Below are 554,044 nucleotides of genomic sequence, written 5' to 3' on the forward strand. Positions count from 1 at the left end.
TCTTGAAAAGAATTTGGTCCTGTCTGATTGCTTTGACCTTATATAGGCAGCATAATGAAAAAAGGAGGGCTGAAAGGATCCACATAGATTTTTCAGCTCTGTGAGATTGTAATTCTGTGGACCTCTTCATCTGCAATATTTATTTATTTATTTATTTATTGCATTTTTATCCTACCTTTTTTTCCCTCCAAGGAACCCAAGGGGTATTATTCCTCCTTTCCATTTTATCCTCACAACAACAACCCTATGTGGTAGGTTGGGCTGAGAGCCTGTGACAGGCCCAAAGTCATCCAGTGGGCTTCCACGGCCGAGTGGGGACTAGAACCCAGATCTCCCGACTCCCAGTCCATCACTTTAGCCACTATACCACATGGCTCCCAATATGATCCAAGAAAGCCATTAAAGGCTTTCATTCCTATTTTGAAATAAGTCCCATTGAACTCAGGTGCCCTGATCCAGTACGGCAGTGGTGCAGAACTAAATCTGGCCCTCTGGGAGTCCTCATCTAGACAGCAATGCCCTTTTCCCTGGACCCACACCCCTTTCGCCCAGCCACTGACCGTGTGGTGATTACCTGGGTTTTGTGCAGTTTTTCTTCATCCTAAAAGGCTGAAACACCCCTCCTAAGGCTTACTTACTGCCAGTAAGAGTTTTAAGCTAAAGCACGCTGGCATTTTTAGCCCCACCCCTTTTGCCTTTGGAACCGCTCACTACTGAAAGGCGGCCCCTGAGAGCTTTTCAGAAATGGAATTTGGCTCTCAGGCTGAAAGCAGTTCTGCACCAGGCACTTCGAAGCACAGGTTCCCATCTGGAAGAGGAATGGTGTGTCCAAACTGGTATAGGGCATGCTATTCCCAGCCTGACCCACTGGCTGGGGCAGCATTCGCATAGCTCACATTCACATAGCCAGTTGGCTGAGGAGGGCAGAGTGCTGCCGGGAGCATTTCACCCTTCTCCTCCTGCTCCCTCCTCCCTATCAAACAGCTGATTTTCTCAGAGTCCTTCATTGGCACTAGGTAGGCACATAGCTTACATGAGACGTTAAACCTGGGACCAGCGGATGGGCTTAATTCTGAGTAAACATACACAAGGTGTGGCTGTTAATTGCTAGAACTAGGAGGCTTCCTTAACTGAAGTTTCTTTTCCCAACAAACTGGGGCAAAAATAGAATATATTTTCCCTCTGGGGCTCAATGACTAAAAATTGTATCGGTTGGAGATACAAAGGCAAGCCAAGGGCATCTGAAAAAGTTATTTTCAAAGTGGAAGGTTTTCAGCTCACTTTTCTGGAATAGTGGTGGAAAATACCTGAATGCTGCTTAAAACCTTTTTTCCCCTGTCAGCAACAGACTCTAGACGCTGCTTTAGCAGATGGGAATTGTTGGACCAGTAGTTCAGTACCTTATTCCCAGAAGCACTACCAGCTCCAAGTTTTTGAAGGCCCTTGGGCAAAATACCCACAATGGAATCACGTTCCCCCCTCAGTGGGCAAATATTGCAAATATAGGTTGTTGCCATGGTTAACAACCCACCCACAAGCTATGGGCTGTTTATGGGTTGGGGTGGTTTGTTAACCATGGCAACAACTCACCTTGGGCTGCTAGCTGCCTGGGGGATGATTGGAATTGTAGTCCAACACATCTGGAGGACACCAGGTTGGGGAAGGCTAGATTAGAGCATAGGTGGGCAGAGTTTGTTCTGGATTTCATCTCCCAGAATCCCTTGCCAGCATGGCCAAGGATCGGCAATGCTGAGAGTTGACATCCCAAACATTTGTAGGTTTATTTTCTGTCCACTCCTGGGTTAGAAACACCTTGGCTGCAAAGTTGCTTAGATCACTTTCTAGTACAATTTGGTAGCATGGGAGCTTTGGGGCTCAGCTACTTTAGACGGGAAGAACACTTTTTAAGCGGTACTACTAACAAAACATGACATGTGAATTTAATTGACAATAAACACAGAAGAAAAACAGAAATAACAGCCATGATTATAGCAGAAGCAAGCAGCAAGCAACAATGGTCCACTCTGTCACAAAATGGTAAAACTTGATACAAAATGTCATGGCTCACATGCCACTTTTACAATGTAGCTGAAGTGAATTGAACAGACAATAGGCTAATCTAGACCAAGCAGGATATAGCACTATGAAAGCAGCATGAGAGCTGTATATAAAAGGCAGGAGCCACACTACTGCTTTATAGCGGTATTGAAGTGCACTCACAACTGTTGGGGCCCATTGACACATACCATATACCGGTTTCATACCGCTATATCCTGATTGGTATGGCACTTGCCTTTTATATACCACTTTCATAGTGCAATATCCTGCTTGGTGTAGATTAGGCCAATGTCTGCCTCAAAAGACCTATCTGCTGATCATATATATATATATATATATATATATTCAAAACCTCTGGCAGGAAGCAAAGTCTGGACATGCCTGTAAAAAGCATGCAGGCAGCTCAATGTTTTCTGCTTACGTCTTCCTGCAAGGGCATCATGGAGTTGTTCGAAGCCAGTCTTTGAGATATCCTTCTCCCAGCTTAAATGACATCATTGAACCTCAGTTATCTCTCGATAATACCCTCTGTTCTCATAATAAGCTTCAAGCCACTTCACTTCCATGTACTTTCTCTAGCCTTCTTGTTATCACTCATCAGAAGGCAAATGCCAGGGTGCCAAAACATGAAAGTTGACTAAAAAGAAAAAGAAAGAAAAAACATCCTTCCCAGCCAAGACATACTTTTGGAAGGAGAAGAAGGCAAACAGGAAGAGATTCGAGAGGGTAACAGCTGAACAAGTGCAAGATGACATTAACATGCTGTAGATACAGAATATGGATTAGATTCCTCTCTCCCCCTCAACCATCTGGTAATGCTTTTGTGGGGAATGAGAGCATCCCTTTGTCTGGGCCTTCATTGAAAGGGGCAGCTGAAATGTATGTGATGTCCTGCTTTCACTGTCATAAAAATATAAATATACTGTATAATCATTTTGCATTATCTTGACTGTGCAGTCTTGTACAGGGTCAGAACTTGTAAGTTCCAGTCTTGCTGTCGTATATGTATAGTAGTCAGTCATCTATCATGTGCATAGGTGCAGTATTGTAGTGGAGCCAGGGTTCACAGGGACACAGCACCAGCACTTTTTTATTAAGAGGAATGCTGATGTCATCTGCCACCCCTCTCAGACTTCCCTGTTCCCTCTGAGCTTAGCTACAATACTCACAGTAGCTGGGATAAAATGAATTTCCCTGGCAACAATATATTGTTCCCGGTTGTAATGCAAAGTGTTTTGTGGGTGAGTGGTAGTTAATAGATAATTATGATCCATTATTTTTACAAAGGCCTTCTCCTGTGCTAGAATTGGTTTGTTGATATGGATCAACACAGCAGACTGAAATCTTGGACTCTTCTAGGGGTTGTGGCTATGGGAACTGTTATAATGAGTGCCTGCACTTCAAAATTGACCATTGCAGACATGGTGGGTGAGTAGGGACCCATTCATTTCCATGGCGGCCACTGATTCCTTTACCCCTACTCACCTTCCATGAAAACAAAATAATGTACGCTATGTCCAGGTCTCTTCCCTTCACTGAAATGAATGTAGTAGGCATTCTAGGTGATGGAACTCTTCCATCTGAGACTGATTGTCATGGGTTTGGAATGAACTAAGAATATGACAGAGATATTCAGATGTGCCTACATGTTGTTCAGGTCAATAGGACATTTATATATTGCCATGTATTTAAATCCTATTGAGGTGAGTAAGATTAAAGCACATTTACAGCATAATCTTATACATGTCTACTCAGAAGTAAGCGCCATTTAGTAAAATTGGCTTACTCACATAGACACACACGGTAGAACCTCAGCAAGATCTTAATACATTGAATCCATTTTCATCAAGAATGTGTAACGTTCTAATTATAATCATATAATTCACATTTCAATTTTCTGAAGATATTAAAAGCATTCCTTGGAGAGACTGCAGCAATGACCTGGCTTTAAATGAATTGCCCATATCTTCTGGAAGAAGTAAATGCTTTAGAGGGCTTTTATTAAAAAAGGAAAAAGGAAAAAAAAGAAAACAGTATTAGGCCTTAGCTAGACCTAAGGTTTATCCAGGGATCGTCCCGGGGTCATCCCTGTTCATGTAAATGACACACAGGGGATCCCAGGAGCAGGCAGAGACAACTCCAGGACAATCCCAGGAAAAACCTTAGGTCTAGCTAAGGCCTTAGTCTAATCCTACATCAGAAGTTTCACTTTCTTCACCGCTATTATCAGGGAGTATACACAGAATGCTTCATTTTAGATGACAGATTTCAGGCTAAAGCTTGCAAGAAAAGTATTTGTTGGTCTGACTCATTTTTATCCTTGGGAATTTATAGAAGTGCCCCCCAAGCCAGTGTAATTATTCAAAGAACTAAGGGCTCAATCCTATGGATATGTAGACAGAAGAAGTCCTACAACTCTCAGAATTCCCCAGCCAGCATGATTTGGTAATCAATACTATTTAAGCAGGCAGTTCTCCAACAATCTTTTAGAAACCTCAACAAAAGTATAACTGAAGGCCAAACAGGAAAATAAAAGTATTAAAAGAATGTATTATTCACCTGCTGGGAACTATGCAAATACTCTTTCCAGTCTGTTAGTTTCTGATAGATTCTGGGTAAAGTCTTTCAGCAAAGAAAAGAATCTGTGAATGACTTATTTGAGTTAATGGCTGGAAATGATTTAAGGAAGGATTATATGCATTCGGGTACAATCCTTTAAGCATTGCTGTGTGGAGGCTCTGTGCATTTCAGTGGAATTTGTGCAGAGTTCAAGCATAAGCTCTTTGACTTTGAGACATGCCATTTTTTTCTGGCTGTTCAACTTTCATATTCTGATTGGATTTATAAAGTAAACTGTGTATATAGAAACATGGCTGACATCCAAAACAAACGCAGCTGAATTTCATTCCTAGATAAGGAAGTGCTACAGATATCTTTTGAATCAAGCGTCTTTCCATTCATAAGAATTAGATTCACTGATCCGATTAACATGGAGTGTAGTTAACGTGCAATGGAAAGGCAGTACCTTTGACAGAGTAAACAAATGGGAAAAGACTATAGTTTTCTAACTTTCTGAATACACAGTCAAGCTGCTTCTCAAGCACTAGCCAAATTATGGCCCACAAAACTTCTTCAAAGGTATCGAATTGTTCAAAGATATCAAATTGTACAAATTGTTTTGTTTTCTTTCTTGTTGTGGATTTTTTGCTCAGAATCTGCGTGAATTGCTGTACTGGAATGCTGCACTAATACGAACATTAAGACAGTTAGTAAATATTTACTGACTAAGCTAAAATCTGTAATCTTCATTTGGGGTATATCTCTACTCTTCGATCTTGTTTCTTTCATCTAGGGTGATCATAAGTCTGGTTTTGCCCAGACACGTCCGGAAACAGGGCCCCCAAACTGGATCGGGGGGAAATCCCCGTTTTCCCCATTTTGTCCGGGCAAAACACAGTGGTAAAAAAGAAGAAGTGGTTTCAGGCCCTCCAGTCTTCCATCCGGGGCTCTCCTTGGTCGACATCACAGCGGTGACCAAGGAGAGCCCCAGATGGAAGCCTGGAGGGCCTTAAAACACATGTTTCCAAAACACATTTCGGATAGGCATTTCAACCTTTTAGAATGGAGAAAAATTCCACAATTTTTTTTTTTGTATGCTGACCACTAAATGACCAATGGTTGAGGAAAGGGTGCGGGGCCAGATTGAGACAGCAACACAAGGCCTAAGGTTCCCCATTCTTCCTGTACATCCTCTTCCTTGACTGGATGAGTTAGAAGGAGGAGGAGGCCAGGGTTGTACTCCTCACTCCCAATATCCTGGAGCTGGAGCCACAAGTGGAATAGCATCTAAGCAGCTGCTGAGATTTACAAGAGCAGGGCAAAGGTGAGGCCTAGTCCCCTGCATGGCCTCCATTGGGGAGAAGTGAGCAAACAAGGCACAGCAATCTCATGCTCAAAGCCTAATTTGGAAGTACCCCGCAAGAAAAATGTGATCACATGAAAGGCCCAATGTGGAGTAATTTGTGCTAAGCTGCCCAGTCAATGCATTACATTTAGGCTGGTTATTTTTAGTTGAAGCGGAGGACAGGAAAGAGTTACTGGCACCTTCAAGAAAAGAAAAGAAAGGAAAACAGAGGACCTCAGAGCATGGAGTCCTGTAAATAGAAGTTGAGGCTTCCAATTATGCTTGGTTCACTTCAATTACAGGGTGGAAGAATCAGTTATGGCTTCCCTTAAAAGACATTATTTCTAATGTAAAAGGAGCTGACACAAGGACTTGCATTATTAAAAAGCCATGACATTTCAGCTATAAATTAACTGCAGCACAAAAATGTGATTCAGCATACAAGCCAGATACTGTTGTTCCATCTATGGCAGGAGATAATGTCAAGAGTTATTTTTAGTTCAGTTTACATAGGGCTTTTTTTTTTTTTACATGTGTAAAATATAGCAAACTGAGACCCTGTCCAGACAAGACGGGAGTACTGTTAGTGGGTGGTATGTCTGCCTGGCTAGGTAGTGTTCAAACTGTTCTGGAGGGGGTTGCACTTTCCTCTAAAGGATCAGGTTCATAGTTTGGGGGTGCTCTTGGATCCAGAACTGTCACTTGAGGCACAAATGAACTCTGTGGCCCTTATCTGAACAGAGATAGCCTAGCTACAGTTATCCATGCTCTGATAACCTCTCGTCTAGATTACTGCAATGTGATATATTTGGGCTGCCTTTGAAAATGGTCCGGAAATGTCAGCTGGTCCAAAACCAGGCAGCAATATTGTTAACAGAGACTGGCCAACATTATGCCAGTCCTTTTCCAGCTTCATTGGATGCCAGTCCATGTCTGAGCCTGATTGAAAGTGCTGGTATTTACATTCAAAGTCCTAAAAGGTTATCTGAAGGATCACCTCCTCCCATATGCACCTGCCCAGACCCTAAGTTCATCTTCAGGGGTCCTTCTCCCATGAAAGTGAGATGGGTGGCTATCAGGAGGAGGGCCTTTTCTGCTGTGGCACCCCAGCTGTGGAATAATGGTTCACCTGGCAACATGTTGTTCTCTTTCCCGTGCCTTTTTATTTTCCTAGTATTTTACCATTTTATCATTCTAGTCTTTTAATTCTGCTGCTTTAATTTTTTGTTTTAAATCTGTAAAATTTCTGCATTGCTGCTTGGTTTTATTCTGGTTGTACTTTTATATTATGGTTTTATATTGTGGTTTAAATTGCCAAGCTGTACTTTATCATTTTAATTTTTGTGAACCACCCAGAGAGCTTCAGCCTTTGGGCAGTATAGAAATGAAATGAAATAAATAATAGCAAAAGTACTGGGTGGGAGGCGGTCATAGACACTGAAATACTTCCTTCATTAAAAATCAAGCATGCAGGAATGAAGCACCTCTGCATCAAAAGCTTGGGCAACCACAGAAGGGTTGCCCAAAGAAAAGGGTTATCAAAAAACAACGCAAGCAGCAGGACCAGGCAGGCAACAAACTATGTTCTCTACAAATCAACATTTAGGACCTGTTGTGTTTCCAGATGAGACATTTATCATTCCATCACCTTGCCTCATTTACTGGATTTTATGGGGGCAGGGGTGTCTAGATGTCGTCTTCCACTCATAACCCTCCTGTGTTTGTCTTTCCACAGAACATTGGATAAGGAGAAAAAGATGGAATAGTTCACAATGCCTGCTGCTTGGTAGTGCTAGGAGTTCATCCAAGATGAGGCTGTAGGCCACATGTGGTCCGCAGGTCATAGGTTTCCCACCCAAGATGTGCAGAGTCACTATCCATTTGGAGGGCAGACCTCTGGATGGAGGCTTATGATATATTATAAACTTAGTTTACAGATGTACAGCTTGAGCACGTAGCAAGCGGACACTTATGCTGGCAGTACCAGTCCTAAAGTAGCATCTGTTCAGCAACGGAAAATCATTAAAAGCTGCTTTCATCAGCCAGAAATCTCTTCGTAAACTTTGCCAACCATCTCCAGCTCTCAAAAACTCACTTCTTTTGCTTGGGCCAAACTCAAGCAGCACAAGCTGTCCCTTCCTGTTTCCCTTGCCAGGTTAGCTTTAGTCTTTACGATGGCAGGAGGGTGACACATCTTCTAAGAACTTAAGGCTGCAATCCAGTAAGGGACTTATCTGGAGGTAAGTCCCACTGAATTCAATGGGCTTACTTTTTTTTGGAGTAGACATGTATAGGATTTCATTGCACCATAGCCATTGTGATCAAGTAGTCAGGCCCTAATTGCATCTTGTGCCAGACTGTATCAAAATGTTCAGAAAGGGCATAGAAGAATAGCACAACAACAATACTAACTGTTTTCTTGATCTTCTTCATGCATCTAGTGAGAGCATATGAGAGCTCATGCCACAATAAACCAGGTAGTATCTGATGAGCAAAAATGTTGCATAGCCTTGCTCCAGATATCCATATAAACAGTAGAAATGAAGGTCAGTCAATGGTTGTAAGTTCATGGGTCAGGAGCATCCAATGTCCACCCTCAAGTGTTGGGTATAGGATCTTCCTGAGCAGACCAAGACTGATTCAAAAAGTCAATCTGGGCATGAATTGAAGCATATGTCTTGATACTACAAACCATTCAGGCTCATATTTTAAAAGCAAGCTATGATGAAGCTAACGTTACTTGGGACATAACCTGATTGCAGCTGACTTGTTCCATTGATTCCAATGGGACAGTCATAATTGACTTTAGCTTAATTTGTGCATTTCTTGTTAATTGACAATGCATTTAATTGGGGGGGGGGGAAAGGCCATTTTGAATTTGAAAATGGAGCATTGTTCAAGAGGAAAATGTGTAAATCTTCCCTTGTAAGTTCCTCAGCACCTGCCTGCCTCTAACAGATCCCTTAGAATAGATTATTCATTTCCAACAGTTTGTAATTAAGCTGTCTCAGTGTGTAAGAAAGAACGCTCCGTGACACATACCTTGTCTTCGGGTGTGTATTTGAAAGTGGCATCGGTTTAGAATGCATCCAAGATTACTTGAAAGCCATGTAGTCAAACAACACTACACCTGCATCTCCAACTGATGGGCCTTTAATGAAATTTAGAGCTGTTGAGTATATTTGAGGGCCTTATTTACTCTTCTCTCCATAGTTACTTTTGATAGATGGATGATTAGTTACCGTCAGTTGTCTTTGTGAAAGGTTCCCCTGCCCTGCTTTTCTCATAGCCCAGTGTCTATAAAATGATACAAACAACTTTCAGTGACAAGTCAATGAGGAAAGTTTCAGGAAAAAGAAGCTTTTAATCATTTTGCATTCATCCAACTGCTGAAGATGATTTCCAATTGATTGTTTCAGACTGTCTGTAAACAGATATTTCTCTAAGGAAACGGGGGGGGAATAAATGTTCATTATGAGGAGCTATATTAGATTGGTATTTCTTACTAGTGAGAGGATGAAAAGAAATATGACTTAGGAATGAATTGTACCCTTGGAGATATTGGTTGCACCTGTTGCTCCAACTCCTATCAGCCCCAGTCAGCATGACCAATGGTCAGAGATAATAGGGGTTGGTCCAACGACATCTGAGGGGGGAGGCACAGGTTTCTCTCCCCTGGTTTAGAGGCTGTTTTTGCCAGAAGTCCTGGGAAACTGAACCTTGTTTTCGGGAGGGGGCAGAAACCTAGGGTAGCTGAGGATGATGGGGCTTGTAGGCCCACACACCAGGAGGGCACCAGGTTGGCTAAAACCTGGTCTCTTAAATTCTCTATTTTTCTTTTCATATAGGACATTCCACCATATTTTTACAAGGCAGATATAGAAAATAATATTTTATACCTTTCTCCTCTGCACAAAAAAAGATAACCTTGAAAGGGTGTTGAGGAACTTTAATTTTTCTTCTCAGAGATTTCCATTATCTATCTATACATCTGTCTATCTCTCTGTCTGAAGGTGAGATAAAGCTTTCCAACTTTCCTATTACCTTTGGGAAAGAGATGATAAAATAGGCCACTTCTCTTAATTGTTACTGTGTGTTCAGTTTCCAAGGAGAGTTAAAAATATTTCACACTTTTAAGTTTTCAAAGTTAAGGTTGTTTTTTTTAAAAAAATAAAACTAAAGTCAAGAATTTCTCCAGTGCAAATCTCATGTATACTGGCTCAAAGACCATTGATCTATCTAGCCCAGTACTGAGATGAGTCTCGGTGATTTATGCCACAAACGTATATCAAAACAAATATATTAAGGCTTCAGTTCTAAGTACAATTACCATGGAAACCACCCAGAGAGCTTTGGCTATGGGGCGGTATAAAAATGTAAATAATAATAATAATAATAATAATAGAGATGTGCTCCACTGAACACAGTAGAACTTTCTTCTGAGGGCCAAAACTACACATTTGCTTAATCCATACAGATCTGATTTCCTTTAATTACAGCCACAGGATCCTCAGAAAAGAATTCCCCATTGCAACCAGACATTAATTTATTTAAAATATTTCTTGCCAGAAGCCCTACCAAGGTGGCCTATGGCAATAACATTCATAAAAACAGTTAAAATATTAAAATATAAACACAGTGAAATAGCAATAAAAACAACAGACACCAACAGTAAAACCAGCAGCAATAGCAACAACATATCAAGAGAAAGTCAAGATAAAATAATAAATTTTCAAGGCCTTCTGAAAAACCTGCAGTGATGGAGCATTGGGGGACCTCTAATGGCAACTTGTTTCAAAGGTGTGGGGCCACTGCAGAGAAACCCTCTCACATGTGATATGCCCAGGCTATCTGGTTCTTATTTTTAGCCATTTCACATCACCTTTTATTTATTCACATATACTTCTGAGGACATATCTAATGAGCATTGCCAATGAGCGCAGAGCATTTTATAATATTCAACAGAAATGCTACAGATAATCTAAGGTAGGGTGACCATATGAAAAGGAGGACAGAGCTCCTGTATCTTTAACAGTTGCAGAGAAAAAGAAATTTCAGCAGATGTCATTTGTATCTATGGAGAACCTGGTGAAATTCCCTCCTCATCACAACAGTTAAAGCTGCAGGAGCTATACTAGAGTGATTTAAAAGAGGGCAGGGCACCTGCAGCTTTAACTGGTGTGATGAAGAGGAAATTTCACCAGTTTCCCCATATATACAAATGACACCTGCTGAAATTTCCTTTTTCAATACAACTGTTAAAGATACAGGAGCCCCGTCTTCCTTTTCATATGGTCACCCTAATCTAAGGACCCAATCCTATGTATGTCTAGACCAAAAAAAAAAAATCAACAGCCCAGCACACCCTATCCAGCATGGGAGTTGTAAGACATTTTTCTGTCTAGATGTGCATAGGATTGTTTCCTAAGGCACTTATTAAAAAAAACATAGATTATATTAACTGAAAAACAGCAGTTTTCTGTTACTTAATCCTGCATTTTTCATTAACAGAGTAATCCTTAAAATTAGGAGTTAAAAATGAAACTGAATTCACAGAAATAAACCATTATCCCAAATTTCTACTGACTCTTTCAGTAGATTGATTTAAATTATGGAATCATTTAAAGACAAGAATAAAAATTACATGGATAGCCTAGAACAACTACATCTGTATTTTGAATCAGTTCCCCAACTTTTAATGCATGAAGATACTTCAGTTGCATTATAGGTTTTGAAGTGATTTGGAGAAACGTTTCTTACAAATACCAAGGAAATGAGGGAAAGACGCCAATGGGAGTCCTGACCTGAAATGTATCTTTGATACGATATTTCTTATGTAATTCATTTCTTCTATAATAGTACTTTAGGTAAACATTTATAAACTTTTGGAAATGCTTCAGCTGTCTTTAGTATCCCTGATTGGTTTGAATCACTTCAGGATAAAAAAAATGTCTCGAAATAAAATGACACAATCAAGGAAAGATGCGGTTGTGAACAGGTGGCAAACAGCGCTGATATTTATATTTTTGTACAGATATTTCGGTATCCATGGAAGGGGGCGTATTGTGAAACATTTTGCCCTATGAAAATGCGATGCAGCGTTAGTATAACTTTCAGGGTTGGGCCACAGGCAGCAGTCTAAGATGAGCGAAGAGTTGTAAGACCAGCCGGAAGTCAGGACCAAAGAAGAATACGAACACAAGACACAGAAAAACCTTGTTTAAGCAGAACTCAACTGGAACAGAAAGTTCTCTTATGCTCCTTTTTATCCTGGACAATCTGGTGGCTGGTGCCTGAAGAAGCTGCTATCAGCAATTCACCAGTTCACCACATGGGGGAGTTGCATACAGTTCCAGCAGTTCCTGACAGTACCATAGAAAGTGGCACCAGTGGAAGAACAGAGGTGGTAGAAACCTGTTGAGGGCAGTATATGCCAGTACAGACTGCAAATGAGGATGCCGTTTTAAATTGCCCTCTGATGTACAAAATGTACTATAGGCCTAAAATCTAGCACACCAGAGAGAAAAGTTCTATCCCTGTCCACTCCTTGCTGTGATATTTTCCCAATCTGGTGCAGAGAAACATTAAAAAATGTAACCCCGCACTCACAGTATGAAATTGTACTGTCCATTCTACCACCTTAGGACTTAGTATCACCTCTGGTCTCAATTCTTCGGTGTTCTATGCCGTTGATTAAGGAATTAGCTCTGATAAATAGGTAACTGGCCTATTTCCACTCTGCTAGGACAAATGTTGGCGTAGGACCAGCAATCTTCTCCAATCTTGAACCCTTCAGATGTGTTGGACTACAACTCCCTTGTAGTACAATACATCTGGAATGTTGGGGAAAGTTGGGGGCAGACCCAAACTAGCTAGCAGCGTCCTCTTTTTTTTTACTCTAGAATAAGAACAAAGGACTAGCATGTGGGGGAGGGCAGTGTTCAGGGTTTTTTAAACCCATCTAGGCCTTAGCTAGACCTACCTTTTGTTCCACGATGAAGGAGGGAAGGTCTCGCATTGTGATTTATGCGAGATACCTCCTCTGTTTACACATGAGGCGTGACGACCTCAAGCAGACAGGCATCGCGCCCACCATTCTTTTATTTTTAAAGAAGCCGGAGAGCATGAACGCTCGTGTGCTGAAGGTAAGGTTTTTTTAAAAAAAATAGTTTAGTTTCCCTGCTCCCCCCACCCTAAACCTGATGGGCACAGAGCTCCTGAGGAGCACTGCGCCCCATGCACGGCTCACGGCTCCATGTGAGTAATCGTGTGGAGTGGAGTCAAACTGCAGAAATGGGCTACACATTCCACAGTCTTGGGCTCAGCCCAAGACTGTGGAAAAAGCAGGCCCAAAGGGGAAAGCTCTATCCTGGGGCAATGGAGGGGTGATCCCTCCCTGATCCCCGGATTCGCCCCGTGATAAAGCCCCATCTAACTAAGGCCCTACTCACCCCACACACTGCAGTCCTGATTTGGATTGGGGGACAGTCCCTGCAATTCATATCGCCAAGCAAAGATCCATTTGTTTGAATGGGTCACTATTTGGCAATGTAAATTGCAGGCATGAGCTAGATCTGGGGAACACATCCCATCCAGCAGCAACACAGATTCCCTCTTGCCCCTACCTCCTGTCTGCAGTTCCTGTTTGCCGGATTCAATATGTGATCACAATTGCACTTCCTGCCTTCGGTCCACATGCTCATTGCCCCATGTTCGACATGGACTCCAAGGCAGTGTGCTGCAAGCTAACCCCAAGCCTGGCAGCCAATCCTGTTGGTTCATGTGTGCCACCCCAGTTACTGAATCTTTATTGGAGTGGACCAGATGCAAGCCTGAACTACTTCTGTTGTAGCTGATCCACAACTGGAACCAAACAACAACAACAAAAATCTAAAAAAAAAAAAAAATCCATGGCTTGACTCCCTGGCCCTAATACATACCTGGTTAAATGCTCTTTTAAAAAATATTCATTTCCTAATCGCTATCCAATCCCCTGATATTAACAGGATTTAGCTAATTAGCTACTAACAGCGAACTTATCCTTCAGCAATGTAAAGGTTTTGCTATTTTTGTCTGACTCTGAGTGAGGGTTTCCCCCCCCCTCGTTCCTAAGGGATTAAGGTCGTAGGGCACATATTTGTTCACTAGAATTCTTACATCAGTTTTTCCATTACTTAGTTCAAAAGGAGGAGTTGTAACTTCGCCGTTTTGCTCTGGGTAGATTTAAGAGAGAACAAATCAGCCAGGCCCCCCTCTTGTCATCAACACAAGTGTTTAAAAGTATTTAGCCATAGACAGTGAAACCACACAGTCAAGTTCCAATTTTGTAATTCGTTTTGTCAAACATTACTTTTGATTCTGATGTCATTCGTACAAACTCCATTTATTTGGCATCTGCAGCATTTTCTTTCAAATTCCATAAATATTAAGGCACCATTTTTCAGTTTGATAAAGCACTGCACAGGCAAAACATGAATCCAAACCACAATATAATATACTGTAAACGGCAGGAACCTGACTTGGTAATAGAACACTTTGGTTACTTAATTCAAAAGAGGGCATTGTAACTTTGCCATTTTGTTCTGGGTAGATATGAATTGAAGAAGAAGAAGAAGAAGAAGAAGAAGAAGAAGAAGAAGAAGAAGAAGAAGAAGAAGAAGAAGAAGAAGAAGAAGAAGAGCACCAAAACAGAGGACAAAAGAGAATGCCAATGTGCAAATATTTGCATATACGAATTCATATATAGAGATGCAAATGTAGAATTCATAATTATAATTCAAACAGAAATACAATACATGTCACTATAGTGTAGGAAACTGTGACCAGGTGATGTGTTTGCTTGCTTGTTCAGCCTGCTGTCCAGCTGCTAACTGTTGAAGAGCAACAGCTCTGATTGTTCTTTACCTTTAAACCAGAATTGGACATGGCAGCGCTTCAAACAGAGGATGCCTTCAAGTAGAGGATGGTCCTCTGGCAGGGCTTCAAAGAGGACTTTTCTCTGTAAAAGAAGACACATAGCTAGCCTAGCATAGATATAAGGGAGAACCAATCAACCAGGCCATCTCTTGCTTTGAACAGAAATGTTTAAACATACTCTTGGAGCAGCTGTACAGTCAAGGCAGGAGGACAGGGAATAGGTCCCAGCAAAAAGGGAGCCTAAGAATAGGGAGGTGGGGTGTTTGAAGGATGGGGACAGAGTAGGCATTGAACTGAGAAACAGGAGATAGAAGAAACAGGAGAATAAAAGGGCAGAGAAGAATAGAAGGGAACAATTAAACAGCAGTTGTGTAAAAATCCTACACTAGCCTGTACAGCTTCAGAGAAGCCAAAGTGTAGATGCAATCAAATCCAGAAAATGCCATCTGCCCTGACTCACTGCTGGGTATAGATCCCCTAGCTACAATGGTTTTAATTCAAGGCGTGATGGCAACACTGTACATTGAACTACTGCTTTTCTCTCTTTCCAATTATGTAGGAACACGGTTTTGGCGCTCTTTAGCTTTCAAGGATTTTAAAAGACTCAAGCAGACAAGAGATGTCGGGTGGGGGTGGGGTGGGGACCACAATTATGTGCTCTTGACTGGGGCATCCAGATGTGAGCTGGATTAATATACTGGTTTTGATAGCTGGACAAGAAGGTAAATGCTCCCAGGTTGAATGGACAAACAATATATTGCTGTGATAAAGGGGGAGATCATTCAAAGTATTGGTGTAATTCTATACCCACCTAATTTAATGCAATCAAAATGAGGACAATGCAAAGATCTTTGGAATCTGCCCCACAACTGTTTTTATATATCAAGGAAGGCAGAGTTCATAGCTCTCTATGGAAATCCAGAGTGGACTACCCACTTTTAAGACTAGATTGTGAGCTTTACTCCTTATCTTGCCAATCATAAACCTCATTATAAATAATATATCTCAGAGGGTTATTAAGAAATGTTCGTGTCCGTCTCTACCTCTGTCCAAGTTCAGCATAGAAGTCCTAGTTGTTGTTTCCACCTCCTGCATCCCAGCATCACCAAGTGCGTTCTGGGAAAATGTTAAAAGTAGGCAGCTAGAAAAATTAATGGCAATATGATATACATTCAAGGGAGAGATTTTTATTCCCAATTCCAGTGTGTATTCAATCTTTTTAATGGATTTTTCAAATTAAGCTAAAGTCTAGGGATTTGACTATAAGGCTGCATTCCATAAAAATATAACTCGGCCAGATAATAAACCCTGCATTAATTTTCTAACATTGCAGTTGAGTAATATACATTTGCAACATTTTGCTGAAACCTTTGTCAGCTGGTACTAATTATATATTGGAACCACCTGTAGAGAGGCTCAGCACTATAGACTTTCAGGACTAGAGCCAGCTGTAGCATCCATACAAGATGGAGAGAGCCTTCCAATAACTGAAGAAGCCCAGTTTCTACCTATCTGCTGGTAAGAGGAAGGTGGAGGATGTAGCAACAAATGTGGCAACAAATTGGGCCTGTTCAGACAGCATGCTAAGCCATGGTTAGGTCGCTAACCCTTTTGCAGCAAATGGTTAGTGAGTGCATTTAAACCGTGGTTATGTAGCCACCATGGTTAGGGATGGTTCACACAGCATGCTAAGTCATGATTCACATGACACACTAAGCCATAATGTTTAGCTCAAAATGCTTAACCACCGTGGCTTAGCGTGTCGTCTGAACAGGGACATTGGGTCTACTTTCTATTAGCTGCTTGTTTTGTGTCCAGAGGAGGGTATGCTTTGAATCTATAGCTGCAGATAACACTGCTGGAGGCAATAAGGTATGGTTTGTGTAGATCTGAATGACATCAGTATAGTGAAATGTTGCATTTGAGAGACTTGAAAGCAAATGGGAAAATATTTTTATAACCGTATGTCTGTCTGATAAAAGAAACAGATGCGAGCTATATATTCAAATCTAGGTCAGAAAAATTAACCATGTCAATTAGAGAAAAGGACCAAAGGTTACTTCACAGTGTGGATCAAGCACTTGATTATCAGCGACGTGCCTATTGAGCAAGCAAGGGTAGGTATAGCAACAAGAATCTTGCACACGTTGCAAGGATCAGTAGCAGCTGTTTACTCAGATCCACTCATTTTTATGTGTGTTTGCTTTTGATAGGAACCATATGGAGAGTTTGTGTATGAGCTCTTTAATCCTTTAAATTTGGCAGGCTGATGTTGGCTATCCAAAAGGAAGAGAGTGGTAGTACAGGGGAACTATGCAGGGTTTTCATTTACATCTACATGTTGTATTTCAGAAACACTGTTTACACCAACTAAGAATATCTCCAGCTATGACCACAGGAGCAAGGCTATCAGCAGCTGGAGCAGTGCTGACACATAGCTAACTTTTTAATTCTTCTAATTCTTTATCTTTTTAAAATCGGGTTTTATCCAATGCTACTTCTACTCAGGCCTTAGCTAGACCTACCTGATAATCCAGAATGGAGGAGGGAAAATCTCGCGTTGCGATTAACACGAGATCCTTCCTCCAATTACACGTGAGGTGCGATGCCCTCAGGAAGAGAGGCGTTGCGCCCGCCATTTTTAAAATTATTTTTAAAGAGGATGGAGCGCATGAACGCTCGTGCGCTAAAGGTAAGGTTTGTTTTTTTAAAAAAAAATTAACTACTTTCCTCGCTCTCCCCACCCTAACCCTGATGGGCGCAGCGCTCTTGAGGAGCACTGCACCCTGTCCGTGGCTTCTGGCTCCACGCAGGGAATTGCGCGGAGCTGGGTCAAACTGCAGCAATGGGCCATACTTTCCATGGTCTCAGGCTCAGCCCGAGACTGCAGAAAAAGTGGGCCCAAAGGGGAGGGCTCCATCCCAGAGCAAGGTTGGGATGATCCCTCCCTGATCCCGGGATCCCCTGTGCGTCATGTGGACGCACAGGGACGATCCCAGGGTTCTCCCCGTGATAAAGCCCGGTCTAGCTAAGGCTTTAAACTAGCCCCATCAAAATGAATGGGACTTAAATTAGATTAACATTACATGTTACCCATTGGATACAACACATAGAGCCCCCTGCTTGTACGAAACTCAACCCTCAGCCTCATTCCTTTCCTTCTAAACCTGAAGATGGGTAATCATCAGTCAATTTCATGTGGCTGCCTCATTTGCATTAAGATAATCTGACGGTCTTCTTAGTGGATTTTCCAAGTTGTTCTCTATATAAATTCACCAACATAGCGCCAAACTAAAGCTGATGCCATTCCCACTGTCACTAATTATGTGAATGGAGTTTTTAAGTAAGAAGCAGGCATGTTGGTAGGGTAGCCTGGTGTCCTTCTTTACAGAAGTCAGTCCTCTGTCTGAAGAGCTGTCAGAGGTCAGTCCTCTATTTGGAATCTGGTTTGAAGTCAAAGAACCATAAGGAGGGAGAGCAGCAGGGGCCTTGAAGACGCCCATCAACATTTAGCACTTGGACAGTGGACTAAGCTAGCACACAGTTAGCCTTCCCTACCCTGGTGAGATGTATTGAATTTCTATTTATATTACAGTAATTGTTTCTAAACTTGCATCTATACATATAAATCAGCACATGCAAATGTTAAGCAAATTGTGTCCTCTTCTTTGGTGATGCATAAGTGGCCACCCTACATGGAGGGCGGGCAGCCTTGGGCCTCTTGCCCAGTTATTTTCATTGGAAAGAAAACTCCCTGGGCTGTGAATGCAATCATCCTTTCCAAGTCTAATAGTGGACACAGAGACTAATCAGATCTGAACCATAGCAGGAGCCAAAGTGCTAAAGTCCCCCTAATGACCTTCCCTGCGAGGGTCCCAATCTTGATTGGAGGCAATACGCCTGTTCTTTACTATAAGAGAATCATTCACAACATTGCAAATTGCACCTCAAGACTGACCCTTAGGAAACAGCTTCATGCATCTGATGAAGAGGGCTCTAGCCCATGAATGCTTATATGCCTCAATAACCTGTTAGTCTTTTAATAAGTTGACTCAGGTTTTGCCTCAATAAACAACCCTTTTTGCAATCCTTCACCTTAGATAACATGATACTGATTACTTTTGCTCTGCCTGATCTATCCTTTGCCTTAAGATGATTCTGTGACACCTGTGAATGGAACATGACACACAGTAATGCCTAATGAAAAAGTTATACTCTCTTCAAGGTCTTGGAATCTGAGCCCTATGCCCCCTTTTCTTTATTTTATTCTACTACAATTCAGTAAACAGCTGGCCTTCATATATACTGCTCCATTTTGAGGGATTTGTATCATCACAGCTATTGTTACACGTTTGGTTGAGATAAGATAATAAAGATTGTTCTATGGGAAAAGATAATAGGACACAGTGTGTCAGTGTGTTGAGAAGAGATTTAAAGATGATTTGATTTCAGTCCGGTTGTACTTTTTAGGCCATTTTAAAGCATGGCAGTTAGATCTGAGGGAGCTGGAAGGCCCTCTAAAAGAAAATTCACTCTCAGAGAATAAGGACCACCTCGCTCAACTGACAGAGGCCTAATCTACACCAAGCAGGATATCACACTATGAAAGCGGTATATAAAAGGGAGGAGCCGCACCAAGCAGGATATAGCACTATGAAAGCAGTATGAAAGCGGTATATAAAAGCCAGGAGCTATACTATTGCTGTATAACGGTATTGAAGTGCACTGACAACTGTTGGGGCCCACTGACACTTACCATATACTGCTTTCCAAGTGCTATATCTTGCTTGGTGGGGCTCCAGCCTTTTAAATACACTGTTTTCATAGTGCATTATCCGGCTCGGTGTAGATTAGGCCAGAGAGTCTTCCCCTAACCTTTAAGAGGGTTGATGGTATTCCACAAATAATAAATACTATTATTATTTTAAAAAATCTTTTTTTCGCCATCAGGCTGCAATCCTTTACTCACATACCTGGGAATAAGTCCCATTGACCTCAGGAGGGTTTCCTACTGCGTAGTATAATCTAGTGTATTCAGCTAAAAGCTAAGAATTGCTTGAATGAGTATGCAAACTTAGGCTATAAACCTATGCACAAATACCTGGAAGCAAGCCACTCTGAACACAGCAGAGGTCGACAAGTTTGTCAATTTTGGTTTCTTTCAGCTCCTCTTTTTTAAAAAAATTTGGTTCATCTTGAATTTTTTTTAAGTATTCATTTTTGTGCCTAATATACACATTTTGCAAGCCATTTCCCCTAATACAATGCAGTTGAACAGCATTTTCACTAATACATGCACTTCTGTGTGCACTTTCCTGTAATATATGCAGTTTCAACACATCTTTTAATTGGAGAACACCCCGGAAAATTCAGAGAAATGCAAATTTCAAAGGAGAACTTAGTTTAGCCTCATGTATTGGTTCAAAGGTTAGGTAAGTTCTCACTAAAATGCAAACCAAGCAAATTTCTCCCCATCCCTAGGTATAGGACTGAGATGGGCATGACCCACCACGACTCAGTAGATGTGAGAGAAATAGCTATTTCATTAAGAGACAGACTACACAGCCACCTACACATACTGTATAATGGATAAACCGCCTGTTCTACCTCTGCCTTTTTGTACACTGAACTGAAGAAAATCCTAGGGTTTGTAGTGCAATTTTCAAGAAATTGTGAGGGGGGAAATGTAAACAGCTTTATCAGTATGGAACATACAGTTTGATTCTTAAAACTCCTAGTTCTCAACAATGCACCAAGCTGAGAAGCATTTCAGAACTGTTCATAAAGCATCAAGTAAGCTCCCTCCCCCCGAGTGTGCTTGATCAGGTTTCTCCTATACCCTCAAAGAGTGGGAAGCAAAGCGTGGATAGTGTAATTGATTTAAACCCCATAATTATAGAAGGTTCAAGAGGGAATAAGTATTTTTAAAGGGCTTTATCTATTAATATAGATAAAATAAATCGATCCAAAGGGAGAGGCGGGTAAGAAATATATTATTATTATTATTATTTTATTATTATTATTACTATTATTATTATTATTTGAAATACACACATACACACACACACACACACACACACACACACACACTGCACTAAAAGAATCTACTACAGGCTGAATTCCCATTAGGGTCTAGTCTCTAATAACCTTTTGCTTTGTCATCTGCCTCTCTTGGTCACCCATGGCCTTTTAGACGCTGCAGGTGAAAGGGCCCTACTCCAGATTAGGCCCACAGAGCGGTGGAAGATTAAAAAACCCTAGCACCTGACTAGAGCCTGAACCCCTTCAGGACCCATTCACCTATGCCCTTAAAGAAATGTCAATTTTAGCTGTTAATGCCAACAGTTCACAGTCCCATCTGTGTTTCTGTGAGTTTTTTTCTCAGCCCAAGTTCCTTTTTGGCCCTTCCTTCCTTTATTTGAAAAAAAATTATCTCCCACTTTTCTTCAAGGAATCCAAAGCAGCTTCTAATATAAATCAAACAAATTAAGGATGCAGTGCTATGCATGTTTAGACAGGGAAAAGGTCCTACAACTACCAGCATTCCCCATCACAACTGAGGCCCCTGTTTCTCCTCTCCCCCTCTATCATTCGGCTCCTCCTGACTTTAAGCACTGTTACTTTTTGTCAGACCTCTCACAATTAGCCCCGCCTTGTCTCAGGCCATAGCTAGACCTAAGGTTTATCCCTGGATCGTCCAGGGGTCAAACCTGTTCATCTAGGTGTCACACAGGGGATCCAGTGCTCAGGCAGGGGTGAACTCTGGATGATCCCAGGATAAACCATAGGTCTAGCTGTGGCCTCAGTTGCCTTTCCTGTGACTTCCCTCAAACCTCATTCTCCACCTCACGTTCATTCAGATTTCTCTTTCTCTGTCCACTGCTTACTCTGCACTCTTCCTTAAGCCTGCATTCCTCTGGGCTGCTTGTACCTTAAGATTCCCGACATTCTTGTCCCAGCCTTCAGCTATCTCGGTCTAAGCTTTTATTCCCACCCAAGCTGACAATTTTCAGTTGCCTCACAGAAGTTAAATTATAAACTACTTTGTTTCCAGATAAAATTAATTAACATTCCAAGCCATTGCACCAGCTCAGACAATTAGTATCAGAGACTTCACTGCCAATGTTTAGACAGCTTTTAATATTAGGAAACAGATCTACAGAGTCAAATCCTGAAAAGATAGAGAACCTTTGGGAGAGAATAAATGCTCTATGGCATACATCGAAAGTGAAAAGGAAAGTTGCAAGTAGAAAGACCATTTTAGTAGGGGTGGGGCATTCACACAGGTAGTGTCAAATTTATTTATTTATTTATTGCATTTTTATACCACCCAATAGCCAAAGCTCCCTTGGCGGTTCACAAAAATTAAAACCATTCGAAGTATATAAAAAAGTATAAAAACATGTTATAAAACACAAAATAAAAGCGCAATCAGGATAAAATCACCAGCAGTACAGAAATACAAATTTAAACTACAAATTAAAAACAGCAAAGTTAAAATTACATTTATAGACCGTTAAAATGCTGAAAGAATAGAAAAGGTCTTCACCTGCCATCTGAAAGAATATAGTGTAGATGCCAGGCAAACCTCCTTAGAGAGCTCATTCCACAGCCGGGGTGCCACAGCAGAGAAGGCCCTCCTCCTGGTAGCCACCTGCCTCACTTCCTTTGGCAGGGGCTCACGGAGAAGGACCCCTGAGGATGACCTTAGGGTCCGGGCAGGTACATATGGGAGGAGGCATTCCTTCAGATAGCCTGGCCCCAAGCAAATGTCAGCTTGTATGTTAGCTTGCATATTCAACATTTCTGGATAAGTTAATTTTTGAAAAATTAAGATGGATTTATTGGCTGATAAAGGCATTCAATAAACTATCATACAGAAACATGTATATATGGCAGAGATAATGAGATGTACAAATATAATTTGAGATGGAAGTTTAATTTAAGGCAGCCCTGATGTTGCCTTAAAAGAAAGGCAAAATAGTTGGCTGTTGGGAAAACAAATAGCAAACTATTATAGACAAGGACAATATATTATTATATTTTCTATAGTATAGGAAAAGATCAAATGACAGAAGCAAGAAGTAATTGTAGTATGTAAACTGGGCATCTATAAGCACAGAGGCCATCATGGGCAGGGTCAGCTTCACGTCTGAGGGGATCCAGGGTGACGTGCCCTCCAAGGCCCCTGTACCACCTTGGCGCTTCCAGTAAGCTTACCAAGCAGTGGTGGGGACAATAGGGGCACTTATTCCCTTTCTTTAACTTTTAAAGACCCTTTTTAAACTAGGGCAGCAAGGCCTCTTATGCTCAGAAACATAAGACGAAGTGAGGCTTAAGCTACCCACCATCTTCATTTTCTCATAATTTCTCGGCCCACCACCCACCCCCACCTGGCCCCTATCAGAATCCCACCTTATGTGGAGGAGCTCTACATATTTTCTTTGTCAGTAGTCACATGGGGGGCATTCGCGTGGTCACCGAATGTGCAGCCAGTTGGTAGAAGAGCTAGTCTCCCACAACTTCCTCTTGCATTAGACCATGAGGTAGTTCATCTGAACCCCCTGTTGTCAGTGAGGGCAAGGAGGGCTGGCTCTACCATTAGGCAAAGTGAAGCTGTTGCCTAAGGCCGCAAATGCTGGGAGGTAGCAGCAAGATGTTGGAGGAGAAAATTATGTGCCATATGGCCTGACTTGCATCCCCCCCCACCCCAAGTTTGCCTGCTGCCTTCAGGTGTGGTGGATGACGCTGACCCATTGTCAATGTTCAAGAAAAAAATCAACTGCCAGTCCAGTCAGCTTTTGAACATGGAATGGAAGGGGTGCCATCTTGTCCTTTGGCTCACACAGCAAATGTCTTCAGCCAGTCCTGAGGGCGAGAGTGAAGACAATGTAAACGAATAAGGGGGAAATTGTTAAAGAAGGGCCAAAACAAATGCTGAAACAGGGAGTTGCTTTCTTAATATTGCCAAAAATGTTTATAAAAAAATGCGAGTAATTTCGAGTCAGCTAAGTATAAATCCCACCCAGTGCTGCCACAGACTTTGAGAGAAATTACAAGACTCTGTTAAAGCCAAAAGTTTGGAATTTATTGAAGCTAGTTTCGATTCTTTATGTGGATTCCTCTTGGGCTGGGAAAAAAAATCACACATTTTAGATTTCATTTACACTGAAAATGCTCCCCCTCTTGGCTCTTTGTTGGTACATATCTCAAATTTTGGTTTACTTTGAACCATTTTATGAACTGTGAAGCCTTTCCGTCAAACTCAGCAATGTCGTTCATTACATAATGACTTTCCCATTGGCTTCATTATGTCTAATAGACTCAGTTGGCCTACTTTATTTTTATTTGCGGAAGTTCCATCAGTGCATAATAGTATCCCATTTGCTGTGTGAGATCTGATTGGTACTCTAGAGTCATGTGATTGAATTTATGGCAGTCATTGCCAGCTATTGAGGCAACAGTGGTAACAGTTCCACACAAAAATGCTGGGGCAGGGATGGGGGCGGGGCGGGAATTGCTGCAAATATATTTTGAATAATTTATTATTATTATTATTTTAGAAGAAACTTAGCTACTGGTCCAATGGGGGGAGGCATGACCCTCTGAAGTGGACATTTCCAAATTGGCTTATTCCTCTGAAAACAGTAGAAAGCACTGAAAATCTGTAACAGTTTGGTTTATTCCTCTGAAAAGCAGTAGCAACCACTAAAATAATTTCAGATCAGAGAGAATGTATGCTTAGCTGAAAGACTAGGGTGGCCAGTGTCCCACTCTACAGAAGACAGTCCTCTATTGGAACAGCGATCAGAAAGTGTGAAGTCATCTGTGTGAAGGTGTCTTCTGTTGGACCAATAGAATATTTTTCTTTACAAAAATAAAAATAAATGTTTATTCAGAAAATATTTGCAGCAATCTCACCTCCATCCCTGCCCCAGCATTTTTGTGTCCATATCTGGTTTAAAGATAAAGAACCATTAGAAGAGAAAGTGGGTGGACCTAGAAGGTGGACATCAGCATTTAGCCACTGGTCACAGGCTTTCCTATTATGGTGAGATGTACTGTATTTCAATTTAAATTATAGTAATTATTTCTAAATTTGCATTTATACATATAGATTAGCACGTGCAAATCTTTTTCGTGATGCACTTCTTTTGTTCGTGATGCACAAATAGCCTCCCTATATACTGCTGCTGTGTTTACTGCTATTTGAAGCATTTAACAAGAGGACTGTCCAAAGGCAGAATTAATTACATTTCCCCCCCAGTACCATTGTGTTTCTGGTATTCAAGCCAGCAATGTCCACTATTGTCTTGTCAAGCCTAATTGCTTTTATATCACCCAAGGAGATGGGGAATGCTTCTATCGCATGCAAGGGTGACAGCTTGCTTTTACTTTTACAGGACTCTTCTCCTTTCGGACTGCTAAGTCTGAAGGCATCTCCTATTGATAGTTTGAAAGAAATGTGTGAAGAATATACAGCAGATGAACAGCAGTGGGGGGGGGGGAAGGTGACAACCAAAGCACTGATTAGAAATGTATACATAATTAGAAGGAGAAGAGAAGCGTAAACTGTAATTGTCATTCAGTTGAATGCTGCCACTGCTGCTGTTCTTGTTATAAATACTGCTTGGGAAGTTTAGGAACAGATCTGGCTCCACATTGGGACCAGCTGTAGCTAGGGAAAAGCATGGTTCTGTCACAAGCAGAGAGGGCGAGAAGAGGCAGAAAGCCTGGTCCAAGCCAGGCTGAGGATCACGTGGAGGCAGCCATTTACGCATCACCAAAAAAGAGGATGCCGATTTGCATGAAATTTGCATATGCTGTTGTGTGTTTGGAAATAATTATTATAATTAAACAGAAATACAGTACATCTCACCCTAGGGAGAAGACTGCAACCCGGTCTACACCTTGTGTCAAATCATTACGAATGTGGAATAAAAAGCAGGATATAACAGTATGAAAGCGGGATATGGAATGTGGAATTTGTGCCCCAACAGTTATCAGTACACTTCAATACTGCTATAAAGCAGTAGCATAGATCAAGCCCAGGTGACCAGTCTGCCTGCCTGTTAAGTCTGCGGTCCAGGTGCTGTTGATGAAGAACTTTAAGGCCCAACTCTTCCTTCTGTTTTTTTTTTTTTTTTAATGTTTAAACTAGCTTTGGACTAGACAGTCCTTGAAATAGAGAACATCTTCAAACATAGGGCTGCCCCTTGAAACAGAGGAATGCAAGACACATAGACATTCTACCCAGGAGGCAAGGCAAGACCAGGCAATTTTTATGTGGCTACTCTTAGCCACTCTTGGCCTCTGGGGTTGTATGAGGCCTGGTGTGTGCTGAGTGCCTTGTGGAGTCAACTGACAGCATAAAAGCTGAAAGGGTTGATGATTGACATTTCTCACTGCAAATGGACTCTATAGACTCTAATGATGGGTCTCGAAAGATGGCTTTCAAGCCGTGCACTGTAATACTGCCATGGCAAATTAATGCCAGTCAGTCATTATGCAAAACATACAGTCTCAGATGGAGGAGGAGGAAAAGAGAAACCCTAAGGCTGAGGTTGGGAACTGGAGGACCTCCTGATGTTGTTGGACTGCTGGCTGAGGTTGATGGACACTTCAGCATTACCTGGATGGCCACAGGTTCCTCAACATTTCACACTGTAAATGCAGCCAGCACTTCATATATAAGGTCTAGTCTTCCTGCTCTTCTGAGGCACTTAACTGCTGGCAGTGCATTGGGTAAGGCTGCTAGAGGCCCCTGTTCAAGATCCAGCACCTTATACAGTCTGAAATAAATAAGTGCTTCAAGACCAATTGATTTCAGTGGAAGAGTTTAAAACATGTGCTTGACTTTGCTATTTAAATCCATGAGGCTTTGAATGGGCCTGTTTCCCTGTATTAGTATAAAAGACAAGAACAGAAGCCCTGTGCGATATTACTCTGTGTACTGTGCACTGAACATGCATTGAAGGGAGTGGGATCATATTTGCAGGCCCCACCACGACCTACACATATTCAGTGAACCGCCTGCCCCTTGCACATGCAAACCATTGATTTACACAGTTTATTGTGACTGTAAATTTCCTTGGGCAACAATCCACACCTATACTTCTCAATCTTCAACTGTCTTCAACTGTCTTCAACCGGGACCCCCTGCCAAAGGAAGTGAGGCAGGTGGCTACCAGGAAGAGGGCCTTTTCTGCTGTGGCACTTTCGTTATGGAATGAGTTTTCCAGAGAGGTTTGCCTGGCACCTACATTGTACTCTTTTCTGCGCCAGGTATAGTCTTTTAGGCATTTTAGTCTTTTAGTTCTGTTGTTTTAAATCTGTTAATGTATTTTAAATCACTGCACTGCTATTTTGGTTTTATTCTGGTTTTACTTTTGTACTGTAGTTTAAAAAATAATGATTGTATTTAATGGTTTTAATTGTTGTGAATCACGCAGAGAGCTCCGGCTGTTGGACAGTATAGAAATGTAATAAATGAATAAATACATAACTGGGGGAAATATGAATTCACGCATTTGTGTTCAATCAGCTGCATCAACAAGACTGAAAATGATGTTACATTCCATTGTCTTAACTAACCCATTGACTTAACTGGCCCTCCTAATAGCAGAGTCCATAGGATGCACTGGCAGTTGGCAATTAACTCATCCATCAGAGGCCTTAGCGGGCCATAGACTCTAATGATGGGTCTCTAAAGATGCCCTTCAAGCAATGCACTGCATTACTGCTACGGCAAATTAATGCCAGTCAGTCATTACTCGGAACCAACAGTCTCAGATGGAGGAGTAGGAAAAGAGAAACCCTATAGCTGGGATTGGGAACTGCTGGACCTCCTGATGTTGTTGGACTCCAATTCCCATAATCCCTGATCATTAGCTGGCTGAGATTGATGGAGTTCAACATCACCTGGATGGACACAGTTCCTCACCCCTGTTCTATACAAACAGACTGGATTTTTCATTCCAGGATCATGTATATGGCAATTTCATGTAGAATGTATTAAAGGCCAGCTACCTTATTCACCACAAAAAACAAAACCCTACAAAGTTATCAGAATAGTTTGAAGTGAACAGGAGGTTTGTCAATAACTAGAAAAAGGCCCATCATGTTTGACAGGTGGGGCAGGGGTAGGAATGGAAAAGCAGTTGCCCACAAGTAGAGCATCAGCTAAGGCCAAGACTGATTTTCAAAAGCTGGTATGGATCTACTCCACTTCCTCAATGTGAAGATGGCCTCCAGGCCCTGAGATGCTTTCCTCCATCCCAACCCAAGAAGAGCTCCATTCCCTCCTCCACCTTCATCCTACATCCCAACTCCAGATATTTGTGGAGGAAACACTGGAAATATATTGCACACTCCCTTGTGTTCAGAAGAGAATAGAGAAGAGTTATTCCCCACAGTTCTCCTTGAACCATCCATTGTCAGGAATAGTGAATAGTTTTAGCCCCAATGTATCATCATCATCTCCAGATGTAGCACTTCAGTTTCCCCCATGGGAATGAATGATAACCATTAATTTATATAGACACAGGGAATGACTTAGCCAGCCAAGCCTAAGGTAAGGTTGATCAGCAGGTGCCTCAAACGTGAGAAAGATGGAATGCCTGTTATCTATTGTGAGCTACCTAAATAAAAGGAGGCGGTGGTTGGAAACTACAACAAAAGCTGGGGTTGGAGGGTGTTCACCCCAGCTTTTGTTGTTATATATTATGTTCAGCCTTTCCCAATATCCTAGATGTCCAAACTGCAGTTGTGTCCTAGTATGTTTTTCAGAAGCTACATTTTGTGAAAGGGCTGAAGATCTTCCTTGTAGTCTCAAGGCTAAATTACAGTAACGTACTCTGCATTTCCATATTTCCACCAGAACTCTCAAAAACAACCTGCTAGGAATCAGGCAGCATTGCAGTGATGGGGAAGAGCTGAAAGCATATTCTTGAAACGTAAAATTTGGATCCCTGCACAACCTCTTCCGTACTCTCACAACTGAGGAGGGAGAGACACAGCTTCCCTCTGAAGCCTAGTAGGGAACATCAGTGAAGATGGGGTTGTGGTTGGGTCTAGGACTAAAGTAAGGGAAACATGTATGTGCCCAGAGAACTCTCTCTCCACTGCCAGGGCCGGCCCTACCATGAGACAGAGTGAGGAGACCACTTCAGGCAGAAGAATCTGAGAGCAGTGGTGGCAGCCTCCTGGTGGTTCCTCATAAACTATGCAGGGGTTACCCCTTGTTTGAAGAGAGAGCTGTGTGTGCCCCTTAAACTAGCCTTCTCCTCAGGTGTGGTGGAGGCAGTGTTGAAGTAAGATTCAATTATCAGTCCTTGTGGCTTCTGTCCATGGAATGACGAGGGGGTCCATCTTCTCCTTCTCAAACTGGAAGGTCTCCACTATCAACAGGGATAGTGATCCTCATTCACAGTAGAAGAGCATGGATGTTCTAATGTAACTGTTTGCATATGTGGGACTGTGAAGGTTTGAGACATACTGAGGCAAGGTAAAATGTCAGGCCTAGAGGACTGGGTTTTTCTGTTGGGGATATTCCTGAGAGGAGTAGTTTTATTTCTCCAGTTAGGATTCATTTCCCTGGTTAAGTTTCATTTTTTCCAGTTAAGTTTCATTTCTTCAGGGTTAAAACAGTCCTTTCTGTTTGGGGGAAAGAGGGTATACAAAAAGAAGAGACAGCCAGCCAGAGGGAGAGAGCCAGAAAAGACAGAGCATGGGGAAGAGCAGGAAGAAGATGGAGCCTGAAGAAGTAAATACAGCTAGGGTAAAAGAATTTGCATTTTTGAAACTTTTATTTTCTTTTAATGTCTTTGTATCACTCAGCTCTATTACCTTTATTGTAACTTGGTTGTTTTAATTTACTAGTAAACTGTTGTGTTAAGCTACAAGTCTCTGGAGTATCTCTCATCCCATGTCTACACATTATTGGGTGGGGGAGATAAAAAGAAGGCGGGACTCTTAAGGAGGCAACAGATCCTTAAAGAGTTGCTCAAGAGGTCCAGGACATAGAAGGAACCTTGACAGAGGCCCAGTGCTTCATCTTAATAGTTCTGCCACAAAGAAAGCACATTATGATGAGATTTCTGAGAAAACAGAGGATGTATGAACCTCTGGGAATCGATAAAATGCTGAAGTGGGATTTATATTTGTCTACTCAGCTGTTGTGCCATTATGAATTAAAAGCAATTAGAGTTCTTGATTTCACTTTAAATTTTAAACAGGAGGTGAGAGTACACAGAACTAGGATGGGCATACTTGGCACTTTACTTAAAATCTAAATAAACTAAATGGCCTTTAAAGTTGTTTTGCATTCTTCTGATCCTTGCAAGCATTAGGTCCTAAGCAACTTAGGACCTAATGCTTGCAAGGAATTGATGGGGGAGTTCATATTGGTTCTGTTGGATCTCTCAGCACCATTTGTTACCATTGACCGTGGTATCCTTCTGGACCACCTGAGGAAGTTGGGGCACTGCTTTGCAGTGGTTCTACTCCTTCCTCTCGGGATGATCCCAGATGGCGTTGCATGGGGACAGTTGCTCCTTGGTGTCCTCCAGGGCTTCATCCTACCCCCCAATACTGTTTAATATCTCCATGAAATTGCTGGGAGAGATCATCAGGAGATTTGGGGCCAGGTTTTATCCATACGATGACACCCAAATTTATTTCTCTGTAACATCTTCATCCATGAAAAGTAGGGCTCCTCTCAATGACTGCCTGAAGTTGGTAATGGGCTGGATGGGGGAGAACATACTGAATCCAGGAAAGACAGAGGTGCTTGTTTTGAAGGGCCCTAATTCAGGTATTGAGTTATGTCAACCAGTTCTGAATGGAGTCACACTCTCCAGAAGAAGCAAGTTCATAGTTTGTGGGTGCTTCTTGACCTAGGCCTGCTCCTGGTACCAGAGGTGAAGGTCACAGTGACAAGCACCTGTTACCAGCTTCAGCTGATACGCCAACTATGCCCATTCTTGGAACATGTGTATGCTGCCTATGGTATTTTGTATATAGGCAGGATATAAATTGAATAATTAACAATGATAATAACTGAAAGAGGTATCAGCATTGTGGTAAAATACTTTCTTCCCTATTGTGGCTAATTAAACTATTGAGACCATATTTGATACCACACCTAAGGCTTAGTGGTGTATTCCTTCAACTGTACTTGATGAGAATTATACAAAAACATGCAAACCTATTTCTTACAGTATACATGGCTGGCTTTACTGCTTGTCTGAGGATTAAGCTTACAGGGATGAGAGAAAAAAGAATCTTTTCATTTAGGTCAAGGATTAAGAGATTAATGATGGCATGAAAGAGGCCATATAATTCCAAAGAAACCATTTTCAAAAGCATTGTGCAATATGGCCCTGATGTCTGTAGTAGTACCCGGAACCAGTTTGGCTTGTTCATTGAGAGAAGGACAATGTCACAAGCCAGAAATTCAGTGTGGTGTGGTGCAGACATAACACTGCCTGATTGCTTAACCATGGTTAGGCAGATGGAAGCACCCTGCAGGCCTTCAGATTCACACAGTAATTTATCCTCCTTTCTGTTTTGGAGCAAACCATGGTTAATGTTATGGCTGCACCAGTGTTAATGCTAGCTATAATTAGCCCAAGCTACAGTTTATTAATTATTATCCTGCCCTTCAGCCAAAAAGGGATTATGAAGTTAAGAAGTAAGACAGTGACCCTGTAGGGACGACACGCTAAGCCACTGTAGTTAATCATTTTGAGCTAAACGTTATGTCTTAGCATGTCATGTGAGTCATGACTTAATGTGCCATGTAAACCTTTCCTAACCATGGTGGCTATATAACCATGGTTTAAATATGCTCACTAATCATTTGGTGCAAAAGGATTAGCGGCCTAACCATAGGTTGGCGTGTTGTCTGAACATGCCCAGTTTCTGCTTGTAGGCTTATACTCTAAAAGACACAACATAAAAAAGGGGTGGGATTGGGAAGGAGGAGGAAAAAAGCAAATTCAGGCAATCTTTAAACCCACTGCTAACCATGGTTGAACACTGGGGTTTGGATATAGCTGTCGTTAACATTGGTGCATTTTTAATGATAACCATAGATAGCTCCAAAACTAAAAGCAGCATGCCGGTGTAAATGGAAAGAAGAAAGGGAAAGGGGCACAAATCTGTGGAATACGTAATAGCCTTGTTATGTTTAGGCAAATCCAAAAATACTGCATTTACACTTAGCCAACATGAGGCTAAGTATCCAGAAGGGTCACTCCACCTCCACAGCTTCCGTTGCACTCAGGGGATCCAGTACTTGTGCAACGGAGTTTTGGCACTTCTATAAATAACCCTGGAAACAAGCAGAAACATTCATTTCCAGAGCAGGACAGGTCAGCAGAGTTCCCTTCTGTAAGTTCCACTGACCTGCCCCATTCCAGAAACTAGCATTTCTGCTCATCTCGGGTTATTTTTAGAAGCACCAAAGCCCCATTGCGCAAGTGGTGGGTCTCGCAAGCACAGAGGCACAATAGGATACGACCCGAAGCTCTCTGACATTTATAAGTAAACCAGATGAACCAAATTTCCTTTCTCAGAGAGGCAATTTTTTGAACGTGGTTAAATCAAAGGATCTGAAAGTTCTGCCATCTGTGTTAAAATAGCATGGGGGGGGGAAACTATACAAATTACCCTCTAATTTAAATTGCAAGCAATATATGCCAGATCAACAGAGTGGTGCCAATATGAAGCAGCTGCTAAGATCCTCCCAACAAGATTTCCCTCTGAAGTATTGTAAAAGCAATATCTCCTTGGAACTGACATTTTTGTTTCTTCTAATTAAAAGGAAAGGGGGGGGGAGAGATCTGTATTTATTTCATTAGAATAGAACTAAAGTGAAGGAGGCAAGACATTAACTGCTCACTGACACATCCTTTCCCAGTAGTGGGACAGCAACTTAAAGATGTTTCATTTATGGGATCGCAGCAAGAAAAATATTTAATTAATATTTCCCCCATTAAAATTAGATTTGTTTCTTCTGTTCTAACCCTATATGAAACAAAATCTTCTGGACAGTCAATGCAATATTTCAAGGCAGACAAGGTATACAAAAACGCAAAAAAGAAAAGAAAAAAAGAAATAGCATATTCCCAAAACACCATCACTAAGTCCAGAGACCTTCAGGGTCGGTGATCCCATTAGGCAGAGTCAGGTGGCAGGTGCTGGGGGCAGGGAGTAACAGCGAGGTATAAGAGGGCAGTGTTGTGTGTGCCACACACAACCTGTCCTGCACTCTCTAAGCTAGACTTCTGCCCTTGGGTGCAGGCAACCAACACAGAGGAAGTCTGGCTGGCTGAATGTAGCTCACTAGCTGGAAGTTCCTCATCCATGTCTTATACTACCCAGCTCCAGTCCCTGGCAAAATACCATATATATCCCACTTATACTGAACTTATTTCAGTTTTCAGTTAGGGTATTGTTTTTTACAGTATTGATTCAAAATGCAAGCAAGTAGCCTGGTTTCTTTGTGCAACGAGGAGCTACTTTTCTGCAAATAGATTTATGCAAAATTATTTTCAAATGGATTTTCATCTCCAAGGAACCAAACTAAGAAACAAATCAATCCATGACGTAAAAGAAAATCTGAAACGGATGATTCAGGGCAAAGTTTCACCGCTGTGAAATATCACATTTGCCTCCCTGTAGAAGCGCTCTGTAGAGTCCTTGCCTAGCATATCACTGACTCTGTGCCGTCCTCCTGGAGTTGATAGGCCAGGGGCAAGAGAACAAGTACCTTCAAATCCTCTGCCAGGGAGACAGAGAGCTGGGCTGTCAATTTTACAAATGCACAGAGCGCAGTTCAGAGGCTGCTTTAAATTATACAGACAGCCAACTTGCCTCTAGAGAGCAAAGATGTGTGAAAAGACTGTAGGAAGCCAAGCATGTTCCTGCCTCTTCAGCCCTTGGCAATTGAAGGCAGGGCACTGTCGAGACTTCAGCTTGTAGCGGATGGTGGTGGGATCCAATTGATTATCTACATTTATTTATTTGTAAATAAAGAACGTACTGCTCGGATCTAGCAATGATCTCTTCGACTACTAAAGGAAACATAATCCCAAACACACCAAGGCATTCAGGAGAGAATACTGGAGACTTGGTTTTGCAATATCTGTTTATTTGAAAATGTACATGTTGACTATGGGAGAGCATGCATGCGCCTAATGTAATTGTTTGGGGGAATGGCTCTTGTTCTCTCGCCTTCTGCCATTCATAGCAAGGTGGGGAACCTTTTTTTGTCAAGGGTAATCTGTTGAGGGCCGTATGCCAGGGATGGGTGAGGGGCTGACCCCAGCAGTGAGCAGGACTATAGGCAAAAGTGGGTGGGACCATTTCTGTCTGTCTGTCATTTTTTTCTGCCATCTACTTTCCTCTCTCTCTCTCTCTCTCTCTTTTCCTCTCCACTCATCTTTTAGAAGCTAAAAAGCACCAGGACATTAGGTCAACAGCATCCCTGTTTATTCCCAACATTTAGTATTCAGACAGAGAAAGAAGGTGTGTGTTAGGGCTGGTTGTATGAGCCCTGTCTGCGTATGAGAAAGAGAGAAGGCTACATGTGTTGTCATTTCTCAGGCTTCAGTGTTATATACCTGATCTCAAAAACAGAGATATTTTTTCTGGGACATCTTCTACACGTGTAATTTCTTCACTATATAAGGCAGGGATGCAGAACCTCAAGTCTGGGGACCAAATGCGGCCCTCCAAGGGATCCAACCTGGTCCTCTGGGAACCTCCAGAAGGCCATGCCCCCTCCCCTGACCCCACCCTCTAACCACTGACAAGCAATCATTTGGTGGTTTCTTGATTATTAAAAATTGATTTTCCCTTCAAAATACAACAATACTCTCCCCATTCTAAAAGGGTGGATTGTCATTCCTAAGGTTTAGTTACTGGCAGTAAGAGCTTTAAGATGAAATAGGCTGATATGTTTAGTATTTTGACTCCATCGCTTTTGCTTTGGCTCCACCCACCACTGGAATGCAGCCCAAAAAAACTTCTCCAAATGGAATTTGGCCTTCGGCCTGAAATAGGTTCTACATCCTTGATATAAGGCACATTATGTGTGACATGACCTGTAATCTGTGGCATGGTTCACTTTCTTGAGTATTTGCAAATCGGATTTGTCCTGGTTTTTGATGGTAAATCTAGGAGGGGGGAGGGGAAATCCGGATTTTTTTGCAAAGAGCAGCTCTAATGGGAATTAACAAAAATGCCTATAACCGTCATTTTTTTAAGATAAAGACATGAAACTTGGCACAATGGTAGCTTAGGAAGGGCTTTAGTCATACCAAATTTGAAACAGATCCGTTCATCCATTGATTTTTTAGGAATTTTTTAAAAATTGATGTTTTCAAATTATTATTTTTTAAATCGTCATTTTTAAAGATAAAGAGATGAAACTTTGCACCATGAAAGGATTTAGGTAGAGCTTTAGCCACACCAAATTTGAAACAGATCCATTCATCCATTGATTTTTTAGGAATTTTTTTAAAATTGAGGTTTTAAAATTATTATTTTTAAAATCGTCATTTTTAAAGATAAAGAGCTGAAAGTTGGCACCATGATAGTTTTTAGGTAGAGCTTTAGCCATACCAAATTTGAAACAGATCTGGGGCCAGTAGCAAACCCTATTAACAACAACAACAGCTTGCAATGAGTGAAGATACAGTCAGAAAAGATGTTTGAGGGAAGGTGAGAACGTAACACACAGAATATAGCAAAAGCTTCAAAGTACAGCAAAACCTACAAAAGTAGGAGTGAGTGAAGTTAATTTCAGATACATTGAATCTCTCACTTGTTCTTTATTTCAGTGATTTTAACATTAAGATGTTATGTAGAACAGATTTGTCTTAAATGTGTGCTGTAAAATCAGACATGTGACCAAGGCTATGTTTGGGTGGGCACGCCCCCTTGGTACTGGACATGCCCCCTTGGGGGCGACCATGTTGTCCTCCTTTTTGGTTTCCAAAATATGGTCACCCTATTCTTGAGGTTTTTGCTTTGTATTAGGCAGTTGTCGACTTCCTGCTTTTATCACTATAGTTTGGTCTAAATTATGTTGATCTGTGGGGGACTGATACCATGTGCGGATGGTACTGTTTAGTGTTATAGAGGATTTATTAACACATGCAATAGCTGTACACTGTATAAAACAAGACGGTGTACTGAAAGGTCTTATTCAGGCTCTGTAGCAAGTAGAATGGGTTGGTCACTGTTTCTACAAATCTACACTTATTAAAAGGTCTTATCCAGGGTCTGTATAGCAGGGCTTTTAAAAATGAACAACCAGACACAAAATATGCAGTTCCAGGAGGGAAATGTGCAGTTCCCAAATAATATTTGTGCAGTTCAGCATTCACATCAAGCAAACATTGTATTGTGTTGGCTGATATAAAAACGGAATGATTATAATGTGAAAAATAAAGTGAGTAGTTGAGACTCCGCTACAGCCCTAGATTCCAGACAAAGACAAGCTCTGCAGACTCCAGCGTTACTTTCTTCAGCAGGAGTCCCCAACCTCTTTGGACCTGTGGGCACATTTGGGAATTTGAGAAACAGCTATGAGTACTATTATTAAATGGTTCCCATGGAGGGTGTGGCTAGTCATATAATGGCTGCTGTGGGAGCCTGGCTAGTCAAAAGTGAGTTAAAGAGGGGTGCAGGGGAGAGAACTAGTGAGGCTAGAGGCTGGGAGGGAGGGGAAAGTAGGAAGGCAAAGGGGTAGAGCAGAGAGAAAGAGGAAGACCAGAGGCTAGAAAGGGAGAGAAAGAAGAATGCCCTAACATTTTCCAAACGTTTTTTGAAGAGAGCAGGATGGAGAGAGCTTCATGGGTGATGTTGGAGGTCTTCACAGGTGCCACATGGGGACCCCCTGTTCTACGGAGTGTTCACTGTTCATGACACGTCTTGTGAAACTGTCAATGTAATAAGGCTGGTAAAACCATCCAACTTGATGACATTCTTAACTGGGATTGCTGTACTGTGAGTATCTTTCCTCACCCCTCTTGTTCTTAGTATTTCTATACACCTCACTACAAATAAAGTTTTGTTGGAGTTCATTATGCATCTTGTGCGAAGCTTAAAACACTGTATTAGGGCTGAGAATTCCCAGTTCTCAGGATTTTCTGCCACTCTGCATAGGCTTCTAAATGTCATGGAATGTGACTTTAAGCAACAAAGCACACACACACAAAATCCACAGGTATGTCGCAATGATGCACACTACACATGCAAATTACAATCACATACCATTGCATGGTTCAATATTTTCTTTTTTAAAGCCCTTCTGTGTAGCAAGGGGAATGGGTTGGGCACTACACATTCACGGTGAAGGGCCTTGGTGATGTCAGGCTGTGCCCTGAATGAACCCTTAGACTCCAGTCTCCACCCACATTAGGTGTCCAAGAGTGTGCATGCATGCACGCACATGTTGTCCAAAAATAGGCTGTCCCAGAAGAAATTCCACCCTATTCCTCTCTATCTGTAAAACAGATAACCGATCACCCTTGAAAGCAGCATTGCCAATAGGAACTCTGGGAGATATAGTTTTTCTATTCCTCCTAATTCTTAGCTTCATCCCATGTATGTGTTTCCCTTGAATTATCCCCTACAGCACTAAGCTGTCATCGACATTGTTGTTAGCTCAATCACACCCCGGGCGGCAGCGCCCCTAAGATCCTTTGCATACCACGAAAAGGGTTTAAGGGGGGGGAAATCATTAAAAAAAATCAATGGATGACCCAATCTGATTCAAATTTGGTATGCTTAAAGCTCTCCTTAATATCTATTACTGTGCCAATTTTGATGTCTTTAGCTTTAAAACCTATGCAGATGTAAGCATTTGTTTAATTTGAAGCTTAAGAGTATCAAATCCTGCTCCTGCGCCCCCAGTGGCCACTCTGCTTTGAGTACTTCATAGTCAAAGCAGATTATAAACTGGAAAACTTCAGAGTACTTCACAATAAAAGCAGATTATAAACTGGAAAACTTCGGAGTCCTTTGCACGCAATTTGCAGTGATTGCACAGTATAACACTGGTGTGATAAAGCTCTCGGTGACCAGGAGGCACAGAAAATAGCCCCATCAATTCCCAGAGATACTCTCAGCAATGCAGGCACCAAGTATACACAGAAATCCTCAATGCAGAGCAGGACACCTGCTTAGACCCCTCTAAGTCATGGCTTCTATGCAAAAGAAAAAAGAAAAAAAGTGCCAGTATTTCAGCCAATACATACACCATTCATTCATTCCCTTTCCACAGAAAACATTACTTTTAATCATGATGATAAATATTATCAATTTGCCTGTTCTTCCCACCCCATCAAAGGAGATTTTTAAAATTAATCTAGGAATCTAAATGCTCTAATTTATTATATATTTTCCATAGTGAGCTCATGCATAATCGAAAATAGGTTCAGTTCCACTTCATATGGAACTTCATATGACACCACCACCACAGCATAGCACCGTCAATAGTCATGACACTTAGGCTGCAATCTTATGCATGTATAGACAGAAAAAAATGGCCTACAATTCCCAGCATGGTTGGCTGGAGGGATTCTGGGAGATGTAGACCTTTTTCTTTGTCTTAACATGCTTGGGATTGTGTCTTCAACAAAGTAACGTCAGCAAAACATAGGCTCATCTTCAGTTTTCCCAGTCTCATTCCAAAGGTTTAGATTGGTTAGGAATTCAGCTGATTTTGAAAAATTAAATTTAAGCAGTGGCTACAGTGACTCTATCCCTTGGTTTCATTTTCCATAAGAAGATGTGCCAATGAAATTCAGTAAAATGCACAACCAGGAAGAAGAAGAAAAGGATAAGGAAGGAAAGAAAGAATAAACATGCAATAAGTAGGAAGCAGAAGTTTGGGAACTGGTGGTTGAGAGTTAATCAGAGAGCAGATGGTTAATTTGAGAATACATCCTTCTCCCCACTCCTTTTAAATTTATTCCCATGGATTTTCAGGAACTATTTATTGAAGGTTGGACTTTTGTATAAGATTTCCTTACATCTGTCAACTCAGTTTTACAACAACACAAAATGTAAGTGCATCAGAGTCTGATGAGTGCCGGGCAGTGAAATCCCATGCCAATAATAATAATAATAATAATAATAATAATAATAATAATAATAATAATAATTTCTTACCCGCCTCGCCCTCTGGATCAAGGCGGGGAACAACATTGAATACAAAAATACTATAAAATACATAAAACTGATTAAAAACATACAAAACTAATACATTATTAAAATAACAGTCAGACATCTTAAAAATCGACTGGGTAGGCCTGCCGGAAGAGATCAGTCTTTACGGCTTTTTTAAAATCGAAAAGGCTGTTAAATTGGCAAATCTCTCCCAGCAGGCCATTCCACAGTCTGGGAGCGCCAGAAGCAAGTTCAGTGAGCCTTCTTCCCCAGTAAATCTGTATAGGACTGCAGTCTTAGCCTGGCCTATGAATAGGGAAAGGCAATGTTTAATATCAATATATGGGATTCTGCTTGTTTGTTTTTTCTATGCAAATATGAAAGCAATACCACATTGGTATATTCCCTCTTATTTCAAACAGCTCCTCTTTAAGGGTATGATTTGGTTGAAGCAGTTCAAAATGAAGTAGTATAAAAATAATAATTAAAAAGCAATCATTGTAACTGTGAAATCCATATGACACTTCTCTTCACACACTGTGCACTGAGACTAGAGTGTTGATTAGTGCATTTATTTCAACAGCAGATTCATGAGCAAGGGGTCTAATTTAAAATTTGGCCCCCACTAAGAAGTGTAATGTGTCTTAGGGGCTGTTAACGATGTTACTGTGTCACCTAGGTATTATCTGCAGAACAAATGTAAAATTACATCACATCCCCCCAAAATAGGTAGAATAAAAGTATTATATAAATGTTGGTTTATACTGGCACTAAGTAAATCAATATTGCAAGATAGTACAGTCAGTTAAATCAAAACATAAGCTAAAGAAACGAAATTTGCCTCCTTCTATATATGTTGTCTAATTCAGGAAAACTGTTTTTTCACACTATTGCCCCGCTCGTGCTCTTCGCTCCTCTGATGCCATGTTTCTCGCCTGCCCAAGGGTCTCTACTTCCCTTGCTTGGCTTCGTCCATTTTCTTCTGCTGCCCCTTATGCCTGGAACGCTCTTCCAGAACATTTGAGAACTACAAGTTCAACCGCAGCTTTTAAAGCTCAGCTAAAACCCTTTCTTTTTCCTAAAGCTTTTAAAACTTGATTTTGTTCTGACTTTATACTGTTAGTTTTACCCTACCCAGTGCCTGTTTACCCTACCCTGTGCCTGTTTGCATTCTCTTCCCCTCCTTATTGTTTTATTATGATTTTATCAGAATGTAAGCCTATGCGGCAGGGTCTTGCTATTTACTGTTTTACTCTGTACAGCACCATGTACATTGATGGTGCTATATAAATAAAATAATAATAATAATAATAATAATAATAATAATAATAATAATAACCATGGGAAATTCCCCTGTCCTGGGGCGGTGGTGGGTAATCCCGACGCCAAGAAGGGAGTGTGGGGTTTCAGGGTGGACATCTGGGAACCAGAGCCGCCCTGCCATCTTCCTAGTGGAAGGTGACCAATTGCTGGATGCCTTCCATCAGGTTCCACCCACCCAGGATTGGCCCTGAAGCAACGCCACATGTTGACATTGCTCCCTTTAAAAAAGTCAGGGTAAATCCCTGACTTTTTCATATTGCTGTCTCATGATGAAGTCCCGCAGTATAGACAGCCCTGAGTAGAAACTCCAGCTGATCTTTCTCTAAGTGAACACAATCTGGTTTGTACAACCAGATCCTGATTTGTTTCACTGGGAAATAAGTGCTTAGGATGGGACATACTAAATGTTACAGTGCTTGGGGCTTTTTAGCTTATTCATGATGTGGAAAAAATGGACAGCGAGAAGTTTTAATCTGCTGTAATGGCAAAGTACTCTGATGTGTCCTGTTTTGATTGCGCCTTTTCCCCAAAAATAGCGTCGTATTTTGGACTGCGGAAAGTGCGATTCTTTTGTTGTTCTCTGAGAGGTCACTGGGGGCACGGAAGGATGACGAGGAGCAGAGTTGCCCGGCCACCTCCCTCAGCAACCCCCAAGCGAGAGCTGTGGAGCTGTCCATGCCTGAGTAGGAAGTCGAGGAGGAAGGCCACCCGGCCACCTTGGCAGCCCCCAAGCAAGCACCGTGAAGCCCAGCCCAGCCCTCCTGGGGCATGCACTGGAGCAGGGCAGAGGTGGATGTATAATGTTGGTGTGATGAAGCTAACAACAACAACAACAACGACAGCTTTCATACGCTATGGGATAATTCGAGGGAAATGGGTAGGTGTGATGAAGCTCTTAAACAACGGAATTCACTACCCCAAGATGTAATGATAGCCACCAACGTGAATGGCTTTAAAAGGGGATTAGACAAATTCATGGAGAATAAGGCTATCAGTTGTTACTTATGATTGCTATACATTATCCCTAGTATCAGAGGCAGTAAGTTGCTGGGGAACACTAGCGGAAGAATGCCATTGCACTCATGTCCTGCTTGTGGGCTTCCCATAGGCATCTGGTGGGCCAAGGAGTGGATAGAATGCTGGAATAAATGGACCTTTGGTCTGATTCAACATGGCTCTTCTTATGTTCTTAAGATGTTTATGGAATGAGGGTCAAACTACACATTATGTCAATTGCGTAGCATGAAGCTAAGCTTTATTGTTCTTTTTACTCCAGTCTAGGAGACTGTCTATATGTCCCTTATACCCCGTAGATGCAGCTGAATGGTGCTGCATTGTTTATACAACACAGCCACCAACTCACACCAACCATACGTTTTCCAGCGAAACTGTGCGGAACGCCTGCCCCCCCCCGCCCCATTTACCATGGCTTTTCCATTTAATGCAAAGTCACCACCTTCTTCGTGCTGTCTGTTGAGGTGTCCTTGCTGTGCCTCGAAGCGGGGGGGGGGGTTCTGGGGGCAGATCAAGCGTCACAGTAGGTTAAGGACACACATGGGAGGAACAGGCAGGGGCAGGCTCCAAGAGCTGAATGGCACTGCCAGGAAAGCCCATGCTCCCCTCTGCCATTGGGATTTCCCACCCCACTCCAAAGTGGTGGCAAAGTGGCACTGTGAAGGCAACCCCTAGGTGTGTATGGCCCCAATTGGTAGTGTGTATGGCTACCATGCACCATGAGGGAGGATTAAACCTTCCCCCTACAGCCATCTGCTTCTCAAACCCCCTCTCTCCCCCGCCCCCAGCACAGGGGTTAAAAAAAGAAAAAAGTCTGAAATGTTGTCAATGGAGGCTTTTAATTCCCTTGTTTTTCACTCCATGCTCATGTGGAGTGATTTTGAGAAGCAAATGGCTGTGGGGTAGATGTAATCCTCTCCTCTTGGTGTGCAGTGGTCCTGATCTGAATTGGGGCCACGCACACCTATTCTAGAGTAAAAGGAAAGCTAAGGTTCAGCTACATGCTATGTAATTGGTGTAACATGTACAGACTCACCAAAGCCAGATAAGCTAGTATGGCATGGGCATTAAAATGGTGTTGAACGTAAATGCACTTGTAAATATGTTCACAAGTGCATGCAGCAAAAAGCTGAGGAAGGAAAAGGAGGCATGTAGAAAGGAAAGGGGCAGTTTCATATCTATGATGATTTTCAGTCATGTTTCAAAATACGTGGAATGGAAATGGTTCTTCAGCTATAGGTGTAGGTATGATCTTGTTTGCAAAAGGAAGTGAACTCAAAAAGCAAGTGAAGTAAGTTTTTCTCTGCACTGGGGAACAGAGGGTGGACAATAATAATAATAATAATAATAATAATAATAATAATAATTTATTTATTACCTGCCTCTCCCTCTAGATCGAGGCGGGGAACAACATAGAATACAAAATATTATAAAATTCATAAAACCGATTAAAACATATAAAAACTAATACATTATTAAAATAACAGCCAGCGAGACATCTTAAAATTCGACTGGGTAGGCCCGCAGGAAGAGATCAGTCTTTATTGCTTTTTTATATTCAGAAAGACTATTGAGCTGGCGGATCTCTCCCGGCAGGCCATTCCACAGTCTGGGAGCGGCAGCAGAGAAGGTCCTCTGGATAACAGTTGTTAATCTGTTTTTTGCTGGCTGAAGTAAATTTTCCCAGAGGACCTGAGTGTGCGGGGCCAGTTGTATGGGAGAAGGCGATCCCACAGGTAGCCTGGACCCAAACCATGTAGGGTTTTAAAGGTAATTAACAACATTTTATACTTTTCTTTCTAGTGCAGTAGCAAATATGTTTGAAATCAGTGTGACAGACTGACCATTCAATACTCTAGTCTAAACTGATTGGACTAGTTGGATTGTTAATTGGGTGAATGCATGATTGCCGTGGGATCTTCAGTTCTAAGTAAGGTTTATAAATATCCATGCAGATATATAGTCCTCTCCTGCTCATACTACTGTCAATTCCTAAGCCAGCCCTGGAAGCTAAAGTGGGTGGAAAGGGGGCGGAGATGTGCTGCACTCACCTATCCAACTATTTCTTGTTCTAACAATACTGGAATCAGCTCCAATTAACACAAGACTAGGCTGAGTTCTGTACTAACTTCTGCCAGCTCTTTCTTCTTCTTTCCCCCCATCCAACCTGTTCTATCCAATTTCCTATGTACAGGCAGGGCATGAGCCAGCCAGAATGATTGCCTCCTTAATGCAATTCCTGGAAATTGTCCTAATGTACCATAATAGCAGTCTATATGCCTAGTATTCTGATCAGAAAAGCAGTGTATTTTTGAGACAAGTAAAGGAAGTCAAAAGGTTTTTAAAACATCTTATTTGAGGCCAAAAAGCCAAACCCTTCTGACTTTTTAAATTCTGGTTCTGGACACTGTTGACCTTTTAAAACAGTATCTATTAAAATATCACGAGCGGTCTTATGCTTGCTCTCTTTGGAGTTTACGATAATCTATTCTTTGTTTGTTAGGTCAGCCTTGTTTATGTCACTTCTATGTCTGCCTCCATGTGAAACACCACCACCACCACTATATTTCCTGAATACTATTGACCATGTTTCTTTGAACAAACATGCACAAGCTTTAACATGCAAAAATGACGTGGCCATTTCCCTTGCATTAAATTGGTTCTTATGGATAATCTAATCCTCAGTGACCAACTCTATAGGAGTTTCCATTTCTCTTTTAACTATATTTAAGAACTAGTAAGAGTTGTCATTCCGTGGAAGCCTTCAGATTTATGAGCTTGTTTAAAGAACTATGTTGGCAGCGAAGCTGACTTGAAAGTTGCCAGGTCAAACTTTCAGAAACAAGGAACACTTGTTCTAAACCAGATGTAGTCTCTGAGAACTCTTCCAAGGCAACTCCATGTACAGTGCATTACAGTAACCCAACCTGAATTTGACTAAATCATGAATCACCGTGGCTAGATCAGATCTATTTAGGAAAGTGCTTCGTTGACACACTAATGGTCAAAGTACACAATACATTAATACAGACAGAGTGCAGATGAGCCTCTCTTACTCAAAAAGGGCTCCAATCTGGACTGGGATTACTGTGTATGGATAAGGGATGTGTAAATCTCTCTCTCACCACTTGTGGTTTGAAATTTGGCCCCATGGAGATGTGTGGGTTTTTTTAGCCCCTGCACACATGTGGGGTGGGGGATGGGGCAAGATTTTAGAAAACAAGCGCCTGTGCAAGAGGGGAGGTTTAAACCTCCGCTACCCATCCATGGTGGTCCCCATCCAGATCAGGGCTCCATGTAATCAGGGCTATTGTGTTATTAATTGTTTATAGGGCTTGTCTATGGGCTTTACTACATGAGAGTTTTAACACTCACCTTTACCAAGGCTTCTGCTTCCAGATTCTTTGTGGGATTAAGATTGGCTCCATTACAAGTTTTTTTTTTTTCCAGGGGCGGGGGATTTTTTTCCCTACCTTTCTATATGTTTCATTAGACAACCACTAGGTGGCACTGTGGTATAGTAGAATTGTGCAATTACACAAGGGGTTTATAACACCATTCAGAAAAATACCATACTAACCTCGCAAGGATAAAAAAACACGATAATGGTTGCAAAGCAGGGGAGAGGCAATGCAGGATGACAATGTTGTGTAAAGGATCCACAAACTACCATGAGTGAGGAATCTCAAGCACACAATAAAAGCCTAGTGTAGAAAGGCTCTCTGTGTCAGTATAATACAATTAACATCTTCCTTATCCTTTCTTCTCTAACCCCCTCCCATCCAGGTTTTTCCATACTCTCATTTAATAGTTTATTTGCCTTTCAATATCAATATATTGTAACCATAAATCGAACTTATTTACACTAGCAAGTCAATGGAACACAATAACCATTATTTAAATAATGAAGTAAAATAAAATAATTCTTCAATTACCTCCAGTGCATCTTCTAAGCACCAATAAAAATAATGAATGAGAAGCATCCACACTTCCACTACTTAATAGTGTGCAGAATAAGATGCAAAAATTAAGAGTAAACAAAAAAAAATCTGTATGGACTATTTCTATGGATTCCTCAAAGTATATATTCCTCAAAGTATATAACTGCTGAGTTGAAAGCCTCCTGAAATACAGCAGACTTCTATACATATCGTCTCAGGGACTTACTCTCAGGTATCTGGGTACAGGATTGTGGCTGAAATCATCATAGTTGATTAAAGATTTTTCTTGGTACATCTGGGCATTTTAGCCAAAATCAAATGGCCTCTTTAAAGTAATTCTAATAAAATCCTTATCATCCGAAAGAGAGAGAGATGAAAATGAAGTCAAATATGATTACACTGTAATGGTATAATGTGGAAGACTGCTTATTTTATTAACAACTTAAAAAGGCCTGGCAAATCTTTTTCCAGTAAAAGAGAGGTTATCCTTACCCAAATGTTTTATTAGTCTGAATTGGAGACCGACTGCCTCACTGCAGCAACAGTTCCACATTTAACAGCTCAACGCATCCTTGTGAAAATGTGCAGAAAACGTGTTTTGCAAAATTGTGAAGGTAAAGAAAAGTGTCATGGTTTGTTTCATAATTCTGATTTATCAGTGCTCTGCTACTAACACCTTACATTTGGCAGCTTAAAAAAAATCTAGGAGCTTCTGGAATGGACTTTTAGTGACATCAAACATCTTGCACCAGGGGAATGTCTACACCAGCTCTATATCCCGGGGTCATCCCTGGATCATCCCTTTGCGTCCAACCCGGATGACCAAGGACTTTCCCCAGGGTATCTGTGACCAAAGAACACCCAATTCTTCTGCAGTCCCAGGACCATCCCAAGGAGCACGAGCCGTGTGACCACTGCTCCCAGTTTGTTCCTTCCTCGCCAGCGGGGCTTTTAAAATGTGCAAGGAGCTGTCCGTGCACATCAGGGGTGGGGGAGCAGGTTCAGGATTATTTATTTATTTATTTATTTATTTATAAAGCATCAACAATGTACTTGGTGCTGCACAAAATATACAAATAAAACAGTGATACCCTGCCTAGAGGCTTACAATCTAAAATCACATTAAAACATATGAAGGGGGAAAGGGTTTTAACTTACTTTTCTGGAGGAGCGCAATTGCGTTCCTCCTGCTGAAAGAAAAAAATGGTGGCCGCAACATCCTCTTTCCTTCCAGGACGTCATGTGGCCATCAAAATGCTAGGGGAGGATCACGGAAGCAGGTAAGTCCGTGATCCTCCCCCTCCCTCCCTCTATACCCTATGGTGTAGACATGCCTCAGGTCTCTCTTTGTCTATCTCTTTCTCACACTAAAAACATGTATATGAGAAGCATTTAAACTAATTAAAAACCTAAGTGTCCATGGCTGTAATTACTGATTGCAAGATAGGTGTACTGGAATACCCGAAAAGTGAATCCGAGTCATGTATATGCAGGGCTGGCTCAAGACATTTTGCTGCTTGAGGAAGAGCACCAAATCCCCCCCACCCCAAGTTAAGGAGCATAATACTCAAGGTCAATCAAGTTATTTTGGCACCTGAAGCAGAAAATCCCAGAAGCCTCTCTCCCCCTCTCTGGCATTGTCATCATCATCAACCAAAATCAACTGCTTGGGTTGATCACCTCATTCTTTCTATTAGTAAAGCTGGCCCTGATATGATGATGAAAGGAATTCCTTTAGAATGTGCTCCTTTTTAAACTCTTAACACAGTGGCTCTTTGATTGACTGAATGGCTCTTATATGCCATGAGAGCATCTAATCAGATCTTCTGCTGTTAGTTGTTTATGATAGTCATTTTCTTTCTTGTTCCTTGATAAGAACAGTTTTCCATTTCTTCACTGGGGACACCAGAGAGCCCTGCTCCTTCTCAAGAGATGTCACCTCAAATAAAACAATGGCTTTTTAAAAAAGGATTGATAAGTAACTGAGATCTCATATTCTCTTTTACAGTCAAGCTGTGTGTGTGTGCATACATGTGTATTTATATAAATTTTGAAAAATAAATTTGGGTATGTATACCAGCCTTTAAATATTTACCCCCTCAATGTCAACAAAACACTTGAGGTACAATGATTATATTTATTTTCTTTTTTTAAATATAGTCACTAAAGTAAGAACAGATATATGACTCTTTGCGCTATATGAACTGCCCAGAGAGCTTCAGCTATTGGGCAGTATAGAAAGAAAATAAATAAATAAAATATGTCTTCCTCTTTTTCTTCTTTAATGTTAGACTAGATAGTAGAATTATCTATGTAAAAGAAGTGATAAACCTCTAGGCTACTATTGAACCATCCTGGGTTCTACTCTTGATCATGGTTTTCGGAAAACTGGTTACAATGAAATATTGGCTGATGCTTCATTTAATTGCTGAATAGCACAGGCTAGCCAAGAATAAAAAAAAAAGGGGGGGGGAATCAATCAGTAAAAACTGGAGTGGACCTCCTCTTTCTAGTCAAGAGGTAGATCTCCAGGAGCCCGTGTATTTCTTTTACTCTTTTCACAGGTAATTTTCTAGAAAGTTTGGGCTGTTTCATTCTGCACCCAACTCCAAAAAGCTACAGCGAAATAAAGTGAAATGTAAATTGAATTTTTGTACAAAACATGTTGTTCTACAGTTCATGGAAAAGTAAGATCCTGGGTAAGGATCTCTTACAGGGTAAGAGACATTCAAGATTTTTTTAGATCTGAGAATTCAGATCATCCATTTACAGAGTGATGAATTTATCAGAGGCAAGCATTTTTTGAAGACTCATTTGCATTACACAGAGAGATTTGTTTTCAATTATTTCACAGTGCTAATTTATATAGATGCCATCTTGTGGATGGTTCAACACACGGTCCTGAGTGTAGACCAACCTGTGATGGGCAGGCCTTATGCAAAAGACTGTGTATACCAAGGAAGTTATCAAAGCAAAAGGCTATAATGTCAGGTAAGCTTCAAATGGCCAAACTTATTGCATCATTACCTTCAAGCCTCTTGAAATTGCATGATTACCTTTCATGCTTTTAAGCTCCTCCAGAATTGCTGACAAAGTTACTTTGTAATGAAAGAACAGTACTTTGTAATGAAAGAACAGGAACTGCAGAAATTCACATCTGCAAGTGGAAAAACATTTTAAAGATAATCCATATCAAGCGTTTAAGGAAACCTCCATAAGGGAAGGTGGGGGCCACCATTTTCAGTTGGCAATACTGGAAGATCCGCTGAATATTAGGGCAATAGGATAGCATCATGTACTACTTAGCTTGATCTATCCTACTTGCTTTTTAAATTCAGTCTCTATACTCCTCCTTATATGACTTATTATTTTTATCTTTACCTATTTGAAGCTTCCATGTGGTTTGGTTTCCACTGAGCGCAATGGGTTTACCTCTGATTAACCATGTATAGGATTGCACGGTTAATCCTCTTATCAAATAATTTGTCCTTTTTAAAAGACATTTGGAAGGAGTTAACGGTGCGTTACTGCTAGCAGTATTGACAATGCACAAGCATTGGGTTCTGCTAGTATAACCTCTACTTCTGTGGTTCCTATGGGGCTTAAACAGACTAAAACTTGCAAATATATAACTGAACAAACATGACTCTAGTAAGAATTTAATTACACAAAACATGCAACAATTTCGCAATACAAATAAATGCAAAAATTAATCCCTCTGAGTCCATTCAAAAATATGGGTTTCTTGCTTGCAACTTTGCAGGCCAGTCCCAAAGTGTCTTTGGATTCCCAAGATGCTGGATACTTAAGTAATCCCTTTTGTAGATTCCTTAACATTAGTCCACAAGACAATCCACAATTGAGAGCCAGTGTGGTGTAGTGGCTAAAGTGTTGGACTGGGAGTTGGGAGATCTGGGTTCTAGTCCCCACTTGGCCATGGAAGCTCACTGGGTGACTTCGGGCCAGTCACAGACTCTCAGCCCAACCTACCTCACAGGGTTGTTGTTGTGAGGATAAAATGGGGGGGAGGATGATTATTATTTATGTCACCTTGGGTTCCTTGGAGGAAAAAAGGCAGGATATAAATGCAATTAATAAATAAATAAATTAGTAACTCAGACATTGTCATTCAAGGTATTAGCCCTGCAATAACAATATAATTTTAACAAATATTAAAGATACAAAAATGATTCCCAATCCTCTTACAATTCTGCTGTAAACAAATATCAATAAAGTTTACCTTATACAAGGTGATAAGAGCCCATAAATCATAAATTAGTTCTCTATCATTCAGCTTCCCAGCAGAACAAACTGAGGCCTTAGCTAGACCCACCTTTTGTTTCGGGGGGGGGAGGAGGGGAGACCTCACGTTGCGATGAACGCGAGATCTCATCCTCGTTTACACATAAGGCGCAACAACCTCAGGAAGAGAGGCATTGCGCCCGCCATTTTTAAAATTTTCTTAAAGGGGATGGAGCGCACGAACGCTCGTGTGCAAAGGTAAGGCTTTTTAAAAAGTTTACCTACTTTCCCCACTCCCCCCACCCTACCCTCGATGGGCGCAATGCTCCTGAGGAGCGCTGTGCCCCGTGCCCGGCTCCCAGCTCCACGGAAACAGACCCCATGCTCCGTGGCCTCGGGATCAGCCCGAGACCGTGGAAAAAGTGGGCCCAAAGGGTAAGGCTGTATCCCAGGGCAAGGAAGGGATGATCCCTCCCTGATCCCGGGATCCCCTGTGCGTCATGTGGTAAGGCCTGAGCTAAGGCCTGAGTCTTTTGGTTGTTTCTTCTCTTAGCTCTGCCTCAAAGTGCGGACTCACCTCAAGTGACTAATCCATCTAGTTTATAGGAGATACACTAGTACAACGGCAATAGTATTGGCAGTAGTGCATTTATTTATTTTATTTATTTATTAGATTCGTATACCAACTGGCGAATGCTCTGGGGCAGTTTACAATCATAAAACAAACAACAACAATAAAATTCCAAAAAACAAAAACAAAAAACACCCACCCCATCCCACAATAAAATAACAAACTGACACAATATTAGAGATTACAATATTTAAAAATATTGAGAACACTGAGGAACCAGCAGTAAAATTAATAACTAGAGCTACAGATTACAAATGAAATTCCTGCTTAAAGAGGGAAGTGTTAGCCTGGCATCTAAAGATCCTTGTGATATAGGGCAAGATATAAATGTTTTAATAAATAAATAAAATAAATGTATATGGTGAAGATGCCAGGCGGATCTCCCTGGGAAGGGCTTTTAATAGATGGGGACCATCTTCTACAGAGAAGGTTCTTTCCCTGGTAGCCATTCCTTGCACTATTATGGGGGTGATGGCATCCAGAGAAGAGCCTCCAGAGACAATCTTAGCAACTGGATAGGAACTTATGGGAGAAGGCTCTCCTTCAGGTAGCCTGGTCCTAAGCTATTCTGGGAGCAATCCTATGCATGTTCAGACAGAAATAAGTTCTATAACTTCCAGCATTCCCAGCTGACTGGAGAATTCTGAGAGTTGTAGGTGCCAGACTATTTTGTACTCTAGGCAAGGCGAGCTACTTGCACCCCTGCCCCAAAATTCCCAACTTTGATTTTTAAGGAACAGATGTTTTGTAGAAAAAATAAAAAGCACAAAACTTGAACTTGTTTTTTTCTTGAAACAGCTAATCTGTATAAAACTGTGACCCTTAAAGGTCAGTACTGCACCCCTCTGAGGTCTGCGCCCTAAGCAGCTGCCTAGTTGGCCTAATGGTAGCGCCGGCCCTGGGAAGTTGCCGCTATCTCCTGCTGTGTGCAGGAGAAGCAGCGGGATCAAAACGTGCAAAGTGTTTACTTCCTCTTTCAAATGAGGAAATGAGGGACAAACACGCGGGTGGAGAAGCGACGGTAAGCAAATATGATTTCCCCCTGTGTGATGACGCTCATACAGTAATTTGGTGAGAGTTTCTGACTCTCAGCAACTTACCTTGAAGTTTAAAAAAATGCTCCATCATAGCAGAGTTTTAGAATTTGTGTTTGAATCTTTGAACTATAGTAAATCAGAACCCGATATTCTTCCATGGGCACACACAAAACTGAATTATACTATTATATTCCTGAATATTCAGAATTACATCTCTGAATATTCAGAAAATCTCTGCAATGATGTCATCTGTTTATGCAGAGGCAACAGGAAACCAGATGTCCTACCTTGGTTAGTTTACTGGGTGATTTACTAACGTGGAACTAGCGTGTATTTTCACGTCGATTCTCGACTTTAGTAATATAGCACACTGAAGCCTAAGGCTGCAATCCTATACACGCTTACCTGGGAGTAAGTCCCATTGAACCCAACCGGCCTTACTTCCGAGTAGACATGCCTCGGCAGGCCATCTTCTCAGTCCGTTCATGCTGAGGAAAAATGTGTTGTAGTTAATATAGCCTAGCTGAGGGAAGTGCTATGCTCTAGTTAATGACTGTCGGCGTGTTGTTATTGTTGTTGTTGTGACACTCGGATGCTGCAGATGCCAGTTTTACATCCCAGCCCGTTGCGCAATTCGCAGCTCGCCCCTCAGGGCGCCACGACCCCGCGTGGCAAAGCTGAAGAACTCCCTCCGCCGCGGGATGTTCGGCGCAGCAAGCCCCACTCGCCAAACTCCCGCTTTCATTCCAAGCACGTTACCACCACCGCCGCCGCTTTCCCTCGGCCCCCTCTCGTGAAGCCCGGCCGGGTGTCGCTCCGCTTGTGCGCCTTTCCGAGCGGGCCGGCGTTGCCCTTTTAAGACGAGCCGCGTCGGGCTCGTGACGTCAGAAGAGTGCAGAGATCTAGTCGCCGCCGCTGCCGCCACCGCCGCCGCTTGTCCCTCTCGCTGTTATTGCAGGCAAAGGCTGGGAAGAGGAGGGGTGGCGTTTTCTCCGGCGGCATCGGTCGCTCTTTGCCCGGGCTGCCCCTGGAACTCGTCAGGAGGCTGCAAGCCGCCTCGGGCACTGCCCCCGCGCGCGCACTCGCCCGCCCGCCCCGCTTTCCTCTCCTCTCCTCTCGCCTCCTCCTAGCCGCGGAGAGTTCTCTTTGTATTTCTGCTTGGCCATGCACAAGGATCGCACAGGAACAACCGCCAGCGGCAGCAGCGGCAACGGCAGGAGGAACTTCCCAAGCAGGAACCTAATGGCTGCTAAGGGGGAAATCTAAGCGCAAAGTCTCCCCCGCCCACCCCATTCTGCCCCGGGGAAGGAGGGCTGCCGAGCGAGCGAGCGAGCGAGGGGAAGCCGGCAACCATGAGACGGGGGGCTCGGCACTGATGCCTGTGTGCCTGCCCCCGGCGGGAGGATTCCGAGGTTCTTCCCTCCCCAGGGGCACCGCAAACCGACAGCGTGTGACAGCCGCAGCGGCAGCGCAAGAAGAAGAAAAAGAAGAGGGAAGGAAGAAAACCCTCAAACCAACAACTCTCCAAGCACTGCTTTGAACTTCCCTTAGACTCCTGATTGCACTCTTCCTTGCAGATCCCCCCCCCCAAATACCGATTTATTATCCTTATTCTATTATTATTATTATTGCAGTTTGGGGGAGGCGTGTTGCAGCTGTCTCTTTAAAATAGATCTTCACACACACACGCAACTATTTCTGGCCAATATCATGGCGATGAAAGGGGCTGCCGCAAACACCGGGATCTTGTTAGTAACCGCCAACGTCGGATCCTTGTTTGACGATGTAAGTAACAGGGGCTGGATAGGGGCTTTTCTTCGCGCACCGCGGCGATGGCTTTACAGGCAGCCCTCTGGGAAGTGACACAGGTGGGCCCGGCCACCTGCGGATGGAGGCTGGCGGCGTTGGGGATTTCGAGGGATTCTGTGCGTCGGTGGCAGCGGTGCGCGTCGCTCCGCATCCCCTGCCGGAGCGGTTGGTGAGCGGGACCGCACCGCACCAGCCTACTTCCTAGGTGGCTCGGCACGGGCGGGCGAGGGGGAGGAGAGGTTGGCCGGGTGGGCTTCCCTTGGTCCTAGCGCCCTTCGCGTCTCCCTTGCGCCTGGCGTCGTTGCGCGGAGCTCCCTCTCCCCTCCCCTCCCCTCCGGTTGTGCTGCTCCGCCTGGCTTTAGGGCACTCGCTGCTGCCAAGCGGAGCCCGTGCCTGCGTGCCAGGTTTGGGGATTGTCGCGAGCGGCGACGCCTTGCGCGTCAGAATGGGGATTCCCTTTGGGCCGCCCCGCGCAGCGCGAGAGGCGTTCCGCTTCACCTTCACGCGCACCGTGCCGGGCTGGCTCGCCGCCGCCGCCCTGCCTCTCTTCAGGAAGCCGGGCTTGTGGAAACAGTGGCCTCGAGGGAGAGGCCACCCCCCCTCCGGCCCACGCCCCTTGGCTGCAGCCTCGCCTTCCGTGCGTGTCGCTGGGGAAGCCGCTCGCAGGACCTCTCCCCCTTAACCTTTCAACTTGATTATCTATTGATGAATAGGTCCAAGATTTATCTTCTCCCAGGCGTTCCTGTATCCAACTTCCTGACTAGGGTAGGGCCACGTCAAACACGACTGTTTTGCATCCCGAGTGAGTGGTTTGGGTCGTCCCTAGACAGGTTCTTCTGGCAAGGAACTTAGATGCGTGAACACAGTGAGTGCTGAGGCAAGCGCTGCAGCTGTTCCCATCCCAGTGATGGGTGGAGAAAGTTCTGTCATGAGCATGGGAGTTATGGACTGTGTTGGTAGTTGCCCAGTAGTGGATGATGTTTCTCTAAGACCTGGTTCACATGTGTCAGTGGCAACTGGTCTTGATGGCTATATGCTACCCCCAGTATCGGAGGCAGTATGGCTGTGTACACCAGTTGCTGGGGAACTTGGGCAGGAGTGTGCTGTTGGACTCATGTCCTGCTTGTGGGTTTCCCATGGGCAGCTGGTTGGCCACTATGAGCAGGATGCTGGTCTAAATGAACGCTTGGTCTCATCCAGCATGGCTGCTGTTATGTTCCTATGAAGGCACATCATTTGGCTTATGTACATGTGATGAATGTCCACTTGATGACTGGCAGGTGAATTGGTTAACTGACTCTGTTGAAGTATTGGATTTTTAAGGTAATTTGAGGAAGATACTACAGTACTATCTGTGAAGTTAGCTGTATGTCAGCTCATTTGCATAAAGACTGTGCAAACCACACAATGAATATAAATGAACATTTTTTTATTTATAAAAACACGTAAATATAAAGCCACATAAAACTGCACAATAAATGGGCATGCTTGGAGGATGACCAGGACTGCTTGTGTATACTTAAGAAGCACCGAGTGAGCCATCTCTTTAATTGGGAACTAAATCTTGCTGTCTTGGTGAGTGGACCAAATTTATGTTTGAGTACTTGAAAAGTTAGAGGAATTATGACCACAACAGTGCCAATGTGCATGCAATCAAAAGGCCAAATTTGTGTTGTAGGTTTTAAGGGAAAATGTGTTTTATGCTCATTTGGTGTCCTAGTGTGCTTTTTGTCTCTAACAGTTTTGGTAATTATGATGATAAAAATTAAACAACTTAAACCAATGGCTGCTTTTCAGTTGAAAGAAGATTGTACTTTAAAAAGTATTAGTTGGAAATGTAAAACAAAATGAAAATCCAACAGGTTCTTTAGCTTCGGTATATCTATCTCTTTGGGTCTGAACACTTGTATTTGAAAAGAGAGATAGAGGGCTCATCTACACCAAGCCGGATATTCCACTATGAAAGCAGTATAGAAAAGTCAGGAGCCACACCAAGCAGGCTATAGCAGTATGAAAGCGGTTTATGGTATGTGTCAATGGGCCCCAATAGTGATCAGTGCCCTTCAATACCTCTATAAAGCAGTAGTGTGGCTCCTGCCTTTTATATACTGCTTTCATAGTGGAATATCCTGCTTGATGTAGATGAGAGCAGGAAAGAAGGAATAAATAACTTTGGCTGAGTAAGTTAAACAGCAGATTGATGGCTGCATAGGGAAGGGCGTCATAAAAGGGATGTATGCATCTATAAATGAGAGAAATCAGAACTGGAAAGTAGTTGCACATCCCTTAGGATTTTGTCACATTAGTTTCTCTTTTTCCTGTTCTACCTTTACCTCAGTTTTTGTTTTGGCAAGGAGTAGCAAGTGCAAAAATCATGTACACTTGATGTGGTGGGGTGTGTCAGTTTCTCCAGCGTACCAGCCCTATTTATAGTATGCTTTTTACTGCACCATGAGAATCCATAAAACCTAGGACCTCTGTACTTCTGTTAGACAAAAATCCCCCTTCTTATCATATCTATTTGTGTATTTTGAGAGATTTCCCTTGGTACAATTTAAAGTAACTTATAAACCAAGTACAATTGCGTTTTCTAGCCCTTTCAAAATGGCTTGTTGTGTTGAGGATTTGTGGTAAAATAGCTTCAAGTGTTCCTATTTAAGTTATGTTATTAAATTGTATTCTGGTTCTTGGGCATTGTTTTAGGTATATGATGTAGCAGTAAGCAACCTTGCTCTAGCTCAGCAAGGCTGGTTCATGCCTTGGTAGAGCACATGGAAAAACCTGTATACATTGCTTTGAATTTCCTGACGGTAGAATGGTGGAATATAAGTGTAATAAAAACAAGCATGCATAATAAACTTTTAAAGATTTCCTGTTACTGTGAAGTTTTGTTGAGGCCACAATGTGCACCCCTTATATTCTGTAGTAGTCTTACTACATTGAGCATTGCTGTCTTGGAATAAGTAGGTTATGGACTGTGGCTGTGTAGCCTGATCCGAAAGTTGTTTACTCAGAAGTAAGTCTCACTTGGTTGAATGGTTTCTTAGTTCCGAATATATGTGCATTAAAGGCACAAACCCATGCATGTTTAGATGGAAAAAGAAGTCATACATTTCCTAGCATTCCCAGCCAGCCGGAAAAAAACTGGAGCCAGCACTGCTGGTCAAGCTTCTTGGGATCCTAAATCTTTCAAGAATGTCAACACCCCCTTCAAAATTCAGAATGTTACGCACAGGCTTAAAACCCTTTCCAGTGCTAAAGGAAGCATCCCAGAGGAAAAGGTCTCTGTGGACCCCCGTTTGCACTAAAAGCGGTTCTGTCTTTGCTTTAGGTGAGCATTCACTCGTAAAAATGGACTGGCACAATGGGGACCCCAGTGACAGCAGTGGTCAGTGCAGCAGGAAGCTGGTAATGGTATCCTGTTTGGCTAGAAAATAGCTGCAGGGCCTCTAATAGTTCCAGGGCTGGCAAGCTCCAGCAGAAGTCAGGGGCAGTCAGCTCTTATATACTGAGCCTGGCTAGGGCCCTTTCTACACCGTGTTTCCTTAAGGCTCGAATCCTATTTATCTTTAGAGTAGGGGAAGGTCCTACAATTCTTAGCACTCCCCAGCTAGGCATCTTGGCTGGGGAATGCTGGGAGTTATAAAACTTTTTTTCTGTCTAAACATGCATAGGATTGCACCCTAAATGCCATTTTCCCAGATGTGTTTAAGGCAGAGCTAGGCAATCTAGCGGTTGTCTATCCCTGGTTTAAGCTGTGAGATGAATACTTTTTAACCTGATTGAAAATAGGCTTTTTGTTCACATTTAGGGATCTTAATTAAGCCTTTGGAATTGTCTGTTTTATTATTGATGTACTCAGGTAATTAGGGCACAATTCTGTGCATGTTTTAGACAGAAAAAAGTCCTACAACTCCCAGCATTCCCCAGCTAGCATCCGACATCATATGTTCCCAATGGGCCTATTCAGACAACACGCTAAGCAGTGGTTAGGTTGCTAACTCTTTTGCGGCAAATGTTTGCTGAGCGTGTTTAAACCATAGTTATGTAGTCAGCAAGGTTAGGAATGGTTCCCACAGCATGCTAAGTGATGGTTCACATGACACACTAAGCCATAATGTTTAGCTCAAAGTGCTTAACCGCCGTAGCTTAGCGTGTTGTCTGAACAGGGTCCGTATCTGGTAAGAGATGAACTACCTCTCAACATGGAGGCTCTGTTTAGCTATCATTCATAGATAATGGCTGCAATCCTTTATTCGTTTATCAGGGTGTAAGCCTCACTGAAATCAGTAGAAAGTACTTCTGAGTAATCATATGTAGATTTGCATTGTGCTGGGTGTATAAATTGCTTGTTTTCATGAGTTTGTGTAACACTTTTTTTGAAGCCATCTAAGGTAGTGGCCATTAGGGGTGTGCATGGACCCCCCGCTCCGCTTCTCTTGCAGATCCGTGATTTTCGGATCGGGCCGCTTCGCCCCGCCCCCGCTCCGCCCATTTCCACTCCGCTCCGCTCGGAGCTCCGGATCCGGATCGGAGCTCCGTTTCCCCCCCCATAGGGTTGCATTGAAAGCTAAAAAAGTAAACAACTTTTTTTCAGTTCAAGTTAGAAACCTCACGTTTGGCACCATGACACCTCATGGGGGTATACACACGCACGCCAAGTTTCAAGGCAATCCTATCATCCCCTGATTTTTGGGGAATTTATGAAAATCGGGCACCCCATTCACACCCCTTGGGATAGCTCCGTCAATTTGCACGTTAGAAACCTCAAACTCGCCACCATGACAGCTTTTCCATGTGTCCACATGGACGCCCAGACTCAAGGCAATCCCATCATCCCCTGATTTTTGGCACGGCTTAACTCACCCCAAATTGTCCCATTCTACAACTACGTCAATTTGCATGTTAGAAACCTCAAACTCGGCACCATGATAGCTTATCCATGTGTCCACATGGACGCCAAGTTTCAAGGCAATCCCATCATCCCCTGATTTTTGGGGAATTTTTGAAAATCGGGCACCCCATTCACACCCCTTTCCATAGCTCCGTCAATTTGCATGTTAGAAACCTCAAACTCACCACCATGACAGCTTATCCAGGGATACATACACATCCCGAGACTCAAGGCAGTCCCATCATCCCCTGATTTTTGGGGAATTTATGAAAATCCAACACCCATTCACACCCCTTTCCATAGCTCCGTCAATTTGCACGTTAGAAACCTCAAACTCGCCACCATGACAGCTTATCCAGGGATACATATGCACGCCGAGACTCAAGGCAGTCCCATCATCCCCTGATTTTTGGGGAATTTATGAAAATCCAACACCCATTCACACCCCTTTCCAATAGCTCCGTCAATTTGCACGTTCAAAAAAACCCTCAAACTCACCACCATGACAGCTTATCCAGGGATACATACGCCGCACGCCGAGACTCAAGGCAGTCCCATCATCCCCTGTTTTTTGGCGGGGCTTAAACCTGCAGACCTCTCAATGGGGCCATTTCAAAGGAAATCCCAACATGCCATGAATTGGGGAGTATGAATCTTCTTCCACACTTGAAAAATGGATTTGGAACTTCCAAAACTCCAAGTGAGCTCGGGAAGGACTTCTCCCCTGAGTCAAAGCCAGACACACACAACATCCCTGCAAGGCGGGCAGGGGAGGAGAGAGGGAAGGCAGGCAGGCAGGCAGGCAGGCAGCAGACATTTCTGGGGGCATAAGGAAGTGAGCCAAGGATAAGCCAGTAATGCATATAAAATGGAATAAATAAATAAATAAATAAATAAACGAAGGAGGGGTGGAATTAAAAGCAGCAGTGTTGCTGAATAAACAACAAGAAGAACTTTAAAAAAAAGGTTATATCTGTCTTTTACCAGTAATAGGGGGACGTGCCCGGGGGAGGGGGAAGCAGCTGCCAATTTGACTGGTCCTAGTAGTGACCAGTCTTTTAAGAAGCAAGGCTGTCAGTTCAACTCATGAAAGCCATTGCTCCACCACAACAAAAAAGTGGAACTGTCACTTCAACTCATGATAGGCATCGCTCCACCACTAAGAGAAGTCGACCGCTCACTTCAACTCATGATAGGCATTGCTCCACCGGGTTACTCTCTTTGGAAGGCTCTCACGGCCTTCCAAGTACAGGAGAGAGTGGGGGCACGTCCACAATGAGATACCCTAGGGGAGCTCATCCCCTTGCACCACATCTTTTCCGTTGTTCCCCAAGTTAGGGTGGGTAGCAGTGCTGTGTTTCTATCTCTTATTATTGGCTTAGTATATGATTTCACAGGTTGTGTTTGTGCATTTGGTGGGGCTACTGTTTTAAAAAACACTGGGAAAAGTCTGTTCAGACTAAGAAAGAGAAGTTTCCCAGAATCCCAAGTTACCTGTTTTGCCTATCCCCTCCTCCAACTTTGGGATCATGTGATCATGACCGGGAGTTGACTCTGCCCCATAGCAATCGAAAAGGTAATCTTTCTCCCGCCTTTACCCTACTTTTTAAAAAATTCTAGCGTGCGACCCGCACCACGCAGAGAGGTGAGAGTAGTCTCAAAATGACCCCCATCCATGACTGTCTAAGCACAAGAATTTTCAGAACGATAGCTTAAAAATCAACCCAGTTATCCCCGATTCTTTTCCGCAATGCAATCCTATGGGCGAAAACCGCCGTTTGACCCGCGCTGTCCGTTTGTTGACCCGATTTTTAAAAAATTCTAGCGCGCGACCTGCACGACGCAGAGAGGTGAGAGTAGTCTCAAAATGACCCCCATCCACGACTGTCTAAGCACAAGAATTTTCAGAACGATAGCTTCAAAAACAACCCAGTTATCTATGGGCGAAATGTTTCAAGATGGCGATCGGAGCGGTCCGCCTGAAAGAGGAGCTCCGAAAAATGGTTGCTTCTCTTCGCCTTGCTTCTAGGGGTCTGCGGTCTGGGCAAGGCGGAGCAGGCCAATTTGCTCCTGCTTCTGCGCTTCTAATAGGAGCGGAGCACATGCCTAGTGGCCATCACTTCACATCCTGTGGCAGTGTGTTCCATAAGTTAACTATGCATTGTGTGAAATAGTACTTTCTCTTGTTCTGCTGTGAAAATTTTGCAATTTAGCTGTACTTGCTTTCTTTTAATTTCTGGGGGCATGCTTTTGCATACCAGTGCGAAAATTTTGACTCATATCTACTCTATATACAAATTACTAATATTCTTGCAAACACAATAGATTTATGGCAATGCCTCTAAATTGAAAAGAAACAGTTTTGATGGAAGAACGGACAGGACCCCAACTGGAAAAGGTTAATTATTTCCCCCCAAAATGAAATCATTGAGAGTTGAGTCCATTATGGCTAATTTTGTCATGTTGCTTTTTAGGTGTTACTAACTTTCTCTGTAAGGGGCCAAGCATTATGTTAAAACATTCTAAAATGTATGACTGTGATGTACTTGATCCACAGCTGTTGTGGTGATTGCATGAATGTACCAGGAGTGGCCAAAGTTTCACACCCTCTGAGTCACAGGCCACAACTCTTGAAGAGTTCAAGAGTCTCTTGATGCACAATCTTTATGCATGCCTTATCTTCATTGCTATCCCAGATAAGGCCTAAAGAGCATGGTGGTTGGGAAATGCCATGCCTCTTCAAGTACTTCCTTTCTCTCCTGGATGCCAGATAGTTCTCCTTTGCCCTGAGCAGTTGCAGAAGTCAGGGACTGCCCAGTCTGTTAGCATTCCTGGAGGCGCAGGCTATCAATGGCTACTAGCCCTGATGGTTGTGTGCTATCTCCAGTATTCGAGGCAGTAAGCCTGTGTGCACCAGTTGCTGGTGGGAGGGTGCTGTTGCACCATGTCTTGTTTGTTCATCCCTGGCCGATGGCTGATTGGCCACTGTGTGATCAGAGTGCTGGACTAGATGGACCCTTGTTCTGATCCAGCAGGGCTCTTCTTATGTTCATCTCAGGGAGGATGCTGGAAACTGCAAAAAGCAGGGATACCTTTGTTGGCTCAAGAGCCTTGCTGGAGCCCTCAAAGAGGCTCCTGTGTCATGGGATCACCTTCTCCCATACAATCCACCCCGCACACTCAGGTCCTCTGGGAAGAATTTACTTCAGTCAGCCAAAACTAGGCTGACAACCATTACCCAGAGGACCTTCTCTTCTGCCGTTCCCAGACTGTTGAATGGCCTGCCGGGAGAGATCCACCAGCTTAATAGTCTCTCTGAATTTAAAAAAGCTATAAAGATGGATCTCTTCCGGCAGGCCTACCCAGTCGAATTTTAAAATGTCTTCAAAAATTTTAGGATTTTAATAATGTATTGGTTTTATGTTTTAATCATTTTTATGTATTTTATATTTTTGTATTCAGTGTTGTTATCATACTATCTATGCCAGGCTTATGATCACAGTCTATCACTAATAGGGATGAATTCAGTTTTGGAGGCAATTCAAAATATGACCTCAGTTTAACATCTCTCCCCATTTTGAGCTTGGTCCTGACCACTCTGATTTTGGGTTTGACTCAAATGAGATGCAGCCTCACTCCATTATTTAGACAGCCTTCCCAAGCAAAAAATCCTTACCTTTGAGAAGGAGGGGGAGTTATCGGCAGTAAGAAAGACTTGGTAGAGAGTGGATAGGCCGTTTTGTTCTGTCCTTAACTGGAAATGGTGCTCCAGAGACAAACTTAGGCGCATCGGGTTGGATCCAGGCTTACATGTACATAGAGTAGACCCATTAAAATCAGTGGTATTTAAGTTTGTCATGATTGAGTTAACTACCATTTATTTCAGTGAGTCATAGTGTGGCTAATTCTGGATCCAATCCACAATTTCTTGTCAGGGACCAAGGGATTTGTAATTTCCTTTCCTTCTTGATGCAATCTGGTAGGCAGAAGAAACTATAAAGAAACTTTGCTTGCAGACAGAAAACGATGCACAGGAACACCATTTCCAGTTAAAGAAAGGCCAGCAATGTTTCTCTTTCTAGTGAGCCATCCTCACTGCCCCCTCCTTGCTGCCTATTTGCCTGCTCCCCCTTCTCAAAGCTAAGTCTTTTGATGAATAGGTGAGGAGGATTGCAATGGGGGAGTGCTTCAACCATATTTTATTTTATGAGCTTCTTGTATGGAGGAGCAGCCCAGACACAGATTTGCCATCCCAGTGATAACTAGGCCTAGTTCATGCGACCACCCTGTTTAGAAACTAATTTTGTTGAAGGGCCATTTTGAGAACGGTGGCATAGACCAAGCCCTTTGCCCTGCAAATTTCCCTGATGCCAAACCCAGAGCAGAAAAGGACTGGATCAGCACAGTGATTGAAATGGGGTGGGATGCCCTCTCACTTGGTGTCAACGGATGTAATTGAGTCCAGCCTAATTTCAAAATGAAACCACTCTGCTTCCTTCCCCCTCCTACTTTAAGCACTGGGTTGTCAGGTCTTGGCAACTGGGCCTAAATGAGGCCTAGTTGCCAGTCCCTGTGGAAATGTTTCTAAAATCTGTGCCACTATGAATTTAGACTGTCACTTCCACGAGTGCCATGAAAAAGGTTCTAAATAAACAGTGCATGATTAAGAATTAAATAGTCTTGACAACAAAGAGAAATCGGAGTGGTCTGAGGAGTATTCAGCTGCTTTAGTGGTGCCTGTAAATTGACTAGAAAGTTTCATTGCCCAAGAACATGCTGTTCCCACTGTTATCTGCAAGTTTGGTAATTCCTGGCTTGCTGAACCCAATCTGAATGCTTCGAACCACACAATCCCTGCTGGCTGTTCTAAAGAGTTGCTCCTCAGTGGGTCTCCAGTGATTTAGAATGCCATACAGAGACTTAGAACCAACCCTGCTTTCCTTGGGTGTGTAATTTGCTAGCTGCACCAGACCGAGAGAAAACATGCTGTTTTTTCCCAGCACACACTTTGGAGTAAGTTCTCAAGACAGCATGCCCGGTATATGTTGTGATACATGTTTATTCAATGAAGCTTCTTAAAACGGGAGATTGCATTTGCATGTGTAAAATATGAAAAATACTTTTCATCCGAAGTAGTTACGTTAAGTTTAAGGCGAGGAAAAGACCAAGTGGTCTAAAACATTCTCGGTTATTTTTTTCTAGCTTGTTGCTGTTGGAATCAAGGTTGGAAAGAGAGTGGTCAAAAATCTGGAATTGTGACAATAATTAAGAAATACAGTTTTATAAAATGAAATATGACTGGTTTCTAAGTTGTAAGCTCTGAGGTTTGACATTTGTAAATTAGCAGATGGTTGCTTTACTTGTTTCTTTTTACTTAGAGGTAGGGGGAAGGAACTATTGTGTGTTTGACCCCGTGATGATGTTAAGTGATTGCACTTACAAATGAGGAATGGCTATTGGTGTATATGAGCAAAATCATTGCATTTAAAAGATCTGACTCAAGATCAGGGTGGATTTAACCGTGAGTTAAATCACTACTCAGAAAGAATTAATGTAATCATGTGCCTCCCCCCCCCCCCCCTACAAAAGTGCACTCTTCATCGCTATAATTTACACAACTCAGAGTTACCAAAGACTCATTCTTGCTGGTATAATCTTAATATTTACAACCAGATGAAGGTTTCATTTTTAGAATAACAACTTTTCAGATTAGTTTTACAGTTATATCAAAAAATACTGATTTGGTTATACTATTAGAAACACATCATAGATAGATAATTATGAAATTATTGCGAGGTGAACTATCTCCAGTTTAATAGGTTAATCATTCATATTTGGACAACTTTTCTGCTGTACTTTATGGGAAGGAGAAAAATAATCTTACAGAAACCTCTGGAAGAGCATGACATTGTGAATGGATTAATAGAATTCATTTACCAAAAAATTTAAACAGCCTCATGCTACATAATTAAAAACTAATCCTTATTTCATGATGAATAACCTTTGGACTATAATGTATCTTAAATAGAAAACTATCTTTAGATAGATTTTCCCTCAAAAAGCATTTTAATAAAAAAAATCTGATTTAAATTTTAAAAATCCATTTTTAATTATTTTTTTTTAAAAAAAATCATTGATTTTTATCCACCCTGCAAGAGATTGTTTTCTTCCTGCTTTTGTTTACAAGATTAACCTTAAAATGGTTTAGAAATCGAATCGGTCTCATGAATGGAGAACATGCTCTTCGTTTTGTTGTTTTGTTTATCTCCATTGTGGATGCATACAGGCATCAAAATGGTGACCCCAGGAATGGAATGAATGTGTCCATTTACATGTATCCTGACCTGTTCTTCTGTGCTAACTAAACTATCACAATTGTTGAGTTATGAACCAGGACTTGTAGGTGCTGTTTCTCATGATGGCTGTATATGAGAGAGAACAGGAAATTTGTGCTGTCAGGTTGCTTGCATCGACCTGTTTTGTGTGATATTCTCCAAATTATGCTTTAGCTTGTTTTGGGATCTTAATTGGGTTGTACAAGGCTTTACACATAATATGAATTAGGGAAAGCTGCACAGCTGAGAAACTCAACCCAGTACATTTTTAAATAGAAATATTTCTAAATAGATGCCTGGTCAGAGGTTCTGTATTTATATCACTTTTTAAAAGAAAAAAAAAACTTTTCTATACTGCCGAATAACCAAAGGTTTGGTTTCATGTTGTTCAAAAACCAAAGTCCCTGTGAGTGCTGCTTCAGCTCACGAACAAGTATATGTGCACCTATTTCTTTTCTCCCTGTGCATCTTGCTGAAGGAAAGAATGATTACACAGCCTAAATGAATTCCACTGTTTCATTACTAGTGTTCTCTCTCTCTCTCTCTCTCTCTCTCTCTCTCTCTCTCTCTCTCTCTCTCTCATTCGCACCTATATGATAGCTCATGTACTTTGGTTCTGCCATAGCTATAGCCCCTTGTGCTTTAGTATTGCCTTTCTGATCTTGCCTTGAAATAGTTGTTTTTATTCTAATGAAACCTGTGCTTTATTCTATTTATATCCTGCTTTCCTTTCAGGCTGTAACTCAAGGCGGTGTATATAGGGTTCTTGGGCAGTCTCCTGTCGTATCCATACATTGATAAGACTCAGTCCTATTTAGTTTCTTGTTGATACATGTTGTGCTTTCACCAGGTCCTGGGGCCAATTTTGCTGATTTGGAAATGAGAAAAATAATAATTCTACAGAACAATCCTATACTGGGGGATTGGGGATTCACGTCAGCACAATGGCCACTGTATCCTATGTGTTCTTAGGCAGGGAAAGAAAAATGTACCACCAGAAAATATACAAACACAAAGGGCAGACATGCCTTTAGCATCCCTGAAAGCACCATCAGTGCCCATCAGTCGGGGACTGTGCTTATGACCCTGCTCACCCATGGAGGGAGCCAATAAACCTATGACAATGGGGACATGCCTCCAGTACCCCTGCATCACAATTAGGGATCTGCGAATCAGAAAAACATTAGCTTGCCGACATTCTCCAAATTCCCTCTCAAAGCTCATTCGACTTAAGTCCGTATCAGATTGCAAGCTTTGCTTTTTTCTTTTCACATGAAAAGCCATGTGTACTTTTGTGCGAATTTCCCCAAATGTACACATCAATTGTGTGCAGTTTTGAAATGTTTGCATTCTTCTCCCATTGATTAGAGCGTACTTAAATGCATTTTTTCAAAAGTACACATGTTTTTCACACACATCTTTCAAAGGTATTCATGCTGACAAACACATTTTTTTGGGTGCACAGATCACATTGCAAGCTTGGAAATGTTCGCACTTGAGCAGTAGATTGCGTCTGGGTCCATGTTCAATCCTGATTCAAAATGAACTGAAATGTATCCCTCATTTGTCCCTAATTACATTGAGCAGGGGTTGGACTCGATGGCCTTATAGGCCCCTTCCAGCTCTACTATTCTATGATTCTACAACACATTTGGCCAGCAAGACAGCACCACTCCATCAGCTCCAGTAGCACAGCTAGCAATGACACCACTACTGCAAGACTACAGGCAGGGCTTTGAGTTGCCAGATGCACCATACAACAACCATGTACATTGATGGTGCTATATAAATAAATAAATAAATAAATAATAATAATAATAACCATTTTTGAGAGCACAGTACACAAAGCGGCAGAAGGAGAAGATGCAAAGACAGCAGCCAAATACCTCCCTGGGCAGGGGGCCTGCAAAAAGCACACATAGCCCTCCTGGGACAAGTGTTCAAGACCCATCCAGAGAGTAAAGGACTCCTTTGCCAGGCAACCAAGGGGAGGAGCTGGGATATACAACAAGGGGAGCCACGGCCATACATTTCCACAGCAGTCCAGCATAGGAGGCTTGGGAAGTGGAAGATGGGACTTCAAGCCCCATCAGGAGGAAAGGGGCAATTTGTTCTTCTTTTTACATGCCTGGCCAAAAAACCCAACAACCAGTCATGTTGGGGGCAAAAGTGTGTGTGTGTGTGTGTGTGTGTGTGTGTGTGTGTGTGTGAGAGAGAGAGAGAGAGAGAGAGAGAGAGAGAGAGAGAGAGAGAATACTCCTGAGATGAGAACCGTAACTGCTCAGCTGTAGCAGCAGACAGGAACTGGCTACAGGCAGGCGGCATTTGTCCCCCCACTCCACCCCACCCCATCCCAGTCATAGATACCATGTGCAGAGGGGTTGCAGGAGTACCCGTAGCCCCTGGAATAGCTTACATTTTATATGCTGAGGATCCCAAGTTCAAATCCAGAGTACAACTCTACACTCAAGCACACCTGAGCCAATCAGGAGGAGCACTTACAACCAGCCCTTTTGGCCCAGTCCTCCTCCTGGCAACCTACATGACAACTCCCCTTTCTGTTGTGCCCCAAAGGCCAGTGCTACTGGTAGTATCCTAGCATTCTCCTTCCTTGCTCCCTTCCTCACGCCCAGCCAACTGCCTCATACTCCCATCATCAGTAGCACTCATCCACTTGTGTGTCCTAAGCGTCCTTCGCTTTCACAGGCCAGGGACTGCATCCGCATTCTTGTTGCCACTCCCCTCTTTTTGCCCATTCTAGTTCCTGTTTTTCCATGTTACTGGCAATAAATCTTGGTCAGGAATTTAGAAATATTGATACTCTTCAGTATATAAAAAGTGTGCTCCCTTTCGCTGTAAGTTGAGTTGTCAAACTATTTACTCCTATACCAGAAACAGTAGCTTCAGGAGTTAAAACTATGTTTCATAGACATATGAATACAATGCTTGTATTATGTTTTTATGGACTAAACTGTTCAATGATAAGCCCTGCTGGAAATGAGCTTCTGGTTTTTTATTGTTCTGTCTCATTGCTGACAGTGTCATGAAGAGTTCAGTTTACCCATGTGCTATTGCTAGCTTTTCTCTTTGTGTATTTTCCCCTTCTAGTTTCACTGTTTACATCTTATTGAAATAGCCTACAATTGCTGTAGTACAGAGGACAAGTGTATGTGTGTGATTAGACTATAGAACTTTTGAGTATTTCCACATTGCTGGCATGATGCTTTATCTGATCTTTGAGTCCCCTCCCCTAGATAAATTGTTTTGAAATAATTTCATAAAACCCATCTTTATTAATTTTATAAGGCCTCTTTACTTCATCACAGACCAGTGAATTCGGTGTAGAATTGAAGAACAGCTATTAAGTTGTAGCCAAAATATAACACACACTGTCGTCTTGTTGCTATATTAAGACTAGGCTCCAACAATAATTGGGGAAGTGTTGTTTAGACCTTCAAAATGGCCTAAATAGGGGGAGGCAGTGAAGCCATTTGTTTAGTATTGACACTTTAACTCTGGGGAACTTTCTGTCCTCTCAGTAGTATTTCTTTCTTGTTTACACTTTTGCCCTGTCCTTCCTCTTTTTATTTTCTACAATACTTAAACATACACCATTACAATTAAAGAAAACAACATACTACATAAATGTTGAATAAATGTTGAATAACATAATATCATATCTACATAACATAATCAAACTTAACATATAAGTGCACCCCCCACCTCGGGATCTCATTCCTGATTCCAGAATCTCATACTTTCTTCTGCTGGTGGTTTCCCACTTCCCTTAGAAAACACAAATATTAGGAACTGTTTCCAAATTCCTTCAAAATCATTTGTTTTAGCTATACCTCTTCTCCATTTAATATTACAAGTCAATTTATCATTAATAGCTATATCCCAAACTTCTTTATACCATTCTTCAATACAATACAATTGTATTGAAGATACAATTGTATTGTATCTTCAATACAATACAATACAATACAATTCTTTTTCTTTGCTTGTATTTCTATTAATTTATGTTTATTTTTACACTGCCAATAATCTTTCTCCAACTTCCTAATCTCTACCTCCAACTTTTCCTGTGCTGCAAGCTGTTGCCTCCTTAAATTACACGTTTCCCTAATACAAATCCCTCTTGCTACCGCCTTCATGGTATCCCAAACAACTGCCCTTATCGTTCCACCCTTTTCATTAATTTCCCAAGTCTCTGACAGTTCTCTCTGCATTTTTTCTACCACTTTATTGTATTTCAATATTTTTGTATTCATTTTCCACCTATACGCGTCTTTATAATTCTTCCTAACTGTAAACTCTAAACTTAACAATGCGTGATCTGTTACCTTTATTACCCCCGTTTCCATTTTACAAACCTTAGTTGTAAACTCTTTTGAAACAAATATATAATCTATCCTAGAGTATGTATGATGAACTGGAGAGTAATAAGAAAAGCCAGGATTCACCCCACTAAGTAAACGCCAACAATCCACATAATCTTTTTCTTTTACCAATTTATTCAATATAGTAATATTATTTCTCTTTTCAACATTAGTGGGGTTTGACCTGTCCAGTCTATTATCCATAACCATATTAAAGTCCCCAGCTAAGATAACATACCCCTCCTTAAACTCTTCTATTTCTTTAAATAATTCTATATAAAACTCTATGTCTCTCATTAGGGGCATAAACATTGACTAACGTATATGCTTTACCTTCAATTTGCCCCTTTATCATGAGATATCTACCATTATCATCCTTTTTTATAGTTTCTAATATAAATCCACTTTTTTTAAAAATCAGAATAGCCACGCCATGTTTTTTAAGTCCCCAATGACTTTTCATAGTAAACTGACCACTTTATGCGTATTTCATTTACCCCATCGAACCCCTGATGTGCTTCTTGCAGCATAATGATATCAGATCCTTCTCTATTTAACATTTGTTCAATTCTCCTCCTTTTCACGACTGCCCCCAGACCTTTTACATTGAGCATTGATACTTTTATTTTCTTATCCATATTCTACCTTTTGATACTCCTTCCGATCCCGTGTGTTCAGCAACTCAAATTCACATACATAAAAGCATAAAAACCATACAAACCCCTTCAAATGCCTCCCTCCCACCCAATCAAACCCCCACCCCCCACCCCACCCCCACCTCTTCCCCCACCTCTTCCCACCCCCAAATCCCCGTAAGTTTAACACTCCGGCCATTATCTACCCTTAGGGGAGGAGGGAGAGGCAGTGCTCTGCCTGACCGGCAAGACCTCTATATTTTAACACAATTTATATACTGTTATCTCATAATCAATTTATCAAGTTTATTACATCCCAGACACCCCCGCTTCACTTCCGTTCCCACCTGCTTCATTCAAACTTGCACCATTATACAAACCCAAACTCTTCAGTAATTCCTTGCCCTGATCCAAGGAGGTTACTCTGTGTTGCCTCCCACCATGTGTAAATCTTAAGAAAACAGGGTAACCCCAGGTATACTTTATTGTATTCTTTGTTAATATTTCAGTTATTGGCTTGACACTGCGTCTCCATTTGAGTGTTTGCTGACAAAGATCGTTGTAGATTTGCACTGATTTGCCTTTATATTGCATCAGAGCCATGGACCTCAATTTCTTCATAACTTGCTCTTTTTTGTAATAGCTGCCAAATTTCACCAGAATGTCTCTAGTTGCTCCTTTGTAGTTTAGTCCTCCCACTCTGTGAATCCTATCCAGGTCACAGTCCGCTATTTCCAGATCAGGCATCATATCTTTAAACCATTGCAAAATTACTTTTCTCAAATCTCCTGATATTTGAACAAGATTCTTAAATCGAAGTGAGGATCGTCGATTCTGGTCTTCTAGTTGGATCAGCCTTAACTCTTGGTCCTGAAACTGTACATTACAACTTTTTTCAAAAACATCTTGCCTTTTCTCCAACAGGTTTACTTCTGCCTCTAAAATCTTTATACTCCTGTCATTCTGAGCAGTCTTGTCAGCCAGCACATCCATCCGCTTGTCTGCCTTTTCAGCATGTTGGTCCATCTTTTTAATAAGGATTTCGTTATTTTCTAATATGAAGCTCTTAATTTCAGCCATAGTAGCTGGCGCCTTGCCAGCTTTCCCCGCCATCTTAACACCCTCCGTCTCCCTCTCACTATCACTGTTAACCACCTCTTCTTCTGAAGACAGCTTTTCAAGGCGGGGGAGATTATGATTACTGGGGCGTTTACGACGTAGCCAAATAACCTTTTCAGCTTTTGTTTTTGTTTTTCTGATATTCGGCATAGGGCATAAATCAATTGCTTAATGTCCCGAATAATAATCAAAACAGTCTCTCATTCCATGCCCGTAAACAGCTTTTCTCTCTCAGTACTTTCCGATGGTTAGATTTATTGCCAATAGCTCGCTCTACACAGATAAGGAGTGAGATACACAGTAAATCAAATCAGCAGTCGCTAGAAGAGATCCGACAATAACAAAACACTTCGGTTTCGATTTCCCTCTTCACTCCGAGAAACTGATTTGTAAGCCCAGAAGCCGCGCTGATTTCCCCACTCCTTATATCAATTTTACTTTCACAAAAGTTATCATCACCGTCAGTTATAATTCATAAACCTTTTCCAAAATGTTCATTAGATATTTATGCCCTTTTAAATGAGATAATTGGATTTTTCGGCTCAGCCATCCGGGAGCCTCACAAGAAATCTTACCCTTCCATGGCCGTCAAGCTCCGCCCCCCTGCCCTGTCCTTTCTCTAAGAGTTTAGGATTATATACATATTTACCCTCTCATCACAACAGTCCTTTGAGTAGGTGGATTGGTTAGGCTAAGTTGTGGTGATGGGCCTAAGGTCATCCTGTCATGATGGTGGACATGAGACTTCAGCCTAAGCCTTCCCATCATTTTTAACATGATGCTAGACTGGCTCTCTGTTTGATAGAGATTTGCCTTTTCCACTCATACCTAAACATCACGCAAGTGTAAGACCTTTATTCATTTCATACTTACTCTCCTCCTATGATTGGTTAGAAATTTGTATATGGAAGATACTATTTCGTGCACTGTTTTTCTCTATTCTCATCTTGCTATGCATTTTCTTCTCAGTCCAATACGTTTAAAACTGAATGAACTATATGATTTTCCCATTTGGAATGAGTGGTGAAGAAAATCAGGAATAACCACATTGGCTTATTTTGCTGCTTGCCTGCAATGGTGACAGAGGTCCAAAATTGCCTGTGTCAGTAAAGGATTGGGCTTCTGGACCATTAGCGTTAGCCCTCAGAGGAAAGGAGGTGGGAAGAGTGAGGGTCAAACTTCTGTTTTTCAATATAGAGGAATCTTAAATGGGAAAATCGGTGGTCCTTTCCTCTGTATATCCTAGCACTTGATTTATTATATAGTTACTGGGTTCCTATACCCACTCTCTGCTCTGCAAACTAGTTGTGTTTGTGTACCTGGTCGTGGATCACAAACCTTGGCATTCATTCCTTGCCTAGATCTTGCCAGCTACATGGTTGAGCATATCCTTGTGTGTGTGTGGTGTGTTTATCTATGTTGTCTTAGCTGATGTGCATGGATGGTGTGTGTAGTTGAGAATGTTTGGGAAGGGCATTGACCAGAGAAAGATCGTTCCTGATGACATTTAGATGTAATACCTAGCTTATTTAATTATTTTCTCCCTGACTCATGCACTGTTGTTGTGAATGTCCTAAAAATATTGTTGTTACATGCTCCTCAGTTCCCTGATCAATGGGAAGTTTTAGGGGCAGCGTTTAACCTGGGCGTGGCTTCCTTTTGAAAGGAAGGTTGCTAGACACTGTTATTGTGTTTTTTGGTGTTTTTTACAAATGTACAGGTAAAGCAGCCTTCCTAGTGTCCTCCAGATGTTTTGGACTACAACTCCCAGAATTCCTTGCCATTGGCCATGCTGATGGGCATTGAAATCCACAACATCTGGAGGGCACCTGGTTGGGGAAGGCTGAGGTAGAGCATAGGTGGAGAAAAAGGTGGAGTGCTTCTGCTAATGGGCAGTATAGAAATGTAATACATAAACAGGTTAAACATTTCTACAGGCAGCAAATGAACTGCCTCACATCCCATCCCTGGAGAGAGGTACCTACACCATTAGGTGCCTCCCAGCCTTCTACTCTCTCATTTTGTGTTCTTTGTTCCCCTGGCTTACATCATTTTCAGCTGGAGTGAGACAGGGGGGTGGGTGGGCTGGTTAGTGGAAGAGAAGAACGCATCCCTGTCTGCACGTGGCTCGCACATTCCAGGGGAGGCTTCAACATTTCCTAGGTAGCCATTCTGGTCCATTCACCTGTAACTTTCCTTTAACTTCCTTTAACAGCTTGACCACTGTTAAGGAGCATTCTAAATCAGCCTTCCCCACATGGTGCCATCCAGATGTTTTGGGCCACAGCTTCCATCATCCCCAGCCATGCCGGCTGGGGATGATCAGATTTGTGACCCAACATATCTGAAGGGTGCCTGGTTGAGGACAACTGTCAGAGATCATCATCAAACACTTTGTATGATGACAGGTACGGTTGGCACATCTCGTTCAACATTTGTAGCAGCGTGATGGGAACCAAGTGCCTAGGTGACAGTTACATAAGGGAGAAAGCACTTCATTTGGCTTAGAGATCAGCTTTCAGATCTGTAATGTTTGCTCTTAATTTAAGGAGATTATATCCACCCTTAGCCATACCACATGAGTGGACAGTGTGGCATCTTCATCCTGTATTTTAAAACAATGGGCTTGATAGTAGTTTTCTATAGGGATTATTCTTGCTTCTACTAGCAAGAAGGACCGAGGGGACAGGAGCAGGCAGAAGTAACATCGGGGCCTGCTCCTGCTGGACTCTTCCCCCACCCCCACAGGGCAAACTGCCATCTTGGCCCTGTGGGGAAGAAGAAGGACCGAGGGGACAGGAGCAGGCAGAAGTAACATCGGGGCCTGCTCCTGTTGGACTCTTCCCCCCCCCCCCCACAGGGCAAACTGCCATCTTGGCCCTGTGCGGAAGAAGAAGGACCGAGGGGACAGGAGCAGGCAGAAGTAACATCGGGGCCTGCTCCTGCTGGACTCTTCCCCCACCCCCACAGAGCAAACTGCCATCTTGGCCCTGTGGGGAAGAAGAAGGACCGAGGGGACAGGAGCAGGCAGAAGTAACATCGGGGCCTGCTCCTGTTGGACTCTTCCCCCCCCCCACAGGGCAAACTGCCATCTTGGCCCTGTGCGGAAGAAGAAGGACCGAGGGGACAGGAGCAGGCAGAAGTAACATCGGGGCCTGCTCCTGCTGGACTCTTCCCCCCCACCCCCACAGGGCAAACTGCCATCTTGGCCCTGTGGGGAAGAAGATGGACCGAGGGGACAGGAGCAGGCAGAAGTAACATCGGGGCCTGCTCCTGCTGGACACTCTCTCTCTCTCTCTTTCTTTCTCTCTCCTCCCTCCCTCCCTCCTTGACTCCTTTTCCTTGTGTGTCATGTCTTTATTAGATTGTAAGCCTGAGGGCAGGGACTGTCTTTTTTGCTAAGTGTAAGCCGCTCCGAGAGCCTTTTTTGGCTGAGGAGCGGGGTATAAGTATGATAAATAAATAAATAAATAAATAAAGTAGTTAGATATTAAAATAGTCCTGTAAATAGCCACTTTCCTGGTTGCTTATGAGTAAGAATTGCATCTATCTGACTAGACAGGATATATGTTTGTAAATTTAATATGGCTGCTTCAAAGAGAATTGGACCATTGGAAATTACTAAGAGAATTGTCTGTGGGCAGAAGGGCTAGTAATTTTAACTGAATTATTTGAAAAACGATGAACTTTGTCATGAATTCCTTGTTCACTCTTAGATAAGTCACTATATCAGAGTCTTCACCCCCCACCCCCCGATATAGTGGATCTAAAAGTGACTTTCCTCAAATGGCTTTGGGGGCAACAGATGCGATAAAGACTGTTGCAAATTGAAATAACTATAAGTAGTGGTACTCATGCTTTGAAAATATATCCACCTTTTAAATAATGTGCATTCTTCTACTGATATTCACAGAAACAGTTGTATTATCTTTTTTCAAGATTTCATTCCAGTTTATTTTTAACATTCCCTTTCTAAATCAAGGATATTCCTTTCAGGTGCCATTAACTTTTTATTAGACTTCTTTTATGTGTGTGCTTTAAATGGTGCCTCTCTTTAAATACCTTTCTATAAGCCCTGATATATAACGGTGATTCCTCTTGCTTGTTATGGTTAAAAAACAACAACACTCTGACCTGCTTATGAAGAAATGGGGTAAACTGTTTTCAGCTCTTGAATAGTTTTTCACAACTTGAAGCCAAATTGAACCAGGTTAAATCCATCCTAATGACAACCTTAGTAAAGAGAGTTCAGAAATTTTACTGGAAAATTACAATGGAAACTATCTAGGCACATTCAAAAGCTTTGCGGGGTGGTGGTTCAGACATGACTAGAAACTAACCACACAATATGTTGTTTCTCAGACTGCCTTTGTGGATGTATTTGTGTGGGAAACATACAGTATGACATGGTTATGTATAGATACTGTTGTGACTTTCGAGGAACAATTTCTATGCTCAAGGGAGTACATATTTTGGGCACTTATTCATGGAACATGCAGCTGTCTCCGTTGCATTCTCTGGGGTCATCCATTGCATTTGCAACTGGCTTTAGGGGCATTTGTGACTCACTATGTGGAGACATTTTGAGCTGGCCCTTGGTGTATGAACACAGATGGAAACCGGAAGTGAGAGTAAGATTTTCAGAAGTTGAAAAATGTGTGAGTTCCTTATATGCTACCTCTTGATATGCTAAACCTACTGATAGTGAAATTCTGTATGACAGAACTGAAAAAAACTTAAAGAACTATACATTTGTATTGATTTCCCTCTTCTCTTTAAAATCTAGTTAAATGATAACGCAAGAAGATGCTAGCTACCTCCATTGTATAATTGCTTGGTTATCCATACAATGTTGTGCAAACAATGACTTATTCTTCTGATCATTGCATCTTCCTGGGTGTTCCTAGCTATCTGGTTGCATGAAAACCGGCTGTGTATGTAGAAATTTTGGCCATAAACACTGAGATGTTTTGGAAGGAGTACTACATATTTTAGAAGTCAAAGCTTCTATAATCCTCACTTTCTCCTAAAAGTTTGTTATGCTTCGTAGTGATTCTGACATCTGTCCAATTCCCCTTCTGTTTTACTTTCGAGTAGATAATTTCTGTGGGTTGTATGCTTATATATCTATCTCTCTATTTATTTATCTATAAAAGTTGTGGATATCCATCTTCTGTGTCTGGTAACTGGCCTTGAGAAAGTAGATGGTCACTGTCTTCAGTATACAGGTAGCTAAAAACTTCTAGCCTGCAAAAAAAGAAACCCAAACAAATAAATACCCTGCTTGGAACTGGCAGGGGAGGCATAGACAGTGCTGATCCTCCTTTAGAAGCCTCCTGACATTTTGTACTGGGCTTAGAGGAGGGGCAAAATGCTCTATCCTTCCTCCTCTACCATTCTACTCACTTGTATGCATGGAATTTCATGCACTCAAGTTGCACACAGTTCCTTATGGCTGTCAGGCAAGTGTTTTAAATAAAAAGCTGAGCTAACACATGTGACAATAGAGAGACGTGTTACATCAATTTATTAAATAATTGTTCAGAGGTGTGCAGTATGTTGATTTCCCCCCTTTTCTTAAAGGAATTTCACGTCCGTTATAGAAAGTGTCATAAGGGAACGTGTCTGAGCACTGGCTCTGAATTTTGGTATCCTTTTGAAATCTTCTGTGGATGGGATTGTGGTTTTCAAAGTCTGAATAATGTGCCTAAGCAGTTCTTGCACTACCCGAAGAAATTGCCTGTCAGCTGCATGCAGATGGTATTCATAATGTGCTCCGCGACAGTATTTATTTTATTTATTTATTACATTTCTATACAACCTAATAGCCAAAGATCTGTGGACAGATTCTAAGATTTAAAATCACAAATGCAGCATAAAACAGTACAAAAGCTTAAAATAGTAACTGGCATGAGTGTTGTAGTGGAGCGACTTTAGGGCTTATTGAAGAAGTGTGCCACCAGAGTGCATGGTTGTTTCAACTCTTAGTTGACAGTGCTGTTTGTAATGTTTGAAGGGCAATTATACAGCCTGTAGATGCAGTATTCCTCTGGGCAGTGATTATTTATTTTTCCATTTGAGGGTGAGAAAAATAACTATGCAACACTCTTCATGCATATTTTATTCAGTATATCTATATCTCAGCTTTTCCCCAAAGAGCTCAAGGTTCTCCCACCCCCCCATTTTGTCATCTCTCAACAATCCTGAGAGGTAGGTTAGAGTAGACTGAGGGAAAGCCCTATTTAGGCATTCCATGGAATGAAACCATTAAGTGAGTTTAATTGCTGCATAAAGGCTTGAACCTGGTTCTCCCCAGTCCTACTTGACGACAATAATCACTGGATCGCACTGGTGAAGAAGGCTGTTTTACCAGCTTTAAATCGTGCCTTTAACAGTACAAACTGGCCCTATCTGTTAAGCAGCATGCAGGCCTCTTTCTGCTATCAGGTGAAAGCAGAGACAACCTAGCTGAATGGGCCTATGTTTACAGGTACAAATTTTGCAGTCAAATCCTGAATAAAAATCAAGTAATAAACTATGTGCTTTTAGCCTGCATGTGTAGAAGTGTGTGTGTGTGTGTGAGGGAGAGAGAGAGAAGGGAGACGGTGTGTAGGTCTCATTAAAAGAGCTATCCCTCTGTGGATGAGAGTGATGGGGCTGGCACGCTGGACCTAAAGCTTCACCAGCTGATTCCTGCATACCAAGTTGCAGTCAAAGGAATGGGAGCAGGCCAAGTCACGTTCCTATTTTCTGACCAGTTGGCAAACCAGTTCTTGCATTTCTGTAAACACAATGAACTGGTTCAGATGTGATGGAATTAAACCATGGTTTATTGTGAGAGGAAGGAACTGCGGTGAACCTCAGGGTCATGTGCTCTCCTTCCCCTTGCTGCCTCTAGTGTGGCTGCAAAGGGAAGATTGGAAGATTTCACTCCCATTTTAGATTTAACTGCTGATTGTTGTTTCTTCTGAACCTGTTATGCTGTGGTTAGTCTTAACTATGATTTGTTTGCAGCAAGCCAATTACAAACAATGGGTTATTAAGCTATGATCTTAACAAATCATAATTAAGATAATTCACAGTTTAGGGTTCTGGTGTAATGGTAAACTGTGGTTAATTAAAACAGAAGTGAAAGCTACTGTTCGCCTAGCAGCCATGCCAGAACAGCATAAGGGTGGGGAGCATGCGAGCCTGGGCTAATTGCAATTCATGCCTGTTACAAGAAACTGTAATGTCTCAATTGGTCCAGTGCTTCTGAGTAGGGTCAGAACAAACACGCACGTACGAATCAGGCCTAGAAGTTATTAGGACTTTCTTAGAAGGGGATTGAATGTTTGGGGAGTGAATGTTTGGTTAATGCCTCCATTTCAAATTATCTCTCCATGTAAAAATCTCTAGCCATGTGGGTGCAAAAACACTATGTGTGTTTCCTCCCCCACCCCACCACCCCCGGAACCTGGATATATTCTTACTTAGTGTGGTCTCCATCCCTGTAAAGATTTGAATTGTCTCATTCAGTTACTCCTGAAATTTGTTTCTAATGAAGATTTAAAAAATTGTTATTAAGATCAAGAATATTTGTTATTATTTCAATATGTGATACTGGTATAGCATTTCCAGCCATGTTTGGAAACTGTGATTTGGGACACTGAAATCTATTTTCCCCTCCCACGACCCTTAGAAATCTGGTTCTTCTATTTCATTGCAGCACACTGCCTAATTTTAGAGATCTTGCAGTCCCCATGGGAACAGCAAAACTAATTTTCCCATAGGAACGACTGGCAAAGTAAACTTCACTTTGTATAGAAATGGGTTTTGGGAGTTTAAAAGTTATCTGTGCTGTTTTTAGGTTGCTTCTCTCTTGCCCTGCCCTGCCCTATGACCATAAATTGTTTCGATATCTGAAATACTTGAGAATGCACATGCTAATTGTACATAAGGCTTTATTTGCTGAAGCGTCTTTTTGTTTATCCCACCTTCATTTCATTCTGCCGTTGTTGTTATGGGCTGCTTGCTTTGTAGTGAAATTTAATGATGAATGCGTTTTTGATGTTGTTCCTAGTTGAGAAGTTGGCAAAATTGCAGGAGCTAAAAGGAAACTACAACATGGTTAGAAGCAAATAAGTCTGTGTCTGTACCAAGCATATGCATTGGTACAGACAAAAATAAGGACAAATAGTTAAAATTTTGTTTAACCTTACTCCTCCGGTTAAACAGAATACTTTCCATTTCCTTGGTAGAATATTTTTAGTACTGTTCCATATTAGATACACTTTATAATACAATTGTTATTATGCAGTATTGTAAAATTACAGAAGAAGTAGGAAATGGAGAGGTTATAGGAGAAGAGCTATGACAATGAAAAGAACAATTTAAACACACCCCATTTATGCTTACAGATTGAAGAATTTGGCTTGTTGCATATATTTCTGAATACTTAACTTAGGATCCAAAGAACTGTGAGACTAGTTCCGTATACCCAGTTTCTACAAAGGCATGCTGTTAATATATGTAGATTATACACAGTGCAGTACTCCATTGTTGGGAATTATTGGACAAAATTTTAGTGTTCATCTCTACTGCTTATGAGTTTTGATGGCTATGCATCCCTTGAATAAACCTCTACAGTTGCTACAAATCTAATGTCAGTTTCCCCAATAAATAGAAGACTTAACCTCTGTCAAGAATGAAGTGTCCTCTTAATTTTAGAAGACTTGTTTCAGGAAAAGAAACAACTCCTTCTCTGCAAATTACCTGAATTTGCTAATTGGATATAATGTAATTTTTGTGTGTGTGCCTTCCCTCTTCTTTCCTTGCTTCTCCTCATACTGCGTTGGCACTGCATACTCTTGGATGTACATACAGAAAGTGTTAAGGAAGCGCTAAAAGCTTCTTCCGTTGTTTGTTGGAAAATCCCCCAACACTGAGTTCTTGGGGCTTTTAGCACTTTTTTCCCTTGCTATGGTATCCCACTGATCCTTTGGAAAAAAATTCGGTCTGAGTGGTCACAAACACCATCTGTCCAGCTCTAGTAAGCTGAAGGAGAACAGGCAAGTAACTACAGCGTATCTTCCCTTTTAGGGCTGCCCTTACCATAGGATAACTGATTAGATAAACAACTGCTTTAATAGATGTCTTTGCCTGCCTATCTGTCCTTCTCTCTACCCCCTCCAACCCCAACAGTGGTTGTGTTTTTGTAGGAAGATACCAAGGTTTTACAGAGACAGTACATCTCTTGTGTATGTGTATTTCCTAAAACACACTTTCTCTCAATGCCAGAGAAATCTAATCTCATTCCTTCTAATAGCAAACTCAAACTGGTGCGTGCTGATGGGAATGTAGCCAGGGAAGGCCCACTGGAAATAAGAGGGAGGTACCAGCATGGTCAAGGGAACCCAAGGGCTGCACAAGTATAAAACTCCATAAAACCCATTTTTAAAAAGCACAGAAGAGGCAACCTCCTCCCTCCCCTAAAACAACCCACTGAGGCTTAAGCATGCTTTGGAGGCTTAAGCATGCTTTGGAAAGTCTCCATGCTTTGGAAAGTTGAAAAAGAAGGAGGAGAAGAAGATAGAAAATGAGGGGACTGGGAAAGGAGCCATGGCTGATTGGGACTCTGAAACGGAACACCCCTGACAGTAGATGAGGGTACGCTGCAACACTTGGTTGCATGTTGGGAACTATGATGTACAAATATTTATCTTTCCATCAAGAGAGACAAACATTTCTCCTACATGTAGAAATAAACAAATGTGATTATAGCTGTTCTGCAGTTTTGTGACCAAAATGGGTAAATTATAAACTTGATGTGCAAAATCTGTTTTGTTCTTATCCTTGTCACACTCATTCTCTATTTGCTAGTAGATTTATATATTTAACATAATCTAAAAGGTGTGTGTGGTGTGCTATATCTTTTGCATACACACTCTCCCTCCCCATCCCCCAAATTCTTTATGTTTATTTAGTCAGATCATTTCTTTTCTCAAATAGTTTGCCCATCAATTCAGAAGTGTTGTATACAAAACTTGAATAAGGGGGGTGGGGACATAGCCCTTTTCACAAAACTATAGTTCCCAGGGTTCCTTGGGGGAAGGGAAGGGTTATTCAAGCCAGTTATTAAGTCTGTGGTATAGATGTGGCTCAAGATTATTTTATATCACATATAGAGTAGCATTATTATCAGACTACAATCAGAATTTGCTTACAACTCCTGCCAGTTGGCAAAGGAGGCTAATAATCAAGTCACTAGTAAGATTTTTCCCACCATGTTTCCAAAGCTAAGAGCTACACATAAATAATCACTATACTGAAGTTGAATACAAAGTGTACACCCTAGAGTATTAAATGAATGTGGGTATTTCTTCTTACTCATCTCAAAAACAAAATTGCACAGATCAGAAGCCTTTTGCCATTCAAGGATACAATAAATTCAGAGTGTTTCTTATCTACAGGACAGTTCGTCAGGTCAGCTTTGAGTAACATTTCCTGTTGCCGTTGTGGGGTGGGGACATAAATGCTGCTGTCATGGCTTTAATAGCCATGTTGCATACAGCACTTGAGGACTGATAGTAAGGCAACATAATAGCACGGGTTTTCTTGCTGATAATAAAGCATGTTTAGTGGGCATCACATTTTAAGCTCAGAACAAGAGCTATGGAGAGGAATGTCCTCCTACGACAAAGCATTTGTGGCATGCAAGTGGTTTTCATCATGATCTCCAAGCAGGAAAAATGCACAAGGAAAACTCTTAATCAGGATTGGTCATCTATGTGGATTTTTCAGCATATGGTTAAAACAATGCAGGACAGGTGAATCATTGCAGGTGCATCATGGCATAATGAGGAGCAGCCTTTGTCTTGTTTGTCTTGTTTTGCCAAAATCCTGGGACATAATGTCTCTGCTTCTCTGTATAGTAGCTTCTTGAGCAACAAATTTCTTGAGGTTTGTTATGCATGGCAGTTCTTGCTGTCTGCCCAACCTGCAGTAAATGCCACTTTCTTAACATTTATGGCTACTAGTCACGATGGCTATATATTGCCTCAAGTTATCAGGGGCACTATGTCTCTGTATGCTAGTCTCTGGGAAACATGAGCAGGAGGGTGGTGTTGCACTCATGTCTTGCTTGTGGGCTTTCTGTGGTCAACTGGCCAATGTGTGGCTAGAATGCAGGACTCGATAGGCCTCTGATCCAGCAGGGCTCTTATGTTTATAATCCCCTTCATGCATTACATGCACGAAACAGTAAAGTCTGGCCACACCTGTAGCCTTGCTAACACATGGCTTCTCCTCCCCCTCCCCCATGTTTACAAAGACATTTGAGATAGGGAAGCCTTTGCATTTAATGGATCTCTGCATCATCTAGGTTCTAGAACCAGGGGAGGCCTCCATGCATGGAGGCCTATGTGTGGAAACCTCCTTGCCTCTGAAATCCATGTGAATGTGAGGACAATGAAGCTGAGGGCAAGGTTACAGGTATGGCTCTGCACCTCCTTTCTGCACACTTTGCCCCTTTGCGTGAGTAACATGTAATGGGAGACAATTTGGGTTGCTAGGGAAACCACCTGATTTACCTGCATGGAATGCCCACCACAGGGTTGTCAGTCAGAGCTAGGGGGGTTGTATCGAGAGGTGCATCTTAAGGATAAGCAGAAAGTAGAACTGCAGATGTTTTGAACTTCAACTCCCAGAAGTCCCTGTCAGCGTGGCCAAAGGTCAGGAATGCTGCAAGTTGAAGTGCAAAACACCTGGAGTTCTTCTTTCTACCCATCCACTTATCTACTAACTTTGATATAACAAAGGTAATCAAGTCTGCATGCTTGAAAACAGCAGCAAGGCTGTTCTCCGCCTTTGTTCTTGGGATGGAGAGGTACTTGGGGGCATCACCCCAGATGAAAAGCTTCACATTCCCCCATCATGGCTCTGTACTTTCCAATAGCTTCTTACTTGCAAAGATGTGCAGAGCCATGGAACATTGTCTGGAGAGGTTTGGCCCATTCAAGGGTGCTTAGGACTGAACTTTAATGTGTCTCATGGCTACCAGCCCCTTGTGACGTAAGAACCGATACCTTCTTTACATTTATAGCGTAGCTTCATTTTTTTTAAAAGTGAGATTCCTATGATTTTGTATAAAGTAAGATTCTTGTTTGAAATTATTTTGTCCATATCAGGAATGGTAATTTATGGAAAAGGATTGTCCTTGTATGGTTTAAGTGTATCTCCCCTCAAGCAAACTGAGCATAATTGGGGGTTCTAATGATATTTCTTCCTATCTGTATTGCCTGATAGGGTTTCAGATGGCTAGAATAAAATCCCAAAGGTCCAGTATCCATTGTCTTGATGTCCAGGATTTTTCTTGTCCTGTTTAGAGCTGTTAAATGTTTTAGGTTTTGGATACTGTTTGGTCTTGCACCCAGGTTTTAAACATATCGCATGATAGGATGCTACAAAAATGACTATGTCTTAAATTTATTTATGCATTTAAAGCATTACTTGGCCACTTTTCAGGGCAGAAGTCCTCCCAAGGTGGCTCACAGCAATAAAATACATAAAGACAGTTAAAATATTAAAAGTGATGAAAACATAAGCACAATAAAATAGCAATAAAAGCCAACAATAAAACCAGCAATAACAACAACATAAAGGATTTGTGTTGCACATAGAACAGATTGCTTCCAAATCTAACACAGCCTTCTTGTCTTATGGCAACTATGTTAAACCTATGTTAAGTCTAAAAATATATATTGTAGAGCTGTAAAAAGTGCAGAAAAGGGCAACTAAAATTATTACGGGGCTGGAGCATCTTCCCTGTGAGGGAAGGTTACAACAGCTGGGATTGTTTAGCTTGTAAAAAATGAGGCTAAAGGAGACATGATAGAGATGTACAAAATTATGCATGGTGTAGAGAATGTGGAAACGGAGACATTTTTCTCCCTCTCCCATAATAATAGAACCTGGGGTCATGCAATGAAGCTGAACTGGTGGGACATTCAAGACTGATAAAAGGAAGTACTTCTTCACACAGCACATAGTTAAAATATGGCATTCGCTACCACAAGATGTGGTGATAGCCACCAATTTGGATGGATTTAAAAGGGGGTTGGATAAATTCCTGGAGGAGAATGCTATCAATGGCTAATAGTCCTGATGGCTAGGTGCTACCTCCAGTATCTGAAGCACTAAGCACTATGCTGCAGAACATGGGTGGGAGGGCGCTGTTGCACCATGTCCTGCTTGTGGGTTCTTGGTCGACAGTTGGCCACTGTGTGAACATAGTGCTGGACTAGATGGACCCTTGGTCTGATGCAGCATGGCACTTCAGTTCATGGGTCAGACTAAGGAAGAATGCACTATGCGTGTAGTTTCCATAGTGCTGCTATGTTGTTGGAGTGCTGTGAAGGCTGCATACATGCATGTTTATCCTCCCTTCTAATTTAACAGCAAGGAGATAAAGCTAGAAGAGAGTTAGAAGATACACCGTTCATTATTATGGTTAGACACCCCCCCCCAAAAAGGTTTTTTTAGGGAGGGTGTGCATGTAATTCTGTTTGTACTGCCACTTCCAGTCCTGGCCAAGCACTAAAATAGCTTTGCAATAGCTGTGGCAAGATGGGACAGTTACTGACAGTGAAACCAGAACGGGGGGGGGGGGGGGAACGGGACCTGTCTCTTAGAGGTGAACCTGCACTCCTCCAGACATTTAGCAACATACGTGAACTTTGGGAATGAACCTAGTAAAGGTAGATTTGCCGTATATCTTAAATAGAGAGCTTTGGCTATTGGGCAGTATAGAAATGCAACAAACAAATAAATAATAAAAGAAATAAAATCGTTTTGTTACTTGATGAGTTTGTTTTTGGAAACAGGATTGAATACCCCTGTGGACTTGCATGTTAGTAAGAAGAACAGAATTGTCTTAGAATCCTCAAGGGTTAATGGTGTTAGTAAAGACCAGTTAAAGTTTTGAAGGATTAATTGCATAAATACAGACTTTGTTCCAATGGTTAGCTTCCAAATATTTATAAAGTTTAATGTTAGGTGACAGTGTTTACGTAGATAACACATGGCGGTTACTTACAGAAGGGACAAAGTGAGCACTAACAAAGAACATGTATCAAGTCTAAATGAATCGTGGTGGTGTGATAAATGTGTGTGTGCATGTGTGTGTACTTGTAGAACTGGCATATTTCAACAGAAATGTTCATGTGCAGGTGATGTTTTATAAAATGATTCGAGGCATTGTGACACATTGGAAAACTATGCTTGTAGTGTTGTCCTTTTTTCTTTTTGAAGAATAGTTTGTAAGAATGCTTATTAAAAATAACGGCGCAAGAGTGCATATTCGATGGAGTTTGTATCCCCCCCATGTGTTGCTGTGCGTCTGCATTTGTGTGCATGCCTCATGAGTCATTAAAAAACCCACCTCCGCTCTGTAGCCATCTTCCTAGCCCCACACAACTTCTACTTATACACATGCTCCCGGAATGGCAGTCCAGAAACTGCGGTAAACATCACTCACGTATGCCCCGTGAGTGGCGATTGCGGAAGCGGGAAACATTCGGAAGTATCCATCTGCCATAGTGAAAGGGCTGCAGGTGTAGATTAGCCCACTGTGACACTGCCTGGAATAATATTGTTTGGGGATTAATAATGAGCAAAATCGGTGGTGGTGTTTTGTAAACAGTTGGAAAACTATGCAGCTAGCTTTATATATTTGTATTTGTATGAGTGTTTTCATGTGGAAATTAACTCTTTTTCTGTGGAAGACCCAACACAACTTTTAATTACTCCCAACTTAATCTTGTCTGTGGGTGTTAAAGGGCTTCAAACCGTTTGTTTTCAACACAGCAGTTTTTAATGACTGCTATTTTTATGCACAGTGAAATAGATGAGCTCAGTATTGTAGCTCAACTACTTCGTTGCATCAACGGGCAGAGGAATGAACGACCAGTCCAATGTGCTCTGCAAGCTCTTGATTTCAGTGGTATTCATGCAAGTCTTAGACAACCCAATTCAGATGAACGGTAAATGCACAGCAGACGTATGGGTTTTACCTCAGACTAGGTCAACTAGATAGCCTGACTTAATAGAAGTCGCTTCACATAAAAGGCTATCAGTCCATCTAGCCCAGTAATGTCTATTCTAACTGCTATTGGTTCTCCAAAGTAACTGGGAGAGGTCTTCTCCAGCCCTGTTACCAAAGATCCTTTTAAAAGGATTCTACTAGATTTATTTATAGCATGTTCTGTCTCAACCTTAAAGGTGCCCAAGGTTACTAACAGACCATACGGAATAAAATTGCAAAATATATAATTGCCGATAGCCAATTCGAACAACTGACGCTCATTAACAGGATGGACCATAGTAGTATAGCATTCTCAAGCTCCACCTCCTTTGAAGCGCTCTGGAACATGAATGTTTTTACTGTATGCCGAAAGGAGAAGAGGGAGGATATCAGCCAGGCATCCTTGGGGAATGGGTTGCATAAACTTGAGGCCACAATTGAATAGGCCCGGTCCCTAGTGGGTATCAGTCTAGTCTCAGGAGGGTGCAGATCAAACGGCCTATGGATCATGTCCTAAGGCAGGAGTGGGCCACCTGGTGCTCACCTGCGTTCTGCTGCTGTAGAGCATCACCATGCTAGGCTGATTTGCCATCTGCTTTTGCTGGTCACCGACTGGACCTAGAAGAAGAGCAGCCAATCAGACTCTACTTTCCTATCACCACCATTTTCCTCCAAGTGCTGCTGCCTGAGAGAGGGCAAGATTTGGTGTCATGGCACGGTGGCCGCTTCAGATTTTGCAAGTGCTCTATGCACACATTCAAAAGGCCCCATGTTGGCTAGGACACAAGTGTGTGTGATGCATGCATGTGCCAAATAAACTATGGTAGTGGTGGTTGGGAATCATTCTCCTTTTTAAAGACAAAACGTCATCTGGCAGAGCTATAACTCTATAACATGCAATTCTTTTTTCAAAACAAAACAAAAACTAGCCACTTGCACTGGCCACTGATCAGTTTCCTGGACCATCTTTCTGCTTAGTAACAGTTGCATTGAACAGTTCCCCTTCTTGTTTCACAGTGAAATGCCTTTGCACCAGCTGCAGCAAATCATTATGTGAGACAGTGTTTGAATGAAGTAATTCAAGGTGTAAGATAGGGAGTGGAAAAGAAAAAAAGTTTAATGCAAACTTTCGAGTATTTTGGAGTTGTAAAACCTTATCGGTTAGTGGTCAATTTTGGAATGAACTCTATTCCAGATATTTATATTTCAAAGACTTTGGGGACTGCAGCTCATTCTAAAGAAATATGCATTTTTGGAAGATCTTAGGTGTTGTGTTTTCTTAAATCAAGAGCTCCTTGGCTTTCCTTTGACCTCTTTGCAGCCAGATGTGCTATCTTTGTGTACAGTGTAATCTAGTTGTTGGTTAAGTACCTTGTTGCTTGTGAGTAGTGAGGAATTCTTAAGCACCTGCCAGTTAGAAATGAAATTTAGGAAATGGGACAGCCAATGTTATTCAGTGGCAAACTCAGCAGTAGCTTCTTTTAGCCTACTGCAATTGCACTGTGGGCAGCATTTAATAACAAGTGACAAGTGGAGCTGTATTGCTTGTAGCAATGTTCATTTTCATTGCATCTTGGGATTGGATCACCGAGTTCAGGAGCAAAAGTGGGTGAAGTTACATCTACAGGGGGAGCTCCATTTGCTTTGACCAGCAGAATCTGTCTGTTTCGAACAATGTACCTACCTGAATCCTGGGCTCATCATTTGAGGTCCCTTTCTGAGTGCCATTGCCTAGTGAGATATGGTGGGTGGCTACGAGAGAGCGGGTCTTTTCAGTAATGGCCCTGGTGGAGTATCTTCCCCAGAGAGGATAGTATGGCACCTCCCTTTTCTGTTCTGTCTTTACCTGGCAATCTTTCTGTTGCCAGGCAAATACTGTGAGGCCTTGTAAATTATGTTACTGGTTGTATACAGTGCTAGCTCTGTGGATTTTGTTCCTCTGCTTTTTAGTTTTACATTGATTTGTTGCTGAAAAGTCTTAGTTTTTGTTTTAAAGTGATTTGTGATTTATTTATTTTACGCTAGTGTTGTATTACTTGTATTTTGTTTAATGTAATTTTGTTTGTTTTAATCTCTGTAAACCTCTCAGAGAAGTTTGGTTACAGGGCAGCCTATAAATTGTTCGTTCTCTCTCTCTCTCTCTCTCTCTCTCTCTCTCTCTCTCTCTCTCTCTCACACACACACACACACACACACACACACACATATAATTGCACTGCACAGGGCCAAGCAACTTATTTGTTTTCAGCTGTAGGACCATCAGTGTTGCAGCTCCTGCTGCAACACTGCTATGAGTGGATTTTTGTACTTCACTAGTAGGGCAGTGAAATTCACTAGTGAATTTTTTTGATCGTAATGGTCTAAAACAGGCCCATGCTAAAGTGAGTTCAACAATTTCAGTTGTTTTGACAGACAATGTTAGTTTCAGGAGGAAAACATTAAACATTTTCAGTTGTAAGTTGTGTGCTTGTGTTTATTCCTTCAGAGATTATTGTCTGCAAAGCCATGTGGACGGAATGTGATCAGATTTTTTCCCCCAAGTGTGTGTCCTGTGGGTTTACTGCAAAGTTCTGGCATCTCTCTCTCTCTCTCTCTCTCTCTCTCTCTCTCTCACACACACACACACACACACACACACACACGGTCCCCCATTGGATTGTTCAGCACTGTTCTGACATTTGCTATCTCTTTAGTACAATTTCATAATTAATGATTGCAGATAATAATAAGGGTTTTGGTGTTGTTGTGTTTGGGGGTACTTTAGGTGTGCGTGTAAATTGATCTTTGAGCTCTAGTCTCTTTAACAACTAAATAGAAAGACATTAAATTTTGGATTATAAAATTTGACTTCCATGTTTATTTACCTCAACTGTTGTATAGGATGACTCTTCACAATCGCAACATTTTAAGAATATATGAAACAGTTTTGTAGAATAGACCTCAAAGTGTTACCTGGTGCTGCCCGCTCAAAAAAAAAAGGGGGGGGACTGTCCAATGAAAACACTTTATCCAAGTTTGCCAGGTGTCTGGATTATATCTCTATGGCATTCTCAGTTTTTCCAGCTCTAGAAGCAGAACAGATTACATAAATTTGAATAATAATGTAATATGAGCTGCAATCCAAACACTTACTAGGGAGACAGGCCAGTAAAGTTGAGTGGGACTTACTTCTGAGTAAAATGCGTGGTTAGTCTATTTATTATAATTACATTCTGCCAAAAAAGTGATGTCCTGAATAAAGGAAGATGCTGTGTTCATTAGAATCTTAGTCTTTACAGGCCACTAATTTTATACTGCTGGCTTAACTCAAAGGCCCATTTCATATGTTACCATTGTGGTGTCTGGTAGATTTTGACATGGGGTCTGATCATTTGAGAGTAGCCTCCTCCACCCACCCACAATGTATGTTTCAGGTTCTTTGTTTGAATTGGTTCCTAGACAGCCAACTCCAACACTGATTGTTCACTTTGCTCCTTTGTGCAGCCATCTGTGCTCTGGAGACCATTTCCAGTATTAAGAGTCTATAAATATCTTTCATGTCTGTCTTGGCTCTGTTATTTGGTGTAGCTACATTGGTACTTTGGCCTTGCTTTTGTACATGGTGGCAGAAAGTCAGGGATTTTGTGCTCAACGCCCGAACTACTTAAACGGCAGAATGAAAGATGGTCTTTTCAAAAAAGAAAGAAACGAAAAGTGCCCCATGTCTTGTTGTCTGTTGCGGGTAGAATTGTACATGATGGGTTTGGATGACAGTTCCCCACCACCACCACACACACCGTAAGGTGATTTGTTTGTTTATTTTTGCAGTCATCTTATGGGTGAGAGAACAGCTTTATGACTATATCCAATTGTAATTATTGTCTCCTCGATACTTGCTAAGTATCACATTTGAGAGTAGGTGGAGATGCCACAAAGTGTTGGATACAAAGTTTGCCCTTGATCATTGTCAAAAGTCACCCCATGGAAAGAAAGTTGTTTATACAAACTGACCTATAAAATCAGGCTGGGGTACGACTGTGGATTTAGCGTAATGTTCTACAACAATGTAGAATTTTTCAAAGTGGGTTTGTAAATGTGCTGTTAATTCTGGCACAATTGGAAGAAAGTTTCTTTTTTCAAAAAAAAATCAGCTTTGGGGAATATCTGATTAAACCTAGAAATGTCAGATGTTGCCGTCTACATATGAATAGCCCTTCTGTCTGATGGTGCTCTGCTGGTCAGTCTATAGTTGCCGGCGGGGTGGGTGGGGGAGTAATGGGACCAGGAGCCACAGACTTTGCTTAATGTGCCAAACAAGGTGCCGTGTCAGTGTCTATGGTTGCCCCCCACTGTGTTTAGTGGAAAAACAGAAGGCACAAGTAGCTCCAATGCAGACTGGCTGTAAAGGGACCAGTGACCTGAATGTCTACCCAGATGAAATTGGATAGGCAGCACCCATTCCATTTCCAAGAAGGAACTCTGTCTGTCTATGTCATGGGTTCAATGTGGAAATCATATAATGCATGAACAGGGCCATAGGATTGCTCGGTATCCTGGCTACAATGTCAGAGCCCTGGCTGCGACTCATAGCCAAGAAACCGCACTCCCCACCCCATCCCCCTCACGAACCGCACGAGCTACCTCTCTGTGCTTAATAAAGGAGTGTGGAGATGGGGAAAGGGAAAGGGGGCAGGTTCCTGGGGTGGCTGCCTTATGCTGAATCCTGTGGCTGCCCCAGTTTGCTTCCCTACCCCTCCAAAGTGCTGCTACTAGACAGGTGAAATTGGGCATCTAGCAGAAATGCAAGGCAGCCGGAGCACGGAAGCGAAGATTGCCTCCATGCTCTGTCCTCTCTTATTGGATATACTCTGAGGCAGCTGACATAGAATTGCACCCTTACTGAGCATTGGCACAAAGCAGTGTTTTGTGACAGCTTGGTGGCTCCATGAATGATGTATCATTATCTTTACATGTCTAAATAGGCAGCTTCCTTAAATGTTGGCAACCTGGAAGACTCACTCACCATTTCACTAAGCATCTTGTCTTCCCTTGTGGATTTTAGCTATCAACTGCCATTTAAATTTACTCACAGTGCAATCCTATACATTCCTATTCAGACGTAAGCCATGAACTTTGTTAAATTTAACGGGACTTACTCCCACACAAGTAGGAATAGGACTGTAACCTTGGAGATATACAGTGTCTCAGCCAGCAGGAGGACTGTTGCACATTGCTGTTGTGGCTGAAGATTAGGATGTCAAATTCACTTTCTATCCTGTGTTGGCCCTTCCTTTTAAAATGCACAGCTGTTCTCATGTTGTGTCCTGGAACCAATTGGCGGCCTAACAGTTCTTGCATTGAGCCTCCATAAGTTATTTTTCTGTGGTTGTATTTATAAAATGTCAAACGCTGGGCCTCTTTCAGAGTTATTTGGTTTGGTCTGAGATCAAGTTTAATACTGAACTTGCTGTGAAAAGTGTACAATGCATGTGGTGGGGTTTTTGTTCCTCTTTGGTAGCCTTCCACGGCCTGGTGACCTTCACATATTTTGGACTTCAATTCCCATCATCTCCAGACAACATGGCCAGTGGCCAGGAATCCTGGGAATTGTAGTTCAAAACACCTGGAGAGCATCAGGTTAGAGAAGGCTGCTGTTAAGTTGTAGACAGAATTAAAGAATGTGTTGTTTTTTGATAACTTCCTTTTCATGAACAGAAATAATTACTCTTTTTGGGGGGTGGGTGTCTACAGATACATGTAATGGCAGGAACATAGGAAGCTGCTTTATAATGAGTCAGACCATGCTCCATCCAACCCAGTATTGCCAACACTGATGGAGAGCTCAAGTAGAATTAAGTAAATATGGGGAAATAGAATTAACAAAATATCTAGGAAATAGAACAAACCTCACACAAAACCTTTTCTTTCTTTCTTTTTAAATTTCCTCTTATTGTTAAATGGGATTATGCTTTACATTTTGAATTCACCTAAGAATGCAAGAATCAGGAAATCATTTTACATGGCGAACCTACACATATTTATGTAAGTCCCACTGAGTTCAATGGGGCTTGCTCCCAGGAAAGTGGATATTAGATTGTAACCTTAGGAGGGGGAATCAACTGGATGCTATCAGAAGAGTGGGTTTAAATTTAGTTTGGATTTTTTTTTTGCTTTCCTTAGCAGGAAAAGAGTAATTCCAGTACAATTTTAAAATGTTGTGAAATGCACTTCCTCATGGAAGAGAGAAATATAGACTATCTCATTAAAAACAGGATATCTCTTAATAACCAGGTATATATCCTCATTTCCTCTTCCTTGTGCAGATAAATGCAGAAGAATATGTTTAGGCACCATTGAAGACTTGGAGCATGATCCAGCCAAGTTGAGCATTTAAGTCCTATTGATTTTGGGGGGAGGAAGCAGGGAAAATAAGAAAGTATGTGTTGTGTGAATAGAGCATCGGTGTTAGTTGAAATGTGAGTATAATTATAGTTGAAGCACTAAAAGCATTCCTCATAGGAGTATCTGGTTTGTGGCACTTGCTCTGTAAGTTGGGGTAAACAGAAAGCAGATCTGGGTCCACAGGTAGGTCTCTGGGTGATTTGCAGAAGCTTGGGAAGGATTTCTCACTCTAGATTGCTTATCAACCACAGCAACAAAATGGCTGCTTTTCCCTGCCCTAAATTATGTTGCTGAAATGAAGAAAGCTTGGGGTAACTGGCACTCAAAGCAAATTCCTGGGCTCATCATTCTTTAATTTTAAGTGTATGTCTTTTGCATTAGCCTCGCGTTGGTGGATCTTGGGACTGTAGAAAAAAACAAAGTAGATCCTGCAAATCTAAAGTTGCCCACCTCTGGTGTGCATGTTGTATCCATCTGCATCATAGTCACTAACATGCACAGCTCTGTTCAGACGTAACGATAAGCTGGAATTGCTGAAAATTCTGGCTCATTATTTTTGGGCATGCTGCCTCCACTTAGCTCACCCTGTCAAGTCAGTTTCTTGTTACTGAGAAATTAACAGGGATGCAAAAGCTTTCTGTTACATCCAAATCTTAGATCTTGGCTTGTTGCTTCTGTGACAAACCAAGTGTCGTGTTTCTCAGAAAGCTCTTGCTTTCGATGGGAGACAAATGATGAGGTGTGCTAGGTAGTCCACAAAGCTTTTATTAAGCAGCAAACATCTCTTCTACTTGAAGAAAGTCTTGGAAACTTCCCCCTAGGCAAAACTATGCAAACTAAGCAAGACAATTGCTTCGGCTATTGGGCTGTATAAAAATGAAATAAATAAATAAATAAATAAATAAATAAATAAATAAATTGTCCGACAAATGAGAACCGAGAGCCTGGTGCGGAGGCAGGTTCTGGCACAATCCTAGTCGGACTGACTTTCTCATGCCTTCTTTCCACTCTGTGCGTTTTAGCTTCTGGCAGACCTTAGCATCAACTAGCTTGTTAGGGCGCTCTCTTCTGGAAGAAAGCTCACTTCCCACTGAGTGTGTAGGATTTGGCCTTGAGGAGATAAGCTCTGGAGAGGTTTGACTCCCAGCTGGTGAATTGCCCGTGAGAGCTTCTTCCCCCACTGGTACAGGCTGGCTGGTGTCTGGTGCTGCCTCCTCTAAGTCTGAATCTGATTATGATTGATTACTTGAAACATCTTCTCCCAAAACAGAGGCAGTAGGGTTAGACTTAACACCAAGAATGGAAAACCAACTTCAAACCCTGGGCTCAGACTCTGGCTTGTTAGAGGAGCAACAAAATGGGAGTCTGGGTTCAGATGTAAGAGGAAGTTTTTACTACTTCATTAGTTTAGCCATTCCCACTAAATAAGGAGCTAAGCGGGGACAATCAGGCAGCATGAACTGCCTGATAGCACCCTGTGAATGTTTGGATGCACTTAGCCTGAATTTTCAGGGTTCAATCCCCAGCACCTCCAGGTAGGGTTGGAAAAACTGCTTCCTGAAACCCAGTCAGTGTCGACAGTACTGGGTTCAATGGACCAATGGACTGACCCAATCTCAGTCAGCTTCCTATGTGCACATGCTTCATTTGTGGAAGGGTCCATTTCAATCCCTGATCCTCTCCTGTTAAAGGGTCTCAGAACCTGTGCCTGAAATCTTGGAAAGATCTTCTGCCAGTCAGAATAGACAATACTGGGTTAGATGGGCCAGTGGCCTGACAAGACATAAGCTTTAAGGAGAGAGGTTGGTGCTTCCTTTGTGTAGGTGACCATCATCAGCCTAGAATGGAACGACAGGTATGACGCCATCTCAGGTTGATGTATGAAGTTCCTAGGAAAGGAAAGCATCTCTGCTGGTCCCCAGACTCAACAGTAATAGCAGCTTTGTTGCTCAAGCATGAACATGAGCTCCCACAAGCTCTGCTCAATTGACGTGACTCTGCTGATGTCCAAGCCAAGGAGCGCAGCTACCCATAACAAAACAGTTGTACTGAGCCCATACATAACGCTGTCAGAGGCAAGGAGTAAGTGAACTTCAGGAAAATGTTCTTCTCGTGGAGGATGTTTGAAAAGTGTGTGCATGAGACAGGGGAAACCGTGTTGGTGGGTTGTTGTTGTTTTTAGAGACATGAAGGTTTTCTCTACCTCTATATTGAATATAGTTCTCCCACCCCTATTCCCTCTACTTATTTTTTAAAAGTTTAGCTGGTTTACCTGCAGCTCTTTCATCAAGGAAATATTTTTCTGCAATAGAACAATGCAAGTGAAGATTCTCTTAATACCCCATGCCTAGCAATTGAAGAAATAAAGTAAAACTAAAGTAAAATGTTATGCCACATTGTGAATGACTCTCATGAGGCTGAAACATATCGGCAAAATAATAATAATTCTGTTGGCATTATCTTAAAAAATTCATATCTCACCTTTCCTTATAAAAGTTCAAGGCGTCTCACACAAGCAAGAACCATAACATGGCATAAAACAAAACAAAACATAATAACTAAACACAGCAGCGGGCCAAGAGATTAGAAACAGGTAACAGGATAGCAGTGCGTCTATATCTTCATTTCTCACAGGTTTGGTGTTAAGATAAAAACGAGTCTGTCATGGAGTTTTTTAGAGGGCAGGTGGGAAACAAATACAATTAACAATACAGGCCTGTACACGTCTGTTCAGAAGCAAGCCACATTGAGTTCAATGAGACTTACTCCCAGATTGCAGCCTTAATTAGGCTGGTCATGCCCAGGGATTCAGACTTTTGTGGCAGGGGAAAACATTGTGGAACAAAGAGTAAAATGCAATACTGAAATAGAGCCAACCAGGGTGCTGATTTTAAACCAGGAATAGCAAGAGCTAAGTTTTTCCACCAAAAGGCTTATCCAACAAATTTAAATTTATTGTAAAAAATAAGAGCAAGATTTATGAGAAAGAGCAAGTGGTATTGGTGTGTTTTTTTCTTTTGTTTTGGGGAGAGCAGGAGAGCGCGCGCATAAAACACAGGGCTTTAAGGCTTTGTTGTGGAATGCAGATAGCAATTTCTTCCAGTCTGTTTGAACTTTCTCCAAGGTGTGATGTATTGAGTTCTGTCCAGGTTTCTCATGGATGGCCGAGTTAGAAAATCCTTTCAAATTCCCAGATGGCAGGATCTGACTTTTTGTACGGCTTATGTAGGGCTAGAAATAGCTCAAAATGCCCATGTCTCTCTCAGAGTCACCCTTTTAGGCTCCCAGGTGACCAAGTGTCTGGGATTTTAATGGTCCTGATATTGAGGAGGAGATCACTATTGTGATGGGGTAGAGGAATGAAAACTTCGTAAGATACATCGCATTTCTGTTTCACTCTAACCAGTTGTTATCTTACTATGCCAGTTTTTAATTCCACTTAAAGTTACCCATGAGTCTAGTAACACAGCAGTCTCAATTAGGAACATCAGCAGAGTGATGTATAGGAGTAGTTGAAAATGATGGATGTGTCATGGATTTGTTTTTATGTAGTGTGGGAGTTCAGGACTCAGAAGTTAACAGGCACAAGTGGATCACACACAGGGTGTTTAAGAGTTTGCGTTAGATGGCTATTCACTGTGCTCCAGCAGTTGGGCTGTTTAATTTTATGTTTGGTTGTGAAAAGGGTGTACTTCTCGGGGTAAGTGAATAAATTGGCTCTGTTAATAATAAGCAGGAGTGCAGTAAAATAATTCTGTAATGTGTAGTTTGAAATAAACATATTGGAAGCTGGTATGTGTAAATTGCCAGATCAAAACTTCAAAAACTAAGGAAGCTTTGGAACTTTTTCGTCTGCCTTGTGGAGGTAACTGTCCCTTAGAGCTGTGAGGCTGTGACATGAGGGCCATTTACTATGTCTTATGGGACATTCCAGAGCCGGCCCTACCATTAGGCAGAATGAAGCTGTCATTCAGGCAGCAGATGCTGAGGGGTGCAGAGCAGATCGAGCTGTATGAGCCATGTGACGTACTTTATACTCCCTAAGCTATACTGCTGCCTTCAAGTGCAGTGGAAGATGTCCCATTGTCAGTGTAAGATTCATTTGCCAGCTTGCTTGGGTTTTGTACATGGAGTTGGCAGGGGGAGCCACCATTTTGTCCTTTGCCTCAGGCAGCAAAATGTTTTGGGCCAGCCCTGGGACACTCACGTTCTAAGCGAAAGCCTTCTAAAACAAGGCTTTTTTTCTTAAAATAAAGGTGTATATTATAACTATTTGTGGTTGTTGCAGTAGCTGTATAGAGCCAGAGGGCATGGGGAGGGGTAATGGATGAATCACACTCATTTTAGAAAATAGAGCCAACTCTAGAAAAGACAACACACACTGAGAATAAATGCATACGTTTCCAGTGAAATGCTGTGATATTTAAAAAAAATGTCGAGTTGCCCCTGGAATGTGCAAATCTCTTACTTTGGCATTATTCCAGCAGGAGCCTTAGGGATTTCATATCCACTGCAGTTTTCCAGCAAAGCATGCACCATCTGACATTGTATGTAGTTAATTTATTTATTTTAGTGTTTGTTGACTGTCTAATATTTCCTTCCTTGCCAATCTATATTTAGTGTTTAAATCTACTCAGTTTTGCATGCGAATAAACAGTCTTGTCTTTTCCATTGGAAGGAAACATGTTTCTATATGGATAAGAGTGAATGCGGGGTAGGATTTCCTGGGGAAACTGATACTCCCTGTAAGCAGACAATTGCTTTGAACTTAATAGCAATGGTAAAAGAAAAATATGTCCATCCCCCCATGAACATACATACAAGTTGCACTGAGATGTGTAGAGCCAGATCTACACCAAGCAGGATATAACACTATGAAAGTGGTATATTGTATGGTGTCATGAGCCCTAACTGTTGTCAGTACACTTCAACACCATTATAAAGCAGTAGTGTAGATCCAGCTTTAGTGTAAATGCTTTATTCTCCAATCCTCTGTACTGCAATATATATGTAGGTGTGTGTGTTTGGAGGATAATTTTATGCCATAATATAGTTTTAGAAAAGAGGTAACAAGGATGTCACTTTCGTATCATACTCATTCAGTGGGTCTATTCTAAGCATTTAAAAATGTGTCATAGGGTCCATGTGTCCCTTGATCTGAATGCCCCACTCCCCGGGGGCCACTTAACCACTGCTTGTTCTGCCAATGGCTGCACAGTGACAGTTGCTACTTTTTGACCCCACCAACTCTTTAATTCCAGATGTTCTATTGTGTACAATGATTGAGTGAGCGAAATCCGTCCTATTAATAGAACAAGCACGGCAGCCCCTGTATGGTTGTGCACTTGTGCATGTATCCCCTGCCTAGAAATTGTGGTGATATATGATATTCATAACCAAATTCTTTAGGCATGGGTTTTGGGGTCATGATATTTCTATGTTTGAGTGTTTCTTCGAGGATAGCTATTGCTTCTCTTTCTTTAAAAGAGGAGTCTAGCATCCTGTAAGCTGTTTTTTGAACTGGTAACATATATGACAGAAACAATACCTATTTTCCATTCTATTGGCCTAGTCTGTTCTACTGTGAGCATACTACTGAACCATAGAAACACATTCTACAAACATTGACTATGGTTATCTTGCTTGATTGCTTTTGCAGCCATTCCATCATACAAGTACTGCTCTCTATTCTGTTTTGACAAAAGGAGAGTGAGGAGGAGAGCCCGGTTTAGTGAGGACTTTTAGCTTAGTGTATTACATGAATATAATAAAACCTTCATGTTGAGTGATCAAGGTGATTTAGTCATGGCTAACTTAAATCCCATTGATTTTCTAGAACAGCTGGTGTTAAGGGGAAAATCACTTTTAAAAACATTGGCTCAGATCCAAAATTAGTTAGATCCGCTGAATCAAGGAGACCTAATTTAAGTCCCATTGATTTTCAGTGGGTCTATTCTAAGCATGACTAAGTCTGGATCCACCCCACTGTTAGGATATTGAGGGCGTAATCCTATGCAAATTTAGACAGAAAAAGTCCTGCAACTCCTGCCATTCCTGAGCCAGTCATGGTAGGACTTGTAGGGCTTCTTTTTCCTGTCAAAACATGCATAGGATTACAACCTTAGAAGACTACATTAATGAGCAATCTGTTGTTGATTTTATTTTTGAAGTGTGATTTCAATTCTTAAGTTTAAATATGAAGTGAATAGCATGAATTTACAGCATATTACAGTGACCCAGTGCAGAATTAATTCTGCTGATTTTTTTAAAGTAGGCTGCGGGTTTGTGTTCTCACTCCCCCATACCAGTTGCTCCATTTCCATTCAACAATGGTTAAGGGTCTCTGTGTGGCAAAGAGGAATGACCCAAGCAGACCCTAAGGAATCATACCAAGAGAAAAGACTGCAGTTTAAATGCAATTCCTGATCTCCCACCCCATGCTTGGACCTTCTGGCCAGTGAATCTATGAGGAAATCCTTCCCAACCTGTTACCTCCTATGATCTTAAATGCAGGCTGGACCTGTTGCCTCTCTGACTTTTTTTCCAGGCTGGACATGCTCCCTAGCCTCCTTTCCTTTTGATGGAAGTCTCTCATGAATCAAAGGCACACCCTTGTTACCATGGCAACCAGGTCATGGTTTCCTTTCCTTTCCGGCTTGGGGACAATATCAATTTGTAAGCCCTGTTTCCAATCTAACAACTTGCTCCATAGACTACATGTAGCTCACCAAGGCAATTGGCGTGGCCATGCCACCAGAAACTGCTGCAGCACCAGTTAAACTTTACACCATGCTACAGTGATTCTGTTGGGAAACAAGACAGTGAGAAACCAAGGTTGTAGGGCTGGAAGGGGGGTGGGATGAGCATGTAATTCACTACTCCTACTGCCTGAGGTGGGCTTCACCCTGTATCGTGGGAGTGCCAGCCCTGCCTTTGTCCAAGTTAATGTGTGTTTGGCTTGACTTTTAACATGGCTTGAATTCCAATGCTCTGGCTTTTAACTGGCTCGTAAATCAAGGGACAAGTCTGTTACACGCCTTGTTAAATTAAGAAGTGCCCTTTTAAAAAATATTAAATGCATAATAAATTGATTTGGTTCAGCCTAGTCCTCCATGTGAAACTTTCAGGCACTGTGATCCTTGCAGAACTATTTTACAAAGATGGTTTACACGCATCCTTTTCCCAGGGAAAGAGTTACATCAATTTAGTTAGTGGATTCCAAGGATTATTCCCTTATGTTCTTTAGAGGTGTGCCCTGAGTTTTCCCTTCTGCTTCTCTTCCTTATCTTTGCTCTTTAGCTTTCTGCACCTTAGGTGTGGTTGTTTCTTTTCTATCTTTTAACTTGGCCCTTCTTGTTCTCTTTATTTTATTTTCTGTGCTGACGCTCCTTCTGACTTACTCTCTCCGTTTAGGGTTATGTTAAACAGCAAGTTGTTACTCTTCTCCCCAATCCTGTGATATTTCAACAGTTCTGCCTCCTACACAATTCTAAAGCAGCCTTGTTGAAGGCAGAGGAGCTCTGATACTCACCTGGGCTTTCCAGTGCAGGAATCCTGTCCTAAGGACAGGATTAGCTTTTCTGATCCAGTACAATTTCTTCCAGTTATCCACCAGGCTTGGTTGCTTGCAAAAACGAGGGAGGCAGAGTGCATGCTCATATTGTTCCAAGTCCTGTTGAGCTATACTTCTAGGGAAGTGTTCATAATGTCTGTACTGTTTCCCTCCCTGATTAATTAGGTAATTAAGCCCTAGCATTTCAATGAGCCATGTCATGGTCTGTGAGCATACTCAGCCCTCACTGGCCTAGTTTGGTCTCCCCCAACCCACTTCTGCTTTTTTCTTATCCCCAATTGCACCAAGCCACACTAAGCCTGCCTATAAGAATCTAGGCCCTGACTAGGGATGGATATTAAATAACTGTTTCAGAAATAACATGTTCCTTGATAGATCCAGTTCTACCATAACATTTAGAGTGTGAGTAAAATGAAATTGCATGGAATTACAATTACAGGTCAGGTGGTAAGTGTTATTGTGTGAGTGTCGTTTTTCCTTCCTCTCTGTCACATGACTCTGACATTGACATGACAAGCACGGAACATCTGGAACTGGCTTCAGTTACTTCACTTTAAAATACTCGTGTTGTGTCAGTTCCAAACATTCCAAGGAGTTACCGTTCCTAATAGAGTTCCTATCTGTTAAGTTACTTTCACAGTTTCTCCAGTCATAGTTTCTCCGTTCTGACTAGTTCCACATTCCAAATAGTACATTATTTCCAGTGGAGGCTCATAGCCAATCTTAACTGGTGGGTCGGAAAGGGGAGTCACTGGAGACAGAGCCAAAGGGAGTCACCGGAGGCGGAGCCAAGGATACCTGTAGGAATAAAGGATTATGACAAAAGATTTGTAGGAAGAAGTCATTGAAAAGCTGACCTTGAATATTTGTTATAGATGATCACAGATATATATATTTTTAAGCGTGGCCCAGCAAGCAGAAAACAGGAGGAATTTAGCCAGGAATATGTGTTCTAAGGTAATTTGCCAATGACTGGAAGCAAGGTGGGGTGGGGGTCGGACGTATTTCACATACAGGAAAACTGAGGCAGCAGGTAGTTGAAGTCAATGCTGTGTATGGGTTCCATAATCACAGGGTTAAAATCAATAATTGTGCGCAGCAAATAGGAAGGATTTAGCCAGAAATGACTGTTCTAAGGCATTACTTTGCACCACTAAAAGAAAAGAAAGGGTAAAAAAGCAGACTGAGAAGCATTGTGTATAGCACCTCAAAATGGAGGCAGGCATGGGCCTCAATTCATTACTTAAGGTAAGTATAATGGAAGACAAAAAAAGCCATAATTTAAAAGCAACTCAGACCACCACCCACCATCCCAATTTGTCCAGAACAGCAACACAAAAAAAGCAATTTCTGGCAGAGGCCACTTAAAGTTTCCCCTCCCCCCCCCCCCCCCCAGTTTCAGTGTAGGGAGCAGTGGGGGAAGATGGTTTAAACAAGATGGGAAGAAATTTTTGTTGCATTTTACAACCCAGCACCATGAATTTCTTCAGATACCCAAAATAGAGAATGGAAAGATTTTTAAATGAAGAACATACCAGCATAAATATGAAAAAAAATAGACAGTCGTGGTTTCCTCCCCCACCCTCACCAGAATTTCTACAGTAAAGAAGGCTAGAGTGTATCTGATTGGCCACTGGAAAATTCCAGTGATTATAAAGTACCTTATTATCATTTCAATATGGTTTAGTTCCTCCATTGTTATGATATGCAAGTACCTTGTAATTGCTTGCTGTTGTAAAGCAAACAATTAGTAATTGTTCCTGTTGCTACTAGTAATGCTATTAGTAATAAGTTTCGTTTTTTAATTTTAATTTAGCTATATATCATATCTAATCTAGATCTAGTTTTTATTTTATATAAATTTAATGTGCAATTAGCAGTCAGTATCACCAGTCTAACAGTATTATGTTGTAATTACTCTTGCCTACTTCACAAAGGTATTATATTTGCGGTTTCACTTGATCTGTACCAAGCTTAGTCCATCAGTAAATTGTTTTATTTGTATTTTTTATTATATATTTCATAATTTTGTTATAAACTAATTTCAGTTTTATTTAATATTCACTTAACTAAGCCAAAAAGAAAAGTTCCTTTTGATTTTAATTTTATGGTATGCTGATTACTTTTTATTAATGTCACTACTTCAAGTACAATAACACAGAGGTTGAGAGCCACTCCCATGTACTATGCTAATGGAAGATAGCCAGTGTACACTGCGACTTTGCCCTGGTTCTCTAAGCCTCTCCTTAGTCATCTTCCTAGGCAAAATGGAGACGTTGGAATCAAGATATTTACCACGATACACTGTCAGTTCAATCTGTTGCAAGAAATACAGTCTGACTACAGAATGAAAAGGGGACCTAGATAGCAATCTGAAAATGTCACTTTCCATTTCATAATTGACATGAACCGCAAGGGTGCATAAGTAAATAGACATTTACAAGAAAATAGTTCACCAGCAGACATTCTGAAAAAGAGCAGGCAGGCAACTTGTTTCAAAGGCCTGACTTTGACAATATGTTCTGCTTATATTCCACATCTACCTAACATCAATAACAATATGTATGTATGTATGTATGTTGAGGAATACAATTGAAGCATTTGATTGGATGCACTGTGATTTGATTTAACTCCTTGCAAATGTCAAAGTGAAATGGGCATGCTGAATTCTTGGCCTTTACCCTTATTGGCTGCAACACTAAATCACAGTTCGGTATCGTGTGCATATGATCCTCCTGCCTCTTTCTCCAGTGTAGCTGTAAAGAGATCAGAAGCTTTTTTCTTTTTCAGCTCGTCACAGTTTGTTGCTGAGTCCGAACTAAGAAGTGTTGGCTAGTGTTAACTATGGTTTAATGAAGCATGTCAGGATTATTAATTGTGACTTGAAGTTGGCTTGTTTCAATGAGCCTGTTCAGAAGACACCTTAAACCCTGCTGGTTAAGACTTTTGGTTAAGCAGCAGGGTTTAAGGTGTCTTGTGCGATGTGTTTTGCTAAATCCTGCTCACTCACAAACCACAGTCAGACCATCTGCAGCAGGGTTAGCAGCTCTAACCGTGGCTTAAAGTGTTGTGTGCAACAACACGGCTTGTGGTTAGTTCTAACACTAGAGAACCATAGTTTCGCTAACCACAGAGCCTGAAGAGTTGTCTGAACAGGCCCAATAAGTCCATTAGTTTTTGACATAATGAGAAATCACAATTAGTTGGAATTGGAAGTTAAAGCTTCTGATCTTCTCCTCATGCCGAATGAGAGATGTCGCTGTATAAGTCTGAAGCTTGTGGTTACCATCGTGTAATGGCGCAAATGCAGCCAGTGATTCAGCTTGGCAGTTCTGTGCTTGTCTGGCATGGCTAAAGCCTGAATTTCCCTGTTCTTTGTCCTTCCTGCATTCTGCTATTTAAATACTTCCTATTTTTGGAGGCTAGTATACATGGATACTTCATTTTGCAGAGCCAGGAATGATGAATTGTGACACAAGGAATCAAAGATTTAGATTTACAACATTGTGTTTCTTGTTAATGTAGAAAATATTTTGAATTTTGAGCCCATTTTCACAAACTTTTCCCTCTTCCACATTTGATCCTTGTCTGTTCTGCTACCACTTTATTATATTAAACTAGATTCCTGCACTGAAAAGGGGGAAGAACTCGATGGTCTAAATGGCCCTTCCAACTTCATAATCCATTTTAATGCAGTTTTAATGTTTTTAGGATGTTTGTTTGTTTAATATTTAATGTTTTAGGATGTTTTAAGGATGTTTTAATCATGTATACTATGCTTTTAATCAGTTTTATGTGTTTTATATTCACTGCTGATCCCCGCCTCGATCCAAGTGGAGAGGCGGGTAAGAAATTATTATTATTATTATTATTATTATTATTATTATTATTATTATTATTATTTCATAATGATGAAGTTCCATTGTTGCATAATTTTGTCACTTATTGCATATATAATTAAAAAAATATATATTATGCTTCTCATATATGTGATGGATAACTTTTGGGGATTTTTAAGCTGGCTATTTCTGTATCATCCTGCCTTTATAAGCTCGTATTTTTGCCAGTAACTTGCAAAGATGCATTTGCAATTTTCCATTCCTAATTACTGGGTTATTTTTTTTTCTTTGACAATGTTCTTGGCCAGAAGCCTTCTTTGCCAGTAGAATTCAGGAAGGGATTGTGAAAGTACTAATTTAGGAGCTAGAATGCAGGTGCTGTTAATGGAAGGAAAGATGGTATAAAAGCTGCAGTAAGTATTGTATTCTTCTTTTTAAAAAAATCTTCATTGTAGTTTCACTAGAATGCTGGACTTTTTGGTTTTTCTGATTTAAATTTACCAAGCTCACAATCTGAGGCTCTTGCTCATATATTTGAGTGTTTCTTTACTTGCCCTTCATCTCCCTTTCCACATTAATTTCTCACTTTAACTTTCAAAACAAAGGCTCTATTCAGACACCTGAGGAGGGGGGCTGGTTAGGGTAACTTCAGAGTGCAGAGGGTTAGGCAGACCACTGCAAGCCGGCCTGCTACACGATCAGGAACCATGCAACACTCTATGGTTCCGCTACCCACCTCCCTTCCATAGTAACTACATCCCTCTGTGGTGCGAATGGGTTCCTGTTACTCAAGCCATCGAAAAAAGTGGGGGGAAATGGCTGCACAATCATAGAGAAAGTCTCCGGCGGTTAGAGTGTTACCGGAACTGGCGGTAACTCTTGCCAGCCAACTCTATGGTTGTGGCGTGGAGCCCATTTTAACCACTGGGGAGGCCACCACATGTAATGACAAGCCACCATGGTGCAGGGGGGTTGTTACCCAGAGTGGTTCAGTAACTACTCTAGTTGCATTTTCCTGCCCTCGCACAACATACTAAGCCACCATAGTTAGCCCAAAACATTTAACTATCATGGCTTAATGTGACATCTTAACAGTCTCAAAGCATAGCTAGCATTACATCTGACTGGTGTTTTCACTAACCATAGTTAGTGCCAAAACACAGTTTTCAGCCATGGTGACGTGGGTTTGCAAACATAGTTTGAATTAACCAAGTTTAGCGAAAACACTGGTGCTTGTAATATTGCTTCATGGCTATGCTAACCAGGAAAGAGAGAGTGGAATTGAAGATGAGGAAAAGGAAACAGGAAGAGTATGCAAGCCTTTGAAGTGGTAAAAGGAGATTGTACTGGGTCACAGTCTTATGGTGGATTCACATAGCGCTTTGAGGTGGAGGTTGAAGCAGTGAAGTGGAGGTTGAAGCTTTCCCCAGCCTGGGGCCTTCCAGATATTTTGGACTACAATCCCCAGAATTCCATGCTTGCTGTGGCTGATAGGACTCTGGAGGGGCACCCTAAACACTGACGTCCAAATGCCAGTATTAGTAGTCACTTGAATACCTGTGAACCAGGTCTTTCAGACAATTAGCATTTTTAAAGTTTTGAGATGGATCCAAAAGTTTCCTTTTACTAATGCAGGGGTGGATAACATATGGGCAGGTGCCCTGTCCCCCCCCCCATTTCAATTCACCCCATTAGTGATTGTCCAACATTCTAGTCAGGGTGCATGGGGAGTGCGGAGGCATTAAAAGGGCTTGGGCGAGCCCGGTTGATGTTAATGGAATTTTACTCATTGAACTTCAGTAGAGCCAGCATTTAAAGCTGAACAACTTGTCCTCTTTAAAGTGCTCCCAAACTCGCGCAGTTTACAGTTGTGTGGCAAACCGTGTGTTCTAAGGCACAGTTGTGCTGGTATCATGTCTAGCCCATATTGTTTCTCTTTCTGATTTGTGTAAACTTAGTGTATTCTTTGCTTTATTCTTCCAAAGTAGCGATCTCTGTGTCCCTGTCTAATTTTGTGGCCATTAATTCTGATTCAAAGAAGTAGCTGATCTTATGTAGTCCCCTTGTTTGTTTGTTTATTTAAAAAATCTTACTTCAATCACTGTGGTCCTCTGATGTGCATTTAACTTTGTAAACTGTGTGTGTTAAGTTATCTTGAGTGTGCATTCCTGTTTGAGAACAGGAGAAAACCAGATCAAAGACAACTTCCCCAGGCTTTCTTTGTAAGAATCCCAGCAGGCGCTAATGCAGCCTTCCCCAACTTGGCAGCTCCAGATGTGTTGGACTACACCTCTCACCATCCTCAGCCAGAACATGCTGTCTGGGGATTATGGGAATTATAGTATAACATGGCTGGAACGTGCCAGGTTGGGGAAGGTTATGCTAGATGATCCAGCAATGGACCATGATTTACCCAGCTGGCTTGGATGTGCTACTCTTACTCATAAAACTAAAATCTAAATCTGAGCATATGTGCGCCCAGCTCAGTGTCAGCTCTAATTTTGAGGGGCCCTTGGCCCAATGCCCTGGGAGCCTCATCCTACATCGGCAGACCCCTCTCGGTTTACCTCACCCTGATGGTGGCAGGCAGCAGCAGCAATTTCCTAGAAAGCCCCAGAGTAATGCTATGTTGATGTAATTGGCTTCAAGCTGCACATGGGCAAGGCAGAGTGGTTGACTTCAGGACTGAGGGGCCAGACATCAGTTCAGCAGCGGGCTCTGCTGGGTTACTGGGGTCCCAGCAGGTGCTGAGGATGCCATGGGCTGAAGCTGTGTCTGGCCAAGCCTATGCAGAATCAGCTGCTTCAGGTAGCAGATGCTGAGGGATGGGAAGCACATGTCTGTGTATGTTCACTGCCTGCCCTGTGTCCCCTAAGCTAGTGTGCTGCCTCAGGGGGAGTGGAAAATATTGTCCGGTCACCAGTGTTAAAGTAAGATTCAGCTGCCAGTTTGCTCAGCTTTTGTACACGGAATGGGGGAGGGTGCCATCTTGTCCTTTACATCTGCAAAATGCCTTGCGTCAGCCCTCCTGTTCAAGGATGCATCATATATTTATCAGTCTGGGATAAGATGGCGATTAATTAACATGAGGTTCAACATTTGGCAGAGGAAATGGCCCATCTGTGTGTCACCTAACTAACTGAGCCACAATGTTTGCAGGATAAGGAAAGGAAAGGAACCTCTCGTGCAAGCACTGAGTCATTACTGACTCTTGGAGGGACGCCAGCTTTCGCTGATGTTTTCTTGGCAGGCTTTATAGCGGGGTGGTTTGCCGTTGCCTTCCCCGGCCATTATTACCTTTCCCCCAGCTAGCTGGGTACTCATTTTACCGACCTCGGTTGGATGGAAGGCTGAATCGACCCCAGCCGGCTGCCTGAAACCAGCTTCCGCTGGGATCGAACTCAGGCCGTGGGGAGAGTTTCAGCTGCAGAAACTGCTGCTTTACCGCTCTGCGCCACACGAGGCTCTTGCAGGATAAACACTGGTGTAAAACTAGATGTATAGTAGTTCCATATTGGCCTAATCTAGGGCTTCTACTGTCTATGTGTAAGTGCCCATAAGTTCAATATTTTCAAATTGCTCTTCTGCGGGCCCAGTGAGTTCCTGTCTGTAAAATGGGAGCAATGGTGATTGGGCTTAGGTGCACAGTGGTTTGTGAGTATGCGATGAAGTTCGCAAAATACCTATTACTGATAGGAATAAATAATAAAAATGGCTAACTAGGTTGTTTGGCCTCAAGATAAGTTGATTTTTAAAACAACAATAACAACAACACTTTCTTGCTAGAAGTTAAATTTTCATCTGTCTGCTGTATGTTTGCCAGTAATCAGAGTCATCCCTTGAAGTTTGTCCCAGGAATACATGATAACTGTATGAACATTTTGAAGTTGGCACTCATGAGATTTTAACCTTGAATATGGGAGTTTACACATAACAGCTTCAAATCTGAGTAAATTGAGTGTTACCTTATGCCGGGCCAAAACAATTTCTATTAAAGGCTGTTTCACCTCAATAGGGCCTCAGTCTTCCTCATTCAAAGAAGTTTCATCTGTTCTATGAATACTACAAACATATCTCTGTTTGTAGATGTTCTTTCTTTATAAAACAATTTTAGAAAAATCCAAAGGAGTTGATTAGCACCTCTTCTCAATCCCTCATTCTGATAACTGATACTATTACAAATATATATAAAAGAACAACATAAACACCACCTTTGTCAGGCACGTGGATGTTGGGAAGATAAGAAGTTGGCTGTGTATTGTGAAGCATTCTTTATTTCAATAACTTAGCAGCTCATGTGGTATCCATGTGTATGCCAGTGTACTGCTTTATGTCCCTGACCAATGCTGTAAGCAATGTGACTGAAATAGGCTCCAATTAAAAAACAAAACGCAAAACTTCGCCTAAGATGAGCTAGCTTTGGGACTCAGAATTCCAGGAAAAGGTCAAAATGGTGTTTAATTGTGATGAACTGTACACGTATCCAGTTATTTTAAGAGATTCCACATGCTTTTAGAGTTTTAAAAAAGAAGCTAGCAAGAGCAATAGAAATGGGATTGGAGAGCAACACATACGTTAAAGATGTAGCTGCTAGTACTTTTTAACTCTAGAATAGGTCGAGGAGTTGTGATCCATATTGGGACCCTTGTGTGAGGGTAGGGGGACTTTAACCCTTTCCCTCCACTGGAATCCAGATGGAGGGGGTGCGCGCCTGCAATGTATATATTTCTAAATAAGGAGCCATTTGCTTCAGTGGATCACTATTTGGCACTATAAATTGCAGGTGTGGGAGGCCCAATATATATCAGGACAACAGTGAGGGAGGGGTGGAAAGGACTTCATTCATTCCCAAGCTAAGGTTCTGATCTTGATTGGAACCTCTGCACATCCGGTAGAGTAAAAACAAACTTGAGCGATTGCATTTTGCTGGATGCCACATCTTTAACATGTGCTTTGGATCTAAGACAGGAGTGGGCAACTTTGGAAGGTCCGGGATCCATTTTTGCCCCACCCCGACCCCTCTGTGGACTGCATCCTTCCATGGGTCCCAAAAAGGGGGGATTAAAATATTTTTTTAAAATGGTGTCTGGAGCTGCTCCAGAGAGTCATTTTGTTATCAAAATTTTTTAAAAAAGATTTTGGGGGAAGTACCCCTGAATTTTAGGGGGTGTTGCATGCTACACTGGGTGGGTGAAAGGCTACATTTGTTCCCACCCCTGGTCTTAGGAAAGAACCTTTCAAAATGCATCTAATATTATGTATGAAAGAGGAGTTAACCCAAAGAACCACAATCTTTCTGTTGACTGGAAGCTAGTGGTTTTTCAGGTGTTTTGTGAGCCCAGATGATGAGAAGATCAGTAATCATGGGCAGGTTGCCCTAGAGGTCAATATGCCTGCCTCTGTTGATTTTTTTCTGCAGTGAGCAGCTACCGGGGATTTCTGGGGGGACGTTCTAGGCTACACTTTCAGTTTATGGGGTATCATGGTGAAGCCTAATAGGTTTGGTTAATTCACTATAACATTGCCCAGAGCTCTCTGCAGTACATAGGAATTCCTTGGCAGAAATGTCTACATGGAAAGGGCTTCATGACAGAAAGTTTGTATAATGTAGGAACACAGGGAGCTGCCTTCGACTTTGGAGGCATTCTAAAGCAGTGGAAGGCAGATTTCAGACTTGTGGAATCTGCTAGACCCCCAAGATCCACCCACCTGAGCAGTTGCAAAAGTGATACACTTAGAATTGAATAATTATCGCCACAGGGCTCATGGTCCTTCCACACAAAAATCCACTCCACGTTACATTTCAGCAGTATAATTTAAAGTGGGGAAATAATTTGTCATTACTATTGTTTAACAATTGGAAGTCAATAATCCTTGCTGATCTACTGCAAATCACCCTCTAGATCTACTAGTAGATCCAGATCTATCTTCTGCCCACCTTGTTATATAGGATTCAGAGAATTAACTAATGGGTGTCAGTGAATGAATGACCAGTGGAACTCCAGCCTGGTTTCCGAGTTACAGTAACCAGATTCTCTATGAATTTGCTGGTATTTTTTCGATTATAGTTTCATTTCTTTACAGCGATAGAGAAGCGACCCTTGACTAAACTGCAGGATTGTTGGAAATCTATCAGGAAGCTTTTTAGAACAGAACCCTGCAATTCAGTTTGTATATAGATCTGACATTTTAGTCCTCGTTTGTTCTTCCACTATATTGTCTTCCTGCTGCCATCTGGTGAACAAATTCAGTGAAGGCAGCTGGTGGTCTTTCCCCCCCAGTTAATTTGGATTCTTCTCTCCAATATTAGAAAGCATAGAAATTTATATTGGCTTAAATGCAGGATCAATAATCAATAATTTGTGTGTGGAGAAACTTGAAAGAGAACTTGAAGAAGTCTTGGGACTTTAATATCCAAATATTTAAAATATATACTAAATGCTCTTTTTTATTATTCACGTAGCACCTATGGTATACATCAATTGTTTAATATAGCTATGGTATATTGAAACACCATCACCTCAGCATTTCCCAACGAGCAGAGATTTAGATTTAAATTTGGAAGATATTTGGGATTTGCCCACTTCAACCATCCTACCTCTGCCATGGACTTAGATTGTCAGATAGGACAATTTGTTGCTTCCAACCCTCAGTTTCCTGCTATAAAACTGGATAATAATGTATTTCCAAAAAGTGGTTCAATGGATAAACAATATTCAAATCGAAAGTGCTACATAAATGAGAAGATGACTTTTAAAAGTGGCATGCATTATTAGAGCAGAGGATAGAGAAAAAATATTCCTTTAAACATTAGCACAATATGTTTTGCATGATGAGCAAAAAGGTTGATTCAGTAATTTATGTCCAAATATATGAGTATTTCCCAGCCTCAGTCAGAATTAGTAATTGGTCTTGTATCCAGTATTTGTATGCAGTTTGTGTTTCAGTTATGCTTTGTTTTTTGACAGTATCCACTGCCCTCTAATTACAAATTAGTTTATAGAAGACCGCAGAGTGATGTCCAAGACTATGCTTTTTAGTTCCATGTTTGTCCCTTACTTTAAAGGGCAAACTATCATTACAGAACATGTGAGCTCTGTCAAACATGCTCTATTTCACAACCACATGACAGCATATTTATTTGGGATTTTTCTCTGGTGTTCTTAGGCCTGGTTCACATGAAAAATACTAAACCATATGTTAGTCTTTTCCCCTTTCAGTAGGGGTTCCACAAGGCTCGGTGCTTGGCCCGTTGTTGTTTTCTTTATACATGTTGTCCTTGGGTAATCTTATTCAATCTCATGGTCTCCAATATCAGCTGTATGCCGATGATACACAATTATATCTTTCATCTCCAGAACTTTCTCCTGATGTTCATGATCGTATCTCAGCATGTCTTTCAGATATCTCAGCTTGGTTGCTTCATCGTCGTTTGAAACTTAATATGGCAAAGACTGAATTGCTTGTTTTTCCTCCTAAACCTTCTCCTCATCTTTCATTCTCTCTTACTGTCAATGATGTTACACTTACTCCAGTCAAGGAAGCTTGTAGTCTTGGCTTTATATTTGATTCTTCGCTCTCATTTATTCCTCATATTGAGGCAGTAGCTAAATCCTGTCGTTTTTTCCTGTATAATATTGCCAGGATTCGATCATTTTTGTCTGTCTCTTCTGCCAAGACTCTTGTTCATGCGTTGGTTATTTCTCGATTGGACTACTGAAACTTTCTTCTCACTGGCCTTCCTTCTTCTCACATCATTTCCTTGGTTTCTGTTCACCACTCTGCTAAGATCATCTTCTTGTCTCGCCGCTCTGACCATGTTGCTCCACTTCTGAAATCTCTTCATTGGCTTCCAATTCACCTCAGAATCCAATATAAACTTCTCCTGTTGACCTACAAAGCTTTTCACAGTCTAGCTCCTTCCTATCTTTCCTCTCTCATCTCACACTATTGCCCCACTCGTGCTCTTCGCTCCTCTGATGCCATGTTTCTTACCTGCCCAAGGGTCTCTACTTCCCTTGCTCGGCTTCGTCCATTTTCTTCCACTGCCCCTTACGCCTGGAACGCTCTTCCAGAACATTTGCGAACTACAAGTTCAATCGCAGTTTTTAAAGCTCAGCTAAAAACTTTTCTTTTTTCTAAAGCTTTTAAAACTTGATTTTTATCTGAGTTTTATACTGTTAGTTTTACTCTACGTTGTGCCTTTTTGGTGCATTCTCTTCCCCTTCTTATTGTTTTATTATGATTTTATTAGAATGTAAGCCTATGCGGCAGGGTTTTGCTATTTTATTGTTTTACTCTGTACAGCACCATGTACACTGATGGTGCTATATAAATAAATAAATAAATAAATAATAATGCTACATACTGAACCTTAGGTTCTTGCAGTCCCTGTTCCCCTCTCCTCTTTTGGCCGCAAAGAGATTGGAAACTTTCACTTCTGTTCTCAATCTTCTGTTTTCAACTATTATGTCCAAACTCAGACAAACCATGGTTAGTGCTAACTATGATTTATTGACCCTGTTCAGACAGCATGCTAAGCCATGGTGGTTAAGCAGTTTGAGCTAAACATTATGACTTAGCATGACTTGTTAACCATGAGTTAGTGTGTTGTGTAAAGCATTTCTAACCATGAGGGCTACATAACCACAGTTTAAACACACTCACGTAACCATTTGCTGCAAATGGTTTAGTATGTTCTCTGAACAGGCCCATTGAAACAAGCCAACTTTAGGCCATGGTTAATGATCCTGGCTTGTTTCAGTAAACCAATTAAGATTAGCCACAGCTGTGTGCTGGGTGGGGCTGTCATGGAAGGAAAAATGAGTGTTGGTATAGAGGGTGATGATTTTGGAGTTTCATGTGGAGCTTCGTTTCCTTTTCCTCCCGCATATCAGGGCCACTTATTTGCTTTCCTGTGACTATGCATGTGTAGAGAGAAATGCCTTGTGTCTAAGGTCCCCAAAATACATTGATTGTCTGAACAACCAATCATTTTCTACCCGAACCTACATCCAGAAAGCATGCCTGGATCAACTGAAATTTTGTTGCCACAGCTACCCCAGTACAAAAGAGGTACCTGTGTCTTGTAAACCACCATACATAGTTGCTTTCACAGCAATATTGCTCACACTAATCCACTGGGAAATTACCTGTGTGTCCAGTGGGTGGTTTTTGGAGATTATTTCATAGTTTCGTAGCTTTGTTAAGAGGAAGGACCTTGGAGGCTTCCTTCGGTGCCTTTTTGTTGCTTGCTTGATTTGTTGCCTGAAAGGAACAGAAAAACACACATATCTCATTCCTCAGTTTTAATTGCCTTTAGAAAAAAAGATATACTGTCAGACTTTCTTATGTAAAAACATTTCAAATGACAGTTGGCATTTTTTGATTATGCATTTCTAAGCTCTGAAAAACCTGTAGCAGTGATGCACTCCCATGTTTCCCCCCTGTAATTTTCCAGAACCGCTAAGCAAGAATAAAAATAAACAGTCATCAGATCAGTGCCTGGAGATGTGAACTGGATGCCTTCTCCCCGCCTTGGGTAATGCCAGAATGATTTGGTATCTATAAAACAGCTGCCATAAAGTATTTTATAGAGCAGTTATCCCTTTTCATAACACTGCTGACTGACTGTCTTGTCCATAAATTTTCCTGGGTACTCTGGTGTTTTTCAGGTTTTCATGTGTGCGCAGTTTTGTGAGGACTGAGTTGACTATGTGCTGCTCTATGTTTTGGAGATGATTGTACATCATCAGAGGCTAGTTAGTCCATATCCTAACCCCTAAAAGCCAACTTCCTGTTTGTGTAAGAAGCTCAGCCTGCCATTTTAATTCTTTAAAAGGCGTTCAATGCTTAGAACATGATAACTGGGAGACTTGTTATTATTGAAAGTATCCCAAACCAATGGGACTATCTTCTGTTTGCTTTCCAAACAGAGCGTGGTGCCAAAACAATAGTTTCTGTCATTTTTTTTAGAATGGTAGCTTTGAAAATAGAAAACTGATATTTCATCATGCTGAAAGTTTGAAGCCATTGCCCTATAACAGTAAAATATTTTGTTTCTCATTTGGTGACAATTGATGAATCACTGCTTTATGTGAAGTATAGCTGTTAGTTAACAAGTGGGATCTACAATGAAATGCTGTACTGTGGAGTGCTGTTGTTCAGGGGGTTGTCTATACACTCCATTAACCCCATTGTGGCTGCACAGTGGTGCTGTGTTGTTTATATGATGCAGCCGGCAACTCATAACCATGTTGGTCTTTTGCTCCCAATACTGTGCTATGTGGTTAGTATGTTAAACATTATCTTCCTTTTTTTAAAAAAAATGAAAAGCAGGTTAGGGGGAGATGAAACATCAGAGGACAACTGATCCTATCATTGTTAAATGTGTGGTGTATGAAGTGGTTCAATTTTGAAAGCAGAAGTTTTACAAATATTTCAAAGAGGTCCTGAGTTCCACAGCCCACTTTCACTGGATTGGAAGCGTGAAGGAAAAAATGGAATGCACTAAAGACTTAACATAGTAATTTTAGCACGTTTGAAGATCTGTGCACATAATTATATGTACTCCCTGGGGATAATCATCTGAAAGTAGTTAATTACAACTTTGAGTTTGGATTGTTAATTAATTTTGTGAAACAGTGTATCCTTAAAAATGGAAATGTCCACAGAAATGTATATGGCACTGGGGAAAAATTCCACTCCTCATCATTTTGTTCAGGGACAAAGTATTGGGTGATGTGCCATCAAGAAATGTTCATTCCTGTGTGAACCTGCACTTAGCCTGATTGATTTGCTTGTATTTGATTTGTCTGATTGGAAAGTGAATACTTGCCTTCTAGTGCATCTATTGCTTCTATAGACATTTGGCCTCAAGCCGTTGACCTGAGAAGAATGGCTGAGCTTGACCCATTTCTTTCCTCCCTTAAAGATCATAGCCAATCACTGGGTTCTGTGAAATGCATCTGAATCATAATTGACACTCTACCTAAGGTTAGTCCATCTTAGGCCTCCAAGAAAAAGCAATGATGAGTCATTTTGATCATGAACTAAAGAAGGCAAGTTGAGCAAAGCGAAGGGAAAGCATTCTGATGATATTCAGTTGTTTTGCAAGTCATCTTCATTCTGGAAATCTAGGCTTGAAAATCTTGGAAATCTTTTAATTCCCCTGTACACCGTGCTCCTGATGGATGTTGGTTCTCTGTTTCTGCTTTACCTCCTTATGATATTGACCATTTATGATTGCATGAGTGTTACAACTGAATATGGTAGCTGGTAGACAGGGGTGAAAGCAGAGAGAGGTGCACGGATCATGGTAGTGGATGGGGAAAAGGCAGAAACTTGGCGGGTGGGGAGGACTCAGTTTCCAATAGTCCTGACTCAACTGTAAGGTGAGGGCAGAGGTGGGGAACCTCTTTCAGTCCAGTTTCAGAGAAGCTTTCACAGGCCGCATTCCAGTGATGGATAGAACCAACTCACTGTATTGTGACCTAAAGCCCTTACTGCTAATAACTAAACCTTAGGAGAGGCATTTCAGTCTTTTAGAATGGGGGAGAAAAACTGTGCAAAAGCCAGAGAACCGCCAAATGATTGGTGGTTGGGAGAAAGGGGGTGGGGCTAGGGGAAGGGGTGTGGTCATCTGGGGAACTCTAGAGAGCTGGACTTGGCCCCCATTCCTAAGGTTCCCCACCACCGGGCTAAGATCTCAGCAAGGCAGTTAGATTTTCAGCATTCTGATCTACCGTTCATAACTGCTACTGCTGTGAAGTCAAAGTCAATGCTGTATTAGATATTTCTTAATTAAAAGTACCTGATTTGCTACAACAGCATCAATCTGTGCTATTTCCCAACCGTCAAATTGTTTTGCAAGCCCAGTGAGCCTCAGTGGTATTTTTAATTCCACTTTGTGAAAATACGTTCTAGAATCTGACTGTGCCTGGCCAGAAAGATGGTCAGTTCTGTGTATATCCTTTGTCTGATTCGGGGATGTGCACAAAACAGTTTCAGGTAGAATGCTTGGTATAAATTTGAAGAGGACAAAACTTAGTTTAAGTTTAACCTGGTATAGCATGATATAGCATAAGCGAAAGAGAAGACATGGTTAAAAGGTTATAGTGGTGGGTTCAATACAATAAATATAAGCAAGCAAAAGAAAAGCAACAGTCACAAGTATGTATTTTCAAGGTGTGGGGGGAAATAACAAAATTATGTACAAAAGAACAGAAGGTCTGAAGAAGTAATGCTTACATCTCTGACTAGAGCAAGCCACTACTGAAAATAACTATTTATTTATTTATTACATTTGTATTCTGACTTTTTTCCTCCAAGGAACCAAATGCGGCATACATAATCCTCCTCCTCTCCTCCATTTTATCCTCACAACAACAACCCTGTGAGGTGGGTTGGGCTGAGTGTCTGTGTCTGGCCTAAAGTCACCCATTGGGTTTCCATGGCTGAGGGGGGACTAGAACCCGAATCTCCTGACTCCCAGTCCAACACTTTAACCACTACACCACACTGGTTCAAATAGATGATGTATCACATTTGTTTCCTTTCGAACATGAGATTATTTCTTTTTATTCTTAACAACCCTGCAAGGTTGACAGATAGAACTGGCTTAGAGACACCCAGTAGGCTTCATGGATAAGTGGGAATTTGAGCTTGAGTCTCCTTGATCAAAATCTAAGGCTCTAAAGAAAACCATGTTGTGTAGTAAATAAAATAAAAGTAAACGAAATGCTTGAGGGGATAAACTTTACAAGATACTGACAGTGTACTTGACAGAAGTTATAGTAACTTTGTGTGTGTGTGTGTTTATAATAACAGTACATGAAATGTTATTCTTTGCTTGTGTGATGAAATAATGTTTTAACTTTGGCTTAGCAAGTAAATTCTTTAGCTTGTCTTTATTGTTTTGCAACCCACATTTATTTATTTATTTTATTTATTTTTCAGCCAGAAAATCTACAGAAGAATTGGCTTCGGGAATTTTACCAGGTACTATAAAAAAACCTTTTGATACTGTGTTTATAAATGTGTTCCGGCTGTCATGACTTTACCAGAAATTCAGCCTTATCACCAACTTAAAAGCATTACCAGAAATCTTGACTGTCTGCAGTCCTAAACATGCTTACCTGGGAATAAGGCCCACTGAACTCTGTAGGGCTTACTTCTGGGTAAACATGTATGTGATTGTGTTTTAGGCTACGAGAACTAAGAGACTGAGCACACATTACTTGAAATTCATAGAAAGTAGCTATGTCTTCCCTTCCTCTTGATTCTAGATAAAGTGCAAGGGGCCTGATCCAGATTGTGACCCTAGAGTGGTTTTAGGGGCTTTAACTATCCTCCCCTACTGTGGTTCCAGTCCAGATTGGGATCCCTGCACCTGCAAGTTATACTGCCAAATAGTGATCTGTTTGCTCTAATGTATCACAGTGTGGTGTTATAAATAGGGGAAGTGCTCCGACCTGGACCAGAACTTTAGTGGTTGGCAAGGGAAAGGCTTAAAGACTCGCTACCCACTATGCTAGGATTCCGATCCGGATTACCCCCCCCCCCCATGCTTTCTCTAGAGTGAAAAAGAAAAGATGTAACCATAAGACTCTATCATAGACATGTTTCTCTGGAAAGTAAGATTCAGAAATCAGTAAGAGTCACTGGGAAGTAAATACTTACGATCAGGAGAGCCAGTGTTTGAAAGCAAAATGAGGGTCTTGTTTCAATGCTGTTTCAAGAAGCTGTGCTGCTACTTAAGAGAGTCATTTTGTTTTTCTTACGAGTTATTCTGCAAGACTTCCTATATCGGCTTACAAATGTTTAGGATGAAATGCACCGAGAACCACTCTATACAGAAACATTGCGAACTATGATGCCATTGAGATGATAAACTGGCCTGAACATTTTGGATCAAGGTGTAAATTGTTTTGGAATTGAAATTCAACTTTTTATTTACTTTATCTATTTCTATGCATTGAGTAGAACTTCAAAACCAATCCATAATGTTTACTATTCATATAGATCAGAAGTGGCAATTTCAGGAGGTCTGGCAAAAAGAAGAAGATACTTTGCTGTTCAGCAGCAAACTGCGATGCTGAAAAGGGATAATTGTAGCTTGCTTTCAGGCTAAATGCGTCCCTTTTAAGCCTCCATCACAGTTTGCCAATGAAATTGCGTAGCACATTGTTGATTTTTTTTTGCCACTGCACTGCCCTGCCGAATTTCAGGATGGGGCAATGAGGGCTGCACTAGGGGCCAGGAGGAGCATGTGGCTTGCGAGCTGCATGTTACCCACCCCTGATATAGATATAGATAAACCATCTTCCCTTGAATGATTGAGATCACCTAAAAGTTTGTGAGTGCCCCTCGTATAATACCAAGGTGAGTGACCCTTGTATAATGCTGGGCACCCCAGGGGGGTGTATGTGTGTGTGTGTGGGGGTGTTGGTGGCAATATTGGATTCAAACAACAGGTGTTCCCCCACCATCCAATGATGCCCCAGAACTTGAGCTGATTTCTGGGGCATTATGATGGGTAAAAATGCCCAGTGCTCCAAAATCAAAGCTGCTGCTGTGGTCATTGTGGAAAAAACAGATGAGGGCCGCCTGAAGGAGGTAGGGGTGCCTGAGGATGCCGTCTGCTGACAACTGGCCAAATAGTGGTCTTTTCAGTCTGACCTGTCCAGTTGATTTTCTCCTCAGTCAAACTACAACACTGGAAGTGAGCACAGCTAAGAGAATAGGGCAGTGGAGGGAGGGAGTTAAGCAGAGAATTTGGGGGAGGTTTCCCCTTCCTTTTACATGTGATATACATTTAGATTTCAACCACTATCATTTTCAGTTTACTGCAGTGTTAGATATGTAGCCAGAGTAGATATGCAGAACTGGGTAGCAGATAAATGTGGGTGGGATAGTTTATTTTGCAAGAGTCCCCAACATCAAAATTTCTCAGTGTGCAGAAAGCCGAGGCTTTGGGCATGTGTAAGTTTGGCATAAGAGAGGCTAGGAAGCTGTACTAGCTTCCTAGCCTCGCTTAGGGCAGGTCTGTTGAAGCTCAGCCCTATGCCCCACATCCAGCCCACGTTGGCCTACCCCTTTCCCCCCAACTGCAAATAGTTTGGTGTTTCCCCGGCTTTTGCACCTTTTTCCTGCACTCTAAAAGGCTGAAATGCCTCATAATGCTTAGTTATTGGCGGCAAGAGCTTTAAGCACCCAGTCCTTTTGGTAGTTTGGGCCCGCCTTCTTTGCTTTTAGACTCCACCTATCACCACAATGCAGCCCCCAAGAGCTTCTCCGAAGTTGAATTCAGCCCTCCGAAGTTGAATTCAGTGTGAAATGGTCAAATAGAAACAAATAACTTCTTGCACACAATTCAAATGACATTTGTGCAGTACATTCTTTTTTTGCAATTTCCTTCCTTCCCTCGTCTTCGTCTACTTTAATCTCCGTTCCACCTGGCAGTTCTTGCTGGCAGTGATATATTTCAAGGAAATACTTTTCTCCATCTGTGCCTGCCTTTGTGTGCCCACGCCAAGCAAGTTCAAGTCCTACCTCTTTCTTCCCTGCCCACTGGTGACTTTTTAAAAGTTCCTCGGTGGTTCCGCAGCCTTCTTTAGCACCAAAATGGGTGTCTCTTTCAGCATTACAATCTGACATACACAGCAACCATACTGGCTTCGTTTGCCATGGTTAATGTGATGAGGACAAGATGCAGTGAACCTCAGACTTGAGCGCTCCTTCCTTCTCCTCTGGCACAGCCACAAGGAGGAATTTGGAAGCTTTCGTTTCAGTTTTAAACTAACCAAAGGTTGTCCTCACGTCTGAAACCAGTTAAACTGCAGCTCGTCTTAACTATGGTTAGTGGAAAGAAGCCAACTCCAAACAATCTATTACTAAGCTAGCTTCCCCCCCCCCACTAACCATAATGAACAGTAACCACAGTTTAGAGTTTGGACATAACGGTAAACCAAGAGTCCAGAAGCCAAATCCAGCCCACCTGGGGTCCCAGTCTGGCCATCTGTTCGCCGAAAGGCCACACCCCCTTCCCCTGGCTCCACTCCCACCCACCAATCATTTAGTGGTTTCCTGGCTTTTGTGCAGTTTTTTCCACTTTAAAAGGTTGAAATGCCTCTCCTAAAGCATCATTACTGGAAGTAAGAGCTTTAAGTGACAATATGCTCGTATTTTTGGCCCCATCTTTTTGCCTTTGGCTTGCACCACTTGAATGCAGTCCCCGAGAACTTCTCAGAAATGGAATTTGGCCCCTGGGTTCATCATGCCTGAGCTAAACCATGGTTAAACTGAGATGGAAGTGGAAGCTTCCAATCCCTTCCTCCTTGCCAAGCTGGAGGAGGAGAAGAGGGGAGGGGAGGGTGTGCAAGCCCAAGGCTTGCAGCTCCTCCTGATAACATTAAATAATGGTTTAGTATTACATGCAAACACAGGCACAATCTCCGTAACAGCCCCTGGTCCAGCTCCTTCGCCAGGTAGACCTCATATAGCACAATACATACTGTAGAAAGATCTGCAATTAAAGTGTAAAGAAGAGAAAAAACTTGGTTTGAATGATCTATAAAGGTCCCTGGTTTTATAAAGGTGTTCTATTCTTTTGTTAGGTAAAATCAGTGTCCATTACATTTTATGTAGCTGTTGTTGCAGATATGTCATATAGGGCAATAGAGGAGAGTTGGAAAATGATTATAGATAGTTTGTTTTGTGAAGTTCAAACCGAGATACACCGCAAACCACATTTTTTTCCGTCCCTTCTGAGGAATGCAATTTGCATGTATAGTTGTGTCAACATAATTTTCATAACCTCTGCTAACTGAAAGTAGAGCAGATCTTCTTTAAGTGGCACATACACCCTTTGAAAAAGAGGAAGAGTTATTAGTGGCATTCTCATGTATTTCTAGAAAGTATAATCTGTCAGAGTTTTGATGCAGATTTCTTTTTTTAAAACTACTCTCACTGTTCACTTTCACTGTATTCTGAGGCAAGCTTTGTTCTCACTTTCTACATGGGCAAATGTAAGATAGCTTAAGGCAGCCTTTCCTGCTCTCAAAATGTTTTGGGGTACAACTCCCAGCATTCCTGAGTATTAGCCATTTTGGCTGGGACTGTTGGAAGTTAAAGTCCCCCCAAAATATCTGGAGGGTACCAGGTTGGGGAAGGCTGTCTTAAGGAGTTGTAGTAGTTTAAAAAGAAATAATCTAGGCTATATTTTAATTCAACTGTAAAACTGAGCAATGTGCAGCTTGATTATGTGCATATTCACTCAAATGTAAGTCCCGTTGCCACCCCCCACCCCACTCTCGCTCGCTCACTCTCAACAGGGTCTCTCTAGCTTTGCTTTGTTGTTTGCTTTAGTGGTGGGTTGGCTGCTGTGATCTGGGCTACTGGAGGAGGCTTTAGGGGTGAGTCAGGAGACTTGCCACTCATCAGCTGTAAGGTAGTAGAATGTGGGGAGGCGGAGAATGCAGGAGCAATCAGCCAATAGCTCTTGGTGGTGGGAGAAGCCCATGAGCCAAAGATCGATGTGAATTGCTATCTGCAGTGGTGCACTACGAGGCGGTGGAGAAGGGAATTGAATGTGTGGCTGAGAGCGAGAATGATGTAGACATTGGGAGATTTTGCAGCACTGAGTGGAGCACAGCTCACTCAGGGATGAGGAAAAAACCCATCCCAGTCTGTGGACCAAATGAGCCTGTTGAAATTTGCCTGTATGGTGAATTGGTAACTGACTGACGGAGGCTTTGTTTTGACAAGGTGGAGGTGGGTGGAGTCTCAAGCCCCCGAAAGGCCTTCAGCTGAGTCTGGTGCATAGCATTGCCACTTGACTGGGGAGGGAGAAGACAGCCCCACCCCCTGGAACAGGAAAGGCCCCGAAACGTCTGTAGCAGTGGTGCCTGGAAATGAATTGGCTCCTGCTTAAAAATAGCGGAGATAGCTTTCTTAGCGTCAAGGGGCTGCTACCACTCACTGCTATAAAGAGGGGATTAGGCTGTAGATTTGCAGTGGGCACTGAGGGTGGAGCTACTGTAGCTGTAAGGGAAATGATTGATTTGGCAATTTTGCTGTTGAATGTTGGTTTGCTTATAGCAACATACACCACTAGAAATAAGATACTCTCTGAAATAACACTCCCCATTGCCTATTAGTGTTATACGAGCCTTGTTTTGATTGCTGAAATTAAGCTGCTGGCTGGAGTGAAGACTAATACTTCCCCCCACCCCTGGCAAGCTTTCCCCCCAGTTGCTGTATACGCGTGTTACATATTTTTACCTGCCCTGAGGCATTAGGTTTGGGCATTCTAAAAAGTCATGCCAATAAGCCAATTAAGGGAGGATTGTTTGTGATACAAAATTCTGTTGGACCCAGGTTTATTTTAAGATATAGTTATAACATGATTTTAAATAAGCATGAAGAGAGTTTTGTATTACAAAGAATTTGCCTTTCCTTGATTTTTTTATATGACTTTTCCTCAGTAGTACCAGTTAGGGATTGGGAAAGAAATTTGTTCAGTTTGCATTTTAATTCAAATTTCTCAAATTTTGTATTTTTGAATCACTATGCAAACTGAAATTCAGTTATCCTTTACAACTCACAAGTCTACAAATTTTACAATAGAGTTCTCTAATCAAAAATGTGTATATTAGAGAAAATAACATTAAAATGCATTAGATTAGGGAAATCACTTGCTAAAAATATGTATATGAGGCAAAAGTGCATACAAAAATGAATGTTAGGAGAAATTTATACAAAAATGTTTATGGATTTTCATGTGAACTTAAAAAAAATCTCAACTTTCAGGACTGAACAAAATTAATACTGGAGAAATTCTCAAAATTTCAAGACATACTGAATTTAAGATTGGAAAAGTGAGAAACAGAGAAATCAAATTTGACAAATCTGTCCATTACCAGAACCAACAGCATTATAGAATATGGACCACATTCAGGGCCAAGCTTTGAAAGAGAGAAGTGTAAATCACAAAGAGGAAGTGATGGAAATATGGTTTTGATTTCTGCCTTGTTGTTTTAGGTCTTTTGTAGTTTTAGGGATTGCCTGCCCCTAACATGTAGGGTAAAATTTGTAGTAAAGGTATGTCTTTGTCATCATCATAATCAATTCATTTGTTTGATGCTTTTCCATGGTAAATCATATTCCAAGAGTTTACATCGGGGTGGGCAACTTGCGACCCTCCAGATGTTTTGGCCTACAGCTCCAGTCCCTCACCATTGGCAATGCCAGCTAGGGCTGATGAGAGTTGAAGGCCAAAGCATCTGGAGGGCCACAAGTTGCCCATTCCTAGTTTACATAACTTAACATTTCATGATGATTCACAAGGCAAAGCATAAATACTTATTTAATACGTATAAACTAAAATAATCCAGATATTAGTGCAAATAATAGATCTTTTTCAAGACTAAAAGTTGCCCCCAGCAACAAGTCCTTAAACTCTTTTCTCTAGCCACCTTCAGCCTTTGGATCTGGGCTTCATCAGGGACCTGTTCTTGCAAGACTTGGAGCTAGATAGTCTACATCTGTAGCATTCTAGTAGAAATAGCAGCAGCTTCTTCACCTCCCCACTGTGAGTCAAGTTCACAATTTAAATAACAGACCCTCACGCTAGCAAATAAAATATTGACTCCACTTAAGGGTCACAGATTCAGTGTAAGCTTTACAGTTATTTCTGTTTCCTAATTGAGGAAACTTTTCATAATACTTTTCATAATACTAATGCCCCACATATGGCCACATTCAGATTAGAAACTGGGTGAGTTTCTGTAGATTCATTGAGTCACTGAGACCTTGTACAGAACGAGGGATTGATGAAGGATTGTTTTTAAAGAGAGGGTGGCCAGATTTTAAACATGCTGACAATACATCTCAAGTTACTAATACATCCAAGTTATTACAATCAGACAGGAATTATTGTTACATTCCTATGTGAGTAATTTGTGACTCAACAGAATCAACTTTCCCAAAGCTTCCCTGCAATTTATTTACCACAGGTGACCAAACAAATGCCTTTTTAGAAGCTTGTTTTAGACAGAAACACACAACCCCTTTCTGAGGGCTTGCCACTGGGTTTTTTTTTATAAGAAGCCCATTATATCCCTTTCTCACTCTCACCACACACACAAATGCACGCGCGCACACAGAGTGATAGAACCTGAGCCATTTAGTACTATAGAGCATAGCAGGGCGGGGGGGCATTTTTCAGAAAGGAAGGAGAGAAAAATTGTGTCTTTTTCCCCCCTCTCCCCCCTACCAAAACTTTCTTACCCTTCTGTGAACCCAAACACATTACAAGGTTTCTGTTCCAGAAAGGCTAAGAGCTCTGCTCTTAGGGCTGAAGTTCAGGGTTAGGTGAGCAGGAAACTGTTACTCTGTTCTCAGAACCCAGCTGTTCCATACTATTGTGCAAGAGGTAGTTTGTTCCCCCCCCCACCCGCCCTGAGATTCCTCAGGGCGCCCAATTTATCTGATCTGCAAAAGAGCATCTCATGAAAAGTTTTATGCAATGTATTAAATTAGTGCCTTAAATCTTGTAAGTAAATCTCTTGCTGTATCCCAAACTGCCCAAGTTGAACTGTTTACATCGTCTAATGCAATGCATGCAGCCTATATACCTTTTAGGGGGTACAAGCTTGTATTCTCTGGTGAGTTCGTGTTTTAAGTGTGAAAGATTCATGGGCTAGAGCTACTTCGGTTCAAATGGAAAGACTTGAGAACAGGCTGACTGTTCGATGGAGGGCGGGGTTTGGAGGGGAAGGGCAGAAGAGCACTAGCTTTATCATACTTGGGACTGCAGCCAAGTCCTCTGTGTGACATCATGGAAACTTGTGGTATCCTGTGTGTGTATAGCAGCAAGAAAATATGTACATTGCTCACAGAGCCCTATTTTCTTAGTAGATTTTAAGCTTCTACAAAACCAATCAGTGTGACATAGCAGGCAATATTTACAAGCCCACAATGTCATTGGTGTGCTAATGCATGATTTCTAAGGAAATAGCTCTGGAATTCTTTCTTTTTTTAAAAAAAAATATGCACTTATGAACGACCTTGCTACTGAAGGAGAGTCTTGGAGTACAGGCACCTCTGCAAACTCATTTCCGCCCCTTTTCTTTCACTAGAACGACTCGCAAAGAGTTGTGGTTAAGTCAGCTGAATATGCTCAGACACTTGCCTCCAGTCCAATAAGGGGGATTTGTGTACAGGAAGAGTTTTCTATATGTGGATCTGCCTCCCTTCCTCCCTCATAGCCCCCCCCACAAGAAGTGGGGTGGGGTAGGTGTGAAAGGGAAGGACTCCTTTATCTTCTGCCTGCCATGACACCTCATCCCTTTCCCTTTATGTGTGTGTGTGTGTGTGAGTGAGAGAGAGAGAGACAGACAGACAGACAGTAGAGGCTGGTAGCTCCAATGACAGTGGGACGGTGAATCCACTCTGGGTTTCAGTCAGAACCAGTGAGAACTCTAAAGATGCTATCGAAGATGTGGAAGCCTTTGCCACCCTAATGTCCTCTAGATGTTTTGGACTACAACTCCCAGGATTCTTGGCTATTGACCATGCTGGCTGGGGCTGATAGGAGTTGAAGTCCACTTCATCTGGGGGCAACAGGTTGGGGAAGATTGACTTAATGCAAACACATACACATCCCTATTCCAAGTTTCAAACAATGGCTCTTAATCCCTTTGTCTTTGTACCCCAATGTTTGGAGCAGAAAAATATTGAGGCCAGGCTTTTTCTTCTTCTTGCTTCCCTCAGAGAAAGTAGTCTTACAGTAAAGCAATTAGTTGCTTAGATATTAATTCTGGAAAACAAACAGGAATGGTAAGTCTCTGCCTGCATTTGTGTACACACATATATCCCCTTTCTTTCCGTAAGTTTTACAGCAATACAGCTCTGGATTGGATTGCTGCCAAGATTTGCCACTTGGAATATGGGTCATTGTTTGTTTGTTGAACCCAATCATCTTGTCCTTTATTGACATTGGCTCTTGGTGTAGAAATATAGGACCCTTTTTATAAGCATTGCTGGCATTTGGTTTTCATATTGTCAGCGAACTGATCCAATTGGACTTATAATAAATATTTCTGCTGCTGTACCTGCCGAACCTTGATTGTATTACCATGTGTGGCCACATTTGAAACTGTTATAGGCCTAATGCCATTAGTCTTTGGTTTGGTCCTTAAGGGAGGCTGCATCCCAGCTTTCATTTTACAAAGCATTGGGACACTTGTTTTAGATTTGGGGAGAACCTTGGGTTCTTTCAATAGTGGTTCTTTCAATAGCGCAAACTGAGACAAGACAGCCCTGGAGTGCTGTATAAGCAGGAAACCCAGATATGTTGCTGGGTATCTAAACTAATAGAGGTCTGCTGATCAGATTGATAGTCAGTAAGTGGGAAGAGAGGAGAGTATATTGAGAGAAAGCTCATCCGCAGTTGATCTATAGAAGTTAAACCTGCTGATTTTTATACATTTCTTGCAAAATGATTAATAGCTTCAAAGTGGAGGGTTTTAGGAGGGTCTCTTTTCTTTGGCTAGTATGGCAATGTTACTTAGGGGCTCATCCCCCCACAGTGCGCCTCAAATAGGTCTTAATTTGGTCGAGACCTGCAAATGTTTGTTCACATCCAGCACTTGATGGCACAGTGGCACACAATTTCCAGAGTTTACTGCAAAACATGTTCATTTCTTCAGGAAGATTAAGTACTTGGTTGTTGGTGGCAATTTTTATTTTTGTCTCTTTTTCATACCTCTTTATAACATTTGGAAATAGTCTTGAGTTCTGCTTCAAATCCACCCATATCATTGCTTCAATGCCTTTCAAATTATCTGAGTTTTTTTCTTGAGCAAGGGATTAATTGCATTTGGGATAAAAAAAAAGGGGGGAGAGTACTAATCCCATTCAATAGATTGCAGTTGTCTGCAAACCTTCTCTTAGGTTCAGTAATAGTGCGATCAAAAATAGGACGCAACTTTTACAACATGATTGATTTTTGGACACACGGGGTAGTATCCAATTGGGATGTAGTACTTCCAAGGGTAGGCCCCAAAACTAATGCAAACCCTTTTTTCTAGAAGGGGCATGACTTGGCCATACAACAAAGGGCCCAATTGGACACTACCCATACTTTCTGCTGTGTTTAGTTTAGTAACATAGCTTTGAAACTGGTTTGGGTTGCAACACATTCTCTTTTCTTTAGCTAGCACTTTAATGGCATTTCTTTTGCAATAACCTTTACATCAGCCATAATCTTGAGGAAATTCTTCTCCTGATCCCTCAGATTTTGCAATTTATCAGAGAATTAGCAGGGAAGCACACTTGAGAGCCAGTGTGGTGTCGTGGCTAAGGTGTTGGACTGGGAGTCGGTAGAACTGGGTTCTAGTCCCCACTCGGACATGGAAACCCACTGGGTGACTTTGGGCCAGTCACAGACTCTCAGCCCAACCCACCTCACAGGGTGGTTGTTGTGAGGATAACATGGAAAAGAAGAGGATTATATACGCCGCCTTGGGTTCCTTGGGGGGAAAAAGGTGGGATATAAATGTAATAAATAAACAAATGAATATTGAGCCACACATTACGATCTGACTTCAGCAAGTCATGTGATACCACTTTAAGTTCAAGAAGCACTTCATTGATAAGATTCAGACAAAATATAAAGCCATAGTCTTATGGTTTAGAATGCCACGAGCTTCTGCATGTCTTTCAGAATTTGATTAATCGCTGATTATATTCAGAAGTGCTAAAATTACAGGAAGTGATTTACCAGTTGAACATGATGCAATCTTGACACAACCAAGGGCTGCGCTTTTTCCCCCCCATTCAGTTATTCCACTGCCTATTATAATTGTGGACTCTTTGGCTGCAATCCTATGCACATTCCAGTGAACACAGTGGGATTTACCTCTTGTATAAACGTGCATGGGTTTGCACAACAATCAATTAAGGCTGCAATTGTATTCAAGTTTACTCGGGAATAAGTAGACCCTCTGAATATGGAGGAGAACTGAATGGACCATTGCTTGGAAGGGAGTGTCACAGCAGATACTTCCCAGCTCCAAAGTTCTCTTCTCCACCCCCACCCCCCAAGTTCTGTCACTGACAGAAGGAAGTGAATCCATGAGCTCTGCTTTTATGTATCAGTATGACAATAAAGAAAACTGCTCAGAGTAGCTGAAAAGTGCCTTTCCTTCAAGTAACTGGGATCCAGCAATGGGGGACAGAGTGGAGGGCTACTATTCTGCGGGAACACTTGCTGCCCTGTGCCTGTCTTTTCTGTTGATCCATTGGTACAAGTAGCAGGATCCTGAGCATCTTATCCTTTAAATTGCAGCAACCATCTTAAAGAAAGGAAAATCAATAAAATAAATTAATGTGTTTTACTGAGATATTTATGTATTTATTTTTATCCACCAGAGGGCAATGCAGAACTCTTGTGGACTCTTCTTACCTACAATGTCACTCCCTCCCCTTCATCTAGGGGCTTGTTGCGTGGTGGTGGTGGTGGTGGTCTGGTTGGTAAATGGCACCCCCTGCAATTACCAGAGCTAACTACCTTTCTTCCTTCAAAGTTTTATATTTCTCGTATTTCTCTTTAGGGTGTGTGTGTATGTGCGCATGCACTTTCCTATCTTTTGAATGTATTTTCAAAAGTACAATTTCAAAAGTGTATTTCCATTTCCCCCCGTTTATATTTTACTTAATTATATTCAAAATGCATTGAAACGGTAGCTTGGTGTAGTTTGGTGTAGCTACAGCTAAATTAAGATTACCTTTACAAGAAGTTTATTCCATAGGATTGCATTCTTTCTTGTCTTAGGGCCAAACTAAATGTCCTTCAAATCACACATAGCTTATTTGGCTTCAGTGTAAATGCTTCGGGAGGGAAGTTTTAAGCTTTTTCCCTGCCCACCCACCCCCTCCTGTTTTCATCCCCAAATTTCCAAAAGAAACAGACAAAACCCTCAGGGGGTGTTAAAAAGAAATCTCCATTGATTCCAATGGAGATAAGTATTTTCAATGGTTAGTTTGGCTGTCATTTATCTCAGCAGCTTTTCTCTCCTCCCCCCCCCCTTCCCGGTTTTGGTGGGTGGTGGTGGGGGAAGTTAGTTACTGCAGTTTGTGTGTATGTATAAAGAAATTTGTATCCTGCCAACCAATAGCTGGCATAACAATTGTGCTGTTAGGACACATGACTTCAGTTTTCTGCAGATGAAAACATACTTTATCTGATTTCATTTTCCCCTGTGGAAAAATAGTTGTTTGTTGTTTCTTGGGAGTACTATGCTCTTTGTATTATTGCTTGTAATGTATAAGACTCACAGGTACAGATTATTTATTTTATGGTTTAAAGGGTCTGGTAATCAAGAACATGTAGATAACGTAGACCAAGGTTATGTGAAGAGGAAGAGCAAATAGAAAATTGTCTGAACAAGTTGGTGGTATTTACTTTTGGCCGTGTGTCAGCCGTAGATTACTGAGAATCCTGTAATACTAATAGTGAGTAGCTCAGCTCCCTGTACTCATGTGCCCTTTCTTGTATTTCTTACATCCTGAAAACCAAAGAGCTGTTCTGAGGAAAACAGGGTGTTTTTCCCCCAAGCAATTTAGCACTGTTGACTTCCACTGTACGTTTCAAATCTCTTCTAAAATTGGAAGAGCCATGAGTATGTAAATATTGTATGTTGCTTTTGAATTGTGAAGCATGCTTTACTAATTTGCTCTATTATTCTAAAAGTTGGTGCTAAGTCTTTTCTGTGTCAAAAGTCCCCTTGCAGTAATGTCTTGGTGGATTTTTTTAGACTGCTCTCTCTCTCTCCCTCCCTCTGTGATTACATCCTTAGACTAATTTTCTGTAGACCAATGCACATTTTATTATTTCTTTAAATCACAGATCCTCATTGTTGTAATTTTCACAGGAAGTTGTTTTTAGGGCTTGCAATTTATTGCATATGATATTGCTAATGAGAAAAAGGGAGAGACGTACTCTGGTGCTATGAAGAGCGTGTATCTTTAATGAAGAATCTTAAAAAGCTCAACGTTTCGGATATACAATCCTTCTTCAGGAGCTGGATTTGGAAACACATTGTGATTCAAAAGAAAGAATGACAATAGTGATTAGTGTACAAAAATTACGGAAAATGGTGTATAGAGAAATAACTGGAATGGATTTAGAAGAAACACCAAGTGTAGCATTACTATCAATGTATGGAAATCTTAAATGTAATCAGATGGAAAAAGAATTAATAACGAACCTGTTAACAGCTGCAAGGTTAATGATATCCAGAAATTGGAAAGTTCAAGGAGATTATGATATAGAAGATTGGTATAAAGAAATATGTGGTATTGCTATAAATGATAAATTAACATGTAATATTAGATTTAGAAGGGGGATAATAAAAAACAATGATTTTGAAGAGATATGGAAATTGTTCCTAGAACATGTATTGTTAAAAGGGAGAGGAACACCGCCAGAAGATTCAATGCAATTTTGGAAACTAGAATAAGATCCCGAGGGTGGGGGGCACTTATTAATGTGAGTTAGTTAAGAAGTAGAATGTATAGCTAAGAAATAAGAGGAATGTTGTGTTATGTATGTATATGATTTATTATGTGTTGTTGTTAAATAATAAAAATTATATTTAAAAAAGGTGCAAAAAAAGAAGAAAAAAGGAAGAATGACAATAGTGATTAATCACTATTGTCATTCTTCCTTTTGAATCACAACAATGTGTTTCCAAATCCAGCTCCTGAAGAAGGATTGTATATCCGAAATGTTGAGCTTTTTAAGATTCTTCATTGAAGATACCCGCTCTTCATAGCACCAGAGTACGTCTCTCCCTTTTTCTCGTCTGAATTGGTATGATATTGCTACCCATGTGGCTTAAGCTTTGTGCAGCAAGCAGTTGCTCATGCATTTTCATTCTTTTCTCTCAGATTTTCACACTCAAAAAAATTCTACCATGCATTAGAAGAACTCCCCACGGATTTGTATCTTAGAGGGCAACGCTAACTTCCGCTCATGAGGCCCTACATGAGGGAAGGGGCTAATTCTTTTCCTCTATACCATCCCATAAAAAGTTTTTGTTATGCACCAAACCTGGCTAATCTGGAAGCAAATTACCACAGCTATCTACATGCAAAATTTGGGGCAGATCAGACAAAAGGGAATTTAAGTATGCCCCAAAACTGATTTTTTTTTTGCCCCTATGGAAAAAACACGCAAAACAGTGTTGTTCCCAACCATAATTATGGGTGGCCCAAGTGGGCCACCTACAAAAAGAACACAGTGGGACTCTTCAGACATCATGCTAAGCCATGGTTCTTCTTTGTGGTCTCTGTGCATCACACATATGGGCTCTGTGCCTGTGCAGGGCCAGCTCCGGAAACTTCACTAGCTGAAAACCTTTTAGGCGGGAACCCCTCCCCCACCGTCCACTGAGCATGCTCAGGGGTTCCCGCCCTATCTCCTCAGTTATCATCAATCGCCTGTTGGTCAACAGCGTTCTTGGAGACTTCTTAGTTAGGTACACTTAGCTTTAGCTGAAAACTGTCGGTTTTTCTTCCTTTTTTCTTCCTCTCCAGTTTTCTGTCTTTATATATATATTCTTAGTTAGTTGTTAAGTGCCTATGGCACAAACAGGACTGTTTAAAAAGTGTTCATCCTGTGGACAGAAGATCTCCCAGACGGATGGACATTCGTTGTGTTTATTGTGCTTGGGGGAAGCTCACATAGTTGAATCCTGCGTGTTTTGCTTAAAATTCTTGAGACAAGCGAGAAAAAGCCGCTCAGACCGCCTTAGGGCGATTCTTTGGGAAAGGGCACTGGTGGCAGTAGACAAACCGAGGCCCCCTCGAGTTACTACTTCTCCTCACAAAATGGAGCCTTCGCCCCAGCCTCCTAGTCGGAGTGAAGCCCTAGCGGTTCCCCCCCCGTCCTCCCTCATGTTGCTTCTATAAAGGCTGCAAAGAAGCTTTCTAAGAGGGCTAGAGAGCACAATGGGACCGAAGACATCCAAAAGAAGAAGAGTAAACTGAAAGTTAAACATGGAAAAAGAAAATTAGCCACTTCGACTCCATCGGTATCGAAGAGCCCGGTACCGAGAACTTCGCTACCGAAGTCTCCTGCAGTACTGAGGAGCCCAATATCGAGATCTTCACTACAAAGGTCCCCTCCAGTACCGAAGAGCCCGATACCGAGGCTTTCGCTACCGAAGTCTTTTTTAATACCGAAGCGGGCAACACTGTTGTCACCGCCGGTACTGACCTTGCCGACACCGCAATCTGAAGAAGTTCTGGACTCCTCCCCGGTACCATCACCTTTCCAAATTATTACAGTACCGGTGGAGAACCCTGCCTTAATGGCATCTGTTTCAGAGGGTGAAATAAGAGACTCCACTTTGGACTATACGATGGCGAACTGGGGCCCCTCTTCTCCCCGATAACGAGAGGAACCGCCTCCGCCAGTTGATACCGACAGATATCGGTACCGATCAATGTCTCCATACCGACATGCCCGGGATCGCTCACCAACCTCTGTTTTTTCGGGACGTCAGCATTTTACCTACGGCGAACACTCCCACTCTCCACCAAGGAGGTGTGAGTATTTCGCCGACTGGGCACCACCGCCATATCTGCCATATTATTGTGACGATTGGAGACACAGAGGAGAACAAGATTATTACTATTATCAAGGACGCTCACACGCATCCTACCCGCGTCTCCATCAACCACCCTCGGAGACGATCTCTCGTCCCCCACCTTCTCATGACGTCACCTCTATGCCACCACCGCCACCTCCACAACTGTCGCAACCGAGGCACCCCTCGCAACCGACGCAAACACCAGGGGAATCACGACCCACTGCCACTACATCCGACTATCCCGGTACCGACGCATTCAGTGCACCCGTCCTCCAGACGAGTGGAAGTGGGAAACACGTTGGATATTTTCTCGGACGACGGCTATCAATCTGACTCCTCACAGGAGACGTCGCCAGCACCGTCTGTCCCCTCACCAGATGATCTAGTGGCGACCGCAGATGTAGTCTCCCCTTCGGAAGACTTAGCACATTTTGCTGAGCAAGTTCAACGGATGGCAAAGTCTTTGGGGATTGAAATGTCACAACCATTGGAAAAATTAAACGACCCGGTCTATGATGACGTTTACTGCGAAACCTCAACACCGGCAGCCATCCCCTACTTACCAGTGTTGTTACGAACCACCCAACAATCCTGGAAGTTGCCCTCCTCTAGGCCACCAACGTCAAAGAGACTGGAGAACCTGTATAAAATACAGGAGAAAACAGAACGTCACGCAACGGACTGTGCTTCAAAAGCGATGGTTGCTTCCATCGCACTAAGGAGGCATGCATGGTTAAGGTCGGTGGGATTGTCCCAAGAGGCACGCACCCGTATAGAGGACTTACCGTTTGATGGCGAAGGCTTATTCCACTGCTCCACCGATGAGTCGATGGAAAGTATCTAGAAGGCTAAAAATACAGCCAAGAAAATGGGCATCGGGCAACAGCAGCCACAAAGAGCCTTTTGTCCCAGACACTGGTTCAGAACTCAGCAACAATTTCTGCCGAGGCAACAACAACAACCACAAGATTGTACGACTCAGTACCAGCCACAAGGGCAGTACAAGAGGCAACAATTCGCTGGTCGCTTTAAGCAAAACAAGGGCAAACCAGATGGAGGCCAAAGACGTCGTCTTTGACTGCCTCATCATCACAACCGCTCCACCTCTGTTTGGGAATACCCTTGCCCCTTTTTACCCTGCATGGACGGGCATTACCACCGACGCCTGGGTCTTAGACATCATTTCTTGGGGCTACAAGATAGAGTTTGCTACCCTCCCTCTGCTCGGAACCGCAAGGTTCTCATCACCTACAGACGCTCTCTTACAAAAGACTACATCCCTTTTAAAGAAGGGTGCCATAGAGCGATTACCAACAAACGTTCTAGGACATGGGTTCTACTCCCGCTACTTTACGGTTCCGAAGCAAGATGGAGGCCTCCGTCCTATTTTGGACCTCAGGGAACTCAACAAGTCCATCAAGCCCAAAAAGTTCCAAATGAACTCTTTAGCAACCATCTTACCTTTCCTCTCCAAAGGGGACTGGTTTACAGCAATCGACCTCAGAGATGCGTACTTCCACGTCTCGATTCACAACGATCATCGTCATTTCCTCCGGTTCATTATAGGGGAGGACATCTTCCAATTCAAGGTGCTCCCTTTCGGCCTTTCGACTCCCCCCCCCCCGAGTTTTTATGAAGTGCATGGCGCCCATATGCGCCCATCTCAGGACTTGGGGGGGGGTAGAGATATACCCATGCCATAATGTTTAGCTCAAAATGCTTAACCACCATGGCATAGTATGTCTGAAAAGGGTCAGTCTCTCTCTCTCTCTGTTAAATTATTACAATCTTTCTTTTTTTTACTGAGATTTTAACTGCCTTGGTCCTCTATTTTTTTCTTCAGGCAGAAAGGGAGGAAAGGAAAGGAACCTCTCGTGTAATGACTCAGTAATGACTGAGTCATTACTGACTCTTGGAGGGACGGCAGCTTTCGCTGACGTTTTCTTGGCAGGCTTTATAGCGGGGTGGTTTGCCGTTGCCTTCCCCGGCCGTGATTACCTTTCCCCCAGCTAACTGGGTACTCATTTTACCGACCTCGGGAGGATGGAAGGCTGAGTCGACCCGAGCCGGCTGCCTGAAACCAGCTTCCGCTGGGATCGAACTCAGGCCGTGGGGAGAGTTTCGACTGCAGAAACTGCTGCTAAATATTAAATAAAATAATGTAACCAGCCCCTTTAATGCTAAATGTAAAGCACCTCAATAAAAAGAGGTTGACTTGGCTGCAATAAATGGTAAAAAAAAAAAAATCTTTGCATTTCTGTGTTTGACTCTGGCTTAATTGTGTTCTGCTCTTGCCATTGACCTGATGTGATTGATATTGCCTGTTCTTTTAATGTGCTGCCAACCCTCTCCAGGTAAACAGTAGATGACTCTTGACCTGATGCTGACTGTTTGGGGTCAGATTCAAATACTTCATTAAAGATATTCCTGCAAAGGGGCATGTTTTTCGTTGCTGATAAAAATCCCCTTATTGATTAACTCATTAGTGTCTGGCAGGCACTTTGCTTTAATGAGTTTATTTCAAAGTGATGGATAACACTACCTTTTTGCTTTCTCAAAATGACCAACTTGCAAGGTTGCACAATGCATTTTACTTTATATTCTACATTGGATTGCCATTTGTATGACTCAGTTTTAGGGGTGGCATGGAAAGCATGTTGGCTATTGAATGTAGGTAGCCAAGTAGTTGTAAACTTGAAAGCACATTTATTTTTAGCCATATCACACCACACCCCCAAACACACACTTTCTATGTTGCACACATCTAAATTTCAGTTTGAAGCTTCTAAGGGTTCAATTCTATGCTTTTTCAGTTAGCATGTAGCACTTTTTTCTGTCTAAACATGCATACAATTGCAGCCTAATTTTATTTTAGGGTAAACAGCTGTCTAGTCACTTCATGGCAAAATATGCCTGCCCAAGATTTGAAATCTGTTGGAGGAGCCCTCCTCTGCATCCCACCAGTGCAAGACATACATTATGGTGAGACATGGGAGAGGGCCTTCTCTGTCGTGGCACCCCGGTTGCGTAATGCCCTCCCCTTGGAGGCCCGACTGGTGCAGCAGACGTGGCTTCGTTTTGGCGCCAAGTTAAAACATGTCTTTTTCCCAAAGCCTTTGAGGGCTAAATTTGCCTAAAGCTAAACATAGTTTTATTTGTTTTTATTGCTTTAAAAATTTGTTAATGTTTTAATACATGTTTAGCTGTATAATCCAAGTCAGTAGCATTACAGAAAATGTCTGAACCAAGACATTTTTATGCCGTTCATTTCAAACATATAGCATGAAACCAATCTGACACTAGTAATCAGCATTCCAGCCATGTATACAATGACACAGACATGGTAATTTCACTTCTCATACGTGAAACAGTCGTGGATTGGTGGAAGGGCTTGTCCTTGCAGCCAGGAACAGATCTATGCCTGGAGAACAGTGGAAAATGCAAAATAGCTTGTAGGAACATTCTATAGTTAAACAACCATCCCTTAATATAACCATTGAGCTCATGTTATAAGTCTTTTTTAAAGGACAGACATGTTAGCCTTCTGTAAAATGTGAATTTAATTATAGGTTCTTTGTGATGTGATTTGACAGCACAAGTCCTGTAGGGAACATCCCTCATGTTTGTGATGGGCATCCATGCTCCGAGCCTGGTTTTCTTTGCTCGCCATTTACTTGGTTGTTTAATTTCTAAAATGCAGTGTTGCAGTATTTAAAAAGCATATACTGAAATCCATAGAGAACGTGCCATTTTCTTCTGCACAAGAGAGCATGATAAAGTTAAACAAATGAGTGAATGAATAAATAAATGAATAAAATGTTCATGGCTTGGGTCCAGATTACCTGTGGGATCGCCTTCTCCCATACAGTCCACCCCGCACACTCAGGTCCTCTGGGGTGAACTTACTTCAGTCAGCTAAAACTAGGCTGACATCAATTTCCCAGAGGACCTTTTCTTCTGTTGCCCCCAGATTGTGGAATGGCCTGCCGGAGGAGATTCATAAAATTAACTCTCTGTGTGATTTTAAGGCAGCGTTAAAGACTAGCCTTTTCTGGCAATGTAGAATCAAGAATTTTTAAGATGTATTGATTCTGTACTAATGTTGTTCCCTGCCTCGATCCAAAGGGAGAGGCGGGTAAGAAATTATTATTATTATTATTATTATTATTATTATTATTATTATTATTATTGAGGCCAAGATATTGTGGAAGCATTGTGGCTAGTGCATTCTCTTCAAAATTTTAGATCTGAAACCAGGACTTACTTGTAACACCACCGTTCTGTTTTCAAGAATTCATTTGCGAACTCCACCCTTCCCAGTATTGAATTACATATTGGGCCAAATGAGGCATGATGCCATTCATCACATTTTTGAAAAAAGCAAATTGCAGATCCAGATGGGGACTTCTGTCCTTTGCCCCCGCTGTTGGCCCCATCCAGATTGGGGGATCCATTCATGCTATTTGCATTGGGGGAAAAGCTGTTATTCTCTTCAATGAAAGCGTTTTAAAAATGCAGGGGTCCCTATCAGAATTGGGACTGCAGTAGAGTACTAAGAGCCTTCCTCCCATCCTCCGTGCCAGACTGCCAATCCAGATTGGGTCCCATGCACCTGCAATTTGCTTTTTAAAACGCTAATCACACAATTGCTAATTGCATGAGTGGTGCTGCATGTAGTTTAGCCCATTGTTGAAGGTTCTTCACAATCTGGCTATGTGCTGTGTTAATTTACTGGACAATAGTCTCTTCTCCACTGATTTGTGTCTGTGGTGCCCATCAGGCTCCATGCCCATCAGCCTTCGTGCCAATAGCTGAAGAATGCTGAGAGCTGCAGGCTTTTTTCTGTTTAAACATGCATAGGATTGCACCCTAAATGGTGCATATGGTGACTTGATCTGGCTGGTTTCATGGTTTGTGATAGTTCCCAAAAGCTGATAATTTAGCAAGTCATATTAAAAATGTAATAGAGATTTTCAGTGCCTTTTCGCAGTTGTGCCATGTCAAATTTCAAGTGTATAGCTGTGCTGATTTGGGAGTGTTACATTATGTCTACAGGCCCCCTTGGCCTTGGTGTGGTTTGCCTCTTACCTAGCCCACTAAGCTTTGGAGCAGACAGGAGTGTAAGCTTGACTCTATGAATGGATCCTGCTGTTAGGTATGCTGTAAACCTCCACTGCCCAGGCCACATGGCACCGGTGCTTCAGTTTCACCATCCATGCTCCATATATTTACCAGATTGTTGTTGTTCTATTAGTAATCAACTTTAACGACACTCTCCTAGGTCCTCCCATAGGAAACAACTTTATTATCCATGCTCTTGTCCAACATAAAATAGTATTCTCTGAGGTCCTTACCAACATATTGCCAATTCTACAGTCTATATAGGAACAAAAGCCACTTAATCTTACTAGCCTGTCTCGCTATCTCTCTTGTTAGACTGGATTATGTGTATTGGCTAAATCTCTACTGTTTGCATTTTACGTATCATAGCTTTTACAATTCCACGTCTTCTGTTTTAAACAGTGTTATGTCAGTGGGAGAGAAAGTTATAGTAGCAGTTGTGCTAATATAATTTGGGATTAGTTCATTCCATCTGTTTTCTAGTTATGGGATGAGCTCTGTGCATGACTAACTATGGCAGTATCACACAAATGTATGCAATAGGTGTGCCTTGTTTACCCACAAATCTGTGTACTTTTTTTTTAAACTACACAGAGATTATATTTGTGTAGGAAAAAATGTAACCTATGAAGCAGCCTGTCCTCAGAATCTAGAAGCTGCAACATACTGTTAGGAAAGCTTGTTGTGTGGTTTGACAAAGTTTCACAGTACATTTTTGAGGTAAAAATGCTTGTCAGAATAATGCTGTGACTGAAAAAGTTGTTGCTTGATCTATTGCATTGAAAAAAATAAATTGCTGGTAGTCCCATTCCATTTGTATATTTTTTAAAGTGTGGCTATGCTCATGCTTTGTTTCATTTTACAGGTTGTACATGCACACAAGCCACACTTCATGGCGTTACATTGTCAGGAGTTTGGTGGGAAAAACTATGAAGCATCCATGTCTCATGTGGACAAGTTTGTTAAGTAAGTATCAAGATGCAATTCCAAACTGCATTATGTCTTCTGCTTAGAAGTCAACATTTACTCTCCTTATTTACAGGACATTTCGTATCTTCTTCAAAATACCATTACATTCACCTTCCAGATTAAGCATGTTTTCCTATAAAACTTGGGTGGTGGTGTTTTTTAATTGTTTGTACTACTATTACAAGCCATTTCAGTGTTTTTGAAAAAGCATGGGACATATTAGGTAAGACTATTTGGCCTTAGCTAGACCTAAGGTTTATCCCGGGATCGTCCTGGAGTCATCCCTGTTCATGTAAATGACACACAGGATATCCCGGAAGCAGGCAGGGACAACCCCGGGACAATCTCGGGATAAACCTTAGGTCTAGCTAAGGCCTCTGACTCTCTTAATGATGCTGTACTCCAACTCCAATCAGCCTCAGCCAGCAGAGAAACAGAGAGGGAGAAGAGGATAGATGAAATAATAATAATAATAATAATAATAATAATGATAATAATAATAATAATAATAATAATAATAATACCAGAAGTCAAAAAGATTACCCTTAAACACATTTTTTCCTTTAGATGAATGAATAAGGATAAATCCTTTATAGGTGTTAAAATGTACCCGTGGAATGGGAGTGGTTCCACATGCCCTGGCTCTGCCCTCAACATCCCAGTGTGAGCTGGCTCCACCAATAAACTTCCCACACTGGGCAGCATGTGCATAGAATCTCCCCTTCCTGCTCAGCACAGGAAGACCAAGGGTGGAGCTACCACATGTCCAGAAATATTGCGGGCGGCTACAGTGTACCACGGCCCTGCTCCCTCTCCACAGGTACAATTTAATAATAGCTGAATAGTATTCCATTTATTTGCTTATTTATACATTTGTGAATGGCTTTTTGACCCAGATAGGGGTCCAAGGCCACTTACAGTTAAAAATATCCTATGATATATAACATTGGCAGAGATTTGAGCAAAAATTCAGAGAAAGGGATTTACTGAACAAAAGGGCAGGCTTTTAAAGTTCTGTAATATTTACAAAGATGTTATGTATCTTGGAAAGTTGCTACCCAGTGTACTAATTCCTGTTTCGTTCTTGATGCAAAGATAATAGTAGGTAAGGGTGGAAGTAGTGTCAAGCAAGGAGAATTGGTTCTTGTTTGTTTGTTTTTTAAGAATCACATGGTGGTACTACAGTGTAAAAAGCATTTCAGTTTGAAGAATTACCCTACAGAAGGTGGCATTTTCTTCTGTCACTGAATCTTCAGCCCAGCTAATGAGTAAGGAAGAAGGGTCAGATATAGCTAGCACTATCATCTCCATTGTACGTGCTTAGAATGAGGTAAAATGTCAGAATAACAAGCTAGAAGAAGAAGAAAAAAGAACTTCCTAACAGGCTGCTGCTGGTTTTACAAGCATTTTCAAATGATGCAGTCAGTTTCTGTGGTAGATTAATTAAATTGATTATTTCTAAATGTAGGTCTGGAAAACAAGTCAGTTCCTTAATGTGTAGCAGAATGGATTATAACATCTTCTGTGGAACATCTGTGTTATACGTATAACTTTGTTTTTTTTACTTTTTATTTGCCTGTGTTATACCAGTTCATCTCAATTGTTGCTTAATAATCATAATCATACCACCGCTTTAGTTTTAAGATGAGACAAGGTGCTTAAAATTCTCACTCATGCTCTCAAACCCATAGAAATGGTAAGTTGAGTCAAAAACCTTAACATCTGTGCCATGTAAGCATTAAAACTTTTGTCCAGTGTTACATAGTGTGCTCAACTACAAACTAGACTCCATGCACCCACACTTAGTCTTTCAGCTCATCACTGGGCTGTCCAGGCAGAAATTCACACCATGTTCAGATTTTCTAAATGCTTGATGCTGCTGCCTGCCTGAAAACTAAGTGAGGACTCCCTCTCCTTCTTGTTAAAAGGACTTTTAATGACAACAAAACTAAAATGCCTCATTCAGCTTTCAGGCACTTGGTGGGCAGCAGCACTAGAAAATGAGGAAGGCCTGGTTAAGTCCTCTAGGGCAGTGGTCTTCAACCAATAGGTCACAACCCAAAAAGGGCTCAGGAGATCAGTCTAGTGGGTCATGGCAAAGTTCTTGCCACTATGTTGGACAATTGTGAAATTGGGTTCCATGTTGCAGGTTGGGAGTCCGAGGTGGGTCTCAGGTCTGGACCTATTGAAGACCACTACTCTCGGGGGTTTTAGAGAAAGCTGGATAGGCCTCGAGGACAGAAAGGGATGAACGTTTGTAAAATAAAGAGCATGCCCTCCACCCAGCCACATCCATGATGAAGCGCTGCACTCTGAAAAATCTCTCCGAAATTCTCAACAACCCTGCAAAAGAGGCAGAAAAATGGCTGCATCTTTCGTAGGGAAACAAAGAGGTTGAGGAAGGCACAGGTTGTTTCTATGCAGCACTAGATTTCACCGCTAGTGAACAGTAATGAAATATATTTCATTTTAGAGAAAATAAGTGCCCACAAATCCTTGCCTGATGTTTCATTTGCTAAGAAGTTATTGAAGTACCATACCTCTCCCACTTCAAGCAGTGTGATTCCTTCTCAGTCAAATGTTCACTACATAAGCTAATATGAAAAGAATTTGTAGTAGCTCGTACTGTGCTGAAAGTAGTGAAACAGTGCCCTCTACTGACTTTGATCGTCAGAGAGTTGCTTGATGATTTTTTCATTAAATGAGGCACTTTATTCCCAACGTCTCTTTGTGGCTAATGGGCCCATAACATGTTTTTAATTTTTTAAAAAATGAGTAGGTACTTAGATATTTAGAAAAATATTTACTCTGTGTCTGTTTCATTTTGTACCTTTCAGAGAATTGTTATCAAGTGATGCAATGAAAGACTACAACAGAGCTCGGGTTTACTTGGATGAGAACTTCAAGTCACAGGAACATTTTACGGTAAATATCTTTGTGCAGTTTCATTCTCAGTTCATGTTGGCACAGTGTTACTTGTTCATCATCACGTGGGGCTTCTTTTGAAATCCATTGCTGGTGGTGAAGGTTACACATTTACACTGCAGTTGTACATGGGGTGTAAGCGTCTCTGGATTCACTGGGACTTACATTCTGAGCAAGCATGAGGATTGCGTCCTCATCATTGTACTGCAAACACTGATTCATGGATTCGCTTACAGTCTGGGTTGACACTTGAAATACAATTACACAATCACTGCAGAATGAAGAAAGCTTTTGTACAATCAGTATCATGGTGGCGTTGTATGTGCATGCTCTCTTTCTTGCCTTAAAGGGTACATGCTGCCACTTCCCTTTTTCAAAGGGCCACTCACCAATGATAATGTTGCAGTTTTAGCATCAGTGTGTAGGGCCAGAGGCAGTCTGCTACATGCTTCAGGCGAGTTTACGTTCCCACATGGTTGCAGCAATTTCATCTATGACACAGTCGTATGAGGAGTTTATCTCATGATGCTGTGGCAATGCAGTTTTGCTTTCAGTCGGCAAGATTTTATTAGATTAAGTGGCATTCATAATAAATAAGTAGATAAACAACACATGAATAGGGCTCTTGAGAAAACCACATAATTTATTTACTCAGATATTTTAAGGCTACTTTTTAGGATAAAAACCCTCACATGGTGGCTTGAATAAAAGCACAGTATGCACAAACATAAACAATTAATATCACAGGTTCCATAAAACAATTAACTGAAAGAGCCATATAATCCAATAGCAGTATGATCCAACGTCATGCCATTAAAAAAAATAACAAGAACATTCTAAACCAGAATCTAAGTAGCAGCACCATAAACCCTTTAGGAAAAGGACAATAATTACTCTTTTAAGCCAGTTTCAAAGCCTGAATTAACATCTGTTAAGTCTGTCAGATGGGTAGAAGGCAAGTGTCCTCAATTACTGTGAGTGCCATTTTCTATACATATTGCTTTTCTATTAATTAATATAATCCTTCAGTTTAATAGGGCGTTTTACTAGAGGGTTCAAACCCCACCCCAGTGAGAGTTAAAGAATACAAGACACCCCCCTCCATGGCTAACACTGTCCCTCTCGATTGCCTACATGTTCTGGCCCCAACAGGACCTCCTTCTCCCATGGAAGAGCTCTACATGCATACATTGGTAGATGCGTAGAGTTCCTTCTGACAAATGTTGAGTGATGGTCACATTGGGCAAGCCTGGCCTGCTTGGCCTAAGACCCACCTTCATGTGTCCTTTCTTGAATGCAGGGGTGGGTGTTGTCTTAATCGCCCTGCCCCCTGGGGTTAGGCCAGACTGAAAAGAGTGTGTCAATTATCAGATGCTTGCGTGCTGAAAGTTTAACAGGACCATTTGTGAGATAGATCACCTTTGGAGCAGAGAGATGCAAATTTCTTCCTGACCGTTCTGTATGTATACCATGATTGGCCCAAAAGGAAAGTGTACTGCCTCTCTTTACCCCATCCCCTGGTGTATGAGACAGATCCAACAAGACAGGCTCACCCCTCCCTTGCCCCATTCCCAATAGTCTTGGATTTGCTTTTTTCATTTTCCCTTCCTAAATATAATGGTAAGTCACTGCCATTGGTGACTAACCTACCTCACAGGGTTGTATTGAGGATAAAATGGAGAGGAGGAGGAGGATCGTGTGGGATATAAATGTAACAAATAAATAAACTAATAGTGATTTTTTTATTTTACTTAGAAAGGGAGGCTTAAAATATATGTATTTCTATTACATCTCTAGGATGATTTGGCAATTTTTAAACACTGTTTTTTAAAATGTGTTGTCATATTTATTTACATAGTTGTCTGCTGGGCCAATAGCCCCAAACTTGTCTTTTGAGATTCGTACAAATTGCAGAAGGTTGTACAAACACTGTGTGCTTGATATGTAATGTCATATGTGTAGATATTTGCACTAACTCCTCAGTAGCTCTGTTGTACTCTTTGACTGCTTACTTGATATCAATAATGATATAGAGGACCCTGTAAATGTAGCACAATGTTTGTTTATATAGACAACATTTGGATTCTGTTAAATATTCAGAAACCAGATGGAGGCACACCTGGCTTTCCGTGGGTGGAGATTAGTGCCTTGCAGATACTCTGCTGCTACATGTTTCCGTGGCTTATTTCCCTCGTCATGGCTCTTATTCCCCTCCTTCCCTGACCTCTATTACCCTACTACATTCTCTCTTTAAAAAGCTGAATCCTGGTAATATAATTCATGTAGAGTTGCTCTTGGGTAGTGTGTGGAAAAGTATGTCTCCGTGTGTGTTTGTGCATGTTTGTGAGCTCAGCCTTTGCATCCCGCTCACGATTCCTTAACTATGGCTAAGAGTCTAACTGGAGTGGCAGATGGTGAAATAATCTCTTCAGGAGATTTTTGCTATTTCAGCCATTTGTTTTACCTTTTTCTGCCGCCTATCACAGAACTCTTCTCATCTGCTTGCAGATGTAGCAGGCAATTTCTGGAACAGTCAGAAAAATGACAAACGGTATAGAGCAATCATTTATGCAGGCGGTGCAGGTTTGCATGTGGAGGGTCCCCAGTTCAATCCCTAGCACCTTCAGATAAGACAAGGAAAAAACCTCTTGCTTGAAAGCCTGGAGAGTTGCTGCCAGTTAGTGGCAAAATACCGGGCTAGATGGACCAATGGTTTGACTCCATATAAGGCAGATTCCTATGTTCCCCTATGCAGCTAACACTGGGGCCATAGCTAGACCTAAGGTTTATCCCTGGATTGTCCAGGGGTCAAACCTGTTAATCTAAGAGATACATAGGGGATCCAGTGCTCAGGCAGGGGCGAACCCTGGATGATCCCAGGATAAACCTTAGGTCTAGCTGTGGCCTGGGTGTTACACAAAACATATGAACTCAACTGCACCAGGGGAATGTTTGTATAACTAGGAAATTCTGTGTTGAGCATTTGTGTTTGGCGGGGTGAGTGAGAGAGCTAATATATAAGGAAGGGGGAACACTTTTGCCTTTGGCTCCGCCCCCATTTATCTTCAGCCTTACTCAATGCTTCAGTGGAGCACCTGGCAGATTCTTCGGAATTGAATGTGGCCCTTGAGCTGAAAGAGGTTCCCCAAACCTGCTCTAGTTTGTATTCACTGTTTTAGCTTAATTTTATCAACTGTGGTTCTTCTGCATCTCCTTCTTTCGTGCTTTCCATCCCTGTGTCTGAAGCCTGAAACAATCCGACCTCGCTATTGAAGCCACCACCTCCCCCTCTTTAAAACCCTTCATCAAAACATGCTTCTTTATTCCCACCTTTCCAGAAAAATCTTTTTTGTAATTACTGTCAATCTGTAATTTCTTTTCTTTTCTTTTCTTTCTTTTTTTTGAGATGTTGATGTTGTATTTAATATGTTGTAAACTGCTTGATTTATTTATTTTAATAGAAAGGTGAAGCACAAATATTTTAAAGAAGTAAATGCCACCAAAAATGAGAGCAAGGGGGTCAGAATACTGAAGGAGATATATACCAAAGAAACCCTGTTCCTTTCATTCTTCCAGATTAATTTGTCGGAATTTATTTCCTTTTGTGTGTTTTTTAAAATAAATATATTGGGCATTTATTGCAATGAATGATTAAGTCAGCAACTCGTCCAAAACATTTGTTGAGTCTGTCATTCCATTAGAAAAAATATGTCCATATGGGGACATGGTTGAGGCTTATTAAACTATGCATGGTGTGGAGAAAGTGGATAGAGATAGGTTTTTCTGAGTAGCATAATGTTAGAATTTATGGTTTTCCAATGAAATTGATTGGCAGTAGATTTATAACAAGCAGAAGGAAGTAGTTTGTCACACAACACATAGGGTTGGATCCGAAGGGCTCTTCCATCAGTGGTAAAATCCTCCCAATCAGAGTTCCATTGAGAGTTCCACTGAGAATCCTCCCACTGGTGCAATGTGAGTGCAACCTTGCCTATTGTTCCAAAGGATCCTGTATCCTTCTGTAGCAGATTTTCAGGGGTATAGTAAACTGGAGTGGCGGTGGGTGGGGGGAGGAATAGCTGAAAATTGCCTTCTCCATTACACCTGCAGAATATCTCCATTGAATCAGAAGTCTTCGTGGATGGAAGGAGCCCTTCCTTTTATGAGAGGCATATTCTGGATCCAATCCATAGTGAATATATGGCATTTCCTGCCCCAAGGTATGGTAATGTTCATTAGACAATTCATGGAGGATAGGTCTATCAGTGGCTGTAAGTCATGGTAGCTATATGGAACCTCCAGATTAAGAGGCAATATAGTATTGAATTCCAGCTGCTGAGGTAGAACAATTTTGCCTCCACATCCTGTTTGTGGGCTTCCCATAGACATCTCACTGGCAGCCGCTTTGGGATTATTTTGTAATGAAAGGTGGTTAAGAAATATCTTTAATAAATAGTAAATAAACTATGGGAAATGGGATGCTAAGCACCCTGGCCCTCTGATCTGATCCATGTGAGGACTTTTTGTGTTCTATATAAAGTGATTACAGTTACGTGATAATAACGAGTTTTCTAGTGTATATTCTCTAACTTTGATACTCACTTTGTAAATAGCACATTTGATTCAGCTGAACCAATTACCTTCCCCCAAAATACCTCATTGAACATTTATTGTGTTTGTTCCTGTTCAACATCTTTTTGTTCTCTTGTCCCAACATCATTTTCCTTCTTCTCTGCTCTCACAGTCTGCTGCCATTTAATTTACTTAGTTGTGGTAACCCACATTTTGTTTATGAACATATGTGATGTGGTCATATAAAATATAACTTTAAGATATCAACAGAATGGCACCAGTTGCTGCAACCAGTGGTATTAAACAGTGCCTAATTAGCAAAGAGGCCAGGGACTGAGAGCAAGAAAAGGGAATAGTGACCAAAGAAACAACCAGTGGAACAACATGAACTTGAATATGTTCACAGCAACTGCTGAAAATCTTTAAGTTTAAATATAAGTGTTCTCACAGTGATACATTTCAGTGCCTTGATCTAATGCGACCTTTTAACAAGTGGATTGCAACTGTGTTATAATATAGGATAACATTATTAAATTAAGAGCATTATTTTATCTTAAAATTATGTTCTCATTATAACAAAAATGGTAAAGTTAATTTTTGTTAGATTAATGATATTTGAGCAATATTCTCCGTCAAGCTTGGCTTAAATAATTGGTCATTAATTGAAAAAGGAAATTGAATTGAATTTATCTTGTACATAAATCCTATGAGAGTTATTAATGGGTCTCAGAAAATATCAGTGTGTTCCCAGAAATGAATGGAACATGCTGGATCTTGTGAGCATATTAACCGTGGCAGTTAGGGAGTTTTGCTAAATATCATAAAATGATTTAGAAAGACTGACATAATTGAATTTAGTACAGCGAAGATTCAAATACTCGATTAGCTCTGAGAGATTGTTTTGTCTCTTTAAAAGACTAAAGATTATTGCCTCCTTTCCCCCTGCCCCCAACAAAATTGCACACTCTCACCAGGAGATGGAGCTAAGGGATTACTTTTACTCAAAATTATAGCTTCTTAATATACTGAATATAGAAGCCATTGAATACGTTTGCTATTGAATTTTACTTTTCCAAATGTTGTGAGATAATTCTAAATGTGTGTTGCGTAAGTCAAGGGAGAGATCATAAGATTTGAGTATCAAGAAACTAAGCTAGCTAAAGCGCTAATCTTAAAAATTCATGTCATCGTTTTAGGCCAGCCTTCCCTGGACACTTCTGGTGGAACAGATTTCCCCTGCCCCGGGATCCCTTTGTGTCCCTAATGTGCTCCAGAGGGTTAGGGACACCTCTGCAGCAGATTTGGGAGCATATGGGGGAGGGGTAGAAGGGAAAGTCCTACAGAATGAGTGGAAGTCAACTACAGATTGATTCCACAGTGAGCCCTCTGGGGTCCACAGAATGACCTGACCCCTGTTTATGTTCTCAGTATGCCACAAATGGCTTCTGTATGTATGGGCAGGTGGATGAATGAACTTTTAAACCAGTAAAGTTAGTAACTTTTGTAGACTTACTTGTAAAGCTGAGGTAGAGAGATAGAAATAGGTTAAAGTTCTACTGGAGGAGAAGGCTATCAATGGCTACTAGTCCTGATGGCTATGTGCTACCTCCAGTATCTGAGACAGTAAGCTTATATACACCAGTTGCTGGGGAACATGGGTGGGAGGGTGTTATTGGGTCTGTGTCCTGCTTTTGTGTTCCTGGTTGACTGCTGGTTGGCCTCTGCGTGAACAGAGTGCTGGGCTGGACGGACCCTTGGTCTGATACGGAATGACTCTTCTTATGTTCTTTTGTTTGCATAGGCTTATGTTTTCCCTTGTTTTTTTCAGGGGGAACAACTTCTCATACATTTAGCCTTCATTTCCAAGCAGTTACCTTATTTTTATGCAATAAAGCTGCCTTTTTCCAATGAGAGTGAGAGCATGCCTTCCTATGGCCATAAAGGTATATAATTTTCAAATTGGGCCTCTGTGCATTTAGTCAAATGCACATCATCCCATTTCACATGGTCAGTTTCCCAGATTAAATAATTTCTACCGATGAAGTGGAAAGTTTGTGTGTGCGATGTGCTTATGTCTGGAAATGTTTACTCACTTCCAGATGCATTAGAAACTTGAAATTTGGCATGCTGATAGGTCTGATTGTACAATGTACCAGAAAAACCTAAAAGCACAGAATTGGGGTTTTAAAGTATTTTTAAAGAATTTAATAAAAACCAAGGCTTACGCTTACAACTCCCAGCTTGCCTTGGGCAGAAGGGAAGACTTAGGCTTTGGCAGCCATCATCTGGAAGTGGCTTACCATCCTTGGCCTGAAGGGAAAACACCTAGGGCCAGCTGCCTCAGTCGCTAGGCACCATCAGGAGCAGTAGGGAAGGAGGAGGGTGCAGCTCCAGGGCTGTTGCCAACAGCAACGACCGAGCTAACCGTCAGTCAGTCGGTCAGCTGGCTAGCTCCCTCATGGCCTACCTATGGGCACTGATTGCACAGTGCAGCATGTATGGGCTCAGACTTTACTTCCCATGAGCCTCAGTGGCAGGACTCCCTTTGGGCAAGTTGGCACTGCTTCAAATGACATGTTGGGAATTTTTGTTTTCTGTGGGGACAAAGAAAATCATGGCAGCACCCTCAATGGGGAGAGAGAGAGAGAGAAAAGAAATGAATTTAATTTGTTTTAAAGTTACATTACAGGTCTAGCACTAGCCTATCTTGCAGGGTTGTTGTGAGGGTGAGAGAAGTAAAAAAAAGATACAAATTTAATTTGTTTAAAAGTTAACTCACAGGCCTAGCACTGGCCTACTACTTTAAAATGATTACCTCACAGACATATACCTTAGGAAGCCCAAGCAATGCTGGGTATATCAGCTAGTCTTCGATATTCTAGAGACAGATTGAGGGGGGGGGGAGGAGATGGGGCCATTTCCAATAGCAATTGATAGTATGGGATCACTGAATCTGCTATTCAAAAATAAGTCAATAACAGTAAACCACATGTAGCCATCTTGAGTTCCATCATGGAAGAAAGGTGGGATATAAATGTAATAAATAAATGAATAAGATGAAAAGAAGCCATAATTTGCACAGATTTTTGTTCATTTTGTTAATTCCCACACTTTATCAAACCACCACATAACAGGTGGTACCTGTGGGCAATTCCTGTTTAAATTTGGCTGTTGTTAACAACAACCAAAATTTATGATTGTACTAATAGCAATGTCTTTCTCTAATCTAACAAAAAGAGTGCCTTCATTTTCAAAATAGGTTCATTATATACAGATGATACACCTCCACATGACAACCAGTGGTGGCAGAGGTAGGACAGGCATGTCAAATTGTTTGCTGGTTCAGGAAAGCTGAATGGTACAGAACTAGGTGTGCTATTCTTTCAATCTGCCCTCTGTTCAGTGATGCACCACTATCCGCACCATCAATGTACGTAGTGTTTTATAGGTTAGCATAAATAAAAAATAGATCCTTGTCCCAATGAATTGAAACTCTTTTTTGATAGTGGGAATGAGAAGAGAAACATTTATCTTGGCAATGCAAGCTAAAAAGTTTTTTAAAATCCATTTTTGTAGAAAATCATAATTACTATAAAACTTCCTTCATTTCTGCTGTTCCTAGAGTCCGTGAGACAAATTACCTTCGTGGAACACTTTTACGAACTCTCATTACTATGGGGATCATTGTAGCTTCTCACTTCAATGGGGTTTGTACTATTAGATAAGGTAGAGGATGTAATGTCCTATTTTTTTCCAGATCTGAAATTGCAATCTAAATATGTACATACGTTATTAAAATTGTTTTTATCAACTGACATAGCCCAGTTCCATAGACCCTTTGATGTCAGCACAACTGTTTGAAAATTTGAACGTAGTTTGAGTAAACATAAATATTTTTTGTTTCTGCAACACCAGATACTACTTCAATGCCAAATACTTGAATGGGTGTCTTCAGCTCAATTAGAAAATGAAAATAAATCATTTCTGTGATTCTAAAAAGAAAAGAACAGGAGCTGCTTCATCTGGGGTTGTGTTAAGTACGGAAATCAGATACATTGAATTAGAGTATTGAATTTATCCCTGAAACAGCTTTTATAATGTATTAAATCTGATAAAGTTTTAATAAAAGATAAATGGGAATACAGATTGAGATGACTCAGTTAAAATGTATAAATTGATTTTAAAGCATCACTGTAGCACTTCATTTCAGTCATTGGGGTATTTTGAGCAAAAGATCTCCCCGTCCCCATCTTTCCTAATCACCTTGCAGAATGCTGTCTGCTTATGTTGTAGAACTTGCTTTGGTGAACTAGAAGGAAGACATAAAATGCATAATACACTACTTTTCTATTGTATTCCTTTTCCTGTTTTCTTACTTCTTGCTAAAATGTTAAATGAATAAATCATATATGGGAAAATGTGACACAGTTGCTCTTCAACCTTTTGTGTTCTGCTCTAGATATGGAAGTTATCGTGCAAATGTCCATGTTTTGTGTCACTAATGGAACAACTCAAAGAGCAAAAGTCCAAACAATATGTGCAGAAATGAACTTTTAACCTATTCACAAAGCGATTCCAAAGGTACACCTCAAGAAGGCAGTTGTATAAGGTACTTACTTGGAAGTAAATCCCACTGAATCTATTGAACTAATTTCCAAGGATATATTTTTAAGATTGGGCTGCAAATGGAAAACCATTCCTTACTTTTTGGAATAAAGGACTGGATTCTATATGCCTTGGTAAAGTTTACAGTAAACATGGAATGTAAATAACATGGCTAATACAACTATTCCATTCCCGCCCCCGCCCCCACTATTTTGCAGTGACCACATTGCTCTTTTTGCTTGCATAGAAATAAGCAAGTTGGAGGTTGCATTTGTTTTAATGTGAAGGCATTATTAACTTTATGCCATAGTTTTATGCCCTTTATTATGTCATAAAGCAGGGATGGGCAACATGCCCTCAAGGCCTACAACTCCTTCATCCCTCACTATTGGTTAAGGATTTGATCAAAGTTGTAGGCCAAAGCATCTGGGGCACCACAAATTGTCCACCCCTGTCATAAACATTATAGCCAAAAACTGGCGCACAGAAAGAGATTTTCCTTGTCTCATGAAAATCCAGTTCTTAGTAACCATTACAACACTCCATTCAACTGCATATAACACAATCCTACGGAAATAAAAAGGCCCACTTATTCATATACAGCATCCATTTTAACGTGAGAAAAATCCCAAACTTAAAAACAATTTGGGTCTACAAAATTCCTCTGTATCTGTATTTATTTATTTACGATAGTTATATAACGCTTCCTATCTGAAGATTTCCGAGCAGAGAACAAATAGAATAAAAGAGTAAAAGCAGAATAAAAACTTCATTAAAAATTACATTTTAAGAAACAATGCTGAAATCCTAAACACTCTTAATAGGGAATAAGCCCCACTGAATACAGTGGGACTTACTTCTAAGTAAACACACATAGGATTGTACTGTTAAATTTCTCTTTTCCAGGTTTAGAATCTTAAGGCCATTTAAATAACATAGTATCTTATTTTAGCAACCTCAGATGGTTCTTTTAAATAGTGACAACAAGACAAAGATGGAAAACAAACTTTTCCTGGAAAAGATGATGAATCCTGTCTAATCTTTCACAGTAATCTGATATGTTTTGGGTAAACACTGATTAAGAGTGCAATCCTAGTCATGTTTGGACAGAAAAAAGTCCTACAATTCCCAGAATCCCTCTAGCCCTGCCATGCTAGGAATTGTGCAACTTTTTTTCTGCATAGGATTGCACCTTCAGTCTTTTATTTTGCTCCCAAACAATCAGTATATTGCAGTTGGATCTGTTTTTCCTGTGCTCCCAGTGCTATCAGTGGACAGGTCGATATAAATAGGTGACTTGCAGATTCCTTCCTTAGAAAGTGGTGGATATATATATACACATATCCTCTTCTGACATTTCTTATGAAATCACATTTTTATCAGTTAAACTAGGAAACCTATGAATGAAAATTACAAATGGGTTGGATACAGACTTAATTAAACATTGAAATCAATGGGACTTACATTACTTATGACTCAGTTAAGTGCCATTGCTTTCAGTGGGTCTAACTTTAAGTATGACCAAGACAACATGATAAGCCACAATAGTATTTTTCTGAATTAGCCATGATGGTTTATCGTATTGTCTGTGAGTGGTTTTTCCCAACCACAGTGGTTTAATTAGCAAAAATAAGCAACCCTCATAAGACATGGTCTGCAGTGAGGTTTATTTTAACCATCATGACTTATAATAGGTTATTGTGTTTTCTGAACACAGCACATTTTTCACAGGGAGGGTTATTGTGTTACCTGAACACAATGCTTTTCCCACAGGCTGGCTTGTTAACCACCCTGAACAATCCAACAACAAGCCATGGGTTGTCAAGGTGGCTTGTTTGAGAAAAAAAAATCCACACCACATGGTTAACAAGCAACCTTGAAGAAAACACGCTGTGTTCAGACAACAAGATAACCCAACCTGTGGGTTGACATAAGACCAGATGTTAACACATCCTCCAGAAAATGCATTGCATTTGGACAACATGAAAAACCATTGGTTTAACAACAACCCACACTGGGTGGGTTAGCAGGTTGTGTGAACCCAGCTACTGTGAGTAACTTATAAACCACCGTGGCTCAAAGTGTCATGAAGACCCACCCGAAGTCTCTGCCCAACCCAATAGTTGGAAGCATTTTATTTTGCATTCTTTGCAGCCTGATGCTCCCCTTCTTCTCCCCAAGAACTGTTTTGATAAATCCGGATATCTCTGTGCTTGTATATTGCCTAACCTATGCTTGAAGCGCCCCCTGCAGTCTGCACAAACTTCAGATTGAAGGCAACTGCTGTGGATCTGAGACTCTTCCATTTTGTGTCATTATAAATCTACACACCGTAACTAAAGGGGATGAAGGAGGGAAGAGTTGAGAGAGAGAGATTCCTAGTATTGCACAGGATTCTCTGAATGAGACTGAATTAAAGTCCACAGAAAGGAAGTTAATTGTCGTCAGTTTCCCTCCTGCTCTCCTGAAGGTTAGCATAGACAAATGCTACTTTCAAGCATCTGGAGTTGTAGGCAGAATCTTTTAATGTAATAGATAATAGATAATCCCATTACACTGCTAGAGGGAAATATAGTAACAGGTTAAAGCATTATGGTTCAGCAAGGGTGCAGTTCAGTATGGTCTGGAACTACACAATGTCCATTGATTTCAGTGAGACATGCATACAACAACTAATGGTATTTTTAAAGTTTGTAGATGTAGTTTGGCAGTGATTAAAGTAGGAAAAGAGCATTTTGAAAGGCATATATTATCCTAGATGAAGTACTCTGCTTGGAACGGAGCTGTCTCTCAAAACTCTGACAGATGGTAAAATCTGAAAATAATTGCTTGCAAAATAATGAAATGCTGTGTGAAGAAACTTGATAATACATTTGCCAGTAGACATTCAGCTAATTCATAAATAAGAGCAGTGTGACTTGCTAGAAAAATAGCATGAATATTATTTAGTGATATGAACTAATGGGCATATTGGAGCTTTTGAATATTGCATTTGCTATAATGAAGTATTGATGGCAGAAAAGAAAGCAGTACTTCATTCTGAAAGCTCTTTTTTATATTAGTATCATGAGATGTTCTGAAGCCGCAATGTCTTCTCATGCATAGTTTTCTAATAGAATCCTCCACACTCCCGCATGCATTCAAAATGGCTCATTTAAAAGGAACTTGATTGTTAAGTAAATATCCTAAATACTGGGCACACACTTCCTAATATATTGTAGGTTGCTTAATTAGAATTTGTCACTAAAACATTACATTAATGAAGTTTCCTTGTAGATTTATTTGCATAGATTTCAAACCTCCCATATTTATGAATCATAAGAGAGAGTAATAATGTTTTCTTTCAAAAAATACACGTGTAAAACTTATTTCACAGAGAAAGCGGTGTTAAATCTGCAAGAAAAACTAGAAGCGCAACCCTGTGTGCACTTAACTGGGAGGAAGGCTCATTCAACTCAATGGGGCTTACTTCTGAGTAGGCATGTATAGGTTTGCACCGAAACTCCCTTCATCAGATGCTTGCAGAACAACATTCATAAAATATAAAATCTACTAAATTGCCTAGCTGCTATCTAAATAATCCTATAATATTTACCTCCAGACACTGAATGCTACCCCCAATAAAAAGTTCACAAAAGTATGTGCTTGTACACTCATGGTCGTCATGCTTAAGAGATCAGGAGCTAATCATAGCTGTGATGTGAATTTCCCCCTTAAGTTCAGTTACACTGACCTTAATCACAGTTAACACTAACCAGATTTTCTGCTTAACTAGGATTTGAAAACAAGGGTTTAAGTGGATCAACAAACATTGTTTAATGTAACTGGCACCAACTTTAACTACCGTAGTTATTGCTAATCAGTTATTCTCCCTTGGCCACATTTGTTAAGGCTCTTCAAACTTTGTTTTCTCATCAGTAGTGTCCTTTAGACTTCCACCAGTGGTTTGGGAGCTACTATTTTGTGGGTTCATTGGACAGTGTTATTCTAAATGTTTAAGGTCCATCAGCAGCTCTAGGCTTTTTCAGTTGTGCCAATCTTGGTATTTATTTATTTATTTATTTATTTATCATATTTTTACCCCGCCACTCAGCCAAAAAAAGGCTCTCGGAGCAGCTTACAATCAATTAGCAAAGAAGACAGTCCCTTCCCTCAGGCTTACAACCTAAAAAAGACATGACACACAAAGAAAAGCAGTTGCAGAGAGAAGAAGTGGCCAGGATCAAGGGCAACAATCAGGTGAAAATTGCATTTTGCTAATAGATTACGAATTGTAGGCTTTACATTAATTTTGCTATGCATCAGTGTGCAAATTAGCCAAGAAGCCAGGAAAAGATTTGCCAAACAGAATTCCACTGCTTGTACATGAGGAACTCTGAATCAGGTCTTGTAAAAACTGCCCAGAGAGCATTGGCTATTGGGCAGTACAGAAATGTGATACATAAATAAATAAATCTTGTTAGGTTGGTGGGTACCCAAGGCAGGGCCTTTTCTATAGCACAGCCTTGACTGTGTAACTCCCTTCCAAAGGAAGTCGGGTTGGCTCCATCCCTATTGAGTTTTAGACAGGCAGTCAATACTCTAGTATTTACATAGGCCTTTGCCTTTTCAAATTCTTTTGGCCGGTTATAAATAATGTTTAGTTTTAGTGTTTTTGTTTTGTTCTATTTTGATTTTATTGGATTTTATGTAATGGTACATTGCTTTGAAAAGCCTGATGAGCCAAATAAAAAAAATAAATGTTTGTATTTGAGTATTATGTATGTGTGAGCATTTAAGTGTGTGTGTGTGTGTGTGTGTATAACATCACTTAAACGTGATCTGTGGATGGAGAGATTATTGATAACTGTTTTTAAAAGCTTTGCAAATCAATATCTCTTGCAGTTTACAAGACAGTAAAAAGTACAGTTTTCCATTATCAGCTAATGTGTGGCAAGAATTCCACACAAGGCCACAAAACTTTGTAAAAGAAAGAGAAAAGTAAATTAATGTCTATCTAAGTTCTTAAAATAGAAAATGTAATTTCTCGCTCCTTGATGGTAGTATTAAAATGCCAGAAATACTGATTTCTTTCTTTGTTAAATTTAACAATGGTTGCAATGTACAAACTCAAACTAGGTCCCTTTGGACACTGAGGAAATGTTTCTACTTAGTTGAAGAGGGCTTTCCAAGTGTGTATTGATCAGTTTTCAGAACAGCACAGAAATAATGTGTCTAATTTAACTGGCCACATGGAGGAGTATAGGAAAAGCATTACTTATCCCCTGAAAGGCTTAGAACATCAATAGGAGGACATAACATTAATGACTTTCCTATACTCCAGCCTCAAAAATGGCTAAATGAGGAAGAAATTACACATTTGTTTTCCTATAATTTTACCAGTTGTCTTGTTTTACTGCAACACTAAGGCATTAAGAGTGAAATGTCACACCAGGACTTCTTTCCTGACAATTTGTCTGACATGCAAACTATATGTAGCTTTCCCTCACCGCTGCCACCCAAGAAAAAACAAAAATGGTGAAAGGTCTACAAAGTTGTCCATTCTAAGCCAGGCCAGTAAATACCTTCTACCTTAGTACTGATGGGCCTTGACTGGCAGTGGTTTCAAACCCAACTTTGCAAGTTCTCTAATGGAGATTTCAGATACTAGTGGTCATATCAGCTACTAGTGGTCCTAAAATCTAAATACCAGGTATGAACTATGCTCTATACAAACTTAGCATTTACTACAGAAGGTGGAATCGATGTGATGTAATCATGAAGTCATCCTTGAAAGTCTTCTCTCCTTATAATTATCAGCAAGGAAAACACATGATGTGACATTAGTACACTGTGCATTTTCCTCCTGCATTCCACATTTGCTGCTGCTGCTGAAAGCAGAGTGAGCGAGAGAAGTAGATTGGGATGTGATGATAAGCATGCCAGGTGTTTCTATCATGAAGTGTTATGAGCCGGGCCAGCCCTACCATCAGGCAGCAGATGCTCGGAGATGGTAGCAAGGTGTTAGAAGAGAGACCTGTGGACCATGCGACCTGCCCTGTGCCCCCTAAACTAACCTGCTGCCATCAAGTGTGGTGAATGATGTCCCTTTGCCAGCATCGAAGATTAAACCACCAGTCCAGTCGGCTTTTATAGGAGGAGCACCAACTTGTCCTTTGTCTCAGAAAAATGTATTGGGCCAGCCTTAGTTATAAGAAGAATGGTGGTGCTAAAGGGGTGTGTGTGTGTGTGTGTGCGCCTTGCTGACCCCAAAGAGACATGCTCTGGAGTGCTTGCCCAAGGTTTAGGTGCTGGTGCTTCTGCTGCTGCTCCTTGTCTATGGTTCCTCATGGAAAGAGGTTGTACAGCACCCTATGGTTCCTAGCGCTACCTTCGGAGCAGTACCAGGGAGCTCTTCTAAGTCCCCTAGCCCATAAATGCCTCCCAGCAGTAATGCCCTTTCTTTCTCACCCCACTCAACCCTCTTGTGAGACTTCCAGGCTCTGGTTGACAAGGAAATGCACCTCTCATTTTGCTGGCAACTGCCACAGCTAGCTTGCAGGCCCTTCCTATAGCTTTGGCCACTGCAGCACGTGGCTCTCTTCTTGCAGCCTCACCAGCTGCAGATAAGAACTCATGGCTTGGAAGGGCTTTATTTATGCTGCTTTATTTATTTATTACAAAATATCCTAAAAGCGTTTTTAAAAGATAGTTAATAATAGCACGAATATATTTAAAAGCACCTGTAAAAGTGCACCAGAAATTACAGAATAAAAATGTCCGATCTCGTTGCGGAATTCTCTCCCTGTTGGGCTTCCCCATGGAGAGAATTCTACAACTGTAATACTACCAGCAAGAAGACTCTGACCCTGGTACCTATCAGTCAGATTTTAGCGGTCGGGCTGCTTAATGAAAATTATGCTAGCTGTAATTATCACTGGATTCTAATATTTGTATTATGCTGGATCTTCTTACTTTGAGCTGCTGACTCTTACTAATTATTAATGGTTTTTGAAATTTTATGTAGTTGATTTTTTTATTGATTATTGAAAGCCAACTTCAGAAGATTTTCACCCACAAAAGCTGTTCGTAATTTAAAAAATGAAATAATAATAGCTAATGCAGGTTCTCTGGTGTAGGTCTTAAAACTCAAGCAGGCTCATGTGGGTGAAGACTATTCTTAAAATAATCTGGTCTCAGCAAGTTGTCTCATCAGAATAGTGTGTAATTTTTATTTGCCCATCCTTTAATTTTCAGGAAAGTTTAGACTAGCTGACTTAACAAAGTAAAAGACATTGGCATTTGCTCCTAAGTGCAATAATTGTGGATGTCTAAGATAGTAAATTTCATGTCTCCTTATCCCAGAGGGAGGGGGAAAAAACTTAGTTCATGCTAACCTTGTATTTCTCCATGTTATCCCCTGATGTTTTGTTAATTTTTGTGCTGGCAGTTCTGCACACCTAAATCCCACACTGAGATACACATGCACGGATGCTGTGGCTGTAAGGTTATATGAATGTCTTCTTTTGACACTTCACTTTTCAAAGTGAGCTACAGTCTAATCCCTTAGTTAATATGGTGCATGAAAACCAATGATACACTGATGGGTTTTAGATATGTGCAGGGATTTTTAAAGTGTGATAGAAACAAAGCCCAAAGATAATGAGAATTATAAAGTTTCATGATCCTAAGAACACAGTTTTATGTTGTGTGTCTTATAAAAGCAATATTTTAAAACCCTACTTTATATGAAAATAGGAGACATGAAAGAAATTTATGTTACATTACGCTAAAGACCAACTGAGGCTAGTAATTTTGGGCATCTCATTTTTTGGAATAAGCAGTTTAAATAACCCCAAAAGAGACTTGTGAGAGCTTTCTAAAAGCCAAGTCTTTTTCAAAGGACCTTGAATCATACACTGAATAACTGGAAAAAAAACATGGTAACCTTTGAAAAACTGAGGCAAAAGCAGGATATTATAAATATATACAAATGTATTTGACAATATCAGCTTCCATTTATTTTATTTTTTAACGTTTCCAGCTTTGTAACAGAATTACATTTCAACATATCCAAGTAGATTTGCAAAAACATGAAGTATTTAACACAGGGGATGTCTTTTCCCCTATTACTGCTTCTCTGTAGACGCCTTTCCATCATTCCTTGCAGCAAAGCCTCTATTCTACTTTTTGCTCTATTAGGTTGAAAACAAAGCATGTAAAATAAGGAACATTCTCCAAACAAAACAAAGGAAGAGTATATCAATCCAAGCTGACAAAAATGTTCATTTGACTCTTTTAAAAACAGAATGTGGTCTTCTTTATTACAGATCTAGGGGATGTTTGTGTTTTTCCTAGGAGAATCATCAAAGAGCTTGATATTCAAAGGCCGGTGAAAAAGTTGTAGGAATAATAGAATGTACACTAGAAAGAAAGTTCATGTTATCACTGAAACAGAATGTGTATTGCCCTTTATTATGCTGGCCTATACTTCTGGAGGGGAGAAATATTCCCGTTGGCATCTAATAAAAAAGAACTGCATATTGTAACTTCTGTCTGCCTTAAGTGTTAATCTGGTTGAAGGGGGAAATATTGAAGATAGAGGAATAACCTTAGGTCAATTGATGGGAACAGCGCTTCAGACCGTATGCAAATAGATCCATGTGCTTCATTTATGGTACTGAAGTGAGGGCTCAAAGGATTAATTTTAAAGATTTCATTCTGGTTATTTCATTGCAAACCTACCCTGGTGAAAATGTAATTCAGATGCTGTTACAATGTGAAGTGTGAACTTTCACAATAAGTAGGGTAAGCGTTAAACCTCAGTACTTGGAAATAGGTCTGGTTGCAATCAACCATCCTGCTTAACAAAGCCACAGCTAGAGGGCTGTCTGCAACTATATCAGGCAGGACAGGTGGAAATGAACGTTTTAAACCTGATGCAGTAGACTTTGATGCTAGTTAAGTGGCTTAACATTTTGTGTTTTCAAAGGTAGGCATTAACATTTTACTGTTTACGGCTTCATAGTAATTAATTTTCTTTTACTTTGAAAGGAAGCTGAAATAGCTAAATTTTCATTAGAAATAAGAAGTGGAAATATACAAAAAATAGAGCTGTATGTTCGTGAAACAGGTGCAGTTTTGTGTTGCTCTGTGTGTGTGTGTGTGTGTGTGTGTGTGTGTGTGTGTGTGTGTTTGCAGCCATAGATTCTGAGCTATAAAACCATTCACAGATATGAATGTCCAAACCTTCTCTCATCATCTTGTTTTGTTCTATTTTGTTTTTCTTCCTTCCTTTTATCTTTTCTCCCCCCTCCCCCTTTTTTTGAGGTATGTGAAATTGATCTCAGAAACCCAGAGCCAAACTGGATAGGATGTGAAATGCATCTTTGTATTTATGGTGCTCATTTTTTAAAAAAAGAATATATGGAAAAATCAGACAGGGAATGGTGGTGCTTATCAAAATTGCTGTGGACAACCATTGCCTCTCATGCTATGGCTTTTGCAAAAATAGCTTATTTTGAAGCTGCTATTTGCATTGGGAAGAAATTCCTCATTGGCACCATTCATTATCAGGTTGTTGTAATCCCCTCTCCATGGCTGCTGTTTTCTCTTTTCTTTTTAAAATGTGTACATTAAATGTATATATGCTCTTACTGTCGTGTTTAGTTTGGCCCTTAATGACAGAGATCAAAGTTGAATGCCTTCTAGTGCAAATGGGCTCTATCGGTTAAGGACATCCATGGCTATTTGTCTTGGTATTCTCAGGTTTTAACTGGCCCCCAATGTGAAAGACAACTGGGTATAGAAAGCAAACGATGTTGTTGGGTAAATGATCAGGAGTGTGATTGAGTTTTTAGCTGGTTTTGCATTTGTATAGCTATCATCAGCAGGAAACAATCCAAAGGTGAATCAGAAGTGGAGGTAGGGAAACTTACCTGTCTTGTTGGCAAAATATTAGAATGTAGAGTTCTGAAGGCAAAGACAGCCAGTTCATAGCACAATGATCAGGAAGTCTGAGGCCTTAGCTAGACCTAAGGATTATCCCAGGCAAATGGAGGGGTCGTCCCTGCCTGCTCCCAGGATCCCCTGTGTGTCATTTGGATGCACAGGGATGATCCCGGGACAATCCCAGGATATAGGCCTGGTCTAGCCATGGCCTATGAGACAGGCTGGAAAAAGTTTTTCTATTAGATACTAGGCTAGAACCAAGTAAGTACTTGACATTGTGTTGGTCACAGCTTGTCTTGCCAAGATGGCTTTGTGTCCTATGGATTTACAGGATTCTGGAAAATTTCACTATTGTTTTGTATTTTGTGCAGATAATATCCAATGAACTAGGCCAGTGCTAGAATATATTGGAAGTTTAACCCAGTATAGCTGCTTCAGGGCAGCTTTAACGATAGTAATAAATATGCTATTGAATAGCCCTGTTTTTGAGTGGTTCATCTTGCCAGAGTACCCCTGGATATTGCACCTGCTCTTAGTATATGGTAGCTGGTCTCATTGCATAGAAGAGGAGCAGTGGTGTATTCACGTTGCGGGGGAAACTTAAAATACTGGGAACTTGTTCAGCATGAGAAACTGGTTGGTCACATATATTATAGAATGTGGGATTAGCAGCACTGGAAGTGGTAAAAACGTGTTTAAAACCCTGCTGGATCAGACCAAAAGCCAATCTAGTCCACCATCCTGCTTCCAACAGTGGCCAACCAGCTGCTCCTGAAGCCCAAAAGCAGGACATGAGAGAAATAGCATACTCTCATTGTTTTTCTCCAGCAGCTGTTGCCTCTGAGCAGCATATAGCCAGCACCACTAGCGGATCTTGATAGCCTTGTCATCCATGAACAATTTGAACCTTTGCACCCTAATGTAGAATCATATGCCTAGAACAGTGGTAGGGAACCTATGGCTCCCCAGATGTTGTTGTTGGACTACAACTCCCTTCACCCATGACAATTGACCATGCTGGTTGGGGTTGATATTTGCATCCCAACAACATCTGAAGGGCTACAGGTTTCCAACACATAGTCTAGACCAACAAGCCAGGGCAACAAGGTGTTAGCATGTCAGCTCTACAAACTTTGATCAGCTTAATTTTAAAACTCTCCTGGAAAATGCGGCTAGAATTCCATAACATAATTCTCACTGTCATGCTCAAACTCTTAATTCCATGGATTCCTTTAGGAAAACAGTTAACATAGAAGTGAAACTTTTTTAAAACCTGTATAGTGTAAATGTAGTTTTAATACTTTCCCTGGGATTATTTGGATGGTACATAAGAACATAAAAGAGAGCTTCGGCTATTGGGCGGTATAGAAATGAAATAAATAAATAAATAAATAAATAAATAGTGCCATGCTGAATCAGACCAACGGTCCATCTAGTCCAGCACTCTGTTCACACAGTGGCCAACCAGCCATCGGCCAGGGATGAACAAGCAGGACATGGTGCAACAGCACCCTCCCACCCATATTTCCCAGCAACTGGTGCACACAGGCTTACTGCCTCGAATACTGGAGATAGCACACAACCATCAGGGCTAGTAGACATTGATAGTCTTCGCCTCCAGGAATTCATCCAACCCCCTTTAAAAGCCATCCAAATTGATGGCCATCACTACATCCTGTAGAAGTGAGTTCCATAATTTAACTATGTACTGTGTGAAGAAGTACTTCCTTGTATTTGTCCTGGATCTCCCACCAATCAGCTTCATGGGATGTCCCCTGGTTCTAGTATTTTGAGAGAGGGATGCTCCATACCATGCATAATTTTGTACACATCTGTCATGTCTCCCCTTAGCCTCCTTTATTCCAAGCTAAACAATCCCAGTTGATGTAATCTTCTCTCATAGGGGAGATGCTCCAGCCCCTTAATCATTTTAGTTGCCCTTTTCTGCACTTTTTCCAGCTTTGTAATATCCTTTTTTAGTTGTAGTGACCAGAACTGTACACAGTATTCTAAGTGTGGTCGCACCATAGATTTGTATAAGGGCAGTATGGTACTGGCTGTTTTATTCTCAATTCCTTTTCTTATAATGCCTAACATGGAATTTGCCTTCTTTACAGTGGCCCCACACTGGGTAAAGTTGGGTGAAGTGGTGGAATCTTGTCATTAGCCTGTTGGAGATTTCTACAACTTGCAAGGGATGATGGGATTTGTAGTCCAGTGTATCTGGAGTGTGTCAGGTTGGGGAAGGTTGGCCTATTGTATTTACATGCTACTGTGTTTGCTGGTAAATATTTCAGGACTCCTTTGTCCACTGTAAGTTACTTTTCTCAATGTGTTTATATAGTAGCTGTTCAGTTCTGCTATAGGTGAACACTATTCCTATGTCCTTCAGCCTCTTTCTGTCAGCAGGCTGATGACGTATCCTAAAACTTTCAGGTATTCTCCATTGAGGATTCACTACTATGGATTGCATGTAATACCAGTCTCTACCAGTACTTCCATTGACCATAGCCTTTGAATCCTTTATGGTTTGGGTTGGCGAGGAGAGCAATTATTGAGAAAGGCAATTATTTAAGGTTCAACTATTCTTTTCAGTTTTGGGATGGGGGCAAAATATCGCACAAACTGCTCCTCCATGCAGTCAGGCATTTGTACACCAGCCTTACCTAACCTTATGCCATTCAGATTTTTTGGACTTCAACTCCCAGCATTCCTGATCATTCACCATGCTGATTGGGGCTGATGGAAAATCAAAAACATCTGAAAAGTACCAAGTTGGAGAAGGCCGCATTACATCATCTGCATGCCAGAGAGCAGTAGTCATGGTTTTATGTGTGAGAGTTGTTTTATATGGTGGGAGCATTCAAACACTTGATCTTCCACCTTCAACATAAAATGGTAACACCCAGGAAACTGGTACCTCACTCATGACCTCAGTTTGTTTGCTCTATCCTTTATTTATACCTCACAGCAGCATCAGTGGCCTGTGTACCTGAATTCTGGGCAGGGATGTTCATCTTTGGGAAACCCACGCCATTTATACACCTGCCTTTTCTCCCCAGAGTCCCTGGATCGTTCCTGTGCATTCAAATGCCACACCGGGGATCCTGGGAGCAGGCAGGGACGATCCCTTCATTTTCCTGGGATAACATAATCCCAGGAAAGGGCCCTCGCCTTTTGGACTGGATGGATTACAGCCCAACAAGCTGGGGTTTTGTTTCCAAAATCCTGGAACTTTTTCAGGGGAGGGATGTTAGCATAAAAACCAGTTTGTACAAATTGTGGTTGTAATGTGTGCAAATTACACCAATTACAGCTGTAATTTGCTGAATTTTAGACAAAATTTGTGTAATTTGTGTGAATTGTGACCACCAATTACACAACTTGCAGCCATAATTTCTACAAATTGTAGAAATTACAGCTGTAATTCATGCAATTTACAGTCGATATTTACGTAATTTGTGCAAAGTCGGGCCATAATTTGCGCAAATTGCTTTTTTAAAAAAGCCAAAATCCACGAGCTGGTCCGAATTGATGTAGATTGAGTCAGGAAAGCAATCCAAAGTCTGGGGGGCAATCTGACTAAACTTCAGTGAGCTTCACTCCCTTGACGGATTCCTCTGACATTCCTAATTCTGGGTAGAGCTAACTCAACCTCAAGGAAACATCCCTTTCTCTGGCTCAGAAAGGAAGCAGTGCATGTTGCAGTGAAGGAGATGTCAGGTCAAGTGATCCACTGGCTGAGTTCATAACTCTCCCACCTGCCTCCTCAACCCTAGCAGTTACGATCGATAGAGCCACTGGAGCCCATGAATGATGATGCTTCCTTACTGTCGAAGATCCCGTCCTCCACTCCCCACCCTGGCTGCTATCACTTTCCGAATAATATTTTGAAGAACGTATGAAGAATTAATTGAAGCTTTTTCAGATGATGGGGATAAAAAAAAAAGAATGAATGCATTCACGATGAAGAACAACATCTCCTTTATGAAACAGATTGTCTCCTTTCCCGATTCTTTCTGTTTTTCTCTCCTCTCCACCCCCCCCCCCTTCAAACTACTCTTATGCTGGGCAAAAGACAGGCCTGATAAAGTGAGAGGAAACAAGATTGGTTTTCTAAGGGCAGTAGGCCCTTCATGATCAGCTAAATCATAGGCTGTCTCACTCCCTGGCTGGGTAATGACCTGCTCCCTGCGCCATGGCACCTGCACCCCCCTGTGGGACATTATGATGTGCACCTAGGCAACTGCAGGGGGCTGCACTGAAGGTGAAGCTGTCATATCGATCTTTTTAGCTCTAAAATATGAGCCACTTTACTCCGCTCCCTGATGCTGTGATGTGAAAAATAATAACTCGGATCCAAATTAAAAATATTGATCTCTGGAAGGTGTTGAAAGTAAATAAACACCTTCCGAAGTTTTCGGGTCAGCCGAGAAATGGTATTCAGCAATAAATGTGTCGGCGTGTCAGAATCCAGGGTTCTTGATCTGTTTTTCCTTTTGAATTGATTTTTCATTATTTACTTCCTAAAAGTGTTGGAATTTGGTCCTCCACCGTTAAATCCCAGTGTTCAGGCAAATTATTTCTTTGGGGCTTCTGAGGTGCTCCTAATCCACTCGCTCATTGATTGATTGATTTTTGACTCAATAAACTTGCATTACCTTTGCTTTATTTAAGACTTCCATCATAATTTTTTGTACATTTAGGCTTGACTTTTTTATTTCCCTCTAACAGATGAGCTGACATTGGTCTATCAAACATGTGGGAAAACAATTGCCACAAGGTTAATTTTATTGCTAGCTCCATGCATTTTAAGTAGGTGCCAGGTATTTTCCACTCCTGGCTGATAAATTGCCGTTGAACCACTAAAGCTTAAGAATGAATGGGAGTGCAGTAACTACAACAACAAATACCCACTTATATAAATGCATTGCAGAGTGAAAAGGGGCGAAAAGGAACATTTTATTTCAATGGTGGATTTATTTTTTAAAACATCCAAGAAAAACAACAACAGGCCTTTTGTAATAAACCACTTAACTGTAATGTTATTGATGTTGTAAAAGTCTGTGATTGATAGATATGGTTAGGTATTATTAATAGTTGCACAAGAATTCTGCAATTTGTTTTAATACGTATTTTCCTCTTGCTAACAAGTCAGGTCTCCCCCCCCCCCCCCATTCCACGTTTGAGCATTTTTCTGGGAATCAAAGCATTGAAGTATCTTCTGACAAACACACATAAAGTGGTTTTGGTGAATTGAAAATTCCTTATGGATGGTTCTTATGTGACACTTCTCCCTAGAGGAGTCTTTGACATGAATTTTGTGCAGGTATGAACAAGAAGTATCTTGAATTTGAAAGAATTGCCCATGTTGGTTTGTTGTTGTGTTTAAGAAACTGTGGTTGATAAGGATTCTAGATTCTTACTGGAATGCTGTTCGTGGGACCTTCCTAGAAAGAATAACTATGGGTAATCGATTAGTATATGCTTTTCATGTTAAATACTACTAGTTTTTTATTTATCGTAGTTATGTTTAATGTTGGCCTTCCATAAAAATCCCACCTAGAGGCAAAAGCTATACAAAAAGAGATCCCTGGTATCTGGTCTCCTTTACTGAAAATTGTGGCTAATGGAGAAATCAGCAGACGTTCTCATCAGAAAATGAGGATCTATTAGGAAGGGCAGTATATACATCTTATAAAAGAATAAATAAATCAGAGTAAATTTGAAGCATGAATCCAAATTGGATTTGTTCATGTGTGTGATTTTGTTTTTATGTCACAAAAATGACCTCTGTACACACAAAAGCCAGGGTAGTATTTTATAGGTAACTACAATATGGGGTGCAGGGGAGGAGAAATAAGAGCAGTAAATAGGGTAAATGCACAGTCTGTGTGAAGTGCAACCATCAAAGTGTTATGTAGAAATTGCTAATGGAGTACAATCAAAAAGAATTACTCCATGGGACATCATATTCTCTGTAGTAGTAGCACCTGAAGCAACTTTCAATTTTTAAATATGTTTAAGTAGCTAAAGATTAAATTGGCTAAATATTGCAACTCTACATTACAATGCAATCCTATATATGTCTACCAAGACGTAACCCCCCTTGAGTTCAATGACACTTACTTACAAGTAAGTGAGTATATGGAATGGCAGGCAAAGTCTCATCAGTGTGTGTACGTGGGGTGGGTATGTTAATGGTCCTGTATTGATAGGAGAAAGGATATTCCACAAAGATAGATTATCTCTGGAAATATGATGTGCCTTTCAATCTGACTGCCATCTTTCATTTGATAGAAAGACCAACACTGTGCTGTTTGACAAATCCCCCATCTCAACTAGACTCTCTAAATGTACACCTTTCCAAAACTGTTGATACTGGTTTCTACCTGACAGTTGGTTCTGTGTTTAACTATGCCTAGCTTGAAGGAAAAGAAGAGTAACGAAATCTCAGTATGCCACAAGATTCGACTGTTCATGGAATTGTAGAAAGGTAGTTCAGAAGTAAATACGTTGAGCCCCAGAATGGTACAATCTAAAGGTTGCTGAGGTGGGTGAGACGGTTGGTGACACGTAAAATTCTGCTGGTCAAGATGGCAGAAGGATTTTGGGTAGTTGGCTGCTGTTTCCAGGATAAATTTGCCATCCAATTTCCTGCCCCATGCTTTTTACACTTCGTAAAATAGACTTCCGCTTCTGTCTGCTGGCATTGTGGGGCCAATGTGATGATATGTTGAAGTACAAAGAAGTTTTTCTGCTGCTACCTTTTTCTGCCCCTTAAAACAGTGTGAAAAGAAACACAACCAGCAAAATAACCTGTGGTCAGATAATATAAATGGCAAGGGAATGTCTCAAAAAGTCATTTTTGTGTTGTCGTGCATAGTGTGTAAAATTTGGTCACATGTACAATGTGACAAGGGTTCTTAGCACTTCAAGTCAGAGTTAGTTTTGAGAAAGTCCACATAACTCTTTTTTAAAAAAATAAAAATGTATCTATAAGGATGGGAAACAGTGCCAACAGTACACAAAACAGTTGTTGTTTCTCCTCATATTGGATAGTTCAATGATGTAGAGATGACTTGTGCTTGCCTGTTAAGAGGATTTTTCAAATAAGTTTCCTGTTTATGACAGACATACTTCATAGAGATGTTGTGAAGGCAAATCTCAATTAAGGTTATAGAGGACCTATTGAATTAAAAGAACAATTTAAATCAGTGGTGTCAAACTCAAAACTACAAGGTCACACATGCACCCTCTATCATTTTGCATGAGGACCGTAATTGGTTTTAATAGGACCAGCATTTATAACCCTCAGCATCCAACCCTGTTATGCCACCCCTTCTACAACTTGCCTGCCAAAATCCTTTAGGCATTTCTTCCCTCACCCCCATGTTTGAGCACCCATGGGAGAATGTTGCACAACACATTACAAAAACATTGTTTATATGCATATGCGGTGCATTTAGGTCAGGGGAAGGCAACCATTTGGGGCCATGGGCACACTGGGAAATTTGGGAAACTGTTCTGGGTGCTACCACAAAATGGCTGCAATGGGAGGCATAGGACAAGTAACCTGCTTAAAAGACTGAGAACAAGGCAGACGTAGGGTCTGAGCACCAACACACTAATTTATTTATTTATTTATTTATTTATTTATTTATTACATTTTTATACCGCCCAATAGCCGAAGCTCTCTGGGCGGTTCACAAAAATTAAAACCATAATAAAACAACCAACAGGTTAAAAGCACAAATACAAAATACAGTATATTATTATTATTATTATTATTTATTTATTTATATAGCACCACCAATGTACATGGTGCTGTACAGAGTAAAACAGTAAATAGCAAGACCCTGCCGCATAGGCTTACATTCTAATAAAATCATAGTAAAGCAATAAGGAGGGGAAGAGAATGCAAACAGGCACCGGGTAGGGTAAACAGGCACAGGGTAGGGTAAACTAAAGCACAACCAGGATAAAACCACGCAGCAAAATTGATATAAGAATAAAATACAGAGTTAGAACAGTAAAATTTAAATTTAAGTTAAAATTAAGTGTTAAAATACTGAGAAAATAAAAAGGTCTTCAGCTGGCGACAAAAGGAGTACAGTGCAAGCGCCAGGCGGACCTCTCTGGGGAGCTCATTCCACAACCGGGGTGCCATAGCGGAGAAAGCCCTCCTCCTAGTAGCCACCTGCCTCACTTTCTTTGGCAGGGGTTCACGGATGAACCGTGGGTTTGATGAAAAGGAAAGGTAGAGCTGGGTATCATCCGCATATTGATGACACCTCAGTCCACATCTCCGGATAACCTCCCCCAGCGGCTTCATGTATATGTTAAACAGCATAGAAGATAAGATAGAGCCCTGTGGAACCCCACTAAACAACTCCACTGAACCCACAGCTTTCAACACCAACAGAAACCTATTTCACAGCAATCCCAGATGCTAGTAAGAAAATGTGTTGTTGTTGTTTTTTAAAAAAAAGTGGACAGGGTATGGCACATTGGTGGGCAGCAAGAAAGTGGCTATCCCTGATCTACATATTTCAAGCCAGGGGCTGCTTGTATTTTTAGCTGCAGATTTTATCACAGAGAACTTGATAACAGGTTGTGCAGGTCATATGAACCCCTAACAATTGCCTACCTTTAGCTAACAGTGGCCTGTGAGGCTACCTGTTTCCATCACTGTGGCCCTGAGGAGGGGCACTTTTAATGACTTAAGCCTGTGTTCTTACGATCAGAACCCAGAGAACTAGTTCAAGTATACCCAAGGGGTCCAGGGAGATTTTTAACTTTAACCCCTGTATGCCAGAGCACAAGTCTGCCATTCAGCTTTTGAAGGGGTTGCTGTTTGAGAAATGCAATCCTATCACTCCTTTAAATACAAGTTGTGTGGTTCTTTGGCTCCCATATAGATCTGTTGTGATTTTTGCATTCCTGTAATTGATTTGCCTTCTATTGGAAATGAATTTAGCCCTTCAAAGGGTGGCTTAATTATGTCTGTTCCAGAAAGACAACAAATACAAATTGCCAGTATTTTTAATCTTACAAAAACCTAAAGAACTATTAAATTTTTACTCTGACAGATAAATGGATAGTGGCAGAGAAAATCATGTTCTTATACGACACGCATAGGAATAATTATTGGGCAATTCCCATTGCTTTCACGTGAATTTGGGAGTATAAATACACAGTTTACAGGTGGTTCAACAAATTAATGTACAACTCCCACCCACCCCTTATTATACTGGACAGATTTTCAGGTTTCTGAATTACTGTGGGGTGGTTTATGACTCTAGAGAGAAGACTGAAATAATGTGGTGTATAATATAATGAAGAAGCAGTTGACCATAAATAAGGGGTCACTGGTTTGAAGCATAGTGAACATAGTCTGGTAAAGGAGACAAACCTGCACTGACATGGTGAAGCAGAATTATGTTGCATGGCCCACATAACAGACAGATAACGAAGGACACATGCATTAGTATTATATTGCAAGCTAACTTTACAGCATTTGCACTGTGTACTTGCTTGGTCTCAAAATGGTATGACACAGAAAGTCTTCTGAACTCCCAGCTGCCACAGGGAAGAACTACATTGCCAGTGCTAAGCCATGGTTAGGCCGTTAATGCTTTTGCAGCAAGTGGTTAGTGAATGTGTTTAAATCATGGTTATGTAGCCACCATATTTAGGAATGGTTCACACAACACATTAAGTCATGATTCACACGTCACGCTAAGCGTTAATGTTTAGCCCAAAATGTTTAACTACTGTGGCTTAACTTGTCATCTAAACAGTGTCAGTGTGTGTGTGTGTGTCTGTGATCCTGTTCAAATGACATGATAAGCCATGGTGGCTAAGACAAGACCAAGATGCTGTTAGTGGGTGGTTCTTCGGTTAGTTGGTGTTTAAGCTGAGGTTGCACTCCACCTGAAGGAGAATGTTTGTAGCTTGGGGAGCCATCACTGGTCTCCTGGAGTCATCACTGTCACTTGAGGCTCAGTGGCCTTAGTAGCACAGAGTGCTTACTATCAGCTTTGGCTAGTGGCTCAGTTATCCCCCTATTTCAGCATAGGGGACATGGCTTCACTAGGCTCTTAATAGACATCTACTGGATGTTTAAAATTATTTATCTCTTTTTTTAGGTACATGTATTGTCCAATAGAATTATAAAAAAAGCTAGCACTCTGAGGAATTAGTAATATTTAAAATATTCTAGAAGTATTTTAAACTTATTTTATATATTGAAGTTGCACACTCAAGAACATGTTATGTATACAAACAGAATAGAGACAGGCCTTCCCTATTTTTTACTGCATGTTAGTAGGTGAACGCAGATTGCAACGGAACTCTAGCCCAATTCAGGAATTCTGTACCTGAAGGGGAGAAACATGTGAGAGGGAGCGCTCCAGCCCTGCATCACTCTCACATCGGGTTTGTCACTCTCAATTCGTGGAGGGTGATTGGCTGAAGAAGAGACCCTCCTGTACCCATGGGGGCTCTACACATGAGCCAGACCTCAGATTTTCCAGCACTCTTGTTCTGAATTCCACAGATACAGGATGCTCTCCTGTTCAGGTAGTCACCCTCCACAAATGCAATGGAAGAGTAGGGCAGGGCTGGATCACTCCCTGTCGTTGCATGTTTGCCTAGAGTTTCTGTGATGGTGAGTATGGAGCTAGTAAGTAGACATTATGATTGATAAAGCTGAATTTATTTAAAAGTGATGGTGGACTACAAATGACAAAAATCTACATTACTTAAGACAGCGGTGGGGAACCTCAGGTCGGGGGTCAAATCCACCCCTCTGAGATTCTTCAGAAGGCCATGTTTCCTTTTAAGTTTACAACATGCTGGTACCATATTTCTTCGATTCTAAGACACAGTTTTTTCCCATATAAACATCTCTGAAAACGGGGTGCGTCTTAGAATCACGGGTGCGTTTATTATTTCTTAGAATCAAAGCTTTTTTTCTGATGGTGGTACTGAAATTAGTGTGCGTCTTACAATCGATGGCGTCTTAGAATTGAAGAAATATGGTATATTTAAAAAATTTGGGGCCTCACGCACTTTGCCTTTGGCCCTGCTCACCGCTGGAACGTGGCCCACGAGAATTTCTTAGGAATTGAATTTGGCCCTGAGGCTGAAGAAATTTCCACACCTGTACCTTAAGACAACTACATGTTTGATTCACAAACATGAAAGCTCTGGATAGAGTGCTCCAGTCCATCTTGGAACTGGTAGTTATGCATAATCAGTGCTAATAAATTTGAGAAAATATCCATGCATCAGAAAGCTATAATGTGGGAAGTTGATCCTCATTATGTTTTTGTTTTTATCATTATTATTATTATTGATAATATGTTAAAGATGTGAAAGTCTAAGGAAAAATTGGGAAATTCCCCCCCGTTTCCCCTCTTTATTCTGATTCCCTCCCCCTTACATCGCCCCCCCCCCCAATTTCTTGGGGAAAATGGGGGAGAATACAGACAAAAAAGTTTTCCCTTTTTTCCTCTTTTTTTTTTTTTAACGCTCCTTCAGGCTTCATACCACAATTTCAGGGTCAAAGTATTAAATCCAAGCAACATTTTCTTCTTTAAGTAGAGAATGAGTGACTAGGTGTATTTTGGTTTGGTTTTGTCAATCACTTGTCACTAACTGTTTCACAAATAGCAAAAAAAATATGTAACTGACATATTGGTAAAGGCCAGAGCAAGCTGTGTTGTGGACACACCGTATATCAGAGAACAGACAAGAATGACTGAATGCTTGTCATAACACTGTACAAGGGAAGCAAATATTATGTGAGGAATCCATTGGTAAATATACTGGTAAAAAACCTGTAATGTATTTGTTTAAACCGTTTCCGATTTGTTAGCACTTAAATTACAGCAGCGTCGAATCTAATTAGTGCTACTTATTTTTTGAATCTAGTCTTGTGTGGGTGATTCAGGGCAGGGATGTTTCTCCCTTTTATTCCTGTAATATTCACTTTGAATTTCTGTTTAAGTATTGCTGTCTATTCTGGTCCCATTTGATACTTACAAGGAAGAATGCCTTTTTTTTGCTTTTGATGACGCTGCTATGTAGTTCCATTAGTAACAACAACAACACCCTATTGCTTGCAATAATTACTGTTTTCATATTTCTCTCTTGTACTCACTTGTTCAGTTGAAATGGTTTTAAGATTCACAAGTGTAGGAAAGCAGAGGAACCAAGAACATAGATATTTAGGTTTGAACACGGGAGAGCTGGATTCAAGTCTACACCAGTCTTGGGATTCACTAGAACAGGAGGCCATACCCAATTCACCCTCTGCTGTCTTCAGTTAATTGTGAGAAGAATAGTTTCCGGACTCACAGTTTTCTTCTGAAGATAAACGATGTCAAGATTTCGATCTCTTTTCACACTCAAAGTGCCAATTTATGCTAATTTATAACCATATAATAAAAAGATTTCCACTTAAAATTTCCTTATCAGCTCCTAGCGTCAGTAAGGGGAAGGGAGGGAAAGGCAGGCAGACAGGCAGTAGGGGAACAAGTGAGGAAACAGTTTGGAAGCACAGACAGTTTGTGGGTTCCCTGAGGGAGTACAACCGAACATGAAACTATATAGCAGAACTTATGGGTAATATAGCAGAACTTATGGGTTAGGGTCTGTGTGTTCATATCCCAGCATAAGGGGCCTGTAGTTTCCTGCTCTGGCCAATGGTGCAGGATTGGGCCCTGATTTGCCAGGCTTCTGTTTTGAGCCTTGTGACACTTTGGGCAGAGTTGATGTGTCGTCTGCCGCCTTTATTACAATCTTTCTCTAAATCAGGGATGGGTAACTTGTGGCCCTCTAGATGTTCATCTATCAAGTGCTCTTTCAATTGGTTATTGCATCATAGAAAGAAAATTGTATCCTTTAGTAAAATGTATTTATGAAATAATGATGTAAATAACATGGTTTAGTAGTCAATTCGAATTCGATATTTGTAAAAAGATACTAATTTGTAGGAGGTAATATATATAGCTTGAAGCAACTACCTGTTCTCTCTGGAAGTAAGCACTCAGACATGCCTGTTAGTAGAATTATTCATTCATTTTTTGGCAGGGGTTTTAAGCAACGTGCACTTGTCAAAATACTTCAGAAATCAAATACCTCTGCACATTACTAAATTGAGATTTCAGAGGCATGCATAACAAGTGCCTGATTTTGATAGGCATTCAATTAGAACAATGCATTTATCTGGTATTTGTTGCCCTTGAAAATCTCTGCTACATCACCAGACCTTGCTAGGCATTTTTAATGGATCCATTTATAGATGCATCACTTAATTATCTATAGCTATTGTGTTTGTTTCTTTTTCACAATTTTTATTGCATGTATTTCTACTCTGACTGGAATTGTATTGGAATAACACCTAGTTATTTGGCATTTTCATAGCCACTAGCCGTTATTTGTGTAATATTTCATCTCATTTTAGTTGCAGAATGTCAGATGTGTGTTAGCTGGCTTGAGATCTTTTTTCTTTCTTTCTGTAAAGCGTTTATAACAAGGCAAGATATATGCTTAAGAAAAATAGGGCACAATTTATCAGACACTTCTCCTGCATAGACTCCATTGAAACAAATGGCGGTTAAGCGAAAGCAGGAGTTTGTGCTCATACGTTCCGATGCATTTGAAGTGGAACAGACTCCTCCAAGCCTTTAGTACCTGCCAGCACAAGCATGCGTTGTATTAATGCTACAAACTGATGCAGTTATTAGAGGGAAATATTTGTTAAAGGAATTGAAGACAAGCCTGGAGGTAGCTCAAGAAACCATTGCAGTCAGAAATACTGTAAAATGGGTTGTTCTCTCTTCAAATAAATAAATGTATTGCCTGTCTTGATTTCTGGAAAACAGTAGAATCGATTATAAATGACAGTCTAACTGTGCAATCCTATGTATCCCATGTATAGGATTGCAACAATCCTATACAGACTTCCCACTGAACTCCATCCTTCCAGCGTTGTGGAAGAGAAAGAGAGAGGCATGGGACAGAGGGCCCTGATGGAATTGAGGGTTCTATGGAGTCCAGTGCCAGGATACAAAAGTATGCATAAATGAACAAATATAGAATGGCCTGGTCATAAATATTTATTGCATTACATGACTTTTTATGCTGTACATTTCATTGCTCCTGCTTTATGCCCTTGGTTGCCACTGGCAGGGGTGAGAATAGACAAGACATAATTCTGATAAGCTGCTAACAATAATGTTTAGTCTTTCTCAGCTCTTCTAGAAAGCTAAATGTTTTTCCAGCTAGGCACCAAACAAAGATACTTGGCTTATCATAGAGGCTAATGTTTTCTCAATGGTATTCTCTGTCTCAGTTAGTGCCCCCAACAGTAAACTTGCCTGTATATTGTCTGGCTTCACAAATAGGATTTCTAGGCATCGCCTCCTTCCTCTCCCCCTCCTTGGTCTTTCTTCCATTCTTATATCTTGCCCATTTTTGCTTGGTCTCATTAGCTGCACATGGCAGCTCTCATTTCCTTTGGGAATGCCACAATTACTCTCCGATGGAGCTTACCAAATGATAGGAACTTCTACAAAAAAAAATTAAAAATTGTAAAACCTGCAATACTAGTTCTGCTGTGTTGCACTAGGCCCCATAAATCCTCTGGGTAGCCCTGCAAAACTGACTGGGCGGGGGCAACAAGGCCACTCTTCACCCAGGGCGCTATTTATCCTAGGGCCAGCCCTGCCTCCTCCTCTCAGGTGTGTAGGCTTTTCTCTCCATTCTTCCAACGTTTTGAAAGAGTGTAGGCGAGAAGGAGTAAGGCACCTGCCTGTCCAGCCACTGGTTTGGCAACATGGGGATACTGGAAGATAAGAAAACTCCCTTATACTGAGTCAGTCCATTGATCTGTCTAGCTCAGTATTGCCTACACTCACTGGTAGCATGGCTTTCCATAGCTTCAGGCAGGAACTTTCCCAGTCCTATCTAAGATGCTGGAGATTGAACCTTGGTAACATAACATCTGCTTTCAAAACATGTGCTCTACCAATGAGGTGTGGCCCTTCCCTTTGGTCCCTTGGACACTCTTCCAGGCTCTGGTTTTGCTGGGCAGGGGAGCCATTGCCAGGCCCAAGCTTCAAAGATTTTGAACCAACCATGTCATTAATCTATTCTTTGTAAACATTTCAGTCAGAAACTGTTGCATTGTTAGTCTTATCTACAAAGTAGGATGTATTTGATTGGGAACTTTTCCTATCAATGTCTGGGAATTGTTGTGCCGAACTCAAAACATGAGTAACATTGCCCTCCGCAAATAGGTGTGAGATCAGTAGAAGTGCATTTTAAGATTTGAAGTTGAGTTTCAGGGAGTTGGATTTCTCATATGGTGCATCCAGATCTATGCAAATGAGTTTGTATATATGTTGCTTCTGTTTCTTGCTCATTTAAATTAGAGAATTGTGCCTCTCGCGTTTTATTTTTTGGAAAATATTAAGTGGTATTTGTTTCTTAAAGTACCAGTGCAATACAGAAAATGTCTGTTGAAAGTACTGCTTTTGTGCCTTTTTTCCTTCTACGCAGGCTCAGCTTTTCTGAGTCAGACCTGAAATGCGCACTGACCATGAGCACATAAAGTTTAAGGCATTTTTATTATTGGACTTGCCCCTCGAAATAAAAAATGTCTACAGTCTGCCTGTGACTAGGTCTAGAAAGGCCACCATGTAGAAGAGGCCCAGATTTCATCTGAACTTAGTTGAGTTTTATAGATCTATTTATGAGATCCAATAATGTAATGATGTAATTTTACTTGTCTAATAAATGTTGCTGTACAAGCAAAGGACAGCAAACATTTTCATTGTTACCGAAATCTTTTAAATGGTAGGCCGTTTCAGCCCAGAGTGGATGCTATTTAATAAATGTTGGCTATTCAGCCAACAATCACAATTATTTAAAGAGTTTTCAAAAGGAAAAGAACAAATCAAATAAAACAATTACTGTTGTATCTCATTCTGAAGTTAAGTGTATTTTTATGTGGGTCTTGTTTAGTGTCTCCTCCCAGTTTTCATCCATTATCACAATAATTGAGTTTGTAGCTGGAATTAAATTTATCAAATTGTGTTATCCTCTTTTGAAATTGGATAGGTATCCTGGCAGTAGCAGCTAGAAGTTAATCTGCTTTGCTAAAGCCTCCAGTGGCACAGTGGCAACAGGATCGAGAAGGCTCAAACATTCTCCTGTCACCCTGGACACGATGTAATTTCTCCTCAATCCCTTGTGCAAATAATGACATTTGAATCGAGCATTAACAGGCTTAATTACTTTAAAATTGTCATTTTAATTTACACTGATATAGTATTGATCATACAAGCAGAGATTAAGCTGTTCACTGGAGCAGATGATGGGGAATTAAACATTAAAGGGTCCTCGTGGGGCTGAGAGGGCCATCCAGAGTGTGCCAGAAGAGGAATGATATTTTTCCGTAATGAACTGGCAGTATGCGGGGACATGAATCTTTGGCCTACTGGAAAAAGGGAAATAATGGGGTTTGGGAAGCATTTGCAGGCTATTCATTCGCTGCCATGCACCAATTCTCCAGTGATTCATCCACCTCACCAACATTTATTTATCTAGCAAATTCAAGAGTTATGACCTTTTGCTAAGTACATTTAATATAAGGCCGAGTGAAACCTTTCAGGTGTAACTTGTTAAAATAAATATTATTGTTATTATTTCTGCATAATGTTAAACATTATTTAATCCTCTAAATATACTTATAGCCAACTTGCTATACTTCTGATGATCATTAAGACTTTATCAAAAACAGACCAAACATGGCGGGATTGTGGGCTTCCCAAACACTGGCCTCATCCAGGTCCTTTCTGCTTTTTTTATTTATTTAATAAACCATAATATCTATAATTAAGACACATCTGTATGTGTTTCCACCAGACATTTCTCTAAATACTTGAAAGGTGTGGGGTGGCCAGTCTTCTTCATCCCGTGAAAGACCAGTCTCTGTGGTACATTTTTGTACATATATGTCCGAGTTCATCTACTGCGGTGTGTGCAGCCAGCCCTGCCATTAAGTAGGGTGAGGCGGCTCTGTCAGGTAGCTGAGTTAGAATGTCATGAAAGGGCAGCAAATTGTTAAGTTGTTTCGTTTATTATTATTGTAATTTTACTTCCAGAGATCGGCTCTTATGGGATTTTCTGCATTAGGTACTAAAATAACTTGCCCAGCCTTGGGTACTATGCACTTTGAATGAGGTGGGGCAGGGAGGTTTTGCTGTTCCCCCTCATGCAGCAAAAATGTTTTGGGCCTGCTCTAAAATGAATGTATATGAATGCAAATGTACATGTTGATAGGCCAATCTATGCATTGACTTCCCAGTGTTTGTTTCTTGGGAATAAAAGCTATGCTATTCCCCTGAAATGCACATGTCATTGAGCACAAATGAAAACCTGCATGATATGGGAGTTGGCCCCTGGATCAACCAGCTGCAAATGGATATTTATTTTTACTTCTTTATTACGTTTATATCCTGCCCTTGCTTGGAGGAGATTACTGCAGTATACATGATTTTTGCTCTCCCCACACACCCAATTTTATCCTCTCACCAACCTGATCAGATGAAATAGGCTAAGAGATTGGTACAAGGTTTCCCAGTGAGCTTCACGGCTGAATAGGGCTTTGAACCCAGGTTTTCCCTGCGCTAGTAAGACACCCTAAACTAGAAGTGAGGAATCTGTGGCTCTCCAGACGATGTTGGACTACACCTCCCATCATCCCTGACTATTGATAATGCTGGCTGGACATGATGGAAGTTGGAGTCCAACCACACTGAGCGGACCACAGGTTCCTCACTCTAGCCAATACATCTCCTCATATCAACCATTTGTTCTGTTGGGTTAAAAAAAGTCAGAACTCTGTCAAGATATAGCACTTACGGACCACAGTGAAATAAAACATTAGGCAGAGCAGAAAGAGAGTCTCTCTGTTCAGACATTTCAAACCTTTCTCCTGCTCCTACCAAGACAAAGTATCAGGATCCAGCCCTTAGACTCCTCTGACCCTGTTCTTTTTACTTTTGCAATCAGCGCCATTTGCTTGCCTCTTGACTGATAATCTAGCACTTGGTGGAAGGCATTCCAGTTTCCTTATTGTCTGGTTAGAGCAGGGGTAGGCAAACCGGTGCCCTCCAGATGTTTTGGACTACAATTCCCATAATCCCAAACCATTGCCCATGTGGTTGGGGTTGATGAGAGTTGTAGTCCAAAACATTTGGCACATACCACATTACCTGCTCCTGGGCTAAAGTTTAGCTTAAAGGATTTGTTTAAGCTATATGTAGATCTATGTGTGCTAAAAAAAAAAAAAAAAACCTTTTTATTTTCTGAAACTTGTATTGGTTATGCATATTCTGGAAAAGAGCATATATTAGCCATAGAAATTTTGAACTGAAGAAGAATATAGAAATGTTTTAAAATAAATAGAATAAGCTATCACTTCTCCTTCCACTAGTTGTCTTCCCAGTCTTCTCACTGCCTTTCTAACACCACTCTGATGTACAATTTCCCGCTCGCTGGCCCCGTAATTGACATTTGTACGGAGTGTATGTTAATGTGGAAGCGCTCAAACTTTTAAAGCAATTGCCGTGTAAGAGGAATATCTGGACTCCATGAACAACAATAAGATTGCATTGTGGGGAGGGCAAAGTAGCCCTTATGTGAAAGCATCTGCTGTTTCTTAAACAGAAGAAAGATGTAAAACTGATTGGGGCAGCATTTCAAAGTCATATTTTCAGCCTCAGCCATCTGTCTGGGGTATCATAAAAATGTCATTGTGTGGGGAAAGAAACGAATATATATATGGAATATATTAATATATGAATCATATTTATAGTTTATGCTTTATAGAATTTACAGATAGGGACCTGATGCAATCAATATCCATTTTATACACTTTCTTGTACCGTTTTAATGTATTGAGTACACATAATAGTAGGCATGCATTATTTATGTTATTTCCATCATTTGTTTTTCCTTTGTGTGTCATTCTTGCGCTTGGCTTGGATACATTTTGGGAACCTCTGGTGTTCTAGCACAATTCCAGTTCAATTTTGATTTGTCTTATGCCGGAGACATTCCCTGTGGATTGGATCCCCCCGTGAGCAAGTATTTCAGATTAAGTTCCTAGATTGCTTAAGATGTTCCCCTACTCACAGACTGCTTATATTCTATTTGCTGAGGCTGAAAGAGCTACTTGAACTAGGGCACGCCCAGTGGCATTTTTTTTTACTTTTGAACAGTGGATCTATGTAATATCACTAGCTATTTCTGAAAGGCCCCTTGGTTTCAAAAGTGATCTTCTATGTAGCATAGAGAACTCCAGCAGGAACAAACATAAGTCCCAAACCCTTTGCTGTGCATGGAACTAGTTACACAGCTCTTTCAACCTATCTCATTGGCTTCAATGGGATGTTGCAGTCAAACTGTGCATAGGATTACAGCTGTAGAAATGTTTCCCTTTCCCTTTCCATTTTTTGTATTACTTTTCATTTTTTCTTGCACTGACTATGTTATAGTGATCATCCCAAATTGTTTTGGGAGAGTGCATTGTTTATAGTTACATTTTCAGAATTCTAAGGTAATGTAATAATTTGCTTTGACTATTGGTGAACAATTATTCACTGGTTCTGCAATTCTTGTGGACCAAGTTTTTAGATGTTCTTAAAATAACCATCATATATAAACCCCATCTCTGGAGGGAAAAAAAAACTTCTACCATAGGGTGCAATCCTATGCACTTTTAGTCAAGAAAAAGTCCTACAACTCTCAGCATTTTCCAGCCAGTCTGGGAATGCTGGGAGTTGTAGGATTTTTTTCTGTCTAAAGCATTGGGAAGAGCTTAATAAAAACAATGTCCACACCATTTCCTAATATAATTAATATAATATTGGGTTATTCTTGTTGAAATAATACAACAAGGAAAAATAAATAGTTTTAGATCCAAGGTTCAGTTCTTAATCTTTTTTGCTGTTACCAAACTAAATAAGTAATTTTACATTTCTTACATTTTAATGCTATGTCATATATTACTCTTGGCAAGATAGCTGGTATGAAAAAGAAGCAGTGCATCTTGTGGTCTACTATATCTACATGGTCAGAGAAATAGATACATAAAATATAATTAAATGACAAGACTGTTTTAGTTGTCATAGGAAGACAAAGAATCCAGTCAGGCCATTTGACTTGAAACATGTAATTAGCAAAACCCTTGTGGACTGCTTGTTTTATCATTTGCAATATAGCAAAAGATTTATTATAGTTATGTACCTTTTGAATTTGATTAATAGAATTGTTTTGTCCATTTGATTAATCTCTTATCTCAGCCGCAGAAAAATCGAATTAAACTGGGCTGTCCTGCCTCCTTTTGATTTGTTACATGCTTATTTCCATGCATTGACTTATCAAAGGCCTTGACTATTTTGTTGGGTCAATTTTGACGTGTATTTAACTTCTGATCTTTTTCAATGTTTCAAAATGTGCCTTTCATAAGGTGCATCTGTTTTTATAAGTGGTCTATAATAGACCATTTAGTCTTCATCAACATTTTATTCTGCAAATCCACGTAAATTAAATTTACATGCAAACAGAAGACCGTAGTATCATGAACCCCTAATTTTCAAAATTAAGTACAGCAGTAAGCGGCTAAACTAAGAGTTGGCTTTTGTGTGATAATTATGGTTTAATTCAGTTTGCTTCATCAGATGAATGGAGCATAAGTCATTTAATTAAGCTGATCAAAGATTAAACTGAATAGCTTTCTGTAGTCATATGCTTGCTTTCTGTCAGCTGCCATTAGTGATGTTCTCTTTCCTTCATTTCAATTTAATGTTTCGATTTCCTTAAATAAGGATAACTCAACACACATGATTGATTATCAGTAAGTTTTTGTCTGTTTCATCTATGGGCAATCAGAACCAACATAGGTATAACAATGGAATTCTACTTTTTTCATTGATCCCTCTGTCAGGTGCTTGACCATCAGATATTAGTACATAGACAAATACAGACATACACATTTTAGCTGGCCTTAGTAACAAGCCAGAAGTTGTGGTCATCACAAGCCCACTCTTGACTTGAAGAACAGGCTCAAGAAAAGAGTGTTGGTTTCTCGCTATCATGACATTGAAATCTGGAGGCATGCAGAAGCCAGTGCAGGGTCTCACATAACCCCCCTGCTTGCCTTTCACTTTATGTTGGGGTTGCCAGATTTAAAAAATAAATAAATGATAGCCACTGGAGACCTGGTGAGCTTCATGGTGCCTTCCTGTCATTGTGCCTAAAGCCAAAATCTTGGTCAGATGTCCATTATGTCCTCAAGATGTTTTGGTAATTATCATGACCGAGTAGGCATATTCAGCTATCAGTTTCTAGGCATGTGAGCCTGTAGCATAAGATAGGAATAGCTATAACAGAAAGAAGCTACACAAGGTTAACTGGAAAATAAGCTCTACCATGGCCATTTTAATCGTGTTTAAACTGTGGTTATATAGCCACCATGGTTAGGAATGGATCACACGATATGCTAAGTCATGGCACCCAAAAACCAGGACCATAAGCTAGCTTTAAAACTAAGTTTGTTGTTGATTTATGAATCCTGGCATGTTTGGGTATAGTTTAAATATAGTAAACTATAATCACATGTTTGAACTTAACACTAAGTCTGGTTTATTTTTCCTCTAGCATGAGTGGGAGGACTAAAGCTGGAGAGAATAAACTCATTGTGCTTTAATAAGCCAAGATTCTTGGCTTAAAGTGCTGTGTAAACACAACCATAGGTAGTAAAGAAAACACACACACCATGCCCTTGTAATACATTGTAAAAGTATTATTATTTTTAATTGTCATCTTCAAAATATGAGTGAAAAATTGGCTTAAAATTCTCAGCTTAAAATTTCTGCTGTTTGTTTTTAAAAATGAGCACAATATGTTTGAGAATCTTTATGTTATACGTACCAATACAGAGTGTGTACTAGGAGAGCTCTAAACAAAAATATCCTGAAAGAGAGTCTTAATCAGTTCCTTAGTAAAGAGCAGGATTGAATCATGTAGCTAGAATTTAAACCTTGTGATTTAGCTCTCTGTCCACCTGGGTCAAAGTTTGAGGCTACTAAAATATTTGAGTCATTGAACCTTAAGACTGCATTCATCACAGCTTCCATACAGATATAAATTTATTCCCATTAAGTCAATAAGGATTGGTTACATCAGACAGCGGTTTGTCCAGAAATGGAGATTAATGGCTGTCATAAAAGTGATGTAAATAGCCGTCTTGCTTGATTTACACATAACTGTTTTGCCTTTTAAAAAAAATACTTACTCCCTAAATAAATTTTTTGTTCAGGTTGTTGTTTTCTGCCATCATACGAATTTGATCTTGCATTTTCTCAAAATTGGGTTTCTTGTGTTGAAACCTCTGAAATGTTTCACTAAAGTCATATGCTAAAAATGATGTGGACTGGCTTGCATCATGCAGCATTTTCGATGGAGAATGTTTGCAGCCTGCTGTGGAGAAGAAGGTGGTGCTTGGAACCATGGTTAGACTTGGGGCCTTGCTAGACGAGGCCTTAGCGCACTGTGAGGCTCGGTTTCCCTGCTGTGCGTCCAGATGACGCACAGGGGAATCCGGGGTCAGGCCGTGCTGAAGCCTGCCCTAACGCGCCATAAGCGAAGTCGCTTATGGCGCGCCTGAGGCCGGGGCTGCGGAACGTCTAGCAAGGTCCGTGGCTTTTTGCGGCTACTCGCTTACTCATGAGTAGCCGGGAAAAGCCACGGACTGGGCACAGTGCTCATATGAGCGCAGTGCCCATCGGGCCGGGGGGATCCCTGGGGGGGAGGCCAGACTGGCAGGAGAGGGGGATGGCGGAGGGCGACACGGGATGGGGAGGGATGGTGGAGGGCGACACGGGACGGGGAGGGATGGCGGAGGGCGACACGGGACGGGGAGGGATGGCGGAGGGCGACACGGGACGGGGAGGGATGGCGGAGGGCGACACAGGAGACGGGGAGGGATGGCGGAGGGCGACACAGGAGACGGGGAGGGATGGCGGAGGGCGACACAGGAGATGGGGAGGGATGGCGGAGGGTGACACAGGAGATGAGGAGGGATGGCGGAGGGCAACACGGGACGGGGATGGAGAGGGAGGGCGGGGAAAGAGGGGGCAGGGGGCTGAATTAAAAACAACAACACCTACCTTCTCCAGAGTCTTCGGGGCACACGTGGCCCCTTTAACAAAAAAAAAAAAGTTAGCGCGCCATCGCCCCACCTCCCTGCCTGCTTATCCGGCTGGGTCTAGCAAGGCCCTTGGTCTGTGGCAGCTTCCTATCTGTCCATCTGGCCCTTTATTGCTTATTCTGACTGGCATTGATACTCCAAGATCTCAGGCAGAGGACTTTCCCGTCACCTGCTACTTGAACCTTTTTTTTATCTGGAGATGCCAGGGATTGACCCTAGGATCTTATGTATGCAAAGCATCTGTACTTCCCACTGACTTACTTTTTAGGACCGTCTCTTAGTAATACTTAGCAATAATAGTGTTTATAGTGGTGTGTGTTGAGGGGGAACCCACCCTGATGTGCCTGGCAAATTGCTGTATGCAAAACCGCTTGCTGGGTTGAGGCAGTTCTCACCAGCAGCAATTTCAAAGAGTCTCTGCAAAAACACTTTTTTCAGTCTTGAGGGGCAAAGGCGCACCTGTGGTGATGATAGGAGAAAGGGGTACAAACAGTGGCTGGGTTCATACAACACTAAAACCCACGCTCAAGGTTGAGTGTGGGTTGAATGGTGGGTTGTTGTTAAACGATGGGTTGTTGTCGAACTGTGGCTTGTGTTGTGTGAACCCAGCCATGCTAATGAAGTATGGTTTGTTAACCACAAACAACCCACAATTCACAACCTAATAACAAACCATGGGTTTTCTTTGTAGGAATCCCTTGAGTTAGAGTGGTTGTGTTTTGTGACCCAAGGAAATGACTGAGTTTGCATGAGCACAGAAGAAAAAATAGCCATGGAGCTTATTTTCCTTCCCTGCTCTTGTCAGTTCCGAGCCAGCTAATTAGCATAATTATGCTTGCCGAGCATGGGTTGTCATGACGCCTGAACTTGGTGATGGTGGGTGGGTGCAGTGGTTTACATGCCACCCTGAAACCCTAGAACAAGGGTTTTGGATGTCATGACAACCTGTGCCTGGTGAGGATAATTATGTAATTAGACCTCTTGCAACTGGCAGGGAGGGAAAATAAGCCACTGTGGCATATTTGCCCTCTGTGGTCATGCAAACCTACCCATTGTCTTATTGGTAATAGGTCTATAAGCAGTGTTGCAGCAGAGCAATGTTATGATCAATCCCCGATTGCTGTGGGCGCAGTCACTTCAGGCTGGAGATGAAATGGCCTGGCGAAAGAAAGTTTGTAGACATTGGGCAAAAGGGGAAGAAGTGGGACAAAGAATATAGACGCCAGGCAAATGTACCCAAAGATAATTTTGGGGGTTAGAGTATCTGAACACACGGCTTTGTAAAGCTTGAAAAACACTGACTTTCATCCATTGCCAATGTTCATTTTATGCTGAGAATTAAAGGATGTGTGTGTCACATCAATGCAAGTGCCAAAAAGTGAATGTAAATGAAGTGAAATCTAGATGCGGGTCAATTTTAGTAGTCAGTAGAGAATAATTTACAGCCTAACCATTAATAAGGAGAACTCAGCGTAATTCTGATTTCCTGTAAAGAGTCAGAAGATAAAGATGAAGTACAAGGTGTGTTTCACATTTATATCTGTAATAGATATTCAGAAATAGGCCAAGAGTCCCTACAACAGTGGTGCAGAAGCTTTATCAGCCCTAGGGCAGAATTTTATTTCAGATGCCATATTCCAGTGGTGGGCAGGGCTGAAGGCAAAAAGGGTGGGAATAAAATTACCCCAAAAATCCCTCCAGCATATTTTAATTCAAAGCTCTTGCTTCCAGTAACTAGGCCTTAGGAGAGGCACTGCAGGCTTTTAGATTGGAGGAAGAACCCGCAAGAGCCAGGAAACCACCAAACAATCGCTGGCTGGGGGAAAGGGAGCAGGGCCAAAGTCAATGCCAGGAAGGCTGAATTTAGCCTCCCCGCACATATGGCCTATATAGAAATAGACAGCCAAGAATGGCATTCTTGGATTTGATTTCTTGTGAATTGTAGTGTTCGTGTACGTGTGTGTGTGGTGGGTGGCGGGGTCCCCCCCCCATTCAGACCGCTTAGTCCTCATTTCTCTTTCCTTTCCCATGAGGGCAGGTGCCTCTTCTTCTGTTATTTTAATTATTTATTTGATATATTCCTACCTTGCCTTTTAGAGCATGGTATTGTAAAGTGTCTTATATTAAAAATGTTAAAACAATTGAATAAACAATAAAAATATTCATTGCTTAAAAACATATATAGGGAGGAGGCTATAAGTTCAATAAAAAGCTTGATAGATTTTTTTAAAAAAGCATTTTAGAGACTGCTTAAAGGCCACAATAAAGGGGACCAAGCAGTGTTCTCTGGGGCAGGAATTCTACAATTTTGGGCCACCAGTGAAAAAGTCCTGTACCTATCAACCTGATCAGCCTTAATGGAAGAGTAGAGCTTTGGGGCACAATTTAAGTGCCTGCGTAGAGGAAGGTCTCTATTTCGGCTGGTTCTTATCACTGGGAATAATTTACTACATAGCATGTCATAAGAGACCTTAGTGTAATTCTGGTAAGGAGTCAGAAGATCAAAATAAAGCCTTGTTACAAACATTTCTAGACGCCAATAAGCTGTGAATGTATTTTTAAAAATCCCAGGTTCGGGAATTGGGGTATTTGCCTATTCTGGATGGGGTTGCACTCCCTCTGAAGGAGTAGGTCTGTGGTTTGGGGGTGCTCCTGGATCCGTCTTTGTCACTGGAGACCCAAGTGGCCTGGAGTGCCCGTTATCAATTTCAGTTGGTACGCCAGCTACGCCCATTCCTGGACAGGGATAGCGTAGCCACAGTCGTTCATACAGTGGTAACCTCACGATTAGACTACTGTAATGTGCTCTATGTGGGGCTACCCATGTGTATGGTTCGGAAGCTACAGCTTTTGCAGAACACAGCAGCTAGGGTGCTCACCGGGATGCCTAGCTCTGCCCACATAAAACCGGTGTTAAAAGAACAGCACTGGCTGGCTGTTAACTATCGAGCCATGTACAAGGTCATGCTATTATCTTACAAAGCCCTAAACAACTTGCGACCAGGATACCTAGCAGACCGCCTTTCCTTATATACAGCCAGGCGATATTTACGATCTTCAGAGGAGGCCCTGCTCGTCATTCTGAGATGAAGAGAACGTCGTCATGAAGCACCTTGACAGTGGGCCTTTGCTGTGGCAGCACCCACCCTCCGGTAAACCCTCCCTTGTTTGGTTTGGGAGGCAGAAAATGTAACTGTCTTCAAACGCCTCCTGAAAACATCTTTTTAAACAAGCTTCCCCTGGACTATAACTTATTTTGGTTTTATGTGACATTTTTAAATTTTAAAGTTTTAAATTTTGAGTTTTGTATATTGTAGTTTTAATTGTAAAGTGTCCAGAGAGCCTTGGCAGTATGAATGTGTAATAAATAAATAAATGTTAAACATTTCTCTGCCAGTTAGGAAATTTTGTGAAAATTACATACAGGGCTGCACAATTAGGGCATTGACTCGAACTCTGTCCATTTTGGCACCAAAACTGAATTCTATCATTTATTGTAATCAGTATTAGTTCAGCTGTTCCCACAATGGACCAGTTATACATATACATATATCCACATATACAGACAGCATGTAGACTAACCAGCAGCAGTTTGGGCATCTGAGGGCATGTCTGCACCAGCCCTATATCCTGGGATCGTCCCGAGATCGTTCCTGTGCATCCAAATGCCACACGGGATCCCAGGAGCAGGCAAGGACGATCCCTACATTTTCCTGGGATAATCGTTAGGTGTAGAAAGGGCCAGAGAGGTGGGTTGATGTCAGGAAAGTTGTAATTAGCTAAAGCTGCATTTAGAGTTGTGATGATGGGTGGAATTTCAGCAGAGGAAATGGGTGAGGGTAAGGTTTAACTCCCTCTCCCACAACACCGTGGTCCCAATCCAAATTGGGACCATGTGAGCTAACATGAGAATAGGGAAAACAATTGCACATAGGTACACAATGCACAATTGGCCCATACTCTTGACAGATTCCTCTGTAGTCCCGTTTGCCACCAATATGGGAGCATGGATGAATTTGTCCTAGACTTTGGTTCAGCTATCAACATTTATATGAAACCACTGCTGGGGGGTGGGGGTGGGTGCGAGGGAATTATCCGGAGATATGGACTAAGGTGTCACCAATATGCTGATGACACCCAGGCAGTGGGCAGTCTAGAAACTTCAGTTGGTTCAAAATAGGACAGCAAGACTTTTAACAGGGACTGGCCAATGTGATCATATTATGCCAGTACTTTTCCGTCTGCACTGGCTGCCAGTCCACATCGAAGTCTGATTCAAAATACTGGTACTAACATTCAAAGCCCTAAATGGCTTGGGGCCAGGTTTCCTGAAGGATCATCTCTGATATACAACTGCCTGGAACCTAAGATCAGCTTCAGCAGTCCTTCTCTGGGAAGTCAGGTGGGTGGCTACTAAGAAGAGGGCCTTTTCTGCTGTGGCACCCCAGTTGTGGAATGTGTTTCCCAGAGAGGTTCACCTGGCTTCTACATTCTGCTGATTTCGGTGCAAGGTGAAGACCTTTTTGTTCTCCCAGGCATTTTAGTTTTTCAGTTTCTTTTATATCTAATTTTGCATATTACGTTTTTGCACTGCTGATGGGTTATGTTTGGTTTTTATTTTATTTTATTTTTATTTTTATATTGTAGTTTTAAACTTTTATATTGTATTTTATTGTCTGTACTTTATTGTCTTGCATTTTATGATTTTAATTGTTGTTAATCACCCAGAGAGCTTCGGCTATTGGAAGATATAAAAGTGCTAAAATAAATAAATAAATATAAAAATGTAATAAATAAATATCAAGAAGCTTCTTGGGAAAAATATCTTCCAGTGGAATGTAAAAAAATTCCCATCTGACCCCAGTGGTTGGCCCTAGATCATCTCATTAGCCCATGTAGTTTACTTACTGCATTGGATTACATTGATTTTACTGTATCGGAAATTGCTGCTAACGTTTTACAGTCAGGTTGTAAAGTATAACAATGAGACAAATTTACAAAAATATATTTTAGTTAGTATTACATCAAGCTTATTTTGCTTCTGGTAGAAGAATCGCTGTTACGGCTTTTTAATGCCATTTGCTCTTCCACCATTTAATCATTGCCCAGAAAGTGCTATGATGATGATGGAATCAGGGCTTTAGAGTTTTGATGGCTTAGTGGATTAATCTTCCACCTTTTGTTAGCTTGGTATGAATCCAAAAATCCTGATCAGAAAGAAATTATTCTGATAAAATTGCTTGAAAGGATAACTTTAAAATATGAAGGGGATATTATCTGAACCTATTACAATCTTGTGCCACGCATGAAGTTAGAGAACTGTTCATAAATCTTTGGGTTTTGTTAAGAAATTCACAAATGTGATTTGAAAATGCTATTTTCCTGCATTAAGAGAAATGTGTGTGCATATTTATTATATCAGCAGGAAACGTTTTTCTGGCTATGTGTAAGTACTGAATGCTAGTTTTGCTTCATAGTTCAGGGAATATCCTCAAAATATTCCCTGAACTATGTTGTCCTTTGTGGCTGGTATGGCTGGATTAGACATTCTCCTGATATTTCTCTTGCCATGCTCCATCATAGGCTGAAATGCTGGTGACCCTCGCCATAGAATTCATTTTTCTTTTGGCCTTTTTGAAAACTGTGGATTGTATCCTGTGGTGTCATTCTGATATTGAAAAGCTTCTACTAATTATGGAAACACCATTTTTATCCTTGCATTAGTGATAAACCCAATACACGTGCAGAAGGGCTTTCACAACACATTATGACTTCATTACACTAGGTATTTGCTTGTTCCACTAACACAGACTTGGGGGGCATCTCCTTACCACAGGCCAGATATGGCCCAAGGGGGTTCACCATCTGGCCTGCCAGTTTCTTCTCCAGGCCTTGCCCCCTTTCCCACGGCAAAAGGTCTCTTCTCTGATCAGCAGCTGATCAGAGATGAGACCTTTTTCCTACCCAGTGCTGTGAGAGGCTCCATGTATTACCATGATCAAGGATACACATACATTTTCCTCTTCTCTGTTGCACTAAAATTATATGTATTAAAATATTTTAAATACATCTCAATTCCCATTCTCCCTGTTATTTTTAGTTGATATATAACTACTCAGAGATATTTTGGGATATGGTCACTGGTATATAAATCTATTAAATAATAATAAGTAATATATGGTTCGTTTCGCCTAGTGGTGTAGACAGATTAAATGTACTTAATTCTTAAAAATTATATAAATGTGTTTATCCTCTCTTCAAATGTATTTTACAGTAATGTTATTAGCTCGAATACATGAGATCTCTGTTTCGAAGAAAAGGATAATAACAAGAATTGTTAACTGCTCAAAGATTAAAAGAAAACAGTAATGCACGTTTAATTGCAATGCAAATTTACTACATGATCTAAAGAACATGAAATATTATTGATTGACTTTTTATGCACACTAGTATAGCATAGCAGCTTCATTTTTCATAATTAGAAGTCAAATTGAGAGCACTTTACTAAATTATTTTTCATTAGCAGCATGTTTATCCTAATTATATTTTGCAAAATTTATCCTTCAGTGAAAATGAACTTTTAATTGTGTACATATTGGTTGTCCTTTTAGCCAAGATGTAGAATCATGTTCGAGTCATATAAACAGAAATGAATCAGAACTTGTAAGATGTACTTCATCTTTTGGCTTCATGGTATGTTAGTTCTTATGATTTTAGGCTTTAAAAAATAATTTTATTTAATAAGAAATATACTCTTCGTTTCATCATCAGCACATTGATAATAAATCTTGTTATAGTAGATTATAATCTAAAATTTTATTTTTACTACCTTGCCCCCCACAAACTCAACCCAAAATATAAAACCATGGAAATGTTGGGTTATTTCTGTTTAATTGGACTCCATTACCACTGTACCATTTCATGTGGGGAGATGGCATCTTTTTTACTCCTCTGTCATGTAAAAACTAGGGGTAGGCAAATTCGTCAATTTTGATTTCTCTCAGTTTCACATTTTTCTAACTTTAGGTTTGTTTTATGCCATTTCTGCATCATTTTGGAAATTTCTTTCTAAAAGTCTGCATGAAAATATGGTCATATTCTTGTGCACATTTCTCATATGCATTTTACACCATTTTGCCTAATATGCATATTTTTGCAAGTAATTTCCCTTGATGTGTGGTTTTTGTACATTACTTTTATGAATACTTTTATGTGCACTTTCTCCTAATGTACACATTTTAATATGCCATTTTGCTTGGAGAGCTGCTTCACATTTTTTTAAAGTGTATGTAAGTTTTACCCTTAAACACCGCCTTAAAAAAATCTAAATTAAATTAATATATTGAAGCATAACTGTGTTTTGTTTCACATATTTGTTTGAGAAGTGCAAATTAGGTAATTTTGCATTAAAGTATGAGCAGAACAAAATTCTAATAAAAAACTACCTAATAAAAACTAGAACATTATGCATAGGGTTACATTTCCCCCTGGTATCCTGATTTAGTACATGGAGAGAGGCTTTTACATAGGGGGAGCATTCATAACACACACACACACACACACACACACACAGAAGTTTGAAGTTACAGTCCATAATTCTAAGCGCATTGTAGCTCTCTTCAGATGCTTAATTTTTGTAAGTATGGAGGGTACCGGGGCGGAGGGGGGGACACAGTTTGCTCTGGCCCCCTCCACTTCCACTTGTTAATGAGGAAGGTCTGCAGGGGTGCTGTAACCATGTTTGGCTGAATGCAGTTACAGAGCTTGATGCAATTGGGACACCCTGATAAGGCAGGATTTCCACTCACATGGAGCTCTATAACCATTCAGCCAAACGCAGTTACAGCACCACTGCAGACTTTCTCTGTCAACACAGGGAGGTTGGAGGTGTAGGGAGTGGGGCCTGAACATGCATCTCTGTTGCCCTCCACACTTCCGAAACATGACTGCCTAAAGAGGACTTGTCTATCATCTCATCTGACACAGCGGGAGAAGAGAGACTGAGTTCTTTTGTTATTTCCTGTCGATGTGAGAACTGCTACAGCACAGGTCCTTTCAACACCAGTGGGTAATGTGGAGTCCACACTTAAGTTCCTCCACACATCAGAATCAACACTGCAGTGATGTTTGGAGGAATATCAGCATGGGCTCATCTGATGTGTTTTGTTGTTGTTACCCTAGTGGTGTAGAAAGGAGTGGTGCTGTAGCAGCATTCACAGCTACCCAAATAACAGAAGAACTGGGCCAGAATGAGAAATTCTGGGCCAGTCAGGAAAAGGGTAATATTCAGGAGGCAATCCCACTAGTGGAGAAGGACGGTGTTCAAATATGGTGAGACACCTCTGCACTGAATAAACTTGGACCCTTTCTTAGTATAATCTTTCAATGTGGCGGTTGTGAGGATAAAACAGGTCATACAAGAACCATTTATTCTGTCCTGAGTTCCTACAAGAAAGAGAGGGATAAAAATGCAATATCCAATATCTCAATGGCATGTTTTTGCATTAATGTTGAAAACCTAAATATCTGTATCATAATAAGGGTAGTATCCAATGTAAGTCCTATGTAGATTAGGCCTATTGAAATGAATGAAATTTAAGTTAGTCGTGGCTAACGTCAGTCCCATTCATATTATTATTATTTATTTATTTATTTATTTGTTACATTTATATACCCCCCCCCCCATAGCCAAAGCTCTCTGGGCAGTTTACAAAGATTAAAAAGATTGGATTAAAGAGACTAAACATTAAAAATCAATATACAAAATTTAAAAACATAAAAAAGTTAACATTTAAAACAAATTTTAAACACTCAGCCAGGCCAAAGCTTTAATGGGTCTTCTCTTTGCAGAACTAACATTGGCTATTATCCTATGACTCCATCTTGTTCCTGATGATAGCAACAGTCAGAAAGCCATGATTAGATTTTGAATTTCTTAGTTAAAGTTACAAATGGTGTGATAAGACAGTGCAAGAGACTGTAGTCAAATCCAACATGAATCCCGAAAAAGAACATTTAGAAAGTTTTTAATGGTACCTCTTTGTATGCTAACAACATCGGATAGCTGACAATAAATGAGGGATTACTTCTCCTACCCATTGCCTAGAGCCAAAAATACAGTATTAAGTCAAGTACAAGTCAGTAGGGATTCTCTTGTTGAAATACCTGGATTATTTGTTGATAGAGTTGGTCAATAAATAATTATAGAGATATTAAAAGAAAAAAGAGCTCAGTTGCTTCCATTTGTATTCTGTGATGTTTTTAGAGTAAGTTCTTCATAGCTCAAGCATTAAATTAAAACACTAATGAACATTTAAGCAGTATATAAGAATTACAGTATTTGATATATATTTTTAAAAGAGTACAACCACAACAATACTTTTCAGATTTTTATTGGTTATTCATAATAGGTAGTCATGTTGTATCTCATATGGTTGGCCTTGTTTTTGGAATATGTGCTCTGGCTTTTCTTTTTAAGAGATGTTTCGAATATGTCTTGTAGCCTTGTCAGAAAGTGAAATTAAAATACAGATTCCCTTGCAAGATCAATTGCAAATGGCACCTTCATTTCTGTGCAGTCAGGACATACTGTTACTCATACGTATTGTACACTGGCTGGGGTCTCCAAAACTCCTTTAGGTGCACCCAAGGGCTTGCTCATGGCCTGTGGATTTTTTACTTTTCCCTTGTAAATGGCAAGCCACCATGATGTATCAGAAACTACTTTTGAAAATTCCTTCTGTTTTGAAACTCACCTTTGCCATGTCATGGTGGGATGTGGCTACTGTCCAAGAATAACAAGTCCAAGGCTGCCTTTGTCTTGCCGGTGTAATTTCATGGCTCTTTGGTTCTTGGCCACCTTTTATAAACTCACTCAATCTTCCTTCTCCAACTTGGATCCTCCCGTTGTCTGCATCCTATATAGTGTCCTTCTCCACTCACCCCTTGCTCTCTCTTCCTATACTTGTCATATTATTCCCTCTGACCTCCACCCCAACAATTTGCACTCAGGTTCTAAACAAACGTGCACTTCATAACTGCAACTAACAGTGATGTCTTTTTAAAAAATTGCTTAAGAGAAGGCCCAGGGCCTCTGATCTAAATCGGGTCAGGGGGCATCTCCAGTCTGAGGTAAATCAGCCTGTGACAATCTCAGATTCATAATCTCACTTTCACAAACTTCCCTTTCTAAATCACTTTGATAAGCCCCAAGTTTTTGGTTGATAAACTATTAAAAGTTATTAAAAAGATAAATCCTCCACAGGTCATTAGTGCCTGGTGCCCCCCTTGCCTGTTTTGTGGGGTTCCGTACCCCAGCTTGATCAATAGTGCTCTAAATATTCTGTTGAAAATGGCAGTGAAACATTGCTTATGGGGGACTGAAAAAAATATTAAATTTCCATCTTAGGTATTGTGTGATTAAGTGCAATCTGATAATTTGTAAAATCCACAGAGCTGATGTCCTTGCAAGAAACCATTTCTTTCCCACAAACCTTTGTCCTTTCTTAAAAGGCTGTCTTGTTACACTGTAGTTCATCTTTGTTATGGTGATTTTAAAAGTTTTAACAGGTTTATTAATCCTGAAGAATATATTATAGTCAAACATGAGATATTATTAAGTTGCTATTGTACAAAACGTTTTGCCTCGCTGTTGGAATGACTTGTCCTCTGCATTGGCAGACACAGAAACATGCATTTTGTTTCCTAATTAGAAGAGATGCAACCAGAAGCTATGACAGAGTTCAGCTCCTCCATGTACAGCATGCCAGGTTCCATAGTATAGGCTTTATAAAATTCTCCTTAATTCAGGAACAGAATATCATTAACTTTGTAAGTGGATGAATACAATGGACAAGCAATTTAATTAACTTCTAACATTGAACGTTGGATGGAAGACAAAATGAAATTATGCACCTATTTCTCATGCAGCCAGTCAACCTTGAAAGGGGCTTGATTGTGCTGGGTCAGACAGAGGGACAGCTCTGTCCAATTATTTCATGTTTAGCCTTAGAATATGAAATTTGAAATTTGGTACTTCGTAAATCAATTGTCTCTTATTTTGAGGCAGCTTACAAAGATTCTTGGAGATACAGAATAGCATCCAGTGACTGTGACATGCTAAATACACCCTTTTACCACATGCTACCCTTCCTATTGAGAGCTGACCTAGATAATACCAAATGAAATGAGCAATAATGTCTTCTCAACAAATTGAATTTGCCATCACTGAGTCTATTATAGAAGAAGAGACCCATGAAATACTAAATTGATTTCAAGACTTGTGGTGTACTAATTATAATTGTTTAAAGTCAAGTAAGGATACTATCTTATTTAAAATATGAAGCATTGCAATCATTTAGTGTTCATAGATCAGCAGAAGTGCAAGGTGCTATTTCACTTCTGTTAAAACTCTACTCTGTGGCAGAAAACTGTGAAAATGTTATGGATGTTCTATCTAAACCTTTGGTAATTTCATAAAAAGCTCTGAGCTTTCTAAAGGAAGAGTATACCATAAGTACAGTTATCAGTAACAAGATACTGTGAGATGAATGTCCAAAGCTGTTTCATCCATGCCATGCTGGTTAAAAAGTAGATAATGATAAAGGCCAGAAGATATTTTTTCCACATCTCCAAAAATATCTGTTCAACCTGGAGCCAAACTACGTATTACTTTTTTAAAAATAGCAACTACATCTTTTCCATTTTACTTAAAAGCATGCACAGGCAACCCAATCCAGATGAGGGGCCTAGCATGTGAAGGAGTGGGAGGGCTGTAATCATTTGCCCTCTGCTGCAGTCCCCACCTGGATGTGGGGGGAGCCATGGCTGCAATTTACCTTGCCTCCAAATGATCCATTCATCAGTAACATGCAGTTTGATCCATAGCGGATACTTTTTGAACGAGTAGGCCGTCATTCCCAGTTTAATTTTTCTGTGATCCATAATGTGTACATTGTACTCAGTCAGTAACTCTTCTCTCTATTGCAGGGATGGGAAACCTCTGGCCCATAGAGGCTACCCATCCAGCCTACATAGCTTCCCTGTGGGGGATTCCTCCAGTAAGGGGTTGGCCTCTAAGCCCCACCCCATGGAGGAATTCCCATTGTAAGTGGGCAAGACACAGGGGGGTTCCCACTGTTACATCTATCTGCTATTCAAATTTTGTCCAAACAGGTTCAAGATGAACGTGACTACTTATGGAATATTTTGTATATCATTTGACATTGAATGTATGAATCAGTGTTACATTTTGAAATGAGGTCTTTCTACAGAAGTAAATGAGAACGCATGATCTATAGTACTTTTCTGGATAATTTGTTCAAAGAGCACATAACATGGATATGTTTTGACATTTTCTTGCTCTGTCCAAAGTTCCATTGATAGTGATGGTGTAAAATTCTGAAACTGGTAATTATATATCTGATTTTAAGGTCCCAGCTTATGTGGAGTAAGAGTGAGTGCAGGGGGGAGGGAGGAACAAGAGACCAATAAACTGGTTGCCTTAGGAACTTAAAATATGGTATATCTATAGAACTGGCTCATATATACACATTCACCACTTGGAATTTGCGACCCTGATTAGACTGTATGTACGTGCTCCTGGATATTCGGAGCATATCCTGCACCTTCTGGAAACATTCAGTTAGTGTTAAATTAGTAGAGGCCGAAAAAATGAAGTCAGATGAACTTTAACACCTTGATCCTAACCATCTGTGATGCCTTAATATTTCTGCCTCAACAATTTAACTTCTATATCCTAACGTTATAGAATTTGTCCCATGTTGGCTATTTCTTGGCCTTAGGATCAGGCTGTTGCATTGTTAAAGGGTTAATACAAATAATTTGTTCCACACTTAAAGTTCCAGATGCCTGCATATCGGATAGACAAGGCCTGATGTGAAAACAAATCACAATAGCAGTTTAATGCTGTGTACTTTGGCTGATAAGGCTAATGCAGAGAATGATAAATTGCTGGACACCTAATTTGTTTGCAGATAAAAAGTGATAGATTATTTTTTAATGAGTTGATTTGTGTATACAGTCAGTTTTTCCATTTAGAATAGACGTTCACGACAATTCAGAGAATCAAAGGCAACTTTAATTGAGAACATAAGATTAGTTAAGAAACCCGGTTCCTTCCCTGGCTTCCTTTTGTCCCTGTTCTTGATCTCCAGATGCTGGAGGTGCTTTAGCACCATATTCTATTGACAGATAAGAGACGGTCCAATTTAGGCGTCCAGAAGTTCCCACCATTGCCATAAGAGTATGATGGCTATTGAACTGGTGCAACTGGAGGATGTGAAACTTCATCTTCATATACTTTGAATTATAAGTGAAAACCAAATGCATTCCATTTGCATCTAAATGAAGCTGTTAAGGAACACAAGTACTGGGCCTCCGAATTAGTTTTTTAAATGGGTTACGTCTAACAACGATGGTCCATTTAAATTGCACTACAAAAGAGCCCAATGAAATATTCTTTTAAAAAAAACTAACCAAGAAAAGAATGCTTTTATGTAAAAATGTTGTCATGCTGTCTAGAATTATTGCAGCTCCTCATTTGCTGTTGCTCCTCAGACTGAAATATGGCAGCTAATAGACTACATTTTTCTAATGGAAAAATAAGTGCTCTTGACAGTCAGGTTTATAAATATGTAAAAAAAAAAAAAAACCTTTTTAATTGTTTTTGGCCAAACAGGCAGGTAATCAATAATATCAGACGTGACAAACATACTGGTGACATGCACTATAGTCAAAAGGACTGGCAAGATAAGGACTTCCTGTCAGCAGTGACCTATGCTAATTAATATTCAGATGCTGTCATTTTCAGTGACAAATGTATTTCTTGAGCTATATTGATATAGTAGGTTAAACATTGAAAAAGTTAGGTTGAACTTTGACTTTAAATATTCATTAGAGCTAATTATGGATTTTATGACTACATGAATTACACTTTCTGAGTCGTCATTGGCCATTTATTTTACATTTATTTAAAGCACTCTTCATAATTGCTATATTAGCTTTAGCACATTCAATGAAGTAATGCGGTGAATGTTTACTCTGGGTGGTAATTATTTAAACATTTTATTTTAAGTACTTCCCTGTAGTTGTTAAATTTGCACAAGTGAAATGACCCATATCTCAGTATCTGATTTACAATTAAATAGGCAGAATGGTCTGTACCCTTTATAGACATTTTCATTGTTTTATTAGAGTAACAATTTCATATTACAATAATCACTGGTTGGCATCACTGTTACTAGTTATGGGTGTGTTTCTTGCTTAGAATAAAAAAAATGCTTACTGAAAATCTCTTTTGAGGCTAATAAAAATGAACAACAGATTACTGACGAGAATGTTCTGTGAAAATCAGTGTTTGCAGTAACAAAACATTTCATTGCCACTTAGAAACATGCATGGAAATATATGCTTTGACATAAATGCTCTTTTACTTTTTAAAAAAACATTTATTGGCATAGTCAGACTTGTTCCATTTCATATCTCTTTGTGCACACTTCCATGTACATTTGCAGCTATTCTCAATATGGGCTGCTACATTAATTTCACTAGTGGTGGATCACCAAGTGCATCTACTTCCTCCATTGATATGCTTTTACTGATGGTCACTTCCAAACTATTGTGGTACATATATAATTTGAGAAATGTGATTGAAAAAGCTAAGAAACAATAAGGCCAATTCAACCAAATAGAAGAATTGACTTACAAATGCTAAAATTTGATATCTGTCAAACATGCTTCGAAGTTCATGGTAGTTACCTGTAAATAAATATGTTTAGGTCTAATGTCAAAAACCAAAGCAGAGGAGAGACATCAAACTAATACTCATGAAAGAGAGAAATACAGTGTGTTACTGTAGTGTATAAATATGCCCAATGCAATGTCAAAATCAATTTTAAACCCCTTCTGTCAGTTCTTGACACCCCTTCTCCTTCATGATAGCAAATGTGAATAGAACACCAAAAGCCTTTCCAAGCTTTAAGGCAGATTTTTGAGCTGAACATCTGAATCCTATAAAATCTCGAAAAGTTCATTAGATCATAAATTCATATGAAGCTGCTTTCATATGAAAGTATATCAGCCTGCCTCTGTCAAGGGGCAGTATCAACTGCAGCCACTCCACTTTTGCAGTTGATGTAGCGCTGGCATAAGTGACCTCTAATGCTATGCCAATAACACAAGCTGCCTTGGCAGGTTTCTATAAAAAAACCCATTGCGCCAGCTTACACTATTGATGTAACTCTAGGAGTCACTTATTGTAGTGCTACGTCAATTGTGTAAGCAGAGCAGCAGTGTTGGATACTGGCCAAGTTCTGCTGAAGCCCTAGTCGTACTGCCTTCCTTATTAGAAGTGTATTATGTAATCCCAAAGGAGAGGGTTTTCTTAGTGGTGAAGCCCTGGCTTTCAAATCCCCTCCCTAAAAAGTTTGGCCTAGCTGGAGGCTACTTTACAATCTTTTTGACATTTTCATTTACCCAGTCTGCCTTGTCATTTTTATCTGCTAACTTTTATTATGGTTGTTATTGTTAGTGGTGGTTGTACTATATCGGGTTTAAATAATTTATTATCTGTATTTTTGTACACTCTCTTGGAATCTAATTTGAAGAAGGGGGTACTAGGAGTGTAGGAGAATTTGAAAAGTGTTCAGTTTGCAATCCCGAATGCAAATGGGAATGCATTTTCTTTGAAAATGTTAGCAAATCCCTGAACCTCTGTTCACATTCACACAATATATACTTGAAAAATGCACAACGTTCCCAAAATATGCAACTTTTTCAAAATGTGTAACTTTTAAATCACCCATGCATTCGTCCATGTGGGGAATTTGTACGAATTTTGGAAGTCTTTGCGTAACGTCCATGTTTGAGAGCTGTTCGTTTTGTGCAAATTTCCCATGAGGGCATAATGAGCAGTGATCGTAAACGTGAGCACAAATCGAGGAGAGACAAGCAAAAAGCTCATTTTCAGAGAATCTTGGCAAGCTCGAACGTCATCCCTAACGATATAGAAGTATTTTTAACAAACAAATAAATATTGCTTCCAACCACGAGTCCATAAAGCCCAGGATTCTGACTAGCAGAAGCAGGTCTTGCCCTTCCATGCAGAAGTGGGGAGAGGAACTAGATGAAGGCAAGGATTGATATCTGAACGGTACAGCAAGACTTTTTAAAATGTTGGTCTACAGCAGGGTGGTAGAGGAAGAGGAAGAGGGAATGCCATTTGGGCTCTGCTTCAGGGAAGAAAATGTGGCTGCAAAACTTCAGGCAGTGGCTGCTGAAAGTAGTGGCAGGGTTTTGGAAAACTGAGCTGGGTGTACCAGATGTTCTGCCCTGCGGCCCCTTACCTAGCCTTCTGTCCTTAGCTGCAATACAGGATGCTGGCATTGTCAAAGAAAGATTCCACTGCTGGTCTAGTTGACTTCTGCACATAGAAGGTGGGTGGTGAGGGGAGAGAGACATCTTGTCCCAACCCTACAACCAGGGCTCTGTCCCACTCCTTGAGATGCCAGAGAATGAACCTAGAACTACTGATGTCTGCAGAACATGCGCTCCTCCTTTAATCTCGTTCATCGAAGAAAACAATATATTGGCTTAATCTGGGAGATATTAGCAAAAGGGGAAGGGACCAATACTGTTCCAAAGGGGTTATTTTGTTCTAATTTTGACTGAAGAAAAAACACCTCAGTAGTGAGAAGACAGGAACACCCTTCTGGCAGAGCAGAGTTTTGGCTCACTGATTGCTGCATTATTTATGAGAAGCTGCACATCTAGAGATTGAACATTTGCTGATTTGTCAAAAGCACAAACATGAGGTCCTGCCCGTCTCCTTGACATATTAGTTCATCCAACGGAAAACACTGTCACACACTTTTAATTGATGAGTACACTTTCTTGTGACCCAGGCAGCTTGCTCCAGTTTCTTTTTATTATTATTATTGTTAGTTTTTATTATGCATTTATCCATGGATGAGGCAAATAAGCAGCAGCAGGCATTCTTGAAGAGGACTCCAAGGTTAACCATTCTGAAGAAGGACAGATTGACAGACTTTTTTTTAAAAAAAAAAAGACAAAAAATGTTGTACAAGATAAAAAGGCTGGCACCTAATATTTAATATCTCAATATAGTATCATTAGCAATTAATAAAAAGCAGGTGCTTCCTTCTGGTTATATTCCAGGGATACCCTGGCCTTTAACTTCCAAGAAATCACAGAGGTAATTTTTAAATACGAATGCTCTTGAAAGGCAGAAATGTTATTTATTTTTGCAGAGATGTATTTAACCTAATCTCTCTTTCACATTAAAAAAAACACCTATTCTCAAGCTTGTCTGTTCTGCAACTACAGAATTTGGGTTTTGTTTTAGAATTTAAGGTGATGCTGAAGTAACGTAAGAACCTGACTCAAAGCAACTGTATTGCCCAATGCTACCAAATTCCACCCAAAATAGAATTGCCAGACCAGGTAATGGTGAGAACCTACTGTTGCCTGGGTGGAATCCATCATAGGATTTTAGGTGGACTTGCTACACTCCAGCAGGTATAGCTTGTCATGTAGTCAAATTATTTCTCCAGTTAAATGGAATACTCTCCTTGTAACCTGGATAGTTTTGGTGGATCTGTAGAGGGTGGTTATTCGCTGGTAAGATAAGATGGCAGAAGACTGGAACCAGATGGTATTTACTGAAGAATAATATTGTATTTAAACACCAAAAGTAATTAAGACTTTGTGGGTTTATTGAATTCAAGTCTGTTAAGGGTGCAATCCTACACATGTTTCGACAGAAAAAGAGTCCTACAACTCTCAGCATTCCCCAGCCAACCATGCATGGCTAAACATGCATAGGATTATGCCCTAATTTCTGTTTTCCAATGACAAACAAATAGTTCATGTTTAAAGTTTTTTAAAAGGGTTCTCTTTATACTCTACTGAACTTGTTTTATTTTCATACAGGCGCTGGGAAGTTTTTACTTCCTACACGAATCCTTGAAAAACATTTACCAATTTGACTTTAAAGGTAAGTTCAATAAGAGTACAGGCCTATGCACATCCTCCTAGGAGTAAATTCCAGTGAACTCAATGTGGCTGACTTTTCAGTACATATGTATAGATTTATTTTTATTTATTTTTTTGTAAATCTCACACTGTTCAATTCTGCTCATGTTCGAAGGAGCAGCCTACATTGCTTTTTCAGGAGTGTTTTCATACATTACTCAGAGAAAGCCTGATGTTGCCCCTGAGTGATCGCTTGATGCAATGTTATGATCAGTATACCTGTGTGAGACCTGTGTTTGCAAACATGTGTTCACACTTTCCATTTTTAGGTGTATTTATTTATTACATTTTATTTATGACATTTTTACATTTTATTTTATTTACATTTTAGGTGTACGGAGGTCAAAGAACTTTTAATTGTACACCACAAAATGAAATGTGTGTAGGGACACAAAGGGCCTGTTCACATGTCACAACAGCCCACCGTGGCTTAATTTACTCAGGGGAGCTTTTGTGTGGTGCTGGGCACCCACAGGCCATGGGTGCCCAGCTTTCCGTGGCTTGTCGTGTCATGCGAACCCAGGCTACAGGGGTTGTTTGAAGGTTAGACAACCCTCAAATAACCCTAAAACAAGCCATGGATTATTTGAGGATAGTCTAACTCTCAAACAACCCTTTGCCATCTAGGTTTGCAGGGTACAGCAAACCAGGCATATAGCACCAGCACGACACTGCATGACATGACAGCCCACCATGGCTTTATTTATCTGTGGGAGTGTTGTGTAATGCTGGTGCTAGGTTAAAAACTTATTGGCTCTCTTGAAGCATTGGGTAGTATTAAGTTATGCCTGAGTGCTAACTTCTATGACAACAACCCTGTGAGATTGAGAAAGAGTAGCTCAAAGCACAGCAAAGGCTACAGCTCAGGGGGCATGCAGAAGATCCCAGGTTTTATCCCACACATCTGCAGTTAAAAGGATCAGAAAGTAGGTGATGGGAAAGATATCCTCTGAAACCTTGGAGAGGGATTGGCCAAAGTCACCCAGTGAGCTTCATGGCTGAACCAGGATTTGAACCTAAGGCCGTAGCTAGACCTAAGGTTTATCCCAGGATCATCCTGGGTTCATCCCTGCCTGAGCACTGGATGCCCTGTGTGGCACTTAGATGAACAGGTTTGACCCCAGGACAATCCTGGGATAAACCTTAGGTCTAGCTACGGCCACAGTCTCTCTAGTCCTTGTCCCAGTTCACAAAAATGGTGTTCAAGGTGGCTAACAATAGTAATGTGACTAATACAGCTAAATGGGTTTATTTTTCTTATTTTATGTATGACTTGTATGTACTTTTATGTATGTACAGTGTGTATATCATCACAGCTTTGCTGAAGATTTAAAGCATTCTTTTTCCAATGTGTGGAACAACTTTGATAATTTTAAAAGTACCCTATTTTGGGTTTTGAGAAATGTCTGCTCTAATTTCATTATAAAAAAATCTCATAAACTTCACTTAGCTTATTGAGACAGGTCACATTCATTCTACATCTTTGCACCACATTTATTTGAAACATCATTGAAATTGTAAGTGAACTAATTGTCTCAATTGTTCAGTTTCATTATTCTTGTTCTTACCCGAGATAGATTGCCCCCTTTCTTGTAATTGAAGGTAGGGTGGGGGAGTCTGTCTTCAGTGAAGGATTTGAGCAGCAGTACTGTGAGTACTGCATTTCAAGGTTTAAGTACCATAAATCCTTCTAGTCATCATCTTTTTGATGTTCAAGTAAAATCTCAGACATAATGTCAAAGACTCATCACAGCGTATTTTATCTCTGAGAGGGAACAATGCAAATTGCAGCAGTGATATGCGAACTTTTTAATGAGAGATTAATTTGTCTGTCCACTTATTTTCTCCACATGTAACAGTTTAATGGCTGATGAACAATAATAGGGGTTATTCTTAATCAAATGAATTGTGGAGATGTCCGCTATATGCAGTTAAGCTTTAGTGCTAAATCCGGGTTTTGTATCTGATTGCTTCCACCACCAAATTCAACCTTCACCCTATTCCAATTTATTTGGGATGAAATCCAACATTGTGCTGTACAGTTTATTTAGGGTGAAATCCAAGGTTACTCTCCCTAACTGCTTAAAAGCTTCCTGAGAGGATCCGGGAGACCTACAAAACATTGTGGGCTGTCTCTTATCGGGCTACAGTGGGAGGGGAGAATCACCAAAATCAGGAACCTTCATGAGTGGTGCAACATTTCTCCACCCATGTTTGGACAATTCCCCCCTCCCATTAAAGCCCCGAAAGATGGAGCCCACGAAGTTCGGTGGGTTCCCCACCATCAGCACTACCACCACTTTTGGAGAAGCATTTGGTGTGGCAGGAGGGGGAGGAGCAAGGGAAAGTGTGGTGTAGTGGCTAAAGTGTTGGATTGGGAGTTGGGAGATCCATGTTCTAATCCCCACTCGGCCATGCAAACCCACTGGGTGACTTTGGGCCAGTCACAGACTCTCAGCCCAACCTACCTCACAGGGTTGTTGTTGTGAGGATAACATGGAGAGGAGGAGGATTATGTACGCCGCCTTGGGTTCCTTGGAGGAAAAATGGTGGGATATAAATGTAATAAATAAATAATAATAAAAAATCCATTGCTTGAACTTGCCTTTGCTCCTGCGATGTAGAATTTCACTCTTATTCTTTAATAACATTTGTATCCTGTCTTTCTTCCATGAAACTCAAGGTTTGTAAATGGGGTTCCTAGGCGGTCTCAGTCTACCCAGTGACCAAACCTAGACCTGCTTATCTTGACCAAGGCAGTAATCAAATCCATTCATTCATTCATTTGTTCTCCATTGTGCATAGCTGGTTATGTTTACAGTGGTATTATAAGTGTTCCTTATTTCTTTCTAGCTAAGAAGTATAAAAAAGTTACGGGGAAAGAAATCTACTCAGATACATTAGAAAGTACGCCTATGCTGGAAAAAGAAAAGTTTCCACAGGATTATTTCCCGGAGGTAAGTTTAGACAATTGCACATTCCAGAGGTTAAAGCACTTGGTTGTGATCTCATTTGCACTCGTGAACTGGTTGTAGCCATTCTATAAACCTACCACTTATAAAGTTAGGAGCTATAATCCTACCACTGATTGTTACACCTCAGCTTCCAATCACAGAACACCACCACTACTAACTTGTGGTGACATAAGCAAGGCAGTTGTTGTTGTTGCAGGACCTCCTATTTTTAAATTTGTTCCATCTCCCAGTGAAATCAAGGGGAGGGAAGTTCTTTACACTGGTTAGGGGGCTGTTGTAAACTAGTGGTGTCAATGGGGGCACATCAGAGGTGTTACACCAGCATATCTGACATGGTGGTAGCTTTCTTCCAAGTCCTGTTGCCCCTCAGCCAGCATAACACAAGTATAGCATTGCACACACACACCCAACCTCGGTTTTATTTGCCCTGTGAATCACAAACATTTAATTATATGCCACTGAGTTCAGTAGTGTTTACTTTCAAATTAGTGTATAGGAGCATTGCCTTAATGAACTACAGTTAGTAGCTTGTACAAACAGTAGCTATTTTGTATGCTTAGTTGGCAAAATGTACATCAACTTTACATTGCTGTGTGTTTACAGCATCTTCTAATGTAACATTTATGTTCTTTTGGTGGGGGTGCGTTTTGCCCTTACTTTTAGACTGATTTCTTTTCTTTTTATTACTGCTGCTTAAGGATGATCTAAAAGTAATTACAATGATTGAGGCATAATGCAATTCAAAATAATTACAGCCCACTGCATATAAAAGTAACAAAACTTTCTGAACTGATTTATGGCTTCTCTTGGCTGTGCATGAATCTCAAACGATGCCTTTGGGAGCAACACTCCAGATAATGTTAGGTCATTTTTAAAAAGCAGATTTGTGTAGTCTATCAGGGCTGAGTAATTTTTTTCCCCCTCCATAGTGAGAAATTGGTTGTTATCATAGATCACCGATACTGCTCAAAGCTCTTGTGAAAGATGAATTAATTTCACTAATGCTTTAATGCAAACCTTTCATGGAGAAGGCTGTATGGTGATAACCTTACTGCAGTCTCTCCTTTCTCAATGATGATTTATGTTGTCTTTTAGTAGATGAAACTGCCTGTATTCACAATCTGTCTGCTGGCTAAAGGAATCTTATTAACAGGAAAACTGGAGAGAGACTTAATATTATATAAGGTGAAAGATGCTGAACTCATTTCTTGGGGCGTGAAGTTGCCATATTCTAAAATCTAAATAACACATTATTGAGCACTACGGAAAATTCTGAACACCTTTTAATATTTAGTTCTGGTTCACAAGAAAGTGAGTGCCAGTAGTGTGTGCCTGTTTTCCTTGAAAACACTATTGGTGTTACTTTAGAAGTCACGTATACTAGTGTAGGTGAGAGCCAATGTGGTATAGTGGCTGGAGTGCTGGACTGGGAATCAGGAGATCTGGGTTTGAGTCCTTTCCAGAGAAATTTTAAGAAGTGTGATATATAAATATGGTGGCTTTTTGATCACAGTGACCAGGTTCAAATGTGGCAGGGGATATTTGCATAATTACCCTTGCCAGAGCGGCTTGTCATGTTGGGCAAACCTGGCAAGGGTGACTTGTTGCCATGGTTAACAAGCTACCCAGAACCCTGGAGTGTTTTAGTAATTCAGAATCACGTTCGTTTTTTGTACAATGGTAAGCTATCGTGTAAAGATAAGTCCACAAAGTTAAAAGTCTTCTACATGGACAGCATATTAGCCAAATGTGTAGACATGATTCAGTCTATGAATAAAACATGATGGGAAATAAATCATTGAGCAATTTGTTTTGCTTAACAACGTGAAAAAAATAGAAACCTTATTTGTTTTTCAATCCTGTTAACAGCAGTGTTATGAAAGTATATGAGCAAATCTGCAATTAAATAGAGGTTTGAGACGAGTAAAGAAATGTACAGACATAGTATATGAATGTGCTAACTGGTATTTGTTGGGGAGAAATAACTTGTTTGACTCTTAAAGATTCTCTAAATAATTTTTTAAATCTATTTTCCTTCTTTAAATGAAATGAGTAATTGATAATCTGTGTCTCCCCCTCACCCATGACGCATAAAGTTCCAAAGATTTCAGAATATGCATGGCATTCTCTCTCCTGAATCCCTCCCTGCCTCTCTCTCTCTCTCCCCCCCCCTCTCTGTTTCTCTCTCTGTTGCTATTCCTGAGAAGTCATTTGCTTAGGGCTTGATCCAGCCCTAACATTTGTGGGCTGAACGTGCAGGGTGTTCACTGGTCCACTTCTCCATCCCGAAACATGGTTACCAGGGTTGAAGGTTCTATGAATTACTTACTTGAAGAGAGCTGGAACATATTAGGTTGACAGACAAGACATGATCACTGCAAATACATTGTCAATCAGGGCCAGTGTATGGTTGCAGAACCCAAAGTATGTTTGTTTACTAGACCAGACTGATTTGATGTAGTCCATTGGGACATTTTCGCTAGCCACTAAAAAAGGTAAAGGTTAAAATATCGGAGAGACTTCTCACACACATTCACAGATCTCTTTTTGACACAAAGTGGATACAATATAGCTTAGAATAGCTAAAGCATATAATGGCAATGACAAGTAGTAAGACCCGTTCAGACATTACATCCTCAAAACCCTTGACCTGTCACACGTGCAATAGGGCCTATATTGCTTCAAAATGTGTGTTCAGAAGGGTACCTTGCTGTTAATATTCAAAACAAAAGAAAACCTTTCAAGCTTTTCCTTTTTCAACCAGCTTGTGGAGCAGGTTTATTTGGGTTGTATTGTTGTATAGCCTGTTTATTTTCATTAGATGAGATCTAGAGAGCTTCATGTTCGGCACTTGTGCATGGGGGAGAGGGGAGTCCCTGACTTCCACCAATTTCTCCTTCCAATGGTATTCCCCCACCTGTCTGCCAATGTAACATCCTATGCTGTTCATAGCGTCTCCTGACTCTCAAGAGTGGCATTTTGATGGCCACAAGATAGTTTAGCAGGAATGAAGAGGCAGGAAAGCCACATTGTGCGAGCAGAATTCAGCTTGTGCTTCTCTGCATCCAAGCCTTAGTGATTATGGTTATATTTCAGTTTTAATATTTTGTTGTATATCTTGGTGGTTGGAAGGCACCTTCAGTTTAGAGCAGGGTGAGGGACCTCAGGCTTAGGGGGCAGATGTGGCCCTCCAGGGGTCCCCATTAGACCAGACTCCTTTCCCCTCACTCACATGCACGCACACACACACACACACACACACACACACACACACACTCATTTGGTGTTTACCCAACCTTTGTGCAGTTTCCCCCCTATTCTAAAAGTTGAAATGCCTTTCCTAAGGCTTAGTTACTGTAAGAGCTTTAAGCTAAAACATGCTGGTATTGTGGGGGGGGGGGTTGTCTCTGCCCCGCCACCACTGGAATGCAGCTCCCAAGAGTTTCAGGCTAGAAAACATTCTGTACCTCTGATGTAGAGAGCTGGCCAAGATATATTTAACCAAAAAAAGCTCCCTAAGTGGCATCCCAAATCTGTGTTTCACTACCATTGGAATAACTTCGTGATTGCCTTTCACAAACATGGAGAAGATGGCTTGTCATGAATTGATTTGTTAGCAGAATGGAATATTGCTTCCTTTGATAAATGGAATGTCATACCGTAGATGGCTTGGCTGGTTGAGCCCAATGGAAAAATAATGGCCTAGCTCAGTTCTCTTTTCCCAGTATAGTTGCTGCTTCATATTTTAGGAAAATTTACAAGGGAGGACATTTGGTCATGATTGACCGCAATTCAGTGAGACTGTGAGTGGCAGTGTCATGATATATGCAAAGATTATCTCAGTTGCAGTTATTTCTGCCAGTGTTAAATAAATATGTATTTTTTTCCCCTGAACAATTAAAGAAATTTAGATAGTTAAACATTGTCTACAAGGCATTGATTCCAACTAATTCATTTGAATAGATTCTTTATAGGAACACTGCTCAATTATTTGTACAGGAAAAAATGTGTAGGAAAGGTCAAACACCTAATTTAGTCAATGAGATGTCCTATTTGAAAATGATCAGATGGATCCTATAGTCTAGGAGTGGGCCTTTTGTGGCTCTCCAGATGTTTTGTCCCATCAGCTCTAGCCATCATAGCCAATGGTGTGAGATGATGGGAGGTTGTAGGCCAATACATCTGGAGGGCCATAAATTGCCCACCCTGCTATAGTCTAATCCTGTACATGGTTAATTAAGAGTAAATCCCATTGAACACTTTGCAACTTTATCCCCCCAAAAAGTGTTCCTAGAATTGCAGTCTTAATGACAGCTAATTTAAGTGCTGGTGACCCTGTTCGGCTAAGCTACGGTGATAAGCATTTTGTGCTAAACACTATGGTTTAGAATGTCATGTGAACCATGACTTAGAGTGTCGTGTGAACTTAGCAACCCTGTACAGACAATCCATGGTGGTAAAGCACTTTGAGTTAAACATTATAGCTTAGCATGTCATGTGAACCATTATTTCGTGTGTCGTTTAAACCATTCCTAACCATGGTGGCTAATAATCCCAGTTAAACACGCTCACTAACCATTTGCTGCAAAGAGGTTAGTGGCCTAACCATGGCTTAGCATGTTGTCTGAATATATCCAATGTATTTCAAAAGGACGTAGGGCAGAAAACAATGTTGCAAGGTGGTGTTAACTCTGGGTTTTCCTCATAATACCTCATAATACCTTATAATTTTCTCATAAAGGCTTGAGGGAGTAGGAATCAGTGGGTACTTAACCTTTGCTGCAGTTTCTCCTGCAAATCCCTCCTCCAGCTGTTTTCTTTTCCTGGCTAGGCTCTGAGACCAGAAATAAGCCTGACCAGGAGGAGGGGATGGGGTGGGCTTTTGCAGGGGACAATTGATGGATGCTTAATCCTTCTTGCACCCACTGATACCCTGTAATTGCTCCCACACAACTATCTTTAGGATATTCATTCTGAGATAGGCTCCAAGGCCAGAAATAAACTTAACCAGGAGAAGGAAATAGCTTGTGTGGTACATTTCCTGGGGTTAATCAGTGGCTAATTAAAACTTCTGGCACTTCCTGATTTTTCCCTGTACATCGGGGTGAGCAACATGCAGCCTATGGCCACGTGCAGCTCCTTCCACCAGGCTGCTGAATTTGGCAGAGGCAAAAAAAAGTATTGCTGTTGTTGTTTTAACCAAAAACAATGGCACTTTTAGCACTGTTTGAGGTTTGCCACTGCATTTCTATGGCAACCCGCCATTTTTCCCCCTGGCAACCTGTGATGGGGATGGGGTTCCAGGAGGCAAGGTGATCCCAGGACTTTCATTATTTCCTCAGCTGGGCTCTGAGGCCGGAAATGGAGACAACCAATGGGGTGTTGTTAAGCATTCTACTCCCTGTTGGCAATTCTACCTACACATGCTGTTTCTGGCATCATATTGCCATTACCTAGGAAAATACAGGTAATGTATTTGGGGGAACACATGGTTGCCCAGGTAATGTATAGCCCTGCCTGCCTGTAATCATGACTACAGGTATTGAACCTTATTTGTGCGTGGAGGAGGGGTTGGTTGGTTGCTTTTTGGTGTTCTTAGTTAAAGTGTTTAAGTATAGTGTTTCTATATCTAGTAGACTCATCTTTTTTATGTATTTTAATGTACTTATAAAGTACTTTGCTTTACTTTTCAGTGTAAATGGTCCAGAAAAGGATTCATACGAACAAGGTGGTGTATTACTGACTGGTATGTAAAATGACTTTTTTTAATATCAATGCTACATTGTACACAGTTGCACTATTGTGTACTAAATTACAAACCAGCCTATTTAGTACAAAGTTGTCTTAGAGGTAATAAGTTATCCAGTGGCTTTTGCATGATTTCATGTCACTTGCGAAATAAAGTCTATGCATTATGAGTTTTATTCCCAAGGAATTTGACTTTGCAAATGGCATGATTTAAATATGTGATGTATAATTTCCAGTAGAATTCTGAAGATTTTATTTGGCTATAAGGGACAGTCATCTAAGTTACTTTACATACTGTACTTTTTAAAAGCGACTTTGGCATAGAAGTAAACGCTTTATTTCCAATATGTAATAAAATCAGTAGATCTCAATACCTACAATATTTATTTATTTTGTATTATATTCACACCCTTTCTTGTTTTCCTCTTGTAAGTCCCAAGGTAGCCCACATAGTTCCTCCTCCTCTCCATTTTATCCTCACAACAGGCTGAGAGTCCGTGACTGGCCCAACATCTCTCTCTGCTTGAGAGCAGACTGAGGATTGGAACCTGGATCTCTCAAGTGCCAGTCCAGTGCTCTAATTACTACATCACTTACAGTTTTACAGTTTCATTTGCTGCTTTATTATAGCATATTGAAATGGCAATAGTTAGTCTGCACTTTGATGTAATGGCAAAGCACAGTTAGCTCAAACTGAGCTTCACAGAGCTTCAAACTGTGGTTTCAAATCCTGGTTGCCAGCTACAAACAAACCATGTTTAGTGAGCCAGATTGGGTTTGGATGCACACATAAACCATAGTTTTGCTAAACTAGCCAAGGTTTAGTTCATCCAAACTGAGTCATTCTAAAAAAATGTACCCTTTATATGCAACTTTATTTCTTTACTTATTTAAATTACTTGTATACCACTTGAATATCCTAAGATGTCAATTTGTTTTATATAAAAATGCAATATAAATGCTAATGTCAAAATAGTATGAAATAATAATAATACATAAGCAGTAAAATAGATCAGTGCAATTACAAGTCGGGAAACGTTTGTGAAAAATAGATACATCTTCAAGAGGTGTCTAAAGCTCTCCACAGTTTCCGCCTCTTGGACCACATGTGGGGAGAGTGCTGCAGAGGTGGGTGCCATTACCAAGATGACCCATTTATGTAATGTTACCTGATGACATGCTGTTGGTCATAGAATGGGTCACTGAGGTCACCTAGGCCTCTAGTGAAAAGCATGGATTTAGGAGCACACCCAAACTACATACCTGCTCCTTCAGTGCAACCCCGTCCAGACCAGGCAAATGGCCCAGTTTCTGGAGCTTGGAACTGCCCATTCATAGAATCTCTATCTTACTAGGATTCAGCTTCAAGTTTATTAGCCCACATCCAACCCATATCTGCATCCAGGCATGGCCTTTCCTGATTCAGACGTCACAAAGAAATAGAGCTACATTCACCAGCTACTAGTGACACCATCCCCCAAATCTCCTAATGACCAGTACCAACGGTTTGATATAGATTTTAAATAACATTGGGGACAAAATTGTGCCCTAGGGCACCCCACAATTCAACAGCCAGGGAGCCAAGATATATCACCCAATGTTATTTTCTGACCCTCTAAGTATAAAGTGAACCACTGTAAAACAGTGCCCCCAACTCAAGGATACTGTGGTGAACCATATCAAAAGCCACCAAGATAGGAATGTCCAGCACCAGGAAATCTAGTTCTTTTTGGGCTTGCCGGACTTCTGTGGCCAGGCTGACTTGGCTTGAATTTGCAAGCCCCAAGCTGTGTGGTTTCCCTGAATTCTGAGGAACTTTTATGTATTTTTTCCCCTCTTGGCCATATTTTGCACAAGTGGAGATTTTGGTAAATTATGGCTACGAATTGCTCAATTTGTGAGAATTGTGGCCAAATTGTGCAAATTTGTGGAAATTCTGGCTGGAATTTGTGCAAATATAAAACCACCAAAAATCCACTAGCTGGCTCAACTCACTGCAGGCCAAGTCGGGTCAGTTAGTGGAAGACAGAATGAAATCCAATGGTCCAAGCTGATGAAACCTTGTCTAGCACCATCCCCCAAATGGATTCCTCTGACATCCCTCCCAAGAGATTGAAAAGTTACAAGGTCACAGACTTCCTGTGCTTTCCTGAAGAAGGTCATCCACCAGGGTGACCCAAACCAGGCCTGAATCCAGACTGGAACATTGAGATCTGCTTTCTGGTTTATTCAACTCAGTTTTGTTTCTTGTTCCATTTGATTTGTGAAAACAATTATTACTAATAAGCTTTTTTAAGGTAATTGAATTATCTTACTGAAGATAGAAATTAATTCTAAGTACTATTATTTACATGAGCTCTTTCAAAGGGTCTAGGATCAGTAGACCCTCTACAAGAAAGTAAGGAGAAATTGAGTAAGAGGTGCTTATTATGTTTGCTCCTTCCCCTAAGTGTTGGGAACACTTGTTCTCCGAGAGAGCTTCAGACAAAGGCTGCATTCAGTGTTTGCAGTATATTACATCTGACTATCTCAGAGAGAAGATGTGTATAGGCTGAAATTCTTGAAACCATTTGTAATGTTGCATGTATTTCCTGAAGTGTGTGATATAATCCAGATACTTCAGGTATTTTAGGCTCCTTCCCATATCTTTCAAATGTAATTTGAGAAGTAGCTTTTTAAATAATGATGAAATCCTGTCTTATTCCCAAGCTGGAAAGGAAACATTAATTTATACCTATTCCATCCCCATTGATATTTTGTTACAAATTTATTTATTGTTTCCTTTAAAAGGGAGGTACTTCTTTCTTTATAGGTGCATAAATAAGCTTAGGATTTATTTCCAAATGCAATTCAATATTTGATCATATTTGACGTTAGTAAGATTATAATATTTAATGTACAGGATTTTAAGCTGATATAAAAATGGAAATGGTTCTGTAGTTCTGTATACACAACAGGCATGTAATGACAGAGCTGGATCCAGGCACATTACAATTACATTCAACTTTTTTTAAAAAAATTTAAAAATAGATTATCTTAAACTGGGATGACTCAGATTGTTATGAAGTAAGACTGAATGCTTTCCTCCTTGCTATTTGTCCTTATTTTTATTCTGAGTCTTTTTTTCCTTTTGTCACAGTGCCTTTGACTTGGTAAACATTCATCTTTTCCATGATGCTTCCAATTTAGTTGCTTGGGAAACAAGCCCATCGGTTTACTCAGGAATAAGGCATAAGGCCCTCGGTTATGTACTTGACAGGTAGGTAGTAAACTCTCTTACCTTCATCTATTGCCCTGCATTTTGCATTGTTTTCTGGATATGAAAAGGTTATTGCTGTGGGTTTTTTTAATGCAGTCAGTCTCCAAGGACTACAAGTAGACAGAATGAATTAGCACAATTTAAAAAGAAAGAAAGAAAGAAAAGCTTAAAATTGCAAACTGCAGAAAATTGCAAACTGATGTACTAATCAGATGGGACTTTTACTGTTTCCTGAAAGGCAATGAACTGAAAGTCAGTGAATATGTGAGTTACTTTGCTGCTGGAAAACTAGGCATAAAGAGCATATTTGTATTGTTCCTGCAATCCCCTAATCCAAGCAGAGGAAACTTTTGGTGGGCATGGCACATTTGGCAGCTTGAGAAACTGTCCTGGGCATCAGCACAAAATGGCTGCCTTTGGAGGTGTGGCAAAGGACAGGTAACCTGCCCAAAATACTGAGTGCAAGGCGAGGTGGGGTCTGAGCCCCAGCTCACAGAACAACTCATTTGACCCCACAGTTTTCAGCACCAACAGAAACCTATTTCACAGCAATCTCAGCTGCTAGTACAAAAAATGATTTATTTATTTTTAAAGAGTGAGAGGAGGTAGGGAACCTTGGCAGGTGCCAATAAAGGTGCCTGGAGACTTACTGTTACCCACAGATACCATGTTGCCTACTCATATAATCTCCCTGGAAGTCCCATTAAATGTACAGAAAACCTTTTGAAGTTGATGGTTGTGGAATTTTGTCATTATCCTTTTATATCTTAAACCTTTTCAAAATATCTTAATCCGTCTTCTGTACAACCCTTCTAATACACCAAGCACTTTCTCCTCTTTATTACTTTAACATCTCTACTCTACTATTCCCATTTTATAGGTGAGAAACTGAGGTGAGACTTCTGGCATGCTGAGGGCCATTAAGAGCAGCCTCCCCCAACCTGGTGCGTTCCAGATGTTTTAGATGTCAACTCCCATCAGCCCAAGTCAGCACGGCCAATGGTCAGGCATGATGGAGTTTGTAGTCGAAAACATCTGAAGGGCACTGGAATGCAGAAGGCTGATCTAGAGGGATCTGTAGTTGAACTAGTACTAAACCTGTCACTTTTGCATAACTTAAAACACAACATTGGTACAGATTTGGTTGTATAGTTACCCTCGGCACATAGGCTCAAATTGTATCTGAAAGAACAATTTGAGAACATTTAGAATAATTGTACATTGAAATGGATGGGTAACAGTATCTTGAAACCCTTCTTCCCCGAATGAACTTCTAGAAAGCATAGTATTAAATGCAGACTCATTGTTTTAACACTGGCTGCTTCTCTTTGCTATTTCATATCCACTTTTCTTTTCTCAAAATAGAAGTAATTGCTACTCAACTGCTTAGAGAACAAATGTGGATTTTAGAATATTGGCATCTGACGTGGTTTGCTTGCATAAGTCATCTGGTAGAGGGCTCTGGTGTACTGTCTTGGTTGGTGAGACTCAACCTCTCCCCTCCTTGCTGGTTAAGGAGTCTGCTACTAATGGTCTCTTTCCCCACTAATCTCAATGCCAGCTTTATTGAACCAGAGATTCAATAACTTTTTAAAAAATCTAATGTAAGGGTGGTCTGACTTCAGTCTTACGTGGGCTTTTTTCTTTCTTTTACTTCTTGAATCCCTGTGGGCCACCAGTCTCTGGTTTACCAATATATGCTACATTTACAAACCAAGAATACTCAGGATCTCTCAGCATTTCGGGCGTAACTAATCTGTGTTAAGTGATCATGAGGGTGCACTCTTGCTTAAGAACATAAGAAGTACTTTGCTGGATAAGATTAAGGTCCACCTGGCACAGCATGCTTTGTAAGAATCTTAGCAACCAGCAGGCACTAGGTGGTCTACTGGAAATCGACCAGTGGTCCACTGGTGGACCATGATTGACCCGCTGCCCAGTCTGCTCTACTAAATATCATGTCAGTACGTTGCTGGAATGATCAGCGAAGTCTATTTTATGTACGTTTGGTAATATTCTTATAGGGCAAAAGGATTCTTTTTTGATCTGGGATTTATTTCCACCGCTTTTACTTTTGTTGTGGTGGTCTAAGCGACCACTTATGTAGTATTTATGATTTGCTGTGTGTTTTCTTTAGATCTTTGGGACTTTGGGACCCCTCCACAAACGCCTTGGCAAGAGTAAAGAGACTGTCTGGTTGCAATCGTGTTAATTGTAGGTCAAAGATGTCATGGTGGTATATCATTGCAATGTGACAGTGCCAAAACCAGACCCAGCACTCCTGCCTTTTAGAAAAGAAAAACCCTCAATTTTAGGTGGCACTACCACTGTGGGGTTTGCATTCAGATAGATTGCTCATTTTGAGAAAGCAGCCAGCCGCAGATCCGGACCTCCGTAGTGAAATGATGGGCTGCCCGGCACAAAAGGGGAGTTCTGTAAGAGCAGTGAATAATGGGAAACCCCTTTCATCAGCACTGCTAACCTTTTGGCAGCCACCAGCAAACTCTATTCTGATCTGCTGATTGGGGAGGACAATACACTGAAGCTCACTTTGAATGAATGCTACCACCAACAGTGCCCCCATTCAGAAGGTTTTGGGAACCATCTTGGACCATTGTCTGCCATCACTCCTTCAGACAGTAGGAAAGGGGAAAGTGAGAGCATCTATAGGAAAGAAAGTACTTCTTTTCTTGGCTTTTAATCTCCCTTTAAAGCTTCATAGATCTACATTTCCAGCTGAGCTACAGAAGCGATGCGGTGCCAGATAAACACAGAAGAGAGAGGTTTCAAGCCGGGCCTTTAAATCCCCTTATCTGCATGCCCTAATAATGCAGATTTAGTGCTGTTAAAACCAGAGGCTGATAAGTCTTTTCCTCTAAAGCCTTTAAACTGCTAAAGAGCATTTAACAGCAATGCAGTTCAAGCTTCAGGAACAATACTGAGAAGGAAAGGAGTTTAATGAGCTAAACCCTTACTGAATGAAACTGAAACATCTTTTCACAGTTGATTTAAGTCGCTGTGGGAGTTAGTGAAACAGTCTTGTCTGCTGGATGCATCTTGGCCAGTGTGAACACCAGTTAATTACAGCTATTTATGCAAGACTGAAGTGACCACAGTAGACTGCATTCTATCTTAATTATTTACGAAAAGAAATTAATGCAAATTGACTTTTTTTTTGAAAGGATGAATTTAAGTGTGATGAAAAGAGCTGCTCTCACAAAATAATTCACACATTGTTATAGTACCCAAAGTGTTGCAAGTAGTCTAATATTGGGTGTGTGTTAATGTTAAGTGGTTGCTGACTAAAACACTAGAATGGTGCTGGACAGAATAAAAGTTGCCAAAGGGGAAAATTGAGGAAGTGTACCTAGCATGTTCTAATAAATGTTAAAAGTTGTTCTGGAATTGTTTTGGTAGCTGTTCATTGCTACTATTTGGATGCAGGTAGTATTTTCTATAAGGTGATTTTAAAAAAAAAACTTTACCAGGTCGAAGCAGTTTCAAAATTTTATAAAAAGAATTGTATTGGGGCCCAGATGTTCTCATGGAAACCATTTGTGTTACATCCCATATGTACACTTCTAATATAACATATAGCAAAGGATTAGTTAGCAAAATCTGAGAGATACATGAATTTACAAATTTGGAAATATACCATTCACTCTTCAGTAAACTGCATAACCATTGCTTACAATTCTAATTTTTTTCTCTGAATCCATTACTTTGAATCACATTGGTGTTTTAGGGAAGGGGAGAAACTCAATCAAGAATTTTTGCTTTTGTTTTGTTTTTTAACCGGGGTAGAAATTTAGGGATTCAGGCCGTTTTTGAACATTTGGTTAAAATTATAGCAGTGACCAGGATAATGAGAAATTAGGCAGAGGCTATTCTTATTTTGCCAATCTCTGGATCCTAAACTTATCCAGACCACGCTGGAGGACAGGATTTGGGAGGGTTTCCTCTTTCTAAACGTGACAGTACTCTTCTGTTTTTCTCTTTGAAACATAGCTTGGCCTGGTTGAACAGAAACATTTTTTACATTACAACTGTGAAATCTTGGCATAAAGCCCCCCTTTGTGACCTCCATTATTTTCTCACAAATATAGTCCATTGTCACATAGCTGAAGTTAATTTGATCAACATTGGGACATTTAACTTTTATGTCCAGTCAAAGGAGCTGTTTCATGCTCATTTTGAGTATTCAAAAGAAATGATTGCCAGAAAAATAATGTTACTATGAACAATTCAAAGCAATTAGTTTTCCCAGGGTGAGACGATGTGATGCACAGGCTCCACACAGCAATTCTTTGTCGTTTTATAGATGCTCATCAGTCAACTGTCACATCTTCTCAAAGACCCCTCCAATCTAAATGTTTCTCTTTGGGCTTTTCCCAGAACTAGCAGCTGAATGAACTGAAGAAAAGCCACTTCGTTTCTAGGCAGAGGCAAACCTTGTGTAAAGATCTGGGTCATTTCAGCAATTTGAGGACTTGGAGTGTTTGTAAACACTTCTTTATTCTTATTTATATGAATATTTTTTTAATGGAAAAATCTATTCTAAGCCAACTCCCTTGGCAAAAACTTTAAAATGTAGCCAAGTACATTTTAACTTCTTACCAAAGAGACTGAATCTACAGATATCTCTTGAATGTTAAGAAATATATCTATTTTTCATCATAAATTCATTGGTCTCATTAACATTTCTCCTCTTTGCCTGTCTCCAGGGTTCCTTGCTTTTCAGGGAAAATATGTGATCTAAAATATATATATTCGTACCATATCCCTCAGAATGTAAGTCTGCTGTCTCATTATCTCGTAACTTTCAATTTTGTGAATGCCTGGTTAATTTTTGTCTCTTCCCCTCTGCTTTTGCCTTTTCCTAATTTGGCTTTATAGGTACCTGACCCCACTGTTCAGAAAGTAATGAATGTTTGTTATTCCTTTAATAGAGACACACAGAACACAATCCAGCATGTAGGGAATTATAATCCTAAAATACAATTTAAAGAACTATGGGTGGTATCCAATGTCACACAAGTAGAAAAAGTACTTTCCATTGTTCTGTTAATGGCCATGTGGTTGCCCGTGGTTGCACAAGCAAGCAAATGCCTAATGCAATGAAATAGTGAGTTATGAAAGCGTTTGTGCAATCACTTGGATTTGACACTTGTGCAAGGATGAGAATTGGGTTTCCACAAGTGGTAGAAGCTTTGCACTGCAGTTAAATATAACCTCAGGTGATTAGCTCTATGTGCACCCAGGGGATCTTCAAACCCAGTTTGTAAAGCAGTGCAAAAGAGACAGATTCACTTGCAAATGTTTTCTTACACATAAAGGATTGTGGGTTGTGATCTGAACTTGAAGGTTTAGGATAGACTTCCTTGTGATCAGAAAAAAAAATCTAAAAATCCTTTTTCCCTAATGGTCCAGTTCTTACATTACCATGGGCATAATTAAGACACTACTCTGAATTTATTTGGGGAGCAATCCTATGCCCCCCACCAAACAGCATCGGGGGGCATGCAGTAGGATAGTTTGGTTTCCTGGCTTCAAGACAGAAAACCATACTCCCCTCCCCATCCCCATCCCTCTCATAGCCAGCACAGAGAAAACTGCCAGCTACTTGTCCACCCTCAGAAAACGGAGCCAGGAGATGGGGAAAAGGGGGATGTTCCCGGGGCTGGGGAGAGGAGGAGACTGGGGCAGCTGTGTTACATCATTTCCTATGGCCACTCAGCCTCCTTCCCTACCTTGCCGAGACGCCCTCTAGCAGAAATGCAGGGCATGCTGGAGCGTAAAGGCAAAGATTGCCTCTGCGCTGCTCCCACCCTGCATAAGATTCCCGTCAGCTTCTGAGTTCAGAGGTTTGCAGGAATCGCAATAGGATTGCATCCTTAATAGATTATGCACTAGGTTTTTAGAACCAAGGGGGGCATTTTTTTCCTCATTCCTGGACTATATCAACCATGCATCTATGTTTCAAGAGGTGTGGTTCAGGGCCCACCAGAATTAGAAACATGGTTCAAATGGCAGCTTTCAGTTCTGCTTTGGTTTGCAGTAACCATAGTTAACTCAATTCAGACATAATGACAAACTGTGGCCATAACAAAACAGGAAATGAAATAGGGAATTGGAGCACGTGAAGAGATGAAGATGGAGGGAGTAGATGAGCACAAGGCTCAGTACCAACAGCCCAGAGAGCTTCGGCTATTGGGCGGTATAGAAATGTAATAAATAAATAAATAAGTAAATAAATAAACAGCCAACCCATGATTTAGCCATGACACCTGAAGCAGGCCACTGTTGCTCAGATCCAGCAAGGGTGGGCAGAAGCAGGCTTTCCTGCACAGATCTGCTTGTCAGAAATGCCTCAGGCTAGATGCCTGCTGGATCTCAGCATGGATAAGATGTATGTGTTTAGGCATATCTAGTATATAGAGATTTATCAGCACAACACAGTGAAGATTGGGACGTACGTTCCCACCTGTCTCTGTGATGTAGATGCAAATGAGCACCTTCTACTCACTAGGGCCACTGTCCATGGGGTTTTGGGGAGGAGCATTGTGCCAACTCTCTGGAACTTCCTTCCCAGGGAGATTTGCCTAGCTCTTTTTGTTTTATTCCTTCTGCCAGAGGTGTTGAACGGCTTTCCGCGTAAGGGCTGAATTCAATTTTGAAGAAACTCCCAGGGGTCGCATTCCAGTGGTGGTGGGGTGCCCAAGGTGAAAGGGTGGGGCCAAAAATGCCAACATATTTTAGCTTAAAACCCTTGCTGCCATTCATTAAGCCTTAGGAGAAGCACTTCAGCCTTTTAGAATGGGGCAGGGGGAAGGTGAAGAAGTCGGGAAACTGCCAAACGATCAGGGGTTAGAGGGAAGGGGGTGTGGCCATCCAGGAACTCCAGAGGGAACCCCAGTCAGGCTGGATTTGGCCTACAGGCCTGAGGTTCAACACCTCTGCTTTTCACCACCCTATACAAACGAGGCCTTTTGAGAGGGCTTGTTTTATGACTTGTGTAGATCAGTAAATATTAATGACTGTGTTTTGATTTCTGTTTGTTTGGAAAGCACAGTTGTTAGTCTGGTAAAATATTTTCTTGGTTGGTGTAATTATTTGTACAATACTTCCAGTACTTTTTATTAAAAGACACACTTTATAAACTTAATAATAAATCAAGCCACCTACATATAACTGTGTTCTACTTTTTTGATTGGTGGGCAGGGTGAATATGGCCTTAGCTAGACCTACCTTTTAGCCTGCAACAGAGGAAGGAAGATCCTGCGATGTGTTTATTGCGAGATCCCTCCTCTGTTTACATGCGATGAACGATGACCTCAAAAGGAGAGGCGTCGCTCCCACCATTTTTTTAAAAAATGAAAGGGGCAGCAGCGCACGGACGCTTGTGCGCTAAAGGTAAGCTTTTTTAAAAAAATTAAATTACTTTCCCCGCTCCCCCCACCCTACGCCCGATGGGCGCAGCGCAGCTCCCGGCTCCTGGCTCCTCACGAGGAATCACGCAGAGCCGGGTCAACCCGCAGCACCTGGCCACATGTTCCGCAGTCTCGGGCACAGCCCGGGACCACGGAAAAACCAGGGCCGAAGGGGAGGGCGAGATCCTGGGGCAAGGGAGGGATCATCCTTCCCTGATCCTAGGATCCCCTGTGCATCATGTGGACACACAGGGACAATCCTGGGGATCACCCCGGGATTTCGTCCTGTCTAGCTATGGCTTATGTTTCTGGATACATGGCTGTCCATTTCATTTTTACACTTCAGATTCTAAACCTGAGCCGAAAGAGTGAGTTCAGCTTTTGTATTTTAGGACCGAACTAGATATTCTGCCTCCCACAGGCACGGAATCTGTTTAGCTTGAAACCACTGGCAGATCAGTAATAGCAAACCCTTGCAGACCTACATTGACCTATCTGACCTCATGAAGACAGAATTTCCACACATTTCCTTTTGTGATTTCCCACCTATCCACCCACAAGTAGCAGGGAATGTATTATATTTCTGGACAGTTCATTTTTACAAATTCCTGATGGTGGGTACAAATGTGGCTTTTATCAATCTGCACCCAACCATCTGAAGCCACAAGTGGCTCCCTGGCACATTTATGTATTTAGGGTGGGAAAATCTGTTCCTTATGGCTCGTTCCAATCTCGTCTCTCCTAACTTAGTTCCTATCCGGTGTCTCCCCTCTTCTCAGCTGCCTTTTTCGTGTTCCTTATGGAACTGTCGCTCTGTTGCTTCTAAGGCCCCTGTCATCCAGGACTTGTTTATCTCTAGGTCTCTCCACCTCCTTGCTCTTACTGAAACCTGGCTTCCTGTCCATGATACTGCCATCTCTGCTGCCCTCTCTCTTGGAGGACTCTCTTTCTCTCACACTAGTCGCCCAGAGGGTCGGGGTGGTGGTGTGGGTCTTTTACTATCTAGTTTGTGCCAGTTCCAGCCTCTTTCCATTCCACCTTCACATTGCTTCTCCTCCTTTGAGGTACATGTGGTGAGGCTCTTCGCTCCACTGCGACTGCGGGTTGCAGTTCTGTACCGCCCCCCAGGCTCGTCCTCAAAATTTATCTCTGATTTTGATTCGTGGCTGTCCTTTTTCCTCTCTGACAACTGTCCTACCCTTATCCTGGGTGATTTCAACATTCATGTGGATGACCCTCAAGATGCTGCAGCTCTACGATTTCGCTCATTATCTTCCTCTTATGATCTTAAGCTTTGGTCTGATGCACCCACACATTCCCTTGGACACTGTCTGGATCTTGTTCTCACTCGGAATTGCTCTGTGTTGGACTTTTCTACTGCTCACTTTCCGCTGTCAGATCATCACCTAGTTTCTTTCAATATTACTCACAATCCTCCTCCTTCACGTCCCGCTTCTCGCTCTTGTCGTGACTTGCAATCTATCAATTATGAGGCTTTTTCCCAGTCTCTAGCCTCCTCCCTTCCTTCTGTCTGTTCGGCTGTCTCCTTGGACTCAGCTGTCTCCTTCTTTAATTCCTCCTTATCTTCAACTCTTGATAATCTTGCTCCATCTACAACTCGGATAGCTCGCCCTTCTCAACCCCAACCGTGGCTCACCTCTTCCCTCCGCTACCTTCGCTCTTGTTCCCGGGCAGCTGAACGCCTTTGGCGTAAGACCAGGGACCGGGCAGACTTTGTCCATTACAAATTTGTACTCTCCTCTTTCTCTTCTGCCATCTCACTGGCCAAACAGCAGTACTACTCAACGCTGATCCAGTCAAATGCTAGGCATCCTCAGCGGCTCTTTGCATCCTTCAATTCTCTTCTGAAGCCTAATCCGCCATCTCTCCCCGCCTCTCTGTCTGCTAATAACTTTGCCTCTTTTTTCAATGCTAAAATCCAAACTATCCGCTCTGATCTGGCCAGCTCTGCTCCTCTTCCAGTTCCTGTTCCTCATCTGTCAGCTCCTCCTGCAAATTTCTCTGCGTTTCCTTCGGTCTCTGCGGATGAACTGTCTACAATACTGCGCTCTTCGAAGCCTTCCACTTGTTCTCGTGATCCGATTCCTTCTCGCGTCTTTATTAATCTTATTCCTGCTATCCTCCCTTCCTTGCTACATATTATTAATCTTTCTCTGTCCTCTGGTTCATTTCCTTCTGCTTTTAAACATGCTACAGTCTCTCCCATTCTCAAGAAACCTACTCTTGATAGGCTATCTCTATCTAACTACCGACCTGTCTCTTTGTTGCCGTTTGTTTCAAAGATCCTGGAGCGTGCGGTCTACTCTCGCTGTCTTGACTTTCTTTCTAGTAACTCTGCTTTGGATCCATTTCAATCTGGATTCCGTCCTCTGCATTCCACCGAAACAGCCCTTACTAAGATCACCAATGATCTCCTTACTGCCAAGTCTAAAGGCCATTATTCCGTTCTTATTCTCCTTGATCTAACTGCAGCCTTTGACACGGTTGATCATGATCTTCTCTTAGATTCCCTTCATGACCTTGGATTTTGTGGCTCTGTCTATAACTGGTTTGCCTCCTATCTAGCGGGTCGCTCTTTCAGCGTGTTGGCTAATGGCAGCTCGTCTTCCTCCTTTCCCCTTTCAGTAGGGGTTCCGCAAGGCTCGGTGCTTGGCCCGTTGTTGTTTTCCTTATACATGTTGCCCTTGGGCAAGCTTATTCAATCTCATGGCCTCCAATATCATCTGTACGCCGATGATACACAACTATATCTGTCATCTCCGGAACTTTCTCCTGATGTTCACGATCGTATCTCGGCATGTCTTTCAGATATCTCAGCTTGGCTGCTTCATCGTCGCTTGAAACTTAACATGGCAAAGACTGAATTGCTTGTTTTTCCTCCTAAACCTTCTCCTCATCTCTCATTCTCTCTTACTGTCAATGATGTTACGCTTACTCCGGTCAAGGAAGCTCGTAGCCTTGGCTTTATCTTCGACTCCTCGCTCTCCTTTATTCCTCATATTGAGGCAGTAGCTAAATCTTGTCGATTTTTCCTGTATAATATTGCCAGGATTCGATCATTTTTGTCTGTCTCTTCTGCCAAGACGCTTGTTCATGCACTGGTTATTTCACGGTTGGACTACTGCAACCTTCTTCTCTCTGGCCTTCCTTCTTCTCACATCAGTCCGTTGGTTTCTGTTCACCACTCTGCCGCAAAGATCATCTTCTTGGCTCGCCGCTCTGACCATGTTACTCCGCTTCTGAAATCTCTTCATTGGCTTCCAATTCACTTCAGAATCCAATATAAACTTCTCCTGTTAACCTTCAAAGCTTTTCACGGTCTAGCTCCTTCCTATCTCTCCTCTCTCATCTCACACTATTGCCCCGCTCGTGCTCTTCGCTCCTCTGATGCCATGTTTCTCGCCTGCCCAAGGGCCTCTACTTCCCTTGCTCGGCTTCGTCCATTTTCGTCTGCTGCCCCTTACGCCTGGAACGCTCTTCCAGAACATTTGAGAACTACAAGTTCAACCACAGCTTTTAAAGCACAACTAAAAACTTTTCTTTTTCCTAAAGCTTTTAAAACTTGATGTTGTGCAGACTTCTACTGTTACTTTCTACTGTTAGTTTTACCCTACCCTGTGCCTGCTTACCCTACCCTGTGCCTGTTTGCATTCTCTTCCCCTCCTTATTGTTTTACTATGATTTTATTAGATTGTAAGCCTATGCGGCAGGGTCTTGCTATTTACTGTTTTACTCTGTACAGCACCATGTACATTGATGGTGCTATATAAATAAATAATAATAATAATAATAAATAATAATAATAATAATAAGATATTGTGGTTGCATATACAATCTACATGTTAATTCCTGCACGAAAGACATTTAAAAATGTGAAGCACCAGATAGTTAATCATGGTGTGATTACCATTCTATTGCTTATCTGCTGATTTGTTCACCCTGAGCCGGAGGTGCAGCATTGAAATTAATTCACCACAAATATGTTTCTTAAAGCTATGAATAGTAGCTAACTGGCCTCTAAATCCAAAGTTTGCAGATCTTTCTTTTCCAGTTATAAGCTGCTAGAGTGGGGCCACAGAACAGTCTTAGCACATGGAATTATACTTTGACATCATGGGATCATTCTTGTAAGTGAACCTCTTCCCTACAAACCTATGAACTGCACATTTGGTTCTGAAGCCTTTGTGTGGTACAAGCATTCTATTGCAGGGAAACAATTCACATTTATAGCAGCCTTGCCCATTACAATGGGAGTACTGTTTTATTGTAGCAGAATTGACAAGTACTTATATCATTATACATATCTAACGTTGCATTAGGTGAATGTCAGTGTCAGATAAGATCATGGTTTTGTCAATACAATGGAAATACCGTCCAGACTAGAGAGAGCTATTTTTCCAGCTCTAAAAATTGATTTTTATAGCTCTTCTTGTAATCCTTTCCCTGAATTACATATATATTATTGATGTGGTCTTTCTTGCCATCTTAATATCTGCTGACATGGTAATTAATTTAAAAAATATAGCTTTTTTTTTTGTTCATGTGGCACTATATTGAAATTAAAAGTGAACTCGCGTATTAGTTAAACAGCTCTGGCAAATGCCCTGAGTACTAAGATGATTACCTAAGCTTCTTGACAACACCTTTCATCTTGTTGTTTGCTGCTTGACCTTTTGAAATGTTTTTTGTGTTATTAATAGGTTTTGGCTATTATATCAAAAAGCAAGAGGTTCAAGAATATGATAAAGTTAAGCTTTTTAATGTCAGTATTACAACATTTCAAACATGCCAGTGAAAGCACTTACATTAGGCCTTTTTCGGTTACTCTTAGACTGTCACTAATTAATTGTTTTTCCTTTAAGAAAGGATTGTTTCTAGACTGTCTACCTAGAAATATTATGCAGACCATATTTAGCAACAAGTGGAATTGTTTGAAAGGACAAACAGTGCCATTTGTGACAGGATTTTTGTAAGATATGAGGAACATAGGAAAAATCTCCACTAGATCAGAGCAAAAGCCTGTCTCTTCCAGTGCCCTGTTTTCCACAGTAACCAACCAGCTACCACTGGGATGTCCACAAGGAGGACATGAAGGCACTATCCTTCTTTCATTATTGTTCCCCAGCAACTAGTATTCAGCAACTAGCCATTGCTATCCCTACTCCATGAATTTCATTAATCCCCTTTCAAAGCCATCTTAAGTTAGTGGCTATCACTACATATTGTGGCTGTGACATTATTTATTATTATTATTATTTATTTATATAGCACCATCAATGTACATGGTGCTGTACAGATTACACAGTAAATAGCAAGACCCTGCCGCATAGGCTTACAATCTAATAAATTTGTAGTAAACAATAAGGAGGGAAAGAGAATGCAGACAGGCACAGGGAAGTGTAAACAGGCACCGGGTGGGGTGAAGCTAACAGTATAGAGTCAGAACAAACTCAATATTTAAAAGCTATAGGGAAAAGAAAAGTTTTTAGCTGAGTTTTAAAAGCTGTGATTGAGTTAGTAGTTCTCAAGTGTTCTGGAAGAGCGTTCCAGGCGTAAGGGGCAGCAGAAGAAAAAGGACGAAGCCGAGTAAGGGAAGTGGAGGTCCTTGGGCAGGCGAGAAGCATGGCATCAGAGGAGCGGAGAGCACGAGCGGGGCAATAGTGTGAGATGAGAGAGGAGAGAGTTTAACTATGTGCTGTATGAAGGAGTACGTCCTTTTGGAAGTACTTCCACCATTCAGCAGCATTGGATGATCCTGGGTTCTGGTATTTATTTATTTATTTATTTATTTATTGCATTTCTATACTGCCCAATAGCCGAAGCTATTATGAGAGAGGGAGGAAAAATTGCTCTCTATCTACTTTCTCCACAATATGCACAATTTTATATATCTCAATCTTGTTCCTCCTCCCCCACTTACTTGCTTTTCTTTCTAAACTTTAAAAGGCTCGTCATATCATATCATAAGAACATAAGAAGAGCCAAGCTGGATCAGACCAAAGATCCATCTAGTCCAGCATTCTGTTCACACAGTTGCCTACCAGTTGTTAACCACCAATCCACAAGCAGGCCACAAGTGCACCAGCATCCTCCCACCCATGTTCCCCAGCAATTGGTGTGCATAGGCTTACTGCCTCTGATACTGGAGGCAGCACATAGTTATCAGGACTAGTAGCCATTGTTAGCCTTCTCCTCCAGGAATTTATCTAACCATCACTAAGTCTAGTGGCAGCAAATTCCATAGATTAATTATGTGCTATGTGAAGAAGTACTTTCTTTAATCTGTCTGGAATCTCCCACCAGTCAGCTTCATGGGATGTCCCGGGTTCTAATATTTTGAGAGAAGGAGAAAAATGTCTCCCTATCCACATCTTCCACACCATGCATAATTTTGCACACCTCTATCATGTTTCCCCTTAGCCTCTTTTTTCCAAGCTAAACAATCCCAGTTGTTGAAACCTTCCCTCATAGAGGAAATGCTCCAGCCCCTTGATCATTTTAGTTGCCCTTTTCTGCTCTTGTCCCAGCTCTACACTGTGTGTGTGTGCGTGCGTGTGTGTGATGACCAGAACTGTACACAGTATCCGAAGTGTGGCCACCATAGATTTGTATAAAGGCAGTATGAGCAGTTACATTCTCAATTCCTTTTCTAATTATGCGTTACACACAGTTTGCCTTTTTTAGAGCAGCCACATACTGGGTTGACATTTTCAATGAGCTACCACTACAACCCCAAGATCTCTTTCTTGGTTGATCACCTCTAGCTCAGATTCCGTCAGATTATATTTGAAGATGGGATTTTGTGCCCCATCGTGCATCACTTTACACTTGCTTACGTTGAATGGCATTTGCCATTTGGATGCCTATTCTCCCAGTTTGGAAAGATCCTTTTGGAGCTCTTCACAATCCCTTTTTGTTTTAACCACCCTAAGTAATATGGTGTCATTGGCAAACTTGGCCACTTCACTGCCCACTCCTAATTCTAGATCATTTATGATGTATGTGAAAAGCATTGGTCCCAATACAGATCCCTGTGGTACCCCACTATATACTTCCCTACACCGGGAGTATTTTATTCCTACTCTCTGCTTACGATTTTTTAACCAGTTACTGATCCATAAGAGGACCTTTCCTCTTATTCCATGTCTGCTAAGTTTGCTCAGGAGTCTTTGCCGAGGACTTTGTCAAAAAGACTTTTGGAAGTCCAATTAAACGACGTCTATGGAACACCCTTATTTACAGTTTATTGGCACTCTCAAAAAACTCTAAAAGATTAGTAAGACAGGACTTACCTTTGTGAAAGTCATGTTGATTCATTTTTCATCAGGGTTTGTCCTTCTGTATGCTTATTAATTTTATCTTTAATAATGCTTTCAACCAATTTATCCAGAACAGACATTAAGCTAACAGGCCTGTAATTTACCGGATCTCCCCTGGATCCCATTTTAAAAATTGATGTTACATTGGCCATCTTCCTGTCCTCTGGTACAGAAGCTGATATTAGGGACAGGTTGCATATTTTGGTTAGAAGATCATCAATTTCATACTTGAGTTCTTTAAAAACTCTTGGATGGATACTATTTATTTTATTTATTTATTTAAAATATTTCTATTCCGCCCTATATCACTAAGATCTCAGGGCAGCATACAGATAAAAACATACAGTATAAAACAATAAATATATATACAGTTAAAAACAAATTAAACTATCTGGGCCCAGTGATTTATTTGCTTCCAATTTGTCAATAAGGTCCATCTTTTGCCACCACTATTTTTGCCTCAGTTCCTCAGACTCCCTTCCTTAAAACATCAGTTCAGGCACAGGTATCTGTGTTATACCTGTGAAAAAATTATTCAACTTCTCTGCAATCTCCTTGTAGGGCAGTTGCTCTAGCTCCCTGATCTGGTTTGGTTGCCCTTTTCTGCACCTTTGCCAGCTCTACAATATCAGGTGCAGCAACTAGAACTGTGCACTGTATTCCAAATCTCATCACAGCATAGATTTATATAAAGGCATTATGACTTGATGGTTTAAAATTTGTATACTTTTTAATGTTCACTGTTTTAACTTTTGTAAACCGCCCAGAGAGCTTCGGCTATGGGGCGGTATATAAATTCAATAAATAAATAAAATATAAATAATGATCCAGATTGCTGAGCAAGTGAAAACCATGGGCCTGCATCACTTTCTGCTGCTTCTGTGCACTGCCTAGTGGTACAAAATGCATCATGTTATACCCTTGCAATGTTCAATTCTCCATCCTAGCTCTGCTTTAATCAATACTGCTAGTTGTCCCAAAATCATACGATCAGTATGTGTCTTCTTACAGATTCAGAATCTCTGAATCTCAGAAGGGATAGAGTGGAGGGCATTCACCTGTGTGAACCCATTGTATGATAAGAAGACAATAAACACCAGCTTATTACTTCATATATAATTGAACCACATTGGCTTGTGTTATGCTCACACAAGAGGGTTTTTGGTTTGATCATTTCTTTGAACAGCAGGCCTCCATGCCATATCACAATTGTTCTGGCAAGTCCTTCAGACCCAAAAGTAGTTTGCCATGGTGGAGATAGCGAGAGGTTGCTGTTTGAAATGTGTGGAAACCTAAAGCCCCTTGGGCACACAGAACTAACATAGGAACCTGTCTTATACTAGGTCAGTCTGTTTATCTATCTAGCGCTATTGTGTGCTTTGAATGACAGAAGCTCTCTGGGTCTTAAGACAGAAGGTCAACTGCTACCTGATCCTTTAAACTAGATATGCCAGGGATTAAACTTGGGTCCTTTGGCGTGCAAAACATGTGCTCTACCACGAAGCTATGCTCCCGCCCCTGAAGAACTAGTTTCATGGTTCTCTAAATCCTGGCTGCTATTTATTTAATGGACAGGTTAAAGATCTGTGAAAACAGAGCCAGGATCAGTAAAACGATCAATACAAAGAATGGTTTCATAACTTTCTCCATTCCAAAATACCTTCATGAAGTGGAAAAGCCATGACCGTCTTTTGCTAGACGACTAAGGATTGGGCCTGGCTGGGCCAGCCTCTCAGAGGGAAGAGTTCCCCAGCTGTCTCTCCACAACAGAGGAAGCCTTGCCCTTGTTGTAGCCAATCCCTTTGAAAAGTGGCAAATACTTGCAACAAGGGCTTCCCCAGAAGATCTAAGAGAGTGAGTTCTTGTGGAATAAGAAGTTCCTGTAAGCATTTAACAACCTTACTTCTGTCTATACTCAACAGAATAATTCCATTAGCTCTTAATCCCCCTTGTTATTCTCAGTATTCTCTCTCCTCTGGAGCTGAAACCTCTTACTAAACATACTTTAAATATAAAACAAGTATAAAATGCAAGATCTTCTATCCACTAACCTTTCTGTGACCTTCACAGGAATACCGCACTGGGAGCCCCTTTCTTGTTTCCAAGAACAGTGGGGATTCAGAGTCCTGCATGTATGCAAACACTCCTATTGTTCCTACTTATCTGAACTGCTTTCTAAACATTTCAGTAAGGATCTGGATGGTTCTTCTTGCATGCTGAGACCTAGTTTTACTAGTTTTAAATTGAAAAAGACCCTTGGTTCAAAGTTTAGATTAACTTTAAGTAGGACAAGTAGTTTAAGCAAAAGAAAAAAGAAAAATCCCATACAAATAGTAAAGTGATAGTTAATGTTGCTTGGTTTCTCTCCGTGCAACAATATTGCTTGATTTAAAAGTATTTTTTACTTTTTATTTGTCACTTTAAAGGCAACTTTATAGATATCAAGGTACCTCTTATGTCAGCTGCCTTGCTAAAGTCTTCATATTTAATGTGCAGGACAGGATCTTCAAAATGGTAAAAAAAAAATCCCTTTACATTCATTTTGAGATTTTAAAACTTTCTTAGTGCCACTGCTGAGCTGAGCACCGTAACTCAACATTCTATTGTTTGTTTGAATTTCAGGTTAGATTTTTGCTCAGGATTATTTTTGTGGGGCCCAGGTTTATAAATATATATATATATATATATATATATGTGTGTGTGTGTGTGTGTGTGTGTGTGTGTGTATTCTTCCATTGTTAACAAAGAATACTCTGTACTGCTTTTTAATCTTGCTTCTTTCATTGGCATACAGGGCACATATTGGGATTTTTCAGAACTCAGAAAAAATAGAAAAATAAATGAAATAGTACATCTAATATTAATCTTTAACCTCCCATGTTTTTCTTATGATTAAAAAGGTGTATGTGCAAATTAGGTAATTTTGACCTCCAAATCTTTTCTTCCCTCGAAATGTGACAGTGGCTCTCCTTTTCTCTCCTTCTATTCATCCTCTTTGCCTAGAGGTTGGGATATTTTTTTGCCTTTGTTTTGTTTTGTTATTCATTAAAAAAAAGTGGGAGAAGAACCCTCCTTTCAGTAGTCAAGCTAGGATGAATCGGCCAGGGGAAGCATGTTTATAGACTGTGTGAAGAACTTTGTCTTTGTGTGGGAATGTTGGTGACACTGTTACTGTTTGCCTGAATGAACTGCGATGACGTGGCTAATAAGGTATCCCGCTGAGCGCCACAGCAGGCCTTTCTCAGACCTCCCACTTAATTCCATTCAGCTCCAGCCCAGTGTGGCTAATTTTTCCCATTCCCTCAATTCTTTTGGCCCCCTTACAAACAGAAAAGTCAACTTTTCACACCGAAGGCGAGATAAGTGCTTTAGGAAATAATCTTGTAAACAGAATGTTACCTTCTGACCTGCAGCTGATACCTTGACTTGGGACAAAACCCGCTAGCCTATTGCATTAGACATGGCTATTAAAGGAATAATGCAGCTGATCCTCCTTACAAAGTGCCCTGAGAAATGGTTTAGCCAGATCACTGTGCCTCTTGTCACACTGAATCATGTTCAGCAGCTCCCAACACACACACACACACAAATAGCTGATATGTAACTGCTTTCCTTCTCTCCCCCCCCCCTTTTCCCTGTCCATCTTAGTGGCAGAATGTGAAGGAATAAATGGGGAGAGCAAGTGAAAGTCAATTACGTCTCTCCTTGCCTTATTATTCACTTGAAACACTGAGTGAACTTGAGGACATGAAATACATATTGCTGGACCCAGAAAAAAAATCATATGGATCTTAACCACCTTATTGCAAATTTTGAATTTATTGAATACACTTTAAATACATTAAAGAATGCATCTCACTTTTGCATATGAAGAAATAGGGGTTTGTGTGCATAGCAATGGACTATAAAACATTCCTCTACCCACAGATTGTCACCATCTCACCCAACACAGAAAACCATATCCAAAGTGTGCCCGGAAGAATGGGTGGGTCCAGATACCAATTGGGACAGACCCACTGCTGAGATTGCTCTGGCTAGCTCAGGAAGGGAAACTGCTGAGTATCCTGCAGCACCCTGCAGCATAATTGCCAGAGGAGCATGCCATAATCAGCCAATGCTATTCTGTGGGTAGGAGTAATGCCACCAGTCCCCAATGGAGATGGCTCAGGAGGATACCATGGTTGATGGCATGGGAGGCTACCAAGTGATCGAGTAAGGGAGTTACACTCTTCCTATCTCCTTCTCGATAAAAATCATCGATCATGGTGACCCATGATGAGATCTGAACCCAGACAGGAGTGGATCCAGTTAATCTGTTTTCCTCCAGGAGAGTCTGCAGCTGAACAACAGCCACCCTCTTGAGCTCCTTGCCCAAAAGGCGGATATTTACCATTGGTTGATAATTGTCCAAAACCTCTGGGTCCAGGGTGGGTTTCTTCAGGAGTGGACACACCACCATCTCCTTACACACTCATGCACTTACCACACTCCGAACTAACTCAGCCAACTCCCCACAACTAGCTCAAATTGATGTATATAATCTGTTTTTCCTCCCCCTCCTGGGTTAACAATTAAAGTATTATTAGCTATTATTACCTGTAGGAAGTTAAGTTACCCATGTCCGTTCTTCTACCTGATGTCACATAACTCTGATTTACCTATGGAACTGAGGATGTGGCAGTCTGTTCTAGTTTTGGTTTTAAAAAGAGAGGACGGACCAGTGTGAAATGTCATTTTGTATTCACTGGATCTGGATAGGAGTTGTATGGCTTACCTGCAGCTTACTAAAAGCTGGACTACTGAGGAATGTCCCATGTAATGTTAGACTCTTTGCAAAATGATCTCAGCAATGAACTTAACTACCTTATTGTTTAGCCTTAGCCAGTGATATAATAGAATCAGCTTACGTACCAGCTTATGAGCCAATGAGACCCCACAATGCTGGCTGGAACAGGCAGAGATGTTGCCGGTCTTTAAAGCTATTTTTTACCACCTGTGTCCGGTTTGGGGTTATCGGAGTGGGGGAAACTCAGTTCCCTTGTGGCGGCAGATATTAATGCAAATCTCCTTGCGACGACCAGATTTAGACTCTGGATAGCCTTATACTGAGCCTCTCTTCCCCAATCTGTTGCCCTCCAGATGTGCTGGACTGCAACTCACATCATTCCCAACCAGTTGGAGTCCAACACATCTGGAAGTCACCAGGTTGTGGAAGGCAGACTTAGAATGTTCATTGGGAACAAGGATGGAGGTGGGGTAGAGGGATAGTGGACTCCCAGCCTGCCCCAGCCCTCCTGGCCCTCTAAAAACCCCTAGGAACATTGGGTTTGCTAAGCCATGACCTCCCTTATATAGATTTGGATACATTGGAGCATCCCAGAACGTTCAAAGGGTTGATGGATGGATGCCTTAAGTTTTTTGCTGTAACAGCTTATGAATGTGAATCATGGGAAATTAATGATTCTGTCAAGAGGAAAATAGAAGCCTTGTTATATGATACTGCCAAAAAGTCTTGTATATATCCAGGACAAATGGAAGATGAATACATGCATGTTGTGCAAGCCAAGCATCTCTGGCTCTTTGAGATTAATCAGTATCAGCTTGCATGCTTGAGGCCAGCCAAACAACAGAAATCTGTGAAAATCCATGTTTGAAAATTATCATGGAACAAATGGTGGTAGTGGTGTTCCAAAAGACTTGGATAAGATTAGATAAAAGTGTGGCACATCAATGGGATAATAGCAGCAAAGTGCACAAAATCCTCTCCGTTGCTTGAGAAGCTGCCTTTAAAAATCCCCTGGAATAGATAACTGCTCAGACCAATAAGTAAATGTAAACTTTTGTAAACCGCCCAGAGAGCTTCAGCTATGGGGCTGTATATAAATGTAATAAATAATAATTATTAATTATTCATTTATTTAAAACATTTGTATCCCGCCCTATATCATTAAGATCTCAGGGCGGTGTACAGATAAAAGCATACAGTATAAAACAATAAATATACACAGCTAAAAACAAATTAAACCATGAACCAAGTTAAAACAATATATAATTTAAAAGCAGTTAAAACAATTATATAATAATAATGTAAACCTTTCCTGTCTAAAAATGCACACACACACACACACACACACACACACACAGGCTTCAGAATGGCACCATGCAACTCTAGCATTTTCTGTTCTGTGCTGAAGGAATAGGTACACTGGCCCTATAAATCTTCTTCATTTGCCCTGCTATAATCCGTGGTTGTGTAGTAGCAGATGTAGCGGGTAGGGCAGTACCACGCAACATTGTATTTCTTGCCAAAGCAATCTTTTAATTATGGATGAAAGATCTGATGCACTGATGTTCTGGCTTCTGCTCAACTCAAGCAATCCTTTGAATGCCATTTATGGGAAATCGCCAGTTACTGCTGTTGTGAATGGTCACTGTGCTTGTCACAGACTGTATTCTTTTTGTATTTCATTGCCACTTGACCTCACTGTTTATAATATTTTCTCTACAGCCATGTATATGCCAACTGCCAACTGTTGGTAATATTTCGTGCATCTGATTCCACTAGAGCTTATGCCCTAGTAAATTGGTTAGTCTTTAACTTGCTCTTTGCTGTTGTTTCGGCAGCAACGACATTGACCCAGTAGTATTGTCTACCTTGACTAGCTCTCCGGTGGAGGTATTTCTCAGCCCTGCTCCCTATAAATCTTTTATAACTGGAGATCTCAAATATTGAACCTTATGCCATATTTAGGCAAAATATGTGCTCTACCATAGAGCCATTACTAGTTCCAGCAACAGTGAATGTGTGTGTGTATGTTGAGAGATATCAACTTTACCCTCGTTCTAGCTGCGGATCCCATAATCTGATCAGCTGCTTTGGTGGCATTATAGAATTGGGTTGTTAGTCTTGTAGATACATTGTAGTATCTTTTGATAATGTGATGCAAACATCAGGAAAGAATTGTGTGAAAGTAGCACTAGATCCTCCCACTGATAAACATTAATTTAATGCTAGTGACATGGCTTGGCTGCTTTCTTTTCTACACCATTTTAAATTGATCACTCCATGGGGTGATTAATTGCCACCTTTTATAGGAAATTTTGATTCATAGCATGTTCAAAAGGAAATTGCAATGCAGGATTACAATAAAGCAACTTCTAAAGCTCTCCAGTCTTGTTAGGGGTGGGGGATACTTTCTGCATATATTTGATATTTGAAAAGATAGAGAGATTTATAGTTGTTAACTACTAAAACCTAAAGGAGTGCATAATTTCTTATCTTGAGTTCCTTTCTGAAAATCCTTGAGGCTCACTGGGAAGAAGATAGCATCTGATGATAATCAGATCAAAGCAGGAAGAACGTAGGACCTTGGATAGCTCCAAGTGGATCCTGCTGGCTTGAACTCTCTCTTACTAGAACAATAGGAGGATGTTGTCTCAGTGCTGACAAGACCTATAGTGTGGTCAGCTGCACCCCTCCTGGAGGAGCTGAATGGACTGTTAAAGGGCCCTGAGACTTCTGCGAGGCTGAGGGAGATGGAGTTTCTTCTGAGCCAGAAGGGCTATACCTAGGAGGGCCCTGCTAAGGCCCTGGCAGTCCTATCCTCAAGGAAGTAGCCTATGTCTCATCCTCATCAGAATCCTCTGCTGCACACTGGAAGGACTAAGGGCTGGAGGTCATGACATGTTGCTCATTCCAACCCATTCATATATTTGAGATAAAAGTACTACTGCAGAATGAATCTAGCACCCTCTTCTGATGGCCCACCCTCCTTTGGGAAACTGCTTAATGCACTAAGCAGTAGACCAGTTTTATGTTCCTTTCCAGCCTTCAGGATTGTCTATGTTTGGCAGCAGATAATTTTCCTATGACCAAAGCAATATCTTTAGGTGAAGTTTGACTTGTTTCTGAACTGGGTTTAAAAGTATTAAAACTGCTTTGGAAATCTTTTTCATTTCATTCCAGTGTTGAAGAATCATAATATTGCAGGAATACAAAGAACCTTCATAAATAGGGATGTCAGAGGATTCTGTTTGTGGGATGAAGCTTGATGGATTTTTTCCATTGTAGCCTCACGGATTTTGTTCCACTTTCCTCTGCTAGTGCCAACTCGCTCTGTAGCAAGTCAAGCCTGTATGCAGATTTGGGGGGGGGGGTAATGATGGCATTTTGTTCATTTCTCTTGTCAGTTCCCCCACCCCCAACTTGTACTTGGGAAGTGCTGCCGTAGTTACTGCAAATAATTGCTGGGAAAAGGGGGTGCAGGCTACATCTGTGTTAAAAGCACTTGCTTGAGACTTGGGCAAGTGTGCAATGGAAGTGGAGCACCCCCGAGTGTCAGTTCAAAACTTCAAACCTTGAGGATCATGTTGTTAAGTGGGCAATCTGCTCCCCTTTTCTAGAATTGTCAGTGGGTGATTTGACAGCTGTCAGTGTCAAGGGTGTGCAAATTCCCAGAATGGATTTCCTAGTGATGGACATCCCTACTCATAAATCCCTACTCATAAATCTCTTTTTAAATTTATCCATTTCAGTTTGAGGTTCATTTCTCAGAAATATACTCAGGAAGTTTCAGTTTTTTGACTTAGTGTTGTACAATAGGAGGAGTTGTTACTGCGGTTAATAATAACCATTCCATCTATTACTGAAGTTCATATGTAGATCTTCATATTGCCAAAACAGTATTATCCATTCTACATTGCAACCTTTTGTTACAGTCCCATATGTACATTTTATTATTGCTTTAATATTTTTCCAAAATAATCCATATCTGCAATATACGGATTTTTATTTATTTATTTATTATACTTATATACCGCCGCCATAGCCAGGGCTCTCTGGGTGGTTTTTATTGAGGTTTGTCTTCAACTATGAGATCATAAGGGCTTGTTTTAAATCACTTTGTGTAATTTTTGCAGGCGAGTAGAAAAGTTAACAGCTGTGGCAAACGTTTTTTCCGTATCACATCATGACTCCTGCACTCACAATGCATCTACATAGAACTGGGTTGTTTGAAACCACCATCATGTGATGGACTCGAAGGTCTCTACAGTTTCAGAAACCAAAAATGGTGCAGCTTGTTGATGGTGTGGTGATATTGCAGTGCCATCATTCATTGGAACCCTTCCAATGAAGAGTTACATTGGGATGCCCTTGCATGTTGATGACTAATCAGTTTGCAGTGGAGAAAAGGGAAGTTATCTGAAAGCACTTAAAGCCCCACTTGACACACTTTACTGCCTGATGGGCTCTACATTTGAGGCACTCTGATGAGAGAAGTTATCCACATTAATGACTAGCCTTAGCCTATTTGTTGCTTGTGGTGAAAAAGATAGGCTTGCCCTCTACCAATACACATGTCGAATATGTGCACATAGTCATCATCCTTTTTTTTTTTAGTGGCAAGGAAGTGTCTCCAGAATGGTTCCAGGTGTGTACAATGCATAGAAGCCTCTCGGAGCAGTTATTCTAAGGCATCCCCCCTCCAACCTGGTGCCTTGCAGATGTTTTGGACTATAATTTTCATTAGCCCTGACAGTCAGTCATACTGTCTGTTGCTGATGGGAATCTGCCAGGCACCAGGTTGGGGAAAGTATGCATGGCCAGTGCCACCTTGGAGACATCTTCCCACCACCATCCTTGGCTCATTTTTAGTGGCAAATTCATGGGAGCACACCCTTCAATGTACATGCAATCTCTTTGTAGCAACAGTTCTGGGTATGGTATGTAACAAGTAAAAAAACCAAGATTATGGCAACCAGCTTGATTGATAACTGGCAAATAGAGGGAGAAAACGTGGAGGCAGTGACAGACTTTGTATTTCTGGGCGCAAAGATTACTGCAGATGCTGACTGCAGCCAGGAAATCAGATGTTTACTTCTTGGGAGAAGAGCAATGACAAATCTTGATAAAATAGTTAAGAGCAGAGACACCACACTGACAACAAAGGTCCGCATAGTTAAAGCAATGGTATTCCCCATAGTAACCTATGGCTGCGAGAGCTGGACCATAAGGAAAGCTGAGCGAAGGAAAATAGATGCTTTTGAACTGTGGTGCTGGAGGAAAATTCTGAGAGTGCCTTGGACTGCAAGAAGATCAAACCAGTCCATACTCCAGGAAATAAAGCCAGACTGCTCACTTGAGAGAATGGTATTAAAGGCAAAACTGAAGTACTTTGGCCACATAATGAGAAGACAGGATACTCTAGAGAAGAGGCTGATGCTAGGGAAAGTGGAAGGCAAAAGGAAGAGGGCAAGATGGATGGATGATATTCTGGAGGTGACGGACTTGACCTTGGGGGAGCTAGGGGTGGCAACGGCCGACAGAAAGCTCTGGGCTGGTCCATGAAGTCACGAAGAGTCAGAAGCGACTGAACGAATAAACAACAAACTGTAAAGATTATTTTACTTCACATACATCTGAGCATACTGTATTTAATAATTATTATTTTCTTCTATGCCTTTTCAGAATTATAGATCAGCGGTTTGAGAGAGTTTCATATTTTGTCTTCGGAGATTTCAACTTTCGACTGGATGCAAAGTCAGTGGTAGAGGTAGGACTTCTCCTTTCTTTACATCTCAACCCCATTCAAGTTTCTTTGCTTTTAAAAAGAATGTTTAAGTTGGTACTAAACTTGCAGAAAAACACTTTTTGTAATAAATATATTATTCGGGTTTATCAAAAATGTTCAGTCTGGGTGTCCTCTCTCCCTGCTGTAATGCTACAGGTCACTTAGTACCTTGTGGCTGAATTGGACTAGTTGATAAAATGCCAGTGGTGAAAAGCAAATTGCAGCATTGTGTTGCTGCTTTTTAATCTATGCTGCAGTGACAGGGAATGAAGTTTCTTTTCTAATGCCATACAAACTCCATAAGAGCCTAAATTGGCTAGTTTGGTAGGATAAAGATTTTTAAATAACTAAGATAACATTCATGAAGTACTGTCCAGTGGAGATGTTCTGAGTAGTGAATGTCTTGGTAAACCTGGTTTCCCTGTGCATGAAGGAAAATATGTGTTTGCCACTTATTTTGTGGACAAATCTCATTTGACTTGGGATAGTTAGTTTGGCTAGAACATTGTTGCAATACTTGTTTGTTACAATACAGTATATCATGTATCCTTGCCTACTCTACCCACTAGTCAAATCTATCTCCTTCTGTTCCCTCTTTTCCCAAAATGATCATAGAATCATAGAATAGTAGAGTTGGAAGGGGCCTATAAGGCCATCGAGTCCAGCCCCCCACTCAATGCAGGAATCCACCCTAAAGCATACCTGACGGATGGTTGTCCAGCTGCCTCTTGAATGCCTCTAGTGTGGGAGAGCCCACAACCTCCCTAGGTTCTGGGTTCACAACTCATACTTGTCTTAGTCGCTATGCTACACCAGCTCTTGGCATACCAAATATTTCAGTCTTCCATGCTGAGTGATTCCTTTAGTAGAGTAAAGTCAGGTAAGTACAAAATCTCAGTCAAAAAGGGTTTTTTCCCTTTACAGTGTTTTCTCTAATTATCTGACACAGAAATTTCAGTTCAGATTGTGGGATTAAAAAATTTTGTGTTACAAAAGAAAGAAAGAAAGAAAGAAAGAAAGAAAGAAAGCCTTCCCATCTTTTCCATCCCTTCAACCCTGCAATAAATTCCAGACAGCATGTGAATTGCACAACAAATATCCTGTAATGGGAAATTCTCGTAATAACATTCCTCAACCCTGATGAGGGCTCTTTTCATTTCTAGAGTGCTTTATGAACATTAATTACAGTTTGCTACATCCATACATCTAAATTTTAGAGACAAAGTTCAGTTTACGCATGAATCAAGTTTTTACTCATGTCAATTGTAACAAACCTATAAAGAAAAATCACAAATTCTTTATACTACCTTAACAAGGAAACAGTATTTATTTATTTATTTATTTATTTTATTACATTTATATACCGCCCCACAGCCGAAGCTCTCTGGGCGGTTTACAACAATTAAAAATAGTAAACATTAAAAGTATACAAAATTTAAAAACCATCAAAAACATAAACAAAGTATAAAAACAACAGTATCCATTTAAAAACAACAATTCTGGGGTCCATTAAAAACAAACTTAACGTTGTTAAATACTGTTAAAATGCTGTTAAAATGTTAAAATGCCTGGGAGAAGAGAAAAATCTTGACCTGGCACTGAAAAGATAACAATGTTGGCACCAGGCGAGCCTCATCGAGGAGCTCATTCCACAGTCAGGGAGCCACCACCAAAAAGGCCCTCTCCCTTGTTGCCATCCTCCGAGCTTCCCTCGGAATAGGCACTTGGAGGAGGACCTTAGATGTTGAGCGCAGTGTATGGGGAGGTTCATGTCGGGAGAGGCATTCCATCAGGTATTGCGGTCCCAAGCCACAAGCCTATAAAGCCTATATAGGTAACAAGCCTATAAAGAAAAATCACAAATTCTTTACACTACCTTAACAAGGAAACAGTACATATCACCCAGTTTTGTTTGTGTGGTTTGTAAGAATTCTGTGATATAATAGACAACGAGGGAGATTTGTTCAGGTGTTTTGTGAACCTAGGTGGACATGGTTCCATGAACTCACTCACCTGCTCGCCCAACAGCAAGTGTCCCTCCCCAGATCTGCCAAGTGCCCCTGAAAAGCCTTGCTTGTGGGGGAGGCATGGCCTTTCCTACCCCCACCCCACCATCCTTTGTGGAAGAAAGGAGAGGAGGTTTCCCTTCCTCATGATGCTGGCACTGTGTCCTGCAAAATCCTAACAGGAAGGAAGAGACACTGGAAGGGAGGGACAAATCTAGAGAAAAGGAGGGGTGAATACTTCCACTTAATACTGGGCTTTTGTAGGATACGTCAGTGGCAGCACCAGCCTAACACAAGAGCAAATCGTTTCCCCAAGTTCTTTACACATACTACTGGCTTCAGGGAACTGAGGAGTCACAAATAATGAGGCTACAGATAGTGAACTAGGCTAGTAAACTAAGCCTAACATTTGTGGATCCCTTTAGCCAGGAATTTCTCCATAGAACCTTTAGCATAGATGTCTAGTTACATATTGATCTATAGGAATGGTAATGCTAAACTATATGTATTATAAGAACACGGGAGTTGCCATGTTGGAAAAGACCACTGGTATGTCTAGTTCATCATTCTGGCTACATATACATGGGCATGGATGACAGCTTTTTCATGATGACCTCTACCGAAAAGTGGCCGCATGAGTCACTTGTTTCTCTGATGTCCTTGTGGACGCTTAGGGCTATGCCATAAACTGGTGTGGTATAGTGGCTGGAATATTGGACTTAGACCCACGTTTCAATTCCTATTCAGCTATAAAGTTCAGGCTACTCTGATTCATAATGTAGCTCTAAGCATAAAACAGGAAAGGGAATTATGCCTGCTGGCCAGAGCACCTTGGAGGAACAGTGGGATACAAATGGGATAAGTTGCTTTCTTATTCTTTCACTCCTCCCATGCTCTCCTACCTTTCCTAGGGTGCACTCATGCATTTTCTTTTATGTAGTGGAGAAACATGGCGATGTACACTTGGATGGGCACTATTTGCTGCTCTGCCTCAAGCAGAAAAAATACCTTTGGCTAGCCCTTTTGTGGCTAAACCATATCACGTTGGGACCAAGGTAGTGTCAAAGACCGTGATAGAGTTGAGGACAATAATAATAAATAAATAAATAAATAAATAAATAAATAAATATTTGTTACCCGCCTCTCCTTCCGGATCGAGGCGGGGCACAACACAAAATACATATAATTAAAACATTCAAAACTAATACATCATTAAAAGCAGCACATTATTAAAAGGCATCCTGAAATTCAACTGGTGGTACTAGTGTTGGAAGTACCACATGATTCAGCCTACCTGTGTGTTATTGATTTAGTGCTGGAGCTGACTGGAGGATCTTCGCCACGGTAACCATGTTGCAAAGATATCATATAAATTAGCTCTGAAATCATTGCACATAATATATGTAACTAAATCTAACACTTTTCCCTCTCTTAATCTGTTTGCCTCAACCATTTAAAAAGATTTCTTCATGAGGTGACACTGTCAAATACTTAAGTAGTACAAGAAATTCCAACTGCAGATTTGATGCATTGAACTATTAGATCTGCCTACCTAAACAGCAGCACAAGGCAGTATATTTCCAAAGGCATTCTCAGCAGAGCTACTGAAAGAGAAGATATATGGGTTATTTCAAAAATAGATTTTCCACGCTCATAGAGAGTGACATAAATCAGCTGGCACATTATTGGCCGTATTAAATTATAATTAAGACATAATAAATCATTATTCAAGGTTTTAGGGGTGGGGAAGATTGCTCAAAAGCATTAGTATGTCTTTGCTATAAAATTCTGTTTCACTATCCAGTAGAGACACTATCCTGTGAGGATGATGGGAGTTGTAGTCCGACACATTGGGAGGGCAACAGGTTGGGGAAAGCTGGTCTAGAAACTTGCACAAGCACTGATGTGTGTACAGAGCCCACGCAAGTGTGAAAGGCGATATTACTTTCAATGATGATAGCAACGCAAAATATATGCAGATCTGCTCTCTGTTGAAATTAATAGAGTAGCACTTGTGGGTGAAAGAATGTTCAGCATACATTGCCACTTCTGTACATGGGTCACATGTGGATTGGGCATCTAAATTCATCCTACAGGGGCTCATTCATTTACATTCACCAGAGGACTAGATGCATAATTCAGCTAGACAACTGGAAATTACGCTTTTGTTGTTGTTGTTGTTGTTAAATTAAATTTCTTCAGGTACAATCCTATGCATGTTTAGTCAGAAAAAGTCCTACAACTCGCAGCATTCCCACTGGCTGGGGAATGCTGAGAGTTGTGGGACTTTTAAAATCTAAAAATACATAGGAAAGTGCCCTTAGGTGCCTTTTTCAAAATAAAATAAAATAAACTTTCAAGGTGAGTTACAACAAAAACATAAAGATACAGACTTTAAAACAACTAAAACTTCAGTGACAATCGTAAGCAACATGCTCAATATGTCATCAAATGCTGCTGAATCTTAAACTGGAGCCAAAAAGATGACAATGTTGGTGCTAAGTGGGCCTTGCTGGAGACAGTGTTACATACCTTTTGGGGGGGTGGGTTTTTGGGTTGCCACAATAAAAGCACCCTAAGGTGTTTTGCTGATACGGTTACGGTTTTTTCTTTGGGCCATCGCTTGTTTTTAATTAAGCTGGGAACTGCTGTACCTAAAAGACATGATGTTGAATGGAGTTGATCTGCAACCCAATAAGATTGTTATTCCATAAACCCAAGTTTTATGCATTATCATATCCAGCTTATGACAGCATTCAAACATAAGACACACATCAGCCCCATCAAAAAAGACGCATTGCATTACAATGCACTTTAATGATATTTGGGGTTGCTTGTATTTGCACCTCTGCAAGCCTGTAGCACCTGTACTTCATAAAGAGGTCTTTACTGGACCAGCTGCTGTTCCAGGATGTAGGCTTCTGACTGGCCTTTTTCTTTCACTCTCATCTAACTCCTTGGGTTTCACCCATGGGTCCTGTCAGGTATTGGGAAACAGCACAATTCGAAAACAATGTTGTTGCACAGGGGAGCCCTGCACCCCAATAGAACTTTATTCAGAGGGAGATTCAAATAATTGCAAAGATGTGTTTGCACCAAATGGGGGTGGGGTGAGAGAAGCGGAATTTATTTATTTTAGAATTTGTAAGCTGCAAGTCTGTGCTGAGGGCAGCTGAAGCAGCTTACAAAGTTTTTAAAATGCCTGACAGTAATAAAACAATCCACCTGTTGCTTTCTCACTGAGGGTTCATGGCAAAGACTTGCTGTTGCTCAAATTGATGTGGGAATAATTTCCTTGGAGTTTGCGGGGTGTGTGGGGGGAGAATGCCCTTTGTAATGCAAACATCTGCCATATTGTTAGCTTTAGTGGCCACTGTGTTGCTGTAGCAATAAGCCACCAAAGTTTAACTTGGAGCTAAAAGCTTTCTGGTAAATCACCAGTCTACCCTAACTACATTAACAGACTAAAGAATAAACATCACTTCATTGCTTTGCTACCCTGCACACCTAATCAATGGCTGGATCCACTGGCCCACTGTTAATTGGTATCTACTCTGTCACAGTTCAGATAATGTAGATGGAGGTTTTTTAGCTCATTATTCTTTTAATCATAGCTGTTCCAGCTGTGTTTGCTCTAGTGGGGCATAGCAGCTTGCCTTGTTTTTGCCAGTTTATGGATGGAGGACAGAATCCCATAGGCACTGCTGTGGTGCAATCTTCATTCTTTGCAATGAGGTTCAACCACGAGTCATGCAACAGCAACAACATTTGGTGGATAGCTCCCCAAATTTCCTCTGGTTTTTTAGACAGCAGATGCCATGGGTCTTCTGATTATTGCTTTTGCTACGACGGACCAACACAGATGCTCTTGCATAAAATCTAAGGTTGAACCTGTGAAGTATATCTCTTGTTGCTCTCAATATTCCTTTCATTTAAGCTTCTGTTACAAGTCACGTGAAGGTCTGCATAGAAATAGTATCAAGTAGATCTCTTTCCTTAGAATGTTTACACATAGGCAAAATAATCCTGTTTTCTTCCCTCCTGTAATCTATTCACACGGGTTCCACTAAAATGTCATCCATCCCCACGTAATGAAGGATATTTAAAAAGGCTGCATAAGCATAGTATTGGCGAATTGACTAATGGCAAAATCAAGCAGTATTCTTTTTGCAAAGAACTAGCACCAGGGAGAGAAGCTTCTAAAGAGCCAGTGTGGTGTAAAGTGTCGGACTGGGAGTTGGGAGATCTGGGTTCTATTCCCCACTCAGCCACGAAGCTCTCTGAGTGACTTTGGGCCACTCACAGACTCTTAGCCCAACCTACCTCTCAGGGATATTGTTGTTAGGATAAAATATGTATGCGACCCTGGGTTCCTTAAGGAGGAAACAGGTGGTATATAAATGTAATAAATAAATAAATAAATATAGGCACATACATTCAAAAAACTAAAAACTGCAGGGTAGGGTCTCTGGCCACATTGAAGAGATGCCCTAGCACTGTCTTCCCCAACCTGGTGTAGTCCACATTTCCAGGATTTCTGACCATTGGCCATTCGGGCTGGGGCTGATGGAAAATGGAGTCCAAAACATCTGGAGGACTCCAGGTTGAGGAAGGCTGCCCTAGCACAGCCACTATCCAAACAGCACATACAAATGGGATAGTTGCAGCTTGGGGTCAGGAATCATTTTTTTAACAGTAACTAAAAATTGTACATTGCTTTGAAAATGCAGATATTTCTGGAATGGACCCTAATCTCACAGTGTCATTGAGATATATATTTGCATGGGCAGTACTCATCTGGATAATTCTTTAATGGTGTTAAATCGTTTATTTTATTTATTTATTTATTTATTTATTTATTTATTTATTACATTTATATACCGCCCCATAGCCAAAGCTCTCTGGGCGGTTTATAAAAGTTTAAATGCCTACTGGGAAGAAATGGGCTCTAGTATAAGAACATCCTTGAAAATAACTTTGCGTTGCTACACCATTTGTTAGAACTGAACTGTAAGTGCCAGCTGGGGAAATCTGTATAATTAATGCTGCAAGCAGAGATTTTGTAGAAAGTTGAATTTAAAAAAAGTCCCCACTGAAATGAATGAATTAAATGCAACACCTCCGTTTCGGCAGGCACTGGGTTCCTCTGTTCTGTCAGTCACACATATACATACGCACACAGCGAGAGCCAGGTAACACAGTTCTCCACTTCCTTTCCCTGCTTTTAATATTTTGACAGGTCAGAGATCTGCGTTTGATCACTTCTTTCTGCATTTTGTTAATCAGAAGAAGGAACCAGCCTGCAGTCCTTTGCAGACATTTTCAAGATCATTCCCTACAGTAAATTTGGTAGTGGAATTAGTCCCATAAATCATTCCTTTCCCCCTTAATTCACATGGATGTATGGAAGTGTTCATGGAAGGGTCACAACCCCTGTCTGTAAATTTGTAAGGCTGCCTACACATGGGTGTCCAGTGCTGGCTGTCATTTTGTGCTTTTAACATGCAGAGGTGCCCTTTCGCCTGCATTTGTTCGAGCAGATGTCCTTGATTGATTTGCCTGGCATGAGGGAGGGTTTTGACCTATAGGGGGTTGGTCTTTCTTCCTATAGTCCTTCAAGCAATGAAGCAGGAAACAGGGAGATTTCCATGGAGTGGGCAGGTCTCCTCTCTGAGGAATTGCTAATCAGACTTTTCTGCATGATCTTCCACTGTAGCCTATATGCTCAAGTTAAGGCCTTGTCCTACAGATGGAGACAAGGCATGTTTTTTTAACTTTCTGAGTTTTAGTTTCCATTCTGCTCCTTGGAGGAAAAGGGAACATTGTTTCCTCTTTTCAAAATAAACTTGGATCTCTTCTTAATTATTCAAACCAACACAAAACCATTTTCTCTGAAACTTCTTTTTGTTTCACCAAAAGAGAGCAAAATAAGCATTTTTAAAATGAAACTCATGGTACAAGTATTAATCAGTATCTGGGTATCTGTGCAACGCCACAACTGCACATACGAAATCCTAAGGCTTACTGATGTAGATTACTGAAATACCATTCTGTCTTGTGAAAGAGGTACAGTGCAGGAAGGGCTATACCAACACATGCTGCTTCTACATGTTTAACTGACCTCGGAGGGAGCATTTGTAGTTACTGTGTGGTGCTGGCTTCTACCAGAAAGCTGTTTACATGATTAGATCCTTCATTACACTGGTAACATAGAACCAAAACAACATTATATTAAATATGTGTCTGTATCCATTTTTACCCTAGAGTAGGCATGAGCCCCCCCCCCCCGCAATCTGGACTGTGACACACACACACCATACTAAGGATCTGATCTGAATTGGGGGTTCTGTGCTTACTCTAGAGTAAAATGTGGGGGGGATGTAGCTGCTGGACTCTCATTTAAAGTAACGTCTGTTTGGGTCTATATGAATGATGATAATATCAAGTGATTAGGCTGAAAGCGCACTGTGGACACTTCCCTTGCCAGTAACTCTTCCCCGGAAAAGCCACTGAGACAAAAGTGGGGTACGCCTTGTGATTTGGCCAACCAGCACAATGCAAACCAGCATCTGTTATTAGCGCAGCATGAGAGCCAACCTCAAGAGCACAGAAATGCATGATTTGACTCTGAGGATGCTAAAGGCAGGACATTGGTAGGTGTGCTGAAATGCCGCTTGGGGTGACTAACTCTTGGGGAAGCGTGGGGTGATGAAACCTTGGCTGGAAGGACTGAGAATGATCCCCTAAGAGAAGACTGTAAAGATTGTCTACTCCTTAACATCTAATGGAAAAGATGACAACCTCTCAAGGTTCATATTCCCTTCACTCGCCTCCTAATTTTCCACTCGACCGTGAAGAAAGTCCCTTCAGTCTTCTTTTTCTCCCCATCTGCTTTGCATCCCTTGAGCCCCCTACCCAGGGTCTAATATGTTTTGAGGTATAGATGACATTTCATATGATCTTAATTAAACATTTATATTGAATGCTCAATTTACATCAGAGTGATTTTTAAAACAACAACAACAACAACATCAGTTTAATTACATAGAATTCAAAAAGGGCAAATGTGACTCCAAAGTCAAAGAATCACATTTATTTCTTGGCAATGCACTCCCCCCCCTGCCCCCATGAAATGACAATCAACTGATGATGGATGTAATTACCCAGCTACAAAGTAACTAAGACATTAATTAAAAATCTTCCAAGATTTTAAAAGTACCCCCAATTTAATTGGATGCCATCTCTAAAAGGGTGTTCTTTCCCCCTGCCCCCCTCCTTTGTACTTACACACACATGCTTCCAATTTGGTGCCTGTTATTTCTCTCCTTGCCACACACATGGGCTAAGGAGGTTCGCTTGGCACCTACATAATATGCTTTTAGATGCCAGGTGAAGACTTTTTTATTCTCCCAGCATTTTAACAGTCTATAAATAAATTTTAACTTGGTGTTTTAAATTTGTAATTTTGCATTGCTGCTGTTTTTATCTGAGCTTTTATATTGTATTTTATATTATGGTTTTATACTGATCTTTTATACTTTGAATGTTTTAATTTTTGTGAACCGCCCAGAGAGTTCAGGCTATTGGGCGGTATAGAAATGTAATAAAGAAATAAATACAGGATGATGAAAAGAAACTAGACACTGGCATGTGGGCTCAGATTTCTTGTGTTCTTGCACCACTGGCAGATTTCACCTTGCCTCCTGGAGGTGTCAGCTTGGCAAAGAAAAAGAACTGTCCCAGCACCAAAGCAAGACCACATATGCATGAGCAGGATATAAGTTTGCAATTCCGTATATTTCTTTGAGAGTGAAGCGCACTGAAACCAGCAGTTCTTTTTTCCTCTATTTCAGAACTGTTAGTTTCATGCATATGTATATTTATGCAAATTTAATAGGTTCATTACTCATTCAGCTTAAGCTCATATAGTTAATCAACTAAGATTTCTTTGATCAGATGACAGCCCAAATCATGTCCTTAGTATATAAACAAAGGCATACTTTCTACAAATACACTTTCCTTGTTGGTTACACCTTCAGTTTACATAACTAACTGCTTTGGACCACAATGTTGCTGAGTCTCTGATCATAGGAAGGTACCATCTACGTTATGCATGAGCCAGCACAAATTATTTCTGAAGGAAAGATAGATAGGTAGATATGCTCTGTTTCCCACAGTTTTTGATTAAATCTGGTCGGTATCATGTTTCATACAGTCAACAATTCAATACTATTTATCCTTCAGCAATTTGATAGATTAATGTCACTGCATTATTTTCATATGCAAAACCATAATAAAATGTTATATAAATATGCTAATCCATTTCTGTGGTAATTCAATAAAATAATTTGTTGTTAAGCTTCATAGTTGAAAATCTCATATTAATCTACAAATGGAAGTGTCATTCAGTCTTGCTGTGCAGTAAAGATTAAGTGATCTAATACCTTTCTGAGTATCATTAATGTCTTTGATCCAAGTGTGGCAAACTGAAACAAGGCCAAGAATGTTAGGAAAACCATGGTCTCTTTATTAGATACTTAATGCTGTATAACTGACCTGGGTGCTTAACACTGGGCTGCTAGTTTTAGAGGGGAAGGAGTATACCTCAAGATTATTTATTTATTTATTTATTTATTATTGCACTTGTATACCGCCCCATAGTGAAGCTCTCTGGGCGGTTCACATGAGATGATTTAGGGCAAAGGCATCCTCTTTTGTCAGTAACCTCTTCTCCCTCTCAGGATAATACTATGTGCCATGGAGACAGGGCATTTTGCAAGGCCCAAGACATTTTTCAGCCTAAAGCAGAGGCAACAAATGGTCCCCGCCCCCCAAAAAAACAAGCTGCATAGTATCCTAAGCCAGCCAAGTTATTTTGGTACACGAGGCAGAAAACCCCATAAGTACCTCTCTCCATCCCTGGCAATAGAAATACAATAATAACTAAATAAATAACGAACCATTCCCTGCCCTTTTATGATGATCAGAATCTGCTGCTTGAGGCAATTGCCTCACTCCACCTTATGCCAGGACTGGCTCTGCATGGGGTACCTAAGGCATATTGTACCATAGTGCTGTAGGAGTTAAGGTGCTCTGCCAAAAATATATGAAATGTCTAGTGAATACAGAGCACATTCAGCAGGATTGGTGGGTTTACATGATGCAGACAAAATCTGCAGTCATCTGAGACTTTGGAAGTAAGTCCCATTATACTCAATAGGGCTTGCTTCTGAATAAACATGTATAGGATTGCGCTATATGAGAGTACACCATTACTCTTCATGTGTCTGTTTCATTGTTTGTACGTGACCTGTTCACATGTTAGGGAACTACAGCCAATCACCTTCCTTGCAAAGAAAAGCTGAAACATTTTGTGCTTTTGATAACTAAGGGAAGATATGATAAGAGGTTTATAAAATTATGTGTGGTGTATGGAGAAAATGGGCAGAGAGAATGTTTCCTCCTTCTCTGGTAACATACTAGAACTTCAGATTGCCCATTGAAATGGGTGGGCAGTAGATTCAGGAGGGAAAAGGGAATGCAAACAAAGCATAATGAATTTACAGAATTCATTGCCAAAGGAAGGTTTTGATGAGCTTTTAAGGGGGATTAGACAAATCCATGGAGGACAGATCTGTCCTTATGACTACTGATATTGATGTCTGTGTGGAAACTTCATATTCAGAAGTAGTATATCTCTGAATACAGTGCGGGAGAGCTATTGTCTTCATATCCTGCTTCCGGACATCCCAGAGAAGCACTGTGGTATAGTGGTTACCATGTTGGATCAGGACTTGGGAGATCCAGGTTCTAGTAAAGCCCATCTTTTTAAGCTACTGTCTCTTCACTTTTGTTTGTACTTTCTTGTTTGTACATCAGCACCACTTTACTACTACATTTTTAACCCCCTTTTTTAAAATGGTGACTCAATTTGAGTGTCTGTGTTGAAGAGAAGACAGCAACATGAATTTAACATGGAAGCTTTATTAGTCCATTTTCAAATTGTTTCACATAAGCACCCTATATTGTACAGGGTAAAATAATGCATTTCAAGCCCTCAATTGTCTGGCATCTAGTGCAAGTGTCATAAATTAAAAGAAAAAGAAAAACCTTTGTTGCATGTTTCTGGAGCTATTTTCTGGCATTTGTTTAGCCTCCAGCATGGAACAATTAATTGTAGTAAACAGGGAGAATTGACTACAGTTGACCCCTATTCAAATAGCCTTTCACACTGAACAAAAGGCACAGCCGCATGGATACTAATGTTGTCACCCAGTTCTCCTGAGGTGGTCTCCCTTCCAGCAGAAACGGTAAATTAATGGAGGCCTGACTGAAACTTGTGGTCAGCCAGGCCAAATTTACTTATATCCTATTATCCATCTGTAAGCAGTTGAAAGAGGGGTCTTCTATTAAAATGACACACCCTATGGGAAAGTGCCCTTTTCATTTATTTTCAGCAGCTACTTCATGACACTTGTCATGGCCTTCCATTTTCACTTCCTTGCAATCTTCTTTTGTTCCTAGGGAAATTCAGAGTTCCTTCTTCCATTTGTCCCTCACCCTGATGTGGGCTTTGGGCTTGAAATAATGACCAAAATGTAGAACAGATTAGAACTTCCTACCCCATCACACTGATGCTGAAAGAATATTCTTGGGAAATCCAGTTGTCTCTAAAGCCATCCTTATGTAATTCCTTGTAGTTGTGGTAAACCTACCATTGACACAACCAACTACCTTAGCATGCCCAGAAGGACTTTAGACTATGCAACAGGACAAGCTAAATGAAAGGCATGTTCAAAAGTTTGAGAAGAGTGGTATTATGAGTGGGGTTCCCCCCCCTCCAAATCCTTGTAGTCATGTGCAAACTTTTGGAGTGCCTATCAGGCTATAAAAGCACACAGAGGTGGTGTTGTTGTTGTTGTTGCTGCTGCTTATATTATGTTTTGAGCAAATTGGCATCTGATGAATTTTGAGGTCTTCAATTTCTCCAGCTTAAAGGATCTGGACCCCTTTCCAGGAGGATGCGACTAGTTGTGATCATTAGTGAGAAATTTCAATATACATCCAACCAGAATGTGAGAGTAAATTCTAATTCTCTGACCTTTGGCCTTAAATTCACAACTTCTTTCTTTTTTTAACCCACATTTACATTTAATGCTGCTAAACCACTGGTGAGGGTACTCCAAGTACTCCTGATTTGGTAGAAACCATGACTAAATACTGTGATGCAACCTCTAAAGTTAAGCACCTTTATGTCCCATTGATTTCAATGGAAAGAGTTCAGTAACATGTGCATGAACTTAGGGTGGCCATTTACTCATTGCCAAAATAGAAGGAACGCAACATCTGAAAAAAAGACCCAGATTTGCAGAAAATTTATATGTATAGATGCAAATTTAGAAATAGCTACTATAAATTAAATAGAAATACAATACATCTCATCATCATATGGGAAGGCTGCAGCCAGTGTGTCTGCTCTCCAGGTACTAACTATGAATGGGCAACTTCAAAGCCCCTGCTCTCCCTTCTAATGGTTTGTTTGTTTTTAATCTTTAAACTGGGCATGGGTTGGACAGCCCTTCAAACAGGGGATGCCGGAAATAGTTAACAGAGGATGCCTTCAAACAGAGGGTGGTCTTTTGTAAAGCAGGACACAAAGTGACCCTAGCTGAGCTCTAGTTTTGAAACCAATAGGACTGAAGTACACTCAGTTTGACTGGATTGGGCCCTGTAGTTTAATTTATTTCATTTCTATACCGCCCAATTGTCGAAGCTCTCTGGGCGGTTCACAGCAATTAAAACCATGAATACAAGATGATAAAATACAATATGAAATTTAAAAGTCTAAACCTATAGTATAGTAAAATAATAATAACTAAATTGAACCTAGCCACAGTGCAAAGATTTAAAATACAGCACCAGATTTAAAACTGAAACTGAAAAACTAGGGACTAGCTCAGCCTCCCTGGGATATTCAACACAAAATTGGGATGCCACAGCAGAAAAGGCCCTATTCTTCGTAGCACCCCATCCCCTACTTATTTTGGCAAGGGCTCCCAGAGGAGGACCTCTGAAGATGATCTTAGCGTCCAGGAACATGTATATGGGAATACCATTTGTTAATACATTTGTATGAGCTTATTACTCAAAAAGATTGCATGAAATAACTGTTAAAAATATTTACATTTAAATGCAATTAATAAAACAAGCCATAAAATCTCCTAAGTCAAACTGAAGACAACAAGGATGGAACAATTGTAAAGAAGCAAAAGAATAAAGCAGGCTTAAACAAATAATGTCTTAGTTCATAAAAACTGGCACTTTACTTCAAAAACCATACAGGGCAAACTTTGTTTGGAATAGAATTCCAAAGGTGTGGGTGTTACCACCAAGAAGGCATTGATTTTTACCCTAACAGATCCTACTTCAAAAAAGGAAGGAACAGAGCAATTCCTCCACTGTGCAGCTACAAGTTGAAGGTTATATATATGGGAGGAGTTGCTTCTTAAGAAACACCTTCCTGTGCAGGTGTTTAAAGATAACCACCAGCAATTTAAATGTTACCAGTAATTACAATTGCTATAGTTCATGAAAGATTGATAATGCTATTGGCAGAAAAGAAGTAGTACCAAACTCACAATAGTACAATCCTGTGCATCTCTACTTAAAAGTGAGCTCTATTGAGCTCAGTGGGATTTACTTCCAGGTAAGTATTTGTAAAATTGCACTGTAATCCTCTGCACACTTACTTGGGAGTAAGTTCCATTGAATTCAGTGGAACTAATGAATATACATGCATAGGACTGCACTATAAATGCTACTAGTGTTCCAGCATCTCTAGTATTAACTTTCATAAGGGATAATATTCTCAATTAGCATCTTTGATTATCACTGATGGTATGCCATCAGTGGCATTTAATGAAGTTGGAAGTCTCCTGATTGACTCTTCTGGAAGCATATGTTATGTTGCATCATTAGATACAAGAAATTTTAAGTTGTTTGTTGGTTGTCACCATCTTTCGAATCGCAGTAAAGTAACTTGTCATCCTGCGGTTGCAACAACTTGATCTGAACCGAACTAACTTGTAACCACAGACCAATATTGTAAATATGACCAGATGTGTAATTAAAATTTAATAAAGATTTATTAAATTAAAATGTATAAACTTAATCTCTAGTAAGGACAGTTTTATTAATGAAGGCAAATTGTATTCATCCATCTGCGACACCTGCTAAATGTTCAATAGAAATTACTGTTGTGGACATTGTGATTATTTTTATATTGCAGCCAAGCTTTTAAAAGGCATCCAGATTGCTTTCCCAAGGGACTACATATTTACTTAACAGCATTTTTATTGTAATTATTTATTTTCTGCTGATGGCATATTGCTTGTCTTTGTGGGGGAATGCATAGGTTTTGGGAGCCAATTTAATGTTTGAATTCGTTCCATTCTTTTCATTGACTATTTAATTTTTTAAAACCAAGATCCCTAGGAATTGTGCATTATCCATGTACATTCTAGCCTTTCCTCTTTGTAGAGTCCAAGGTTGTTTTTGTTTTTACCATCATTATGATGTGATAAACCCCCCAAAACACCCAACCCAAAACCTTTGGTAGATAGAGCTGAACTCAGCTATGCTGATTACCCGTCTCTTCAGCTGTTTTTTTGACACATCCAGTTCCACGCGGATGCTCTCACACGTACTGCCAAGATTCATTGGAGGTTAATTAAATCCATCTTCAAAACAACGACGGGCCAATGAGCCGTATCCTCTTTGCAATAGTAAATTAAATGATGCAATTGTTTCTATCTCTATCATGGAAGGGGGGTGGACTTGAGTGGATTGTTCCTGTGCCGCAGAGCCCTAGAGGGGGCCCCAGTAGCATGTGGTCATAAACCTGCTTTTAATTTGTGGCTACAGGAAAAGATGACACAGTTATCAGCAGGCATGTGGGTTTCAGTTGGCCGTCCCAATGTGAAAGATGACACCATTTAGGAAATAAAAAGGAGTGCTTTTCCCAGCAGGAAATTACTTACAGCTCCTCCTCTGCTTCAGATGCAAATGAATACAAACTTGGTTACAGAGCAGAACAGACTCCGACGATCTTCTTGATCAACGTTTGGCATCGTTTGTGGCCATAATTAAAAGCGTACACAAATTAAACACAATTACTGCATGCTTTCTAATAGGGCTGAGCGTCATTAAACTAATTAATAATGCAGGCGATGTGCTCGGTGCCGCTGCGATTGTTCCAAGTGTATGTTTTACGCCTTGCGTGGCAGCAACTGGCAGCTGGGGGACTCAGCTGGCACTGGGTGACAAAGAGTGAGAGCAGTACCAGTAGCGCTCGTCTCGGCATAGTCCGGGTTAGAGCTGGCTGCGGCCACACCTGCCATTCATCACCTAGATGACAGTGATTGTGATAAATGGCTTTTTGGAAGCTCCTTCTCCTGTGTTACAGCTGTTGGATTTGTATTATTATTATTATTATTATTATTATTATTATTATTATTATTATTATTATTGGTTTCCATTTACTGTCGAAGGTATATTCCTCACCGGGCATATTTGAAAAAGAATGTGAAGTTTGTGAAAACAGACTTTAAAATGATCAAGAGTGATATTACTGGGAGGGGGGATCATTAAGGCAAAAATAAAATTCAGTCTGTTTCTTGAACCACATTCTTCAGTGTAGCATGTTTTTAGGTTCAAGGTTTAAGAAGAGCTCTTCAGAACAGTGTGCTCCCGGCAGTCCCTTACAATATCAGGAATTCTTAAACCTTGATCCTAAACATATTGCCTGGAGGGAAGTTCTGCTGAAATTAGTAGAACAATCTTCAAAGTAAAGTTGTTCTTTGACTAGAGCTTTAAAGTAGTTAGAACTGACTTGCATGAGGTTTAGGGAAGCAGCATGCTGCTTTTGTTGTGATAAACCAAAACAATTACTCAGTTGTTTGATTGTGTGGCACTGTTATCTGACAAAGTTCCTGCTTGACAGGGGTGGCAGGCTCAGCTTGAAAAATCTGTGATAGATGTGTGATCATGGCTTCACGCACTTAAGCATATGGTCACTTGGCATATCACATATCAGAGCAATTTATATGTTACCTCTGCAACATGGTTGCCGCTGACCTATGGCACAGATCCCACATCACAGTAGTTATGTCTCAGTCAGGTGATCACCACAGACAGTACCACTTCTGTTCAGCCAGTGTGGACTGGTAATATCTGAATATGGTAATCAGTGCAATCACTAGACATTACCACAGTAACATCATATCACCTCACTGAGACATAACCACTGTAGTATGGGATCAGTTTATCCCTGAACTCAGGGGAAGGACTGCTTACAGATAAACTACCTGTCTCCTATTTACACTGCTGAGGACTGAATGTGTTGTTTGTTTGTTTGTTTATTACATTTATATGCCACCTTTGGTTCCCAGGTGGTCTCCCCTCCATGCACTGATCAGAGCTAGTCCTGGGCGGGATCTACACTACTGCTTTAAAATGTTTTATAGCAGTAGTGACAACTGTTGGAGCCCAGGACACACTCCATCTACAGTTTTCAAACCGTTTTCAAAGTGTCACATCCTGCTTGGTGTAGATCTGGCCATGCTTAGCTTCAGCAAGGTGTATGCCTCATGAGCCTTCAGACCATGACTTGGGACTTAGGTTGCAATCCTGTACCTACTTACCTGGGTTAAAAACAATGAGTCTTCTGAGTACACATGTATTGGATTGCACTGTTCTATGTCCATTATGACACATTTGAGAGTTATTTATTGGTCCAATTAAATCTTATAGTTCCTAGGTCTGAATTTGAGGGGGGGATGCAGTTTTTATGCCAAGCGGAGTAAATGAAAAATTACTTACTGCTACCCATCATGGTGATCCAAATACAGTGAACAAGGAATAAATATCTGCTTTTCTGTATAGTATGAATTGCTAGGCCTATCTAAAACATGCTGGTTCACACTAATTTTATTAAAAGCCTGTAGCGTCCCATGCCGTGCATTTATTAGGAATCAGCTTCATCCCATTGTTTTCAAATGGGTATAAATATTTAAGACTGTTTTATTCCCCCCCCCCCCCGCACCCCCGATCAGTTTTAACTGAGTTCTGCTTGGTTCTATCTTCTATTACTCCTCATCTGCTATAAATTTTATATAATTCTTTTTTTTAATTGCCTGTTTCCACTATTGCATATCTATCCATCAGCAAGTTATTGAACTGTCCTTTCCAGTAAAGAAAAATTATGGATTTCGTCCACCTTCACCAGTAAAACAGCGTTTTGGAAGGAAACTGTAGAGACGAAAGAACATGCTGGCACATAAGATTGTAATTCAGGCCTTCAGATAAAATTATCTCTCAGCCTTAGCCTTTTAATGCTGTTTAAAAAAAAAAAAGTCTTAAGCTCATTCAATATGTGCCACACTCAGCTGCAGAATGAAACTGCCCTGTTAGCCAACAGGCCTTGTCTCAGGATGGTTGTTTCTCACTAACCCAGAAATTGGAATGTAAAACTTTACAGAGCTCGAAACAATTACATTGAAACTTTGGTTGTTTCCCTGTCTCTTGAAGAGCAATTTCACTCCTATTGACATTTTACCTAGTGTAATGCCTAAAATTAATCTCCAGTTCCGCTAATATAAGGACTGCTAGGTTTTTCTTCACTCTTGTTGTTTGCCTCACAAGGAGCTTATGTGATCCAATTAGTTCTAGAGGCAGTTCCAAATACTACAACAGTTGATTGCTTATTAGCCAGTCAGGCCATATGTATATAGAAACATAATAAAATACTCCTCTCAGCCAGAGCAAATAACCAAATATAAAGTGTTAATAAAGTGGCTAACAAGAGCAAGTTAAAACATTTTGTAATACTGAACAATATTTGCTAACATGTTATATTATATTGACAAGTTTAGTCTTTTTATGGCAGCCAGTGACTTTAATTTCTCTAGACCCTGTTTGACATACATGGCTGTCCTATATGACGTATAATAATCTGTACCAGCCAATAGTGATAGAGTTATGCTAACAAAGGAGTTATTCTCAAACCCAACTATTAAGGACTCAAGATATTGTTTCCTCAGCTCTGCGTACAGTGAGCATTCTGCTAGGAAGTTTACCATGTCCTCTACGTTGAGACAGCCAGCTGGGCAATCTGCTTTCACAGTATGTGGGACCTATAATATGACTTCATCTCCATCATCTGGAGTGAATTCAGTCTGCACCTAGTCATAAGCCATCTCAACTCATATGAGGTGATGGAAGTCAAGTATGGAGGAACCTTCCCTGCGAAGGTAATAATACTTTTATAAATCATGTTGGAACGACTCCCAGCAGTGATGGTCATTGCTGTGTGGATGTCAGCATCATGTTTCCTTCGAAAATCTCCTCCCTGGCACTATCGTACTCCCCTCAAAAGTAGGTATGTTTACAAAAAGCCCAGCTTGGAAATAGAGATGCTTGTCTTGTCTGCTCATGAGTCCCTCCCGATGTCTTCATATGCTGATAAAACCAAGGATGAGACCAGTTGGAACAATATCTTTAGCCAAAAGAAGATGGCTGCTTTTAGGACAAGCGCTCCCATTGAGTGGCAAGCTGTTTCTAATCGGACAACGGCCTCGGAGGTGGATCTAGGTATCCCGAGTACTCTGGATAAAAATTATGTTGTGTTTACTCCAATGAGCGCCTCGTGTGGCGCAGAGCAGTAAAGCAGCAGTTTCTGCAGCTGAAACTCTCCCCACGGCCTGAGTTCGATCCCAGCGGAAACTGGTTTCAGGCAGCCGGCTCGGCAGCCTTCCATCCTCCTGAGGTCGGTAAAATAAGTACCCAGTTAGCTGGGGGAAAGGTAATAATGGCCGGGGAAGGCAACGGCAAACCACCCCGCTATAAGGCCTGCCAAGAAAACATCAGCGAAAGCTGGCGTCCCTTCAAGAGTCAGTAATGACTCAGTGCTTGCACGAGAGGTTCCTTTCCTTTCCCTTTCTTACTCCATTATAAGGCAGATGTCTTCATGGGCCCAGACAGGTGCCGCATATAAAATCTGGGGGAGTAATTTACTCTTTTATAGCTCTATTAAAGGGGCCACCATCTTTCCACCTGGTCCTGTGGCAAAGCGAAGAATAGCATTGCCAGTTGCCTTTGTTGTCAAGACTGTTGCTTTCAAATGCTCAGACCAGGATCCTGAACTTTGAAATGTCACTCCTAGGTATTTGTACTTATTGATAACTAAGCAGGTAGTTATCTAGCTGCTATACGTTCCAAATAATCACTAGTTTTATATTTACAAAGAGAGACCAGCCATTTTCCTTCATCCCAGTATGCCTTGCTGAACCCAAGATATGTTTGTCTTGAGCGTAGCTTAATCTGTCTGCATAACACCTCTATTCCATCTTAAATCACTACAACCTGCAACTTGGGCCTTCCACCAAGCCTGGCAACAACTCTTCCTCTTGTTTTTCTTTTGCGTAACATTCCGCCTACTGAAATGTTTTTATGACTTCTTCGTTTGTCCTTATAAAAGTACAATATTGCTTTTTCTTTTGGAGCCTTGCACTAACGTTTATCATCCACTGTTTTGGACTACCAAAGTCCAGATGTTCCTTGGAGGCCCAGACAATGTTCTGTGAGCTTGTAACGAGCTTTTCTTTGATAATGACAATGAGGGGATAGTTACCGAAGTTTGTTAAAACAACTTTGACTCAGATGTTCCAAAAATGAGAGCTTGGGTTTTCTTTACCACAAGATGTGAACGCCAACTGCTTCCATCTCACTGTTTCCAGCTGAAAATTGTGGAAGTGTGCCATTCAAGGTTAAGGATTAACAATACCAATAAGTTTGAGGTCTGTTCAGTAACCCAACGGGAAGGAACAAGCAGCACTGCTAGTGAAGTTAATCCAATATTACAAGAGGCAAAACAGAGGCTTTTCTATATTGCAGTACCAGGAGGAAGGAAAAAAAAAGCGGGGGGAGGATCAATTACAGTGGCATACACATGTAGTACATTCGCAAGTGTACTGTGCCATTGTTAGGAACTGAGGAGATAATGTCCATGAAAGCAAAGCATTAAGGTCACAGTGCATGCAAAATACAAATGGCCCTTTTCTCCCCCATTGTAGTTTTGATTAAAAAGAAGAAGAAGGAAGGCTAAGGGCAGTATCCAATGCTGCCTGTGTACTAGGAAGATCTACCACTAGCACAGTGGGAAGCTAGCAGGTGCTTAAGTGAGTGGAAATCAGCCTAAATGCTCATTTTTAGAATGGGACAAGTCAGCGGAGCATGCAGAAGGGAGCTCCACTGTCTTATCCTGTCCTGTAAACAAAAATGTCTGCTCGTTTCTGGGGATGCTTTAGGAATTGCTAGCTAGCTTCCCGTTGTGCCAGTAGTTGGTCCTGTGAGCACAACAGAAGCATCAGGAGCACAGCAGCAATATAGGATACTGCCCTTATATTGGTCTGCCCATGTGTTGCTTGTGTTCTATCCAGTGCATTTTCTTCAAGGCAGTGTTATCTGGTGCTTGGAGGGCATAATAGTTGCACCATACACAAAGTCCTGTCATTAAATTGTAGGTGATCTAGTTCGAATCATGGAAGGCTAAATTATTTTCACGCAGGCCAAAACTGTAGGCAGCTGTGTTGTCCAAATAAAAATTAAATATATTCCAAAGCAACAGTTGAATATGAAGAATACTTCTTCATTAGGAAGAAGTAAAAAAGTCACAAACAAATCCACAAACTTCCATGTTGCCCAAAACTCTTAATCATGCTGGATGTTAAGCCAAACAAATAGAAAAAGAGAGAGTGAGAGAAACACATATTGTTGGGCCAGTGTAAGATTCCTTGCTTTTCATAAATTAATAAGGGGCATTTTGATCAAGTGAAAAGACAAATCATACTAAAGTTATTTCTCAACCTGTAGTAGAGAGTTAACTTTCTAGCGATCCCCCTCTGTACTTCTTGTGTGGGGAAAGGCCCTCTAACATGCTTCCTCTGGAACCATGGATTGTTTAGATGGCTTCAAAAATGTCTAAAACATAATGTCTCACAACAGTAAAGTTATTTTGATAAAAGTAACTACAAATTAAAAATAATTTAATTGGAAAGATGACCCAGATAAACTGAGGAAAGGTGTGTCTGTTTTCTCCAAACTGTGTAACTTCATTTTGTAGTCTCTACTTGCTGGAAATAAACCACAGCAGTAGGATAAGATTATCACATATAACTAATGACCTGTTTCTTGTAGAAATCCTAACATTTGTGAAAATGCATTGAGAAATCTAGTAGGAATTCATTTGCATAATAAACCAAAGCTGTTAATGAGTTAAAAAGAGTGGATCTTGCAAGGATCTTTATCACATGTTGTTTATCGGAGCAACACTTAACAAGTTAGGACAGCATTATTCCAGGAAAAAGAAGATTTGTTTCAGATACTGACATAAACATCTCCTCATAATAGTGGCTTTTCATTTACTGCATAGCAATGTGCCATAAGCTTAAAAGCACAACAGATTCTTTGTGTGTCTCAATACTGTTTGTACTGAGTGATGTCAGTCAATTTTTGACCTATACAGTCTGGCGTTATTCTCAACAATTAGTAATAGATTTTTCTTGTGCTCTCCCAACAGTACAGGGGCATGCCAATACAGTTCTTGAAAACGATTATTTTCTTTTACAGTGTCTTCCTCTAGGAAGTAGAAGGTAATGACCCTTGTGGAAATCCCAGGAGAAAACTTTAACATTCTTCTTTTGATCTCTTCTCGCTTGTGTTTTGATATTTCCTATTAGCTTCTACTGGCCTCTTTTGGCACATTTGCCAGCATAACTAGTACTTTTTCCCCCTTTCTCAAACTTTAGCTACATTCAAAACCTAGAGCTGTTTCCATCTCCCCCACCCCTCATGTTGACTCTGCAGAAATGAATCTTGGATTCTTCTTTTTTTTCACCTCCCTTATTACATGTGGAATGTGACAAATAATGGTCTACATACACCCATCCATACAGTCCATTCATGCACTTTTGTAGTGGATGGATCGCAAATATAGGGCGCACAGATATATGCAAATAGACCTCAGTACAGAGCTGCCTTGATTTCTCTGAACCCTGATTAGCTCTTAAGCAGCACAGCCTTGATGCTTGCTCCCCTGCCTCCATCCTTCACCCAGCCTCCCCATTGTTAGGAATTAGAACATTTACGAAAAGCATAGCATCACAACAGATATTTTTCCTCATTGCTCTTCTCTTATCTCCTTCCATTAAAAAGATACACACTTCGGTCATACTGTTGAACTGTGTTGTAAACAATCAAATGCCCGGTAAATAAGTCCATCTCCACTGAATCACTATCTATTACCCTTTAAGCTGCTGATATGTAAATCAAACAATATAAAACTGCATTCTAATGATTCCTATTTGTAAATATGGAAGAACTGCAAAGAAATGTGTCTCTGAAGAAAATTGTAAAGAAGCGTTTGAAACCAGTTATAAACTGGTATATTTGTAAATTCCATATTCCTAATTCCAATGATATATTTCTAATTCTTTCAAGGTACTTATATCTGTATTGGACTCAAATATATTCACTTTCACAGCCATTTTTGTGCAATTCTTCAATAACACCTTTTAAAGGTCCTAATGCTTTTTGCATTTGCTTGTTTTTGCTTTGTTCTGTGGAACATTCTCCTTTTGCTTGGAAAATGACAACTATCCTCATTAGCTTTGGAGTGGGCAGTTTATGTAATAATAACTATTTTTGCAACTGGAATTAAGCTACCATATACCAGGTTATACTATTTGTCCATCTTGCTCAGTATTGTCTACTCTGTCTGGCAATGGCTGTCAATTGTTTCAGGCATAGTCTCTCTCACCTATTATCCTGATCCTTTTAACTGGAGATATCAGGGATTGAATGTGCGAATTTCCACTGAGCCATAGTCTGTCCCCAAATTGGTAACATGAAATTTACTAAAGCTAGATTTCTGTCTTCCCCATTGGGGCCTAGTTAATGGAATGTCTTGATAGGCACTTTTGCAAAATAATTTCTAGGTTATTGTTTCTATGGGCGCACAGCATACAAGACTGCCTTTATCATTAGGGAAACAGAACTTTAAAAACCACACTTTGTAAAGAAGGCGGCAATGTTGGTATATTTTGGAAGAAAAGATTTTCAGAAGTCCTGATCCTGGTGCAGCAAACTCGCCCAGCCTCAGTAACTTACTCCAGGTACTTTGCCATGCTGTGATTTATAAATATTACTCAAAGTGATTTTCTCAGGACTAGTGAAACCACAAGAAATGTGTACATTTTCAGACATGCATTCAATAGATCCTAAATGTGAAAACAAATTACAAAACAACTTTAAGGTTTAGGGAAGAACACCAAGGTTTGTCGCTGACCAAACCAAATTAGTGCAGCACAGTAAGTAACTGATAGAAAGTATGTTTTGGAACAGACTTGATTAGAAGGTTCCCCCCCCCCAGTTTTTACATTCCAAGAACATAATTGGTTCCCCCACCCTCTAAAAAATGAATTAAATGCTAACTATTGCTTTTGAGAGTTACTGCTAAACAAAATAGGCATTTACACTGTTAATGGTTGCCGAAATTCGCATTTTAGCCTTTTCTTTCTGTTTATTGTGTATGTCTGCTGTATTAATAAAAAAAAAACTATGTAAATGTGAAAGGGTTCAAGTGAGGGGTACCCCTACCAGGCTTTTAAGTTATGCACCCTCCTTTGTGCTAATTTTTCAAGGATTTTTCTCCCCTGTAATGAATACATGAATTTTGTGCACTGAAGCATACTGCTGGGCCTTTTGGATAGCAGGCTCTGCAAGAAAGAGGAAGAGAGGTTTAATCACAAAAGCAGAAACTCCACTTGGAAAAGTAATTCTGCACTTTGTTCCATTTATAAATGGTGCATATCGCCTTTTGTGAAACAGAACCTATGGCTCGATTCATGACGACGGCGCTTCGTAGAGTCTTCACATGGTCCCTTTTTTTTTCCTTCAGCCCAAAATAATGGAAGTGAAAAGCAAAAGAAACTGAACATAATTCGAACCTAGTATTAGATCCTTTTCCCAATCAAGATTCTCTGAGCATAACCTTTTCTGTTGGTGCTCTAAGCCTCTTTTCAGAGCTAACAGCTTTGGCTCCTGTTTCACGACCAAACAGAGCAGTTTCAATAAACCAAAGTGCATTTTAAACTAGAACTGTTTGCCAGTGAAGTTAAATTGATTTCATGATACGTATCAAAAAGGAAACATCAGAATTGTGAAACACCGAGAGAAATGTAAGAAATCCCTGTCTTGGAATTCAGGATGTGTGTGGGGAGCTTTGTTTTTGTTTTTTAATGAGAAAGTAAAATGTGTAATTGAAATTCATGGTGGCAATTTGCTTTTATTTGCGAGATTTATCTGTTGAAAACCCATCCAGCTTCACCTAGTCTTTTATTCCAGATTCTTCAACTCATTGTCTTTAAGGTCCATTTCTTTTACAAGGCTTTTCCTTTCAGTTTGCTCAGGGATTGGGTCTTCTAAACATCTGTTTGTGGCTAAAAAAAAAAAAATCAGGCAGGCCCAGGCTGTATCTTGCCTCTCCCAACTCTGCTTTTGTTTCCACAGGCCATTGTTTCCAATTTCATGCTATCAGAGGAGCTGCATGTTTTCTTGCGTGAAGTTGTCAAAGAGATAAAAGCCCAGGAGCAGGGTCACATTTAGAGGGATGGGCATGAAAAATTGGTAAAATGTATCTTGGAGCCCACCCACCAGACTGTTGCTTGGAGCAGTTCAGAAATAGGAAATAGTAGTAATATGTTAAAGTCGCACTTTGCAAAGGAAAATAGCATTGAGGAAAGACTCTAGTGATGATAACTTCCATCATTTTTCAGCTCAAAGCCACTTTGAGATTGCTTTGTAGCTGAATTGCTGGAGTGTAAGTCCGAATAAATAATGTAGCATCCTTAAATGGAAGTCCTCCAGTAGCAAAGTCAAAAAGGATTCAATGTGAATTAGGCGTAGTGAGGTAGGCCTTATGGTTTACATCTCAAGCTACTGCTGCGTTACCATCATCATCATGGTCATAAATGTTAAGTGTTCAAAATTTCAGATATTATTTCCATAGTCCTCAGAACAGCCATGTAAGCTAGATCTGTGCTATTGTCCTCACATTCCAGACTGAGGGTCTGAAGCCAAGGGTCTGTTTAATTGTTACATTACGGAACAAACGCTAAACCTGGTCTGAATTTCAGGCTGCTGTTTGGCCTTTCCCTTTCCTGCAAGGAGAAAATATTGTGTGGACTGGATTGGACTGTTAAAGATACAGGAGCCCTGTCCTCCTTTCCATATGGTCACCCTGCATGAGGGGATAGGACAAATATCCTCCCCACCCTGAATTTTCAATTTAATGATATTATTTTATTTGATGAAAGCAAACTAGGGAGATCTACCCTGCCCACTAGTCAGCAGGCAACCTAGAAAGAGTTCTTCAAGACCATTCCTAGCAAGAGAGCAGCAGCAGATTTCTTGGCTGAAATTCCAGCTCACACACCAGGATAGGATGTCCACTTACACATGACCAAAAAAGAGAAAATGCATCATCAAAACATTTTCATATGCCAATTTATGTGTGTAAATGTAAATGTTTAAATAATTAGTATGATTTAAATAGAAGAAATAAAGTACATCTCATCATGATAAGGAAGATTGACCATGTGACCTGTGCGCCTTCTCAGTCTGCTACCTAGGTGCTAACTGTTAATGGGCAACTTCAGGGCCCCTGCCGTTCTCTCCCTTCATATGGTTCTGTGACTTTAAACCAGACTTTGTTTGGGCAGCCCATCAAACAGAGAACCCCTTCAAAAAGAGGCCTGCCCTCTATAAAGTAGGACATCCGGCCATGCTAGTTCTAGAGCAGGGCATAGGCCAGCAGCAGCTGTATTAGAAAGTTTCCTGTTAGAATGTGCTCTAACACTGCTTTTTCTTTACTCCAGTCAATCTCACAAGATTTGGACACCCGTAGACAAAGGAAAATAAGGTTGGATATTTATCCTGAAGCAGAATCTTCTAAAATTAAGTTTAAATTTTACCCTCTCCAGATCCCCAAGCCCTGTACCCATTCCTCCCCTAGCCCAGTTTGGATCCTGTCAAATGCCCTTCCCCTCAACCTGCTCTGGCTTTGGCCCTTCCTCTATCTCTAAGTAGTGATGGGAGGAAAATCACCACATCGGTCAGCCACCCACCCATTTGATCTCTACTTTAGAGGCCCAGCACAAATGAGGTCATCAGTCCACATCCCAGAAGATTGGAAGAGAGAGGCAGTCAACATGCCCAGTTAGAGAAAAGGAATTGTGTTGCAGTGCTTAAGTATTCTTAGGGCATGTCTACACCAGGGGAGGGGAGGGGAGGATCTCGCAATATGCTGATCGCGAGATCCTCCCCCTCAGTCCACACGTGGCGAAGGAGGACATCGCAGACACCATTTTTTAAATTTTATTTTATTGAAGATGAGTGCATGAGATCTACAACGATAAGGGTAGCTTTTTTTAAAAAAAAAAAGATCCCGCTCCCCCCTCCCACCCCCAATGGGCATGAGCTCCTGAAGAGCTCTGTGCCCCATGCCCGGATTCCAGCTCCTCGTGTTTACTCGTGGGGAGCTGGGACAAAACCGGGACAGCCACCCGCATGTCCTGTGGGCTCAGGACGATCCCGAGACCGCGGGAAAAACCGGGGTAAAAGCCATCCCGGTTATTCCAGGGAAATGGAAGGATCATCCCTCCCTGCCCCCAGGATCCCCTGTGCATCATGTGGACGCACAGAGATGACCCAGGGGCAATTCCCAGGATAAGGCATGGTGTAGACATGCCCTTAGTGTCAGTACAAGGAAGGAGGATGGAGACAAAACCAGAATTAGTTGCTTGCCATTTGCTGTGACTCTGCGTCGTATTGGCTGCCCTACCAGTCCCACTGGGCACCAGCCACCGTGATAATTTCAACATGTCCCTTTTGCCCCTTTTAAATAGACATGTTAAAATAAGCCAGCACTTTTGTTTTTCTAAATGTTAAAGTGATTAGGATATTCTCATACCCTAGTAACATGATTTGTTTAAGCTAAAAAAATATTTTTTCTGTATAAAGAATGAAAATGAAGAGCTACAAAACTGCATTTCATTGATTTACCAAAAAAGCAACCCTACTTTAATATTGTGTAATGTCCAAAAGTTTTGTTTTCATTACTTATAATATAAAATAGTTTGCTAGACCAAGAGACTATCTAATAAAATACTTCCAATATTTGTAACATAAACATTTGTAACATAAATCAGATTGATATGAAACACTGCAAAGCATTCAGAGATTGATTTTCAAAAGCATAAGTATAATTGAATTCCCATGAATTGTCAATGGCAGTTCAAGGCCAAAGAGACACTGAAAATACAGCTGCATCATTACTTCTGTGTGTCATATGACAGTAATATGAAGCTATAAATGGTGTTGTTGCTGTTTAGGAGTATTATTTTATTTGTATGCTGAGACTGTGTGTCCAGGGTGGCACTCTGGCATTATTTTATCTATACAAAACTGGTCATGTGTTGTGTCACTTTCTAGCATGATCAAGAAACGATGCCAAGCAGGGCAGTGCTATGCACATTGGGAGAGCTGCTGCTTCTTTCTTCTAATTTATAGTTTTTATTGGGTTTTCCATTTCTATTTCGCCAATACAAAGTGCAAACAATAAAGAAAAGAACAATGTGTGCAGGGCCGGTGTTACCACAGAGGCCGCTCAGGCGGCCGCCTAGAGCACCATGCTCAGAGGGGCAGCACTCTCGCGCGTTGTTGGCTGTGAGCCAGCCCGGCCCGAGGGTTCAGCTGGGCCGGGGGGGGCGAGATGGCGCCCTGCGCCCCTCCAGCCGAAGCAAAGCCAGGGGCACGGGGGTGGGGGTGGGGCAGCTTCCCATTCGGACTTCCGGAACGTGAATGGGGTGCACGGGGGTCTTTGAGTGAATGCATGTGTTCATGCGTGTGTTTGTTTGAAGTGAGTGATGCTGAGTGCGTGTGTTGAGTTGGGGGGGATGATTTGGAGGCGATATTCCTATTAAATAATGCATTTTAGACCCATAGACGTTCCTTTTCAATTTGTTTGCTATAATTGGCATCACGTATTTCTTGCACTTTAAAATAAATTTAGCAGTTTCAAGTTTTGTGCTTCTTATTTTTTCCAGGAAACATCTGTTCTTAAAAATCAAAGTTGGCATTTTGGGGGTGGGTGGGGTGAAAGTAGCTCACCTTGCCTAGGGCACAAAATAGTCTGGCACCGGCCCTGAATGTGTGGGAAAGAAAAATGGGAAGGGGGATGGAGTTTTAAGGGAAAGAGAATATTAATGACAGGTCAATATTGGATATCAATCTGTAAGGTACACATTGGTAGAAAAGAGGAAAAGTCAGCTATACAAATCTGTCTTAATAAGTCCAAATAAGTATCCATCCACTGTTGTCATAGGCTGCACATTCAAATACGGAAAGGGAAACAAAGTTCTTGGATGATTGGTGGGAGGGATGATTGGTGGGAGGGACTTGTCCTTCCAGCACTGTAATACAAGCCTCTTGGTGACCATGTGCGCTCTTATGACCCGCCTGTTATGGCCACCATAGATCCCAGAGCAGAGGAATGCAATTTAATAATATACATACATCTTTAAACTTGTCTCTAGAACAAACAATAGACTTAGGCCAGAAAGGGGCCACATCATCCCTGGGTCAGGGATAAAAGCTCAGTGCCACCTCGACAACACCTCACTGGTGGGATGGGGTGAATAGGAACACAATTCAGTGGCTGCCGTCTAGAACACAGTTAAGAGAGGGGCAAAATCTACCCACCACCCCGGCCCCATGGAAGGTTTAGTCATTCCAGTGTGGATCCTGAGTTGCACTCTCTTGCCTTGCTGCCATATTACTGATCAGCTGCCATTTGCTTCTGGGGGCGGGAGGGAGTGCTGCACTTGAGAACACTGTTCCCAAGACAGGACAAAACCTATCTCCAGCTCTGACACAGAACATGCCCATGGCAGGGAACTATGGCCGGGAGGGGTCTGCAAGAAGTCTCCATGTCATAGTGCGCAGAGATACACTGCAGGCTCTAGGAGTCCTTGCAGTAGATGGTTTCCTCCTTTCACCATTCACAAAAAGCCAGGTTGTAAAGTGGACAGCAATCCCATGCGGCCCTCTCTACTTCACCGTGTTACCATCACTTCCTTTCCTCTGACCTTGCTAGTAGCAATGCCACTGCTGCTTCTTGTTAGATGTAGGGGTTACAGAAGCAGGGAAACAGGTACAGCTTCAATGGAAGTAGGCAGGTTGGGGTGGGACAGCTGCTGCACCATCATCACTTTGTGGCTATAAAGCCTTACACAGCTTGGGACCACAATACCTGATGGAACTCCTCTCCCGACAAGAGCCTACCCGTGCACTGCGCTCAGTGTCTAAGGTCCTCCTCCAAGTGCCTACTCTGAAGGAAGCTCGGAGGATGGCAACAAGGGAGAGGGCCTTTTCGGTGGTGGTGCCCCAATTATGGAATGATCTCCCCGATGAGCTCGCCTAGTGCCAACATTGTTACCTTTTCGGCGCCAGGTCAAGGCCTTTCTCTTCTCCCAGGCATTTAACAGCATTTAACAACATATGCTAAGTTGATTTTTTTAATGGAACCCAGAACTGTTGTTGTTTAAAATGGATACTGTTTTATACTGTCGTTTTTATATATTTTTTTTGATGGTTTAAAATTTTGTATACTTTTTTTTAACGTCCACTGTTTTTAACTTTTGTAAACCACCCACAGAGCTTCGGCTATGGGGCGGTATATAAATTTAATAAATAAATAACTAAAAATAGAGAGCCTTGCTTTCCTCTAGCAACTGCATGACTGATCTAAAGGAAGTGCTATTTCTTAGATCAGTCTATTTCTTAGATCAGTCTATTTCTTTAGACTGATCTAAAGGAAAATGCTATTTACAAAATGTGTTACTTTTAATTTGTGACATTTGAAACATTTGGGGAGGGGGGATTAGGCACTCAGAACTTAACACTGCTAAAAGGTACACCAAGCAAAAAAAACCCAAACACTTCCCCCCCCCCACTTCCTTTCATGAGGCCTGTTGACTAAATAGTTGGTTTTCATATTCAAGTAAGCATCCCCTGTTTGTCTTGTTTATTTGTTTCCCCGGCCCTGAATATGGATAACAAAGATGCAAGATGGGAAACTGGCCTTTCAAATTTTGTGTCACCCAGAAAAAAAACTGAAAGACGTTCCTGGTCACTTGAGAGGAGCAGCTGATGCTGTAGCACCATTTCTTCTCTTGGGAAGTGGGGCAGCACTGGCTTAAGAAAGAGCTACTCCATAGATCCATTTCACATCATTCTGACATAGCAGAGTGTGTGGAAAAGAGACACGGCACAATGGCTCCAGTGCCACTGAGGTAACATCAGAACAGACCCTTTGTGAATTCGTGGCAGATGCAAAATGTGAACTGGGGATTTTACAACAGGCCACAGTGCTACATATGCTAACGTTAATATAGTTATTTTTATGTCTGTCCTTGTTCAGTGCTGGGGGTGGTGGGCCTGGGTTCATGGGAATGATTGTCTATCTTGTAAGTCTAGCATAGGCCTGGTGCTATGCAGACTGGCTTGTAAAAATCTCACACTGATGGTTAGGAATTTGATTCTACCCCAGTTCCAGCCCAGGGCCACAGGGCAATGTAAGATTGTACTGTCTTAACAAATGAAAATGGTCCCACTCTTTAAAAACTTAGTCTAGCCTGCAATTCCACTTGCTTGTCACATTGCACTGTCACAGCTGTTGGAAGCCTTATTTATTTATTTATTTATTTATTTTATTTATTTATTACATTTTTATACCGCCCAATAGCCGAAGCTCTCTGGGCGGTTCACAAAAATTAAAACCACAGTAAAACACCCAACAGGTTAAAACACAATTACGAAATACAGTATAAAAAGCACAACCAGGATAAAACCACACAGCAAAGTTGATATAGGATTAAAATACAGAGTTAAAACAGTAAAATTTAAATTTAAGTTAAAATTAAGTGTTAAAATACTGAGTGAATAAAAAGGTCTTCAGCTGGCGACGAAAGGAGTACAGTGTAGGCGCCAGGCGGACCTCTCTGGGGAGCTCGTTCCACAACCGGGGTGCCACAGCGGAGAAAGCCCTCCTCCTAGTAGCCACCTGCCTCACTTCCTTTGGCAGGGGCTCACGGAGAAGGCCCCCTGTAGATGATCTTAAGGTCCGGGTAGGTACATATGGGAGGAGGCGTTCCTTCAGATAACCTGGCCCCAAACCGTTTAGGGCTTTAAATGTTAATACCAGCACTTTGAATTGGGCCCGGACCTGGACTGGCAGCCAATGAAGTTGTAAAAGGACTGGCGTAATGTGATCTCGCCGGCCAGTCCCTGTTAATAACCTTGCTGCCCTGTTTTGCACCAGTTGAAGTTTCCGGACCGTTTTCAAAGGCAGCCCCACGTATAACGCATTGCAGTAATCCAAACGAGAGGTTATCAGAGCATGGATAACTGTAGCTAAGCTATCTCTGTCCAGATAAGGGCGCAGCTGGTATATCAGCCTGAGCTGATAAAAGGTGCTCTTTGCCACTGAGTTCACCTGTGCCTCAAGTGACAGTTCTGGATCGAAGAGCACCCCCAAACTACGGACCCGATCCTTTAGGGGGAGTGCAACCCCGTCCAGGACAGGGCAAACATCACCTCGCCAGACAGAAGAACCACCCGCTAACAGTACCTCCGTCTTGTCTGGATTGAGTTTCAGTTTATTAGCCCTCATCCAGTCCATTACCGTGCCCAGGCACTGGTTCAGAACAGCCACTGCCTCATCTGGGTTTGATGAAAAGGAAAGGTAGAGCTGGGTATCATCCGCATATTGATGACACCTCAGTCCACATCTCCGGATAACCTCCCCCAGCGGCTTCATGTATATGTTAAACAGCATAGGGGATAAGATAGAGCCCTGTGGAACCCCATGGCTTAGGTGCCACGGCACAGAGCAATAATCCCCCAGCACCACCTTCTGGAATCAGCCATCCAAGTAGGAGCGGAACCACTGCAACGCAGTACCTCCAACTCCCAGCTCAGACAACCTATCCAGAAGGATACCATGGTCGATGGTATCGAAGGCCGCTGAGAGGTCCAGGAGAACCAACAGGGTCGCACTCCCCCTGTCTCTCTCCCGACAGAGGTCATCCCACAGGGCGACCAAGGCAGTTTCCGTTCCAAAACCAGGCCTGAAGCCCGATTGAAATGGATCTAGATAATCCGTTTCATTCAAGAGTGCCTGGAGTTGTCCTGCAACCACCCGCTCAAGCACCTTGCCCAGGAAAGGGATATTAGCCACCGGCCTGTAGTTGTTAACATCTTCCGGGTCCAGATTAGGCTTATCCGAAGAATCTATGAGTTCCTGCCACAAATCTTGTAATATTGTCATAAAAGAGTGGTCTGTTTAGCACAAAATAGGCTTGCATTCCCATTTGCGCAATTATAGTTAACACTGACAAACTGCTTCAGGCTCAGAACGCCCCATGATGATTTGACTGCATGATTTCTGAAAGGGTTCTCAAATACTGTCACATTTATCACCACTCCTTTGTTTGCTGTATCTTTGTCCATTTTTCCTATAAGAAAGGGCAGTGTAATTCACCACAACTTGAGTACAGAACTAAGCATTTGTGTACATGTGTCTTTAAACACCTGTATACACACCATCTACCTGGGAATACCGAAAGGCCTTAGGGTTACTAGCCCTGATTTTGCCCCCAATTGGCAAGAGAGTGGCCTTAGCTAGACCTACCTCTTAGTCCGCGACGGAGGGGTGAAGATCTCGTGATGGTTTTATCGCGAGATCCCCCCTCTGTTTACATGCGGCACGCGATGACCTCAGACGGAGAGGCGTTGCGCAGACCATTTTTTTACAGTTAAAGGGCCAGCAGCGCACAAATGCTCGTGCGCAAAAGGTAAGTTATTTTTTTGAAAATAATTACTTCCCCCGCTCCCCCTACCCCAGCCCTGATGGGCGCAGTGCTCCTGAGGAGCGCTGTGCCCCATGCGCGGGTCCCAGCTCCTTGCGAGGAATCACGAGGAGCTGGGACAAACTGCAGCGCCCAGCCACACGTTCTGCGGTCTTGGGCTCAGCCTGAGTCTGCAAACAAACCAGGCCTAAAGGGTAGGGCAAGATCCCGGGGCAAGGGAGGGATCATACCTCCCTGATCCCGGGATCCCCTGTGCGTCATCTGAACGCGCAGGGACGATCCTGGGGATCATCCCGGGATTTCGCCCCATCTAGCTAAGGCCAGTATAACTAGAGGTGACTTAAGGCTATTTAAAAGTTCAATATATTTGAAAGCATATTCTAAAACCTAAGTAGGAAAACAGTGAATGCCCTTTAACTTGTTAAACAAATGAAAACATGCCTCACCTGAAATCTTAAGATATGAATAGATTATAGAGAAAAGTAAGTGCACATGCAGAACTAAAATGTGAAACATGAAAGATTACTGAGAAAATGCATTTGTGCCAATGAACCACACATGTTACATTCAAAAATTACACCATGCAAAGTAAACTACAGTGTAACTTTTACTGATGCCTATTAGAAAACAATATTAGTAAAACTATTAGAGCAGTTATAGCTATGACGTACAAAAGTTATAGAAGGCCCAATTAGGAACAGTTCATATTTTTATTTTGCTCTACTTAAATTTCCACAAGTCCAAACTGGTTAAATGTAATTCTTAAAGCTTCTAATTACATAACAGTGTAGTCTAACCTTTAGGGAAAAGGAAGGGGAAATGAAAAATTATAGCTACCTGTCCCAAGAAGAGATCTGAAGAACAGGCTTTTGTGGAGCCAGATGTAGATTGGAAAATAACTCCGCCAGGGTCCAACACAGCAAAATTCAGGTAGAAAAATTAATCCAGGCGGAAAGTGAAAAGAATGTTTTAAAATGGAAAAGGGTGGTGAAATCCGTCTCACCAGTGAGTAAAATAAAATATTGGGGAGAGGGAGACTGAACCAAGCTGCTCAGGAACTAGATATCTAACCTTAACAAGCTTGTTAAAAAACGATGGCTAACTGCAGCCTTAAAACATAAAGAAGGGACAGAGTCAAAATAAGAAATTCTCTGTTCTTTCAAAAAGAAGGCAAACATACAAGCTATGGCTTAAAAGTCCCCAAACTAGCAAAAATCTGTTAGTAAAAACTGGAGCTATGCAAAAAAGAAGAAGAAGGAGGAGGAGGAAGTTCTTTTCTTGGGGTTCAGTCACTTTTTGATTCACTGTCACCCATAAACTTCCCTGCCTTCTGATCACCCTTTTCCTTGTTTCCTGCCTTCTGATTGGCCTTTTTCCTTCTTTCTAGTTGCCAACTAGAAATTTGGTACTGGGTTGGTGAAAGACATACTTTTAGGCATAGTTTTAGGCAGCTGGCATTACCTTAGCCTTTATCAGGGTACATGAGAACATTCCGGATTCAGTTGCTATCTGTGAGGAGTAACAAACATTGGAACTTCTTCTTGGTTCCACAACTTGACCACAGCTTTGTCAGCACTACTGCCTGCATGTTGGACTCCAGGCTGTAAAAACTTTCTGCCCACAAGGAAAGATAGGCCTTCTTGTGAAGTTTTACTCCCATTCCATTCCATGGCTTCCTTATTGGCCCTTTTTCCCCCCAGCATTTGAACCCAAAAAAGGGACCTGAGTTATATTTACCACATAAAGTACTAACCTGCCTTTCATTTAGGGAGAGCAGGTAAGAGTCTGTTAAGTCCTAGATTCTCCTAATTTTCTTTCAGCTTGGGGCTGCCTTAGCTTTGGCAATTTACATTATTGATTAACTTAATTACATGCCTTAATTGGAGCCATATACATTTCTTCTTTGTTTTTGAAGTCCCAGTGTTTATGGGGGTGGGGTGGGGAATTAAAGTACAACTGAAAACCCATTATAGCACCCTTTCGTCTTTGGTGAAAGTAACTGAAATAAAGTAGAAGGTATTAGAGCCTTTGCTACTCACAGAGTGGGGGTGGTAGAAGCTTTCTGTATGTTAAACAGTCTTGTGGACATCTGGCACGATTGGTTTTAATCTGTTGGCTAAAAAGTCAGGATTAAATCTTGCTTTACACCTCTTTGTACTGCAGTCAGTAAAGTGACAGAGCTGCTCTGAAACAATGACACTACTTATTCCACCCAATATGCCATGTGGTAGATCACCCCTTTTTTTTTCCAGCACCACTTCTCTGCAAAGACAATGAAGCATCTGGTGGGCTTTTCCTGTGTCCAAGATATTTTTTGTCAGTAATTTCACTCAGCCGGTCTGCTTAGTTCTCCCCTGGTGCTACTTTTTGAGACTGGGTGTGCCAAACCCAGTGCTAAGAGGTCAGGAGGCCAAAGTGATGAATTTTTATGTGCCTGTTCCTTGTGTTTCTGCTCAGTCACGATTCTTTGCGCGCTGTGCTGCCTCTGAAAGGGAGCCACTGTGGGCAATTTGTCCTCCTGGCCTGGAGAGAATGGGGAAGCAGATGAGTTAAAACAGCATGTATGACTTCGAACAGAGGAGCACACAAATTGTTTCTACAGTGGAACAGAACGCTTCTGTCACTGTGGAGCATTGGAGGTGCCCTGAGATTTGTGGCTTCTTGGCGTCCAAGTGTCAAATGCATTTAACAGCTCTTGAAGATATAGAGGAAAGAATAGCACTTCACTAGTGGTTATTGCTAAAATATGGTGCAGTTAACGCTCTGCAGCCTTCATGGGGTGATTTCCCTAAGCTGTTTTATCCTGTCCCATATCCAGCTGGTAGAGCCAATATTTTCTGTTTTTCTTTCCTGCTTTCATCAGTGAAATGGTTTTCCCCCCCATTGTACATATCAGACCATGAAAAGTGGCACATTTTAGTGGATCCTATGATCCTGGCCTATACACCAGTGGCTTGGGGGAATCTCTGAATTTGCAGGCTTGTGCATACATTACATTTATCCTTTTTGTACCTAGAATGTCACTGAACTGTGTCTACAGAATAATTCAAAAGATGAACAGGGATCTACCAAATTGCAACCCATCTTGGCATGTCATCTGGGATAGATGGCATTAATCCAGAGTTAATGCAGGCATGCGGGGGGTGGGGGAACCAAAGCGTAATCCTGGAAAAACATTACATTTGAGAGCTTTGATAAAAGATCGTCTTTTTGCTAAACTGTCTGCAAGATCCTTCAGCTCATTGTAGCCTTGGACACATTACCTATGTCTCACCTTCAAGGAGTGTTGTGGATGCATACAAACGTTAAGAATTAAATTTCCATTGTTGAGGCCAACAGAGGGAGAAGCAACAGTGGTGAACAACCCTCCATCATGTCGAGATACAGTTCCAGCTGAAAGCCTCCCTCCATCTGCCATTACTGAGGCCACCAGAGGGAGAAGCAGCAGCAGTCTGGCACTCTCCATCATGCCTAGACACTTCTCCAGCTGAGAGCCACCCTCCAGCTGAGGCCATCCGAGGAAGAAAAACAGGGCTGGCTCTCTCGTGAGGCAGGGTGAGACCACTGACTCAGGTGGTGGATCAGTAGGGAGGGGCTGGAGTGCTGCCTGCCCGGCCATTTGGCTCTCATCGCCACCAGGCAATCCACCGTCCCTTCACCAGATTGGCATCACTGCCTGCTACCACTGCAGCTGTTTCCACATCTCTCCGGCCTACCTGCTCCTGCCTGCCTACCTGTCCTAGATGTCTATCATCTTTTTTATTCTGTGGCATTTGTTGCTGGAAGAAAGCAGCTGCTGGTTGGGCTTTCTGGAGTATCCATTGCTTACTCTGAGGAAGGAGTCCTTCTTCAGAACAAGGCATTGTGCGTGAGGTGACCCCAGACAGAGGCTACTTTCCCCTCTGTCGTTTTGCTGCAATGGTGGCAAATGCTGTTCAAAGTGATTTTAAGCAATATTTGCTACTGTCAGGGCAAAGCAGCAGCAACACAGAGCACCTCTTCTACAATGTCTTGCCCTGAAGAAAGACCCTTTGAGGGGCAATATGGCTCTGGAAAGCCTAGGGACACCTGCTCTGCTGCCACTAATGCAGTAACAGAACAATAAAAAGGCCAGCTGGGTGGGCAGGTGGAGAGAAGTTCCTAAGCACTTCCCCTCACCTCTATAAAGCAGAGGTGGTGGTGGTGGTTATTGCTATTATTATTATTATTATTATTATTATTATTATTATTATTGTGCTTTTTTAGAAAAGTGGATGGAGAGATATACAAAGGCAAAATCTAAAAGAGGAAGATGGACAGTCTGTTTGAAGCATGGGGAGACAGGCAAGACAGACTTCTGAATCAGCATTCAGTTCACCGGCTGGTACATCTGTCAAATGTGTTGCAACGCTGAGGGGTATCCAGGCTTGAGATGTGGGAGAAAAAAACTGCAGAGCCTCATGACTTGCATGCACACTGCTTACCAATGTAATCGTTATCATGCAGTTTTTATATAGCGTTTTGAGTGTTCAAAGTAGAGCTCCAATGGACCGTCAGCCCCCAGCTTGCCACCCCCATCCAGTGGTAGTGAACTGGGGAGGGGGGCTCATTTTTCTCAGGTGATGGGAAGCCCAAACTAGTTTGCCAGTTGATGTAGGAGTGGGTAAATTTAACATAGTGATGGGCTGCAACACATTGGCTCCTTTTGTTCTCTTAAGAAAAAACACTTGCTAATATCATCATTGCTAATGTCATCATCTTTAATGTCATCAGCACCTCCTGCCCAGTGGCTAAAACTTTAAAATTCTAGAGGGGACATGGGTGGTGAGGGCAGAGAGGAAAGCTGCTGTTGCCCTCATAAGTGGCATTTTAAAAAAGGAAAGAGGGAGGGTGGGGAGAAGCCACTGCTAAAGTAATATTCCTCCACCACAACTGGCAAACTGAACATAAGTGCCCTGCTGGATAAGACCAAGGATCCATCTAGTGCAGCACTCTGTTCACACAGTGGCCAACCAGCCATCAGCCAGCAATGAACAAGCAGGACATGGTGCAACAGCACCCTCCCACCCACGTTCCCCAGCAACTGGTGCACAAAGGCTTACTGCCTCGAATACTGGAGATAGCACACAACCATCAGGGCTAGTACCCATTGATAGTCTTTGTCTCCAGGAATTTATCCAACCCCCTTTTGAAGCCATCCAGATTGGTGGCCATCACTACATCTTGTGGTAGTGAGTTCCATAATTTAACTATGCGCTGTGTGAAGAAGTACTTCTTTTTATTTGTCCTGGATCTCCCACCCATCAGTTTCATGGGATGACCCCGGGTTCTAGTATTTTGAGAGAGGGAGAAAAATGTCTCCCTATCCACATTCTCTACACCATGCATAATTTTGTACACCTCTTTCATGTCTCCCCTTAGCCTCCTTTTTTTCCAAGCTAAACAATCACAGTTGATGTAACCTTCCCTTGTAGGGGAGATGCTCCAGCCCCTTAATCATTTTAGTTGCCCTTTTCTGTACTTTTTGGGACCTAGGCCATAGCTAGACCTAAGGTTTATCCCTGGATCGTCCAGGGGTCAAACCTGTTAATCTAGGTGACACACAGGGGATCCAGTGCTCAGGCAGGGGCGAACCCTGGGTGATCCCAGGATAAACCTTAGGTCTAGCTGTGGCCCAAGTAGCACCACATTTTGGGTGTGAATTCCAAAACGTAGGAGAAATATACTACCTCTAGCTCAAAGCTATTCACCTCAGTCATTGTTACAATATTCTTTTATGGTGACTTAGTATTAGTATCATCAAATTGCATCTGGTGTCATAGATCAACCTTCCTTTTATTCACTCATCAAGAGAGATCCCAAGTATGCAAATCATGTCTGTCCTTTTGTGGGGGGAGGGTGGTAAGAGAAAAATCTTTTGAGGTGGACTTGAGAAATGTCAAACTATCGTGATAATTTATATAGTAAATTTCACTGTTCAACAGATTTTACATTTATTGATTTATCCTTGTAATGACCGTGGAAGAAAAATTAAACTTGGAGACTTGAACCCAGTAGACTTCAAGGCTGATCTGAAACTTGGGTTTTTGTTTCAAGGCACAACACAGTTTCCATTGCTCCATGCTGATGTACAAATGCACTAAGGGTGAAAATATACTAGGCCATTGTTGGCAAATGTACAGTCAGGATTTGTAGATAGCATTGTTTCTGTGGATGGACTCTTATTTTAAAAATGTGGAATCTCCTGGTAGAGCTCATGCATGTAACACTGTTATGTGCAAACCAGGCCATTGACTAGATTGCCATCAGTGTACACTGCAGATTGACCTGTAGTTATCTTGCAATTACAGCTTTTGAGTAGAGGATCCTGTTTCACAAAATTGTGTGAAGGTTTTATAATATTCCTACTTGGAACATCTAAGTTCTAACTAATGAGGCAGAGTGAAGCAAACACACATTATCTAATTCTGAACTTCTCACAAATCATTGGTTAGAAAGGCAGAGGCACTTGTATTGGTTTTTAGATTCACTATATATGAACTATCACATGGGCTAAATAAAAAAGCAGGAGAACTAGGGATTTGGGGAATGTCATTTAAAAATGGATTTGGAGAGACGGTGAACAATGAGAGAAAGAGAATAGCAACATATGGGGGAAAGGCTTCATGTATTCATTTTTGAAGTTTACAAGACCTACAAACACCACAAAATACAGTTGAACACACACATGCCTATTTTGTGGTGTTTGCAGGTCTTAAAACAGCTAGGTTTGTAAATATACCCAGTTGATCATAGTAGTAGAAGTAGCAACTGCAGCAAATATGGTTAACACCCAGTAAACCCTAGAACCCATGTTTAGTGCAGAGAATGAGAAATATATTTTTTAATTTCCTTTCCAAGTTTAATCCTTGTAGATAAAATTAAATATCATAAATGCAAGTATGAAAAGCATGTGCAAGCTAGTGGCAAAAAGAAATATGTTTCTGGTTCAACAAAGGGAAGGAAATGTCTGGAACATACTGAGTACACAGGATGGTACTTACAGCAATTAAACTTAAAAATATAGAGGTAATATCGTAAAATGAAAATATTAATAAAATGTGTACATTTAAATATAACTAAAGCTTATTTAGTGTAACAAAATCAAATGGTTTGTTTGACAAGTATTTCCTCTTATTTGGTTCCAAAAGAAAGTGTTGGTACAATATTTCCTTACTATACCCTTTGGCACAAACTCCTCAAGCCGCCATACCATAGTTACTAAGCCTAAGTATATGTAACTGAAATAATGCACATTCTTGCCCTGTTTGCGCTAACATTCTCTCCCCTTATACTGTTATCTCCCTGTGTTGAATGATGCATTGTGTGAGCCCTTTGAGTAAGGGCCTGTCCTCTTGTACTCTGTAAAACTCCATGCACATTGATCAGAACAGCTTACATAAGTTCCCAGGACTCCCCCATCCAGACCATGAATGCTCAGCTTTTTAGAAAATGTCACATATATTCTTGCCATGTAGTTAGTTCACTTCTTTCGGCACAACATTCAACTGAAAAGTACCGTAACCTGCTGTTTGTATGGTAGAAATTCGACGTACGTTGGTTTCTTTCACCTGATATTGGAAAATTATTATTACATCTCCCATACCAAATAGGCTAATGAACTTTAGTGAAATGTAACTCTTAAGTTCACTTTAAAAATATAATTGTCCAAACTAACCTAAACATTTCATGTTCTGTTAATTGTGATGTGACTTGGATGTACATATAATGTAATTGGCCTGAGACCTGCAGCAAGCTATTGCAGTGCGTTCTCACTACAGTCTACTCCTCTTAATTGTTTCAGCCAGCCAGCCATGCCCTCCTCCAGAATACATCATTCCATCCCCCCACCCCCATTTCCCTTTTTTCTTTTCTAATTGACACTCCACAGTGCATGACTATTGAACATGCTCATTTCTCATTGTTGGTTTTTGTTTTTGTTTGGTTTGGGGTAGACTTGCCCCTTTAGCTTTTTTCTTCAAATATTTTTCGTACTTCTGCAAGCCTCAGGCTTTCTCGGAGCATGCTGATACCTCCTTCAGTGTCCCGGTTTTGGTTACAATCCTGTTTACACTTACTGTCTCAGTTTGCTATGAGGAGTGCTTTTAAAAACAATCACAACAACAAAATCAACGCCTTAATATTAAGAGTATTCCTCTTGTTACTTGTGAGGTAACACTTACAGTACTGTTCTAACCATGTAATTTAGAAAACAAATCCCAGTAATTTAAATAGAATTTTCTAGCAAAGCAGTGGATATAGTACAGTACAAGCTTATTCAAATGACTTCTGTGTATGGTGAGATCAGGAGCAAATCTCAGGTTTGTCTACCTCTTCCCCCGATATCTCTCTGTCGACTTACTTCCTTAACTGGAGATACCATGTTTATTTGAATGCAGGATATCCAATTCCCAACACTCCAGAGCTGCAAGATTGTTTGTACAGGCCCAGACACTAAAATTAATGGAAGATTTGTCATTGACTTCAAATAGGAACTGCACTCAGTAGATTTAGGATCAGAATGCCATTCTAAACTTCTCAGCATCTGAACATTTTTAAATTCACATGCCTAACAAAGTGGGTTATTGCATCCAAAAGTTTATAGCCAGCCACATTCTATAACAATTCAATTTTGGGGGATCAAGATTGTATATTCTGTGACACAGTTCTTATCTTTCCCATGCTATGTAAAACTGTAGCATCAACTTTTTTCCTTTCCTTTTCCCTTTTTTTTCTTTCTTTTTGCAAAGGCAGAAATGGCAATTTTCTATAGAAAACGGTGATTGTCTTCAATTAAACAAGAAAGCCCCAGCATTTTATTCTGATTTTTTGTCCCACTTCCCCCCCCCAAAAAAAAGCACTTTTCAAGAGATTGTAGAAGACTGAAAAGGGCAGTGTGTTTTCGTAGCATTTTAATTCCCCCCCCCCTTTTTTTTAAACACCAACAAAAAAATCCCTTCATAAGCAAGCTGGCTTGCCTAAAAAAAAAAAAGGCGCACATGTTTCTGAAAGTTTTCTGCTTGGGTGACTACGACTTTGTAGAAACTGAAAGGAGGTGGAGTGGGGAAAAGGAATGCTCCAGATTGTATAAGAAATGAACCTTTGCCTAATCACTTTTTGTTTGTGAATAAGGTAACGTTTTGTCTCTGTGAAATTGGAAGGCAATAAGGTATTGGGGCTCTTTCTCTTTATTGGTCCTCAAGGGTCTATCAGATTTTTAATATTCTTCTTCTTCTTTCAGAGTAGGCCTGAAGTTCTGAGATATAAAGAACTTCTGGGGGTGGGGGTGTTCCCAAGCAGATGCCTTTAAGAGACAGAAATCATGAATTTCTTGAATTGCGACCACTCTGGGGGTGGCTAGAATGACTTTTCGACAGTGACAGTAACTCTGCCTTGTCTTTTCGAGCCCTTCTTCGGCCCATTCACTCCGGAAAGCTGCTTAAACGCACTTAAGCGCATTAGCATTTGGATGCTCGGGGACCATATTGACCCTCATTTGGAAGGTTTAAATGAGTGAAAGATGGAGCGATTTGTTAGGGCTTTAGAAAACCAGCTTTAGAGAGCGGCGGGTTTTCCGCTTTGGTTTGTTCGGGTGCTTGTTCTAATCTGGTGCACTGTTTAAAGGCGACCAGACTGATTTGTGACACATGAGTCCAAAGGGCTATTTTTTGGGGGCTTGACCTGATTAGCTAATTTGTGCTTTGAATTTCAATGGTCGGTATCAGAAGGGAGGCGCACTTTGGGAATGGCTAGCTGGTGGATTACCTCGCTAGTAACGGCATACAGACACAGATGGCAAAATGTTAATTACTTGTCAAAAGAGACAAAATGGGATCCGAGGCAAATTGTGAGGATGTGTGGAAAAAGTGATTAGCCCTGGGTTAAATGGAAGAAAATAAAAAGCGGTGGCTACCCCCAAGGACTTGGAGCGCCACCCCTTTCCCTCTCTTCCCTGCCCAGCAAGGAATACTTTTAGTTGTAGCAACTTCCTGGGTTCTGAATCAGACCATCCCAATAACCCTGAAGGATTTGCAGAAAGAAATAGCCATTTTTAAAAGGCTGGCCCATGTTAAAATAGACTGGACATCGTCCTTTTGAGAAATTACTACTTTAAAATACTGCCCAACTTTCAAGTCGTTATTCCAAGAGCGCGGCCATTTCTTAGCAGCATTATTTTGTTGCTCCTTTGTAAAACAAAGCAAACCAAAAAAGGTGTTGTTTTTTAAAGTCACAAGTCCAAGAAAAAAGTAAATGTATTTTTTGTGCAATATCAAATATTGAAAAGCTGAAATGGCTTGTTTTAAAACTAATTTAATTTCCATTAGAGCAGCATATACGACTCCCTGATTTGAGTACCCCCTATAGAAGGGGTATGGAAGGCAGGCCTAGAACTCAGAACATGCCATTTCTGTTTCTTTCTCTGCCATGGATTCTAAAGACAGAAGGGCAAGTAATTGCAGTGCTCCTCACAATTTCCTTCAAGTAAGCATGAATAACTCTGTAGAATATATTCGGTGTCTCTTTGAGAAGGAATTGTAACTCACATACTTTTCATGCAGGAGATCCTGGGTTCTATCTCTGGCATTCTCAATTAAAAGGATCAGGGAACAAGTGATGGCAAAGACTTTTGCCTAAGACCCTAAATAGTGTCAGAGTTGACAATTCTGGGTAGATAGTTTGATCTGGTATAAGGTAGCTTCCTGTGTAGGATTATTAGGGAGAATATATATATATATATATGGCACTCATCATCACAACAAAGATAATTAAATCTTGTCACAACAAACTTCCCTAAGTTAAATGAATGAGTTCTCAAGTAAGTCCAATGTCACATTCCCCAGTCAAGAGGCAAACGAAATCTGAAGGCAGCTTCAGATGTTAGCAGAGAAGCACAGCAGGGGAGGCATAAGTGACTCTCATTTCTCTTCTCTTTTTTTTATATCCTTCAGGAATTCATGCATTTCCTTTGTGGGGAGATGAGAAAGTTGTACCCTCTTTTGAAACATGCGTCCTACTGTAGCAAAGACTCAATTTTCTGCTAAAAGTGAAAAAAGAGATAGTGGGTCTATATTATGGATCTGCCTGTCCTTCCTGCCTCCCTTTTCACAATCAAAGCAAAGCACTGGATAAAAAAAATGCCTTGCTTTATTAGGAAATAATAGTACTAATATAAAAGACTACAAAGGTCTGCTAATTTAATTTTTGAGGAAAAATGAATAAATGAATTGAGTTTAGGAACAAGCAATTTTATGGCATCTATAAACACGTTCCTGAATTTTCCAAAATGCTTTCTGATTTTGTATGGGAGTACAGAGGACTAATGAAGTTCACTCTTTATCTTTATAAGTGAGTTGAAGTTGGGAATCTATAAATTTGTGTTTTAGTTTATTATTTTGGCCAGGTAACATTTTACAAAAGAGATGGAATTCTTATGCAAACTAAACTTTTGCTCCCTTCACCCCTCCCTCTGTGCTTTTCTTTAACAGACACTTTGTGCAAAGGCTACAATGCAGACTATCCGGGCTGCTGACACTAATGAAGTAGTCAAGCTAATATTCCGTGAATCAGATAATGACCGAAAGGTAATGTAACCAAATGCAATCCTTGTCACTGAAGAGACCACAGACATTGCTGAACGTCCCCCCACCCTGCTAGCCTTCTAGATTCCAAAGAGCTAAACACTTGTTGACTTCATTGCAATGATTCTTAGGAAGCAACTTAATCCAAAATATATACTCACAAAAATATGCATCTACTCATGAATCCATTGAGCTGTATGAGATCCAAATTCGCAGCGGGGCTATAACTGGACTTCCCCCAATAGTCCTTGGTTTTCAGCGTACGATACTGATACTGATTCACAGCAATAACCCCGCAAGAAGTCTGCAAAGTTCCCTGCAGTTACCCCTTTGAGCATGTGGAACAACTTGCACTGTAACAAGTGGCAAAGTTGTCACAAGTTTGCGGGAGAGAGTCGCAGATACTCAATGGAGTAGAACCAGGACACCACAGTGTAAAACCTCATGTGGCACTTTTCCACAAGAGACACCCCAGTAGCCTCTTTCCGTATTTCTAGGTGAATATGCTAAAAGCAAAACTAATATCCAAGTGTTAACAAGTATGGAGCCCTCCTCTCAATTTTGTTTCCATGCTGCTTCCTTATTCCTCCAGCCCTTCCTGAATGGCTGGGAAGCACCATGAATGTTGGCAGGGAGAAAGAAGTATCAGAAGCAACATACAAAGACCAACACACTGTTCAGTACAAGCATATCACAGGAAGGAGATGGCAGAGCAGATGCCTCTAGGTTCACAGATGCATCAGGAAGGGGGCTTCCCCTAATGAATAAAGGGCCATGACATATAAACTCTGTTCAATCATACTCAATCTGTATAGAGATCATGAGTGGGGAGAGGAAGCGCTCCAACCCTCCCCCCCGTACTTGTGGAGGGTGACAGTCTGAAGAAGGGAGCCTCCTCTATCTGGAGGTTGTTGGTGCGATTAAGAATGATTTTACAGGGTTCTTGGTTGGGTGGAGAATCTCCACAGATACAGGAAGCTCTTCAGACTGTTGCCTTCCACACATACAGGGTGATGGAAACACATGAGGGCAGGCTGGAGCACTTCATCTTTTCACACATTGACACTACACAGATTTTTATTTATTTATTTATTTATTTATTTCACTTATATACCGCTCCCATAGCCGGGGCTTTGGGCGGTTTACAGATTGAAAACAATTGAACAGGACTATATATTCCCCACTGATATGGGATTCTCTCTCTGCCTGTTCTTTGGGATGTAGAAGCAGGAGACTGGTCCTTGCATAGGCAGACAAATCAGGATTTTCATTTTCTGAAGAGCATGGCCACACTAACCTCAATATCTAAGTCAAACAACGGGCTTATTTTCTAACAGGTATTTTTGTAGCTGGGCTGGAATAAGAGCTGTGTAAGCTCCAAGACTTTATATAGCCATAGTCAAATTTCATTAGCAGCCATGCTCATTGGTTAATGAGCAGTGACTCATGATTGCTTCACTAGACCTTAAGACTGGACAAGTCAAAGACCCAGGTAGTAGATGGAAGTTCACAGTATATTTTCTCTCTCTTCTCCCTGAAGATTATTGCATGGTAGTGAGGGTTAGAAGGGAAGAGTACGGAAAGGAATCAGGTTTCATGAAGCAAGTCCAAAATCCATGAGAAAGAACTCGATGAGCTAGAGACTCAACCAAGGTGGGATGGGCAGAAAAGTTATTGACAAGATACATATGTGAGAATGAACTTTCAGTGCAGAAAGTCAGCATGACCATTAGATCTTTTATTTTATTTTTGCTAGTGGGCTCAGGATCCTCTATTAGGCCTTCTCAGGCACTTAAGAGTGCATACATATATATTTTTAAGTCAGAAGGAGCCCTGATTAAATGGGGAGCAGAAATTTAGAAATACTGTATGAAAGAACTCACTTATAATGAATGTATAGAACTATGCCATGTTTTTTTAATGTTTTTCAAGCTGTGCTTCTTATTTTCCAGGTTATGCTACAATTAGAAAAGAAACTTTTTGACTATTTTAATCAAGACGTTTTTAGAGATAACAATGGCACCGCGGTGAGTTTTCAACTGTAAAATTACATTTTATAGATGTAACGCTCTGCTCTTGGAGACTTGGTGCTCCAAGAAATGTGACTGAAAAATGCTAGTATACTCTTTATTCTTACCAAACTTTAATTTAATTAAAATGGTCTTATTTTATTGGTTTGTTTTTATTTTTATGTTTGTAACCTGTCTTCTGGCTACAAAAGCAACCCAGTTAGGAAACTCATACCACAAAAATTGAAAATATAATTCAAAGGCAAATAAGCCAAGTGGTTTTAAACAGGTAAGGTTATATGAGCAATATCATTTCCAAAGTCACACTAGCTGTCATTCCCCTGCCACACACACACCTCAGTTAACCCAAGATCTGAAGGTGGGTATTGTGCGTGTGTGTGTGCTTATGAAGCTTCATCCCACATACCTGCTTCCCTCGAATTATCCCCGTAGCGCTAAGCTTTCATGGTTGTTGTTTTTGCTACCGGGCAACAGCGATCCTTTGCATACCAGGAAGTGAGTTTAAGGGGGGAAATGTAAAAAATCATAAAAAATCAACAGATGACCCAATTCAATTCAAATTTGGTGTGCTTAAAGCTCTTCCTAATATCTATTACTGTGCCAATTTTAGTGTCTTTATCTTTAAAGCTTATGCAGATGTAAGCATTTCTTTAAAATCCTGCTCCTGCGCCCCAGCGGCAGCTTGGAAGATATGCTCAAAATGTAGGGGTTAAATATGGCGAATCTTTTGGCTTTATTGCACAATTAAGGCAGGATGCATGGGAGTACTTCACAATCAAAGCAGATTATAAGGTGGAAAACTTCTGAGTCCTTTGCACACAATTTGCAGTGATTGCACAGTATAACGCTGGTGTGATAAAGCTCATGGTTTTATTGTATTTTATTATGTACTTTGTGATTTTAGAATTCTGATTTCAGTGGTGTTCATGTGCTCTATTGTTTTTATATAAACTGTTGGCAACCTGGGCTCTTTATGAGGAAGGCAAGAATAGTAGTAGTTGTTTATTTGTTGTTTCAACCATCATGGTTATATCAACTTTACAGATGCAACACAGATGCAAAACTCTACAATGCAAAGAAGTAAAATACAAAAAGATACTAAAAAGTTTTTCATTAGAAAGTGCCCCAAAATATGTAAATGTTCATTTTAATACAAAGAATTAAAATAAAGGCAAGAATAGTAATACTAATCATTATAAATTAATTAATTGGTGGTGATGAATTTATTTATTTATTACATGTCTTTACCACCCATTATCTGAAGCTCTCTGAGCAGTTTACAATAGAAAGCTTAAAACCATAGAATACAATAACATAGTAAAATATAATACAAGTTTAAAACAGAATAAAACCAAAGTAGTAACCAAGATAAAAGCCAGCAGCAATGCATAGCTCTAAAATGCACTAACACATTTTTTTAAAAAAACTGAAAGGCTAAAAAGCCTGGTAAATAAAAAGTTCTTCATTTGGCACCATAAAGACCACAACGTCCGCATCAGGTGAGCCCCTCTAGGAATTACGGGTGACTTCAGATTTTTTTTCCTACACACATTAAAGCACAAAATACACATGTTTATTTATTTATTTATTTATTTTATTACATTTATATACCGCCCCACAGCCGAAGCTCTCTGGGCGGTTTACAACAATTAAAAATAGTAAACATTAAAAGTATACAAAAATTTAAAAAACATAAAAACAGTATAAAACAACAGTATCCATTTAAAAACAACAATTCTGGGGTCCACTAAAAACAAACTTAACGTTGTTAAGTTCTTCACTTAAAATAACTGTATACTTTTGAGGTCACCACTGAGTATTTTAAAAGAGCAGTTGCTGAATTTTCTACACTAGCCAAACTGGAAAGCATTCACCACAGGTCCCAGGAGACTAGACATCTAAAGATGCTGGAAAAGATTACTTTATTCATGATGAATTTATTATTTATGCTTTATAATAAAACAATATTTTCCAACATCTTGAGACATGTTCTCTCTGTATGGAGCTATAGGGGCTCATTAAAGCCATCCCTGGAGAGTGAAGTCACTGTGGCTTCACTCAGACAAAACAGGTACATTGGATCTAACTATGACAGGTACATAACTTTGCTTAATGGCTTTGTCTTGTCCAGCCACATCATTTTTAAGTCTCATTGATTTTAATGAGTGAGTTCAATTGGATATACTCCAGTCTTAATTCTCTCCCATTGAAACCAGTGAAACTAAAGGTGTTGTACTGAGGCTGCAATCCTATATACACACTTACCTGGGAGTATGTCCAATTGAACTTGGTGGGGCTTACATCTGAATAAAGATGTATACGATTACTCAGAGGGACTTACTCCCATGTAAATTGACATAGCATTGCAGCCCTAGCTGGACTGTGCCCATAGTTGTTGTTGTTATTTATTTATTTATTTATTTATTTATATAGCACCATCAATGTACATGTGCTGTACATGGTTAGCCAAGGTTCAAATGCCATTGAAATTATTAGGACTTCACCACACCAACCATGATCTTTTTCTTCATTGCAACCACTTTTTAAAAACAGAAGTTAATAATAAAACAAATTGGTCAAAATGTTTAGTTCTCTTCTACACACACACACACACACACACACACACACACACACACAGGATAGCCAAGCCACATAATTTTTTAATATTGACAGTTCAGCTCTCAGTTGAAATTGTATTAAAGGTAACATGGAAAGAAAAGTTTTGTGAACCGCCCAGAGAGCTTCGGCTATTGGGCGATATAAAAATGTAATAAATAAATAAATAATAAATAAATAAATAAAATTGTGTGTGTGGGTAAGCTATTAATTGAGTGAAAGTTTGGATATAACTTTTGCCAGCAACGAAAAACATTTTCCATCTGCTCACAGTTTGATAAGTTATTCAAAGAAAGCAGCATTTTTCATTAAACTTTGGGATAGTAGAATCATAGTCTGGTGTGTGTGTGTGTGTGTGTATATATATATATATATAAAAAATAGAAGTAACAGTGATACAGGTGTTCCACATCTGCATATCTATGCTGTAGACCTTGTCTCGCACTGCATCCCCAGCAAACTTTAGCTGGTGCAAATTAGCAGTTCTCATTGTAAGCCACAAACCTCATTGTAAGCCACAAACCACATTACTATTATTATTATTATTTATTTATTTATATAGCACCATCAATGTACATGGTGCTGTACAGAGTAAAACAGTAAATAGCAAGACCCTGCCGCATAGGCTTACATTCTAATAAAGTCATAGTAAAGCAATAAGGAGGGGGAGAGAATGCAAACAGGCACTGGGTAGGGTAAACAGGCACAGGGTAGGGAAAAACTAACAGTATAACTAACAGTCTAAAGTCCGAGTAACATCAAGTTTTAAAAGCTTTAGGGAAAAGAAAAGTTTTTAGCTGAGCTTTAAAAGCTGAGATTGAACTTGTAGATCTCAGATGTTCTGGGAGAGCGTTCCAGGCGTAAGGGGCAGCAGAAGAGAATGGACGAAGCCGAGCAAGGGAAGTAGAGACCCTTGGGCAGGCGAGAAACATGGCACCAGAGGAGCGAAGAGCACGAGCGGGGCAATAGTGTGAGATGAGAGAGGAGAGATAGGAAGGAGCTAGACCGTGAAAAGCTTTGTAGGTCAACAAGAGAAGTTTATATTGGATTCCGAAGTGAATTGGAAGCCAATGGAGAGATTTCAGAAGTGGAGTAACATGGTCAGAGCGGCGAGCCAAGAAGATGATCTTAGCGGCAGCGTGGTGGACAGAAACCAACGGACTGATGTGAGAAGAAGGAAGGCCAGAGAGAAGAAGGTTGCAGTAGTCCAACCAAGAAATAACCAGTGCATGAACAAGCGTCTTGGCAGAAGAGACAGACAGAAATGGTCGAATCCTGGCAATATTATACAGGAAAAAGTGACAGGATTTAGCTACTGCCTCAACATGAGGACTAAAGGAGAGCGAGGAATCAAATATAAAGCCAAGACTACGAGCTTCATTGACCGGAGTAAGCGTAACATCATTGACAGTAAGAGAGAATGAGAGGTGAGGAGAAGGTTTAGGAGGAAAAACAAGCAATTCAGTCTTAGCCATATTAAGTTTCAAACGACGATGAAGCAGCCAGGCTGAGATATCTGAAAGACATGCTGAGATACGATCGTGAACATCAGGAGAAAGTTCTGGAGATGAGAGATATAATTGTGTATCATCGGCATACAGATGATATTGGAGGCCATGAGATTGAATAAGCTTACCCAAGGGCAACATGTATAAAGAAAACAACAACGGGCCAAGCACCGAGCCTTGCGGAACCCCTACTGAAAGTGGAAAAGAGGAAGACGAGTTGCCATTAGCCAACACGCTGAAGGAGCGACCCATTAGATAGGAGGCAAACCAGTTATAGACAGAGCCACAAAGTCCAAGGTCATGGAGGGAGTCTAAGAGAAGATCATGATCAACCGTGTCAAAGGCTGCGGTTAGATCAAGGAGAATAAGAACGGAATAAAGGCCTTTAGACTTGGCAGTAAGAAGATCATTGGTGATCTTAGTAAGGGCTGTTTCAGTGGAATGCAAAGGACGGAATCCAGATTGAAAAGGATCCAGAGCAGAGTTACTAGAAAGAAAGTCAAGACAGCGAGAGTAGACCACACGCTCCAGGATCTTTGAAACAAAAGGCAACAGAGAGACAGGTCGGTAGTTAGACAGAGATAGCCTATCAAGAGTAGGTTTCTTGAGAATGGGAGAGACTGTAGCATGTTTAAAAGCAGAAGGAAATGAACCAGAGGACAGAGAAAAATTAATAATATGAAGCAAGGAAGGAAGGAGAGCGGGAATAAGATTTATAAAGACGCGAGAAGGAATCGGATCACGAGAGCAAGTCCTTTACGCCAGTCCTTTTTCAGCTTCATTGGCTGCCAGTCCAGGTCCGGGCCCAATTCAAAGTGCTGGTATTAACATTTAAAGCCCTAAACGGCTTGGGGCCAGGTTATCTGAAGGAACGTCTCCTCCCATATGTACCTGCCCGGACTCTAAGGTCATCCTCAGGGGTCCTTCTCCACGAGCCCCTGCCAAAGGAAGTGAGGCAGCTGGCTACCAGGAGGAGGGCCTTCTCTGCTGTGGCACCCCGGCTGTGGAATGAGCTCTCTAAGGAGGTTCACTTTTCACCTACATTATATGCTTTCAGACGCCAGGTGAAGACCTTTTTATTCTCCCAGTATTTGAACAGTCTATAAATAAATTCTAACTTGGTTTTTTAAATTTGTAATTTTGCATTGCTGCTGTTTTTATCTGGTTGAGCTTTTATATTGTATTTTATATTATGGTTTTATACTGTTGTTTTATATTTTGAATGTTTTTAATTTTTGTGAACCGCCCAGAGAGCTCCGGCTATTGGGCGGTATAGAAATGTAATAAATAAATAAATAAATAAATAGTATTGATGTTTGGAGCACTAAATCTGACTAATAAAGATTTAGTGCACAAACTAATTTCTTAGAATATTAAGCATTGCTAGGGATGTCCATTTATTGAATTTTTTTTATCAATATGAAGACAAGAACACCTGTTATCACATATGAATGCAATTCTCCTTGTTGCTTCCAGTTTCTTTATCAAGGGTGGAAATTATCATGCCATAGCAATTCTGTTTTATCCTTACGCATTTAATGTGTATGCCATTCTTGCTTTGTTCTTAGATGGATTGTATTGGAAATGCCCTGTTAAACATGAATAACTGTTGTACACAGAATCATATTTGGGAGCTACATGCAGAGCTTAATTGGTGCCAGGGCTCAGCCCAACATTTGTAGTGAAAGTGCCCCTGGGTATGAGAAAAGTTTATTTCCTTCACAATCGGATAGCTACACAGGAGCCGCAGTCCTCAGCAATTAGAAGAAGGACCTCTAAATCAAAGGGTGGTGCAAGGGTGGGCAACTTGTATAGCTCCAGATTTCTTTGGCCTACATCACCCATCAGCCCTGTCTAGTATAGCTAATGGTGAGAGATGATGGGATTTGTAGGTCAAAATATGTGGAGGGCCACATGTTGCACACCCCTGTCATTTCTCTTTCTAGCATTGATCCTCCCAGGTGTACATGTGGCAGGAAGCTTATGATTGACCAGGGCTCCGTAGAGTAGTTCACAAAATAAGCATGTACTGTATGACTGTGAAGAAATGAATGGAAAACTACAAGGAGGACATTCCTCCCTCCTTTCCAATCAAATGTCCTCCATCAAGTCCATTAATGGTTCCCATTCCTCACCACCAAACATGTCATGCTTTGTAGAACCATTACAGGACAAATGTACAGTGTCTACTGGAGGCGAAGGCTATCAACAGCTACTAGCCCTGATGGTTGTGTGCTATCTTTAGTAAGCCTGTGTGCACCAGTTGCTGGGGAACATGGGTGGGAGGGTGCTGTTGCGCCATGTCCTGCTTGTTCATCCCTGGCCGATGGCTGATTGGCCACTGTGTGAAGAGAGTACTGGACTAGATGGACCCTTGGTCTGATCCAGCACGGCACTTCTTATGTTCTTACGTACTTATGATAGGGCAGCCCACATCCAGCCTGGAGAAAACTCCCATTCTTTCAGTGCTCTTTGACAGGAAGTTTAGACTTTCATTTCAAGATTACAGCACTTGGGTCTCTTATCTTCCTATCCAGACATGTGTAGTTTATGTACAGTCATTGAAGAAGGATGGGCAGGCAGAGAGTTGAAGCACCATACTTGTTTCATAAATGCTCCTTGCCACAGGGCTCTTATTGGAAGGGGACTGTTCTACCTAGCAGGAGTTGACAGCCATATTTGAAGTTGAGTAACCTGTTGTCACAACCTTCCCATTATATGTGAGGACATGCACAAGTACACAATCCTAGGACAGTGTAATATGAGTGCCTAGGGACTCATAGGACTGGGTTTTATAGTCTTGGCTATGAGAAAATGAAAAAGGAACTGGGGTTGGCTATCTACTTATACAGATAATTCCCACTGCAAGGAGGGAATGGAGAATTCATGGGCATTATGTAAAAGCTATACTTCAGCATATAATTTTTAATGCAGTGCTATCTCACTAGAAATATGATTACCCATAAATAAACCAAAAAAACCCAACTTCTCCCTTTAGATGTAGTATATGTGTTTCTGTTTATTTTTAAAACAACTTGAAAGATTATAATTATATTTGTGCAGTATTTCAGTACTTTTTTTAAAAAAAATGCTGAAGACGATCATTCCTGTTTCTGGCAGTTCTTGGCATGCTGGACACATTTCAAGCATCAGTTGGGTTAATTTCCCATGCATGCCTCTTCACACGTTTGCTTGTAAAGACACATATTCAGGCAGGCCACTTTAGAACATTATATTTCAAAATCTGTTGCCATTTCATTCACGCACTGGGAAGCAGGAAATCTTCCAGATCAAGAATGGAAGAAAAAGATAAACGATATAATGAGCCATTGGAGATAATCTAATCTTCATGGTCTAGTTAAACACGCAGCACCATGATCACTAAAAACAAACTACCTATCTAAAAGGATAAATGTCCCTGGGCCAAATTCAACCCAAAAAATCCATCGCATCCTTCATCACCCACCAGCCTTGTACCAGCCTGACAGAAATTTAATTCAAGCTGGCTCCTGAAAATAATTATTGTATTTTAAGAGTAGTAATCATTGGTCGGGACATGATTGAATGTGTCCATGCCTATTGACTTTTTCTATGATTTATAGCTTTGTTTAGTCGATATTCCCATCGAAATTGTATAATTAATTATAAGTGGGGCTGTCAGGTCTGCAGGATGGAGTGCCCTGATGAGTATTTGGGAAGATTAAATTTTCCTTAGCTATACCGATGCAAGGCTTGGGAATTTTCACAGCAGTATGGCTGTTGGATAGAGATGTTTTCTTATGTGTATAGCAACTGCTTTAGCTCAAGATCCATTGATTTTCTTCAGAGCCACCTTTTTTATCAGTGTGGTGTCTCTTCAGCAACAGTGGAATTTGTGCAGATGTGACAACACCTGACAAATATTTATTATCAACAGGCTACTTTATCATTGTCCATACACTGTTATCTCTTCTTTTTTACATCGTAATCCAGAAGAAAAATTCTCAAGAAAGAGGGAGAAATGGTTAGCACGCTTGTGAAAAATCTAAAATACATGCAAATGATTCGTTCAATAAAAGCAGTGAGCAATTTCTATTCAGGGCTATGTTTTCCTAAGAGCTAATTCTTTGTAATTTTTTGGCCTCGTGGTAATATGTACTGCAGTCACTCCAAAACTAGTAGTTCTCTATTCTTTTTCAAAGCTTCTTTCTCATGTAGCCAGGAGCCCTCATTCTAAACACATTTATATGAAAGTAATTTCCAGGGGAATGTATTTAGGACTGCGGTGTTAGCAAAATGCTGAGGCAAAAAAATGAATATGTTTAAGATAAGACACCAGTAGAAGATTATCATGAAGATCGGTACTCTTGAAGTTATGGGCCACGTTCAGACATCACAATAGTCAACTGTGGGTTAAGAGTCAACTCACAGTTGGTTGTTTTGTGAGTTAGTTATAAGCAACTGTGAGTGGATTATTAATCCACGTCGCATTGACTAACACCTTCCCCACCCTCCCACACATATTTCATCATCCCTTCCTGCCAAAAGTAGAGTTACGTCCGTGGAGTGGCAGCCACCACTTTGACCACCCTTGCCTAGTGACTTTGTAGCCAATGAAAAGAAACAACAGTGCACTCTACATGACACTTAAACCAACCATGGTTTAAATAACCCACTCTGCACATTGGTTATTTACGTGGGTTATTTCAGCAAAATAATCCACCTTGGGGTAAAAACCCCACCACATGACACAATAACCCACGGTGGGTTAAATAACCCACCGTGGATTATTTAACCCATCATAAGTTATTGTGTCATCCAAACCCAGTCAAAGAGTAGTGTTTACTAGTTAAGTGTGTTACAACTCCACAATAATACTACAGTATGTATAACAGGTGTCCTCAAAGGGGCATTGTGCTTCTTGGGATTTTTCTGCGATATGATGTATAAACGCAAAAGAAGATAAGGGAGCCATAAAAATGAAGTGATTTGGCTAGATTGCTATGATGTCACTAAATTCTCTGTGTAGAAAGCTTAGACAGGAGAGCTCAATAAAGTACAGCAGAAAGGGATTAAGGTAAAGCAAGAAGGGCTGAATTATGCATCCTACTTTGCAGACCTTCATAACTCCTGCTGGCTAGTATCACTAGGGGAGGGGTGCAGAACCCCCAGTTTATCTGACTAATCTGCACTTCCAGGCTCCCCAGTTCAGCCTGCAGGGCCTCCTTGGGCTCATCCAAGGGATGAAATTCGGCCTCCAAGCCCCAGCCCTAGAGGAATTAATTCCCCCTCCCCACCCCACCCCACTCCACCCCAAGGTTTAAGAACATAAGAAGAAGCATACTGGATCAGACCAAGGGTCCATCTATTCTAGCATTTTGTTCACACAGTGGCCAAACAGCTGCCCAAGGGAAACCCACAAGCAGGACAGTACCCTCCAGCCCAAGTTCCCCAGCAACTGGCATACATCCTTTGACACTGGAGATAGCATATAGCTATCAGGACTAGTAGCCATTGATAGCCTTCTCCTCCAGGAATTTACCTTTTAAAGCCAATCAAAGTGGTGGCCTTTTATCTCCGATCTTGGAGATAACAGCAGGGATGTGGGTGGCAGTGGAGGTGGCTGGTGCTGCGACTGAATCTTCTTTCATGCACCTCTTGCTGCCCCCACTGGGGACGGTGAGAGGCACGTGGAGGTGGCCCACAACTCAGCTGGCTGAGTTTTGGGTTCGCACTCTGCTTATCATCCTGGTGGGGATGGCGAGCCATGTGTGAATGGACCCGGCTGCACCGAGAAGCGTTCCATTATTATTATTATTATTATTATTATTATTATTATTAATTTATATAGCACCATCATTGTACATGGTGCTGTACAGAGTAAAACAGTAAATAGCAAGACCTTTCTTCCCAAGTCCTCCGCCACCTGTGTCCCCACCCACTGAGATGACAAATGGCGTGCAAACCCAGGGACTCTGTCAGTGCTGGGAGGATGGAGAAAAGGACTCCCACCACCGAGTCCTTTTCTCCATGCTGAGAGACAGTGAAACTGGGCAGTGGGCAGGGTGATAACTTCCACTGATGTCAGCAGGCCCCCTCCACCAAATATTAGTTCTGCACCCTTACCCTAGGAAAAGAACTGGGCTCTGCTTTGGAGAACTGATCCATATGCACATCTGCCTTGTTGGCTGGATGGGGTGTTGAGATGTGAGGAAGGTGAATTCAGTATAAACGTTTAAGTGTATCTTTGCAGGCTTCTGCTTGGGTTACCTAAATCACAAACAAAAGCTTGGAAATATATCATCCAGTAATTATATTTTCTAGCAGATTAAAGAAAAATATTTAAAGACATTTGACAACTTGGTTCCTTTCAAGGAGACTTTTCCAATTGCTCGTTGATTATGGCTTATCTTTTATGAAACTCACACAGTGAAGAAAAGAGATCTGTAATATGGTGCAAAGTACTCCATTGCCATTCCACAATTTTAAATAATTTGGTCTGGATCTTCCTTTCTTTTTTACGAATTCCATGGATCAAAAAAAGAACCCACCAATAACTGAAATCTTACTTTAAAATCATAATAATATCATTCAAAGTAAAGCTCAAGAAGAATGGATGAGAGGAGATAAGATAAAGGTTTCTAATCAACAAAAGACCTTTTATGAAGCTTTGATAAGCGTGTGTGTGAATGGGTGCACATGAAGGTTAAGGAACTGGCATCACTGAAAATGTATTAATCAACAGACAAGATATAGCACAATGCACTCTTCCCAATGGCCTTGGCTCTGACCCTTTTAAAGATAATGGGAATACTGTCCACTAAGAACGAGATTAGGACGATCAAATGCATTTCATCAGGGTTTGACTTGAACCCTGATCCCAGAGGTGAAAAGGCAGAGGTTTATCCACTAAGCCATCCAGCCCCTGTCCAGATAAAATCTTGAATATGATGTATAAGGGGTAAATTAGGATAAGGGAAAAGAACTGATAGCTCAGCATCACGGTTGCCTAGGATTTAGGAAGTGGGGTGGGAGGAGGGGAGAGAATGCAGAAAAATGTCAGAGCTGTTGGTGTGCTAGTCTTAAATTACAGCTATTATATGAGGAAACTATGTACTTAAAACCAGTGGGGGGGGTTTACAGGAATTTGTTTTTCTTTCATTAGCGTATGGCATGAAGTCTTGTGGAGTACAGCACTGTGGCAACTAAATCCAGGGAGAACGTGCTTGGATGAGTTCCTAGATCAGCCTTCCCCAACCTGGTGCCCTCCAGATGTTTTGGATTACAACTTCTAATATCCCTAAAATCCCAAGTTGGCTTGGACGGATGGGAATTGTAATCCAAAACATCTTGAGGACATCAGGTTGGAGAAAGCTGCTCTGGTTTACTTGCGGACTGAGGTAATGCAAATAATAGGAATTGAGAAATACGTAACTGAATTAATCTTAATCTGCCAGAAAACTCAATTGGTCAAAGCATCATGCAGATAAATGTCAATGCCATCGGTTCTAGTTCCATCAGGGGCTAATAAAAGAATGTAGGCTCTCTTTTTATAGGGGAAGGTTTGTAGCTGAGTTGTAGAGAACACGTTATGTATGCAAAAGGCCCCAAGTTTAATCCCCAGCATCGCCAGGTAGGTCTGGGGAAGATCCTTGTCTGAAATCCTGTAGAGCTGATGCCAATCAGTGTCGACAAAACTGAGCTAGATGGACAGATTGTCTGACTTGGTATAAAGCAGTTTCCTTTGTTCCCAGAACTTCTCCTATTCCTAGCGGAATCTCTAATGGCCATAAAGCTTCATAGATTCTACCTGCTAAATTATAGTACCAGCCCACTCACTCATACAACCCCATGTGGAGGCACTTGTAAAGTTCTAACACATTTGGTTTTTGCATTATTTGAAAGCCCAATATTCTCGGATTTGCTAAATAATAGCAACAATGCCCAAGCTGACACCTACGTTCAATAAATTGGCCACAACTCAAAGCACATCTCAGTCAAGTGATTCATCCGCCATACAGTATGAGTTCCCTAGGTGTAAGCACAGATGGGAATAAGAGAATGATCCTCTCTTATTATAAAGGGGAAGATTGATCTCAGATTTCTAAACTCCAGTTCCGACATCTTCAGTTTTGATTAATTCCCTCACTTCCTGTAGGTTTGTTTTAGTACACTCCATTTAACTTCAGCTTGGGAAGTAAACATAAGCTGACCTATAAGTCTCTGAGCACTGCCATAGCTAGTTTGCAGTAATATCCCAAAAGTCCAGAAGGGGTTTGAGAAGGCATAGAAGTGAGGAAGAGTGGGATTTGATAAGGGAACAGATAAAAGGAGGTGGGGACTTCCTATTATGTGAGGACACAAGTGGATTTGGGTTAGAGGAAACTAGTTCAGGGAATTGTGGGAGATGCAGGACAGGCACGTCTCATATACAAAATATGAATTTAGCTTCCTCAAGATATGGTGACGGCCACTACATGGATGTCTATAAAAGGGAATTAGAGAAATTCATGGAGGATAAGGCTATTAGTGCTTACTAGTCACAAAGACTGTATGTTACCTCCAGGATTAGAAGCAGCATACCTCAGAATACTAGAGAAGAACAGCAGGAGAAGGTTATAGCCCTCATGTCCTGATTATGGGCTTCCCATAGACATCTGTTTGGCCACCGTATTAGACAGGCCTTTGGTATGATCCAGCAGGGCTCTTGTATGATGTTAAGCAGAGAGCTAAGGGAAGGATGAGTGGATGAGACACAATAAGAAAACAGGAAGCTGGAGCATAGAGGCTGAAGGGCATACCTCTTCCCCCAGCATAGGCTCACAGAATTATGTACTGGATCTATAGTGTCTAAATACAGAAGGGGTTGTATAAGAAGGGGTACTGAGAGATGAACTTTGCATGTGCCCTCTGCAGCCCAGCCCACCATACAAAGGCATCCTCTGTTAACAAATGCTCAGGTTTTCCTTAATGACGTCATCCATCATCCATTTGGGAGAGTGCCTCAGTGTACCTGCAAAGGTGCTTTTTATGAGATGTGAGAATGGCTGAATTTAGAATAAAGCTCAGGCTCCTGCACTTCCCCCCCCCCATCCTGTCTCTCCTTCCTCTGTGTAGAAGATAATGTCTGAATTGTGAAATGTTGTGTTTACTTGAATGCAGCATCTTTCTTCATTCTGCATATTGAAACCACTAGAGAGAATGGGTTAGAGACATTTTTGTGCAAATAATTGTGGGGTTTTCTAATTTGGGCATTTACTAATATACATTCGGAGCAGGGAAGGAACAGAGAGGAAGCATGTGAGCTCCATAGTTCACTGTCCATCTCACCATGCTTAGACGAGAAAAGGGGGAAATCCTGCAACTTTAAGGGGGGGGAGGTTGCTTCCGTTTTCATCCCACAAACACAATGTGCTCTCTTTACACACACTTCTCTTCCTCCCCCTTTTCCCCTTTAACCACGAGTTCTATATTTTTCATTTATACAGCCACAAGATGGCAGTGCGGTCTACATCTTCTTATAGCGTGATTTCCTCTTTTTATGGTGAAATGGAAAACAGGTCTTTTTGTTACTAGTTTATATCCATTTCAAATTAAGCCGCGGAAATCCTTGAAAAGTACAAGAAAGGTGCTGTAGGTTGGCAGCGTAATGTAATCGACCCACAAACTTCCATGAGTGGCCAGTCACGAGTTCACTATAATTTGTTCATTAGAAAAGCCCACCTTCTGCATAGCTGCCATTGTTCATCATCTTTATCAGAAACAGGAAAGCTGTTTCCCTCTACATCAGGGTCACATACTCAGTCACAGTGACATTTTGGTTCCTGAAATGGGAGAGCTGCATATTTTGTGTGCCCTTTATTTGAGGAGTAGTTATTACTAAGTTTACAGCAATGATGCAACACTGGTCACTGGATATTTTCCCTGTTGTTTTGAGTCCAAGCATTAGAAATATATATTTACATCCTAATATCTGTGAATTAGATGAGTGACAAAGGGGGACTCTTTGGCCCATGTTCCATTATTTTAATTCTCTAGGGTTACTTTTGTAAGATCCTCTCTTGTTATTGTTGAGATGTGTTTATTTTTTCCCTCCTGAAACTTCATTTCCCTTCCACAGCTGTGAATTCTCTGGTGGTTGCAGCAGATAGATTTGATAAATGCTGCTAATATCACCTCCTGATCTAACAATGCTCTGACTTTGGTCTGTAGGTCTTGATGAGTAATTGCTGTTGTTCTACTCCAATGACTGAATTAAGTTGCCCTGTTATAAAGGGTTCATACTTCTGTGATTTTAGCCAAGGCAGCTTATACTAGTGTCCCTATGGACATTGATTCTTTTTTACTTTTTTCAGGGTACCTATTTTGCTTTGAGGCTAAGTAAGCAATATTTACACATCTTATTTAATTATTCAGACTTTGTTCATTCTTCAACCATTTGAAATGTCAGAGTGTTAATTTCAAATGCAAATGTAATCATTTTGTACATTTATATTCTAGGCAAATACTCCAGTGGAACCATAGCTTGCCCTTGGTTCATAGTAGCAGAAAGACTTTTAAGCAAGTCACATTCCATCTCTAAGACAGTTATAACTTGTTAGAGCGTCAAGTGATGGAGGAGAGAATGGCAAATGTACCTTCATACTACCAAGAATCACTGTGATCTAGGCCAGTGATTCTTAAAATTTATTATGCCACAAACTACTGTTCTGATATGCTTGCTCTTTATATGCCACCATATTTTCTTACCATTACAAATAGAACAGTTGAATGGCTTACAGTTTAAAATTCATCTGCTGTGTCCATCTTTTGCAGCCATTATTCAATGAAGCTATGTATATGCATGAGGGAGAAACTTTCAAGCAGCCAATATATATATATATATATATTTAAGGTTTTCCTCATAGCTGCTGAAGAGAGAAGTCCTAAGCAGGTTGGAGCCAGGATATCTCCTGTATGAACCTGCCTGTAATTTATGGTCTGCATCTGAGGGCTTGTTGTATATCCCACAACTAAAGCAGTCTATGTGACAGGAATGTGGGACAGGGCCTTTTCTGTGGCTGGACCCTGATTCTGGAACCTCTTCCCTAGTTAGATTATATTAGTCCATTGGTTGCTCAGCTTCCATCAGGCAGTAAAAAGATTTTTGTTCCACTTAGCATTTTCTGGTTTTTAAGGGACGGTAGTTGGTTTTTTAAAAGGTTTTTATTGTTCCGCTCTTAATTCTTTGTTTATTGCTTAAATTGATTTAATATTTATCCTATACATCTCCTTGAGGACCTTATTACTGAATACATACGTACATCGCTGAATTAAAAATGCATTTGCTCAAGTTACCCCTGTGCCACCTCCTGATTATCACCCTTGAAAAGACAGTTCCTCAAGTCGGGTGTTACAATGAGTAAATTAAATAGAACAATATATTGATTTTCACTTGAAAGCCATTTACTATTACTGCAATGGAAATATTGCACACTCCAGTGCCAAGTGGTGTGTGATATATGAACTCATATAGTTGAGCTCCAACGTGCTGTTTGTGGCAAGGCAAAGCATCTGTTTTCCTATTGCAAGGTAACCCATAGCTGGCTTTTAAACATCGTTTTACAGTATCTTGCACATTAATAATAGATGCTGATGCTTTGGTTGCCAGGATCCAGATACAATTGCTTCAAGGTCCAGATCTCAATATAAGAAGACTAGATCAGACTAAGGGTTCATCTAGGCCAGAATCCTGCTTTCAACAATGGCTACCCAGACGCTTCATGAAGGCCCACATGTAGGGTGTGACTTACAAGCCCTCAGATGCAGCTTGCCTTTATTATTTTCCCCAAGCAACCATTTGTTTTTCAAAGGCATCCAGCCTTTGAAATATGGAGGTACCTTGTCCCCATCATGGCTAGTTGCCCTTGATAGACCTTTCCTCCATGTGTTTGTCTAATACCTTTTTAAAGCCAGTGGCCATCACTGCAGACGAAAAGCCACGAAATCGCCAAACAATGGCTGGCTGGGGGAAAGGGGATGGAGCTAAGAGAAGGGGCGTGGCCATCTGGGGAACCCCAGAGGACCATATTGGAACCCCAGAAGAGCCAAATTTGGCCCCAGGGCCTGAGGTTCCCCACCTCTGCTATATAGCATTATGGTACTGGTCATATTCAATCCCTTTCCTAATCATTCCTGACATGGACATTTCCTTTTTCTTCACCACTGCACACTAAGCTGACATTTTCATGGAGCTATCTAACATGAACCCAAGACCTCTTTCCTGGTTTGCCATAGACGTGTGAAGCTGGGGGTTTTTGCCCCCATGTGCATCATTTTACACTTACTTACACTGAATCTCATTTGCATGTTGTTGCTCATCCATCCAGTTTGGAGAGAGACTTTTAAAACATTTCAAGGTCTACTTGGGTTTTTAACATGCTGAATCATTCATTATCATCTACAGATTTAGCTATATTACTGATCAACTTTAATTCCAGATCATTAATGTATAAGTTAAATAGCATTTATCTCATGCAAATATTTGCTACATATTTTCCTCAATCACGAGAACCCTTCTGTTTACTCTTTCAATCCTATTTTTAAACTAATTATCAATTTAGAGGGGAAACTATATGCCACGTCTACTAAGTTTGCTCATGAGCCTTGGGGAAGTGACTTTGTCAAGACTATTGTTGTTGTTATTGTTGTTGAAAGTTTGTTCTTCTATATCTTTAATTATGCTTTTCAAAAATTGACCTAAATCACCCTGTAATTTCCTGGCTCTTCCCTGGATCTCCCCCCCCCTTTTTTTTTAATCTGTTTTGAGTCATCCAGTAAGTAGGCTGATTTTACTGACAACTGACAAGTTACATATTTTTGTTAGCAGATCAATAATTTCATATTAAACTTCCTTAGGGCATAATCCTATGCATGTTTAGACAGAAAAAGAGTCCTACCAGTCCCATCATGCCCCGGCCAGCCATGCTACCTGAGGCATGCTGGGAGTTGTAGGACCTTTTCTGTCTAAACATGCATAGGATTTCACCTTTGTCTGTATGCCATTCAGACCCAGTAACTGATTACTTTTTAATTTGCCTGTTAGCCCAAGCGCTTTTGCCCTCTATGTGACTTAGCTCTTCAAATACCCTCCCTGAAAAATCAGTATTCATTCATGGGTATCTAGACTGCAGACCACCCACTGGCCATTCCTTCTCCATCCAGGAGCTGACCGTATACTAAGGGTGCAATCCTGTGCATGTTTAAACAGTAACATGCGTAGGATTCTCCCCTAAATCGAGGAGACTGCAGAAGAATTAAATAGACACAGGTGCCCCCCAAAAATGGATTTTAAACCTGAAGCATGTTTGGCTAATTCCAACAAACTTGTTTCATAGGGCCTATTGGAGTCACCTTCACAGATTGTTCTCCATGTTTTTAAAATTCTTCTTTAGTGATCTGATCACCCACCAGAGCAAGTACAGGAACAACAACAACATTGAAAACATTAACAATGTATCTAGTGCCCCTCCAGCAGCTAACACTTGAATTTTGTGAACAGTTTTTCTTACAGCCACTGTAAAGTGTTTCTCAAAAACTTGGGAGGTTCCAACAGCTGACAGCACAATTGTGTTCCTATTATCTGTCACCTGTGCCACAACAATATCAATAGCTTATCTGCAATACACAGCATATAACTAAACAAGCAATCACCTACAGTACATAAAAATGTCAAATATGTCTGTATCTGTTACTGGGAAGTAGCTAGAAGCTAAGTGTCTTAAGATTTTTTAACCTTCTAGGCCTTGGCCCTTCTGTCAATTCCTGAAAATTGTCATAACAGAACAAAAAGCACATACTCAGGAACTGGATGCAGACATTGTAGATATTTTGAATAGACAATGCATCTATTTAACTTCCCTCGATCTCTAGAATTTTCAATGAGCATTTTTACCATTGTGTTCTATGAAGCATTGTTTATTTTCTCTTTGCATTTTTATATTTTACAAGCAACCCTCCTTTCTCCAAATGTTCTTTTGTTTGGCTGTTTAGATGGTTGTCTTTACAAAGCATGTTCCAAAATTTGAAAAAAAAAGAACCCCACTAAATTATGACATTCTGCACTATCACTGTATTGAAACAGGGTTTAGTGCCATAGCCAGTGCAATCAATCGGCAGTTCTATACCCATTTACCTGGGAATAAGCTTCATTGAGCTCAGTAGGGCTTTCTTCTGAGTAGACATGCATAGGATTGCACTCTTAGGCCAGATCTACACCAAGCAGGATATAGCACTATGAAAGTGGTATGAAAGCGGTATATGGAGGCAGGATCTACCCAACTGCTTTATAACAGTATTGAACGACACTGACAACTGCTGGAGCCCATTGACACATACCATATACCGCTTTCATACCACATTCATAGTGTTATATCCTGCTTGGTGTAGATGTGTCATGGGCCCCAACAGTTGTCAGTGCACTTCAGTACCACCATAAAGCAGTAGTGTAGATCCTGCCACTGTCTCCATTAATGAGAGATACACTGGAAGTAGCAAACGTTTGCCAAGGGTGGTGATGTTCCATGAGCACCTTAACCCTTTTAAGAAGGGAACCCTTTTAACAAAGGATGCAACCTCAGATCCTGATATAAAATCTTAGGTATGAGGAAGAACTGGTTAAGGCTGGCAAAAGAAATTTGAGTTGAAGGGGAAAGGAAGTATCCTGTCCTGTAACCTGCGCTTTATTGACAAAATTGTGGTTTGTTTTTAAACTCTTGGTGATTTTGTTAGTTTGGTTTGTTCGTTGCCTTTGTTTTTATCTTATTTTGTACTGTGTTAATTTCATGTAAGCAGCCTTGCGTACTTTTGTAGAATGGTGGGGTATAAATGAAACAATAGTCATGCATGTCGCAGAGGAGGCTGCAAGCTTAGTGTGAGACCCTTCTTAGGAGGAATGATGAAAGCCAGCCCCAAGGTCCACATGGCCCCAAAGTGTTGCATTGATTCTCTCAGCTTTTAAATGACACCTTGCTAGGGAAAATTAGGTGAGGGTCCTCAAACCTCTGGCTGATAACAGTCTTATCCTTATGGATATAGATACCTCACTTTAAAATTCATCATTGTGTCCCATAAGAATATATACAAGGCATCGTAGATTTTTTTTTCTCTTTGGAAAATAACCGGTTTGTTCAAACTGGCAGGAGTTATATATGAGAAAAGGGAACGGTGCTAATGCGTGCATATTAGATGAAAATGCACTAAGAGAGGTGGTTGGTTGGTAGCACTGCAGTCAGGTGCTACCGAAGGCAAAATGGGTGGGCCACAGGGAGGTAGCTAATCAGTTGTGCAGGTGGTTCAGGTATCTGCTTTTCACACAGATAATTAATGTGTACAAGTAGCTGCTAATTGCACATTTCAGGAATGATTTATGACAGAGCGGAGGGGAAAGAAGAACACAATCTAATTTCATTCGGAACCTCTGCCATTCATACAATGGTATCAGCACAGCTGTGAGTTGGGACATGATTAATGAACGGAGGTAAATACACAGGCATTATAAAGAGTCCTGTTTTTGATGGCATGCTTGTCAAAACCGAAAGTGGCATTTGCAACAATGGGCCAATAGCACTACAGATTCATTTGCACGTTGGACTCAACATCATTGGTGCTTCTGAAATAAAGCTTTTCATGTCCATCGGGGTGGTTCCTGGTTTAAAATATAAATGACTATTAACTTTTATGAGGAGGTTTTGGCTTATGAGTGCAAGATTAGATTATGTACTTTTTTCTTTTTTCTTGCTTTGTGACCCTCTTCATGGAAACAGATTTGTCAAGGGGACACACATATGTTTATTTGGTGCATTAAAAGTGGTTTAATATTTGTCCTTGGCGTTGTATCTTGATAGCTGCTTGGAAATATTGCTTTAATATATAGATACAAGTATAAAAATCAGGTCTTCCTTCTTTTGTTCTCTAACCCAGGCTTCCCCAAAATAGCTGAATTGGAATATTTCTTGCTTTCGTGGACAGAGAATTCTTGTTTTGCACATCTTTGTATGATTATTTTTTTGTAGGTAGATTTAAGATGGCAGCTTTGGTTCTTGTTGTCCTGTATTTATTGTAACATCTTTGCCAGGCTAAAGATCGCAACAACTAGTATTTCCACCTGAGTATATTTTATAGATTAATTATCATCTTAATTTGCTATTTATATTTAAACAACTCATCAGTTTTACTTCAAAAAAGGTAGATAGTGCCTTTTAAAAATTTAAACTGATATTTAAAAAGAGCAAAGATGAGTCTTAAATGGTAACACTGGCATAACAGCAAAGTTGAACATTTTGAGAATATTCCTAAAAGATAATCTTGGTGTTTTAAATGCTAATCGCTGTGTTTTTCTCAGTATAGTATGAACACATTCCCAATATTCCCAATCAATCTTCCTTTTTCCTTTCTTTTCATTTGTTTTAAAGTTTACAAACCATCTTTTCCATTAAAAAAAAAACCCTGCCCAAAACAGTGTACAATAAAATAACATAGCATTAACAAAATCCTGAACATTATTGCAGCATAAATATTGTAACTTAAAATGTTCTTCAACTAGTATTGTTTTTGAGCAACAACAAAAAGATATAATTATTTTAATATATGTGTGTGTTTTTTCCCCTGTTAGCTTTTGGAATTTGACAAAGAGCTGTCAGTCTTTAAAGACAAATTATATGAACTGGACATTTCATTTCCTCCCAGGTAAGATATGTATACAAGTGGCTTATTGAATTAACATCCTAGCTCTACGCACACTTGAAAATCTAGTAAATGAAAACTACAGTGTTGGTCAATGTAATATTACTGTTACTAGGGAAATGAAAAGAAGTACCTCCAATCCAAGATTTCAACTTTCTCTGGATTGGAGTCATAATGTATTATAATGTATTTTATGGGTATTGTTAAGGCTGCAATCCTATACCTGCTTAAACGGGAATAAGCCCCACTCAACTGAGTGGGACTTAATTCTGAGTAGACATGTATAGGATTACACTGTAAAAGTATTATAGTGCTTCTTTCTGTAACTTTGCTTACTAGTATAGATTTTGGCATGTGAACCTTGCACAAATTCCTAATATATTATGTAGCAACTGCTTAGAAAACATTAGATACCAATACCAAATATGTTGTGTCAAGGAGAAAAACAATAGCAGAAAAATAAAAATAAAAAAAATAAAATCATGTATTGCACTAAATCTTGAAGATTAAACTATAGAAGGCTACAATGAACAAACAGAGGGCCTTTTTGGTGGTGGCACTCCAGCAGTGGAAAGCCCTCCCCAGAGAGGCTTGTCTGACATTTGTTTTATACTCTTTACAGCCCCAGTTGAAGAGCTTTTTATTTTCCTAGTGATATTTTAGTACTTTTAGATCTGCTGTATAAATGTTTTGCCGCTGGTTGTTTGAAATACACTTTCTGATTGTTTTATTCTGTTTTGATTTTTCACTTGTTTTAATGCTTATGGTTTTAAATTGTATCCTTAACTGCCTTGAATGCCATATTTTGGTAGGAAGACAGGTTATAGATCAAGTACATAAATAAGCCACCCTGAGAGTGTCAGTTGTTGGGTGGTATGAAAAGAGTGTGTGTTAAGTAAGTAAGTAAATTTAAAAAATGAAATGGTTGGTGTTATAATTATTGCCCAATCAGAGTTCATAGGGGAAGATGTAATGCTACTACTACAATATTTCAGTTTTTGCATTACTAGTAATAGTTTAGCAATAATCCATGGTTATCAAAATAACAATTTTACCTTAAGCACTTTCTGTGACCACATTTCTGTCTATCAACCTCCCTTCCATTGCTCAAAATTTTCCTAACAACTTCTAATAAGAGGAGATTTTTGCCAAGACTGGTTAATTCAATTCCTGTATAACATAGTTTTTCAATAGAATTGGAGTTTAGAGTAGGAACTCCATTAACAAAGACAATATAATTTTTACGAATGACAGCTTTACTTTTTAAAATTTTCCATTTTAAAAAAATTGTTGTTCATTACAAAGTAGTGCATACAGTGAGTGAGCATCTCAGATGGACACAAAAAGGGGAGAGAAGCCTCAGGATGATGTAGAAAAGTTTATTGTAACAATAAATTGCCTTGTGGTGATTAGCTAGTCACCATCACAAGACAATTCGTTGGTAATAATTTCTGCAAACATTATAACAACCCCTTGAAGAAGCCCTTAACAAAAAAACAGAGGATGAAACACGGTGGGCATCCTCAGACTTCTCTCCCCTTTTTGTGTTCATTACAAAGTAGTCACAAACATAGGATCATTAGCTGGCGCACAGAAGAAAAGATGTGAAAAAGCTTTAGAGTTCTTACAATCTCATAGCTGGCTGTACTAATAATGATATCAATGCAGTATTTTGAACCAGCCTTTAATGATAAAAATAATTAAACCTGGTACATCAGTAAAAGTCTTAACTATGTTTAAGGGCAGTGGGTGGATCTGCACCATGGACAGGGTACAATCTCACATCCTGATCCCTCAATTGTTAGCAGTATATTTGTTTTGGAGAAGATGAGAAGAAATGGAAATTAAAGGATAACAGAAGCTTTTGGGGTCTACTGTCAGATTTTTTATTTTGCTTATTCAGAAAAAATATATCCTCTGTATAAAAATTAGCATCCATCTATATGGATGTCTCGAGGGACACTCTATTTTACAAACTCATAAATAAATAAGTTTACAAAGTTCATAAATAAATAAAGCTGTGGTCCAGGCTGTAAATGGTTGGATTCTTAAAATTGGTCCCATCAAGAGATAAGACCTTCTGAGATTCAGAGAACACATGCTTAGGCATAGCAATGCATATTGGTATGTGCATTTACAAATTCTACATAAAATCCACAAGAGAGGTGGTAACATTAAGGTGCAAAACCTCTTACTCTGACACCTTGAAATCATGTTTGGATGGAGCCACTAGAAGACCAAGGGGGGAATTGTTTTGAGAGCTGCATCTGGCTTATGGGGCACAAGTTCACAATTCGAGGTCCCTGTTAATATTATGTCATGTAGTAAATCAGCTGAACTACCCAGCATTTAAGTAGTTCAGTACTGGAGATTAGTATATGTACTGTTTTACATATATAATAACATAAGATCAGGAATTAGCATTAGTTTTCATTGCTATCTACTGAAAGATGAGTTTAATCCTTCCAAAGCATAGTTTTGAGGTGTATTCCTAATTTTAGTATGATATTATCTCTGTTAGTGAAAACATGCAAGTAAATAAATTTCACAAAGCTGTTTTCCTTTCCATAAGTACAGTACTTTACTTACTCTTCCAAAACTAAGTCTGCTTTAGTGAAGGACCGCTTAGGGAAGAGTATACAAGGACCCTTCTACTTTTCACACTCAGGAGATAGGCTACTTTAAAAACTTGGTGTATCTTCCCTCCACACTCTGGGACTTCTTCCACCCTCGTGCACAGAACATATACTTCTAGACAGACACATTCTAGACTCTTTGCTTGCCATATTTCAAGTCTATGACTCTCCTCCTCCTTCCCAAACTGCTGATTCCTGTAATTTTCTTCCCTTTACTTACCCCTTCCTAGAATTCTTGCCTCCATATATGCCTCTATCTCTCCATTCCTCCCATATGGGTCCTACCATGCTAATTCCCAAGTCACCAGCCTTCACCAACTTGACATCCTCCAGATGTGTTTGAACTATAATTCCCAGGATCCCCCAGCAGCCAGTTGTGCTGGCAGATGCTGGGTATTGTAGTCCAACACATCTGGAGGATACCAGTTTGGGGAAAGCTGCAATATACACACAACCTCATTTTCATCATCTGCCTTGCAGTGAAAAACCACCCTTAAAATAAGAGCCATCTACACTGGAAGAAAGCATATGGATATTGCATCTCAAGAGAGAGAGCTCTGACTGTTCAAAAATATATACTGACAAATGTGTACATTCTGTGCTTGTTTAGAGTATTGTGACAGGAGAAGAACGCACACAATCAGATTTCTGAGCAATAATTAAATGCATATATATGGCTTGAGTTTGTATATAGTTGTTTGCATTTGTAGAGCCTTGTTGTTCAAGGGAAAAATGAAGGCTGCAAACCTTTTAAAGATTATCCCTACTAATCTTTAAACATACTTGCTCTTTGCCTCCAGAAACCCTTCTGAAGTTGAAGGCAGGCTACTTAAAGTTTGTTTGGACAGATTCCAAAGAGTTTTTAGTATAGACAGAGTCCCAAAAATATGAATTAACTTTAAAAATCATGAACAGGAACTAATATATACATCATCAGTAAAAAGGAGGAGTTATGTACTAAACTGTAGTGAGAGAATCTAGGCTGGCAGTTGTTGTAAAATACATTTTGGGATGCAGAGGAAAGTTTATTTATTTATTTATTTGTTACATTTATATACCGCCCCATAGCTGAAGCTCTCTGGGCGGTTTACAAAAGTTAAAAACAGTAAACATTTATTTATTTATTTATTTATTTATTACATTTTTATACCGCCCAATAGCCGAAGCTCTCTGGGCGGTTCACAAAAATTAAAACCATAATAAAACAACCAACATGTTAAAAGCACAATTTCAAAATACAGTATAAAAAGCACAACCAGGATAAAACCACACAGCAAAATTGATATAAGATTAAAATACAGAGTTAGAACAGTAAAATTTAAATTTAAGTTAAAATTAAGTGTTAAGTTATGTCGAGCACTCTGAAAGCTCCAAAACTGCTACCATTGCTTTAGGTTTCAAAGCATTTATTATACAGGGTCAATATGGTGTGCCTATAGGTATCGCAAACAAACCCTTTGTTCACTGTAACAGAAGGAAGAAGAGGGACCTAAAGACACTTAATAGTTTAATGTTTGAATTTAAAAATAAGCCAAATTAGATGTACATTTGCTACATGGTTTGGCCTTGTGTGGCTGATTTCAAGACAAAACATAGCAGGCACTGGACCCTGTCATGGAAGAAAGGGGCTTTTAACCTTTGACCTCACTACAGTCTCAATTAGAACCCCGTGCCTGAAATTCACAATGGGAAGAAAACTCCCATTGGCTCCAATGGAAGTTTTCCTTCCATTGCAAATAGCAGTTGGGGGTGGGGGAGAGTTAAAGCCCATCTCCTCCCACACCACAGTACTGAACTAACTCGCCGTGCCATGCCAGCTATTTGTTTTAATAAAACACCCACACAAACCTCATGATAAATGTCACATGTACTTTGACCCTAAGGCATTTCAAATGCCATATTAAAGCACAGGTTTCAAATTTGCTTCATATAGCAAAACTGGTTTTATCTTTTAGTTTTAATCATCATCATAATCATCATCATCAATTCAATTATAAAAAATTAATGGGGAAACTTGCTATTCCAAATTTATCCCTTTTTTGTATATTCGTCTTTTTAAACAAGGTACTGTATTTTTGTTCTGTCCGTTTTGATTTTCTTAAACAATGGAAATTATCTTATGAGAGCATATTCTGTGCAAACACCACTGAAATCTTACACTTCAATGCCTAAATCACAATATTCAATAAACAAGTATGACACAGATAATAGTTACAATTGTTACCATTCAGAAATTGGATATCATTGGCACAATCCAATAAGCACTGTTCTGGACAGAACTTCCCAATACTTTTATATGGGAATTCATCAGATTGTGTCCTGTCTGCTGCAGAAAATTAATTCTTTGGGTATTTTTTGTGGAATGCACCAGCTCTATGCATATAGCACACTATAGTCTGGATTATGGATTATGTAGTCTGATTGATAAGGGACTAGTGGATGGATGGTCCTGCCTATGCAAAGGGGGTTAGGCAGAATGACTTTTGGTTACTTTTAAATCTATGTCCTGCTGCTAGCCAAATAAATGAAATACTAAACAAAGCAAAACCCAAAAAGACTCAAGAAGGGAATTTACCTTTTAAATGTTTTAGGATAGAATCCTCTTCTTGTTTAGACAGAAAAAAGTCCCACAACTCCCAGCATTCCTCAGCCACCTATGCTTGCTAGCAAATTCTTGGGAGCTTTGGTTGTTGGGTGGTATAAAAATGCAAATAATAATAATAATAATAATAATAATAATAATAATAATAATAATAATAGTAGTAGTAGTAGTAGTAGTAGTAGTAGTAGTAGAAGAAGAAGAAGAAGAAGAAGAAGAAGAAGAAGAAGAAGAGTTGTAGGTCTTTTTTTCCTCTAAACATGCATAGGATTACTCCTTAATGTAGCCAGGAGCAAGGAAGGTTTAAAAAATGATCAAGTATAGTTTTCAATAACAAATGGGTTTGTCCTACTAATTATTCAACTATTGTTGTTTATTTGGAACATTAATAGGGCACTTTTCCATTTGCTCAAAGCAGTTTATGAAGGATGAGTAGTCCAATATATAAACCAACAAGATGAAAACGCTGAAACAGAATAATTTAGAACTCAAACGAACAAAACAAAATAATTGATGCTATAAGAGATTGTTAGGAAATTTTAAGATTTCTGTAACCGCAAGGTTACAGACTTATTCTAGACTTGTTATGCTTTCTTAGAGCATGTTTTGTCTCACTGGCCTCATTTGGATGTAACGCTAAACCATGGCTTAGTGTTACAAGAACACTTCAGGCTCATGCGCTCCTTCCCTACCCACTCTTCCAGTGCAGCCACAAGGAGGTGTTTGGAAACTTTCACTTCCATTTTAGGTTAGCTACAGCTTCTCATGTCTTCTGGACCTGGACAGATTGTAATTGATCTTAATTATTGCTGGTTGAAACAAGCCAACTTCAAACCATAGGTTATGAAACTGGCTTGTTTCAATTAACCATGGTTAAGTTTAATCTCAGTTTACAGTTTGGACAACATACTCAACGGCAGTTAATCTAAAACAGAAGTGGAAGTTCCTGATCTCCTCTTTGCCAAAGGATGAGTTGGGAGGGAGTTGCATGAGCTCAGAGGTTGGTTTATATTCATTCCCCCCCCCAATCCTTGTTTTCATTTATCAAAAGAACAGAACAGAACATGAAACTTTGTGAGCCGATTCATATGACCCAAAAATAGTCATAGGCTCAGGGCCATTGCAAAATCTGTTACAACTATCCATATGACAAAGTATATTCTTTGACACTCCATCACATGCCCAGGTCAATGTGGAGCCTATATGAAAAGTATGCAAAAATACTTCAGTTCCTTATTGGTTCTGATCCTGGTAATAGATTTAACAATCATTTCACCGTTTCATCACTGTGGATTTTTCTGAAGTAGTTGTTGCATGCTGTGGGTTATTTTTTGTTCCTGCTGATATGTGAGTCGCCCTGTGTCTTCAGGGCTCTAAATTTTCTAAAGGGCTAACAATTCAATGACCGTTTAAATTAGTTTGTCTTCGCTAAGTTTCTTATACTAGGTTAAGTGACTAATAACTTCACAATATGCTGTTATATTTATTTAAAGAGATAAACAGACTTGTACAAAGAAACCTCATTCTGCTATTTTTATATGACTTTTGCACAGCCGGTTCTCATTTTCCCTTCTTAAAAGTTTATAGTTGCACTTTTATGGTAGTTAGGTGTATGTACAGATTTGATGCGATCCAGCACCCAAGAATCCAGAAACAATGGCCGGAGTGCTAGAAGATTCTCAGTCTCCCCATTCAGAAAAAGTAGCGCTTGCATGTCCTTGCAGCTTAAAACATACTCTGAAGAAAGTTGCATTTTCCCTGCCTTATGTTTAGGTTTAAAGAATGTGATACAAGCTGTAAATTCATATCACTTACACTCAAGAAGTCATCAGTCAGGTCAGGCATGACAACTTTGAACGCTGCACACCCTTGTGATGAATTTGGCTTTCCCGTGTTAGTGGTGGTCCCTGGAGCCAGGGAGGCATGACACTGCTGTGATGAAGTGCCAGTGGTCTGACAAGAAGAGTCAAGATGACTTGTTTAGGTACAGTAGGGAGTAAATACGCTGGGACCTGATTTTATTTTATTTTTTAAGATAATGGTATGCCTAGACGTTTGACAAGAGGAGAGACAGGGAAAGAAACTTGCATTTTCTAAAGTGATTCAAAAAAGCAAACTTCCAGTGTTTGAGATTGTTTTTGTCTTTTTCCAAAGGGGGTTGGTTTGTGAGCTGTTGTTTAAGACTAATAACAGTTTTGACAGAGAGAGACAGCAATTCTCTCTCTCTCTCTCTCTCTCTCTCTCTCGCTCTCGCTCTCGCTCTCGCTCTCTCTCGCTCTCTCAGGGGAGGGAATATATGTGTTTTCAAGGAAATAAGGAATCCTTTTAATATAACCCATCAGAATTTATTGTAGTATTTATAAAAGATGTATAAGTTATTATAAGCATGATGTAGCCAATGCTAAACACTTAGAAGACCCACTGGTTTTAAAATGAGAGTTCAGCATGTGCTTAGATCTCTCCCATTGAGGTCAATGGGACATTAAAATGTTCAGGTTTGCCTGGATTGTAGTGTACACATTTGGATGCTGTATTTTAAATGTAAAAATGTTGTTAAAACCACCTTTGGGGGCTTTTTTGTAGGGCCAAAACATGCTATTGAAACAAATAAAAGGAAGGAATTGATGATTTCCCCAAACTAACAGAATGACCAACATTACAAGAGTGGGAATCTGTATTTTTCAGGAACCAACACAAGTTTTTAGTATGTGTGTCCGTGCAGAGCAGCAGTATTTCTCAAAATTGTAGTGCGTTTGACATGTTTTGGTAAAAAGAAAAAAAATCTTCAGTTTTCTTGTCTCTGCCTAGAATCCCCACCATGCTTATGATAATAAATGCTATGCTCATGAGCAGCAACTGTGCTCTACCATGGCCCAGTTTCAAAAATGGCTGCTACCAGCAGTAAATCCCCAGAAATCAGTGCTCACTCTATAATATATATTTTATGCTTCCCGGCAATATTATTATTACAGCATATTTGTATAGGTTTGTCTCACCTATGAATCCTAAAGTGATGGTTCTTTTATAGTGTACTTTCCTTCTCTATGATTAATACAAACCCCTTACTAACATGTTTAACCCTTGTTTTCCAGACAAATGAGTAGTCAAGAATCATTAAAAGGGATCAGGAATGGAGTGTGTAGCTGGATGTCAGTTTTTATGGAATGCTGTATTTAAATATTAGGGTTTGGGGGTGGCGGAAGATGCAGGACCATAGGCTTACATTTTAAAGTTCCATTTTAAAAAATGTGCTTGCGGTTTGCAGGAGGAAAAACAGATAATTCTTTAATGCGGGGAAGTCATATTGTTATTGCTGAAGAGAACTTGAAAGTGGCTTTGCTCTGCTGATGTCAGAAATTACATTTTCGTTGTTTAAATTAAAGCTAAGCTGTTGGATTTTGAGTTGTGTCTGAGTGCCTCTAATTCCTATCAAAATGCAGTTTTGGAATCAGAAACTTTGAAAAACTCTTGCCTTGCTCTTCAGTATTTGCTAAATCTAGGTAGTCACACTCTTGATCTGCAGTATTCTCTTCAAAGTTTGGTAACAAACCAAAAGCTGATGTCCTTCTCAGCAAGTTAACATACACCTAGGCTGGATCTACACTACTGCTTTAAAGCGTTTTATAACAGTTATAAAGCGCTTTAACTGCTTTAAAGCGCTATAAAACTGTTATAAAGCGCTTTAAAGCAATAGTGTAGATCCGGCCCTAGTGCGCTCTACAAATCAGTGCAATCATTTGAGAGGGTAACATTGACGCAACAAATTTCTTGAGCTAATATCCCACTGAACAAAATAGGGGCTGCCTCAAAATACATAGAACAAAATGCTACTATTATTGCTAAATAATAACAATAAATATGATGGGTGGGGGTGGTTGTACCAGACTGGCCAAAAAAATATTTTAAAATCTCTTTAAAAACTTACTTTTGTTTCAGCGTTGATAGTGACATATTTTTTAAAAAGAATCCTGAACATGACATAACAAATCACAGCAGAGAAATAAAATGTTTGGGTCCTTTTCAAATGTACTTGGGTTACCAAGTACAAGCAACTGAAGTTAAGCATTTTCAAGTTCCATTGAAATCAATGATCTTCTGTAACAATGGTTTCTTCTTAATTTCTAGCTTTTAAGACATAATTTGAATGTAATTGCTTCATTTAAAAAAAATAGGGAGTTAGTTCTGAGTTAAATTTTGGGATCAAGGAAACTGCTTTTTATATTAATAATGATACTCATCCTTTTTCTTTTTTTACTTTATAACATGGTAATTTGGAAGTTGTGTCATTTGTAGCTGTCTCATCAACACTTCTTATGGCAATATTTCATGGTCATTAATATGCGATCAGATAATTAAATTAGCACATGAAGTAACCCCTAAGCTAGTGGTCATTAGCGTCTACTTTTGCATCAGGAAAATGATCAAAACAATTTCTAAGCTTTTCAGTTTACCATCTCCAAACAACATGTTTAACTGTTTCTTCTTTGGCAGAGGAAAGTATTGTCAGTTGACAATACAAGCATACAGTTTGGTTTTTTAGATGGGGAGGGAATCTACACGTCGTACTGAAGGCGCCTGCGTGCGCCTCAGTGCGCCCTCAAAACGATGGTGTAGATGGAGAAAGAAGAGACGGAGGAAGAGGAGGAGGAGGAGGCTGGGGAACCGGCCGCGTCCTTGCCGCCGCTGCAACCGCCTCCCCGCCAGCCTCCTGCTGCCGGGGTAAGAGCCACCCGGGTCGGAGAGCTCGGCTTCTGCTTCCTCCGAGCTCTCCGACCTGGGTGGCTCTTACTCCGGCAGCAGGAGGCCGGCGGGGAGGCGGCGGCAAGGATGCGGCCGGTTCCCCAGCCTCCTCCGCCTCTTCCTCCGTCTCTTCTTTCTCCGTCTACACCATCGTTTTGAGGGCGCACTGGAGGCACATGCAGGCGCCTTCAGTACGACGTGTAGATTCCCTCTCAGTAACTGTTGGGTGATAGGAAGTTTTCATACCAATCAACACAAGAAGTGCCATGTTGGATCAGTCCAAGGATCTATCTAGTCCAGCACTCTGTTCACACAGTGGCCAACCAGCCATTGGCCAGGGACCAACAAAGCAGGACATGGTGCAACAGCACCCTCCCACCCATGTTCCCCAGCCACTGGTGCACAAAGGCTTACTGCCTCAGATACTGGAGGTAGCACATAACCATCAGAGCTAGTAGCCAATGATAGCCGCCTCCTCCAAGAATTTATCCAACCCCCTTTTAAAGCCATCCAAATTGGTGGCCATCACTACATCTTGTGGTAGTGAATTCTCCACACCATGCATAATTTTGTACACCAGTAGTGCATCTAGTTCAGCACAACCAGCCTAACTCTTATTCCTCTCCCAGCTAATTTGGATCTTTAATTTCACCCAAAGACTGAATCACAATTCTAGGAACACTTACACAAATGGCATTAAAAATGCATCTTAGTCTGGAACGCATCTTTTCTAAAGGTTACAAATTTACTTAAAGTCTTAAATAATATATAGAAGGCAGCAGAGAGCCATTGTTAATTTTTTTAAAAAAGTTCTAATCAATTTTGTTATTTATTTAGTTTTTCATATATGAGAAATTCCACATGTGCAAAATGCTATTATTTTAGGTGGCGATGGGAGGAATGCCTGCTACTTGTTCACAATGCACTTGCCCTCAAAGCAAGAGCCCTTCATTTCCCCATTTACACCCAACCCACATGTATTAGCAACCTTTTGGGCAAGCTCTTCCACAATTACCCGTTATTGTGAGGCATAGTGTTCCTTGTTTGTCATTTCTAGATACATTTTGTGGCTACATAGAAGAAAGAATATTACTTATTTATTTGCCTTATTTTTACCCCCACCCCCACCCTCTTCAGCCAAAACGTGCTATCAAAGAGGCTAACAGACATTAATAATGAGACAGTCCCTTCTCTCAGGCTTGTAATCTAAAAGACACAACACAAAAGGAAAAGGGATTGGGTGGGAGGAGGAAAAACAGAAAACAAAACTCAGGCACCATTTCTTAGTTTCAAAGTTCTTAGAAATGTTCTTTCTGACAGGGAAGAGCAAAACAAGATTCTTGTAGCTGTTCCTTATCTTGCTGATGTCTAGGTCTAGTTTGGTCTCCCCCTTGATGCAATGTTTATCCTGTGAGACAATGGGTGCAACCGGTGTGGTGTAGTGGCTGTAGTGTTAGACTGGGAGTCGGGAAGCTCACTGGATGATTTTGGACTAGTCACAAACTCTCAGCCCAACCTACTTCACAGGGTGGTTGTTGTGAGGATAAAATGGAGAGGAGGATTATGATTTGGATTCCTTGGATTCCTTAAGGAAGGAAAAACGCGGGATATAAGTGGAATGAATGAATGAGCAAACCTCTTGCCCTTGATATGCAAGAAGGCAAACTAAAAAGCCTTCTAGTGCTTCTTCTGTTACCTAGGACAATGGTCTTCATACTTCAGGGAACCCTTTCTGTACAACTTGTCAGTTGAGGGATCTCTGCTCAGAGGATTGCTGGTCATACTCTCAAGCGCAGAATTTAAATAGGGCATAGGCAAGGTGTGTTGTGCTTATGGGCACCCAACATGAATCAGGAATAAAGCTTAGCACACATCTATGACCACACATAAAAACGGAAATCAGTATGTTTTTGTTTGCTGGAACCATTGTGCCTTTGTGAACACCAGAGTTCAGTGATAAACCATACTGATCACATTCAGATGATCATATCTCAACTGAATATGCTAAGATATAAACAATGCTTAAGCCTGCACACACAGCCCCTTTGCATGAGCTGGCAAAAAACAGAGAGTTCTTCAACTATTTTACCATTTTGTGTGAACCAGTAAACTATGATTAGCAGGTTAAGAATAAGCCAGGATATTAAACCAACTTCAAACCATTGTTTAATATCCTGGCCTTTCCCAAAGCTGTTAACTATAGTTCCCCAATCCGTACTATTGTTAGTAGAAGACCTCCTCATTTGTTTGCTGAAGTGAAAGGGCCACACATATGGCCTGAAAGCTCATTCATAACTCAGTTTATTAAGCTGAGATTGGGTTGTCCCAATATGTGTGAATGAAGATTTTTACTCTTTTAGCAGTAGGAATTGACTGACATAGAAGAGGGATGATATATTTACTAGTCATGTCCTGTTTCCACTTCATTTATGTATCTGCCAGCACAAGGACTGGCACAGTCCCTTAGTGGCTTGTTGGTGTCAGAAGAACTAACTCAACTTGCCTGACACCTGAAAACTCATATCTCTGGCAGGCCCCGTTCTTGTTTTTCAGGAACCCTTTTTACGTTGTGAATTTTTAGGTCTGTTCTTCTTAAACATACACGTGTTTTCTACTGTGTTAGCCATGACAGACTGACTCTAATTCTTTTGAACGCTGTGGGTTCTGTCAGTCGCCTGACACCCTGACATTAAGCAAACAGCAAGCTCAGTGTGAGCTGGAAATAGATATTTGGTAGACTGTAATCACTATGGAAAGGTGGTAGGTGTGAAAAACGAAATAAGGACATTGTGGTTAGCCATGATACAGGTGGGCAATTGTTAACTTTATCACCTCTCTCCATTAATTATTATAATTATTCTTGTAGCTGTTGTATGGCAGAGATAGGAGCTGACTTACCAGGGGTTCACACCCACCTACAAGGTTTGCTTTCAGATAAGTGTGCATGCACAGTAATCTCATGTATTAATCATTCTCTTAAAGTGACCTGTTCTTGTTTGTCATTGCATTAGGCTGTCATGTAATTTACTGGTTGGACATATGTTCATGTCTTAGATATCTTCTCTTCATGGTTTTTTCCCCCTCTCTCCTTCAGCAGACCCCCTCTGTGCTGACAATTTCTTTGCTTTGACACCTCTAAGCAAGAATGACAGGTCAAATCTCAATCATAGCTGTAGGGGTTTTCATCTGGATTTCTCACTAGCTTCTAGAAACATATTCTTCCATAATGTGCCTAACTTACAGTTCTTGCTCCTCGCCCCCAATCCTTGGGATTTCTCCTATGATCTTTTTCCTCCAAATTGTTTTGGCTTTATTTGAACAACGCATTTCTTCTCTTTCCCCTGCACTGATCATTGTAATGCAAGGTCATTCTGAAATGCAGCAATCTGTCCTTCTCTGCAGATAGACAAAAAATACCTTTGCTTACCAGGAGGATAAGGCTATCAATGACTACTAATCTAGGGTGACCATATGAAAGGAGGACAGGGCTCCTGTATCTTTAACAGTTGCATAGAAAAAGGAATTTCAGCAGGTGTCATTTGTATATATGGAGAACCTGGTGAAATTCCCTCTTCATCACAACAGTTAAAGTACAGGAGCTATACTAGAGTGACCAGATTTAAAAGAGGGCAGGGCACCTGCAGCTTTAACTCTGGTTATGAAGAGGAAATTTCACCAGGTTCTCCATATGTATAAATGGCACCTGCTGAAATTCCCTTTTCAATACAACTGTTAAAGATACAGGAGCCCTGTCTTCCTTTTCATATGGTCACCCTAACTAATCATGATGTCTATATGTTACCTTCAATATCAGAGGCAATATGTCTCCGAATACCAGTTGCTGGTGAACATGAGCAGGAAGGTACTCTTGCACTCATGTACTGCTTATGGATTTCTTGTGGCATCTGGTTGGCTATGGTGGGAACAGAATGCCAGACTAAATAGCCCTTTGATCTGATTCAGAGTGATTCCTCTTATGTGCTTATGTTTCTTCCCAAAACGCAAGAATTCTGCTTTTGTCCTCCATTGCTACTACTTTAGCATATATCTAGAAAAATTTTCCCCCTTGATGGTATCCATACATAGCTTCTTTTTCATTTCACATATCAGATTTTTCTCAGTTTTCCTGATCTTTTGGATTCAGTTGGCCTATATGTTACCTTATCCATGCCCCAGCCACATCTTTCTGGTGTCTGCTGTAACAATCAGTGCTATTTTTGATGCAACTCTTCCCTGCCATGTTGATATTTCCCTGCCCAGCACTGTGTGTCTGGTCAGGGTTCATGGTCTGCAAGAACTCCCCACATCTAGTGGTAACCAGCTCTAGACATGAGTTGAAAAAATGAGCATGAGAAATTAGCAGGGCATGGATGTGTTAACATGTAGACTGACTCTATGAATTTTTACCACAACGTTAGATTGGTAAAGTGCTTATTTGTAGCATAAGAAGATTAAGGGCACAATCGTATGCATGTGTGGACAGAAAAAAAATCCTACAACTCTAAGCAGTCCCCAGTCTGCCGTGGGGAATGCTGGGAGTTGTAGGACTTTCTTCTGCCTAAACATCCATAGGATTGCACCCTAAGAGATCAGAGCCCTCTGTCTGTGTAAAGCCCTGCTGCCATTTTATGATGGATCCACCATTTCCTCTCACAGCCCTAGGCCCCTGTACAGCCTACAACTCCCAGCATGCAGTGCGTGGGATGGCTGGACTTACTGGGGCCCAGGAGCAAAGGCTATATATCTCCTCAGCATGATTGCCGCCTTCCCCTCTGCCATTGCCACCTTCTCTGCACGATCAACAGCGTCCTCTCGTGATTGCCAGCATTGTAGCAGGGATGGCAGCGGGTAAGGTGGCAATCGCGCTGAGGAGCAGCCAATGGCAGCGGCAAGGATATGTATAGCCTTTGCTCCTGGGCCCCGGTAAGTCCAGCCCTCCCAGGCACTACATGCTGGGAGTTGTAGGCTGTACGGGGGCCTAGGGTTGTGAGAGGAAACGGCAGATCAGTCATAACATGGTGGATCCAACAGAAAATGGCCTCCGTGATTCAGACTTTGAATCCGAGGCTCGAAGCTTGCACAACCCTAGAATTTACTATGTTGGTGTGCCTAGAGTTAATAAATGGCTTTATTAACTTGCCTTTATTAAATCAGCCATCTTGGCAACATAGTCAGAGTTATAACTTCAGAATATTTTTTCTGAAACAAGCCAGTGCAGATTGAACTAATTAGAGCATAGTATATGAAGTCGCATTGCATATTAGTTACACTTAGATGAGAACAGCATTGGAAGCCTTAAATGCCATAGAGTTGTGTATCTATTGTTTTCTTTATGTAGTATTGAAATTGCCTTACCAATTTCTATTATTCTCATTTAAACAGGCTAAATATTCTATAGTCTGTATTTTTCATTCCAACCGTTATGATCATTACAACTCAATATACTACAGTGCTATCCATGAAAGGCATAATTGACATGAAAATTCATTGAGGTTGACATTATCACCCAAGCTATTCATCAGTTAGTGGTGGATATGTTTTACAATCAATAAAAGCAGATTTTATGTGCTGAGAACGATGTGGGAACACATAGCCTGTTTTTTTAACACGAAAAGTAAGTTCTTATTTGCCTTTTGCCTAAATTGAAACATTCCATTGCACCATGCTACTAAAGTGGCGAATGCAGTAAAAGGTAATTGTGCAGGGATTATTGCAACATTCGTACAAATTGTGTTGACACAAAAATATGTTCTATGCACGTCTATAAGAAGTACTTGGACAAATTGCAGTTTTTTGCACTGAATTCTATGTGAAGTTATGACTCAGGACCTGTTTACCCTTCTTTCCCTTTGCTACTGAATTGCCTGGTTGACACACATACACACACCTCTTTTATTGTGACCTTTGACTTTGGTTGTTAGCTTGGTCACCATGGTGTCGTTATAGTATTTGCAAGCAGCAGCTGTTTAACACATTTTACTTTAACTTTTATGTTTGCAACCCTTGTTTACCCTACTGATTTTGCTTAAATGAGATACACATCATGACCAGTTAGCTAACAGAGCATCAAAAAAAGGGATATTAGTATTTCGGTAAATGCAAATTGGCCAATTTAATTCCAGTAGCAGTGTATTGTATAGCTTGACCTCAACTACCTGATGCATAGGATGAGCACATAATGAAAGCTCATTGTTTATGGTCATTGCCTAAGGGGGAGATGTTTGAAATGAACTAGGTTGATTGCACCAACAGAATACAAATCTCTAGTTTGCATTTGGGGCATTGCAGAAATGGCAAATTAATATTTAATCCATGGGCAGCTAGCTATACATATTCCTAAAAGGCTTTTTCACGTTTGCTGCTTGATCCTTTCAGATAAAGTATTAACAAGCACTCTGGTTACTCTAGAACACAGTTTGGACCTGGTTAATGAAGAACTTAGAAGATATATGCCTTGCACCTAAAAATGGTCATCCAGGATCTTAGGCTGGTTCTACACTACAGCGTTATAGTGGTATTGAAGTGCACTGATAACTGTTGGGACACAGTCCACATTCCATATACCACTTTCATAGTGTAATTCCTGCTTTTTATTCCACATTCATAACGATTTGACACAAGGTGTAGATTTGACCTTAGAAACATTAGAACTTGGCAGCCATTACATTGTTAATAATGGAAGAAAGTCACCTTCATCTAAAGTCAATAGCAAAACTCCCATTGATTTAAATGGAGATGGGCCACAATCCAAACTCCAGAGGTCTTTTATGTGCTTTTGGAAATTTCAAGTTAGCAATATCAGAGCTTTTGGTCATCTAATTTATACAAATGAAGTAAGCAAACATTTACTTCTGGACGCAACCCCTCCCCCAAATACTCCCTAATTCAAAATGCACATCCACTATAGCAAGCACTTTGTTACATTTCTACCCCTGCAAAAGTACTTCAAAATCAAATCAGATTGTTTTCATTATTAGATGCATGGCCACCTTCAGGAATAAGGGTTCTTTCAGACAGAGGTTCTTGGCTCTCTAACAATTTAAAGAGATTATGTAGCTCTAGCATCTTTTTCTTCTTAAAAGAATTTTCCACAATATGAAAAAGTAGAAGAAGATAGAAACACAGTGAGAAAACATAAGAGGGTTGCAAATAGAAAACGTCACTTTCCAGACCCTTCATAAAATTCCATGAATGAGAGAAGGCTATAACGCTATAGAAGTCTTGTCTGAAAGCAACCTAACAGACTTCAAGAGAAGACATCTAAGTCTATTTGTTTCATAATCTCCACATTCTTCTGAAACATTAAGGGTGCAATCCTATCCATGTTTAGACAGAAGAGCCCTACATCTCCCAGCATTCCCCAGCAAGCCATGGGGAATGCTGGCTGGGGCACGCTGAGTGTTGTAGGCCTTTTTTCTGTCTAAACATGCATAAGGTTGTGCCTTAAATATATTAAGCTTTCTTATATTAAAATATATAACCCCATTCTATATGCACCATTACAGTGTACTACTTGCAGATTCTAAATGAAGCCCCAGTAGTTTGTAAGGACTTCATACTGGAATACCGAAGTTCACAATTGTGTTTGACAGCAAAATATAAACCTTTAAAGCCCTGTGATTTCTGGTTGAGCCAACTTTTACACTTCTACTGCAATAAAGCCAAGGAGTTTGACCTCTCTCAGAAGAAGACTTGTTTTTCTATGAACTCCCCTCCTAATAATGGGCATGTTTTATGGAAGGTTAAATTTGATTTTATTGCCAGCTTCTATTGCATGTTAACAGGCCATATGGTTTATGATGTCAGAAGACTGGAAAGAGATTAATTCACAATTTTGTAGACAGTATTTTAGAAAGGAGCTCAGACTTTTCTGGCTGCAACTGCAATTGCATCATCAATAGTAAAACAATACTGATTGACATTCTTTCTTTCTTTTTTCTTAAAAAAAATGAATCTAATGAAGCTACTGTTCCCTGCAGAGAAACTCTGAAAAGATGAGGAACTGTAATGCATCATCAAAGTACAACAACATTGATTGGCATTCTTTTTTTAGAAAAATAAATCTAAATAAAACTCCTGTTGCCTGTGACCCCTTGAAAAGATGAGGCACCAGAAAGCTAGACACTTGCCCCAGATTAGCAAGAGTATCTGTGATGGAATTTGTGATACAGACTCCACAATTCCAACCAAGCCCCTGGACCTTAAACAGTATATTATCCTTCCAGTCCTTAGTCAATGCCTTGATGTAAGTTACCAAGTTGGAAAATGCTCCTTTTGGCTAAGAATAAAGCAGATGTTGTTGTTTTATTGAAGCCTTGAAGGTGAACAGTAGTTACTTGCCTAGCTTTGGATATAAACAGTAGGTTCAACTCTTCTAGAAATCTTGTTGTCTTGAACTCCTTGTTTGATGCGTACTGGACAGACACATGTAGGGAGTTTCTAGGGAGGACATGTGGCTGTGAGAGTGATGATGGAAAGCTGACTTTCTCCTTTACCCTGTTGCAAGAAACCATACTGATTTCCCCCCCTCTATCCTATATTCTCATTAGGGCAGTCATAGGAATATAGGATGCTGCCTTATACAAGGTCAGACTATTTGTTCATCTAGCCCAGTTAGGGATATTGGAGAAATCTACAATGGATTCAAATGTGTGTGGATTTCTGTGAATCTAACCTGTTTTTTCATAATATTATTATTATTATTATTATTATTATTATTATTATTATTATTTGTATTTATATCCCGCCTTTTTTCCTCCAAGGAACCCAAGGCGGCGTACATATTCCTCCTTCTCTCCATTTTTATCCTCACAACAACCTGTGAGGTAGGTTGGGCTGAGAGTCTGTGACTGGCCCAAAGTCACCCAGTGAGTTTCCATGGCCAAGTGGGGACTAGAACCCAGATCTCCTGACTCCCAGTCCAACACTTTAGCCACTACACCACACTGGCTTGGGTGTGGGTGTGTGCACTGACTTGCATTAGCACTAATGCACATCTGCTTATCCACATTAGTTAATTCACATTCGCAGAATTAGAACAAAGTTCTGGTTAAAAAAGCCCACCTATTCCGTCAATGAGCAGATGATGGAACAAAAGACTCCTGACAATCCACAAAACACAGATGGAATGGATTTAACAAAATATGTACATCCTAAAGCCCAGTGTTCTCTTTGCTGTCCAGCAACAGCTCTCCAGTGTTGCAGGGCAGGCGGACCTCTTTCCCACTGCCTGCTGTCTGATCGTTTCATGGGAGGTGCCTGGAACTGAACCTGGCACCTCCTGCATGAAAAGCAAGTGTTCTACCGCATAATAATGGTCCATCTCCCTACCACTATGGGATTACATATTGTCATAATTTTATTTTATTTTTTAATCTGCAAACCTAGGACTTTTTTCAGGGCAGCAATTTATCCAGAATATCAAGGAGATATCAAGGAGCTAAACCGGGATTATTGCAATGTGTGATTTTGGGGTACCAACAAGCCAAATGTGTAAGCATAGTCTGCCAAACCTTAGAAATCCACGATCTGTTCCAAGTCAGTACCAACTTCATAGGATGTTCAATCCCTGTGGGCCAGCCTTGGGTCTCAGCTGCTTATGTTCAAGCATAGCTGTGTTTTGATTTGTTAAATTTATTGTCAATAATAACAATAGGTCCTCTGTGTGTGGTCATACTTGTTAAAAGAGGCAGTGAGCTCATTAAAGGAAACTTACGATTATCAATTTGCAGGATGTTTATGAAAAAACTTCCGGTCTTTTTGTTACCCATATGTGCTGCTGGGCATGGAGCCTAACACGTGCAAACCCAGAGAGAGTTAATGCTGTGAAAAGGGTGAACGATATCAAATGTGATTGATTCGTACAACTTCTCTAATAAACGAGTCGTCTTTGTTATGTAAGGTTCATGCACAACTTAAAAGAAGAGCTACATTAATAGGTTGCCTGCAAAAGTCAACCCTTAAATTGCAGACAAAGAGCTTCTGCTAGCAAGGATATTACATCATCAAAGCCTCCCATGGACACTCAGAAATAAGCTGTACTTCTGTATGGCAGTGAAGCAGCAAATTGAATTCTCATAATATGTTTTGAAAATGAGTCTTGTTAGGTTTGATGAGGTGGAAAAGGTACTGAGTTCACTGGTTTGTTCCAATACGTTCAGTACACTTTAGTTGGCTGTTTGCCACGGCTAATCTTTTTAATGGCAGTGTAGCTTGTAAACCCATTTGGTAGAGAGCTATGCATCTCAGTTTTATAATATCACACCAAGTAGGGTGGTAAATAAGTTTCTCTTCAAGCATGAAAGCATTTTCTGTTTCAATCCCACAAATCTTATTTTAAAACCTTCATCTTGAAAGCCTCAATAATTCCTTTCCGAATTCAGCAATAAGCAGAATAGATTTTCAACACTTCTTTATATTTATATATTTATTGTTTTGTTTGTTAAGACGCATCCCTCCAGGGTTCTTACTGTTTACACAAATTTACCACTAAACACTTACTAATAAATAATAAAATAACATTCTCTATACCAAAGCCCACATTTGTTTTATTTATTTAAAGTACTTATGCCACCTTTCAGGACAAAACTCTCCCAAGGTGGCTTGCAAAAAGTAATTAAAACCATTGAACCAATTTTAAAAATACAAATAAAACAATCCCAGTCCCAACAATAAAAGGGTTTAAATCCAAACTCACACCACTTTTAACAGGACACAGTTTGAAACAAGTATGTTTTTAAGATGGTGGGACAGGAACCTCTTTCTTCCTTGGACTGCTCAAAGATCTCTCTGGATTGCTCTGCAAACTCTCCACCCATTGCTCACATTAACTTGCATGGAATCCATGGAGTTGGCTTAAACTTGTTTTATCAGCATAAGCCATTGCTCCTGTAGCTCCAAGAGAAAATGAATACCTTTGGAATAGCGCAGTTGGGAAGCAGAGAAGTTGAGGTGGGAGGAAGAGGAGCTCAACTGTTTGCCTTCCAGTGCTCTCCTGTGTTCAAATCACTGCCCAAGTGGCAACCCTTTGAGCAGTGATTTGCATTGGGGAGAGCGCAGGTACGCTTGTCTATAGCTTTAGTAGTTAGAACTTCTCTGTGTTAGCCTGTCTTGCTTCCTAAATTTGAAGTATGGTGTCTGCTTAATCAGATGTGAGCAATATAAACCCTCTCAATCAGTTATTTTTTCCGCATTCTTTGTTACGTTTATTTATTTATTTTATTACATTTATATCCCGCCTTTTTTCCACCAAGGAACCCAAGTGGCCTAAATAATCCGCCTCCTCTCCATTTTTATCCTCACAACAAATAACCATGTAAGGTAGGTTGGGCTGAGAGTCTGCGGGCGTAATGAGATGAGTATTTTACCGCACACTCGTTACTAGCCACTCACAGTTTTTCATGGGTCTTTTTGATGACGCATGATGTCTACCTCACATCATGGCTCCCTCTCCTTCTGCTCTATTTTCCATGACAAAATAAGAACCGTTAAATCCATTTATTTATTTTTAGATGAAACTTGCTGACATTTTCTGCTGTGTGCAGGAAAAGCAGCATGATAAAAACACCCACTGAATGGGTCACATGGTTGTTGCTGCTTCCTCTTTCTTCCCCGTGTGAAAAAGAGGAAGCTGCTTGTCTGTATTGTGGGACAGAAAAGCGACGGTAAGGAAACACGATTTTCCCCCATCTGATAATGCTCTGTGACTGGCCCAAAGTCACCTAGTGAGTTGCTATGGCCAAGTGGGGACTAGAACCTGGATCTCCCGACCCAGTCCAACACTCGAGCCATTACACCACACTGGCTGCACATCATCTGATATCAAACTACTCAGAAACTTAGTGTAGGTGTGCACATCACACACATACACACACACACACACACACACACACACATAGAGTTGCTGCTAAGTTATCACTTAACTGAAGAGAAGTGGTCCCATTCCCATCTCCAGGGATATTTTAGAACATCAGTAGTTTACCTAGCAAAGGGGGCAGAATGAACGTGATCTTTACATGGGTATGCCTCCTTCTTTTAATAATTACTTGTAAAGGAATATCCTGTACAGATCAGAGATCATATAAGGTTATGGGCTTTCATGGGCTTTAAATTAGTCTTGCATGAGAAAAAAATGGAATTTTGGAAGAAAAGCTAAAGTTTTACTGCTGAACTAGAATTGATAAAAACAGTCAGTTTGAACGATGTAGGATTCATTCTTTCACACAGTTAATCCTTGTAGGAAAACCAAATGGAAAACAGGCAGGCTTCAGAATTGTTCTTACCTACATTGATATGGAAGAAATTAGCATTAGCTCAAGATCTGTGAACTGCACAGAGAGCTCCGGCTATTGGGCGGTATAGAAATGTAATAAATAAATAAATAAATAAATAAATAAAATCTGGTGTGCATTCATTACAGGAACTGGATTGTACTGAATTAAAAAATCTTATCCGTACAAGAGATCTTGAGCCTTTTTTATTTTAAAAGGGACCTCAAGTGTATGAGGATTAAAATTAGGTGAACGCCTAAAAATATAATATGAGAATGCAATATTGCTGATTACAAATATGTTTGTCAGGAAGCTGTTGAGTATGCATTTGGTAGCAAAATCAGGTTGTATAGTGTGTGAAATGTAGAATGAAAAGATCTTTTTTACTGGGTGAGCCAATTGGTGTTGTTGGTGTTGTTTTAAGTGTTGCAACCTTTCAAACCCTAATGTATTCTTTGCAAGGCATAGATTTCCCAACACCAAATAAAATACAGATAAACAAAACCATGTCAGGATTAGGCTCTTCATAACCTATAATCCTCCAAGAACCATGAAGACGTCGGTGTAGATTTCAACTACTTTTTATTTGGTCCTTCTCTAGCAAGATATCAATTTGTCTCAAATTGCAGGCTTTCTTTTCATTTAAATAAATATAAAAATTAATACAGCAACTTAAAGCACATCATGCTTCTCTGTCTAGTTCTGTACAAATTTACAGATATCTTGTAAGCAAAGAGCAAAAGATACAATTATATTAGATATGCTGGGGATTACTTTTGTAAAATATATTGTGGTGTTAAGGCTCCAACTCACCCTCTTTTTCAAAGGACTTTGAAACAGAATATAAAATTGTTTGTACATCCTGGAAATAACGAAGAGAGAAGAGCAAAGTTTAAAACGTAAATTATGTGATATAGCAATATTATACAGTATGCTATACAGAGAGAGAGAGCCAGAGCCAGTGTGGTGTAATGGCTAGAGTGTTGGACTGTTTGTTGGGAGATCCAGGTTCTGGTCCCCAAGGAGGAGGATTATGTATGCCGCCTTGTGTTCCTTGGAGGGAAAAAGGCGGGATATAAATGCAATAATAAATAAATAAATAAAATAAATAGCCTGCCGATGTGTTCCAAACAATCAATTGGCCAGTTTGCATAATCGAACATGACCACAATGGGCTATGGTGTGGCTGGGCAACCATTTTGAATATTCAGTGCCCAGTCACAGCCTCTTCAGTCATGTGAACCCGAGTATTATGGGTTATGTGAGAGTTAAAACAACCCTTGCATAACCCATGGTTAGTTGGTGGATTGTGCAAGTGTTACTTAACCCTCCCATAATCCATGGTTCCTGGGTTCGCATGACAAGCCCGGGTTGACAGTGAATATTTAAAATAGCCATTTAATATATTGATCCATTCAAGAGTCATCACAATAAAACATATACATCACTTCACATGCAGAGGTGAAGAACATAGATCAACTATCTCTGTTAGCAAATACAGAAAACCCAGATTTTGTTTAGATGGATAAAATTTTAGCTCATATCCTCATTGCTCTTAGCAAAAATTTAGCTATGGTTTCTGTGACAAACTTATTTGTATCAGAAATAAATATAAGAACAGGATACAAAGTGATCAGTGATGAACTTTTATGGAGAGCTCAGTAAAAGTTGCAAAAAAAAGTAAGATATGGCTCACTGTTTCGATAAATTTCCCCAAGGTTTTCCTTTGGTCCAACTGTCTTATTGGCTGTCCATTTATTGCCTGTGGCTATCTTTTCTTAGAGCCATACTCAAGGGATTCTATAGGGTTGTGTTGGTGTTGGATCCCTGGTGTGCTACTATCGTCTTAATGAGAGAGTGAAGGGGTATTTTACAGTGAGCAAGGGACTCTTTAGAGGAGTGGGGAGCAGAGAGGTAATGGGGAGCTATGGGGATCTACTAATCTGTCTCTTACGTCTGGGGGAAACATGTACAGTTTTTCTCTTGGCACAGTTCTGCAAGGGGAAGGGAATGTAAGAGTTGGTGCATTCGGCACATACTTGCAAGTGTGCAAATATTGCCTTGCCTTCCTCACTCCCTCTGTTGCCACTGCAACTCTCTGGCCCTCTTTGGAAAGGTGGGCCAGAGGAAGTGAGCAGCGTGCTTGTGACTTAGGAAGATCATCAGCTCAGCTCAGCTTTGTCCTACATGAGCACAGCCTAAGGGTTGGGATCAAGGCCGGATCTTTGTGCGGCTTTCAAGGCCTGAATGCCCAGGAGGGCCATGAATCACCACTGCAGATACTGTACAGCAATCACAGTGGTTTACCCTGTCAGTCATAGCTGCGAGGAATGAGCTTACTCTGGTGCCCTCCCCCTCAGTGTTCAACTACAGGCTGCAGTGGCAGCTCCTCCTTCCCATCCACCACACAGAGGCAGCAGCGGCTCAGTGTTGAATGCATTAGTGGCGATGGTGGTGTCTAGAAGCAGCTGGCTTATGTTCCCTCATTCTGTGCAGTGGTACTGGTGGCTACTCCTAGCCACTTATTACCACTCGGACAGGGAACTGCCACCACTGTAGGTGATGTGTCTTGTTAAGGTGGGCCATTGGAAGGCCTCTTGCCAAATGCCCCCCAAAATGCAGACATAGCCCACGTATAATATGGATTTTGGGAGTCCTGAGAGGTGCTGAATATTACATCTTCTTGAAATTAGAATGGGGTCCTTTAACATATTCTTGAGAGGCCTCAATAAACTTGCAAAATCAAAAACAATGAAGTGCTTTTGTTTTGAAATGAGTTTAATAGAACTGATGACTTATACATTTGCCTTGTAAAAATGTGTACGTACTCTGGTTGCTAACAGATGTTGCATTTGCTCTCCTCCCCCCTCCCCCAGCTATCCATATAGTGAAGACTGTAGCCAGGGAATGCAGTACATGAACACTAGATGTCCAGCTTGGTGCGACAGGATCCTTATGTCACATTCTGCCAAAGAGTTGATTTTAAAGGTAAATATTGGCTTGGAACTGCTTGACCACTGAGAATTGCCTAGAAATCTGCTAGGAGGTGTGTAGAAGCTGATAGCATATGGTTTCATATTTTAAAAGCAAGTTTCTAGTACTCAGAGAAAGTTGGAAGACATACCTGAAACTACTACAAGCTAAGAAACGTAGCTTTGTGTTTTGACATTCCTTGTAGTTGTAAATAAGAATATTTTCCTAAGGCTTCACCACCACAAGCAACATGCAACGTAAGATATATTTAATATGCTGCTCAATAGTCAAGAGACCTGTAGTTCATTCAAGGCCTTATCATGAGAAGTGCTGAGTATTACCTCCTGTTAAAACTGGAGCCACCAACAATCATATTGCTTTTTCCCATGCCCCAAATGTCTGTTACCAGTTCATGCTAAACCTCCAAATTTTGCAATATGTACAAATTATGAAAAATGTGTTTTTATGCCAATCTATTTGTATGGTATGCATGTTTCTGGGATTGGCAGGGGGTTGTCCTCCAGATTTATGGGTATCTGGAATGTTTTATCAGTGAGATCTAGACCAGTTGTTAAAATAGCCTAGAGTTAGTTTAGATTAAGCAGGCTATAAATTGAACAAATAAATAATGCCTACTCTACACCATTTATTTTCTATTTCCTTTTAATACTCAGGCATTCCTAGTAAAATTAAATGATTATTCAATATTGAAGTACTAATCACAGTTTGTGCTTACCTGGTATACATAATCCAGGACCTTTGAAGATATCTTACAAAAGACACTTCCATTGGGAAGTTAGGCACTTATAAAGCGTTTCACTCCTTATTCCAAGGTTATTTGGCAAAGCCCATGTGGCAAATCACCAAGTTTGATTAGGAGTCATTCTCCGCCCAGTTATGTGGCAGCACCATGGAATAAAAACATTGTTATGTACTCTGATAATAAAATTACCCGTGATATCTCAAGTTGTTTAAAACATTCTTAACTGTTCTTGGGTTATCCAGTTCTCCTTATCTGAATCTATGCACTGTGCATGGCTCTATAAAACTCCACATCAGTGCAATCCTATGTCTGTAGCACTCCCACAGATTCAAATGAGTTCAGATTTCTATGAATCCAATCTGTAGATTTCCAAGTTGCGTAGATTCCATGGACTTCAGTATGATGATTAATAATTATTAATCATTAATAATGATTTATTATTATTATTATTATTATTATTATTATTTGGGGTGGGGAAATTTGTGCAAATGCATACTTGTGCAGGTGTGCATTGGTGCTAATGCACAGCTGCAAATGAATGAAATTATTATACGGAAAATCCAAATCCGTCACTGAGCTGATAACAGAACAATAGATACCTGACAATCCACAAAACGCAGACAGAATGGATTTAACAAAATCTGTACGTCCCTAATTATCTAGACACTTTGAATGGCCACCAGGCTATTCAAATACACTTGAACTGCATTTTAATTAATTAACTTAGAGTTAATTTCCTTTATTTCAGTGTTCCATTCACGAGCCTGATTTGACAGGGCTGTGGACACAACACAGATGCCTTCCCATTATTCTTTTCCGAGTGTTTTTTCTCCCTGCTGTAAGCACATGAAGGCGCGTCCTGGGACCTGGCCAAACTATAAGCAACAACTAACAGGATGGGGAACAAATATGCTTACCTGATCTTGCCATTGCCATATGCACTACTTTCCAGTAACAAGCGTTTTCATAGAGAGTACTGGACATCCAGTTCCCACAACAGTCACCACCTATGCGCTTTACCACTGTCTCATTATACAGGAATTTGCTGCTACATGCCTCTTGTCTGCCTCCAATGTTGGTGCTTCCTATTATTTATATAGCAGATGCCTTGCAACGGCAGTGGCAAAGCTGGCGGTTAAGGATTGTATCAGAGCTTTTAATGCAGCATGCATCTCCCATTGCTTATCCCAATTCTTCTTGCTCAGTGGCGAACTTAGCAATATTAGGATTTCTTTGCAAATTAAACTTGCTCCAACTTAGCAATGTTAGGATTTCTTTGCAAATTTAAGTCCTTTGCAAATTAAAAAGTGTGCTGTGAATAAAATAACATGGCCTTAAATATTCAGGATTGTTCCTCCACCTACCCAGCTATCCATTGACCCAACATTTTGAAGATGCCCATAACTCTAAAATCTGCATAACTTTTAGAATTCTAGGATTGTACTTAATGGTATTTAATTGGCAGCCATGTGCTGGTTTATAGGGAAACTTTAATCTGGCAAACCTGTAGCTTTCCAATGCTGGGAACTAATGATGTGATATTGGTTAGGTAGGGTGGATACCCTTTTGGGGCTGCACTCTCGTACCTTCAACTGCAATAGGCCAGGCAGACCTTTATCATAAATCTTTCCCCCACTGCTTCATTTGGAGGCAGTTTCACCTGCTAGATTTCTGCAAGGTAGATGGACAGCTGTTAAAATCATAGGAACTTGCAGAGCCCTAACACAAAATTATCCTTCCCCAGCAACCCTGGAGGCAAGTCACTATCTCTTGGCCTCAGTTTCCTATCTGTAAAATGGGAATGATCTGGACCCTGCACCCCAGGTTTATTTGTGGGGGGGGGGAACAATATTGAAAGCACTCTCCTAGTTTTTAAAAGTGCTGTGCAAAAGTGTTAGAAGCAATATTTTAAAAAAGAGAATTTAGCAAAATAGGGACGGTGGAGCTACCTAGGCCCAAATTAGCAGACAGCCCAAGACGCCAGGCTCCACGCAGTAGGCCTTACAGATTGTAGAGACATGGGGCTGTAAACAGCTTCAGCACAACCTCATTTATCATGCCATGGTCGGTTACCTCCCCAGCATGTTATTTTATGCTTGCTGAGCCCTAACACACCAAAGGTTGCCCGCTGCTCGGGAGTCGCAGAACTGCCTGAGAGCATGGCGTAATGAATGCTCAGCTGAGTGGAGCGTGTTTCTGTTCGTGCACTGCTGTAATTTGTTTATCTGTCTAAAGATTATGCACTTGAAAATCCACAATTTGATGCTGCCTTTGTAAATTATCAAGTCGTTTTTGATGAATGTATCTCCACTTCCGATGGCGGTGGCATTATGAGCTTGAAATATTGGAAAGTGTTCATGCATACAATGCAGAAGGTTAGGGTTTTTCATATGCGTGCGTGCGTCTGTGTGTGTGTGCGTGTGTGTGTGTATAGATAGATAAAGATTCCTAGGCAAGTACTCTAGAAAACAAATATGACCTTAAGCTTCCTTACTGGATTGAAGATAATTCAGTTTTAACTTTATAGTCCCAAATGCAGTTGTTTATATATAAAGTTCTTACCCAGTCATTCTTGACTTGATTACAGATGAGGAGAAGCTTGACTGTTTTTCATCTGAAATAAATTAGGGTGGGAAACTATTTGCAAGCGCAGCTGCGGTTTTGTGCATGTATGTATGTACGAAAGATCTGGGGAGAAGGGTGTGGGTTCCAGATTTAATTATCTTGCAGTATAACCAGCCTGAGAAATTGCAAGTCAGTCCCTCTCTTTCTCTTAAGTGATTGCTTTAGCAGGGTCATTATGCTAGGTAAACAAAGCAGACGGTCAACAGTGGTCGATGCAATAGCAAAAGCCATGTCGATTTCATTATTTGTTTGAAGAGAAGAGGAGAAGAAAAAGGGAATAAAGTGCTAGCGTGGAATAGAGCGGAAATAATTCACAGGGTTTGGTGGAAAAAAAATATCACTCAGTACTCATTTTGAGGGGTGTGTCTGTGTAAAATTTTTTAAAAAAATCCATTTAAATCAGTGGCACCACTCCCATTGATTTTAATGCTTCCAGACTTCATTCTGAAACTGAAATCCTAAGCACATCTGGTTGAAAGCCAGCTCCACTGAAATCAAAGAGGCTTACTCCCCAAATAAATATGTTTAGAATTGGGATGTCAGGAGGAGGGGAAAAGAAAATGTTCTTCTCTAAATGACAACATGAAGCATATTTTCCCCTTGGTCAGTATTTCCATTTTTGTGCAACAGCCGGCTCTAATTAGATCTAAGCAGGGTTGATACCAAATCTGGTAATAGGATTAGAACTGAAAGCATTAATCACTTTATCAGTGTGCCTAATCGATTGAGGCATTTAATAGTGGATTTAAAAATAGGAGTTTAAAAACTGTGAAGACTGACAAGTGTTTTCAGCGTAGACAGCAGGAATGCCAATTTAAGCATGTGTAAGAACACTGCTGATGCAAGCTAGCCTAGAAGTAAGTTGCATTGAATTCTGTGGGATTTCCTACTACATAAATGTGGTTAGTTTGAGGCAGGTGTTAAAGCATTAATCTTGTCCATGTCTACTCAGACATCAATCCCGCTAAATTCCATGGGATATACTCCGCCAGATAAGCATGTATTGGATTGCAGCCTTACAGCACAATCCTATACATGTTTACTCTACAGTAAATCCCACTTCATTCAACAGTGGGTAGCGCACATAAGGATTTGAACCTTAGTTAGTTGGATTGCTTGCTATAGAGAAACCCACCTTCATTAATGACGGGGCAGAATTACCTACATTAAGATACTGGCATAGTTCTTGTAATTGGTTAGTTAATTGGCCAGTGAAAACCAAGCAAGTTAATTGATTAGCAGCATCAATCAGTTGATACCCCCTTATATAGCATGTATTAATGACTGCACTGTCGCCGATGTGAGTGCTTTGACTGTGGATACAATTCATCCAAAGTTAAGTATTGTGAAATCCTGTCATTTTAATGGGACTTAAACATACTCATTGAAATCAACAGCACTAAAACGTGTTTGGCTTTGGCCAGATAGTAGGGTGGCCAGATGCCTATTGTACTAATTTCCCACTAAAAAAAATTGGAACGATGTGTCTGCTTTTAGGAACGTTTTCAAATGCATCCAGTTTTCCCATTTTTTTAACATTAACAGCACAATCCTATACATGTCTACTCAAACATAAGTTCCATTGAGTTCAATGGGGCATATTCAAAGCAAAGTGATTATAGGATTGTACCTTAAGTATGGCAACACTTCTTACATTCCTAGATGGGCATGCACTGGAGGCTAATGCCTAGGAGCAGATCTTGTTTTAATGGACTTCATTCTCACATGTTAAATAGGTTGGTGCTACCCTCACTTTTAGCATTGTGTCACTTACATTCCCGTGGCTTTGAACTTGGTGCAAATGCTTTCCGGAGAATATCAGGACTGACTAGAGGCCTGTTTTGTGTTCTTCTTCTTTTTTACCTAGTCAGAAAACGATGAGAAGCAAGTGGTGTATGACCATATTGGACCAAATGTCTGCATGGGGGACCACAAGGTAACCTTGCTAAGTTCTGATCAGTGGCTCACCTGTGTGTCTGTGGCAGGCCAGAGGGTTGCTGGGAGGACCTTCTTGGGTGATTTGGAAGCACAGTGCTTCTTGAAGATTGGCAGCTCTGATTTCAGTGGGGCTGTGAATCCATTCCAGGTTTCATTCGGAACCAGTTAGCACTCTAGAGGAGCTATCCAAAGTGCTGGATCCTATCCCCAAAATAGGTCCAGCAGCTTGGGTAGCTACTCTAGAGTTCTGGCTGGTTCTGACTGAAACTTGGAATGGATCCACAGCCCCACCAAAACTAGAGGCACCAACCTCCACTGTCACTTCACAACCTCGGCTGATTTGGCCTTGTGGCTCTTATTCCACGGTGGGGGGTGGGGGGTGGAGAGGCTGAGGGTTCTTCCAGAAAAGGCTTTGTGCAATTGGCTTTCCTCATTTATAACGTTTTACAGGGGAGACAGGAGTTCAGACAGTGTCATCTTCCACTCATAACTAGTGATGGGTGACCTTACCTCATATCAGTTTGTTATTTACTTGGAAAATAACAACTTTCCCATGCAGGCTCAGACAAGAGTTCTCCCCCAAAGCAAACTCGTGTTCTGTGTTAACAAGCTCTTGCACACGCATGATGTGAAAGTGCATCTTGGGAGCTGTAGTTTGGAATTGTGTAGTGCCTCCTTGGATCCAGAGCAATGTGGGAAGCTGCTAAGGAGACTGTAGGATAACTAAAAGTTTGGGGTGGGAGACAGTGCCATGTCCTCCTTCATGCAGTACTGGAGTGGTGGCGAAGAGGGAAGCAACACTGGATTGGGCAAGGTAAGGGTTAATCCAACCAGTGCAGTGCATGCACAAAAATAGCATTGTTTAGATCCAGACTGTGCATGCTCAAACTCACGAACTTAATAGCAAATTCATAAACTACTGAGTTGGGCGAGGTTCTACCAGCAAACAGACTAATTATGAAATTCAACAGCATCACTACTTAGAACCCTCCTATGTTTTCCTACTGCTTCTACCTTTTTTTAAAACCACAACAAAATTGTATGAAGGAGTGAAAGATGGAATAGTTCTAGGAGATGTCCATCTGGAAGTTCCCCTCCCCTCCAAAACTCTTTTAGGATCCACACTGTTGCTTGAAGTAAGTCCCATGGAACAAAATAGAATCCCCTTTGGAGTAAACATCCGCAGGATCGAAATGGAAGAGAGGGGAAGGAACATTTGATTAACTACCAAATGAGGAGTGAAACCTACATGTATGAAGAAGGACTTGCGGGAAAGCATTCATTTTTCAGAATTTCTAGTGAAGTTAAAGGGTGCTTCCATACAGTGGGCTTCTAGTGCTACCAGTTAGAAAGCATTGTGCAGCTGTTTTGCCTTAAGAGATTTTCTATTAATAGATTTTCTGCGATAAGAAAAAAGTTGGAAGAAGCATTGGGAAACCATAGAAGGGTTATGAGTGGAAGACGGTGTGGGTAATCTGGACCCCCAGTAAAATGTTGTGAATGATGCAAGGCGATAGCGCAATAATAGATTTTCTGTGGTTAAAAAGAAAAAGACAGAAGAACCATGGGAAAACACAGGAGGGATACAAATAGACAACAGCATCTGGACTCCTATAAAAATTCTGTGAATGAGGCAGGGCAATTGCACAATTAAAGATTTAACTAAGATTAAGATTTAAAAGAGGTGGAGAGAAAGAAAATGTACATCAGGATGAAAAACTATATAATTCAAGTTCAGCGCTCCCTGGCTGAGGGGGTTCTGGGCCTGAAAGTCTTTTCTGAACTGGGTATGAAAGCTATTAAAATGTTGCTGCTTGCTCCACTCAGTGCCCTCTAAGAAGATGGCTAGTGCTGTCCTTTTAAAATCAAGAAGTCAGGACTTACCATGCCAGCAGAGAGGCTCCAGAGTCCTTGATATGCTCCTTCTTGGTACTACAGCTCCATTAATGTTGCTGGAGTTTAGGATTTCCCAGACAAAAGGTGCATAAGGCTCTTGAGAAAATGAACCAGCTTTACTGTCTCAGGAATCCCAGTCAAGCCCTCCAGTTTCATTAGGGCAGATTTCCTTTTGGGAGATGATGTTTCACATGCACACAAACACACACCCATTAATGGATATGTAAGTGTGTGGTCTTAATGACATTAACCACAAATCACAGGACTTGTAAATGTGTAAAAATAAATAAATAAATCCCCCTCCCCAGTGTTGTGCAGAGTGCATTGTGAATGAAAAGCTGCATTTTTCAGTTTTGAAACATGTACTAAAATAATAATAATAATAATTTGAATATTCAGGACTATTTTGTCTGATTTTTAAACACTAACAATCAGGGACATGCATGTTTAGGTTGTCATCATCCTAGGAGAATTGGGACTCCGCACCCCTTCCCAGTTTTATATTTGGGGTTTGGGGCCAACCACACTGCTAAGCATCTTCATCTGGAAGTAAATTGCCCTCCATGAAACTTTGGTCTGAGTAAATGTGGTTAGGAGTGAGGAGGCTAGTCACCAGGTCACTGCGCCTTCTAGGCAAGTCTACCCAGAAATAAGCCCCATTAAGTTCAATGGAGCTTCCTCGCAGGTACTTGGGGCCACATTTATGCTGAAACAAATCCCACACCACCGATCCGATGCCCATGCCCCTGACTTGCAAGTAAGGCCTATGGATTACGGTGGGGTGGTCCCCTGAGAAAGCAGGCAAAGCCCCCACGGGAGAAGTGCCCGGCTTGGGGGGCGAGAAAGACGTCCTGTCCGAGAACTTATTCCGGGGGTGGAGGAAGAGCGATGGGATTGTGCACTGGGGGTGCCTGCCTGCCTGCCTGCCTGCCTGCCGTGGCCTTTGGGGAGCCCTGTTGCGCCTTTTGATTCCTGACTGTGTTTGTGAGGGGGCGGGCGAGGGTGGGGGGCGATGCCGGGGGGCGGCTCCACCTTCTAACCTTGTTTTCTCTCCTCCTCCTCCTCCTCCGCACCCTTTCCTTCCTTTTCTCTCTCTCTCTCTCTCTGCAGCCTGTGTTCCTGTCCTTTCGAATAGCCGCTGGGGCAGGTAAACCTATTGCCAATGTGCACAAGTGTTGTGTCGTGCAGTGATGTGGTGGTAAATATCACATTAGATTTTTCTTATCTCCTCTCCCCTTCCTCCTCCTCCCCCCACCCCCGCCCTCCTTTCTCCCCTTTGCCTTCACGCTTTTTCGACGCCCCCTTCCTTCCCCGCCCCCATATTCTTGTGGGGCTTTTTTGTTTCTTTCATTTTTAGACCTTTTTTTAACCAAACCAAAAACAACACCTGCCAATCAATTCTGCAACAGGAAAAAGATGCCTTCGACATGAGAAGATCTTTCGAGAAAGCTCCTTATAGCGAAGAGGAGGAGGAAGAGGAGGAAGGCCTCCTTTAAAACGTGACAGCTGTATTCATCCTTCAAGTCCTGCGTGCCACGTTATTGGGGTTTTTTATTATTGTTATTGTTGTTATTATTTTAGGCTGGTTGATCATACACTATCTTCTTCTGCGTCTGGACTTTAGTCCCAGAAAAAAAAAAGAAATAAGAAAAACTCTCATACCTCACCGTCTCGTATATTCCTGTGACATCAAATATGGACTTTTTATTTTTATATGGAGATGCGTATATTATGCCACAGTCTGGTTGCCAAAAAGAAAAAAAGAACCCCTCTAGTTTGCCGCGGTGTTCTGTGTTTTAGACTTCACTGTGCTTTGTTTTTAATTTGTCAATGTGAAATTATATATAATATATATAATATTCAACATTTAGGACAATTTTCATCACCCTTCCCTGGTTTAAAGCTAGGTTGGGATTTTGTACATTGCCTTGTATACAAGTCCCGCTGTGATACTGTACGTTGACCAAGATTTATGGTTTTTGTGATTTGCGGGGGGGGGGGGGGCGGAGAGAGTTGAGGGTTGAAGCTGTTGATTTGGGGGGGGTGTCATTTTTATAGACTTTTCGTTTTCTCATGTTATTTACTATACTGCCATGTCCCATGGTTTTTTGAATCACACAACAGCAGCTGCTTTCTATACATGTATATATTTATATATTTGTATGTGAGTGTGTATAGAGATATATATACACAGATATAGAAATAATTTATAATTATAAACCGTTTGTCTTTCCTGCTACAACATAGACTTTTCCAAACTAGAAGTAAAATCCAGCGTAAGTCCTGCTTAGAGAAGACACGTTGACATGAATGGGATTCCCCATTCATTTCAATGCGTCTACTCATAAGTAGCACTTACGGTGGATTTTATCTAGCGCAGCCTGTACACCCTTTACGTGGCAGTAAATTCTACTGTGTGTGAGTGTGTGTGTGAGTGTGTGTGCGTGTTCCCACCCCCGTGGGCTTTAACTTCGAAAATAATGAAGTTGAGATCCACGTTGGGGAAAAGCTGCCGGCCACTAACACCCTATCCTGAAACACGTTTTGCTTTGAACTGAAAGCCACTGCGGTCGGTGAGACACGAAGCACGTTTAATCTGACACAAGTTCCTTAGAAATTGCAGGTTTACTCGAAAGTAAGTGTGGTTAGGGTTGCTAGGGAACAAGTGGCCCTGAACCCTTTAGAACTTGCCTCAGAGCCACAACGACAACCAAATGCCTAGAATCGGGGCGTGCGGCTGGGCGCGTGTTTTAGGATGCGGGTGAACGTGTGGACCCAACGCTTCCGAGGTTTCCTATTTAAGAGCGGGGTCGCCAGATCAGCCCCAGGGTTTCCTCCGCCGGTGTATATAGAACCAAGACACTTCTCCATCCGCCGACTGTAGTCACATATTTAAGCAGCAAACTCTGGTGCCAAGTATTGTAGCGGAAAACAATAAGAACACGAGAAACGGAAGAAACCAGCCTCGCGTCAGGTAGCATTTTTTCCACTGTAGCTAAAGGAGAGAAATGGGGGGGCGGGGGGGGGGCGTTCCAGTAAATCTTAATGCTGATTGGGAGTTCTCCTTCCCCAACCTTTCTGCTCGCCCATGGCCCACCCCTCTTTTTCACTGCTCGCCCCCAACCCCCCACTACAGCATTAAAAGGTGATTAGCGAGTCTGTTGATGAAACACAAAACGGAGGGCTTTATTGATTTAATTTAGAACACTACCGAGTTCAGGGACCGGGCGATGGCGGCTGCGTTTGGATATAAATCACACGCTTGGGGAGGGGGGATAAAATCCGAGGGGAAAGGGCTGGTGGGTGGAAGTCACAGATCGACCCACCACCACCACTTGCAGCCGGGATGGGGGGGGGGGCGGTCACTGGAAGTATAGAGACGCCTTCAAAGATTGGAGCCACGCGGGGATTGGGAGAAAGTTTGTATTCTGCGTGTTCACTTCGAAATGAGCATTCTGGTTCTCAAGCAATAAAACTGATCATGGTGAAAACGGTCCTGTGTGTGTGTGTGTATTTTGTCCACTCACCCGAGGGTTGCCTTTTCCTGTCTCCGTGCAGGTGAAAAATGTTAGAAAGGGGCGAAGCGCCGAGCTGAATTTCTAAGCGCAGAGGATCCGGCCTCGCCTCAGACTTCCAAAGCCCTTTGTTATAATAATACCCAACGCGTGCGTTGGTCAGTGGGCGGGCGGCGAAGGGATGCATTCTGCACACGCTCAGACGCACGGCCACGTCTGTAGTCACCCCTCCACAGGTCCCAGGGCTAAGCACTTCGTCGAGTTTAGTAGAGCCACGGAGAGGCCGGCCTCCTGGCTCAGATGAACTGCCCTCGTCTCAGTTTTGAGCCAAGGGGGGCAACTGTCTCCCTAAAACGATCGCCTCGTTTTCAAACTGCCCCCACCCACCCCCCAATAACGCTGCATCCTATTACTTGGTCACCATTGATTTCACCACCTATTCCTATAAAATTACGATACCTGTTCGGTTTAGATTTCAATCCAGGTGCTATGGGGTGTTCCCTATGAACGTTTATTCGGAAATAACGTCCACTTGTTAATGGGATTCGTTCCCAAATCGGTGTGGGTGATTGTAGCCCAAGGTCCCCAGTAGGGAAGATAACAAAATCCTAAACACTTTAGGGGGGCTGGGGAAATCCCATTAAAATTATTAGTAGAGACGAATGAAAATTGCCTTAAATCACACTGTGGTGGCTTAACTGTTAGTGGACCATTGAAATAATTTTGAAAAACTACTTTTAAAGCTGCGATCCTAGGCACATTTACTTTGGAGTAAGTCTTAAATTGGGCTTGCTTCCGAGTATACAGCATAACAGTGGGATCCAAAACATTTGGAGCTCGAAATGAAGTAATTAGGCGGAGAAACCGCTTTTATTTTCTTGATACATCTCTCCTGCTCATTATCAAGGAGTTATTTAATAAATTCTACTGACTTAGGTTGTAGCCCTATACTCACTTACCAGGGAGTAAGTCCTATTTAAGTTGAGTGGGGCTTATCTTTGTAGTCAGGTTACAAGGGCCCTTTTTACACCTAAGGGTTATCCCAGGAAAATGGAGGGATCCCCTGTGAGTCATTTGGATGCACTGGGACGATCCGGGGAGAGGCAGGTGTAGAAACGGCCAAGATTTCATTGGAAATCAAGGTGTTCAGTTGAAGGCTGCACTGGGATCTTGACTAAACAAAAGTGTCGTTATAGGGACAAGGTGGGTGGGGAGGAACTCTGTGAAGACTGCAGAGTCTCGTGTTTAGGGAGGGAATTCCAATATATTTGCGAAAGGAACCAAGTGTTCCGCAAGTAGGAAAGCCCGATGCAACAGGAGGCATTTCAGAAGAGGACATTTCAGCGACTGACATCAAAGTACGCCTGCTAAAATCCCCCTTTTCTAACCAACTATTGAAGGCGCATCTGGCCACCTTCTCTGCAAGTGCCCAGCTGGCGGCTCCTTCCCCTTACATTAGGGTCAAGAGCATATTCAGCGAACGACACAATGTCAACAAGCGGCTGATTCAACAGCTCAATCCTATGTGCGTCGACTGGGAGGAACACGTAAATCGCATTGAGCTCAATGGGACTTACTCCGAGTGAAGTCTGTAGAGGATTGCAGCCTGAAGTAATTTGAAGCCAGCAGACAGGTTGCTTTGATCTTCAGTGGGGCCCGAATTGCAATTAGATCCCGTCTTTTGTTTTGTTTTCAGAGCAACTCAAACCTGAAAGCTTAAGCTCAGCATGCAGATTTTGTGGCTAACGAAGCGCGACCCACCAGCCATGTATGACGGCCCTCCAAGGCAGGCGGGTTGGACGAACCTCATTACCATTGTGCTGCCTGCCAAAACGTGGAGTTTCGAACCCCTGGCAGGCCTCAGTAGAGGGTTACAATAACTTAGAAGTAACATCCCCCTTTTAAAGCTAAATCTACGCTGCTGCTTTATAGCGGTATTGAACTGCGCTGATAACTGACAATCCACATTCCATATACCGATTTCGTAAGTGTCATTTCCAGCTTTTTATTCCACACGAGTAATGATCTGACACAGGTGTAGATCTATCTAGGCTTCGCAGCACCTTGCGACAGCGAAACGGGCAGGATCTACACTACTGCTTTGAAAGGTTTAAAACAGTGGCTGAGTTCGGACGACACGCTAATCAACTGGGGTGGGCGGCTGGGTAATAGGAACAGAATGGGAAACAGCCGTTGATTAGTGTGTCATGCGAACTCAGCCAGCAATGACAACTGTTGGGGACACACTTTTCAAACTGTCATATCCTGCTTTGGTGTACATCTGGGGTAACTATTTTTAATAGCTCTTTTTATAGGCATGCAAATAGCTGCTCTTAGATGGTCTCCCAGTGGTCTCCCATCCAAATTACTGGTCGGGCTGGCCCTTGCTTAGTTTTAGCGATACTGGTGTTCTCAGGCTACGCTCTAGGCCGGCGCCACGGATTAATTACGGGCAGTATCTCCCACCATTACACTCTATAGGGTGACTGGGCTCCTAGTACAGCGACATTTTCTCCCTTCCCATTTTTCTCCACACCACTTTATACACCTCTATCACATCCCCGCTCCTTATTCACCTTTTTCTTCTAAGCTAAAGAACCCTTACATTTTGTAACCTTGCCATCACGTATGAACAGGCTGTTACTCCGAATAAGCTCCATGAACACCAGTCGGGCTGATTTCCATGTCAATTGTTTTAGGATGCCCTATCCTCCAGAGGTGGGGGGGATGGAGAAGCAGTTGCATTCTTAGGATGGGGCACGGGAGTAGCGGTTAAATCTAGGCCACTCTATAAAAGAATCAAGCCGTCTGTAAATGACAACACTGTTAAATGTCACTTCTGAGAGTGATCTCGCATGGTCCGTTTGATGCACAAACGTGTATTTCCTAAATACCTTACTTACTATGCAATCCTATATGCATGCCTACTCTGAAGTGAGCCCTGTTAAATTCAATAATAATATTTATTTATTTATTTATTTCCCACCTCTCCCTCTGGATTGAGGCGGGGAACAACACCAAATAAAATATAATACATAAAATTAGTTAAAAGATCATATAAAACCAATACAATATTAAGATAACAATCACAACATCTTAAAATTCTTAGGTTTAAAATTCATCTGTGTAGGCCTGCCAGAAGAGACTAGTCTTCACAGCTGTCTTAAACTCAGAGAGAGCATTAAGCTGACGAATCTCCTCTGGCAGGCCATTCCATAGTCTGGGGGCTGCAGAAGAAAAGGTCGTCTGGGTAACTGTTGCCTAGCTGTGGTTGACTGGAGTAAACCCTTCCCAGATGACCCGAGTGTGCAGGGCGGATTTTATAGGAGAAGGCGATCCCGCAGGTAACCTGGACCCAAACCATGTCGGTAATTGTGCAAAGGATTGCAACTTTAAAGGTGACTCAACATTGCTTACCGTGAGAAAGGTTTTAATCCATCACACACTTACTTGGGAATAAGTGCCATTAATTGCAATGGAGGCTACTTCTAAGTAATCTTGCACGGATTGGACTACGCTGATCTCAGTTAAGACACGCGAGCCTTATGAGTAAGTAAATTTCCAATCGCAGCTAAAGATCCTAAAGTCCAAACCTATATTTATTCGGAAGAAAGTCCTACTAAGTGTGCAATGAACGCAATACGGCTGCTGCGGAACTCAAATCTGCCAGCTTCTTAACAGGAACTCAAACAGTTGCAATAACTCTATGGCTGAGTTCAGACGACACACTAATCAACGGGGGGGGGGGGAGGTAATAGGAACAGAATGAGAAACAACTGTTGATTAGCGTGTTGCCTGAACTCAGCCTATGGCTCTGCAGGCCAGCGAGGGCATCCTTCTGTTTCAGTAAAACCAATGAGGCCGACGTTGGAAGTAAATTCCGTTTTACGCAGAGATTTCATAAGCAGCGTAGTCCTAGGGCATCTCTGTTCAGAAATCAGTTCCGCTGTGTTCAATTGGTGTGTTTAGGGCTGCGGCCTAGAGGAGTTACGTCGGAAGGGAACGCCACAGAGGCTGCCCACCCACCTAACGGCCTTAGCGGTCTGTGGATCGGGCTATAACTTCGTGCTTGCCGCTTTGATGGCCCTGCTGCTCAATCCGAGGCTTGGGTTCCGGTCACTATCCTCTGGGAAACCTCTCTGGCTTTCAAGCTCCCTTGGACTTCTGAGAAGTTGCCATCATCCCCAAGTCGTTCTAAACTCGTGAACTGGTTTAAGTCAAACCTCACCCGGACGAGGCCACCTGCCCCGTCACTCTCTCTCTCTCTCTCTCTCTCACACACACACACACACGTGTTTTGGATTCCTTTCGTCCCCGCGCCTGAGTAGAGACTGCCGAAGAAGCAAGTGCTGTATGGACCTCAAGTGTGAACAGAAAAATTTGGTTTGAACCGCTTGATGTAGACGAGTGTCGAAGAGCTCTGTACAGTTCGTAAGCCGCCGCCTTACTCAAGTAACTTCGGTTTGCTCCGAACACCTAAACCCTTTAAAGGGGAAGGAGCGAAAGTGTTCTTTTTGCCCCGGAATTTGCTCAGAGCTGAACACGCCATCTAACTCCAGGTGGAACTGCGCAGCGTACTTCCGGGCCCTCTTTCCCTCGAAGAAAGGAGCTGGTGGGTTGAGGCGCTCGTTGTGTCCTAACAGGAAGGGAGGGTGCCTAATTCTGCATCTCGGGGATTCCAAATCAAAGTTTTCTGACACAGGCTGGAACAAAGTGGATGAGAGCTATTCAACAGGTGCAGCGCTCCCCCCTCCCTTCGCCATCGCTTAGTAGTACCTGCCGGTTTTCACGTGCAGGCTCACAAGAGGCTGCCTTATGCCAGGTGAGAGCGTGTCTCTATCTAACGCAGAATCGTCTGTCAGGCAGTGGTACCCAATGGTCTCAGGCAGAAGCTCTTCCCATCCCCTGCTACCTGGTCCTTTCAACGGGGGATGTCATTGCTAGCGAGAAATCGGAGCGTGGGCTTCCCACGGGCAAAGCCTGCGCTCTACCACTGTGCCCCACCCCCATTAAGGGCAGAAGAAGCGGGTCAGAGGGGGAAAGTGGCAACCCTATTTCAGAGCGCGGGACGTAATTGACTCTCTTCCATTTTATTTTGTTTCTTCTTTTTTTTTTACCGGCGGCAGCGCCCAGCTAGATCGATCGTCTTCAGCCAGCAATTGCCGCTCTGGACTGGCAGCCGTTGCGAATCCACAGGCGTCTCGAGAAATTCTTTTGCAGCCTCGAGTTCCATTCGACGACGACGAGCGCCTCCTCCCCTTTAGTTGGAGCGACCCATTTGAGCCAGATACCGCGAGTTGGCCTGTTCCAACGCCGCCTGAGAGATAGGGGAGGGAGATGGACTCCCGGCTCGATTTGGCCAAAGCACCGGTCCGTGCGTGCGGGGAAATCCTTTCGCTCTCCCAGAAGGCCTCCAACGCGCATAGTCAGGCTTTCCGGAAGGGGCGGCTCCCCCCAGTTTGTTGTTAACGATGACGCGTTGTAGGGGGAGGCAGAAAACTCTTCGGTCCGGTTTAGCACATCCTCCACATCTGAAGGGATCCCCAAAGTGCAGGATGTGGTTTAGCTCTTTAAATTTGAAGTTTCTGCTTGGGCCACGCGTTGCTGTCCAGGCGCGGACCGCCCATCCAAAGCCAGAATTGCCCCTTTGGGCTGGATCAGACCTAACCGACTTGGGGGAAGTGAAAGAGTCCGGCTAATTGCAAAGTGAGGTGTCTTAAAAGGAACGTCGGTGAAAGTCCCATTTAAGTGAAAAGGGTTTATGAGAAAGTTTTCCCGCGCTAAGCCCATTTATTTATACCCAAGTCAGAGGTTCCAAGTGGGTTTTAGGCCTTACCGTTATATTCAGCAGCTTGATTCAATAGCAAGTTTCTATTGCTGAAATTAATGCGATGACTTCAATGTAAGTGAACACTGGTTTATTATTGACTAGAAGAACAAGATTGGGTGCATATCGTTTTGTAGTCCATCCAGGACTTCATTGGAGCTTAGGGATCTTAGATCAGAATCCCTTGTTAACGCCAGTTTTCAGCATTGACCATCGGAAAATATAAAGAGCTCCTTGGCATGGGCAGAGTGCCTTAAGTGTGTGCACGCTTCCACCAGTATTATATAATAATGCTTTGTGCACATGCGGGATGAAAGGGGCAGCACCATTTGGTCAGGGAGATTATTTCTTGGTAGGGTTGAGCTCCTGTGCTTCTCACTGCAGGAAGGGATAAGCCCTAGGAAAAGGAAGCACAGCTCTAAAGCTTACCACTAAAGAAGCTTTTGAATACAATCTTTGTTCACAGATAATATATTTAAAAAGCTTGGGTTGGATCTAGACCTAGGCTTACTTAGAGTAGACCCATTGAAATCAATGGGACTTAAATTAGTCATGAATGACTTAAGTCTCAATGGTTTCAATGGGTCAGCTTTTAAGTATGACTATGTCTGTATCCAAACTCTTGTGTCCCATCCTACGTGTAGGAACACAGTAATGGGTGATCTATAGAGTCAGGCCATTGGTTCATCTAGCTGGCTCGCCAGGATTTTTTAGACAGGGATCTTTTCTCATTCCAATCCCTGGGATTGTACCTTGGACCTTTTGCATGCAAAACATGTGTTCTACCGCTGAGCAAAGACCCTTCCCATTGGGCTCAGTGGAAATTTACCCCCAAGTGGACATGGATGGGATTGTAGCCATAGTCTGGAATGCATCATTTGTGAACGTGGGATAGAAAGTAGAAGACAACGACCAGTTTTACATCAAATGTACATTCTAGCCAGTGTGGATTTTAACGTCTGAGTTATAGACAGGAAGAATGCAAACATGAAAAGGCCACAGTGTGAGTATTTATTTCTTGCAAAAACATCTGCAGCTTATTCAAGAGTCTAGAATAGCCCCTATGGAGCCATATGAAATGGCCAGTAGATGAATTATGGGTGGGAAATAGGGGTGCACCAAAATATTTTGCTGCCTCAGGCAAAGTTCAAGATGACACCGACCCCTCCAATTTGCTACCCAGGACCTGACCGGAAGGGCAGTGCAATCTTACATCACCACTGGCATTGGGGTTGCATACTCCACGGCATCTGAGGGCTGCAGGCTCTCTTAAGGGGGGCACAGCTCTGTCCTAGGCCACTCCCTGCACCTCAGCATCTGCTGCCACTGACAGCTGTCTCATTTTGCCTATTGGTAGGGCTGGAACTGATGGGGAATCTTTTTTCAGAGCAAGGGGAGAATCCCCTTGTGGATTTCCTTCTGGGCACTACATACTAGTGAGTGGGGAGGGGTGTGTGCAAAGCAAAATAGTAAAGTGGGGCTTTCTCTCTCATACACACACATGTATTCATATGCACAGACTGAAACTTAACACGCACCCACAAACATCTCACTCACATCGCATCAAGCCTAATTGTTAAGTAAGGGGAGGGATAGTTATTATGGATTAATTGATAATGGTACAACGAGAGAGATCTTCCATAAGATCATAAGGAGGGGGACAGCTTTAACCTCGAGTTACGTGCAGACTTGGGACCACATAAAACTCCCCATGGCCTTGAGTGTGACCCCAGATGCCATCCCTGTACTGATGAAATTTGGGTACAGCAGCAAAAAAGGGGAGGAGGTGATTTGCTGCCAAAATGCAGCAGCAAGCCACTACAGAGATTCAAAAGTGACCCATTTGAGTTTCTTTAGTGGCTTGCTTCTATATTTGAGTGGCAAATCACCTTCCCCTCCACCCCTTTTTTTCTGCTGTTGCAGGCAGTTTGGAAACAGGAATGTAGGAGTCCAAGGACTGGAAATTAGCCCTATGGATCACCTGAAGTTGCCCACCTGACCTAGAGGCTGTTCCTTTTGTCTGATGCTCAGCAGCTTCTGCTTGATATACACAGAATCACACCATTATCCATTAATCCAGAATAAGTGTTCCTCCTTGGTTCCATATTCACAAACCAGAGACTGGGATTATGAGGGTAGAACACAACTGGTTGGACTACTACTGAGGGAAGGGAAGTCACAGAAAAATCAAACACTCCTGTGTTTCAGGCCAGATGCAATTCAAAGAGCTGCTTTTGATTTTAAAAGCCTTCCTTGGTTAGAGTGAGAGTATTCGAGCACTACCCCTCTCTCCCTGTATATATTAAGATGTCCAGTTGAAGGCCTCTTGCTGGTGCCCCCACCCCTTGAAGTGGAACATTCTCCTCTGAGACATTCACCGTAGAGTCTTTCTTTCTCATGCTTTTGAGGTCATTAAAAAAAAACTTGCATCTTGCTCTGTCCTGCTGTTGTGATCTTGTGCCCTTTAAATTTATTATTTTTGTTGGTATTTATATTTATATAGTTTTATTATTCCTTTTAAACTGCCCTGGGAATTCAACTGGTAGTATAAAAAAATACCTAAACAGAAATAAACAAACAAATGCAGTTATTCCTCAGAACCACCTATATTTTCTACCATCTCACTAGTATTACATACTGAATAAATAATTAAACCTGCAGTACTATACATGCTTACCTGGGAGTAAGTCCCATTGATCCCGGGGAACTTACTTCTGAGTAGAGAGTATAGGATTGCACTGTAAATAGTCATATGTGCTAAGATGTGCAACCAAAGGCACAAATCTCCTTGGTTAAAAACGGGGAAATCTCTGTTGGTAACATTCATATCACAATCATGAGATGCAAAAATGTAATTGCATCAAATTCTCTTGAAAATATTTGCATTTGAATCTTGCTGAGCAATGTTTACCTCTTCCTGCCCTAAGTGGCTGCAGCTTCTCACCTTTGTGAACAGATTGAGGTCGATCAAGTGATTCTGGCAGTGCAATCCTGCACATGTTGACTGAGAAGTAAACCTCACTTAGTTCAATAAGACGTACTTCCAAGTAAGTGTGTACAGGACATCTGATTGTATCCATTTCAGTTTTCTCTAATTGCTATTGTTTATTTAGGACTGATTGTAATAATGGTCATACACATGTTGTTTACTGTTACTGATGAAGCTGATGACATTTTCCAGCAAGCAGATGCAGTCTTAGGAACAACATCACCCGCAGAGGTCCAGTTCAGGCATTCTAAAACTCTCCCTATAGCATGTCCTTGGGGAATCAAGCCACATGGCGGATGTCGCTTCTCACTTGGTGCACCACATTGACAAGCAAGACTTGCTGACAGCAAGACACACTAGCATTGGGGCTAAAAAACGGAAGGGAAAAGTTGTAAATTTCACCAGCTGCTGCACCGTTTTCCAGTGTTTCTTCTTCTGCACGGCTGTGATGATCATTTGGGCACTGGTGCACAGTTTTGAAGTGCCTGAAGAAAGCATTCTCAAGGGGGGAAGCTTTTTCCCAGTGGAGGGTTCTTACAGCATCTCATGGGGGTCTGCTCACCACACCACTGTTAAGGTCATGGAAGATCTGACCCTGGCACAACAAGGTTGCCGGCCCTGAAATGACCAGGCTCTCTTTGGCCTGGAAAGGTTTCCTTCTGGAATGAAGCAACACCATCACAAACTTGCTCCCAGAGACGTATTTTCAGCCCAGCTTTCTCCAGCCTGAAGCCTTCTCGGATGTGTTTTACTGCAACTCCCATCATCCCCAGCCAATGGCCCTGCTGGCTGGGGACAATGGGGCCTGTAGTACAAACTATCTGGAGGGCACCAAGTTGGGGGAGGTTAGTTTAGATTAATAACGCTCAAGCATATTAATTAAGCTCAAGCATACTTTTGATGCAATCAAGGTCCCATTGAAGTCCACACTCAAACTTCCATGAGTTAGAATCAATCAACAACAACACCCCCCCCCCCCGCCCTCCAAAAAGCATTTAGGGAGACCTGACCTGGAAAACTCCGAAGAAGGAAGCGCAAGACAGACATAATTCCACCTCATCCAAAAGCTGAAGTTTTCCAAAGGAGGAGCTTGTTAAATAATTTATTGATTTATACAAAGTCTTTCCAACCATAAGAGGTTGAAAGCAATTGAAAATCAAGTGATGCAGTCCTCTCTCCCTTACATTCTCTTTAAAACAAAAATAAAAAGGGGGGGGGAAACAATAATTCAAAAGAGAAAGGAATGTAAGTGAAGCCATCCAACCCCAAAATAATAATAAAAAAGAAGAGGAAGGAAAACTGCCCTTTCCTTTCCTTTCCTTCTTTCTTTTCTTTGTCTTTTTTTTTACACTAGAAATATACATCACAAAAATCTGCAATTTCTTATATACAAAGTGGCTGAGGTGGGATCGGAGACCCATATACAAAACAGTAACAAAATCTTGATTGTTAGGAGCAGGAAAGCTACCAGAAGGGGTGAGGGTGGGGCGGGATGAGGGGGTGGGGATAATAACCTTAAAAGGCAGCAGTTCAAAGTACAAATTGTACCCCATCTTGGGCCCATTTAGTTCCCAATCAGTTCCATGGATTTCAGTGCAACTTCTTTCCAAACAAGTGTGCCCAAGACTCTGGTGTGACTTGGGCCAGATCTACACCAAGCAGGTTATGACACTTTGAAAACGGCTTGAAAACTGTATCTGGAGTGTGTACTGGGCCCTAACAGTTGTCACTACTGTTATAAACCATTTTAAAGCAGTAGTATAGATCCTGCCTGGAAAGTAAGTTCCATTGAAAATCAAGGCAGCCATTAAGCACAGAGACTGCAGAGCAAAACCCACTGCAGTCTGTGAGACCCTTAGTCCCTTGGCTCCTGCTCCTGCATAGGTGCAGTTTATTCAGAAGTCAGCTTCAGCTGCGATGAACTATCAAGTAAGTATGCTTAGGACTACGGCCTAACTGTTGTCAGAAAGTCAAACACACACTAGCATCCCAACTCCAAACACAATCCTATGCAGGTATAACCAGGAAGCAAGCAGCTGAAACAGAGCAACTTTGGATTGGCTTTGGATTTCCAGGGAACTACATTTCCCAGTGAATCCTGCTTAAGGTCAGGTGGTTTGGCTGCAATCCTCTAAGCAGTATCTTTTAGGTTAATTGGACTCATAATAGGATGGCAACTTTTATTCCCAAATTCGGCATGCGGGGGTAGGGAGGTGAGGGAAAGACTGAATGGAAAATAAACTAAGGGCGCACTCCTATGTATATTTAGACAGCAAAAAAGTCCTACGATTCCCAGCATTCCCTAGCTAGCCTTGCTGGCTGGGGAATGTTGGGAATTGGGGGACTTTTTTCCTGCCTAAACATGCATAGGATTGCGCGTTATGGAAAGTTACCCCATCCAATGGGGAAGCTTCTTTTGACCTCCTTCCTTCCCGTGGGCGGGGGAGCGAGCGAATGTGCGTGTGGCATGTACACCGGTGGTGAGAAAGGGCGATCCTTCATTTCCATAACTTAATCTGTAAAAATATATATACACACATTATTTCCCCTATGTGGTGGGCTGTACAGGACGTCACTGCGGCCAGGCCCGAGGCGGGCTGGCTCTGGCTGGCGTCTGGCGTCGGCTACCCTGCTTGGCCGGAGGAGAGGACGGGTGGGGAGGTGGGGCGGGGGGCGGGCGGGCGAGGGCTGGGCCGCAGTCACGAGGGCTCCGAGGCGTTGCTGCAGGGACTGAGCAGGGCCAGTGGCGCGGTGGCGGCGGCGGCGGCGGCGGCGGCCTTGTGCTTCTTGAGGAGCCGTGTGATCTTCTCGTCGTCGGAGTTGGGGTCCAGTGGCTTGTTATACTCGTCGTCGTCCTCGTTCTCCGAGCTCTCCTTCAGCTTCTCCGTCTCGGAGTCGTGCTTCTTCTTGGCCGAGGCCATCTCGGCGGCATGCCGCTTCCGCCACTTGGTCCTCCGGTTCTGGAACCACACCTGGACCGTGGAGACAGACACAATGACAGTCACACACCTTTGGCTTCATCAGGGCAGGATTGATCAGGGGTGAATTACCCCGTGGCCCGATATGAATCTCTGTTTCACCTGCACGTAATCGGCGCTTGGGACTCCGCAGGAGAACCACTCTTCCGTGCACGATCACTTCTTAGCTGGGACCTTCCGAAGCCCACTAGGCTCCTGTGCCACTGCGCAACAACAGTCCTGAGTCTGCACAGACTAACCCAAAGGGAAGCCCATACAACTGGTTTTCGTGTTTCTATTTGCTAACTCGGATTAGAGACCTCACTTCGGCTGAAGATAATTGCCTTTTAAGGAAAGTGCATTAAAACTGCAATCCTATGCACACGTACTAGGGAATAAATCCTGCTGAAGTCAGTGAGACTTCTGAATAGCCAGACTCAGGTTTACGCTGAAAGTGGCCTTCAGCAGGTACAGATAGGGCAGATTAGCGGGGAGTCATTTCTTGGCTACAAATTGGCTGGGATGAAGTCTGGGTTCCCTGGACTTCAGTGAGGCCAACACCGATCCTAAATACTTGGAAGGAGTAAGCACCAATGGAACTGTAGAAGCCACTCCCATGTTCTTGTAAACTAACCCTAGGCAGGTCATTGGATGTAAGTCTCCTCACTCCCAAAGAACTTTGGAAAGGGGTTCAGCCCTAGCCGCCGACCTTATGGCCACTTACTCAGAAGTAAACCCTGTTACATTAAGTGGGCTTTACTTTTAAGTCACCCTTAGCTCCCTCACTTGTTATTTGGAGGTCAGTGGGGCTGACACCCAAGTAAGTGCGCTTAACAGTGCCGCTTCATAGTGCAATCCCAGGCGCACTAAAGAAGGCAGCCCCACTGCATTAAATGGGGCTTACTCAAGTGCATTTAGGATTGCAGCCTGCAAGTGTAACATTACATGTCTACATTGTTTCCCCATCAGGATTCTTAAGTGCCAACCCTTAATATTTGTTAAATTCAAGTAATTGCGTTTAACACTGTCTTGGCTTGAGTAAAGATACATGTCGGACACACTCACATGTACCATCGGACTCACATGTAACATCCTTTCAAATACCCTGTGCATACATCCAGCCACCTGCTCACACCCCAGGGCTTCAAAAGCTTTACATCTACCTCTGTCCGCAGACCCACATTGCCTATCCCATCCCACATCCAGGGCATCCCATCACTAAAAGAATCGCTAAGCCATAATAACTCCACTCTTATGCACATGTAAACATACACCCCCCCACACACACACCAAAAACACACGTCTACATAGCAGACCTCTATATGACATCTCACCACTCATGCACACACGTTCACACTCACAGCCCTAAATTCAACGATAGCGGGGTGGGGGCAGGGGTGCAAATTTCTCACGGAACTTACTTTCCAGTAGGCGAGCTTTAAATCAGGTTCTGAGTACTTTTATTTTGAAATAAATTCCTAAGGCCAGATCTACACCAAGCAGGATATGACACTTTGAAAACTGTATATGGAGTGTGTCCTGGGCCCCAACAGTTGTCAATACTGTTATAAACCATTACAAAGCAGTAGTGTAGATCCTGCCTTAGTTTCATTCACACTTCCAGTAAATAGATTTAGAACAATATGCTTTATTCTAACCATACTTATTAGAATGTAGACCTCAACAAACTCCACAGGGCTTACTTTCAAGTATACACTTTTGAGAACCAACTCTTGCCATAATCTTAGCTTTTCAGCCCTCTTTTCAGGGTTAAGTTTCCCAGACAACATCTCCTTTTCTTAATAATCTAGTTCAAAAACATTTATGTAGGAAGCTCAGCTCACTGGATTCCATTGGTCTTAACTAGCAAGGATCTAGATGCATTTTGCTGGGGAATTTTTAGGTCTATTTAAACCTGGCCATTTTGCATTGTAAAAAAAGGAGAGAAATTATGGGTGAGATCCAGACTCAATTATACTTAGAGTAGAACCATTGAAATCCACAGGATTTAAATTTAGTCATCACGTAACTCAATTCCCATTGTTTTCAGTGGGTCTGTTCTAAGCGCGACTAAATCTGGATCCAATTATATTATTGTGGATCAAGTCCTACTGAATCTAATCCAGCCTACTCCAGAGTAAAAATGTACAGGGTTGTGGCCTCAATTATACCGACAGATTGTACAGAAAAGAAAGCACTAGGCCTCAGAAAAGCATCCCATGTGTGGACATTGGTATCTTTCTGTTTGGGTCAATATCTTCTTCAAAAAGAGGAAGAGAAAAAGCAACAGGATCTAAGGAATGTATTTCTCTGGTTTTCATGACAATTACATCGGAACATATCGACCCCACTCATATAGGGCAGCAGGACAAGACCCAGCTAAAATTCAGCCCTTGGGATGTCCTGTTGAACTTTGGCTGGATTGTGACTAAATTTATGTTGGGGGGGGGGATCTCGTTTGGAACTTTAAAATATCTGTTACAGTAGCCCATGTTTAATTCTTAGTTAAATATTTAATTCTTATTTTTAAAAGTTCAGCAGATTGTTGTTGCAACAAAACAAAAACAAATCCTATTTTTATTAACCGAAATTGCTGCTCATACCAAATTTAGAGTTCTTGTAGTATAAGAAAACTTAAGTTTTGTGTAGAAAAATTTCACCTTTCGCTGAAGAAAAGGTTTTAAAATGTAAGAGATGCCTGCCTGTAGACAAATGTTACTCAGTTAACAATGCTTCTCCCTATTAAAATGTTCTTCCTCTTTTGAAACAAAGGAATAAGGAGGACCAAAACCAGGCTACAAAGCTCAGCATACTTTCTATGAAGAAAGCCCTACTGAACCTACTGAGCAGTGGATTTTGCTGCCTTATAAACATATTTCGGATCAGGTTGCTAATCAATTTTACCTCCGGGAGGTTTAGGGCTATGGAGTAACAGGTTGAAACTAACGAGGTGACTTTGGTTTAATGACATTTTCATTATTATAATTATTATTATTTAATTAACACTTGTACTTCGGATTATAAAATAAATACTAGGTACACAGTCCTTTAAATATCTACTCAGAAATAAGTCCTGTTGACTGATGGGGCTTACACCCAGGTAAATGGATTTAAATTGCAGCATAAAGTTTCCAAAATTTGTGACATATTCTTAACATGAAAAAATTAAATTCATATTTACTTGATCGACAAGGCGAATAGCCATTTGTTTTTTGTTTTGTTTTGTTTTATTTTATGTTTTGTTTTCTTGTTGATGGTAAGGACACACATTTTGGAAGTAAGCCTCATTTATTTCTAAGAAAAGCTGCAATCACATACACCCACCCTTATCTGGGAATACAGTTCCATAGCATTCAGTGGGACTTACTTCCAGGTAAACATGCATAGGATCGGGCTGCTGGACCCTCGGAGATGAGCACAATTTTGGATTAACCACGCTAAGAGTGCAATCCTCTATAGGTCTACTCAGAAGCAAATTCCCCTAAATCCAGTAGGACTTACTCCCAAATAGAGAGCTATAGGATTACAGCCTTCTGCGTGTCTCCTCAGAAGTCAGCTCCATTGAGTTCCGTAGGACTTACACTCAAGTAAACGTCTATAAGGGTTACGATCGGAGCCCGGGGGCTGTAGGTGTCGATCCGAACGCAGGGGCGCCGCGGCGTCCGCCTTTTCTGCCCGGCCTCCTCAACCTCCCTCGCCCACGTAGCGGAAGAGGGCTTACAAGGACACCTTACCTTGACTTGACTTTCGGTCATTCCCAGCGAGTAAGCGAGGCGGGCCCTTTCTGGTCCGGCCAGATATTTCGTTTGCTCAAAGGTTTTCTCCAAAGCAAAAATCTGCTGCCCTGAGAAAGTCGGTCGGGAGTGTTTTTTCTTGCCATCTTTGTCCAAAACCATCCCAGCCTGGGCTGAAAACAGGGAGGGGGGAAGGGAGGGACAGAAAGAGCCCCATCAAGCGCCTAAAAAAAACACCTTCTGGAGTCAAGGTGGGGCAGGGGGAGCAACCCTGTCTTCCTTCAACGGATTTCATCCGGACTAGCATCATGAAACAGCACCTGTTCATTGCACGAGACTGCAAATCGTCCCCAGCCTTTCCTGAGAACAAGGCTGGTTCGGGCCGCGCAGGAGAACTTTCGGGACTGGCTCCTTTTGCGAGCGGGGTTAATCCTAGGAGAGGGAACCCGTTCCCTTCGCCTGCGGCTACTGTGGCGGCCAAAACGGCCAAGCGAGCGCGGAGAGGGCCCTTGCCAAACTCCCCGGCTTTAGGCAAGACGGAGCCTGCGCGAGGCCCTTCAATTCCCTTCAGGCAAACTGGTCAATTTCAACTTGCCTTCGGGAAAGTTCTCCGGGCCCTTTTCGCTCGCAGACCACGCCGCATCTTTCTGCGGCGCCGATACGTGTGGCTTTCCTGAGCCAGGCGTGGACCCGCCGGCCAAGCGGAAGGGGCTGTCGGAGATGTGAAGAGAGGAAAGAAAAGAAAAAGCCCCCCCTTCCCTCTGTGAAGGGGACCAGGACGGCTAATGCCGCTGGTATCTAAGCCATGGAGCGACCACCCAGGACCCGCCAAGCGTCAAAAAGAGCCACTCGAAGGGGGAACCGCGGGGACCTTTAGCTGGTTGGGTTTGGTATTTCAATGGCAACCAGTTCTGGGAGCACCTGTTGACAGCACCTGAGCCCAGCCGCGCAGCTTACACATGCTGGGGGCGAGACTCTCCGAGCATGTGCAAAGTGCTGTTCTCTCCTGTCACCCTAATAAGTAACTACAGATCTGGTATTTAGGGGTTGAGTTTAACCCTGGCACTTCTCTTTTAGAAATGACCCCCCACACACACATTGAAATGTTCGCCCCTCCTATTTCTAATCTCTCCCCCCCCCCCCCTTCAGCAATCTCTGCTCCTTTCCTGGATCCACCTGTGCTCGCTTCTTGCCTGCCTGCCTGCCTGCCTGCCTTCCACCCACCCACCGACCCACGCACTCAGCTACTCCCCGGATAACCAGCAGCCAGCCAACCTTACCGGGACAGGCGAGCCTGGGGTCCCTCCAGGGCGATCCCTGCATAACTCCGGGCCAGAAAATAGGCGGCCGCCCGGGCAGCTCGGCCAGGGGCTTGGGATACCTGGAGACGGCCGCCGGGTTAAAATACATCCCCGCCGCGGCGGCGCTGGCCAGTCCGTTCAGCCGGGGCAGGCCGGTGAGGAGGTTGCCGGCGGCGGCGCCCGCCACGGGCCGGCCCAGGATGTCGCTGATTCCGTGCGGGGTGCCGAGCGGCAGCTGCGCGTTGAGGCTGCCCAGGGCGGGCGCCTTGAAGCCGGCCGGGTTCTGTAGGGCGTAGGGGAAGAGCGACGTCTTCATCTCGGCCATGTTGTGCAGCGCGGCCAGCGGCGTACTGCTCAGCACGAAGGCGCCCGGGCGGTTAGCCTCCATCTGCCCCACGGCTAACATTGGGCAGCATCAAGGGGCGAGCGGCGCAGAGCGAGACGGCCGGGGAGCAGGGCGGGCGGGCGCGGGCAGAGACGAAGCGGGGGCGGGCGAGAATGCGCCCCCGGCGCCGCGGTCCCTCCTGCTGCTGCTGCTGCCTCCAAACTCCGGGGGAGCGAGACCCAAATACGCCGGGCCCCGCCTGCTTCTGGGGTTCTTTGCTTCAAGAGAAAAGTAGCAGAAAAGGCCGCGCCGAAGGCAGCCACGAAGTTTTGCGCTCCTCCTCCTCCTCCTCCTGCTGCTGCTGCTGCTGAGCTCAGATTGGTGGTGGTGCGGCGGCGGCGGCGGTCGCAGATCCCGGCTTGTTTGCCAAGGGCCAACACAGCCGCAGCACTCAGGGCGGGAAGTTTTCAGGCCAGGAAGAAAAAGGCGTGGCAATCGACAAATATTGGGGAGGAAGGAGAAGGGGTGGTGGAGGAGGAGGAGGAGGAGGAGGGAAGGATCAAGGAACAAATCTTGGCCGATTCAGACTTCTTCGGGCAACGTCACCTGAGAATGGATCTCTTTTAATTTGGTTTAGTTCATTTATTTGCGCCCAGTTTGGAAATCCTCTTGAAAATCGGAAGGATGGACAATGATGCGGGGGTATCTTTTTTCTCCCCTTTTTATTCTGTTTCCCCCCCCCCCACTCCTCCTCCTCCTCCTCCTCCTCCTCCCGCAATGTATTTTTCTGGTTCTTCCTGAGCGGTTTCCCTCCCGATGAAATTGACTCAGCGCTGGAGTCCCGGAGTCGGACAAGATGCACTGATAACCTCGCAGCCACCTGCCGGCAGCGCTCCCTGATTGGTCGGGTTCTCTTCCGAGGCCGCTACTATTGGCCAATGGACGGGCGTTCTGGACTCCCGCTTTGCATCCGCGTCATGGAAGTCTGTGCTCCGAGGAGGGCGGGGGGAGGAGGAGATGGGGGGAGGAGGGCGGAGGGAGGGCGAGAGAGAGAGAGGAGCAACATTAAATGAAGGTTCTATTATAAAGTCAAGGTACTTTAAATGGCTGTAAATTTACCCGCTGATTTATCTTTCAAACCACTAAATAAATCCCGTTGAATGGGAGTTTAAGTGAGGCTTAAGCTTTTCTTTTTTCCTTTTTTTTAAATAATCAACAATAAACAAACAAACAAATAAAACATACACACAAGAGTCTATATTTTATCTCATTGAAATCCTGAAGATCTTTATGATCAATCAGCCAACGTCACTTTTTACAAAGGAATAGCTTTTCCTTTCCATTTCTTCCTTTCTGAGTTTCTGCAAAAAACCGGCAGGACTTTATAGAAAGTCACCGAGCCTTCGGTAGAAGCAGAGGGAGCGTCTCCCTGCCGTTTACTTATCTTTTCCCCCACGCAAGAATGGTCCGCGCGGTTTCCTCACCCAGGTGCGGAGGCTGCGCTCGCATCCCAGCCCTTGAGCTCGATTTGGTCTTACGTGTAGATGATTATCTCTGGGACTCCGGCGTGTCTTTATTGCCTGAACTCACTTCTGATATGTATCAATCTTATCTAGCGAAGGGCCTTAAAAAGCAGGCCTTTTGTCCCTATTGATTAAATCGTGGGGTCTTGTCACCCAGCTGCCCCCCCCCCCCGCATACCCTTTCCGGCTTTATACCGCTTGTATCCCAGAGGCTCAAAAGGCGACCAAGAGAAACTGCAAAAGGTGCCCCAGCCTTAGCTCGCCTTGCCCGATCCTGTTCTTCGACCTCTCTCTGCATCTTTCTGTGAATCGGCCCGGTTTCCCCCCCCCCCCCGCCTCATTTCGAAAGATAATGTCAAAAATGCAACTCTTCAAGGTCGCCTTCCGATCTCTTAGTAGCCACGAAACATACCAGGCACTTGATACACTGGCAAGTTTGACAAAGAATTCATCGTGATCCACTTTTCTCTTTTCGTCTTTCTTTCTTTCTTTCTTTCTTTCTTTCTTTCTTTCTTTTAAGTGGCGAGATTTTCCTCTGGGCAAGGAATGGCTTCAGAGATCATTTCTGAACCATATAGCAGAACAAATCTAGGCATGCTTTTTTTTTTTAAAAAAAAAAAAAAGAAGTAAGGCACACTGTATCCAATGGGACTTACTCCCAGGTAAGTTTGCATAGAATTACATCCTAAGCGCGTTCTATATGCAGGCTGAAAATATCAGCGGATACTTCTTATTTTATATAAATTGCCCAGGTCCATTCCAGGATGTAAGTCTGACACAAAGAACTGAAACATATTTAAAGGGAACGTATTTAGGAGTAGCGTGTTCTCTATCTACTACTTCTCCAGCATTAAAAATAAAAATCGAACTGATGCAATGGCGCTAGCAAGTGTTTTCATCGAAGCTTCCTTTTTAAAAGCGGTACCTTCATTTGTCTAAATAGTGGCTTCTTCTGAACAATTTCTTATTATTATGAATTCTAATGAGTGACTATTAAAGGGGAACCAAGGACAATCCTTGAGTGAAGGGATAGCCCAAGAAAGAAAAGGACTGCAGCCGCAGTGGAGAAAGGATTGTGGAAACTTGCTTCCTGATGCCCACGAAGTAAATCCGAACACGTTTGCTACCCGCATTGCTGTCTAAAGCATTGAACTGTCTCAACATTACTGCAAATGACTTGGTCCCGATCCTAAGCACACCTGCTCGCCACTGAAGTCCCCCTTGGTTTCAACGGACCCGACTTCCAAAGCAAAGAACTTCAGCCTATGAAATATGCGCATAGGAGGAATCCCTTTTTCTCTGAGGAGACCCGGCCTGCTCCGAATTGCTCTGGGCTTCGCTCTGCTCAGTCGTCCTCCAGACTAGAACGTTCACGTGCATTTGTGCGCTTATGATTTTTTCCTGCAAGGAGAACAGCAAATCTTAACACGTGTCTTAACCAGGCTTTTGCCCCGCAATCTTGCTGACTCTAGTGGATATTAACTTCCACCGTTTAACATATCGAGGATTGGGGTTTATTCTACCCTATAATTCTCCTAATCACATTTTACTTGGGCTCACACACACACACACACACACACACACCTCGTTTATTTCAGTGCCACTTCACCCGCGTTCTTGCAACTGCAGCTCCTGAAACCTTATCTGAAAAATACTTTTTGTCACTCCAAAAAATGGTCAGTTTGCTCACTTCCAGGAGGCCACCTGCGTGTACCCCTTGGGAGTTCCAGCAGGCCTCGTATAAATTAGGTTACGAATTCATTTGAAGGCGTTCAACCTGGAAACAACCATTTTGGATCTGCTACAGATGGCAGCTCCTCTGGAGACGGCCCGGCTGCCTGTCTGGATTTACGGTCAACGAATCCACGGTTAAGGCTGCCATCCTACACCCGCTTACCTCGGGGGTAAACCCCATCAAACAAACCGGGGCTGACTTCCCAGTGAACTCGCACAGGATTGGCCTGCAAGTTAATAATAATGGCAAGGAGCTGTCTCAGCCCTTCCCCGAACCCTGCTTTGCGGACGCGACCAAATCCGAACCCCATTCAGTCGTAGGGCTGCGATTTCACGGAGATTTGCCGCTTTCATCCCGGCTAGGGTTGGAGGTTGGGGAGGATCCAGTCGATCTGAACGGAAGTTCCGTGGAAATCGATCGATTCCGATGTAACTCTGATCGAATCGAAGAGGAGTGTGAACTGGATGGGAACCGTGGGTTGATGATTAAATCCCAGTTCTGAACTCCCTTTGCTGGGATTTGCTTTCGGATCGTGGCTTAGACATTTCAGGTCGACCTTTAGCCATCCATAAGGATAAGCAAGTAAATATCTTAATATTTGGAAATAAGCCCAGTCCGTCGCGTCCCGTCCCCCACCATCACACCCCCATTGGGACGTCTAGGTAAAAGGATTTGCAGCCCAAACGTGTCCTGTTTCTCCTTCTTTCCGATCCTAAATCTACCTTGCTTCTCCAGTTTTGTTTTGCGCAACGCTTAGATTCTTAGGCAAACAGTAACCGTAGTAATCATCGTAATGTTGCACCTACCAACAATATACATCAAGCTATTGAGGACTTAAGAGAAATTTCTGAATGCATCTCCAAATGTTGAATTTATTGAAAGGCGAGTTTCTAGGCAAGGGGCTTCAAGCGTCCTAATGCAGAGCTTTGGCGGACTCTCGTGCATCCTTGGGTGTGTGTGTGTGTCTCTTTTCCCTTAAGGCAACCTCCCCCAGCCTGGTGCCTCCCTTCTGGGAGCTGTAGTCGAACACACCTGGAGGGCACCAGGTTGAGGATGGCCGCTTTAGGGCGTGCCATAGAGAAAGGGCTCCATTCCGTCTTTGGGATCAACTCCCGCGCAGAATTTAGCTGTAGTATTTCGAACTGGAGCTGGTTCCTAGATGGGATTTGGGAGTTTTCTCTCGTCCTGCTATAGTGACTCTGGTTTTGGTCTGCTGTGAATCCATTCTGGGTTTCAGTCCAAACCAACCAGAACTCTAAAGGAGCTGTCCAAGGGGAGGGGGTAGGGTTAAGCACCTTGGATAACTGCTTTAGACTTCTGGCTGGTTCTGACAGAAACCCAGAATGGATTCACTGCCCCAGCAAAATCGGAGCCACCGGCCTCCACTACAGAGAGCGAGAACAATTCCGTGTGCTCATTTTTCGCCTGCTGGCAGCTTGAAGGAGGCCGAGAAAGCTGGGATGGAGAATGGCATTCCCAAAGGAGCGATTGCCAGAAATATTAACGAAAGGGATTCCCCGATATGAGGACAGGGAAACCTGGCAGCAGGTGCTGGTCGAGGGATGGGGGAGGAACCGCCTAAGGAAATGTCCAGATTTCAATCACTGGAATCTAAGAATGGATCGAACTGTTCCAGCTGGGTACATTTTAATCGCTCTAATTAGGCATCTGGAAAAGTGGCCAAAGCATTTTGGATTTTCCAACCCTTTTTCACTGCCCAAGATGAGGGTGGAATGAATCTAAACACCTTTCTCAATCTCCAGACTACAACTTCCACCACCCCATTGGCTGTGCTAGCTGGGGATGATGGGAATGGCACTTTGACTCATGTGGAGGGCACCAAGTTGGAAGAAGGATGCTGAATAGAAACAAGGGGCTTCTGGGAGTTGAAGTCCTAAACAGCTGGAGATCTACCTTCTGCCTACCCTTTGTGACCTTCTGCTCCTTCTCATAGATGACCCTTAGAACAATATATGTGCTAAAGAAGTTAATATAGATTGGTTTGCTGTTTTACCTGCCACATTGTATTGAGAGCCAGGGAAAAGATGGACTTTTCCCATGCTATCAAGGAGCAAAGGATTTATTTCAGTATTCCTCCAACTTGGTATCCTCTAGATGTTTTGGACTTCAACTCCCATCAGCCCCAGCCACCATGACCAATGGTCAGGAACCCCGAGAGTTGTAGTACAAAACATCTGGGGCACACCAGGTTGGAGGAAAATGGTTTCATTGACCTAAGGATTCTCCCAGGCAAATGGAGGGGTCATCCCTGCCTGCTCCTGGGATCCCCTGTGTGTCATTTGGATGCACAGGGATGATCCTGGGATATAGGCCTGGTCTAGCCATGGCCATTGTTCTAGGCAGCAGATTCCTGAGCAGTACTAAGCAATACTAAAACAATAATTAAATCAAAATTAACAATTAAAATCAAATAGCATCATATATCCAACGACAACTAATAAAGTCCCATCTCAATTATAGATCAAAGTAAATAAAGACATATTTAGGGCCAGCTTAAGAACATAAGAAGAGCCATGCTGGATGAGACCAAGGGTCCATCTAGTCCAGACTCTATTCACATAGTGGCCAACCAGCTGCTAACCAGGGATCCACAGGCAGGACATGGTGCAATTGCCCCTTCCCACCCATGTTCCCCAGCAACTGGTGCATACAGGCCTACTGCCTCTGCTACCAGAGGTAGCACATAGCCAGCAGGACCAGTAGCCCTTAATAGCCTTTCTCCTCCAAGTATTTATCCAACCCCTTTTAAAGCCATTCAAATTGGTGGCCATCACTACATCTTGTGGTAGTAAATTCCATAGTTTAAGTATTATTATTATTTATTGTTATTATTTATTATTATTTATTTATTTATATAGCACCATCAATGTACATGGTGCTGTACAGAGTAAAACAGTAAATAGCAAGACCCTGCCGCATAGGCTTACATTCTAATAAAATCATAATAAAACAATAAGGAGGGGAAGAGAATGCAAACAGGCACAGGGTAGGGTAAACAGGCACAGGGTATGGTATACAGGCACAGGGTAGGATAAACAGGCACAGGGTAGGGTAAACAGGCACTGGGTAGGGTAAAACTAACAGTATAAAGTCAGAACAAGTATGTGCTATGTTGAAGGCCTGTAATGATAGGGTCTGGCAGGGATCAATTGGAACAGTTCCACAAGCAGGGGACCACTACCAAGAAGGCCCCAATTTGTTGTATCCACCAGTCTAACTGCAATCTGTGTAAAAGAGAGATGTTAATAGTACAGGGGATCTCCTTCTCCCATATAATCCACCCCGCACACTCAGGTCCTCTGGGAAGAATTTACTCAAGTCAGCTCAAACTAGGCTGACAACTATTAGCCAGAGGACCTTCTTTTCTGCTGCTCCCAGACAGTGGAATGGCCTGCTGGAGGAGATTCACCAACTTAATATTCTCTCTGAGTTTAAGGCGGCTATAAAGATTAGTCTCTTTTGGCTGGCCTACCCAGATGAATTTTAAGATGTCCGATTATTATACTGTATCGGTTTTATATGTTTTTAATCAGTTTTATGCATTTGATTTATATGGTATTTTTGTATTAAATGTTTTTCCCTGCCTCAATCCAGAGGGAGAGGTGGGTAAGATGATGATGATGATGATGATGACGATGATGATGATTTGGATCAGTTGATTTGTAAGTAGGTGAATGGCTTTCTTTGATTGAGAACATACCCTTCTCCTCACCTCAAAGGAATAGGTTTGCAGCTTGGGAGTAGTTCTGGATTTGGTGTCACTGCTTGATACATGGGAGGTAGCCACATCCCAAAGCACCTTCTTGTTGCTACATCAACTGTGTCTTCTCCTGGAAGATAATGACCTTGCCTCCACCACACACACCTTACTAAAGTTTAGATGAGGTTATATGTGCAGAGTTGCCTCTGAAGACTGTTTGGAAACATCAGCTGGCCGAGAATGCAGCAGCTAGGTTGTTAAGAAAAACTGACCAGAGGGACCAATATTGCAAAAGTCCAAAAAGGAGATGTTGAGTTTTGTACAAAATTCAACCTGTTGTTTTGACATTCTTTGAAGTCCTAAATGGGCTGGCCCTGATTATTGGAAAGTGTTTCAACCTCTGGGTTATATAACCACAAGATGAAACTCTATTGTGGCTTCAACCACCATCTGAGATGTAATTGATGGTGACCTGGACAAAGCATTTTTTATGTTGGTTCTGCATCCAAAGCTGACCCAAGAATCAGTGGTCCGGCTTGAAGTGGAGCCAAATTGTGCTCTTGTAGCTAGGACCAAAACTTAAAAAAGACTTGCTTCACAATCCAGATACTAGTTCTTGCCTCCATTTATCCCTTCCTTGTGGTGCCATCTGAAGCATGATGATGATGATGATGATGATAATGATGATGATTTACAGTTCAAATGACATGTCCATAACCATTATGCCACACCAGTTATTTAGATAGGCAATGGGACTGTTCTTTGACAAAGGTATGGCAGATCTCTTGAATGTTTCCAATATGCCTCATCTGGTTTAATCTATGGAATTTATGGTGGATAAAGCATGACGGCTATATATTATCTCTAGTATCGGAGGCAGTATGCTTCTGAATACCAGTTGCTATCAAGAGGATGTTCTTGCACTCATTCTGGTTGTGGGTTTCCCAGAGGCATCTGACTACTCTAGGGAGAGACTGCTGGACAAGATACAGCTTTGGTCAGATCCAGCATGTCTCTTATTATGTTCTTAATCCATCTGCTGTGTATGATTCACCTCCTGGCACGGAGGGCATTTTCAGCTGCTGGCTTTCACAGGATGGTAGTGCTGAATCCAGAAGTAAAACAGGAAGTACGTCATAGAAGAGATGCCTATTATCCCAAGTGCTTCCTGTTACCAGAGAGTCTTCAATTGATCTGAAAGTTGGCATCACTGTGAGCTTTCTCTCTGCAACCTCTCATTATGACCCCAACAGTAAGTTTGTATCAGGATCAATCAACACGGAGAAGAACACAGCCGACACTGAGCTGTAGTTGTGTATTGAGCCAGTGTGCCCTAATGAACCCCAAAGTAATAAAATTATCCAGAAACACCCAAAGAGATTTTACCCTTCTACTGCATTGGGCCAAAGAGCCCCTGTTATTTCTTGGGATGCCAGGCCTCGTCATAGGAATCAGTGTGGCAAACCTTTCCAATAGATTCTTTGCCCAACATGCTCCTGCAACCAGAGTATTTTTAAAATAAATAGATAGATAAATAATAAATAAATAATAACACTTCTATTCCAATTCCCACCCACCCCTTGGGTACATGTGAGTTTCAATGCTACTAATACTTTAAAGAGTCCTATAGAAAATTTATGCCTGTCATCAAGAACTCATTAATGGGCATTTGTCCTGTTTATTGACTTGCTTGCAGTCTAAAATTCCAAAGTATTTTGGGAAGAAATATGTAGCACTTCTCTTTGCAGTTTCCGTGGCCTGATCAAAACAAATTTACATTGTTGCTTGATATGTTCGCCTCTTTCGATAGGTAGAGATTAATGAAAGAAGACCAGCATCATTCCAATATTGGAAGAAAATTTTGAAACCAGAAAACTTTGAAAGAGTTGTCACATTTAAGGATTCTAGCTGAAATGGCTTGTGAATCAGATGGCCAAGGCTGCGATCCTTCGCTGTTCTAAATCAATGGAGCTTATTTTCAAGCAAACATGAATAAGTTCAGGCTGCAAGAATCTAAGGCTGCAGTTCTAAACATGCTTATTAATCATGCTTGCAATCATTAATTTCAATGGGAGTACTCTAAGTATAATAGGATCCAGCCCAAAGTCTGTACAATTTGTACGATCTCATATGCAAAATTGCTTGAAAATATATAAAAATGTGAAAGTTGTAGTGTTACCTTTACAAAAATCTGAATTGTACAGTGTAATCCTATATATGTCTACTCAGAAGTAACTCCAACTGAGTTCAATGAGGCTTACTCTCAAGTAGGTAATGCTGCAGTCCTATTCACTTACCAGATGGGAGCCCCATTTAGTTAGAGTGACCATATGAAAAGGAGGACAAGGATCCTGTATCTTTAACAGTTGTATTGAAAAGGGAATTTCAGTAGGTGTCATTTGTATATATGGGGAATCTGGGGAAATTTCCTCTTCATCACAGCAATTAAAGCTGCAGTTGCCCTGCCCTCTTTTAAATCTGGTCACTCTCAGGGCCGGTGCCAGACTATTTTGCGCCCTAGGCAAAGTGAGCTACTTTCCCTCCCCGCCAAAAAAAATGCCAACTTTGATTTTTAAGAACATATGTTTCCTGGAAAAAATAAGAAGCACAAAACTTGAAACTGCTAAATTTGTTTTAAAGTGCAAGAAATACGTCATGCCAATTATAGCAAACAAATTGGAAAGGAACATCTATGGGTCTAAAATGCATTATTTAATAGGAATATCACCTCCAAATCATCACCCCCCAACTCACACACACACGTGCACACACACTCAGCATTACTCACTCCAAACAAACACACACATTCACTCAAAGACCCCATGCACCCCATTCACCCATACATTCTCTCTCTCTCTCTCTCTCTCTCTCTCTCTCTCTCTCTCTCTCTCTCTCTCTCTCTTCCGGGTGCGTTCCGGAAGTCCGAACGTGGAGCCGCCCTACCCCCACCCCAGCGTCCCTGGCTTTGCTTTGGCTGGGCGGGCGCAGGGCGCCATCTCGCCCGCCCAGGCCCAGCTGAATCCTTGGGCCCAGCTGAATCCACAGCCTGAATCCACTGTGCCCGGCGCCCCTCTTAGCTTGGCGCTCTAGGCAGCCGCCTGAGTGGCCTCTATGGTAGCACCAGCCCTGGTCAGTGTAGTATAGCTCCTGCAGCTTTAACTGTTGTGATAAAGAGGAAATTTCACCAGGTTCTCCATGTATACAAATGACACCTGCTGAAATTCCCCTTTCTATGCAACTGTTAAAGATACAGGAGCTGTGTCCTCCTTTTCATATGGTCACCCTACATTTAGTTAAATTGGATTTATGAGTATACAACTATAGGATTGTGCTGTTAAAAAGTGTACTTCAAGGCTATAAAAAATTCTGATTGATGAAGACTAGCCATTTACAGCTAAAATTGCAAAACTGCAGTAAGGACCGAAGTTTCTCCACCTAAAGAGGAACAGATGATTACATGGTAAGAATTGTATAAAGACACTGTTCTTGTCCGTCATCTGATTATTGGCTCATGGCTATTACATTTAGAAAGGAGCGAAGTGCCTGGCTCTCCATAGACCTACTCAATGTTTTTGAAAGTTTTTTTTCCCACACAGCAATTGTTTGTTTCTGTATCCTGTTCAGCTCTATTATCCAAAAGTCAACAGTTAATGTTTCTGGAAGTTTGTCAATATGAGCTTCTTCTGAGTATATTGGGTCTAGAACTGTAACACTTTCTAGATCCAATTTTGTACAGTGCAGACCTTGATTCCCATTTGTACACTATATTCCTTCAGAGTTAGTCTGACAACTTAGAAAAATTGTTTATGAACTTCTGGAAATAGATCCCCCTTAGTTTGGAGGCTGGAAAAAGCCTTTAAATTTTCATTTTGTACTTAAGACATCGCTATTATCTATATTATATAAAGCAAACACAGTGTATGCTACTTCCACACTAGGCATTTAGTGTGGAATTGCTGTGCTCCATTCATTGACTTTTTATTGGGCAGCCACATGAGGACATCATTCAGTCATTGTCGTCCCGTATTTTCCTTCTGGTTCTTCCGTCCTTTTTTCAGACTGCAGAAAGGCTGGCTATTTTTAAATTGCTATTTGCAGCGCAGGAATGGGCTGTTGTTTTTTGTTTGTTTATTTTTTGTTTTTGGATTGCAGCGGGGGAGGGAAGACTAAATCCTCTCTTCCCTGTGTGCTGCAATCCCTAGTCTGATTTAATTAATATTTATTTTGAGAACTCCTGATGTAGCAGGAAGTGACACATTTAAAGGCATGTGTAGTTAGGCCTTTACTATGCTTTTTCATCAATAACATTCTTCCAGGTGGCTGGATTTTTGCACCTCTACTGCTTCTCACACACACACACACCAGTTGAGCCCCAGCAATGATATGGTGTCCTTTAAGCAGCAAAGAAGAACCAGTGGAATCAATATAAGAATGCAAGTGATGCCACTTGCTGGTCAGCTTGACACACTGCAGCAGCTCCTTGAAAACAGAACATTTAAGAAACTTTTTCTTTAGCACATTTTTTCTAGATTGTTTGTGGTGTGTCCGTTGGGAAGCTGGTGACTGGTCACACTTGAGATAATGCAGGCCTCCCATTTAATGGTGGATGCTTGGTCCTACTGCTATATACCACAGCTTCTGTGACCCGTTAGGCACGAGAAGAGGTTTCTAATGGCCTGTCTTTCCACAGACTGCTCCTGAGGATGAGATGAAAGGAGGGCTGCCACTTTTTCTGACAAAGATTTCTGTATTGTTCACAGCCTATACAATTAGGGTGACCATACGGAAAGGAGGACAGGGCTCCTGTATCTTTAACAGTTGTATTGACAAGGGAATTTCAGCAGGGTTGCATGTATGCAAATGTCTCCTGCTGAAATTCTCCTTTCTATACAACTGTTAAAGATACAGGAGCCCTGTCCTTAGTTCCATATGGTCACCGTAGTGGTTCCTGTCTTCCTTACATATGTCCTTGATACAATGCTTCTTCTATTGCAGCCCAGAACTGTATTAGCCCATCTAGCAGCTATCTTGGACTGCTGACTCATGTTCAGCTTGCTATTGATGACCACACCCATTTTTTCCTCTGATATAGTGTTTCCAAGCCATTAATTCCCCAACTTGTATGTGTACCCTATATTTTCCCTCCCTAAGTGTAATAATGTTAATAGACATCTTGTTCCTCTCAGCCCACTCTTCCAACCTGTCCAAGTCAGATTGCAGTCTGATTCTGCCATCATGGCTGTTGGCTAGACCTCTCAGTTTTGTGTCATCTGAAAATTAGATAAGAAGCCCATCAATCCCAACATTAGGGTGACCATATGAAAAGGGGAACAGGGGTCCTGTATCTTTAACAGTTGCACAGAAAAGGGAATTTCAGCAGGTGTCATTTGTATATATGGAGAACCTGGTGAAATTCCCTCTTCATCACAACAGTTAAAGCTGCAGGAGCTATACTGCAGCTATACTGTGACCAGATTTAAAAGAGCGCAAGGCACCTGCAGCTTTAACTGTTGTGATGAAGAGAGAATTTCACCAGGTTCTCCATATATACAAATGACACCTGATGAAATTCCCTTTTCAATACAACTGTTAAAGATACAGGAGCCCTGTCCGCCTTTTCATATGGTCACCCTACCCAACATTCAGGTCATTAATAACAATGTTGAATAATACTGGCCCAAAGACCCTGTGGTACCCTGCTGGTTACTGCTCTCCAACTCTATGTAGAGCCGTTAATGCTGACTCTCTGAGTGCCATTAGCTGGCCAGTTGTGGACCACCTTATTGTAGGGCCATCCAAGCCAAATTTTAACAGCTTGTCTATGAGAACATCATGTGGAACCTTGTCAAAAGCTTTGCTGAAATTGAGGAAGGTTGTGTCCACACCATTCCCCTTGTCCACTAGAGTGGTTACCCTGTCAAAGAAGGAGACAAATGATGAAGGGTCCATAGGGGTGTCATGGTAGAGGGGAGGTGATTAATGTTGCTCTACCTTCGCCAACCATCACAACCTATTAAACTTGGACTGGGCTGGTGGTAGGGCGACCAGATCTCCTTTATTTGAAGGCATCTTCTGCTTGAAGGGCTGCCCTGTCCAATCCTGGTTTAAAGATAAAGAACCATAAGGAGAACTGATGCCCATCAACAGTTAGCATCGGGCAGCAGGGACATGGGTCACCTAGTCCCAGTTTTCCACAAAATGCTGAGACGTTCTGTATTTCTATTTAAATTATAGGAATGATTTCTACATGTGCATATAACAGCATACCCAAATGTTATATAAATCACTGTTTTCCCCCTCTTTTGGGGAAGCATTTCCTCTTTCTGGGCAATTTGTATGTAGCCGTGAGGGCTGGCCCACCGATGAAGCAGGGTAAGGCACCTGCATCAGATGGCAGCGTGGGAGCAGCAACGTATTGCATCTCTCTCCATTTGCCTCCACCAGGTGCTCTAGGAAGCCCCACCAGCCACTCCCCCACCAATGACATTTGTCGCAGTGAGAGAATGGCTGGTGGGGCTGCCTGGAGCAGCCACCCATCCTCATCCTCCCTCATTGAGAGCTGCACAGCTGGAAGAAGTGACTGCAGGGCTTTCACAAGAGCTCATGCGGGCCTTGCAAGAACCTATAAGAGCTTGCGAGACTGGCTGACCGCTGCTTACAGTTGCATTGCTCTCCGCAGAGCTGGCGTGGCTATGGCAAGGGGATGTGGGGTGCAGGATGCAAAGCAGCGGTAGGTGTTCTTGCCCATTTCAGGAGATGGCTTTTGCCCCAGAGCAAAGGGTGGTCACCCTAGTGGTGGTAGAAGTTCTGCTTTCAAACTGCTGGAATGAGCCGTATCTTTGTAGCTTTTATCGTTAGAACATCAGAAAGAGCCCTATAGGATCAGACCAAAGGTTGCCTATTCTAGCAGCTTCTTTCCCACAGTAGCCTATGTGCCTGACACTTACAAGCCCCCATACCCTGAAATATTTTCAGCTGGAAAGATTCAGCTAGTGAGCTGCATTCACCTAGGTGAGTCACAAATTGTGCATGCCTTGGTTAAGGTAAGTGCTTTCTGAGGTCACATTGGGACAGATCTGTTTGTGTTCCAAATCACTCTTCCTCTTCTAATGAGAGAGAGCTACATGCAATTCCAGGCCCGCCACCTTTAAGATGTATGTCAGTGTTCTTTTTGTAATCCGAATGAAGAAATAGTTTGTCCTCATTTTAATTAGACTGATGTGCTTTGCTGCAAGTCATTAGTGCTCCAAATGGGTTTCTTTTCTCACTGATAAACTATAGTGGGAGCTTTGGGAACAAATTGCCAATAAATAGAGAGCTGGCTTCTAGGATCTATTGATTCTCACTTGCTGAATTGCAGAGCGGCGCTTTGTTAGTCTTCCCGAATGTGCAAGCAAGGTAAAAAACGTAATTAATGAGCCTTTTTTTTCTTTTTTCTGAAAAGGAGGTGGTGCGTTGAGGTTTCTGTTTGCCAAGAGCACACTGCCCTGGCAACGCCTTCACAGGCAGCATCAATCGGTGTAGGAGTCACGGAGGAGAAATTCCCAGGGGATTGGGCCCCTCATCTTGCTTTTGTTGCCATGTTGACCACTGAGAGAATGCAGGTATGTGCAGCAGCATGGCATGGTGCATTTTGCAACATTATGCTTCCTCCCCTCCCCACCCCCTAACTGCTTTCTGTGTTAACTGTACATACATGTTAATTTAAAATCTATTTAGTTAATACATTTATATATCGCCCCATAGCTGAAATTCTCTGGGCGGCTTACAAAAGTTAAAAACAGCGATCGTTAAAAACAAATATATGAAAAATTAAAACCATCAAAAGCATAAAAACAACAATATCCATTTAAAACAACTATTTTGGGGTCAGATTTTTTTTTAAAAAAAACTCAGCATTTGTTGTTAACTGCCTGGTAGAAGAGAAAAGTCTTGACTTGGCACCGAAAAGATAACAATGTTGGCGCCAGGTGAACCTCGTCAGGGAGATCATTCCATAATTGGTGGAAGGGGGACACCACTGAAAAGGCCCTCTCCCTTGTTGCCATCCTCCAAGCTTCCCTTATAAAGCACATAAAATTGTCTAGGCACTTCTTAAATAAGAAGAGGAGGAGGAAGAGGAGGAGGAATAAGACAGCTCTTGCTTGTAGGTTTATGATCTGCCACAAAAGGAAAGAAAGATTGGGGAGGAAAAAGGAAAACAAGCAAACTCAAGCACCAGTTCCCCAATTGCAGCTGGTCTCTCAGCTGAGTTAAGGGAGTGGCTGTGGACTCCACTGCCCCCATCCCTCCTTCTGCTGCAGCCAGTTGGAATGGATGAGAGTTAGGCAGCCCTGAGAGTTAGGCAGGGCTAGGCTGGGTGGCGGCAGCCCCCTAAATTTTCTCAACCGCACTGATTTTTTTATTTTTGTTTACGAACAAATACTTAAAAACAGTTTACGATTTTGGCTTTAAAAGAGTTGGAAACCAGATGAACTGCCTCCCACCTTTTTAGGGCACCGACACTCAAATTTTTAGGCTGGCTACAGGCCTGAAATAAGAGCAGCCAGCTGCAAAGGAAAACTGTCCTCTTGCACCTTTAATAGCTGTGTAGAAGAAGGGATTTCAGCAGTTCTACCTTGCATCTGGGTTGAGGAGGGATGGGGGTGGGAGGAACTCCCTTGTTATCTCCCATCTATGATTGGTGATAACACGGGGATTCCCCGTACTTATTGCGGTGCTCCGCCTCCCAAGTCGCCGAGTGTGCAGCCGGGTGTATAGCCCACTGTGAAATTATGCTGATAATCCTAGTTTTGTAAAAATTTGAAAAATAAAGGGGGAAGAGTGAGATAAATGTGAGTTCTTTGTGGGATTACTCCAGCTTGTGGTTGCACAAATCTCTGGGCAGGAGAAGAGGAAAGAACTCATAGGTGTTTGGCAGCAACTGGCGAAAAACACAAGCCAAAACCAAACCTAATAAGGTTTGAAGAAGAAAATAGCAGCCCCACCAAATATGTCATGTTTACAATACAAAGCACCATCAATAATTTTATATAATATTTTTGCAGAACATTTTTTAAACAATTTCTGTAACTATTTTGAAATTGCCTTGAGAGGACAATGTAGCCAAACAAGAAACATGTTTCAGTTTGCTTTGCTTCTTCCTATATTTCCCCCAGTAATATTAGGCAGGTCTAACTGAAATGGTTCATGAAAGGAACAGATGGCCTGTAGGCACACATCACCCACAGAACCTGCTTAGGACAGAATTCACTTTGCTCCACAAGAGGGCCCCATGGTACAATAACTGTTCCAATATAGAGGAAGATGTGTTTGTTGGCACCCTGAGACAAACCGTTTAAAAGCTTCTTTTTTAATAAATAAGTAAATAAATAAATAAATCATAAAGTGGCATGAGCTTCCATGGGTGGCAGCCTGCTTTGTCAGATGCTGTACTGGAACTGGAGAAAGTAAGGTTGAAAACTGACCAAGAAGAAGCACTCTAAAAATTCCTAATGGGAACATCAGGGTGTGCTCCAATTAGATCCCCCAACCCCAGAGGGCTAATTGATACTGAGGGGGGGGGGGGGGAGGTTCACAGTGCTGGATTGGCACTATGCCCCTTAAAAACCCCATGCTTTCCCTCCTCCAGGGTGGCATTGGGTAATCCCAATGCTGAGAAGGGATTGCGGGGTTTCTGGGCAGCCATCCGGGGACCAGGGCCACCTCGGCCCTCAGAAGGTGACCAATTGCATGTCACCTTCTACCAGGTACCACCTGGCCACACCTCCACTGCGAGTAGTGTGAACATGGCATCTGGTTTTAGGATGGTGTCAGCATGATGAGAAATACCTGCCACGAAGGCCCAAGTTAATAAGTTATCCAGGGTTTATGGATTTTAGAAAGTAGGTAAAAGTTCCTAGCACAAGAATCACTGGAATTTGAATTAACAAGGTAGGTAAAGTCTTCAATATATTCTGTAATGCCCTCAGGTATTCCTCAGTAGGTTCTACATTGTAGTCTGTAGAATTTAGTACGGTTGATTTCTCTTTCTGCCCCTCTACAGTAGCCAGGTTTATCCAATATGTAGACTTTCCTTTGTTTGCCTATTCAATACAATCTTAGTATTATTTATTAATGGATCTTTAGGGTGCAATCTTATGTATGTTTAGACAGAAAAAAGATGAACAACTTCCAGCATTCCCCAAAGGAGTTGTAGGACTTTTTTCTGTTTAAGCATGCATAGAATCACACCCCTAACGACCACAAACTCTTTAATGTGAATATCCTTTCTAAATTGACATATTTTAATTTAATATTTAGACATATGCTTGGGATCAGAAATAATCAATTTACAGGTCCAGTGATGGATTGCACTTCTCTGGTTGAGTCCAAGATGTTCTTCTGGAGTTATTTGTCCTACTGAATGTGTTGCTAGTATGCCAATGTGGTTCTAGAAGAATTCCTGAAGCCACAGATTCTATCATTGTTCATAGTGAACAAGGAAAGAGGCCTCCATATAGCAGCTCACTTCTTAAGAATCATTTTAGTACAGAGAAAATGCTAAATCCTACTCATTCCTACTATAGCAAGTGGGCACTTTGACCCAAATGGACTGTGTAAGGTAGCTTTCAGAAATGATGCTAAGAACTCACTTTTATTCTTGTGAATATGGTTAATGGAGTGGAACTGCCATTTCTAATATGAATGTTAGTCTACAAATGTTAATATGGGTATTAATTTTAATTATCCAGTGGAATGGCATTTTTTGTTTGTTTCTGTGAATGAACAACTGCACAAACTTTGAATGAGATCTGGATCAAGACTCTGGTGGCGGGGTGAGTGGGTTAGGGGGGCTTTTTAGATCCAGATTGGGCCCTTTGTACCTATTCTAGAGTGGGGGGGAAAGGCATAGCTGCCAGATACAGTGTAAAATAATGTCTATTTTGCCCATTACACAGCAGAGTAAATAGAGTGCAAACTATTCAAGGCTAAGTAACGTTGGTGCATTGTTTAATAAACTTCCTTTTGAATCTGATGAGATCAGGCTTGACAATACACTCCTGAAAATCTAAATATCACCTTTAATATATTACTTTTATCCTCATGTAGGAACATCACCATAGCTCTTTAAGAACTGGTCTGATACAATGCCCATTCTGAATATCTTTAATGGTGCACAACTCCTTCAATTCACCATCTCTCTTTCAATCTAAAAAAGTTCCTAATTTAGCTCATACTCATGCAGAAATGCATCTGTCCCAATGTAAGCAGCTAGACCTAAGAAGGATACTCTGCCTCGTTCAGGTGACCCGGGACAATTTAAATGAACAGAAATTCCCATTGAATAAATGAGGGATCTGCTGAGCAGAAGTGGTATGAAGAATTTGCCTGCCATGGTAATTAACTGGATTCACAAATTGTATTGGAATTTGTAATAAAGGCCCACAAAACCATTTAATTAGCGTAATAAATCCCAACCAAAAGTTAATCACAAGAGAACATAAAGCAGGAGATTCTGCCTCACCCATCCCCCAATTATCTAAAACATGACCAGTGTATAATGCATAATTGTGATGAAGAATCCATCAGAACATAAGCAAGACAAATTAAAGCCAGGCAGTGCTCTTCTCACTTACCTTTGGTCCTCCGAAAGAGCATCCCCCACTATCTGTTCTTATCAACACATGCCATTAAACACATGTGCATACTAGGGGTGTGCACGGACCCCCCACTCCGCCCCGCGGGCTGATCCGAAAATTTCGGGTCGGCCCGCTCCGCGCCACTCCGCCCATACTCCGCTCCTCTTCGCAGCGGAGCTCCGGCTCTGAATCGGAGCTCTACAGTGGAGGGCAGTGGCGCCAGGTAAGGCCGGGAGAGGAGGGCGGGAGGTTTACCAGGCCCTGCCGCCATCGCCGCCCGTGCGGCGACGGCGGCAGAGCCCAGTAAGGGACCAAGGGGGAAGGGGGGCCTTACTGCAGGCTCAATTGAAGACACTGACGGACCGCGGACAGAGGCAGGTAAGGGAGAGGAGGGCGGGGGGGTTACCGGGCCCTGCCGCTGTCGCCGCATGGGCGACAGCGACAGCGGCAGGGCCCGGTAAACCCCACTTACCTTTCCGGCGGAGCTCCGGATCGAGGCGAAGGATCCGCCTTCATCTCGATCCTCTTCGCCACGCTCCGCCGGCCCCCCAATCTTCTTCGCCTCCGCCTTAAGGGCAGGCGAAGCCCCCTGCTCCGCTTCTAATTCGCCGGTCCGATTAGAAGCGGAGCACATCCCTAGTGCATACAGGTTAATTGGATTGTTTGCCATTGGGTGGGGGAAGAAATTTTGGGAGGGTATGTAGGTTGGCCAGCTGTCCTACTTTAAGAGGACAGTCCTGTATTTGAAGGCTTCCTGAATTCGATGAGCTGTCCCGTCCATACCTGCTTTGAAGTCAAAGAACAGGGGCTTTGAAGTTGCTCATCCACAGTCATCACCTGGACAGCAGACTGAGCAGGAACGCAGGTCAGTCTTCTAGGCTACGGTGAGATGTAGTGCATTTCTATGCATATTATGGTCATTATTTCTAAATTTGCATCCATGCATAAAAGTGTGCATATGCATACATTGTGCAAATTGGTGTCCTCTTTTTTGGTAATGCATAAGTGGCCATCCTAGAAAGTAAATGGGGAGAGATCATGGCTAGGTTTAAAATTGTATCAAAGATAAAAATGGAAATAAAGCAGAGTATTTTGAGAAAAGTGGGTGCAATTTTTTTAAAAAAATACTTCATAGTAACTATAGTAGGTCAAGGTCTGAGGGCATATGATGCACCAACCTTGCTTATGTTAAGGAGGTCCATGACCATCGGCAATCAGTGCGGGAGTTCACTAGGCAAAACTTGCCTTCACCTTTTGATGCTAGGAGGCAGTGGTGGATGCAGAGTGTGTGTGTGTTACTACAGCCACCACCATGAAAGTGCACAATTGCTGAGTAGATAGTTGTAGAGCCAGCCCTACCAGTAAGCAGCTTCCTCAGGCAGCAGTTGTCAGGAGTTGTCTAAGTTCATATGGCAAGCAAAAAAATCAAGAGTTAAAATTAAAATATTGCAGGATGCGAAAGGAAGAGGTCTTCCAGACTTCAGGGCGTATTTCTCTGCCTGCTGCTTAGTGTGGATGAAAGATTGGGTGTTGCTGAAAAATAAGAGACTGTTAGAATTGGAAGGACGTGAATAGATATATGGATGGCATGGTTATTTGTGGTATGATAAAGCTAAAGTTAACATAGAATTTAACAATCACTATGTGAGACGTGCTATCCTAAGAGTATAGAATAAATATGAACTAAGATTCAGCCAGAAAATACCTCTTTGGGTGTCTGCCCAGGAGGCTATTCATAGGAGGGAATTGTCATCTATGCACAAATGGTTAACATATAACAATGTATTAGAAATCTCACAAGATGAATGTAAACTAAAACCAAGGGGGGAGTTGTTGAAAGAAGGTCATATATGTCCATGGTTTTCGTATGTACAAATTATGGGAAGGTTTAAAATAGACAAAAAGAACTGTGGGTTTGAGCAATCGAAATCTGAGTTTGAAATAGCAGTGTGTCCCCTGGGTCTCCTAAGCTAACCTGCTCTGTGCCCACTAAGCTAGCTGGCTGCACTCAGATACAGTGAAGGCTGTGGCTCCATTGCCAGTGGTGAAGTGAGATTGAATGGCCATTCCAGTCAGATTCTATTCATGTAATGGGGGTGTGGACAGGGAGGGACACCATCTTGTCCACTGCCTCAGGCAACAAAATGTTTGGCCGGCCCCAGAGAATCATCTCTGTGATGTCATCAGCCTACATCCACACCAGAAGGACTCTCCATGCAGCAACTGTGTACTGCCCAGCGCTGACTATAGCATCTCCTGCCTCTAACCCCAGGTCCTGGTGCCTAAGGGTACAAGCAGGAATTCGTCAACCCCTACTATCTTCACACAGCAGCTGCTGAAGTTTCTCCTCATAGGAAACATACAAAAGGCTAGGGTAGAATTGTCCTGCCTGGTAAGCTAGCTTTCTATTAGCAGGGTTAATTTCTTTTACATTTGTACATGGGGGAGCATTCAAATATGATATATTACACCTGGAATCTGAAATGTTACATCCCATCCTACCAGCTCAGTCTGTTGCATGTTTGTGTAGCCCAGGGGTGTCAATTTCAGAGAAGCTCTTGGGCGTCCCATTCCAGTGGTTAGCAGGGCTAAAGGCAAAAAGGGGCAGGCCCCAAGTCTTCCAGACACCCACATATTTATGCTTATGGCTCTTACTGCCACTAACTAAGCCTTAAGAGAGGCATTTCAATTTTTTAGAATGGGTTGGTGGTGAAATGGCACAACAGCTGTGAAACCACCCAACTATCAGCGGCTGGGAAACAAACCAGGAACCATCTAGTGTTGTGGGGAAGGGAGCGTGGCCCTCTGGGGAACTCCAGATTGGGACCCCAGTTAAGCTGTGGGCCTGAGATCCAACACTCCCAGGCAGGATCTACACTACTGCTTTATAATGGTTCATAACAGTAGTGACAACTGTTTCGGCCCAGGACACACTCCAGATACAGTTTTCAAACCATTTTCAAAGTGTTATATCCTGCTTGGTGTAGATTTGGCCCCAGTGTAGACCCAGCCATGGAGTGTAAAACCAGAAATGTTGGTGCTCCTGTAGAACAATCACATAGTGATCAAAGCTCTGCATTTGCCCTCTGTAAATCATAGAATCATAGAAACATAGAATAGCAGAGTTGGAAGGGGCCTACAAGGCCATCGAGTCCAACCCCCTGCTCAATGCAGGAATCCACCCTAAAGCATCAATGGCAAGCCTGCTCCATAATATAGGGTGACCATATTTTGGAAACCAAAAAGGAGGACAACGTGGTTGCCATGTTAAAATTACTTTTAAAAAATAATTTTAAAACCTCAAACTTTTTTTAAAAAAATCCTAAAACTCAATGGATGGACAGATCTGTTTCAAACTTGGCATAGCTAAAGTCCTTGTTCAGAGCAATCATGGTGCCAAGTTTCATCTCTTTATCTTTAAAAATAACATTAAAAAAAAGAAATTTAAATCCTCAAATTTTAAAAAAATCCTAAAAATCAATGGATGAACAGATCTGTTTCAAATTTGGTATGGCTAAAGCTCTACCTAAAAGCTATCATGGTGCCTTCATCTCTTTATCTTTAAAAATGACAATTTTAAAAATAATAATTTTAAAACCTCAATTTTAAAAAAATTCCTAAAAAATCAATGGATGAATGGATCTGTTTCAAATTTGGTATGACTAAAGCCCTTCCTAAGAGCTACCATTGTGCCAAGTTTCATGTCTTTATCTTAAAAAATTACAGAGTTATAAGCATTTTTGTTAATTCCCATTAGAGCTGCTCTTTGGAGAAATCCGGATTTCCCCTCCCCCTCCCGGATTTGTCATCAAAAACCCAGGCAAATCTGGGCATATGGTCACCCTACATAATACAAAGAAATGGGAATATGGCCAGAGCACAGTTCATTATATGGCTGTACTGCCCGGAATATCAACACTAATAGGAGACTGGAGTCTAAAATAATGTTCAGTAGTGCTACTTCAAAGAATGCGATGAGTGAGAACTGATCCCTGCACATCTTCACCAGAATCTTGGAATAGCTCCTGACACTGAACATATCTTATGAGTTATATTGTCAAACAATTTGAAGTAGGTAGGTACTTCTATCTGCAGAGCTTTCTTTCTTTCTTTCTTTCTTTTCTTTCTTTCTTTCTTTCTTTCTTTCTTGTTACTATTACTACTTGTAGTAGCGATGAGCTACTTGTACTAGCAGAAAGTGCCAGTGGTGTTATCAGTTCTTCCTGGAATGTTCCACTATTGATTAGAAATTACCATTTTAGGGAGAAATGATATATTTGCACATATATTCAGGGCAAAAGCTCCCTTTTCAAGGAAGATGGGTAAGCAAAAGAATAACATGATTGCAAAGTCCCCAGACTACTATAATGTGGAAAGGAATAGCTTAGAGTTATTGTCTCGAGCCATCTTTTTGAAACCCAAAGTCTGCTGGTAGTTCTTAGAATTACTCTGGTAAGTTTGAAGACACTCAGTATTTTCCGTATTATCTCAATCAGGCGTTTGATACGTGTATGTATTTGTGCCAGGTCTTCTCCAAAAATGATAATCTGATAAGATCAGGGAAGTGGAAATTGTCCCTTTCACATGATTACACTGGCAAGTTTAATCCTATAATAAGCATCTTAAGGAGATACTAAGCACATGACATGGTTAAAACCAAAAGGAGTAGTAAAAGATGGATACCATATTGCATACAAGAAAACACTATCACAGGACATGGCATTGAACAATTGTCAATTATTAAATATACAATTATAACAATATAATATTACTGTATGGGAGTGTTTGGATTGAATGTCCTTTCAATGTATCTAGATGTCTACAGGTGTTGACTCTTAGTGACTCAGAATCTGAGGTGTTGTCAGGTGTGTTCATACAATGAAAGGCCTGTATGATGTTCCACATCTCCCAAGTCCTCAGTCAGTATGGCTGAGCAGGACAGTTCCCATAGCCACACGCCCAAGGAAAGTCCAAAAATGCAAGCAGCTGGGTTGATCCATCTCAACAAATTCTGGCAGTTTTCATCTCCACCAGGAGCAGTTCTTTTGTAAAGCTAATAGGTCTTAATTGCCCATTCAACACCAAGCCACCGCAAGCTACTTTGAATTGCAAAAGGTAAGAATACATTGTTGCTGGGAAAATCAGTTTACCCACAGCTACTTTGAGGATTGCCTCTACACTCTGGAAGGAGTAGGAAAGATTGAATGGTGGGTCCTGGCTCTAGATGATGGCAGCATCCCTGCTAAGAAAAAAGTGTTGGCATTGTGTCCCTGTAAGCCCTGGTTACACTATACTACTGGCTTTTACCTTGAAGGTAGTTTTGAAGTCTATTGTAAATTTTTTGAGGGATGAAGTCTATTGTGAATTTTTTGAGCAAATCCTGCTCATTTGTCTTCCAACTGCCACAAAAAAAGCATTTCAGATTACATTTCCTGTGAGTCCTTTTCACTCTATGTTTAGTGAACTTGTTTCTCTTTAGGGAATTTTATTTGTTTTGCTTCTTGTTGTCTTCTTAGGTTTTTTCCCCTTTACCTGGGGCATTGTCTGCTTTTTGTTTCCTTCAGTTTATGATGCTACTAGTACCATAAAAATGTGATATAATAGATTCAGAAGGATAATTTGGGGTTGATCTACACAGAACTTTTCTGTAATGTCTGTCTGTAAGTAGAATGATCTGGGCATTGGTTGAGAGGAAGTAATATAGTGTGCATATTTTGTTTACTCTAAAATGGGTTAGATCCAGAGCAGGCCCATTAAAATCAATAGTCCCACAGATTTCAATGGGTCTACTCCAAGTATGACTAAGTCTAGATCCAACCCAATGTCTTTAAGTCTGCAAACTTTCTGCTGCCCCAATACTTTACAAAGTTGATTACATATGAAATGAACACAGCATCAATAATTGGGTTTGCATTTTTATGTGATATTTTAGAGCTGTTCTTGGCTTTCAAAGACTGTGCCTGATAACATGGTGTTAGCTGTGTGTGTCAATTTAGATAAGTAAAAATGAATTTAAAATGGCAAAATAAAAGCTGTTTTACTTGCAGAAAAACTGAGGAATACATAATCCCGACCAACCAAATATGCCATCAAAGCAAGACAACAATTTTTTAAGTCAGTGAAGTGATGAAGGCCCCCAAAGATATGAACACTAGTTCAGAGAGTAGGAGCCATGTATAATCAGAATTCCAATCTGAAAACGAGGAGGCAATTAACAAATGGGGACAAGGTTAGCTCTATGACAAATAACCAAAAATGTTTGATGCACAGTAAATTTGTCATCTTCCATAAGTAATTCAATTACTCCTAGCTAATAAGACAGCTTACTTTGTACAACACAAAATTAAGCTGTTTTGCTGTGGTCACTGAAAACATCTAAGTACAACCGATTTACCAAGCATACTAGGGGCAATTTCAGACTTAACAGTTTTGTGCAATTAAATGCATACTTGTTGCTCTTTTTTCAGTACAGGAGTTGTGTGATGAACTAAAACTAACCCCCTTCTTCTTTCTGGAAATATCTTCACATGCACAACGTGCCAGGCCTGGCAAGGCTGCAATAGACCCCCAAATTTACCATCTCTACACATCCCAGACTGATGTGTAGAGATGGTAAATTTGCAATAACCCACATGCTCATTTACAATTTCCCCATCAATAAATCAAATACCTTGGCTACAAATTCATTCACATTTTACTGGCCTTTTCTCTGTCGCTTCCATGTAGCGTAGCCTTTTCAGGTTGCATCAGAGATACGGGTCTTATTGCTAAACCAAGATCTTTGTGGAATCTGATAATATATTCAGAAGCTGCATCTAGGAAACTGAGAAAAGACAGTGAGAAGAAACATGTACGAAAATGTGATGGTAAACAGAGACTGATTAATACCACAAGACGTGTCTTTGTGGGAAGAATCCGTTTTCAATCAACATTTGCCTGTTTTTAGGCTTTGCTGTAACCAAAATTCAGCCGTCTGTCAAGATGGCTTCATTTTGACTAATGTACCAGAGGATGGAGCCCAACAAAGTATGGTGAGTCCAGGGGACTGAGCAAAGGGATGATGCTAAGATGCAATGCTATGGCATATTCAAACAAATGTATTGCATGTCCATTCTGTTTAGGCTGCTATATATTAAATGTGTAGAAGATCTTCTAGAAAACATTATCAATAGTTTGTTACTGGGATTAAAAACACACACAGACACCCTCCCTACAAAGTGCTTATCCTTATAGCTTCATAGAATGTTTTATCAACCTATGGTAAGGCAGATTTTATATACCATCAGAAAGGTTAATAAATTTAAGTTTAATGTCACCACCGTCCCCAAAGTTGTCCCTCAGGATTTAATTTTAGCCACTTTAAGTGAAATTAATGGCTTCCTTACTTTATGGCTGCAATCATTTTCACCTCATGTGGCACTTATTATATCTCTTTTTGCCCACACCTAGAATAAAGGAACTGCAACGCTCACCCGCATGTATGCCAGAAACATCCTTCCTCTAAGGTGGATGTAATGCTGCCCCCACCCTAGACGCCCTTTTGGCTCACAGGGGAAAGGAGCAGGTGAAGCAAAGCAGCTTTTTATGCTAATAAGGGATGTTCCTGGTTCTAAGTGTAAAACAAGAACATAAGAAGAGCCCTGCTGAATCAGACCAAAGGCCCATCTAGTCTAGCATTCTGTTCACACAGTGGCCAACCATCCTAATACTGCAAAGAACCCGAAAGCAGAAAGCCATACAAAGGATGCAGGTTTTTTTTTGTTTAATGTAGAGACACCCTCCATCTTTTTTTTTCCTTAACAGATTTTCTGCTATAAGAAAAAAGATAGAAGAAGTAGTGGGAAAACTTGGGAGCGTAAGGAGTGGAAGATGGCAACTTCTGAACCCCCTCGTACAATTCCGTGAATGAAGCAGCACAATGGTGTGATTAAGGCCTCGTCTGGAAGAATCTTAAGCACCCTGTCAAATTGTCTGGATTGAAAACCAGATTTTAATTTAACCCGTTTGACAAAAAAAGTTGGAGAGTTGGATGCTTTCTCTTTCTCTAACTGCTTCCAAATAGAGGGCTCCTAGGACTTATCAATTAGAAGGCATTGTGCAGCAAATCCAACTTTTTTTTCCTTAATGGATTTGCTGGGAAAACGTGGGACGGTTACAAGTGGAAATTAACGACCATCTGGACCCCCTGTAAATGTCTGTACATGAGCCAGGGTGATGGTGCTATAAAAGACTCACCTGGAAGTTCTCTCTCTCTCCATACACACACAAACCCATGATGTAACTTTCTATCTTCAGACTTCTGGAAAACAGAGCAAAGCTAATTTCCACAAGGGATGCACTTCTGCTAAGATCAGCTTCCTGTAGTTATGAAGCTGTCCCCCCCCCTCCACCTCTTCTTGATCTAATTTCCTGCTGGGGGAAAGAAAAGTTAACTCTACTGCTCTTCTATTTTTCATTTCTTTCCTCTGCTTAATGAAATGCTGGTTCACGCTCCTATCAACTCTTTCCATCTCAGAAAGACAGCATAGGAAAGTGTGAACACCCTTTTTGTTGACAGTGTAAAGGTGATCTACAAGGACAATTCCTAACCCAATTGATAGAGATTGGTTCACACATGCATCTTTATCACATGGTAAGTACAATATTTGGAGATGACTTGCATCTGCGAATGGGCTATTGTAGATGGATCGCCTCAGACTGAATGCTTGTGAGCTTTTCTATACGAGGTTGTTAGTTCTGTATCTACTTTTGGATTTGTCACAGATCTCAGATCTGAACATTATATGAAAAGCGTTTCCTTCCTGTTTTTCTGCTACATAGCCTCTAGGTGGCACTGTGCTTTAATGGAATAATGCAGTTACACAAAGAGCAAAGTAGGTTTTTTCACTTTCAGAAATAATACTCCATTTTCCCCACACTAAAAAAAACTTGGGCAAGTGCTTTTAAAAAACAGTAGCAAAATTGGAGAGTCATGACATGGTCTAAAGAACCCGTAAACAAGAATGAGTAGGGAATGATGAGTGCACAATAAATGCCTCACATAGAAAAGCTCTGTGTCTGTTCAGTGCTTTTCATAGAGTACACTTAAGAGCTGGCTCTCACATGCATGTTCATCACTTGAGGACAATGCCAAGTTTGAGGTGGGCCAAGGTAAATGCACCCTGGTGGCCTCCTTCTAAGTTGAGGGGGGGGGGGTTTCCCTCAGGCTTACTTGGTTGTGGCATATTTTTGGGTCTGTGAGACCCCCTTTTCAGCTTCCTGCAATGCCACTGATGTAGCATCACTCTGCGGCATTGTGGGGAATTTAAACGATGCCTCCCAGGGGACAGCCATTTTAATTCCCCAAAATGACCCAGAGCAATGTTATGTTGGGGGTATCATACTTATTTTTTAAAAAACTGGCTCCAAGCCACCCAGTGTGGGGTACCCAGTGGGCAGGCGTCAGCACAGTGGTGGTCCTAGTATGGTGATGGAACCCACCTCAGGATGTTGCTTCTGGCGCTGAGCCTGTCATTACGTTTTGACTGCAACCTGGGATGTGTGAATGAGCTATCCCAGTTAACCCACCTCAAATGCATTGCTTTTTCAGTGCAGTCAGTTTACACATTAAGGGTGCATGCTGGCTGGGGAATGCTGGGAGTTGTGGAACCTTTTTCTGGCTAAACATGCATAAGCTTTTGTCTTAAGTTATCACTCACCCAGAATGCAATCAGCAGGTGGGATCCAGATTTAGTCACACTTAGAGTAGCTAACTTAAATCTCATTGATTTCTAAGGATGACTAAATCTGAATCCAATCCACTATGTGTAGACATGCGAAGTAATATGCATAGACGTGTCATCCAAACCCAGCATCTGAGGCCCTTTAGTTTGATTATCTTCAATCCTTGCATTTGAACTCAGTTAGGCTTCGAAGTTTATTTTTGTGTTTCTCATGCATTGTAGCCTTTCCAAATATTTAAGCATGGGACAAACACAAATTCAAATGAAATGTATAAAATAAGAGACAATGTTAGTCCTTGGAACAATTTTTCCTGGTATGTTTGCTTTTTTGGGAAATGATTCCCTTCCAAATGGAACTGCTCATATTGGATTGGATATTAGCATCTAATAGCATTTTTTGTGCAATCCTAGGCATGTTTAGACAGAAAAATGTCCTCAACTCCCAGCATGGCTGGTTGTAGAATGCTGGGAGCTGTAGGACTTTTTTCTGTCTAAATATACATAGGATTGTGCCTTAAGTTCGTAGTAATGATTATTAATCTGATTTATAGAGACCACAAGGAATCCAGGAGAGAAAAAGATTAGGGACTTCCAATGAAACACTTTTGAGGGGAAATCATATCAAAACTAGATGATTCCCCACCACCACCATTTCTTTTGTTAATACTTGCCTGGATGACTGATCCATGAGAGGTCAGGGGCAGTATGAGTTTCTGTTGGTTGCATTATTAGAGCTCCATCAGACAAGTGTTTTATTGCACGCTCGCTGCTGGGCACTCATGGATTTTTGCAGTTCCCTCTCACAACGTTGTCTGCCTCCTGCATACCTCCCATCCCCTCTGGCCTTCTTGTGTGCTACCAAAAAAAAAAAAAAAAAACCACAAAAAAAAAAAACACCTAGAAAGTTTGATCTTTCCCCCCCCATGCGAAATAAAACCATCCTCCTGTCTCATGTATTGCTGACCTCCTGCTATGTTGCTTTTGTTGGGAGTGGTCCTGCTGACAAAAGAGGAGGTCAGGGTGGTTCTCCTCCAGTTTGTTGAGTCTGTTGGTTGAATAAATTGACTTGTGCTGAGCCGGTGAAACAGACTTTTGCTGCTCCAACCCCACCCTCATTGCGTGCAGGAATGGCGCCCAGCCGATTAAACGCTGAATTGGTAAATCCCTAGACAACAAAACCAGAGGGGGGAGGGGGGAAGGCAACTGCGTCCATCGCCCGACAAGAATCAATGAACTAGAGGGGAAAAGAGAAGGGGCAGGGTGGGGTGGGTGCAATAGGAGAGCAAACAACAGCAGCAGTTGTGTAAGGGACCAGCACTTGCTGCGCTAATGAAATAGAGGTCAAAATTGCAGGTGCATACCAGGAAAAAAAAGGAGGTGTGGTGGAGCCCTTAATGTCTCCAAGTATATTCCTCACCTCTTTCCTGCTTGCAAACCTCCAATTTGTTTCTTGCTGTGAGGATGACAAACACATTGAAGACGACTTGCTGCTCTCTTCAAAATAGCTAATATCCACACAACAAATCCAGAAGCCTGATAACAAGCCGATGAAAGATAGGATAGTTTCTTGCTGGCCTCCATGCCCCCCGCCACCTGATCAAATAGACAGTGCAAAAACACAGCCCCACACCAAATCAGTGGGGCTCCTTGGGAAAGAATCAGCCTTGGGAAAGAATCAGCCTCTGCATTGGTAATAAGGGCCAAACTACTTCTCACCTGGGAGATGGGTCTGGCTTGAAATAAATATGATCATGCTGAACTTGCTGAAGCCGTTCACTCACACTGAAATGATTGTTTCAATTTGTTGATTTTTTGATGAAATAGGATAAAAAGAATGTCTTGCAAAACCCAAAAAAACCTAACACCCCCCCCCCCCAAAAGCTTAAAAACCATCTCATGCTGTATTTTTGCTGGGTGGCAGGGAGAAGAACCGTAGAAAGACTCTGAGATTAACAGTGTTATGCATGTCAGAAGTAAGTCCATTGAGTTCAGTGGGAAATAGGCTCAAATGTGTTGAAGAAAAAGCGAATTGGATCACTGAAGTAAAGTTTGCGGGATGTGGGTGAGAGATTTCATGAAACTGTATTTTCCTCAAATCATTGAGTCAATTTCACAATCGCTTGGCCAAATCATTGTTTCTCATCAGCTCTAGCAGGAGATGTTTTCATCTTTATACTAGCTCCTGTGGTGTATGTGCAGATTTGATTGGAGCAGCAGTGTAGGTAATGGGTTGGGTTTTTATTAAGCCCTACACCGCGGCCCTGCCTTGACAGCACCACATTGCTGCTGCTTCCCTGTTAAACCCCGCAATTTTGTTGCTGTGGAGCGGCGGTGGGTAATTCTGATGGCTGGAGGCAGCGTGGGCTTTCCGACAGCTGTTTGAAGGGCCCACCCCCTGCCCATCACCTGGCTTCTGATGACCAATCAGGGGGTCACCATCTACCCCAGAACACCCCTGCCTTGACACCAGAGGAGGTCAGATGCCGGAAGGGCTGTGGTGACTTCACTTCAGCGTTATAAATCCACGTTAAAAGAGTTTCGGCTATGGGGCGGTACAGAAATGCAATAAATAAATAAATAAATAATAAAATAAATAAATTTAAATACACAGTGGCTGCAAATCATTGGCTGAGTTGTATAACCAATGCAGCGCCGATTCACAGCTACTGTGGGGCTTAGAAGGCGTATAGACAGCCCTCCTTTCTCTCTGTGCCATTTCTCTCAGGACTAACAGTAATATCAGGGGGTAATTGGAATCCAGCAAGTGACATGGAAAGAAAGGGTTGTGAATGCCCTCACCTAATGCACCTGCTCTGTTCGTATTTGGACACACATACACTTGCATCTGCTTTCAATTAAAAAGGCACTGTGCAGTTATTACAACTTTTTTTCCTTAATGGGTTTTCGATGGCAAGAAAAAACATGGAGAATGTTTCATATTTCCACAGTTCTACAGACACAATGTGGAGGCTCGTTTGTCTGTTGGGATGTACAGCAGGAAATAAACAAAGCTGAACCATGAAACTGACCAGCACTGTGCCCATGAGCTGAAGGGTCACAAGAAAGTAGCAGATTTATATTGACTTCGCTGCCAAAAACCCTCCATAGTCCTACCTCCTTTTTCTATCTTTTGAACAACAAAATCAGCAATGAAACCCACAATCATAGAAAATGTAGACAAATCCTTTCCTCAATTCCCACCTCCATCCATGATCTCTGCATAGCTAAGAATTCCATAATAAACTATAGATTGAGCTAAGGGTTTTCAAGGGCCACGGCCAATACTTCAGAGCACCACCTGCAAATAAAGGTTGCATCCGATCTCATTAGAGGCTGTCACTCTCCAAGACCCACTGACTCCCACCTATCACTACATAAAGTAAATCCAGGAATACAGCAACTTGTATCATGCTGATTTAATATCCTGCTTGCTTTAGTGCTTCTCTCCTGGGACTAGTAAATTCAGTTCATGTTCTCAAGCTGCCACATACAATTCGAGCTACTAAACGGGGTCCCATTTAGCACAGTTCTCTTCATCTAGGTATGTTTTGCAGCAGGAATGAATGAGGTCGTGATATGTAGAATGCCATTATTTCTTCTTTGGTGGCTTATTACTTTTACTTTATGCTACCTGCTCAGGTCAGCTAACCTTTAGCCATAAGCTAAGACTCAGTAGATCCATTGAGTTCATTTACAAAATAGTTACAAAGAAGTAGTGAGAAAATGTGGGAAGGTTATGAATAGGGGACAACATTGTCTGGGAAATTCCATGGATGAGGCAGGGCAATGACACAATAGAACCAGCCACAAGCCATAAGCCTTGGCAAGTGCCTTTGAGGCTGATTCCTGATCCTAGCCCTGCCTTCTCCCTGGTAGTAGGTAAAGCATGGTGCAAAGGGTCCCATTTGTGGCATAGAGACCAGGATCACACCAGGCATAGAGAACTGTCCAGCGTGCCAGTGCGCATTTTGTGGGGCTGGAATGAATATGCAGGGAAGAAGAAGCTCTCCAGAGCCAAGTTATTCTGAAATTTGCTGCCATCTGTAAATTGTGGCCACTGTTTTAAGAGTCTGGAGAAAGAGCTGTACTGTCTCAGGGGCAGAGTCTTCTAAGGCCTGTCCAAAGATCTGTACCTTGTCTTCAGAGGCTGAGTTCAGTGAGAATATGAGGGAATCCTCTGAATAAAAGGGACAGGGTGTTCTTTTTATGATTATGGAGGTTCTTGTTTTGTGTGTGTGTGTGTGTGTGTGTGTGTGTGTGTGTGTGTGTAAACAAACACACACACATCATTTTATTAACACAAATTACGGCACAGGAAGAAAATACAGCAGACAGTACACAGAATGTTGTGTCTGCCACTCTGCAATATATATCTGAAACTCAGTTGTGGGCATTTGGTACCACTGCATTCACAGTGCCATCATTTTACACAGAGGTCCTTGGCTCTCGTTTGATACCTGGCCAGGTAGCAATTGCCTTTGCGATGCTCTCCGGTCAGGTCAGCCCTGTCTCCAGCAGCTCTGGCAGAGAGAAAGAAAGAAGCCCCCCTCCTATTCCGTTTACAGCACTCAGAGAGGCAAGGAACACATCCTTCCCTGATGTTCATGCCAAAGGAAGGGGTTCCTCCTTCTCCTGCCAGATTCTGGAAAGCAGGAGTGTCTGAGCCTCCTCTCCCCTCCTCCCGAACAGACGCAGCTGTGGTCATTCTGGCATTGCTGTTGGCTGTCACTGAAGAATCACCAGGAGAAACCCCACTGCTCCTTTTTTTGGCTGGTTTGGAGGCAGTGGCAGCTGCGAAGAGAGAGAAAGAAGGGGACCAGAGTGCTTTTCAGAGCCTCACTGGCTTAGACTTGATTGCACTTGGAAGCACCAAATCCTTCTCCATTCAGAACTTTCTTTTGCTGGATTTTTAATTTTGAGTCCACAAGTGTGGTGTGTTTGCTGTGCCTTTGTACTCTAGGGAAGAAATTCCATCTTAGGAAGAAAAACACTGTTGATTTGATGTGCTAATCCTCTCTGATCCACTCAGCTCTTCCATGGTGAAAGGCAGAAATGGATAGACTGATGAGAGAACTTGACAATGCATCTTTTCTTCTGGCTCCTTCCACCAGCGCCTCACCTTTGGACCCATTCTTGCGTCCTCTGGATTTCATTGAGCCTTGGAACTTCCATCTGATTTCTGCCTTGATGTTTGTGGTGACTTCCCTGTCTCTGTCCGAAAACTTCACGGTCATCCTCGTGACTCTGAAATTCAAGCAGTTGAGGCAGCCCCTCAACTATGTCATCGTGAACCTCTCTGTGGCCGATTTCCTTGTCTCACTGACTGGGGGCACCATCAGCTTTCTAACGAACCTGAAGGGTTATTTTTATATGGGCCGCTGGGCATGTGTGTTGGAAGGTTTTGCAGTCACGTTCTTTGGTAAGCAGAAAAGTTTCTACCTTAGCATCTCTTTCAATAACCTTTTGCGAATGTAACTGTGTTTTGTACGTGGCGGTCCAGATGAAAGGATCTTGTCTGAGTACGCACTGAGCCTTGCTAAAATTGCCGAGTTTGTTTTGCTGTTGCTGAGCTTGCCTATTTTTTTATTTTTTATTATTGCATTTATATCCCACCTTTTTTCCTTCAAGGAACCCAAGGTGGTGTACATAATCCTCCTCCTCCTCCTCTCCATTTCTATCATCACAACAACAACCCTGTGAGGTAGGTTGGGTTTCCATGGTTGAGCAGGGCCTAGAACCCAGATCTCCCAACTCCCAGTCCAACACTCTAGCCACTACACCACACTGGCTCTTGATTTAATGATAGATTTAATGATCTCTATTTAATGATATAGACAAATACTAGGTTTTGCGAGCAGTGGTCTTCATTCATGATGCCAAATGAAAGCACACACAGAGAAGCACACTTGTGAATAGAGACTGATCTTTTTGAAAATATCAGAAGGAAGATGGTGTGCATGGGAGGGGGGAGAATGGTGTTTGCGGGGGGGAAAGAGGCATACTTTCATAGTAAAACTTTTATGATTTGAAGCGATAATGCTGAAGGTAAGTCTTGCTGACAAATAACAGTGTTGAAACTCAGGGCTATTAACCAATTAAAGTGCTCTTAGGTGATTAACTGCAGGGCTTTCATCTGGTTAATTAGTCAATTATTCTGCATCTAAGGTTGCCCAAAGAAGGCTCCTTCTGTTACCCCACCGAATCCCAGTAATCTTCATATTTTCTGAGGACACTTTCCCAACAGCATTAGTTTATCCGTAAATTAAATGTGACAGTAAATTGCACCACCTCTGTACTGTTCACGTCACGTGGCCGTTGCAGTGCAAGAGTGGGATGAAACATGGCGTTGCCCCATCTTACATGGATCCGTGAATAGAAATTCCATGTTCTTTTCATAGCAATCCTGTGAGGTTTAAGAATAGCAACTTTGGGATACTCAAGAGCCAGTGTGGTGTAGCGGCTAAAGTGTCAGACTGAGACTCAGGAGATCTGGGTTCTAGTCCCCACTCACTCTAGTCCCCACTGGGTGACTTTGGGCCAGTCACTGATTCTCAGCCCAACCCACCTCACAGGGTTGTTGTTTTGAGGATAAAATGGAGAGGAGGAGGATTATGTACACCGCCTTGGGTTCCTTGAAGGAAAAAGGCGGGATATAAATGCAATAAATAAGACCACCCAAGGAGCGGCATAGTTGCAAGGGGACTTGCACTCGGGACTCCTTTGCCGATATCTATCATACTATGTCGATTTCACAACCCCACACTGGCTTTCAGTGGAAAAGCAGGAGGTTGTTCCATATTTCCTTGTGTTTCAAATGGCCTTTTGAACCAAGCAATCCATCCAACTATTTCTGCTTGGAATGCCCAAAAGAAATTACTCTAGAATCTCTTTCAACCCGAGGGCTGGATTCCATTTAGAAGCTCTTGGGGGCTGCATTCAAGTGGTGGGTGGGGCTGAAGGCAGGGGGCAGGACCAAAGGCAAAGTGGGTGGAGCTGAAAAATACCAGCCTATTTTAGCATGAAGCTCTTACTGCCAGGGACTAAAGCCTTAGGAGAAGCATTTCAACCTTTTAGAATGGGGAAAAACTGGACAACAGCCAGGAAAGGACCAAACCATCAGTGGTTGGGGGAAGGGTGTGTGGCCATCAGGGCAACTCCAGATGGCTGGGTTTGGCCCCACGCTTGGGGCTCTTCACCCCTGCTCCAGGGAGGACCATCACTGTCTTCCTCAAGCATCACAGCCAGAGGAAATGGGCATTTTTAGCTGGCTCTTGCACGATCCTGTCTACATGAGGCATCTCTTGTGCACTCATGAGTTTTCACTCATGGTAGTTTGCAGATGCTTTACATAACAACATCCACCTCCTGGGGTGGCATCAGGTAATCCCGGCGATGAGGAGGGAGTGCAGGGTGGCAGCCATCTCCCTCCTTTTATCCTCACAACCATCCTGTGAGGAAATATGACTGCCCCAAAGTCAGTCAAGGAGCTTCATAGCTGAGGAATTGTAGCTGGGTGGTAGAGCACGTGTTTTGCATGCAGAAGGTCCCAAGTTTAATCCTTGGCATGTACAGGTAGGGCTGAAATGACCCCTGCTTGAAACCCCGGGCAGCCCCTGCCAGGGAGTAGTTGACAACCCTGGGCTAGAAGTGGTTTGAGTCACTAAAAGGTACATTGCATTGAGTAAATAGCTTATTATTATTATTATTATTATTATTATTTATTTATTTATTTATTTATTTATATAGCACCATCAGTGTACATGGTGCTGTACAGAGTAAAACAGTAAATAGCAAGACCCTGCCGCATAGGCTTACAATCTAATAAAATCATAGTAAAACAATAAGGAGGGGAAGAGAATGCAAACAGGTACAGGGTAGGGTAAGCAGGCACAGGGTAGGGTAAAACTAACAGTAGAAAGTAACAGTAGAAGTCTGCACAACATCAAGTTTTAAAAGCTTTACATTTACATTTAAAAGCTTACATTTGAGTCAGAATTTGAACTCGGTTCATGGCATCATACTGACTTCTTTTCTTTATGCATGCTTATGCTTATATTTGTTCCCATTTCAGGAATAGTTGCGCTCTGGTCACTTGCTCTGCTTGCGTTTGAGCGCTACATTGTGATTTGCCGCCCCCTTGGAAATATGCGGCTCAGGGGCAAGCACGCGGCTCTGGGGATTGCCTTTGTGTGGGTTTTCTCCTTTATATGGACCATCCCTCCTACAATGGGGTGGAGCAGCTACACGACCAGCAAGATTGGAACTACCTGTGAACCCAACTGGTAAGACCATTCAGGAATGTCACATTGATTGGATTAGACCTGATCAGGCAGAACCTTAAAACCTTGTGTGGTTTTTATAGGTATTCTGGGGACTACAATGATCACACTTTCATCATTACATTCTTCACCACCTGTTTTATACTGCCATTACTGGTGATTTTGGTATCCTATGGGAAATTAACGCGCAAACTTAAAAAGGTAGGTGCAAACATTTACAAGAAATACGAATCGCAGGGAATCTTCAGGTCATCATCTTTTGGGTTAAAGGGTCCCATTTTAGATGGGTCCAGTTTCCAAATGTTGTACTCTCAGTTAGTCATTGTGGACATCCTAGGCTGTGTCTAGATTAATGCAGGTCAGGATCATACTGATGGCTGCTCAAATGCTCAGTTGAAGTGACACCACTGCTGACCTAATGCAAATGCCAGATCTGCACTACTGAGGAACATCCATCGGAACTGCAGAACGCAGGGGTTACTTGCACATCTGGCGCTAGGAAGATGTACATAGGGTTGTACTCTGAATGTATTATTATGCCTATGTCTTCAGAAGTAAGCTGTCCCATTGAGTGAAATGGCAGGTAGGGTGTCTAGCAGCCTTTCCAACTTGGCACCCTCCAGATGTTGTGGACTTCAACTCCCATCATCCCTGGCCAGTATGGCCAATGGCCAGGAATGCTGGAAGTTGTAGTCGAAAACATCTAGAGACTTGAGCTTCAGCTGAAGGCCTGCTGGAACAACAACAAAAAAGTCAACAAGGTGAAGGGGGTCAGACAGATTTTCTCGCTTGCTTGTGATTTATATCCTGCCTTTTCTTCAATGAGCTCAAGAAAGCATATGTTGTTCTCCTCCTTTGCTTCTACCCATGTTATCTTCACAATAACTCTATGAGGTAGATTCGACTGAGAGATCCTGGCTGGCTTATTGGTATCCAATGAGCTTTATGTCTGAGTGGGGTCTTAAACCTGGGTCTCCCCAACCCTAGTTTCATATTCTAGCTACTCTGCCACATTGGCTTTCAGGCAGATCTCCTGGAATTCCAGAGCGTGAGGACTGTAACACAGAAGGCCCTGACACAAGTTCCTGCTGACTGCAGCTCAAATGGTGGCAGGACAGTAATTTGGAACATAAATGTTCTGTTTTCAATCCATCTAGATATGTATGACTCAGTCGCATTAAAGCCAATGGGACTTTTATTTATTTATTTATTTATTTATTTATTTATTTATTACATTTTTATACCGCCCAATAGCCGAAGCTCTCTGGGCGGTTCACAACCATAATAAAACAACCAACAGGTTAAAAGCACAAATACAAAATACAGTATAAAAAGCACAACCAGGATAAAACTACGCAGCAAAATTGATATAAGATTAAAATACAGAGTTAGAAAAGTAAAATTTAAATTTAAGTTAAAATTAAGTGTTAAAATACTGAGAGAATAAAAAGGTCTTCAGTTGGTGATGAAAAGAGTACAGTGTAGGTGCCAGGCGGACCTCTCTGGGGAGCTCGTTCCACAGCCGGAGTGCCACAGCAGAGAAGGCCCTCCTCCTGGTAGCCACCTGCCTCACTTCCTTTGGCAGGGGCTCACGGAGAAGGACCCCTGTAGATGATCTTAAGGTCCGGGCAGGTACATATGGGAGGAGGCGTTCCTTCAAATAACCTGGCCCCAAACCGTTTAGGGCTTTGTATGTTAGTACCAGGGGCTCTTCCACACATCGTTCTTGGGGCGCTACCATCTGCCCTCAGTGCACCCCGAGAACGATCGTGTAACTTGCCTGGTGAAGAGACGAGGAAGACACGTCCTCGCTGCCGCCACCCAGCTTCCTCCGCGCTGGATGGGACGAATAGCTCGGTGGAAGAAGGCGGGGTGGAGAGTGGAAGAATCTCTCCACCCCACTTTCTTCAAAAAGAGCTCTCCGAGCCGGCCGGCGCGGAGGAAGCTGGGTGGCGGCAGCGGCGAGGACGTGTCTTCCTCGTCTCTTCACCAGGCAAGTTACACGATCGTTCTCGGGGTGCACTGGAGGCAGATGGAAGCCCCCCGAGAACGACGTGTGGAAGAGCCCCAGCACTTTGAATTGGGCCTGGACCTGGACTGGCAGCCAATGAAGTTGTAAAAGGACTGGCGTGATGTGGTCTCACCGGCCAGTCCCTGTTAGTAAATGGGCTGCCCTGTTTTGTAGCAGCTGAAGCTTCCGGACCGTTTTCAAAGGCAGCCCCACGTATAAAACGCATTGCAGTAATCCAAACGAGAGGTTATCGGAGCATGGATAACTGTAGCTAAGCTATCTCTGTCCAGATAAGGGTGTAGTTGGTATATCAACCTAAGCTGATAAAATAGCAGAAGAGAAGCTCAAAGGCAGATCTGTGAAATGTTCACTCACGCCTTTTCTTCACAAAGGAGAGCTATGTAGCTCTGAACATCCAGCACGGAGTTCTTTCTCTTCCCTTTGACAGAAAGGGAGGCACACTTCCTCTCCATAATAGGAATCTCCTCCTTTCCCCCCCTAAAGTCATTTCTTGTAAGAAGACGTGGCCCCGCCAGCTCAATAACTATATTCCACTGCACTCTGGTTGAGCATGAGTTATGCAGGCAATTTTATGTAGCTCTCAAAGCTCTTCTCACAGTTGTAGTCACATAGTGAGAATCTGCCAGGGACTTCGAATCATAGAGTTGGGAGGGGCCTTGGAGATCATCCAGTCTAACCCCGTGCTTGATGCAGGATCTAATACATATTACCAAGTCTTTAGGTTGGATCCAGACTTAGACGTACTTTGAGCAGACCCATTTAAATCAATGGGGCTTAAGTAATGGCTGTCTTAAGTCCCATTGATTTTAGTGGCTCTACTCTGAATATGCCTAAATTTGGAGCCAGCCCTTTTCTTGTTTATTTATTGATTGACAAAATAGCTCATAAGGAAAAAAGTGGTCTACCAAATTGTAAATCTGCCCTCCACTTCTCTGTGTATTCTGGCTGATTGGGGCAAAATCACCACTTGGGCACATTTGAGTCATGTATTCAATCTGTAGCATATTAAAATTAAAACCATTGAACTCAATGATAGTCTAATCCCATCAGACTATTCTTTCTTTCTTTAATTAGAGTTTTTGCTGTTTTGCCTCGATGGATGGTAACCATCCGGTGCATGCTTAGTTCCACCTGCTCATGCCCTCCTTAAATTTCTGGCTGTAGGCTGGGCTGTGATTTATGTTTTGCAAGTAAATAAGGATTCATATTGCTTTGCACTACTGGATCAAAATTGTCTCCTTAGTTATTGATGAATTCTGAGTTGAAATCCTTATTTTGCTGGTACTCTTGATGAGATTTCTTTCTTTCTTTCTAGGTTTCAGATACTCAAGGCAGATTAGGCTCTACACGAAAGCCTGAAAGACAAGTTACTAGAATGGTTGTTATTATGATCTTTGCATTTTTAATCTGCTGGTCTCCATACGCAGCCTTTTCAGTCTTGGTCACAGCCTGTCCTTCTATTGAATTGGATCCTCGTCTTGCTGCAATCCCAGCTTTCTTTTCAAAAACAGCTACAGTTTATAATCCAATTATCTATGTCTTTATGAACAATCAGGTACTGTATGTCTCCTCTTGAGGTATTTAAATTGAATTGCTTCCAAGTCCCTGGGGAAGATTTCTGTTTGTTTTTGCTTTCATATTTTGTTTCTAATTAACTGCTTCCATCTACTTACATGTTAAATTATGTAGGACTTTAAAAGGAAGCACCAGCCATTTCAACGGGGCTTGGAAATGGGCCAGGAGCTAGTGGAGCTAATTAAGCCTTGGTGAGCTGTATTCTCAGTGCCCAGTGCCCATTAGTAACCTTCAACTGTATTCTGCTCTAGTGGTAGTTTCCAGAGCATATTCAAAATCACCCATGTGCAATGCATTGCAGTAGTGCAAACTTGAGTTCACCAGAGCACGGTTAACAATGTCAATGTTATTGTCTGGTATATCAGCCTTCACTGGTGGGAGGTGCTGCATACCACAGATGCCATCTGAGCCTCTAATGATGGAGTTGTATCAATCATCTCCCCTAGGGTGACCATATGGATAGGAGGACAGGGCTCCTGTATCTTTCAGTTGGACAGAAAAGGGAATTTCAGCAGGAGTCATTAGTATGCATGCAGCACCTGGTGAAATCCCCTCTTCATCACAACAGTTAAAGCTGCAGGTGCCCTGCCTGCTTTGGGGTCTGGTAGCTCTAGTATAGCTCCTGCAGCTTTCACTGTTGTGATGAAGAGGGGATTTCACCAGGTGCTGCATGCATACAAATGACACCTGCTGGAATTCCCTTTTCGATACAACTGTTAAGATACAGGAGCCCTCCCCTCCCCTCCATATGATCACCCTAATCTCAACCTGAACTATGGACCTGATCCTTTATAGGCAAGGTATCCACTATTGGAGGTGGGAGAACATTTGCTGTCACCCCTTTGCCACTGGCACTACTCTTCCACAGCACAGGCAGTTTCTAGAGCCACCTTGCCCACAGTGCCTTACTCTGAGGAAAGACCCCTCAGAGCAAGGCATCTGGACCTAGAGGAATCTCTTTTGTGGCATTGGAAACAGCAAAAGAGTGGCTGGCGGGGCTCCCTCGATTGTCTGCCTGCCCTGGTGCCTCATGAAGTGAGGAGGAGGGATGGGGCCTTCCTGGTGGAGGCTGCACAATCTTCTACCTTCCTGATCTGCTGCCTGAGGCAGGGGATTCACCTTGTCTCATAGGAGGACTGGCCCCGTTTAGGGAATGCAACCCCATACAGAACAGGTTGAACCCCATCATCCTGAATAGGTGACTCACCAGCCAACACTGCCTCTGTTTCACCAAGTTTGATGATACAATATAAACTTTTTAAATGCACATACATATTGAAATATATCGATGAAATTTCAATAATAATAATTTATGATTTCATTTCTAGTTCCGGAATTGTCTAATCCAGCTGTTCCGATGCAGTGAACAAGGTACTATTATAGACTCCAATGTGAATCCAGTTTCAGAGAGGGCAACACACACCAAAAATGGCAGAGAGGTGTCCACAGTAGCAGCACATGTTACTGCCTTCAACCAGAGAAGTGAGGATGAACACAGCAGCTGCCATTCTTTTGCCCAGTTGGCAATTTCAGAAAACAAAGTTTGCCCAGTGTGAGTACAACTTTTCCAGACAACGAAACAGAACTTTCAATCATTCCATTGGTACCATTCATTTGTGCAAAATGGCAGCCAAGAAGAATGTCAAAGCCAAGTATACACAATGCTCTGCTCGCTGGCGTTATTACACATTTTATCCAAATCCATTCTGGCCGCAATCCAATAGGACTTCTATATAGTTACGCCTAGGATTGCACTGTTAGTGCTTTTTCTCAAGCAATGCTAATGTGCATGTTATAACATCCATTGAGCATGATCTAGCATTTGGAAAAAGCTTGTCATATTATGGAACTTGAGGGAATTCATAGAAGTATTTGTGAATAGGATCCACAACACCTAATTCTTAATACTGTTATTTATTTGTCGCTTTTGTATTCCTTGTTGGACTGAAACTGAGAAGGGATTGGATCCATGATTTGCCTTCTGTGGACGGAAGGGCTCTGCTCATGGAAGGTAGCATTTTCTGAGTAGCACTTTCTGGAGGGGTTGCCCTGGCGAGGAGGGGGCGGGAACATCTACTTCTGCCAGCCTGATCACACATTCCTAAATCTGAGTCCGATCTAAGGACTGATATTATAAAGAAAATAAAAACCAGAGAGCATCAACCCAACCAAAGCATGTCCAAACATTTCAAAGTAGAAGATGTCACCAGACCCTATGGTATGAAATTTTTAAAAAAATATGTATGTAAGATGTACATGTTGGGTTGAATTCACCATCTTTGTTCTGCCCATGGAAGGATACCGCTCATGGAACAGGCTCTCCATGTCCTCATCTGCCCCCTGCAGAACCTCATCTGGAGGGTCCCTCAACCACCCAGAACACATTGGGGGGAGGGGGGCTGCAGGGGGAGGAGAGGACACAGAAGTCCCATCCCACCAGGCATATCCTTCCACTTGATCCAAGCAATTATATTTATGTTTACTTATTTTTACCTCTTTCATTGTCCAAGGAGCTCAGGGCAGCATAGCAGCCTCCATTTTATCTTCTTAGTGATCCGGTGAGGTAGCGTAGGCTGAGAGATACTGAAATTCATGGCTGAGAACCTCATCCTCATTGTTTGCTCCATGTTCTCTCTGTGAGCTGGGAGCAAAATGTCCTTCACTCGACTCCGTCACCATCCTGTTTCCTATGTGCATGTCCTGTCTTTTTTCATGGAGAAAAATGGAAGGAGAAATGAATCTGGCAGGATGGGCCTTCAATTTTGTGTAAGGAGGAAAGTGTGCCAGCGAGGTTTCATGAAGATGGTGACGTGGCAGGATTGGGCTTTCGTCCTTCAGAGCTTTTCTACATGAGGCTGTTAATCCATGTTATCTACTTTTGGTTTTGTCACAGAATTGAGATCCGACCACTACACGAAGAGCATTTATTTTCCTGCTTTCCCACTACATAACCTTGAGGTAGCAGAATAGAGCAAATATAGAAGTGAAAAAATGTTTTCTTTCGCTTTCACAATTAAATGTTGCATTTTTCCTGCTCCAAAAGAATTTGCCAAAAACTGTACTTGAGACACAGAAGCGAAACCGGAGGGTCACAATGTGATCTAAAGAACCCGTAAACAACCGTGAGTAGGGAATAACAAACACATGATAAATGACTCATTTAAAAAGCCCTCGGTCTTCTGCTACTGGGCTGGGAGGGAAAAGAGAGCTCAGGAAAGGTGCTTTAATGTGCTCTGAGCATCCTGGTTTGTCTAAGAAGTTATGCATAAGTTTTTCCACCCAAGTTCCTAGTCATCTTTTTAAATCAGGGGTGGTGAACGTTTTTGGCCACGAGGGCCACGTGTAATACCTGGTGGTGGGGCGGGGGGTGTATGCCACACTAGCTTGCACAAGCACACCCACACTCACATGCGCGCGCGCGCACACCCACCCACACCCTGCATCTCTGCCCACTTGAGATTGGGATGTGGGATGTGGAAGAAGATGCCAAAGCCTCTCTTTCCTGCCAGTGAGGCCAATGCAGAGATCACTGTTCCCAGAAGCTTCTGTTTGATGATGGACATGACACAAGAATGTTTCCAGAAAATACTGCAATGAAATGATAGTTGGCACTTTTAGGTCTTATTTTAATCTGCCTAGATTGAACATCCAAGTGGGATGGTGTAATGGGCATGTTCCACAGTATCCCCAAGGTCAGATTTAGCCCACTAATGCAAATGCTTCACAAAGATTGCTTGTAGTGGCACTTGGAAATCAGGATCTGAGCATACCCAGACTGACTGTCCACATCCAAAATCACCACTGATAGAAAATAACTTGCCAAAGTAGGGTAGCCAGATTTTTGACCTGCTCCAGAGGAACAAAGACTTCATTCAGGATTTGCAGCTGTTGCTCTGGGGGCTGCCATGGCCCTTTCTTTCCTTGCCACCTCTGTTCCAGTTGTCCTGAAGCTAATGATGGTGGGGCAAAAGATGGGAGAAGAGGCCACTTTGGGGCACCAGGGCAAAAACCACTGCAGAGTTTCACTGTCCTGGAGGGGCAAAAAAAGGAAAAAGGTTGCTGCCTCTAAGGACTAGTAATTAGCAAGCCTATAAAAGCTGGTCAGGAAGCTTAGCACTCAGGGAAGAGGCGAAGGCATTGATGGAACGATGTTTTGTAGCTCCGTTAATTCCCTCTGTCCCCCAACCTCTTTGGTGTAAGGAAAACCATTCATAGGATTTCCTTCTTGGAATCGCATAGGCCAGGAGCCAACTGATTTTTAAGGGTATGTAGTAGTTAATATACATTTTAGTTATTCAATAACAATAAAAACGGCCCAGTTCCTTTTGTTTGTTTGTTTCTTTGAACTTTCTTTGGGGCCTTTTAGGCAGTTGTTTTCATCCTCCTTCATTTCTCTAGCCTTTCTCTAGCTCAAAGCCACAATTCCATCAAATTAGCGAGTACAGACAGCCGCGTCATTACCCAGCAGGACGCTGTCAGCAATTGCTGAAATTGTAACACCAACTGGCCGCAAACCATTCTGTTGTCCATACTGTGATGTTATGAGCAAACAGTGTAATTTGAGGCATATGTGTACGCATACACACACACTGCCATAAACAACCTTCCAGTCTTTGACATCTTTTAAGAAATTGCAGATCTGGAGTATTTTCTTGAACAATTCCTCCATAAAAATGAATAGTGTTCAACATCATACCCAAACTCCAATGCAGATTAATAATATAGCTGGCAGCAATTTCAGTTGCACAAAACCTTTCCGTTTTGTCCTTTTCTAAAACTTCTCTTAATTTCTCTTAGTTCTTCCTTTTGCTGAGTTCAGGTTACATGAAACATACAGAGGGCATTAAGGCGCATCAGGTGCTTCCAGACAGAGGGCCCCCAGCACTACCGATCAGAAGCCATTGTGTAGCAATTCCATCTTATTTTCCTTAATGGATTTCCTTCGGCAAGAAAAAGGATGAACAAAGCTACGGAGGAACAGGGGGAAATTCCAAGTTGAAAATAACATCATCTGGACTCCATGTATAGTTCTGTGCATAAAGCATAGTGATGGTGCCCTAAAAGCCTCATCTGGAATCCCCTGTCGTTTCCAAAGTTGGCCGGGAATATCAAGTTAAGGCATATCTGGGCAAATTGGAATGCTATATCAGTCACTGACGACACTCGCGGTTTCCTGTGATAAATAAAGTTGAGCAGAATCAAACTGGCGTTTAAGAACTATGAATTGATTTTTGGTACTGGGTGAAAATGAAGAGAGGCAAAAGTTAACTGTTTGGAAGGGATGAGAAAGAGCTGGAAGAATGAGAGGGGCAGGGGAAAGATTGCTTGAGTTGAGAACATTACTCAGAGTTTCTGCTGTAAGAGATCTTTCTCATCAAGTGTCCAGGAAATCAGAGAAGAATAGTAAACAGGTCTCTCTCTGTGTGAAGTATATTACTTATATCCTGCTTTTCAGCCAAGGTGGACTCCTAGGGCTTTTCTCAGGCCCAGCCCAACTTGAGTTGCTGGTACTACCACCGCCTTGGCTTTTCTACATGAAGCTTTTAACCTGCACCTTTACTGAGGCTTCTGCTTCAGGATTCTTTGTGAGATTAAGGGCACAATCCTATTGGATCCGCCCTGGGTACTCTGAACCCAGAGGTTTACGTGTATCCAATGCATTTTAGCTAGACAGGCAATTTCACCCATCTAGCAGAGGCTTTGGGGAAGAAGAGGGAAGGAGGCTGGAGATAGCTAGGGATAGCTCAGATCCCTGTGCCCCAGTCACCTTCCCTCCCCACCCACTGACACACACCCTTTAACCAAACTACAAGCTTGCATTTGTGAGCTTAGAGAAGCAGCCAGTGTGGTTCTCTCTATGCCAGCTGCGAGGGGGCAGGGAGCTTTATTTCCTGGCTTCAAGATCAGAGTGCTGTCTCCAGCTTCAGATCCAGGAATCCCTGGGATGCTGTCTAGGGGACACAGGATTTTCCATAAGATCAGCTCTTTTAAAAGTCCCCCTCCCCCAAGGTTTTCTTTCTTTAGTTTTCTATATGGTATGTTATGCAATCACTAGGTGGTGCTATGGTATAGCAGAAGATTTCTATGGCGTTATAGAGGCCATTCAGAAACAAATACCACTCTTTCCCGATTAAGAAAAAAATGCAGTAATAGTTGCAAAGCACAGAAGAGGCCCTAGAGGATGACGATGTTATGTAAAGGTCCCGCAAACTACCATGAGTGAGCAACCACAAGCACACAATAAAAGCCTCAAGTAGAAATTCACATCAATAGAACCGATTTGCAAAACATTTAAGATTTTTTTCCTAATCTAGCCGTCCATCTGCAGAAATGCCCTTCCCACTTCTTGCTTTTTCTTCCTTAGCTGTATTTTATGTGCAATGACAGAATTCCATTGGTGCTTCCAGATGGAGGGCTCCGAGCACTACCCCTGAGAAGGCAGTTTTGTGTGTAGCCGTTCTGTGTTTTTGTACTTAATGGTTTTTCTATGGTAAAAAAAATAAGGGTAGAAGTGGTGGGAAAACATGGGGAGTTTATGAATGGAAGACAATGTCTAGTATCCAGACCCGTTGGCCCTGGTCTGCTCATGCCCAGCCCTGCCGGCCCCAGTTTGCATGCAGCCATAATGTGGTGCCTCTGGGGGCAAGCCCTGCTAGTTTCTAGAAGGGACAGGTCATGTCCCTTATGGAAACAAGCGTTTGTGCACATTTCAGGGGTTGCCCCTGGAAATGCTCCATCATGGTCACGCATGGACCAGAGCTGGCAGAGTTGGGCATGCACAGAGTGGGTCTGGCCACATGTGCAAGCCCCAATTGGATACTACCCTCATCTGGAAGCACCCTATTTGAACTGCAAGCTTTACAGATCCCATTGAATTTAATGTACACATCCCATTCAGACTCAAAAGTACAACTGCTAGTTCACAAGGAACTATAAAGCTGACATGATTCCTGGTCATTTTTCATCACTTTCTCCTTGTTTGATGTTTAAGATCAAACATGGATTGTATAAGGTACCATAATAATAAGCAGCCCTGGATTAACCTTTAAGCAATGTAAGCACTAGGGCACCAAGGGAAGGGGGCACCAAAGAGTACAGGTACCATAGCTGTAGCCATCTAATTTTAAGGAATTCCAGATTAAAAATCGTTTTCAATAACTGTTTGCATTTGCATTTTCCCCTTATAACAGTTTTATTTTAAAAAATGCATAAAACAGTGATGAAAATTTGTATTTTTCCCCCTGCTGCCCTAGTTATAAGTAATTGGCTTATATTGCTTGCTGCTATTTAGTGTTAAATAAATATAATAAAAAACAGTTTATATTTAATATAGTTGTGTGTTCTGGCATGGGGGGATGGCCTTGAAGAAAACTGAGTTTTTAATGTCTCATTTCACCTTCAGCACTTATTGAGTCTTAATGTCTCGCAGGCTAAGCAATGGAAAGGCCAAGGGGACACCATTACTGGGCTGTGCTTAGGGCATCAGCTGGCCTTAATCTGGTCCTGATAATAATGTACAAGGAAATCTCTGAATGAACAAGAAGCTGAGGGAGCCCTCTTGTGGACAATTTAACACACACAAAACCCACTGTGAAAGCCCTTTTGTAACCAGTTTATTAGCCATGTAAATCTGTGTGTGTGTGTGTGTGTGTGTGTGTGTGTGTGTGTGTTACACAGAGGACTAACTTAAAATATTCCCTTAGTATTGACAGTAAACAAATCGAGCTACCAGAAAATATTTTAGCCATTGCAGGCAAGCTGTCAAATACAGTACCATCACTTTATGACATGTGATGCTCTTTAAGAGATATGAGTGAAATTACCCTCTTCTGGCTGACATTCCTTTTGCCGCTCAAGGATGAACTCAAATTCTGTTCACTGAGGAAACACTCCTTAAGTGAACAGAATTTGAACCTAACTGTGGAATAATATGAAACCTGCTTGATTAACTTGAACAGATGCAAACCCGAATTCAATTGCATCGCGTTGGATCCAGGATCCGCTTTCTGCAAGAGGAAAGGATCTTCTGTGAAAGGAAGGGATCTGTTTGCAGAAATTCCCTTCACTTGATTTTGGGGGATTAACCCTCACCCCCACACCACAGCTCATTCCATTCAACAGGGTCTCTTGATTCAATGACCAAGTTCAGATGACACACTAAGCCCTGGTGGTTAAGCATTTTGAGTAAAGGGTTATGGCTTAGTGTGTTGTGTGAACTATAACTTGCCATCAGGAGAGCCATTCCTAACCATGATGGCTACATAACCACGATTTAAACATGCTCACTATTTACTGCAAAAGACTAAGCAAACTAAGCCCAGAGAGCTTCGGCTATTGGGCGGTATAAAAATGAAATAAATAAATAAATAAATAAATAATAAACCATGGCTTTGCGTGTCATCTGAACAGGCCCACTGTGTAGGATTTTCAAGGGACTGGAGGGGCAGCCGTGGGAAAAAGGGGGCAAGGAAGCCCACCTCCATCAGCACAGTTGATCTAGCTTAAACCTGGATTCAAACCCATCACCCTAACCCAGGAATAAAATCATAAACCAATCACATGACTAGGTAGTGCAACTGTTGTACCACAGGCTTTAGAAAACATTTGGGATTGTTCCCATAGAGGTATGATCATAAATATACATACATACTTAGGATTAACTTCTGTTGAAATCAGTGCTGCTTATGGACAAGCAAATGTGTACAGCAGACCCACCTTTAACTACACAACTGCTTAATGTAAAGGAGCCCTGACCAATTTTGTATCTGGTTCTTTTCTCTTCTCCCCCTCTATCCTTTTTTATATTGAAGGGTTGGATTATATATAGATATAGATATAGATATAGATATAGATATAGATATAGATATAGATATGTAATCTGCAACTACCTTTCTGAAATACTCACTGGTTTTCATTGGTTTGAGAACTCTTTGATTAAAGTCAATGAAATGATGGACAACAACCTATCCACAAAAGAAGCCTGATCCATTTAATGATCCCTCGGTGGTTCCAATGACTGGATGCTTATATACAAATAAGCAACAAATATGTTGTGGGAATGTTACATGAAAGAGAATTGCTTGCCAATAAACTTGGTTGCTAACAAAATGGGGGAGATCCAGAGGTACGATTGGCAGGAAACCACTAATACTGGAGAAAGGTGGCAGCGGGGCGAGGGGATGAGGTGGCAGTTTTTGTTGATTTCCCCTTCACCCCACAGCTCCTGACCCTTCTGGGAATCTGCTCCAGATGGTTGGGGAAACCTGAGAGCAGCATGAGAAGCACTGGAAGTGAACTGCGGGGGGAAGGGAGAATCAGGAGAAACGGTCTCTCCCTCCTCTCCAGCAGGGAGCTTCTGCGGCAAATCAGTCTGCATCATGAATGGAAGGAGCTCTTCTCTTCATGGAACACCCAGTTTGGATCCAGCCTCTTAGAGTGCAGGGAGCTCCTAGTCCCAGTCCCAGGAATCATCATTTGAAGCCAAGACAAAGGGAGCTAAATCCCAGAAGGATAACCCTTTACAAAATCCAGCAGGACTGTAGAGTTCTTGCAGCCCAGCTCTCACGGGGATTCATGAGTGGTTGAAGAGAACCTCATTTTATGGTAGTGAACCTATGGAATTCACTACCATAAAATGTAGCAATGGCCTCCCTTTTGGATGGCTTTAAAATGGGACTGGACAAATTTCTGAAGGAGACGGCTATCAATAGCTATTAGTCTTGATGGCTATATGCTATCTTCAATATCAGTATGCTGGGGAACATGGGTGGGAGGTGCTGTTGCACCCATGTGCTCCTTGTGGGTTTCCTGTGGGACTAGATGTTCTTATGTTCTTAACCTGAACTTTGTTTCATATGCTTATATTGTGCAAAATACTTGCAGTGCTCTCCCATCACAAGAATAATAATAATAATCTTTTTGTTACTGAAGTCTGCTCTCTATATTGTTACATTGCCATAAATGGGCCTTAGATAGACATTCGGATGACATTTCTATCCTGTTAGGCATGTAAACATGGAAGTGGCTTTTAAGAGCAGTCATGTAACTTAAATATGCTGTGGGAAGGAGCCCCTGAAAATATTTCAGCGTCAATCCTATTTTGTTTTCATATGCTTTAAGATCTGTCTTCATACTTTTCATTTTATCCATAAGGGTATTCTTCAGTCAATGATAATAATGGAATTGTGCCCAAGGGATAGAAATGGTCTGATATGAAATTTTTCACTTCTAAGTTGCTGGTGTGTAGCTGCAGGCCAGCTCAGTTCCAGGTTTTGGTGGGCCCTTGGGCAAGACATCTTCAATGGTCTCTCGCCTTCTTACCTTTCCACCTGCTGCTGCTTGCTTGCCAGGCACCAAATCAGTGAGCATGCAGGCAGACAACGCTCTGTTTTGTGAGCCAGAGTGAGAGGTGGCAGAACAGGCACTCTGAAATGGGGAAGAGGAGGAGAAGGTCCAGGGTGGTTTTGTCAGTGGGGCCCCTGCTAGGATGTGGGCTTCCAGCAGTGCCCAACCATGCCTAGTGCTGATGCAGACTCTGGCTACAGGCCCTGCCTGTGATTCTCATGAGCCTGACAGTCAGTGGTAAAAACAACATAGTGAGGGCCGGCCCTGCCAAAAGGCAGAGTGAGGAAGCTTCCTCAGGCAGCTGATGGTGGATGCCATGAAAGGGAAGCAAATTGTTAATTTGTTGATATTGCATTTTTACTCCCAGGGATCTTCTTTGGGGATTTTCTGTCTCAGGTGCCAAAATAAAACTTTGTCCATTGACTTGGGGATGGAGGCACCTCAAGCAGCACTTCAGGTGGCAAAATGTCTTGAGCTGGCTTTGACAAAGCCCTGGTTGATTTCCAGACACATGCACTCATGGTAAGGGAATTGCAAGAAATTGGTAAGAAGCACAGTGTTCACCCTGGATTGGGTTTCGGCATGCCACCACAAAAGCTCAAACATTTAATTAAAGCATTTGATAAAGCGTACTTCAACTTTGCTGTTGTGATGGATTAGTAAATGCAGGTATGGTATTGACACATTGGCATAATATAAAGTATTGCCATGGAATCAAGTTCTCTTTCATGATAATCTCCCTGACTTTTATTTCACCTAGAATAGGTTACAGTTGCTAACTTGTTATATTCCTGTATAATGTATTTTGGACTTTTTAAAAACATAGTAAAGGTGTGTGTCGTCCCGTCCCCCCGTGTCTACCCACTCTACCGCCAATAAAAGCTACTCATTACAAATGGGCATCATAGCTAATATTTTTGCAAGGGTCACAGAGCTTCTCTACATTATAAAAACACACACCCTGCTTTCTTACCAGGTCTTGGCTCTTTTTGCATTCAAAATGGGCTCCTTCAGACAGCAACAATGTGATTTTTAATTGAAAAGGGAATGTCATTGAAAAACAGGCTGCAATGAAACAGCACCATCTAGTGGCAGAATAAATCCCATCATGAATAGATACTGATAGGGTGACCTTATGGGAAGGAGGACAGGGCTCCTGTATCTTTAACAGTTGTGTAGAAAAGGGAATTTGAGCAGGTGTCATTTGTATGCATGCAGCACCTGGTGAAATTCTCTCTTTATCATAACAGTTAAAGCTGCAGGAGCCCTGCCCTCTTTTGTATCTGGTCACTCTAGTAAAGCTCCTGCAGCTTTAACTGTTATGATGAAGAGGGAATTTCACCAGGTGCTGCATGCATACAAATGACACCTGCTCAAATTCCCTTTTATATACAACTGTTAAAGATACAGGAGCCCTGTCCTCCTTTCCATGTGGTCACCCTATGAGATTATATCCGTGTTACAAAAACAGAACTGGTGGGGGAAAGGGTGGGAGATGCCCTGGCTGTTTACAACATCATGAAATCAAGCCACAAAACTTCTGGGAGAGACCAGTCACAAACATGCTATAAATCACTCATTTAGAGAAGCTCAGTGACTATTTAAAACAGTCTCTAGTTGAATCACTCAAGATGGTACCAACCACTCCATTTAAAGACCCCTATATTTGTAAGGAACTGTGCCGACAAGGATGTGGGGTGGGGAAGTAGTGTTGTACATCGTGAATGTTACCTCAATAGAGTTATGACCAACCATCGCTCAGTGTCAGATAATAAGCTAAACGGGGGCAAATTGTGATGTATAATATGCCGAAGACAGACCACACCTCAGCCTCTTTGATAAAATTTTATCCAGAAGTGAAATCTAAAAAAAAAAAAAAAGATTTTTAGATGGCTGACTTACAGATTTGGCACACTGTGCTCTGCCCTTCTGGCTTGCAGACTTACTCATCCATGCAAAACAAGGATCTATTCCTGGATCTGTAAAACTATATTGTAAAGCATCAGAGTCACATGCAAATAAAACAAAAAGAAAAGGAGGCAGCTCACTGTTCAATTTACTTTGCGGGAGCAAATCCATTTAGATATGAGGAGTATGTGCCAGACAGAAAGTCTGATGAGCAAAACATAATGTGCAGCTATACATATTTCTGCCGTGCAATCTTCCAATATAAAGTAAACAAAATATCCTATGATCTACTAGCCCAGTTCGCATGTAACAAGAAGCCTCTGTGGATGAATTCCCCTGTGGAGTCTTTCGTTGAGGCGGCCGCCATTTTGAATATTCGAGCTGTGGTGATGGTGCGCTGAAGCTTGATGTTATATGCAAAATCAATGAGGAGGGGTTGTTGGGGTAGTTAGCAAGCCACCCAGAACCCATGGGCTGTTTTAGAGTTGTGGGTGGCTTGTTAACCACACCAACAAAACACCTCACCGGCTTCACACATAGCGACAAGCTATGGCGCACCTCTACTGTGGCTCAAATATTCAAAATGGTGGCCACCCCTCAGCCACCCCCTTTCCTCTCATGCTGCTGATGTTCTACCTTCTTCCTGGCCCCGAACAGGTAGAGAGATGCGGTAGGGAAATGTTGTAGCAGCAAGAAACTGGGATTGGTGGAATTGGTATGCGTTTGGGGGGAGCAAGATCACGGATGTTGGTGGGCACCAGTGCTAGGAAGGGGGTCTTGGTGGGTGCATTCAGGGATCTGGTGGGTGCAGTCGGGTACCACATTTCCAACCCCTTGGCTTGATGGGAAAATGGCGTGACTCAGTATAACACAGCTTTCTCAGTTCATCTGAGTGGCGTTTGCTGCTTCCCGTTATTTTTAAAAGCAGTTTCCCTGCCATTCCTTCAAGCAATGGGAGGGAATAAATTTAGACCAGCTCCAGGGCTGGTCTAAACATTCAACCCAGCTAGGGGAATGGTTGAGTCCTAGAAGAGCTTTGGATCGTGTGGATTCAGAGTCACCAACACCACACGCCAATCCTCCCCATTTCCCTTCTCTGACATTGGAGAGATGAGGGCTGTGGGACTTTTCTGCAAGGGCAGGGAGAAGGAATGTAAGAACAGTTCTCCTCCTTTGAAATTGGAGCTCTGTCTCTGATCTTCGCAAGAGGGCAGAGAGGGGTCCTAGCTATCCTCTTGCCTCTCGAATGCTGTCCTAGGGCTCGTAGGACTGTAACCTTATTTCTTCAAAAAACGGAATGATAACCATTAGTTTAGCTTGCTAAAGTTTGGGTGCTACTTGGGCAGCAGGGGGGAAAAAATCATACAGAAGCGTTTCTACACACTAATGGTAGTGCTAATAGTCAGATACGATACGGGATTAATAAATAATAGTTTTCATCTTAAAAGGATTGTTAAAGGACTGAAATGTTACTCCGAAATTGCACTGATCTCCCAAGAAACATTTTGTGACATTACGTACAATTTGCTAAATTAGCATCCTAGAGCGACAACCTCTTTGTTTCTCAGTCGGTTATTTCGCTTTAATGATGCAGCCTAGACAAACCAACTGACCTCCTTATAAATCTTCTATGACATTAGAGGATAATTACTTTGTGTTTGTCTTTAAATAACATGTCAGTGGTAATCCATCACATTGCTTGTTTACAAGGGAAATAGAACTCTTTATTTTGTAGGGACCATCCGTGATTGTTATTAGCCCTACTCTGCACTCAGGGATTTGTGGGCAGCTGGTTCTTTTGAATATCCTACTGTAAAGTTTTGGCTGTAACTAAGGGCTCATCTACACCAAGCAGGATATTCCACTATGAAAGCGGCATATAAAAGGCAAGAGGCCACACCAAGCAGCATATAGCAGTATGAAAGTGGTATATAGTATGTCTCAACGGGCTCCAACAGTTGTGAGTGCACTTCAATGAAGCAGTCGTGTGGCTCCTGCCTTTTATATACCACTTTCATAGTGGAATATCCTGCTTGGTGTAGATGAGCCCTAAGATTACTTTGGCTGACCCAGAAAAGTGGCAAGAGAGGTAATATCAGTGACCTTCGCTTCCTTTCTACCAGACTGCCAGGTCTTATCTGAATTCAAGGGGCCTGTTGATTACACCTTTAAAGCTCTAAATGGATTGGGACCAAGCTACTTGAAGAATTCCCTCCTCTCATATGAATCTTCCCATCCTTTAAGATCAGCTGCTCTGGTCCTCCTGCATGTGTTGCTTCCTTCTGAGGGATGTCGGTGGCAATGCGCAAGAGGGTTTTCTCTGGGGCAGCTCCCTGTATGTGGAACTCCCTCTTCATTTGCGTTCCACCACTGATTGAAAATAGTGCATTTCATTCCGTTTATTTATTATTTTATTTATTTACAATATTTATATCATTCTCCATTCAAGAATTTCAGAGTGGTGGACAAATCGAAAACAGAATAAACACACATTAAAGTTCATTTTTAAAAGGAACGAAGTGCTAATAAAACATTAAGGGAGACATTAAGGGAAGGCTTTCTGAAATGACGTTTTCAGGAGGCACCAAAAGGAATGCAAAGTGGGAGCCTGCCTGAACTCCAGAGACAGGAAGGGGGCCACCACACTGAAGGCTCTTCCCTGGTAGACTACAATTGGACAGGTTGCTAGGGGATAAGACACTCTTCAGGTATTTTAAGCAAGCTTTGATTCTGTCACTACTTAATTTAACTTATTTATTGTTACTTTTGGCTCTCCTTTTGTTGCACTCGATACTGCTTTTAGTCTAGTAATCTTGGGCTGAATCCAATGCGGGCTTTACGCCTCCACTGATTCTCTTGCATCACACCAATTTCATTGCGCAATCACCCCTCTTTGCTTGTGCAATGGGAATTTAGTGCTTCCAGAGCAACCTAAAAGGAACAGAAATGCTCATGTTGGGCCTTTCCCCTAGGAAGTGCTAGATCTTCCCTGCGTAAGCTGTGGTTCCCAGTTGCACAATGGAATTTGCAGGACCCACTGTTTGCGGAAGGGAATCAGTGAGCTGGAAAGGAATTGGTGGAGTTGTAAGTGGCTGTTGGATTCTGCCCCTTGTTTTCCAGATGGATTATTGTCATTTTTATGTCTGTTGTTAGTCACACTGACTCTTTTTTTGAAGGAAAAAGTAGGAAATGGGGGGCAGAGGTTTGATGTATGTAGATATTTAGGTACGTGTAAATAAGATCGGGTGCTCCTTTTTACGCTAAAGTCAATCCCCCTTCCCTGTATGTATTAAAGTTTGGTTCTGATTCTGTCAGGACCCAGATTCTTTTGATTACCAAGATGAAATGAAACCAGTTTATTGATAGAAAATAGATGCGAATTATCTTTACATATATATTCTACATCTCTCCAGTTGACAGAGCAGTTCTTTGTCTGTGTTTGTACACGTCAGCGGTTGCTAGGGGAGTATGCAGGAAGTGTCACTCTGATGTATGTAGTACTGTACTAGGAGGACCACGCGCCATCTGGCAACTAAGAGCTACACGTGGAGCACTCCCTTTGCTGGCTATGTTTTCTGAGTGATGGAGCTGTGAGGCTCTGGTAATGTTCTAGCTCAATAATGTCCCTCCCCCACCCAGACGTTTGAAACCCTGAGTGCACAGCAGAGACAAGAGGTGCGTAGCTGTGCAGGAGCCAGTGTGGATGTGCTAAGGCATGCTGATGACTCCCACAATGACACCCTGTGTCTCCATTTGTTGTGCATATTCAGAGCACTTCCAGGCCTGTGATACCTCCAGCGTCATCATAGGGGAGGCAGGAGCCACCCGAAAGGTGCAGCCGAGCCGCACCATCAAACTGCAACGTTGGGAATGTAGGACAAGCGATGGGACGGCACTAGGGGTAATGGCACTTCACCGAAGTAGGAAACAGGGCTGGTTAGTATGGGGAAAGTGCCAGGGGGGAGTAAAAAAAGAGCAGCTTCAGTATGCAGCCCTTTAAAGTGCATGCCTCGCTCAAAAAATGGGGCCGATGACACAAAATGGCAGCTGCAGTAGCCGTATTAGCACTGCAGCAGTCAGGAGCAGCGAGTGAGCCAGTAGGCTAGAGCGGCTCAAGCTATTAGGGCTGCTCTATACTGCTAGCTCTATAATTTTGGCCCCTTACCCACAGGTGCATCTCACAAGACACCTTAAGCCAAAGTTAGTGCCACTAACCCTGCTGTATAACATGGTTAGTGAAGCCAACCATAATGTGGTTAACAGGGGCACTTGGTTAAGGAAAACGCATTGCATACAACACCGTTAACCTGGCTGCTTAACCAAAAACCCTTAACCAGCATGGTTAATGGTGTCGCCTGAATGGGGCCAGTAGCAACCAGTGTAGCTGGTGCCATATAGGTGCCACATGAACCGCTGCCTGAGGTTCCACCAATACTCGGGTGGCTGCATCAGCTGAAATTTCTGAATGCTTCCTGGGGAGGGAAAGGGTTAACTTTAACTAGAAAACTGAGCTCTACTTATTTTCACCACTGGCAAAATGCAAATAGAAGAAAAATCCTCTTTTCATGGTAATGAAAACAGAAACTATTAGAACTAGCCTTCTAGAGAGAGTTGACGCAAATCTGCCACTTGGTTAATTGCTTAAATGCATAAACCTAATGCTGATAATCTTTATTCCCTATTGCCTGCTGGGGACACTTTACCACATTTTCTGCAGAAATGGAAAATCATGGATATTCATTGCACGCCAGTACTCAGTAATACCAGAATTAGTGTGCCAGTTTCAAATATCAGGTGAATGCAGAGAGGTGCTTGCTTCATGGCTCTGGAGACCCTCCAAGGTCTTACCGCCTAAACGTATTTGAGAAGTGCCTCTTCGGGATGGTGTCAGTGGCACAGCTAAGTTGATACGAGGTAGACTGTTTTAACATACAGCAACGTACTGAATTTTTAAAACATAATTCTTTAATCTTTTTGGGACTGTGGAAGCGAAAAATCTAAACTAACAGGAAAATTTGTCATGTGTTTAAAAACCAACATTCCTAAAGAGTCAGATAATAATATCCCACCCCCACCCCAAAAAGGACGCTAGTACCGCTTATTCTAGTTCTCAGGAATGGTTGTATTGTTCTTTACAATATTAGGTCTAGAGTCTCACCCTCTCTGCTAGTCACAAAGAGTTAAAGTCTGCAAGAGAATGGTAATTTGGCACATCAGTTTCATACCAGTTATTACTAAACTCCATCGAGATATTAATGTAGTCATCTCTCTTTAGTCTCAATGAATTGCAATAAAAATGTCAAACCGTTAGATTATATATGCCATCGCAGCCTTATTTGATTGAGTAGAGCTGCAGGCCATGTCCCTTGAATCATACTGATGAAGAATCGGAAAGGCTTGTAGAACTCCCTTGTAAATTTATTTCAGTTGGCGAGGCCATTTACATTCTCACTGCCAGTAATACTGGTGAGTGTGTGTGTGTGTGTATGGGGAACCTTATACAGGTGCATTCAACTAGTAGAAGAGGTTATATCCTTCGATGCAAACAAAGCACATTGACATGCACTTTTTATATATAGAAATTTCACCTAGAGGGATTCTACACGTCGTACTGAGGGCGCTTCCGTGCGCCCCCAAAGCAATCGTGTAGCTTGCCTGTTTGAAGAGACGAGGAAGAGGCGTCCTTGCCGCCGCTGCCATCCACCTACCTCCTCGCCAGCCGGGTCGGAGAGCTCGGTGGAGGCTCCGCCGAGCTCTCCGACCCGGCCGGTGAGGAGGTAGGTGGGTGGCAGCGGCAAGGATGCCTCTTCCTCGTCTCTTTGAACAGGCAAGCTACACGACCGCTTGGGGGCGCATGGAAGCGCCCTCAGTACGACGTGTAGAATCCCCCCTAGTGGCAGAAAAACAAACTGTTAAATTTCCACTTACTCGGGCTTTAGAGCCAACTTTTTAGGTCAATCAGAAGTGAGCAGCGAGGTGGTCAGATTTGCTGATGATACCAAACTATTTATGCTGGTTAAAATGATAAAGGGTTGCAAAGCGCTCCAAAAGGATCCCTCCAAACTGGCATCCAAATGGCAAATGCGGTTCAATGAAAGCAAGTGTAAAGTGATGCCTGCTGGGCATCAGTGTGAAAAATGTAAAACCCGTGTTGGGTATAATTAGAAAAGGAATTGAGAATAAAAAGGCCAGTATCACCTTTATACAAATCTATGGTTCAACCACAGTTGGAATACTGTGTACAGTTCTGTGTACACCTAAAAAAAAAGAGAGGATATGGTGGAGCTTGAAGAGGCGCAGAAAAAGGCAACCAAAATGATTAAGTGGCTAGAACATCTCCCCTACAAGGAAAGGTTGTAACAGCTGGGGCTAGCTTTTTTTAAAAAAAGACTAACAGGAGTCCTCTCACCCTCTGGGGTTTCCCAAATGGCCCTGCCCCATTCCCATGGCCTGACCCTCTTTCTCCCAACCACGCATTGCTGGTTTCCTGGCTTTTGCAGTGTTTTCTCCCCGTTCTAAAAGGTGGAAATGCTTCTCCTTAGGCTCAGTTACTGGCTGAAAGAGTTTTAAGCTAAAATATAATGGCAACTTCTTTGGATTTTGGCCCTGTCCCTCTTGACCTTGGCCCCATGCCTTTTGTTTCAGGCCTGCCTATTACTGGAATGCAGCCTCCAAAAGCTTCTCCGGAATGGAATAGGGTCCTTGGGCTAGGCAAGGTTCTGCACCCCCACTTTGGTCTGATCCAGCTTGGCTCTTCTAATGTTCATTGCTAATGGGAAGCTCACAAATGGATATGAACATGGTTGGGAAGAGCTCAGACGTGGAAAACGGAGAATCTTCAAAAGCTAGGGTTTTACAGATCCCTAGCAACGCGTGGAAGGCAATGGAGCTGAGCAATGGTAATGTACTGGAGGTGAAGAGGCCAATGGGTGTCCTCCCATTCTCACCCTTACACGATTCGAATTTCGTGGGGGTAAATGCCTGAACAGGGATTCAGTATTGAGACCTGGATATCAGATATGCCCATTACCAAGACAGAGCTCCTGTGCAATTGGCACATTGGATATATGAAAGGGGTATTTGTCAATTTAGAAAGATAGTAACCCTATTCCTGGCTACTGGCAGAGTAGCAAACAGCACACTTCAAAGTGTATTAAGCATTTAATTAGCTAGCATGTAAAGGACATGTTCCCAGCTCCCACATTTGGTCAGCAATGTGGACAATTAGAGGTGGAGGCATCACAGAATTCAAGTGAATCATCTGTGTTCATTCTCTGGGTCACATGTCACTTCCTGCAATGTGAAGGCCTTCATACTGTGGCATGTAGTATTTCACCAGCACAACCAATGTCTGAACTGGCCCTGGAATAGGCTTCATACCAAGCAAGCTAGGGTACAAAGACATTTTCAAAATTCTCTTCTTCACACCCAACTCATTATTCCAATATGGCACATTTAGAGCTTTGCGGTGTTGTAATCTGTTCTTGGAAAACGACCCATCACACAAAGCAATGCTCTTGTCCTTTATTATTATTAATAAAATTCAATCATGGGTCCCCTCATTCACTTTTTTTTAAAGGTTACACAGGTTTAAGCAGTGCAATTTTTTCTTCTGCTGAAATATATTATGAAATGCCATTACTGTTGTAAAAGCTAATTGATAATGTGATTTGTTATGTTGCGGAGACATAATTCAGAAAGTTATTTTAAAGGCTTTGATACATGAACAGCACTAACTGTTTAATATTTCTTGTGTGAATAGACAAAGCACCAAGTTAAAAAGAAAAAGCAGAGCTGCGTGAATGAAATATTTCTGGAAGCTTTTATTCTTGTTGTTTGGGCTTTTGCCAATGGCTTTCTAGTGGAAAGCTCATATTTCTTAAGTCATATCTGCTAGAATGTATTCCTGAGTGGGCCTCCCCCTGCCCCTGTTTTTAGTTAAGAAAGAATCAGGGATACATACATTTGGAAAAATTAAGGTTCAATAGCCAATTCAAATATAATCATTTATATTTAAGAACAGGTTTAGTTTCTTTAAAATCTAGCTAATTTCTTTACAGTTCATATACTCATAAGACACACTTCAGGTTTTTCCCCTTTAAGACCCTTATAAAATGCTTGGTTTTAAAATTTATTTTCATGGTATTTATCAGAATGAGATTACCTCCAAATAGCACTCTTATTAATTTGATTTAGGGTTAACTATTTCTGTATCTACACTTCATATTAAGAGATTTTTTTTTAGTTTGTGTAGATTTACAACATTCTTGGAACTCCAATGAGAAGGATCATTTGAGAAGTTACTGTGTTGCCATGGCCTATGCAGTAAATGCCATCATTCTGAAAACATTTACTCATGATTCCAGTGATTACAAGGACGTTTAATGGCAGTCACTACACAGCCTCAGGTCTAAACATGTTAGTGGCATAATTAAAAGGAATACTTAACAGCTACTGAATGCTCTTTTTACTGTAGATGCATAGGCTTCACTCATTTTGTGTCATTATCACCTCAACATAGCAAATACCACTGTTTTCATCTCTGGCCAATGATCACCAGTATGGTGTAGTGGTTAGCGTACTGGACTGGGACTTGGGAAATCCAGGTTCTAGTCCCCATACAGCGATGAAGTTCACTGGGTGACTTTGGGCCAGACACTAAGCTTAACCATTCTCACACAGTTGTTGTGAAGATAAAATGGAGAGGACGACGAGGATCATGTAAGTCGCCTTGGGGTCCTTGCAAGAGGAAAAAAAGGTGGGCTATAAATGTAAGCATATTAAATTGAATAAATCATCAATATGCATCCACTGTAAACCCGTTAAAGTTGAATAGGCAATATGGAGGGCAATATGGAGCAATTGTCCATTTGTTCACCAATGGGTATTCGTAAGACTGCCATCAAATCAACTTTAAAAATAAGGTGGAGAAACAGAAATTGTGAATGAGTGGTATATGGCTGCATAGCAGTTTTTGCAATGGCAGCCATACTTTTTGAAAGCCTGGATATCACTGCTTTATGTAATCCAATTCATGTAGTACTTTCTCATTAATGAGTAGGTCCTCCAAGGGTGGGCCTCCCAAATCCATATTTGGGCCCTATGAATGACAGAGAAACATAGAAACATAGGAAGCTGCCTTAGGAACATAAGAAGAGCCATGCTGGATCAGACCAGGAGTCCGTCTAGTCCAGCACTCTGTTCACCAGCTGTTGATCAGGGACCCACAAGCAGAATATGGTGTAACAGCACCCTCCCACCCATGTTCTCTAGCAACTCGTGTATATAGGCTTACTGTCTGATACTGGAGCTGGCACATAGCCTTAGTACAGTACATTGATCCATCTAGCTCAGTACTGTTGACACTGACCGGCAGCGGCTCTCAAGGGTTTCAGGTAGGATTTTTCTTCACCCTCATCCTACCTGGAAAAGCCAGGGATTGAACCTGGGACTTTCTGCATGCAAAGCAGATGCTCTATCACACCAGGCAAGTAAAAACTGTGCCTTCCAAGAATATAAAAACTGCATCAGAAATGTGTCACAATAATAGTATTATTCCACTTTGTTGTTAAAAACCCTAAGCGTGTTTGTCTAGACATTACAAACTTGACCCAAAATGAAGCCCACTGAGGCACCTTTAGACCAGCCTTTTTATCTATTAGACAATGTCATGATTGTCTATATTTAGCAAAGACAGTGAAGAAATTATGTCTAATATCAAATGCCATGCATTTCCAAGTGTTCCCCTATTGTGCTACTGATAAACATTTCCAGTATCTTGTGCTCAAGATGTCAAGATTCTAAGTCCGTAGTTTCCTGGATCCAGACATTACTCTTTATCAGTGCTTTATGATAAAGTAGGGCTGTCAGGCCATAAAGAAATTCTTTGGTTTTACTCATCCATCTTTTTGACAGAAGATGCTGACGTAGTCGCCAAGGCCAAAGCATCCATTAAACATGGGAACATTTTGGGGGAAAACACTTTGGAAGATTAAATATTTTGCATCAGTTGCTTAAAGAAAACAAACATTTGTAAACTATCAGATTAGCTCATTGCACCTCGACGTTAGGCACAGATGAACTTTGATGCTTGGCATCTGTTGTTGTTAGGGTTGTTATATTCTGTTATCACTGCTGCATCTATTTCTTCTTTAAAATACAATGCTAACAGCTAATATACAATAATAAAATTTCAAGTAAAAAAGTAATATCGGACTTCAGTTTTAATTCTGGTAAGACTGTGCCTCAGTATCTGACACTTGACTTAAAATTCCAACAAGAAATAGAATCAGTCAAAATAGGAAATTGTGCTAGAAAGAGCAATTATGCTAGAGGAATGCCGTTAAAAGAAACGCAAACAATTTATCATGAGAAATGTGCACGTCTGGCTTGCTAAAAAAAATATCTGACTGAATATTTGCATTTTCACTTGATGTTATGTTTTTCTTCTATTAAACACTAGGAAACATAAGATAAAATAAATGATATTCATTGTAGACTACTGACACATCTACACCAAGCAGGATATAGCACTATGAAAGCCGTATATGGCATGTGTCAATGGACCCCAACAGTTGTCAGTGCACTTCAATGCCGCTATAAAGCAGTAGTGTAGATCCTGCCTATGTTGTGCAGAACTAACTAGGATTAGGCAGAGGTATCCACTAGCAGAGAGGCGCTCCACCTGGGGCGCAGGGGGCGGGGCCTCTATTACTGCAGGCATACCTGTAATACTGACAATGTTCCTGTGGGTGGCAGCAGAGGAGAAGCCTTCAACATGGGCATTGTCAGTATGGAACGGTGCTGGCCTTGGATCCACCAGATTCAAAGGTCCTCCATTCTCCTGTGGGGTCTCAGGACTGGGCCCCACTCTTATGCCAGCCTGAAATTTTCCCTCCTGTTGTTATCAAAGTGAGGGAACATTTAAAAAATAAAATAAAACTGGCACTGCTGGGGAATACCTCCCCTGCCCTCAGCTGCTTCTCCCCACCTCAACCCCACCAAATGACATCTGCCCAGGTACAGTTAATTTCGGTAGAGATAATTGTACTTCATCAGGCATTGCTACGTTCATCAGGCACTGCCACAAAAAAGCCCACCAGTTCCTTCCTGCTGCAGCCCCTGTGCCCCCCAAAAGAAAGCCAAGGGATCCTTAGGAATGGTGTTTGATGCTGAGCAGGAATGCTGAAACTAGGGTGACCATATGAAAAGGAGGACAGGGCTCCTGTATCTTTAACAGTTGTGTTGAAAAGGGAATTTCAGCAGGTGTCATTTGTATATATGGAGAACCTGGTGAAATTCCCTCTTCATCGCAGCAGTTAAAGCTGCAGGAGCTATACTAGAGTGACCAGATTTAAAAGACGGCAGGGCACCTGCAGCTTTAACTGGTGTGTTGAAGAGGGAATTTCACCAGGTTCCCCATATATGCAAATGACACCTAGTGAAATTTCCTTTTCAATTCAAGTGTTAAAGATACAGGAGCCCTGTCCTCCTTTTCATATGGTCACCCTAGCTGAAACTGGAGATCAATGGAAATTCAGGAGCTCCTGCTGCACCAGTGGAAGTGACTTCCACTCTCAAAAAGGGATTTCTGGATCTCAGCCAACAGCTTCAAGGCCCTCATAGAAGGAAATTGTGTCACACTAACAGCCCTTCAATTAGTTCAAGACCTGAATAGCAGCAGCTCTTGCACCCAATGCTTCAGAGTCAGAGGTCCTTCCCAGCCATCTGAGGCTCCCTAAACGCAAAACATAAACTCATAAAGATCTTACAGAGGTCTGTATCCCAACTGATCTTGCTTCTGATCGAAGATACATATACACATTGGACATTTGTGCAGCTAGCAGTACTACAGCAGCACCTAGTGTCATACACACAAACGCAACTTAGCATAAGGAGAAAGAAAAATCCACAAGCCTCAACATATTGCACTGAAAACACTGGAGCAAATTAGAGCAACAGAAACATTTAATAGTTAGAAACATTTCCCATTTACCAGAATGCAATGTTTAAAGTCCAAAGAGCCACCAAAAGCAGATCGAACTTTTCTGAACTCTTATTTTGAACAAATTGCAACAAAAATCGATTTACTTCACACGCTAACCAATTACCATGTTACATAAAGAAATCTGTTTTGAATCATGTAAACATCATGTTGGGCAGCCCATATAAAACAGCATTAAGAGCTGATGGCTGAATTGCAGGGTGGCTTAACTCACTGGGACTTGCCCTCTGGTCTTCTTTCTTGTCTTCAGGAGAATCCATACGATTTGATTCCACTAGAAATAGAGTTCAGGACAAATAGTTAAATCATGTCTAGATATGGGGACATTTGCATGCTCCAGCCAAAGGTCAGTGTTTTGAAGATGCATTACTTTCAGTGGAAATTTAAGCATAGGCTTAAGTTTTCTATTAAAATCAATATGGTTTCAAAGTGCTTAACTTGGGCTGAATTGTGCCCAGACTTTTGACATCTGCTTATTTAAATATCCATCTCTTCAGGCCTGTTCAGGTGCTACATGCTGGGGAGAACTCTTTAACACAGTATTAGTTGGGGACTTCAATGCATCCCTTCCTGTTGCTGCGTAATTAATAAACTGGACTGTTCTTCAGTTATTTGAAAGCATCACTATTTCATCACATAATCTTTTCCTGAAAAGAATAGTCATTTATAGCCTCGTTTCCAGGAGGCTAGCGCTTCTTTAAAAATGAGATTGAGCCTGTTTCATAGGGGCAAAGAGTGAAATCAAGGCAGAGAAAAACAGAGATTTCATACATTACATTCAGGGAACTGTGGTTTTGCCACAGTAGCAGGGATCTGCAGTAAAAAATGGCTACCAGCTGTTTACAACAACATCTATACTTTAATTTTTAGGTGTACATACACATAAAACATTTTAGGTTTACACCTATAAAATGCAATGTCGTTCTGATGCACATATGTGTCTTAATTTGGGATGCAATAGTCTGTTCAGCAAATGTCATTCACTTGTATCTGGTGTGCTTGCACTGTAACAAAGGGAGTGAATAAGCAAGCAGCATTCCATTGAGGTGTCAGAGGATCCTGTAAGTGGGAAAATTTGGAACCACTTTTGCCCTATATACATGATCATACATCAGCTTTTCCCAACCTGGTGTCAATGGCCATGTTGGCTGGGGATGATGGGGATTGTAGTCCAATATTATCACCACTAGTGGGGCAAATAAAAGATTCACAGAATTATTTTATTATTATTATTATTATTTATGATTTATTACATTTATATCCCACCTTTTTTCCTCCTTAAGGAACTCAAGGCGGCGTACATAATCCTCCTCCACTCTATTTTATCCTCCCAACAACCTGGGCTGAGAGTCTGTGACCGGCCCAAAGTCACCCAGTGAGCTTCCATGGCTGAATGGGGACTAAAACCTGAACCTCCCAACTCCCAGTCCAACACTCTAGCCACTACACCACACTGGCACTGAATGTTAATTAGGAAAATAATGTGGCAGTTGGGATAAGGGTTCCATGATCCTGAAGTGATCTGGGCCCTTTTCCATGGTCCTGAAGTGATTTGAGTCCCGTCCCCTCCCACGTGTGCTATTTGTTTTTTATTTTGTTTTTTGAACTGCAGGAAAGCCTAATTTTGGATCTCCCGTGTCCCATGTAGTTTGACCCTTTGAGTCCTTTCCTCGACCACTAGGTGGTGCCTAAGACCCACCTGATTTACTGTTTACATGCACAAGAGAAATATTGGCTCAACACTTCCCTGACATTTAGTGGAGCAGTCACTCTTAGCTGTGGGACTGTGCGCAGATATGCTCCTTCTTTTCCAAAAAAATCTCTTTTTATGGAAAACTTCTCTCTCTCTCTCTCTCTCTCTCTCTCTCTCTCTCTCACACACACACACACACACACACACACACATTTTCTAGACATATGGCATCTTTTAATAGATGATGATTATTATAAATGATCTTCTTCTGAAGTGTGGCTTCATGTTTCCAATATGAGCCTACCAAATTCACTCAACAGGAAGTGATACTGTGTCTACCAGCCAGTTCAACAGTTCACGTCATCAGTAGTATGTAACATGATCATATATTAAGAAAACAAGCAAATAGCAAGATTAAAATTATGTAGGATTTGGAGCTGCGAATACCCAAATCTGTTTGTGCACTTCATTTTTTAAAAAAGCCTATTAACTTTACTTTTGAGTGACTCATCCAGGGAAGTCTTACTCCTTTGAAGAACTCGAACAGCCTGTCCAGTTGTTTTGCCGACTTTTAATAAATCTACAAAGAAACACAATAGTTTCATAATTAAAATGTGCACATGCACACAAAACAGAATGTTGGGGCAGTATCCACAGTTGTTGTGTTTTATTTGTGAATGACAGCTTGGCCCTATACAGAGTTAGGTGCAAGTAAGTCAATTGAATACCACTGCAATCAAGCCATGCCTATGGGCCAAACTACACATTATGTTATTCACACTTTTTAAAAAGTGTGAACAATGAAAACAGACGGGGTGGTGGTGGTGGTGGTGGTAGGAAACTAGCCCAGGCCCTGATCTGGATCATAAGCATGTTCTGGATTGGAGCTCTGCAGATGCTTTTTCTTCAAAATAAAAGTGTTCAGTTTAAGCATGCTTTTAAAAACTGACATGCAGTTTGAGCTTGATACTGCAGATGAGCTTAACAGCCCAAATCTACAGCCTGGGCTAGTCAAAACAAGTTGATTTGCTTTATAGGAGATAGCGCAAATGTCCATATGATATCCATAATGCTCCAGCACAGTGATTCCCACACACATAGCATAATCCTAGAAATTTTCTAAATAAATTATTAAATAAATAAATATATCCTACACATATTTATTCAAAAGTAAATCCTATGATGTTCAACGGTGCTTACTCCCTATAAGTGTATTCAAGAGTGCAGCTCGAGTTCACTGACATAGTAAGTTCCTCAGAAGTTTGTCAGAGATTCCTTAGTGAGAAGATAAGTAATGGCAGATAGATTTGTTTAAAAGACAGCTTGCCTACCACTATCAATGATCCCTAAAATGCAGAGCTGCAGGGAAGCAGAGTCTATTCCCAGTTCACACAGAGCAGCAGAGTAGCCCAGCTTGCCTAGTCAGTGCCCTGCATGGCCTGGGAGCATGTCTTAGAATACATCCCGGAATCTTCTACAACATGCAGTGTATCCATGAGAGATGAGCAGGTGTTCCTCGGTGAAAAGGATTCCCTGAAGCTAGAAAGTTTGAAAAACCACTACATTCTTTGTAAGTCTAGAAACTTTATTTTCTCACAAATAAAAATGGAGACTAATGATAATATTCAGAAGAAAGCTATATTAGGATCGGTTGTTTCATAAAGTTTACTTTTACATACTTTCACACAAGCTTTCCAGTCTTGCTGTATTCTCTTCCAGGGTAGTATACCATTGGTTGACGATGATTGAATGCACTCCAATAAGGCTTAGAATGATTGCTGTCCCTGTTGGCATCTCCAGAGACAGACGCAAAGAACTAAAGAAGGAAATGAGAAAGTGTAAATACAACGAATGACCATTACATTGATGGTGCTATATAAATAATAATAATAATAATAATAATAACAACAACAACAACAACAACAAGCACAGGAATTCATGAATGAGCTGAATGCAAAGGGCAAAACATATGAGGGCCTGTTTGGACAACATTAGGGTGATCATATGAAAAGGAGGACAGAGCTCCTGTATCTTTAACAATTGTATTGAAAAGGGAATTTCAGCAGGTGTCATTTGTACATATGGGGAACCTGGTGAAATTTCTTCTTCATCACAACAGTTAAAGCTGCAGGTGCCCTGCCCTCTTTTAAATCTGGTCACTCTAGTATAGCTCCTGCAGCTTTAACTGTTGTGATGAAGAGGGAATTTCACCAGGTTCTCCATATATACAAATGGCATCTGCTGAAACTTCCTTTTCTATACAACTGTTAAAGATACAGGAGCCCTGACCTCCATTTCATATGGTCACCCTAGACAACATGCTAAGCCATGGTCAGGCCGCTAACATTTTTGCAGCAAGTGGTGAGTGTGTTTAACCCATGGTTATGTAGCCACCATGGTTAGGAAAGGCTCACACGACATGCTAAGTCATGGTTCACATGACATGCTAAGCCATAATGTTTAGCTCAAAATGCTTAACCACTGTGACTTAGCGGTTTGTCTGAACAGGGTCTGTTTGTGCAAATTCAATTAACAAAAAAATTTTGGTTTAACATGTTGTATTAAGGGGGTTCCATGTTCATTCAAGCTCCAAAATCAGCTGATAAATTTAATTCCAGCAAAGTCCAAAGAAAAAACCCTGACAATACCTATAAATAAGCCATTTCTTACCCTTTCTACCTCAAATCAGCACAGACTGACTTGTACACTCAGACATTTACTGAGATCAATCTTTGTAGCTGTTTTCTGATTAGAAGACATAAAGCCTACTGCCCGTCCCTAGTTCCCGGTTAAAAAGACAGAATGTAATTTGTCCAATTTACTCTTAACACAACCCTATAATTTCATCATTCAGCTACACCAACAGAAAGTGAACTGAATTTTTCTTAGCGGTTTCTCATCAGCAGGTGAATCAAATATGGGATTTGCAAGCTATGAAATCACATAATATATTATGGTTGCCAATTGGCTACACCTAACAACCCACTCCTATCCATATTCACTTAAGTCCCATTAATATTAAATGGGAGTAAATTACTCCTCAGAAAAGTGTCCAAAGGAAGCAGGATTACTATTAAACCTTGACCACAATCTAATATAGAGACAGGAGGGCTTAAGACCATGGATTTTAATGGGGTTATATGTGCCTTACTTTGTATTAGATTATAGCCAACATTATTACAATTTTAAACCAGTTATTTGATTTTAAACAAGTTGTACCTTGGCTTCCAGGATAAAGTACAATGCAAATGTAAACGATTTTATCTATATATTTTTATTGTGGAATAGGCCTTTTTTGTTTTTAGGAAACTGAGTGAGAAATTTAACTGTCAAGAGCAGAAAAACCCAACAGTCATACAACAAAATGGCAGACATATATTGATGAAGGCCATATAAAATAAATAAATAAATAAATAAATAAATAAAGGACTATTATTAGCCAAACATCATTAACTTTAACAAAGGTTATAGGCTGAGAAACTAATGTGACATTTATTTTACCTTTTATCTTCATCAAGATTTCTCACTCGTATAATACTTGGTTTTGAATGTACAAGTTCTGAAAGTATCATCAACTGACATTCTGAGGAGAAAAAAAAAACCCAATCCTAAGGTTATTTCAGTAGCATTTTGGAGACAAAGATGTATTAGCAGAACTCTGCTTATACAACAAGGCTTTCGGACTCACTCCTCCACACTTCAGCCCCCTGTGTTCCATGAGCCATTTCTGAGGGTCATGAATGATCCAGAATGGTGTGAGATGTAGCACAGGTCTCATCTATCAGCCTGAGGACTAAGGGCCGCTGAGAATCTACACCCCTTACTTCTAGGATGAATATTATGACAACCCAATCCCATACATTGGGCAGAGAAAGAGTAGCTACAGGCAGCTTTTCCCCCTTCTCTGTCAAGAAAACAACAATGCATCATAAGAGAACTTTGCCAAAGTTTTTTTTTCATCCTCCCCTTCAGTACTCCCCCCCCCTTTTGTCTCATGTCATTTAGTTTGTAAGCCTGAGGTCAGGGACTGCCTTATTCATCTTTGTAAGGTGGTTTGGGAACTTTTCTCAGCTGGGCTAAAAATGCTTCCAATTTTATGTAAGAATATGGTAGTGTAAGGCTTATTACTTGAGATCTATCAGACCAATTTTCACATTTTTGTTTTAAAATGAAGCTTGAGCGGTGTAGACATGCAGAAAATTCTGAAAGTTCAAAAATGTTCAAAGCTCAAGCTTTAACAGCAAATAATTTCCTCCACACCAATCAGGCAAGGCGGGAAGCCCCTCCACCAGTAGGATGATGGACAGCTCTGCTCATCTGATCAGTGTGGCATGAAGGCAGGCCCCAGGCACAGCCACATGGTTAGACTGTTGCTGCCAGCAGGGGGGGGAGGGGGATGGAGGTGACCAATTTCAGAGGGCGGTTCCTTATGCATGAGCCACATTTACATTATTCATGAGCCCCTCTGTGGTGACAGGACTGAGGGGAAAAAAGCAGGAAAGAAGCAGGACTACTAGCGCCCATGGTGACATGGGCTTTACACTATTATATATACATATATAAATGTCTACTCAGAAGTAAGTCCTACTGACTTCATTGGACACTGACTCCTATGTAAGTGCATATGGGATTGTAACCTGTTAATTGAACTTATTTTCCTTTAAAATCAGTGGGACAAGTTAGTCATGAGTTAGGTTTCATTGATTCCAATGGAAACTTAGTTCAACAACCTGGATTTAACTCAACGTTTATAAAGAGAAAAATAGGTGTGGATCACATGCATTCATCAGTACAAGTTCTCCTACAGAGCTATTGATTTTACAAAAGAATAAGTTCACTATTCATGTGTGAGCGCTATTACTTATGTCGCCAAAATGACACCATCCGCATCTGAACACAGCCAGTACAGCTTTTCTGCTCTCAGCAATGATTGTAAAAGTGTAATCTAACACTTGAATGAGACGTTTCAATACAAAATAAACAGAACTTTGTTATATCCTGCAAGGAAAAAGGTTTTATTTTCAGCTTCATTAAATCACCTGGGATGTTCATAGCAACTAGTCTGTCAAGTAATATATGTGAGAGGAATCTTGCCATTCCAGAGAATACAAGTGCACTGCAGTTATTCAGTAGGTTTTCCCACTCAACTTGACTGAAGAAGAAAAAAATAAGTAAAAACTTTATTTTAACAATACATTCAATTTCTAGGACTATTGCAAAACAAAGCCCAATGACAATACATCACAGGGAGGTGATAGGAGAATATGTAGTCAACATTTTATATTATACATTTATGCTATTATGAAGCTGTGCTACTTTAAGAACTTCCTGCTTGGCTCATCTCATCTCATCTCTAGAAAATATCACATTTTAAAGAAGCATGACCAATTTGTCACCAACTGTGTGCCCTAACAAGTCAGAAATACTTATAAAATTTATATTAGGAGGAAAGTAATTTATAATTCTATTTTTACAGAACAATAAGAGTATCAAGGGTACCTGCAGTCCACTGTTTCATGTTATTTTTCTTAAGTTTCATTTAAGTATTTTTGTTGCCGTCATGAAGGACTGAGACACTCTGGACAAAGCTGAGTACGTTAAAATGCCATTCATTTCAAAAGGAAAGGTGTTTTAAACCTTCCAGTAAAACCAGTGGAATCTGAAAGTGCTTACATTTTGAATGGCCCTTAGTTTTGACTCTTCATAAGCAATATAAGGACAAATATATCAGACATTAGTTTAGTTTCTAAAAACTTCTGTGAACAGTTCCTGAGGGGAAAAACGTACATACCTTGGAAAGTGTGTGCTACCAATCACTCCATCCCAACGATGTGTAAATAGCTCATATTTTTCTAGGATTGTCTTAAAATTTTGTGCAGGATTTTCTAATTCTGAATGCAAAAAGTTTTTATTATTAGGAACATTTGGTTTTTCAACACTGTTGTAAAAAACACCACCACATGATTTGCATAATTCTAAACAGTTGTAGCTTTAAGAATGTAATACACATCTGCTTTGTAAATAAGCCCACAAAAGTTGGTAACGTCTAAAAATTGCTATAAAAATGACTAATCTGAGGCTAGCACTCTACTGAGGAAGGGAAGCTTGAAAATACATGCTCTAGCCTCTAGAAGCCTCCTAAAAATTGCCCTTAGTTCCTCCTCTGTCAGGCTATGTTTTGGTGCTCGTCACAGAAGAAGGGTCTTCCTCCACAGCTAGCACAGAAACCAACCAGGCTGGTGGATGAAGGCCAGACAGATCTGTCCCTTCCATCACTCACACAGTCTGCTCACTCACCTGCATAGAACTCCATCCATTGACCTGTGTAGAATTCCTGGTTGCCTGTGGTTATCAGAGAAGTTCTCAAATACAAACTAAGCTATACATTAACTGTTGCTTTGCTATGATAAATCACTTACTAGAGTGATTTTTTTACTTCCTAAAAATACACTGAAGTGTGGGTGGGTGGGTGGGGGAGGAGATAAACTAAAACAAAAAACAAAAAATAGTTTTCTTCAGTTTCTAACATAAATTCAGATCATCTTAGGCTGTGACAATTTTCTAGCCTACATCTTAGCTGCACTGTCTTTCAAAATGGCTTCAGTGGTATTGGGGTGGAGGAAATGGTTACAGGCTGATTTCTCATGGTCAGGTATCGTAATTGCAAAGCACATGAAAGGCTGTAGATTTTACATACATTACCATTATCAATTCCATCATTATATGGATCCACAACATCTGAGACGTGTCGTTAAGAACATGCAAATGAAACTTTGAGAGGCATAAATGGGTTGGAGGATGGACTTCCCCACCCAGCAGAAACCAAAAACCATCATTTTGCAGAGAAAAAATTCATTGGTTTTGACAGGAATAGTAGAATTAGTAGTTTGCTTTTAAAAATACCCCTCACTATCAAATCCCAATGTGCTACCCTTCCATATTTTACCCGCAAAAATCCTTTTATCAACACTAGTCCTGACCCTGGTTATCAGCTCCCTCTTTCTGGGCCTGAGCATCTTCTTTACCCTTCACAAATCTTTCTTTCTATATGCCACAGCTTGTGGCATATCTTTCCATATGTTACCTTCATAGCCCTCTCACATGATGAAACACTTTCCCTCCCAACCTGCTAGCTTAAATATCATCTAAGTATCAAGTCTTCTTTTCAACTAACCAAGAGCCCACTGCCCGCACACACACACACACACGCATTCCTAGGGTGACCACATGGAAAGGAGGACAGTGCTCCTGTATCTTTAACAGTTGTATAACAAAGGGAATTTCAGGAGGTGTTATGCAGCACTTGGTGAAATTCCCTCTTCATCACAACAGTTAAAGCTGCACAAGGCCTGCCCTCTTGACCAGATACAAAAGAGGGCAGGGCTCTTGTTCCCCACCACCCAACATTTACTTTATTATTTGCTTCTGTGGAGCTCCGTAGATAGAGATCATAAAACTTAAAAAATAGAGGAGGGGAGGAATAGCACTGTTCCTGTCCTCTCCCCACCCCGTTTTTATTCATTTTTCTTTTTTTAAAGGTGCGGGGCTGCCTCCACTGCCAAAAAAAGTCAGGTTAAGTGCCCAACTTTTTTGTAGCGGAGTTTCCAGTTTTTGCTCCCGCATGACTTCACAATGGCAGCTGTGTCATGTAGATGATGTGCTGCTACTGTGAAGCCACCCAGGGCGAACCCTTCGTGTAGACAAGCCCCTGCTCACATTTCCTTTTCTATACAACTGTTAAAGATACAGGAGCCCTGTCCTCCTTTTCATATGGTCGCCCTACACATTCCACACTATTTCCCCTTGGCTGTAAATACTAGCAGACTAGAAGTTTACACTCCCAACACTCATTTGACACATGCACATGTATGGCATTTAACAGCAACTGTTAAGTCAGACCTTTTGCCCTACTAAGGGCATCCTTTCTCAGCTCCAAAGATGTTTCAACAATTTATGTGATGTGTATTCATTTATTTATTACATTTCTATGAAAAAAAATCGACTTCATTTCTATACCTCCCAATAGCAGAAGCTGTGTAGCAGCGGTTTTGCGGATCACATAGGGAACTGATTATGTTCACAGGTCTTTTTTTTAACAGTCCTGATGTAAAACACATGGTTTAAGCATTCTATTGGATGAACAGTACTTTTTGAAAGGATACATTTAACATTATGTATATCAATTGAGATGCAGTTGGGTAGCAGAACACGATTAAGGGCAGGCTGTTGTTCAATAAGAAACGGTGTTAAGAAACTTGGCATGATAAAAACACCTACAACAGAATTCTAAATGTGGTTACTCAGAATTAAAAGCTAATGATTTGATCTGGGACTTGCTTCCTGATAAGTATGCTTAGGACTGGAACCCTTTCATCAATATCACATGATGCCTCTCAAAATAAGTAAGAAAATGCTACATAACTCTTCAGGAGGTTCTCAGTGGCAATTCAAATCAAGTCAGAGTTAGGATGCTACAACTGTGGCGACAGAAAATGAGTTCAAATATGTACAAATTACTTGACCATCATCACTTTGCAATCACCAGGGCTGGCTCAAGCTATTTTGCTGCCTTATGTGAAAATGTATACCTTCCTGGCATCTTGTGTATGTGTGAAAGTGCATTGCATTTTCTTCTTGATGGGTTTGCAACACATTTCCCCAGGTTCATACAGTTGACAAAAGCATAATGGGGCTGGAGTTGGGAAATACTCCCTTGTGGGGGAAATATATCTTAGAGCCTTAAGACAACTGAATCTGTTGTGGGTTGGGAGGAGCTATATGATCCCCTGAAGTGTTTCCCAGATGAACCCTCCTTTCCCTGCTCCATATTTATTAGTTATATCCTGTTTTTCTGTTAGCATGCTAGAAGATGACTAACGAATTCAGCACTGCATAAGGCATTTACACTGAATCCATACAAAATGATCATATAAATACAATTTTTCTGAGCATTGATCATATGAATTAGATTGAACGTTGGAGGTTCCATCTTCCATTTGCTGCTGGCAATTGATGACAGACTTGCCACTCCACTCACTTGTATAGAGTGAGGTGAAAAGGATGAGCAAATCAGAAGAACTGACGTGTGTGTGTGTGTGTGTGTGTGTGTGTGTGTGAATACATGTAGAGAGAAAAGGGTCCAGGATGGGGTGAAGAATTTTGCTCTCCACCTCTAGATTTCTGTTACCCCCAGCTACAGTTTGTACTGTGTATTGGCTTAGGCCAGTCCTACAACCCCCTTTCTCAAGATAGTTTATTGCTAAAAGACTTTTCAAGGATCATCAGCGTGTGCTATTTTTTTTCTGAAATGGAGCAGCAATTTATGAACATTCATAAGAAGAATTCTTATTGCAAAAGTTTGTAGATCTTGCTTTGTTGCACAGATATAGCATGAAGGATAATGAGCTAAGCAAAGACAATGCATTATGCAATTGCTCCACTAATACATATATTAAAATACAAATAAAGCTACGAGATAGAGTTTGATTTTTGGGATTTGGAGCATTGAGGTGGAGTTCAAAATTCCACTGGATACTTACTATTTTCATGCCTTTTTTTTGTTCAGCTTTTGGTTTTGATTCCTTTGCACCCTTTATATCTCTTTTTACTTCGTTTTCTGTAAACAAAAGCAAATCAACCTATGAAGTGAGATCTGCTAAACTAGAGGATTTTTAAAACCAGTTAACGATGCAAGTTTTACGTTTTGAACACGTAACTCTACACCTGTTTTTGCCGAAACCAATACCTGCAATTGAACAGTGTTATTTGCACAGTATCACAGTTCATGTTTTATGGAGTAAACTGAAGATCATATTACTTGCCTCCATGTTCTTCTCTGTACCCAGAGATGAGGCTAAGGCTATCAATGGCTACTAGCCCTGATGGTTGTGTGCTATCTCCAGTATCCGAGGCAATAAGCCCGTGTGCACCAGCTGTTGGGGAACATGGGTGGGAGGGTGCTGTTGCACCATGTCCTGCTTGTTCATCCCTGGCTGATGGCCACTGTGTGAACAGAGTGCTGGACTACATGGACCCCTGGTCTGATCCAGAATGGCACTTCTTATGTTCTTATTTGAGTTCAGTTCTGGTTCAAATTCATAGGGTTTTTTTTACCTTCTGTTCTGGGTGTGGTACAGCCTTTAAACATCTACAGTCATCACTTCAGCCCTCTGCAGTACTAATTTTGAACCAGTTCAGACACATTTCATATAGACTGATGCAGTCCTGGACAATTTGTAAGTCTCCAAATTGAATACAAGGAATTTACTGGGTGGCCAGAGGGCTACATTCAGCTTGGCAAGTCATACATTCTGTAGATTTTAATTAATATCATACACTATCGTAATAGTAATGTATAAATATGTAATCGGAGAAGTCCACCACCCCTGGTATGCACTTATATTTTGAATCTCTGGGCAGCAAAGAAAAGCCACCATAATGCCATTATATAAATCTGTGGCATATATATATATATATATATATATATATATATATATTACTGTTTTGGTCACCCCAACTAATAAGAATCCAGGAACTGAAAGGCACAGAAGGCTGCTAAAATGTCAGGGGCTTGGTCCATTGTACTATGAAGGAAGATGAGAAAGACTGAAGCATCTTAATTTGGGTGGGGGGAACCTACATGTAAGTGGGGACATGATCTTTAAAAATAAATCATCTTTAAATTCTCAAAGCAGAATTTCAGTATTAAAAATATTTTACCTAGATTATTTATAATGGATGATTTTTTTGTACTGATACATATTCGCTTACAAGTCCTGAAAAGGTGGCATCAAAATAAAGATGACCAATGCTGTCCTAATTAAACAAGATGCATAATAATAAAGAATAGTTTTAGATCCTCTGTTTGGTGGATTAATAGTTTGGACAAAGCATGCTTTGCTTTGCAGTAAAGGTATGCTAAGGTTTATTAGGAATACTACCATGGTACTCTATAGAAACCCATAAAATTGCATTAATTTTTAAACCTAATCATTCCAGATCAGCTTTTCTGGAACTGTGGGATAACTTTAAATGAGTAGATTTTTCTGTTGACATCTTTGATTTGCAACAACCTCTAAACAGTAAGTTATATTCAATAATTTGGATTATGAGTTAAATGTAATAGTGATTGACTGTTTGTAATCTAATTGTTTGTAAGAAATTTTGTATTTGCACAGGGATTAAGCCTGATTTTCATCTTTGTACATCAATAGCACTTTTAGCTAATACTAATAAATAATTTGCAATGAATAGTTCTGTGTAAAAATAAGAGTAGAAAAATAATTAAATGTTGGGCTTCTTCACTCATTTTGTTTACAGAAATATCTCCATGTTATCTCCATGTTTTTCAAAGCCTGGATGTATCTCTGGGCTTCTTAAACCTAGGTTTGCTCTCCTGACCCTAGAATCTGGGAAACAGCTCAATTTGTTGGGCATCATTTTCACCAAGACAGCTGTGCCATAGACGCAGCAAAATCCTATAAACACAGTAATATGTGGGGGGAAATTCTACTATGTTAGTTTTTCTCTTGTGTCATCCTAGCGCCAAAATAATAGTCCAAATGTAGTGACTACAAACTGGCCCAGTTCAGACATAATATAATTCTGCCTATTAAGACAAGATGCACATAAACGTTGTGCTTGTACGCTCTATTTTAGCATCTCACCACCTTTCTTCACAAGCCGTGACAGAAGACCTCTTAGTTTAATTAAATATAGTTTCCTGTTACATCCAAAGTGGGAAACTGTGGTTACCAGGATCAGAACAAACCAGGATCTGAAACAATGGTTTCAAGTTTGATAATGTCTAATAGTCTGTATTACTTTAATTTTAAAATACTTTAATATTTTCAAATGTATTTCAATATAGATGTACCTGATTCTTCTTTATGTAAGCGGTTGTATAAAATCTGGAGAGAAAAGTCTCTGGACACAGAACCTATTGCCTCGTCTTGAAAGATATGCAAAGTTTCCAAAGGTAACTCCATAAGGAATTTGTCCACCAGTAGTATTATGCATTCTCCTATATCTTCAGGACCAGCTGAAAAATGAGGCAGATCAGTAAATCATAGGGAAAATAGTAACAATAATATCTATTCCTACATGGGAAACATTTTTTCTTCTGTTCAAATAAACTGACCTTGTTCTCATCCTTAATTAAAATACAGAGGTAAATGGAGTCTCTCTCTTTTTTCTCTGGCAACATCTTTGGGAAGGCTCTGGGGATGTATGGATCATGCAGGTTACAAGACTCTTGGGTTGGAGAGAGCCATTGTCAACCATAAGCCAACATTTCTTTACCCACTCTAACACAGAGGCTGCATTTAGAAGTAACTCCAAATGGTTCTTTGGCCTTAGCTAGACCTAAGGTTCATCCCGGGGACATCCTTGCCTGCTCCCGGGATATCCTGTGTGGCCTTAGCTAGACCTAAGGCTTATCCCAGGGTCATCCCTGTTCATGTAAATGACACACAGGATATCCCGGGAGCAGGCAGGGACGACCCGGGGATAAACCTTAGGTCTAGCTCAGGCCAATGTCATTTTACATGAACAGGAATGAACCCGGGACGACCCCGGGATAAACCTTAGGTCTAGCTAAGGCCTTTGTTTGCCTTTACATCTAGCTATAAAGAGGTGCCTAATAATTAGGGGTGTGCACGGACCCCCCCGCTCCGCTTCTCTTCCAGATCCGCGATTTGCGGATCGGCCCGCTCCGCCCCGCCCCCGCTCCGCCTATGTCTGCTCCGCTCCGCTCGGAGCTCCGGATCCGGATTGGAGCTCCGTTTCCCCCCCCACCCATAGGCTTGCATTAAGCTAAAAAAGTATATAACTTTTTTTCTGTGAAAGTTAGAAACCTCAAGTTTGGCACCATGACACCTCATGGGGGTATACACAAGCACGCCAAGACTCAAGGCAATCCCATCATCCCCTGATTTTTTGGGAATTTATGAAAATCGGGCACCCCATTCACACCCCTTTCCATAGCTCCGTCAATTTGCAAGTTAAAAATCTCAAACTCGCCATCATGATAGCTTGTCCAGGGATACATACGCACGCCAAGACTCAAGGCAGTCCCATCATCCCCTGATTTTGGGGGAATTTATGAAAATCGGGCACCCCATTCACATCCCTTTCCATAGCTACATCAATTTGCAAGTTAAAAATCTCAAACTCGCCATCATGATAGCTTGTCCAGGGATACAAACGCATGCCAAGACTCAAGGCAGTCCCATCATCCCCTGATTTTTGGCGGGGCTTAAACCTGCAGACATCTCAATGGGGCCATTTCAAAGGAAATCCCAACATGCCATGAATTGGGGAGTAAATGGATTTGGAACTTCCAAAAGTCTAACTTGAGCACAGGAAGGACTTCTCCCCTGAGTCAAAGCCAGACACACACAACATCCATGCGAGGCGGGCAGGGGAGGAGGGAGGGAAGGCAGGCAGGCAGCAGACATTTCTGGGGGCATAAGGAAGTGAGCCAAGGATAAGCCAGTAATGCATATAAAATGGAATAAATAAATAAACAAAGGAGGGGTGGAATTAAAAGCAGCAGTGTTGCTGAATAAACAAGAATAACTTTTTAAAAAAAGGCTATATCTGTCTTTTACTAGTAATAGGGGGACGTGCCCGGGGGAGGGGGAAGCAGCTGCCAATTTGACTGGTCCTAGTGACCAGTCTTTTAAGAAGCAATGCTGTCAGTTCAGCTCATGAAAGACATTGCTCCACCACTAAGAGAAGTAAACCGCTCACTTCAACTCATGATAGGCATTGCTCCACCGGGTTACTCTCTTTGGAGGGCTGTGATAGCTCCCCAAGTACAGGAGAGAGTGGGGGCACGTCCACATGGCATGCCCTAGGGGAGCTCATCCCCTTGCACCACATCTTTTCAGTTGTTCCCCAAAGTTAGGGTGGGTAGCAGTGCTCTCTTATTATTGGCTTAGTATATGATTTCAGGTTGTGTTTGTGCATTTGGTGGGGCTACTGTTTTAAAAAACACTGGGAAAAGTCTGTTCAGACTAAGAAAGAGAAGTTTCCCAGAATCCCAAGTTACCCGTTTTGCCTATCCCCTCCTCCAACTTTGGGATCATGTGATCATGACCGGGAGTTGACTCTGCCCCTCAGCCCTTCAAAAAAGGTGTTTCCCGCCGGGTTTTTTTTAAATTCTAGCGTGCGACCCGCACCACGCAGAAAGCTGAGAGTAGTCTCAAAATGACCCCCATCCACGACTCTCTGAGCACAAGAATTTTCAGAATGATAGCTTCAAAAACAACACAGTTATCCCCCTTTCTTTTCTGCAATGCAATTCTATGGGCGAAATGTTTCAAGATGGCGATCGGACCGGACCGCGGAAACCGGAGCGCTCCGAAAATGGGCACTTCTCTTCGCCTTGTTTCTAGGGGTCCGCGGTCCGCTTCTACTCCGCCTCTGGGCAAGGCGGAGCAGGCCAATTCGCTCCTGCTTCTGCGCTTCTAATCGGAGCGGAGCACATGCCTACTAATAATATACTCCAAAACAATCCATGGAGGAGTATTAAAAGTTAACAAATGAGCTTTACGATATAAACTAAGACCTAGAAAATTAAATCCTCCCTCTTTGACTGACAACTTCATCCTCTTCAGTGAAAAATTAGAAGACTCCCACCTCCAAATACATTTCCAAAATGCTGTGTAAAGTTTTTGAAAATTTGGTGTGCTTGCTCAATATCTAATTGATAGCTGATCCAATTACTCACACAAAAAAGACTCCATAAAGGCAGTTGGTTAACACTGCTCAGCTTGCTCACAGATCCCAATGATTCGAAAATTACAATGATGAGATTGACTTTCTATCTCATTAACCTGAGTCTTCAAGATAAGATTAGAGACAACACAGTTTCATAAGGCCCAGATTTATCTTCCAGCTGTGAAACGCTAGTTTCCAAAACATCGAGCCGCACTGTTATACAGTCAACCGACCCTTGTAGCATATCCATAGAGGCTTTGATTATCTTTAAATCTCCAGCCGTAACTCTACGTAATGTCGTAACACCTTCCTCAGATTCTTCAGGCAAAGCCATCACTGCTCCAGCAGTACACTGGGGGGAAAGTTGGCACTACTTTCCCCTTCACAGCCTTCTCCATCGCCATCAGGCCGAACAAAGAAAACAAAACAACCACACTTACTTGGCAAAGGAAGAGAGAATGATTTCCAAAAATGAGAGCTAGAAATTACCATGCTAAGGAGGCAGAGGATGATGAAGCATGCGACTGACTATGCTGCCATCTTAACTAGACGTCATGGCAAATGATGGTTTGCTGCAAATAAGGAATGAAATCTTCTCTTCAATTCTCTTCCTTTCGCACACAGAGGAAGTGAAGTGGGGGAGGACTTCATGAGCCTGAGGCTGCTCATGGTCATAGTGACAAACCATGAACTGTCATCATGTCTGAATGCAGCCACAGATGGTACCAAAACAATCAGTCCCTGAAAGTACATAACTATACAGTGCAGATAACTTAGGGCATGTCTAGAAGAGGGCTTATCCCGGGGATTGCCCCGGAATCATCCCTGTGTGTCCACATGACGCACAGGGGATCCTGGGAGCAGGGAGGGATGATCTCTCCTTTTCCTGGGATATTGCCCTACACTTTTGTCCCGGTTTTTCCTGTGGTCCCTGGATGATCTCAAAACTGCGGGATGTGTGGGACGCCATACCGGTTTTGTCCCAGATCCTCACGAGGAACCAGGCATGGAGCTCCTGAGGCGTTTGGTGCCCATCGGGGGTGGGGTGGGGTGAGCAGGAGGTGTTTGTTTGTTTGTTTTAAAAAAACTTTTCAATTAAAACAAAAAACAAAATGGAGAGCGCGACGTCCTCTTCCTCCTGGGACGTCGTGCGCTGTGTGTTGACTGAGGGGGAGGATCTCGCGATCAGCATATCGCGAGATCCTCCCCCTCCACCCCCCTGGCCTAGACATGCCCTTATACAAACCTGAAAATACAATTAATTTGAAATCTGTAATTTTGTAAAAAAAACAAAACAAAACCCCACACTATTTCACAAGTAGGTAATTTTGTTTAATAATCTCTCACTACAAATATCCTTGGAAGCTTAATACCTTGAGCTGCAATATTTTTCTCCTTAGTTTTAGCTTTCCCTGCCTCATTTCCTTTGTTTTTTCCAGAGTCATCTGCTTTACTTTTTCCTGGACTACCTTTCCTGGCTTTCCCTGAGTCACCTGTTTTAGTTTTTCCTGAGTCACCTTTGTTTTTTCCTGAGCCAGTTGGGGAGACTGCTGGACTTTGGTGCCTAATGAGACAAAAAAAAAAAAAAGATCATAAAAATATAACGCAGGAGAGAATTTCTAAAGAACACTAACGGAATGAAATACTTCATGCTATCTGTAGTAGCAAAAGCAGTATCTTCTTGGCTTTGTCATGCACTGATAAAATCGCCTCCTCATAGCTTTCCTTAAGCTAACACAGGTTTGCACTATCTTCACAGTTTTGATGGCCCCATTGACCTATGTGTTTTGTTATTAAAGGGCTGTTTTCGGTTCCACACATAGGCAGTGAGTGCTACAGAGTGATTCTGCCAATGAACAAGCATAAGAAGTTATTTGCTTTCTCCTGTCTTCCCCCCTATGAGCCCAGCACTATTGGATCAGTGGTCACAAGTAGAGTTATCGATGGCACAGGAAAGGTATGTTACTCTGAAAGGGCCAATGCCCAAAACAATGAGATGCCCAGGATTGTCTGATATACGTATTTTCAGAAGTAGTAGAAGGATCCTGGGCAAGGCTTTTGGAATATGTCTGTTCAGGTTTGTTCTGCACATCTATATATATATATATATATATAAAAACACCCTCCATCAGGTTATACAGTTCTTTCTTGTACAGCGTATAAAATGTGGTGTTGGAGAATTGCCTCTCAGCCTCCTGTTTGTATTTCCAGTTTGTTCATGATGACAGCATTTTCTTCTTCGTGACTTTTTTGATTAGGATCTCAGCATTGTTTCTTTGAATGACTGTACATTCTGTATAGCTAAGATTACGTGGCAAGTGATTCACTTTGCTGATGGTCTCGACTGGGCATGGTGACCGAAGCATTCTATGTATTGAAGCAGTTTTATATTGAAGCCACCAGGAAAGGGTCATGCAGCCCATCCGGCAATATTACTTCTCTTTCATAAGTGGGAGCTTTTCCCAAGAGTTGTTTTTTTAAAAAAAGGCAGCCCATTCCAAATCAAGATGGGTAGGTTTTCCTCATCAAAACATCCCTTCTTGATGGGAGCAGATTGGATCATTGTCGCACGTGCAACAGTGATCAGATTCTAAGTGGGAAGCCAAAAAGCAAAACATCAACAGGGTAGACAAAAAAGACGTTTCATTCAACAAAAATAGTTCCAAATGTTTCAGAACACATATAAGTCCTTCTTCAGGGAAATTTGGTATGATTCAATCAAATCATTCTTGCTCGATAAACGCCAGTCTCCTGTAGTATAGCATAGGAGACAGTGTTAGAACAGCAAGCATTATTTGATTGATCATACTAAATTTCCCCAAAGGACCTGTGTGTGGTCCAAAACCTGTTGGAACTACTCGTTTCTGATGAATAAAACATATTTTGGGTCTATCCCATTGTTTTTTGGCATGCCCTAAGGGTTTTCCCATTTTATTGACTTCATGCTCTATGTGGAGCTGTGTTTGACAAATCAAGAGTTCAGAAACCACAACCAGTGCAAAATGGCACAAGGACCTCTTTGGGGAGGGCTGAAGCTCAATGGGAGAACACCTGTTTTGTATGCAGAAGGTCCCAGGTCCACTAGGAAGGAATCCTGGAGGAGAACCTAGAAAGCAGCTGCCAGTCAGTGCAGACAATACTAGACTAGATGGACCAAAGATCTGACTGAGTATAAGACAGCTTCCTATGTTCTATTGTGCTGGTCTCGGACCGTAATAAAGTGATTGATTCCTATGTTCTATGACGTCTCTGAGTCTGGAATTCTTTTCCTTATGAGGTACATTTGGTTCCCCCCTCTCTCTTCTTTGCAATGGATGGCAAAGACTATTCTCTTCTCTCAAGCATTTTATGATTGAGGATGCTGCTCTTGTCCCTTAATATTTGTTAGTTTTGCCGCCTTCGGGTTTTTATTATATTGCTAAAATTGTGTTTGTCTGTATATTTTCTTTTTTATTGTTTTATTTGTATTTTAACATTTGGTGCGCTCCTTTGGTTGCTTTCTGGCCAAAAAGTGCCATAAAATGAAGCTGGGCTACTCTGGAAATTGCTTTTATCTTTAATGCTTAGGAGTGGCCTAGAAATGACATAGAACTTCTACTATGCCTTATATTTCATTGATTTTCGCTTCCAATAAATATGTTCAGCCTTTAAGATGCCACAAGATTCTGCTGCTTAAAAAAAACAGGTTTGAGATTGATTTTTCTGAACAGCTTGTACGTATTAGAAAGGGCTGGCTCTTTTTTGCCCCCTCCACCAAATTTGGGAATATTATTTAAGATTTTCAATTAGTAACATTCAACTCTAACTTTCTGAAGCACTTGCTTATATTTGGTAATAGTGCTATGTTTTATTGCACAATCACTTAGGGTGCAATCCTATGCATGTTTAGACAGAAAAAAGTCTTAGAACTCCCAGTGTTCTCTAGCCAGCTATGCTAGCTGGTGGATTCTGGAAGTTGTAGGATGTTTTTCTGTCTAAACATGCATAGGATTGCACCCTTAGACACTTATTTTCATGTTAACCTCTTATGTCTCCTATTCAAGGCAGGGCACTGTTAAGGACTTCTTGTAAAGGAAAGGAACCTCTCATGCAAGCACTGAGTCATTACTGACTCTTGGAGGGATGCCAGCTTTCGCTGACCTTTTCTTGGCAGGCCTTATAGCGGGGTGGTTTGCCGTTGCCTTCCCCGGCCGTGATTACCTTTCCCCCAGATAACTGGATACTCATTTTACCGACCTCGGGAGGATGGAAGGCTGAGTCGACCCGAGCCGGCTGCCTGAAACCAGCTTCCGCTGGGATCAAACTCAGGCCGTGGGGAGAGTTTCAGCTGCAGAAACTGCTGCTTTACCGCTCTGTGCCACACGAGGCTCATAAGGACTTCTTATAAAGGCTTATATACATACTTTAAAAAAGAAGTTGTCTCTTCACTCTGAGCACTCATGATTAAAATATAACCAAAGGGTCAGTGTGTACAACCAATTTTTCTAGTTGAATTGTGAACTGGAAGTGGTGATATACTCACATGATGACTTCTTCACAGGTGAAAGATTGTATGGACCCATCAAACCAGAATTAGTCATGGGCACTGGTCTTTTGAGAGTAAGAGTGCAATGATTTCTACAAATAAAAGTTCATTTTTAATATAATTTAGAGTATATGAAATTGAAAAAAATACCTTAGCTCAGAGAAGTCAAACTGCGACAAAACAGGTTTCAGATATTCTTCCATATCGTTCAATATAGCCTGGAATTCTGATGTACAATATTGCTCATCTTTATGTTCCACATTCTATGACAAAAAGGTCAAATTAAAAAAGCATAAACATAACAAAGAAATGTCAATATAATAGTCAAATACTAACAGAATAATCATGACAAATTAGCAACATATCTCTAGTATAACAATCACTTTTAAGCTTTGGGTATGTTATGCTTTTCAATTTTATTTTTATGCTTACATTACTTAATTTATAATCTCTAAAGACTATGTTGGCACAATAACTGCAATGGCAATACTCGGAAAATCATTCTCAAGAGCAGTAATCTTCAACCTTTTCATACTTGGAGCCTACTTACCCACTTCTTAATTGTTTACCATATATTAGCACGGAAGGAGTGTTGCTCTTGCAACCCAGCTTAGGTCAGGCTGTGAGCCAGTATTGGCTATGCTCCCGCTAACTGAAGACTGGAGAGTTCCCTAGAGACTGATCTTGCTGACACTAGTGAAACTATTCTGGACGACAGCTTATATTGTATGCACAACTGTTACAAGTCATTTAAGAGAGAAACAGTAGTTATTGAATATTACTGTACTATCTCAGTATATCACTTGTAAAACCACTAACAGGAACAAGTGCAGTACCTAAATAACTGTTTAAGCAAGAAAGCTGGTTTTCTTACTGTATCTAATTCGGCAGCTGATCCTTGCCATCGTCGGTCTCCCTGGGTTGTATCTGGTGATAGTCGTTCCAGGAGACTTTTCATGTTCTCCTCTTTGAAAAGCTTTACCTTATTCAACAAATTCAAGAATGTATCCGAATCCACAGAGGACCGCACAATTTTAGCCTTCACTGGTGATAATTAAAATACAAGCCTGTTAAATGCATTGTATGTTTTAAAAATGCATTATAACTTCATTTTTCATATCCATATCTGTGAAGCACAAGTGTTGAAAGATTCTACGTACAAGAGAAAATGACTGACTGTAGTCATTGACTGTAGGACTGACTGTAGGAAAATGACTGACTGTAGGAAATAAATTAAGTGCCAGGCAATTTTATAATTGTGTATCTAGACAGGTACTCATGAGGAATGCATGAACCATGGAATTGGAGTGCCACAATTCTAACCCCCATTGAGTGTACAGGCTAAACATCTGCACAGGGAATTCAAAGTGATCATTTTCAACACCAAACAATCTTTTCCGTTTGTACTAAACACTAATAATGGGTGCTTTTGGCTGAAGCTTCTGAATGCTATGGAAAGTACTTCTCTGTTTCATGAAAGACAAAATGTTTGCCCATTCAAAGTGAGAGCAAGAATCATTGCCTTCATTCCAAATTGGCTTTGTGATTGGCTTTGCGACAGGCTACATGGCACTATAACACCATCTTGCTTATGACACGATCCATAACTAGCTGAGAACACTCTTCAACAAGAAGATGCGGTTAAAAAATCGTGCTGAAGCCACTGCCAATGAGACAACAGATGACAAGGTGGGAGGAGGCAGGCTCTCAAGGGCATTTTTTGCCCAAATTATTCATGTGTGAACATTCAGTGCAGCCCAACAAAAGACAGCATAATCCTATTTACACTGCTTAGAAACACTTACAAGTTGGTTGAACGGGTTTTCCTTTCTGTTGTCCACTCTTTTCCTTCTGACCACCCTTTTCTTTCTGTTGTCCAGCTTTTTCCTTCTGTTGTCCACCTTTTTCCTTCTCCCTTTGTTCTTTTGGGTTGGTTGATTTTACTTTCTCAAGAACTGCACCATATAAGAGAGATCTATTGGGGGGATGACAATCAGATGTGGGTTGTTGTTGTTGTTTTAAAAAATCGCAAATAATTCCTTATTGCCTTCTGCTCTGGCATGTTTACATAACTATGTTGTCTTTGGTGTCTCCCTATACAGCGTGGCAAGTTAAATCAAATTATATAGTTGAGAATTTAACCAAGTTTAAGTCAAACAAATATGACAAGCATTACTCATGGTTAAGTGTTATGCCTGTCGCAGAGCAATGACACGTGAGACATCGACTGTAAAATCAACACATCATAAAAACGATTATATTCATACCTGTCTTCTGAATGCTGGAGAATGATTACATGAAAATTTGGTGGCAATTCATTCATGATATTAAAGTGTTGTGTAGAAATGCAAAGGTTTCCCCATGCCTATGCAAAAAATAATAATGCATTACTTTTGAGAATGTTTTAAAATGTAGTTTCAGTCACAAAGTGCTCCAACTAATTCCATCACAAAATGCCAGGGATACAGTATTTGTAATTTTTTTTCATAAAATATATTTCATTGATTATTGCTTAATAGTAATAGTATACAAGAGAAGTAATGCAAGTTGCCTTACTAGTAATTTCCATGCTAAGGAAGTTCCTAAATGGTTGAACATTTCAATATTGGGAGGAAAAATGAAATAACTGTTTAGGGGCACAATCCTGCGGGTCACTGGAGTGCATCCTAGGCCTAATCTGCACCAAACTGGCTATTGCACTATGAAAGTGGTATGAAAGCGATATATAAAAGGCAGGAGCCACACCAACCAGGATATAGCAGTATGAAAGCGGTATATGGTATGTGTCAGGGCTCCATCTGACAAGCATTTTATTGCACGCTCGTTACTGGGCACTCACGGATTTTTCGCAGGTCCCTCACATATCACCTGCCTCCTGCGCGCCTTCCGACGCTTCTGGCCTTCCTTGCGCCACAAGAAAAACCACAGAAAGTCCTAAATATTTTTAAAACCAGAAGTTGCTGCTCTCTCCTGCTGTGTGCAGGAGAAGCAGCGTGATTAGAGCGCCCAACTGAATGGGCCTCGTGCTCGTTGTTTACTTCCTGTTTGAAACAGGAAGTAACTGAGCAACAAAACCAGCAGCAGAGAAGCGACGGTAGGGAGCATGTTTTCCTACGTGTGATGGAGCTTAATATGGGCCCCAACAGTTGTCAGTGCATTTCAATACCGCTATAAAGCAGTAGTGCGCCTCCTGTCTTTTATATACCGCTTTCATACCACTTTCATAGTGCAATATCCTGCTTGGGGTAGAATAGGCCCTAGAGAGAAGGGCCTTAAGATTTTTCTGATTATGCAATGAATGCAACGACTTTGGGATGGGGACTTTTGAGTTCCCTCCCCACGCCCCGTCACAGCTGCTGCAGAAAGAACCACAGTGTCTGCATCCCAGGCTGCAAAAGTGGCCTGTGATGAACTCAGAGAGGACAAAAAAGAGGTGTTTTTGTGGGCTGGATAGGAAGGAGAAAAGAGGGCCAGGATAAACGAAATCTTATGGTCTCTCTAGCCCCAGCTCCATGCCTCTTCTAGATGGGCTTAGAGACCTGTCCAGAGCTAAAATTACAAAAAAGGAGGATGGAGAGGCGAAAATCACCTCTGTTGTTTCTCCTGTCCTGTGTGAGTAGCCCAGCAGGGCATAGGATGCTCGGAAGCTTCCAAGGTCTGAGACTTCTGTCTAGCGTGTGGCAATCTGAGAGAGTTGCAACCTTCATTAATTTATGACTAGCTCAGTTAAGCAGTGAAGCTTCTGCACAAGAATAAAGACTTGTGGGATTAATACTTCTTTTTAGAAGGACCTATTTAAATACAATGCAATCCCACGTATGTTTAGACAGAAAAAAACATGACTCATTGGGGAATGTTAGGAGTTAGAGGACTTTATTCAGACTAAACAAGCATAGGATTGCAGCCCAAGTTACCATATATGCCCTCAAACAGGTGTTGACAGCATATATGGAGGTGGAAGCAGGCTTCTATGCATCCATTCTTAGCTAGATGGGGAATTATCATTTTAACTGATCAAGTTACCTTTGAGATAGTAGCTAATCTCTGCTCCACATTTTTGAAAAGGCTGCTTGTTGTATCTCCCTTTTTTTCTAAGTGTTGCTGTAGATGCAGCATAGCTGCCAGTTGTGAACTGCTGGTGTTCAACGTAGCTTCTAACAGGATGTTTTTCATCATCATTGATGCTGAACAGCTCTGGAAGAGTTTAATATTACAGTGTAGTTTGGCAAATGTTTTTAAGCAGGCTGCTACTGAAAATCCTATCAAGCAAGTATGAAATGAAAAGTAGCACATATACTGCTATTCTTAAAAACAAATTAAAGGAAACATGCTCTGACAATAAAATATGAAGAGTGGTATTTTTTCAATTATTTAACTTCCTTCCAAGGAGCAATCTCTCCATAAATCTTGTTCGCTTTCTGGAACCTTATTTTTTATGCCTGATTAGGTAATCCCTCTATATAAAATGGTAAGGTGATGTGTGGCAATGCATGGCATAGAACTTTGTATGTAGCTATGAGAAGAACTTTGTGTTGCGAAGGAACAGGACATATAAACACAGCTGGGAGCAGGGTGTAGCAGCTGGGAAGGGGCAGCAGCACTGAAACATATCATTGCCGAAGTGCTTCGTGCAGAGGCCTCAAGCGGAGGGAGTGGGAGGGAGTGGCTGGGAAGGGGGTAGTCCAATGGACTCCTAGTTGGCCTCACTCACACACGGCTTTTCTGGGCACACATGGAAAAGCTGGAATAGTATGGTACTGAGCAATGAAATACTAGCGTGCAGATCATCTGCACAAGTCAGGCTAGTAGTTATATAATTTACTAAAGGATTACTGGTGTATATCAGGGATTGTAGTGGGAGTGAGGAAGCTTCTACAAGTGTTTGGCTGAGCTAAACAAATGTCACCACGATAGGGTTACAGGTAAGCAACCTGCTCATCTCTGGTTATCACTGGCTGAGCCGCTGTGATCTCTGAGGGAAGGGGCTGAAGAGGCTAGATAAGGGAAGGCCTAAAGGAGGAATCAAGTACCTGAAAAAGCAGCAGGCTTACAATAAGATGAGATGAAACAAACAAAAAGCATCCTTTGAAAATGAATTATCTAAAGGCCTACATTCTTGCTTCTCGGCCTTTTGTCTAAGAGCAAGACTGGTTTAAGAATTGGTTCCAGCACCTCTACAGACATGGCCCAAGAAAACATGGAAATTGATTCTTTGTCAGACGGGGAAGGAATGGGGGAAGGAGTTGACAAGGCGTCAAGGTTGTAGGAAGTCCCCCGCAGTGAGAATATTGGTGCCAGAGAGGGTGAAGCCAGCTGCAGTTTCATCAGTTGGATGATAGCCCAGCTGGACTGTCCTCTGAATCTGTGTGAATGCAGGCTCCTGACGAAGGCTACAGGCAGCATCCTTACGCAACAATTGACAACAAGCTTTTCTAGCAGGGTTTGTATAGTAGAGGAGGCTTCAGGTAAACTACCTGAGTTAAAACACCATTCGTAAGAGTTGCTACTGAACTGCCACTGGCTACTACAGATCCCTCCCTTCTCGGTCTTAAGCAGCCGACCAAGTCCTGCCCTCATGGTGGATCTTTCCATGACGTTGCCTCCCTTGCTGCAAGTCTCTTGTAGCACCTCATGACCCAGTGTTGCTCCTCCCTTTCCGCCTGACTTCTCTCCAGGGTCTCTTATTCCCACCCTTTCTCCCTCTTCATTCAATAATAGTCTGCATTCATAGTTAGTTAATACCCCTAACATTAATTTAGCTTATTATTGTTCTAAATGACTGATTAAAAAGTAGTTGTTGCCTTACCTGATAAAGAGCCAAAAACTGGGTTGCTGAAACTGGGTCAAATCGTCCAAAGCACTCCACCATTTCCAAACTAGCAGCAGCCAAGGTATCTATCAGGTTGTTATTGATTGCAACATTAATGCATTGCAGCAAAACCTCCGTTGACTGAAACAGGTATTTCTGGGTCAAGGTCTGTCTCCTCTATAAAGTAACAATCAAAAAGCTTTGCATTCAGTATTGTTTAAACTACATAAACAAATGTAGCTATAAAACGTTCGGCCGTTTATCACTTCCGAGAGAAGAGACGATTCTGATCTTGTATAACAATTTTTAGCAAAAAGTATTAAATGCTGAAAAAAATCAATTGAACACTTCTCACACGTAAGAATCCTAGAGGAAGTTTGAATATTTGAAGGGCCTGCTTTCCTCTGCCACATCTGGGGGGCACCAGATTGGGGAAGGCTGTGCACCAGGTTGAAAGAAAAAGAAAGCACATTGGGGAAGGGGATTGATGTGGCAGGCAGCAGAGGCTTCTCAGCAAGCAAAAGTAAAGTGAACTGCCAGAGTAGGGATGCTGGCAGCATCTTGTTCCAACAGGGACCATGAGGGAAGAATGTCCCACTGGCAAAATGCTTTACCTGTGGCTATTAGAAAGGCGGAGAGACCCGATTGGACTCTCCCATCTGCCACATTGACTGCATTCGCACAGCACAACAACCCGTCGTTGGTGACAAGCCACTGTAGGCTGTCATGTCATGTGAATCTGGAACAATTCCTGCAGGGTGGCTTGTGCACGGGCAACAAGCCACCCTAACAACCCATGGATTGTTCTTGGGGTGGTTGTACCCATGATAGGTTGGTGTGTCGTCCAAACTCGGCCCTGACAACCATCATGGGTTGTGGGCATCATTGAGTGAATGGCTTGGAAAGAGCAGCAGAATCTCATCTGTAAACGACTGACAGGCCCTCCAACGGTGCCCAAGTGGCACTTTTTAGCAGAACTCATCTTGTCTGCTGCCAAGTCCCTGGTTGCAGTTCCCGTCTTTTTAAAAATGTTGCCTTCATGTATTTGTGCAAAATGGGGCTTTTCACAGAGATCTACACGCCACCTCCTTTTCCTTGCCATTCACACTAACTGAAGCAAAGTTTGACAGCTGTCAAATGTAGCCACAATTACTGCAAGAGAGAGAGAAAAGGGGAGTTGTTTGTAGATCTCTGTGAAAAAGATGTTTGGGGCAAGCAGAGATTCAAAGCAGGGCACCCCAAGGGTCATTGCAATTACTTTAAAGCCCAGGGATCACCCTGCTAAGGGGGTGATCTGTACCCCTTTTCCCCAGCTGTCAAATATCAAAGGCTGCCAAATCAGCCTTGCACACAATCTTGCCTTGTCAGTTACCTTGTATGTTTGACAGCTGAAACATAAAAGGTATCAGACAGGGCGAGCTTATATATTTTGGACAGAAAATGACATTTATCTTATGTTCCTTTACTGAAATCACATTTGTTTCCTGCTATTTTTTTCTTCATACTCATATTTGTCTGTGGGTTTTCTCCCTTTTATTCTTTTTTATTATTTTATTCTTTTTTCACTGCAGCCTGTGGCATCACAGCAGACAGCTGATCCTGGCAGCCGCCATTTCCCCCCAAAATGCCTTGACATAACACCATTCCAGGGGGTGGGACAGTAATAAATAAATAAAATAAATAAAATGACACAAAAATAGTAGCTACCAGTTGTGTCTGCTATTTTTTTTTTTTTTTTTTTTGCCAAGGTCACTATCTTTGTCAATAAAACAATGTTGCCTAAAGGCATTCTGGAGGGGAAATAGGTCCTGTTCAAATTTTCAGCCTACTTCAAAACAGGCTTTCTAAAATTGACATGACAAAGGAATTGAAGTAAAGGAAGGATAAAAGCAAAGAAATGAGCATGGATATGAGAAAAGGGCAGATAAATTTTAGTATTTCTTCTACAGCTTCTTCAAAATTCCACACTATTTCCTTTCATTTACTAAAATTCTTTTAAAATAGTATCCAACAGATTAAGTGGAAAACTCTGTGTTAACATCAGGCTTACTTGTCCATTTTTATAGCAGTGATATAGCAACTCTAGCTCTTAGCTATTGCTTTTTCTAAAAGAAAGTACTGAAATTATCACATAGACATACCCTTAATTCAATTGCCTTTCGCCTGTACTCATCAAGCTGTTTTTTAGTAAGTGTTAGACAAGTTGTTGGTGTTTCACTTTCATCACATTTTGCTTCTGCCTCTGGAGAAGGCGATTTCTCGGAGATTATTTTAATTTCCTCCTGTACATAGCAAACAATTAAGCCGTTGTTTGAAATGCATTACATTTTAACAAACAAACAAACATGAAACAACTCCTAAAATAACAGGAAAGGTTGACTATATATGCAAGCTCCATCTTTGACCACTATGGCACAGTAGTCCAAATTCAGAGATTGCTGCCAACACCTCAAGATGGCATTCTACAAAACATTTGGCAATGCCAAGAGCCAGGGCTGGTGGTATAAATGTGGGACTGCTCATATTAATAGTGACTGTTTCTATGTGGATTGCCTATTATTAAATTTGCTCTATCTTTTGTGATATACTGAATAAGTTCAAACCTTTATGCAAATCTATGGTGCAGTTGACAAATTAAGGAACTCTTAAATACATTTATTAATCATTTAACATATTTCTATATCAATTGATCTCAGGGCAGGGTATAATAATAAAAACATTTTCAACATAAAACTAAACCATGATAATCATCAGCAGGTTAAAGCAAATGAAGTCAGACCCCAAAGCTTAGATCAATGACCAGGCCTTAAACTGGTGCTGAAATGAGGCCAATGTCCACACCAGCCAGGCCTCTGAGGGGAGGGGATTTCATAACCGAGGCACCACAGCCCAGATTTATGCAGTCACTTTTTTCATTTTTTTTTAGCATTTGCTCCCTGATCACCCTGGGCATAACCAAGAAAGGATTTAAAGAATTTCTTCACTTTTCCTCAAATGATCAATATTCCCCAGTACTGTTAGTCCAAAACTTTCTCTGCGCCTGGTTAAAAAAATATCCAGTGACTCTTGGATTAATTCTAGGACAAGTGATATTGCATAGTTGTAAAAGCAGTAGTGCAAGAGATTTATTCCCTTAAAGCAGGCGTGGGCAAACTTTTGTTTCTCGAGAGCCAGATCCTTGTGGATGATCTGTCAGCGGCCACACATTGGCAACTGGTGAGGCCAAAGTCAGCAGTGGGAAGCCCAAAGCAGAAAGGAGGTGGGTCACCGCTTTTCTCTTTCCCTTCTCTCAGCTCCTTTTCTTTCTCTACAAACCCCTTTTTTCTCTCTCTTTCTCTCTCCCTTCCCATCAGGGAAGGGACAGATCACTCTTACCAGAGGTTGAACTGATCACGTGAAGAGGGATTCTGCAATTAGGCTGAGAGCTGGGAATGGAGTTGCTGGAATACTGAATACTGAAACATGCTACACTGAAAACGCTCTGTTGCAGATCCCACTTGTTTAATTTAAATGTCTATATCCTACTTCTCCATAAAAAAAGTGCAGCTAACAATTTCAGTTTGAAATAACGTCATCACATAAACCTACAAAACCGTTTAAAATTTAGTAAAAGCATGCTTTACCGCTGCACGTTCACTCCAAAGAAAATTTGAACATAAAGGGTCTGTTTGATCAGCAAGCAAATGCAGACTCCTTCCAGTGAAATAGAGGTACTTGGCTCTGATATCAGGACAGCCGGTATAAAGACTCTGTAGGCTTGTTAGTTGAGCCTGGGCGTTATGACCAATTGTGTGCCCAAGGGTTATCCATGCCTGTTAGAATCCAGAAAACATAAAATTAAACAAAACAAGTGTTTTAAAACACATTTAAAATGTGCTGTAAAATAGCAATATTATGATGAAAACAAACGATACAATGCTTTAGAAATTGGGTACCGGGTCTTCACTAAAAATCATACAATGAAAGAGCCGCACTTAAACAATTCCTGGATTATGCCAACTACAGACTTGTTGCCATATATTCATTTCGGGCATGGTGCCTGAGTGAGTGGTGGCTGGGCTATTCCAAACACTCTTTGGATGGCACTGATTATCTGGATCCAGATAACTGCATAGCAGAAAAAGAGTGGTTTTAAAAACAACCCAAACACTTGCTTCCAGGTTGGGACAGTTCAGCAGAGCATCCTTCTTCAAACTTTGCTGACCTGCCCCATTCCAGAAATGAGAGTTTCCACGCATTTTGGGTTGCTTTTTGTTAGCTTCCCTTGCACTAATAGTGGATCCTGTTGGCACGTGGGAAGCTTTGATCTAGACCCTGGTTTGGTATTGAAATTGATTTGGTTGCTCTGATGGAGGGGAGAGGGAGAGGGGAGATGAAACCCAATTGATTACCTTGGAGTTCTCAGCAGAGTTTGATACCACCAACCAAGGGATCCTTCCAGATTGGTTGTCCAAGATGGCAATTGGGAACTGTGCTTTGGTAGTTCCATACCTATCTGGATGGTTATTTCCTTCTGGGGAGATGGTGAGACCACTGCCATACTCTGTGGCAGTTATACAACAGTGTTCTGCAAACCTCTATTTTGTCCCCCATGCTGTTTAATATCTGCATAAAACCACTGACTGAGGTCATGCAGAAATTTGGAGTGAGGTGTCATTAGTACACTCTGTTTCCCCTTTTAGTTAAATTCAGGTGAAGCTATGGAAGTACTGAACTACCGTTGAGGATTAGCAGTGAATTCAATGGAGGCCAATAAACTGAAGTTCAGTCCAGACGGCATGGAGGTTCTGTTGGTAGATAGTTTGTTTGATCTGAGAAATGGCATTCAGCCTCTTCCAAATGGGCTTACACCCCACCTAAAGTATCAGGTTTGTAGTCTATGGATGCTTTTTGGTCTTGTCTTTGACTTTTGAGGTCTAAGCACTGGTCATCAGTTGAACTAGTTGTGACACTTCCAGGACAGAGATACTCTGTCCACAGTTATTCATGCTTGGTAATATCCCATCTAGTCTATTGCAGTACATTGTACATGGGTTTACCTTTGAAGACTCATTGTAAATTACAATATGGTGCAAAACATAGCACCTAGATTAGTGATCAAGATCATATGGAGCATGTCTCAACAGTTGAGATATGGAACATATCTTAACTGAGGTAGACTGTGGCATGGGGGTGCTGACGAATGGTTCTGCACCATTTCCAGGTATTCCTTCCCCTCTCCCTCCACCCCATGCAACACAGCATGTTCCACTCAGCAGGGTCCCCCAACCCTCTGTGTAGCATTTGGGTAGAGCTGGCTGAAGTGGCTGCCATGGGAAGGAGGAGTGGGGAACACCATTTCTGCCAGACTTGTTGCATGTGGCTACATCTGAACCCAACCCAGCTTTTTCATAATAAATACTTAAACGTCATCTTGCTTCTGGTTTCCATTACGAAAGTATGCAGAAGGGATTTGCTTACAGAAATAAATCACACATAATCACACACCTGTTCAACAGAAGAAGGGTCAGGTGTAAATCTTACAAATTCCTCAATAATTTGCTCAATTTGTTCCGCTCCAGCTTCTCTCTTTTTTCTCTCAATATTGGTAAGAACAAAAATATCCAGAATGATCTCTATAAGGGTCAACTTCATGCTAGCAAGACTTCTCATCAATGGTGTATTAATATTCCTAGTCTGGAAATTTAAAAAGCATGTAAATAGAAGTAAATAAACTAAAAACAAACCAGATATTTAGCAGATTTATGAGCAATTGTCAACTTTTATGCATTGTTATCATTGACTGTAACTTACATAACTATTCAACTTACCTCATTAACAGGAAGCACATTATTAATATGGCGGAAAAGCTGTTCCATTTGTGATACTGCTTCTTGAGCTAATCTGTATGCATCTAGGTAATGACTCTGCTTGTCTACAGTATATGTTGTATGTTTACCTAACATCCTGTAAGAAAAGCAACACAGAACTTTACACAAAAATGGTATTTAGTAGTACCTGGTGATGTGATGGTCACAAAAGGGGGAAAAAGTGATACTGCTGGAAAATATATTAGCTTGCTTCCCACTACTAGAGGAATCAAAATTACATTTTATAAACATTTAAAGTGTTTCATGAAACGCATTACTCTTATAATAGAGAACAAAATAATTTCAAATATTATAGTAGTTACTACTTTCAGTCCCCTCTAGCACAAGTTTAAATCTATGGTACTGTTTAAACTTGACATTAATAGAAATAGGTTTTTTTAAAAAAATTATCATTGTGAGTTGCCTAAATGTTTCGTTTTTAAAATAAAAAACTGGGATGTAGCAGAGCAAACCTAAGAATGAGATCTGCAAATGGAGATGCCTTATCCCTGATAGGGCAGAAGTGCCCTACTCCTGGTGCCCACCGAAGCAGCCCAATTGTGCCAGTAGAAAGCTACCACTGGCAGTATTCCCACTGGCAATGTTAAGCCAAAGGTCACCAAATAGGCCACTTTGGGGTGGGACAGAATGGACTTTGGTTCCACTGGATCCAAAGCCGCTTTGTTAATCCCAAGGAAGTACCCCACCAAGAATCCCCCCCCACACACATCTACCCCTTAAATTGCTTCTATTGGGGAAAATTTAAAATAAAAGATCTGCCAGGCTGAAAAGCCTGGCAAAAAAACTCCACTCCTTCCACCCTGGCCAATGTGAGCAAGCAGGGCTTTGGATAAGTAGTAGAAATGCCACTAACTTCCTCCCAAAGTTTACTTAGTAATGCACAGTAAGCCTTCTCATTTAAATTAGCATAGCTATCCATGTTAGGAAACAGGAAATTAAGACAAATATAAAAGTGCTGAACAATTCCTTTCAACTTGTGCAATTTATCCATTTTCATCTAATACATTTATTAGAAATATTTCTAATTTTGACAACCTCAATAGTTGTCAGTGCACTTCGGTACCACTATAAAGCTGTAGTGTGGCTCCTGCCTTTTATATACCGCTTTCATAGCGGAATATCCTGCTTGGTGTAGATGAGCCCCATGTTTGATATTGACAGTCAAGTAAGTATTTGAACTGGTATCCAAACATCTGCTCAACTGGTGCAAAAAGTACTTTGGGTTTGTGTTCTTTCAACTGCAAGAATTCTGAAGCCGAATGGAGTTGCAAAAGAAATATAGCATGGGTATCTTCTGTAGAAATTGGGAAAATCGGCTCTGTGAGCACACTAGCCCTTGAGCTAACATCCCTCATTTTAACAGTAATCTGGAAGCAGCCATTCCATCAGGTTGCAGCAGAGGACAGATAGAAAGCAGGACCATTCCATCAACTCAGCTGAAAGACCAGGAACTGTTGGCTCATCCTCTCTTTGAACTCCTTTCCACTCCAGCTGGTTGTTATAAGAACTTTGTGACTAAGAGCTAATGCCTGAGCTTGCTTTCCCCCCCCACCTTCCCTTCTCTTTTCATTTTGCATTATATCTTTTAGATGGTAAGCTTGAGGGTAGGGATTGATCTCCGTAAGACTATTCAGCTGAACTGTGGGATAAAAATGCTTCCAATAAGATAAAATAAATAAAGTGGTACTTTGGATCCTGGCCTATTTGTATTGAAATAACTTTCAAAAAATATTGTTCACTTACTTGTGAATATCTGCACGTGCCATCAAAGCCTCAGCACAACGATCTTTATAGCCATAAAAAAGGAAGTCCTTCTCTATGTGAATTAGTCTATCATATGGCTCCAGCAACAGTCTTTCTAACTCAGTAAAATGATGACAAGTATTGGTGAAATTTTTAGCTAAATCAATCTGAATGTAAGCTTTCCTGCACAGAAGAATATATTAATAGCACTGGGGAAAAACTTTGAACAATGTATCAAATATCTGATCAAGTTTGCTGTATTACTATATTTTCTCTCTTTAGATATTCTAAAGAAAAATGGCTTGGGACCACAATACCTGATGGAACGCCTCTCCCGACATGAACCTACCCGTACACTGCGCTCAACATCTAAGATCCTCCTCCGAGGGAAGCTCGGAGGGTGGCAACAAGGGAGAGGGCCTTTTCAGTGGTTGCCCCCCAACTGTGGAATGATCTCCCCGATGAGGCTCGCCTGGCACCAAACATTGTTATCTTTTCGGCGCCAGGTCAAGACTTTTCTCTTCTCCCAGGCATTTTAACAGCATTCAACAACATTAAGTTTGTTTTTAATGGACCCCAGAATTGTTGTTTTTAAATGGATACTGTTGTTTTTATACTGTTTTTTATGTTTTTGATGGTTTTTAAATTTTGTATACTTTTAATGTTTACCATTTTTAATTGTAAACCGCCCAGAGAGCTTCGGCTGTGGGGCGGTATAGAAATGTAATAAAATAAATAAATAAATAAATATTCTAAGACTAATATGAAACTAATGGAAAAGAAAACTCAAATTTCATACTTGTCTATGCTTTTAAAAGAAGCACAAGGAAAACTTTGTGACAGTTTACAGAATTGCAACACAGTTAGTTGTAATTGTTATAACAAAAACAAACTCTAAAAGCTACAATCATGTTTTAATATGTACATAAAACTGATTAATTACCTGGCTTCAAGACATGCAATTATAACAACCAATTCAGATTCACTGTTAGATCTTTCCACCAATAAAGGTCTCAAGACATTTACGGTTTTTTGCAGAAAATGGCAAGCCTGCAACTGTGAGAAAACAGAACTATTCAAAACATTTTAGTCCTAATATTAAATTCTATTTCAGAGCAAAACCAAATAATGAAAACACAAGCTGTATTTTACTAAAGGTCACATTATTCCCCACTCCAGAGACAGGTAAACCTTCATTAAATGCAACTGCATAAGGAGGCTACTATGACCTCTACAATGAAAAAATGAATGTTATGATGGTTGGAGCCGCCCCCCCGCCCCCCCCCCCGGAAAACACGAGTCTTAAATCTTAAAAACGGTGCACAATAGACCTTGTTGACTTAATATTTTTTTCTTTATCTCAGAATCTGAATAGTTTTATTGCAGTCTATATATGCACACTATTCCAAATGTTTTTAAGCTGCTACAACTGAAAAAAAAAAAACTCATATCAAATATAGGCCTCATCTACACCTAGAGGACTTCTAGGACTGGGGTGGGGGAGAATCCTGGGCTTACCTGCTTCCAGGATCGTCCCCCTGCATCTAAACGCTAGACGTTCCGGCGTGGCGTTCTTTTAAAAAAAGAAGAGATGTTGCGCAATTGCACAGCAGGCATGATCCTGAGCCAAAAATATTTTTTTAAAAAAGTCAAGAAACTCAGCACTGAGACTACCAAGAGCCATCCCAGGGATGGCGAAAATTCTGCCCCCCTGATGGGCATGGAGCTCCTCTGCACAGCTCTGTGCCTGTTTAAAGAGCCCCACTACTTGCAAGGAGGACCTGGGAGCGCTTACCACACCGCCCACGGTCCTCGGGGTTGTCCCGGGACTGCAGAAAAAAATGAGGAAAACCGCAGTCCTGGTTATCCCAGGATAACTGTGAGGTTGTCCCCGGTTAACCCTGGGATCCCCTGTGCATCATTTGGACGCACAGGGACGACCTCAAGCTGACTCCGGGATAACGGGCAGTTGTAGATTAGGCCACAGTTTCACAAACGATAGGAGAAAACTGTTATATGTGGAGAGCATATATACAGATAGCCAGATAAAAAGGGTGACTATTCTACCTCTTTAAATGAAACTATATAATCCATATTTATCCTACATTCTTTAGATATTTCTGTGAAGTAAATATCCAGAGTACTTTCTTACCATTTTTTCATTTTCTTCCCTGTCTTGCCCTAAAATGGCATCCGTGACACACAAAGTGCTAATGTGCCAAAAGTGCTCATTGCCTCCTATCAGTTGTGCCTGTTCAAGAAGTGCTTTAGCTTGTCTGTGTTTTTTTTCCAAGTTAGCTAGTATGGCTAGAAGGTAAAGGCACCGTGATACAGCAGATGGGGCACATGGGTCATCCATTTCCTAAAAAAAGGAAATTTCAAATAAAACCAAAAGTATTGCTCTAATATTTAAGCAGTAACATCTAAACGTGTTGTTGTTGTTGTTATTATTTACATTTGTATACCGCCCCATAGCCAAGGCTCTCTGGGCGGTTTACATAGGATATGTAAATTCTATGATCAAAGCCATCCCAATATTACATATCTAGGCAGGTAGCCATGTTGAGTTGTCTTGTCACCTGAACCTTGAGTGCTTTCTGTAGAGTGGCTTACTTTTGGGGAACAAGCCAGGCCAAGAACCCACGGCTTGTTGTAGGGTTATTCTTGCCCACGATTGGTTGTCGGGACATCTGAACCCAGGAGACTGATTTTATCATGGGTTGTGGCAATTGGCTACAGAGCTGCTTGGCAAGAGAAGCAAAAAAGTCTGTGCTGCTCACTTTTCATGATCTCACTAGTGACTTTTCTTCCACTGATGCTAAAATGGCACTTTAGAAGGACAATCCCTCATTCCCCAGCATTTTTTAAATATTTCAAAAATACACAATTGAGGTCGTAATTTTTTTTTAATGTAATATATTTGTGGTCTTGCGCAATTTGTGCTCTCATGGCTATCAGACATGGTAGTCCTGCCTGGTCTAGTTCCTTGTCTGTTACAGCTCTCAAAGGGAGAGGCTAAGGGGAGTAGGCAACATACAAGGAAACTGACAAGACAAGGCTGCATATTGGCTAATTTGCATACAGTTGCAAAGGACTGGAGGAGAAGTAATACTAAAGGAAAGGAGGGACCCAGTGCTGCAATTGAGAAGCACCAAAAACGAGGGAAAACAACCAAGGGAGCAAGTTCACCGAAAAGACAACATTTCCCCCCTTGGCGATGTGATCCTGTTGCTTTTAAGTGTTAGACTGACACTTCTCAGTGTCCCTCACCTCTTCAACACTTCCCTGACTCTCCAGCTGCTCTGAAAAGGGGAGATATTAACTGCCTCCCCCACTTCTCCCTCTCCCTTTCCATGACTCTTTTCCGGAACACTTACTGAGAAAATACCACAAAGAACTGTGAACCCAATTGCGCATTTTAAGGCAACAGAAAGAAAAAGGCGCTGAATGTGTTTGTCTGTCTTATATCCCGTCTTTCCACCAAAAGGTAGCACTCAAGGAGCAGGATCCAACAGAAGCCTTTTACATGCGGCCAGTTCCATCAGTCCTGGTGCGCATGCAGCCCCTACAATTGGCATCCACGATGTAGTGCAGAAACATTCATTTCTGCAAGAGGCAAGTTGCATCACTTCCAGAAACAATCATTTCTGCTCATTCGGGGGCTTGCCCCCAGACGTGCTACATCACTACTGACAGCAGTAGGGGCTGGGCATACACCAGGATTATTATTATTATTTATTTATATAGCACCATCAATGTACATGGTGCTGTACAGATAACACAGTAAATAGCAAGACCCTGCCGCATAGGCTTACAATCTAATAAAGTTGTAGTAAACAATAAAGAGGGAAGGAGAATGCAAACAGGCACAGGGAAGTGTAAACAGGCACCGGGTAGGGTGAAGCTAACAGTATGGAATTAGAACAAACTCAATATTTAAAAGCTATAGGGAAAAGAAAAGTTTTTAGCTGAGTTTTAAAAGCTGTGATTGAGTTTGTAGTTCTCAAGTGTTCTGGAAGAGCGTTCCAGGCGTAAGGGGCAGCAGAAGAAAAAGGACGAAGCCGAGTAAGGGAAGTGGAGGTCCTGGGGCAGGCGAGAAGCATGGCATCAGAGGAGCGGAGAGCACAAGCGGGGCAATAGTGTGAGATGAGAGAGGAGAGATAGGCAGGAGCTAGACCGTGAAGAGCTTTGAAGGTCAGCAGGAGAAGTTTATATTGGATTCTGGAGTGAATTGGAAGCCAATGAAGAGATTTCAGAAGTGGAGTGACATGGTCAGAGCGGCGGGCCAAGAAGATGCTCTTAGCGGCAGAGTGGTGGACAGAGACCAGCGGACTGATGTGAGACGAAGGAAGGCCAGAGAGAAGAAGGTTGCAGTAGTCCAACCGAGAGATAACCAGTGCGTGAACGAGAGTCTTGGCAGAAGAGACAGACAAAAATGGTTGAATCCTGGCAATATTATACAGGAAGAAGCGACAGGATTTAGCTACTGCCTCGATATGAGGAGTAAAGGAGAGCGAGGAATCAAATATAAAGCCAAGACTACGAGCTTCCTTGACCGGAGTAAGCGTGACATCGTTGACAGTAAGAGAGAATGAGAGGTGAGGAGAAGGTTTAGGAGGAAAAACAAGCAGTTCAGTTTTTGCCATATTAAGTTTCAAACGATGATGAAGCAGCCAGGCTGAGATATCTGAAAGACATGCCACAGAAGGCCCCCATTCAATCCTGCCCAAGGTATATCTCTCTACGTTTGCAATCTATACAGTGACTTGAGAGTAAATCTCGTTGAACTCAAGGGGGCCTACTTCTGAGTGATTTGTATAGGGTTGCTCTGTATGCTGAATATATAAAAAATGTAATTTGAATACATTACTCAAAACAGGAAAACTTGAGAGCTGGGAGGGAACACTGAGGGCCACTTATAACTATGCCATTGCCTGAGAGGCAGTGGTACACCTACTGTGGCATAATGTGGCACAGTTCCCCCCCCCTTTTGTGGGGCCTGTGTACATGAGCAGAGGCTGCCTTCTCTACACAAAAAGACTGGGAAAAGAATCATGTCCTTTTTGGGGAGGACAGTTTTGAATGAGTTACCTGAGTTGCTCGATGTGCTTCTGAAAGTAGTAGTCTTGCTGGCTGATATAAACACAGTTGGATTAGGACTTCAGCTTTGTCGATCCACAAGTAGGGGAAAGAAAGACCGCATAAATCCTTTTCAGTAGTGACATTTAGTTCCAAAATCTGGAAAAGAATTTATCCTAGAAATTATGTTTCCTTTTTAAAAAACCCACACACCAATAATTACGTTTTGTGTGCATTGCAAAGACTGTTAATTAGAATGTCAAGACTCCCAAATTCTAAAATCTAGAAGACAGGACCAAGAGGTGCATGGAAGCCACAGCTAGTTTACTGCTCGTCACTCATTTAATTTACTTTTCTTCTAAGAGCTATAAAGAGTTTAAGGCAACAAAGGTATTGAAATGCTTTGTTATTATTGTATGCATATATGCAAAGTTAATGTAAATTACCTTATCTTTTGCAATCAACAATGTTTTACTCTGATCCACATTGCCTTGCTTTGTAGAGTCAAATAATTTATTTTCCTTCTGATTATCCCGTATGGCATTCTCATTTTTAAATGCAATTTCTTGCCTAAACCTGAAGGAAGGCAGGGGTGGGAGAGGAAACATTAAAGTAAGGGGTTAACATACACAATGCTATGCCACTCACTTTGTGAATGCGCATGGAAGGTATCAGTTATGCCAGCAGTCTAAGATGATGGTGCTGTTACAGCAAACAACGGTTACTTTTACTTCATAGTGCACTATAAAGCTTATCACCAGAATCCTGCTTGGGAATGGACAGGAAACCACAGGCATCATGGGGTCCTGCACTTATATCCAAAAGGGGAGCTGCAACAGTTTGAGCTGTATCCACGAAGCCATCTCAAAAAGGTTAGAATTCTCCTGCTCAGGAGGGGGAGTGGTGAGCTGGAGTCACACATATGTTGCTCACCTTCCCTGCCAAACAGCTGATTGGTGGGATTTTAATCTTTTTGAAAGGGCTGCATGCGAACGGTACCGGCTGCCCCATGGTTACTGCTTTGGATTGGGGCATAGAATTATTAGCTAGGTGTGCACACCTCATACAGAATCATGTTCTTTGCTGCAAAATATCATACCTTCCTTGTTCCATTTCATTAATGTATCTTTCACCGACTGCCTTCTCATGATAAGAAGATGCTTGACACAACTTTAAGTCTAAGCATACTCTGGAGAGTCTGTGAAAACAAATGGTACAAACCGTCTTTGTTACTGTGAATACAAGCACATTCATGAGAAAAGGTACCTTTGTTCAGTCAAGACTGCCCCAAGCCCATTCGATAGTAGACTGGATTTCATGAAGGCTGCATTCTGGAAGTATATGAAAACAATGATGCCTCCCTTGGAAACTTTTTAAAACCTGTTAGGAATGGAAACTGTAAATTTATTTAGAGAAGCCTTAACTAGGAGCAGCTTGCTATATGTAGAATTGCATTCTGCATTAAAACAAGGTGCCTGCTCTCCACATCGCTGCCAAACAAGTGACATTTTTCCTTGCCACTGCTGCACACCACTGAAATTCAGTGGCACAGGGGCAGCAGGGCCCACAGAAAAGTACAGGGGTGCACATTAAGCATAAGGCTAGAACTACATGTGCAGTGGCCACGGCATGTTTGAGGAGCCTGGCTGTCGGTTCCCCAAGACAACCTGTGGTAGCAGTGGGTCACATTGGAAGGGGAGAAACAGTGGGCAGAAAGAAGGAGTTTTAATTCTTTTCTCATCTGCAGTTTTTCCTCTATAGCCCTCCTGCCCCACTCATTACCACTGGGATTTCCAGATACATTTTCCACATCAAGTGGTGAAACGAAACAAGGCAGGGGGAGAGTTAAGCAGCCTCCAATTGCTCAATGCTTCTCTCCCTACAAATCAAACTTCCTTCCATCACTCATTTGCTTCAAAGCAGCAAGGGCCGGGCTGACATAAGTGGTTTGTATTACTCAATAGAAACTAATCTCCATTAAAGAACCTCAAATATCACTTGTTCTCCAATAGTGGTTAATCAATGCAATACTATGTGCATCTACTGAGCAGTAATGCCCCATTGAGTTCAATGGGACTTACTCTTAGATAAGTTTGTATAGGATTCCACAAACTGATACTATTAGCTTATGCACGTAGAGCTTTTGTGTTTTTAAATGCCAAATGCATGTGTGAAATATGACAGCACTTGGAATCTTAAAATACTGCTACGTAGGCCATGTTAAAATGTGAAAACTAGAAGTGCCTTATATTTAGTTCAGCCAATTCAAGAAAAAACTGAAAGTTCAAACTATCTGGATTTGTAAAACATTTAAATTTCTTGATGCTCAAACAATTGCAAATAGAAAATATTTGCAGTGCTGTTCAATATGTTTTTATTGAGGCTTAATCCCAGGTACGTGTTCACAGGATTGCATCCTTAGATGCATACCAGGCTGCTGTTTAGAGAGGGCATGACAGGATCCTGACTTTCTCTATGTTTCACACTCAAGAGCACCTATACCTTGGGCTGGCTCATCGTTTCTACAGAGTAGCAATTATTCTAAACCATCGAATTGTGCTTATTTACTAAGTATGCATAAAGAAATCCTTCAGCTTAAAACAACCAAACAAAAGGAAAGGGATGGCTGATCTTCATTGATCCAGCCCGTCCAGTGTGTGAGTATTTTTATTTATTTATTTAAGGATTTTTATGCCGCCATTCAGCCAAAAAAGGCTCTCATGGCGGCTTACAAAAGTATTTCTTGACAGTCCCTGCCCACAGGCTTATAATCTAAAAGACATGACACAAAAGGAAAGGGGACTGGGAGGGAGGAGGAGGAGGGGGGGAAAGGAAAGCAAATTCAGGCACTACAATCTTAGTTGGAAAGTTCAGCAGTTACAGTTGGTAGGAGGAGGGAGGGGGCTCTCAGCTGGAGCTGGACCCAGGCACGATGGAGAGGTGCCTGGCTGCTGCTTCCTCCCTCACTGGTGGCCTCTCCAGAGACAGTTGGTAGCAGGAGGGAGGGGGCTCTCAGCTGGAGCTGGACCCAGGCACGATGGAGAGGTGCCTGGCTGCTGCTTCCTCCCTCGCTGGTGGCCTCTGCAGAGACAGTTCACAGCAGGAGGGAGGGGTGCTCTCAGCTGGAGCTGGACCCAGGCACGGTGGAGAGGTGCCTGGCTGCTGCTTCCTCCCTCGCTGGTGGCCTCTGCAGAGACAGTTCACAGCAGGAGGGAGGGGTGCTCTCAGCTGGAGCTGGACCCAGGCACGGTGGAGAGGTGCCTGGCTGCTGCTTCCTCCCTCGCTGGTGGCCTCTGCAGAGTAGACCACACTTCCACTCATGCAGGAGGGAGGGGAAATTATTTCTCTTATTGGCAACCCCTTGAATCTTGTGGGAATACTCTAGTTACATAAAATCATAATCTGTGGAAGGTGCTTTAACACATTGTATAAAAGGGGATGAGGTTATACAATACAACCAAGATCAAAGATAAATTTATTTAGGACAGAAAAGAAAACTGAAATGTTTCGCAATGACTTTAAAGTTCTGAATACAAACCGAAGACGGTAGAGGTCTGACAGACTTTTGCTTTCCACGAAATCATGAGCAATGACCTCAGCCAGATGAAGAACCGGAAGGGTCATGTGAGTACACAAAATTGCCTGTAGCTCCTTCACTAAAAGGTCTATGTAATATAAGGTCCGCGTCTAAAAATTAAGAGAACAGATGGTGGACAACTTGTCAATTCTTCATTATCAACTCTCTGAGGAAGGGCCCCAAAGTAATATTCTCGAGTGGTATACAAAGCAATTCTATGCAATGTCTACTTTGTTCATAATGATCCATAATTTGAGCCAGCGAATAAATCCTCTTTGCTGCCAGCCGTACAACATTTTGAACATGCTTGCAATTCTCAAAAATAGATGAGTATTGTGCTGAAAATGAACAGGACAAGCTAGCAGCAAGCAGCAGCTGGAAGACAAGGAAGATGAGATGGTGGTCATCACACCCCTTCTATTCTCTGTTGCTGCTGATGCCTCCTAGTGAAAATGACAGGGCTAGGACTAGCCACAAGACCACCTGCAGGTTGGGTGAGGGAAGCTCTGACCCAAAGAAGATGAAATACCGATGAGACGGCTATTGGCCTGTCAGAAGTCACCTTTGTCCTACCACAACTCCATAAATGCCAGCAGAAGCAGCAATCAGCAGCCAGGAGATCAAACAGGAGCAGGAAACAATGAGTAATAGGGCCTTTTCAGTAGTGGCACCTATCTTGTGGGGTATCCTAGTAAGTGAGGTCTATTAGACGCAACAATTCATTGTTTCAGGCAGTTGTTCAAAACATGGCTATTTACAGAGGCTTTTGGTTCAGTTTTGTCTGGGTTTATATCATTAAGGCTGCGACTTTTATGATGACTCTTCTTAGGGATTATATTGTTTCTCTTAGGCTTTTATGTTAATACTGCTTTGTTTTTATTGCTGTTTTAGGAGCAACTGTTAAAAACAACAACATTCACATTTTAAAAATGGCTGTATTAAAAAGTCAGATACAAAGCCAAATGCCATCTTAACTGTAAATTCTGTTTTATAATACAGATATATGGGATATTTGTATAAGATAGAATTCCATATGTATAGACACTGCCCCTGTCTCTTCTTTGGCTGTATACAAAATAAATGTAACTGAGCTGTAGGATTCCTGTGCAAGTGCACTCATCGCCGTTTGGTCATATGAAGAATCTCCTCTCCAGAATCAGGTTCAGGGGAAACTAGTTCTGCCTATTTACAGCAGAAGCTGGCTGCACACAGAGCAGAACAGGTTTTTGCACCTGTGATTACAACAACCGTATGGAAAGGAGGAGAGGGCTCCTGTGTCTTTAACAGTTGCATAGAAAAGAGAATTTCAGCAGGTGTCATTTGTATGCATTCAACACCTGGTGAAATTCCCTCTTCATCGCAACAGTTAAAGCTGCAGGAGCTCTGTCCTCTTTTGCATCTGGTCAATAGGGCAGGGTTCCTGCAGCTTTAACTGTTGTGATGAAGAGGGTATTTCACCAGGTGTTGAATGTATACAAATGTCACCTGCTGAAAGTCCCTTTTCTATTCAACTGTTAAAGATACAGGAGCCCGTCCTCCTTTTCATATGGTCACCCTACCTGTGATGCTATAAGCCATGTCCCCAACTTAATCCAGACAAGACAGAGGTGCGTCTGAACAACAGAAAGGCGGATAAATTGGGTTTTAGCCTATTTTGGTTGGGGATTCACTCCCCTTCAAAAATCAGGTTTGTAACTTGGCGGTACTCCTGGATCCACTCCTAGACCTGGATATTGTTGCTTTTGGTGATGGCAAAACTGGTGCAGCCACTGAGAAGGCCCTTTCTCTAATTCTTGCCAAATACACATCAGATGCTGAGAGGACAGAGAGAACATCCTATCTGGGCAGGCTGATGCAGGAGAAGATGGCCCTCCAGGAAGCCTGGCCCCAAGATATTTAGGATTTTATTGAATTGTTCCCAGAAACTGATGAACATACATTCTATTGTAACATAGGAGTCAAGTGCTCCCTATGAGGAGCCAGGCTGCAGCATTGTAAACCATCTGAAGTTCCTAATAGGCAGCGTTACATAAAGTGTGATGCAATCACCCAAATGGCAAGTGACTAAAGCATGCATCACCATATCCATAAGTGACAGGCCACATCTAGAAACTAGCATGGATCGCAGAATCACTCAGCAGCTCTTTCAAATTCCAAGCATTCCAAGTACAAAGCTCCTGCATGCCAATTGAGGAGGAAGTATCTAAGCAGGGCAAGACACAGACATAAGGCCAGTGAGGTGTAGTGGTTAAAGTGTTGGACCGGGAGTCAGGAGATCCAGGTTCTAGTCCCCACTCGGCCATGGAAACCCACTGGCTGACTTTGGGCCAGTCACAGACTCTCAGCCCAGCCTACCTCACAGGGTTGTTGTTGTGAGAATAAAATGGATAGGACGGGGAGGATTATGTATGCCTTGGGTTCCTTGGAGGAAAAAAAAGCCTTGGGTTCCCTGGAGGAAAAAAAGTGGGATATAAATGTAACAAATAAATAAATAAGCCCTTGCAGGACAGAAGAAAGGAGGCCTGAATCACTCAGCAGCTTCCTAAACACCAAGACAGGAAGGCTTTTTCAGTGCTAAGCACAGGAGAGCTGCTGATCGGAGATAAGGACTTCTCCTTCTGTGGCAGAGGGTCTGGGGCCGGGGGAAGACACGGTCAGGCCAAATGGGGGAGTTCTGCAGGTCGGAGATTCCCCACCCCTGCTTTACAGGTACATTTGTATGTACCCTCAGTGTCGCCCATTCTAAAGTTACAGGAGAAATATGACAGTGGACTCTTAGAATGAGGTGCAGTGGGTGATCTCAAAACTGGGGATACTGACTTAGTTCTCCCAAGACGGACTCAGAATCACACTTCGGAGGCCCAAGAAGTCCATTGCAAAAGACGAGTTGTACAAGCATTCCTGGCTTCTCCTCACCCATCTGCACCACCTTCCCCCATCCCCAAAAGTCTTGTGTCAGTTACATTTCACAAAGACATTTGTACCCTTCAAATACACGTCCCCCTTCCCTCCCTTTTCTTATCTTTAATCAATGGTAGCACAAGGGCAGCACCAAAGGCAAGAAAGAGGTTTCCTTCTACTTCTCTGTTGCCTTGGCTCATAAAAATGCCGTGGCACTGGGCTTGGGAGAACTTTAGTCCTTTCAAGAGGTCCCGTTATTACAGCATGACCTGACTAACAATGTGCTCAGGCTCAATAAGGCAATTGTCCCTTCTTAAGCCCATTTCAAAATATTACTCACAGGTGCTACAATGGTTTCCCTGTTCATAGCGCAGCCACTCGAGTCCTGTTTAAAGGCATCTCTTATTTCATCAGGACATTCATAGCTAGCCCAATCCTCCAAATTTGCAGGTAAGGCTTCAATTGGTCCTTTCCGCTTAGGCTTCTCCTTAGTGACTGACTGTACCTGAAAATAAGATTCTCATTTTAAGAAAGTTTATTTTTCACTAGGATTAAAGAAATCAGAACATGGTATTAAAAGAACACATACCCGCTTGATTTCCTTTGACGATTTATCTTTTTTAGGAGGGGTTGTTGGTGAATTACCAGCAGGCTTTAGGAAAAAGAAAAGGGAAAACAAACTACTGGAATGTTTCTATTGTACAGTAGAATGACCATATTAATTCACCATTCTATATTATACATCTATATATACATCTACATCCGAAATGATGTATCTCCCCATTGGACTTGGGGAGATCAAGGGGAGATCCACACTCAGCTGACATTGGCACTTCTGGATTGTACACACCAACTGCCAAGGAGGTATTATGGGAAAGTGAAAACAAATCCTGTCACCATCAGTTTGGATCCAGATTTAATCATACCTAGAATAGAACCATTGAAATCTAAACTAAATCCCATTAATATCCATGGGACACGTCTCTAAGTATGACTAAACCTGGGCCCAAGTCAGCGTGTGCAGCAGATGCCACTTAGCTTAGAGCACTTCTGAAAACATTACATACAATCTTAACCATGCTTACTTGAAGTAAGGCCATGGCTAGACCAGGCGATATCCCGGTGATCGCCCTGGGATCATCCCTGTGCATCCACATGATGCACAGGGCATCCCGGGAGCAGGGAGGGATGATCTCTCCCTTGGCCCGGGATATCGCCCTACCCTTTTAGTCCACTTTTTCCATGGTCTCGGGATGATCCCAAGACCACGGAACGTTGTGGGTTGTCCCGGCTCCTCACAAGTAACCGCAAGGAGCCGGGACCCAGGCACAGAGCTCCATCAGAGGTGGGGTGGGGGGAGCGTTTTTTTTTTAAAAAAAACCTAACCTTTTGTGCACAAGTGCTCATGTGCTCTTCTTCGATTGAAAAAAATGGTGGGCGCGACGTCCTCTTCCTCCTTGTTAGATGAGGGCGCCGATCTCACGATCATAAAATTGCGAGATCGTCGCCCTCCAACCCCCTCGTCTAGCCATGGCCTAAGTCTTACTGTTTTCAGTAGGGCTTCTTTCTGAGTAAGTATGTGCTTAGAATTGCAGCCTTGGGCTGTTTTCATCACTTCCCCAGGCAGTGAGAAACGTATGGTACTGTATCTATACAAGCAAACCTATTTCTTCACTAGATTTCTTCCAATCAGCTGAGCAAGGTGGATGGGAAGAAGAGCAATGTAGGAGCCAAGCTGAGTGATGATCTTTTATTCCACAAACCAAAATGATGCAAGGAAGACAATATTCACAACTGTTACACACATCACCATGCTCAAGGACAGCAGGGAGCTGACAACACTGATTTGTTCAACAGCCTGGTAGATAGAAGGGAAATATGTTGTTATATGGACTGTGTTTCCTGCCTGCCTCCCCCTCTCCTTGTCTCACAAGTGATCAGTGCTGTCAAAGCTGACAGTAGTGATCACATTTTGACAGTGCACACTGGTAAGAATCCAGCAGCACTTTTGTGCTGCCTATAATCTGTTTCCATGTAAAAAAAATCATTCATTGGATTGGGGAGCATAAATCTAATATAAACTAAAAGAGAAAGATTAGAGAGATTCACAGAATTCTGATTTGATAGCATAATTTATTATGGGAAGAACTGTTCACATATAACATTTATTTGAAGGAGGGGAAAATAAACATTTCATACAAAGGAGTACCTTACTTGTTTTGCATCTTTTTTCCCTTTTGTTTTGGGAGTAGTTAGCTGAGTTGGTGAAACTTTGGCCAATGCTTTTAAAACAGATCCTGCTGATGTCAGTGACATCTAGGGAAAATATATATATATATCATACTTATTTATTTATTTATTTATTTATTTATTACATTTCTATACCACCCAATAGCCGGAGCCCTCTGGGCGGTTCACATATACAACATATGTATATCATACATATGTTCATCAAAAACTGTAATAATCTTGTTTTCCATATGATCTGTGTCGTTACAATTCAAGCAAAAGTTATAGAAAATCTGATATACTGACACAGTACATCTGACCAACTGCTCGTCACGTTTAATATATCTTCTCACCTGCCATATGCGCATCACGAAAGCGTATGCCATCAAACAGTGCTGCTCATGAGACGGTGAACCATGGCCAGAAATCACTGCCATTATTGTATGAGCTCTAAACAACGCTTCTAACTGCTTTATACTTCTTAAATCTTCAATCATAATTTTGTCTCTTGAATCTATGATCAGAAAAAACAAAAGTAATAATTAACAATCAATATGGAAAACAGATTTATAGAATACTGGAATAAGTATTGGGGATGTATAAAATGCAATGGGAATTTTTATAATACGAATTAATTCTTTTCTTTATTTTATGTTCTGTATAAGTCTTTTGTTCTATAAATTTAACTTTGGAATATAATAATAATAATAATTGATAGTAGTAATAATTTTTGTAAAATTTAATATAAAGTATATTCACTTCAAATATAATTTGAATGCACATGAGGGAAAATACAAAATGTAAGACTACAAAAAGAAGCCTAACTCAAAAGATGTTTTCAACTAAACGTCTTTTAAGTTAGATTCCTTTTTGTAGTTAAAAAGAATTAAAGACTTTAGTAAAAAACAGAGTTCGGCACATCACAAAATAACAGATATGCTAGAAAGGAAGCAAACACTAAAATAATTTATTTAAAGCCATTTTTAAAATTATTTAAAGACATACCTTCCTCATCAGGGCTTTTTTGGACAGGTTTGAGGTACAGCAGTATAGAAATTGCCCAGTCCAGGTGTTTAATAGCTTCATTAAGAGGAAACTGTTTGCAATATAGCCATTCTGCAAATCTTAATAGGTTATCAACTTTCTTTAATTCATATTCTTTTTTCTATATAAAGAAGTGAATGCACTGTTAGGTTAGTTGCTCTTGATATAGATTCCTGATTCCATTTTCGTAGTTTAAATATATAGCAAGGAACACATTCATTTTAGCCACACTATGGAAATTCTAATCTAGGCTCACAGTGGTTAAAAAGAAACAAATAAACCCAAATACTCTCAAGACATCCAAAAACAGTGGGCAGTATCCAATCCTGCTACTGCGCTTCTGCTCATTCCATTGCACCAGCAAGACTCACCATTTGTGCAACAGAAAGCAAGTGGTTCAAAAAAACAACTGCAGAAACACGTTTCTAGATTGGGACAAGTCAGCAGAACTTCCTACTGTAAGCTCCGCTAAGCTTTCTGAACATTTCTGCTTATTTCTGGTTACTTTTTTTAACTGCTAGCTCCCTGTTGCACTAGCAGTGGGTCCTATTGAAGTATGGGCAGACTTGGATACTGCCCAGTATTTCTAAATAGGGCAACAAAGAAGGCATGTTAGTAAGGCACCATTTTGAACATTTCTTTTTTTATCTCATTATTTCTTACTGAAAAAAAGCTGGAGCAAAATAAGCTTTAAGTCATACACTTAATATAATTTTTAAATGTCTAAGTAAGAAATCATCCAACTTTTTTTCAACCAGACATATTAAAAGTAAAGAATTTACTGAGAGGAAAGTTAATTGAAATAAAGGGGGAAATGATGAATATCATTCTCAAGTATTTTGGATTTGAGGACTGCATTTGAACATCCATTTTCAAAAGCTTCTAAGATCAGGTAGTCGAAAGCAATCTTCAATATTGTTAATTCAAACCAAGCTAAAATCTCTAGTCATCTTAGAAACTGTCATTACAGTGCAATTCTAGGCTCCCCGGGAAGGTGGGTGAGAAATCACAGGATGCTGTGGACCACCAGCTCCATCAGCAAAGAACTCCCCAGCAAGGGAGTGGAAAGTTCTACCACCGCCACAGCTCTGCTGTCACTGCTCCAACAGTGATGGGGCCAGGAATGGGGCATTTTGAGGATATGTGAGGAGAAGTCATGGATCCACAGGACTATGTGCCCCCTTGTTCTCCCCAATATGCCCAAAACAAAGGGGAAGGAACTATATGTAATTAATTTCTGTTCCACAGATGTCAAGGGGAGGGAAAAGGGGGAAGGAACTCCACATAGAGGTGCGGATGAAGCTAAACATGCCACCTTTGCGACAAGTAGTCTTCTGCCCTGATAAACAGGACTTAGGAGGCAGAGGGTCCCCTCCCACAGATTTTCTCTGTAGGATTGGCCTGTGAGAAATTTAGAATGCACACTAGTAATATTATCTTTAAAAAAGGAAGACAGATGCAGACCTGTAAAACTCCAATTGTATTTTGGAAACAGGATAGCTGTCCCACAAGATCTGAGGACACAGATGCCAGTCGATGCCACATATGCGACAAGTAGTCTTCACTTTCATCTCGGAATTTCTGAATTTCCATTATATAGTTACGTCCAAGTCTTGCCTTCACCATTACCATGTGTTTAAAAATTGGACTACGAAACATAATTTGGTAAAGTCAGTGTTTATGAGGCTTCTTTTACTTAACAATGAGAAGTCAAATCCTCTGTGTTTAAGGCACATCTATCACAATGGTCAACAGTAATTCATTTCGACCCAAACACCAGCATGCAAATGAAATGGTTCCAGTGGTTCTGCCAATTGTATGACTCCATGGGCAGAAGAAGACTCTTGCCAATTTCTCTCCCAACTGCAGCCCCTTTTGTCCCCGAAAATTTGCTCTGGAGGGTTGCTGGACCCTCCAGAACAGTGTGTGAAGTTGTTGCAGAGGAAATGAAGAATCTGTGAAAAATATTGCCCCTCCCCAAGCAGAAAGGCTCCACTGGATTCCAGTTTCCTTCACCAACGAAAGGTTTGAACACAGGCTTGTTGTTGTTGTTATTTGCATTTTTATACCGCCCAACAGCCAAAGCTATCCTATCTTATCAAATTGTTTGCTTTTTGTATCTTGCTATTTTTACACAGAACATTGTGACATGTGAGAGGCTGAACACCAAGAACGTCAGAGAAATGGCACACTGTTATTCATGCTCAAAGTCTCAGATTTACTTTGTGATATATCATGACTGCATGCACTTGGTCATGCACAGCAAGGCCAAGTTCCCAACAGTACCCTCATCCACCTACTCTGTGCTACAACACACTGCAGCCTATGTTTTTAAACTTCGAGGCCACAGTCTAATATAGAATTAAGCACACTGAAAACGTGAGAGTGTTTGGATTGTGGCCAATGTATAAAAATGATTTGAACTACACAAACTAACTTAATTTCATGGGTAACTCAGCATATTATTGTTTTTTAAAAGCATATACATCAAGAGGATCCCCTAGCTAAATTATCTAAGAAAATACGCTAAGGCTACAATCCTATACCCACTTTCCTGGAAGTAAGTACCAATGAACTAAATTGAACTAAATGGGACTTCTGAGTAGACATATATAGGATTGCACCATAAAACTCCTGTTCCTTCATTTATCTTCACCACATCATTCAAAACTGCAGTTCTTTCTCAGTTGGGGTGTGATCAAGCCACTTGCAAGGGCTCCCCAGTTCTCTCCTGTTAGCCCTCTTCAAGCATTACGCCCAAACGGAGTATCTCAATGTATGCAAGCGGCATGTAAGTCATGTCTGTTGGCCCTGGCCTGTCCATGCTGGCCTCACCCCCAGTCCCCGGCCTCCCTGCATTGAGCAGGGAAGTCTGAAGTGGGCATCTACGCATGTTCACTTGATAAACCAGGTCTCCAATTGCACAGAGAATTCTACCTGCATTCAAACAAAACATGAACAGAATCCCTCCCAGCCGCCCCGGCAAGGTAAAAAATATAGAGGCCAGTTTGCAAAAAGAGTCCGAACAACTTACAGTCTGTGCTTGGTTCGAGGGAGACACTGAATAGCCTCATCTAAGACTTTGAGGCCTGCTTCCCAGTCGTTTTTATCAGCATACACTTGGAATAATAATACATACAAGAATGTCCTTAAGGTCAGATCCTCATCAGCACCTTTGAAATAGATTAAATAATATTTTAAATATTACAAAACTAATGCAGTCAGCTCAACCCCCCACTCCACCCCAATTACCATCATATAATGAAAACATACCTGGAAAAAAATGCCCATCTGATGAACTGCTGCTTTGAAAATCTATTGTAGCCCACTGATGCAGCTCTAACATATGATCTGTTTCCTAAATAGTAAAGGCGGTTGGAGGGAGGAAGGAAAGAAAATCCATGAACAATTTGACTGTCATCAATACAGCTTTGACAAAATGAACTGTGATGGGATGTGCGCTAAGGAGTCAAGAGGATACGGATGTGTAGGGCTATATTATTTATTTAAAAATTGCCCACCAAATCAGCAAATGCAAATTCTCTTGGCAAATTTGTTCTATTTATATGAATTAACCAGCCAGCTTTTCGGCTTGGGGTTTCTTGTTCTGAGTTATCTGAAGAGAAATACTTCTATTTGCCATTTATTTATTTATTTATTTATTACCTGCTTATTTTTGGCTTCGGATGCTTTAATGATGCTTTTCAGAATTACTTCAGTGGGCATTTTGAGCTGCTGCCTGTCTGCTGAAGACCCAATGAAAGGTAAGCAGGCATTCCAGAAATGTCTAGCTGCTACCAAGGCAAGAGCAATGTCCCCTGCTTCTCCTGCATACCTAAGAAGGTGAGAAAACAATAAAACGACGTACCTGCCTTAACGTATGGTAAACAATGCTTGATGAAATTACAATGACACCAACAACACAGTGTTCTTTGGGCATCCTTGGAAGGATTAGAGATCACATTTCTTGAGTATATAAAGGGTTTCACCCCCTTACAGGAATTATTTCTTTTATGTAAATGAAAAAATAGCCTATAGAAAATGTCTATCTGTTCTTATTGTTACATAACTTTCCAATTGTAAAGAACAATTGTGTATTATTATTTATTACATTGATATCCCACCCTTTTTCTTCTTACAAAGAACCTAAGGCAGCTTACATGATCATCATCTTGTTCTCCATTTTCTCCTTACAACAACCCTGTGAGGTAGGTTAACCTTAGAATCAGTGACTGGCCCAAAGTCACCCAGTGAGCTTCAAAGTCAAGAGGGGACTAGAACGCAGAACTCCAGAGTTCCAGTCCTAACTTGAACCACTAAACCACTGTGAATGGGACTTTGAGTTTAATAATAACCTAAATTATTATCTAAAAAATAATTTCCTGTTCCCAAAGTTTAAAAATACTCATCATTACATATACGCATATGAATTTTTTTTTACCTTAATACATATTGCCAATGTTTTACAACAGCTTAAATACATAATTCAATAAACAAAAAACCTACGGTTTACAAAACAAAATTCTCCAATTTCCCTGCTTTTTGGTGCTTGGTAGAAAAGTGTACATCCTTAACGTTGTTTTGTAAACCGTAGATTTTTTGTTTATTGAATTTCATGGCTTTGTGTAGAGGATGACGAGATGTCTTTTAAATCTCAGACGTACCTAATACATATGACTTGGAAGTCACATGTAATAGCCACATCAGAGATTTAAATGCATTTTAAAATACTGCTTCCAAAAACTGCATTTGCCTTGTACACTGCAACCTTACACTGTTAGCTCACATTGAGAAATCCATCCAAAAGGTAAGCTTCTTTCCACCTGGCTATCCCAAAGCACATATCCCATATGACTTGGATGTACTTTGGAATAGGCAGGTGGAAAGAAGCTTACCTTTTGGATGGATTTCTCAATGTGAGCTAACAGTGTAAGGTTGCAGCATACAAGGCAAATGCAGTTTTTGGAAGCAGTATTTTAAAATGCATTTAAATCTCTGATGTGGCTATTACATGTGACTTCTAAGTCATATGTAATATGCATGTCTGAGATTTAAAAGCCTCCCCCCCATCCCACTTAATGCCCCACCCTACTTCACTTACCTTCTGCGGCAGTGGCGGGCCCGGGCTACTGCGCCCGCCGCTGCCAGAGAAGGTCCTCCCCCCACCTGGGCCTGCCGCCGCCACTGCACAAACTGCAGTGGCGACAGCGGGCCCAGGCAACCCCCACCCCACTTCATCCCTTCTTCTCCCCCCTTCCCTCTGGGGAATCTGAGCCGCATGCGTTAGCTTATCAGATTCCCCATAGGGAAACACAGGAATTTTAAAAAATTAATAAAAAATTGATGGAATGGTCTTTTGAAAAAAGAAAGGCCATTCCATCAATGGGGAGGATAGGGCTATGCAATCCTACAACTGGATTGCATGGGGAGGCTCCCAATTTGCAGCTATTAGTGAGCAAAAAAATGGTCGCCAACCCGGAAGCATTTCTGTGCCAGTTTGGAACAGAGATGCTTCCCCCCTTTTGTCATTTAAAGTGACATCCTGCCCTCAATATTTCATCAATCTTCTTGAAACGCGCAGGGTATGTAAAACCAGCATTTCTTTCTGGCAGTACTCCGTTTCAGAAAGATTGATGAAATATTTTTCATTTTAGGATGCTAGGTTGACCCACCCCCCAATAACTCCTTTTAACATGGTGGAATGCTCTTTTTACTGAGCATCCTTAACACAGGGAACACTGCCGTGTTCCCTGTAATTTATATTTGTAGATGTCACTTTGTTGTTTGAATAATTAACAATTGGCAATTTTATTATAATAATTATAGTTCTTCCTTTTGTTCTTACGTAAAAGGCCTGTTCAGGCAACAAGCTAAATTATGGTTAGGCTGCTAAACCTTTTTATAGCAAATGGTTAGTGAATGTGTTTAAACCATGGTCATGTAGCCACCATGGTTAGGAATGGTTCATATGACACACTAAGTCATGGTTCACACGACATGCTAAGCCATAATGTTTAGCTCAAAATGCTTAACCAGTTATTTAGCGTATTGTCTGAACAGGGTCATACTGTTTGTTTAGCCATAATTGCATACTCATGTAATTTATTGTCCAATTTTTCAACTGTGGGTATGTGTCTTTCCCTCTATTACATTCTTGCTGCTTGTTACCATACAGGGAAACAATTCTCACAATCAACTATTTACACATGTTACATATAGTAATACAAATAGTAAAGGTTACACATATATTCATTCATTCATTTACTTATTCTAGTTTAACAGGAAAACTAGAATGAATACATAACTGAAACCTTTCTTGCTCTGATAAAACTAGACCACTCTTTCTTAGCAAAAAGACAAATCTACCATAACAGTTGGTCAGTTTCTACTTCTCTTTTACATTTCCAATACAGAGGATCCTACATGCCCATAATTATAGCTTTTGAGACATTTTATACCATCTGGTCATTACTTCAAAGCAGTTTTTCCTAAGGTTAGTATAATGTTAAAAAATAATAATGCTATATATCCAAACGTTTTCCCAAATGTTAGAATCTGCAGGATGACCTACATCTTGCACCCAATTTATCATGATTTTTTAAACTTGCTCTGTGTTGTAGTAATATTTCAAGAAGACTTTATAAGCTTTTGACACTGTTTTTTATCACCAAATAGTATAAATTTTCAGTTTGTTCCCTAATATGGAGAAGTTGTTCATTTGCATATAATTTTGTATATTATTTTTATGTGGAAATATTCAAGCCATCTGTCCATAGTATTTTTAATTTCCGAACAGGTATTTAGCTTATTATTATATACTAGGGCCGTTTCTACACCTGCCTTTTCCCCTGGGATCGTCCCGGGATCATCCCTGTACGTCCAAATGACACATAGGAGATCCTGGGAGCAGGCAGGGACGATCCCTCCATTTTCCTGGGATAACCCTTAGGTGCAGAAAGGGCCTAGATCTATCTACATAGATTATGTTTTTTCCATAAACTATATTTTCCCAATGTTCCACCAGGATTCAAAACTAAAGAGATGATTGCAGTTACTGGACCTGGAGCTCAACCTACTTTTATATTTGTCCCCAAATAAATAGAGTAGTTAGCTAGACTCAATTATTTCTCTGAGAAAAGAAGTGGGATAGCTATAGGTCCACCTGAAAAAATAAAGTCAGGTAGCATCCTATTCCATTTTGAGCACTGATTCTATATTAATGATTAGTAAGCAATTTGAGATATTGACTCTGGATGCAGAGTTGCAAGAGTAGAACTGTGGAATGGGACTTTCTCCTCCCCATTACACCCCCCAGAAACCCCCAGAGCTCTACCAGTTCTCCTCTTCTACTGAAGCACTGTGCCGGACGGTTCCCTGACCATCAGGACTGGCTTTTGGGAGTGTGCGGGCACAAGAAGGCTACAGTGGGGAGACCGGGTTCGGAAAGTTCCCTTCCATGGATGTGCTTGTCTGGATCCAACACACAGAGTCTATATAGAGTTTGCTTTCATTTACTGTTAAAAATATGCCAAAGTAACTCACAGGCTTTTTGTTTAGTTGATAATACAGCTCTGTTTGTTGCCTTACATTATTTTGTGACTGAATATCTAATGTTTTCATTTTGTCTTTATTAATTTTAGAAACAGTTTGATAATGATATTCAGAAGGTATCCAATGCTCAAGTAGACGTCATAGGATCTACCATTGTCAAAGGTATGGGTTTCCCCCAAATTACCCTTCCCCAACCGTTCTTCCCCCCTGCAGTCCCTTGTTCACATCAAAAGCATTTCCTAAGGGACAAGAGATCCCCAGAGAAGCCCTAAGATGAGGGTTGTGGGAACTGCAGTGGGAGGGGGGAATCAGAAAAAAGCAGGTGGAGGCAGCTTGTAGGAATGGGGGACACTGATCCCTGGTACCCAGCCAGCTGCCTTACATATATGAACAGTATCATCTCACTGCTAGATTTATTAGATTTATTTTCACTCTATTACCGATTGCAGGGGCTGGCCGCATGCGCACCAGAAACCGGCAGTGCTCACCACCAGTGGTAGGTCACTGTTGGATCCTTCTCACTGTGTTTGAGAGCCCACTAAGCTGGATTGCCTACTCCAAGCCCTTATCTAGACTTTAATAACATTTTAATCCCTTTGACACAGAAGGCTAATAGGAAGCAAATATATTAGATGAGTCCAAGAAAGAAACCTACAAGTCATCCAAGAACACATCAATATATTATTTTACATAATGTTCCATATATCCATTTATATAGTTTACTAGGTCACTACAAAAAGCTATATTTTGAAAGGATGCTATTATTCTCTTTAAAGAGAACATGAATATTCTATTCAGGTAGAAACTCTGAAAGGTTCTTGTCAATGTCTTTCAGTACACAAATGTTGTATATGTCTGGGATTTAAATATTTTCTATTTAAATGGAATGTTAACAGTGCCTTAAAATAACTTACTATACTCCAGAAAGTACAACATACCTTGCACTTTCAACAAAGGATTTTGATGCCGCCGCACGCAAATGTTTTTTGCCAGCCAAGTTTTCCATCATACTCTTCCCTTGTGTACAAGCAGCAATGCTTAGCATTCCTTGTCTCACCGTGTAATCATTCCTGTTTGAAAAGCACAAAAGCATTGCCAGATGAACTGTTGGTATTATAAACCAATAACTTGGCTTTCAACGTATCAATGCAGATGATTTACATCCTGTGAAGGGTAGGTTCTATCCATGGTATGTTGTGGGAATCAGATTGTCTGAGTTCAACAAAGTTTTAAATGTTCTGCTTTCATGGTATCGACAACACACCACCAAGCTCACACACACACTTCTTAATAAATAAAGAGTTGGACCTCATTCTATCAACTAATTTGTCATCATGCCTAGTGCTTTGTCCGGTTCTTAGTTGAAAACACAAACAATTGGAGTTGAAAGGGTATGATTAGGAGCCTCAAAGCTCCATCACACCTTGGAAGAAATGCTGGCTAACGCTGGCTACCGTTGCTTCTCCGTGGACACTCAGTTACTTCCTGTTTTTAAACAGGAAGTAAACAAGGTGCACGAGGGCCATTCAGTCCTTCGTTGTGAACATGCTGCTTCTCCCACACACAGCAGGAGATCAGCAACTTCTGTTTAAAAAATATTTCAGCGTTCTTCTGGTTTTTCTTGCCGCACAAGGAAGACCAGAAGGGGCACGGGAGGCAGACGACATCATGTGAGCTGCCTCCGAGGAATCCGTGAGTGCCCAGTAACGAGCGTGCAATAAAACACTCGTCAGGTGGAGCTTTCAGTCTCCTAGCCTCCTATAATAGTAACTAGGTGTTGAAGCATGAAAGATCAAGAGTGAAATTAAAGCATCCGATTCCTATTTTATCCTCATTTGGTGATTATACTGATTATACCCACCAACCCTAGCACCCATGCAGGACTAATGGAGGCCAAATTTGTGGTGCTTGAAAATACATAAATTATAGGCAAACATAATATTCACAATCTCCTAACATGGTTAGAAGAGCTGAACCATTTCATGGATTTGTATACTTCCTTCTCCTTTCTGCTCCCTTGTTCTGTACTAAGCAATACTGGTTTATAATAGCCATGGACAGATTACTTTTATTATTTAAATTTATACCATGTTTCAGCCAAAAAAGGATTTTTCTGGTGGTTAGCATCAATCTACACATAAGGTACACATGGTTTAAAATAAGCCATTAATGGTAGAGGGAATTCATAGAGGTGAAAGGATTGCATGAACCTGCAGCACGTTGACAATCTTCTAAACCGTGATTAGGAGATCAGACACACTGCAGCCTAACATGTTTAAAGAATGGGTAGAAATAGAAAAAACTTCCTTGGCTATTCATTTTTCCATCTTGCTAGCAAGTCTCACAGCATACTGGTATATGCATGACTCTTGTTCTGATGTTTTGCCTGAATATCATGAGTAATTTTGATATTCTGAAGAAACTCAGAGGTTATTTCAAGCAAGACCTGCTCTGACAGCTATTAAAATTTAGTGTGTTGATTTTATCTAGGATGACCATTGATTTGGCGAATTCTGTTTTGCTTATGGGGTAACATGAAGCATCTCAGTTCACAGGGGGATTCCTGTCCATTTACATAAATGTCTACAGTAGCTTTTTTTGGGCAGAAACAGCACATGGCCATTCCGTACGCCATCTGTAAAAGCCTAAAGTACCAGCCTAAAGTGCCAGCAGATTTAGGTTTAGCAGTCTCTTTGTCCTGGCCTGAATATTCTTGTTTGAGATGTACTCTACAGCTGGGGAGGCTGGCTTTCATTACAGCAATGAGGCTCAGATGTTTGTAATGTAAATCTAGACGTTTAAAATTTACTCATAATCAAAGTCTTAATGTAAAATTTTGGTCCAATTTGCACACAATAGTAACCCAGGTTTGTTTGTTTGTATGGATTATCTTTTCTCTTGTGGGGAGTTTAGCATAAAAATAAGCACCTCCTCTCTACCTTCCAGTATTTTACTCAAGACTGCAGCTGCCTGTGGCTGGTTTTCATTTTAAAAAATTGTCAGGGCAAAACTACACACAACTATACAGCGCAGATGACAATCAATATGATGCAACAACAATTCTGTCCATTAGAGGTCAGTAAAGTTCTATTTTGAACATTCTGAAAAAAATTCTGAAAGCGTTGTTTCCATTCCCCCCATCCACAATATTGAACTTCCAGTACAAAAATTCATAATGAATTATATTTATAAACAGCATGAAGAACTCTCGATTTAAAGGTGGACTTAATTTTTTTTATTTTTTTTAAAAAAAGATATTATTGTTAGGAAACGTTAGGAAATAGGAGTTTGAGAAATTAAGAAAAATGTTATAAAATAAGAGTTTGAGAAACTGAGGTTATGTTCATGAGCAGACGATGGAACAAAAGATGCTGGACAATCCGCAAAACACAGATGAAACAGATTTGAAATAGATTTCAGAATCGCATCTCCTTTTCTGTATCTGATCCCATCCCTAAAGTAAACGCAATCTCCTGTTAACTCTGATTAATGGGTACATCGACGCAAACAATGCAGTTAAGACTAATGAGATTCCCTGCTTAGACAGGATCCTATAGCATCTTCAACCCCAGGTGTTGCCATATTGCAACCACAGCTAAGATGGAAGGGGGGGGATTTGTATGGGAAAGGGTCTATGCAACGCGCAGCTGCTCCAGATGACTTATATGCCATCTAGAGATCAGGCCTGTGACATCTGCACCAGCCTCTAAGCCATGTTTAATTATGCTTAATGTCCCTTGGAAATCAATATTTATATGTCACATCTACTTACATTTCCTTTTTCTTAGCATCATTGTTGTATGGCACCTTATCATCCAATCCCAAAATCTTCTGAGAGCACGTCATCACCAGCTCATGGTCATGGATGGTGTGTGCAAAATGTGTAAGCCTGGTCAGCGTCTGAAGTTGTACTAGTGGGTCTGGCCAGTGGCACTCTAAAGCCATCTTCACCAACTGCAGATAATAAGTTTGATAAGAATATTACCCTGGGTCCACAATGTTAGCATTTAGCACTTTCAGTCTAAGGCATTTCAGAAATTACACCCTTGTAAAGAATGGTCTGGGAAGAGTTTATGCTAGAGGACCTGTCTGGAAACTTGTGATAGCAGATCACTGGGAGCCCCATGTAGCTGGCCACTGAGAGCTCGACATTTAGGTGTTGTTCAAAATTCATCAGGGTCGCTGAGAATGCACTTGACTGGCTTATTTGATTGCATACGCTGCCTAGTGTACTGCTTTTGTTATATTCCTCCTGCTGTTTAGATTAAGTTATTTTATATGCTTGTTGGTTTTTGCTTTTTATTTTGTTTTCAGTTTCTTGAAATTTTAAGTTTAACTAGCAAACAGACCTGACTTCACAAGGGTTGAGTAGCCCTTAGTTTGATATAGCAAAACCTTCGAACTGCTGTCAAAGTTGGACACATTATGCCTGCTGCATCTGAGTGAAATCATGCTTGCTGGGACCCCTAGCAATATGCTCCCCTATAACCCCCTGAGAGAGGGGACATGTCCATTCCATTCCCCTGAGGGGCGGCTGCCCAACAGCATAAAAAGGGGGGCTAGTGCTTAACCCTACCCTTGGCCTACTCATTTCCTGTGGCTTCAAACTATAGAGACTGCAAAGCTATATGGAGGTTAGGGAAGTCTGCCTCTAGTGGCTGGCATTGGTAATGCAGGCTTCAATCATATGAGCACATTTAAATTAATTTATATCAATATTTTTTAAAAAAACAAAATAACCCAGAGGTGCACAACCCTAGGGTCCCCTATTATAGATAAGTCTTCATTAGGCATTTTCAATTAAATAATATTAAATTATTTGATGGGACAGCTAAAAGGCAGGTGATAAATCAACTAAAATAAATCAACTAAAATTCTTTAATCAGCTGGCCCAAGTGGTAAATTAACTTTCTACAGTTTCAGCATAAAACATAAAACAAATCCTTATTGAAACTCAGTTATTCAGATGGAATACAAATGTATATAGAAATACAGTGTGAGTATAAATGTCAGTTAAGTTATATTCTGTTAATAGATAAAATAGGTGCATAAAGTGAAAAAGGAAAACAAACAGAAAAACATACATGAGGCAAGTTGGGAAGTGAAAAGTCCATGAGACCCAAACCGTTGCATGAGTACATTTCCAGACCAATAAAAACTTTTGCCATGGGACTGGACCCTTCATCATTACTCTGAATAGGAAGAAATATCAATATTCAGGGTTTTTACAGATAACAAGGCATACTAATGATTAGACAAGTAGGTACTTTACATTATTTAGTAATCCATATGCGTAAGTCTAATTTGGATTAGTTCCTGCAGTGTACTTTACTTAAACTAGGGTTCTACCCTTGCCTTCATCTCAACATGTTTTCCCTGTACAGGAATATTATTTTGAGGGAGAAGATGCCATCAAGTGACTCACCTGCAGTCTGAAGTGATACTGTCAAAACAAAGATCTGCCACCCCATGTGGTCCTTGTGAGAATTAGGCCTCAGGCTCAAAAATGCACATGCAATCTTTCTCACCCTCTACAGCAGGGGTGGCTAATTTTGAGGCTCCATTTCACCCCCCTGGGGGTTGCACTCCTGCTGCCACCACACATGCAGATACACATGTGCACCCATTGACACTCATGCACATAAAAACACTGACTTCTTCCCCCACCACCATCCCTACAACTTAGATCATGACTGTGGAGAGGATCACTGAGTTATCATGATCCAAGTCACTGAGACCAGGGCCGGATCTACACTATTGCTTTAAAGCGCTTTATAACAGTTTTATAACGCTTTAAAGCAGTAAAAGCGCTTTATAACGGTTATAAAGCGCTTTAAAGCAGTAGTGTAGATCCGTCACAGGAGGCTGGGGATGTGGGGAGGGGTGCTTTAATCTTGTTTCCCCCCTCACTCTAATTCCAGCGACTTGGATTACAGATACTGCAGGGGGAGTCATCCGCACATGCCCATTTTCCAGCAGAATCAACTGATTCTGCTGCGAAATAGGTGGGCAAGAGTCATCCCACCCCCTTGCTGGTATGCAGCCCCTTACTTTCTTGCCTGGACACAAACACACTCCTAGGGAGAGAACGCCCCCTTCTCCCATGGGTAGTCCACTGTGCAGTACAGAAAGGCAGCGAATTGCCCATGCAGAGAAAGAGCAAGCTCTTCCGCCATGGGCAGTTCCCTGTGTTTCTATGTCTGAGAGTCTAATGTGAGGGCCAGCTACCGACATACCAAGGGTGAAGGGGACCTGACACTTGATTGGAAATTAAATTGGAACCTTACAGTGTATCATGCTCCAGTTATACGAGGTGCAGCGTTGTGGCCTTATTCTAGAGTGAAATCTGGCATTTATAAAATGAACTACTTTTATTTTTCAAACAATTAGGTTCTTCCATATATTAGATAAAAATGATACCTCCTCATCAGATCCATGCCACCTCCCAATCTGATGCTGAACTAATTGTTTGGCTTTCACCCAAGTCGCAATAACCTGTTGACGCATAGCGATGGGCACCGGTTCATCAGGTACACTTCCATTAGGCAAACGCATGGCAAATTCACAAACCTAAAGAAGATTATTTTACAAAGGTTGATGTAGAAAAGTGAATGCAGAGGCACTGTTTACAAACATGTTGCTTTATCTTGATGCAATCCTAACTTGACTACGTTTTAAATTGTTTTTAAACTTTTTAAATGTTTTTTCCACTCAAAATTAATGCTAGAGTTTATGAACTTGACAAATCAGTTCTTGACCTTTGAAATGAGGCACATAACAAATGGAATGAATGAATAATTATGAATTGATCAAACTTTTGTAAGATAAGTAAGTTAAAGGGCATGTCTCTCATGTTGAAATCTGATCTTATTAGAGACTAGTAAGAGACCTGGCTTCACATAGGTTGAAATAGCCTTTACTTTGATACAGCAAAGCCTTCAAGCAAACTTACGCAGCTCTTGGAGATAGACACATTGTGTCTGCCCCACCTGAGTGAAGACATGCTTCCTAGTATCCCTAGGTCACAGCCCCTGCCATAGTGTACCCCTATAGCGCCCTGAGTAGTCTGTCCGCTCCATTTCCCTGAGGGTGGGGGCTGCCCTACAGCACAGCTGGATTTCACCCAATAGTATGAAGCTTTGGTCCCACCAGGTTTAAGAAGCTGTCCAGCTTTGTTATATACAGCCTATTCTCCATATAGAAGGTCAGTACAATTTTTTAAAATGTGCACCTCAATGGCTGATTTAATATCATGAATCCCAGCTGGATCCACAGATGAAGATGCAGCAGAAACTGATTTTTCATATACTTTTGGAGCAGCCTTTTTACGTTTGGTGGGTCCTTCTTCTGTCACTTTCTTTTCATCAGATTTGGGAATCGGTGTTGGAATCCAAGGAAGAATTAGGCCCCGAGCCAGAGCATTACATAATGTTACTAAAATAGTAGTATTCCTGAACAAAAACAAACAAAACAAATGGAAAAAATGTCTTACAAACATAATGTTAGGAACAGAATATGGACATGTATTAACTGTGCAATCCTACTGGTAAGTCCCTCTAAGTAAGTGTGCATCGGATTACAGCCTTAATCATTTATTTATCCTATAGAACAGCCTTCACCAATCTGGTGACCTCCAAATGGACTACAACTCTCAGCATTCCTGGCCATTGGCCATGCCTCTTGGGACTGTTGTGGGTTGAAGTCCAAAACATCTGGAGGGCATGAGGTTCAGAAAGGCTGCTATAGAAATTGATCTTGTCTATAGTAATATCAATGGTTGTTAAATGCTTAAAGATGGCAAAAGTTAATAGGCAGTTCAACTAAACAGAAATACATGTAAGATTTAAATGCAATAAGGGCAATTCTTGCTTTTCACATAGTATGCCTGGAAAATCATGGATAAAAATGTGAGTATACAAGCTGACTAGAATTTAAATATGAAACCACGTTTTTTAAATGAAAAAGCTAAGTGGGCAAAATTGGAAAAATTCTCAGACATCACACTGTTCTTACTAGAATTAAAATGTTCCTTGCTGTTTTCCACCCACTTCATGTCGTGGCTTTTATAAGAACCTCATTTAAGCTGGGAGTTGTATGACCAAGGGTCTTTCTCATTTTGCTTCAGGTCCTTTTCAGAGAATGCATAAAAGTGTGGGGATATAACTCATGTTCTTAATCCCATTAGCCAAAAAGCATGTGACCCTATATCCTAATCCCGACATACTGGAAACCTGTTAACCCTGCGTAATGTCAGAGATATATGCCCCAGTCCTGGAAGACACAACTGCACAGTTTCCTAAGGGAGACCTGGTTTATATTCCTAGCAACCCCTATACAAGGGGAAGTGCAACACTTTCGCAACCCAGCAGGGATCATGTGGAGGCGCCAATTGTAGAAATTAGTACTGCTATATGGCTGCCACGATTTGTATGAGCAGAATAACTTGAAAAATAGATGCTGCAGTTTCGCAAACCATAGTGGCTGCCCACACAGGACTGCCCACACAGGACCAGATGATACCATTGGCACTACCACGTGATCCCTGCAGGCTTGCTGGTAGACTTGTATGGCCCTGTTGACTTATCAGGTAGGAGGGATACCAAGAGTCTGAACTGGGAAAAACAATCAATCAGCATTTCAGTAACAGGAAAATATAATTATCAATCAATCAGCCTTTCATAATAGCTTATATACTAGTTAAATAAATATGATATGCAACTGGCCTGCAACCCACACCAGAAAGGTTCTTTGTCTTCGTTTTTACAACAACAAAAAAACTTTTATAAACTTAAAAATAATGTATCAGATTGACTTTAATTACTAACGACTTTCATTGAACAACATGCATTAAACCTGCATGCACCCAACAAAATCTGGCTAAATGCCAAACCATTCCATATGTAGGAAAAGGTGCTTCTGTTAAACATTTTTCTTTTCATTACCACACCATTTCATGACTACAGGCTACCCTGTTGTCATGTACAAAGGCTTTGCTCAGTCAGTTTTTTAAACTGATTAGAGTTGGATGGTAAAACAGACAGAAACTGAGTGGTTTGTTCTATCAGCTGAAACATGCTACTAATTACTACAATAAAAATAATAATTCCAATGTGTTTTAGTGAACCTTATATGTAGCATGGTAAAAGTAAAAATTATGGCATTAATAATAATAAAAAATCAAATTCTCCTTCCGCTGTAGTGCGCCTTTAAAAGACACGTGAAACATCCAACTAAACTCTTTCAAAACTTACCCACAATGCCCAGTATTCCTAATTGCATTGAAAAGAGTATGTAGAGGTTCGACCATTTCTCTTTGCCTTTTTGAACTAACCAGATGCTTATTGTGATTTAAGACATATACCACAGTGTTATGTACAATCCAGGATTCATTTAACTCTTCTCCAATTTTGGCAGCCCGTAAAAAGTTTTCCATAGCGTATTTAGATAATTGGTCTATCCATGTGCTAAAAAGTGGACAATAAAGAAGGATGTTTAAATCACCAAAAAGTGAAGAAAATGCATACATAAAAGACATATCCTCTAAGGAGCATCATTCCTCAGGTCTCTGAAACACTATTCTTTTCAAATGCTATCATAAAGATATTCCATAGTCCGCAGTATTCTTCCATGGTGGCTGGTAAGGGCAAGGAAGCGGACTTTGAGATTGGCTCTCCATCACCAACATCACAGCTTTATCTATGACCTCAGAAGTAGATGTCAACTTAATCCTGGGACCACAGGATTGATCAGTTGATTATGGCCTTAGCTATACCTACCGTTTAATCCAGGATGGAGGAGGGAAGATCTCACGTTATGTTTAACGTGAGATCCCTCCTCCGTTTACACGTGAGGCGCAACGACCTCAGGCCCGCCATTTTTTTAATTTTTAAAGAGGACGGAGCGCACAAACAGCCGTACGCTGAAGGTAAGTTTTTTTAAAAAAATTAAGTACTTTCCCCGCTCACCCCACCATTCGAGTAATCGCACGGAGCCAGGTCAAACCACGGCAACAGGCCATACGTTCCATGGTCTCGGGCTCAGCCCGGGACCGTGGAAAAAGCGGGCTCAAAGGGGGAGGGCTCTATCCTGGGGCAAGGGAGGGATCATCCCTCCCTGATCCCGGGATCCCCTGTGGATGCACAGGGACAATCCCGGGATTCGCCCCATGATAAAGCCCGGTCTAGCTAAGGCCTATGAGTTGTTGCCCATTTGGTCTCAAAATTTTGGAGTTCCTAGCTTGTTGTAGCATTAGCATGTTCATGCAAGGTATATATGCTGGCAGAAGAAAAATAGTATCTTTAGATGTAAAATAAATAATAGTTGTAAAAATAAAAGAATGAATAATTTCCCCTCTAGATACGTCTGCAATGCAATAGACTTCTTCAACGCAGTATTTCATTAAGCCATGTACAGATTTCTAATTATTTTAATATGGGCCTGCTGCATTTTAGTTTCTGCAGGATTCTATCTAATTTATCTGCAATGACAGCGCCCCTCAGGACATGAAAGATCAGTTAACCACTCTGCCCTGCTTTGCCGGAAAGCTGAAATATGCAGCCATATAGCTCCAAGCTCCGTTCCCAGTGGCAGCAGTCATGCCCCATGCGTCATATGTCATTTTTATTTAACAAATGCATGTCTTCTTTGCTCCAAGTTGGTCTGAAACCTTTGCGCTTTTTTAAATTAAAGAATAGAATCTATTTCAAAGGTCTTTATTTCAAGTTAAGGGTTCCACCCTTAAAGGCGGCCTAAAAATCATTTAAAATAAATTAAAGAAATAAGTAAGGGCCTGTTGGACAGTGCGTAAAAAAAAGAAGTTGACACTGATCATCCAACCTTTTTACAAAACGTGTGTAAAAAGATGCCTTCAGATAGGCCAAGCCATGAGATCAATTTCTTTGAGTGGATTTATGTGACTCTTTCCCCCTAAAAACTACCACAAAGCGGTATTTTCAATCATCTTGCAGCAAGACTGATATGAAACAGGGGTGTGTGTAGAATCCAATATGTGATAGAATCATACGTAAACATAAATTCAAAAATTTGGATTTCTGATGTTTGACAAACTCAGGCTGACTTGTGACACCAAAGGTTCTTGAATCCTTCACACAAGCCAGATTCAAGTGGTTTGAATCATGAGGGAGTTGTTAAAAAATGTATTATTCACATAATGAAGGTCATTTCATAATCAGTACTCTGCTGTTTATCTTCAGATCACAAGCCTTCATGATGCAGAAGAGGTGAAAGTGGGACTGGCCCGAATGGAAGTGAACAAAAGCGCATCTTCTGAATCAGAGGAAAACACCTTCCTCTGCTTTCTGTGATGAGTAAAGAACTGCTGTTCACTAAGTACTTGAAGTGTCACTTAGATCCTATCCAAGCCATCAGAAGAGGTACTCATTTTTCCTGGGGATTTCCCCCTCCTAAAAATATGGGGACTATCCCTGTCCCCCCACAAAAGTTTTTGTGAACTGCCCAGGGAGCTTCGGCTGTTGGGTGGTATAAAAATGCAATAAGTAAGTAAGTAAGTAAGTAATAAATAAATAAATAAATAAAAAACCAAAAAAAACCCAAAAAGGAAGATCAGTTTAGAGCCCAGTCCTATGCATATTTACTTTGAAGTAAAATACAACTAATCCACTGAGTTTACTCCCAGGTAAATGCGCATAAAGACTGCACCCTTAGCAATTAACATGGTACCAAAATTGTTAGGATACTTCCACAATACACCGAAAGTACATATTTCCAAGGGATTCTTATTATTAAAAATGGTACATTTTTACCTCTTCATCATGACTTCAGACATACTGAAATTATCACAACTGCAAGGACTCAAACACTGAGGCAAACCAATAATAATAATAATAATAATAATAATAATAATAATAATAATAATAGTTACCTGCCTCTCCCTCCGGATCGAGGCAGGGTACAACATAATGCAAACACCATAAAATACATATAATTAAAACATTTAAAACTAATACATTATTATAAACAGCACATACTGAGTCCAGCCTAACCAAAGATTAGGCTGGACTCAGTAAGGGGTTGTAGAGGTCTGCCTTCCCCCACTTCAACTAAATTCAAATTGAGTGAGAGGAGGTTTACAGAATGCAAGCTGTGCTTACAATTATGGTAAATCTACTGGAAAATTAAAACTTCAATGGATGATTAGGATGCAATACTGTCCCTAAACTTCTCTTTACCAGTAGGCACAGAAATGTGTTGCCCTCAAAAGAAGTATGTGATCCTGCCAATATTAATTACTCGAAAAATGAAGGGGTTGAAAGCACAAGTACACTCACATTTCACTAAAGATCCAGGAGCCTAAGCTCCCCATCCGCTCCCTGCTGGCACAGAGAGAACCATGCTGGCTGCTTCTACAAGCTCACAAATGCAAGCTTGCGAGTGGAGGGAACGGAAGAGGTTCTCTAAGACGGGAGAGGAGGAGACCACGGTGTCAGGCTTACAAGGAATCCTCTGGCCAACCCAGCCTCCTCCCTCCCATTCTGCAGAGTCCTAGCTACACAGGCAAAACCGCCCGTCTGGTGAAAAGGCAGGGCAAGAAGAGTTAGAGGCGACGATCACATCTGCACTGCTCCCATTCTGCATAGGATTCCCATCACCTTGGAGGCTGATGGGAATCTCGACAGGACTGCACCCTAAAATACTTATAATAAAAGTTTAAAAAGCCAGCGGAGACATTTAAAATTCAATATTTAGATGACATATCTAAGACTGAAATACTATACACAGTTGCCCTACTGGGGCTTATGTCTGAGTACACATGCATAGGACTGCACTGTAACTGGGCTGATTACTTTGAGAGCATGAAAAAATAAAGCAGGCATCAATTCTTCAAACCGCACTACCTGTATATATTCCATTCTGATTCATGCCCAGTTTGTGGCAGACCATGTCCTGGAGAGTGCAGATTTGTTTCTACAGGGACAACAGCATGATTGTTGAGCTCGACACCTTCCATTCTTAATAAATGGATTGTAGCCTAGAGATAGATAGACAAGAGGAAAAACAGCAAATACGGTAGTGCATGGATCACATTTTTTGGGGGGGGCATCAAAATTATATAGGGGTCTTGGTAACAGACACAGAGACTAATCTCTAAAGTACATATAGGTCACTGGGGCCTAAGGGCAAAAGCCAGACTCAAAGGCTTCCCATCTTGTCTCCAGCACAACTGATCCCCCTCCCCTCCCCACCCCTATTTATATATCTCTATGGCTTGTGTATAAGCCATGGCAAACTTCAGGACTGCATGCTCACTCCCTTCCCTCTCCTACTCCTTTAGATGCCTGAGGAAGAGATGGAAAGCTCTATTTTTTATTTTTGAACTAGCCACAGTTTCAGTGATATCCAAATTTGGAGAATGTGGTTTGTTTAAACTTTAGTTAGTGAACAAACCAGGATCTAAAATCACATTTTGATCTTGGTTTACTCTCACAAACTAGAGTTTAAAGAAACCGTTTCCCAGGCTCAGACATCACATTAGCTTAAAATCAAAAGTTGTAAGTGTTGAACTCCTCACAGGCAAGAAGGAGGAGGCAGAGGAGAGGGAAAGGAGAGTATGCAAGCTTGAGGTTCCCTCCAGTTGATGCACATTAGATGAAAGGTACATTAACTAAGCCTCTCTCTCAAGAACAGAAAAGAGTCTTTGGGCTCATCTACACCTATGAGCCTTCCAGGACAGGGCAGGGGAGGATCTCGGGCTTTCTGGCTTCTGGGATCCTCCCTCAGTATCCAAACACCAGCACTCTGAAAGCTAAGAGGAATATTTTGGTGTGGTGTGTGGGTTTTGTTTTTTTCCGGAAGAAGGAGCCAGCTGCACAATTGCGTGGCCCCAAGTAAGTAAAAAACACCCCAAAACCTTAAAACTCGGCACTGAAAAGCGCTGGAAGCCATCCTGGGGATGGCAAAATTGCTCTCCCCCCCCCAATGGGTATGTAGTCACCCTGAGCAGCTCCATGCCCATTTAAAGAGTCCCACTACTCACAGGGAGGACCCAATAGCCCAAGCTACCCTGCTCACCATCCTTGGGGTTGTCCCGGGTCTGCGGGGGAAAAACGGGGTAAAAGTAGTCCATTTTATCCCTGGAAAGTGAGTGGTTGTCCCCAGTTGACCCCGGGATCCCCTACACAGGGAGGACCTGGAGCTGACCCTGGGATAAATGGATGGTGTAGACTCTTGCCATTATGAAGAACACAAGATATTTCACCTCAGCACAAGACAAGACACCACAAACTGTAGTGAGCGGCTAAGAAGCCCAAAGAAACGGCTTGCTAATGGTTCTAGTGATTTTCACACTGGGAGACTTGCCTGAGTCTCAACTTGTGTGGGAGTGTGTACATAGGAAAAGCCTATGGCGCTGGCCTTTCAGCCCTCCCCTGCTCAGGATGAACAAAAGTCAATTTGAAATACGGCCACTGTAAAGAACAAAATTCTAAAGTCAAGGCCTCTGTCTTCTTTCCTAGAAGAAATTGAACATGCACTGTTTTTCTAAATATTTTATAGGCACACAAAAAATCTAATACACATTAACGTGTACTTATGTTAATTCTGTCTTTTTATTAGCCACTTTGTCCCTTTTTTGTATAATCTTATTTTACTGTTTTGCATTTAGTGTTTTTATGAAGAACTGTTAGCTGCCTTATGGGCTACAACTTTTAACAAAAAGACGAGATACAAATGAACGCAAATAAATAATCCCTAAAATGCTCAAATTCTAAAGAGCAATAGGTAATATCTGCAACGACGTTTTAACCTGTTATTTTAAGAGAAAATAATCTAAATATATAGATAATATTTTATATTCACAGTAAAATTGATGATAAACTATTGGTACTACTGTAAAATAGCACATGAAAAGTTGAAAAGGAATCTTTCAGGACAGCTTCACTCATCAGAATGAATGATCCATAAACCAGCAAAGCCTGAAAGGTGATATTTACGTTAAAAACGATAATACCTCTGACCCTGCGAGATACTTATATTCCCATTGTGACAATGCATGTTTACATAGATGTCAGGGATAATGGGAAGAAGCAAGTTAGTGTAAGTGGAGATCGCTGCCTTATCAGCATTGCATGTACAAGCAAGGACAGAAAGAGAGCAAGTATTTTGACATGTATACTAACCTCTGCATTAATGAATCTTACTTCTGCTATAGTTCTGAGTAAATCTTTTTCCAAAGAGAATAACTTAGTGGGTGAGGGTGATTCTCTTTGTACATTTCCTTCTTGTTCATCACCTACTATGACCATACTAGTTTTCTTCTTGAATACTAAGAGAAAAGTAAATGTATTATTTTAACAACCTTGTGTGTGTGTGCTTATGTAAACTTTTGGAATAATAAAACCCTGTATTCCAGCTAGTACAACAATGTCATTTGGTGGGTCCAGGGGTAAAACCCACAGATGGAGACCAGCACAAAAGCTCTTGATTTACCTAAGGTGTGATGCTATCAGTACCTAGACATATAAACAGGTGAAGGGAAAAATAAAACCAAAAAGCAGTTTTGTCCTTTTTTTGGCCGGGGGGGGGGGGGGGCAGGCACCTTGCCCCAAAGAAACACCAACAGCCAAGTCAGTTTTTTTCTAGTCTGTTGGAAATCATAGACAACATATACTTACTTGGATTTCTCTTCTATCCCAAAGATCAAGGTAGATTATCATCACAATTTGCTCTAATAGCAAATACAGGTGATTAGTGCCTATCACTTTGGAGGCAAAATGGGCCTTCCCAGGACAGGTTTGTGTAGAGTGACCATATTATTATTATTATTATTATTATTATTATTATTATTATTATTATTATTATTTTATCCCTTTCTCACTCATGGCAGTTAGATGGACATGACGGGCTTTGCCAAGTCATGCTGTCTTTTACAGATTCAGGAATTTCCTGATAATTGAGCACATTTTAATTATGGCTGCTTTCTGGATGTTGGTGTGGATGTATTTTGGTAGGCCCAGTTTCTGAAGGTTTTCTGTATAGTTTTTTGATGTGATGCTGGTGACTGATGTGACTAATGGAATAATTGTGACCTTTTCATCATCATCATCATCATTACAATACCACCCCATAGCCGAAGCAATCTGGGCGGTTTGCAAAAGATTAAAACATTAAACATTAATAATTTATATACAAAATTTTAAACCGTAAAAACAGGCAGCATACAAAGACAACATCTATTTAAAAACAACTTTAATAGTTGCATAGAAAACGCAGTTTCAGCAGGTGTCATTTGTATGCATGCAGAACCTGGTGAAATTCCCTTCATCACAGCAGTTAAAGCTGCAGGAGCCCTGCCCTCTTGACAAGATACAAAAGAAAAATGGAATAGTTGGTTAGGGCAGGGGGGAAACTAGCTTGCTTGTCCCACCAACACCTCCTTATAATATCCTGGAGGAGGACATGGCTGACTGGCTGGCACCCTGTTGGAATATTCCTCTGAGGGGGTGAAGATATACTGCAACATTTTGTTGCACGTCCCACTTGTTTCTTACAATAGCATACTCAGCTGGGGGCTACCCACAAATAAGGTGGTGGTTTCTACATACTTGAGGGATTTGCCAGGTACAGAGAAGTATATAAAGTTTATAAATTAAAAGAAAAAGTATATACCTCCTTTCATAAAACTGATCAATGCAGGCTGAGCATGCTTAGTGGTCTCCAGGAATGATGACTGTAAGTTGGCAAAGAAAACTGGAGGAAGAAGGGGTTGACTTTCCTGTGCCCCTTACAACCTCTAGTATCCTAGAAGAGGGCATGGTTGGTTGGCTGGCTGGAATTCTAAACAGGAGAACTCCTGTGATGGGATAAGATATACTACAATTTGATTGATTGATTGATTGATTGCATTTTTGTACCACCCAATAGCCGAAGCTCTCTGGGCGGTTTACAAAAATTATCTTGGTGCAAGTGTCACAGGTAACACATTTAAACCAAATGTGCAGAGATAAATGCTTAATATGTTAGCTATAGTACTCTAAACGCAATCAAAGATAGTCACATTCAAACTAAAACTGTCAGGCTACAAACACCAACTTTACAAATACAAAGAATCTTTAAAGAAGACTTTGTTACAGGTAAGTATGGCCCAAATCCTGCCTTCCCTTGTGGTACGTGCAGGCTCTGGGCTAGTCAATAGCCTTTGCAGGCATACAGACAGTGCACATGAGGGTTAAAAAAATATGTGGCAAGGGCGAGCATGAGAGCCCTGTCCCCAACTTTTCTGTGCACTCGTTCCTCTGTAGATTTTCACACATTGAGCACAGATGTCAGCTAGAGGTTTTGTAAGCATACTCAATTACATGCACTTATAAACTTTGGCACAATCAAGAACCCAGACAAGCGCATGTTCAACCAAATGCACTTACAGCCACTCCGTAGACCTCTGTGCTAAACCCACAAAGTGGCACCCTGGCTGTGGAATAAGCTCCCTAAGTAGGTTTGCCTGGCATCTACACTACACTCTTTTAGATGCCAGGCGAAGACCTTTTCATTTTCTCAGCATTTTAACAGCCTGTTAACTTAATTTTAACTTTGCTGTTTTAAATTTGTATTTTAAATCTGTATGAAATTCTGCATTGCTGCTCGATTTCATCCTGGTTATGTTTTTACATTGTCTAAATTTTATATTATGCTTTTATACTATTATATTTTGAATGGTTTCCATGGTTTTAATTTTTGTAAACCGACGAGAGAGCTTCGGCTATTGGGTGGTATAAAAATGCAATAAATAAAATAAATAATAAATAAATAAATTTAGAGATGCCTGCATGGCCAGGGACACTGAAGGTAGGTTTGCACATACGCAACGCCCCCCACCACACTTTTAGCTCTTACATGTGCAGGGTGAACACCTGCATTGAATGCCACTCAGTCAAGCTTGTCTGGGGATTTGAATGCAACCTCCAATAGCCAACCCACAGATCTTATCCTCTGCTCTTCAAAGAAAAAGAAGCCTGTGAATTTGCATTGACGATAACCTGTTGAAATGATGTCACACACAAATACTGTGACTTACATTTTTTGCGCTTTGAGGCCTTCGTCATTTGACAATCATCATATAAAAGGCAGAATCTACATGCTGCCCGACACACGTCCCACACACTTTGCTTCCGGGCTGTTTTTGCTATTTCTGACCAAAGCCTGATTCTATACCAGTGAAAAATTAAAACAAAAAACAACTTCAGTTACATTTTAAAAAAATCAGAATAAATCATGCATCCCTAAATGTATAAGCACGCTCTTATTAAAAGGCTGTGGGAAAGGGTTTAGGTTTTGTTTTCTTTCAGAAAGTTTGGACACAAACCAGCCAAAGTTAAGTACTTTTTAATTCCTATTGATTTCAGTGGGAGAATTAAGCACATGAATGACCAAATCAGGAGATTCTGCCTTTATCTGAATGCAGGTCCATCTGAGTCTGTGAAGTATATCCCACTTTTTAAATTTGAATAAATCCATTCAAGCAGAGGCAATTGAAAGATTCGTGGCCTAATCTTTCCATTGGTATCAATGGGATTATTTTTCTAAACTGAATTGCCATGCGGAAGGGGAGGGACTTTGCAGGGGGGTTGCACAGGTAAGGAAGGCCTAACCCTTCCCTTCAAACTGTTATTCCTCTCAAAATCCCTCTGCATTGCAGCTAACCTTAAGAAAAAACTCCCATTGGAATCAATAGAAATATTTTCCTTAAGCTGAATTGTCCTAAAGACAGAGGGGGGCATTGCAGCATGTAGGCACTGGGGTTAACCCTTTTCTCCTCAGCTGCAATCAGCCCAAAAATCCTTCTATTGCCACCAATGGACACTTCGGGCTCTGGGGAATAGATCCGGAGTCATACAAAATAGATTCAGGGGCCCAGGCCTAGCGCTGCCCAGCATTCAAGTAAATGTACAATTTCCTTGTTTTGTGACTCACTTCTTTCTGTAGTTTGGGAAGGTGGAGCAGAGGTGGTAAGAGTACAAGGGGGTGTCTTCACAATGCTGCTTTTGTTTCTCGTTCCCTCAGCATCGCAGCTGCGGGGTGGGAACGTTAAATCCCCATGGCAGGAGGGAGTTCAAGCTCTCCAGCAGCCATTTGGCTCATCAAGCCTGCCTCATGCCCTCTGCCTGGTCTTCTCGCGACCTATCTGTGGTCGCGATCTGCTCCCAGAACGCCCCCAGTCTCAAGCTGAAGTGAAATCACCACCAACAGATGGAGGAAAGATGGTGGTGACCTTGGACTAAAGGAAAAAGTCACAGTAAGTCTGCAACTCTTTAAAAGTTTTGGGAAAAGTCCCATGGTGGCTGCAAATTGGTGGCTGCATCATCTAACCAGCACAGTACCACTGTGCAGCCACTATGCGGTATACAGGGCATATAGACAGCCCCCAAGCCTCAGACCCGCATGAAAGGAGCAGGTGGGAAAGAGCAGGCCCAAAGAGAGGTGTTCAGAAAATTAAGGAAGGAAACTTTGGGGAGGCAGGATAATTTCATGGCCCTATTCATGACACTGATGATATATGTGAACTTAAACTGAAGTGTTCCAGTGACTCTTGGCCCAAGCAATTAGTGATTTTTATGACCTAGTTTTTAGATGTTTCAGAGCAACATCCATCTTTCCCTTTGTAATGTAATGTTTTATCCCTTCAAATACAACTTTTTAAAATGCTTGCCTTTGATCATAATTACCTCTCTTTTTCATTTTCATGTCCTATTCTCTTCAAATGAACATCTGCTTTCTCCACATTTCTGGTGTGGTGCTCTGCTTTTGCACAGAGGTAACTAATTGGACCCTTAGTTTTACTTGAGGCAACTAGATGGAAGGGAGAACGCTTTACACAGTTATGCAATATATTCATGATACGGCTACACAGTAATTTCACAAGATAGGCACTAGAATCATTTAGCCACTAAATGAGCAAATGCAGAACAGAAATACTATTAAAGCTAACTGATTCAACAGCATCAAATCGGTTGAGACCGGCCCCAAATGATGAAGGACAAATAGATTTCTATGAAAAATATAAGACATGTTCAGGTCTTCTAACATTATTTTTAAAACTCTTGATTTTAGAAGAAATAAACCGGGAGGGAAAGTATTTTGTAACACATCTCAGACTGCACAATGTATGCTAATGTAACATTAACACAGTTTTTCTATAGATGTTGATATTGCAGTGTGCTAATCAGAGAAACCCTAGATTTTAAGCTAATGAATGAAGGAGAGACAGAGAGAAAGGGGAAGGGAAATTATTTACAAGCCAAAAATATTTGACAGAGAAAGAAACTTATACTGACAGAGACAAGATACAACAGGAGAATGAGCTGAGCCCTCAGGTGGAAAATGACTCTAGCGATACAGATATGTCAAACATGGATTATTTCAGCAGTATAATGACATGGTAGTCACGCTTTCTATAAACCATGCTAGATAAAGCTTTCCAACAAATATGATGAGGCAAGGCACTGAAGAGCATCCAGTTATGGTCTTTGACATAATCATGACTGAGTAAGCTTTAATCTGATCCTCAAGCAATGTGCCAAGCAATAATAGCAATAAAATAAAATAAAAACACAAATACATGAATTTAAAACAGTTTATTTTTAAAAAATTATGTATTCACATATTTATAGAATAGTGGGTATCATGAAACTGACAGTGTCCACTAAAAGTCTTTCAGCATAATCCTATAAATATCTACTCAGAAGCAAGTCCACTTGAGTCAATGGGGCTTCTTTCCAGATAAGTGAGCATAAGATTGCAGCCTTTATCAACACCCTCTCTAATGTTTCCCATCAGTGCCATACATGGTCACAAGGAATACATTATAATCATCTACACCAAGCAGGATAATCCACTATGAAAGTGGTCTGAAAGAGGTATATAAAAGGCAGGAGCCACACTACTGCTTTATTGCAGTACTGAAGTGCACTGACAACTGTTGGGGCCCATGACACATACCATATACCGCCTTCATACCACTTTCATAGTGTTATATTCTGCTTGGTGTAGATGTGCCATGGGCCCCAATTGTTGTCAATGCACTTCAGTATTGCTATAAAGCAGTAGTGTGGCTCCTGCCTTTTATATACCACTTTCATAGTGGAATATCCTGCTTGGTATAGATGGGCCCATAGTCTGACTACATTATATAAACAGAAATAGCAATAGCAAAAAACAGATACCATCTTCTTTGGTGTGTGGTCAAAAGCCCTGTTTACATGACAATTTTCATAACAGTATATACAAGGCTAAGTAATAAGTATTTAATTATAACAACCTGGAGTGCTGTCTGTTCAGGATTCAAAGCATTCAATTTCATTCCCTCTCCCCCTGGATTTCCATTTTGCCTCTAATAGTCTGTCAGCATTCCATGAACGCTGGTCATGAACAGTCTTCATTGGGTATTTTTGTGCGTTTTAAGGCTGGGGGGCGGGATGGGGATGTTCTTCCCGAGGGTTTTATTTTTAAAGATTCTGTTGTAGATCTGGAAACCTGATACCTTCCTCTTGTGAGTGGATGGTGCCGTTTTGCTTACATAAGGACCAGCACTAGAAGAACCGAGATTGCTTTTCGTATGTATGTGTTAGGACAGTGCTACCCATTACAATTGCTACTGGAAACATCCCTGTCAGATTTGTGTTTTTCATAGCAAACCCATAAGACATGTGTGTTTGATCTTCAAACAACCAATTTACATACAATTTACCACCTTTATCGTGTTCCTTACACAACACTTTATGTGCTATAGTTGGGTGTTTTCCATTCCAAACATACCTTAAGATAAGTCTCTGTCACCCATTTAAGACAGAAACATTAACTATCAACACTATGTTCATAAATAAAAAAGAATATACAAGGCAGCATATCATTTTATTTGTACCAGTTCTGCCCATCCAGGATATATGTCATGATGTATCTTCACAGTATTATTTAAATTGTTGTTTAACCAGTCCAGTATTGTACTGTAATTTTCCACTGAATTTTCATTAAAAAACCCCTCTCTTTTGTATACCATCTGAATAAATAAATAAATAAATAAATAAATAAATAAAAGAAACTACTCTAGCAAATTTTCCAGCTATTTTTTCTTGAAGGAGTAGCAAGAAGAATTTAAGGAGGCAGGAGCTGATTTTAGCTATGACCCGGTTCCCAACAGGTTGCACTCCCATGATTTATTGTTAGGTTAACTGCTGTATTGTTTAGCCCCTAAACAACCCAGGTACCAGGATTGCATGTCATGCTTGTGCTGATTGTATGTAGCTGATTAAAAGTGAACGTGAGGAGGACAAGGAAGGCAGTGCATCTGCATGGCAAATCTTGGGTTAGTTAATCATGGGTTACATGTGAACTGGCCCAATGTGCTGATTTCCTTTCTATCATTTGCACTCACCTTTTGCTATTTACTAAGAATAATTCAAGGCTACCACAAGGAAACCCTAAAACCCTAAAAAGTCAAAGAACTGGGCTACTGATTTCAATGTCATTCCTTCAGACAAATTGTGTCAAATTGACATGCTGTTGATTTAAAACTACTCAACAGTGGCTCTCTGCATTCAAGGGCACACAAACTGAATATAAAGAAAGAGCAATAGGATTCAGGTAGGACTCCATTGGTTAGTGGCCATACATATAATTGGTTCAATACACCAGCTATGTAATTCTGTTGTTTAAAAGGAAGAGGATTATTTAAAACAAGAATGAGTGTTCTGCTATGCAATGTAAAAATTTAAAGTAATATTATTTCAAGTCTTGCGAACCTACAGTTTACTGGCAACTAGTGTTTACTTCAATTAAAGCTCATCTCTAATTTATGCAAAAAGTCTATTAAATGTTTGCTGAAAAGCTTTTGATCTCTCAAGACTTGAGGGATCAAGTTTTTCCTTTCAGCACTGAATTACCAAAAATAGGAAAGGCAGAAAAATGGCACTCTGTCATCTGGGTGTGTGTGCGTTTTTCATAGCTCATTGTGGATTTCTGCTAAGGCAAAGAGCCCTTTCAAATTAATCACCATGAAACTGCCATTTTGGATTCTGCCAGAAACCTTCTTGATGTGAGCTGGACAGAAGCATGCAAAATTGCAGCTTGTACTTATGATGATCTGGTTATGTAACCTGTTTGCCTGAAGCAAGAAGCTGCCATAGATAGAGAAGGAAAACGTGGTCACTGAGAGTAGAGCACTTATAGGCTACATTCAACATAACAGTAAGCTACGGTTTATGTTACCCATAATTTCTTGCTTTAGCCATGAATTGTTTTGCAGATGAGCAAACAAATTGCAGATTGTTTTCCGTTTTTCTGATTTGTTTCTCTCTTGCCCAATTTGCCAGCCTTCAGAATGGTTTTACTTTCAGGCTGCTATTGCTAGATACCTATGTTTCAGGAAGCAAACAAACCAGGAATAAACCTTAGTTCTGGGTTCAGACATCATGGTAACCCATGGTTTAAACAAGCCAGGTTTCATAACCAATAACAAACCATGGGTTTTATTTGTAGTTTATTGCTTCACAAACAAATTATGGTTTGGTTATGAGGATGGATTCAGACACAATACAATACCAGGTATTAACAAACTACACCATGGCTTAGCTTTATGTGCAAACCAGGCCATAGGCATTGGACTCCTGACATACACATAATTTAATTAAACACATTATATTCCTCCACATTCTGTGTAGTTAACCTCTGAAACCAAAAGAGTTCTTTAGGTTAGGCAAAAATTGGTAAAACAATCTTCTTAGTTTTAACACAACAGAAAATGTATATTACCTTTAACTTCATTTTCGCTATCAAGGACAATCTGAAATGCCTCAGGAGCTAGTGCAAGGCCAGCATTCACCAACAGAGACCGTTTTTTTCTCACACTGTCTTTTGATGTTCCCTTTTTAGCCTAAACAAAGAAAAGAATTTATTATTACTGAAGTGGGATTTATAACAAAATGTTAACAGTATTCAAAATGCCAGCCATGCCCTCCTCCAAGGTACACCATTCCCAATTTTCAATATTTTTTCTTTTCCAATTGACATTCAACATTCTGTGATTACTGAGCAAGCTCGGTCTTTGTAGGGCTTTTGGGGGCAGGGTATTTTCCCCTTGAGATTTTATAAACTTTTTTTTTGTTGTTGTTCTGCAAACCTTGGGATTCTCCTGAGCATGCAGATACTTCCTTCACAGCACTCACCACCAGCATGTACTATTAGAGGGCAAGATATTGTCACCTTAGCTAATAATTAGTATTTTTGCATAAAATAGTAATGCATATCTGGAGAATCCTTAAAAAGTGCTAAAAATAATAATTTGTGGGAGGGAGAAAATTTCCTGGTTTCACATCTGTCAGGCTATAGCCCTTATCTAGCAGCTCCAATGCACACATGGAGACTCTAACACACACACACACACACACACACACACACACTCAGGAGGAGCTTTTCCATTCTCAATGTTAAGAATTGCCGATCCCAACACCAAAGAAAATAGTTGAGTTCTGCCTATCAGGTACTTCATATACATTTGACCCCTGCAAACATTTGGAGACACATTTGTGAAAATGATCTCTCTTTTCTCAGTTTCTTTACATAGACAACTTCTTAAGCACTTTTTATCAACATAAAAGTATGATTCTCTTGTGACTGCTTTTTCATGACTGTAAGGACTGGTTCATTCATATGAGCAAATTTTAAAAAACAACCAAAAAACAACACCTAGTCTTTTCAATATATGGAATTAAATGGAGAAACCTCAGCATAAATTAAGTTATTCCTGGATACAACTTGCACTGACCAGCAACTTTTTCTGTATAGCAGTATTTTTCCAGTGCTGGGCATGCAGAATACATGGATACAACTTTCCATTCACTGAAAGTTGCATCCGTGTAAAACCTGATTCACACCGAGATTTTTCCATGTACATTACATATCCCAATGAGGGACTGTGCAGAGAAAATAATGAGGGGGTTCATACATGTAACCCTGAAAAGGAGCGGGATGCAACTATTGTCCAACTTAGGCTGTGTGAGACAATTTTCCAGACAATTTCTCACACTTGCTTGTTTTTTCCTCCCCCTCCATATGAGAGAAGTCAGTGATTGCTCTGGGAGGAAGAGGAAAATAATTTAAAAGGGTAACACTTGTACACAATATCACTGTCTGTCCATGTGCATGCAAAGCTCATAAAGTTTGCAATGGACCATTATGAAAACCAGATTTAGAAATGATGAAAGCAGTACAGCTTCTCTATGCATGGTCCCCTTTGGGTAAAACCAATGGGTATGGCCAATCCATCGTGCAACTGTTTGCACATTTTTATCCTCATGGCTGCAGAGATCAGGTGGAAACATAACAGGAAGACAAGACAAATACTTAGAATGAAGGAGACAAATGAAAATAAAAATAAAAGCATGTGTTTGTAGTCTTACAATTTCTTTATCTTTCCAAAGATTTTTGAGGGACTTGCTTAGGAATGTTCATATGTAGGCGTACAATTCCAGAACACAACAGAGAAAAAAATAGTATGTCCACCTCCTGATTATGGATACCCATCAGTCAAGCTTATAAGATTGTCAAATTAAGATTCCCCTAAAATATACATTGGACTTGATCCATTATTTCAATATATATCATATATATTTTCAGTTAAGCCCCTTTGTTGAAAATATTGTTGAAGAATAATCTACTAGTGACCCAAATCAAATCTGAATATACATATACCAATTGAAAACGTGATCAGGCATTGCTATTATTGTCGTTGTTGATATACTCTAATAACTTATCCAGCAGTTACCTGTTCAATCATCAAACTTGCTTGATCTTCTAGACGTTCCAATGACTTGTACAACATTGTGTTTAAGTTAAGCCGATGGAAGGCCATTTTAAGATATTCATGATATTGCCCATTGTTATCAAGGTACATGGCCTTCTGCACATGTTCAATGGCCGCCTCTATTCTGTCTGCCTTTTCCTCAATACGGGCAATTTCCATATGAACTTGACAACGTAATAAAATCAACATGCTAGGAAACACAACCATAAGCATTTTCAGTTAAAACTACTATAAACTTTTTTCTCTTTAAGCATGCATGTATAATTGCAATTAGAATTTCTTCTTAGCAGAAGACTTTCATTTTTCCACTTGCACTAAGTTTGCCAAAAGAGTCATACAAATCTGTAACATTTAATCTAACTGATTCTTGAAGAACATCAACAGAACAGTTTTCAGATGTATTGTATACATAACATAACATGTACTAAAACAGTACTATTTTAAGGTGAATGATCCAAAGTGCTCTCACAGTCACATAGACAGAGTAGCACAGATAGGCCATAGTAAAGCCATGGCTTGCTTGCATAGGGTCCAGGCACCTGATTAAAAGGATCTCATAGGTAAAGGTTAGGAGAAATTTCTGCCAGAGACTTTGGAGAGCAACTGCCAATTAAAATAGACAGTGTTAGGCTTGATGGATCCATGGTCTGACTTAATATGATGTAGTTCCATAATTCATCACATGTTCATACAAAGGTTATCAGATCTCTAAAATAAATTAGCGTTCATACCAAAACCAGTTTACCTGTCAATCTTCTCTAGGACTTCAGCAATAGCCAACAATGGTTTCCGTACATGCTGTTGCAAGTTGTGCTGCAGCAGTGGTAAGCAGATATTCCACAGGGTAGCACATACTGCCTGAATAACATTAGGGTCTCGCATCCGAATCGCACGATTCAAAATTAGTTCAAGTTTCTGTATTACTTTTAGCTGAGCCTACAAGAATAATAATTTTTAAAAACCTTTACGTCAATTATAGAAATAAATGAAGTTTCTGAACCTAGTCCATGAGCCATCTGATAACCTGAATAGCATTCTGACAGTGCTCTTGGAAGACACTAAGTCTTTTCCCTTTCAGAGTTTGTGCCTTTTTATTGGACTAGTCACATACTGCTTATTAGGAGGCAGAACTACTGACCTATAGAAACTTCTTTTGTAACCCCACATCCAACAATAATTAATTCCTGAACCAGCAGACCACTCTCTTTAGTTGGCTCCAAGTAGGGTAATATCCTCCTTTCTTAGCATGAATCTCTGAGGCTAAATTTCATGCTTCATAAAAAGACAGAGAGGGAAAGAGAAACCACAAATCTGAGGCAAAGGGGGCAGCCTTCTTTACAAAATAGTGCCAATTAAGGAGCAAACATACCTCAACAACGCTTTTAGCATATGTTTCAATTTTAGGCCCAAGTTTCTGGACTTCACAGTCACATTCCAAGCAGTCTAATTCAATCTCTTTTGCTGTATCCTAATAATATAAACATATTTTCACTTAGGAATAAAACTATTCATGACTACTGAATAGAGCTTCGGCTATTGGGCGATATAGAAATGAAATACATAATAAAAAAATAAACACCCATAAGTATTATCATACAAATTTCAGAGGGATAGGGCACAATTCTATTGGAACCACCCTGTTAGGGCACAATTCTATTGGAACCACCCTGAATACTCACAAGCCTCCAAAGCCAGAGGCTTATGAATATCCAATGCAGAGCTAGAGGTGCAATTTTCCTCTTGCTCCGCGTTTTAGCCAGATGGGCAATTTTGCCTGTCTAGAGGAGGCGTCGGTGATGGAGAGGGGGAGGGAAGGAGGCTGGGGATAACTTGTATTCCCATGTCCCCAGTCTCCTCCCCACCCTGCCCCTGGGAATGCCCCCATTCATGAGCTCGGAGCAGCAACCATTGTGGTTCTCTGTGTGCTGGCTGCAAGAGGGCGAGGAGGTGAGGAGCGTGGTTTCCTGTCTCTGAGCTCGGAGCCAGGAAACCAAAATATCCTGTGTCCTCAAGATGCTGCTTATGAGGTACAGAATTTCTCTCTTAGTCTGCTGCAGCAAAAACAACAAAAAGGTGTATGGCAACTTAAAGACTAACAAATTTATTACGGAACAAACTTTTGTGGACTAGCATCTGCTTCATCAGATGGATGGTGCTCTCCTTGGTTGACAGATAAATATAGATATAGAAAGAAAATGGGACCAAGGGCAATGAAATGCTGAACTATAGTTTTTGTATTTCAGCATTTCATGGCCATTTGGCCCACAATTTTTCTATATCTCTGTGTGTTTATTCCCCAACTTCAATGCATCTGATGAAATGAATGCTAGCCCATGAAAGCAAAATAAACCTGTTAGCCTTTAAAGTGCCACAAGATTCTTTGTTAGTAACACACTGTTAATCAAAAGTGAAAACTTTGGTTATATTATACAAAATGGCCATGCCAACACAAGTAGATATTTTCATATTACGTGCTGCATCAATGCAGCCTTGGAAAACTTCTGATCTGTATGGATGTTGCACCGTAATGGCAAACTGGGCTGCCTCTGCTGATGTATACTTTTATTCTGTTAGTACTTAACACTTAATACCAACAGTGCAAAGGTGATAGGTTACAAGGATAAGTGGAGGATAAGTGGAGCTCTCCCTCCTCACCCCCTAAAATCCAGGCAAGGGGCTTTGTGGAAACATAGAGAAATACTTGCTGTCATGGCTGAATATGATGGAAAACATGTAATTTTGTGCTCTTTGAAAATTAATTACATTGTTTACAGCCTGTTCACTAACCCAGCAAAGGAGAATGGAATACTTGGCCAAGCAAGCCCTTACAGAACTGTCTCATTATTAAAATGTATGGTCATACCATTAATAAGAACCTTTTACATTTTCAATGATGCATTTCCCTGCTTCCTGTTTGCAATTGCTTTAGAGAGCAATGACTCCCCTAGACTCTGAAAATAGTTAACATTATGTAAGTAAGATTGGAGTTATTTTCTTTTTGTTTAGTAGATCAGTTCACACTCATACATGAGTAAAAGAAGAAGAAGACTTTCTATATTAAAGATGATTTCACAGTGAAGTAATTCAACAAAGAATTTCCTAACACTCACACTAATCTTACATTTCTTCAAGTCATTTATACATGAACACGCAATAGGTATACAATTTAATTTCAAAGACAGTCGAGCCAATTCCATCAGCAAAGAAATTCTGCAAAGTAGAAAACAGAAGCAATAAGAATAAAACTGGTCTTGGCAATTAATTTTATATGCAATAGACTTACAGTGCAATCCTATGCTGGTTTACTCAGAAGAAATTTCAATTACAGTTAACTGACATTTACATGAGAATAGGACTGCAGCCATAGGTTCCACAGGGCTCTATTTTATCCCCTTTGCCGTTCAACATCTACATGAAACCACTGGGAGAGGTTATCCGGAGATGTGGGTTGAGGTGTCATCAATATGCAGATGACACTCAGCTTTTCCTTTCCTTTTCATCAAATCCAGGTGAGGAAGTGCCTGTTCTGAATCAGTGCCTGAGCATGGTAATGGACTGGATGAGGGCCAACAAACTGAGACTCAATCCAGACAAGACAAAGGAACTGTTAGAGGATGGTTTGTCTGTCCGGCTAGGTGATGTTCACCCTGTTCTGGAGGGGGTTGCACTCCCCTTAAAGGATCAGGTTCGTAGTTCGGAGGTGCTCGTGGATCCAGAACTGTCACTTGAGGCACAGGTGGACTCAGTGGCAAGGCGCACCTTTTATCAGCTTAGGCTGACATACCAACCATGCCCTTATCTGGACAGAGATAGCTTAGCTACAGTTATCCATGCTCTGATAACCTCTCATCTGGATTATGCGTTATACATGGGGATGACTTTGAAAACGGTCCGGAAACTTCAGCTGGTACAAAAGAGGGCAGCAAGACTGGTTAACAGGGATTGGTTAACGAGTTCATATCATACCTTTCCAGTTTCACTGGCTGACAGTTCAGGTCTAGGCCCAATTCAAAGTGCTGGTACTAACATTCAAAGCCCTAAACGGCTTGGGGCCAGGCTATCTGAGGCCGGGGGTGTGGGGTGTGGGGTGGAGGGAAGAAAGCACATAGGCATTTCATTCCGGGTAATGTCTGATATGTGCCAAGGAGGGAGAGAGACAGGGAAGGGGCTCATCTGGCCCATTAGCAATACCTTTGCTTCTATGGAAGAGATTGTGCACTAAGGACAAGATCTATAGAACAATAGATGTTTAGCACAGCAGAGGACACATTCTATAAACTTCAACTTTTGGGCCTGAATGCAATATAAATAACAAATACTGACATTTTAAAAAGATCCTCCAGAGTGTTGCTAATATATGAAATTTACCTTTCAATACGGTTTATTTTCCTTCTAGATCCTTTCAGCAGTTCATATGTATTACTCAAATCTGTGGCAGCATCTGGTGGAATCTCATTTTTATCTAAATGCCTGTAATTATTACAAGTGAATGATTAATGCAGTTTTTAAACTTTAAAAATCTATCCAACAGCCAGTATTTTCCATTCTGTCACAAGTGGGATTTGTGAGTGTATTATTATTCAAAATAAAATTACATAAAATAAATCAAAAGTTCATTTCATTTGTCTTTCGCTAGAAAGACAAGAGGAAAAAAGTTACATTTCAAGCAAGAAGGAATGATTAGTGAGAACATGCCAAATTCAATTCAGGAAACACAAGAATGTCTGTGAGTGCATAATTCTGCTTTAGGTGACAATCAGACTTCACTCTAGTTATTTTGGCATGTTTTATGTTATTAATAAATTGTCCTCTTTAAAACAGGATAGCATTGTGTCATCCATCTGCTCACTCAAAGTGACTAGCAATTACTCCAGACTAGCATTTGAGTAACACATTTTCCAGGACACCTGCTGGATGTACATTTAACTCCAAAGAGAGAGAGAGATTTTGGGCAGATCCTACATGGCAATTATTCTGTTCTGCTCTGTGCACTGAATTGCACTAACAGCAGTTTCTCTTCTAACATGGCTCTTTGGATCTCAACCAATTTTTAGTCATATAGTTTAAACAGCAGAGATCCTCACCTGCAATAACCAATACTTACAGTTTGATTGTTTGGATTTTATAAATAATGTTCAGGCTGGGAGAGCTTTCAAGTTCATCTTCTATTTGTGCAGCGTCCACTAGTTTGTGACGCACCTATAAACAATTACAATACCTATATCAATATTTTCAGTATAGTATTTATTATAAAGTATATAGTAACAGTATTTATTGTAAAGTACAGAGTATCAGCTACTCAAAAGCTGAGAAAGATTCAAATTCTAACCTTTTCTATAACTAAAAGTTCACAAAGGATGTCAACATCTGACATCCTCATAGCAGGATTTATAGATTATGTACAGCTGAAATTTCGCCAATTTTAAAAAGCAGATTTGAACATTAAGTATAACCACTCCTAAACTGGTACAAGGGTTTCTGCACATACACAAAGCTCCCCTCCAGCTGGACTTCCCAAGTGTAGAATGGATCCCTCCACTAAGATGACCTCAATTCAGAATTCTGACACCAGCAGATACGCATACAGGGTGCAATTCTATGCATGCCTAGACAGAAAAAAATGGTCCTAGAACCCCCAGCATGGCCCAGCCAGCCATGCTGGGAGTTGTAGGACTTTTTTTCCTGTCAAACTATGCATAGGATTGCACTCTAAACAACTGATAAATAATCTGCTGTTAAACAGTCTATAGAGCTTTCCCTTTTTATAATAAAATTACAATTAATTCAGTCTCTCTCCTTATTTTGCCTATCCCACAACCTAGCTTTATATCAACATTTTATTTAACCAGCTGTTTGTTTAACGCTACTATTTTTAATAGACTGCAGGAGTGGTAGACTGCAAAGACTGCAGGAGTACTGGAAAGCTCTGATGGCTCATCTGAGAGATACAACTCAATAGCATTTTTTAAATTGTTGTTGTAGTTGAAGACCACTGCCGGCATGCTTTTCTCAAAGGTATCTTGAAGTAGCATAGAAAACATGACCTAGCTTGCCTCGTCTTACAGCTTTATTACAGCTGTGGGAAGTCAGGTACATATTCATTTTTAATTTCATGAGATGCAAGATATATTCCCCATTACCCTAAGACTGATCATCAGAAGGAAAAGAAAAAATAGATAGAGAAAAAGAACAGACCAACCTTATTATTGAAATATACCAATCAAATCAGGCATCATTTCTGATGCCACAATAATACTTCCACCTATCAATGTAATCCATCAAGCTCAGGTATCAGACTTGGAACCAACTGAGACTTGCACTAAACCAGCATTAAGTGAGTCATACTACCTTCATTACATGTATGTAATAAGCAAAAGGAATGCAGGACAAGACAAAAAGCTACAACAAATTCTAAAATGTTGATTTACTTTTGGCTCTACAGTTCTGCAAAGCTTTCTAGAAATTTGAGTAACTTCAAGCTGCTTTATAATGTGTTTAAAAGACAGGACGGGTCAGCTCACCTTTTAAGCTAATCAGGTTTTCCATTAAAGTAGGGTAACCATATGGAAAGGAGGACAGGGCTCCGGTATCTTTAACAGTTGTATATAAAAGGGAATTTCAGCAGGTGTCACTTGCATGCATGCAGCACCTGGTGAAATTACATCTTCATCACAACAGTTAAAGATGCAGGAGCCCTGCCCACTCTTGTATCTGGTCATTCTAGTACAGCTCCTGCAGCTTTAACTGTTGTGATGAAGAGGGAATTTCACCAGGTGCTGCATGCATCCAAATAATATCTGCTGAAATTCCCTTTACTATACAACTGTTAAAGATACAGGAGCCCTGTCCTCCTTTTCACATGGTCACCCGAATTCAAGACTAACTTAAAGCAAGGCAATAGGCACTCTCCTATTTTGATTCACAGTGTAAAAGGGTGCAATCCTATGCATGTTTAGACAGAGAAAAGTTATACAACTCCCAGCATGTTTCTACATGGGTTGTTTAATCGTGAGATCAGTATGTTGTTAGTTGTCCTCCTGAGGGCTCCTTGGACCCATGTAGCAAGGTAAACATTGTTTTTTAAAAACCCCACAAACACAACTTAGGATAAATTGTCAGTTTGTCAAGACCAATACATACCAGTTGTGCAATAAGCGTATTCAATAGCATATTCATATTCAAACAGAAATGTTATGTCTTCCAAGTAAGACATGTTAGATTTTGAACTTTTGTGACATGGAACACACTGCTCTACTGAAAGCACCTTGGTTTGTCTGTGTTTTTATTACTTGCCTTATAGATGTATTGAAATCTATCCTTCAATTTGTTTCAGGCACAAAACAATTGTATTATGAGAGATAAACTACCTATATGTGTTTGGGATGCCTTTAGGTGAGATGGATGCTGTAAATGACATTAGGCTATTTGTAAATAGCCTAATGTCTATTTGTAAATGACAACCCAAGTTCTAGTCAAGCATCAGATTTTTGAATCTAGAATTGTCTCAGCATCAGGGTGAAGTTTAAAATTGTAAATTAGGTTTTCAAAGGTTACCATTAGTGAAAACAGTTTTTTATATTTCCCTGGAACATTTTCTTTAATAAATGCTGTTGCAGTGGATGAAAAATCTATGGCTTCTTCAATTCTGGAAGCATCCAGGAAACATTCAATCAACTCACTATAAAGCAAACAAAATAATATTTATAGTAAGCACCATTTTGCATGGTATTTATAAAAGGCAATCATTACTAAATCATTATACATTTCATTTGAAAGCTACACAAAGCCATTATTTTATTAAGGTACTCATATTTCAAAATGTATGCATAGAAATAGTGGCACTATTTGCTTTATATATTGTGTGCTTAGCCCATAGCTTCCATTCCAGGCTTCTTTTCAAAGTCTTAATTAATTAATTAAAGTAATCTTAATCAATCATACTAGTTTGAATTGATTACATCTGCATGCATTTACATGTTTTTAAAAAAACTGAAGAAAAAAGTGTATTTTATTTTTTAGACAATGCATGCCTGTATTACAAAAAGCATCATCTTAGATGAGGCATAGAGTAGAATGAATGCTGCTTTTACATTAGTCCCTGCAATCAGCAGTTTTATAAGAATGTATATTAAAAATAATGGTTTTTTTTTAAAAAAAAAAAAAGTTACCCCATTAATCAGGGACACATTTTTAGTCAATATTTTTTTTCCATTTTTATATTTCACTTTTACTTCCCCCACCCCACTCCAAATGAATCATGTTACTGTATATAGATAGTTTTAGGGTTAATTGGTATGTATTTGTGATGGTGCAGGTCTCAAAAAAGGACTATACCAGATGAATTTTCAATTTTCTTTGATAAACTTGTACTCAAACCATCAGATTTATGGCTAACATTATTCAGAAACACCCCCAGCAAGGAAGCTAACAAACAGGTCTCATGTACTCCCCTTGTCATCTCAAAGTCCTAACACTTCATCTTGCTTTCTGATTCTAAGTCTTGAAGCTATTTCAGCATAATATTATATCAATAATCGATTGTAAATTCTAACCATTGCTCAATCAATGTTGACAGTAGGGCTGAAAGTCAAATGAATGCAGACATAATTCTGTCTAAAAAATTTGAGACAACGTCTGATTGGCCAGTTTCATTTCTTTTCTCTTTATTTCTCCCACAGGAAATGTTTTTAGCCTATTAAGAGCTATCATTAATATCAAAGAAGATAACATATTGATATTCCCATCAACACCATGTCCTCGAGTTGAATCATTTGAAAGAGTTAGTAATTTGATTGGCAATAAAAGACCAACATGTCTGGTCCATTTAGTTCAACGAAAACTGACAAGGACAAACGCCCACTATGCAGTGGACAATTCTGCCAGTGCAGAGCAGGTGTGTGTAAAGAAAAAAGTAAGGAATGCTATGATTGGACATATAGAATGTTGGGTTATTGTGCCAGAACTTTTCTCTCTCTGGAACTCTGTTTGTGCTCAGAAACAAACACACATCACGCAGGTCTTACACAGCAGAGCTGGTTTATTTCCTTCAGGCTTCTGTGCAGTTCAATTCAGATCAGTTCAGATCAGCACACTGAGGCATACACAGAGAGCAGTGATCAGAGATCAGTGATCAGTTCCATTTTACAAAGTGAGAAACTATATACAGATCTACACAATTCTTATCTACATTACTTACAGCTGTGATGAGGCTAACTTAGAATCTTGGCAAGGTTCCCAGAACAGCCTCTATCTCAAGGTAATTGCCCACAGATATACTTTCTCTGTTTAACCCTGAGATAGCCATACACACACAATTTTAATGACTAAGCAAGTATTTCTTTTCATATACTTAACAGTCCTCCTCTTGCGCATGTTGTTTAAATTGTGTTACAATCTGAGACCCAGCTTTAAAAGCATCTCTTTGTGTTTTACCATTGATACTGGTTTTGTGAATAAATCAGCCAACATCATTTCAGATGGACAATATTCAAGCTTAATCCAGCCCTTCTGAATTATATCTTTCACATGAGAATAACGAACATCCACATGTTTAGTTCTTGGTTTACACTTTTCAGATGTAGCCATACTAATACATGCCTGATTATCCTCAAATATGGTTACTGGTGTCTCAATTTCCAACCTTAGATCAGCAAATAATTGTTTATACCACTCAATCTCATTACAAGCCAGAGATAAGCTGATATATTCTGCTTCTGCACTAGAGGTTGCTACACAATTTTGTTTTCTTGTATACCAATCAATCAAGGATTGATTGTAAAAGAATGCTGCTCCACTGGTAGACTTTCTATCAATTGCGTTAGCCCAGTCAGCATCTGCATAAACACAGAAATTTCCATCTTTGTGTGTAGATATTTCCAATTTGTAATTGATTGTACCTTTTAAATATCTCAATACACGTTTTACAGCTGTCCAATCAGTTACAGAAGGTTTTGTCATTTTTCTGCTTAAAAGATTTACAGCAAATGTAATATCTGGTCTACTTAGGTTTGCTAGATAAAGTAAACTTCCAATCACACTCTGATATTTCTGTATGTCTTCCATTTCAGTACTGTCTGTCTGATTTTGAAAATCAGTGACCATAGGAGTGGCAACAATTTTACAATTCTCCATGCTGTGTTCTTCCAGCAATTTTTTAATTTTGCCACTTTGTTCAATCAGAAATGACCCTGTGTTAGAATCTTTTGAAATTTGCATTCCCAAATAACTTTTCACTGAACCAAGGTCTTTTAACTCAAAATGTCTTTGCAGCTGGTTTACAAATGTGTTTTTCTGTTCTTCTTCATTAAAAACCAGTAACAAATCATCTACATAAATCAGCAAATACACTACATTTGAACCATCCTGTTTTGTGTACAAACAATGATCAGCTTTGCTTTGTTTAAAACCCATTTTGATCAATACATTGTCCAGTTTCTTATTCCAACACCTTGCTGCTTGCCTCAAACCATATATGGATTTTTTCAATTTACAAACTAACCCTGGATTTTTAACAAAACCTTTTGGTTGAGTCATGTAAATTTCCTCTGTTAAATCTCCATATAAGAAAGCTGTTTTGATGTCAAAATGAAATACATTCAATTGTTTTTCTGCTGCAATTTTTAACAAAAGTTTTACACTTGAGTATTTTGTTGTAGGTGCATAAACTTCTTCAAAATCTATTAGATATTTTTGAGCAAATCCTCTTGCTACCAATCTTGCTCTGTAACGTTCCACCTGTCCTTTCTCATTTTGTTTTACTTTGAATACCCATTTACAGGTAATGGCTTTACGACCTTCAGGTAAAGGTACTAGCTCCCACGTTTCATTTTTTTCCATTGCTCTGATTTCCTCTGACATTGCTTCATGCCAGCCCTGAGCTTCTGTAGGTTCCATTTCCTGAATTTCCTCAAATGAAGTAGGTTCATAGGCTATTAGTAAAGCTCTATGAGAAACCTGTTTGCTTTGGTATTCATCTGAGTAACGAATTGGAGCTTTGCGTTCCCTTTCTGGTCGCTTTGGCATAGTTACAGGCACAGTTTCCTCCTTTACAGTTTCTTCCCCCTCCCTCTCTTGCTGAGATTGTTCAGGAATTTCTTCTGTTTCTACAGCTTTCTGTTCTACAGGCAAACTTACATACTGTTTTGTATCCTGCATTTGTTCATGAAAAACTACATCTCTGCTCACAATTACACTTTTGTGATATGGAGACCACAAACGATAGCCTTTTGTTTGTGTATCATATCCCAACAGTTTACATTCCAAACCTCTTTGAGCTAGCTTTCCTGGTCTGTTTTCTTTCTGAATATGAGCAAAACATTTACTTCCAAAAACCCTTATATGTGACACTCTAGGTTTTCTTTTGTAAAACATTTCATATGGAGTTTTTTCATGTACAGAGTGGTAAAGCCTGTTTAACAAATAATTTGAGGTGGACAAAGCTTCTGCCCAGAACAGATTAGACAATCCTGACTCTTTCAATAGAGCTCTTAACATGTTCTGCAAGGTTCTGTTTTTCCTTTCTGCAACTCCATTTTGAAATGGTGAATATGGAGCAGTAAGGTCATGTTGTATACCCTCATCACTGAGGAATTTTTTTAATTGGTTGCTGAGAAATTCACCTCCCCGGTCCGTTCTTAGATTAGCTATAGGTTCTTTAAATCTATTTTTACTCCACTTAACAAACGCTTTGAACTTTCCAAAAGTTTCACTCTTCTGTTTTAACACATACACAAATCCAAATCTACTGTAATCATCAACAATAGACAAGAAAAATCTGTTTCCTCCTTGACTTGTCTCAAAAGGACCTGCAAGATCTGCATGAATTAATTCAAAAATTCTTTTTGTTGTTCTCTCACTATGTTTTGGAATGTTTGACTTATGACACTTGGTTTCACTGCATACATTACATTCTACATAGTTAGAACATGGTTTGATTTTCACCCCTTCACACAATTCTGGAATCTTAGAAATTGTTTTATAGTTAGCATGACCAAACCTTTTATGAGTTAAATGGATACACTCTTGGTGTGGTTTGCAATTGGCTATTGTTTTTGTTGTGACTTTGCTGGCTACAACTTCATTTTCTGTACAAGTATTAATCACATACAAAGATTCTTTCATTATTCCCTGCACACACACCTTGTTTCCCTGTTTTATAGTACAATTTTCTTCAGTAAAACAAACCTCATACCCCATTTCTGTTAACTGAAACACACTTAGAAGGTTTGTTTCCAATTCTGGTACATATAAAACACTTTGTAGTTCAACTCCCAGACAATCAAAATATACATTACCCACACCACAAATCTGGATTTTTGTTCCATTTGCAAGGGTAACACACTTTTGCTCTGAAGTAGAAGTTTCCAAGGTTACAAATGAAAGTTTGTCTTTTGCCATACTTATTGAAGCCCCAGAGTCCAAAAACCAAGGATTCATTGTCTCTTTGACTCTTGCTAGAAGACACTTCTTTGTTGATTCAGCTTCATTCATGTTGTTTTCTTCTCTCCACTTTGCTGTTGACTGCTTTTTCTTCTTGTTGTTGTTGCAATCCCGCCTTAAGTGTTCTGTGGAACCACAGTTAAAGCATTTCCTTGCCTTTAATGCAGCTACCACATCAGAAGATTTATGGCTTTGTTGAAATTCAGCCACAGGATGTTTAAAGCTCTGTTGTTTTGAAGCTTGTCTTCTTTCATAGGTTTCCAGTAGTTTTCCAGCTACATACTCGAGGGTTAAATTTTTCTCCTCTTGACTTTCCATCATGGTGACAACTGCGTCGTACGATGAATCAAGACTTGACAAAATCACATAAACTTGGTGTATAGTTGTAAACTCCATCCCTCGTGCCCTGAGTTGATTGAAGATTTCTCTCATGCTTTTCAAATGGTTTGACATAGACTCCCCTGGTTTCAGCTTCATTCCATACAGTTTCCGGGTTAGAATTATTTTACTGCCCGCTGTTTCTCTTTGATATACAGCTTGTAGCGCATTCCAGCACTCTTTTGATGTATTCAAAAACTGAATGAAGGATATTTGAGAGTCTTCCACAGCCAATGCAATAATTGCCATTGCTTTTGCATCGTCCTTAAACCATTTAGCATTCTGTGGATCTGCTCTATCTGGTGGATCCTCTGTGACTACATACCACAGTTCAGCCTGAATCAGATACATTTGCATTTTGTAAGACCATAATGCATAGTTAGAGTCATTCAGCTTTTCTAACAATTGATGCAAACCAGACATATTAGCTCCTGCCATTTCCTCTGCTTTAGGAATTGGTATCTCACCGTCCTCCTGCTCAGAGTCCTCCTCAGAGTCAGCCGACTGAGATTTTTCCTCACTTTGCAGCATTGGCTTTAGCTTGATGTCTTCCTCCATCAACAGTCTTCTTTTTTTAGCAGACTCCTGGTTCTAGTTCTGATACTGCACCGTTCCCACCAAGTTCTGGTTCTTCTGCCTGGGTTAGGCTGGCGTAGACTTGCCTGGACTGGACTGGGCCCATAACCTTTGTTGGGTTATTGTGCCAGAACTTTTCTCTCTCTGGAACTCTGTTTGTGCTCAGAAACAAACACACATCACGCAGGTCTTACACAGCAGAGCTGGTTTATTTCCTTCAGGCTTCTGTGCAGTTCAATTCAGATCAGTTCAGATCAGCACACTGAGGCATACACAGAGAGCAGTGATCAGAGATCAGTGATCAGTTCCATTTTACAAAGTGAGAAACTATATACAGATCTACACAATTCTTATCTACATTACTTACAGCTGTGATGAGGCTAACTTAGAATCTTGGCAAGGTTCCCAGAACAGCCTCTATCTCAAGGTAATTGCCCACAGATATACTTTCTCTGTTTAACCCTGAGATAGCCATACACACACAATTTTAATGACTAAGCAAGTATTTCTTTTCATATACTTAACATAGAAGACAGGGAAAAGATTTTTAACAATGTATATTATGTTTTAATTCAGTTTTATGTATTTTATCATTTGTTGTTGTTCTCCGTCTCGATCAGAATGGAGAGGCGGGTAAGAAATTATTATTATTATTATTATTATTATTATTATTATTATCATCATCATCATCATCATCATCATCATCCAGAAATCAATTTGCAGTTTGAAAATATTGAATGTATTATAATCATCTGCAATAGTATGGATTGCTGGGATTGGCTGACAAAAGTAGTAAGAGTAACTGACATGGGGGGGGGAAACAAAGGGGAGGCAATGATGTCATTTAGACAGAGAAACTGCATTGCTATGGTACAGTTGATTTTTCTATCAATGGAACGGTTAAGAATGCATAGAAGCACCAAGGCGCCATAGTGAACAAATGCCACAGACCAATCTTTTCCATAAACAGCAAGTCAACTTACATCATGAGTTCTGCTGTCCAGTCCTTGTCTTCCTCAGTTGGATGTTTCAACGCAGTCACAATCTGAGAGAGGCTTGGAATAAGAAAGTGGAGGAACCCAGGCTTAAAAAATGGCCGTACAACCTTCCAGTAAATAACTGAAGCATTATATATCAAAAAATAGTATCTGGAATAAAAAAAGCACACATTAAGTTATTATTGGTTTCAAAAGAAAGACGCAAGAAAAAGTGCCAGGGCTTTACCTTATCAAGACTTTTCACCTCAATCTCAAAGCATCAAATATTTCATGGGTGGCCAAACTGAGGCATACGAGCCACAAGTAATAAATCCGAAAAGCAGGCCTGAATATGACATAGAGCAGGGGTGGACAACATGCAGCCCACAAGATACATGCAGGATGCACTGTCCCGTCGCGTCCCCCCACTATCACCACACTGCTAAATGTGCAGCGGCAAAAGCTAGTTATAGTTGCCCATTTTACACTTCTGTAGCAGTCTGCCCTCCCTCCCAAATGGTGGCAAATTAGAGGAGGGTATTGGTGCCACCAAATTCAATGGACTGATGATGGCAAGAGTATGCCCTGTGGGAGGGTCTGGGGAGCAAAAATGGCCCCCAGAACCCCAGAAGTGGCCCACCACTGACATAGTAAACTGCCCAGACAGCTTCAACTATGGGGCGGTATATAAATGTAATAAAATAAATAAATAAATAAATAAAGGCAGGCCTGCATGTCTGTTTTTTTGTCTCCTGCACTACACGGATGCTTGCTCCCTGGCTTACTAGACTAGAGACAAAAACCACATCAAGGTCCAGCAGGCACCTTTCACATTTTGGACTTGATCTGCAAAAGAGATTAGTCAGCAGTGGTTGACCTGGTTTTCCCATTATCCCCATCTTCCAAATCTATGTATTTGTAACCCACCTTTCAGCCTGACACAAGGCCTTCAAGGCAGCTGACAATCATTAAAAAATCAATACATAATAAATGAAAGACTCTGTTCTTAATGGCAGTGGTGACTTATGAAGACTCTGGGGATAGCAATAGTGATGGAAAATATCCACTCTTCGGGCATTGATGTTGTTGCTGCTGCAGGTGTGGCTGTATTTTCACATAGTTCTAAAAATTTGCAATTTTCAAACGAAAGAAATCTTGGCTCTCTACTATATGTAATTAAAAACAAAGTCTAGTAAATATATTCTGGTAAATAGTTCTGGAGGTTGGATCCTACTTTATCAAATACATGATATGCCTGATTGTTTTGCTGCAACACACCTGTTCTGTATTTAAAAAGCAGCTATCTTGTTACCCATTTGAAAATGACTATGCCTTTCTCTGCTGTGATATAATTTTTATTTATCTTGTCATGACAGCTATTTCAGAAATTGTGGAATGGAGTCAGGAAATGATTTACAAAAGAGTAGCAAAAATGGAAACGAGTTATGAATGTCTTACCTTGTATCATCTAATGCAAATTCTAATACTTTCAGCAAGTTTATAATGAATTTTTCAAATTGTTCCTAAAATATAATAAATAATATTTCACTTTGGAATGAGAAAAAGCCTCATTTATTTATCTATATAAAAATTTATCTCTCACTCTTTTAAGACTTAATTTATGTATGTAGTATGGCTCACAATTTCTAAATAAACATGTACAGATAAATTACTATTATTTTGAAAGTGTATCTATGCATATTTATACATGCTTATACTACATGCATGTTATAAGTTTGAGTTGCTTAACTGATTATTATTCAATTGCATTTTTATATTAATATTTATTTTAATCAATATTACATACCACTTAAATAAGCAGAGGGGAGGAAACTTTCCTCCCATTAACATTCTTAAGTTAACTCAACTTAGGATCCCAGCTATAACATTTACTATGTAACATGCCATTTTGCCTTTAACATATAATTAACTCATTACAAAAGAATAGCCTTAACAGTGTCAAAAGTCACAGTATGTGCTCACCAAATTATCAGTAGATACTGGGGTATATAATTGGCTCTGGCACAAGTATGCCCTGCCCAAAAACTGGTTTACGGGAGGTTTTCCTTTAAAATACATTTGTAGACAGTCAATGCTCATTTCTGGGAAACCCATCTAAAATTAAACACATTTCAGTTTTAATTACAATTTACAAAAAACAAAACAGAGAATCTGACAAAACTTGAAGCACGGTTACCTGATGTGCTTGTTCTGCGCACAAGACATACAAGTCAGAAGAGAAACTCTCCGAGGAATCAAGGGCTGATTTCCCTTCATCTGCTGTCTTCATTGACTGGTAACTACTCTTCAGAGCTTCAACATCTTAAAAACAACATTGAAATTAGGTGGAAAAATAATACTTTGCATTTATCTATATTGATACATAGAAAAAAATAGTTTTGAGTAATAACTATTGTTTCTTGAGCTGTGAAAAGCCTGAGAATAGTTCTATCAAATCCATCTCTGAGCAGGTTGCCAGTTTTGCACACCAAAAATCATTCTGACACAATTTCATATTGATTTGCCAATTATTTCATAACAACGCACACACTGTTCCAAATGTGTGCATTTTTGTGCAATTTTATAAATATATGCATTTTTCCAAATAGGATGCTGTGTATATCTTTCTAAATGTGCACATATTAAATATATGCATATTTGTGCACATTTTTTAATTTTTTTGACAGAATCTGAGCACAGCATTCCAGGTAAGTGTGAATTTCTGGTCATGACTCTCTTCCAGTCTGCATTTTTGTATTCAGGAAGTACACAGTGGATAGGTCCACACGAAAAGGCTATAGGCAGGCTCCTTGGCATGAAAGCCTGGGAGACACTCTTCCGTAGTATTTTGTGTGATATGATGCCATCACTTTAAGAACCTCAGTCTGGCACCCTGTGTAAAGGCAAGCCTAAAGGGGCCTATTTGGCTGCAAAGGGGGAAAAGGCCAAAGGGAAATACCATAAATGAATAAATAAATATTGTGCTCTTGGCAGCCATCTGGGCTGTAGCAAGCCACTCAGACGAACACCTCATAGCATGCACCCAAAATCCCAGAAAAATTAGACAAACTTGAAGATGATCGCGCAAAGTGGCCCTCAGGAACAATCAGCACATATCTATTTATAAGCCACCTTATCTGCAATTTAAAACAATAAAAACCTAAAGCAATACAAAAAACAAGAGCATTAAAACGGTAAAAACATTAAAACCACACAACCACTTGGGGACCATCGTCACGAAAACATAGAGGATTTGTTATCTCTATGGAATAAATGGAAGTAGAGAAAGCTGGTTCATCTTAACATGCCCGAAAATGGTATCAGTAAATCATCTGAATACTCTGAGGTATGTATGTTCTCTATACATAACATTATTAGACATAAAGCTTCAGCCAATTTGGACAAAACCGAACTCGGCAAAGGCTGGGGAAGGGGGAGGAGAGGGGTTATTTAATTAGAAAGAATCCTATTACACATGAGTTTTCATTTTATGACTAAAGCTGCAATCTCACACACAATTACCTAGTAATAAGTCCCACTGAATACACAGGACTTTACTTCTGAGTAAACATGCTTTGGATTGCGCTTACATTACCAGTTAGAGTGGGGAGTATCCAGTCTATTTTCATATCTAGGGGGAAAGCATTATAGCCAACACCGTAGATACAAAGAAAATGATGCCTAGTAATAGTTCCTAATCATTTACCTTGGTGCCTTTCAGCATCTGACAGCTGCTGCCTGATCAGTATCTCCATGCTTTCTTAACTGTAGAGCTTTTGTTCAGAATCTGCTGACAGGAAAATAATAACTAATAAATGGTGAATATTTTTATTAAAACAAAAGCTATTGCTAGTTGAAACTAATCCTTTTCAAAACTTGGTATTTTTGTTTCCTATTTTATAACTTTTCAGTACTGAGTCACCACTCTTTCACCATTTTGCAAGATCACTGTATAGCAGAGAACAGAAAATATAATGATGGCTGCAATCCTATCCACACTTATATGGAAGTAAGTCCATTGGACACAGTGGGGCTTAGTTCTGAAAATATTTGTATAATGACTGCAATTTCTGAACATATTTACTCAAGAGGGAGCCCACTGACGGATGAAAAATCCAGGTCTGGACTGAAATCTTGCAAAGATAATATTATAATGCTATTTGAGAGATTTCTACAGCAATTTTCCTGAGGTCAAAGCTCCAAAATCCACTGTCTGGCATTTCCCCCCCCCCCATGGACCAGCAAAGCTATCTTTGTTTTGTTTTTGTTTTTATAAGCTGAAAGCTGTTTACATTTTTTCTTTAAAAGATATTGCATAAAAGATTAAATCACAATAATTAATAACCATTTTATTCTAGGAAAAGAGGCTAGCAATAAAAGGTCATGTTAGGCTACAATTCTATGCACATTTGTCTGGGAGTAAGTCTCATTGAACTCAGCGGCTCTTACCTCCGAGTCGAAGTGCTCAGGGTTGGACTGTTGCCAAAGCCCAGCACAGCAGGTGGAAGTTTTGCAAAGCCTCCAAGAGCTCACAGTTTCTCTAAGGGCAAGAATATCATCACGACCTACTTTATAGCTCCATTTTATTCCACGAATTTTTGTGCACACAGGTCTGAACGCCAAGCCATAAGAGTAAATGTAAAACCAGTGGAGGCTGGTGGCTCCGATTTCGGTGGGGCTGTGAATCCATCCTGACCTGGGCTTCAGTCAGAACTAGCCAGAATCCTAAAAGAGAGGTCCAAGGTGCTGAAACTACTTTGGGGGTGGGGCTCAGCGCCTTCGATAGTTCTGGCTGAAACCCAGAATGAGATTTACAGCCCCACCAAAATCGGAGCCACCAGCCTCCACTGCTTAAACCCGAACGAATCCGACGCGCCAGGCTCCCAAACGGTGCCGCGTGGCCCTCTTTCCTCTGCGCCCCCAACACCCTCCCCAGGCATTGCCTTGGACGGATGTTTCCTGGGCGCCAAGACCCACCTGGCTCCTGATCCGCCCAGGCGGCCCCTTCGGACGCGGCGCCTCTGCCACGCCAGGAGCCGCTTCAAGCCCGCCGCCCTTCCGCGTCTCTCGGTCTCCTAGCAACGCACCGCCACCCACAGGCTCCCCCTGCTCTCCTCCCGCCCACTGCTCTACGGGCTCCGGTAGAAGTCAGAATTCCTTCCCAAGCGAAATGCCTTCCCACCTGAGCTAGAAGCGGCTGCAGCTGACACAGACAGGAAAAGAGTAGAGCGATGCCTCTCCTTGGCTTTCGGAGAGTAGGGGAATTGCTATGTTTTTAGGATGTTTTAATCATGTTCGCTATGTTTTTAATCAGTTTTAATGTGTTTTATATTCACTGTTGTTCCCCGCCTCGATCCAAGTGGCGAGGCGGGTAAGAAATATATTATTATTATTATTATTATTATTATTATTATTATTATTATTATTATTATTATTATTATTATTAAAATCTATGGAGAAATCCAGCGTGGCCTTCCTGAAATAAAAGGAAACACCAGAAAGAAAAGTTTGTGCTCATTTGGGTCTTGTTTTGTATAAGTTTTCTGAGTTCCTAGGCAATTTTAAAAATAGTACTGCCTGTGCAAATTCGAATATCGATACCGTCCAGATTGTAGATTGCAGGAGCTGAGGCTGGGAGAGCAGGGCTGAGGCTTACGACAACCCTGCAAAGTAGTCCACTATTTATAGTTTCTGTGGTCTATTTGTGGCTTATTGCATCAGTCCCTTGTAGTTATGTGTGAATGGTGAGTTTGGTTGATTTGGCTTGTTTGGAACTGGCTGTTTCGGGCCGTTCTGTTGTGTTCTGGATGTGTTCTGAGTATTAAGAGGACAATAATAATAATAATAATAATAATAATAATAATAATAATAATAATAATAATAATAATAATAATAATAGAGAGAAAGTTTCTGCCCTAAAATATTGTTCTCAAGTATCTATCACACCTGCCATAGTATTTAGCATTTTTTGTTTTTTAGTAAAGGGCCCAGTCTGTTCTGTTCCAGCTTTTACACCAATCTGTTTATGGTCTAAACTTTGGTCCCAAAATGGAGGATAAGACTATCAGTGGATGCTGCCTCCAGTAACGGAGGTAGTATTTATTTATATTTATTTATTTAGAGTATTTTTATCCCGCACCACAGCCAAAAGGCTCTCGGAGCGGCTTACAATGTATCAATAAATATACACCAGTTACAAGGAAACATGAGTGGCACGGTGCTGCTGCATTCATGTCCTACTTGTGAGTTTCCCATGAGCAACTGGTTGGGCACTGTATGAACAGAATGCTGGACTAGATGAACCTTGTTCTGATCCAGCATAGCTCGTCCTGTGTTCTAGAGGTAAGGCTGAGGCTATTTTGGATTTTCAGCTAAAACAACAACAACATACAAAACACAGGTAGCCTGTGGCCTAATCTATACCAAGGAGAATATTGCACTATGAAAGTGGTATATAAAAGGCAGAAGCCACACTCCTGCTTTATAGTGGTATTGAAGTGCACTGACAACTGCTGGGGCCCACTGGTACATACCGTAAACCGCTTTCATATCACTTTCATAGTGCTATATTCTGCTTGGTGTGGCTCCTACCTTTTATATGCCACTTTCATAGTGCAATATCCTGCTTGGTGCAGATTAGGCCTCATACTGCAGCAAAGACCAATAAACATAAATGCCCCCCTCAGAAGCCCTTCAAACCATAATTTAGTATTCAAGTGCATGCATAAGCCTTTGTTTCTATTGACATGCATGGTGCTTCGTTGACCTTTTAAATGTCTAACAACTCCAGAAACACAAAATAAGACTTGAAAGAATAGGATCCTTTGCGACTCTCCTTTTTGTTTTGGCTGGGGGGTGGGGGAGAGACCCACTTGTGTCTGATGCAGCTGCACTAAAATCCTAGATTTCTCTATTGATCTCTAGGGACAACTTTTACCTTGGGGGTGGGAGAGAGATTAAGGGACTATAGTTGCTTTTGTTTATAATTCATCAAGTTCAGTTCTCAGGAGTACGGTGTTTCTTTTATAACTCAGGACAGCCAACCAGCGCCTTATCAATCTCTCTCGAGGTCTTCCTGGCTGTTAGAAAATACTTTTTTATTGCAATTTCTTCTACCTTTGAGTAAACTATCCCCCATTGTTTGACCATATGTCCATATCTTTTAAGTTGAAACCTTGATTGCAGTCTTTGGGCACCCTCCCCCATCCATGGCCCTGAAAATATAACCATTCATCCCCATTCACACTTTCCTACATTCTTCTTGTTACCAGAGATGATATGAGTAAGAAACATTTAGTGGTCAAAGCAAATGGTTGTCTACAAAGCATTCTTGCATCAAGTGCTTACCTTCTGTTACAAATGATGGTGCTTGGGCACGGGACATGGGTCTCCCATGGAAAGTTCACAACGGGATCTTTCTACAAGGTTAAGAATCTCTTCTCTAGAACTAGAAAGTGTTCTGTTTAATCTAGTGAATGCTAATATCTGGGAGGATTAAAAGGAAAGATAAGCAGTTTAGCTAATATAAGAAATGAGAAAAAGAATGAAGCAAGAGAGCAACTTTATTGATAGGAGTAAAGTAAAGAATTATAAAGAAAGAAAAGGTGTATTAAAATCACATTGTTGCAGTACCACCAAATGGTACTCAATATGTAGCCAATGGCTGTACCTCACTCAGGGCAGGACACACACACACACACAAGAATTGCATTGTTATCGCTGTTGGCCAGGCTATCCTTCTGTTAAATTGAGTGCTGGTTAATAATCCTTAATAGTCAGTGGATGTCTCTTTATGGGAACTAATTGTGAGGAAATGGGATAGAGAAATGTCTCTTCAGCACCTTAAATGAACATCAGCACTACTGGCCTATCCGTATAAGCAAACTGGGGTACCAAGTAGGGCACCAAATTCAAGGGGGTGGGGTGGGGAATATAAGTTTTAAAAATACAAATAAACTAAGATGTCATTATTTCAATTTTCCTGTGCATACAGAGGGAATATGACTGAGGTTGTGGAGGTGAGTGAGGGAATGGGATGGTGGGGCTTAGACAGACCATCCACTGCCTTTGGGACCTCCCTCAGGCCACACAAGGTATCCCCCTGTTCTGCTGCTGTTCCCAGTTGGAGGCAGGGACTCAGAGGCTCCCTGGAGAGCAGCCACTTCCTTTGCCCTTGAAGGACTGGCAGTACCTTGTGGGGCAAGTTGTCCCAAGGATACAACCGGAACGCTTGTTCCAGGGAGCTCCCTTGGGCATTGTCAGTGGATGAAATTTCTGTTCCTTCGCAGAGCAGACAGCTGTGGTCATCACCTTTGTTGTTTGTGCTGATGCAGTGCTTAGTAAAAAACAAAACATTATGGGTATGTTTTATTATGAATAATATTTCTGCTTCCAACAATGTGGGGCTGGGTGGTTGACTCTTCATGAAACGGAAAATAGGAACAAAATGTTTCCCAGTTTACCAAAAACCACAGCCTAGATCTGATATTGGGGTTTGGGGGTGGCATTCCGATTGCATGGTTCGCCCAGCATGGTTCGCCCAGTACAAGTTGCTGGAAGTGTGTTAGGGCCACCCCTGGCCATCACAGCTTGGAGAAGATAACACACTCTATGACCACTACCAAAGGGAAAGGAGTAGGTGTGGTCATATAAAGCAACAGCAGATTGGCAGTTTTGGAAACGGCCTAGATCTACACCTTGTGTCAAATCATGATGAAATAACACCATGAAAGTGGTATATGGAATGTGGATTGTGCCCCAAGAGTTATCAGTGTACTTCAATACCGCTATAAAGCAATAGTGTAGATCTAGCCGGGGAGAGTGAAAAAGAGAGATAAGAATGCCGGGCTGAAGGCACCTTGTGGCATGCTGAGTGTCTCTCCCCTCAGGGATCAGACTGGAGGGAGCAGCTTTGCTCTCTGATAGAAGTGCATGTGCTGCTTGCCCCCAATTATGCTCTACTTGTATATTTGGAAATACAGCAAACATTGCAAAAACACCCTCAGTCTCTCTCATGCTCTCATCTCTGGAGAAAAACCAAATCCAAGTAGTGCTGCCTCCGGAACTTCTCATCCCTGGACAAAGTGGGGAGCACATAGCAATATTATGCCTGAAGAGGAGAAAGGGAAGCAGATTCTCTCACAGAAGAGGCTACTTGCAGAGGAACTCCATTCCTTTCTAAGAGAATGATGATGACAACTGATGGGATCACGAGTTATTAAATCATTACAGGAGCCGAGTCCCACATCACAGATGATCCACTTAATAAACCTTCTTGAGAGAGAGAGAGAGAAATTCTGTTCTTTAAAAATCCGGGTATAATTCAAGTAATTTATACACTGCCCAAAGCCGCCGTTTTATGCTGCAGCAGAGTGCAGACTCCTTGTATTCCTTAAAGTATATGTCTCTGTGAGGCATAGTTTACTAACAAGCACACAGTAAATACATAACCATCAGTTTCCAAGAGCAATTTGTTAACAGAAGCTGTGATGGATAGCTTGGTATGAATAAGAGAACCACAGCAGGACGTTATGAGCCTTGACATGGGTCTGTGCCTTCAGTGCTTTCCTTATGAGAAAATTATTTGAGACGAAAGCAATGCCACCAGTGACTAAGGCTTTGGGCTGAGATCACTTGTAATTGTGAAAGACATCTGGATCTTATCTACCAATAGAGACAACAGCCACTGGATATGAATGATCGTCTACTGAAACGTAAAGCTTTGGTATATCTGGACTTCTTTCACAGTATATCAGTCAAGCAAGCTCAGAGAAGGAGAATATTTCACAGAATAGTGGTACTGAACAGAGATACGGTTAGAGATACATTGGGTAGTGCAGCTCTCTTCTGATCCCAGTGACATCAATTCAAAAGGGATGCAAAATGGAATGTATGTTTAGGCCATTCTTATAGCCACAACTTCCTTGCATGATTTGCTGGGATTTATAGTGCTGAGATCACTGTGTAAATAAGCCCAGAACAAGCGCCTTAACAGAGGGGAGTTGAACACAGTTGTTTTCCAACCTCCTTTATCTCTTATATTCATCAATGGCAGCATATTACCATTGTATACATAGCCTTAGCTAGACTTAAGGTTTATCCTGGGATTGTCCCAGGGTCATCCCTGTTCATGTAAATGACACACAGGATATCCCGGGAGCAGGCAGGGATGACCCCGGGACGATCACAGGATAAACCTTAGGTCTAGCTAAGGCCATAGATTGCTCTTCTTGTTTTGGTTTAGTTTAGTGCAACAACAATGTACATACTGCTTTATGGAGTTTTGCAAGTAAACATGTTTTTGGCTGTAAGAAGCTTCTCTTCTCTTTCACAATCGAGACGTCAGAGGAAGGGAAAGGGAGGTGGAAAGAGATAAGGGTAGCAAGGGATGGATATGAGGAAATGCAGTTAACATGATTGTAATTGGTAAGGTTACAGTTGGGGGTGTGTGAAGATTATGGGTCAAGGAGGAAGGGTCTGAAGAAGGAGAGGAGGGCACAAAGTATATGCCTGGGGTGCAAAACCTCTTTCAGCCCAAGGGCCAAATTCCGTCTTGGAGAACCTCTTAGGGTCCATATTCCAAGGGTGGGCGGGGCAAAATATACCAGTAGGTTTAAGCTTAAAGCTCTTCTTGCCAGTATCTAAGTCTTCGGAGAGGCATTTCAACCTTTTAGAATGGGGAGAAAGCTGTACAAAAGCCAGGATACCACCTAACGATGGGTGGATGGGGAAGGGGTGGGGCTAGGGAAAGGGGGCGTGGGGAATTTGGGAGGGCCAGATTGGGACTCCAGGCAGGCAGGATCTGGCCACTGGGCCTGAGGCTCTGCACTCCTGGTATATGCCTTCAGGTCAGAGATGGGGTTCTAGGCATAAGAACACCAAGACAAAATGGTTAGAACCACTTAGGGTGCAATCTTATGCACGTTTAGATAGAAAAGCTTTACAACTCCCACGGCTGGAGAATCCTGGGAGTTGTAGGACTTTTCCCCCCTGTCTAAACATGCATAAGATTGTACTCTCAAGAGAGCAGCAGATGTTTGGCCCAGCCATTCCAAAACAATGCACATTCTTTGTTTTATGCTGAACTCACATTAAGAATTGCCAAAAGCACTTCAGCGTCTGTGACTGCTGCTACTTCCACCTCCTTGTCCGTTAAACTCCAGCCCTGACCCACCATATTTTTATTTTATTTTCCCACAGCTTTCAGGCAAGTACATTTTCTAAAGCTCTGGTCATTTAAACCCTCTTAAATGGTTTAAATCCTATTGTTGTGAAGGTTTACAGCCCAGATGTTAAATATGGGATTTGCGTATTCCAATACTATTTTGAAAAAAAAAGTTTATTATATTCCCACCTTCCCTCCAGGGAACTCAAGGTGATGTATGCAGTTCACAACAGCTTTGTGAGGTAGGTTACGCCAAGAGCTAGGGATTGGCCCAAAATTACCCAACAAGCTTCAGGGCTCAGACTCAGGCTACAAATGGCCTTGAAGACATAGCTAACAGCTAGTTATTTCTTTCTTAAATAAGTACTGGTGAACCAATCCAGATCAGGACTCCAGCATGGTGAGGAAGGAGTTAGGGGGGAGTGTTAATCCTTCCACTGCCCCTGCCCCAGTTGTGGTCCCAGTCCTGATTGGGGGGTGGGGGGAGGCACGCCTGTATTTTATATATTTATCTGTGTTTTAATGGATCATTTTTGGGCAATGAAAATTAGAGACCCAAGACCCTGATCCAGATTTATCAGAAGCAAAGGGTTAAAGACCCCCCCTACCCATCGTTCACTGGATCAGGCCCCCTGTGTTTACTTTAGAGTAAGTTAATTAAATAAGTAAAATATGCTTGGACCTGAGTGGGAAATTGAAGCCAGGTGTCCTTAGTCTTAGTCTGACACTGCAACACCGTATTTATTTATCTATCATAGCTATGTATATATACACACATGTTATGCATATAACTAATAGGACATGTTTATGTTGTCACACACTGTAGAAAGCTCAGAGCATCTTACACACTTGCACTTGCTGCCTCATATCCAGAAGCAGGAACTGTGCCTGCTGTCCCAGTGGCTTGATGCAACAAGCATCCCCACAGAAAGCACCCTGTGGGGCTGACTTCCCCACCTTCTCCTCACCCCAGCGGTCCCCTGGCCCACCAAAGAAAGGCTTTCCCAAGTGTTGGATGGGGTGCGCTGTGACATGAGGGGCTGAGGGGGATAGGGGGTTCCAAAATCAAACAGAGGCGATTTCCTTGAGTGGGAATTCTCTGTTGCTCTCAGCCCTGCTAGGGGTGCTGGGGGGATGAGGGGTCAGGGAACTCAGCTTCCACCAGCCCCATTACACTCCCTTTCTCCAGATCCAACCCATTGCTTACAAGTCAACCCTGCTTTGTTGCTGAACAAGAGTACCAGTGTTCAGATACCTTATCACTTAACAAAAGTAGAGGTCCAGATATTAATATTTTTGGCACTCACCAGCTGAAATCACTGTTAGAAAGAATGATGACTCACGTTCAGTCAACACACATATTGAAATTGTATTTAAATGTAGCAATGAAGGAAGGCTTGTAGGGAAACTATAAATTTAGAATGAAAAAAAAAAAAGACTTTCCAGTGTGTCAGTTCCTGACAATTAAGTTTAGGTCGACTGTTTAAAAAAGAAAGACCTCCAGGATAATTTCAAAAGAACCCATTTAATGAAAACTGCAGTTCTTATATAGCTCTAGTGGATATAATTACATCATTTAAGATATGTGCATTTCTGGCTGAAGAAACATCCTTGAAGAAGATATAGTAGTTGATCTGTTATAATGAATGTTCCTTGGATAGGATAACTTTATCCAGGGTATAGGACAGTGAATCATTTCCCAATGTATGCTGTTTTACCATATTGCCTACTCCTAAACAGTGATGCTAAGCAATAGGCTGGGGAAAAGAAGCTCCATAGCAAAAACTCAGAGGCATCAATGGCTACTAGTCCTGATGGCTATGTGCTACCTCTAGTATAAGAGATAGTAAGCCTATACACAGCAGTTGCTGGGGAACATGGGTGGGAGGGTACTGTTGCACTATGTCCTGCCAGTCATCAGCTGGTTGGCCATTGTGTGAACAGTGTGCTGGACTGGAAGGTCCTTGATCTGATCCAGCATGGCTCTTATGTTCTTGGGTAGAGCACCTGCTTTGCTCGCAAAAGATCCCAGGTTCAATAACCAGCATTTCAAGGTAGGGATAGGAAAGATCCCTGTCTGAAACCCTGGAAAACCATTACTGCTGTGGCATAGGCAATGCCGAGCTAGATGATCTGACTCACTATTCAGCAGTTTCCTCAATGTTTCCATTTATGCTGCTATTCAGTATTGTTTAGATAGGCTGCTCTATTAAAACAGAAAATTTGCCTAAAGGGTAACACTGCCCGTCACAAACTATCAAGGAAGCAAGTGGCTTGGTTGCAGCTAGGTTGACCTTTCACATGGCTGTAATTTACCATGGAGAGAAAAATAAATCGGTCCTTTCAGGCTTTCATATGCATGCACTTCAAAAGAAAAATCAAGGCTAACTTATGTTGATTCTGAAAGCTGCTGCTGATTTAGGGTGACCACGTGAAAAGGAGGACAAGGCTTCTGTATCTTTAACGGTTGTATTGAAAGGGGAATTTCAGCAGGTGTCATTTGGATGCATGCAGCACCTGGTGAAATTCCCTCTTCATCACAACAGTTAAAGCTGCAGGAACCCTGTTCTCTTTTGTATCTGGTCAAGAGGGCTCTGCAGCTTGAACTGTTGTGATGAAGAGGGCTTTTCACCAGATGTTGAATGCATACAAATGACACCTGCTGAAATTTCCTTTTCTATACAACTGTTAAAAATACAGGAGCCTTGTCCTTCTTTCCATATAGTCATTCTAAACAAAAGGCCATGGGTCCAGCGTGTACTGAGGATTAAACAAGTCGCTGTGGTGATCATGTGAACCATGTCAATATGCAGGTCACACCATTATTAAAGACAAAAACTTTGCACTTGCAAAATAAAGAATCTTCGAGCACAACAGGTATGCTGTTGATGAAGATACATCTGCTAACTATTGTGCTGGGTTTCTGGAGATGTTCTAAACTTGATGCCTATTATCTGCAAAGAAAAAGGTTGTTGTTGTTTTTAAAAAAGAGTAGTTCAAAAGAAATGTAATTAGCAGTAATGGCTTAATTTTAGCCTAAGCCTCCTATTCACCACACACATCTATATATAACCAAATAAGAATCTTATTTAGTTGTTGCATTTATACAGATCATTGAGCAGGCTCTTGCTAGTAAGTGGCTTTCTATTAGTAGATGCCTCCACATTTGTTTATGTCTAGCAGCCATTTTAACAGCTTTACTTTATTATGCAGCCCCCAGAGAATGGCATTCAACAGTATTGGCAGATGCCATGAAATAGGTACTTGAGGGAATGGCAGTAGGGGATGGCAGAAAAGTATAAGCTGGAGTGCTGAAAGGACCTTCTCCTGAGCATCAGTGAGGGGTTTTGAGGCAGGTTCAGTGTGGAGAATCCAAAACATAATAAAAGCAGTACACCTCAGGTTGCTCGTGATCTTATCTAAAGTTGCATAGAGCACTAATTTTTTACTCACAATTTTTTTTTCTGGAAGAGGAAAAAAAATCTCTAGTGGAAATATATCATGGTGTGCAAAAACTGCATCCAACAATAAATAAATAAAATTATTTTGAAAAGTTTCTTCCCGTGTGCATGTTTGTATTTATCAATTACTTTTGTAAGCCGCCATGAGAGCCTTTTTTGGCTGAATGGCGGCATAAAAATCCTTAAATAAATAAATAAATAAATAAATAAAAATTACAGAAATGATCACTCTGCCATAGAGAAAATGGGTTTGCCCAGAATGATAAGAAGTCAAGCAGTAAATATAAAAAATGTGGTAGGAATGCTATTGTATTGCTTCAACTATCTGTAGATATTTGCATAACTAAGAGGTAAAGATGTTTCTTTAATGGCCAGACATATAAGCATGCTTGGGTTAGGGATAGATTCTGGCATTTGGGACGCAATCAGCAAAGAAGACAGAAGTTTTGAATCTCATTTACAAGTATACACTTTCTCAACCTGTATATTTATAAATAAGCATATTTAAAACAGCAACCCAACAGTCATAATTATCCAGTAATTCTCATAAGGAAAGTGCCCTTTGACTCTTTCTACCATTCTGGTACATGAGGAATCCTAAAACAGCATCTCTCCTAAGATTCCAAATCTTTAGCTTTCTGTCTTATGAATCTGTGGCTACAATCTTGTACACACCTACATTATTGAACATAAGGGGACTAACTTCCAAGTAAACATGCATAGGATTATACTGTCAATCTACAGAATGAGCTGTATTTAAATGTTGTGCAAGTGGAAGGCAGCTCAGGAAACGAATCCTTTCCCTCTGCACCCCTGCCCTGCACCTTGAAAAACATCTCCAGATGATTGGGGTCCCGTCCTGAACAGTGTCACATGGGGCTGCAGTAGAAGGGTGAACAGCCTGGATTGGGCAGAAGAACCTTGCGTGAGTAGAAGTTTGGTGATTAGGGTGGCCTCTTCTAAATCACCAAAAAAAGAGAGGAAATGCATCATCAAAAAGGACAAAAGAGGACCAGGATTGGATTTGCTAATTTATATGTATACAAGCAAATTTAGAAATAATTATTATAATTTAAATAGAAATACAGCACATCTCACCATAGTGTGGAAGACTGTGACCAGGTGACCTATTCAAACTGCTGACCAGGAAGTAATTATTGAACACTTAAGGGTCTTTATCTTTAAACTGGAATTGGCTTGGCAATCCTATAGAGAATGTGTGTCTTTGTCTGTGTATTTTAACTTGAACAGGACTAAACAACCATAATAAAGAATATTAGATTTGAAATAGAGGATGGCCTTCTGACAGCTGTTCAAATAGAGAACTGTCATCTTTAAAGAGGACACATGGCCACTCTAAGATTTCAAGGAGGGGAAAACAATTGGTTGTCCAACCACTGGATACAATCTATTGTAAAGAACATTACGAAAAACTCCACCACTTCAGGAGTATTGAGAACATTACCAAAAACTCCACCACTTTGGGAGTATTTAAAAAAAGGTTAAAAATTCAGTGCTGTCAGTTTGGACATAACCTTGTGCTTATGTCAGAGTGCGTGTTCCAGAAAACAGCAATGAGAGCATCCGAATTCCTAATGATATATTTATAGCTCTTGGCCACCACAAGAAAAGTAGCAGTGAAACACTTTAGTCATTTCATCTTGGCATCTACATGATTTTAATTGACATGCTTTATACACATAAAATGTTAATTGTTCTTGTTAAAAAATAAATACAATAGTTGTGTTCATGAAAGTGGGAGAGAAAGAGAGGGGGCAGAGAAGAAAGTTATGATAGATCTTTGGATCAACAACTTCCCTGCCAATCACATTTGGCAATAGTATTTCAAAAGCAAAAAAACCCAAACTACTCTTGGCTACTTGAGTATGTTTTGTCATGGTTTCTATTAATGATTCAGCTTCTTCTTTCCATAAGGGTTCCATGGGGATCAATGCTAGGTCCTCTTGACTTTGCCTTTTTGGTTCTGTTATGTTCTTATTTGATCCGTAGTACCATCTTTATTCTGATAGTTTACAACTCTATTAAACCAGATTGTCTTCTCTCACTCTTCTCAAAACTGAGCTTCTGGATTTCCCTTTTTCTTTCCAGCTTTTCAAACATCGTGTTCTTTTGTTCTTGACAATATATTTCTTCTCCACAAGCTCGAAATCTTGGAATACTTGTTCTTCTTTCCCTTTCTGCAAGTGTGTCCATGCTCTTATCAAGTTCTGCTATTTTCAGTTGACCCAAATACAGAAATTGCTATTTCCTTTCTCTGAACATAGGACACTGCCAAGCATTTAGTCCATTCTTGCATTATTTCCTTTATCTCTCTGCTTCTACACTTAAGCTTCCATTTCACTTTAACATCTGTGCAGTGCCTACAGGAAATGGCTGTTCCTATGTGTCAGCTGACCCCTCAGTGTCAGAGGTCCCTTGATCACAATAGCCTGTGAAACTACAACCAGCACAGCAAAAGTCACTGGTGTGTCTGTGAAATCACACTTCTGCATGCATATACACGTATGGCTGAGGATGGATCACAGCTGCCCATGGACAGCAGAACACAAGAGCGTGTACAGTAATAGAGGTATCTTGAGTACTGGTTCAGGGCTCCCTCCCTCTGTACTATTAGGCCCTTTTCAGGCTGTAAGTGTTTGCTTGATGTATTATCAGAAGCTCAAGGCGCCAGAACAAAGTTGCAATTAGTTTCTTTCTCCTCAGTAACCATATTACTGCTTGTACATATACTTTGGCATCAGTAAGATAAATGTTTTCTGCTTAGGCTAGCTGAATTCAGCTCTCTTCACAGTTGTCCCCATGAAAGCAATAGCCTTCAGCAAGGGAGCTGCTTCCACAACACTCCAATCTCAGCAATAAACAACCCATTCCCAAAGTATAATGTAACCCGAGGCTATAATTCTTCCTAAAGCTAAATAATGGGGAGGTTTATTTCAATGAGTCGTGAAGACTGCAATCCTGTACACATTTACCTGGGAGAAAATGCCATTGAACTCAGTGGAGCTTACTTCTGAGTAGATATGTATTGGATTGCACTTTAGAAAACCCTGACCACTTTATAATATATCCATGGCCAGGGGTATATTATTTCCTCTATTTATTCAGAAGTATAATGAAGATGTGTTAATGATGTACGAAAGAGAGATAGGCATAGCTTCTTGGTATTTAATTTTGAGAACAGGCACTTTTGTTTTTAATTTATTACCCAAAACAAAAAGTTAAAAATCCTTTGGGGTGTTTCCAGGTTTTAATGTGCAGTTGCCCTGGCTTATTCATGGGATTTTATGGGAGGGCCCTGGCATCATCATTGTGCATCACTTGTAACTCTTCCATGTTTTCCCATGCTTTTTCTGTTTTTTCTTTTCTTTTCTTACCATGGAAAATGTTCTGATTGTTAGCACTAGGATCTCTCCATCTGAAATCACTGTAGGTACATTCTCGAACGGAGCTAACAATTCATTCTGGTGTTACTCTTACCTTACTCACAGTAGTAGTAGATGCCTTGTCTACTATTCCAAGGATTCCAAATGTTGTAGCAGAAGGTACTTATTACTCAATTGGGTTGCAAAGCTGGTGTTCCTTGATTGACATGGTTGATTGGGGAAGGAGGCTTGTATAAGAGTTGAGAGTTCTTCCTTTAGGTAGGGTGACCACATGAAAAGGAGGACAGGGCTGTGTGCTGCATCTTTAACAGTTGTGTAGAAAAGCAGATTTCAGCAGGTGCCATTTGTATGCATGCAGCACCTGGTGAAATTCCCTCTTCATCACAACAGTTAAAGCTGCAGGAGCCCTGCCCTCTATTGTATCTGGTCAAAAGGCTCCTGCAGCTTTAACTGTTGTGATGAAGAGGGATTTTCACCAGGGGCTGCATGCATACAAATGGCACCTGCTGAAATTACCTTTTCTATACAACTATTTAAAGATACAGGAGCCCTGTCCTCCTTTTCATGTGGTCACCCTGTGTGAAGGAGAACAGATGGACTGCACTGGGTAGAAAGGCAGAATGGGTTAAGTACTTGGGAGAGGGTAGTTTTAGCATGACAGTTTCATGCATGAAACTTTAAGTAGAACAGGGCCCAGCAAGAAGGCCATAAACCATCTCGACCAGCAGGAAGGCGGATTATGCAGCTGGGAGGTGTGAAAACGAATCACCTGGGTGACGTCAAGGGGAGGGGGGAATAGAAGATGAAACAGGGAGAAAGGGGTATATAGTAAGGGCCCCCTTTCCAAGCCTTTATCTTGTCCTTTTCCAAGGTGTGTGGAGGTGTCTGTGGCAGCGGCAATGGCAAGGCTTTACTTAGGAATAAGTAGTTTTAGTAGGTTTTATTATTTTAAACAGGTTGCTGGGTTTTATGCTATGCATGCATATATGGGTGTTTTAGTTGTTCTTCCTATATGCCCTATACCTCATTCCTTTACATGCTGCTATTGTCTTGTGTCTTGGGTTTGGTGCTAAATCTAGAAAATTTAAACTAAAATTTCAGTGCCTTTTCCTAGAGGCTCCCAGGGCAGGAAGACTCTGGAAAGGTGGTGACAGGGACTTGGAAATGAGGGGACACAATTTTCCCTCTTGGTGTACCTTTACACACCTTACTTTAGGGGTTCCACAAAAGGAAATTCGAAAATGGTGTAAAACTTGTCAGTCACTACCACACTTCTCTTGCAATCAGGGCCAGCCTAACATTTTTGGCTGCCTGGGGTGAAGGACAAGGTGGTGCACTCATCCCATATACAGATTAGAAGCTGAATCTTACCCCCAACAACAGTGTGTACTTCACTGCACCTGAGGACAGTAGGCTAGTTTAAGATGTGGGGCTGGCCATGTGGTATACACATCTCTGTCCTTCAATACCTTTCTGTTGCTTCCTGCTTCCCACCCAGCATTTGCTTTCTGGGGTAGGTGCCTCACTCTGCTCAATGGTAGGGCCAGCCTTGATTTAGTGTAAATCTGTAGGGAAGTGTAGGGTGTACTCTATGTTTGCAGCAAAAACAATGAGGTCTTGTAGTACCTCAAAGATTAACACGTTTATTAGCCAGGGAAAACATGTTTGTGGACTGCACTCTACTTCATTAGATCCAACAGATACTTTCTGCTTGCAATGGGGTGGGTGGGTGAGTTGATCCAATTGAACTTACCACTACCTTGTGCAAAATGAGAATGTGCATTAGAACAAGGCAGACAAACTAATATGGATAAGATGATATGAAAAATCAGGAGATTCCATGTAAAATAAAGCTTAGTACCCAAGACTTGCTGACCAAATACATAATACTTAGGATAGAGTGTAGGTTACTTTGGCAACTTTAAATGGCCAGCATTACAGAGAAATGTGCCTGTGCAGATGTTTAGAACTGGGATGAATAGCAGATCAACAAGATAAAGCAAGTTGATCTCTTTGCTCTAGTTCAGTTTCTTCAATGAGATCATTGGTATTATTGTTTGGTATTAGCATTTTCTTCTAGTGGATTATACTTTCTTTCCAGCACTTTTACAATGAATTTAGTCAGTGTTAAGTATCCAATCTCAGATCTGAAATCCTTATCAACAAGGCATCATTTTTAGAAAACTCATACACACACACACACACATCCATTTTCTTGCCATTAACATATTTCTGCTCCTTCTAGGTAAAACCCCACATTTAGTTATTCATGTGAGTAAATGCCTTCATTATAGTAAAAATAAAGTGTGAGGCAAGGTCAAAATAGCCACCACAATTAAGAAGTCTTTACACCTCAAGTAACAATTGACAGATCACCAGAATGCAGGCATTGTTCATCCAGCAAGCGAGAATTCCTTACAAATTTCATTAGGAAAGACACTGAAGATAATTAACTTTCTCCCATCAATTACTATGTGATTTCAAATCGGTCTGGCATTTAGGACCATTGCAAACTTCAATTCACATTAACATTTGCAGAGGATTTTAGAAATTGGCCATATCTACATCCAATTCCCTAGGATGCCTGTGGGCATCTTCCATTTGAAAATTATTTTTTCTTCAAGGTTAATAAATCTGACATATTTCATCTCTTGACCCTTAAATGCTTTTCTTGAAGAAAATGAAATATGATTTCAGCATAATTATATATTTTAAACAAAGCTCAACAACAATTTGAACAACTTATGCTTTAAGAATAATGTATATGATTAATTATGCCTCCACACATTCTAGGTACCATTTATACTTAAGCGGAAAACCATTTGAAGCTGCCTTATACTGAGAGCTTCTCTACACACAGGAAAAATTCTGCACCTTTCCGTGGCTTTCCTCCTTCCAGTAATCATACCATCACGACACATTCCTTCACATGCGACCATATGATTTGTTCCCTTCTTGGAAAGGCCCCATTGTGTTTTAGTGAGACACCGCCATCTATAGTTTTTCCAAATACACAATTTCCAGGGCATAGCGCAGGAGACATCCTGGCTGTTAACAAAGTTGTGTAACAGACCTGCAAACTTCCATGAGTGGCTAATCATGAATATGCTATAAATTGCTCGTATAGAGAAGCTTCCAAGTCAGACCATGAGTCATTCTAGTTCAGTATTGACTACATTGACTTGCAGCTGATTTCCAGACTTAAGAAAAGTATACACTCTACACCTGCATTATGGTCCTTCCCGTATAATACAAACAAGAGCAGTGATCAATTAACTAAGGACACAATCCTATTCAGATGCCTATTTGCCTCTTTAGTTGGGGGCTGATGGGCATCTTATGCAGAGCGGGAGGACTGTGGAGGTGTTCTTTGTTTCTGTGCTTCTCCTGCTCTGCATTTTTGCTAGATAGGCATTTATGCCCATCTAGCTAGGGTGCTAGAGAGGGGGAAAGAAGGATGCTGGGGAGGGCTGGGGATAGCTTGTATCCCCACTTCCCAAGTCCCCTCCCTGACCACAGAACCACCCCTTTCCCTCCTCCCTGAGGTCACCTTTGCATCTTCGGAGAGGCAGCTAGTGCAGTTCTCTTCACACCAGCTACAAAGAGGGGTGGGGGGGAAGCTCAGACTCCTGGGTTCGAAGTTGGAGTGTTATCTAGGAGGCATAGGATGACTTTCTAAATCAATGGCTTTGGAATCAATAAATTCAGCCTGACAAACTAAGGTCCTTGTAAACAGAATTTTGAAAGTGCTTTGCATATTTGCCACTTTCTAGTGGACAAAGAGGGTTAAGGTGAGGTGTTGGTTTCTTACTTACAGAGGCCATTTTTCTCATATATATATATATATATATATATATATATATATATATATCTATCTCACCTCACCTCCCAGGCACTTGTGATAATATTTCCTGTTTTTGTTACCTGTTTTGTTTTTGTTAGATAAAGGAGATCAGGGAGGTTATCAAGCAGCTGGCAAACCATAATATAAAGGAAATAGTTTGGGCAGTTCTGCTCCAAAGTCCATGTCATGATTTGCCGCTATGTTGACTTCTGCCCTCAGTGCCTTGATCAGAAGACTATGTAATAATTGGAGGATTCTGAATGTAAACTATCATGGAAGGCTTAGAAGATGGATGGTAGATGTGTACCCCTCCCCTCACTTAGGGTGGCCAGGTGTCCTATTTTACAGAGAAAAATCCTCTGTTTTAGAGAACTGGCAGGGGACAGCCCTTTATTTGAAGGCATCCTCTATTTAAAGAGATGTCCAAGTCTTGTTTAAAGTCAAAGAACCATAAGGAGGAAGAGCAGCAGGGGCTTTGAAGTTGCCAATCAGCAGTGAGCACCTGAACTGTAGACTGAGTAGGTACAAGGTCAGCTAGTCATCCTTTTCTACTCTGGTGAGATATATTGGATTTCTATTTAAATTGTACTTATTTCTAAATTTGTACTTGTACATTTGCATATGAAAATGTTATACAAATTGGTGTGTTCTTTTGCGGGTTTGTTTGGTTTTGGTGACACAATTTATCTTTTTTTGGCATTGCATAAGCGGCCATCATTGGCTAGGGCTAATGACAGCTGCATCCAACAACATCTGGTAGACCTCATTCCCCACTCCTAGCTTAGAGGAAGCACCAGTCATGAAGCTACACAAGAAATGTATTGTCTCTCTCAAGCAAGGACAGATCAACGATAGGGAATCACTGACTCCACCCAAGTTCAATGATGTTTAGTGCCACGTAGTGACTAGACCATATAGTGACACTATCCACAAAAAAACAAAATATGCTCACATCTTAAAATGCAAGCAAAGTTAGCTTGTGATGCCATAAAATGCTTAACATGTAGGACACAATCCACAGAAAGTTAATTATGATAAGTGCACTATTGAGACAAATGGGACTCAAGTGTATCTAACTTTCTGTGGCTTGTGCCTACACAGCAAAGCTCTTAATGACATGCAGCTTAACTCTAAGCCAATCTTTGATGCTCTGTGAATGTTGGGAAGCCATCATTAATTCATTGGAAGCCTCAGAACGATGAAGAAGGCTGCCAAATTTCTACCGCACCAGTAGGGTTCTTCAAATCACTTTCATTGTTCAGTTCCTTTTAGTAGGACTGCACAGTTAAGTGGTTTTAGCATTGTAGCTTGATTACTCTGGGGAAATGGTGTAACAGAGGGTAAATGTTTAGAGACTTTGATCAGTGGATGTGAAAAAGACTATCAAGTTAAATAAAGCATCTTATATGTCCTCAGTCCTCTGGAAGCGATCGAGCTCAGGATAGATGAACATTCATTTCATACAATTGTATTTTCTGTTTTAATAATATTTTGAGGTTAAATATCTTACAGATAGTCACTGAAGGATGAAGTCTTCAGGTCAGTGAATCTGCAATAATCCTTCAAAGGCTACTAATAACATAGGTTGTACTACTGTAGGTACAAAAGAAAGTGGATATTTCAAGGATGAGCAATCACATTGGAATATAAATCTTGTTAAGTACTGGTTACTTGAGTAGCCAGGCCTTCATTTGCTATGTAATTTGCCATCATTTAAAATGGGGGTCTATGTTGTTTTTTGTAGAAACTTTAAAGATACAGAATATCTTTTCAATGAGGCTCCCTTTTTACATATTTCTGGACACTGCAGTCTCTCATGAATAGCAATGTATTTTTTTAAAAAGCAGATAATACTTTTTAAAATTCTGTCCCCTTGTGGCTCACAGGGGAAGGATGGTACAACATCATAAAGTTCCATATTTCACCCACTGAAGTCTGTGGAGTTGAATTCTGGGAACTGTTTGCAAGATTTATTGTACAACTGTTACCGTAGCGGGCATGGTAGCTACTTCATAAACTACCCTGGCATGCCTATCTTCACCCTGGCATACATTTCTCTCTCTGCCACCTTATATCCCCTACCACAGTTCCTTCTTAGTTGTCCTGGGTTCCCTTCCCAGGTCTATGAGTCTATGATATGGTTCTAAGCTGTATTACTCCTTCCACCTTTGTCTGTGACCTTGTGCTTGGTTGGCTTCATCCTCTGAGGATATCTCTTGTTGGTACCACTCTCAAATGTCAGGGCCAGGCCATGGAAAGCAGTCTGAGGTGGGCCAGGAGCTACAAGGCAGTAGTCAGGACCAAGAGTACACCACAGCCAAAGGATAGCCAAGGATAAAAGAGCATGCCAGAGCACAGGAAGCTCTCTGTCCACAGGGCCGGCGCCAGGAGTAGGCAAGTCAGGCGGTTGCCTAGGGCGCGCCCCTTTCGGCTGGCTGAACTGACAGCGCAGCAGCGGAAGCAATGAGCCAGCCGGCGCGAAGAGCAGCAGCAGACCGTGCCGCGCGAGGAGGAGACGACTAGTCTATGAGGGTCAGCGGCTGGAACGGGAGGTTCTGAGCAATCAACACTCGCACTGCCTCCACGAGCTGCGGGCGACTGCCTGCGCTGCTGCAGCAGAGGGCTGCGTTGATGCGGTTGGTCGACGGCGCCTCGGGACAAGGCATGAGAAGCAGCTGCTGAGAAGGCAGCGGGAGCCCAGTGTGGTGGCAGGGCGGCGGCTGGCCACCTTGGGAAGTGCAGGATGTGGCTGAGGGTGGCTCCTGCCGTGTTGGTGTGGCTTCCGGCAAGCCCCGCTTTCTCCGAAGGGAAAGCGCTCTCCCGAGGCTGAGGCACCAGAATAAAAACTACGCAGCAAAATTGATATAAAATTAAAATACAGAGTTAAAACAGTAAAATTAAAATTTAAGTTAAAATTAAGTGTTAAAATACTGGGGGAATAAAAAGGTCTTCAGCTGGTGATGAAAGGGGGGCTCATTCCACAAACGGGGTGCCACCGGGGTAAGGTTACTGTGTTTGTGGTGCTAATTTACTTTTAATTTATCTGATTTTTCTATTTTTACTGGATTGAATGCATTATCATCATCATCATCATCATCATCATCATCATCATCATCATCATTTTTGGTTCTTGGGGCAGAATCCAGAACTGCCCTTGCATGTGCAATCAGCCCCACTACTTCTGAACTGCAAGTGCCCCCTACCACTTGTGGAACTGCTTGCAGTTTAGCGTTTCTGGAGGCAAGCTGAAGTAAGTGGAAATGCTAGTCTCCGGAAGGGGGTAGGGTGGCAAAGCTTACATAAGTGAGCACCAGATTAGCACACCAACCTGTCCCAGTCCAGAAACAAGTGTTTCTGCCTGTTTTGGAGCTTTGCCTTTGGAAGCACTAAATTGTTGTTCTGTAAGCAGTGGGGACTTACACGTTTTGTACTTCTTATTTTTTCTACAAAACATCTGTTCTTAAAAATCGAAGTTAGCAATTGGGGTGTGTGTGTGCAAGTCGCTCGCCTTGCCTAGGGCGCAAAATAGTCTGGCACCAGCCCTGCCTGTCCAGGAAGATCCAATTGCCAACTTGCATGGCCAGAGTCAGTCCACGGCCTGCAGGTACTGCACTGAGAAGCTCTCACCAGCATTTCAGTAGACAGCTGGATCCCCGCAGTTCCTGACATTCTGCTTCTGGTTCCACTCTTCCCCGCCTCACATGCTCTCCCGCATTCTCCTCTGCCACTTTCTCTCCCCCCCCCGCACCCTTCCTTTTTAGTGCCTACTTCACCCCCAACTCTGACTGTCTCCTGTACTTTGGACCCTCAGTTCCCTTCTTCTTCTAGCCCACTACGGCCCCCTCCTGCTCTGGCTCCTCCTCCTCTCAAGTTGCTCTGTCTTGGATGTCTCTCAAATTTATTTATTCCAAAAGTTACCTATTTCCATAAACAGGTTAATGATTCATAATGAATACATTTTAAAGATAATTTAAGGATTCCTGCAGTTGATCTGCAATTAGCTTTTTATTTCCTACACATAGTCATGATCCTTTCCTGACAGTAACTTAGGGCGCAATCCTATGGACGTTTAGGCAGAAAAATGTTGGATAATTCCCAGCATTCCCCAGCCAGCATTGCTGGAGTTGTAGGACATTTTTTTCCTGTCTAAACATGCATAGGATTGTGTCTTCACAGAGCTAACATCAGAGCTTTGAGAGGATTCCACCCTTAAAGGGATGGTGCTTGAATTATAGTAAGCAAGCTTACTGAGTATTCTTTGACAAGGTTGGCAGGGGGAATCTACCCCAGTCCTCATTTTCAGGCGTTCCTTTAGGTATGGGCTAACAGAATGCAATTTGATCCCTTCCCCTTTCATGCCAGCACCACTGCTAGGGCTCAATTAGCGTTGGTGTGGCAACCACTGCCACCGCAATTGCTGCACTAGTGCTCACTCCCCTGTTCCTAACATGGTGCAACTGTGACACATAAAAGCACTGGCCTAGGCAGGGAGGAGGAAAAAAAGGCAGAAAACTATTATTATTATTATTTGCATTTATATACTGCCCCATAGCCAAAGCTCTCTGGGCAGTTTACAAAGATTAAAACATGGAACATTAAAAACAAAACGACCCAAAGGACCAAAGGAAGCCACGGGTTGCAGTGTTGTAGCTCAGATTTTTCCAACCTGGTGCCTTTTAGCTGCTTTGGGCTGCAACTTCCACAATGGGAGTGATAGTCCAACACATCTGGAGGGTTCCAGGTTGGGGAAGGCAGTTATAGCTACCCTGTTTCCCCGAAAGTAAGACATCCCCTGAAAATAAGACCTAATTCCAGTTTTGCCTCTCGCTGTAATATCAGGCATCCCCCAGAAAATAAGACCTTTCTTTTGTTCAACAATAAATGTGTACCATATTCTTCTTCATGGAAAAATAAGACATCCCCTGAAAATAAGACCTAGCGCATCTTTGGGAGCAAAAATTAATATAAGACACTGTCTTATTTTCGTGGAAACAGGGTACAAACAAACAAACCAAACAAATACGGCCAGGCTGCCAATTGTCAGTCTGTCTTAATGCCTCGCTCCTCTCCTGCAGTCAACCTTTGGGGAGCTCCTAAGAGAAATAACAGGCAAACAAGTTAATCCACCAGGACTGCAAGTGGGCCAGGGAAGGAATCCTCATTGGTCATGGCACAGCCCCTTAAATGATGTTCTTAATTTTAGTTGTAGAAAAGTCACATGGCACACAGCCTGGCGCAGTGCAACTGGAGGATTTCTCCACCTACCCAGGACAATCTTTCTTTCTTTTCTTCTTTGATGAATGACATGGAGACAAAGGGAGTGCCTGCACTGTAAAAACAGCAGATCACAAAGCACAATGTATTGTTCTGTTAATAATCGGCTCAAGAGTCGGAAGCTGCCACCCATGCAGGATTTTACATTTCTTTCATTTCTTCTGCCCTCAGATGCAGCAACAAAAAAGACTTTAGGCCGTTAACCCCAAAACCGGGCATAAGGAAGGCCCAAAGAGAGCAGGGAGTAGAATCTTCTGCATTCTCTTTGAAAGGGAACTCTCATGGCAAGGAGGCAACAATGGGAGTTGCTCCTCTAGAGATCTACATATAAGAGAAACTGGCAGGTTGTGTGGGGCTGGGGGCAGAACCTGGCATCCTTGGACAGCTATGTTAACTCTCTGTTAACGTCCCTGTTAACTCTCCTGGGACCCCCTGAAAAACATTGCTCCCTCAGGCACATTAGTCCAAGCAGCATTAGGAACTGGATCTAGCCATCATTTAAATTTCCCACAATGTTTCAAACATAGTGTCATTCTGGGGGAATTGTGAGAAATTAAAATGCCCACTAGATGCAGCCACCCAGAGCTTCTCGGAGTCGAGAGCCCACAGAAGGCTCTTGACATGAGACCAAAACATATGGGGATAGACACACATGGAGACAGGTGCTCTGTCAAGTATTCCAGCTATAAATCATAAAAAGCTTTAAAGGTCAAAACCAGCACTTTCAACTGGACCTAGAAATGGACTGAGAGTCAATGCATTTGGCATAGCATCACGATGCCCCAGTCCATTTTTAGCCACCACATACTGAATTACGTCCTGCTGTTGCCAATCAGTTTTTAAAGGTAGCACATATAAGCAGATTACAGTAGTCTAACCTGGAGGTTACCAGAGTATGGCTCATTGAGTTTAGGGTATCTATGTCTACATAGGGTCTCAGCTGGAGAACCAACCTAAGCTGATAAAAAGCACTCTGTGCCACAAAACCAACCTGTGTCTCCATGATAATGAAACCAAGACCATCCCCAAGCTACAAATGTATTCATTCATAGGGAGTGCAACTTCATTTATATTATATTATTAATACTGGGACTTGGGTTAGTAATCATGATTAACTTAAATTTCATTGATGATTTCAATGGGTCTACTATCCTATGAATGAGTAACTTGGGATCCAGCCCTATTTATTTTGTGACATTTGAGGTTGGTGCTAATAAAAGTGTTGCCCTTCTGTGGATTTTGTAGTTCAGCCTTATTTACTATGGGATATACACCGCACACCTGGACAGAAGACTCATGACTGCACTGCACTTAGGCAAATGTTCAACTGGTGCAGCTTTCCATAGCATTGCATCTCCATGCTGGTGACAAATGCTGCACTTGTTGACCTTCTGTCCAAATCAAAAGCCCATAAAAGACAATGAAAACTAAAATAAATACAAAATAAATAAATAAACATAAGAAGAGCCATACTGAAGCTAACTAAAACAGGAAGTCTAAATGCAGACATGCATTGTGGATATCAGGAAGCCCAATTTTGAGGACATTCTTGATCATAACCATTCATTGATAGATTTCCTGTTTATTTATTAATATTTCTATAGTGCTTGAAATAACAAAACCTCCAAGGGGCTTACTTATTAAATTATTAAAAGTCACTATTAAAATAATAAACAATTCATAAACAATCACCTGTACAAAATGTCTATTAAAAACAGTGAAAACAATTAAAATAGCAATAGAAAGTAATTAAATAGAGCAGCAGCATGATAACAATTACAAGCTAGGGAATATAAGAACATAAGAAGAGTCATGCTGGATCAGACCAAGGATTCATCTAGTCCAGCAATATATTCATACAGTGGCCAACCAGTTGTCAACTAGGGATGAACAAAGCAGGACATGGTGCAACAGCAGCACCCTCCCACCCATGTTCCCCAGCAACTAGCGTATATAGGCTTACTGCCTCTGATACTAGAGGTAGCACCTAGCCATCAGGTCTAGTAGCCATTGGTAGCCTTCTCCTCCAGGAATTTATCCAACCCTCTCTTAAAGCCATCTAAATTAGTGGCCATCACTACATCTTGTGATAGTGAATTCCATGTGTGAAGAAGTACTTCCTTTTATCGGTCCTAAATCTCCCATCAATCATGGGATGACCCCGGGTTCTAGTCTAGTTTTATATGACATTTTTAAAGTTTTAAATCTTGATGTTTGTAAACCATGGTTTTAATTGTTAACTGCCCAGAGAGCCTCGGCTGTTGGGCAGTATAACTATGTAATAAATAAATAAATAAATTAGTATTATGGTAGAGGGAGAAAAATATCTCCCTGTCCACATGCTCCACACCATGCATAATTCTGTACACCGCTATCATGTCTCTCTTCATTCTCCTTTTCTCCAAGCTCCACAGAACTGTACACAGTGGAGAAAGCTGGTTATGTCCTCCCTGCCCTGGTGTTTTCTCCCCACTGCTGCTCTCTACCTGCCAAATGGCAACAGCTCCCCCCTCCCCCCCAGTGGAGGCTGGTGGTTCGGATTTCAGTAGAGCTGTGAAATCTGGATTTCATTCAGAACCACTGTGGGTTCAAGCACCTTGGATGTCTCCTTTAGAGGTCTCCACTGCCGCCACCACTGCAATGCATGCTTCTCCCCCTAGGTTGGCCGGGCAAAGCTGGTAATAGGCCCAGGCCAGATGGGAAACGTAGGCCCCATTTCAAACGGCTCATTAAGAAGTTTTTAATCAGTTCTAAACACATATGTACTAGAACGATTTATAAACAAAACACTTTTATTCAAGATGTAGTATGTAAGACATCACTTCTTCACATTCAGAAATGCTTTATGTGCTTTTCTTTGGGCAAATTCATCAACAACAGAAAAATCAAGCAGCTTTGCCCAGGGGGACTCGTGAGTAGGCTCCCTCAAAATTGTAAGCCCATGCCAACTGGCCCCACTGCCCCCCCCCACTGCCCAGCCCTGCCCTGCCCCCAGGTCCTGACTGAGCTCCGATCAGAACTGCTCAAAGGAGAAAGCTGTGCGGGAGACCAGCAACAAAGACCACGTGCGCGTAATAAAAAAGGGGCCCAAGAGCGCTCGGAACCTCCTCCTCGCTGTGCGTGCGTCCGTCCCCCCCCCCGGCCCTCTAGACGGTGCGCTGCCCCGAGGGCTTGTCCCACTCTTTTCCAGCGGAGGGAGCAGATGGGAGCCGAGCCCGTGAGGCCGGACCGTGCTCCCCCGCCCCCTTCTCCCTTCCCTCTCGCCGCCTCCGCTCGCGCTCGCTCTCCAGCGCACACGACGGCGGCGCTCAGACGCTGCTGAGAGTCCCGTTCCGCCGCGCGCACCTCCGGTCGCGCCTGAGCCGTGAAAAGCGCTCTCGCTCCCCGTCTCCGAGCTCAGGCCGTTGAGTCGGATTATTGCGGGCTGCCGGTTGGGATATATTCTCTTCCCTCCCTTGCACAAAAGGAGCAAAGATGACCGAGGCGTCCCGTCTCTAGGTGAGTTTGACGACGCCGTCGTTTTAGAACGTCCCAACTAGCTTCAGCTTTGCGATGAGCGCAACTCCTGCTCTTTGGAGTTGGGTTAATACGGCGCAAGCCTATGTAGTGTAGGGAGATTTGCTCCCTGGAATATGTGTGCGTGTTCAGCATTGCTACCAAAAAGTGATTCTTGGACATTAGGAAAGAACTTCAGATGATGATGATTTGCACGACATTATTTTTTATTATTTAAATTACGCATCACTTCTCACAGCAAAAAACCAACAACACCCTGTCTCGAAGCGACTTATATGCACAGTACAGAAATCCATGATTAATATAACAGAGGGAAAAATCAATAAAAAGCATAATCAATACAATAATATAAATAAAAATAAATACCATAAAATATAATCTAAAACAATACAATCTTAAATTTTGAAATGTTTGTCATGGGTCCTCTTCCTCTGGTGGGGAAAGGGCAGAAGCGAATGATTGCAGTCCGATTCTAGATGTACACTTGGAAGTAAGTGCCACTAAATTCAATGGGATTTACTTTCACCTCTATGCACTCAGAAATGAGTCTCACTGAGTTCAGTGGAGCTTACTTCCAAGTAAGTGGGTATAGGATTACAGCCTGATTTCAGTTTGTATTTACTGCATCGCAATTTTGTAATGTAAAGTGGGTGATGGGAAAAACATTTTCATAAGAATCAAACAGCCAAATTAGGGAATGTGATAAAACAACAACAACAACAACAACATAAAACTGTCAAGATACTTTCTTTGAAAATGTTATAAGAAGGAGTCCTGCTGATCTTGGTAATCCTCTTTCCAAATATGCTAAATGATAAATACAGTGCTGCGACATTTGAATGTTTGACAGTTAGCAAATGTGACTAGTTCCAAAGATACTAAACAAATTTGGGGCGTAGAAATTTGAAAGAGTCAAGATTTCTAGTTACCGAAACTAAAAAAGTAACTTTCATTGTATGCTGACATCATCATAGATCTGTGTTAAGCAGTGTTATTAGTTGATTACTTGTCTAAACATTTTGTACTTCTGTGAACCTTGGGGTTTCCCAAGCCTGCTGATACTTCCCTCTTGTGTGTGAATGATGCCATTTTGGCTGAACGAGCATCACACTGAAACAGCAGAAATAGAGGAATATCTTTGTTCAGTACCCTCCTCCATGATACTCCATTCAGTTTACCCTCCCATTTGGTTTTCTGTTCCACCCCGTCCCCAACAGTCAGGATTCCATAGCTACTGAGCATCCTCTGTCCTCAATGGTCTGTTCCTGGGGTTCCTCCCTCCCTTAGGTTCCCCCACCACCACCAGTTTTTTGCACTTCTGCAGACCTTGGGGTTTCCCCAAGTCTGTTGATACCTCAGTATTGTGCATGGATGGTGCCATTTGACTACATAAGGCAGTCAGATAATAGAATGATAATCTAAACATATTGAAGCCGTGAACTCCATAGTTAAGTGTTCTATTCAAAATTGTTGTCCTAGCATTGTAGCCTTCCAATCAGCCAATATGCTAATGGATAGAATGTTGGCCTTTGACCAGCTCAAATTGCACCTCACCCATGAAAACACACTGGCGGGCCTTGGGCAAATGGTGTTTCTCATCAACAGTTCCCCATCTTCTGCTTTAGGCTGTCCAA

The 554,044-nt window shown here is 41.3% G+C and overlaps 4 protein-coding genes across 8 annotated transcripts; 2 read left to right on the plus strand and 2 right to left on the minus strand.

Annotated features, from left to right (window-relative positions):
- The first annotated feature begins 52,377 nt into the window (after window positions 1-52,377).
- INPP5A (inositol polyphosphate-5-phosphatase A) lies at window positions 52,378-343,181 on the plus strand. Of its 5 annotated transcripts, none has more exons than XM_063132848.1 (16): window positions 52,378-53,037; window positions 116,238-116,279; window positions 137,928-138,028; window positions 140,869-140,956; window positions 201,327-201,390; window positions 204,282-204,385; window positions 210,097-210,149; window positions 213,291-213,410; window positions 238,649-238,733; window positions 284,307-284,402; window positions 286,352-286,426; window positions 307,184-307,257; window positions 332,375-332,486; window positions 337,727-337,795; window positions 340,804-340,840; window positions 341,103-343,181. In XM_063132848.1, exons 1-16 carry the CDS (start codon window positions 52,963-52,965, stop codon window positions 341,150-341,152), a joined length of 1,245 nt encoding a protein of 414 aa, XP_062988918.1. In that variant the 5' UTR covers window positions 52,378-52,962; the 3' UTR covers window positions 341,153-343,181. The 5 variants fall into 5 exon arrangements, with proteins under 5 accessions (XP_062988918.1, XP_062988915.1, XP_062988919.1 ...); XM_063132845.1 differs by having other exon boundaries at window positions 340,829-340,891; XM_063132849.1 differs by having other exon boundaries at window positions 340,804-340,891; window positions 341,103-341,194.
- An 11,542-nt stretch (window positions 343,182-354,723) lies between these two features.
- Window positions 354,724-360,422, minus strand: NKX6-2 (NK6 homeobox 2). Its single transcript, XM_063133274.1, has 3 exons — window positions 359,996-360,422; window positions 358,716-358,888; window positions 354,724-354,996 (listed from the first exon to the last, which is right to left on the minus strand). The coding sequence occupies exons 1-3, from the start codon at window positions 360,420-360,422 to the stop codon at window positions 354,724-354,726; spliced, it is 873 nt and encodes a 290-aa protein (XP_062989344.1).
- A 33,293-nt stretch (window positions 360,423-393,715) lies between these two features.
- On the plus strand, window positions 393,716-402,105 carry LOC134402238 (vertebrate ancient opsin-like). The gene is made up of 5 exons (XM_063131603.1): window positions 393,716-394,082; window positions 396,735-396,945; window positions 397,026-397,143; window positions 400,290-400,529; window positions 401,878-402,105. The coding sequence occupies exons 1-5, from the start codon at window positions 393,716-393,718 to the stop codon at window positions 402,103-402,105; spliced, it is 1,164 nt and encodes a 387-aa protein (XP_062987673.1).
- A 22,811-nt stretch (window positions 402,106-424,916) lies between these two features.
- Window positions 424,917-525,502, minus strand: CFAP46 (cilia and flagella associated protein 46). The gene is given in 59 exon segments (XM_063132844.1): window positions 424,917-425,079; window positions 426,995-427,078; window positions 428,178-428,314; window positions 430,000-430,081; window positions 431,538-431,650; window positions 432,290-432,389; window positions 433,201-433,236; window positions 434,661-434,721; window positions 436,038-436,114; window positions 438,374-438,538; window positions 442,596-442,786; window positions 445,898-446,010; window positions 446,622-446,791; window positions 447,553-447,722; window positions 448,015-448,112; window positions 449,771-449,941; window positions 451,554-451,733; window positions 453,698-453,838; window positions 455,180-455,368; window positions 457,044-457,232; window positions 457,367-457,502; window positions 459,170-459,352; window positions 460,113-460,219; window positions 461,322-461,531; window positions 464,261-464,407; window positions 464,695-464,824; window positions 465,348-465,446; window positions 467,787-467,935; window positions 471,067-471,378; window positions 472,941-473,042; window positions 473,309-473,469; window positions 473,961-474,120; window positions 475,464-475,647; window positions 477,034-477,172; window positions 477,273-477,357; window positions 477,666-477,834; window positions 482,489-482,620; window positions 485,323-485,504; window positions 486,635-486,742; window positions 487,971-488,120; window positions 488,782-489,001; window positions 490,802-491,014; window positions 494,426-494,559; window positions 496,706-496,851; window positions 499,600-499,730; window positions 501,248-501,371; window positions 505,329-505,449; window positions 507,340-507,568; window positions 508,124-508,314; window positions 508,748-508,846; window positions 510,489-510,588; window positions 511,747-511,848; window positions 512,483-512,577; window positions 514,933-515,056; window positions 521,754-521,918; window positions 523,206-523,270; window positions 523,731-523,862; window positions 523,945-524,069; window positions 525,454-525,502. Coding segments are annotated over 59 exon segments (8,217 nt in total). The 3' UTR covers window positions 424,917-424,939.
- Window positions 525,503-554,044: the final 28,542 nt, after the last annotated feature.

This window comes from Elgaria multicarinata, chromosome 8 (assembly GCF_023053635.1).
Source record: "Elgaria multicarinata webbii isolate HBS135686 ecotype San Diego chromosome 8, rElgMul1.1.pri, whole genome shotgun sequence".
Classification (NCBI taxonomy): Eukaryota; Metazoa; Chordata; class Lepidosauria; order Squamata; family Anguidae; genus Elgaria; species Elgaria multicarinata.

Coding starts and splice junctions, on each gene's coding strand:
- NKX6-2 (XM_063133274.1), bottom strand. CDS start 360,422: ATGTTAGCCGTGGGGCAGATGGAGGCTAACCGCCCGGGCGCCTTCGTG. Junction 358,889..359,995: donor CCCCAGGCTCGCCTGTCCCG/GTAAGGTTGGCT, acceptor CCCTGTTTTCAG/CCCAGGCTGGGATGGTTTTG. Junction 354,997..358,715: donor TGACCGAAAGTCAAGTCAAG/GTAAGGTGTCCT, acceptor TCCACGGTCCAG/GTGTGGTTCCAGAACCGGAG.
- LOC134402238 (XM_063131603.1), top strand. CDS start 393,716: ATGGATAGACTGATGAGAGAACTTGACAATGCATCTTTTCTTCTGGCT. Junction 397,144..400,289: donor TAACGCGCAAACTTAAAAAG/GTAGGTGCAAAC, acceptor CTTTCTTTCTAG/GTTTCAGATACTCAAGGCAG. Junction 400,530..401,877: donor ATGTCTTTATGAACAATCAG/GTACTGTATGTC, acceptor TTTCATTTCTAG/TTCCGGAATTGTCTAATCCA.
- INPP5A (XM_063132845.1), top strand. CDS start 52,963: ATGGCGATGAAAGGGGCTGCCGCAAACACCGGGATCTTGTTAGTAACC. Junction 116,280..137,927: donor GGCTTCGGGAATTTTACCAG/GTACTATAAAAA, acceptor TTCATTTTACAG/GTTGTACATGCACACAAGCC. Junction 204,386..210,096: donor CACAGGATTATTTCCCGGAG/GTAAGTTTAGAC, acceptor TTTACTTTTCAG/TGTAAATGGTCCAGAAAAGG.